Here is a 576716-nt window from a genome sequence, read left to right on the forward strand (position 1 = left end):
CTTGGAAATGAGGACCATGTTGGATTTCTGATTTCTGTTGTCATCTTTGTGACAAAGGGGGGGGGGGGGGGGATGTGAATGGTGACCCTTGTCTGTATTGAATACATAGTAAATAATATGGATCATGGGAATCTATTTTAATCAAAGTGGGGAGAAATTTCAGCTTCAAAAGGTGATGTAGAAAAAACTCTGTTCTTATCCACTCTGCCTAGTAATGTAATATGATAAAGTACCAAGGATCTCATTCTTAATACAAATGGGGAGAATTCAATTTACTTCAAAGAACAACCTTAATAACATCCTTGTAAGGCCTGACTTGCTTTCAAATTTTCTCATATGAATGACAATGTAGTTTAGGGATGTCATCTCTAATAAGTTTATTCTAAGTTGGAAATCTTGAACAGAAAAAAGAAAAAAAATTAAATCCATCAGTTCAGCATGTGGGATCTAATAGATCTCTGCAAGTGCACAGGGTGGTTCAGCCCACTGAATTGCATTCCCTGTAACCAAGTCTCTTCTTGAAGACAAAGTATTGTCCTTCCAGCTCTTAAAATTTTTGTATGTTCAATCAGAGTCCTGTTTTTAAAAGTTTAAAAAGAATTTGGCTCAGGCTAAGTGTAATGATTTTTGCTTCAGCAGTTTTCTTATTAAGTTCTTGTGGGAAACAACTGCAAGGTTATTCCATGAAACAAGCACAAAATACACATACCCAACTAGCTCTGTGCTTTATATTCAGTCATAAGAGTGATGAATCAGAGCCAGTTGCTGTGGCAAAATCCAAATGTAGGTATTTCCTGTCCTTGCTAATGGAGGAAAATATAGTATATCATTGGCCTAAAGGTTCCAGCTGTGATTCCTTTGTAACTTGGAGTGCATTAAAAAAAAACCAACTTCACTCAGCAAGATAAGTTAATTTTTTATGACCTTTATAAACTGTTTTAGACCAGAACTTGGGAACATCTCTTTAAGATTAAATGTGTAAATCCTTTTGTTTCAGGATTGCTAAGCATCTTGAGGTCTCCTTTGTTTTGGAAGAAAACTCCAAAATCTACAAAAAAATTCTGTTTGTGACAATTATTGTAAAAAGAATGATCAGCTCTGTGCATATCTCCATAGATGTATCAGGTCCATCCATAGATGGATCATGTCTTTGACAACAGCATCTCTGGAACAGCCTGCTGTATGTCAGTGGAGCTAGTCTCCTGTGTAGAAAAAACTGTTCACTCCTTGGTGTGAGCTGATTAGTTTTTAAACTAAGCTATTTACCTTTTGTTTTCCTAATTAATGCTCAGAATGAATAAAGCAACATGGCAGTAGTAAAATATTGGCAAATTAGGTACCAAGTATGTTGTGTTGTCTTTGTTTAGGGGATAAGTTCCCCTGAAGACTCACTGTCCAGAGCTGGATGCTGACAGTGTAAAACCCCAAGTACTTTTTGTACTTTTTGGGTTTTGTAACCTGAAATAATATCTTTAATCAACAGATTTAAGTGGGGAAAGTAACTGTGATAGGGAGAGGGTGCCTTTTCCTTGTCTAACCAGAATCTGAGATATGGATGAACATATTAAAATTTAATATATTTCTTACAATTACATCAGTCTAATGTAAGATATTATCCTGCCTACAAAGTTTGCCTTGCCTTGTTCTCTACACTGAACATTGAAGTGGGCTGACTCAAATACAAATGTTCTTTTCTTGCCATATGAAGCTAAATGAGATGGATTCACCTCGTCTTTATGATGGCTAGAATGATGAGCAGCTCTCCTGGCTGGTGTTTGATGAGATCACAGGCAAACACTTAAGAGTTTTTCCTTTAACTCAGCTGTTTTAACTTGTTGGTGTTTGAGGTTGACATTTTGCTCTCATTTGGTGGAAAGTCAAGAAATATGTGTATTTAATCAACTATTGGAAAATATGGTAGTTACAATACCGACTTCAACGTAAATTCAGTTTTTATTTTTTGGTATTCTGAGATTCCTTCTTTTTGTGTTGGAGTCTCAAGGTTTTTTGAAGGATGTAAGTAGTAGCCCATGGTTGCTGTTTAATTAATTCATTTGTGGTTTAAACTCAATAGCCTCATTTGATCACACACCAAATCAAAAATCCTATTTCAGACTGAATGCAGAAAAGGACATAATGGTATTGCACAGCACTAGCAACAAACAATTGTGCATCTTTTTGTGAAAATAAGTCTGGTTAAGGATTTTTTTCTGCTTTAAATTGACATACAAGAAGTATCTCTAAATATAATTGACCTAACCAAGCACGACTGCTGCTTGTAGAGTTCTTTAGAATACTGAAGAGTGACTAGAAACATATGGCCACATCATTTTGTGCAGAAATCTGTACCTTCTGCACGCTGCTGAACAATACAAAATGTGTTATTGATCATATACATGATTAGATGGAGGTTAGTGGAGGGGATACCCTCTGTAAATTTCCTTTGATCCTGCTAAATGTTGTTACCAGTGTGCTACAGGAAATAAGTGAGTGTAATGATTTTAGAGTGGCGTTATTGTTGGTTATATCAAAGATGAAACACTGCCTGTGTTCCCTTAGCAGACTTTACAGTAGTGCCACCATGAAAGATCTGAAGATCATTATTTACTGGAAATAAAAGAACAAGGCAGAAATCGATTACTACGACACTAGATTTATGTCTCCGTTGCACTCTATATACATCTCCTATTTGTTCTAACTTCATGGAAGGATATTTAATACATAATGGAAAGAGGCTTTTGCTTTTGATTTATTTTTTGTTTATTATTTTTGGCATTCCTTGGAGAAATTCTGGAAATCAATACTTGGATGTGAGTGTGCCTGGATCTAGGTAGTAGGAGGCAGTGGCAATTGATGTGTCTGTGTGTTTTTGAGCTGATGTACATCTGGCACCCTCAGGACTCTGTTGTCACAGTACAATGTGCTTAGCCTAAGTGGGGGGGAAAGTCATATTTCTCCCATCATCTGTTTACATAAAATGATCCAAGAGGCATAGATAAATTTGGGTAGTTAAGTTTGAGCTTGGAAATCTGTCCCGCTGAAGCATTCAGTTGCAAGTGTACATGTTTGTTGCATGAAGATGAGAGTTGAAGACAGATGATGGAAAGCATGAGCACAGGCTGACTTAAAATGAGGCAGGGGATGGTGGGGGATGCCAAGTGCTCGGTAATTTCAGGCAAAGTTACAGATTGCTTGAAAATGGACATGGCTTTTCTTTCTGTCTTTTTATCTGATAGGTGGCACTTTGCTGACTTTTGCCCTTGCCCTAATTCCAGCTGAGCATCTGAGATATTACAGTTTCCACGGTCCTGTGGTAAGGGAAAATGCAAAACAATGCTCTTCTTAAGATAAAATAGTGGGATTTGTTTTAAAAATCCTAAAGTTGGTCACGTGCTGCAGCAGGGTTAGACCTTAGAGAGGTTTGAAATCAAAGTCAGTTTGTTGTCCCTTACCTTTTGGTAAGGTAACATGTAAACAGTGGATGAAATAAAATAGGGTCAGCTAGCTGGCTGCTTGGTGCATGGAAAGGAACAGATCAAAGGCAGGGATGCAATATGTCACAACACAGACAGCCACAGAAAGTACCCAAGAAAGAGCACAACTTTACCTCAGATCCCCTGCCACCACAGCTGTGCTATCACAGGATATAAAACACGAATTTTTCTACAAAAACAGCCCTCTTTCTCAAGCAAGCATGTGATTTGGAAGCTTGTTGCTACTCCTTTTTGAGTCCTTTTTGACTCCTGATGTCTCATTTGTTGAAGGGCTTATTAAAGCTTCCCTTAGCTGTGTATAATCTTCATAAACCATCATCTTTGATAGTGTTCAAGACCCTTGTGGGAGCAGTTGCTTCCTTCCTGCAGAAAAGGTTTCAGTGTTGTGTACCTGCAAAGCCAGTGAGTGAACTAGTCACTGAGATGTGGAAAACTCAAATCTGATATTTGTCTCACACCTGCTCCCTGTGTGGTGGGCAGGATGGATGGAAGGGAAGGCTTTCTTGATGTCTTCTCCCTCTTCCAATTTAGATAAGTAATTTGAGTGTTGTTGGTTCACATTACAGTAAGTTTAATCTGTGGGTCACTTGTGTCTGTTCAAGTTATTATGGATGGCTGGTCCTATGAAACAGCACTAGGCTTCACCAAGGAAAAATACCTACCTTTTAAATTCAGGGCAACTTGGAAACCTTGTGCTTGCATGGCTTTGTAAAACATGAAAATGCTTCCCCTTCTGCACAGATTAGTTTATGACAAAGGGAAAAAAAACCTCATGCTTTACCCAGGCTGAAATGTTTGTTCCCTTTTTCCTTATTGGTTTTAGTCGTGGTTATGAGCAGCAGATGGCCAACCGCAGTAGTCTGGTGCTTTTCCTCTTCAGCACTGACCAGTGCTAGGTCAGACTCTGGATATTATCTGTGCTTATGCAGTTTTGAAAATGCCTCTGCCTTGATAAAGCGTCTCTCAATAACAATTTCTAGCTGATGTATATAGCTTTATGAAAAAGAGTCAGCATCAGCTGAAGCCTAACACCGCATCTCCACCAGGGCTTCCTGGAGCAGAGGCGATCAATATCCTCAGTTAAGTTTATGAGGATGCCGTGAAACCCTCTAAATGCTGTGGCTTTCTCTTCAACCTTTCTTGTAGCCCATCAATTGCAGACTAAAAGGTCAGTCTTACTGTAGGAAAAGTCCACCTTCAGTAAAGATTTTTTTTTCTTACTTTTCCTGCTAGGGTGTGAGTGGAGATGTTTGCTTTGGCAGGATCTGTTCCTTTATGACAAAGCTTGCCAAAAGAGCCAGAGGACAGTTCTTCTCTGTGCCTGTCTTGGTGTTTTTATTTCTGAATCCTCTCTGGCAAATCAGAGGTATTTTGAGGCTTGTGACTGTCTGCTCCAAGTAGTGGAACAGCCAGCGGTGATGCACAATCTGTAGTGAGCTGGCAGGGAATAAATGGAACTCCAAAAGTAAGTGTCACATTATGTTGTTAACTATTTCCTGCTTTCCTGTCATTCCTTCTGAAATAATTCCAGTTTTCCATGAAGAACTCCATGAGGTCAGAAAACAACTGTAAGGAGAATGCCCGTCTTCTCCTTCCCTAATGTTCTCTTTCCTCTTTGAGTATGTATGGAAAGCTTCTCATATATTTGGTTGTCTCAATCCAGGCAGACAGTCCTGGTGTCCATGGCTGAATGTTTCTCTACCCCAAACTTAGCTACGCAAGAGGCTTCAGCAGCATTATGTGTCTCAACTTCTTTGGAGTAGCGCTTTTGGAAAGTTGTTTCATTAATGGTCAGTTATTTTAAAAAATTGTCAGCTGTAGCAGAGTTCCATTCACCCTGCTGCTCTGGTTGCAAATAGAAAGAATTTGTCTGTTGCTGAGAAGTTCTGATGCAGCTCTCTAAGGTTTTATGGAAAAGCTGTCACCATATGCCTTCATGTATATTCACTGTAATTCTCAAATTACTTGAGAAGTTCAGCAAAAAATAAAGGGGATGGAAGGAGAGGAGTAAATACAAAGTAAAAATCTTGAAAAACAGAGTGGAAATGAGTAAAAAAAAGTGGGTAATTTGAAGCAAAGAACTTGATCATCCTCTTTAAAATGGCGATTTCTAATCCTGAATTCTGAGTGAAAGTCTTTTTGCCAGAGTCAAATCTCACCCTGTATGAATCCTTCACATTAGGCTGGATGTGTCTGCAGAGGTGACGTTCCTTCTAATTTTTCACCCATGAACTGGAGGTTTTTGTCCAGTAAAACAGCTTTTGGGATCATGACAATTTACTGGACTGTTCTGAGCACTGAATCTCTGTTATGCTCATGGTAGTGTTCAGACAGCAGCATTACCAAAGAGAAGGTCAAGTTGGATCAAGTGGGTATTTCCATCTTCTCTTTTTTTGAGTCTGTGCCCTTGGAGTCAGCAGCTCCCAGTGGGTTGCTGGTGTTGGACTATAGAGGGAGGATTTTATCCAGATAGCTTAAAAAGACATGGGAAATGCACTGAAGGAAGGGATTTATGTAAACAGCAAGTATGTTGATGGTAATTTGGTATGAGGTCTTGCTGTGGGCTAGGTTAAGTGGAAGCTGTTGTTTGTTAATGACTTGCCAGCCTCGTGATTCCACAAATGGATTTATCACGACGTACTACTCTGAGGACAACTGCTCCATTAGCTTTGCTTCACAGTTCCTCTACTTGGGGAAACCTGGCATCAAACACGATGCCAAAAGCAATCGAAGCTTATTCCCGGGGCAGGCAAGTCTCTTGTGCCTGTGCCTCCATGAAAACCTGCTGCAGCTGGACCTCTGCCCTTTGTGCTGGTGCTGTGACAGCAGCCTTCCTTCTCACTCAGTTTTCCAGAACTAAACCACAAGCAATTAAATTCCAGACAATCCCAGATTTGAGGCGTCTTTAAGGACTAGATTTTAGCAATTCATTAGCACCTCGTTAGGAGAGGTTGGTTATGGGATTAGGAGGTGTTGGAGAGAGGAGTATTGGCCAAAGCAGCAGATGGGAACAGAAAGGCTGCGGAGAAGCCCTGATTTCCTCTCAGAGGGATCTCAGTGCTCCTCCAACTCTGTCACTGCCCATCAGTACGGCCAACTCCCTGGCCTCTCTGGGTTGTTATGCTCCAGAAAATAAGCACATTTGTGATGCAACTGTTCTGCCTCACCTGGCAGTGATCAGGACTTTTGGACTTGTTCTGGAATGTGAGCTGGAAACATATCCTATAACTGAGTCAGGGAAAACCAGGCAGATTCTTGTTGTGCCCCATCAACCAGGTATGGGGTTACCATGCAATTTCAAGAGGGGAGGGGTGCAGCAGCCCTTCCAGGAGGGTGCTTGTTTTGGTTTTCTTTAGTTAAAGGCAGACTTCAGTTCTAGAGAAGCCTCAAATTATTTTCCCTCGATTTTAGGGCAAGCCATAGAATATTTAAGCTCTATCAGTTTAGAGGTGGCTGTAAACAAGTGAAAATGTAGGATTCAAATGAAAAAAAAAGTAATTATAACCATCAAGTTCATCACAAAGAAGTACAGTACATTGTGCTGTTACATCTCAAGTGGTCTGTGTGTGTATATATATAAATATGCACGTGAACACGTGTTTTCTACATCTACACTTCCAGCTTTGCACCCACAGCAGATCAGCAAGATAAATTCCATTTACTGCATAAAGACAGCAGGATTTGATCAAGAACTTTTTGTTGAGGAAGGATTTCTGACGTGGAAGCACAATGTAAATGGTGGTTACTCTTCCCTGGCTCCCTCTGCTTCCAAGCTTCCCCTTCAGGACAGAGTGTCTCTGACACCATGGTCATAATTCAAAGCGTTTTCTAAATAAATTATAAATAAAGCCAGTGAAGAGTTAAATGCGCCATATATTAGATTTCAGTGATGAAGCTTCTGATTAATATAATGAAAAGCCTGGTTTAATTGCATTACCTTCCATTAGCTCCCATCTTCCTTTTTTTTAATAATTGTTTCTAAGGCTCTGTGTACTTCATCCCTGCTGGGACTTTCATCCCACATTTATTCAAGTGAGACTTCTGCTTTCAAAACTGCACCTTTCAACAATCTCCTATTAATTAGCCAAATGCCACATCATATTATACATCGATGCATCCAGTCAGGCATGTGCCATAACGAGAGGAGAGCCCACAGACTGTCCCAGCTCCTCTCAGGAGCTGGTCATTGGTATTCCAGGATAAGTCAGCTTACTGTAATTTGAAATTGGTCTGCCGTCCCATTAGGAATCTGCCTGATCAATACCAAGTGAATTAGAGTTCCAGTGATCTGATTAACTCCCCATTATTTTCTACCCTGGCTGATTTAGAATGCATGATGAGACAATATTCCAGTTTCTTTGCTTTATCCCAGTTTAAATGAAATATAGACATCTGAGGAAGCAGTGGCTGTGCATTTGATTTGTCTGTGGTGTTATAAAGTCAAACACTGTAAGTGTCTGCCTTGCTTTGACAGCTGGGGGTGAGGGCTGCCAGGTCACACAGAGGGATGGCAGGAGGCTGGAGGGAACAGGGGCACCTCTCCACACTGCTGCTCATTTCTGGCTTATCCATTCTGTGCCTTGGTTGGGCAGCCTTGGGTAGACTTACCTAACTCAGGGTAGGTTCACTCTGAGTTGGTTAGTGGCCACACCATTTCTGGTCCTGCATCTCTGTAAGCCAAGATACAGAGGTAGAAAACCCTCTGTACTGACTCTCTGACTGTGAGCCTAAGAAAAGGTCTAGAAGATGTGCAGTGGAAATGTGAGTGTTGCTCTAATTCATGGGATCTCTGCCATCACGAAAGAGGGAAGTTAGGAAATCTCATCAAGTTTTGTTAGGTCACAAGCACTTCACCTTTAGGGCATGGATGATTATTTTGTGTTGGCAGCTTGTGGATGTAATCCATAAATGGAGCTTCTAGTTGCTGTTTTATTGAAAGTATATAACAATGTGAAACAGGAAAAAAGGCCTAATTTTGTGAATCCGGAAGGTAGATTTTAAATAGAAAGCTTGCTGGCTTTGGCTCATTTGCTCATCTTGAAATGATGTTAATAGATCCCACTTATCAACTCTTTTTATTATTCTTGCACTTCCAAGGTAAAAAGGCTTAGTTTTTTTACTGCCAATTTTTTTGGCAGTGCCTGTTAATACTGGCCTGGGGAAACAGAGGTGAAAAAAAACAATCCTGGTGTGCTGCATAGAACTGTATAACCTGATAGCCCAAAACTCTGTCTCAGTGTTCGCTGCTCACTGGCTGTGGAAAAGAAGTAAGACAGTCAGAAAAGTTTGCTTTTGTTATAGCTGGAGGTGTTTTGGCAAGGAATTCTTACCTAAAGAAGTTTCCCCTAAAAAATCAGGCCTTTCCACCTACACACACAAAAGACAGGAAAAGGTTTCTCATCATGCTTAGATACTCAAAGAGAGGATTTGGACCCAAAGGTGTATTTTAAAATGTATAGTCTTAATGTGCCAGCAGATAAGAATTTAAAAATGCTTTAAACAATGAAAAAATTATTTGGGAAACTCTGCAGATGCATTTATTTTACGAGACAGAATCTTGTTTGTATTCTCCTTCAAGGTGTTCATAGTATCCTAGCCCCTTTAATGCACTTCAGGGCATCAAGTAATGAGCAGGGCTGCACATTTTGTGTGCCAATAGGCAAAAAAGCAGGTCAAAATCTGCTTAATATGTGCAATGTGTATATTAATATTAATTTCTCTCTTTTACAAATTAATATAGATTTGCTGAGTAGTACATGTATAATGCATAAATACATACATAAAAGTTTAATGTGGACATACTCTCCCACCTTCCACCAGTGTACATTGACATAATTTTAGTGTTTCTTCATTGATGCTTCATGGGCAGTTTGCAGGCTGTGGTTTTTTGGGAGGTGTCCTTGTTTGGGGGGATTTGTGTTTATCTGGAGTTGGTTGGTTTGGGGTTTTTGGTTCCTTTGTTTTAGTTGGGGGTTTTTTTTGTGTGTGTATGTGCATGGGTTTGTTTTGTTGTTTTCTTTGGGAAAAGAAAATGTAAGAGGAGATTTGCAAGTGCCAAGAGCTTGAGTCATCTGTGGGCAGTGAAACTGAAAACTCTTGACTCCCAAAGTTAAAGCTCTTAAGAGGTCCTGGGGCAGGATGTCACCGATGGGATGGTAAAGCTCTGTACGTAGCCCACTAGAGGGTGACAGAACCTAATGTTAGGGACAGGGAGGTGACACTGGGGCTCCAGAGCCCTTGGCATCCTCCTTGCCTGCCTGGGGTGCACCCCCTGATCCACCCGCCAGGCTAATGTCTGTGTTTAATGGCATAGACAGTCCCTGTCTGAGAAACATGAGCTGAGCCTTCAGCTCGTGGGTAACAGCCACCTCAGCAATCTCCTCAGAGCATTATGAAATGGAGGAAACAACTGAAAAATTATGGGAAAAAATAATAGATCAGATGCAGGGCAGCTGACTTGATCCTCAGTACCATATGCAAGGGCTGAAAACAAGACATTACAGAGTCAGTTTTACCAGCAAATAAGACAAGGAGCTGCACAGAGATGGCCACAAACTAATTTTGTGAGTCAATGGCCAGCTGGTTTATTCCAAACCCATTGGAGCTGGTGGGAAAATGCTCTGTTGACTTGGCTGGGTTTCAGTCATGACCACAGCAAAAAGGCACATTGTGGTGTGTTCCACCAATTCAGCTCACCCTTGGGCTGGAAAGAAATCATCATTTCTTGGGTTTGTGGGGCTTAGGTTCATGAAGATAAAAATAACACATTTCCAGGAGAAATATTGTGAGCTCTGGACTGTGTGTGGCTTAATGTTTGAGTGCTATGGACTGGTTCAGTATTTGTCAGGGACTGAGGCAAGAACACAGGAAGGGGAGAAAAAGGAGTGTTGGTAAACATTCATGTAAAATGTTGAGCTAAACTAGCAATAGAATAATTTTATAATTTAAAAGCATTGCAGTAGCATTAAAAAAGGGCTAGTCATCTTTGGAATTGTGCAGACTGAGGAATCCTAAAAATCTGTATGATTTGAAAAGTTTGTGACAAATTTCAGATGTGATTTACTACTTCACTGTTTTATTATTATTTCTGAGAAACCCATATAGGACTCTATTAATTAAAACTCAGACTGACACTTTGGCTCCATAAGATTTAGGAATTAGTGTGATTTTATCTCATTAGTGCATTTATTGCACTGTTCGTCCTTTTAATTAAGCATTAAGTCCCTCCAAGGTGAGTTTTATCATCCCATAATGCATCTGGGCTTTCACTACTTGTCTAAATACACATTAGGGGATGACAGCCACTTTGGAGAAACCTCCACTGTGTTATCACTGAAGTTTGAGTCTTTTTTATTTGTCTAGATGTGGATGACAGGTTTGAATTTCTTCAGGTTTAAAATTCTTCAGTGCTGCAAGGGAGCACTGTGATGTCAATTGTGCCTGTTTGGGTAGGAATGCTGGATTCAGGGGGCTTGAGAAGGACCTGAGCCAGTGCCCAAATAGGTTCCCACTGGTCCTGGTGGCCTTTGGAATGGGATCCAGGATGTGGTGCTGGGCACACAGCAGTGTTGACATACCTCACATCACACTGAGCTTCCTAGGTGACCAGTCAGGGTAGTGGTGGGTGCCATCTCACATGGCCAGCTGAGCTGCAGAGTGGCTACTGCTCCTGTGGATGTAAGCCTCAGATCTCCTGGGGGCCTCTGCTTCCCAAGTAAAATATGGAGGGATTGAGCCCAGGCTTCTGTGGTGCTAGCTGCTCATCACTTTAATGAAAACAAGGGGGTGTCTTGTACGCATGCACACATGTCATATATACACACCTATGTGTATATAAATGCATATATATGTGTATATATTAAAAAATGGGCCATTTTTGCCCTAAAGAATTTGCAGTGGAAGCACTTGAAAAACACTGGGTGAGCATACGAAGAAGTGATGTGCAGTGACCAAAGAGAAGATTTCTATGAAGAAGTTATCCCTGCAGACATGCTCAGCTGTGTATACAGTCCTGTTTAAATAGCTGTTGGTGCAGTATGGGGATGTGTATATCTCTCAGAGGAGCACAGGTGATATCAGGCTATTTCAATAAGCCATTTTGCTGTCACCAGATGGCAATGTAATGATATTTTGCCATTATTTTACTGCAAATTTGTGCTACTTGGTATTTCCCTATAAGCCCTCAATAAAACAGTTACCTTTTTAAATTTAAAAAGACCCAACAAACCACAGTTTCTGTTTCCATTTTATTTTGTTGCTAACTTCTTTATTTAAAAGAATAACTTTATTCATTTAGAAGAGCACAGGAATTAAGACATTTGTTGCAAATGTCTGCCTTACAGGTCCAAACCTCCCAGGTCAAATAGAAAGCCTCATGATTTATTGCCATGGCTGTTACTGCTATTAACATTATTACATGGAATTTTTTTAAATTGTGACTGTAAAATGAAGGAGTTGGGCAGCAATACAGACTTTAAGTAAACAGAAAAGGCTGAAAAAGAGAAGATTGGTGATGAAAGTCAGACTAAATACTCAGAAATTAGTAAAAATTATTGCTGTTTGGCTGAGCTGTGCTACTCCTGACTTAGTGGGAATTATGTTGAATTTAATAAAATTAAAATTGGGGGAGCTCAGGTAACATCTAAAAAAATCTCATCAAAAAGACTTCTAGTCTCCTTAGCTATTATTATGAAGCTGGGATATTCTCATGTTTTTTCAATCTAAAAAAGATAATATTTTTTATTTTTCTCAATGCTAGTACAAAATATACCATTAAAATAACCAACACATGATTCCTGGGCTGGATCTGGCACTTTGAGATGATCTAGTCAGAACATCTGATGCTTTTCTATGCAGGTGTAAACCAAAAAATGTTCTCCTGAAGTAAGTTTGGGCTGTGTTTGCATGGAAGTGCCCTGAGGAGCAACTGAGTCACATGCAGCAGTGCTTATTTAGCAATATGAGGCATTTGTGATTTAGTGCTGCCAGGTTCATTTCCCTGAATTTCAGTTTTCTCCTCTGTAAGCAATCCTAGTGCTGTCCCCTAGGAGAGTGATAAGATTACTCTGTACAATTTCAGTGGATCTGTAGTTGGAGGTCCAGGTGTAGGGACTTGCCCCCTCCTATATAAAGAGATTATCAACTCTGAATATAATCTGAGGAAAAGTTGACTTGCCCTGCTTCAGTAATGAAAAGTCACCTATTTTTCCAACAAATTACAAGAAAAGGTTTTTTATTGTATGAGAAATCCAGCCTAGCACTCTGCAGAAGGTGCAGGAATCACCTTTTGATCCCAAATATGGATGCTCAACTTTGTAAATTTAATAAAAAAGATAAAAACCCCTATGGCGGTGCTTATACCAGAAGCAATAAACTCTGATTAGATCTCCCTATTTTTGTATCAGAGTCTCTTTGGCTTGCACAGAGGTGAGAGCTCTGGATGAGATAATGGCTTCAGGCAAATGCTGGAGCATATGAAGTTTAAAGACCCATTCAGATCTCACAATGTTTAGGAAATTAAAATAATCAAGTAAGTTTTCTGTCACTGTCCCTTGTCTTTTTAAACTGTCTGTGCCCTTTCATCACTCAGTGGTGCATAACTGAGGCTGTATCTGTGCTCCTATTTCATGGTCCGGGTGTGATGAGTATCTCCATCAGCTCATCTTTATTAACCTATAAAACAGTGGAGAGTCCTAACCAAGCAATCAGGTGCCATCAAAACATCAGAGATGCTTCTGGCATTTGTGTCTTATTGTTGGCACTTACAACTGAGGAAAATTAATATGTCAGAAGTGCAACAACTTGCTTGTCACACATTTCTCTCAGCACAAGCAGTTCAAGGAGGGGAAAGATTAGGGTGAAAGGCAGGGAGGACCTGTTGTGTTTCCCCAGAGAGACTTCATGGGCTTTAACTGGTACTAAAATGCAAGCTGTATTTGTGCAAAGTCAACTGAACCTAGAAACTGAGATCTGAGTAAGCAACTTTTACCTTCATGGGTGAAAGAACACCTGTAGAGATTGCACATTGTCTTCTCAGTAATATGTTCCTTGATATGAACTGGATTGAAAGAAATAGATTAGGAAGTCTAGCTTTTTTTTTTTTTTTTTTTTTTTTTTTTTTTTTTTTTTTTTTTTTTTTTTTTTTCTCCTTTATTTTAAGCCAGGGAAATGTTCTGTATTCAGTTCTAAATTTGGAAGAAGACAGATGCTAATTTATGAACACTTTTGCAGTGAGTATTCTCAGGCTTCAGTTGTGGTTTGGACAAAAAATTGCTCCTGCTTGCCTTTTCTCACTGTGCGTATTTCGTGAAGCTGATGAATTTACAGAAATAAAAAATTTCACCAATATTCTGTGCTATTGCAAAAAAAAAAAAAATTAGTCAGCAGGTGTGTGGAGTCCCTTGAGTACTGGACTTAAATATTGGAAAGTCATTTCCTGGGTGAAAGACTCCTCATACTGAGCTGATGTGCTTGAAGCTTTGGGTGTCCCTGCACTGCATATTTCCAGGCCTTTTTTCCCACTGCAGCTGGGCAGCTGCTTATCACAGAACAGCAATTTCTTTATTTCACTTGAGCAATATCAAAATATTGCACCTGCTGCCCACGCTGCTTTTGATAAAGCCCATGACACCTCTGGTTTCTGGGCTGCCAGTGCACATTTCTAGGTTGTCATGTTGAACTTCTTATCCACCAAAACCCCCAGTCCTTCTCCTTGGGGATGCTCTCAATCCCTTCACTGCTCAGCCTCTACTTGTGCTTGGGATTGTCCTGACCCAGGTGCACAGCCTTGAACTTGGCCTTGTTGGACTTCAAGTGGCAAATCTCCTCAACTACAGTGCTTGAAGCAGCAGAAGCCTCAGTTATGTTACAAGAGGAGGTGTGTGTGAGGGAGGATCCTCTCACAGCTTTTGGAGAGGTCTGTTTGCAGCAGCAAAGACGGTGCCTTGCACTGGAGCAGTTGTGTGTGTATACAGTCTTTTTTGTAGACAGCATCAATGCAATATAGAAAATAAGTGCAAATATAATCACAAACCAAGGAACACTTGCCTGGGAGCATAACATAAAGTGAGTCTGAAAGTCACTCATAAAGTACAGGATATTAAAGACAGTGGTGGGGAAGGGGCAGGCTATTAATCCATTTGTCAGTGATGCCAAATGGGTCTTCTGCAATTGAACATCTTCCAGCAGAGGCCTTCAGCAGTCCAAGCATAGAGCTTGGCCTATCTTCCACCCTACTCTCTGATTTCTGGGGAAAGAGCAGTAAATATTTTGCAGGAAAGTGTAACTGGTGTGAATAGGATTAAACTGGAGCAGTTCAGGAAGCACTGAGTGTGACAAATCCTCCTGTTCATGATACAAGCATGCTCTCTGTAAAGTATAGAATTAGCTCATCCTGAACATCTTAGAGACTGTTTGTAGACAGAATTTGTGGCAGAATTTGGTCATTTTCTCATAAATTCGAGAGCAATATTATCAGATTCTCAGGTCACGTCAAGAGACTTGAGCTGTTTGGAGTCAATGGTGGAACACTGGGGGTTAGATGGGGACCATCGGGTTGGAACCTGATCCATGCTCTGTGCTTGCCTCTGGTTTAGGTCAGACCATGTGGGAAGGGTTTCACTTCATCCCTGAAGAAACAGAGGTGTCTCTGCCCTTCTAGAGAAAGTGGCTGCCCAACTTGCTTTTGCAATTTTTGAATGAAAAGGTATCAGAGAGTGGGAGGGTGGGTTCCTGCACAAGCTGGCTTTTTATTGAATTTTTGTTTGCTCAAACTCCTGTTGGGTGGAAAGAGTGAAGCCCAGGTGAACCTGCTCAAGCTGGCTGATGAGGCCCAGAGACAGCCAGGATTTGGTGTCACACTGCCCATCCTGGTGTTTCTTGTCTCCTAACAAACTGAGGGATCTGCTCCTCTGGCCCCCTGCAGTGTACACACGTGCACAGCTGGGACTTGTGCTTCACTTCCCTCCCCTTCCTCCCAGGGACCATATAAAAAGATCCTTTGTAAAGCAAGTTTATAAATAATTTAATGGCAGATATAAAAAGCTTTTACTTTTTTTTTTTAAACTGGCTTTTTTTTTTTTTTTTTTTTTTTTTTTTTTTTTTTTTGTAAATCTGTCTACATGAAAAACATTCCTAGCAAAGTTCACACAGAGAAGGCTTAAAGTTATTATTAGGCACATAAATTGACTGCTTCCTCATTTATATGCAGGCAAATTTCTTTAATTTATTAATCTGATTTGCATAGAAAATTATGGCACTCATTGCTGAGAAGTTTCGTTTAGGAAAGGTTTTATAAAACTGTAACTAATTAGAAATAGAAGAAAATACATAAATGTGTTTAATTTTTTACCTTTCAAATTTTTTTTTCTTTAGATAAAAAACATTTAAGGGGTACCTATTGCAAGAATCTGGAGCTTGTTTGAAAGTTGCTTCACAAACACATATTTTGTCTTTTTAATATTTAATTCAGGACAGAGGAAAAGGATTATTGAACTTAAGTTTTGAAGTTCACAAAAGGGAAAAATAGCTTAGAGGAACTGTTCTGTGGTAATGTAGTAAGACACTTAATTAACTTGGGCTTCATTTAAAACCGTGGTGTAAATCTTTTCAAAATGAATCAAAGTCTCTGCTGAATTATATCTTAGCCAAGTTTTACAGTCAAAAGGCCCTTAAATCAGTAAGACCTGTCACTGTGAGAGCTGTGGTAGTGTTTTCACATTCTCTGCAAGCTCATCTGCTCTTGGACTTGAAAGTCTTTTCCCCGGGTCCATTTGCTCTAGCAACAGCTGGCTGTTTGAGGCAGCACATTAGCAGCTCACAATTAAACAATATTCCAGCTAATTTGAGCTCAGGCAGATGAAGAACATCAGTGACAGTGAGTTTCCTCCCTCCCACCCTCTGTTTGTTCAGTTTTAAAAAAACTTTATTTTACTTTAATTGCTCCTTGGAGACAAGGTTGCTGGAATTCTCTCTTCATGGCGGTGTCCAGCTGAGAAATTGTTCTCCCATCTTGCTGAAGTAAAAGGAGAGAGTGTTCAGCCCACACATGCTGCAGATGTGCAAGGGGGCAAACTGGGGGAAGCAATGACAATTAAAGAGCATATGGTCAAAAATAAATCTGTACAGTAGTGCCAGTCCATATTAATCACAAGATTAGAATAACAGCATATCTGTACAAGTAGCATGCTAAATCTCCTATTACATTTACTAGCCTTCATATATCTGGATCTGCATGTTTATCAGGGTGTCTTATATGATATACTATATGAAGTGAGGGAGGATTTATAGTACATTTTGTGTAAATGGGCCTGATAAAAACTGAAAAAAAAAGGGCTGGTAAAACATTAACATCTGGAAAGACGTATGTCACTGGAACAGCACACACCAAATGGGGGTGTGAATTTGTGAAAGAACAATGGAATTAAAGCTTCATCTTAGCAGAACTGTAGTATGCCAAGCTCTTCACACATCTGGGTAAAAACGTAGCAAGTTTTCATCTCGAGTTTAGCACTGCGAGGAGGCTTCTTGCCACAGCATTGGCATCAAGTTGTTTTGAGATCTTGGGGGTTTGTTAGTGGGATTTATTGTGAGAATAACTTCATGCTTTTTTTGAATGGGTCTGTTTTGCTCTGGACATGTGTTCCTTGGGGAGGAATGAGGGACAGGTAGAACTAAACCAGGGGAGATTTTCAGTGTGCATGAGTTTTATCAACTCAAAACAAGACTTTTAACAAGCTGCCTCCTACTATTTGTGTTCTGCAAGGAGTGAGTAGAAATGGAACTGGTGGCACTAACCATAGCATGACCTTCATAGCCTGGTCTGTGTTAGAAGTACATGGTCTGGACTGGGAACTGGTGCTCCATGTGCAAGTGTGAAATGTAAATTTTGGGATGTTCTAACACTGTCTTAGAACTTAGGTTTTGAAACACCCTTTCCAAAATTGCTGTTCTTCTATCACCCAGGGTAGGGCAGATCTTTAAAAAGTGTATTATCTCTTAAAAATTAAACCAGTGTGACTCTCTACTGCAAAAGTAAAGCCCTTAAGTATCCATGATAAAATATATGGGATTTTTCCTATCAGCACTTCCATGAAGTTCTAAACTTTCTGTAACCTGGATTTCCCAGAGGTAGCATGAAAAGCGATAATTCTCCTTGCAGAGGGATGGTGGCCCATGGGAGGCAGGTGGGTAGCAGGGATACTGGGTTGGGAGTAGCAGCCACATCAGGCAGAGTTCTCTGTGTTGCAGCTGTCACAGACTGTTGGGTGTTACTCAGCCTCAAGCTTGAACCAAGGGAAAAACCTGCTCTCGAGGAGAAGCTCTTTTAAGGCTACCAGAATTCCCCTGAGATTCTAGGATTTTTTTATTATTATTTTTTTTAAGTTAAAAATGTTTTTATTACCCCATTGGTAGTGACTTCAAAGGAAAGATCATCACAAGCCTCAGGCTAAGCCATAAAATCGGATGCTCTGCATTAATTCTGAAATGTACTCTTGTATTCCTTGATCAGATACCTGCCCTTAATACCTTGCCTCTCTTCACCTGGGTTGTACTTTTTGTCTTCATCACCTGCCCTTCAGAGTTCTGAGCAAGCCTCTGCATTTCTCATTTGCAGAAAAAGCATTATCTGGAAGGAAATATAATGAATACACAAAATATTATCAGAAGTACAGGGTGTCCTTGTCTCTGGCAATAGTCACACCCCATTTATAAGCTTGTCTCAGTGTGGCTGCACATGCCAGGGCTGGTTTGTGCAGGATAGGAGCAGGGCTGCTTCAGAGCATTCAGAATGCTAGTGAGGTGTCTGATGGAGACACACTTCATCTGACAGGAAAGATAATAGAATTGCTTTTTTTGAAATCAGCTTCCAAAATTGAGAACTTTTGACTTGATATTTCAATAGATATGGAATTGTTTATCAGCTTTGCAATTCACACAATCTCATGAATCACTCAGACAAGAAATACCACAGTGGTGACTCTGTCAGTTTGCTCCTGCTCTGCCACCCATCTCCGTGTTTTACCTCTACCCTTATTAAGTAGCTACAGTAAGAAAAGAAATGAAAATTTCCCCTGCTCGGTTGAGCACCTCAGGTGGTCTACGGTCTTATGCCAGATTTTTGAGTAAAAAGGAGGTACAACTTTCCTTGAATGAAAGCTTTTTCAAGTTTTGCTGGTAAAAGCACCTGCAGAAAACTTTTCAGATATTCTGACAGCCACTTCTCTTCACCTGAATCAAAATTTTTCTGTAATAATGATAACTGAGAATGAACGTGCTGCATTCTTGGGACTGCACTGTGATGTTGACAGATTTGAGTACAAGCAGAAGAACTTAGGAGGGCTGAGCTGCTCCAGAATTTCTAAATTCCTCAAAATGGAAAGCAGTTATTGCACTGCTGAAGCTTTCTTAGGTGAACAGGAGCTTTCTGCTGGTCAGCATCTCGTTTTTCATGCCAAGTGTTCTGTTCTTTCCTGTTTCCTCCCCAGCACATGATATGTGTGCAGCAGCATTCCTAGATTTACTGCTTTGCATCTGAATGAGGAAGCAGCTGCTGATGCTGTGATGATGCATGCAATCTAAGGCTGCCAGCTTTTCATTCCGGTCTGTGGGGGTTTTCTGTGCCTTCTACTGGGAAGAACATTGAGCATGGTCAGAGCTTTAGGATGGGCTGGGGAAACAATTAAAATACAGTTGTTAATGGGGTGTCCACATACTCAGGGACTTGTAAATTCTTAAAATGAACCAAACAATGTCCTGATGTGGGTTAGGAGGGACTGTTATTTTCTGCGTGACTGACTTCATAGAAATGTTTCTGATGAGTTTCTTTTTATGTATGATAGTTTCTGAACTGTTGTTTGTTTAAGGTTATAGTGTCAGTACAGAGGCTACAGCCAAAGAAATGGCTTTGGTTTATGACTCAATTTTTTTGTGGCAGAATGCACAGAAATTAGTCCTGATTAACAAAATATGATTTTGTTAATGAACAGACTGTGAACAAAACCCTCATGTTTCTCTCTTGCTTTGTTCTTTTCATACTTTTTTTTGAGCTGAATATTGATAATGAGTAAGTGCAATTCAGTTTAGTTATGGTTCCTGTGCCTGTGTTGGGTGGCACTCTGCCTTGTAGTTTCTCTCTCCAGGTTGAACTCTGCCTCAGTAGGAGTGGAACTCCCCCAAAAGTCTCTTTTCCCCACTATTTATGAAACATGAGAGATTTCTGCAGTGGAGAGCATTAATCAGAGCTACGAAAAGGAGTTTGGGGCTTCATCTCCATTGGTCTGTCAAGTGGAGTTTATTTCTGGTGAAGCTGCAAAAGGACTCTACATGCTGCAGGGAGTAACAGGATAAGAGAGAGATGCAAATGTTCTGTGATTATTTTCAATACATTACAAATATTTTTCTTTTATGAAAACAATTTGCACACAAATGTGAACAGAAGTTCATATTTAAATAGCTAAAAAGGTCACTTGTAGCCAGAACATTGATCTGTCTGCTTGTTTCTCTAGATATAAGTGGAATAAGTTGCTGTATTTAGCTGGAAGTCCATGTTCCATAAACAATATCCAGAGCTCTTTTGGTCCAAAGCCTTCCCTTTGGTACCTGCTCATTCACCTCAGCTGATAGTCTACAGTTCTTTTCAGTCTTCTATTCTCCTATTGAATGTGGCTCTTAAACTGTTGACATGGCAAGTGTGCTTCCTCTCCCCAGCGTTCTCTGCAGGAGTGTCATTTGCTTTGTGTGACAATTGAGTGCTTTTACTTAATACAGCCATATGCAAGAGTAGAAAGATCTTTAAGCCTGATGTGCCAGTACTGATGTCAGAGAAAAAGAATTTTCCTTTGCCCCTTGGGTTGTCTGAATTGATGGGTGGATGAGTACTTAAAATTTTCTTACTGCTGGTCAAAGATGTCAGGTTAATGATTTTTCTTATCCATACAGAAAATACAAAAACATGGGTCGTATCAGGCAACTTAAGAGTTTTCTTCCTTCTCTGACAGTCCAGATCCCACTAAAATTAATGTGAGGGCACATCCTGTCTCAGTCTTAACCTGAGGAAATTGCTCTGTGGCTGAATAGCTTGTTAACTTGCATGAACCCTGTGTTTCTCCCTCCAGTGGCTCAAAATACCTGTGTTGCTGGTGCAGAGCCACATCCAAAGAACAAGATACATATTCATGGGACATCTTCCTTGGGAGTGGGGTGGAAATCTATTTTTTTATATTGGCTCTTTAAAAAAAAAGGATTATTATAAGGAATGGCATGAACAGCTGAAGCAGGAGGACTGAACAGTATCTTGACTTGCAAGCTGTTGCTTCAAGGTAAGAACACGTTTGCTCATGGGGTCAGATCCAGCAGCAGTGCTCTGGTCACTCATACCTTCCACCTAATTCTGTTGTCAATAAAGGGTTTAGAAACAAGACAGTCCCCTGCAATTGCAGTGGATATTGGTGCAGAACAATTCTGAGATATATGAAAAGAATTGTAGCTTGTTCTGAAGTAATTGCCCTCCATATTAAATGCTCCAACACCCTGTGCAGCAAAGAAACTGTCAGCCTCACATGAGACAGGACTCGTGTCCTGTTGCATAAATCCATGCTTGATGTTGATCTTGTATTTAAATACATTGCTGAACTTGGTGGTGTTTGGATAAGACCAGCAAGGAATTGTCAGCACAGAAGAAAAATGGAGTGATGGTTCTTGTTGCAGTGTTAGAACTACTGTGTTGGTTCCAGTGAAAACTATGAAAACTCAATAAATGCTCTGTAATGGGCCATATTAATAAAAAAATGAAAACCAAACCCAATTACACACACAAAAAACCCACAAAGCCAAAACATATCAAACCCAATAATAACTAAAAAAAGCTCCTAACAAAACATAGGCCATCCTGTGGCAGGTTTCATCAGTACCCATTTTCCAGAAGGATGAATTGAAACATGGAAAAGATCAGCAATCTGCCATCACCCTGTGAATCAGAACAACTCAACATGCAATCCAAAGCATGGGTCTTTGGGTTCTTTTACTTGAGGAGTAAGACAGCTTGCTCTGAAGGAAGGTGTCTGGCTTCCTACTTGGAAGGAAATTAAATTAGCATGGCGGTATATGCTTTGTACATCTGCTGTGTAATATGCTTTGTGAAACGCAGACATCCAGAGCAAGGATGCAGATGCTCCACTACTTGCAGAAGTTAATGGCAATTATCCCAGTCTTTGATGGCAAACAAAGTCGTGAGGCTCTCATTTCCACAATCCATCATGCCACCGGAGGCTTTCTTCGGGATACTTCATGACGGGCTGGTGAGAAAAATATACAAACTCATATGCTGCTGTTGCAAATCAATTCTGCAGCAAAGTGGAAATAACTCTTGTACCAATAAGTAGTGAGGCCTATGAAAAAATACCTGCTTTCTGAATTTTCAACTTGCAGATAACAGGAGAAGCCATCAATCATGTTAGAGAGCTCCTATTCCAGCGGTGTTGTTCTTAAAGACACACCAGATGAAACCAGACAAGACCAGAATATGCAAAGCCTCCCCTCCTTTTTTTTTTTTTTTTTCCGTCTTGCTTCTTTCTAGGGAGTTGAGCATGAGAAAAAACCTTTTTCTATTTTCTTTGCCTACTTTTTAAAAAACAAACCTGTGTCCTGGCAAAAGCACACATATTGGTTAAGTTTGGCATCAAAATTACTAATTAATTGTTTCACAAATGGCTACTAAACATCCATTAATGAGATATTCCCTTTCTTGCAGCATATAGAGATTCTGTGGCATGTCTCTTTCCTTGGCACCCCAAGCTGGCTAAAAGCATGCACAGCTCAATCTCACCACATCACGGGGTGTCCAAAATTGTGCTCCAGCTGAAGAGAAGCAAATAGGTGGGACATTTTAACTGTCCATATTTCACTGAGTAAATTCAGAGGCACTTCATCATTCCTTCAAACCTTCTTTTGTTCCTTTTCTTTCTGCGTTTTTAAGTGTGTTTGAAGCATATATAGGGCCACAAGAAAAAGGCTCCAATGCATTCCATACCTAACACTCTCAGGCAAACATGTGTTCCCCATTGTCTTGCAAAAAAAAGATTATCATCTCATGGGCAGCAGGTAAAACCTGAAACCCACAGGTCATGCTCTCAGCATCCCTAGAAATCCACCTGCATTGCCAAAGTGACTAAAAGAAAGAGGACATCATGCATTGGGATGGTGTTTGATTTTGTCATTGGCAGAGATGCAAAATACTCCAAAACAGAAAGAGTGTCAGCTAGATGAAGTTACACTTTCCTCTTTAATATAAATTCAATTAAGTCAAATTGCAGCACTAGAAAGCCTAAGGCATTTTGCACCTATTCATTTGTTGGTTTTGGGAAAAAAATAAAAGGGCAGTAATGTCTTGATCAAGATAACATAAGGCTCAAGCTTGAAGTTATTCACAGAGAACCTGGCCTGTTGCTATCTGTAGCCATAGACTCTTCAAAAAGTTCATTCCACCCTAGTGGAGTGCTGTGCTGGTGGGAGCTACTTGAGAAGTATATTAGCTATATTCAAAGAGGTTACTGGGACATATTAAAAGCCATTGGCCAATCCTGTTCTTAATTAGCCATGAATTAGTTGGATTTTTGGAAATGCAGCAAAATCCACATGTTGAGGAGTGTGAGCCAGCCTCTGCTGAGTCAGCCTCTGCATTGGAATTCTAGTAGGAAATCCTAGGATATTATTTTTTAGCTTGATCTGACATAGCTAAAATATAAAGTGCCAGAGTGTGTTAATTTCTGATCTCATTGGGTATAGCAGTTTGTGCGTTGCCAAGTGTAAGGTGCAAAGATGTATCTTGGTGATTTCTCAGCACTGCTTCCCTGTCTTCTTCTCCATTCCATCACTGCCAGTGGTCTTTTCTGTTTACAGTGGCTGTGATTAATTTAGCCTTTGTGTCAGGAGTCTACAAAGGGATCAACTCCTTCACATGCTTTGTTGGGTGGCACTGTTAAAAATAGTGTCTGCTGGTAAACTACAGCAGGAACTGATGGAGAAAAGGTTTGGCCAGCTGAAAACACACACCCTTATGTGCTTGCTCTTCTAGGCTTTCAACATGTTCCAAACGTGTCTGTAAATTGGCCAAGTAATCAATAGCTCTGGAGGTATTTTTTTTAGAAGCTACAATCAGTTGATGAACAATATGAAAGTCAAAGAACAGCTCTGTATTTCCAGTGGGTTTTACTGCTGGCACTTCATATGACCTTCTCTGGTTAGTTCAAAAGGCAAGTTCAAACACATCAGGAAATGGAGTAATACCAAATACAGCTGTCAGATGAAACTCTCTGTCCAATTGATGAAATTTTAATTTACTTTGCTCTTGTCCTTTCCAAATGGTTACCTTTCAGTTTTCCCTACACTGGAATTTTGTAGATGTTCATTTTCTGAGAAAAATGTATTTGTTCTCTAAAGGGTACCACAGTGTGTTTTCTTCTGGCAACAGGCTGATGAAAACAATAAATTATTCAATCCAAGAATATCTAAAACGATGACTCACTGCTGGTTCCTATTTTTTAGGCCTTGTTTTCATTAACTTCTACATTAATAGTCCAAATGTGCAGTTAGATTGAAATGTCCTGTGAAATTGCCCTGCTTTCCCCAAATTGGGAAGCCCTCAGCTGCTAGATACTGTTGTGAGATGTTTTTCCTCATTCTGTGAAATAAAATATGGTCTGCATTTGACAAGAAAAGATAAATCTGTAGCCACTGGTTGCCACCCCTCCTCCAAAACAAAAACCACTGCAGTTACAGCCACAGCAAGGGTAGGAATTGTTATTAAAGAAAGCATCAAAATGACCTTCTCCGAACTGTTTCACTTTCTCCACTTCACCTCTTTCATACTGAAAGCCAAGAAATAAGTTCAGGGAACCCATGTACCAAGTACACTCCTGAGTAATTTTAGCTTTCTCATTCATAAGGGAAGACTAACACTGCAGGTTACCACCAGCACAATAAATTTGTTTTCACCTTGCATAAATGAGACAGTGTAAAATATTGCTTCTTTGTGTGTTGAAATCAAATACTGTGGTAGATGAAAAGACATATCTGTTGTACTGATGAAACTCTTCTGGGCTGTGCAGGTGAGTCAAAGCCTCCAAGCTCTGTTCAAAGCAGAAACCTTCAATCCTATAAGTAAACCCATTTATTTCAAAATTACCTTTGGAGAGGAGATGGTAAATGGGCATTTGAGATGCAAATTCTGGGTTTGTAACCGCATGGTATGTGACCAAAAAGCAAACTAATAGCATGTGACCAGCATATTTAGGATACTTTGCAGAGACTTTAAGCCATCTTGATGTGTTTAAAATGGGGCAGCCCCAGGGACCTTTGCCAGGGCCAGTGGCAGAGGGGCTGGTGGCAGAGGGCTCCCATCTGCTCTTAAGTCTTTGTGCACATTTTATATTGCGGGTAGTAAAACTCACCATAAAGCACAACCCGAGTGGTGGCTGCAAAGGGCTGTTGCTTCAAACTTCCCAGTGTGGCCTGTGAACGACTAATCGACATCACTGTGCTTTTCCCCAGCTAATGAAGGACTTGGAGGCTTTGTTGACTTTTGTTTTGTGTTGGTGTTTTCTTGTTTAAAACCTTTCTAATTGTGAGGTTTCCAAGAGGCATTTTCTGCGTTCCCAGGAGGATCAGTGAGCCGTGGCAGGTGCTCACCAGAGTGAGTGTGCCAGGTCCTGAACAAAGGCTTCTGCTGGTCACAGTTAATTAGTCAGTGATCAGGTCCCCAGGGACCAGGATTTCTGCCATCTCACCTGGCATCCAATTGCCTTGAGCTTATGGGCTTGTATCCTTAGCATCAGTAATATTTTTAATTTAGTGCATTTCAAGAATCAAAAATCACACTTTTTGTGACAGCTGCCATCAGCCATAACTGATGGTTTCACATATTCATATATTCCTAAAAATTTTGTCTTGGTTTCTTTCACATGCGGCTTTTTGTTTTAGTGCTTTGACTATGTTTTTTCTATGTAAGTTTGGGGTTGGGCTTATTATTATTTCGGTTTGGTAAAATCATAGAAACAAACAGGGCTGCAAGGGAAATGATGTAGCCAAATTGTCAGACTCGAGGCAGATCCTTAGAGGTGTCTGCCCAATCTGTTGTACAGGACTGTCTATGATGGCAGCCTGTTCTTGTTTCCTGCTGGAAACCTTTTGCCCATATCTGAGATGAGTCTTCCTTGCTACATCCTAATCTTGTTGGGTTTGATCCCATTAACAATGCCTACTGGAGTAGGTGATTCCTTTCACCCTTTACAAAAACATTTTTCCACTGTTAGACCTTTTCCCTCATTCCCTTTAGGCTAAAACAACTCAACGGCTTCACTTTTAATAGATGGATTTAGTAAATGTACATCACCCTGGCTGTTTTCAGGGTGGTTTTCAGTTTTTTCATGTCCAACTTCTGATGTATGCATGAACTAAGAGTAGGACTACCAGATGATGTAGAATTTAAGGAACTTCCTTATGGGTTTCATGTAAACTAAATTAAGATATCCCTGCATAACAATTTACTATTTTGCAGCAAGAACCAACTAGAGAGCATCAAACAAATGCTAGACATTTTTCAACATATTTTGGGTTCACCTGTTTGTTTTGCCTTGAGGAGATTTGGGCTATTTTGTACCCAGCCCCACCACTGGAGGCTTGTTGTGGATAAGGGCATGCTGAGGGTTAATGCAGACACCCATTTCATGTTAAGGAGGGTATTTGGAGCTGCTCCTTCATGGCTAAGAGCAAAGAGGGCTAAACATCGGTAAGCTTTCAGGTTTGGGCTTTCCCCATGCTTGTTAACAAAATACATGTAGGTGACCCCCCAAATTCATCCTTAGCATCTCATTTGGCTGTGGAGTTCACAGGAAGACGACAGATTCTTCCCTGTGTTTGATCTTGTTTGTGCTGCAAATGCTTCCTGGGAGCCTTGTTATGCCCTGTTTTTTTCTGGGCTGTTTTTTATTTCTCGTCAGCAATGATTGTGTTCTTTTCCAACACAGCTAAACATGGAAACATTTCCGTATGTTTAGGGGGTCCTGGGAATTTTCCTTTCAGATTTGCGAAAACAACAATCTGACAAGCTGCTTCTTGGCATGACACAGCATGTGTTAATCTATGTCGTTTCCAGGCTACTTTGTTCATAGTTAATTTGTTAAATTCTTTGTGAGAACAGACATGTTCCCCACTGAGCAATCGGCACAGCTGCAGAGAGAGCCAGTGACCAAACAGAGCCCACTGTGCACTCTGTGTTCAGAGCTGGGATGTGAAGTCAGCCTCAGGGCAGCACCCTCAGCACAAGACACAGCTGGTTTGGGGACATCTCGGCGCCCAGGATTGGTGGTGATGCCAGTTATCCTGCAAAAAGGAGAAAAGAACTGTGTTTTCAGTCTAGATGGACTAGATTTTGCAGTGTAGACCCCAAAAGAATGAGTAAAACATGGCTTGTGAAAAGAGGTGAAATAGTGTTACTTAGCAAAATAAATTAAAAAAAAATTAAAAAATTAAAAACAAAACAAAACAACAACAACAACAACAAAAAAAACCCACAGAGAATTTGTGTCATAGGTCTAACTTTACCCTGGCATTCACAAACATGTCTCTATAGAGTACCCCTTAGGGTGGTAGTATGATAAGATACATCAAAATATTAAGAGACCCCCCCCCTGCCCCCCACAGTTGATCTTTCTCAGTTTTATTAGCCTCCAAAATTTAACTCTTCTGTCACCGAAATCAGGTCCCTTCAAAATTCCCCAGGCTGCATATCAACCACTTGTGTAAATGTTGGGGGAAGCAAGAGGGATTAAGCCCTTTGTGTTTATCCCTGGGTTTATGGAAGGCTTTTCAAAGGCCATTGATATGAAAATGCCACTTGACAAAGAGCCTGTGGACACTTCACAATTTGTGCATCCCCTCACATTTCTGTGAAAGATTAGGAGGAACACACCACTGCAAATTCCTTTACAAGCTGGGCATGTTGTCCAACTTACTTCTGTGACTCTCATTAATCTAGTCAGATCCCTATTTATGAGTAAGAAATATTTTTTTTTCTTTTTTCCCTGTCTTAGAAGCCTTGTCCTCTTGCAAGAATCTGAAGAGTCTTTTTGTCCAGCTGCTAGGGCTCTGGGTTTACAAGAACCTTTTAACTGAAGTACCGGATGATCAGTATCCAATGTAGTGTTGGGTTTTGAGGAAGCAATTGGGAAGCAACTTTCCCGATGCTTCTCTCGGTTGCAGTAGTGGCAGTCTCTGTGATTTGGAGCTGAACATGGGCAGTGCTCTTTCAGTGTCTCTATCAGTAAGATCCGTTGCTAACAGAGTGCTGGAGAAACAGTCTGTCTAGACAAATATTAGCATTTAAAGGGATATTTAGACATCCCACATCAGGGGGTTTAATTTCAGCTTGTCAGCTGTTTTCCTACACCTTTTTTATGTTCATGGTGGTTGACCATGAGGTGAGCTGTAGGACATTTTTTTTTTTACTTTAAACCTTATAGCACCACTGTGTGAGCATATTGCCTGCAGCTTTATATAAAGCTGGTTCTTTCAACAGGAAAAGATTAGGACAAAGTGTAAGGTGTGTGGAGCACAGAAGTGAATAACTGATTGAATGAATAAGGAAGGATGAGCAGAACGCTTATGAATTTCAACAGTAAACATTGTAAGCCACTCCATCTTAGGCCAGGTCTTGTATCTGGAAAATAAAACCAGCCAAGCTGTACTGTAATATGTCCCACTTGGCCTTGATGGGCCTGCAACTCTTTCTTTTTCGTGGGACTGTCTCTCTGGAAGGTGGATTCAAATATCAGAATGACAAAGCTCATTTGTCATTTATTTCCCAGTGTGACCACAGGGAGCTTGGCAGAGCTGAGACAGATAGGTTTTTACAGCTCTCCAAGGGGAACATGGTCTCCTTCCCAGCCTGTGTCCACTGAGAGCCTACTGTATTTTTCTGAAGGATTTGGTGAGATTCAGTCACCCAGAGTAGCTCCTGACTGTGGGGAGGAAGGGATAGAGCCTGCCTGACATACAGGTCCTGCAACATGAAATCACTCAATCTCATCGCAGAATGTTGATATCTAAAGCCTGCCCAGTGAGGTAGTGACTCACAGATGTCAGTTTGGTGCAAACATTTCTGGCAAGCTATCTGCATCTTCTATGAGCTAAAAATTGAAAGCTGGTCTCTTAGTGGAAACAGCACTGAGTAAACAGCTGTCAGCCTGTGCCTGAGTCACAACTGCATTCTGAGAAAGCCAGCTACAAACAAGTGCATACTCATTTGCTAATAACCGCAAGAATGAAAGAATGCACTGAGATTACCTGGCCTTTCTTTTCTTTTGTTCTTTTTTTTTTTCCCCTCTCCCGTGGCTGGGGGGAGAATGGGGAGTTTGTTATAAAAAGGTCAAACACATAACTTTGCGGCTTTCAGCCATCCCTATTCTTTTCTTTTGCAATTCTTCTCTCTGATTAAACTTCCAGATAAGTCTAGGCACTGTTGCCCGGCCCTTCACATTTAATGATTTTATGCATCACTTGCTCTTGGCACTGCTCACAGCCCTGCCATCTCCACTGCAGCTTGTGATCTTCTCCTCTAAATGTTTGACATCCACCAGCATTTCTCCTTTGCACTAAGATGCCTTTTTTTCTTGTGAGGTCTAGAGAAGGAAAATGATGGTGGACAACCCTGAGATGAATTACCTAATGCCCAAGGATTTTCTTTCTCAGCTCTCCTAATAGAAGGAAAGCCTTGTCTCCCTATTTACCTTTGTCTTATTAAAAAGCCAAACAAAAACCACCCTAAATCTACACCTTGTCCTAGATCCAGATCCCTGTCCCACAGCTCAATCTGTTCAAATGACTCTATGAAAAATGAATATTTTATATAATATCCCTCCTTCAGAGGATATTATATGGGGAGCAACCTGGTTAGGCAAAGAAGATTTTTTTTTCCTGGGTGTTTTGATATTGTTGTTGTTTTTAAATTTCTTTTTCCTCTTTGTAAATCAGAGTATGTAGGTTTTGTCCTGTTATTCAGAGGAGTTTATCAGAGAGATGTGTAGAGCAGGCTGGTGTGGGGAAGGCAGAGAAAAGACCTGTTTCACCTGAGGAAGATGAACTGATAGCAAGATTTTGGTGGATGTAATTTTTTAAAAAAAAATTAATAAGTTCTGCATGCTTACCTCTTCGAACTCATCTCTATTTATTTCAGTAGGTGTAAAACAATGAATCTGTCAAAGTGTTTGGACAAACAAAGTGTAAAAATGTGTGTTTTTCCACAGCTTTTAAGAGCAGTACAGTAACCCCTGGCTTAGGAAGTTGTTTAGACCCAAACTGTTGATGTCTGTGTGTGCAAAATAACTTAACATTTCTATATTCTTTACTCTTCTCTTAATTTTGTCATTGCCTGCTGTGTAAGACGGGGTGCTGGACCAAATGTTACTTGTGGTCTGATGCAGTACATCTATTCCTATAATCTAACCAGGAGAAACCGTATTTTTTGTCCACTCAGAGACAGATAATTATGGGTTTCCTGTATAAAACTGCAATTCCAGTCTTGTTGCAGTGGAAATGATGGGATGCTTGTTTGCAGAATTTGACTTGTAAGAAATTCAAAACTTCAGTTAGCAACAAGGTAGCCTTTGAAAAAGAGCAGTAAGTCACAACAGCTGTTGTCTTAGATCTTCTGATAATGCTTAAGATGGACTATAACTCCACTTGGAAGCGCCAAAGTACAAGATGCAATAAAGTATTCAGCAGGTTAAATGCAACAAAGAAGATTATGTCAAATGATGATGGAAACAGCTTTCACCTGCGTGCCTGAAAAGCTTGAGGTGTTTAATTGGAGGCTCAAATTCTCACAGGAAATCTTCATTGCCTTTCACTCATGCTAGTTGGATTTTAGGGTTTCAGTTAATTTTTTGTGTGTGCTTTTGAGTCAGCAATAGGGTGGGCACATCTGACTTTGCACAAAGGGACTATCGCTGCTAATGTCACAAAAATGCTTGCTGGAAAGGGAGGTATCTACAATATGTATAAATGCTTTCAACTCATCCAGTTTCTGGGAATACTTATATAGAGAGGCTGGGGACCCAAGTTACCATTGGGGAAGGCTGTTAATGAGCAAAGACAAACAGTTTATTGCCTGGATAATCAAATGCTGGTTTCTCCATTTAAAGAGATTATATTTGAAAACCACTATCACTTTCATGACCTGCATACCGGGACTTGTCTTCATGGTCCAACTTGGGTCTCTTAGGAGCCAGTGATATCATGAATGTACAACTTCAATATTTTGGGTAGGTGATGTCTATTAATGTAACAAGAGCAGAATCTAAATTTTAGATGATGGGACATAAAAAAAGAGGAAATGGACCCTGAATTTTTAAAGAATGTCTAAAATATACAGAAATGTGTTTTATGGAAGAAAGGCCAGAGACTATACATTTGAGGTCTTAAATAGCTGCTATGATTTTATGATTTGCACTGAAAGAGATTTCTACCGCTTGGATATAGTTAACATTTACTAAATAATACTGGAATTAAGAGTGTGACTTGCAGAGGGCAGCAGTTCATCAGCATTATGCACTCTGTCTTCTGTGTTGAGTTTGTAAGAGCAATTACTACAGTAGTTCATTGCCCTTTGTAATATAATCTCTGTCTCTGTGGGGATTGCAGCAGCTACGAGTGTAGAAGTATCCCATTCATAGATGCTGTGAACTCCACTTGCTTTCTGGAGTTTACAACAGCAGAGAGCACACTTCTTCAGGACCACCACCAACTCATTCTGTACTTCTTTTTTTCCTGTTTGTTCTGGTCTCTGAAATCTGACTTTTATAAGGGCTGTAAACTCGGAGAGGGTTCTTTCGTTCACCTTTCATTCAAGGGAGTTAAACTCCAGAACTAAATTTGACTTCATATTTCATTCAAGAGAATTTGCACAGATTGAGTTGTTTGTTTTGTTTTGTTTTGTTTTTTCTAGAATGTGGATTTTAGTCTAAGGACTTGTGTACTACAGTCTTTAGTGTAAGCAAAACCCAGCAAACCCAATCAAAAAACAACACAACAAATAACCTCCCCGTTTTATTTATTGTGCAGGGACTACTGAGAAACATCTGCTTTGGAGAGGCCAACTTCTAGGCCACAGATGGTATTTAAAAAGGTTTCAAAGAGTTTCCAAATCTTGCTGTGGCACCTTTCAGAAATACATGTGTAAGTGCTGCCAAAGCTTGGAGATTCATTTTTCTTTTTCCTCCCAGAGAGAGGGTCACTTTTTCTTGGAATAGATCCCATCTCCCAGGCGCGTACTGAAGGCATATTTAAACATTTAGCTTTGGGCTGTGGATCAGCCTTTTGTAGTTCCCCGTTGTGCTAGGATAATAGTCCATGTAGCTAGAATTGTGGAAAGTCCACATGCAGATTTTGCCCTTGTGATTATAGATCAGATTATCAAGTTCCAAAGGATTAAAGTTATTTTCTTTGGCCCTTGGCCAACTAAGTTAATTAGGGGATTTTCTTGAGATCATGACCTGTCGCAGAACTACACTGCCCAGTTGTTAAATTTCCAGTCTGGTAAATGATTCCCTTCATTTTCATTTCCCATTGCATTTTCATGAATGATATGTAAACCTCTTTTTTTCCCCCATCATAGGCTAAACCCCTTATTTTATGTTTCCTAGGCACTGGGATCTACACAGCTATATGGTTTGAAATCAATTTAGTGTAAACAGGATATGTACTTTGAGCAGGTTAAACTTTCTGACAAAGAGAAACATTTTATGATTTTTTGCAAAACTTACTTTTTCACCATATCATGCTTCACTGTTTAACAGAGAGAGCTTTAAGCCTTGCCTTGACTCAAGTTTAATATCTGTTACTCCCTGAAGAGCTTTTTCCTCATAAACTGCAGTTTTAGTGCACTGAAGATCCATTGAAGATTGGATAAAATATGAATTTGACATATATGCAAAGGCAAAAATTGTATACTTTAGTGCTGGAACCCTGAGCCTGATTCTAATCATTGCAGGTAACACTGGCAAAATTTGCTGATGAACAGTCGCTAAAATTTCTGTAGTGTTTTCTACAATGAACTTTGCAGTGTTTGCAGCTAAGATTTTTAGTTTTCCAAGGTGTGAGAGCAGTCTCTGCTTCGAAGATATTTCCATCCTCTGATAACTATATCACAATCAGTGTTGTGCAAATTTTTCTTCTTTGTGTTCAGTCATCTGAGCTCCAATGTACTAACTACTGTGAAGCATAGTAGAAGCTGGGGTTAACTAACCACCAGTTTCTAGCTAAAAACAGCAGTCTTCAAAAGCAAACACATTTCTTCATTCACTGGGCTTTTATTTATTTTTGTTGACACTGAAGATGAAACAGTGTCATGTTATACTTCTAAGTCTACACTTTTAACCCCCACTTAAGTGTGTTGCTGCTTAAATAAGGTACACTATGGCTGATTATGGGACTCTGCATTGTGCTTCCTTTGACTGGCCTTGATGGTAGTTATATCAAATGCCTTGTAAAAAGCAATTTGTAGTGCTTTCTACTGGGGTGGCAAACAACCAGGCCAAGAAAAGGCACCTCTTTTTTACAGACCAGGCAGCAGGAAATAAGTCTCCATCGATTTTTTTTTTTTTTTTTCTTTTTTTTTCTCTTTGAAGGTTATGGATACTTTAGGCAAGGTGTGAAATGCTTACACTACTGAGGTGAAAAATTTTACTAAAGTTGGAACTAAATTACTGTCTGGCTTTAGCAGAGGTGCAGTGCAACATGATCTCTCATGCTAAAAGCCTTGTGCAATCTCACTTTCTTTTTATTGGTTTTGTACTGTTCGTCTTTGGCAAATGCAGAAACTTAAGCCCAAAAATTCAGTTTCCCATTCAATTCTCAGTGAAAATAAATTTTAAGTTAATCTTTCAGTTATGAGAAAAGATGTAAAACCTGATTTTGTGGTTTTGGTTTTTTTTGGGTGAAACAAACCAAAAAAAAAAATGTCTGCAACGTAGTTTATTTGCTTTAAACTCATGAATAATTGTGGAAAGTATTTTGAATTATTTACCTGTGTGTAGCTCAAAGATGTATTTCTGGATTTCTATGTTTGTGCATACAAAATAAGAGGAGATTGGATACTTTTTCTACTTGAGTAATTCTTTTTGCAGCAGATGCAGTATTGTATAGGCTGAAAACATTTATTACTCTTGTGTTTAATTGCTCTGTACCCCTTTTGAATAAATGCCAAAGTAGTCTTAGTGAAGAAACACAAACCTGTCCTTGGAACCTGAATGAATCCTTCAGGCATTGGCAGTTTTCTTCACCACTTGAAATCTGTAAGAGGGCTTCAGACCAATTCTGCAGCTGCTTGATTTAGTGGCTTCACCCCAGTCTCCTGGCTCATAGGCATAAGCAGAGGATCAAATTTGGTTTTTACACTGTAGTTATCTGGGTGGTTTTTCTTTAACAGAGCAAAGTCCATGAGAAACTTAATTTAGATTAAAATCCCTGCCAGCAATGTCCATCAGCTGACTCTTGCTGAAGCAAGGCTGGTGCTGTCAGACCCAGAACCCTCAGCAAGTGGTGAGTTAAAAGAATGGATTGTCCCATATAGTTGTGAGGTCTTGGTGGGCATTGCTGTAATATGAGGTTAGAGACCACTGAATTTTCCTCCTAAGGAGAGGCTGTAATTGGAGAAGGGAAGAACAAATTAGACTTAACTAATGGGGGGTTGATTTGGCTGTCTAAACAGGTTCTCTTTCCTAGGATGAATGTTCTTACATCCTATATATATGTTACATTACATTGTATATTTGCTTAAGTTACTTGGGGTTTTTTCCAAGTTTACTTTTATGGGTGAGATGTTTCAAATGAGCATTTCTTGTTACATTTTTAACTATTCATAATCATCACAGAGTTGATCCTTGTACTTGAGTATTAGCATTTTGTAAGAAACTTGAAAAGCTGATATTTCTTCCACTAAAAAGAAGTCTCTCAAAACAATATCAGAGCTGATTATTTCATTTGCTGTGGTGCACAACTGTGTGACATTTACTATTTGAGTTACTTTACATCCTGACTTGTGCAAAGATGGCACAGAATGAAATGAACAGAAAAGCTCTTCTCTTTTTCTTGCTTATTGTTCCCTGCTGAAAGAAGCTCTAGTAAGAAATAAGGCTTTTTCCCAGAGGTGGTAAGAATGGTGATTTTTCAATGTGCTCTGCAACGTAGAAGAAATTATACAGGGAAACAGAGGCTTTTGTCTTTAGTAGATCATGTGAAAATATTTACTGGAGATGATAATGTTACCCAGGGGAAGCTGACAACAACCTGAACATGAAATGCAGCGACTGGGAGATTCCAGACTGTCACATTATGCTAACAACATGAAAACTTTAGTCCCACTGTTTGAGAGAGCTAAATTTTGAATTGAACTCAATCATGAGAAGGCTTCCTCTGACCTTGGCTTTTAACAAAACTGAATTGCTGGCTGACCCTGGTAATTTAATTGCCTCTTCAAATAGCCCCTGAGCATGTATTTTAATATCAAAGCAAGTTTTGCAACAGGGTTTATCAGTTATTAGTTGGAGTAATAGTTAATTTTGTGGACTAGGGTCCTTGTGGCCACAGTTGCTGGGTCAGCAGGTAAAAGACGTTCCTTGTCCCAGCAGACCTTTCTCTATTGTTTGGTCAATCACTCCAGTTTTCCTGTCCTACCTGCTTGGCTTCTCAGAGTTCCCAGCTCTGGATAACACTCGCAGGTTGAGTCAGTCCATGACAGTTTGTATAGTTCTTGAATGCGTGATCCTGTGGCTAGGTATAATCCCTCTTTATTAGCTGAGGGACACCTTGTTTCTCTCTCTCTCTCGCTCTCTCTTTTTTTTTTTTTTTCTTTTTTTTTGACATTAGCTAATGCCTAATGGATTGTCAATTCAATTAGGAGACTTTTGCCTCTGTGGTTAGATGCTGGATTACTATACTAAACCATTTTTCTTGTGATAACCTCACGAATAGCACTAAAACTTTGAGTTGAGTAGAAAATTTTGAGTAATCAAATAAATAGTTTTCTTCTGTAGGAAAACCCTTTATTTTCTTCTAGCACTAATGAATGTAAAAAGTGGTCTGAGGCTGAAGTTTCAGAATTAGTGTTATTTATTTCTACAGATTTGTAGAATGTGACAGACTCTTCAATGGTTTGGAATGAAAGAAAAAAATGGAACAGAAACAATCCACCTGAATTTAATTCCGTGGCCTTAAAACAACTTTTTGGAGCCAAATTCAGCTTTCAAGGTCTGTAAATCTTGCAGCATGTAAATTAGATTGTATATACAAGTCAAGTAACACTTAAAATTTTGTAATGGTTTTGGGTCTTGAGCTTCCCAAGGGTTTGAATTAACAAGCTGGATTAGGACCCTCTCTGCTTTTTTTACACACATGCATTGTAAAGATAGATTTCCATTGTAAGTTTAACCAAAGGGAATTAAACCCAGCATCTGAGGAAGAAGACTGCACCACCCAATATTTGTTAAAAGCCCATTTTGATAGATAACACTTCGCCTTTAGCAACTTCCATCTGACAACTCTTACCCCTCTCTCACTACTGCTTGAGTAGCCTGGAGATAAACTCTGCTGTCTTTGCTGCCTTTCACAGTGCCCACACAGCAAACAGCAACTGGAAATCAGCATCATAAAAACACGTTCCTGGTGATTTAGAATTTGCTTAGTCTTACTTAATTCTACAGATTTAAGGAGCTAAATGAGATAAAATCGCATGAGCAGTATTGCATGATGCTTTTAATTCAAATATGGCAAAAAATTAGAGGTGAGGTGACTTTTTGTGGTCATTTTGTCACTGAAAAGGGAAAATAATTACCGGAAAAATAATATTTTCACTGACAGTACAAGGTAATTAGTTTCCCAGGGAGAAAACGTTGGTAGCAAGGGGCTTTACACAGGGATCCTTTGTCATTTTATGGATGCTCATCTATCAACTGTCAGGTTGTTTCAAAAGAGCTCGGGTCATAATGTTTTCCCTCTGCACCTTTCCCATCATGGTGGCCCAAATTTGGCTGAATAGCCGCGAGTCGTCTTGTTTGCCTAGTCTGGGCATTCACAATGAGGCAGGAGGTGGCCGTGTTGCTGTGGCTGCACAGCCTGGGGGATTTGTCAGGGAGACTATCCTGCGTGTTAGTTAGGTTTGGTGCACAGGACACACAGTTTTTCCTTCCCCAAGCAAGGTATGCTTAGCAAATTAAGTGGGACTTCCCCAGGTGGAAAAAGTAGGGGAAGGCCTCAGTTTGGTTCTCATGTTGGAGAATGTCCTCCTTGGTTTGAGTATTAAAGATGCACGCATAAATATATACATAAAAATGCCACTGTTTTATTAGTCTTTCCCACATCATATTTTGGGTCATCATTCCTAAGACACAATTATTATCTAGCTGTGACATCAGAATTAATGCAGAGAAGTATTAAATTTTTTGACCTGGATCTCTCGAAGGATGCAGGTGCCTTGACATTGACAGATGTAAAAATTATCACCACTTCTTGCAGAGATGGCCTCACCTATAAAGTGATAACAAAAGGGGGTTTGACTAAAACCTGAGGAAGTTTGATGTTGTGAAACAGCAGCTGAAGGTTTACTGTACCTCCCCTGCTTTGGTTTCCACTGGAAGCTGCTGCCTGGCAAAGTGTGGCTCACCTGCACCTCTGGTCCTGTTGCAGTATTGAAGTCCTTAGAAGACTCATATACTCTTCCTTATCTATCCTGGGAAATCTTTCTTCTCAGCACTTTTCTTTAGAGAGATTTAAACTAGTCCTTGATTCCTGTTGTGCCTGAAATGTCCCAGCCTCCCTTTTGCTTTTCTTTTTATACAGAATCTGCAATCTGGACTTTAACAATTTCTATGAAAATTCACTGACAATTACAAACAAAGGGTGAAAATCTGACTTGAAAAATCTTTATGGAGGAGGGAGAAAACCTAAACCAAAATGATTTGTCTTAAAGAGTGGTAATATTACTGCCTTTCTTTAGCAACACAAGTAGTTTTATAGTTTGGATTCCTTGCGTATGCAGCGCCTAATATATTTTTCAGTTCATTAAATGAATTGGCTGTATAGAGATGTCAATATGACAAATGTTAATTTCTAAGACTTTTACGGGGTGTGACTAAATAAATGTAAAAAATGAAGGCTGGAGGCCTCTAGCTCGTCTCAATTTCTACTTGTGTTGCTCAGTGACGCTTAAGAGTAGCTGAAAATGCTCCCTTGATGGAGTCAGATTGCTTCTTTATTAATTCCATTCATAAATACACACTGGGTGTCCAGTGGAGCACTTAAAACCCTGATAATCAAAAGCTTATTGTGTGTTTGAGAAGCTTGAAAGGGAAACTGAAGTAAATACCAAGGGAGAGTAGAATAAAGTTAGAGTTTTTCTTTCTGAGTCAGCAGGAGGTCGTCTAAAGTATAATGTTATGCACAAGTTTTACCGTGGAGGCTGTGATGGGGGTGTGAATATGTGTGCAATTACAGTAGTAAAATCAGCATGCCGTGCATAACTAATGCAGCACTCTGCAGATGGCAGCACCCCAGAGCAGCATTAACAGCTATCTGATGGCCTCTGTGTGTGAGAGACGTGGAGGACTTGTACCTTTATTTCAGCTCTGCATTTAGCTCTGTTCCACTCAAACAGCACAAGGCAAAATTCCTGAGAAAGCTGTTAAAGAATAGAGGCTATTTGTTTTTTCCTCAGCTGTGTTTTTCCCTAAGGCAAAAATTCTTAAGTTTGAATGCTGAGTTTTCTGGGGGGAATTTAGTTTGTTGCATTACTAAGGTTCTCTTTCTCAATTGGTGAGTGTGTAGAAGAATGGAAAAGTGGTGTTTGCACCTTAGTGAGGCTGGGTTGCTTGAATTAATCTGGTCACACAAATTTTCCCCCTTTCCTTTAGCTCTAGGGCAGAGTTATAGAGAGATAAAAAGCAGAGGCTCTTTTTTTCCAGAGCTGCCAATTGCCAGTTCTCCATACCTTCTGTAAAGCTTCTTCAGTTCTCATCAGCTGAGGACTTGCATAAACTGTCAGCCTACAGCTCTGAAAAAGCAATTTTGGTATTGGATTCATATCATTTCTGCTTAACTGTAAATATACTTTTACCTGGGTGAGGAGTGTGCCCTGCAGCTTAGGACCTGTGCAGGGCTTGGATCTCTTTTTGGGTCTTTTCTTAAATCTCAGACCTGGCAAGCAATAAGAAACAATTCTGAGCTGGTAGGCACTGAGTTTGTGGCATAGATGGGTACATCCTGTGAAGAAAATGATCTGATTCTTCAGCACCTCCCGTTATTTTATGGAATCATTTCCATGACGGCATGGCAGCAGAGGATCTCACATGAGGAGCCATGAGAAGTACTGAGAACTGGAAATAAATACTTCTCTGAGATAAACAATAACATTGATCTTGGCCGAGCATAACACAGAATTTCTCCCAAGACCCCCCTGTCAGGTCCTTTGAAACCTCGAGGCCTAAGCAGGTCCATTTTTGGGCAGAATTGCTTAGTCGCTTTTCTTTGCAGAAACACAAAACTATTTTTTCTTTTTTCTTTTCTTTTTTTTTTTTTTTTTTTTTTTTTTTTTTTTTAGATACTCTACTAATAACTGTGAGTGATGGCAATGTCAGTGCCTTCTATTCTACTCTTCTCATTGAAACCACAAACAGGCAGAAAGATCTGAAGCTTCCAGGCCACTGCAGTAATAATAATGAGGTTGATTTTTCAGGATTCCATGCTGGAGTATAAAGCAAGGAGGATGCTACTCCATATATCCATAGTAGACAGACTTGGATCTGTCTATTATCCCAAATTATTTGGTTAGATGAAAAATGGAACTAAGTTATAGGAGGTAAGGAGACAGTAGGGTAGCAAAATGGTGGGTTTTAGCCACCAAATCTTATTGTAGATAGATTTTCATTAGTCTATTCTGTAGTTTTCATTTGTAAGTGCAAAGGGTTTTTTCACCTATGTTGTTCATGAAGGTATGTGATCTCACTGCCTACAACATGCAGAGAAACAGCTCTCAAAAACTGCTCCTGATCACAAGGAGGAAAAGTGAGTGCAACAACCATCTTTACTTGGGCAAAAATGTGCTTCCATCTGTTCTCACTATAGTGCAGTGTTGGAATAATCTTTATGTTTCTGAGAATTATGTGGCATGTCTTGTCCCTGACTAACATCCAACACAAGAGTAGGGCTTTCACACGGCTGGTGTCTGGCAGAAAGGATCAAGAGGCAACTAGGCTGGGGAAAAAAGCTTGTCTTTTGGTGCTGATCTAGAAGGGGTCGACAAAATAGAAGGTCAAAGAAACCAGTGGGATTTCAGTGTGGATGAGTAGACCTAGCAAAAGAGAGACTTAAAATTTGGGTTCTGCCTGGTGCTTCCTCCACCAAGGAGAATGCACACTGCCAGAACCCTGCACTGGGGTGGGGTCTGGTGCGACCACTGCTCTTTGCAGAAGTGGCCTGGACTGGGGAGTGCTCAATGCATCTGGAGCCACCATTCATTCCAGCTCCAAGGGGAGGTGACAGTGGCCCCTGACTGGTGCACCAAAGCAGGAATGGTGCACTGGGATGTGTGCTGACAAACAGGTGGCTTTAACTGCACACACCCTTTCTGCTAATAATCTTAATTTGTGTGTGTCAAGGGTTGTTTTTTGACACATCTGTCAGTTTTAGAGCAATTCTCCATATTCTCCAGCATCTGCAGACAAGTGCATAAGAGCTGAACTGTTTGTCATGTCAGGCTGGGGTTTCTGTTTGTGTGACAGAACTTTTTCATGACATATGAGTTTTTAAATAAAAAACAGGGAGAGGCAGCAAATCACTTGGGTTCAGACAACGGAAGAGGAAAATAAAATCCCACCTAAACAATAGATGTTTAAGTAGAAAGTGTTCCAGCTCCTTCTGACAAAGAGCCTCCAGAGGATTACAATGCAGTCAATGTTGCTTTAATTAAATTTAATGCTGTGTGAAATGCACTCTGAGAAACTTTGATGAATGACTGGGGCAATTCATGTGGCTCACTAAAGGGCATCCAGCTCTTGCAGGGGTGTCAAACTACGATGAATTGGTTAGTACAGGCATGTTTATAGACTGCCTAAGGAACCTTGTATCTGTGTGGTAATGTCAGAGATAATGTTATGATTCTCTGGACCTTGGGGGGCTTTGGTGACATGGTTAATGAGATAGCCCAGGGAGTGTCCCAGTAGGTTACTTGCAGACCTCCCACATCAAAAGGAGCAGCTTTGCCCCTTCAGAGCCTGCTGTCCTCTAGGTCTCTCAGCTGGCCCTTGCTTTCCATAGGGCCACTTTTTTTTTTCTACCTCCTCCCTCTTCTTTTTTGGTTCTTAGTCAACATTAACTTTGGCTGCTGAAATTCAAAAGTTGTTAGTTTTTAATTTGGTTTCTCTTTGACCCACCTACACAATGACTTTCAAAGATTTTTATAGGAACAACCACCTCCAGTTACCCTCCTCCCAAAGCCTCAAAATAATGACAGCAACAGAGCTTAAGCCAAAGATAAAAACAAGGGAGGAAAAAAACCTTAGCTTTCCCTCTTTCTGTTCCTTCTTTCCCCATAACAAAAAAAGAGGAATGTTTCTCCCATGCAGAGTTTGGTTACAAAGCAATGGGCTATGATAGTACAACTGGGTCTTTTATCTGCTGCACCCAAAAAAGCGAAGGGAAAAAAAGCCCACCAAAAAACAGGGAATGAATTGATAAATGAAAGTCTGTTATTCATGTTTGATTTAAAGGGTTGATCATAGGCCTGTGGAAAAAGTTGTTTTACAATTTCTCTTTGTAAGGAGAAAAACCTCACTGTATGTTTGGTTTAAAGTGAGGTTAGATGGCAAGTAAACATTCTTGTAATAATACAGTGATCTTTGCAAAATTCTTGGTCCAGGAAGTAGATGTTCTGTATATTACATCATTGAAGGAGGCAAACATCAAAGTTAATGCAAGACTACCTCAAATGATCTTCATAAAATAGAAAAAAACCTCAAGTTTTTATTCTACTTTTGAATTTTTGGAGGAATGAAAAGGAGCAGGACTCATGGATTTAATAAATTTCATATCTCACAGATCTAATGACAGATGCACATGTTCTGCTTTGGATGACTATATGTTTAAAAACTTATGATCTTGGGCAGAGAAATAACTACTAATGAGAAACTAAAATGGGATCTTCTGCAATGCCATAAGCAGCATGCTAATTGATCTGGCCTCTGGATGTTCACAAGTTCTGGTAGTTTGTGTGTCATGAACTTTGAGCATTCGTCTCCTACTGTGGTTGAATTTAAGCATTTGTTCATGTCAAACAGTACTGAAGAAATAGTAAACATAAATGTGTATGTGTCAGTTTTTGAGTATACTAACACAAATAGACTTGGGTTGAATCAAATATCCACTATAATTTGCTTTCAAATCCCTTTGTAAAGCTTCCCTATCCCTCAAAGTTTAAAAAGAACTCAAATAACAAAACACCTCACACAAACAAACAAATCCAGTCTAGCTGAGTCATCTCTGGCCACCTCATTGTGAAATAGCCACAAACAGTCACCTGCTTTCTGCAAACTTTATTTGTGTTGGACAGTTCTGCTGGTGATGACTTCCCACAGCAAGAGTGGGGAAGAAGGGTGGTGGTGGTGATTTGTGTGGTTAATGATGATGTTCACAGGTATTAGGTCTCTTGGTGTTTCGTGAAGGTCCTAATCACTCTTTTGTAAGTTTATTAAATGATTAGTTATTCTTTAAATGCTGTTGGAACCACAACAAGAGGTGAGATCGAGAGGCAGCCATGCCCAGAAGCCTGTAGTGTAGTGGTTATGGCAGATCTTGTTTATTTTAAGCACCTGAAGTGGAACTTTTCTTTCAGAAGATTGGGATTTTTTTCTACTTTGTCTAAAAGAAGTCTGTATGCTGTTCATCACCAAGCCAGCACTACTCTTCTGGTGGCACACTGTGTCCAGCTGTTTATCCTGAGCCTTTTGCTCTCTTCCTTCTGCAGGCAGGGCTTTGGTCTCTTGCTAGGGGATGGAATTGGCTTCCTGGGTGACATTGTCAACTTTGCAGGGGGTAAAAATACAGCAAAATCATTTTCGTTAAAAGATGATTTTCAGAGATTGAAAGCTGGTTTTTGCTGAGAAAGTAAATAAATACATACATACGTACAAAAAAAAAATTAATTTCCTACAAAGCTACATTTGCCAGAGTGCACAGAACAAATGCTGGATGATTAGAGTGAAGGTTTTTTTAAATTCTGTTGTAAAGGCTGATGTGGTGGCCTTGAAAGGGCTGCCTCATTTCATCTCTGGTTGAAGCACTGGGGGATGCAGCTCACCCATGCCTGAAGAGCTGGAATGGCCTCCTGGTCCTGCTACTACAAGGGAAGGTGGAAAATGGGCAGAGCCAAGCCAGGCCCTTCCTTCCCTCTATCTCTCTGTTATCTGAATCAACTATCCAGGTAGAAGCACTTAAAGGGCATTTATTTAATAAGTTACTTGCTGCTGGCCAATATTGCTATAATGAAGTTGTAACTAGATCAGAGAGGAAGCAAATGCCAGGTTTGGTTTGGTAACTTGTCTTGCAGAGAAGAGGGAAAAAAGGCAGAATAAGCTGAGTGGTTTCCAAGACCCTAATCTATTTTTAAATAGGTCTCTCTGAAACTGTAGCAGCAACAACAATCTTTGCTGTAGTTAATGGGCTGTCAGTGTATCCTTTATTTGAATGACTGTTTTCTGAATCAGAAGTTAAAGACATCGTGTTGTTGTCACTGAGTCAATGGCAGTAAGTCTAACAAAGGACCTTGAAGCCACTCTGAGCAGCAGCCTCTGATGCTTCAAAGTAGCAGCAAGGTCAAGGAAAAGGCAAACACACCTAACAGTGTCCCAGCCTCACCAGCGTGGCCACACAGAGTGTTTTTGTCAGCCAAGCTGGGAGCATTTTTTTATTACTTTTAAAGGCTGGAACAGTGCAACAATAAATAATCTGGCTCTAGGAGAGAGCTGTTAGAGAAGTGAGCTTGAGGAGCCAGGGCTATACGTGATCCTGATGGTGGACTGGAGGGAAATGCTGAGTGCTGCACCAGGACAAAATGTGGTCAGTGGGACGCTCAGAGGGACGTCCTGGTGCAGGACAGCTCCCTCCTGGGGCAGTCAGTGTCTAAAGCTCTCATGGTCTCATGTGGATTTTCCATGCCTTGGTTATTTGAAGGAGTTCAGGGTGGTTTTTGTCTCTTGGACAACTGTGAAGAGTGAAAGTGGATCAAAATAGGGAGGTGGAGTGACATTCCAGGAAACCAGCTGTGCTGGGCTACCAAGCTGTTTGAGAACTTGGAATCAATTTGTCCTCTTGATATATTCTGTCTGTTTCCAATGATCCTAACAAAGAAACGAAAGTCTCCCTTTTTAGACTGTTGGGGTCTGGGAGGAGTTAACTAGGTGAAATGAGGTTGGACTGGCAGTCAGAGAGAAATAAAAGAATGCAGAGGGGCAGACACATAGGAGATGCAACACACCCCTTAAGCAGTGCTAAAGGAACACAATTTCTATTTTGATAGAGGCAATGGTACCTCAAATGGAATTCCTAGCCCATTTCTGTTGAGCCTGTGGGTCAGCCCCTCCAAGAGACAGTTTCATTTAACCACATGGGTTGCAGTGGTTGAGTCTGACAAGGTGGGCTGGAGCTAAAGTTCCTTCTTTCAGTTGAGCCCTCCTTGCTTTAGCACGCTATAACTGGACATTTAACATGATTTTGACATAGGGATTTTTTGTATTCGTTCTCTTTGCATGGTTTAAAATCTATTTCCAGGCTGTGATCTAATGGCAGTAATTACCTCAGAAGTGCATACAGTACAGGGTATGTTTATTTTTGTTTCAGCCAAGGCAAATTATTACAGGTCTTGGCTTCACTTCAGGGCTCAGCTCTGTTGGGAGAGCCAAAAAAAACATCTACCTTTGCAATCTGGCAAACAGGTCCTAAATACCTTATGTGAATGTTTGATTTAATGATATGAAGGGTAGCGAGAGCAGGACAGCACAGCCCTTTGAGTCTTGGTGTTGCAGTGGGCTGCAAATTACTTTCTAACTCTCTGCAGTGGAGGGACCCAGCTTTGTCATACAGTGACTACGATCCCAAGTATCAAATGCAAAGTTGCCCACCAATTATCCTGAGTTTCTGCTGTGTCATCTGAGCAACACTGGCTACACCATGAAAGGCATGAGTAACAAAATACCTGTGAGATTTGCCTGTGTGTAGGTTTCAGTAGCTATAAGAATAACACAGTCTGTTACATGCAAAAATTAGCTTGCATAATTGCTTGCTTAGAGCTCATGACAAGCATAGCTGTTTCTTCTTTAAGTATTTCCTGGCATCTGATGAGAGAGGGTGGATAAAGCGGGAGAACAATCTGCTTTATTCCTGTTGAGCAGTGTGTGGTGATAAAGCCCACCCTGCTTACTCTGTCCATACAGGGTTAACTGAGAACTTTGTGTTTGGTGTTTCTGTCAAGGTACAAAGGATTTAGTTTAGTTCTTCTGCTTGAAGAATTGCAACATAAAAATAAAGTCCTAAATAATAGCTCTAAAGACTAGAGGGGAAATTTTCATCCTTCCCTCAGTTTAGCTTCTTTGTGATGCATACCAAAATATGGCTGGATTTTCTGGGGGAGCACATGGAAAACACATGAAAGAGTTTTGTAAATCCTAGTTCTAATCTGTACAAAGATTCTGCCTATGAATATATGACAGCATTGGGGGATCTCTTTGCAAGCACAACTAATGTGATGTGTAGAGTCCGTGTGTCCTTTTCTATCTTGTAACTCTTGTGAAAAACAAGAAGTTGTAGAATAAACTGGAGAGTGCCCTTCTGAATAGGTACCTGAGTAAAGAAGTGAGGTGGTGATAGTTACCTTGGAGCTGCCACGAATTTCTGCAGGAACCAGGAGTACTCAGCACATCTCAAGTTCATGAAAGGAGGATTTAGCCTACTTTAAACGTATTTTTTTTAAGTAATCATGATTATTAACCTTTGCCAGTCTGGATTCAAGAGACCTACAAATGCTCAAAACCACTGAAAAGAGAAACTTATGGTTTAAAAAATTGACTCTGAGTTTCTAGGAAGGAGAGACATGTTGTTCTGGCTGCTTTGTTTTTTAACTCCTTAAGCTTCATCAGCTGAAGTTGAGTTGCCCTGGGTTAATACTGGAAAAGATAAGATCCAATTCTGCCCTCCTTGAATAGAAAATGTGATTTTAATGGTTTTGTATTTTCTGGCTTTCTCACTTGACTTCACAATCTAATTTCTCTGCTACCAGAGATCCTCTCAGTCATAGCTATGTTAAGAATTTAAAAGCAATATATATTTAAATGCAAAAAAATATAGGTAATTGTGTGTTCCTGTGAAAAAGTACATTTGGGGGGCATGTACAAATATATGTGTCATTTTATTATGTAAGAGAAGATGATACAGTGGTGATGAGTGAGGTCATGTATGTATATGTCCAAGAATTTCGAATGGTTTCATAAATGATGGAACTCTCAGAAGTCATTTGAGAACATACAGAATTACTGGGGTCACAGCCTTTTCAGATTGTGTTGCTGGAGCCTTAGATGTAACTAATTTCAAATAGTGCTAGCTATAGTTATATAAAAATGATAAATGCTTGTGGAAAACCCAGAACTACCTACAGACACACAACAGAAATCTCTGCTTGATTTGAGTCACAACAGGAAGTTAAAAAATGGTTCTTTTAATGGTTTCATGAGATCAGAAGCAACACCTTTGAAATGGTAGAAAGTCTGTTACCTTGTGCAGTGCTCATAAAACCAGGAACTATTTTGTGGGCTTTCTAGGAAGGAGCAGTGGAAGATCTGAGAGCTTCAGAAACAGGGAGCTTGAAGCTGAATACATTCCATTTCATCTCAGTGGCAAGGCTCCATGAGATTCACAAATCTTGCACAGGTTTCTCCTAAGTATTTTGAATGTGAGAAGGAATGTGAGAAGCTGTTGCTCTCCTCTGGAAAGAAGTTGCTGTATTTGCATCACTGCTGTTAACAGCAGCTGGTATAAAACCAAAATGAAAACCAAGTGTTAGTGCATCTGCAGAAGTTCCCCAAAATTACTCCAACCCTGATTAAAAAAAAAAATCTAAAACCTTGCACAAACATACATGTTGCTATACTGTGCTTTTCCTTGGGAAAAAGTAGAACACCACAGTCTTGAGGGTGGTCAGCACTGATGGGAGAGCAGTAACTTTTCTTAGATGTGAGGTTTTGTTGCTTTTAACTTGAACAGGGATGAACAGGCAAGCTTTTGAACACTCAAGTGTTCCTCCAGCATGAAATCAGAGCAGCAAACTTTTCTTGAGAAGAATAGTTGCTCACAACTTAATTACGTTGATCAATGAGATGATTTAGAGTTAGCAGGGATGTGTGCAGCAAAGGTCAGAATCTGGGAAGAGCTCAAGGCTGGTTTAATGTGCTCATTTCCTCAACTTTTGCTTCCCAATAGCCTCCACAGAGATCATTAAAGTCAGCAAATACTGAGATCTTCAAAACATTACGGACATCTGTAAACTTCTTTATCTCGGAAAAAAAATTACGTGTTTTTTCTTTACGTCCACCAGTAGCTGAGCCAAGCTTGTTCCAAGTGAGGAAGACTTGTAATATCAAAGATTTACTTAATTTTTATTGCTGCACATAAAACATCTGACAGTATTTGCCGAGAAAACCAAAACGCCTCTCTTTGTTTGCACAGGCCAAAGGAAAAGTACAGTGTATCCATCTGCAAACGAACATCAAAGCCCTTTTGCAAGACCAGGGTTGGTGACATGTATTTGGAGAACCAGTATGAGAGCTGCCTGTTAGAGAGCTGTGCGGGTCTTTGCACTTACCCAGCATAATCCTGATTGGAGCCACGCCGTTTCTTTTTTCTCTTTATTATCACTTCGTGCTTAACGTTTGTTGATGAGTAGGATTAACAGCACATTTTCAGTGACATTTAGCTCTTTTAACAAACTCTCTTCAGTCAAAGGTTGCTGGCCTGGAAAAAAAAAGGAGAAAAGTCATTAAGCAAACAAATCTTTGCCAAGAGTTGATGCTAAACATGCCATCACTCTGCATGAGTTATTCACTGTATATGAAATTTATTCCACGAGACTCTGACCTTGATGTTGATTAACCAGAAATCCCTTTTTGTCTTGTCACTATTAACAGCTTTAGGTGCCTCAAGTGGCCCCTCTTTCTTTTCTTTTTCTTTTCTTTTTTTTTTTTTTTTTTAAGGATCCATTAAGGAAGGCTTTTCCCAATTTGTCATTTCTTTCACAGTGCTGCTCATTGGCACAACCTCTTGAGGCATGAGGCATCAGGGTGTTCCTTTAGCCTGGTGATCTATCTCAGGGGAGAATTTTACTGTTTCAGGCAATTCAGTCCATTATCCAAAAAGCCTGAAAGGGAAATGGGATTTCTCCCGGTCTGTATTCCTGTTTCCAAGGCCTGTCAGTGACAGTAAGGCCACTTTGTGACTTTCTGGGCAGGACAGAGTTTCTGCACTAAATCTTGTGAGGCAGAGAGGGAGAATATTACGGCTGTTCTTTACTTGTTCAAGGCTCAAAAGGGCCTCTCTGTAGACGCTGGAGATGGAGCATCAGTAGATTGCCCTTAGGTCACTCAGCTTTGAGTAGACCCCAAATATGGAAGATGGTTTAAAACCACCTCCAGCTCAGTATAAACACAGGATCAGAGCAAGAACTGAACCTTTTTGGTGCCTGCTGCTAAGCATGAAACCATTTACGGAACAGAAACACTGCAAGTATTCACTTTTGCTGAAAATTTCTGGAAGGGATGAGGGGGAGAGATCAAGGAAGGAGAAACACACCAAAATAAATGCTGGTTTTGGTATTCTGTATTCTTTTTGGGTGACATCACATAGTGATAAGTTGAATAGACTGGAAGGATTGAAAACTGGACTTGTTCTAATGCCAACTATGACTGTCATTAAGATAACTTACATAATCTTAATTCTGCCCCTTCATGCAAATATGAAATATGTATGTTTGTGGTATGAGTGGCTGCTGCCACACTCTCAAGCCCAACTTTCTTTGTTACCTCTTAATCCTACAGAGATGGATGGTGCAAAGCAACCACTCTTTTGTGCTTTCAGTTCCTGGAAAGGCCAATGTAGAGCCATTAATTTCTGGAGGGCATTACTAGGATGCTGTTGAAAGTGGTATCCCTATGTTATGTGTAACCTTGTTAGCCATGGAAGATGCATTAGACTTGGCAAATCCTTGTCTTTCTGGAGAGCATTAATGCTGGGGTGGAGGTGGGGGAACATTTGGTGAGTGAGTGGATACAGCTGAAAACCATTGTCCAGTTCTTATTTACAGCACAAATGTACACACTTACATTTTGGGCAAGTATAGGCAAAACAACATCCCTAGCAGGGAATGGGAACAGCTATTACAGCTATATCCGCTGGAGAACTCAGCAAGCCAAATGCAAAATTATGAGGTCATGAGACACAAACACTGAAATAGTCTTTGTGACTTAAAAACTGATTATCCTTAATGGTTTGGGGTTTGTCACAATCTATATGTTTGTCAAATGCTTTGCTTTTTACAGAAGTACAGTTTATTCATGAAATTGCCTAAGGACAAACTTCTGATCAGCTTTGATCAAGATAGATATAATTAGTCTATTTTTAAATAAATTATTGTGTATGCTAATTTGCTAAAAGTTTTCAGGTTAGTCTCCTAGCAGTATTTTTTTCAGTTTTTCAGTTTGGGCACTGCTTTATTTCAGGATTTTTTTATTTTCAGTACTTTGTCACACAGGACCTAGTCTGTACAGTCTGTTATTACTTCTTTCTTTAGATTTGAAAAGCTCCATTTATCCAATTTTCTATGATTTCCTGTGTTACATGTGATGTCATTTTATAATTTGCAGTAGCACAATATCCAATAATCATACTAATTTGACAGGCACTATTTAAAGGGAGGGAGAAGTTGCTTCACTGCAGTGGCTGCAGCTCATACCTGCTGATCATCTCTGCTTTATCCTGCTTTCTGTGGTTGAACAGGAGTGCAGCATTTCTGCTGATATTCTTTCCTGCATGTCCACAGGTCAAATGTGAAAGTAACTGTTGTTTTCTCCATAGAGCTCTGGGCATCGCAGAGCATGACCTGCTACTCCATTAAAAAATCTGCAAAAACTGAGCTAATTGTCTCCTTGCATTGAGCAGTTTCTTGGTTGGTTTTTAAGAAAACAGTCAGTTGTTTCTCTTTTTTTTTTTTTTTTTTTTTTTTTTTTTTCTCTTTTTTTCTCCACCTCTTGAGAGATCCCAGGTTGCTCTTGTTTTCCTTTGTCATATACACATGTAAATCTTTAAACTGAAATGGAAACCCTGTTTCAGCACATCTTTCCTGGAGATTGATGATGTGGGCTTTGGGCTCTGATGGTCCAGGCTGCAATGCCATGGGATATGTGTGTGGCAGCAAATATTCAGTAACAGGTTATTTGGTACCTTCCCCTAGGGCATCTTTCATGTGTTCTTTCCCACATCCTATTTGAGTTCCTTATATTAACTATAGAGAAAAAATGGGCTGATAGAACACCAGCCTTTTCTGCATGTCATTTATATTCCTTACACCAAACACCTGGAAAAACCAGTTGTCAATAACATGTATCACAGGCTGGAAATGTGCTGAACACCTCTTACCACCACGATCACCATCACAAACCAGATTCCTGTTCGGGCATTGCCAAAAGGCAGTTTTGGTCATGGACAACTCCTCCTGATGACCTTGCCATTGGCACTGAGATTTTTAACAACATTTGAGGCTCTGGTAGAAATAGGATTTCACAGTTCTCTATTAAATGGCTGAGTAAGACATCATCTGTTCATCTTGTTAAATATATGCTTAAAGAAAAATGATCCAACGAAATTGAATTACTAAAGTTTAGGGTTTATTTAGCAAGTTGTCAAACTGTCTTCCAGACTCTGCTTTGTGAATGAAGGCAATATAAGAAAAATATTGACCAAATTATTTTTACATAATACAAAGCTGAGGAACAAAATGTACATGAACAAGCTGAGGGAATTGTAGAAATTCTTGTAGCTTTCTAATAGGATGGTTTGCTAGGGAGCTGGGATGAACTCTGCAGCACTTGGGTGTTTGCTAGCATGGATTGCTAAAGTATTAGAGAGAAGCTCTAACGTACACAAGGTACAGATATATAACTATAAAAACACATCCAGGAAACATCAGAGATTAGTATTTTGCTATCAATTTCTGACATAATCACCGTTATTCAGATGTTTTCCTCTTTCTTGAGCGAAGAGGGATGGAGGTTTGAAGTTCAGTCGCAGGTTCCTGCTGGCAGCAACAGTCTGGCACACGTGTTAGTAGAGAAGATGAAGTGATTTCTCAGGCTTTCTTTCCATTAGCTATGAAACAATAAGCCGTGCTATATTTAATTCAGAATTAGCAGCACTGCTGATATGCTTGATGTTCTGACACCCTGCTGGGACCTGGTGTAACTGGCTTTTTTGGTGTGTGCGGGTGAAGAGGCTCGCAGGCTGCACACAACACAGCCTGTGTGGCATCGGCTCCCCTGTTGATTTAGTTTCATTTTCTGTTTTTCTGACTTGCTCAACTGCCTGTAACGGCATTAAAGTATTCCTCTGATCTTTGTTTCCATGTGTTCACTAAACGCAGTTCTAGAAAGCTTTTATGCCAAAGGAACATTCAGAGTGAGAGGCAGCTCTCAGATTTGTTTCAGAAATCATTGGCTAATTGCATACTTGACTGAGCCTTGTTTATAATAGCCTCTACTGAGAGAGCCTTTGCTGGGATCTTAATGCAGAAACTCTGATCAGACAAATCCATTCAGGAGAAGCACATGAGTCCTACCTTGGACAGCAAGTACAGACAAGCACCTATTGTTACATCTATAGTGTGCTGTCCGAGTCAGAATATTTCCTGCCCAGAATTGTGTTCAGAGGTACAGACAGAAACAGCTTGGGACATAATGCAAGAGAGCTGTGAGGGAAGCACGAACACTGGCAACTAGACGAGTACATGGCTGTACTTCCCTCAGGAACTGAAAAAACTAAACTGCTGGAAAAGGCTTTAGCTGGAACATTGATGCCTCTGCAGGAACAGTCTCAAAAATTTCAGATTGATACATCCTCTGGCCTCCTACTCACTCACTGTTAAACCCTGTGTCTGTGCCAAGGTCTTGCCTACCAGACCAAAGAAATCTCTACCTCCGCACCTTGTCACACGGTTCCTTTCCATCTGCCAAAACATGCTTGCTAAAATAGACATTGTTTCCATAGGTCAGGATAACTGACCTTCCCACTTCTCTATCCCTCTCCTGACTTTGTGAGCCCTACCAAAACTTTATCATCATATTCCAAATCAGAAACAGTCTCACTTCTTCAACTGCTTTCACTTAATTCTAGCACTCATTACCTTCCCTTTCTTACTGCTTGCTGTTTCCAATCTGCATGCGTGTTTATGTGGCTCTAGCTGAATGTGAGTGAGTATTAGTTATTTTATATGTGGGAAGGAGGGAAGAAGGGGAAAAGATGATGTGGAATAAGATCTTAAAGAACTTGATTTTTCTATAGTATTGTTACTGAAGAAGAGTTAGAGCTCACTCAAGTTAGAAGACAGTACTTTGTCATTGAGGAAAAAAAATCAGTACCAGTGATGAGCAACAAAAGTATATTTACTCCCCACAGAGTGCCAACAAATTGCATCAGTGAAATCTCCTTAAAGCTGACTTCCAAAGAGTGATTTTGGGGGAGAAGTCAATCTAATTACGTTTGATCAGGCTGGATTTTGTAGTGAGGATTGGCTACACACACTGACTCTGCTGTCCTATGGAAGTGCTGACTGTTACTTAATTCAAGCTACAATTTTAAATGAACTGTGGATATTGCAAGCTTCCAGGTGTTTGGGGTTGAGTACTCTTATAAAATGATGTTGTCTTGGGCATCTAGTGTGTATCTGGTGACCAGCTTTTTGCAGACTTTTTTGAGAGGATGGTTCAGTCCTTCCCTGCACCTCCTCATTGTCCCACTCTCCTGTCTGAAAAGTTTGTGAGAGTTTAATGGATATAAATGCTCATCAAACCATTCATTTATCTCCAAAAGGGGCATTGTATACACCAACCGTCAATAACAATACTTAAGAACATGAAGTATTGACCTTTATTCTGGCAGGAAAAGCAAATTCTTTTCAAAGTCATCAGAAGCACTTGAAGTGAGAAATGCAGGTGATGGTATCGTATACTGAACACAAAGTACAGATGAATGGCTTACAGTGCAGGTAGAGATTTTTAAGCACAGGATTGACAAGAATCATGTAGAAAGCAGTCAGCAAAATGGTGGGCCTAATGCTCAGGAAAGTGACTTTCCATGGCCTGATGTCTCCTTCCTCTGTGGGAGAAGGGACCATGGTGCAGACTGCTTGGTTATTTCCTTTCTCTTCCAGAAACCATGAACATTTACTGTCTCTCAGACCAAAGCCAGACAGCACTTTGGTCATTTGAGTTCTCTGTGTTTGGCTCAATGCTTTGTTAGAAAGCAGTCATTTACCAAGATGAGTGTGGCTGATTTTTATTGGAAAGGAATTGCAAGACAAGGCTGATAGAAGGTTTCTTCTTCCCATCTCAGTTGGTTTTGCCTTTGTTTTCCCTGTATTATATGTGTTTGAAGAAAAATATTGGGTAGCATACAATGAACAGCATCTCTGACAGATACTGCTACTTCCCAGCAGCCTGAAAGGCAGGAAGAGCTTTGGATTTTATAGACAGAAAGACAAGAATGAATTTATCTTATGCTTTGAACCATGCCAGTGGCTAATAACTCTTCCAGCATCAGAAGAACAAAAATGATACCCTGAAGTTATTTTTGGCCCTCATTTCACCACTGGTGAGCCAGCTCAGAGATAGCAGCTGCTTGGTTCTAACCTTGTGAGATCCACCTTCCTTTGGGCCCCACCAATGCATAGTGCCTATGTGAAAAGAAAAGTTTAGCAGTCTAGAGAAGCTGTCATATACATGTTAGAGGGCTGCTTTTTTTTTTTTTTTTTTTTTTTTTTTTTTTTTTTAAACCTCATTGCAAATTGCCTCAGATTTCCTGAGGTAAGAGAATCAGGAAGGGCAGTTCCACATCTGTCATCACTGTTTTACTCACAGATCCTCTGTCTTGACAGCATCTCAGAAGAAAATTGCTTGCACTTGCCACGCAAGTTGCAAAATGTACATAAAATCATCTTGGTAAATCTTTGTAATACAGCTGGAAGAAAATTTTCTGCCTCCAGTGAGTATTCACCTTTGAAATGCTTTTGCTTTTATGTTCTGTCCAGGGAAACTCTCTAAGAAAGAATGTGTCTAATTGTCACTTAAAGACTCCTTTAGACCTGTGACTGTACTGGAACTTTTATGCCACGCTGAATTTGAGGATTCAGTTTTTCTGTCAACCCTGCAAATGTTTTAACTCTACTCCATTATTTGTGCATTGTTGATAAGTAGCACTGCACCTCCCAAAACACCTCAGCTGAAATTATGTCATTCAGAGCCAGTAGTATATTCCTCACCTGATTAGCAGTTTCTGCAGCACTAAAACCAAATTCTTTCAAATCAATAATGTTCTGCTGTGGTGCAGAATTTCAGCCAGTCTATTTAGCAGGCACACAGAGTTACTGGATCTCAGCTCTTTCAGTGGCGACGCATCTCCCACTTTCTTCATAAATTGAATTAAATTATCACTTCTTTACTCTGTCTTCACAAGCAAATTTAGACATCTTGCATTTTAAGTAGAAAAAACAATAGTAGCAATCCTTTCAGCATTTTCATAGTGTAAGAGATGGCCTAATGAATTAATAGAATTTGCAGCTGCAGAGGTCTTTTGGTTAAGTTTTTCTAGCATGCTTTTATAAACTACTCTTAAGCCCCACGAGATCCTCTGAATTCAGCCTGGTATTATTTGTCTTAGACTGACGAATGAGATATATAAAGGCTGTGAAACCTGTTGAAAGTTGGATAAGGCAGTGTTAGTGTAAGGAAGAGGGCATCCATGTACTTGGCTAAGCATTCCTCACACTGCTACCAAAGCACATATCCCGTACACTGGCTGTTTCTGCCGACAGGAAATGGTTACACAAAATACCAGGTTCAATCAAGAAGAAATTCTTCAGCCAATGAAAAGCTGGTTAAACTTTTGCTCTTGTTACTGTGGCTATAACATAGGTTTCTTTCTTTCCGTTGAGAAAATCTGAGCAGCCTGAGCCTGCACATTATTCCACCTTGATAGAGGGGTAACTGTCCTGGAGATCACTTGAGCTTCCTTTTCAGCAGCAGCACAAACTGCTGCGTTCACTTCATCAAGCCTAAGTGTTAACTACTTCCCATTAACTCAGATGTTCCCAGGTTCAGGATCAAGAAAACTTGCTTAAGCAAAGCATCTGTCTGAGCTCCTCTCAAGTTAATGCTCCATACAGTCTGCTTCTGAAAGGCCTAAGGGGAAGAAGATTTCTCTGTCTTCCACCATTTAGATGGATGGGGAAAGAAAATAGAGGAAGAAAAAGAAGCTTTTTGTGAGCCATCTCCTTACAATTCTGTAAGTTTGTGTCTTTGTTCTTATACTCAGAAGGGTGAGAGAAGAGGTTTGTAGTTACATCACAGAGTTAACAGTCAGGAATTTGCAAGCCTGAGGCCTTGGAACCTGGCATATGAATCTACCAAATGCAGGGCAGACCTGGGGAGTGTGTGGTGGCTCCTGTCCAATGATCATGCCATATAGGCAATACAAGATTTTGGGTGTCCATTTCACAGTATATACAAGAGAGGAAAAAATTATTAAGATGACCTCTCTGTCTGGGAAGTGGGAGAGGTGGAGCTAAATGCAGAGACACATTTTGGTCACAAATGAATATCACATCTTCTCGAAGAGTTCACATTTTACTGACCAGGGGATGTTTGAATCAGAGTAATGCATCGGTTCATGCAAGCATAATGCCTTCATCCCATTAGAGCTGTTTCTCTAGAAACAGGAAAAGTCTGTAGTTTTCCTTATGCAGCTCTGCTATGGAGGGCAGCCTTGTTCCACTCTTGGGTTTGGGTGTACTTAAAGACATGTCATGTGCCATGGGGGGAATTTGAGCTTGACAGTCATACCCATGCACCCAAACAGGTGCTCCAGAAGAACTAAAATATTTAAGAAGCAAGCACAGATGTGAGAGAATTCCTTAACAATCTCCCATCCTTTGCTCAGTAAAGACATTTCGTGATCCCCCTCTTGTTTGCTTGTTGACTAATTTCCAGCAAATATTCTTTAGCTGCCTCTCTGGTATCTTTTCAGAATTCTTGCATCCATGTTGTCCTTTGCTTAGGAGTTCCTCATGTTTCCAGCTTCCTGTATGGAGAGCCATTTCTTTCTGTCTGGTTTGAACTTGACTCGTACCTTCATTTTTCCTACCTTCTAAGTATAAGAAAAAACTGTTGATTTCTATATACCTGCTTGTAACTACTTTGTTTGTCAGCCTTGTCATATGCCTCAGTCATCTCTTTTCCAGACTAAAGAGTTCCAAAGTGTTCAGTCTTTCATTGTGTGTTGCTTTCAAGGCTCCACAGATGTAATTCCTTCAGTCAAAATCTTAACCTTGCACATTGGCATGAAAACTATTACAGAAAACATCTCAATTGGAAGAGATGATCTCCATCCACTCTGGAGCCAATTGTATTTTTCACTTCTCACCAGTTCCTCTAGCATACCCACTCTCTCTGATAAGGGCACTGTACTTCAGTGTTTTCCACAAATACTCTCCCTCCTGTGTAGTCATAGGGTATCTTCATAAAAAACCCCAGCCCTCCAGTGTGATGGAGTTATTTCCTTGTCTTCCTGAGCTTTGCCTGAGCTTTCCTACTGCTGCAGTTCCCTGCTCATGTCACCTGGTGGCTGCTGAGCCCTTCTGCAGCTCAGAAGGTGCCACTTGCTCCTGGGAGCAGCAGAGACCTCCGAAGCAGTCCCAGGAGATTTAAGGATTTAAGCTCATCTTTTTTCTTCTTTTTTTTTTAATTCCTAGAGATGGAACCTGACACCACAATGTTTCTGTGAGCAAAACAGACAGTGCTTTTCCGTGGAAAAGGAGAAAGAAGAGGCATAAATATTCTCATTTTGAGTCAACTCATGCTATTTACACATAATTCCTCTTGATAGTTTGAAGTGAGAATCAGGCCTTTAATGTGAGGAAATACTTGATTCTTCATTAACAACCTCCTCTGCACAGCTGCATCAATAAGTAAATTGGCTGGGTCCAGAAAGAGCAAGGTAATTATTTTCAACACTGTTCATCCTGATCTTCACCCAAAGTGGGGGCAGTTTAAAGCAGAATACTGAGCAAAAATTACTCTGCAGCAAGCCTAGTGTCAGTAATTTCTTAGTTTCTTTTCTAAGGGTCAAGAGGGACCACTGTCCAATATGCATAAATGAGGGAACCATTTTCATCCTGTGACAAAGAGAGATTTTGTTTGCCAGTGTGAGTTGAATTGGCTGAAAAAGTGTAAGTGTTATTATTAGTCTTGAAGCTTGTGGAGTGATGGTTTTGCTTTGTGTTTAGTTTTCGGTGTGTTGTTTCATTGTTTGGGCTATTTTAGAATTCCAGTAAATTTATCCATGGGATCCTGATTTCTTTTTGGCCCAGCATGGTTGTTAGAGGTGGGTGTTGTGGTGATATATCTTGTTGAATAAGGACAGGTGGTTTTCACCCTTGTCAGTCGTCAGCCTGGTTTACAATAAGAGGTGTGAAAAGGCACACTTTTCCCACAGGGAAAACACACGTTTGGGTGAGGGCTTGTGTTTAAAGGGCACATAATTAATAGCTGCAAAGAGTCTGCTCCTCTAAACATAGCAAGGTAGTGATTTTCACTTGAACAAGTACTACCAGAGGGGAGAGCATTTTACAAAAGAGGAAAAAAAGAAAATATTTGCTCAGGAATTTAAGGTCAGGAGTCCTGTTCAGAGACAGTGAGATGTGTCCTCTTACCTCTTTCAGGTATTTCAATCAATCTGTTTTGGAGGACCTTTGGAGGGGTGACTGAGATGTCTTATCTGGGGGGCTGGAGGGTGGGAGTGGAGTGTGCAAGCACACAGCTGCTCTTGATAAAAATCCATCACAGAGTTGCAGCTGGCACAAGAAGGGCTTTTATTCCGTTTTCCTGAGACAAAATACCCTGCAGAAGTAGTAGCCAGGATATGACCTTGTAGGCCTGAGGACAGGGAAGGCCAGCTGGCCCCTAGATCCAGTGGAGGACATGTAACTCCCTTTCCATGGACAGAGTGCTTCAGGGCGGCCCTTGAGACCTCCAGAAACAGAGCCCCCAACACTGAGAAAATAGAACCTGTGCAGCTCTTTCTGCAGGCTGCCTCTGGCCAGCAAAGAGCACAGAGTGCTGGTGTGACAGTGTTGTCTTCCTTGTCGTCTTTCAAGACCCTGTCAGATTTTAGGACTTGCAGTCAGTCCAGTACTTTCCAGTACTGCAAACTGGGAGCAGCTCTCACTTGTGCAGTGAGCTGTGGCGTGGGAGAGCACTTCTCTTTCTGCTCCACTACAGCAGAACACCTCCCCAAAACTCTGCTGGGCTGGGAGATGCCCCTGCTAGTGCTTCTCCTTGGTCCTGACTCCTCTCCAGTGGAGAGCTCAGTAAGGATTTGGGTTTCTCTTCAGCCAGCTTTGTGCAGCGCTGGGGAGTGAAGAGGAAGAGGTGGGCTGCAGCAGGATGAGGAGAAGGCTGGCAGAGCCAGGGCTTTGGAGGCTGGCTCAGCTGGGACAGGTCTGCAGGGCAGGGTTATGACTCCTCTGGGAGACCCCCAGAGCACCTGTGGGTTTAGGTGCTCTGCCTGCTTCTGCCCAGACCTTTTAAGCCCTTCTTCCCTTCTCAAGTCACTTATGACACTTGGCTTTCACAGAACTCTCAGAGCAGCTAAGGCTTGTTCTGTGAGGATGAGGAGGGTGTTCCTCTTCCTTCAATCTTTATATCTGTGTAGTTTTCTAAGGAGTGTATATACTACCTTCCACCCCAATCCCTTTGTTCCTTCCTAAAATTACACTTCATTTTCTGCACTGCAGACACAGAGACAGCCAGCTTTCTGCCTGAGGTTGTGAAATGGTTGGAATGGAGAAAAAGAGAGGCAAGACCTCAGCTGAGATGTGCATGTTAGGAGGGAGGAGGTGTAGGGGGGCAGAGAATTCACGGAGCCCCGTGTGGAGGGACCAGCAGCCTGTGTGGCACAAAAACATTTCAAACTCACAACAGGGGAACGCTCTGTGGATTGAAGGCTTCAAAGAGAGAGCCTGCCAGCTACAAAAAACAAATCTTTAAATAACAGGGAGAACGATGAGAAAAAGTCTGAGCCTCTCGCTCGCAGGAGTGGAGCCGGCTTCACTCAGCCCGGGTGGAAAAGTGTGTAATCCCATTGGCTTCGGGGACCTTGCAAGGGCTTACACCATGGAAGAATTTAGCCTGCTGGGTCCAACGGCCTCATTCAGGCTGAATAATTCTTTTGTCCCTTCTCTGCATCCCGATTGCAGCCGTAGGCACCAAAATGTGTGTTGGTTTTGGTTCCAGTGGAGGCAGGTTTTACCGGGCTTGTGTGAGGGATCCTTGTTAAAAGTGCACTGCTGAGCTGAAGGGAAAGTTTCTTCAGCTTTCCAAAAAATTCTCATTCTGGGCAGACTTCAAGCTTGGAAAATGTCAGCCTGAGAGGTGAAACATAGGGAAAACTACAAGCAGTGGAGTACAAGGAGATATAATAAATCCTTTACGGTTGATAGTAGCCTTCCCAGCTGCATTACACATTTTAAAGGGAGTTCTCTTTAACAAAAATAGTTATAAAAAATACTTTGCAATTAACTGAAAGAGCTTCTTGCTCCAGAATATCAGTGAAAACCCTGTCTTGAGAAATGTCCTTAAGTTAAATACACACCAGCCCTATTCCCTCTCTCTGCATAACTACAAGCACTTTTTGGTTTTAGAAGAAATTTTCGACATTCATATTTTCACCACTGCTTACCTAGTGGATTCTTGACTGAGTCAGAGGGACCTTGAAATTATTCTGGCTCCATCTTGCACCCTCTGTACCATCATGAAACAGAAGCTGATGGCACCTGGGCCTGTCTTGCAACTTCCACAGTGAGAAAGAGAGTGAGAAAAACACAAGTATTAGAAAGCCCAGTGTCCCTGTTGGGGCCAAGATTTGCCTGTTCTTTGGGGTATTGTTCCAGTATAATTTTTTATGTTTCTTCATGTTCCAGTATGATTTTCTTCTTCCAGGAAGGCATTACTTGATTTTGGGTTTTTTACCTTCAGTGCAAGCATATGATTTCAAATACCTTCCTCAGACTCCAACACGTAGTTCTTCAGAAATGTAATGGGCAGGTAGGCATGGGAAGGAATTTGATTATACTTGAAAAGAAAGACAAAATAGATCTGATGGTAAAGCTATCCAGCTATGTTTTAGGTTTCTCTCTGTAGTTTAGGTAGAAAGGATTGTTCTTCTGCCAGTGTAAATATATAAATTTTAAAAGAGATGTCAAGGACTGCTTAACATACAGACAAAAAAAAGTTTCACACATCTGCCCTTATAATAGCTCTATGTGTTTGTATTCTACTTATTTATGCATTCGCATTTGGTTTATTTATGAGATCTTTGCCCAGAAATGTTCCCCTATTAACTCTATATGGCTCTATATGGAAATTAATATATCACTGTGATATTCCATCTGTTATTATTTCTCCAGCATTTGCACCTATGAGCCCCAACCAAGATCAGAGTCTCATTTGGATCCCAGGATCAAAGCCTCTTTTGTGCTAGGAACTGACTCCACATATGCACAGAGGGTAGCTGAGGCTTTTAGTCTAAACACAGAAACTGGGCAAATGTCAGTGAAGGGATGGGTGCTGGCCCCTAGCACTGACCAGCCCATTGAGCAGTGCTGAGGAAAATGCAGTAGTTGTGGAAGTGAGGCCCAGAGCCCCTGCAATCCCTTCCCCATTCTGCCTCTCCCCAGTGTTGTGGCACCTCCAAAATGAGAGGCATGAGATGACTGTGATTTCCTTGATGCTTTGGGCCGTAATAAATCACCCACCCAAGGCCACAGAAAGGGATGTAACAACTGCACCCCCAGGGCTGTCATCCTTTTGCTCATAAAAATGGAACGACAGAGCAACTGGCTAAGCAGGCTTAACAACAAGGATAACCTAATGAGAGCCATGTTCCTCTGAGATTTTGTGCACCAGCAAGTGCCTGCAGGGAGCAGTGGGAGCTGAAGTCCACAGTCTTCTCTGTAGTAGGCTGGCAAACATGGTGGCTTACAACAGTGATGGCACAAAAGATGCCTTAAAGCCCACCTGTGGTTATGGAAGGTTGCTGGGAATCAAGGTTCATCCCCACAGGAGGTGCAAGGAGCAGGGGAAAAAGGAAGGGGTAGTGTCAGTGTGGTTGAGGTTTAGGAATCCAAAGCTAAAGTAAACATAAATAACCTGTAAAGTGTGTGGGAGTAGAAGGAATGTTTTAGTTCAGCTTTGCAGATTGTGAGCAAATGATTCTGGTAGGCCAGGGTAATGTTTTTAACTCCTATGGTGGTGATGTTATTGCTGTGTAGTCTGAAAGTAAAGAGAAGACCATCTTTTGTCGGGATACTAATGAGTTAATAATTATAAAATATGTTTCTCCAAACTGTTGTCCAATGGAAGCAGCCTCCATAAGTAGTGTGGCTTCCATGCTGTCAGGCACTCATTATTTCTGTTCAGTGGTGGCAGGAAGGCACCAGCTTAACCGTAAATATTGACAACAAGATGAAAAATCTTCTGTTGGAGGGGAAAAAAATTAAGCACAGACAGTTGAAAACTCAACTTTATGGTTTCCTGATGGTGAAAACAGAGATGATGACACTTTTGACATCCAGAAGAAGCTAAAGGAAATTGAGATGGAACATCCAGTTTCAATAGCTGAGGTGGGAATTAAATCTTTCCACTGAAGCTATTTTAAAATATTTCCTTTCTGATCTTCTTCCTTAGAGAAAGGAGACTTTTGTATATGTGTGGGGTTGGGGATGGTGGAAAATAATAATTTTCCATATTTCAAGTATGAAAATTAAAATATGTTTATTACTCTGAAATGTCCCAGTCGTGTCCCATGGCAATGGTACTCTATGGAGTTCCTCATGTTTCCACTCTGCTGCTTGGTCTGCATCTTGCCATCTAAACCTCAGAGCCATCTTTCTGCAGAAGCAGGATGATGGAAGGTGCCATTCTGTGCTCTGCAACATAATTTGTTCGGATGATCTGTTAATTGCAAAGAACCCTGTAAACCCAGGTGTATTGATATTTGGAGAATGCTTTCAGGGGAACAACTTCCCAAAGCTAGGGTGAAGGGCATCTTTCAAAAATAGAACAGGAATGACAATTTCATAAAATTTTCCTGTGAAACACATGAATAATCTAAAACAACAAAAAAAACCACCCAGTGCTGGTCTTAAGCAGTTACCTCAGAGGCCATTCATCTGCCTTGTGTTTAGTCTCAAAGAACACCAAATACATCTCATTCCCAAAAGAAACATCCAAAGGAATAATCTTCCAACGTGTCTTCATGTATTTGTGTTGCTGGTAGTTTTTTGGCCACAGATCCATCCCATGCTGTGCAGGGCTCTGGCCTGAGGGCTGCACACTCCTGGTACTGTGGGTACCAAATTTGCTTCTCTTGCATCGTGGCCTGGCTTTTGGTAAGTCAACACCACTGGCTTTCCGAGGTTGTCTTTAATTCTTACTTTCCTTCTCTTTCTTTTGGTGAATCTACGTGTGGCTGTAATCTGGTGCCCAGGCATCCTACTTGCAGGGCAATTTAAAGGCCTAATATGAGTGCAGTGTGCCAGGTCTGGGAACAGAATTTTTACTTAAAGTTACCTTAAAAGACATTTTTTGTTGGGCTCTTCTTTTTTAGAAGGTTTTCCACATAAACTACAAGGGTGTCCAGAGAAAATTTACTAATTTAATAAAGGTTTTTAAAATTCTCATTATGAAAACAGGAAAAAAAGGCACTTTTGTTGATAGATGTATCTTTGTTTTTCAGTTTACTGGTATCTGTAAACATTTAGAGTAATTTTTCAGAGTTCTAGCCGGGGATTTCTTATGCTCATGTGTAAATAAACCACAAAGCCACAAATAAGCACTTGCCACTTTGAATGGGTTTTTGAAAGCTAAATGCAGGGGCACAGTTGAACTTCAGAAAGAGTACTTACAAGCAAGGATTTGCAAGGATGTACTGACATTAGGGCTTGCTAAAGCATGGCTGTAACTTTAGCCAAAATAGTTATAAAGGGCTCTTGTGCTGATGCCTCAAACATATCACCTTATTACTGCCTATATCCTGCAGTTTGAAAACTGCCATCCAAGGAAAATTGCAGGACTTAGAGCACATGAGTGGTAATGAGAAACATTCCACTTGAATATTCAATCAGTTCCACCTTAATTTGTGGTGGTTCAGTCAAGAGCTGGATTGAAGAGCTCGTTTTAGAAAGTGGTTTCTTCCTCAACATCTCCAGCTCTGCCAGGGCGAAGGACAAATGCTCAGGGCAGCATTGTGTCAAAGTTAGGGGGAGCACTGCAGCTTTGTCACTTCTACACTGGTGGGGTCAGGGAAGAGGCAGGGTCTTAGGAAATACAGTGGTTTTACATATGTGATGGTATGATATGTTAATAAAGGGCCAGGATTTACATTTTGGTTGGCCAAAGCCTCATGGCGCCCCTCCAAAAAGGTCATACAGCTATGAGGGTGCTTGTGTTTTGCTTTATGGGGAGGGGCAGAAGAGGGAGAAAGCAAAAATAATTCCACCAAAATGGTTCTTGTCTTGCAAAAAGAACTTGGACATAATTTTTCTTAAATTCTATGCAAATACCCAGGATAAATATTGTGTTCAAACTTTCCTGGCTGTTTCAGCAGGCAAGATAAAATCATCTTCATAACTACTAAGAATGGTCTTTCAGTCCAGATGCAACTTTATTTCTTTATCTCTGTGATTAAGCATGTTTTACTAAACTTTATTTTATTGCAGCTTCCCAGAAATGCATGTTTTAATATACCAGACAAGAATAAGCAATGAGCTCATACACACAAAAAAAGTCTGGTTTATAGTTATTGAATATACATGCTCTGTGTTTGCTATGAGTTTAATATGTATGTCATGCATTCTACTAAACAATTCAAGCATAAATGGAAAAGTTGGGTAGTAATGGAAAGAATCTAAAGCTTTTGAATGCAGAAGGGCTTGGCAGAAATGTAGATAGGAAGTAAGAGCTTTGATTATGCTGTTTATACTTGTTTTTAATAGCAAGCTCCTCAACAGCCATTGTGATGAAAGAGCATTTTTGAATACCAGTACAGGTATTTCAATTACCTGGTACACCTGACACAATAGAAGATGCTTATTTTATTGAAAGCTGGAAACAGAAGTACTACAGATTTTGTAACGTATACAGAGAGAGAGAGCAGAATTCTGCACGTTTAGCAATGCAGGTCTAGCTCCAAAAAGTAACTTTAAAAGTAGCAGTGTGAATCATCCAGCAGTTTCCTATCAAAGGTGCTTATCTACAAGCAATCCAATGGTTTTCCTTACTGTCAGCAGTGCACAGTCTCCCTGGAAGCTCAAAGTCAAACTTAGTTACTTTTGGCAACTTCGGCAACAATAAGGATTGGCCCATCAGAAGCTACAGCATAATCTATTACCTTGTCCATGGATTTCAGAGGGTATTGCTTCAGTCCTCTTATGTTTAAGAGCTTGGCCCTTTTTTAGGAGTTGTTGTTAGTGTTGTTTGATTTCTTTCACCTTTGGACCTGTTGGTATCCTTTAGAGCTGGGACATCTCAAGCTCTCTTCTCTGGCACGACTGAAGGTAGAAGAAACAGCAGTCTCTGGCTTTACACCTTTCCAAGGAACAAAAATTGGCCCCAGATGAAGCAGAGCAGATAAGCTGACTGTCATCAGCACTGAAACCCAGTAGTACCATGAGGTTCCCAGAAATACACAATCCCCCCCTTAAAAGGCTCTCTGGAATATCTTGTTTCATCCAGATTGAAAGGTCCAAAATTAAACATTTTATTGGTAAATACTTAGAAAAGGGCTTGCAACCAGGCCTTGTCTGGACATTTTTTTGTCCTTCATACAATGCATTGTGGATGAAATGGACAGGCTTTTGGACACTTGGATTCAGGCATGGCTGGACTGTGGTGGTAAAGCCCAAAGGCCTTGTCACTGTTGCAGTGATGAGTATTGGCTCATAGGAGACAGAGAGAAATCTGCAAATGCATGGGGCAAATAGCTCCCCTCAGGCTGGACTGTTCCTTACACATCAGCTGTGCAGGTGCAGGAAAGCTCTGATGCCAGGTGAGGAACTGGCATAGTTCAATTGCCTGCACTCTCACCTGCTCGATTCAACACAGGCATTTGCCCATGTTCTCTAAATTACTTGGGATCATTTACAGTTGTAAAAATATGCTGTTACAAAAGCTTTGTTGTTCACCTTCAGGGATGAACATGTTCAGCCCTGACAATGTTATCTAGAGAGAACAGCAGCCCAAATCACCTCAAACATGCTTGCAATATAACACAGCTTCAGGCGAGGCTCACTGACACCAGCGCTGCGAAAGAAAGGAACGAAAATGAAGTGACCATTACAATGAGCAATGTGAGGCAGATGACACAATTTTGCTCGAACAACCAAATTTAAATAACAGAAAATTGCACTGTCTGTCCTTTTTTTTTTTTTTACCCCCTAGTTCTCTGGAGGTGTTCTTTCTATGGCAATGAATTACTCCCAGGCTTTAACATAAAGCAGCGTGCAGCCCTGAAAGCTGTAGCACTGCCTACCCAGAGAGAGCACAAGGCTTCTGAAACATTGCCGTCTCGTGGCAGTCTCCTGGCACCACTGCAGCTGCTGGAGTACAAACAGTACAAACCAGAGGTCACAAGCAGGTGTCACAGGCGTTTAGTGGTCGGCAGGATACACAGCAGAAATTTCCTCAAATTTCGCAGATGAAGACAGAGAGTTGGTTTTGTGCAAAAAAAAAAAAAAAAAAAAAAAAAAAAAAAAAAAAAAAATATTAATCAGATGAGACAGGTGCCCAGTCAGATGATGACAAAGTAACTGAACTGCTGCCAAGTGAAAGGCAGCCCTGGATTCCCTTGATGGGTTTCTGTGCTTTCATGAGGCTTATAGCAGCCCTGAATTCAGTCACCTTGCTGAAGCAGTTCAGTGTCTACATCGACAGTCAGGAAGGTTTACAGCTCGGGAAGGCAGATGACCTGGGATGGCTTTCTCAGAATGGGAGCTCTCTTCTTTTCCAAGCCAGATTTGCTGTACTGCCTCCAGCACACTCTGTTACATGCACTCAGTACAAAGTGTTACAGTCATTTTGCAGTAAATATCAGACAAAGATATCCTAAATAAAGTGAATTTTTTTTTCTTTCCCCACTAACATTGAGTCAGGAATCTTTTCTGCCATGGATTGCTTTAGCACTCATCACTTAAAAGTAATCACTATCTCTGTGTATAAATTACCATCATTCGGAATATTTTAGCACATACTGTACAGTTTGCTTTTAAAAGCAAATCAGCATCTGTCTTAATTGTTGATATATGAATTATTTCCTAGGATTACAGTCTTTAACATTAATCCAATGAGAGTCAGATTTCCCAGTCTGTGACTATTAAACACCGGTTTGGAAGACCTGCATGGATGCAAGTCTGACTTCTACATCTGGCAGTCTACACTGGACCTTACACGGACCCTGTGTAAAGTAACTTGGTGGATTTCCACTGACCTGTGATGAAGAATCTCTTTATCCTATGCCAAATGTGTTGACCTCCTGTCCTGTAGTACCTTCCTGAGTTTGTATGAATATCCCATATATTTGTGTCTGCCCAGAGCTATTGTAAGGAAGAAATCCTTGCCAGGCCATGAGCACCAGTTCTAGGAAAGATATGTGTTTAATAGCTCAAATCATGTCTGGTTTTTAAGAAAGCTTAGAGAGGCTTTTCTGTGCCTCACCCAAATGATCCAAGTCTGAACACAGGGGCTCCAAGTCAGTGTCTGCTTCTATAAATAGAGGTGTCTGTAGAAAAAGACAGGTGGCTATAGGATCTCATCATATACAGCACATATTTGCTATTAAAGCACTTCCATATAGATTTTACTAATTTATTTTATAAAATGCAAACTTGAGTACAGCTTTGAGCAATTATCCATGTTATTTCAGTAAATTTTCTTCCCTCACATGCTCTTTTCCACCCTAAGGAAAATTCAGTGAGTAAACCTGTTGCCAGTACATCCCACCATTTTTAAATTGGAACAAGGGCAAACTCTGGAGTTTTACTGGCTGGATTTCAGGGCATTTCAAGGATTGATGGATATCTTTCCTAAAGACCTAGGACATGTTTCACCAGCGAGTGCCTGAAGGATAGGTCTTCCTGATTTTAATAAACTTCTAAGCATGCAAAAACCATTGTTAGCAAGGTTAGTGGCAGCTCAGGGGTTCTGAAGCTCTGCTGTGTCATTTCTGCTATAGAAGCTGTATTTTCTAGCACTGGCCCAGACTGGCTTCTAGAGAACGAATTTGATATGGTGCATCTTCTGTGCCTTGGGTACCTGTGCAAGAAATATCAGGGCTGGGAGCTTACACCAGTTATGCCTGTTGTTCTTACAGGGATGGAGTGGAAACCAGCCCAGCCAGAACCTGGATCACCTTACAGAGGTGGAAGCAGTTCAGAGAAAAGCCAGTCCCAAGCAAAGCCTGGGCAATATGGGTGATCAGGGAGCTTGAGGAGTTTCTTTGTTAGCTCCACTGTTGTCACTAGAGCCCTGCTGGGCCAGAATGTTTGCTGCCTTGTGAGACCAAGCCCTATGATATGCAAAATATTACTCTGATGTATTTAATATCAGTAGCTTTAGTAAGTAGTACTTGGTAGTCACACCAGCTCAATGAAAATCCTGAGGAGGCAAAAAGAACTGAGGGCAAACACAGCTGTGATAATACTGATTTTTATAAGGGATTGCTATTGCTACTGGCCCCAGTATGGATTTGCAAGGCTAGGTGGTGCTGTAATTTGATGCCTTTCTTGCCTTATTCACTCAAATGTATATAGTTTTATTTTATGTACCCACACCTTATAACCCTTGGCTTCACGTGTCTATGGCTGTAAAATACAAGCCTGTCATTTTCTCAGATTTCCAACCTTTTTCCTCTTCTGTCCGTAATAGGCCTTTTTTTCCCTCACTTAAATGCAATCAGCTTTCCTCAATGACATGGCCCACTTGTAAGAATCCTTTATGCTGAGTAATGGTGGCCTGTTGTCTTTCTATTGCAGAAAAATATAAAAATATTTGCTTCTCGTGGCTCATGATTGCTGATGTTCCTTTAAATCAGATTTCATTTTCCTAGCTCCTCCCTGTGTTGTGTCTTCAGGTGAGCCCAAGGATTATCTATAAACTCTCTTTTATGATCTTCACATAAGCTGGGCCTTCCTGCACTGCCCTTCATGCTTATTTATGATATTTAATCTGTTTGGACATCCCTAAAACAGTAGAGTGCCTTTGAGGCAGCGATAAGGTGCCAATCAGTTTATTAAGTCATCCTTGTACAGGTGTGACAATCTTTATCTGCTCTTAGAGCTTGACTTAATACAGCCAAGAAGAAATATGGAAAAACGTGTTCACTTGCTTTTTATTTCTCCTAAATTCCAAGGTCAGCTGGTATCCAGTTTGCACTGCAAAACCTCTTCTCAATCTGCTTTTGCCTAGACACACAGAATGAGAAGGGAGATTTGCTCTTTGGGAGCTGGAGCATCAGCATCTACAACTTGTGGTAGCTCCAGTACCCAAGTCCAGGCCCAGGTGTGTTTTTTACCTGGTCACAAGACCTGCCAGAAATCAGGCAATTGTCAGGAACTGAGGCTTCATAGACATAGAATGGCAAAACAGACCTGTTCAGAGTTGTATGTTGGACTTTCCTGTTGTGGATTTTAGCCACACTGGGTAAGGCTGAGGATCCATCAAAGAGGTGAAAAGTTTGGCAAGCTTTTTGGCTGGAAAATATTCTTGTGGTATCTAAGCACTGCTATGTATTACAGCAAATCAGTACATGTGGAATTCTTTGGGGTTTATTTTCTTAAATTTGATTGAGGGCTTCCTTATCACCTCTCCATATTTGCCTGGATATATGCATATATGCCTGTTACTTGTCTGTCTCCCTAAGTGATTCTTTAATCTCAAGTAATTGAATTGACTTGATTTTACTTGATGTCAATTAAGTAAAACACAGAGGTAGAAAACCAAGGTAAAGCTGACAGCTCTGTTTTAAAGCTGGACTTTATTCTCTTCCAATATTTTATATAAAAACGTATTAAAGGCTTGAAAGAAAAAGAAAGGAGAAATCCTTTGCTGCCAAGACAATGAAAAAGAAATGCAAATGATATAATAATGAATATCTATTACTGCAAATCAACTGTATGGATTCCTTCTGGTAACAAAAATAACTATTTGATAGAGCAGACTGAATACTTGCATAAGAATTAACAAATATTCAGAGTCCTCTGATTCATCTACTTGCAATGGCTTCCCTGCGAACAAAGGTGTAACCTTTCCTGCTCTGTTTTTATAAAAATGCTAGCAAAAGGGTCTATAGGCATGAATACCTACATGCAACTCATAGGGATACTCAGAAAAATTGTATTTTGTATTTGTTGTATGGTTTGCATGGGTAGCCCAGTTCTGGCTCTGCTTCAGAGAAACATTTTGTGGTTTTGCCTAGTTTTAAGTCTACCTTTTCAAGTCACATCAACTTTTGTTCCATGTCAAGAAAACAAAAGCTTTGCCACTCCTTTTGATGGCAGTAGATATGAGCATATCATCTATGCACTCCAGAGTCATTTCCATCCCTGATGTAAATAATTCCCATCCTGAATATAAATAAAATACATTGTGCCATGGAGACATCAACAGGGGAGAGGTTTGTTTAGCCCATCAGTGCTCCAAGCTTGTCAGACAACAGTTCATGTTTCTGAGGAGCAGAGGTCACCTTGTTCCTCCTCTGGTGCATCATTTGGAGGGTGGACTCTGGCAGGGAAATCTCTTTGCCAGCTGTGATTGCATAGCCCACCTTTACAAAGGTCGGGAAGGGTCAGAGATAAGGACACAGGCTGGTCTCAGCCAATGTGCCCCAAATGCAGACACTCCACTGTCCAGTGCACAGCCCACTCTCCTCTCCAGGCTTTTTCCACCACCATCTTCTGAACACTGATGTTTGTCATGCTCTTAGTGCTTTTTTCCTTCCAGTGTGCTCACTTTGCAGGGACAGATGGAAAACCCTTTTGCTAGAGGACTCAACCCAAGATTTTCTGCCTGGGCTGGGTCAGCAGGTACTGGTGCAATGTTTGGGCTGCTGGGATGAGGTCAAATGCTGGTGCTGAACAGCAAGGCTGGTGAATCAGTGAGCCTGTAAAGAGATCTGGGGTGTTATTGAGAAGTGCATTGTTAATGCTATTAAATATTACTTAGGCCTACAGCAGGCTGCACATTCAAAAGTTTAAACTGTAATTGCTTGCTGATGCAGAAGTAAGATAAAATGTATGTAAATCCTGTTGAAAGCTAATATCATTTTGGCTTTTCAGGCAGATTAGTAGCCTCTGCAATTAACAGTGTGGGCAGCTGATGATGATAATGGAGAATCTATCATACAGTGCTGTAGGATGTGTTCAAATTTGAGTAGATGTTGCCCTTTTCCCAACCTTAGAATAAGCAGGTAACACAGAGCCTATGCTGTGTGCTGTGTCCCTTTGGAGGGGGAAGGCTAAGAGCCATAGGAATGTATGATTGGCTTCCAGCAACCTTGACTCTTTCTCCCTTTTCTCACTACATTCATGGTTTATGGTTCCAGCTGAGAAACCAATGCTTCAACCATATTTTTGCCTGCCTCGCTCTTTTCCTGTGACACACCAATTTTTGGAGGCAGAGAAAGAGGGAGAAGGAGAAATCTTCCACCTGTGTTTAAAGCAGTTAAATTACACCCCAGTTCATGACACCTGAAATCCTTTCACAAGCACATATTTTCATGGCATACTACTCTGTTTATGTATCTATTTAGAGCAAGACTAAGAGGCACACACACACAAAGCCCAAGATCCGTCTTTGAACCATCCACGAAGTCTAACTTTGCAGGAAGCTCTTGAAGAACGGGTAAATTGCATGCTAGGATCCATGCTGGATGAAAGAGAAGTGGAAATGCACTGCAACTGTCCAAAATATGGCCATTCTGGTTTGGTGGGGTCTTTTAATGCATTTGGGAACAAAGATGCAAATGAAAATAATAAGATAGACTTCTGTGGGTATACAGAAAAGGGAGGTCAAGTAAAGTGTATTCCCCCACCAAAAGGTGTAGTGGACAACTGGTAACAGATGAGGAGAAGCCTGAGGCACTCAACAATTTTTTGCCTCAGTCTTCAGAAGCTACTAGTATGTGATGGTTTCTGGGCTTAAATTATTTTTAACTCTGTTCTACTATGACCCATTTGGCAGTGAAAGTTTTTCTGCATTTGTACAGTAACTATTATGCCAAGTGCTGGGCACTAGGCAATGCAAAGAAAAAAATAATAGTGAAAATACTGGAGTCCTCAAAAGCCTCTGAGGTTATTAGTTACAACACAGTTATTTCAGGTGGAGCCATCCCTGCAGGCAGGCAGGTAAGGGCTTGGGGTGGCTATTAATTTATTAAAGGGTTCTGCAGGTATTCACACACATTCACTCCAAACATTCAGCACTCTTCAGATAACTGTTTTTGTTGCAGTGAACACTCTTCACTTGCACCATGTCCAGATAAGCTCTTATCCTATATTTCTGTCATTTAAATGATTATTTTGTAAGAGGAGGGTGAGACTGTTAATAGCAATGCCATCTGTATGGTTCCTAAGGCTGTGTCACATCACCTCAAGCTTTCCTTCCTGCTGCTTCCCTTCTTTCCAGAACTTCAGGCAACATGTTTTTATTGACAGAGCTGGAGTAGTGTGTGGTGGACTTCCATGGTCATTTGCCAAGAGAATAGATAAAATTCTCTTCTCAGTGAAGCCAGCAAGAACTTTGTTACTATTGCTGAGTGACTGAGACTTCCGTCTTTCTAAATGGTGCTGAGGAAAAGGATAAGTGAGTTGAATACACTGAGAATAACTTGATAACTTGACAGAGGAGGAAAAAAAAAAATCCTTTTTCTGCAATTTCTGCCAAAGTGAAATGATTATTCCCCTCTCTAATCCAGTACTGCTCTTTATCAAGCCTTGAATATTGAACATGTGATTTGCAGGTAAAAGTCTCTGCCTGCAGTGACATTTTTATTTGCGGGGGTTACTTTTCCCCCACTAGCTGAGAAAGACAGTTTTCAAAACATCTTGTGGAGATTCACAGGTGAATGCTCACTGCTTTGAAAATCCCAAGGAAGTTTTAAATCCACACATGGATTTAAAAATTTTAACATTGTGTACACAGAGGTTTCCAAAATGCAAGGCTGCAGCATCAGCTCCATCCCACATGACACAGAAGCTTGGCTGTGTGTGGCCCCTACCCAGACTGGACAAAATGTGGGAAGAAGAATCAAGCTCTGGAGATGCATCTGTGGAAAGGAGAGTTTCTATTCTTTCATGGTATAATGACACTTTCAGGATCGCAGTGGGGGATATTGTTTCCCCATTGTTACACAGTTTTTTTAAAGGCCTTATCTCTTCCTCGTACACAAACACTTCAGAAATGTTAATCTCACTTTTGTGCTTAACTGTTGCAGGGAAGTGGGAGGTATTGTTCCCTAACATTTTTAAATTACTAAGACTTGTTTACCAAGAAACGATGTACTTCTTTCTCTGCAGCTGAGAGTGTTAGCCAAAAGTGAAGGAAATTGGGAGGGCTTTATTGTAAAAGTCCTTTAAGGTTCCTGTGCTTCTTGGCTATCCTCTTTAAAGCCTTTTTAATAGCAAGCCCACTCAAGCAGTCTGACAGCTCACATCACTTTGTACGTGGTTACAAAACAAATGCTCAGGGGCAGCAGGGGAAGGACTTCGCTTGTTGGATCTGGTTGTGCCTGAGCTGGGAGCCCTCCAGGCAGACACCTCCTTATCACTAGGAAAGGAAATTACCTGGGTCAGCCTTCTGTGAGCTGACAGGGATTCTCTGAGATTGGAAAGCTGCTCCAGCACGCCTTCCTTCTTCTCTGGGAGCTGCTCAGCAAAGCCACCACGTAAATCTGTGGACTGAGTTGCTTTATTGGTGGCTTATGTTACAAAACTTTGCTCCATGTTTGCCTAGCTCAAATGTGGTCGAGCCAAATGCAAAGCATCTTCTAGATGGGGGTAGCTGCTGCTGCTATTTTTGTAATTTTGGTTTGTTTATGCTCAACATCTAAAGCAAACCTTCTCTCCAAGAACAAAGAACCTCAGCAAACCCCAGCGACTCAAGTCTCTCCAGCGTGTCGCCAGAGGGACCAGAGGTGTAATTTAGCTCAGCAGATTTTATCTGCCTGGGCTCTGGGCAAAGACCAGCCACCCTGGTGTGCTGCAGAGAGGAGGCACAGACTGCCATGTGTAGGGCTGTCCCCTGTGCACTGTTGGCTCAGCCGTGGGAATGGGACAACAGCTGGCTTTTTTAGAACAAACAGCCCAGCAGAGTAGACAGCCCTGATTTGCACCAGAGCTCCTGAGGAGTGGCATGACCCTCAGTCTATTTCATCATGGTCCTGCATGGTCACAGACACCTTCACCTGTGCTCAGAAGGAGGGATGTGGCCGTTGTCCATGGGTTGCAGGAAGAAGCTACTCTTAAGCCCTCACCATTGACCTCTCCTTCCTTCTCCCTTCTTGAAGGCAGGTAGCCACTGTCACTAAGGCAATGATACAGTCTCTGGCTCCCTAGATGTTTTAAACCACTTGGTGCCCTGAATTAGATAGGAAGATAACTAACCATATGTTTTTTTTTCCTGGATGCTTCTTCATATTGTCTCTTCAGGATTGAATAACAGCATTATGATACTGATATCTGGCAGTGAAAGGACTTTTTGTCATTTCCCGTGAGGGAACAAGGCCTCGTGTCTGAGAATGAAAAGAAAATGAGTGCTGTCTGAAAGGGTTCTGTGACTGCTCTGAAGAGAAGGATGAGCCTAAGCCACATGTGCATGCCAGCCTGGGAATTTTTCTTCATATTTCAAGTTGAAGGAATATTGGGAGACAGAAGTATTTAAACACTTCTCAAAGATGTGTGTTAACTAGCAGAAGCCTGATGAGAGACAAAAATTTATCAGAGAAGATGCAATGGAGGAGCAGTACATTTTTTAGCCAGCGGGACCTATGATATCACCTTCTGTTATGGTGGTGTCCCCAAATCCAATCCAGACAGGATTAGGGGAGGACTTTGAAGTTAAGAGGAATGGCTGGACTGTTCTTTTGTTGGTCTGTGCTGGAGGTCTTATGTGACCTGTTACTGCAAGTAAAACTTGGAGTTCTGCAAAAGGGAGCACCATTCCTGGTACTACGTTACAAATCTTCCATCCACAGTGACACCTGGGACAACACTGGGACAATAAAGAATCAGTGCCATGAGCAACCTCAGAGGTGTCACCCATGGTCATTAATTCATTTCTTTATAGGTAACTCAGGCCACAACATGTCCTGGTTGTTTTGTGGTGGTGTTGTAGATGATGATGATGATGATGATGATGATGATCTTTTAATGAGCTAATACATTCATTACTCACTACTCCAACATGTAAGGCAATTGCTTCTCTTCATTCAGAAAATACAAGAGGGTTTTTTCAAGATAGATTGGCAAACATCCCTTAGCCAAGGATCCAAGGGCATCGTCCTCTTTCAGCCTCACAGCTTCTCATTAATATTTGAAAAGGTTTACTGTAAAATTTAGGGTTGAAGTGTAGTATTTTATGCAGCTATTTCAAAATTCATAGATTTCTAGATTTTTCAGGCCAGAAGGGACTATTATGCACACCTTCTCTGACCCCCTGTATAATGTAGGCTACATTTGTTTAAAGTTTCAATTTGTTTTCCTGAGCAAACTTGTATTTATTATATATAGTTTGGTATAGAAGAGTAGCTAGCAAAAAGGTTGAAATCCATAAATATTATATCAGACCACCTGGTGCTCTGAAGCTTGATTTGGAATGATGGCTGTTCAAAATGAAGAGCAGCTTGAAAGACAGGGAGATATAATGATGTGACTATTGCAAAGAGCAAAAAATAGGCTCTGTGTCAGGGGAAGTTTTTTCTGGGAGACTGATTTCAGTTTAAGTATTGTTGTTTTGTTTTGTTTTTTTCTTCTGGCAAAAGAGTGCTGTTTCAGTCAGTATAACCTTTATTTTGAAAATAAAGAAGGGAAAGAAATGTTTTTGTAGGAGATCACCCTATATCTGAATAACTCAGCAATGAAAAGCCATCTCAAATTGACAAAGGCTATACCCCTTACCAAAGGACAAAGTTTACACTTAAAGAAGATGTGCATGCAGAAAATAGCCTGATACACCCACAACTGTAGTCACTATAATGCAATGGTTTCATCTGAATAGCAGCAACGTATATGTTGTATTTACTGACATTCCATTGTGTGATTGAAGATGTGTTGAATGGCTCAAGAGAGATGTTTCTGTCTTAGCATCTCTGTTTTAAACAAAGATGAAAAGGAAGGGCCATAGGAGTCTCAGGCTGAGCAGCAGGTTCTGTGACACTTAGCCTGGGCTTTGATGATCTTGCTTTCACTCAGCCTCTTGCTCACGCTGGAAGCCTGTGGCAGAGCTTCGCAGCTTGGCACAGACCCACCATGTAAAAACTACAGGTTCTGTCTTGATGATTAATGTTAGCTGTTTGAAATAATCCAAATGCTGCCCTCTGATCTGATAAAATGAATAAATATATTGGGTGTGAATGATGGGAGCTACAGGGAGGAACTCAGAGGGGATGAGGACAGGAGTTTTGGCCAGGCTTGGTTTTCTGAGAACGAAACAACTTTCAAGGGCATGGGGGTTGGGAGGATATGATTTTTATTTCTTTCTTTTTCTTCTCCAGATGTTGCTTTGCTGTAGGTTTGCCCCTGATTCAGAGACTAAGTTTTACTCCCTAAGATAAGAGAGAGAAGAGATTCTCACACCAAATGGCGGGATAAATGCTTCAGGTGCATGGGAGGCACTCCTCTCATAGTATAACCACAAATGGGTTAAGAAGGGGAGGTACTTCAGGTTCCCACAAGTACAAAATCCAGCAGTAAAGCTCAGCAAATCATGCAGTTCTATCTGCCAGCTTTTCTCAAATTTTGCCCAGCTCATTTAGCCTTCCTTAACATTTTGCTGAGCTACATTTGGTCTCTGCACACCCTGTTTTATTCCAGTGAGGACAAGGTAAAGACAAGAGTTATCAGTGATAGGAACACATAACTGCTTGTGTGCACAGACACTACTACCTCTGTAGAAGCAGGTTAGATCCCAGAAAATGAGTGAACCATTTTGCATCCATCCATGTCTGATAAATACAAGAAGTATATAAAAAAGGTATGCATTAATAAGAGAAATTAAATTGATTGCATCGCTGTGATGTGCAAAGGTGTTCTCCTACACAAAGTTGGTAATTTTAATTTGATTAATCATTTCCCTGTTTTGATAATGTTGTAATTCACTTTTCAGTCAATATAGATCTTTTGCTACTCCTGCTGTTAAAACACCCACCATTAGGTTCTTTTTCTATTGATATTTTAGAAGATGTTATAAGCATGATGTAATAATGTTTTAATAATTATTTCTGGTTAAATCAGCTGCTGTCATCTGGTTTTAAGATCCTACTCTTTTTCTTCATGCCTTTTAATATACTTTATAATCTTTCTATTACAGTTTCTGTTTCCTACTCATGACATAACTATCACATTAGACTTATATATTGTTATTTCATTTGTCTGTTTTAATTTTATGTTGAAGAAAAGAGAAACTGCTGCCTCTGTGGAAGAGATTTGGTGCCACAAAGACTATTTTAAGCAAAACACAGTTAATACAATGGCCAAGCACTAGGCAAAAATGGAAGAAAAATTAGGAGCCACTCATAACATTTTGCCATTTTCTGCAGATTGCTTGTTTGCCATTTTCTACTGTTTGCAGGTGTTATGTGACTGTGAAAGGATGGTGAGTTCTGTAAGGTTTTTTCTTCAGTGAAGTCTTCTGAGCATCCATCTGGATGCAATGAAAGACCTTTGTACTTTGAGTCATGAGAAATTCAAGGATTCACTCCTGAGCATCCTGACCAATCGGAATTTTGTTCACTGCCGTTTTCTCTCCCCGAGGAAGGTTTTGTAGTGTGGTGACCTGCTGACAAATTACTTGATGGCAGATCAATAGTTTAAAAAGTATGGTCCCAGACATGGTGCTCGGCCTGGAAAACCAGAGCAGGGCAGTTGTGTGTGGGTTGGACTAAGCACAGTGCTCCTTTTCTCATTCTGAGGATGTGTGTGAGTGTAAAGGAAGGGTTCTTCAGAGAAGAACTGCATTGCATGACCATATGGTTGGATGATTTCTGACATCTGCCACAGAGCTGTTTCACACCTGAGGTGGCCATTTGGGCCTTGCTTGTAGGCGGTGCACACAAAGAATTGGGCTTTTCCAAGGTAAAGTTCATCTGGCTTATTTTCAATGTCTGGGAATAAACATGTTCCCTAGAAATTCCAGTACTGAATGGAAATGCAACCTACTGTGGTAGGTAGCTCTTCCTTGTACATCAAACCTTTAATAATCTTAAATTTGGATGAGACAATCCAACCTCATCTGTCATGACAGAGCTCCAGTTTCTTAAGGAGCTGCTGGGAGATCTTAAGGTATATAAAATTAAAATTCAAATTTCTACTTTTGAATCCATGTTTTTGTCTGTTTACAAATACAGATCTAGCTTTGTATCAGTAGTTGCTTAAGGTAACTACTCCTACAAGAGGAGTTTGTCAGATTCTGAAGCAGCAGCCTTTTTAGCACTTTCTAGCAGTTCCATAATTCAGATTGATAGGTGAAGGAGAAGGGCACATAACAGCTGGCAGAAAAAAAAAAAAATTGGATGCCCACTGTTAGCAAGAAATTGCATCTCTTCTTCTGCTCTGTCTTTTCCTTTTGAAACTGTTCTTTGCTCTCCGGGAGAGATTTTCACACCCATATATAAGAGAGCCTCTGTTGAGGCACAGCCCTGATGTAATAGCCCTTGTATAGGTGACATTCAGTCTCTGGACATGCTCAGTCCTTTTAGTTCTTTTTGTTTTTATTTATTCCCCTGTCCACAGAGGGAAGTAGTAGAGACTTAGGAGCTGAGCAGAGCCCACCCATGGGTTACCCCCAACAGTGGGAGTAACTTGCCATCACTTCCAGGTGCAAACGTTCAGATCAGTATATGTGGGATTGAATGATAGGCTGGTGTCAGCCATCCAGGGGCTCACAGTCTCCATCTCTAAGATTACAGGGACATACCTGTGTTCTCCTTATTCACTAAAGGGTAATTTTCAGACAGTAATAATAACTCATGGTCACCTTTAGGAACCTCACAAGGATATGGAGCCAGTATGACTCATTACTAAATTACTCAGAGCCTTGATGATCATTCTTAGTATCATTCTCATTATATTTTATGTCAAGTAGCTGGACACATGTAAAGGAATAAGAGTTCTCTCTCTCTGGAATTGCTTGCTTCCAGACCTGGAAACAACAGTGTGAAAGAACAGCACTTAGCTAAATTACATTATTATAAGCTTTATCAAACACCTATCAATATCTCCAGAACTACATCTTCCACATTCAGTGACCTGTCTCTTGGTGCTTTGCCCTGGTTAGAGCTGTACAGTTTTCTGTAAAGTCCTTGCACAAAGACACTCCAGAGTGCATGTACAAAAAACAGTGAGGGAACTCAAGGCTGTCCCCAGACCTGTTCAATTCTACAGTATGGATGCCTTGAAAGAAGGTTTTGGGGAGTTTTCTATGAATATGGATCAGATGCAGTAAGTTTTGATACATGAGGAGGCAGAATGAGCCCCTCTCTTGTAGCCCCTTCAGGTAGTGGAAGGTGCTGTAAGGTCTCTACCATAGGTGGTCCACCGTTTTTAAAACAGGGGGCAAGGACACAAAAGAGAGGGCAGTGTCTCCCTGCTTTCCTGCTTCATGCTGGACTCTCCTTAGCAGAAAAACATGGAATGTCCAATAGACTTGCCCCCTCCTCAGCCAGCAGCTGCCTGCACTGGATAAGGTGCATTAACAATACCCAGGTAGCACTTGCAAGATGTCTAGGATTCTTATTTTCCTTCTTTTTCAAAGCACTTAAGATCAGAGGGTTGTTTGTGACTTTTTTTTTTCCTTCTAGTCTTTTCTCTTTCCAGACCTTAGCCCCTGGACATTCTATTAATTTGTAACTGTTTTTCTGATGAAGTAGCATGCGATGATAATTTGTTACGGTGAAACTTGTAATGAGTATTAATTATGGCTCCTAATGCCACGCACTGTCATTTAAATCTCAATGGCTGTCACTTCCTCGTTCTCTTCCAGAGAAAATACAGCTCTTTCCCCCTTCAAACATCTGCATTAGTGCACAGTTTATGTTTGCCTCAGTGGGGGCTAAGTGAGTCACAAAATGCCAGCTCCTCAAATTATTAGCTTCTCTGACTTAGGCCTGGTGGAGACGAAAGCCAACATAATCTCTTACTTTCAGTGGACACCCTGAACACAAAAGAAACATTGCAGACTCAAACAGACACGTCCTTGCTGTTAGGCTGGTGTGGGTGTTTTTTGTGGTATTTTTTTTGGTGTTTTTTTTTTTTTGTTTTTTTTTTGTTTTGTTTTGTTTTGTTTTGTTTTGGTTTTTTGTTTTTTTTTTTGTTTTTGTTTTTTTGGTTTTTTTTGTTTTTGTTTTTGTTTTTGTTTTTGTTTTTGTTTTGTTTGTTTGTTTGTTTTTGTTTGGAGAAGCGCAGCCTTGTGACTCTTGCTGTATTTTTTAGAAAGAAAAACATAATCATCCAAGCAATTATTTCTGTGGCTACTTTCCTGAGCAGTGAGATGGTCTGCTGCACTGAAGCTATTGGAGTTCTTCCTTCTCATTTTGACAACATTCAGTTGCTAGCAGTTTTTACCATCTTGTGATCATGGAATATATAGAAGGAGGAGAGGCTTCTGGTCAAATCCTAGTAACAATGCAGTAAATAATTGCAGTTAAGTTCTCACTCAGGTCATGTGCTATGCCTGAAATGGAATACATTTGCTTGTGTTTTTAAAGAGCTGGGGCACAGTGGCTGCAGTGCACAGGCCAGCCAGATTTGGAGGTAGACACATGGTTTCCCTCAATAGGAAGCCTGATGGGAATGTGTGAGGACAAGCAGGAGGACAGAGCTAGAAAGTCTCTCAGTCTCATCCTGGAAGAAGCTCACCAGATGCCACAGGGCAGTAGCAGTGGAGTGTGTGCAGCTACAGCAGAGAGAAATACTGAAAGTCTTCAACTTTCCATTAGGAGCCAGCAGAAGAAAAGACCTTGTTGTGGAGTGCTGACTTTTTCACTGGTTGCTATAATATCAGTTGGGACTGTTGTAGTTTAGTGATGTTGATAACTCTTGGGAAGCAACTCTGGGACTTCTATGCTGGGAAATGTAAACCTTCCAGCTTGATCTCCCATGGCTTCTCTTGGCTTGTCACCAGCCATAGATTTGTAAGCTTGCGCATGAACCAGGCAGAAAGGAACAAACCCACAATGTCTGGCTTAGCTGTATGTGGTCAGTCATCTCTGCTGCAAGAATATCCCCAAAGGAAGAGCCAGAGGAAACTGTGCTAGCAGAAGATACTCCAGTGTTTGCTTAGTGTTGTGTGCTGTAATCAGATAATATCATTCTTCATTTATTTTGTTCTTTTTCTTCCAAAGCTTAGGCTGAAACCTAAAATATGATAGTAACTCTGGGTAAACAGAAGAGTGACCCAGCACACATCTGAATGGAAGCTGAGATTTTTCAGAGGAGCCAGAGGGGACTCTGAGCACTCACTTCTAAGCAGGAGAGATTTGCCATTAACTCCCAATGTTTTCCAGGTCTGATTCTCTCTGCTTTCACTCATGAGTTTATTGATGTTGTGTAGTGGAGATAATGTCTATGCAAATATTAAAAATACGTGGAAGTCTGTACTACTGTTTTTTGATTTTTGTTTCCAGTTGTTTCTACATCTTGACAGATTTCCTCCTTCTTAAGTTCCTCTGCTATTAGCCAGCATCATCAGTCAGAGAACAGTGTCAGAGTAGCAGTTTTACAAGCAGCTGTCTGCTGTCACATTTTTAATTGTCCTTATTACAGAAGAATGAGACCTTTTTCTTCACTGAGCTATCAAAGATATGGTGGGTGTGTTATGGAGCAAAGTGACAGAATCATTCTTTTCGTTTCAGAGCTTAAAAAGAGATTAAATATAGCAGGACCTCATCAGGTTGTATTCTCATTGCCTTCCCAGTGCAACTTCAGCGGTGCTTTCTGATGTTAAGCATTGCCTCTCACTTTCAATGGGCTATTTGTGCTTTGGTTTGATTGCAAGTATTTCTGCTTTTATTAAAAGGAATGAGGAAGGGAGTGATGTGTTGTGAGGAACTCTTTTACTACACAGTGAGGAACTGTTTTACTGAGAAACTAACTAAAAACTGGGGTGTCTTCTGGCTTTGACAGTATACAGTCTGCTTTTACAGGGAAGTGGATGCTACCTGAAGGAACTGACAGGGATATGAATTGACTCTTCTGTAGGCAACAATTTCCTTACTTTCCTTCTTCAGCTGTATTTTTCCCTGGCAATAGAAAGCTAAGGGAATCTTCTAGCAGCAGTTCCTTCCTGCCAGCACAACAGTGTATTTCCTTTTGAGCTGCTCTGCCCTTGCCCACTTAATACTCAAGCCAGGGAGGGAGCTGATATGAGATGTGGTGAGACTCAAGGCCACGTTCTGCCTCACCCAACATGGATGGCTCTTCTCTACCAGCAAAACAGCATGTGAAAGGCTTAGCTCTTTCCTGAAATCCTGCTGATGTGGTGGTTAGAGAACTGTGGGTCTGGCAGTGGGAAGGTCTTACCGTTGTAACTCATTAATTTAGAAGGTTTTGACCCCTTGTGATTCCCCTACACTCTGTATGTAGAATTATCTGGAAAACTCAGCATGGTACAAAAGTGAGGTACCTGGCTTAGTGGCAGGAGGCTCATTTGAGAGGCTCAGGGATAAAGGAATGTGCTTAGCTCTGGAGGTGGGAATGCTCAGGTGCTGGCTGTGGTGGGGTGGGGATGTAGAGCTGCACTTCCAGAGCCCATTGCAGGGATACCTGGAGAGCCACAACAGTGGGACCTGTCAGCACAGCTGACTCCTTAGGCTCAAGCAGTTCAGTCTTGCAGCAGAGGAGAGCTCTGTGTTTTCAAGGGGAGGAGGGGATGGTTAAATTGGCAGCTGGAAAAGATGCCATAGGTTAGCTTCTGTGATCTAAGATGCCCCAGCAGAGATTTCTACAACATCTGCTTTGCTTGTCTTGTGAATACCTACATATTCATGCACAGCTTTCTGATCTCTCAGGAGATGACTAGTGAGCTGTAAACCTCCTGCTTTAGCTGATGGGAGATGAAGCATCTTTTCTCTGTTATATTTTCACCTCCAAATAGTTTTTCAGGCTTATAGAAAAAGACAGGTCTTCTAGAGGGTGCCCCTCTCCTCACCTGTTTCTTGATAAATGCAAAGAGGAATAGGAAATTTCTAAAAATAAGTATGTACTAAGAACTGGTCTTTCTGGGGAATAATACATCTCTGTACAGTCCCCATGAGCTAATACCACATGAGGGAATGTGAAGGAGTGACGTACAGTCCTGGCAGGATGTAGGCAGCCCTGCAGTGAGGAAAGGTTCCTGACACATCCAGCAAGGAGTGGAATGTGCTCCTCAGCAAATCCAGGCCCTTTTCTGTGATGCCAGCCAAATGAAAGGAAATGTAATGATGGTATGTTAGAACAGCCAGACAAGTGGATCCCATGAGACTGCCAGCTTCCCAGGGCAAGGGTATAGCACAGCTCCTCAGACCTGCCAGGGAGGCTCCTGGAGTTTATGACTTACAAGCTGCAGGTTGCAAAAAGCCTGAGTGTGATGTGTGCTGCACAACACACTACAGAGCTTGTCTTGCTGAGCAGAAAAAAATGGAAGAAGCTCTTTAAAGTGAACAATGTGCAACCTTTGTCTGGGTGGAAGATATTGCTCAAATTTTGTTGACATTCTTAGTACATCAACAGTACAAACATCTGGGGTATTATTCAGTCAAATCCAACTAAAAATAAGTTGGATTTTTGGTGTTGAAGATTGCACCTTTTTATTCCAGTCCCCAAGAGAATTCACAATAGTACATGGCAAGTCTTTCTCTTTGGGTACATCCCAGATTTGCTCTGCACCTGGGAAAAGAATTTTTTTTCCTGTTCTCTTCCTCTCCCTTCCTTATCTTCCAACAAGTGGCTTAAAATAATTATCTGCATTCAACATCTCACTTGTTATTTCATCCTTGATTTCCATTCTACTGGTTGTGTTACAGTGGTGAGCATGTGGTGTTCTTAGTTGGTCCTTGACTTTCTTAAATTGCACCTTACCCCATTAAAGGATCTGTGTTAAGGCAGAGCATCCCAGAAACATGCCTGTAGGTTTGATATACGTGCTGCTGAGAGGAATTTTTTCCCTGTCTTTGTTCTGTGACACCCTGCTTCTCTAAAGAGAATAAATATGTTTTCAAGCTGGTGTTTAGCTCACTCGGCTCTGAAGCCTCCCAGGTATAGCAGTCATTCTGAGGTTTGGCATTTGTGTTCTGGCAAAAGCAAGCAGAGTGGTTTTTAAAAAGGTTCTGAGACTTGATAAAAAGGAAAGGGACAGTTCAGTTATAATGATCTGGCAGGATAGAAATTGGTGGTCTTCTCTTTTTCACTCCTCACTTCCACAAACTGGTGCACATACTGCTTTACAATAGCACCTAGATACTTCAATGTGCAGCACATGCAGAGAAACAAACTTTTCCTTGAAAAGGATGCATTTGAGGTGGTCCAAAAGTTGTGAACTGATATAACAGATTGTTTACTTAAATACATGATTTTCAGATTACTTTCAGTGGATTGAAAGGGTCAGGGGGATTTTAATTAATGTTTTGAGTAACCAAAGAAGTAATTTCATTTCGCTCTCCTTTTTTTAACATTTCAATAAATAGAGAGATCTGTGAAGCGCTTTTATAGAAGTTAGAGAGTTAAATGGAGATGTCAGTCAAACTTTTCACAACATTGTCATCCCTTCTTGATCGGTTCACTCTCGCTTATTGGGACTTGTTTGTGTTTCAGTGCAATGTGTGATGCATTTAGTGCTTGAGCAGCTTTGCACAGAAAAATGACCTTTCTACCATAGGAGTCTCTTTAGAGAAAAGCAATTATAAGTGCTTAAATTGAAGGATTCACAGCACCATTTTATAACAAACTTCTGGCCACCATTACTCAGGGCAAAGCACAAACCAGGCAGGCAGGGCCAACCTCTGTTGCAACACAGGCAGCACAAGCAGAGGAGCAAAGCACTTGATCCAGGCCTGTCAGTGACAGAATGACAAGCCAGGAGCTTGTGTCATCCTGCTTGTACAGACACAGAGCATGTGCTGCAGCTTTTCTTTGTCTGCATCAATGGCTGTATTTGGGGGGTCATCTTAGTCTCCACCTAATCTCTCCCTGGCTTCTGCCTCTTCTTCACTGCTGGAGTGGGACTATCAAGAGGATAGGGGGGTACTCAGAGAGGAGAGCCATGAGGGGGGAAAAAAAAGACATTTCTACATTAGAGATGGGAACTGTTCAGTACCATATGGGAATGCCACTGCATCCAGCCCATAAGTGCTGCCGGGACAGCTGGTGTGGGACCTCAGCTCAGGCCTCCCTGTCACCCTTTGCCCTGCAGGGAAATTCACTCGGGGGAAGAGATTTGCAAAAACTGAGCACTCATCTAATCCCCAAATTCAGGTCTTGGTTTGCTTCCAGTTCAAATCAAAGACCTGACTTGCACTGGTTTCCACAGTGCTGGATGGAGGCCTGGAGAAGTCAACATTTCTGGGACTGCCCCACGTTGAAACTGCAATAGCAAATACAGAGGGAATGCAGAGGAGCAAGCACCCAGAGCTGTGTTTGCAAGAACTAATATTTAACACTGAGAACATAAATACTCTGTAAGTGTTTAACATAAATGATTGTGGTCATAAAGCTGGAATGGCACAAGGGGCTTCATGCATCTTCGAAATGTTTTGACATAACAGCCTAAACGAGGATTTAATAAAGTTCTTGTGCTCTAAAAAGTACTCATAATTTTTGCTTAATTTCTACATGTTTTCTCCCTCTTTAATTGTAGTTCAACAAAGCAGAGGGACTAATCTCAGATAAAAGTAAAAACACCAAGATTAAAGTGCACTGCTGTTTATTTTTAAGGGCAGTGGGTTAATATGAGCACTCTATTGTTGATGTCAGCATCACAAGCTAAAGATAAACACCACTTTTCTGCACTTACATCACATTTTCAAGGCATTATTCTTCATTAAAAAATATTTTCTTCTACAATGGAAAAAATTTGCTTTGTCATAACCTTATTGGCTACCAATCATAACCATTTTGTGCCTGTTCTGTAAAATATTTCTTTTTACCATGATTTTTGCTTTTAAGTGTAATTTTTGTTTTAGTTTCCTTAAGTTCTGATTCCTTTTTACAATGAAACTATTCCTTTATTTTTACAAAATAATTTTATTTTTAAATGCATGTATTTTAGCTTATTGTCCCCTTCTTACCATTACCTCTAGTAAGATATTAGAAACTTGATGTTCTTGCCATTCTGAATCTTACCTGTGGGTAAGAGACAACAAAGTATATCTACAGAATTGTTCCCTGCTTCTGTTTTCCTTCTCATGGTCAGTTTATTGTTGGAGACTTTAGTTGTTTTATGAGTAAAGTCCTGTAGTAATTTTTTTCAAAAAGTCTGAGAGATTATATCTACCTAAGCAGTTACAAAGATACTAATCATTGTAATCGTTCCTCTTGTCAATCTTTCAGAGTGTTCCTTTAAGAAATTTATCACCTGTTTTCAGGTACTTGTGTCCTCCCATAAAAATTTCAGCCTGTAATTAATGAATAGCACACTTTTCTAAAAGAAATTGAGAGGTTTCAAAGCCATGGGGAAACATATTTGCTTTTTGTTTGAAAGGCCTTTCTGCAGACCACCAAGAAGCACATCCTACAGCTGACAGATGTTACATGCTTCTGATGCTGTTGTGTAGAAAGCCAGGCAATAAAAAAGCTGTGCTATGTGAAATAATATAGACAGCTTGTAATTTAAAATATTTTCTTGCTGTCAACTTATTTTGACCTGTACCTCTTGCAGGACAGTCTCTGAAATGTATCTGTCCCTTGCTTATCTGTGTTAAAATCATATCTTTTGCATCTTACTCATCTGGAGTGGCACACGCAGGTTATAGCTAATATCTTTCCTCCGTTGCTCCTATTGTTCTTCAGATGAGGATGAGTCACAAAAAAAGTTTAATATTTTCATACTTAGGAAGTAAATTTAGTTAATATAACTTACTGAGACAAAAAAATCCCATTGTGCAGACCTGAACTGATTCTCAGTTACTGTTTTCCTATGTGGAAACTCAGAAATCTTTTGTCATTTTTTCCAGTCTAGAACACAAAATCTATTATCTTGAAATCCTTCTGAAACATTTTCCTTTCTTCTTGTGGCTCTAACTCACAGAGGCACCTACTTAAAAGTCCTACAGTGGTTAAAAAAAAACACTAGAATGAGATTACGTTATTTAAAATGCTAACTGCCTTTTACCAGTTCTGCTTGCATGCCATATTATAGTCACTGATGTTCAAGAAATAATTTCATCAACTAATTTTGGACAGTTAGAAAAACTCATCATGTAATCACAAGACAAAGGAAGCCAAGTTGTTTGAAGAGATTATTTAATCTGTAATAATTGTCATCCTATACTGTATCATCTAATATATTCTTCTGGGTACAAATACAGTCACAGTGAAAAAAGCTGAGGACAGCTGACTGCTATCCCATTAAAATAACCAAACCTGAATGATTCCTGGTTAGTTGGATAAGAGGTATTAAGAAGACCAACATATAGTCCAAAAATAATTTCCTTTGCCTACTTCTGAAATATTTAGCCACGCGTGTTGTATTTTTGTGAAGGCCACATAGGAAATAAAAACATTAGAAGTCAACTTGCTGTAATTAAGTGTGCTAAAATATATGCTGTTATACAGTCTGGTTTATATACTCCTGTAACCATCTTTCAACATGCAAATCCTGTATTTGCATGAATATACACAGCTTTCAGATTAGTATACAGGAGACTATTGTGATGTTCTAGTCAACCCTCCAGCCGGAAATGCTTGTTTGTATTGAGTATTTGTACTTGTCAGTCTATTTGTATGTCCATATCTCCACCCATCCCTCAGCTGTTAAATTTTCTGAGCAAAAGTTCATGCTTCCTTGAATTTTTCTATCCACCCACTTAACTCTGAACATCTCCCTCTCCCTGGGAAAAGCTGATCTGAATTCTTTGATCTTCCAAATTCTTCTTGTAGGACAGCACACATCTGATTTGACCCATACATGTCTGCATTTGCATGAGAATAACTTTCCTTCTGCCTACGTATATTTGGGAAGAAAAGCAGAGGAGCGACTTAGCAATGTTCTCCTATTGTACAGATACCATAGTAGCAAAAGTTCAAAACATATTTGATTGTAATTTGTATAAGTTGATACCTGAAACAATCTCAAGATTTCTTGTGTCCAAGTCAAAAGTACTTAGAAAACTTACATTGTTAGTCTGTACTGGTTTGTCTCTTTTCATTTGTGTTATCACAAAATGTAAGAGAAAGGTGTTTCAGCCTAAAGCAGTAGGGGGACAGTAGGCATCAAAACAAACTCAAGGGAATTCTTGCCTTGTTTAGGCTTATTGAGAAATATGATATAGTAGGTGTATGTTCTAAACTAACCAGATTACAATATAATTAAATTGAGTAGCTCATCTTCAGCAGCAATCTTGCCTTTATAATGAGGAAAGCTTAAACTTGAAGCAAAGTCATACTGCTTTTCTCTGGCTTAATTTGCAGTTACCCAAATAGCAATACCACAGATAATGAATTCTGAGTTAATCAAATTTTTTTACCAATGAGCTTGGTAGTTCATCTTCAGTTTCAAGTTCATAAGATCATTATGGTCAGCTGTTTAAAAAGGAAAGTCTTCTCTTCATCGAAATTGTAGTCTAGTTAGGGTTTCGTGATTTGTGTCAAGGATGAAGTTTGGAGGAGAGAAACTCACAGAAATTAAAAGTGGAATGATAAAGCTTATTCTCAGTGAAAAAATTATCCATTCAGAGAAGCCTGTGTGCTTTCTGGTGCCTTCAAATTAATAAACTTTTTGCTGTAATGAAATATGATTTTACTGGAATTCTCTCTGGACTAAATATACCAATTATTTCACCAACCAGTTAAAAAAGTTACATGATCACACATGCTCTGAATTTTTGTGAGAATGTATAACCCATGACATAAAATCATCTGCTTAACTGCAAAGGGAGTAAAAGTCATCGTGAATATACCTTTAAATGTTTGTGCAAAATTCTAGATGGTCTTCACAGAACATTGGAACGTTTTCTTTTCATCTGCAGTGCAGGAACCTGTTGAGTATGAGTGAGAACTTTGTCTGTTCCTGACTTATTCTTCTAAGTACTTTGAGTTTAAATATCCACTTCCCATGAAGGTGTCTTCATGATTTGAAGGATTTAGTGAAATATTCCTAGCCAGTATAAAAGTTGTTATGAAATGTGAAGGAGACCAAAATCAGGTTGATTCACAGATTTGGTCCAAGTAGCTTGAAATCTAAAAGACACCAAGGTCCAGAATTTGGTGTCCCTACAGTGCCATTGTGAGGGACAAATCCAGTCACACACTTCAGTTTGCAGGAAGACTTTCCTCTGCTGTGATCGACACAGGACTGACCCCAGAGGGATTGATGTCCTCAGCAAAGGACAGCATTTGCAAGGTGCACAGACTGGCAGAAAGTGAGGGGTGCCACACCAGGAATGGAGACATGGTGTGGAACAGGGAAGGTTGGGCTTTGCAATCAGCTTTTCCAGTGCCTGAACAAGAGCTTGTACCCGCAGCACTGGATCATTCACTGGGATGGGGAAGGGGGGGAGAAAATTGACCTGGGTGATGGATCTGTGGACTGCTGGTGTGTACACTCATGTGCTGGAACCATGTGAGTGTTAACACATGGTCACCCTATCAAAGGTCTGTATATGAAACTCAGCTGCTGGAGTGACAGAAGATTTTGTGCTGTTAGCGCACACTTCATTAAAATACCAGCTGAAATCCAACTCTGAAATCCCACAGTTTGTGTTAGTTGATAAAACTCAATTGCCTCCAATTACTGTTAGTATGGCTTTAAAATAATATTTTGTTGTAGTAAAGGTCCCCTTGTGATGAGGAATAGCTGGCGTTCACAACTTGAAATTTGGGAAAGAGTGTAAATATATGGTGGGGTAGGGAATATGATCAAGACTGCTTTTACCACTGTACTCGACATCTTCCAGCAACAGTGCTGTACAAAACCAAATCAGGGATGCAGTACTGAACAATGGAAAGGTTAAATGGTTTTGCCTCCAATATATAAATGAGCTTGTAATGAAATAAAGCAAACTCTTCCAAGTCCTGCTTGAATCCAAGAGGCAGTTTCATGATCTGGAGAGGAGAACCTGTCACTGCTTTACAACATCTGAGTAGTTCTTAATCCTGCAAAGCACTTGTATGAAGATAAGGCTTTTTCTCACTGTAATCCTCAGGTCTCATTCACGTACTCAACATTCGGCTCCTGTTGAGGAGTTTTGCAGGAGCAGGACCTTGTTAGCTGTACTGAAATGTCTGCTATTGGACATTGCCCTAGGTTCTTCCTTTGCCTATATGCAGATGTGCTCTCAGTTAAAATGACCTTGCTGCCTCAAAGCACATGCTGGAGATGGGCACAGTTTGTTGGGTTTTTTTTCCAGAGTAGCTTGGCTATTCAGAAGGCAACCTTGTGCATGGGATTGATCTTTAAACAGGAGTGTAACCTTGCTGCCCTTAGGTTTCTAGAGGAGCAAAAGCATATCAGCTTTTCTGTGCAGAATGCACAGTCTTGATTTTATTCTAAGAAAGAAAGAAGAAACGTGATCAGGTTCCTCAATTTTGTATTTCTGAGCTACATGGTAGTATTGTTACAATTATTCATATAAGGTGTTCACAAAAAATGACATCAATGCATTTGTATATTGCTTTAGCTACAGGCTTCTATTCATGACAAACCGTTTTAAAAACATCATTGGATATCCTATGAAAGTTTAATAAGACTCCTTATTGACACAGTAGGAAATCTTTCAGAAGATTTTCTTAGATCAAAACTCTTAGGGCTTCTTGCTGAGAAGTGTAAGTGACCCCTGCAGTCCTAGCTGATCTCCACTAGTTGTGGATGCAATTGCAGAGAAAAATGGAAAAATCCAGAGATGGAGAGAATGAGGCACTAAGTGAATGCTCAGACATTAATCATTTAATTTTTATTCCGTTGATTCTGGTCAGAGCTCTAGACTTGAGCCGGGCCAGGATTGCATGCCAGAGCATGGAAGTGCCAGCAACCATCAGAATTATTTGGTCCTAAATAATAGCTCTATTGTGGAGCCTGCTGGATTCAGGAAGACTGCTGAACCACCTTTTGGGCTTTCCACAAGGTACCTTCTCTTGGGCTACAGTGCCTGGGTAAGGTGATGAGCCTGAGGACAGGTCCTGTAAGGTACAGCAGGCTGGGTCAGCCACCAACATGCCACCCAGAAGGAGGTGCTGAGGCACTTTTATGCCCCTCAGTTTCCAGAGGGCCACTTGGAATTTTGTCCTCTCCTTGTTTCACTAGCACTCAATTCAAATGGGTCAAGTAGTGGGTTCTTTACTCACCCCTTTAAACACCAGCAGAAGTCCTTTAATGGTTTGCAAAATCTGGAATTTTGTTTTCTGCTTGTAGGTCAGCCATGGGAACTAGGTTGGGGTATATTTTTGGCTAATTTAATACAGAGATCTGAATCACAGCCATGAATAAGAAGAGACAGTGCTATGCATCAGATATATAGGAAATGTAAATTATCTCAGGTGCTCATGAGTTTGTTAGAAATGTCTTCCAGATCTGAGATTTTTGGATTCTCTTGAGCTGGAAACATTACAGACACAGTCTTTGTTGCAGTATCTGAACGTTTCCCCCTGCTGAAACCAGACGTGCACAGCAACAAAAAACAAAAGGAACTTTTCACACCTCAAAATAGATTTAATTTGGGTTCAGTCAGAGTTTGGGGCAAAGGTTTGTGATCTTTCTCATTTTAATCAAAGGAGTTGGCTCATGCCCTCAAAACTTTCATTGTCAGAGTAGGATCAGCAGAATTCACTTGCAGGTCCATTAAGCAAACAAAACCACATTCCCTGCTGTCACCTCAGTTCATGCTTTGGCAATTTTTAGAAGCTCTTTTTTAAAAATAACTTTCTCTAGGTTCCAGGACCACTATTACTGCAGCCTCAGTGGTTAGACTAGTTTATATAAACACAAAACACAACATAGTGAAGTTCATACGTCTATCTTTTGCCACCACAATCCCTACTCTGAAACAAAACAAAATGAAAAAGACATAAAACTGCATTTTGATATCCTTTAAATCAGTATTGAAACCCTTCCAGAATGTGAAAGTTATTCTGGCATCTCGCTGAAGGTTAACTTCAGCATTCTGGAAGGATTTCAATAGTAATGAAAAGGACAATAAAGAGAGTAAAGCTATTTCAGAAGCATTCCTGAAGGATAATGCTGGCATGCTAGAGAGATTTCAACAGTAGGCTAGAGGGCAGCAAAATTATTTCTAAAGTATTCCTGAAGGAGAACTTTAATAATCTAGTAGTATTTAAAATAGTTCTGCTGTGGTGGTAAAACTATATAGCAAATGTCCCTGACAGGTAATTTCATTCTTTGAAATAACAAGTCAAAGCCTCAAATGCATGAAACCTGCTGCTCAGAAACTGTGTCTGTAAGAAACAGAGGCAAAGCACTTGCTCTGGAGGCTGGCTAAGTGTCACTGACAGAAGTCACAGAGGCTGAAAGGTGACATCCAGCCTTGTCCCTTCTGAGAAGGTGGGTGTGTACCTTCGGGTCACCTCCAGTGCTATCCTGTGGGTCAGGGAACTTTCTGCTCAGGTGTCAGGTTCTCATTCTCACTCCACCTAAAGATCTACAAACCTGGAAACTTCACAGCCTCAAAAGAAAGTGAGTGGGAGATCTCACCCAGCGGATTTTTCTGAAGGTCTGGATGCTACCTTTTGACCCAGCTGGCACTACCACAAGAGCAGGTTTTGCTATAATGTCTCACTTCTTAGTCCAGCTGACTCAGAGAAACACACAGACATGTGAAAATTAAACTCAGACACAATTTAGCCGACCAAATATGCAACCCAGCATTAGATTTGTTTGAGTTGGAACAAATTTTAGCTAGCAATTCTAGCTCCCTCTGTATTGTATCCTAACTGGTGTGCTGGATTAAGGTACAGTATATATTAGAGGTAACCATGAGCCAGTCAATGAGGAGCAATTAACTTGTGCCCCATCTTTTCCACTATTCCCTTTGTTCTCTGTTGGAAGAAATAAAGGCATAAGGCATTTTATGCCCTGTCTGAACAAGAAGTGATCTCATCCACAAGCAGGGCATGACTTACAATGGGGAGATTATCTTTATTTTTGATCCTTTCCTAAGAACAACAGACACACTTGAAAAACAATGACAAATTTTAGTCATACTTGAAAAAGATACTGCATTTTACTATCTTCACCTCATTTATGTGCTTGTGCCACCATGGTGCCAATAGCATTATCACAGCCTTTAGCATATGCTGCTGTTTACTAGAAAGGACCAACTTCATCTAATCTGTTCCCTTTTTGAGATTATACTGAATTCCTTCATTTGAAACAGCCTTCCTAAAACAAAAATTACAGCACACTGTAGATAAATTTTTGCTCTAAGATCATCCAGGTGAACATATGTAGAAAACAGAAATTAATACAAGTTACTTGAAATACAATCCTATGAATTTACTGAGAGCCTAATTACAGTTTCACAAAAGGGTATTTGGTAAAGATCTGGGTGCTTTTGCAGCTGGTATATGATTTTGCAGAAAGTGTGTTCAGAGTCTGGATCAGAAGGTGCCAGTAAAAAGTATCCCAAGTGAAACCTCAGACATGCCCTCTGTGAGTGTTTAAATGGGGTATAGTCATGGCTGTCTTTAACCAAGCTTCTGAGAAAATCTGTAGAGACCAGGGGTTGTTCACAGGAACTTTATGATGAATCATTCTGATGGAATAATATTCTCCAAGAAAAACCATAATCTCTGTGAACTGGAGGGTTGGGGTAGGAAATAGAGTCATCTGACTCACTTGTTTAACATGAAATACTCTCCTGGATCTTGCAGTAACAGCTATCAAATATGGAGTTGCTGCCAGTGTAAAATGTGAGTGTTTGCTAATATTCCCCAGAAATGCTCTCTCACCTAAAGGCAATATCCTGAAACTTCCAGGTTCCCACTTATACATTCCTTCTCTATTCCATGATCTGAACTGCGCTGTGTTCTTCAAAGTAGTGATTTACATCACTACTGCTGGCCATAGGAGTCTTTACTTTTATCTTTATAAGGATTATTGCTGTCCACTGGAGTTTCTTCCAGTGGCTTTTCACACTTAGGAAGTAGCTGTTCCCAGGTTCTGATAAAGTCATCATTTGCATAGCCTGACAAGGAAAGATTAGATTTATCAGCGTTTTCTGCAAGCGGATGTCCTTCAAGGACAGCCCCCAGAAAGCAGAGGTGAATGCAGCAAAGGGAGCAGCATTAATCATCTTCACCATCGGAAATAAGGAAGAATAAATAAATAAACAGCTTAGCATCATGATCAGGTATCAGGGGGTTACTTCAGGTCGCATAGACATTAAATGCAATCCCGAGGATGTCAGGACCAATGCCACGGATATTTCCGTCACGGCGGCTTGGCGAGCGGCGAGGGAGAGCTCTGCTGGAGGCAATATAATAATGTTATCAATAATCACAGGGTGTATATTGTGGCAGCACAACCAGTTGGTCCTGGGGTGAACCTTGCTGTAACTACAAGTGTTAGGGCTTCCGTGTTTTGGTTCAGAGCTAGTGATGGGGAATGCTGACACAGGGACATCTCTGGGTTGTCTCTCTCATCCTCTGAGTGGTTCATAAGGAGGAGAAGAAGTGCTGGCATCAATAATAAAAGGAATATCATCAGGGGGAATTGATGAGGGATATTACAAGTTAACTAATTACTAGAAAACGATGGTGCCTCCCACTAAGGAGGAGGAGGTGCTGGGACACTGGGCTGAGGAAGAGAGGGAAGATGTCATGATTAGCTGATGATGCCTGGAGTCAACAATCTGGCATCCCAAAAAACAACCAGATTATCAGAGCCGAGCTCCCCACAAAATTCTGCCACTTTTAAAGCTGAACCTTCTGCTCCAGATTAGCAGTGGTGCTGTTGTTTTGTGGGTCTGGAAAACACATAAAGGATCTCTGGCAAAGATCCTTCCAGGCACTGAGATTTAGCACTTTCAGTACTCAGAATTTGTAGCTGTGGCTTCCCAAACAAAAAAAAAAAAGAGAGAAATTGACAAAAAATTTTCAAAAACCTGTTTAAGTGTGCAACTTTGCACACCAGAGTAGCTTCAATTTAATAGTACTGAAAGTGTGATTGCACACATATTTTCAGAGTAGAAGCATCCTGCAATTTTTTATAATGACTGAAAATTATGATTTTTTAAATACTTGGAAGAGTAAATATCTTTCAAGTGAAACTGTCCTTTTCTAATTATTGGTGAAAGGCTTTTTAATCATATTAGACAGAATCCTTATCAAGATATTCAGTTCACTGAAATTCGGAAATGGGAAATCAGCCTCTAATTTTAAAATGATGAAAAATAGAGAAATTATCTGAAATTCAAAATTAAAGTAAATTTCTGTCCTTACATAGGAAAAGAACTTCAAATGAACAAAGTTATCAATGAAATAATTCCCAATTTGGTCTTTATTCTGATATGTACTAAGAAAATAATTTAACTGCTTCTTCAAGGACATTTTATATATTTAGCACTATGAAAGCATCCTGAAGGTTTTCTGGTACAGCTTGCTACTAGTATCTCTTTGTTCTTTTCAACATCTTATTTAAATACTCAGAATTTTTAAAAGCAATTTAACTTTATAAAAAGCTAATTTGATTTATTTGTGTTTTTTTAATTTATTAACCAATTTGCTTCTGGATTGAGTTTCATAAGTGCTAAGCTTCATAATGGAAATGCTGACACAACTTTAAGTATAGGGGCAAACACTATTCTAATAATTCAGCTGAATAAATACCCGACAGCATTTAGTTATTTTCCCAGGAACTGAATAAACAGCCACTTCCTTTATAGTGTCTCTTTGTAAAGTAAAAGTTCTACAGCCTGCTAATCGTCACTATGAAATTTTCTATTAAAAAAACTCCAACCTTTCTTTTGTTTATTCTGCTAGATCTTTGTGGTTCCATATTAGTCATGTTAAAAAACTCCCCCCACCCACACACACATTAAAAAAAAAATACACTGAGTTGGCACAGAGCCACAATTTTGACCAATTTCAAAAAGCAGTGGTTTTGACTTCTGTCACTTCTATGAGTGAGAAAAGGAGAGCTCAGCTGAATAATTCAGGTGCTGATCCATGTCTCAAATGTTCAGAACTATTCTTGAATTAATTAATACTGCACCATGTGGTTTAATGAGTTAAAATTCTTCACAGCAGATGATAACCTGCTCCTAACATGATCAGGTGTAGCTCTCTGTATGTTATCATCTGGTATAACAACCTACTGCAATGCTGCAGGTGTCACATAATGTCACAGCAGGGCTGGGTTTGTAGGACTAGTTTTACTCTGCAAGTCCCTATTATGCTAAAGAGTAAAAATCAATTTTGCATGAAAAAATAAGAACAGTTTGAGGAGATATATATATATATATATATATATATATATATATATATATATATATATATATATGTTTTGGGTGGGGGTTTTTTTGGGGTTTTTTTTGTTTGTTTGTTTGTTTGTTTGTTTGTTTGGTTTTTTTTTGTTTGTTTTTTTTTTTGCGAGATGGAAGGGAGTTGTTTTTCCTGAAAGTTCTGGAAGTGAAAGGGCAATTTCTCATAGAAAATTTCAACTCTGAGTTGTTTAGAAGAGCTAATAAACCCTGGATATACCCTTACCCACAGATTACTGACAGGTGCTTTTAACTCACTTCTGCCTAGAACAAGAGATGGTTGAGAAAAAGAGTTAGTCTTATAAATTTTCACTGATGCAAAGTTTAAACTTCAAATAGTGGGATCTGCCTAAGCTGCATTAATGCCACTGCAGCAGGCAACCCTCCATCAGTGCCTCTGGATTGCCCTGTCAGCAGCTGAGAGAGGCTGGCTCTGTGCAGAGCCAAACCTGCCCCAAAACCGTGGTGTAAAAGCAGGCACTAGGCTGGGTCCCTTGGCGATGGGAATATCCACCAGGCTCTGCCTGTGCCACCGCTGGCAAAAGTTGAATTATTCAGATCACACAGCTCCTGTTTTGCATGCCAGGCCTTCCCTGCTTCCATTTCATTAATAGCTACCCCACTGGGTGGATGGCGTGACAGCTCCCGAGTTCATACATCCTTAAACTGTACTAATTACTGGCTTTTAAGTAACTAAGAGTTTTTATGACATCTTCATTAGGGTAATAGTAAGTGGGTGGATACGGGTGTCAATCAGATGAAATGGTAAATGAATTGCGTGTGGTATTTCGGTTAATTTGTCCTGTTAATTTCCTGGTGATGTTTGCAGCTGTTGAAGGAGACAGCCTCCTTTGTGGGAATGAAACCAGCTGGGTGTTTGATCTCTTCCCATTGTGGGTGCTTGCAGTTTAACCAGCAGTTTCAGCTTGTTTCCACAGAGTTTTGATGTGATTAGGTCAGCTCTGAGTTACAATAAGGGGAAATAATGCCAGTCAAATTCTGGTTTGGTGTGCTTCCCGTAGCTTTTTTAAGTGGTTTTAATGACCAGCTTGGAAACTTGAAATAAGTGAAGAAAAAATGTAAACAGTTGAAAATGGGGCAAAAGATGTGCCACTCTGACCCTGACCATCCTGACCAGTATGTACTTTAGTTCTTTCCTCTCCTGATGACAACTCCATGAAGTCAGAAAGGGGCAGCCCTTGGGGAAGGCTGGTTAGGGCTCTGACAGCCTCCTGCAAAAAGAGTTTGTGAAAGCCCTGTAGCAAGAGGAGAAGAAGAGAAATGATCTCTGGGAATGGACACGAACTCAAGATAAAAATAGTGAACTGGAAGAATTTATTTATTCAGCTGAGCAATGGTAACATTAGTTGAAGACTGGGTTCTGTGGAGCAGCCTGTGTCACATAAGGAGCATTGCCCAGGTGACAGAGCAAAGGCATTAGGAAACACTGACTTGGCTTGGAGGTTTTGTTTGATTTGAAGTGTGTATTTTATTGCCATGGATATTCATGCAAGCACTCTCCTAAAACAAGTGGAAAAAGTATGAACTTAAACACTTGCTGAAGCCAGCAGGCTGTTTTGTTGCTGTCCAAAAGCAGTAATAAAAAGCACCACATGCAGATTATGGCATTCTGTACCCCTGTCCCTGTGTCTCTGCCCTCCTGGGAACCCTCCAGGATGCAGAATGCAGGACCAGGAGTGTGTGTACCTCTGCTTGCCTGTGGAGATCCAGACTGGTAAAATTCCCAGCTCCAATGCCTCTAACAACCAACCTTTAGACACCTCAGACTGATGGGCTGAAGAGTCAGGAGTAAATCCTACTAGCAAAAAGAGATTTATTTTTTATTTTTCAAAAATTTTACATGTGTTACTGAAGTTTACTGTCATGCTCACATCAATGTTGGCCGTGGTTTGTACTTCTAACAGACCTGGTTGTGTCTGCAAGTTAAGTAAATAGAGCACATAGGTAATTAATTGTGATCCTTCTCAGCTTTCCTATGATATAGAGATCATAGAATGCTTGTTGATAATGCTGAGTGAACTCTTAAGAAGAGTGTCTTACCATGTTTTATTGCAATGTCAGTAATTTTATAAACTCCATTTTTATGGACTGTGTTTTTAAGCTATATTTCTCTCAGGAATGTGTCATTTTGATCACTCTGGACAAGAAATCTCATAATGCCACCAGACAAGCATTTTCTGATTAATGGAAAATTTGGGTTGGAAAATTTTAGACAGATTGTGCTCTGGGGGGGAATTTTGTCTTCCTTTTTAACACTGCATGAAGGGAATGGGGAAAGGCTTCTCCATGCATCCATATAATTTAACCCATAACAGATACCATTTTTATAACTGTTTCAACTTTCAAAACCCGACAACAGAAGAATTTCATTTGTTGTTGTTGTTGTGTTGTTTTGTTTTGTTTTGTCCACACTAACTCTTTAAATGTTAAGGTAGTTTTGACAAACCAAAGGAATTCAAGAGAGAGAGGAAAAAAGAGGAATAGAAATTGGATGTACAGGGCAGGGAGAGACCCAGGTCTGCCTTTATTCTTTCAAGTAAACAAAAACAAATGCCCAGGAATAATTTACAGATATTAGGAAGGAAAAAAAAGTGAAGATCCCCTGGGCAAATGTGGGATTTTAAAATTGTTGAGACACTGGATATTTACCTTCTAGAAGGATATGTTATAGGCACACAGCGTACATCCTTAGCTGTCTAGGGTATTAATATTTTTTGAAGATACCAAGACATGTTTACTGGAAAGTGGAAATGCAAGAAATTCCTGAAAATTCATGGGTAGGACTATTTTAACGTTGGCCCAAGTGGCCAAGGTATCCCATCAAATTCATTAAGTGAAAACCCTTTAATCTGAGGATTCAGAAGTAGTGACCAGGTTCCAATTCCAAATGCACAGGCCAGGCAGCCAAATGACCTAAACCCTGTCACTGACTTGGAGCAGGGCTGTGAGCCCAGCTCCCCATGCCTTGGAGACTCCAAGTGCTCCATAGAGCATGGCATCTCCTTAGGGTGCCCAGCAGGTTTCAGAACAAAGGCAGGAGACATCTTTGTGCTCTGCAAACAAAATGGGGGAATTTAGGTAGGCAAAAGGTGATTTTCCAAACCATTTTTGAGGCGAAAAACTCGTGTCCTCATTTTTTTAATTTAAACATAATCACTTTAAGGCAGAGGTGAGAAAACCCAGGGTGTGAGCTGGGAATGATTCCATTCCAGCTTCCTATTGCAGTTGCCTCCATGCTCTGGTTACAGCTTTGATATTATAATGGTGTTATTTCTTGTAACATGGGGCTACTATGGGACCCATTACTCATAAACCTTACCCTTGGAAAATGTAAAAGTCAACATCAACCATCACTAATAATGTATTTCACCTACTGTTATTGTAAGTATGTGAACACAGTCAGAATCTGCTCTGTGCCTGCTCTTGTTGTCCTTTGGAAATATCCTTTTGCACAGTCTCTTCCTCTGCTAAGCACAGGCTCCATTGAACATATTTATTTCACATTTTCAAATATTTTTCTACTTATAAAATGAAGCAAATAGTCTAGTGGTTTGATATGAGAAGGTTTTTCCCTTAGGAGGAAATAAAATTCTGGTATGGACCTGAGGGGAAATACCCTCTCTACATTTCATCTCAGCCCACCCCACTATTGCTTCTCACAATTTTTTAAAAATTCCTTGTATTTCAAAGCGCAGGTCTCTTAAATGGAGCACATTCTTTTCAGAGATTTTTTTTTTTATATTTAATAGATTAGCAGGAAAGTAGTCTCAATATCAGTGATTTTTGTGATGTGTAGCTTGTCAGTTTTAGAAAAACTCAACTCTTCCCTCATCACCAAGGTTGTCTGACTCAACTGCAGATGATTCTTTTTCTTCTTCCCCACCTGCATACCAGCCCATTAAACCAATTGCAGCATTACACTAAATGATCAAGTAACTCAGCAGGGAGAGCCCTTGTGCTTCTTTATGGATTGCTTATTGACTTGCCAAGAGATTTAAGGGAAAAATAAAAGAATACTGTCTCATATCTTTGAGACTATCCAGAAGTAGAGTCTGAAAGGACCAACAAAAATCCCAATCTTCTCCAGCCTTCTTAGCAGAAGTTCTCAAAATGTGGATGAGCATCACTGCAGGTTTTGTCTGTGCTTGTAAGCCTAAGAGTGATAGAGCAGCCAGAATTCACTCGTGGCAAAGAGAGAGACAGAAATCTCGATCTGGCCACCATTAATACGACAAAATCCAAGGATCTTGGTGTCCTGTTGCCCATGCTCACCTTATATTTTCTTTTAGCTACTGCAATAACCGCTGTGGCTAGGGTTGACCAAACATTTTCACCACGCTATTAGTGTGATTAAGTATCACAAGAAATCATCAGCCAGTGAGTTTCCTCACTAAATTCAATGAATATGAAAATATTCTTCAGCTCCTTCATGCTGCATCACAGCAAGAGAAAAATACATCTTTCAATCACACGTCCCTTTGTTACAGGTCGTTTAACTTTGGTTTCCTATGTATAGCCATATATTTTTAAATCTTCTAGATTGAAATAGTTGTGGGTAAATTGATTGTGAACTGATTTATGATCCGTATTGCACCAGAGAAGTAATTTTATGCATATAACTTCTTTTACAATTACCTCCACAATGATTTCAAAGGATTTCACTTCTTGTGGGAGGCCGTCAATAAGTGGCACTTGCATATTCATCCATTTCAATCTGAGATTTTTAAAGACCTAAGGGAATAGAACAGAGCCACTGGAAATTAATATTTTCAGCAAGTTTCCTTTTTCAATTTTTTTTAGGGATAACCATGCTTCAGTGAAAGCTTTTTTAAAATGAAAGTATTCCTAAATTCACAAATGCTGAAAGCAAGAGATTTCCACCAAAACGTAGCAATTCTTTTCGGTATCCTTTGTAATTCAGTTGAATGTAAATCTTGCATCTGGGCTTTTGTAGGTATTTCTTTTCTATTAAATATGCACTATTCCCAAGTGAATGAAACTACTCAGAAATGAGTTTGTCCTTTGACTACAAGATCAGCTTTTCCAGTTTCTTGGATTATTTAACAGAGCTGTGCTTTTAAAATTGCCACCTTAAAGCTCTCACTCCTGCAGCAAAAGACTACTTGGGAGTTGGTTTCCCACCATCTTTATTTCTCTCCTTTGCCCTCAAAGGGCCAAATTCCGCTCTTGTTACTGGGCCAGTTGTTAACACCCAGTGCCTGCTGCTAGGCTGGCAGACTGGTATCACCAAGCTGCAGGGAAACATGTGGATTTCTAGCAAATTGTTGTAGGACACAAATGTCCTGGGACCACCGTGCAAGGCACGTCTGTGCCATCTGGTCATGTCGCGCTCCCCAAAGAGTTTGGTACATCACCATGTGGAGGTACTTGCTCAGGTATCACTAGCAGTGCAATTATCTAATTGGTTTTGGCAATTATCTCATTTGTTTTAGCATGAAAAGAACACTGTCTTGGAGAAGTCATGATACCCACTCCCTGACACCAACAACAATACCTCAGCCCATGGGGTTAATCACTTGATGTGGAGAGAGACAGGGGTAGGGGGACACACCTTTACTTTACTGCACACCACCGTAGTTTCGCAGTCTCAAGCTATCTGTAAACACCAGAACAAGCTCTAAAAAACCACACTTCCAAAATTCCTTTTTAATTTGTAATAAATCCATTTTGGAATTTACAAAGGGCAGCGCCAGATGGCCTGGAGCATGTTCTCATTCATATTTCAAAACAGAAAAACCTTTCTCAGAATTTGCAAGCTACGACTTTTTCATGGAGATGATTTCTGTTGAGCAAGGAAAACTCAGGTTAATTAGGCCAAATAAGCTGATGCAGTCAAAGGCAGAGACGCAGAGGTTGCAAGACTGAAATCCATCAAGGCCCAGTGTCGACAGATGCCCTCTTAACTTGTTTGTTATTTGCTAGGGGGGTTGCCACATATTTCTATAGGAATAAATTGTGCTTTTTTGGTTACAGTAAATGCAGTGATGTAAAAGGTCTTCATTCAGTAGAGTTACAAGATGCAGCCCAGCACAACTGCACGTTATGAAGACTACAAGGAATCTGTCCTAAGGTGATGGGGATACTGGAGACTTCCATTTCAGTAGTGTAGACCTCTGTAAAAATGCCCTTGATACTGTGGAAATGAGCTTTTGGTTTGGAGGGAACTAGAAGGAAGGTCCAGAACAAATAATCTCCCAAGGTCTCTTTCCAGCTATCTATGTGTTTATGCTTTTGTGATCAGAAATCTAAGAGTCAGGGAGAGCTGGACACTAATTGGGAAGAAATGCTGCAGGAGGTGAAGCAGAGCAGTGTGATGTACCAGAAGGTGGGGCCTCAAGTTGAGACACTCACCATCTGAGAGAAAGAAGTGGTTAACACTGGTAACAGCACTTGTATGGGCATGTCCAAACTGTGGGTTTAGCTGTGTCCCCCACAGGGCCAGGAGGTCTCTCTGATGATGACCAAATCCCTGAAGCAGCAGTGGGTATCATAGCACAGTCCAGCAGGGACCCCCATGGGCAGGGTCTGCAGGGACATCTACCATGAGCTGATAATTGGTGGTCATCTCTTCCAATGTTATTAGGCAGGTCAAGGATCCATTCCCAAAATGTTTTTTCCAGTACTGAGTGTGTAACATATTCGCTCCTTTCCCAAAGGATTAAAACCTCTTTTTTCTTTGCTTTCATCCTAACTTTCTTTCTGAACTTCTACTCTATTTGGATAGACACTCCCCTTATGAAATCCCCAAAATAAACAAATAAAATAAGGGGCAAGATTTTCAGCAACCTCTACAGAACACCTCTAAATTGCAAATAATATTTTGCCTGTGGTTTTTGTAACTTTGGGATATGGTCACCTGCGTGACTCACAGCTATTGTCAGGGGCTAAATTCAGACAGGAAATTTTTGTAAGCATCATCTTCTACAGGTTGGATGAAGAAAGAGAAATCTTCTTTGTCCAGGTTGTTTCTGTCACTGTGGGACAAAGTACTGTGACATCATTTTGCTATCCATGTTGGTATCCATGCCCAGGTAATTCTGGGCTCTACACCTGTCCCAGGTGGCATTTTCAAAAGCATTTGTCATGAGGATTTGGCTGTAGTTAGAGCAAGGGTGGATGTCTGCTACCCACAGCCCTCTGGGCTGTCACTGCCACCCCTAAACACTCAGACTATGTCAGCTCCATTGACAAATTCCATCACGGGCAAGGTGTGTGTCAAACACTGTCAAACACAGATATTCCCCATTTCTGATGGAGGTATCAATCTGCCTTCAGCAAGTGTGGCCTGGATTTATCCCTACACAATATGCAGGTCTCTGGGCCAGAAAAAAAAAAGAAGTTAATCAGAGAAGGATCCTAACAAGTTTCACAAAATAAATACCATTTAACTCAGGCTTAGCACAGGGCTGGGTAGCTCTTTGTGAAAGGCTTCTCCTACTGTAGTGTTCTTGATCTACATTCAGGGTAGTAGTTCCTTGTCTGCCTTCATTCAAAGCTGAGGCATATCCAAAATCCAGTACTGCCTCTTTAAAATGAATCCTAAGTTACATCTTCTGTTTTGGCTCTGTGGTTGCTCCTTGTTCTTCTCTGTGGAAGGGAAAAATGAGCAGGAGGGGGCTGAATTAAAGGATGGGACTTGGGAAAGTCTGGCCACAGGCTGTTTCATGCCTTTGGACAAGTCAGCAATTCCTTTGTGCTCCTTTTTAGATACATATGGAGATGTCTCTGTGTTTCTACACATCTGGATCTTCCTATCCATGATGCTCAGCATTCACTGTTTGGAAGGGAGGTGCCTGGGTGTTCTGCCAAGCACAGTGGACACCCAGCCTGCACGGAATACTGCTGTACCTGGAAACACTGCTGTTCACAAAGCTAGGCGGTAGAATTGTACCAAATATGGGTAACTTCTCTATCTTGTCCAGTCTTTTAACAGTGACTGAGCTTTGTTAGAAATTACCTAACAAAACAGCTTTTGTGTTCTGACAAAAAACCCTTTACCATCTTACACTTAATATTTTGGAGGGGTTGTGGCCCGGATGCTGGAAATCCCAGGATTTACATTCTGTCTGACCACAGGCTTGCCAAGTGAGGAGATGGCTTTATCATGCTGCACCACTTTGCTGTATTTCTTTTTCTCCCTTTGTGTTGGATTAGGTGATGGCTCCTTGACACAAGGACAGACATCAGAGCCCCTGGCACACTTGGTTCTCCCACCTGGATGGGTGGGTGGCCTGGGCCTGCATTTTCTGCTGCTGAAAATAGTAGAAGCAACAAGTGAAGGATATTCCTCCACTGGAGGCTCACTGATGTTGGGAAAGATGAATCAGGGAAACCTTATAAATATGATTGCTTAGCAAAAGATTCTGAAAATATGAAACCTGTAATTGAAATGAAAGCGTACTTTGAGTTGTAGGATACCAAGTCTTAGTTACTAGATAACCTAAAGACAATAGCCTGGCCAGCTGAAGGAGAATCCCTTTGGATTGAACAATACCTTTCTGCTGGCTAAGAGATCCAAAGGTCCATGTAGCAAAACAGAAAAGTCTAAAGAGTAGTTTTTAGAGTTTAAAATATAACACATGGTAATGTAGTAGTTCTTATAGGCTGTATGTAGATTCTATAGGGTTGTGTGTCTTGTATTGGTTGGTCACTGTAAATTAGAAAATTCATCACAAAAGGAGATATAATGTATTGTAACCTGGACCTCGCTCTCTTGGCCCACTTCTCTTCCCTGCTCTTCTCCTCTCTCTTGGTTTGCCCCCTCTCTGCTCTTCTCTTCTCTCTTCCCCCTGCACTCTGACCCCTGCCACGTTTCTCTAGCTCTCTCCCCTCTTCTTGCCAGCTTACCCTCTGCTCTCTCTCTCGTTCTCTCTCTGGGACTTCCCTTCAGCCGAGGCTGGTGGCTGAAGGGAAGGCCCTTTCTACCCACGACCCTTGCAATAAAACCACGTATTCTAGAATATCTCAGGTTTGCAGAATACCTTGTCCCTGTAAGTCACGGATGCTTCTACACACTGCTAAACCTCCCTCCTGTTGTCAGTAGTGCACTGACAAGGGGACTCTTATATCCATGTGTTCTGTCTCCATGTTTAATATCTGCTCAGTGCTGATGGAGTCTCTTGGAGAAGCGCTCACACTGTGTTCCTGTAATGGGCAGAAAAGCTAGCATGTAAGAGGAACTGATCTTTGTTTTTCTTCAGTAATTTTGTGGTGAGTGCTGTGGTTGGCATGAAAGCTGAGATGTCACAGGGTGGGAGAAATTTAAGTATAATTATAAGTCACTGCTCTCTGCAGCCAACCCTGTGACTTAAACGAGGGGTGGAGAGAACATTTTTCCCATGGTGTTAGGAGAGCACAGAGGATACCCCATTTGCTGGAGGTTTGTACAGATCTGAGAGGCAGGGAGTTGTGTTTGGGAATTGGAAATAGCCTTTGGGGAAAGGGAAGAAAACAGAAAACAAGCCAAGCTGCAAAATTTGTATGTTAACCAAGCAAATAGGAAATTATGGTCATCCACGGATGTTAGGGAAAGGCCACTCAAACTTCCTAATCTGAAGTCCATCTATTTTCAGTGTTGAGTTATTCAGTCTTGATATGCTTTAATTTTGGAAGGAGTAAAAATACTGCATAAATATTTCCTCTTTTCTGAGTAGTATCTTCCCCAATTTGTTTCAGACCACTGGTCTCTGTAATGTGTTCTGCCTTCTTGGCTGGGGTAGCAGATAGATGCTCAGGAGGCTTGAGCCTCCTTTTTGGATACTCTATTCTCTGCGTTGACACTTTCTTTTAGTTTTACCTTTTATAGCCTTTGATGCACTTTATGGAACCTTGAGGATGTTTTCATCACAGCCTCACTGCAGAGAATACTACTTTGGGTGCCGCCAGAGCTTGTAGTTTTGTTGTTTGTTTGCTTTGGGTTTTTTTAACAAATTTTTGGAAAGGGCCATGAATGCATAAAATGCAGGAATGAAGCCATTCATTTGTAATTGAGGTTCAAGATGCATTGGAAAGGATGGCAGGAAAGGCACAGTAAAGTAAGGGCTAATAAATTCCAGTACTTTAAAGAAAACATTTGAGTTGTGTAGTAGTTTGGAGCGTAAAATGTTCCAGCTTGTAAGCCTTTTCCCAGGAAGACTGTTATGTTTTAGAAAAATGCAGGCAAATTTTCAGGCACAAAAGTTCTTCTTCAGCCTATCCTCGAATATTTTGGGGCTTTTTTTTTTTTTTTTGCCTTTTTTTTTTTTTTGCTTTTTTTTTTTTTTCCGCAAATACATCTCTTTGTGTTCTTACAAGCTTTGTGTTACATGTATTCAAGCAACACAGTTCCCTGTCCTAAGCTACTGTTATAACTTCTCCTGTAATTTACTTAGTGGTTTTGCATGCCCATGAGCAAAAGATACTCTCTCCCTGCAGATGATTTTGTGTCAAGGGTGTATTACACTCAACATTTTTTAAGTTCTGGATGTGAAAGATTTGGCTCCTGAAGCCAGAGTTGTAAACATTTGAGTGTTAGTTAATTCCACTAGTAAGTGGGTATGTATCACCACAGCTGCATTCATGTCTTTTAAAACAACCACAAAATCACATCCAGGTACTAACTAAAAAAGCTGTTTTTCTACTGAGCTGAATTCTTGAAACTCCTGACAACCAACAGCTATTTAGATTAAATCAGAGTAAGTGAGGGTGCTTTTCCTTAGAGCCTTGATCCTGCTTGGAGTTTTGCTTTGGTTATTTGTGTAAAAAATGCTACCCCAAGGTCTCCTATCTGCTCAGGCTTCTCTGTTTCACAGAGGGAAAATGAAGATAAATTATATGGGGTTTAAACTCTCTTCTTACATACGTCTGGTAAATCTGAAATAATTTCACAGTACTTTCAGTTGAGCTGAGGTAAACCTGGGTTCACATCAGGGAAGCTGCAGGCTGGCTGTCCATGCTACTGCAGCAAGGTGCTGAGTGCTACAGAAAAAGCTTCAGGTTCAATTTTTTTTTAATAAAAAGCCCTGAAAGCAGCGAGCATGTCCTGTGATTTAAACTGCCAATAGGTTCCTGTGTATCTCTAGGAACAGAGTCAGAGAGAAGCAGTAACTCCAGATGGGAAGCTGAATCAGAAGTGTGGTGAGTGTCTATCTGAAAAGAGACACCTGGGCAAGTGAAGACACTAATAAATAAGCATGCTGGGCTTTGAGCCTTGTGAGTGCTTGTGAGAGAACAGTTGGGAAGCCTTAAGTGAGGGTGTCTTTCTTGTAGGCAGCTGACCAAGTGTGTTGCTTACAGTTACCATGTGTCAAGATGTTTCTTGCTCATTAGTTTTACACTGATGGAAAGCAACTTTAAATCACTCTTTAGAGGAATCCACCGTGAGGCACGCCAGCTGTGTGCCAGATGAAGGAGTTGTAAAGTCATTTTGGACAGGCAAGAATATACCAGAGAGAGAGATTTAAAGTCATGAGAAAGATAATTACTTTGCACTCAGAGATTAGCCATAGGAAAGGAAAGGGAAGAATTACACTCTGCATTTGTTAGAAGGTTTCCTGCCATTTCTCTGTCCCACTCACACATGCACACACATACACACAGCTGAATTTACTGTCACAGCATCAGGTTAGCCAGGACTGCCAGCATGGGAGAAATCCTTATGGGATATATTTGCTTGTTATTGAGGGTGTGAAAATATTTCTCTTCTCTCGTTACTATTTCTAAAAGGCAGGTCTGGAGCTGAGGCAGGCAGTGGGCAGCATGTCACTGGTGGCAGTGAGGAAGGTGGTGGCATAGGGTTCTGTGCACAAGTGAGCAACTAGGAATGGACCAGATCATCCCACCCAGGTGCTCAGGGCAAGCTCAGTGCATACACCAACATCGGCATTTCTGCAAATGTACCACTCTACATGAACATCTCTGGCAAGGGGAAGGTATTAAGCCATCTTGTTCAGGGGCTTCTTGAAATGTCTTGTGGCCTTTGTCACAGATTTTATCAGAGATTATCTGGCCCCTTCAGACTAGAGCCTGGTGCTCTGTTCTTTCATAATTATCTCTTCTTCCTTACTGATCTTTCCAGCTTCTTCCTTATCCCTACCTCAGTGCCTTTATCCATTCTTTCAGGCCAAATCACTGTCTTTTAAGGCACTAGCATTGTGCTTGCAGTGGGGTTTGGCACACGTTGGTTGTGTGGGAATTTGTGAGCTGGAGAGGGTGTCTGGCTCCCAGGGCAGAGCCCTGGCATTGCTGAGCACATCCCTCAGGTTGCACAGCTGGGAATTTTGGATTTACTCAGACATAGCCCAGGTCAGAGAACCAACTTGAAAAGTTCTCAGCCTTGAACGCTTGGTCACTGTATTACAATAGTACCTTTGGACACTGTCTCAGGCAAAAACCTGGCATGAATGTCAAAAGAGTAAAAAAGAAACAAAATTGCTTTTCATGTCCAAATGCTTTTCATGTCACCCATGCCATCTGGTATTTTGTTAAGTGAGACTGGAGCCTCAAATATTTTCACTAGATATATTAGGAAAATGTTTCTGCTTAAAATAATACGAAATATTTTCCTAATGGAAATCTTTTGAACCCCTTCTAAAAGACTACAAAAAAAGCAGATGCCCTGATGTTGACACCCTGCTTCCAGAAAGGTCATCAATGAGCTGTAGGGTTTGCACTGCCTGTAATCAGCCTTAGTTTAATGAAACTCTCCTTTTTGTCATTGATTTGGGTTTGGTATTTTTAAGTGATTCTACTAAATGGAAGTATCTTTACAGGGAATTTATTTCTGCCCATTTGTTGGGGCCTTAAACACTGCAGCTGCAAACATTTGCCACTGCCTGCCAGTGGCAATTACAGCCCTATGAAGACTCTATAATATGACCCAATAACCTACCCCCCTTCCTCCCTTTTATCTAGCTTTGTGCATGGATAGACCTTTAGGAAAGTTATAATTTGGATGTGAAACAATTATACTAAAACAGTTAGCCAGAGCAGAGTGGACACACAAATTTATCTTCTCTCTCTCTCTTTTGGTGAAGAACATCTATCTTCCATGACCTCTTGATTACTGAAGCCTTCAAAATATATTCTTTGGTCTGTGACACTGTGCTCAGTGCAGGGCTGAGCATTAAATATCACCCTCTGTGATTAATTGGAAGTTAATTAAATCTATCACTGAAACAATGGGAAGGCAATGATCTATGTAATCATTGAAATAGTAAATGAAATGATGTAAGGGCCCTCCATTTCACTTATTGACAGTGATGGAGGGGTGCCCAGGCCCTGCTGCTCAGCTGTGTTTTCTGCCTGACCACATCAGCCTGCTCAGGCAGACACAAACCTCCCAATGAACCAAGGATGCAGAGCTAATGGTGGGCTACTGGGCACTGCTTTTCCTTCCCCTTTGCCACCTCCAGATGCTGCTCAAAAGGCCTCTGAGGTAACTCTGGTGTTTTGGGTGTGCAGTGCAAGCAGTGAAATGGCAATCTGAGGGACAAAGCCTTTCAACACCTTTTTCAGTGTGAATGGAAATGTTGCTGCTGAGATTGTTTGGTAAGCAATGACGTGACATTTAATATTTTACATTTTAACCTTACTTCTCACATGAATCTATAGTTTTTCAGTAGGTCTGAAACTGTTGCTGTTTATTCTAACCTAGCAAGGGATATTGAGCTTGTGACTTTTTTATTGGTAAGAAAATCTTGTTCCCTTGTTCTTGTTAAGAAATTCTTGTTCACTGATTGTTAAAACAGTACAAGCAGTACAGAATCCTAGAAAATACACCTGGAAAGGATGCCACATATTGTAGACAGTACTCAGCCAATTTCTCTAGATGTATTTGGATGAAAATAAAGATATTATTCACTTCCCTCCCATTGCTATATGTTCCACATCGGCTGCTATTCTGCAGCCTGGAAATAGTGTTATTTTTTTAGTGTAATAGGAAATGTTTTATAATATAAATTTCTTATTTCAGATGCATAATAATAACACCAGATATATCCTAAGACATCACTCTCAATAAATCCTCATACATTTTGGGAACAAAATACTGACAACTTTGAAGGAAATGTCAGAAACTCATCTATTCCCTTTCTTTCCTCCTTGCTTCTGGGCACACATGGACCCCAAGAAGCCTGTGTATTTCCTTTTGATAGGATGAGCTCAATTTTTTGCTTTGGCTCCGTGGACTCTCAAAGTGCATCTGAAAGATCCAAGATTCCCATAATGAAAGGAGGTTCCCTTATCTTGGCCATTAGTTCAGTTGCAAAATGCACTCTTTAACCAGGAAACACGATCATTTCTCAATGTACCACTTTTCTGTGCCTGCTTTTCTGCTCCAGACCTCTAATTCTACTTGTCTTCTAACCCTTGGCCTTACCATGGCAGGCTTTACTTTCAGGAACAGAAAGCAGCTCCCGACCAAGGTTAAGGCACATAATGGTAAAACACATTCCACAGAATAGCATATTGGATTGCATATGAGGAAAATTTCTACACTCAAAGGGTGGTCAAACATTGGAACAGGCTGCCCAGAGAAGCAGTGGAATCACTGTTCCTTGAATTGTTCAGTATGTAGGTGGATGTGGCACTCGGAGACACGGTTTAGTGGTGAACAGGGCAGTGCTGGTTAATGGTTGGACTTAATGGATTAGAAGGTCTTTTCCAATCTAAATTATTCTGTGGTTCTGGAAAATCATCTGCTCTCCAAGGAGTTTGTGAGTAAAGTTGAGTAAGCTTTTCATCTCCCCAAGAACAGCTCAAGGCATCTGTGTTGCGCTCTGATGCCCAGTACTCATCTCTTTTGGGGTAGACTGTTTTAGTATCTCCAGCAATTACTTCCACAGAAAAAAAAAATAAATGGTGGCAATGCATACAATGATGAAATGGCCTTTCCAAAGGCCCATGACTCCTTTGGGAAGGAAAATGTATCAAAATGTTCTTTTCTTGCCTTTCTGGTTCTGTGTTCTTCCACTTTCTGTGTTCCCAGAGGGGAGGTCCAATTTGTTTCATTAAATCAAAACTAAATACAGCACTAAGCAATAGTTACTGACTAAGCAGAAGGGAAATTTATTTATGTTATCTCATGTTATTTATCATGAGAGCTGTAAGAGAGCTCTTTCTCGGTGGCCTCCTTGCTAGTACCATATATTAGTAACCTCACGTTATCCTGATAACTAAATGAGGTTCCAAGCACCCATTCAAACCACTTTGATCAGAAGGTAGTACTTTTAATTTTTTTTTTAATCTTTATGTTTGATCTTTGTCTTCCTTTAACCAATATAGGAATTATTTCTGAGATTATCAAAGGGAAATAGTTTCTGTTTGAGGAATATTTTAAGTACTTGGTCTTCACTTGAAAAGAATTATGTTCTCTTTTACTCTGCAGCTGATTAAATTATGGGAGATCCTGATCATACACTCCAAATCAGCTTTACTAATTTTATTTGCTTGCCAGAACGCTTCAGATTGGTTTGTCCCAGGGATCTAAAAACTATCTTGTGGGAAGCTACCTTTCCTGGCCCAGGTGAGCTCACCCATGAGGCACCTGACATCTGAAAGGAGAGCTGAAGGCTCTGTGCCTGGGGTGGGCAGTGGTGGGCACTCTGAGCTGACGTGTCCTGCCAGTCACTGGGACAGGCTGGCTGCCTGCTTCTATCAGCAAAAGAAAGAGCTGGGACTCAAATCCCACTCAGCCCAGCCAGCAGACAGTGCTAACTTGGCTTTCTTTTGTCACAGCTGCACACTGGTGGCCAAGACAAAAAACAAACCCAAATTCTTGGGTGAAGGATCCTTCTGATCAGGTTTAATATTCCCAGTCAGGTTCCTACCATTTATTATTTATTGAGCTCTGTGAGCTTGCTCAGCAATGCACAATACATAAAGACACAGACTCTATCATAATGGATTTGCAATCTAAATTTCACAGTGCAAGATAGATATTGGTACATATTATACCTGGTGGTTAGGTCACAGTCCGGTCTCAGAACCAAGCAGAGATTTTTTTTAAAGCTTCTTCCATTAGTAGTCCATTAGAGTGGCATAAACTTTTTAGATTTGAACAATTAATCCCCCTAAAAATATTCAAATGGATACATTGAATATTTTAAATACATTTAGTATATGTGGAAAATGCTGACCTGACATAACCACATGTCTGTGTCCCCCTGGTCACAGAACACTAACAGCAGGGAGTCCAAAGAAGTGATTTCATGCTTTCTGTAGTGATGCAATCAATTTAAAACCTTTGCCATACACAATGCCCAGCTCTTGCTTCATTTTGATGCCAGAGTAAGCAGTAGGGTCAGAGGTTGATGCCACTGGCACAAGGCAAATAGACTTTGTAGGGTTTCCCAGGAGGTCAGTTTTGTGCATGCCTCATTGTGTTTCCAAAAGAAGCCTGTGGTGCCACAGGTTATTCACTGCCTTCATGAGGTAAACCCCAAAAGTAACATCCCCCCAGCCCTTATAAACCTGACCACCTCTGTGGAAAGCAATGGCAATCCAGCAGTGCAGGATGGGGAAGGGAGCTTTGCTGGTAGCTCTCTGGATCTGCCCTCTTGTTAGGATGAGGAACCAAGGAGAAGCTCTGTTTAACAAAGTAGCTGCTATTATTTAACCCAGGAAGCCATGAATGGCAAAAAAGACCTGGAGAGCTGAACTGCAGCCCTCACAGGAGAAACATGCCATGAGACTTTCTTGAAGAGTAAAATGAAACAACTCAGGCAGGCATGGAAAAGAAAATAATCATCTGAAAAATGAGTGGACGGGGAGTAAATGGGTTTGAAATGGCAGAAAAATCAGTAATTCTGCCAGACGTGGGCTCTCTGTACGTCAAGCAGTCACAATAGTCCTGCCACCATGCAAGGGACTCTTCCTAATGTTATGCAGTGCATGTGCAGCCTCAGGGAGCTCCCTCATGTAGCCTTTCACAAGATGGCCACATAAATGCTTTATTGTACTCTTATTTCTCTGGGCAAATAGACTGTTATTTGATTTTTGGCTCCAAGAGCAAGCTTTTGACTTTGGCTATTAATATCTGTTAGAGCTGTGTGCTCAGAAGAAGGGTGTTCCTGCATTTACTTGTGTGCATTGAAGGGGCAGGTATGTGCCTCTGTGCTAGTGAAGCTGTGCTCTGCTCTCCCTTTTTCACTCCCCACAGTGCCCTGAAGATTGGCCATGGAAGCTTTTTCTACTGAGTCAGAACCCAAATCACCAATGCGGAAATGTGACATTTTCTGATTTGCACCTTGCACTTTTTTTGAATGGCAGACTACTCCTTAATTTCCCACTAATCCTTCTGCTTGCTGAGCTCCCTCTGTGCTGTTTCAAGGACCCAGCAATTAGGGACATTGCTGGTAAATTCACAGAATAGATGCTTGGGGGCTGGGGCCAGAATAAGACCTGAAGTTGTCCTCTATCAGGAGCTTGGGCATAACTTCTCAGCACTGGATTTTTTCCAGTAAGTTGGCTTCCTGATGACTTTACAGTGCAACATATGGAGTATGTAGCTGGAGTTGAGGTGTGGGTTTGGTAGGAGCTGTGTTTTCCTTTCCTCTCAGAGCCGTGATCTGTTCTGGGTTCTGAGCACTGCCCAGCTTCACTCTTCGTCCCTGGCAAAGCCAGAGTGGTTTCACTGAGACTTGAGTTTATGGTAAAAACCATGTGTATCTGAGACTTTCACAAATATTAATGATGTTTGGGGAATCCTAGGAGTTTCCCTTGGGATAGTGCCAGGAATCACATGGAAACTGCTGGTTACTTTAGCATAAGAAAAGGTGCAGAATATATTCTAAAATAAAAGAATACATTATATTTTATATTATAATAATAAAACACTATATTATTCTTAATATATAAGATAAATAGGCAAATACACTGAGATCCAGCTTTACACTTGGCAGTATCTCTGCTCAAAGCCACATGCCCTCAGCTCATATATTGCATGAGAGACTTTCTATTCTCTCATGTTTTCTCCAAGGGCTTTTGTGTGGAGAGTGACTCCACGGGGATATTTCCCATCCCTCTGGCTGTGGGAGCTACCACAATTGCTAAGGAATATCTTAGTAGCAATTCCTTGACAACAAAACGCTGCAGAATTCTACAGAAACTGTAGAATTTACTACAATTAAGCTGCTTCCATAGAAAGAAACTTGAAGCATTTAAGGAAGAGACAAGAAAGCAGAACACAATTTTCCCTTTTGTGTTTAGTATTTGTGTTCCCACTATCTGGAACTGTTTTGCCCGTTTTTCTGAAGATACACCCATCACCAGCCCTGCAGATCTGCTGAATATTTTGTGGGTTAAAAGAAAGATAGACCTCATGATTCCCATAGGCCCTCCAACCCTTTCTTGTTTCTAATTTCAAAGGCCCTTTTGAGTGGGAAACAAAAGGTTAATTTTCTCCAGCTTGCCCAGGCTGACTTAATGTAACAGAAGGCAGCAAATTGTATTGATTTAGTGACATGCAACTGTCCAAAAAGAGCTATTTATACATTATTCAGGACAAACACTGTCATAATGGACAAACAGCAGCAGCATCTGGGATGTTAATGTCTACAAATAAGATTATTCTTTGAAAGGATTAGGACGAAGCATTTTGTGTAATTAGATTTCTCAGTTTTAGGAATGAATTGCCTTTTAGCAGTAAAAGCTGTCACTGAGGGAGCCATTAGCTCCTTATAACTGAATTAAATGCATAATTAGTGACATGATGGCATTAGGATTTGTTTCGTTTTTAACTCAGGCGGGGTGCGGGGGGCGGTGTGTGCAGGGGGCGGTGTGTGCAGGACCCGGCTGGCAGTGCCCGGCTCAGCTGGCCAGCCGGGAGAAGCCGGGAGAAGCCGGGAAAAGCCGGGGAGTGTGAACGGGAGCGGGGCCCCGCCGCCCTGCGCGCCGGGCTATTCATCACCGGGGCCCGCCTGACAGTGACTGATGGGCTCGGCCCGGGCCTGGCACTTTACCACTGCAAGAATCATACGAGCCAGGGAGCGGAATGACAGCTGGAGCGCCGTGTCAAGTGGTGTAGAGACCGGAGCTATTAATAATCTGTGCCACATGATCTGCGCCGCCAGAAAACAATGATTTAGACATTGGTCGGAATAAAGATTTCGCGTTTAGTATGGAGGGACTGGCCCGGCAGCAGAGGAATAAATCGCTATTCAATCAGCATGTATGAAAATAAGGCAATGAATACATTAAGGGTTAGCAAAAAAAAAAAAAAAAGGAGGGGAGCGCCTCGGCCCCCGCCCAGCGTGAATCCTGTTAATCAGGGCTTCCTGAGGCTCCTGTGATGGCATTAAGTGCTGCTGGAAGAGCAACTCATGAAGCCCATCACAAGTGAAACAGCAAGGACATCATGTAGATCCCAAAATGCAGTGCCCTGTGCTGCAGGTCCTGATAGGCCCTCACATGGGCTGCAGCTCTGTCAGATTACACACTTCTGTCTCAAAAAAGCACAGCAGGTGCCTTTGGCCAAGGAAACCCTTCCTGCGCCCATTCTCCTGGTCCATGGCTTGGACAGGTGTATTTTTTGCAGAGTTAGAACCTGTCTGGATGGCAGAGCCCTGAAAGAGGTGGCAAACAGAGTCACATCTAGTTGGCTGCCGCTATTCCCCAGGGCTCAGCTGTGGGGCCAGTCCTGTTTAACATCTTTATCAATAATCTGGATGAGGGCATTGAGTGTACCCTCAGCCACTTTTCAGGTGACTTTTGCTCTATAGAAAAAATGCAGAAATACATCTTTGGCCTCTCCACAGCACGCAGCATGAGGATCAGTAGTGTAAGTGGGGAGGCTTGGCAGCCACCAGACTTCTGTTTCTGTAGTTCTCCTTCAGGGGCTTTTGTAATAGTTGGAGCTGTGGTATAAAGCAGAATTTCTGAATGGCATTTCTGGTGGATTTGTCTTTAGTTCTGCCTCTCCTCTGTCACCTCAATACCAGTAACGAGGCTGTTTTATGCATTGTACATTTTTACTATACCCTTTGTTTATATACTCCTGAAAATACTAGGTTTTGCCAGGATGACTTAGATATTCTTCATTACTTGATGGTCACTCTATGGATATTTTAGTTTGACAGAATGAAGCTCAGAGCTCAAAATCTCAGAGAAGTTCTGGTGCAGGTGCCAGCTGAAGTACTTCTGCTCCTTTCAGAGATGTGTTTTCAAAGTTTAAGGTTTTGAGCCATTCTGGTTTGACTCAGGTCATGATCATATGAATTCCTATGACACAGTTGTTTTTATGATGTTATCACTAGTGTCAGATAAGGTCTTACTGAAAACCAGCTTTTGGTTATCCCAGGTGCTGCTTACTGAAAAAATGTAGTCCCAGCTGGAAAAATTACAACATCTTATTCCTTTGTGTTCCCTACCATTTGTCAGGGAGTGTGACTTAAAGGGTGTAATGCAAAAATAAATATTGGCAGAGTGTAACCAGTATGAAAGTGGGAGGTCAGAGTAACCCTCAGTGGTTGGAGGAGCAGCAGAGGAGCACTTGGGAAGGCCAGCAGGTGTAGCGACACATCAGCTGTTCCCCATGTTTGACTGTCACTGAGGGTCTTTCAGTGTCCCAAACGCCTTGAGCTTCTCCATCTTTTTTTTTTTTTTTTTTTAATTGTTTTCTTGCAACTGCTTTCACCAGCCCAGAATCAAATGCTTAAGTGAGTGATAATAACTCATCCTCTGGTGGGTAGTTTTTTGCTGTTTGTGTTTTGTACAATTATAAATTGTATAATCTGAGCTCTCACAGCTAGAGCTTAATATATTTGACTTTATTGCTTTTTGTTTTATGGAAATAAATTACTGCTCACATTCTGACATTTAAATTAAAGGATCTGCACTAAATCTTGTGTGCTACAATAAGAAATTAAGAGAGCTTTTTTTGCTAAACAAGCAGAGCTGGAAGCCTCAGTCCATCAAGGACTCAGGTCCAATTAAAGCAGTTTACAAAGGGGACAGCGTGTTTGGTCCATTCTGTGCTTCAACATCAGTCAGCTGGACCCTGGATGCCTCTGGGGATGAGCTTTCCCAGCCCAGAGGAGGTCAGCTGGGAAGGATTACTATGTCCATAGGATGTGCCACACGGATTTCTGAGGGGCTTAATTTCCCAGTCACTTGTGGACAGGTTCCTGAACAGAAATATTCACACAATTCATATGTGAAGTGACATGACAGGGGTTCCCTGCTCAGATCTGCAGCTCCCAGGCTTGCACAAGCAGACAGCAAAGCTGGTTTAGAAATGGCAAGCCTTTCGGAAATCACAAATTGGGAAGTGGAGAAAATGCCTCTTGTTTTGAAAGCTGTTCCTCTGCCTGGGGGTGGTGATTTCAAGCTTCTCTGTTCTGCATGAAAAACTGAGATGCTCTGTTTTGTGCTTCCACAGAAAACCTGAGGCACTTGTGCAGTCCAGCCACTGCTGGAATATTTCATTATCCAGAGTATTTCATGTAACTTCTCAGTAAAACATAGGCAGTACTGCAATTCCAGTTGCATTAAAGGGCACTTTTTCTTTCCCTTACATATTTTAACTTCATGTATGCATTATATGTATTTTACACCAGTCAGGGTCTCTTTTACCTAAACAAGAGCAGCAATTTCTGTTCCCAAAAGTGGGGTCCATTTGCTATGCCAAATCCTAGCCATTGGAGAGAAATCCTGGAAGGACTAGGGGCATTGTGAATGCTCACAGGACCAGCTTTTTCTCTGCACCTGCCTGCCCTAAAGCAGTTTTTCTGTATTAAAAGCCTGAATATGGCATCTTCAACCCAAAGAGACTGTACATTTCTAAGGAAAATGTGAGTAAAAATATATTTTTTTCAGAGTTAATAGAAAATCAGAATTTTGTTGTGGTGTCTGACCTTAAGGGACTCGAGTCCAAGACTAAATGTAAGCAAAGCTTTCCCTTTACTTCCTATTTCCATTTGGGTATAGCAACCTGATAGAATCCCATACATTTGGTGCCTTCTAGCACCCTGTGACCTGTGTGAAGAAGGGACAAGGGAAGTAGGACATAGAAACAAACAAACAAAAAAAAAAAAAAAAAAAAAAAAAAAAAAAAAAAAAAAAAAAAAGAAAAAGAAAAAAAAGGCTATTAAAAGGGAAAAGGAAAAGGAGGAGGAGAAGCAATGGAAAAGGAGAACTGAGGTCTGAGATAGGCTGTAATGCCTCTGATAGGATTTCCCTACAATAAGTTCAGTAGTTGAAGTCAACAGGGAACTGTACTCTGAATATATAAAGGGCTAAAATGGGATTATTTTAATACCTAAAAAAGCCAAGCAGAAATATTTCAAATTGATTTAAAAAAAAAAAAAAATTAAAGGGTGAGTATTGCTCACCTGAATCTCCCAGTGCCTGATTCCCAGGCATAAAAAGAACTTCACAGTAATGTTTGTGAAGGGCTCAGGTAGGGGTGATAGTTAAAAGTTGTACCAGAACTCGTCTGTGCAACTTTAAACCCAAAATTTCCTCTCTTGGGAATGACAGACTTTGAAAGCCCCTACTTTTGTGTGTGTTATGTAATAAATTGTATTGCAACCTGATATAAAACAAGCAGTGCAATGTCCTTAAATTTTGATGTCAAGCAAAAGCTATAATTTCCACGTCTCGGTGGAAAGAGGACCTTTGGGTTACACAAACTACACAATTAAACATGTCCCAGAGTGTTCCTGGGCACAGAGGCCAGTGGTGAGGAACAGATTGCAGCTTGGATCATAAATCCTCTTCATTTCCAGGGCAGGGTGAAGCACACACATGGCTTACAAGCAATCCCAGATATGGATGCGCATCCTCTGGAATTGCACCTGGACATCTTTTAAGGTGGTACTGGCTGGCATGGGCCAAAAACAGTGTCAGGGAAAGTCAGATCTGTTTGTTGGGGCAGACATCTGCATTCCCATGCCCAGGACTGTGTCCTCTCACTGTTTGATGCTCTCACCTTGATGTACCCTCAATGTCTAATTGACCCGGGTCCTGGTGGTCTGGCCAGGTAGTCATCCTTTACCTTCAGTGAAGATGTGACAGTTCTTTCACTTAGTTAGTCCAGAACTATTGTCTGGATAATCCTTTCTGTGCACTTGTGTGTCTTCTAGTCATGCAAATTAGTGGTGCAGGACAAAATATAAAATAACCATTAAAAATCACGTGGACCTGAGATGCAGTGTCAGGTAATCAGCATGACCAAATGGCATTGATATACTCTCATAGGCACAGAAGTGGTGTATATTTACACATTTCCATTGAGTAGCTACAGGTACTCAGCTGACCTCCTTGCTTTTATCCCACAGTAAATTCTTTACCTCATTTCCTCTTCTCCTTCTTCCTAAGAGGGGGGGAAAGAAAGACAGACCCAATGTGCCTTAATAGCAAATACCTGTGACTGGGAAAAAGAGTGTGCCTGGAATGAAACCTCCCTAGCCATTCCTGTAGAGTGGTCTGAAGACCTTGCTGAGCTGCTCCTCCTGCTCCCTCAGAGTTGCCTCAGCTGGTGGAATGCAATGGGAAGAAATGAAACACCAAAAGAGGTCCAGGAGTGACTTCAGGCTGTTCATGAGTGTGTGGGGCCACAGGCAGGCCCTGTGGGATGCAGTGGGGTCTGCAGGAGGGCTGGCTCTGTGGTGCCCCACAGCTGCTCCAGAGGGGAACGGGGCATCCGCTCATGTCCCCTAACTGCATTATCGCCTCGTGGGGGATTACATATTCCAAATCAAATTCCCAACGTAAATGGATTTTGGTGAGGTAATTCTCTTGTTTCCAAACAGAAAACATAGGGGAAAGTGATGAAAGTTGGGGTTTGCTTCCAAATGCTGATATACTTAACAACAATAAAGTTTAAAAGCCGAGTTATAAAGTGAAAACAGAATCAAAAAAGCATTGTTTTCCCTCTCCAAAGTGCTAGCTTTGGAACGCTTAGAAAAAGCTTTTGCTGTGAGTTCCTCCTTCAAACACGTTTGTGGACTGAAGCAAATTTGTCTGGCCGTGACACCCAGCAAGGGGCAGGCTGTCCTTGCCGAGGTGACCCCCGAGAACTGGCTGGCTGGGACAGACCCTCCTCCCAGCTGCCACTGCTGACAATGGGCAACTGGAGCACAGCCCTCGGCCCCGGCTGCCCTGGCCAGAGTGGCATCAGGGATCAGCGGTGGTAATCCCTCGTCCCTCTGGAGAAGGGAGGAGAGCAAAGGGAGGGTTTGGAGACTTTGTGACTTTCTCGAACAGGAATAGACTTTTTTTTTTTTTTTTTTTTTTTTTTTTTTTTTTTTTTTTTTTTTTTTTTTTTTCCTCCCCTCTATGAGACTGCAGCAAATATTTTTATTTCTGTTTTAGGAACAAGAAGTCTAGTTTTAGTAATTGATGCCACATTGAAAAGAATAGAAAGTTGAGGCATGCTACAACTTTTCTTCAGAGCAAGCGATCTAGATCTAATCCCCTCTGTTTCATCTGAAAAAACCACTTGCGTATCCGAACATAAGAGTAAATTAGCATGTGCCTATGAATACTAATGCCGCATAAACTCTACTTTAAGCCTTTAAAAATGAATAGCACCAAGATAACTAAATGGGAAGAGGCAAACTCAGAAAGAGCATTAGCATTGTCCTTAGGCACTTTGAAGAAAAACGTTTAACTTTGTATCAAAAATATTAAAATAAGAGGCTTTGCAAGCTGGAAAGTGACTAAGAAAACCTTTGTGTCTAGGTTGATAGTTCAAGGCCGACATTTTTTATGCCAGAGAATAGATACCAATGATGCAATTGCACGTGGGGATTAATATTTTGTGCTGTTTAACCCAATCCAGACAGATTTTTTTTTTTTAAAGGGGGAAAAGAATCTTTCACTATAGTGAGTATTGCTTTCACACTTTTTTGCAGATCTCTTATGGGTGGGCTCAGTAGCCTTGCAGCAACCTAGTGTGTATATAGGAAACAAGCTTTCACCTCTCTGTTTTCAAAACAGATCTGGAGATGGAGGAGAGATTGCAAGGAGGTCCTAGGGCAGAAATGACCTGATTTAGTCACAGAACTATAGTATCCCTAAAAGTATTTGGTCCCTGTTTATCCTCTGGAAGGCTGCTTAGGTAAAATTAGAGCAATGGTTGGGGTTTTTTTCCCACTGGGATTCATGATTACAGAAAAGTGCTAGAGCACATAATATGGTCAAAAAGCATAGGAAATGTTATTGTCACACATTCCTGAAAGGAAGAATAACTAGAAGCAATTGTATTGGGATGGAATCTTGTTGGGCTTATAGAATTCACACTCTTACCAACTCTGACAGCCGCTGCATTTTAAGCAGAGAAAGGATGTGGAGGGCAAGAGGGGAATGGGAGCACAGAGGAGTGATGTCCCTTGTCTGAAGTTGCCCAGCAAGTCAATAGCATGGGTAGGAATATGGAAATGTGGGTGTACCTTCATCCTTCCCTTCAGTTGTTTGATATTCAGGACTATCATGATCCAGCACGAGGGAAGGTGATGTGCCTGTTGCCACACAGGCATGGTGCTCTGTGTGTTTTCCTTCCCTTCTCCTCATTCTCTGTGTTCCTTACATGATCCATGTTGTTGTAAGTTTGCTATTTTGGACAGGGTGATGCAAGAGAATTGTGTCATCTCGGGTATTGCTGAGTATCATGGGAGTGACTGAGGCATTCACCTGCTCTGGGCTGGTCCAGCACACCCCTCCCACACTGACTTGCCACAGGCTCCCAATCCTATTTGTGGCATTTACCGTCTGTGTGCTTATGTGAGTGAAGAAAAATCAACCCCAGCAGTCCTGCTAGCTGGGTGTCATCGTTACCAGAGGAGAATGGCTGCATCTCTGTTACTGCAGGGGAGAATTGCACATCGCTGAGGTCAGGAGCCGTGTGAGTCGAATTTCAATGATCTGCAGTAAATGCTGAAATAGATGAAGAAGCCCATCCAGAAAACTGTAGTGTAAACAGCTGGGTTATCAAATGCATTGTAGGAAAGGAGAGAAAGGAGGAGTCTGTGTAGGAACTCAGAGTTGTGACATTGCAAGTGGCAATGTAATGTGCTCTGTCGCATCGTCGTGTGCTCCTTTGCAATGTTTTGTGTCCTGTCGGTACCTGTGACATGAAGCTGCCCTACTGGCAGGGTTTATTACAGAGGCCTGATTGCCCAGACCAGGAAAATCTGTCTTTAGAAGGAAGGGAGAAAAGAGATCTCTTTTTCCCATCCTCCCTGAGGGTTTCACAAACAAGTCTAACAAGATCAGTCCCCTGCCAATAAAACCAGTCCTGGTTGATACGCAGGCTTGCCTGTCTTAAACCACCCCTGAGACACTTAACCTGCTGGATTGCCTCTCTCCAGACACCTGCCTGGGCAGCAGCAGACTAAACAAACAGGGATTCTCAACTGCACAAAACTTGGCCCCTTTCAGCAGGGCTCCCATCTGTTAAAAAGCCATTGTCTGAGCAAGTGTTCAGCTAGCTGGGGAGGCAACGCTCTTGCATATTGAGCTGCCCCTGTCCCCCATAAAAGTCCTCTTTAGCATTTTCTTTTCTCCCTTGTTTCCATCGCCTGATTTATTCATTGGTTTCACCTCTTCTCCCCTCCCCCTGTGGTTCATAAGGAGGGCCTCGTTGTCTTCTGTACCTCGGGGGTCATGTCTTTTCAGTCACCGGGACAATACCCGCTGCTGGCATCTGCTTCCAGATCCAATCAGCCATATTGTGATCACATCCTGCCAGAGAATTGTTCCTTCTTTTGCTCGGCTTTGTTGCCAATTTCATGCCATGTATTGCTCCATGTTTTGTGCTTCATGAAGCTGTCACTGGCATAAAAGTGGCCTGACCAGGGTCGTAGTAAAAGGGGTGGGAATGAAACATCCACCAAAATGTTGAGCAGGCCACCCACGGGCCCCACGCATGCAGGCACACACACACACATGCAGGCAGGCATGCAGACATGCAGGCACATCCACAGCATCCCACCCTGTGGAATTGCCATCCTGCTGAGCTTCTTTATGCTCTGCCGAAGGAGCGGAAACTTTGATGGGGAGCTGGGAGCTGTGGCTGAAATTTTTTTCCCCCCTAGTAAAGATCAAAAAGCAGATATTTTTTTTGATATTTTGGAGGATCTTGGCTGCCTTATATCAGATAAGCTTTAATAAGATCTGCTCATGAATCACAGAACTAGTAACTCAGGCAATTGAAAATGAGTGTGAGTTGTTAGCGGATGTCAGAGGGGAAAAAATACCCTTTAAAAAGAAATCTCATGGGAAAATTGTATCAGTGACACTCGTCCCTCTGGCCTCTTGCTTTCCATTCTGAAAGCCCTTCTAGAAGTTACACCAAGGTCTGCTGAAAATTGTGACCATCCTCTTTGGTCTGGACATGGATGCAGTTTACTGAAGACTGAGTCTTACGATGCTTTTAATGTCCATGCGACAGGGGTACAAGCCCAAATTGCTAAGCAGAAGATGAACCACCCCTGTGAAATCAAAAGTATGCTTGCACTATGGTAGAGAATTTGGCCCAGTATTCCCATGGCAGAATTACTTCTTTCCTTGCAACATACCTTGAAGTTAAACAAAAGTGAATTACATGTTTGTTTAGACATAAGTAAATGGAGAGTGTAAATCTCTCTGCTTTGTTCTTGGTTTTGATTTATCTTTTTGCATGTTCATTTGTTGTCGGTGTTTTTTGTGATGTGACAAACTCATCTGATGCTCTCCTGTGTACCCCCAGCCTCCATTTGCTGAGCACTGGGAAGGTTTTTCATGTTTATTTCCTGCCTGTCAGAGCACCCAGTAAACCTTGGGGAAAGGGCTCATCCCTTCCAGAATACAAAGTGAGTCCAAGCGGGGTCAGGGGACTTCTCAGCTCTCCTTCTAAAGGGGAACTGATTCCCCATTTCCTTTCTTTTGGCTCGCTGCTGTCACTTGCATTCACACTGGGTACCACCTTCCCATGCTAATAACCCAATGGCAATCAATAGAGCTGTTCATGGAAGGCAGAGAAAGGAGAGGGATATGCTCACCCCCCTCTCTCTTTATGCCACGGTGCTTGACAAGTGGGTTGGGGAGCAGGGACAGGCCCATGCTTCCCAGGAGTGGATGCCAGGCACCAGGCAGCCCTCTGCATGAAGCCTGTGTGAGCTCCTCTCTGTGTGCCCAGAAATCAGTTCTTCTCTGAGAGTCTGCTTCTTTTGGCCCAGTTTTTACCTTCTAACTACACAATAAATCCAATTGGGGCACCCCAAGTTCTTTTCAAAGGAGGAACACCTTGTATGAAGGTTTTGCAGACCCTGTGATCTTAATTCTGTCAGGGAAGCCAGTGGGCAAAGGGGTGCCCAGGTGCAAAGCCTAAAAGTTGTGCTCTGACTCTCCTCTGGAGCTGGTGCTTCTAAGGTAAAACCTTGGCAGTGCTGAGAACTTCAGTATCTTGGGATCCTCACACAAATTTCCCATCTGCAGAGAGGTGTGAGCAGGAAGTGTGTGGGACAGGAGGAGGAGATGAGGGAAGGGGAGAGGAAGAGGAGAGGACCCGTCACCCTCTCAGTGCTCTCCGAGGAGCTGCCTCTGGGATTCTCACAGCCTCTCTGGAAAGTTTCCTGGTAGAGCCTACAATTCCTGCAGTAACCCATGGTCCTCAGCACGCACCCACAACCTCTTCTCCAGAAGTGCCCAGCTTTTATTTATATTTAAAACTGAGCCTGAGCACTCAGTGAGAGAGGCAGTGGCAAGAGTAGGAGGGCAAGAGGCAGCTTTGTGAGAGAGTGTGTGTGTGCGAGCGCGTGTGTGGTGTGTGCATGCGTGCGTGTGTTAAACAATTTCATGGACATCTGTCATGCACAGTTAACTTTGCATTGCTGCATTTTAAGTTGTAGGCCCGGGCTTGGCCGTCAGTGATAAAGTAGCTGGCAGTTTTCAAAAAGCCGCTGGATAACAGAGCATGAATCATAAAACACACTACTGTGTAGCAATATCCAAGTTCATTCAATGCAATGAAACCATGCAGAGGACCTTTATTCCCAGCTAATTATGTGGAAACGCCTAAGACAATAAAGCATCTGGTGGTCTTTCTTCCCCATTTCAATTTTTCTCAATATTGTGACAGGAGAAAGCATTGTGCCTTTCCCAGGGTAGTTGCTGTGAAGAGGAGTAAAAGCAAGGGTCAGGGAAGAGCAAATAGATGAATTTATAACTTTCTTTTTATTTATTCCTTTCTCATTGTTTCTCTGGAGACTCTTCCTTCAGGGCTGTATTTTCAAACCACTATTCTCACTACACTCTGCCTGAATACTTTTTTTTTATAATACCACCCAAACTGCCAGGCCCCTCTGTGCTCACTGTCTTTTTTTCCTCTCTTCCCGAGATGCATCCAAGAGTTGAAATCCAAGTCTGTGATCTCTGCTGTGATCTCCTATCTATTAAAACAGAACCAAAAAAAATTAGAAGCCTAGAAACAAGTAGTGTTTTCTGAACAGGGAGAGAAAGGGTTTGGCTTGGAGAGTGTTTTCAGTAGGTTTAGGGCTTCTTGTAACAGAGGCTCCATGACTCTGTCAGGCTCATTTTCTGTAAATAAAATGAAAATATATTTTCTAACAGAAAACTTGAAATAACCTCCCAGCAAATTATTTCTGCATTACAATTTACTTTTAGGCCATCAAATGACAACATCCTTTAAACTCTTTCTCCCCTGGCTCTCAGGCTATGGCACTTATTACTGAATGTTTTAAAAACCTCTCCTAATTCTTTATTTCAGAACAAAGCACACGAGCTTGATTTTCACTGAAACACCCTTCTTGATCAGATAATAGAACATTTTTTTCCTTGTGGGACCAAGGCTGTGAGGACAAAAGAAAACAAATTAGCCAGGTTCAGTGTATGGTACAAGATGGTTTTGGTTTTGAGAAAAGAATAAAAGAATTATTTCCCTGGTTGCTGATCAGGTGTCTGACTAAAAGTAATACCTTGTAAGTGTTAAAATAGGTTTTGTTTTGTTTGAATGATGATAATTACTGCTGTCCTCTGACAAAAGCTGCAGGAAGAGTCTGATTTGGATCATTGCTCTGCTAAGACCTCACCTGCCTTGGCCAGATGTAGTGAGGCTACCTGGAGCTCCCTGCGTAGGGAGTGACTGCTCTGAAAAGTTTAGTAGGTGCTAATGAACAGATGCTCCACGAGGCACCTCATCCCCATACCAAGACAAATCTTCCAAAGGGGTAAAGAGTGAAGAAGCCTGAAAACTCAGCTTAGACCCATCTCTTTTTTTTTTTTTTTCCTTTTGTATTGCAGTATCATACAGAAGCGACAATTCAGTGTTAAATAGGTTTAAATTAAAGAAATAATGAAATTAGAAAGAGAGAAAGGTAAGCCATTTTCCTAATTGGCTAATACCTGAGATCTTTCCTCAAGAGTAAATGTTCCACAGGTTTTAGACTGTATCTTCTTTTTTGGGCACTCTCCACTGCCACTGTGATATTTAGACTGTGCAGCAATCAGCAGTTTAGCCTCAAAATATAGAGAAGTACTTTTGATCCTCATGATTTAAGTATTTGCAATTTGTACAGCACAGAATGAGACTCAGCTTCACTGTGAGAAAATGAACCCTTAGAAAGGAGCTGTGCTGGCAGAGACCAAAGACAACATGAGATACAGACAGGAGAATATTCAGACTAGGAAGATTTGTACTTACCATGGATTTAGGGGAAGTGGAGGTGGAAGTGTCAAGGAGGAACTCCAAACAGACCAAATGCATGGCAATGTGTGGAGTAAGTAGGAGGAAGCCAGGAATGAGTAAGAGGGAGTGTATCTGATGGGTGCAGCTCGAGGCTGAATTTCATCCACTGACACAGTAAGGAAAAATTCCCATGGTGGTAGTGTATTCTTAACTCCTGAAAGGACATGACTACATTAAAACTCCTACCTCTGGGAAATATTTTAAGCAGTATCTAAATTTTAAATAGGAAGCCTGGGTCAGGGAGGGGCTGCAGTGTAGCTAAAATCACCAATTCATTGAGTACTGTGCTCAAATTTCTGCTGCTTGATCCTTTGCATTAAGTGTAGGTCAAATCACTCTGTCCTTTCCTTCTTTCTAGGTTTTCAGTAAACCAAATAATAATTATGGCCCTAGCTTTGACATCTAACAGTGAATGTTATCATTAATTTGCTTCTAATATTTCAGTTGCTTTGTTCAGTGAAAGAGTTTGTGATTGACAAATACACAGTCCTGTTACTAGCCTGCCTCTCCTTCACATATAGCACCAGACCAAAACAAGACTTGAAACATGAAGCAGAGAGAAACATAAAAAATAAAAAGGGGCAAGGGAAACAAAAAGCAGAAGCAGGAGAAAATAGGCAGAAATGATCAGATGAAGCTCAAGGATTTGCCAGCTCTGCAGGCAAATCAGACTTCTTTTCTTCCTCTCAGGCATTCACGTAAACATCAACAATTCTTCCCCTCTCCTTTGCTCTTCAGAGTGACACTAGTGGACTTTCGATAAAGCCACAGGTTAATGTGGCACATCTGTCTTTTATCTGGTAGTGAGGGCAAACACTTGTGCAGGAGTAAAGTTCTGCACTTTGGCAAAAATCAAATATGCTGTCTTCAATAAAATATTTAGTGTTGCCTTTCACCGTAGGGTTTACAAGCACCTGAAGGTGTGGTGAATGTTTTACAGCTTTGAATGCACGTAAAGCCGTGCAAACCATAACCTAGGATTGTCTGGGAAGAGAAGGTTGGAAAAAGGGAAAAAAAAGATAAGTATGTTTGTTGAAAGCTGAACATATGCATATAAGAATAGAAAAGAAGGGAAAGGAAAACAGCTATCTACAAAAATATTCAATTTTAAATTGGAATGATAATATCCTGGAATTGCTAGAATTTCACAGCTGGCTGCAGCATGGTGAAATATGTATATCTGAAAAGGTTACATTTCCCAGTCATGCTATGGAAAAGCACTGAAAAATATCTATGTTACATAACAGGAGTTTCAGCATCACAAGAGTGTGCAACAGATGCATGCTAAGAAATGCCAACATACACTCAGAAATGTTTTTCTGCCATTCCTAGAATTAGGAATAGCGTGTCAGGAGGCTGAGACCACAAGGAGCAATTGTGCCGTGTAAGATGCAGGTGCACCAGGTTTTGTGTGGTTTCAGCAGCGTGCCGAGTGGGAGTGCATTTCTGCTAACAAACCCGTTACAGCCTCCCCGGAGAGCTGAATCCGAAATGTGTTTCTGTTCCTGCTCTTATCCTCCCACCGATCTCTCTGAGCAGTTAAAGGATTTGACTCATTCATCCCCTCCCTTTGTCTCCCAATCCTTATCCTTCTCAGCAAGCAATTACTATTTGTTACTATATAATTTTTTGTCACATGGATTATTGTCCTAATTACAGTCCCTGACTGGGAGACTCAGGTGTAGGAATTGGTTTGTTTGCTAGAGTTGTCCTCAGGTGATTGTTTCATTGCAATGTATTTATAAAGCTTCTTGAAGCCACTACAAAGGGAAATGAAAACTCCCCAAACCTGAGCCAAATGACATTATCTTCTTTCAGCGGGCTGAAGAAGGCAGCTTAGTCTTAATTATTTATGACTGAGTGTGTAGAATACCCCTCTGGTGATTATCCATGTCTCACTTCCACAGGCAACCCCATGACAGGCAGGATCACATGGGGGCCATTTAGGGCGACATGGCCCTGTATCCACTGACACCCTGTCACAGCACAGATTCCTGTGAGAGTTCTCCTTCACAGAGCTGGGCAAACACATGGCCAAAGAGCAGTGGGAAGCCTGGTGAACCTTCACACCTCTTGCCATAAACCAGGCTGAGGTTTCCTGTGGATGGGGTGGTTCTACTGTCACTAGCACTTGGTTTCTCATGTACTGTTGTCTTGGGACAATATCCAGGACAGACAACCCTGCTTTAAAGCAGGTTGCAGACCCTGGAAAGCTTCCAGACTGGAACTGCCGTGCCTTCCCTTTTTGTCATTTACATTTTTGCATGCTGGATGGCATTGAAAAGTGGCTGACCTGGCCTCTTCTGTGGAAGTGGAAAAGGCCATATGACAAAACTATTATTCTTGATCAGTGAAACATGTCCAATAACATGACCCACTATGGAACCAGGAGAAGGTGGGCTGGAGGTCCAAGTGCCTCTTTGTCATCCAGATCTCCTGCTGAGGCAGAGGTGCTGTGAATGACCACAGGACAAGCACAAAGTGCCTGTCATGGCACACCCAGCCAGAGGAATAGTCCCTGCCTTGGCTGTTTGTGGCAGCACAGTGCTGACCTGCCTTCCAAGTGAGCTCTTCTTCCATTCCTTCTAAATAACCACTTCAGAAGACTGGGTAGGCCAGAAGTTCAGTAGGGAAAAAGAGGGATCATTCATAGGTAACAAAGACCCCAGGAATTCAGTTATTTATCATCACCCCCAAGTATACAGTGTTAAAACACTGAAAAGATGGGCTATTTGGTCTATGCCAATCTCTGATCTTTGTCCATATTTTACTCCCCTTCTCCAAGCTAGAATTACTTACAGAACTGGTTTGGGTTTCAGTAAAATGCAGTAAATGTTATCAGTATACTTTCTATCTACCACCTGACTGGGAAATGCTTGAATCATTCCCAGTGTTACTAAGTCTTCAAATGTTCAGTTTTATTGATCCCTTTGATTTTGGCACCATGCACAGACCAAGGAACGTTACAGTAATCTACACAAACCTACCCAGTCCTGGTGGCCACTGACACTGACACAATTCTGTCAGGTTACTGAAATAATTGTATTTTGGGGTTGATTATTTTTTTGAGTATTTTGTTAAATTTATGTCACAAGGTAAATTTTTAGAAGGGATTTCAGATCTGCAAAGTTTGCAACAGCACTAGCAGAGGTCAGAAGCTCCTTGCAGTTGTACAGACAATGGAGAGTGGGCTTTTTAAAAACAAAGTATTCTTCAAGTAAAAATTTTAATTTATGATTTTGAATAACTTACTTAGTCCTTCCAGAAGTTTGCCAAAAGGAAACTAGGGCATCTAAATAATTTTTCATGGTCCTCTACTAGATAAGCATATTTTGGTTCAAAAAAAAGGTTAAACTGATATAAAATGGACACTATTTTTGAAACAGAAGAATTTAAACCAAACCAGAGTCTTATGCTTTCAGAAAGCTTCCTGATATGCTGGAAGGGCTCTGTTATGGTAGTGTAATATTCAGATGCTTCACAAATATTCTGTGGAAAACAGCACCACGAATTATTATGTCTTTGAAGTTATCCAATAGAGATTTCTGTCAGGTTTTTTTAAGGCTGTAGTACTGTGGTGGGTTTTTTTTCTCCCTTCTGGGGGGCTTCAATAGAAGTTCCTATGCAAAACCAGCACAGCTGTAGGAGTTTTGAAGGAAGCTTGCTATCATCTCAGCAGACAGGCTGCTGGCATGGATGAATTAGCACAGCTGCCGTCTACAATGTGATCTAATTCACATGGCCATCAAAAAAGGACAGTTTCAGTTTGTTAACGTGTTACTTGAACAAGTGATTAAAAGACACAGTGAAGTTCAAATAGTGAGCAGTTTCCCAGATTCTGATTTTTTACAAGCAATTCATTACTTTCAATATTGCTTTTGTATTCTTGTTCTGTGTTAGTTTTCTTGATTCCACCTTAATGGTTTGTTTTTATCTGGGCTTCAACAACTCTGCTGGATGCTACTCTTCTGTTTAGAAATGGGATTCCATATTACATCAGCCCTGTGATCCTGCTGCTCATGTGCTACTTGTGAGTAGAGACACAAACATGCTTTCAACCCAGCATTTTATTTATAAGGAAATATGGCCAAATTCCTCTGCTGTGAACTGGGGAAAAAAAATCTCTAAACTGTTTGAGGGAAAAAAGAGAGGGGGAAAAAGCTCCCTGCTTTTTTACACTGTTGAAACTTATGTTCACAGTTTTGGGAGGGGGGAAGAAAACTAATTCCTGTACCACAAAATCAAAGCAAGGAGGAAAAAAAGGAAGCCACTCTGGTATCTTTGCTTTCCAGCACTGAAAAATCTCCAACCTGACCCACAGGCAGCACGTTGTATGCACAGATGGATGGTGGCATGGCCCAATAGCATGGTCCTTTGTAAAGCAAAAACTCTGCCAACTCCTGGGCCAAAAATCCCCCACAGGGTCCCCAATGAGGCAAATTTCCAATGGCAAGCAATAAGAACACAGGCAACAAAGGCCTTGGCAGGACTGGGTACTGGCTGCTCCTCGTGGCTCTTCCAGGGCTGCCCAGGTTGCCAGCACGGTGACAGCAGGGGCAATTGATGCCACCCAGATCTGGGCTGGCAGACTCCAAACACTCACCCATGCTGCCCAAACAGCAGTCTGCCTCCAGGTCATGGAATAGCAGTGACAGGTCTAGCCCTGCTTTTCATCCCAGCTGTGAGAAATGAGGGACTGAGGTGAGGACATCTGCTGCTGCTGCTGCCCACAGCTCTGGCTGCTCCAGGGGTCAGACAGGGGCATTTTTATGGGGTGACTGAGGAGGGTTCATCTGCAGCATTGTTAAGCAAGACACTCCAAATCTAGATATTCCCTTCCATGGAGGGTTGATGAGTGGGGACAGAAAAACAGAAGCACTGTAAGAGAGATGGTCAGTGCAGTGCCAGGTCTCAGATTCATTCAGTTTATCCACATACACTGCATCCACTTCATGTGTCCCCCAGTTTGTAGAACAGCTCAACAGGCAGATGAATCAGAATTTAGCCAAGTACTTTTGCTTTATCTCATTACCTGGTGGGAACCCTTTGGATTAGTAACTCAGCAGAAACAATGCCAGTGTCAACAAACCAGAGAAGAGCTCAAATGACCCTCACTCTGGAGCTGCTTTTATAATAAACTCCTGGAAACAAAAACCAATTCCTCCACTGTGACTTACAAACGCAACACCATAAGTGCACAAACCAAATCCTTTCTGCTGGGGAAGTGTTCAGACACAGGGCCTTGTCTGTAGTGGTGGGCTACCTGTGTTGTGCAAGTCTGGAGATTTAAGACATTCCCAGCCAGTGTAAGTCAGATGCTGGCTTGTTCCCCCTTGGTGCAGGCTCACAACAGTGCTGAGCTTTGTCTCTTCTAGAAATTCCTCCCACCTTTCCTTGGGCATCATCTTCCACAAAAGTGCTACTCTGGCTTGTGAGCAAAATGTGTGACAGCAAAACTGGCTAGGGCACTCATCAGGGAAGGTCAGACAGACACCTGCCTGGGCTGGTGTGTCTCTCTCCATGGCATTTTTGAGTGGCAGCCAAAAGTTTGGGGAGAAAGGGGGTGAAATAGGCCATAGGTGTGTGAGTTGTACCCAGGCAGATGGGATCTGGGTGGATCAGGATCCCCTCCAGGGACTCTGGGGTCTGCAGAGATGCCCCCTCCACCTGGCCCTGCTGCCCCCAGAGATCCTGGGGGCTGGGGCTGCTTTATAGCAGCTCCTGCATTGGTTCTGTTTTCAGTTGAGGGGCTGGTCCATAGTGAAACAACACAGCATTGCAGCTTTTTCTCTTCAGACACAATACTGGAGGGAAAATCATCAGGGAGAGGGTGTATCATTTGATGGGAAAGTTTTTGGCAGCAGTCTGTAGCATTAATGTATTTGTTCATGTTGCTATTGCTGGTAAAATGTAGCTCCCCAAAGAATCTCAGCTGACATAACAATCTTTGTGTAATTGTGAGGCATTGCTCTCATGTTTCTCTCATGTCTTCATTCTCTGCTGCTTAACATCTTCACCCTGGCCCTCATCCTCGCCTTCTTCAGGCTTGTCTCCTGCTGCGTTGCTGCTAGAAATCACTCTGCTCTCACTCTGTCAGCTACTTACTTATTTCCAAATCACTTCCTTTATTTTACTTCTCAGATTCCTCCTTTGTACAGTGATATATCTGTCTGTGTGTGCTCTCCCACATTTTCCCTCCTGCTGGTTCTTTGACAATATTTCCGTCCGAGGCTCAGGGATTATTTTGTGACACGTTCTGTCTTATCTGATATAACAGATTTTGCATGGTCCTTTTCAGTTGTAAATACATCGTCTTTGCTGCCTTTCTTTTCTGCAGGCTTGATGAGGCTTTCAAAGAGCTGCACTCAATTTGAAGAAAACTTTATATAAGCCTTTTCTATGGAACTTACTAATATAAAATAGTTTCGTACATTCTGTTCAGAAGCTATTTAGGTATTTAATTCCTGCTGACCCACAGCCCAGCATAGAGGCTGCTCCCAGATCCCATTTTCTTGGCTGTCTCTTCATTGCTAGTCCTGTGCCATGCACTGACAGCATGGATGGGAGACACCAGCAGTGCTGGGAGAGATGGACCCAGCTGTGAGCTGCTGACTGGTGCTGCTTTTCTTCATTTCTTCTTTCCTACCTTATTTCAAAGAAAAAAGCTCAAAAAGAGATTTGAGTTCTCTGCTACTCAAAGCTACAGCAGGACATGAGTGTAACAGCAGAAAATTGCAGACGTACCTGCACAGAATTGATACTTAAGCACTGGAACCAGTTTTCTGATCTCTTTTCTGAATGGTGCCCGGATGAGCAGTGTTTTGATACACAGGCAGACTCTGGTTGTGTTAAGTGATAGGAAAACTTCAGTGAGCTGGAGTCTCTGCTCCCAGAAACTGAGCTCCGGGTCTGTGCCTGCATTTGGATGACTTTGAGGAGGGAAAACCTTAGGTAGAGAGGGCTCTTTCCAGCTGGTTCGAGAGTATAAGTGTGTGGCTTGGAATGTATGAAAGTACAGGGTCGTCTGGATCCGGATTGCGTGCAAGGTTGTGCAGGATGGGCCTGAAACACAGCTGACCCCTGCGAGCAGAGCTTCCAGTCTGGGGAGATGCACACCGGGCAAACCTTCTGTGCCAGGAGATGCTGCCCTCTCTCCTTGCCCCTGTTCTCTGGCGTTTGGGGCAGGAGGGGAGACTGGCTGGGGCGGGGAAAGGAGCTGAGAAATGAAACGAGGCAGGAAGGCTGCACGAGAGTCTTTTATCAGGTACATCTTCGTTTTTCAAGTGCCTATCATATCACGCAAACTGCTCTTGAAGAGCCCTCCATTTACCCTCTCCCCTAATTAAATGTGCACTTCATTAATGTAAATTGGGGGTTTAATGCTCTTGTTGAAATTCTGAAGAAAGTGCTATGGCCTTGCGAAATGCTTAAGCATCATTGCAAATTAGATTAGGGACCAAGAAAGGCAGTAAAATTAGAATGATAATGGTTGATGTGGCTTCCTGACAGGCGTGACTATTCAGGGATCAATGGGATGGAGAACAGTTTCCCCCAGCCTAAAGCAAAAGGCAGGGACAGACGTCAGCCTACAGATGTGGCTTTTGGAAGCTCTTTCAATTAGTTTAATTTGGTAAATGGTGGGGATTTAGAGGCTCTTAGCCAGTCATACAAGACAAGAATACATTGAAATGTTTTTTTCGCTTTTTAACATAAAATAGGATTGGCCACATTTGCATTTCTTAACGCCGGGGTGGGGAGGTGGAGGGGGGAGGAGGGGGCTGGGAGGGGGTGGCGGTGGGTGTTTAACCAACTTGGGGCTTTAAAATGGAAATGCTGGCCCTGGAGCTCGTTTGGGAACTCTCCCTGCAGCGGACCTCCGGGGAGGGTCCCTGGGCACCGCTTGGGAAGCGCTGGGGATGGGCTGGGGGGACAAAACAGCTCCTTAAACACGGGGGATGGTGCGATGGAGGCGCTTTCTGGGCCCCGCTGAACGGAGACGAGTGTCCCCGTGTCTCTCATCTGCTCTCCCCTCCTCGCACTCCTTTAATCGCGCTCATTGCCTCTGCCAGGTCGGGAAGGGAAAGGCAGCTGGAATCTGCAAACAGCGCTCCTTTTTGTGCCTCTGCCGGAGCCAGGAGTTGGAGCTTGTTTTTTAATCCCCTCACTGGATAGGCAATTGTAGTTAATGAGGTGGAAAACAAGTTCGACAGACAAGTGGCGCTGAGACTTGGCTGGGTTTGCCAGGGGAGGAGGTAAAAAGAGGGTATTCCTGACCGAGGAGTTCTTTACTATAAATGTGCAAATAAAAAAAATAAAAAAACCTAAACCCAAACCCAGGAACATCAGCTTTTATGGAAAGCTAATGCCTCAGAAACAAATCAGAGGGCGCAGAGCTGTGCAGTGGTGCAGGGGATGGATGCGTGCAGCGGCCCCATGTAAGGGCGGTCTTCCCTCACCCCCAGAGCTGAGCTTTCCCTGGGAGTCTGGCCCCTTAGCTGGGCTCCAGTAATGGTCCCTAATCCTCTCCTGACAGAAAATAATTCACGTGCCACGGGCAGGTTGTGTGTTTGCCAGAGGGAGAGGCTCTGCCGAGCAGGACAGAGCTGTTTGGGATCCATAAGGTTGGGCAGCTCCTGGGCAGGGTAAGCCTTGAACAAGAGGATGAGTAGGGCAGCATCCTAAATAAATCCTTTCCTTGTGACTTCAGGTGCTCCTTAGCCAAAGGAAAGCATCTCTATTGAATCTCAGCAGTTCAAAAGTTAGGGTTTGGATGCTGACCGAGATGTTGCTGATGGACTCATCCCTCCCTGTTGGAGCAGCATTGCAGTAATGCAGTACCAGGAGCTCTGGATGTCAAAACACCAAGGCACAAAAGTTCAACACATTTTGTAATTCCTTCTCTTCTCCAGCCAGTGTAATGTGCAGCTTTGCTCAGGGGTGAACAGCTTCCCTGAAGCAGCCTGTGAAATAGCTGGGTTTTTCTCGCTGTGCACTCCAAAAGCAATCCCAGCCATCTGCCCCAGAGGAGGAATGAGGCCTGGGGCTGGAGCACCTGATTCCACAGAGCTCAGGATGGAGATGCCCTGTGAGCAACAGATGAGAAGCTCCTGCAGAGCTTGGCAGGCCAGTGCCTTGTGCGAGCTATTGCTACTGGTCTTTCAATTTCATTAGCACTAAATTCACCTTTACAAAAATTAAATTTTTAAAAACTGCTTGACTTGGCAAGGGCACCAGCTGAAAGATCAAGTTACTGTTTGTAAATGCCAGACATGAATTAATTTAGCAGTGCACTTGTCCTGACTTTATGAAAGCATATCCCGAATATTGACTTTTTCTTTCTTCAGTAAAACCTCTTTTCCTTTGATGGGTGAGGCCTCTGTCTTATTCCAGTGGGCTGGTGTTGAGTCACTCTGAGGCTTTTTCAGTGTGCTGCTCATTTGGAAATGTGGACATGAAGTTGCTGGGTCTCTGCTGCCTCCTGGAGAGCTAGGTGAGAGAATTTAATGCTGCTTTTGGGAGATGAGTACTTCCAGTGCACTCAGGACAAACCTGGAAAGGGCGAGCTGTGCCATCTTTTAAACAGAGAGAGTGTAACATTGTCATCAGCTTTGAAAGAAAACTGGTAATCACGTCTGGCTGCCAGTTACCCCAAAACCTTTTGCTGTGGAAGGGGGTAATGGCAGCTGTGCCTTGTTAACCTTAAAAGGAGGGGGAAAAAAAAGTTTAAAAAGAGATGTGTTGTTTTTAGAACAACAAGAAAAGCAGATGGACTCCTTGCAAATCAGAGGAAGTATCTGAAGGTGCTTTTTCTGTATGCCTTTCAGTTCACATCCTGAAAGCTGCAGCTACAGAGCCTGAAAGAAGACCAACAAGCACAAAATAGGTAAAAGAAGAGAAAAGAGCAACCAGCAGGCAGAGCAGATGGAAAAATAACAGGGAAGGAGCTAGTCACCCTCAGGTCTTCTTTAGGCAATCAGTGAGCAGTTTGCTCCTGTAGGTCTCCCTGCACCCCTGTGGCCAGCCTGCTGGGAAGCAGAGAGGTTTTCCCTGCTGTAAGGGCATGATTAGGTGTGGCCCTGTGGATCACTCTCACTTATTCAGCTGTTAAAGCAGCTTAAACCCTTATAAGAACATTAACATTTGGGTGCCAATACCAGCTTGACCTTTATTCATAAAGTGCAAAGAGTTGGAAGTACAACAGATTGGTTGCCAGCGATTGCCTTTTATGTGCAGTTTAGAGGCTTTGATTTCTCTCCCCTTTCTTCCTTTAATCTGACATCGCTGCCTTGAATATGTTTGTGCTCTAAGTAAACAGGGCCAGTGCAGGCCTCCCTTTTTGAAGAACTGTGTGTCTGTGTGAGAGTGAGGTGGGGGGTGAGGTGACCTCAAAAAAAAAAAAAAGTTTGCCTTTGGAATTAGAGGGCTTAAGAATAGATGGAGGACACCAGGGTTGAATGGAGCTGTTCACAGATCTCTGAGTTGAGCTCCACATCAGTCCTCAGGAGCCTCAGCCATTTATTCCAAATAGCTGTGTACATGGGGAATGAGAATGTAAGGATTTATATTAACTCTCCTGGACTTTTGACTTCATGAGGTACACAAGACAGAAACTCCAACTGGAGCACAACAAAGGTGAAGTGTCTGAAAAAGTCACACCATCTGGTCCCACCTTGTGTACTTGGGTTACTTCTGAGGGAGGAGAGATGCCCAAGATGTTTGTTTTTTTTTATTTCTGGTGACAGATATATGCTGGTTTTCTGTGATTTTCTGGTTTTTACTCATTCTGCATAGTGATAGAGTCACATCATGGCTGTTTTCCAGAAGCATGGAAGAAAAGCTGAGAGAAGGAGCATAGAGGGAAATTATGCCTAACATTTCAGCAAAACCAACCAGCAGGATCGTTGGCTGACACCATCAAAGCCATCATACAATTGGGACACCCTGGCCTTAATTGCTCAAAAGTAGCAGCTTCCTGATAGCTTTCATGAAGGTGGACCTAAAAATTTCAGAGTTGTTTGGGCACTTGGCTCTCTTTTTGAAACTCCTTTTAAGCTTTTAGTACTGATTTAGACAGCTTTTTGATATTTTTGTTTATAAGATACTTGTCTTCCATAGATCCTGCAGTGCTTTGTCACTGTCTGCTTTGTCAGGACAGCAGTTTTCCAGCCACACTGTTTATGCATAAGTATGGCCTACAGAACTGCATTAACAAAACAAAACAAAACAAAACAAAACAAAACAAAAAAAAAAAAAAAAAAAAAAAAAAAAAAGTCTTTTAGAGGTCATCCAGCTATGTTTGCAATGAGCCTGATGACTTGTCTTCAATAGAAATACCTTTTAGATTTGTGTGGTACTTCCATCTTCCATCTAGAGCTGGAGATCTTCTTTGCTTTGTGCTTAGACTGATGCTGCAGGGAAACAATCTTTTCTATTCTACTTCCCCCAGCAGTGGGGTTAGTCTTGACCTCTCCAGGTGTCTGTGTCTCTTGGGCATTGTGTAAATGTCAGCAGACTTTATTCTGCCCTTGTCCTGCACGTCAGTCTACCCCGAGCCTTCTTGCCTTCTTCAGGATTTCAAACCCCTGCCCAAAGCTCTCACTTCAATAAAAGTGCTTTTTCTCTGCTGACAAAATATATCTTTATAGCAGAGGGAAGGTCTGAATGAACATTTCAAGTCTTACCTGTCACAAGCCATTAGCTGAATTGCTTAAAGAAATCCCCTGACAAGTGTAATTGCTGGTTTTGTGTTACAGAGCTTCATGATATTGCCCACAAGAAGAAATTCTTTTACAAAAGCCCCTTCTGTTTAATAAAGTAATTTGTTCCAGTTACAGTGATAATAAAATTGCTGAAATGAAACAGGATTGTTCAATGAGGACCTGAATCCAATTTGCTGTACTAGTACGATTACACTTTTATCTCTGTGTTTACTCATTTGTAGAATTGCTACCAGACTTTTTATATGCAATTAATGGGATTAATGGTTCCCAGTACAGGAAAGACAGAGCCCAGGAGCACAGCACCTTATTTTGTGTGTCAATGACACACCAGCCTTCTGTAGAGCGCTGCCTCAGGGTGTAATTCAGTGTAACATGCTGCTTTCCTCTCTGCTCTTTGCAACAGGTGGAGGGGATCTCATGGTATTTGATCTCATGGTTGGTAGTTACTACATTTGTACTGCTGTAAGGTCAGAAGAGTTGCTTTTGTGTCACTGCTAGGAACAGAAGTTTATCTTCCTGGGGGGGAGGGTGGTAAGACATGACCTCTGTCCTTTGAGTTCAAAACAACTATGAAACAATTATTTATTCATGCCTTTTTGGTTTTTTGTTTTTGTTTTTGTTTTTGTTTTTTTCCTTTTTTGGAAGTCTAGAAATTACTTATTGAGGATTTGTGAGCCATGGAAAAGGATGCTTTTTCACTTCATGGTGACCGAGGGAGTGCCCACAGAGATAGATCTACACTAACTTTTCCTTTTTAGGATTCTGCAGACAGGAAGGCAAAGGAGAAAACTCATAGTGTGCTGATGTGGCTCATGACTTATACCACTGATGCCTCTGAACCTGATGTGGCCTGATATTTCTTAACTTCAGCTAAGACCAGATCTCCCCAGCCGAAGGCATGCAGGCTAGTTGGCTTCACAGATCACACTTTCAAATAACATGTGCCAGCTTTTGTTCCTCTGTTTCCTGGCACTCTTGTAGCAATTCCAAACCAACAAGACTGATATTTGACCCTCTAAAACTGGCATTATTTGAGGCTTTGAGTAGAGAAAGCAAAGCAATAGAGTAGGTGAGCACAGAAAGGGTAATTTACTTGCTCCCTAAAGCTTGCCTTGAGGTGACGTCAGGTGCAAGATCCAAATGCTACATCAGTCGCTTCAGTCCAAGCACAAACATCTTTAGCTCCTAATGAGGGAATGCAGGCATACTCTACATGGTCATTAATATTCCCCTGCGTCCTCGTGGCACCAGTGCTGTGCTTGCTGCTGCCCACACACAGAGCCAGAACCAGGGCTGCTCCAGAGAGCTGGCAGTGTCAGCAACAGCATATACACAGTCTAAGGATTTGCAGTCCTGGAGACAAGCTGAAGGCCCCTCTGACATGTTACTAACTCAGGGATATAAGTGGACTTCACTAAAAGCCAGACAGATTAACTTGCTAGGTTTGACTTAAATGCCTGGACTGGAGGGGAAGAGCTTGCCAGCTTTCTTAGGGGCACCCCAGGCTGGATGGGAATTTTCAAGGGCCTGCGGGCAGCTCCCAGCTCTAGGGCCATGAGGTTGGATTCTGAGCTCAAAGTTCATAGCTAATGGTGGCCAAGTGGGGTTTGTGCATGTGTTGGGTTATCTGGAAGAACCTGCTGTTCAGAAGAAGGGTGTTCTTTACTCCAGTTAGATGCTTTTATATTTAGTAAGGGAGCTGGACCTCAGAGTCAAACACCAGCAGGTCTTTTATGCTAATTTTTAAAAATGCAGATAAAATTAGACAACTTCTAAACTGCTATGTCTCAACACAGAAACAGCCAATGTAGAAATTGTTTCATAATGCGGTAGTGGAAAATACCAGGGAAGCAGGGAAATCATTTACATGGTGCTTCTTTTACATTAAATTTAATCAGATTAAGTTTTAGAATGCAAGTGGCTGACATTTTCCCTTGATGGAGTTCTGAGGCCATTTAAAGCCAGTAGGAGCCTATAGCTCCAGGGGCTGGCTGGAATTCCTTTTGGTGCAGGTTCAAGCTGCCTTTCATTTAGAACATCACTGCTCTGTGCTGGGGTAAATGAGAGACCTCAGCCTGATGCCTCGGATGGCAGGAAGAACTACAGGCAGTGGTGTGGCTTATGGCAGAGGCTTTGACATGTGGGCGGGGAATCTGGAGCAGAAACACTGAGTCTCTTTGTTGCTCCTGTTGCATTGTCTCCCCAGCAGAGTTCAGAGCTGGCTTGTGGCAGGGGGTCACTGTCCACTGGAGTGGGTGACTGAACACCAGTTCAAGGTGTCTGAGGAGGAGTCTGTAGGTGGCTTGAGGAGCATCTGCTCCAGTCCCACAGAGTGTTTCCTTCTGCAGTCATTAAAGGTGCTGCATTACTCCAGGGAGAGTACTGGAACCCTTGAGAGGGGACTGCTTGGAGATGGCTGTCAATTGCCACATTTCTTGATGTGCTGCTCTGACCACTTGGTAGCAGTTATCACATACACAGATCTCCATGTTGTTAAGGATATCTTCAGCATCTTATGAAACTCATCATGTGGGCACAAACATCTACTTTCTCTTCCTAAAACCCCAAGCTGCTTTTTTCCAATGGAGACAAGCTGAGGGAGGTGAGCAGTGACAGCAACTCACTGTGGCTTCTGTTCTCTGCCTCCTTGTGTGCTGAGGATGCTCCTCTGATGTGTGGGAGTTTTGCAGCACAGAGTGTAGGTCCTTCTGAGTCCCTGGGGATTTCCAGTGTTCACAGCATGATGCCTTCCAATCTTTGCATGAGAGTTCTCTATCTCCCCAAAGTCCTTACCATCTTGCAAAGAGCTTCGCGTACTGATTAAGCTGATAATAGGACAAATAATAAGTGCTAGCCTAGTTCTCAGCTGCCAGCCTTCTTGTCAGTCTTTGTTGGACTGCAGTCAGCTTATAAACCCTAGAGCAATAGATTATCCACAGTAAACTGTAATGTCTTCGGTACCTTGGCACTTTGTAAGGACTCTCACACAGCCTGTCTCAATCACTTTCAGTGTCCTGACCAAAGATTTCTCACTTATTTGGACTAAGTAACAGATTTTTCCCTTTAGTGCTGTAGCAGTGTCAGCTCTGAGTGTTGATACAATGCTGGTCTGTTTGCCAATGTGCTCATATATCATGCAGCTTCACCATTGAAGTAAGGTGAATATAGTCTTAAGAGGAATGTTGAATTTTATGTATGGTGTAATCCAGAACCCACCAATGTTTTAAAAGGGACAAGGTCAGGGGGAGGAGATGTTTTGTGGACATCTATGTCCTGTGAATTCAGCTGTCTGAAAGGTCAAGCTTGTTGGGGATACTGCTGATAATTCTTCTGCAGTTCCCAGACCTTTGTGCCCTATGCTGACAGCTCAAAACACCACCCCTCACCACCACCCTCCCAAAACTCAGATATTTCTGGCAATGGGACAAGACCCAGCAGAAACTGGGCTGGCAGAAGACAGCCTCCAATGGGAGGACTACACAAGGCCTGGGAAGGTTTGGGAAGCAGGTTTGGCCAGACCACTGAACAAGGGTTCCAGGGCTGGGAAAGGGCTGCACACTGAAAACTTCACTAAAGGAGTATCAGGCCCACTCTTGGGAGAAGAACTTGGTCAGAACACCAGGCTGGGCACTTGCTGACTGGTTTATCCTTTCCATGATCACAATAGAATAAGGCTGTGCTGTACCTATTGCTGTTTGTGTTGAGTGTCCAGAGGCAATAACAGCCAGCAGGGCTCTGCTGTGCTCAGAGCTCTGCTAAAATGTAGTATAGGTTTGGGATTTTTTGAGGAAATTTATGTCCTTTTTAAAAAGGATCAGGCAGTTGGTGAGATGACAAACAAGACTAAGGAGGGCACGTCCCCTGTCAGGCATCAGCTCAATGGCATAAATGTGAATAGCTATGAACCCTCTTGATCCCAGCCCTAGTTCTATACACACTACCCCACACCTCCTTCATGGCAAATGGGATAAAGAGGCACAGCACTCCTTTTATAGTGATGCTTCTGCTACACTGGTGTATTCACACTGGCAAAATGACTTAGAGGCTAGGAAGAAATGAAAGCTGGAAGTAACTGGATGTTTGCATGTCAAATCAGGAGGGCTTTGCCTCTGCTGTTAAGCAAGCAGCCTCTGGTGTTAGACTGAGTTTCAGCAAGCTTGTGCATTCAGGCTCAAGAACAAAACTCCACTGTCAGGAGCCCCTCTTGCCAGGCTGTGCCTTCTCTTTGCATCCTGTGAAATCCTCTGTTGCCCTTGGACACTTTGAAGAGAAAGGAGTGGTGGTCCACCCAAAGCCCAGGTGTATGAGAGTCGTGATCAGGCTGCAGTGCTGAACCACATTAGGGAGCTAGAACCTGTTGCCAAAAATTAAGAGCATTTAGTTTGGGTATATGGTTGCCTTACTTGTTTTTTCCCCACAAGCTGTTGGGGACTTTCCTCGGCCCCTTTAAGAACCCCCTCACAGTGGAGCAGCTCCTGGTCCCTTTGGCCAGACGTGGCAGGAATGGATGGGCTGAGTGTGGCGGGATCAATTGTAAAAAGTGGAATTAGTCATTCTAAATCATGCAGCTGTGGTCGAAGGGAGCTCTTCTAAAAATCATTAAACAATCATGTATTCCTATTGATTTATTCAAAATACCTTGAGGGAAAGCAGATTAAACACAAGGTAAAAGTAAACTAATGCAGATTAAATGGATGAAGGATGGGCCGATAGTTCCCTAGGTAGTTTTTTTACTAATGAGAGGAAAATTATATGTACACTATTACCAGTATAAAAGGGTCTATTAGAGGTCTTTTGCTTGACATATTTATGTATTTCAAATACTAAGTAGCACAGTGAATTAGGTTTACTCTGGACATTTGTTATTTTTATTGCATCTCCAAGTGATAAACAGGGCTTTCTCTTGAGGGCAGCACACTGCTTTTCTCAGGAGGCACAACCCTATCTGCATAGCAAAATGCTGAGATGACAATTGCATTTTGGATGACATTTATTAGCAATCTAAGTGCAGTTTTATGCCCACTTCTAAGGATCACAGCCAGTGTTTAAATTGAGGGGTGCAGGTATAGGTCAGCATTTGCAGCCACCATCACCCCACCTTCTTTCCACTTCATCCTCCCGTGCTGCTGCTTTTGAATGGCATTCATCCAGCAGCCATGTGAGGACTGGGGTGACATATTCACATATTCCATTCGCCCCTGTCATGCACTTGCAGCAGTGCCCTGAGAACAGCAACACTGCAGGGAAGATGATTTTGTTAAAATGCAGTGGAGTTGTCACCTCAGATGTGCCTGCTCACATGTGCTTGCTCTGACTGCTGCTTGTGTTCAGGGGCCACACCCTGGAGACAGCCACATCCAGCACCATTGGAAACAGGGCACTCATACTAGATGCAATAAAGCTGCTGTTCAAATTTAGGGCAGGAATTCTTGCTTTTGGTTTATAGAGGTGTCTGAATGTGGTAGAATCAACCACATGGAGTATTAAATGCCCAAGTCACCTCGTAATTTTGCAGAAACTCAGAATCAGAAACAGTAACACTGCTTTCTCCTGCAGATAAGAATGGGGCTGGTGACATCAACCTTCTTGCATTACACAGACTGCTTCTGGGTTTTCTGCAATGACTCCAGTAAGCAGTGGTTTTCTAAAAGAGGTATCTCAGAGGAGATTAATATTGTGCAGGAAATAATGTTGCTGTGTTGAGAGATTCATTTGCAAAGCCAAATTAACATTATTGGGAAAAATAAATATATGGCCTTTATTATAGGGTGTAATGGTTTCTATTTTTGCCTATATATATGCAGAGTGGAATGTGAAGGAATCATAATTAAGTGGATTAGTTGTATACATTATCTATTTTTGTAATTATTGCTCTTGACAAATAATGTATCTAAACTAACCTACAAAATGAGACCTTGTCATGACAGACAGATAAATAGTTCAAAAACACATTGATGATAATTTCATTATATCCTGCACTTAATTAAAATATAGGTAGCAACCTGCAGGTATTAATTTACAGAACTTTAGGTTTAATACATAATTTGTGCATAAACCACAAGCTATGGCACTGTTATGGTCTTTTTGGTCTGTATAGAAACATTTGCCCAACAGCTACTGGAGGAAGTGCATGATAGAAGAATGCCTAAAGATGGGACACACAAAGTTCAACTCACTCAAGAAGTGGAAAGGTTTGATTTCATTAAGTACTAATTACTCACCAGCACTGTTCTGTCCCTGTGGTGTTACTGAAGGTGGCATTGGCATGTTTGGGAAGGGTGTCATGCTGGCTAGAATGAGTGTGGTGTGGAGGAAAATCCTGGGCTGTAAAAGTATTCTTCTGCCTTTGGGCAAGTGATGTCCTCCATAGTTTTGCTAGCGAAAAATTTCAGTGAGAGACCTCGTGGAAAGCTTCCATAGTTTGAACTAGGTTTGTGTCGAAAAGTGATTAGGTGTTGTAAGTTTATCTTCAAAACAAGCATCTCTGGGCTTTGAACACAGCGTGCCTGCTTTATAAAATTCTCCTAATCAAAATACAGATACTGGTGTCAAGCACTGATAAGAATATAGGGTAAATTGGTGGGTTCCTAGAAAGAACAGCAATGGAAAAATAAGGTGACACTGGTGTGCAATCCAGCAGCAAGAGAGGAGCTGTCTCTGCATAGCTGTACTGGAAGGTGCTGCTTCTGCCAACAGGTGCCTGTGCAGTGAGAGCAGGGTGCTGCAGCTCTTCTGCTCTCCCTGCTGCTGAGGCTTGCATTCCTCCCACTCCCAGTAATGCCTCCAGCACCTCCCAAAGCCATCCATTCCCCAGAGGCATAAAGCAGCTTCCTCTGGTGGCAGAGCAGAAGGGAAGCATGAACAGCATGTGATTTGGGGCTCTTGTGTGCCTGTGATTCTGGATTTAACTGAAGTGATTAGAGTGCTGATACCCACGAGGAAAGGGAGAGGTTGCCACCACACGGCAGGGCTCCATCCTGCTGGAGAAGTGAATTCTGAGCTGCTGGCAGCTTGTAGGTGATTGTGTTATGCCAAACTCAATCTGCCTCCTTAAAGTTGAAAGCTGAAACTGGACAATTTCAAGTTGTTTCATGAGTGTTCAATCATTTTTGTTGTGCAGGGTGATGCTTTATCAGACAGTCTGACACCCACTTCAGTCAACTAATTTTAATCTGGTTTATTTTTCTCTCACTTGCTTCCAAGGGCAACATAGTCAAGTCCTGTCCCTTAGTCATGAGAAACTGAAGGGTGAATCTCAGTCTCTATTATTTTTTCACTTCAAAATACTTTTCTTCAAAATCATGTTGTCCATAAGGAGATCTGTACCCTGTTAACAGCACGGAGGTTTTGTTTCTGTTAAGTTTCCAAGTACAAGGCCTATCTAGTGTTAATACATAGAAGCACATATTGAAAACCCAATTTTTGTTTACATATACAAATGACTGGTGTTTCTAGGCATTTAATGAACTGCAAAACATAACAAGTCTCTCTTTCCATGGACCAGGGAGTGCTCAGGGTGGAATTCTTTATGGGAGGGACAGCAGTGGCAGCAGTGAGATACAATGCCAAAATACCTCATGGTTTAAAACAATCTTTCAGATAAACTACATCTATTACCAGATAACAGGGGGAAAAGGGGAAACAGCTTCACTGTGCAGCTGTGGGCAGTGAGCTGGCTGATAAGCCTTGGTCCCACTCTGTTCCACAGGAAAAAACTCCAGCTGATTGCGTGTGTTTAGGTCCAGGTTTTCAGGAGGGTGCAGCCCTCCCCACTGGCTCAGAGAATCAACCCCATTCACCACTGTTCCTTTTCAGAGCTCTACTGTTCACCTTCTTGTGGAAGGTCTTGGAGCTTAAGAATGAACTCTTTCAAAGTTCTTTTCTTAAGAGTTGTTCCAACATCACCTGAGGGGGAATTTGTAGGGGGGTGTAATTTAACTTTTTTGGCCCCTGTTTTCAGAACAGCAGAATTCAGTCTGAAACATTTTCAGGTTTTTCTAACTATAGCTTTCCACCAAGTCCTATCAGTAGGATCTTCACCACTTAAATTCAACAAATATCACTTGATTTTTTGTTTGTTTGTTTGTTTTTTTTTGTTTTTTTTTTTTTTTTTTTTTTTTTTTTTTTTTTTTTTGTATATTCAGAGCTATACATAGGGAAATTGAGATGGTTGACTACAGGAACTCACCTGCAAGAAGATAAAATTCTCTGAAGGGGACAGGTCACGCTTTGGTGAGAATGGACATTGCAGTCATCTGCAGTAGATCTCAGCCTGGTGCAAGATGAACTCAGCCCAGCAAGGAGCAAAAGGAATAACCTTTTGGAGACATCAGCTGCAAGTAAAGTGCAGTGGCAGGCAGAAAGGGAGAGAAGCTCAGGATGCAATCCTATCAAACATGAAAAAATTTGCTTTCCTGATGAAGAGGGAGGAGGTTCCTTGTGTTCTAACTCATTGTCAGACAAAAAACAGTTGCACCTGGCATGGGAAGGCTTGCTTGCACCTGGCTCATGGGAAGGTGAGCCAAATTTAAAAAAAGCAAAATATTTTAAATTATTGACTTAATTATCTCTTGAAAAAGATTAACGTAGTCTATTTTTAAAAAAAATATTACTATAGCCTGATTTTTTTAGGAAATAATTTATTGGTTTGTCAATTTGGAGATTTGTTTCCCTTGGCTGTTTCAGGAGGCTGTCTTGACTGCCAGTATCAGTTCAGCATAGTTTTCTGTTCTGCAGGAAGATAAAACTGTAGAATTGTCAGACTTGATCAGGGCAGGCAGTCCATCTGATCAACTAGCCTGTCACCAGCTTACTTGAAAAATAAAGACAAGGTTTGTTTGCTGCTTTTTTTTTTTTCCTTTTGCTGCTCTTTAGCATCTTCAAAGCCTCTCTGCTCTGTATCTCTTACCTTACTGTTCATGCTACCTCTAGTCAGAGCAGAGGGAGAAAAGTGTTCCCAGAAAACCAGACCATCTCACCTTTGCTGGATATCAATTCTTGCATAGGAATTCAATCCCAGAACCTCCTTCAGAAACATAACTTAAAGTGATGATAGTTACTGTAGAGGAATGAGGGAGTAGATTACAACAAAAGCTTGCCAAGTAGCACTGAGCAAAAAATAAATACCAGTTTGATGGAGAAAAGGGAGAAGAGGGAGAAAAGCTTCTGCAGACAGAGCTGTATACCTTGTACCAGTCTGTCTTGATTTCTGAGTCAGTAATAAATAGATATGATGAAATATAACCAGTGATCATGTTTGACCCACAAACTATCTTTCTGTTTACCTTTCCATTTGGGAGGAAAAGACCTGCATTTTCCCCCTCTCCCTGTGTATGTGGGGCACCATTTCAGTTCTTTATTGCCATTGTGGTAATGCATCCCATAAACAAAGCCAGTTATAAGCCTGTGAAGAGATGGAAATTCCATCCCTAAGTGAAGCTGTTGCAAGGCAGTCCCCAACAGATGCATATTAGAAGTAGAAAGGAGACTCAGGAACCATAAGCAGAGCAAACTTTTCCCTACTTAACTTCACAAATGAGGAAGATATGGAGGAATAGAATGACTTTTTAATAAGTTGGTAGTAATACATTGGGTTTATGTGATCTCCATGCTTACACACTGCACCACAAGAGACATTAGTGAAAAGCTGCATTGTAACAAGCTGCAATGCCTTGCTGCATCAGACAAAATTCTCAGCTCTTGGTAAAGAGGTAGGAAAATAATAATCAGAATTAATTTGAGACTGATGGTCTCAGTGCTCCTTTAAACTATTCCTTGTCTGTTTGCAAAGTCTACTATGAATAAAGAACTTAACAACTGCTGGATATCCACCTAAGAAACAGAATACACATTTAATACAATCAGTATCAGATGTGTTTTTACACCAAGCAAGCAGCACTGCTGGCTTCTCTGGCTTAGTGTAGTCATTGGAAGAAAGCCGCTATACGGTGAATTATTAGGGTACTTGGAAAGTGAGATTTGATTTGTGAGGGTTTATGTTATTCAGCATTTAGGCAAGCAATAATTCTGGATGCCCATGAGCTTTCAGGCCAGGTCCTTTCCTGGAAAAATGCCAAGTAAAGCTCATATTCATGTTTTGATGATATGAAATGCTTTGTGCCTTTTTGCCTGAGGCCCGATGTTTGTCACAGCCTAGACAGCAGTGACAAAAAACATGAAGCATGGGATTTTCATAAAGAGTGGTGGTATTTGTCAGTCACTTGGATCCAGGATATATTTGATGAGTTTAACCCTGTCCAGTTGATGTGCTAGCATAGGTTGGTTTGATGCTTTTAAATTATTAAACATGGATGGATAATTTAAAATATTTTCTTGCAAAATATGATAGGTTTATCTGACTCCTTATTTCAAATCAGGCACATTGATAATAATTAGAGAAGCATGGGTCGTCATCTTCCCTATTGAATAAAAGTGGAATTCTGTCTTTTTTTTTTATTTTATTTTGTTGTGGCCAAGTGATAACTTTTTGCTGTTTATGAGAAACAAGTAGACTTGTGTAAAATAACTATTGTCAATGAACTATGTTATCTGGCAGCACTGAACACACTCAGTGGATTAAATCTGAAAGTCTGTCATGATCTGTGTGACTGACAATATCTCACTTTCTTCTCTTGGCTCCTTTCTATATGCAAGAAATCCCAGTACTGGGGATGGTTCTGCCAGCTGGGAATCTGTCCTGCAACTTCAGTGCCTGAGAGCTGTGCTTGGCAGACACTGTTCTGCCCTCCATCTTCCTTGGGAGCAAAATAAAATTAAACATAATGGAAGGTCTATTTAACCACAAAATTTGCAAAATGAGACTCACTGATGCAAATCATGATCCAGAGCCCTTGAGAGTGTGAGGATGTTCTCAGCTGATTTCAATGAATTTTGGATAAGGCTATCCTGAGCTGTATGGTTTTAACTGCACTCACAGTTATCATATATATTCATGTTTGTGTAAGCTTTTTCCCTTCCACACAGTCTATTTTTCCATCCTGCTGTGACCCTGTAGCCTCAGTTTCAATATCAGTTTCTGAGGTGCCTGTTCATTTTACAGCTTAGGAATGATGCCACCTGAGTACAGATAACGGTCTCACCTGAGCTGTAAACCACAAACAAAATCCAGCCAGCGTGAAAAACAAAACTTGCTTTCAGACACAAACACCTTCAACAATGACAAAGGAAATGCTGAAAAATTACTGGTGAGGCAAATTGCTTCTTGGATTAAGTGCTCTTGCTTGAGAATTTGTCCTGTCACGAAAATCCTTTTCCAAATTCATCTCATGCCTCGTGCCTGAAGCACAGATGAGCATGCAAGAGGTCTTGCTATTTGACAGAGACAAAATTCTTTATGCTTGCCTTCAGTTCTCATAATATCTTTAATTTTCTGCCTTTCACATTAATTCAACTTACAAAATTTGTTATGCAGATGCAATGCAAACCATTGCAGCAGAGACCAAGCTGAGCAAAACTTCCAGTCAGAACTAAGGTATATTCCTCATTCTCAATAGCAAAACTCTGCAGAAAAACCTACAAACCCACCCTGACTCTGCCAGGTTAGCTGTGACAGATAGTATTTTGCCACCTGAAGAGATCACTGCCCTTTCACCAGGAACATCTGCCCCAGCTGAGTTAGTAGGGGCAGCCTGTGCTCCCAGGAACAGGGGTCACGGTGAGGTGAAGATGAATTGTGCTGGAATGCCTGACTCCCATTCTCCCTCTCTCTGCCCACATGCAGGATGTTTCCCTGAGAACAGACACAAGGGATATTTGTTGTCCTTTGAAGAGAGGAGCACCTTACTTGCCACCATTCTCCTCTGTGTTGGCCAATTCTTCTGAAAAGTCAAGACAAGCAATTACTGTAAACTGTCACAGGCTGTTCTCTTCACCTGCATTGTATTCAAACAGGGAAACAACTCTCATCATCTTTCCAGCACAGGAAAAATAATTTGAAAATTTGCAAATTATTCAAAACCAGCGAAGAGAACATTGATGACTGTAGCCAGCTCAAGAAAATTCTGTTCTGTTTAAGCAAGGCTATGTATTTTTATGTTCATTAAGTTTTAACACCTCCCAGTCTCACCTCAGTAGATTTCATTTTCTTGGAATAAATTGTTAACATTTGTATAACTTTGACATGATGATTTTGGAGACTCTTTGAGAGATGGTTTTGCTTCAAAGCTCAAAAAAAAGTGCTTGAGAGAATTTTTGGCTCAGAACATGGGTTTGTTTTTGTTAGGTTTTTTTTGTTTTGTTTTTAAATTGAATGTGCCTGCTGAGAACTCTGGCTTCCTGTACAAAAACAAAATTATGAGATACACAAGCTTTCCAAATCTCTCAGTATTCTCACCATTATCCAACTGGCACTCCCGAGGAGGAGGGACTGATCACTGTGTGTTCACATACAGGAAAGCAGAGTGCAGAAGAAAACTGGGCAAATCTCAGGTAGTTGTCTTGTTATTGTTTCTTTCTCTGTCTTTTGCCCTTACCAACTCTTTCAGTAAGCTTGAGTGCTGCAGCTGAGTGCTTGGCTTTCAGAAAGTGCACACGTAACATTAGCTAGAGCTTTTCCAAGTAAAATCCACTATTCCTTGGCCACTGAAATTGTGTAGGAGACAGAGGATGCAGTATAGGAATTAAATTTTGCTGTACGAGAAACAGAAGCCACATTCTTTGCCAGCTGTGAGTTTAGTTCCTTGAGTCACTGAAAAAGAAGTGGATCTCTGAATCTGTACTGTGGTTCATCAAAATATATGGCTCTGTTATAGAAAATGAAATCTACTTTCCATTCCTACTGGAAAGGGATCAACACCCACAGGATTTCTCCTAGGACCACTAGGTCTCCTAGGACCACCCCACAGTGGGAAGAAAGGGCCAAAACTTGCTCCAGATCTATCACTACTTGCACTGATAAACACTTTCAGACTCTTTTCTCCCAGCCAGCACCCAAATCCTTTCCCTACTTTCTCTCCCAGGCTCAATTCCCTGCAGGGTTTGGGACAAACTACTTGCAGACCAAGGGAACATAGTATTCCCATTACAAGGAAACCTCAAAGCTACACACTTGGCTCTCTTCCTTGCCTTTCATTTCTCCCTGTCCTATGTGTACAATTAAAGTCAGTCTCACAGCTCTTTGTGACAAGGATTAGGCATAATAATGTCCTTAACAGTATGCCAGAAGAATGGGGTGCAGTGTTGGGGTCCTTCAATTAATTAGAATGCTAATTAGTAGTAGAGCTAATTGACTTAATTTCAGTTTGTATTTCCTGTCACTTGTAAATGTAAAAAAAAAAAAAAAAAAGTAAGGGCACTGTCCTGGTTTTATTAGTAATAATAATTTTATTATATTTCACTAGATTGTTCCCTAAGGTTTTTAGACACCTAACCAAAATCTGGATGTGATGTGAAGTGAAACAAGTCCAGGTGTGTGCTCTGACTGTGTGCATAGAAGAAAAGCAGAAGAGCCACATGAGCAAAGTCTGAGTTTCTAATGCAGTCATAATTCCCTAATGGAAAACATATTCCTAAAACTGTTTTCATAGAGAAAATCTGAAAATACTGTGCAACTATCCACAGTAGTTAGAAATGTGAGTGCTTCTTGGAGCAAAAGGAGCTTGACAAATGACAAAATCCCTGCTCATGCATTCAGTACTTTGGTCCTAGCACACACACACACACACTTGCACATATCTGCAAGCAGAAATGATGTGATACGTCAGAGGAGCTCTCGCTGTTTGCCAGAGGTCTTAAGAGGATCTTCTATTTCATTCGGTAGTAATGCCCTTTTTGTTGACAAAAGTAAATTGATGACAGGCAAGAGGGAAGCATTTGGTGGAAAAATTCTGTTGACCCTTCTCAGATTGAATTTGACCACAGAACAGGATACCAGCAGTTGCAGAAATGATAGATTTTTGTAATGACCAGCAGAATGGCCTTTTGGCATGTTTAAATGGCAATAAATTTCACTAGGAAGAGGGCAATTTAACTACTTTAGGGCAGTGAGGATACTCTTTGTTTGAGGTGTAAATAAATTGCGGTTCATTAACAGTGCACATATTACGTTCACGGTGTAACTCTAAAGCAGGGGATGTTAATATTTAATTTAATTTAACCAGGTATACTTTGACTGTTTGAGGCTTGGGCTTGTTGGGGTTTTTTTTCACCTGAGGTGAAAATTTTTCAGGGCACTTCAACCTCCGAAGGCCCATCTGTACACTGCCTTAGTAATGGCAAATAGAACAGGGTACACAACAGAGTAAAACTGCTTGGCATGGCTTTTCCAGCTGGTATCACTAACTGAGCCAATGGGTACCAATTTACACCAGCAAAGCCTCCAGCTTTTGGTGTATGGTGTTAAGTGCTAATTTAGTTATGACAAGTGTGGAGAGCCAAAGCCTTGTTTGCTACATGGGTGCAAAACCAAAGGAAAGGCACTGAATTAAGCTGTTGGTGGCAGAATCACAGTGACATTATTGCTGGCAGGATTTATTTCTCATCTTTTACCTTGACTCTGAAATTCCTCCTGTCCCTCACTCATTATTTTGGCACAGTTCCTTGCTGAACTCTGCTATTCAGAGGAGGGGGGAGGGCAGAAGGAGATGTACCCAATACAGTTTGACATTTCCTCAGAAAGATTGTATTAAAATCCACTTACATTTAGAGCGCACTCTCATTTTGGAATGCTAATAAGCCATCGTTTCATCAAGGTAAAGGGAGCAAAATCTAATCAAGCCAAAGACCAGCTTGCCTTGCTGTTGACTGTGTTCCTGGAACATCATTTTAAAAGGTTGCTTTTAAGCATAGCTAAAAATGACAGACTTATCAAAAGTTTATGAATAACCATACCACTTGGCTACTTACCTCTGGCTGTAATAAGTGAGCCTTATTTCTTTATTAAAGATTTTGGGGACTATGAGCTCATATCCATGATGCTGTTTACACCAGTGGGCAACCATCCCCCAGGATCACATTCAAGCGATGGGAAGGCAAGTTTTCTCCAGTTCTTGGCCACTGTCTCCAATAACAGGGGCTTGGCCATGATTTGGCTTTTGGCTTTGAAAAACCAAACCTCAATGGAGGAGTTATTTTAAAATCTAGTTGTAATAGAGACAAACAAATCAAGGGGAAGTGGTCCCTAATAAACACCATTCCACAAGACCTGGAAACCAGAGACAAGTGCTTTGACTCTGACATGGCAAAATAGATAAGCAAGAAGGGAAGTGCCAAGAAAGATGTGTAGAACTCAAAAATCTGGTTGAAATTGGTGTGACTATGATTTCTGTTCTGCAGAGAATATTTTTTTAACACAGCACCTTAGTGTCTTGCAGTGTTGCACGAAACAGTGTGGGTCCTGGCTGCTTTACCTGCTCCTGGCATGGGAAAAACTGCTGGTGAGGAGGGATAGGAGTGCCATAGCTCCTGAGTGGGCAATCGTCTTCTGAAGTCAGTCATGATTCTGGTTAATGGGCTTCAAGCAGCTGCTCTAGACAAGGCATCTCCCTGTGAAAGTCTCAATTTGCCCTGCAGCCTCTCAACAGCCATCTACTGCTCACAAAGGTGTTCAGGCTGGTAGGGGGACCAGAAGATTGGCCCAGACAATAAATTACTTCAAAGGCATTTGTGTGGCTTTATTAAGGTATAGCCTTTGAGTGGACACAGCAGGTTGTTTAGATAAGATAAATTCAGAAGGCATCATGTAAACAGGGATTGAATGGGAATTCCAATGAGAGTATTTCACATTTTGCTATGTGCAGATACCTACAAAGTCATAAGGGAATCATTCAAGCTCTCCACTTTCTTGTGAGCTTCTACCAGTGTGCTGCAGGTTGCTTGTCCAGAAGCTCAGTGACTACTAAGCACCAGTTTAAGGAGAGAACACCTCCAAAAGGTTTCCCAAGGGTGATGCTGATTTCTGTGCACACTAGGAGTGAAAGGGATTTGGCAGAAGGAGTTAGATCAGTTTCATCAGGTTACAACAGTAAAGCTGATTTTTTGTGTGTGTGTGTTTTCTCTTTGGAAGATTTCTCATTCTCCTCCTTGTATTTAATGTTTGATATGTACAACCAATCAAACTATTTTACCATTTTCCCCCAGTAATTAAAGTCTGAGGCTGAAAGTTGCATTTAAACCAAGCACGGTTACATGGCTCACACAAGTTGCTTTTAGTTCCAGGGAATAAAATAACATTATTGGCAGTACATTCTTCTGATTCATTCCTTTTGTGCCCATTTAAGGTTCATACCCTCTAGAAAGTAGAAATTGCTATTTTTTATTACACTAGCATATTGCTGAAATGCTATTAGTGCATGTTGAAAGAAAAAGAAGCACAGCATGCTGCACTGTTCTGGATTTGAAAGCAGAGAATAATAATACCAGTTTCTGAAAGCTTCTTGAGAGACCAAGGAGTAGAACAGAAAACCATTCCAGAGTTGGTGCCTCTCCTGATTCTATCCCAGCACCCACTCGAGCTTATATTTTATTATTTATTATTTGTATTAATGATTATTTATATTCACTATCTTTTATACTTATTGTTTATTTATGGTTATAACACACTCATCATACAATATTAACCAGCCTATAACACTGTCATTGACAGCTGTTTTTTCATTATCCTTCATGAATATTTCAGCGTAGTCTGCCCAATTCTTCTATTTTAGAAAAGCGTTCAAAAGTGCCATGTTGGGAGGTCCTATGAATACTAAAGTATACTTCCAAATGCCATTCATTACCTCTCCTTGGGCTGATTTAGATTTGTGTTATGGCAAATGTGTACTGATAGGAAGAGTCAGCTGGACATATATAATGTTGGTGTTACTGAATAGTCTATGCTATAAGTACCTTCAGCTCTCAGGTTTTGATTTCCCAAACAGAACTCTCCTCTCCTCTCCTCTCCTCTCCTCTCCTCTCCTCTCCTCTCCTCTCCTCTCCTCTCCTCTCCTCTCCTCTCCTCTCCTCTCCTCTCCTCTCCTCTCCTCTCCTCTCCTCTCCTCCTCTCCTCATTTTAGAAACAGAATTGATTTTTTATTTTGGAATTGAATTTCCTAACAATTTCCATATGTTCAATTATCTTTTGTCCACTTTTACACTTCCTTCACCCTCAGAAATAGAAGGATGAACTTACTGGGTATAGCATTCTGACAACACCAGAAGACCAGGAATAGCTATGCAACAGGAAATTTAGAGACATGCTACTTCCTTTCTGGTGGAAGCTGGATAACACCTGGGGCAGGAGAGTTTGTCTCTTCCAGAACTCTTAGTCCCTTGTCCAGTGTTAGGTACAGAATAATTTTCATCCCAGCGCACAGCAATATGGAAAAACAACTGTAGTGGCTGCAGTCACCTGCAGTGCAATCCTGCTTTATCAAGTTACATGTTATCAAAATGACTCCTTGACCAAAAGGTTTTTAGATTTCCTCTCACAGTTGGAGGAGAAAAGTTGTTGAGAGGTTTTCTCTCCCTCCCTAAATCTACTCTTGTGCTGGCTGCAAGGTAAAGAACACCCTAAATTACCCAAACTTATCCTAGCGAGAAATCCTTTTCCCTACTGTTCTCAAATAGAGCTGTCATCTCTCAAGTTTTTGAGCAGGAATCATGGCCAAGACAGGCTCAACTTCTTCTTGGGTGATTCCCAACCCTAAACACAGGGTATCCCTTCTTCTCTGATGATTCCCATTGAGCACTGTAGCAGCCCCTGTAAAGATTAAGTCTCTCTCCAGTAAAATATTGTGTTTCCATTATGATGGCACCATAAGTTAACAGCTGGGGGTGGGATCCTGTGGTGAGATTGGGCTCTGCCCTCCTACTCTTCGCACTGATGCTCATATGGAATTTGCTGGGAGGAGGCTTTTGGCTGCTATGGAAATGAGGGGGGGAGCGCAGCACCATCCTTAAGGCATTCTGAAAACACGCCATGGTCAGAGCACACCAGGCAGATCAGCACAACAGACCAGATGTGTGTTTTGCAAATTAATGAAATGCCTTTTGAAATGCTTTTAAGTAAATGAGAGTTAAATTCACCCTAATTGCATTAACCTCTGTGGAGAGCAGTATCCATTCAGGGTCGCATCCGCCTGGGTTTCAGGCGCGTTCGGCACCTTGCAAGCCAGGCTCCTCCTCTGTATGCAGAGAAGGGAGGGTGGATACAGGGGTACCTGAGAGAGCCCAGGTCACTTCAGGTGTGGAGGGCAGGTCTGGGCACCCACTGGAGTAAATGGGAGGTTATCCTTTGCCTGCCAGCAGATTTGAGTCTTGTGGGAGCAGAGCAGGTGCTGGGGCCAGCCCTGTGAGATGCTCGGTGTGCTGCTGTGGGCAGGGGTAAGGGGTGAAAGGTAAGAACACCGACTGGGCAGTGCTGGGCATCCTCCAGGAACCAGCACCTGCAGACTTCATGGGAACTGGGAGGCAGGCAGGGACACGGGGAGAGTGAGGGCGAAGTGCTAGACAGCTTCTCCATCACCAGGGCTGCCGCTTTCATCTCCGTCGTGGTCCGCTCTCTTTTTTCAGATGGCACTTTGACAGAAGATTAATTCAAGTCAGCTGCTGAAAATAATTATTGCATTATGGGAGCAGTAATCATTATTTAGAACATGATTAAATATGTCTGCGTCTATTGACTCTGCCTATGATTTATGTATTTGTTTAGTCAATAGTCTAATGTAAATGATGTAATTAATTATAGATGGTGGTGTCAGGTCATTGGTAAAAACAATCTGATGAGAACAAGGGCTCTGTTTTTTCCTGACAGATGCAGAGGGAGGGCGGGAGGGACGGGCAGAGTTGAGGGAATTCCAGGGGAACTTTTTCATGTGTGAATGGCGGCTGGGATCTCAATTTGCATGTTGTCTTTCTCTTGTTCAGCATTCGTTTAGAAATTGAAATAACTTGTTAAGCAAAGGGGAAGGGAACACATGATTGCAAAGAGGACACCTGGGAGTAGTGACGGCGCACAGCTAAAGAGCCAGCTGCTCCCTAACACGAGAGAGCGTGCCACTATCATTTACCGCTTCATAAAATTAAGTGTTTTCCAAATTAAATCAGTAGGCAGCATGCAGGAAGACCTACTATCTCTAATAACAATTTTTCAATCAATATCGGGGGCCCGGCTGATCTGGAATCGGAGCGAAGGAGTCTGGGATTGGCTTGGGGGGAGCAGGGAGACAAGGAGAGGAGGAGGTTGGGGGGGGATGTTCAAGTACCGCAGCTTTCAATCAAAGCAAAAGCTAAAAAAAATATATATGCATGGTGGATTCTCCATCACTGTGAGTCTATTCCCCATAGATTTTTCTCTTAACTGATAATTCGGTCAGTCACATTCCTCAGAGGGAGGTCATGGGTCACCCCAGCCCCTGTCAGGCCTCAGAGAAACCATTTCCATTTTAATGCCACAGCTATAATCTATCAAAGATGTGATGTACAAGATACAATGAATTTAAGTGGTCTTCATATATCACTGAGCTTTCATGCCTTCACCTGGGTAATAGTCTGAATTACTCTCCCTACCTCACAATCTGTCACCCCCAGTAAAATAACTGCCACACGGGTGTTAATGGCAGGTTTGTCCAAATTGGGGCCGTGGTAGCCCAAGGCATTACACATCATAAACTTTAGCATTCAGTGCTTAGCCTGGCGGTGTCAGCAATTGAAAATTATTCTGTAAATACTTCCGAGGCACTGCTCTGCTCATGTTTTTATTTATGGCAGTTAAAACAAGCACAGGGGAATGGCACAGAGCACTGCACAGCTGCTGGTGCCACTGCACACCTCCCCACACAGACAGCTGTGACAAAGCTCTAACCACCCAACACTGTAGAAATTTTGCAGCCCAACCCACTGGTGGACCTAGACATAGGTGGGCTGATAGTTTCTGCAGCAGTTAGACCACAGCAAGGTCAGGTTATTTATCAGTATCCAGTGGCAGAGTTATCTGTGTCCATAGCAGCTAATGCCTGCAGGTTAAATGGAACAAATCTGATTGTCCTTCCATTACAAAACACTTTGAGGGCATTCCTGGAGCTCCAGGGTTGCCCAGCCTCACTCATGGCCGTGCAGAAAGTCGTGATCCCAAAATCCATTCTTGTGTGCTCAGGGAGGTCTCCTGAGTCACAGCTATGGTAATGATTGTAATTGCTGGTGTAATTATGTCTGTAGGAATATGGATTTCTTGCTTTCCTTTAAATGAGCTCCTGCACGAAAGCATGGTTCCAGCTAAGCAAGCTTCTTTCCCTACCCTTGGCTGCATGAGGAGTGTTTGCTTGAACATCAAGTGACACCTACTCGCTGACAATAAATTGCATTGAAAAAAATTAATCTATCCCATTAAATCATACGAGGCCAAGCTGGGGCTATAAATCAGAGCAGTTGTGGAGGAAGGAGTGGGAGAGGAGGTCTGAAGAAGCACAGAGTCTTAGGGAGGCCTCCCAGAGTTGTCTGCTGCTAAAGCCATCCTGCAGTGGTGCCTCATTTGGAAACATTTAGAGGAAGAGGCCAGCAAAGTGCTTGGGGCTGGGCAGGGGGAGTGCAGGGCCCTGGCAGCTGGGGAAATGTCTCTGCCCTGTCTCTGAGCAAACACTGCACTTGACTCACCTCCACAATGAAGCCTGGGCCAGGCACAAGCCCCATAACATGAGAGCATCCACTTTGAAGGATGCAAGTATGGAATTTTTATCTTGCTTTGTAGCTCTCTGTTCTATGAATCTCAGAAAGTAATTAGGTATGTCAATAAATGCAGTGATGCTCTCATCTGGTCTGTACTCTGAGTATGGGCTGTTCTCCTATGTTGTGCTTGTGTGCTGTGTAGAACTAGAAGGATTATTTCCTACTTCAGTTATTTTCTTATTGTAAATTAAAAAGACATTGCTGTTGGCGGATAATCTGCTATGAATTCCCTGTCCTGGTGTAGTTATATCAAATCCTATTTATCTCTATGGCAGCTGTAGCTAGTTTGATACATGCAGTTAGTAATAGACTTCCTTTAAATCAGAGCTCTTGCCCGTAGGTTTATTGTTGTATTCATTGTATTGTTGTACAAATAGCAGGTTAAAAGCTTTTTGTGTTCTCTTAGTAGCTGTTGTCTTTAGTTTGAGATTGTCACCAAAGTCTCCCACACCCTGGCAAACACTAAAACCAGCTGAGGTGCTCCAACACCCAGTGGCCTGTGAAGGCTGTGCCTGCAGTAAATACCCAGGTTGACAAAGGCGACGTGCGCAGTGATAAAGTGCCAAACTCCCAGGCAAACTTTTTCCTGTGGGAAAAACCCCTTACCTTGTAAAAACCAACACAATGAGCACGGTTCTTCTTTGACCCCACTGTTTGCTCACTTCAGAAGGCACAAAGATCTCCTCAACCTTTCAGGGTCAAATCAGGCAATAAAAACCTGACTACACACTGGGGTTTCAGCCCTGCTCTTGTGCTTGTTGCAGCCCTACAACCTGTCTCCTACTATCCTGATGTTAATGCAGCTCAGAAGATATGTACAAAGTTTTATATTGTCCCAGATATTTCTGTAATATTTTTCAAGGGGTATAAAATGCTTGTCTCCTATAACGTAGCACAGCGTTAAGTGGAACACCAAAGATGTGTCCAGAAAAAAGATATTTATAATGATCTTTCTAAAGGAAGAAAACAATTATATCCTTTAGCTGCCCTAGCTGAAATATATGCTTGATTTTTTAAGCACATTTTGGAGTACTTTCCTAAATCAGGATCTTGATTTCTAGCATTGGATATAATTTAAAATAAATCAAACTCTTTTCTCTTTTGACATATTATGCTGATCTATGGCTTGGCTTTCATTTTGTCCTGTTAAATAGAAACCCACTTAATCATGAAATATGTCCCTCATACTTTCTCCTACATAGCGAGAGAAAAACATTGATAAAAATCAAGTGCCAGCCATTTCTCAAAAGCTTCCTACAGGTCTCAGGGAAGGAGGAAGAAAACAAATGCTATGCAAGTGCTACCAGTTCAGCTATAAGATGACTGAGGGGAAGGGATAGATGGGAGTGAACGTTGGAGGGACAGATTTTGGCAAGCTGTGCCTCTGGCTGTCTTACATCCAGCTTGTAGTAGGCCATGGAAAAAAAAGTCATTTGACTTCAGTTTAGGTGGAGATGGAATAAAGCTGATGTCTCTCATGTATAACCATATTGTTTTGTCTTCAGACAAAATGCTGCACTTCCCCAGAACTCCCCCTGAGAGGGCAATGGTCTTTTAAAATAGTCTCTTGTTGCGCTACTTAAAACTTAAAATTTCCCACAGAATTTCAGGTACAGCTTGTTTCTTTGGCAGCTTTTAGGAAATAGAGCTAAGTTAGCTTTAGTCAAGGTGTGAGGCAGGATAATGTGGGCTAAGAGTGGGGATATTACAGCAAACCAGAGCTGTCTGTCTGTGTCCTCTCCAAATCTGCTGCAGTTGGCCCCTGTCTAATCCTTATGCATCCCAAACATTGGATTTTTAGACACTGAAATTTGCTGCCCGCTGTGCAACAGAGGAGAGCTGTTTGAGCTAAAGAACAATATTGGCAGAAGAACAAATGGCTTTGAACTGACTGTGAATAAATTTAAGCAATTGCATTATTTCTAGCCAGCAGAGGAGCCAAGCTTTGGAAGAGACTTCTTATAGGAAAAGAAGGAACTGAGCCCTGGCCAGCTTTAAGATGAAGCTTGATGGCTTTATGAAGATAATTATATGACAGAGTCCTCCATATCCCTCTGAATAACTGCAGGCTGGGTTCCTGGACCCGACTGCCTCTTGCAGCCTTGAGCACACCCACAGGGAAGATTGATAGGGTCTGTAGGTAAGGTCTGACATTCCTGTTGAATGTGAATCCCAAGGGATTTCACAGGAGGGCTGTGGAAAAGCCCTATTTTCTGTCAGTCCTGCTTTCCTTTCCTCCTTTCTTGCTCAGGAGATGAGCCTTTTGGATTCCTTGGAGATATCTTGTGTGTAGCTGCACAAACTGATGGGCTGTGGCTCGTGGACAGGGTCCTGTTAACACAGGACTCTCAACTCTGTCTTTCCCAGCAGGCAGGAAGATGTATTGGCCATGCAAAGTGACCCTGACACTGTGATTTCTGGGGCAAAACCCCTGGCACCCCTTCTGACAGCAACCAAAAACCCTGACAGGGCTGCCAGAGGTTCTCACCTGAGCTCCTGTCCCATCTGACTGGACTAGTACCATCAGAGACACAGTTTGCACCTCTGGGACTCTAGCTTCAAGTCAAAATAGCATTATTCCCTTCTGTTTTCCTTCATCCCAGCCTTTTTAATTGGGTGAACAACATCACTGGAACTTCCTGAGAGAATGACAGCCACACTTACATAGAGCAGGAATGTGTAGCTTTGGCTTGCATTTGCACTTCAGTGCCTGGAGGCTGACGGGCCCCTGCTGCCAGCACTGGTAGAAATCATGAAGGATCAGACAGTGCCTTCATTTTCATCCCTAATTATGGGAATTTTGCTAATTTGGGAGAGGTCCATGGGACAGCATCACTACAGGCAGTGAATAGAAGGTTGCCCTGAGGCACCAAGCACGCCAAATTCCAGATTTCAGCATTGTATCTCAGCTAGGAAGGATGTTGTCTGCTTTGTTACCTCGCAGGTGCTACAAGTCCTGTCTCTCATCACAAAAGGCATTTCACAGTGTGTGCATAGGACTGTAGGGCTCCAAGCCCCCTTGTTTTACAAAAGATCAGTGCATACTGAGAGCTCATCCTTTGCCTTCTGCCAGCCTGGCTCTGCCAAGATGCATCAGCACCATGGAGGAAGCCTGGGAGAGATCAGAAATCATGAGTCAGTGAAATATAAGTAAAAATGTAAGTATGGAAAAAAATAGACCAAGATACTGATAAAGAAACAAATTTAATTTTCCCCAAGTAAAGGACATTTTTATTAGGAGTTTAGTACTTTGATAGGGTGCAGATATACAGCATATAGTCTTTTTTCCAGAATTTCACCCTCGGTTCAGATGAGATTTGCCCATAAAGCTACAGTAATATTTTTATTCTAGTAGTGACACTTAACAAAATAATTAGGCAATTAATTGCCCAAGTCCACAAGGAGGAGCAATTATTTCTCTTACTTAAAACATACAAAAAGCTGTGTCATTTATTGATAGAGAGTCACATAATATTCCATGGCAGAACAGCCCTCTGGAGACATTACTCTATATGCTGCAAATGCATTTTGAGAATAATAAAGAAAACTCAGCTAAATCTTTAATAGGCTCATTCCTGTATTAAAAAAAAATACTGCCATTCATTAGAATTATTTATTGTTTATCAGTGTACAGACAACCACAGCCCAGCAAGAACAGCTCAGCCTGTACCCCCAGGAATTTACAGCTGCAAACTCTGCTCTCATACCAATACCTGCACAGCTGAACTCACAGGAGCTCTGATTCAGCAAAGGGCATGAGCGTGTGCCTGCCTTTAGGGAGGGCAGCACACTCCCAGAATCCCAAGCACATATTTCAAGAGGCTTGCTCAGTCCAAGCCTTCAGTGCTTCTTCCCCAGATACAGATGAGAAAATATGTGGACACCAGGCCTCCCAGCCAGCAAATGTGCTCACAGGTGCCTAACTATTTTAATGCAGAGCTTTAATTACAGTATTAATGCTCATTTTCAGACCAAGAGCTTGGCAAAGGTGAAAGTGAAGGCAGTGCCAGTGCTGTTAGTTTGCTTATTTTCAAGTACTTCCTCTGGCTGCTGAATAGAATCAGGTGTGAGGTTTTCATTTATGCATTATACAGCAGGTGCTATCCTGGTTTTGTTGTTGCAAGTAGATGGACATAAATTCCTTGTAAAAAACACATACCAATTTAAAGCCCTTGTAAGATTTAGTGTTGTGTTTCATGGGTAGATTCTCTGGGGTTTGCTGCTTAATTCAGTCTATATGGTCTTTAACCTAGCAGCAGCCAAGGATCAAATCTTTTGGGTTAAGGTATTGCTGTTATCAATATATTCAAGATACTGACTGTATTGATGTGCAAACTCATCCAAGAACAAGTGAAAACAATCTACATTGTGAAAACACTTGGACCTTTCACTTCCCAGAAAAGGAGAAATACCATCACTGTGGGCCTGCCTGTGCTCCTGCAGTGCCAGTGCACACATAAGAGAGAAACAAAACTCCCAACTCCCAGCTGGTGACAAATCTGAATATTGGGGCTGGGTGGAACAGGCACTGGGTGGAAGCATTGCTCCTGAGCTCTGTGGCTAGCAGGCTTGGAAGCAGTTTAATTGTGGGCTGGTTTTTGCTTTGCAAGAAAACCACCAGAAAGAATGTTGTTATAACACACTGCAGCAATGTCCTTTGCATGCTGCATTTTCGTATTTAATTTTGAAATTAAACTCTTAGGTTGGGGAGAGGGGGTTATTCCATTTCAACCTGCTTTACAGTAAGACACTGAGCTTTTAAAATGCAAGTTGGAATGTTCTTTGGCAAGTTGATGTCAGTTTGTCAGAAATGAAATGTTTTAAGTAGATCATCCTAAAAATCATTATTCTGGAGCTTTATTTTGCAAAGAATTTGGCAGCACTTCCTCCTCTGTGAAGCTAAACCAAATATTGAAACCACAGAGCCTTTGCAAAGTGCACATCTGTCTCCGTACAACTCCGACAGATACACAGCTATTCTTTTTCCTTTCTTCCCAGATAAAGAGGAATTTTATTTTAAACATGGGTTTTTTAATGCCTGAGAAAATAGGGCAGTCACAGAACCATGGCTTTAAACAAACTTTATTTGGGCGCTTGACTGACTGGCAATTGTGGGCAATCATTTTAGCTGTCACAAGGCCCAGAGAAATGTGGGAGAGCTCTTCCATGAAATGTTTATATTTCATAAACAAAATGATGTGCTTAACAGTCAGAGTGATGGGAGGGTTCCGGCTAATGCATTTTCCAATGTGTGAGGCAGATTATTAATGCGCTCCAGTAGCTGTTAATTTCAGTTTGCCGGAATGATTTATGGGGAGGTAAAGGAGAGAGACATAATCTAATTGAGATCAGAATCACTGTTCTAGTAGAGGAGCACCAGCATGGACCCCGGCCACAGCAGAATGATTAATATCTAATAAGCAAATAATCCGTTAAATTATTATAAACATTACTTTTGACAACTCTTTTGTTGCCGGGGGAGAAAGCAAAACAAGCGAGGAAGGCTGACAAAACCCCGGATAAATTTTTCAGGTGTTTCTCTTCCACTGCATACAGATAAAGCTTTGGTGCTGAGGAAGAAGAAAACCCCGGGTTAGGAGGCAGCGTGCTCCCTGATCAATTGTAAATCAGTGGGGGAAGCATTGATGCTCTAATATGAGCAACAATTGAACGATCAGAAGGAAATCTATCTTGTAAGGGAAGAGGGAGGCAGGGAAAACTCCCACGTTGTCGGCACGACCCACGGCTCAGCTCACAGCCAGCAGCTCCCTGGTCATTCCTGCCCTCGTTAGTGTGTCCTGTCTGTGCTGCCTTTTGTCCCAGCCAGGAGCACTCAGCATCTCTCTATGGCATCCTCCCAAAAGGGGCTGATGGCCGTGCTGATCCCTCCTCTCCAGCGCCCTGCTGTCATTTTTTGCATTTGTCAGTGGTTTTGCAGTTAGTTTTCCTTGCCCAGCAGGAGACTTGGATTTAGTTCTTTACCAGAAGCGCACAGGGAGCCACCATAAATAATTTTGGCTGTTTGGTGGTGTTTCTGTGGGTATGTGTGGGTGTCAAAATCATGTTAAAAAATAATTCAAGGAAGCCCAAAGAATGTGATACAGAGCGACACAGAGCTTTGGGCAAAATACTCCTTTCCTCAGTTTTTTTTTTCCAGGAGTGTTTGCAGGATTAATATTGTAGGTAAAATACACACAAGGACTTCCTTCAATTTCCCTGTGCTCTAGGGTATTAAAAGTGTATTTTGAATTAGTCAAAACCAAAGGGACTTTATTTTTCATCAGATGATAAATGATCCATCAAAACTCTTCTGTGGTTGAGCAGGATGTTTTTCTTGACCAAAAATTAGGTATTTCATTCATTCATTATCAGGGTTTTTTAATCAAATGAAATATGTTTTAAAGAAATAAATGCTTCCAATGAAAAAAATATGAGTGCATTGAAAATATTAAGCATATATTAACCTTTTATTTTTCTGTGAGTGTGAGGATGTACATTAATTTCAGTAAGACTTGCCTTTACTTGGATATCTTTGTCTTTTTTCCTTCATCCCACCTCACTTTCCCATGGCCTGGTCAAGAGAGTTTAGTTCTGGAGAGCAAGTGAATGAAGCTGCAAACCTGCTGCCAGAGCTGCGGGCTCTGCTCTCCAATACACAAGGCAAGCCCTGGGAGGAGCAGAGGGGGATGCAGCATGTGCATAGTTGAAATTTGTGTTTTCCTCTTCATCATATGATGAGGTGGTTGTGGCAAATCAAGTATCCCAAGACTGTGCACCTGGCAGGCTGGCAGCAAACAGCCTTGTGCTACTGTGAATTGTCATTGCCTCTCCACAGAAAAAAAGGCAGTTCAGTCACTGCAAGACTTATCCAAAAGAGCCACATGTTCTACTTGAGGTTGGGCTTCTGACAGGAGGCAGTCTTACATCACTTGTTTAAATAATACAAAATCTCCAAAATAAGGTCTGGAGTAAGAACAGTGAAAAACCTAAAGCAGTAAAAGGGCAAATAGCATGACTCCAGCACCAGAAAAAAGTCACCAAATAAAGGATAATGACATAAACATCAAAACATTGGCTTTTGGCTCATACTTTTCTGAACAAAAGTCTGCTTTACATTAATGAGATGAATAAGAGCTACAGGCTTTGAACTGGCATACAGGAATTTTTGATTTGAGTTGTTGTTATCAATCTCATTTGCAAGGAAGTTCCTTTGCTTTGTTATTAACACCATTCTCACTGTTAATGTTTATAAAATAATTACTATTATAATGATTAATGATTGATGATTATAAAATCATTATTATTATTATAATAAATAAGTCTTTCAGCTGGTTGGGGGAGACAAAACCACAAGTTCCTTTGTTTTCTTGCTCAAAAGGAAGTCTTTCTGAGATGTGAGAAGTTGATGAACTGATCAACTTCTCATGAAGAGAAGTTGATTCAGCATCCACTGGATGCAGCAAGGAATCTCCTGTTGATGCAGCACCTCTGCTGTCTCCTGTGACCCAAACCAAGCACCTCTGAAGAGGGCAACAGTAGGATTTTAAAGGGTCTTTCCAGACCTTGTTTCTCTGTTCAGCTTCTGTATCTTGATAGAAGCCTTTCATGGCAATGAAAGATAGTTTCTTCTCATATTCTTACACTCTGGCAAGCAGAAGTGAGGCTGTTTTTATAGAGCTGTAGGTCAAAGCAGAAGGATACAGATCCAGCTGTGTCCCTTCCCATCCTTAGGCCCTGCAGCCTCAGGGGCTGTCCTATAATGGTACTCCTACCCAGAGGCTGACACTGCAGGCATGGGATTAGTGAGCAAGCAGCACCTTTTGTCATCAAATCAGGCTGACACAAAGTCCACAGAAGTCAGAGAAGAAACTGGCTCTCCACATTGCCTCAAGTTTTAAACTCTTTAATGAGCAATACTGTTAAATATGCAAAAATCACAACATAAATGGCAAGAACATGCAAATTCTCCCCCAAATAGCAGTGGCATTAGTGCGTAGCCAGGCACTGGAAAGGTTATTTAAAATCCTACCCCATTTTCTCTGGGTTAATTCAGCCTGTGACCCAGTGTGCTGCTCATCCTAATATTAACTCTGAGAATTTTTCCTTTTGATCATGTGGACTCTGTTTGTTATTGTGACTGTTGTACTTGGCTCTGCTGGCTGTTGCACAGCCTCCCTGGATCCATGCACACACCCAGCCACTGCTCCCCAGAGCCAAGGGGATCTGCAGGGCTCCTTCTGCTTCACCTATAGGCGCCTGCCTAGGCTGAACTGAAGGCAGCCTGCCTGCAGACAGGCCAGATAATATCCTCTGGATGCAAACCTAGCTGGGGTGAGATATGAAACAGACACTCATCCAAACATCCTGTAAGGCTTCCAGCACTTTTGAGTCTACAACATAAGGCTAAAAAACTTTCAGGTGCTCCTCAGTCCTCCTTGGCAGGATTTCAGCTTCTTCCTAACCCATCCTCAGAAATATCCATGTGAAGAAGTTGTTTAAACCACTGGCTGCTTCAGGGAACACCAAAGCCTGGCCTCGATGTGCTGCTGTGCATGATAGGACCTTCAGGAAGACACAGGCATTTTATATTTCACGTTAAAAATCCTGGAAGGCAAAGTTGCACAGGAACAGGCTACAGTGTATGTTAGGTCACTTGGGATCATTAGGTTTTCTTTGCCAACTCCTAAGACTCTGCCAGGTTTCATTTCCTAGGTGTCAGATATTGGCATTCTGTCCTGCAAAATGTGGCATTCTTCTCTTATCTTGTTTCCAATATTCCCCACGGTGTATTTGACACCAGGAAAAAGAATGTGTGAAGTAATGGTCACCCTTTAGATTATCAGGCCTGGGAACAGAGGCCAGTTTATTTGCAGTGCAAGCATTTAACTTCCTAGTGCTTCAGAGAGGCTGAGAAAAGCATGTTCAAAACATACAGAAAGTATTAGTTCGTGACCCTGTAGGATGAATTCCTGATATGACGACAGATGGAAATAATGTCCATATTTTAGATTCAAGGGTATCAGCAAATTAAAAGCTGTTTAATATCTGACCCAATATATTGAGGAAGGCTCTGTCAATAAATTAGTCCACTGGCTGTGGAGCCAAGTTGTATTGCATGGAATTATTTCATGGCACCTAGATACAAATAACATTTAAACAGAAGCAGTAGAAAGTTTTAACACAGTAACCTAGAAATTTTGAAAGAAATGTTGTTGGATTGGACTTATTTCAGGAGCAAAGTTGGACAGAGATGTACACATGTAGGAGTACTATTTCTGATTTAGCCTGGGGAAAATACCTATGTGACTATGCTAAGGATACTGTGTCCCATAAAAGTCATTCTTTCAGTAAGACATGAAACTCATGGCAGTGTGCATCAGCACATAACATCACTTTCAGATCATTAGGGTCTCCACAAACCTTACTGGAAGCTGTATTTGACCTTTAAAACACAGAAATACAGTTTCAAGAAGTATAATTCTTCTTATCCTGAAACTGTTCCCATTGTAAATTATGGGGCTAACAGCTGGCTCCCAATGAAGCCAACTATTAATTAATTGTATGTTCACTACCCTGCCTTGTGTAAATCAATATGAGAAATAAGCAGTCTCCTACTATACAGCACAGACACTCTACACAGGGAAGTAATTTAGGGTGGATGTCAGCTTGCTCGGAAAGGCTTCTTTACTGCAAACAAGACAACGAAAAACCCTTACTCTAGGGAAAGCTTCCTCTAGTTTCTGTTGGTGACAACATAAAAATCCTGTGGCTCTAGCAGTGAAACACAACTAGCACCAACATTCTTGCACAAATATCGTTTTCAAGATAAATTGTTGTGCACACAAGCTGATTTTGCCAGCAATGACACTATAGGTGATGTGCTACATGACCAGATTATGCCCTTGAATCAAGGGTGTATGTTTTCAAGGATTTTCTGTTCTGGGGGGTTTAGTCTTCATTTGGAATCACTTTGCTATTCACATTATGCCGGTAAAGTTGGTGGGATTATTTCAGTTTTCACCCCATGTGCCTCAAGCTGGGGCACAGTGCACTTCATGCCTCACTTTGTGCTGGAAAACTTGGAGAATTGCCTCAGTGTCTGGTAGGGCTTGTGAGTCAAAATCACTGACCCTGCTGAGAGCTGTCCAACAAAGTGCTGAGCATTCTTTCCTGGGTGTGCTTCAGTTACTTCTCACCTGTGCTAGCAGGGAGAAAACTCTTCCTTAAGTGAGTAGCAAAAACTATATTTCAGCTTCTTTCCTGAAGGAGGAAAAAACAGAAGTCACAATTCTGGTTGTGTTTGTTCAGCTCTTTTCTTGGAATGTTGCCTGAATTGAGAGTTTGGAAAACTAAGGATAATGTGGGCCCATTACTAAATGGTGGAAGGGAGGCCCTGGTAAGAGAGGACACAGAGAAGGCAAAGTTACCAAACACTTTTCTTTGCATCAGCCTTCCCTGACAAGACCTCAGCAATCTCTGACCCAGGGTTGAGACTGGGGTAGGAGGAATATTGGAAGGAAGACTTTCCCTTGGCCAGGAAGAACACCTACATAAATTTGGCATCCACATGGATGGGTCCTGATGGGATGCATACACAAGTGCTGTGAGAGCTGATGGACACCACAGTGAGGCTGCTCATAATCATCTCTGATGATTGTGATCAGGAGAGGTGCCTGAGGAAGAAAGCAAATGTCACTCCAGTTGTCAAAAAGGGCTAGAAGCTGGACCCAGGGAACTATGGCCAGTCACTCTCACCTCAAGCCCTGGGAAAGTGATGGAACAATTCATTCTGGAGGCCATCTCTAGCCACATGAATGACTAGAAGGGGATTGGCATAGTCAGCGTGGATTCATTAAAGATAAATCACTCTTGACCAACCTGATTGCCTTCTGTGATGAAACAGCTGCCTGGACAGACAGGGGGACAGCAGTGGACATTGTCCAACTCAACTTCAGTAAGGCTTTTGACACCATCTCTCAGAATATTCTTACAGGCAAACTAAGGAAGTGTGGGCTGGATGAGTGGACAGGATTGAGCTGAATGACAGATCTCAGAGGGTCATGATCAGTGGCACAGGGTCTAGTTGGAGGCCTGTCCATAGTGGTGTCCTCAAAGGTTTAATACTGGGCCTAGTATTGTTTAACCTGCTCACCAATGACTTGGATGAAGGGGCAGAGGCCTCCTCAGCAAGTTCACTGATGACACAAAGCTGGGAGGAGCGACTGATACCTCAGAGGGCTGTGCAGCCCTTCCAAAGGGCCTCGGCAGTTTGGAGAGATGGGCAGAGAGGAACTGTCTGAAATTCAACAAAGGCAGGTTCCAGGTCCTGCTCCTGGCACCAGCACAGGCTGGGGGCCAGCCTCTTGAGAAGCAGCTCTGTGGAGAAGGAGTTGGGGGTCCTGGTGGACAACAGGCTTCCCATGAGCCAGCAAGAAGTCTTTGTGCCCAAGAATGCCAATGGGAAACATAAGGAGAAGCATTGCTGGCAGGCTGAGGGAGGTGATCCTGCCCCTCTACTCAGCCCTACTGAGGCACATCTGGAGCATTGTGTCCAGTCCTGGGCTCCTCAGGACAGGAGAGACATGGAGCTCCTGGAGTGGGTCCAGTGGAGAGCAAGAAAGATGATTAAGGCTGTGCCTGTTCAGCCTCAATAGGAGATGATTGAGAGAGCACCTCATCAGTGTCTGTCAGTGTCTGAAAGAGGGATGCCAGGGGGATGGACCAGGATCTGCTCAGTGATGCTGGGAAACAGGACAAGAGGCAATGGCAGAAACTGATGCACAGGAAGTTCCACCTGAACATGAGGAAGAACTCCTTTTCTGTGCAGGGCCTGGGACTTAGCACTGGAACAGAGAGGGTGGTTGTCCAGAGAGACTGTGGACATGAATATCTCACTGGAGATATTCAAGGACCATCATCAAGGACCATCTGGATGCAATCTTGTGCCATGTGCTCTGACCCTGCTTGAGCAGGGAGTTTGGACCACTGTGGGCCCTTCCAAACCATTCTGTGATTCTGAGTGGACCCTGGAGGTCAGACCCCTTTCCCATTCCTGTTCCACTCTGGGGCCCAGCAGTGGGGCTTGCTGCCCTGCCCTCTCCTCTCCATCAGTTTGTGATGATCTCACAAACTGACTCCCTATTTTCCCTAAATTGAACTTTCAACCCCCATGTAAAACCTCGGAGAGCTAATGCTCAGAAGCCAACAGTTATTTCCATCAGCTAGAACCTGCCCAATCCACTTTGTCTGTTCAAGGAGAAGGAAAATATGAGAAAACTATCAAGTTTTAAGTGAAGCATTGTGAAGTAGTGGAGCATAACTGCACAAACCTTGTTTTCAGCAGTAGATTGGATTATCTGTATATTGTACCATAAATGGGTTAGAAGTACAAGCAGGAGATGCCCTGATGTTTTTTCATATCATTCTTCTGCTGTCTTTTTTTTTTTTTTTTTTTTTTCCTGTAAATCGTGTGTCAGGAAATCTTTGACAAACATTATTTCCATACTTAAATTGAGCAATGAATTGAAACTAGCAAAAGAAAAGGGGAAAAGAATATATTCTATAGCTGTGCCTTTTAAATTGCTTTATCTATTGATAGTTTTGTCCCATGCAAAATGCAATTTCAACAATATAGAAAGCGCAGCCTGAAAACTGAGCTCTAATTAAATCAGTAATGTTTCATTATTTCATGTGAACAATGCGAGTCTAAAGTGATCTTTCCACAGAAAAATTAAATCAAGTTCCATGTGAAAGTCTGCCATTTCAAATATATTTAATATCCTGTGTTCCTAAGAGGTTTGGGTTGCACAGAGGAGGACTGTGTGCTGTGAGAAAACTTCCCCAGAAGCAGCATTCCCATCTCCCCATCTCATCAGTGGAGCTGAGGAGCTCCTCAGGTTTTCCAAATGCCCTACTAAAGTAATATCCCATGGATACAGGAGTTACTTCCCTGCAAGAGATGTAACTGCAACCTGTGCTAAGTTAACAAATAGGTCTCTTTGGATGTGTAGTTAAAGTGGAGCATATATAAAAGCTGCTGGCTTATTGCAAAATTCAGCTGCATGTGCTCAGGGAGTGGGTACTGCCCCCCACTGTGCTTTGATGACAATGCTGGCATGAGACAAGGGCTGGGGTGTTATCTACAAATCTATTCCTGCTCTAAAGCCACAGGGTTTCTCTTACAGCATCCAAACCTACTGCCAAGTGCAGGGAGAGCCCTCCCTCAAACTCTGCTGCAGTTTCTGAACACGAACTGTCCATCCCATCAGTTGGGACTTGCAGGTGTCACCCGTAAATATCAGAGACCTTGCTGGTGGGTCAGAGAAGACCCTTCAGGAGCATGTCCCAGCAATCCTAGAGGGAAGTGGAACACTGTACCCTATTGCTTCAGTTAACTTGAATTTCAGGTGACTACCCCAGCCACGAACACCTATGCCTGCCCAGGGTACAGAGTGGCTTTTCTCCAGTACCTGTCACCTGAAAATTGCAACTGCCTGTGCCTGTTGCACTTAATCCTTTTTGCCAGTGCCGTGGTTATTGCTGTTGCTGGTGAGGAAACAGAGCTGTGGCAGTGCAACCAGCTGGCAGGGCTGGAAGCCCCAAAGTTACCCTGCTTCCCGCTCCTCCACTGACGGAGCACTTCCACACCAGCGCCAGGCAAGGGGAAAACCGCGGGGAGACCCAGAGGTGTGCATTAACAAACTCCAGCAGCCCAGGAGTCCCAAAGTCACCCAAGCAAGCTTGCCTTGCTAATCCACAATTTGTGATTCTGAAGAAAAAGATGATGATGACGGCAAGGAAGGGGGAGTTCACAATTCACAAACCAATTTGTGTTGTTTCTGCAACACTGCAAAAGTGCGACTCATGAATATGCTAATGAAATTGCAATGAGAGTTTTGGCACCGTTTCATCACCTCAACTAGATTAGGGAGCAATCACACAGTGGGTTTACATGTTTTGGGAACTGCTGGGGAGGGGGCAAATAGATCTGCAATATTTATAATTCAACAAAAATTACAGTGCCTCTACCATAAAATAACAATAATGACTGTGAATTGCTTAGAAATGGCTTTTGGGTAAGCTGAGGGCTTGTTGGTAAGACCACTTCCCAGGCTGCTACACTGGCACAAAAGTCTCCTCTCCCAGAGGAGTGTGGTGCTGTAGTACAGTCCCTCTCAGAAGGAGCAAGAGGAATCTCAGAAGGAAGCACTGGTATAGAAATAAGCCCACAGATCAGATTGCTTGCTCCTGTGAATAATCCCACTGTGATGAAATCTTTCCTTGTGCCATTTCAGGTGAAATGGGAAATGCAAAAGGTGCGTTTCCTGCAGCTCCTTCTGGAGTTTTGTGCCAGTCTCTACCAGGCCATTTCTTGCTTTTTTGTAGGCAGTCATAAACTCTCAGTGGAGCTGATCCTATAATTAGATTAACTCTTTTTTTTCTGAGGCAGGCATGAGCCAGGTAAGAAAATCTTTGACTTTAGGCCACCTTTTTAAATCTTAGTGCCTGCAGCTGTCACCATGATTAGAGAATGAACAGAATGGGACAGTGCTGATTTATACCAAGTGAGAATGTTTTCCCCAAGAGGCTTCTGCAATGACATTTCCAGCAGTGATGGCTGGTTCAAAAGAAACTTCAGAAATGGGCAGGCACCAAACCCACGAGCACTGATGGAAATTTGCGTGGAGTTTTTAAGGATCCCTGTGTGCTGATTTGTTCAGGGTTTTACACGTGCAGCCTGGGGCTATAAAAACAAATGCCATTGTTGTCATATGGGAAGGGGGAAAGAAATCCCCTAAACCTGATAGAGAATGAAATGAAATGCATGAAAAGGTGTGTAAGGCACCATAAGAGTGCCTCACACTCTTTTGGAGAGAGTCATTTACCTGTTTGATACCTGATAGGGATCTGGGACATCTAGTACTATCACCCTTGCTGGTTTATTTACTAACCATCATAGTTATTCTTTTCATTACCTCCACAGTGTAATGGTTATTTTATGAAGGCTCATTAAATTTAATGAGACACCACCAGATTTTATTGCCTTCTAATAAAATGGGTAGGGGGAGCTGTTTTCTTTCTGATTCATGCAGCTCCAGAGTACCTTAAAATAGTCAGGTATTCAGCTGGGTTATGAGCAGGGCCCCTGACATTCTTTCTGCTGGTCTCCTTGGGGAGCATCAGTGATTAACAGCTATTCAAATAAAGATGGTGTACAGGGATATGCCTAGATAGGTAAAGGGTTATTTTACAAACACACCTATTTTATTTATTTATATATATATATATATATATGTATTAGACCTGGGCACTTTTTTTTTCCAATGGAAGATATTTCTACCAAAATAGAAAGGTATTTTTGGAGTATCTGGTCAGAAGCTTGTCAGCCTCCAGAAAAAAAAAAAAAAAATTGCCAAGGTCTTCAGCAGGTGACCTGATAAAGAAAGGATAGTTTCTCCTAGCAGAGAATCAGATTCATGACTGCTTGGCTTATTAATTTATTTATTGCACAGTTGTTCATTGTAAGTATTTATTTTGTTTTTTAAATGTGGGAGGTAGATCTTGGAAAACTTTGTGAAAAAAAAATGCCTAAACCAAGAAAGAAGTCAAGCAGCAGTCTTCTATAAATATCTCCTCATGGTGTGAGCAAGAAGATGGACCACAGAACTCCTCTTCCAGTGGGATATTTACTGGGAGCATCATGTCACTTAAATAAGAAAAAAAACCAAATTCCCAAAAAACTGAAGTGAGCTTCTTGATAAGCTTCTTGATAAGCTAAGATGACTGGGAAGGGAAAGTCCAGTGAGGGTGCAATCTGTGGTTTGTGTTTGAATCACCTGCACTACAGGGAAAACAGAAAGTAGGGCTCGTTTGGGTTAGTCCTGATGGAGGTATTGGGGAAGAATTGGGCTGGCCCAGTCAGCAGCTAACTTTGGTCTGCAAGGGGTCTCAGAGTGAGAGGAGAGTCTCAAGGTGGTTGTGGGGGGAGAGCACAAGGAAACAGTGATATGGCATGTAGGGATAGCAGGACACCAGCAGCATGTACCAATAATACTGTTTTAGTAAAGCAATACATTTAAAAATACAGAGAAAACCTCGAAAAATCCTACAATAGTAAGTCTCTCTCCTGCTGATGTTTTATGCTGTAGCTGGAAGCTGTGAGTGTCTGAAATCACTCCATCAAGACAGAAAAAAATACACATAAAATACCTTGGAATTTGGTGATTGTGCTGTAACTTAAGTAACGGAACAACCAGATTTAGGAATTGAAGGCTCTCTGAAAAATGTGTAGTGATGCAGCTTTGCTGCCTCCCAAGTGAGCAGCCTGAGGAAATTAAACTCTTCCATATAAAACTGGTTGAATTATTCATTATAAATAAATTATCCAATAAATGTAGCCCTTTCAGTGATCATAAATAACTAACAACCCGATCCTGATTTCAGTAGATGTTTTTGGTACCCAAAGATATGTGAAGAAGGGGCTGTTTGTTCTGAGGTATACCTCACTAGGTATTCTTGTGCCATTCACATTCTTTTTTTTTTAAGATGAAAGTAACATTAGTGACCAGGTGCTGTGAACTGATCATTCAGGTTTTTTCGTTGTTTAGTTTGGCACATAAGCTCCTCAGCTCTCTCTTCTTCCCTTCTTTCTGTCTGGTGATTTGACTGGTGCTCCAACAGCTTCCTGTGTCTCACATCCCTCAGCCCTCCGATGGCTTTTCTTTCCTGGTGACTCCAGTCACATTTCCATCGTGAGTCACAGTGGGGGCTTTAGAGTATGTCCTGGTGCTCTTGGGCAATTGTTCTGGTGAAATGGTCCTGTTGGGAACACAAGTCACACCATTATCCCTGTGTGTCAGTGATTCACCCAATACCTGTAGTTTAATCAACTAAACTCTTAATCAACTTTAATCAACTAAATCAACAATTTAATCAACAAGACTCTTATTTCTAGCCTGATGTTCTGGCTTGATTTTATATGTTGAACTGATTAGGAATTTTCACTACAGTGCAGGACTTTGCCGAAAAAAATATCTGCCAAGCCACATTTTTCCCCCTAGGAACCATAATTTGGGTGCAGTTCTCCCATAGAAAGTGTCTGTGAAGGAGATTGGAATTATGCACCCAGTTTGGAAGGACATGAGGGATGAGACTCTTGATCAGCTAGAGGTCCAGCAGTGAGGGTGTTTCCCTAAAAAAAGGATGTCTGGCCTCTCTGCTCAGCTCTGATGTAGTTGCTGACTCAAAGATGAACAGCTCCATCCAGAGAGAAGTCCACACCACAGTATCCTGCAGCCCAGCAGCCAGGGGGTTGCACAGGAGAAAGGAGACACAGAGAGAGATCTTTGCTTTCCCTCAGAAGGGATAATGGGGTTCAAACCAAGGTCCCTCATTTCCATGGTCTCTTCTATCTTTTATCTTCTATCTTTTTTTATAAAATGAACTTTTGGAAAAAATATCTGGATTTGTCAAGTGCAGAGTGCAAAGTATTATGAAAGTTCACAAACATTTGCCAGATCAGGAACTGCCTTCCTATTTGGTTCAGCACTCCTAAGCAAAGTATTGTGGAGCTCTCCAAACCAGGCTTGTCGTCTCCGTGAGTTGGCAATATCAGTCCCAGGAAAATGCCTCACCATCCATGAGTCCTGCTGATTTCAATGATCTCACCTCCAGCATGCACATTTGGACATTGAGCCTGGTGTTTCTCAGAGCAGGGCAGAGCAACCCTGGGCTCTCTGTGATGGGGCAGGGGAAAGGGTAGCAGGAAACCCAGATGCCAAATCTTGCAAACAAAAAAAGAATTCAAACGAAGCAAGGGCTATATTTATGCCTTGCCAGTGTAAAGCCAGAGGAGCTCCTGTGGCTGGATTTGTGGAACTGACGGCAAGATTTCTTCTCTGATGCATACTCTATATCCTTATTATAAAGGGAGCAGTGAAGAGGTGTCTAAAAAAACCTGTCTGTCCTCATTAAAGTTGAGTATAGTCTATTTTTGCTTTAATGCAGTGATCTAATTAACCTTTAGCCAGAATTAAAATGACCTTGAATTGGCCTTGTGACCTCCAATGCTTAATGTTGTTAACTTTAAACAAGCTTTTTGGGGTGGTCAGAAGCAGCATCTGTTAAAATGGCCAAAAGGTCGAATCCATTTACTTAAATACACCTCCTGCACGCCTTGCTGGTGGGTGTGCTGCCTGCGTTTATAAAGGGGATAGAAGATGTACCTTGGAGGAAAAAGAGCAGTTTATCTACGAGAAACCATGTGAGGAGGGTGAAAAACGGCTCTGAGGATATGTTTTCACCATCTCGTTTTATTTCCTCGAGCAGTAAGCCTCTTCGGGTTTCAATTTTAAGTTCTGCTATGTACAGATGATTTTTAAGTTCTACCGTGTGGAAAAAAATGCAGCTGCTCGGTGGGCTCTGCAGCTGAGCTTTCTGTTTGCAGAGGAAGGGGTGAAGCCGGTGGCCGCTCATGCCGGGCAGGAGGTGCCAGGTGTAGCAGCAGTGTCACATTTTGGGCTGAGGTTTATGTTCCACTGGAGTCTGAGAAATATGTGTTCATGTTTAAAAAGAAGGAGATGCCCGACAGATTTCCTGGACCACAAGGTCACCGGTGGAAATTACTTTTAAAAACTAAAACCAAGCCGCACTGTCAGGGCGAGGAACCTCAAGGGCGGCATGTAAGGATTTAGAACAAACTGTTCAGGCGCCTCCTCTGATGGCTGTAAAGGCGCTGGGACGTTCTGTACAGAACTCGTTTGGCTCTTGGTGCCGCGGCCGGGCGGGGGTCCCTGCTGGGGGTGGGGGTCCCGCTGTGCCCCGCCTGGGTCATTTCTGCCACAGCGACATCACTGTCGGGGTCGCTGTGGGTATCGCCGCGGCCGTCCCGCTTCCCGGAGCGTTTCCCGAGGCTGCTCCTTCTCCTTCCCCTGGCACGCCGGCTGTTTGCAGTGCATTACCATAGTACATTAACATTTGTAATGCGGCCATTATTTTACATAATCGATACCATCAAGTTCCTTTTCTTGGGGACCCTCGTGTTTATTTGCACTTATTCCACACACGTCAGCTCCCATCAGGAGCAAAACCGATTTTCTTGTCCTACATCTGCTCTCGGGATAACCTTAACTCGCCGTGAATCCACGGAGCCCGCTGTGATGTGGGGGGCTTGGGGAGAGCCCCGGCCCCAAACCAACCCCAAACCGGCCCCAAACCAGCCCCAAAGCGGCCCCAAAGCGGCCCCAAAGCGGCCCCGAGCGCGGCCGCGATATTAATTGTTGTTATAGTTGTTTATTGTTATTATTTCTCTCGCGGCAGTTTCTGTTTATGGCGTGATGCATTTGAGCCCGAACACATTAGGTGCGTTATTCATTGGGTACATTTGTCAGAACATGCATGTGTATAAAGAACTAATGATCCATATTAAATTAATGACGCTATAAAAAAGAAAAATACCCCATACATGCGGTTTATGACGGCAACTCCCGACTTTGATAAACCATAGAAAAGACTTAATCAGATGAAGCATTGGACTGTTCCGTCTCCGAAATTACATTTCTCGAAATGTGCTTGTACACAATGTTGGTTTTATTAAAACAAATTAATTCAGTCATTAAGGAATCATACGGCAAGTGTCTCATAAGTCAGGACCTCCAGTGTAACAAATTGATTAAATGACTGTGTAATAGTCTCTTTAAACAAATCTAGTGTAACAAGTTAATAGATCTGCTCAATTACCATGCTGGGGTGATGAGGACGTGGGCAACTCTCTCATTAAATGCGGGATGACTCGGGGGTGCGGCGGGGGCCGGGCGGAGGTGCCTGTCGGTGGGGCAGGGCTGTGCCCCCAGCCCGGCCGGGAAGGGACTGGGAAATGCTGGGGCCGGGCCGGGCGGGGATGCTGCGGGCTCTGGGCAGGGCCGCCCCACCATCGCTCCTGACACCCCAGAGCCGGGGGCGAGGGCGGAAAATCTATTACCCCGCTGCCATTTTGTTAAGTGTTTGCTCCCCGTTGTGACCCTGCCACTTTATCTGTTGGTTTTTATTTTCTGAGTGCACGTTGCCCATATGTTACTCTAATAGTTGCTATAATTCTTGAGCAATAGGGCTCGTATTTTGCTGAGCTGAATTAAAAAGAATGCACTTTAATAAAAAACCCGAGCAATACACTAATGGCTTGACATTGATGTATTTGCATAAAGATGAATTATATGGGCTCGCTTGACACGACTTTTAATAAATGATCGAGGCCGTTATTACAGGGATGCACTTGGGTGTGCGGGAGCGGGTTATTGGGGCCGGTGCCAGGCGCTCCCCGCATCCCTCCCGAGCGCCTCCCGCAAGCCCCGGGCCTCTGGACAAGGCTTGAGCCGCCGGGGGATGCGGAGAGGCGCGGTGCTGCCCGCTCATGCCCTTGTATCAGTGATTTCATTCTTATCAACCCCGTTCTTTGGGGCGCGGAGGCGCTGGCGGGCCCTGGGCGGGATGCAGGGTGTGGGGTGTGAGGTGTGGGGTGTGGGGTGCCCGCTGATCCCCCCGGCACCGCCGCCTCCTCCTCCTCCTCCTCCTCCTCCCCCGGCAGATGTTTGCATCCCTCACGGAGACTTGTAACCGCTGTCGCAGACAGCTGGCAAGCGCCGCCACAAACGTGTGTCTGGGAAATACCTATCGGTGCAGAAGGTAAAGGCGGAGCTGCAATTAAAGAGGGAGCAGTTCATCTTACTTTTTAATTTGCGGCTGGCGGCGGCGGCTCCGAGCGGTGGGTCCCGCAGCGAGCGCCTCTCCCCGCGGCCGCGGTGCGGGAAGGGACTTGGAGTGTCCGAGCCCATCACCCTCATTTAACCCCCGGGTTCTCTGGCCTGCGGGACCACTCGCGTCCCTAAAGCAAAGCCCTCGGGGCGCCTGGCGGGGCTACAACCAAAGTCTTGCACCAAACGACATCGCGGCAGCAAAGGGAGGGAAGACGCCGCACGTATAATATTAATAGTACTGAGAAGTGATGAGGGATAACGGGATCTCAGGAGCTCCTCACAGGAGGCCACGCGTGAGGGAAGGGCGGGAGAAGCCATGGCTGGCTGACACGGTCGCTGTCCCCGCGCGGCTGTGGGTCCGGGCATCCCTCTGGCGGGGTGGAGGCATTGCCTTCCTTGCCTGCTGCCTGCCGGGGGCTCTGAGCGGGAATTGCTGTCGGAATGAGAGCCCGAAGGCCTCGCGGCTGTGACAGCGCTGCTGCAGGGCCTTGTCAGGGCCGGGTGACAGCGGCCTGCGGACTGGCCTTCCCCACAGCGCACACGCCACGAACAGAGCGACCCCCTCATTACCCCTCGGGCGGGGAGCTCTTCCTTTCCCCCCTCCCGCCGGCCGTGGCTTCCCCTGGTAACTCGCGTCCCCCCTGCGGCACGGCCGTGCGGGTCCTGCCCGCGTCCCTATGTCCCCATCCATATGGATGTGTCCCGCAGGCAGCAGCTGCCGGCCGGGAGCGGGGAACCGCGGCTGGGGTGGTCCCCGGGCCCTCTTTTGCTCCCCGGGGCTCCCCTGCCCCCTCTCTCCTCGATCCCTGCCCGCGGTGCCCACGGCCACTGCAGGCTCGGGCGGGTTCTGCGCCCGGGGCGCTTCCACGGGGAAGAAAAAGTTTTTTCTCTGCCCACGGCGATGCTCTTTGGGGCTGGAGACGGGCCGCAGCGGGTTCCCTGTGCGGAGTACCTCGACAAGGCAGAGGGGTTGGAAAAGCAGGGAGGATGCTTTGGGCACCCTGGGATCGCACAGCCGGGAGCTCTCCCGCAGTACCTCCTGCACCCCAGAGAAGGCAATGGCAGGGACCAGGGACACGGCAAACCCGGGAACAGCCGCCTCTGTCTCCCCTGAGCCGGGAATTGCCAGAGAAAGCCGCCTTTATTTCAGCTGAGCCTGGAAATCCCGCGCACGGAAAGGGAGCGAGCTTTAAAACCGAGGGCTCTGTGGCAGGAGGAGGGAAGGCCAAAAGCTGCGTGCGAAGGGCGCTGTCGGGACCGGCCTGGAGTGCTCTCCCCCCGCTCGGGCAGGGCCCGCTCAGCTCCCCACGCGTGTGCGCGGCCCCTTCTCCCCGCGGGGCTCCGGCCGGGGCCCGAGCTCGGGGAGCGGCCCCATTCCCTATGGACATGGTTGTGCAGCACTATTTTAGTGTGGTTATCCCGGAGTTCACACAGTTCCGCCACGGATCCCTGCCCGCACCAGGGGCTGGTCTCGGGCAGGCAGCCCCGCACGGGGGGAGCCTCAGGGCCCGCGGAGCCGCTGACATTTGTCTTTTAATTGTTCGCCGCGCTGTCCGTGGCAGCGATCCCGAGGTTCGCTATTCAATCTCTTCCTAAAAAGTCCTTTCCTGGAGGAGAGCGAGCCCAGCCGGCTTTGCCTTCCAAAGCATGTCCCGAAAAGGGGGGCCGTGAGCTCGTGTGAATCCCCTGCTCTTTCCTCCAGCGCCCCAGACAAAACCAACCCAACCAAGCGGGCAGAGCTGGGCTCTTTTCCCTGCCATTCCACCTCCACGGTGCCAACTGCAACTGGTGGCCAGCTGGGTCTCCGTGCAGAAGTAAATTAACTGGAAAGCTTCAGGCGGTGCTGCGGTGAACTGGAAAAGGGGCCGGGGACCGCCCGAGCGCTGGGGCAGCCCGGGGGCACTCGGGAGGGCCGGGAAGGGCTGCGGGGCAGCGGGGCCGGGGGAAGGGACTGAGGGGTTATGGGCCGTCCCATCCCGGCGATCCGGACCCCGCGGTATTTCGATTTCTCCTCCCGCCGCCCCGCAAAACGCGCGGGGAAATGGTAACGCCGTGAGCCGGCAGGGCCGAGACAGCTCTCTGGGAAACCACCGGCCTTTCCCTTCCTGCCGTCACAAGGAGCCGGGAAGGATGGGGATGGGGGGAATGGGAGTGTCGGTGGGCGATGGGCAGCCCCCGGTACCCGGGCAGGGAGAGCCGGGCCAGCCGCAGAGCCCAGGGCTCCTTCCCTCCTCCCGGCCCCGGCACTGTGTGAGCCGAAAGAGGAAAAAAACCCTGCTCTACTTTTTATTTTCTTTTTTTTTTCTTTTTATTTTTTTTTCCTGTTTAGAAAATTACTCCCAAATAGAATTATTTATGTATTTATTTTCCTCCCGAATAGCTCTGGTCCTTTTTCTCTCTAATGTCAGCGATTCTGTTTGCTCTGCTGGTCCTTGGGAAGAAAAAAAAGAAAAAAAGAAAAGAAAAAAAGAAAAAGCGATTGTTTCTGGTCTGTTTAGATATGGAAATGATGGCGTTGGATAATGAGTTTCAATTTAAACCAGTTGTTCTGGTGTTGGGTCTGTTTGTTCTAGACGCTTAGGCGGGCTCTTATTTTATCCACTGTTTTCTTCTTTGGAAAGCGGTTTCTTTCCCATAATAACGGTAACACTGCGCCGTTAATGAAACGAAACCCTGCGTCGCCCACTCTGAAAAAGTTGAAACAGCCTAATTTAGGCTGAGCCGAACCGCTCCAGTGCTCGAGTGGGAACTGCCTGCCCGCTCACGGCCCCAGACAACCAGCGGCTTATTTTATCTGTATCCTTCTCGAACTCCCACAGAAAAATGGTCAACTTCCATTCCTTAAAAAAAAAAAAAAAAAAAAAAAAAAAAAAGGCGCCCAAACAACAACAACAAAAAAAATCTTCCAACCAACCGAACAACAAACCCCCCCTACTACTAAGAATCAACAATAGACCATGAAAATTATCTCTTGGGTTTTTTTTTTTCCTCCTCCTGCACCGTGGTTTCATTATTTAATCTCTGATAAAATGAGATTATCTGTACCCTTTAGTGAAGGCAGCAGACGTCTTTAAACTGGTTTAATTGATTTATCGTTTCGTTGTTTTGTTTTGTTGTTTTTTGTTTTTTTTTTTAACAGAAAGTGCATTACATTTAACTGGTCTTGCAAAGGGCTTTTCTTCTCTTTACAAACCGAATTATTTTTAATATAAATTAATAAATGTTAAGATGCTATATCACGATATATCATCGTTATCAGCTTTAAAAAAAAAAAAAAGAAAGAAAACAATTTACATTCTCTAATATTTCGTATGATACAAAAGAAAAACACACTTTAAATTCAAATACAGCAACTAAATGAATTTTATATTTCGACCGACAGTGGTTGTGACAATTCCCACCAGCTACTTTCCCAACGCGCGGTTGATTGGGAACGGTGTAAATGAAAAAAAGCAAAAACTCCGTCCCTCCGCCCTCTCCCCCCCTCCCTCCCCTCCCTTGCACGACGACCGCAACAGAAAGTGTTTCAAAAATACTAATAAATAGCTCTCGGGGACGCTGCAGTTTGGGCCCGAGGGGGGGGACCGGTGGAGGCCACGGTGGCTTTTTCCTGGGCGGCCCCGGTCCCGTCCCGTCCCGTCCTGGGGTTCCTGCGGTGCCCCCGGTGCTGCCATCCCATCTCATCCCATCCCATCCCATCCCATCCCACCCCATCCCATCCCGGGGCGGGCGGGGCCAGGCTGCGCCCCCGGCCCCCGCCGTACAAAAAAAAAAAAAAAAAAAAAAAAAAAAAAAAAAAAAAAAAAAAAAAAAAGAAGGTATTTTACATTTTAAATATTCACAGTAAGGAACGCCTATGGTCGCGGTTGACTCACGGTTTATTTACAAAGAGCCGCCGCGGGGCCGGGGCTCGGGGCAGCCCCCGCCGTCCCCTCCGCCCGCCGCCCTAAACAACACCGGGGCCGCTGCCCGTGCAGTCCTCTCTGCTCCTCTCTGCTCCTCCCGGGCGCGTAGAGTCTAGAAAAATAGATCTGTACATCTCCGAAAGCGGCGAGGCGGGCTAGACGGAGGCCTCCCCCTCCGTGGGGTGCAGCAGCAGCCCGCCGCCCCCCGGCTTGTGTTTCTTCAGGAGCTGCGTGATCTTCTCGTCGTCCGAGTTGGGGTCCAGCGGCTTGTTGTAGTCGTCGTCCTCCTCCTCGTTCTCCGAGGCGCCCTTCAGCCGCTCCGTCTCCGAGTCCTGCTTCTTCTTGGCCGTCGCCATCTCGGCCGCGTGCTTCTTCCGCCACTTGGTCCGTCGGTTCTGGAACCAGACCTGTCCCCGCCGCCACCGTCACTGTCACCATCCCGGCACGGCCCGCCAGTCCCCGGCCCAGCCCCGCTCCCGGTTGGGCCAGCAGCCGAACCCGGCTCCCCCGGGACCCGCACCGGGCCCGGGCCGCTCGGGCCGTCCCGCCTGGGGCGGGGAAACGCGCCCTCGGGGCTGATTGCTCCCCCAGCCCCCTGCCCCGCCAGATGTGTTCACTCTCCGGCAGGACGCCGCCAGAGCAGGGGGGCATTTTCATTGTAGGAGCTGCAATCATTTATTCGCAGCCATCGGGACGTATTTGCCGTGACAAAAGGAGGCTCCGCGGATCGGGCTGAAAGCGGGAGCACCGCCGAGGGGCCCCGAGGGCCCAGGCCCGGAGCAAACGCCTCTGCGTGTTCCCGGGGGGCTCAGCCCGCTCTCCCGACCCCTCACACCGCCGCTTTGCCCAAAGCCCACCGCTTTTAACCAAAAAACTGGGTGCGACAGCCCAACATCACCCTTTCCCCGGCTCTCCCATTGCCCTGGCCACCCCCGTGGTGCTCACGGCTTCTCAGTCTTGCTCGGGTTTGTTTGGTTCAATTTGGTTATTTTTTAAAACGCTTTAAAACAACCTTCTCGGCCCCGCAGTGAGGCACCAAGGGGAGAAGTGGCGGGGGCTGCCGGGGAAGCCTCGCCGTGTGCCCGCGGCATCTCCGGCCGCTCCGGAGGGCCCCGTTGTCCCTTTTGTCCCCCGCAGCCCCGCTCCGCTCTCACCTTGACTTGGCTCTCCGTCATCCCCAGGGAATAGGCCAGCCGGGCTCGCTCCGGGCCCGCCAGGTATTTCGTCTGTTCGAAAGTCTTTTCCAGAGCGAAAATCTGCTGGCCAGAAAAAGTGGGTCTGGTATGTTTTCTCTTCCCGTCCTTATCCAGCAAAATTGAGCCTTGATCTGGCGGAGGGAGGGGGGAGAGAAAGGGAAGGCAGGGACAGACAAGTTAATCTACGGATTTGGGAAAGCGCTTCGCTCTCAAGCGGCCCCAGGGGACGGAGGGGTCTCTAAGCGGGGGGTGTGTAAGAAAACTACCGCCTCAGCAAGGCTCTGCCCTTTCGGCTCTCCCCGCTTATTTTTCCTTTAAGCAGCAAAAAATCTGAGCGGGCAGATGATTTTTTTTTTTTTTTCCTAAAAAAGCCGCGGCCGGTGCTAGCGGGAGGTAACAGAAAGCGCTGCTCGGGGAAAGTTTGTGCGCGCCCCCGAAGCCATCCCCGGCCCGGAGAGTCCCCGGCAGCGGCAGCGCGGCCCCTTCCCCCGGAGCGCTCCGCTTCCCCCGCCACAACCGGCGACACACGGCAGAGTTAGCGCTGACCGCGGGGACGGAGAGAGCAAAGCGAACTTAACGAACGAAAACGACTAAAAACATCGAGGCAAAGCCAGCCCCCTCGGGCCCCGGGTGGAGGGGCGGGAGGGTCTCCCAGCGGTGCCGGGATTCCCCAGCACCGGGAGCGGCCTCCCGCCAGGACTCCCCGGGCCTCTCCCCCGCCACCCCTCACGCCGGGTACTCACGGGGGGCGCAGGCCAGGCGGGCGTCCCTCCAGGGCGGGCTCTGCATCACCCCCGGCCAGAAGATGGGCGTCCTGCCGGGCAGCTCGGCCAGCGGCTTGGGGTAGCGCCCGGCGGCCACGGCGGCGGCGGCGGCGGCGGCCCCGGGGCTGAAGTAGAGGGCGGGCGGCGGCGGCGGCGGCGGGCTGAGGCTGCCGAAGCGGGGCAGGCCGGCCAGCAGCCCGGCGGGCGCCGCCGAGGAAGCGGAGGGCGAGGCGGAGGCGAGCGCGGCGCCCGGCAGGGGCATGGAGGGCCGGCTGAGGATGTCGTTGATGCCGTGCGGGGTGGCGGCCGAGAGCTGCGGCGGGGCCGTGCCCAGCGCCGAGAGCCCGCCCGCGGCGGCGGAGGCGGCGGAGGGCGCCTTGAGGCCCGGGGAGCCGAGCGGCGGCGAGGGCGAGGCGGAGGCGGGCGAGGCGGAGGCGGAGGAGGAGGAGGCGGGCCCGGCGGGCAGGGGGTACGCGGGGTACAGCGGCGCCTTCATCTCGGCCATGCTGTGCAGGGCGGCCAGCGGCGGGCTGCCCAGCAGGAAGGCGCCCTGCCGGGGCGCGCCGTCCATCTGCCCCAGCGCCAGCATCCCCGCGCCGCCGCCGGCCCGGGGCGGGGGGCGCGGACGGCCCCTAGCTCCGCGGGGCCCCGGCGGCCGGCCCGGGGGTGCCGCTTTCCGCCCCGGCGACGCGCATCCGGCCCGCGGGGGCCGCCGCCTCTAGCGGGGAGCGACGCGCCCGAGCGGCGGCCCCGCCGTCCCGCCGGGCATCGGGGCCGCGCCTCGGCGGGCGCTCCCGGCGCGGAAAGCGGCGCCGCTGTCGGTCGGACGGCGGCCGTGCGCGGGTTCTGCCGTGCGCCTACGCGGACGCGGCGCCGGTCCCGGGGGCTCACAGCGGCGCGGGGGCCGCGATCGCCGGCCCTGCCTCCTCCCCGGCGCCCCGCATCCCTCCCGGCGCGTTCCCGCTGGCTGCTGTCGGGGCCGCACTGCCGCGCCGCCCCGCTCCCTGCCTCCTTTAGCGGGGGCACGGCCGGCCCCGGGCGCGGCGGCGGCGGCGGCGGGGCGGGGGCGGGGCGGCTGCGGGCCCTGCCCACCCGAGCCCGCCCCGCGCCAACTCCGCCAGCGCCCGGCGCCCCTTCCTCTCCTCTCCTCTCTGCTCCTGCCTTCGCTTTTATTTCCCCCGCTTCTCTCGTCTCTTTTTCTCCTCTCCTTTTTCCTCTTTTCCTTTCCATTTTTCTTTTCTCTCTTCCTTTTTTTCCCCTCTCTTTCGTCTTCTTTAACCTTTCCCTTTTCCTCTCCTTTTCCTCTCCTTTTCCTCTCCTTTTCTTCTCTTTTCCCTTTCCTTTCCTGTTTCTTTTCCCTCTTCTTTACCATTTTCCCTCTCGTCTTTCTTTTCCCTCTTTTTCTCCATTTTGTTTTCTTTTTTTCCCCCCTTCTTTTCTCTCTTATTTTTTATTTTCTTTCTTGCTTTCCTTTCTCCTTTGTTTTCTCCTTTCCTCTTTCATTTCATGTTTCATTTATTTTTTTAATTTTAATTTATTTTTCTACATTTCATTTACTTTTCGTTTACTTTCTCGTTTCCCTTTCCTTTTTCCTTTTCTCTCTCCTTCTCTTTTTCTTTCCCCTCTCTCATTTAACTTTTCGTTCTGTATTCCTGTCTTTCCCCGTCTTTTTACTTTTTATCTATTTGTACTTCTCTTTCTTTCTTTCTTTCTTTCTTTCTTTCTTTCTTTCTTTCTTTCTTTCTTTCTTTCTTTCTTTCTTTCTTTCTTTCTTTCCCTTCCTTCCTTCCTTCCTTCCTTCCTTCCTTCCTTCCTTCCTTCCTTCCTTCCTTCCTTCCTTCCTTCCTTCCTTCCTTCCTTCCTTCCTTCCTTCCTTCCTTCCTTCCTCCTTTTTTCCTCCCCTTTTTCCTTTCTCTCTCCCAATCCCTCTGTCTGTGCCTTGGGAGTGACTCCAGATTGCGGAGCCGCTCGAGTCCAGTCGGGCCGGGCCTGCCCCGGCTCTTCCTTGGGATGCGGATGGTGTGAACTGACGGGGCCCTTCCCGCCCGCCTCTGGCCCCTGTGGATGCTCTGTGTCCCCTCTGTCCCCTCGGTACTCCTGGACACTTGTGCCCCGCGTCTCCACCTGCTCCTGGCTCTTCCCATAGCCTAAGGTTGGAAGGGAAAAAAAATCCCGTGTGTCCCCTAAAAAGCATTCCACGGAAGGGGGATACAAAATCACCCTGAAGAATTTTTACCCTGTGCTGTACCCGTGTGTTGTACCCGTGAGGAACTCTGTTTTCCTCGAGCGCGGAAAAACGGGATGGTGTGAAAATTAATTTTATTTTAATTACGAGTCTTAGCTAAAGCGGAGGCACGTTGGTCCTCTACCTGCAACGATGTTTCCTTCTATTTCTAACTAACTCCTTGTCGCTCTGAATTGTTTTAGATTAAATTCTAAAGCCGCGGGATACACTTGGAGAAAGGGCGCGTAGGAGCTTAGGAGCTTTAACTTTGGCACAGCCGGGCGAGGGGCACCTCCGGGAAGCTCCAGTCAAATATCCCAGTTTGATTTATTATTTTTTTTTTTTTTTTTTTTTTTTTGGTCGTCTTGTCACTTCGCAAATATTGTAGAAGTAAAACCAAAAAAAAAAAAAAAAAAAAAAAAAAAAAAAAAAAAAAAAAAAAAATCTTTTCCTGCTGGTTGCAGAGGAGGCAGCGGGCTCTCGGCCCCGCAGCCCCGGGCTCGGCTCCGGCCGCGGGCGTGGAGAGAGAGGGGGAGCCGCCTCTGAAAGAGCCCGATTTGCATTTGAATTAGCGGGGGAGAAACGCTACCCCGCGTTTGGCAGCGCTGAGGCGGGCGCGCTGCGTGTCCAGCGCCCAGGGGAGCCTCTCTGCTCCCTCCTGCAGAGGAGACGGGCTGGGGCAGGGGCTGGTCTCTCCTCCTTGGGCCCTTTCCCCTCGCCTGCCCGGCACCTCTGGCTTGTCTTCCTTCCAGCGGAAGAAAAACAAAACTATCCCTCCAGCACAAGCGCTTTTACTCCCTTTCTACTGTAAGGAGCTGGTGGCATATTGAAAAAACCGAGTGTTTATTTGGGGGACTCCTCGCGCAACTCCTTCCTCAAAGACAGCACCGCACAGGGCTGCCCCTGCATGAGACACGGATTCAAGAGCAGACGCAGAATTGCCTCCTCTCTGTCTTTAATAACCGAAATATTCGAAAATGTTAATATTTGGTTCCTTTTCCATACTCAGCGTCTGTTTTCCCTGCGCTGGGGCAGTCGGTCCCTGGGCTAAAGCAGTCAGGGAAAGTAACTCGGGAGGCAGCGGGGCTGAGCAGCGGGTGGGGATCCCGTGAGCGCCCCGGGCAGCGGCGGGGGGAAACCCCCCCAGCAACAAACTCCACTAGCGGGGTGAGCAGGGGCAGCCTGGAGGGGAAGCGATGGGGTTATTGCTAACCGGACCCGCTGCCCATCAGTGCCCGGCCGCGTTTCACCAGCTGCACGGGGTCTCGTCCCAAGCACTTCTCCGCTTCAGACAGAGCAACCACCAGATCCCACAATGAAGGAGAAAACAGCGGCCAGGGCGAGCGGGGTGCGGGCCGAGAGGAGGAGCGAGCGGCCGGGGCAGAGCAGGGAACGGCGTCCCGGGGGATGCAAAGCCGCGAGAGGAGGGCGGCTCTCTCAGAATCCCCTCGGGGGAGCAGCCCGCAGAGCCCCAGGACGGCAGGGGAGCAGGGACAGGGGGGTCCCGGGCTGCGGGGGGCGGGGGCTGGCACAGGGAGGGGCTGAGGTGCCATGGGGAGCACGGCCTCCCCGGGAGGGAGAGAAGAGATGTGAGTGAATTCACAGGTACACAGAAGGAACGCTGTCAGGAAAAAAAAAAAAAAAAAATCAAAACAACAACATCAACAAAAAAACCCTGTAATTATTTGTTTGCTCGTTCGAGGCATAGGGAGCACGAGTACTGGAGCAACCGTGCCTCCAAAGTTCACTTCGGCCAGAATGGTCCCAACGTATCCGAAAGGGAAAAAAAACCCCAACCAAACCACCGGGACGCCTACAATTAAAAGGTCGAACGTGCTTTGGTTCTGCAGGGTCAGATGTTCCTCATCAAGCCGCAGTGCAGCGCCGTGCCGCCCGCGGCTCCAGCGGGGCTCGGGGCGCTGCCCTCCAGGGAAGGGCTGGCTCTGCCCCACTGAGCTCCTCCAGCCCCCAGCAGCGGGGACAGCGAGCCCCACCTTGCCCAGCCTTTTCCCCAATAATCCTAAGATTCCCTAAATCGTGGCCGTGAGGGGAGCCTGTCTGAACTAAATCAAGCCGCCGTTTTATTTAGCAAATAAAATATTTTGCCACTGCCATATGTTCCTCATTGCGAGCAAGCAGCCGGTGACTTTCCCAAAGTGGTGGATAGGTGTGTAGACACCTTTTTGTTGTAGCAGCACCGTAAAGCCACTGAATCATTTGTTGCCTGCCCTACATCGTGGGAAGGAACTGAGCCAGGAAAGCATAATGTTCTTCTGGGTGCTAATTCGAACTCTTAATCAAGATCTGATTACCAAAAAGGAAGACGGAGCATAAAAGCGCTATAAAGATTTAAATTTTTTTCCATCTTGGCCATAACTCACCCCACAAATGTGTCCATTATGGCATTCACTCTAGCTGGAAAATTGTGATGTTGTTGCAAGATTCCCTACAGCAGAGCTGCTGCCAATGATGATGAATAATCTCGGTCCATATGCTAGCTCTATAGATCTCTACAGCACCAGCCTGCTCTCATCCTCTTTCTGCTTCCTCAAAAACACGGGATATTTGAAGAACAGTAAAAGCTAATTAAAAATAGTTAATAGGTTAATCAGACTTGGTCTTATATTTATCTAATGCAGAGCACTGATTCTTTAGTGATGTAGCCTGAGGCATTACCACGAGCCAAGAAAATGAATCAGACATTTAATGGAGATGTGGAAACGGAAATTTCTTGTAAGACTACAAAATCGCGCGCCAATAATACACAAAAAATATAATAAATTTATCATTAAAATTCCACGCATGAAATGCCATCCTGTGTCCTTTTGCTGGGCGATAAACCGAGACAAAGCCGGCCAGAAAAAATTTTCGGGAGACGGGCCTTTGGGTACATCTCACTTGCCTTTTGGCATTCTTGTCCCAGAGTGTCCGCCCGCAGACCTCTGCTCACAGCTAAAGTCAGAGTCACTGCGGACCGCCTGGGTCGCTCTTCAGGGTGCCCAGGACCACGAAACGCTGCCAGCTCTCTCCGGGGCTGTGCTGGAGGCGTCCCGCTAGGGCTGGCACCGCTCTGCGTTACTTACTCGTTCTGAGCGCGCAGGAATGGGATTTGTGCGGGGAGCAGCTTTCCCTTCCCAGCCGGTGGCGGATGCTGCGGGCTCTGCCTTCCCCGGGGGATTCCAGCCACTCCTGAGGACACGCTCCCGTCCCCTTGCCTTGTGTGCTCCGCGCACTCTGCCCCAATTTCTCTTTGCATTTACACTGAAGCGTATCCAGAGAAAGTGGGAGCGGAGGCTGAGACCGAGTGGGAACGGGACACGGTCATTGCCTTTTTAAAACAGCTGCGAAGAGGAGGGTGTTGCAGGCTGCTGCCTGCACTCGCCTCTGTTACCACTTCAATTTTCTTAATATGTTTTTCTTAAGTGAAATGTTCAAGCATTTTCCGTATCCTCAGGAAGGCAAAATATTTTTCTCGTTTCTGGAACATTGAGAATATTTGCTGCTGAAGCGGAGCAGTTACTTTTACTTTTGATTTGTGATCGTTGGTTCAGCCTGACCCCTGCTGGGGGAAAGCCAGGAGGAGAGTTACGAAGTGTCTGTGCAGAATCCACAGGTTCACCGCAGACCATTCCTGGCGCGGTCCTGCCCCGAGCCCCATTCCCAGCGCAGGCCCGTGCCCTGCTCAGGCTCTGCCCACGCTGCCCGCTCCCCTCTGGGCACTACAAGCCTCACCTGCAGTTTGTCCAGCTCACACCTCCAGAGCCTGCCACCACCTCCACTGTCACACTGCGCTGTGGAAACATCACACAACGATTTAATAAGGCCACAGGGGTCTGCTGGAGCTGCACCCACCCCTCTGCTGGCATCCTGCTCCAAAACCCTGCTAGCAACAGCCCTGTGGCATCACTGATTTACCAGCCCTCTGTCTATCCCAATTAGTGCACAACAGATTTCTCAACATTCCCATGTTTGTGCATTACTTTGTGGTGCTACCAAACACTGCAGCCAGCACAGATGTGCCCGTGGTGTGACCTGGCACTCAGACAAGGCATTTCCCTCTAACTTGCTGAGGACTGAAGTCCTTGTGATCACAGGGATGACTCTTCTCTCCATCTGGGAGCAGCAGCAACGGGGCTCCATTTCCAGCTGGGAGCTCCGTGGGGACTGGATGCATGTAGCTGGTCAGCCCCAGGCAAGGAAACAATTTTGGAAACCCGCTGTTAACAATGATGCCAAATGCTGTAGGCCAGGTGTGTAGCGGCAGGGACAAGAAACACTGGTGCTCCATCTCCCTCGTTCATCTTTGCCTAAGGGCTGTGCAGGTGCCACTCTTCCAAAGTCACCTTCCTTTTCCCTTCCATTGAGCATTGCTGCACAGAAACTTCCCACTCTGCAGTGTGTGTGCACATGAGATGTGGATAAAGATACAGTTTAGATCCAACAGAAGTTCACCTATCATCCCCCAGCCCTGGCTGACCAGCTCAGCCTCCCAAGCACCTGCAGGGCAGTGAGTGCCCCCACAACTGCTGGATATGGATCCAGGCACTGCCCTGGCATCCACTTGAGGGATTTCTTGATGTGGATAACCACACATCCCCTGTGGCTAAAACTAATGTCTGGCTTTACTTCGGTCCCACATTAGCAACAAAAATGTATGGAAATCTAATTGGCAGAGCTGGAGCTTTTATACAGTTTCTTTCACTCTGTGAGACAAATACATGTACACTAGGCCATCGCTGCTATTGATCTTTAAGCAGCCCCATGGAAATCAGCAGGGAGAGCTTTGCTTAGAAATTGTTGGCACAGGACGGTCCAGCGTCAGGGAACTGAAAAATCATTAAACTGATTATCTAAATGGGGGTGGGAGGGGGAAAGCAGAGGCGGTGGCTATCATTATGTGCATAATTTTATGATTTTTAGAAAATCATATTTCAGCGTTTTCCGCCACATCAAAGGCTCTCAGGGCCGCATTGATAAGCAGATTGAGTCCAAAGGACGGAGCAAACCACTGACAGCGGTATACTTCGTACCACGACTTTGTTTAAGAAAATATCTCGCTTTCTCCGTTTCAGTTTCAGTGTATCCAAAACGAGCCGAGGAGCATGGGCGGTGTCAGGGGCACGGGGAGCTCGGGGCGCAGGGCTGGACAGGGTGCGCTCGGGGAGCGCCCGGCGAGCCCAGGGCTGGTTCCTGGCGCTGCCGTCCGTGCTCGCTCCGGCAGCTCCACCTAGCGAGGAGCGCTCCCGGCCGCTGGGAACCACAGCAAGAGACAAATCCATTCGTCCAGTCGGGAGGGACTGTATGCGTCTGCCTGCCCCATGCCAGTGGAGGCTGTTGTGCAGTAATGGGAGGGGCAAGAGCATCTCCCTGGATGGGCCAGGGCGGGAGCCTCCACCATTGCTTTTGGTGTGCACAATTCCTGCTTTTGGGACTTCCTGGAGCAGGAAAGAGTTACTCCTCTCCCTCCGAGGTGCAGTGCCATCCAGCCCTGCAAACTCCACTTTACTGGCCCCAGCAACAGCATGGGGGTTTGTTAAAGGGAATCGTGAGTGCTATGCCATAGACTGAGGGGATGTGATGACTTCTGTCAGGCTCGACCCCATTCTCTGGTGGAGAGGATGAGGTGCTATGAGTGAGGCAGCAGGCTCACAGCTGGGGATGACCCTGCGCAGGGAAGCACAGGATGGCTGGACCTGCTCTCCAGAGGTGTGAGGGACCTGCTGAGGAAGCAGGAAAACCGATGGTCAGATTTTTCTGTGAGAAGCTGAATCCTTAGGGGAACTGTCCAGTGTTTGGGGCGGGGGGGGGGGGGGGGGGGGGGGGGTGGTTCCCATGCTTTTGTCTCTCTAGTGGCATTTCAGTTGTGGCAGGACAAATAAGAGATGGTGCTGAAGACAATCTTGCCCCCAATATCTTGCAGCTGTGTTAATTACCAAAGAGTGGGAGCAGTCTTACCCTCACAGCCATGGGTGTGATAAAAGAGTGAGTTAGCTGGTAGAGGATCAGATGGAGCCTGCTGGCTGTGCTGTGAGGAGGGAGGGACAGGAGGTCGTGTAAGGGACAGAAAGGGTTAGGTGTTGTACAAGGGACAGACAGGGGTAGGTAGCCATGCTAGGGAGAGGAAGGAGTGAGCCAGAACTGAAGAAGGAGAGAAAGAGCCAGAGCTGTGTGGAGCTGCCCATTGGAGGCTAGATATAAAAAGTATGAGAGACTTTTAGATAACAAGGTGCTGATGCTTGGAGCCTTCTTTGGTGTCAGTTGTACCTCCTCCATCATCTGGGCAAGTTTGCCTTCAGTACTATCTCTATCTATCCCCCCACAATTGGAGATGTAGGCCACTAAAAAGCCTGCATCCAGAAGGGGTGACTTCCCACTCTGAGAGTTTGAATCCCAGTTCTTGCCTCAGTTTGCAGTGGCAATGCCAAGAACCCTTGGGATAAAGCATGCTGCCATTTCTTGCCTGACAGAGGAGAATGTCATTTTTCTACAGGTTTCTCAGTTGTCTATTATCAGCTCCTGCTCTGATTACATTCCCACTTTCCTTTTCATCTCTCATAACCAGTGATGTCAAATCATGTTCTGTAGCTTGCATTAACTTCTAGTGGCACTGGGGACAGGACAGCAGAGAATTCTTGGCTATAATAAGATACCCAGGTAATTTCTTCCAGTACTATTTTTGGTTAGGTGTCACGAGGGCATGAAGGATGCTGTTCAGAAAGCACCATAATGGTTCAGCAGCTGGCTGAAACCGAGTCTTCTTGTGCTGGCAAACAGGGAATTTCTTTAGTTTGCAATTACATGAAAAAAAATTACCTGGATCAAAGAGTGACTGGGCCTGAAGATATGGTTCTGGACTTCTTTCTCTTGTTTTGGCTTTACACTGTGGGCTTTAGGTAAGCAGACATCTGTCTGGCACAACAACAGAAGCAGCAGAAAGCCACTTTCTATGGTTGTTCTCCATTCCCACTTTGGGTCCTGCTCTTCTGGCAGTAGCTGACTGGGGACTAGCCAGTTTGGTCAGAGCTCCCATAGGAGATAAAAATGCTAAAAAGCAGAACTGGTGCCTCTTTGGGGTGACTAGTACCCATTCCTCCTGCTGTTGCAGACCCCTCCTTTGCTGTGATCAAGGCAGGCAGCCAGCTGGGGGGCTTGGGGGGGCAGGCAATAGGCTGATGAGACCCAGATGCCTTTGCCCATTTAGCACGCAGAGCAATTCTCTAGAAGAAGCTTTCCAGGATCAAGTGCTTTCCCAATAAATCTGGCACCTTCGGGTAAGGAAAAGAGGCATAAGAAGAACTTCCTGGGAGCTACTTCTGCATGTGTTGGTGATGTAGGGAGGGGGAAAGTGAGAGCAGGAAGAGGAGTGCTGTGGCATATATCCAAAAGCCACTGGTTAAGATTTATTGAGAGGCTTTCAACCACAAACCTGGAAACACAGAGAAAAAAGAGAAGAGGCCGTAAGTCTCTGTCTTTTAATGTCTCTCACTTTGTCTTAGCTCTTCAAATACAGCGAAGATGCTTCTCTCAACGTGTATCTCCCTAGTAAAAACCTCAGGATCTTGTGTAACACAGTTCCAGTCCACAGGGTTTGGAGAAAGATGGAAAATATGTATAACTAGCTGGTAATTTCTAGTGTATTTTTACAGCTATATCACTGGAAGGTAACTTTTAGAGATTTCACCTAAGTAAATGTGTAGGAAGACCTTTGAAAAGTACAAGAGGTACTTCAGTCTGAAGACTACCACAACAAAGTGGCAGCAAACCAAGACTTCACAGGGCAACCCTTCCAGATCGTGGCTGTAATACTTGGCTTAATTGCATCCTGTTGGCTGCTCACCACTTATAAAATACACTCTGAGTGTGCCATAATGCTCCTCCTGTCCCTTGAGATAAGATAGTTAGATGGTATTGCTGGCAAAACAGAGTAATATTTCATAAACTGCTAAAAATCAATGGTGACATGCCTGATCGTACCTCAGATGAACTTTTCTCATGAACTGAAATGTAATAGAGTGGGTAATACTGGAGCTCAATTAAATAAAATTATATAAAAGTTATTGAAAGTGACACAAAGAGGAGGGGAGCAAATCCAGTGACAGAGAGCTGAGACAAGTGCAGGCTGTGCTCCATGCACCACAAATCCAGTAAACAGTAAATACTTCCTGTGGAACTTACTCTGACCTGACATTGCTGAATCTGTCAAAGAGCTTTTGCCTGGCCTAAGGTGGCAAAATTCCCACTGATGGGACCAGGGCTCAGCCTCATGTCTGGCATGTGGGGGAGCTCATGACTGTTGCCAGAGGATAAAATGGGGGTTGCTCATAGTGTGGTAGGAAAGCCCATTCCCTGAGAGTCTGTCCATCAGAGAGCATCATGGTCTGCTCAGTTACATAGGAAGAACCTGGGATTGAAAAGGGAAGTTTGGGGACAAACACTGCTCCCCTGACAACATATAGAAAGGATTATCTCTGGCAGCTGGCCGTAAATTGCAGGTGCCAACCATATATGTGTTAACACAAATGGTCTCCACCTCCAGGGAAACTGCTGGGAAGTGGCGCTGGGCACAACCAGTTTGCTTGGCCAAGTTCCTTCTGTCAAGGAGGTGTTGCCAGGCAGAGTGATGGGAGCTGTGTAGGAGGCAGTCACTCTCCTCTTCCTTCCTCCTGTCCTTCCTGCTGCAGGCTGTGGGTTAGGGCTCCTGGCCTTGTCCTGTGACGGGTCAGATGTCCCAGCACTCTCTGAGTCTCCACCAGGTTGGTACCAGTCTGAAGGTGCTGGGGAGCTTCTGTCCATGGGGTCACCTGAAGGAGCTGTTGTGTATCTACTGAGGCCTTTTTAAAAGCATCTTAGGAAACTTCTTGAAGAATGGTTTGCTCTTCAGTCCTGCCCAAAGCACATACAGGGTAAGCTAGTTTCTCCAAACACTTTAGACTGAATTTATTGGGGGACAGCTGATTCTGCCAGTGCTACATTTTGTGGGACTTGTCTAGAATGGAGCCAGCTCCTCTGTTTTCTCTGGCAGCTACCTTTGTTTTGACAGAGTGGTGCCATTTGTCCTTTTAAACAATCCAGTGGTTACCCCTTTAGCCTTTCCCAGCTGGAATTGTAAATGTATAGTCCTTACCTCTGGCAAGTCTGTTTCCCCATCAGGCTTGTCTCCACCTTTTTCTATGCCCACAGCTCCTTGCAAAAATAAGAGTTGTAAGTTATGGTATGCCAAGGGGAGGCTTGTAGAAAAGAAAGGATCTGCATGGATAATGTAACATATAGTGCACGTGTGATTGCACAGGGAGGGTGTGTTGCAATTTCATGGCATGTTCAGACAGCCTCAACAAGCTTAAGAATTAATTTCATGTCTAATGCAAGAATAGCAGCAGCTTGCCAAGTGCCCACCACATACGAACCCTTTTTTGTTGTTTTTTTTCTTTTTAAATACAACCATCCCTGGGATTATGGTAGGAATAAAGGAATAAGAATAACTCAGTAGCTGTGCAATACTCAGTCACTTGGACCAAACAGAAGGTGACAGCTGCCTAGGGCAAAGGTTTCTGCTGCCAGAGCTTTCACAGCGGTCACTAGATTATGTTCCTCAGACTTTGGTGCATAACTTGGAAATAATGAGGTCAGTTTGTTTTGTTGCTTTGTTTTTCCTGGCATACAAGTGGCCTATTTTATAAAGTTCAAATGTACAACTAATAAGCAAATAGTCATCCACAAATGCCACAGACTACGAGGTTTTTATGCCAGACTAGCAAATGTAAACAGATTACATGACATATTAACTAAACACAAAAGAACAATTCAGTGCTGTCGGTGGATTTAAATTACTAAAATATATATGTGTATGCTCTCTTCAGGACTCCTTGGCAAAGTATCACTGGCTTTTGACCCCTGTTAAACCCAGTAAGACAGTAGTAGAGCTTGTGCTGTATTCATTTAAAGAGGAGAAAAGCAGCTTCTTTATTGACTCATACAAGCCTATATTTCAGTGCAGCTTTCCCTTTTTCTAGCATCTGAGTCTAGCACCAAGAGCTGGAGGAGGATTCATCCCAGAGTGCACAGGTTGTGTAATAACGAGCTTCTGACCTGGAATTTCAGCTTTAAGCATATCCTGAACACCTGGGCTTCCGTGCACTGTCTCAAGGCAGCACCAGGCAGTGCTTTGCAGCTCTTGGTTTTGTCAGGGGAGCACAGAGTATTAATAGCTAGCCTTGTGCTTTGGAGAGCAATCATACAGCCTGATTGAGGCTGTCATATTGCTGTTTTCTCTGCTTCTTTCTGACTTGAGGTTATCCTCTTTAAAATGATTTAGGGATGCAAAAAGATTATAAATTGATTGAATACAGCACATTACAATATTGTTCATAATTGATATTATTTAAGAGGATACTGAACTGTTGCTGACAAGGCCTGACATTGCTATCTGTGCTGACCAGTAAGTATTGACATTTTCTGCTTGTCTCACTTCTGTGCATTGCATTAATAGGAATCCATTAAGAAGAAACCCCAAACCCTGCAAACCACTTCTGTTTCTGAGACTGCTGGCAATAGGGATCCTCAGTGTTAGAACTGCAGGCACACTGCTCTTTCCAACACTTGTTTTGAGCCAGATACTTTCCGTTCCCCAGGCTCTGACCAGACAGGGAACCAGTTCCTTCTATTTCCTTCTGCTGCTGCAGCCATGAAGCAGCTCCACTCTGCCTCTTCTCCATGCAATGGCTTAACTGCTGCAGCTCAGTGGAGACAGCAGCAGCTCCATGCCGGCTGCCTTTCCAGGAAGCTGGATACAGCTTGTGTAAGGGCTTATATAACTCTTTTAATGTCAGGGCTCCGGGTTTGCGTCTGCCTGCAGAAAACTCCTCCTTTTGTACGCAGGTCGGGGCAGAGAGCAGAGGCAGCTCCGGGCTCAGCCGGCAGCAGGCGGGGCCGCTCTGCCCGCTGTGGATAACCGGAGTGCAGGGCAGGGGGCAGCACAGCCGGGGCAGCTGATGTGTCCTAACTCGGGGCAGCTGCGGGAAGTGCAGGGATTTGCTTGTTAGAGGCTTCCCTGTGCTGCAGATAATGTTGAGTAGGTAGATGAGGTTTGGGTTGTTTACTGGCAGCTTTGATACACTAAATGCATGCGGGAATCCAAGGCAAGACAGAGCAGCAGAAACCTCTGAGGTCTCACGCATCAAGACACTGAAATCCATTAAGGAGAGATGACAATATCTGAATATCAGGAGAGTTGTCAGCTGACCTGCTAATCCCTCAGTCCTGGGAGCACATGGAAGTTTCTGCCACACATTGTGAAACCATGCCGAGCCACAACATTTGGAGAAGTGATGTTACATTCCAGCCGGTGTAGTTACTTGCCCCAAAGGAACCTGAGTATCAGGGTGTTGACTTGGAAAATTCCCATCCAACCAGTCTAACCGGGTACTGGGCTCCCATGGCTGCAAGGTGCTGCAGCCGAGAAGCGGGACAACCACAGAGCCAGGATCTGCTTCATCCCTAAGCCCCCTGCCCCACAGCTCTTCTGGGAGCCCCTTGCCTCTTTCCTCTGAGCTGGAGAGGCTTGAAATGCACAGCTGTAATACAGCTGTTTTTGCTGTCCCTCCTTGCATTTCTGAGCACTCTGTGGGTGAAAAGGTGCATGACAGGAGCAGGAACACCCAGCTGGGAGAGAGGAGTGAAGCTAGGGCTGGATTCCTGCCTGATCCCACTGGGGCCTAGTCCTTGTTTTTAATTGTCTCTTTCCCAGTGGCCCTGCCCAGAAGATTGTTCACTCCCTCACCCCACTGTCACCAGTTGTTCATTGCTTGCTGTGCACTGACTCATGTTCTTGAGTTTGCCTTGCCTCTGCTCATTAATATGCATCAAGTACTTCACCTTTTCCTTCTTTGACATTATTGCTACTTTCTTCCAACACACCATTTGCTAAACAAATATTTTTTTCCTCTGAGCTTTTCTAAACAAATTCTTTCCCCCTTCATGGTTTGGGTTAAGGATGGAGCACAGATGTAGAAGGAATGGAGGTTCTTACTCTTCTCCTAGATGGGATGTAAAGATCTGCCTAATGATCTTTATGCAGGTGTTGAAGCATACTCTCTGTCTCATCAACCACAGAAAGGTTGTTTTTTTTTTTTCTATTGCAAAAGAAATCTAGTCATTCTAGCTCTGTATTTTTCACTCCAGGTTTACCAGGAAGGGCTGTAGCAAGGCATGTACTTCTTCAGCTAGACCCAGTTGCTCTACGATGGAAACAGTGCAGTTGGTGTCCCCAGTCCAGGCTACTGACCAATCTGTGGGCCCTGCATGCTGGGGGAACCAGCCTGGATGTCTGCTCCACATGCTGCAGAAACCATGGGTGGCAAATCCGTGGGGACCAGACAAACCACTTCTTATTCTCCCTGCACAGAGGAAATAAATGTTTATGCTTTCCCCCAGACAGCTCCTCCCATTTGCAGGGTCAACAGGATAAATGCACATCTTGCACTTGAAGTAAGGAAAACTGGTTTCTTTTAAGAGCTTTGCTGGAGGGACACTCACAAGGGAAAACTCAATAAGAGAAACATACTGAAAGAGGAGAGAGTGGAAAGGATGCCTCAGTATTCATTGGGGTCCCTTCTGCTCACCCTGCATGGTTTAGGTTTCTGACCTGCTGGGGGTCTGTTTCCTGCCCTCTCATATTCTGAGCAAGGAGAGCAGAATTTTTCCAACTCAATTTATCCGATAATATTTCACTTCTGGAGAAATACATCAAAATTGTACTTAGCAAGAGCAAAGTGCTGGAGAGGCCTGGCCATATCACTGACTGAGGTGGGCTGCTGCTTTCACCTTTGTCCTTAAGGGACCCAATGCCAGGAGCTGCTTCTGTGGCCTGCCTGGCCTGGCTTTGGGTCTCTGCTTTTCCTGGTGCTGGATTTGCCCTTCTCTTAGCACACCACATTTTTGCAGGTTTTTTGGGGATGCTGCAGACATACTACCCCTGACATTGTCAGCAGTGCCCAGGTAAAATCTTTCACATAAATGGCTGTTTTTCTGGAATACTGGAGTGTTCATACCTCCTGGCAGCAAGACTGGAATTGTTTTACTAATGTCATAATCCGTGTCCACCCACAGCATCAGTTCTGAACCAAGGTGTTTACATTAAAAACATGCCAAGCATACTTTTGGAGGGACATGATAATAATCTTGCTTATGTAATAAAAGTTAAAAAAAAAAAATAAAACCAATCGAGCTTGGTAAAGCCAGTCACCATATGGAAAATGTAAATGACAGCAGGAGTGGCTCGACACTGCCTTGCAAGATGTGCTGGCCCTGTGTTTGCAGGCACAGTGAGCCAGTGTGTGGACACTGACGTGACATCTACACCGAGTGTCTTTACAGGAATGCTCCCAGGTTGTTGCCATGGCCAGGCCGAGAGTAGCCATACAAACACTGTGGAGTGGCACAAGCCCCGGCACAGGGCACTGCAGAAACTCAGCACGTGTGGCCGGCCTTGCCGAGCGCTTTTCTCGTAGCTCCTAGTCAGGTGTGTTTCGTTCCTGTGCAGGCTGGTGGCACCACACCCGGCAGGGCACACGGCACGGTGGGGCAGGGACGAGCCAGGCACAGCACCTGCATTTATAAATGGATACAGAGCAGGCGGGCATGAGCATCCCAGAGGGAAACGAAGCACTTTACAGATACCAGCGATGCCCGCACGGGCGCTGACACCGGGGCTGCCTGGGGATGCTTGTCCCAGGCTCCCTGGGGATTCCATCAGCGGGCTACAGTCCCGCGGCCATTCTGGCATCCAGGAGAGCACGACCCGGAGCTCCGGGCCCGCGTTCCGGGGCTCTGCGGGTGCCCACGGGCTGCAGCGGGCCCGGCCGGTCACTCCCTCCCCCGGGGGCGGTGCGGGCGGCGGGGGCGGAGCGCCGGGCGCACCTGGGCGACACCGCCCTCCCGCTCCGCTCCGCCCCGGCCGCTTCTCCGCTCCCGGGGCGCCGGGTCCGGCCGCGCCCCCGAGCTGCGGCGGCGTCCGCAGCCCGAGCGCCGCCTCCGCGGTGGTGGGGACAGCGCCGGGCTCCGAGCGGCAGGAGGAGGAGGAGGAGGAAGGAGAGGCGGCGGGCGGGCTCCGCGGCGCGGCCTCCGCGCCCTCCCCAGTCCCGCCCGCTCCGCTCCCCGCCGGGTGGGCGCTGCGCTCCCGCGGCGCGATGTCGGCGCGGCGGCGGCGGAGGGCGGCTGCCCAGGAGGAGGAAGAGGAGGAAGAAGAGGAGGAGGAGGAGGCGGCGGAGGCGGGTAGCGACAAGGTGAGGACGCGCGGGGGCGGCTCTTTGGGCAGAGGGACAGCGCTGCCCCCTCCCCGGGCCCGGGGCGTGTGTGTGTGTGTGCGGAGCTCCCCGCTGCGCTCCCGGACCCTCCCGGGCCGTGCCGGCCACGCTCTCGGCTGGCGGGAGCAGGGAGAGGGCCAGGTGCCAAGTTAGAGGTTGCGGGCCCACGCGTGTTTTGCCCCATTGCCGTTCCCCCGTGGCGAGACCGAAATGGGAGCGGCCGGGCTCTCTCCGGGCCCGCAGCGAGAGCTCAGCGCCGTCGCTGCGTGTCGTGTCTCACCTCTGGATGGGGGAGCTGATGGCGCGCTGTGACCCCCGCCGGGCGCTGAGCACACCCCTCGCTCCCCCCGCCCGCTGGGATGGGGAGGAGAGTCGGGGAAAAAGGTAAACCCCGTTGGGTGAGATAAGAACAGTTTAATAATTGAAGTGAAATAGTAATATTGATGAAAAGAGAGATGACAAAAAGGCATATAAAACCCCAGGAAGTGCAAGTGGTGCAGAATACAATTGTTTCACCACCTGCCCCACAATGAGCAGCAATCAGCCTTTCTCAGCCAACACCCCCCAGGAGAGGCTCTGGCCGGGTCAGATCAGCTGCTCTGGCCACGCTCCCTCCTGCCTTCTTGTGCCCCTCCTCACTGGCACAGCACGGGAAACAGAAAAGTCCTTGACTTGGGCTAAGCACTGCTCAGCACAGCCAACACATCAGTGTGTTATCAGCATCATTCCCCTGCTAAATCCAAAACACAGCACTGTAGCAGCTGCTAGGAAGAAAATTAACTCTATCCCAGATGGAACTGGGACACTGGCCCAGGAAGAGAGCATGGTTCTGTGCTGTTGGGCCAGTCCAGTAGTACTGGAACTAACTCAGAACACTGATCTGCTCTGTTTAAAGGCTATGTCAGCATTTCCCAGCAACTCTCTCTCTGCTTTATGGCCTGTTAAGTGATAGGCATTCACCTCTGGCCTGGAAAGGACTTACAGTATGACATTTCTGCTAAGGCAAGAGGTTTTTGAAATACTAAGTCTATGCATCAGGTTCATTACAGTGGCAAAACAGCCACAGTGCTATTCTTTTGTTTGCTATGGAGTTAAGGCTTATCTCTACAAAGGCTAAACACATCACCACAATCACAGTTGCTAATTGTCTGAATAAAATGAAAGAGAAGGTTTCATTTGGGTAACTGGAATTAAAGGTTTTTTTTTAAAAAAAAAGCTTTCTGATTGTTAAATTGAGGTAGCAATAAGTGTTTTTACTTGAATCAGTAAATGCTTAAACTTGCACGGATGTCGATGTTGCAGAGTGTGTAGTTTGCCTTAGGCATCGTGGCAAAGAACCGGAAAGAGAAACTCAAGACTGTTTATTCCTTGCTTTGGTTGCTTTAACTAAAAGCAACAAAGTTGCAAATTTGTAGTGCTGTATTGAGGGCTGTGATCACGTAAGGTAGTGTTTGGATTATAGCTGTGCACAGTATTTTTATATAGATGAGAATTAACTTTTAAACATAATTTCTCATCACAGTGTGCTTGAAAAGCTGGGGTTTTTTTTTGTGGAGATACTCTGGTTTATTTTGCAGAGTAAGTTTATTTCTGAGGTGTGCAGTGAGCTGCCTTCAAAGAATTCTTGCCATTCAAAGGCTCTGCTCCCCAGACCCCCAAAGGGTGCCCCGATCTTGGTTTACCTGTGTGATTTTCAGGGAGGAAAATGCTGTTCTTACTTATAGGCCTGCTGTGTTTTTACTCTAGCTGCTCTGCAGCCTAGTGTTTCATCCCATTTGGGATGATGTTGAGCAGACAGGAGGCTGGTGCTATATGCAGCCAGGATGCTGGTTACAGGAGATGGATTTCAGTGTGCATACATTTGTGTTCACTTGAATGACAGATAAGGAAAGCCTTTTCCACTGCACAAGAGACTCCCGTGGATTATTTGTGGGACCCTCCATGTTCCCACTGGAGTTGTTTAACCCACCTGCAATGTGTCCAGCACTGGTGACCCTTGTGCCTCGTAAGTGACAGTAAGGATTGATTTTACATATTAAGCTGGCTTCAGTGCCATTGTGGAGGTAAACCAGTATTTTGTACAGAGGTTTCAATCAGTGGGTCACAGTTTGGGACTCTGTTTTGAATATGAGCACACATGTAATGTCTGCTGCAGGTGATTTGATGAGTAGCATCTGGTCATCAGGATTCACAGGTGTCACATTATACAGCTTCCTAGATGGTTATCACTCTGCTCTGTCTCTTGGCTGGACTTTACAACAAGTGGATGCTTTTATTATCCTCTAGCTATTTTGAGATGACCTTTTTGGTGTGGTGATCCTGTATTTGGGCTCAAAACTGGATCTTTGGTTGATGACTACTCAGGGATAGCCATGATGCAGTGGGTTTGCACTGTTTTCTAGAATGCAGCTAGAAACATCACCCTCTTCATCACTTGTAATGATGGAGGAAACTTGTTTCTTTGGGTTGTATGTGCTTTATTCTTCTTCTGCTCTTGTTGGCCCAAACCAAGACTTGCAGATATATAAAGGCAACATGCACCTTTTTTTTTGCCCAAGTAGAGAAGCCCTCTGTGTTTGTTGAAGAACTCCAGAAATACTAAATACGTCTGAAGGTTTCTCAGTATTCTACTTGAAGCCCTGCTTTCAGTGTGCTATCTGGTACTTTTCATATTACACTTGCTATGTCCATAGATGCTCATTGCCTACTGAATTTAAGTGAAGCTGTTGAGGTGTTTTTTTTTTCCTCTCATTTGCATTGCCTCTTTGTCACTAATTGGAAACGACTGGTAGCTATTTCTATATTGATATAGTTTCAAAGGAAAGTTAAATTCCTTGGTTTTGTATGAAGGAATACGATGTACCTTTTGTGAAAGCTTCTTGAAGTTCTCAAGCTCTGCAAGTCTTAGTGTGTCCAGTTGCTCACTAGCTTGTTGAGCTGGTGACATTTTGTAAAATTGCTGTGAACACGCCTTTGCCTTGTAGGGCCCTGTGATTTTATTAGTTTGTTGGTTTTTTATGTTGTCCTGTGGCATGCAGGAGTGATTTTTTTTTTTGTTGTCACTTTCTTACTTCCTGCTGCTTGCCCTGGCTGCTCTTTTTCTAAGAATATCTGGTCAAAGTGCCTTCATAAATACTCTGAGAACATTGGGAAAAAGAGGAGTGACTTGGCATTCAGATACTTAATATGTATAAATCAATTAAAGATTTACAGGCTGATCTGTGTTCATGATTCTTTTAAAATTTCAATTGTTTGCATTCTTTGTTAAAAAGCAAGAGACAGTGCATTCAAATGCTTAAAAAAATTAGTGTATCCTGGAAGAAATCATACAGTTATTCCTCTTTGTACTGTACAGAGTTGTCAGAGTAGGACAGTAGGAGGGGAAAGTGTGATCATATTGCATTGCTGGCTGTTAATTATTTGTAACTACAACAAGCTTGGAATCACTGAATGCTGTTTCTCTTGTGGTCTTGAAAAAGCTGTTTCTGTTCCATGGGACAGCCTTCCAGGGAATCAGTTGCCAGATAAGTTACTCAGGCCTGCAAAGCTCAGTTTGGCGCTTGGACTTTTAATGTCCAAAACCTCACAAACCTGCTGGGATAAATGAAATTCCTAATTGCAGTATAACCTGTTGTGGATCTGCCTGTCTGCCATGGATCACTTAGTTACTTAATTGGGATTATTTTTCTTGGAGTACCCCAAAAATGGATCAGTTTAATTTTCACAGAGAAGTCTATGCTTTTTGCTATAAGTATGGTAATAATAATAAGGGCAGACTATTTCCAAGCCTCTGTTTTCTTGGAAATGGTGGTGAATTAATACTAATGCAGAGAGCAAAGGGTCTGTAGTTTCCAGTCATTGATGCAGCATGTGCAGGTCTCTCACCTGTGTTTCTGCATATGTCAGGCTTTAATAGTTTGGAAACAAAGGTTTCATTATTCAGGATCTTACGATACTTTGGCTCTTGGCTTCAGAGGAAAGTATCAAGGTACACCTAATTAAATACTCTACAATGTGCTGTAACTGAACTATTGACTTGACTATGGAACCTGTGAGAGACACTGCCAAAAGATCAAAGATGGAGGAGAAAACTTACTTGGAGTAACACTTGGACTTACAACAATAACTAAATTCTTTTGCTTGTTATCTTTTTCACATAAATTCTTGGACAATGGCTTCATTTTTTCAGTTGCTCTTCATGGAGATGCTGCATTCTCAAAGAACATGTTTGCTGTCTACTTAGGAGTTCCTTACAACGTCCTGGAAAAATGCCTTACAAGAGGAGCATTGCAAGTGTCTTTGTAACCAGAATAATTCTGCTGCGTGGCTTGCTTGGCACGTGTTAATTGTAGTGGAGGGCGTGTGGTACAAAACAGCAATTCAGAAGTGAACAGCAATTCAGAAAGGCCTTTTAGGTGATGAAAAATGGAGATGTCTATTTTTTCCTCTGTGACACACGGCTGTGTTTTGTGAGCTGTTGCAAAATAGCCAGCAAGCAGGCATCCACATGGAAGTGTAGTTTATGGCGAGATGTCACATGTTCTGAATTCCTGGTATGGAGGCTCAAGCTCTTGACTGGCTGAGCTTCCCCCTTTGTATTTGTGGTCTTGTACAGAAGATTTAGCACAAGGATGAAAGCCTTGTCTTTTGAGAATACTAAACTTAAACCATCTACCCCTTACAGGCACTTTGGGTGTGAATCAAGCAGGCAGGAGTGGCACACTCTCTGTGTATGAACAGTTCTGTCACCTGCAGTTTGAAAACTCTAAAAAAAAATCGAAACACCGTGGATAAAACACTTAATTTGGAGTTGGGGTTGAAAGGTTTCCTAGGCACTTAGGACAGTACAACCTGTGCTGGTTTCAATTAGCCTTTGAAAACCTCATAAATACCTGCTCACAGTGTTGTACCCGTGGCATTTCCCACGGGCTTTCACAAGTCCTTGATGTTACGGTGTACTAAGCTTGGCCACATCTCAAATCTGAAGAGCAGGAGAAGGAAGGGCTGCTTGGGTTTGTGCTGAACTTCAAAATTGCTTCTACAAGGTCAAGCTGCATTAACAAGGCTCTCGATTTTTTTTTTTTTTTTTTTTTTTTTAGTGCTTTTATGGTGATTAACTTAGTGTTTCATTCCATAATGACTGTTGTTATTTGTGGCTATAAACTGGAATGTTTGTAATCAATCACATAAAATAATTTAGAAAATGATTAGCAAGAAAGTATCATCCCCCAGTGATGAGGTTCTAAGCACTTAATGATGCAGAAGACAATTAACTAGCTTTTAGTGAGCAATATCCTCTTTGGCTCCTGGTTTTACAATTAAATGCTTTATTCAGGAAATTGTCGTGGCTGTGATAGCAGTTAACTGGAAAATAGAGCACTCGTGGTAACTTTTGAGGTATGTTGCACAGGGAAGTTGAAGATAGTTGAGGTGTTGAGTCCCACTGGTTATTTTAGTAATGTAAGGTGAAAAAAAATGCAGCAAGTTTTAAGCAACTTGCAGGTTGTACCAGCCAAGCTCCCATGAGCTACTGAAAATCTCATCAGATAAACACAGACTCCTTCTCCAGACTGGTTAGATACTCTGAAGACAGCTTGCTCTTGTGAATTCAAATGTTAGAAGTAGCAAATTTAAAATATTGCAGATAATGAGGTGCTTATAAGTGATAGTTGTGTGTTAAAGATCAGAAGGACAAAATGAAGTATGTTTTTTTAAAAAAAAAAAAGTTTAAAACCAATCATTTTCTGCAACACCAAAGTGGAATAAAAAAGTTTGGGGATATTCTTAGTTCTGAGTGCTTAGAGGAGAGAACATCTCTGCCGTCTGCAGGCGGGGATTAATATTAAAGACGCTAAGTCATGGTCTTAGGGCCCGGATTACTGCCCGTCATCTGTGCGGTGAGTGGTGTCTCCCAGGACTGTACAGGCAGCCTGCTGCACTCCAGAGCAGCTCACAGGAGTTGGAACGTGCCTTTGGGAGACAGCTGCGATCCCCCCAATTGCATCTACAGTTGATTTCCTAGCCTGTGGTACAACACTGAATAGCAGAGTTGTGAGTGTGGTGATTTTTTTATTTATTTATGTGCTTTTTCAGGTGTTCCACAGACTTTCTGTAGTCTGGACCACAGCTTATTTGCTCTTGTTACTTGTGTTAATTATAGGCAGAGTCTGCCTAATAATTATTCAGCTGTGGGGTTTCAAGATCTGGGGAAGCATTGATCACCTTTTTGAGAGAAGTAAATGCTGTAAAAGTCGAGAATTTAATCTTGGGCGTGTGTATGGTACATCAAGTGAATGAGAAAAACCCAGGCCTAACTTATAAAAACAGAGGATGTACCCACTTGCCTTGTGCATGTGTACAGTGCCAGCTCACTGTCTCGGGTTCTAAAAGGTTAAAAGCACTGTCTAAATGGAAAGGATGGCGTTTTCCTGAGGATCAGTGTCCCTGGAGAGCCAGGGGAGGGTCCGAGGTTGGAGCCTGCCTGCAGCACCCTGGTCAGCTCCTGGCCCCTGGCCCCTCCACGGCCAGCCCCGAGGTGTGGGCTCGGCCCTTGGCTTTGGGCAGCCAGCTTTGGAAAACCTTATCTTCTGCCTCGTGGTGTTTGCAGAGGCCAGGCACTGGACAGAGGTTACACTGAAGGGCAGCTGCAGGGAGGAGGCCACGGACTATAAACAGAATAACCACACTGGCCTTGGGTGGGATGGCTGGGGATGTAAGCACCTAAATTCTGTGGTGTCTTGTAGTGGGGGCAAAAGAGAGGATATGATATACCTCTGCTGGCTTAGAAAAAGTGACAATAATACTCGGAACAAGGGAAGAAAATAATATTGTTAAGGAAAAGTAGGAAAGAAAAGCAGACGTTTCTAATTAATGGAAATAGAGGATGATGGAAATAAAGAAGAAAGAACTGAGATGAGGAAGTTGGAAAGAGAGGGAGATGGAGAAATAGCATATAGCAGTGGAGAAGAAAGTTTTAAAGCATAGTTACTTAACAGTCCCCAGCACTGTTAAGAGCTGATGAACTTGAGGCAGCAGGGCAGGATGGAAGCTGTTTGAGATTGTAAGAAGGTGAGGCGAGTCAGGGAGGTCAGGAGGAAGTTCATGTCTCAAGAGAGTCAGACACTGAGCTAGGGATTGCTCTCTGCATTACTGCTGTGCCAGGGCTGAGTGCAGATTTCCAGCTCCCTGAAGCTGTGATGTTTGCAACTTTAGAACAAGTGAAGTCACCCTTAGTGTTGGCTTCAACTGAGGAAAAAATAGTCCTGACAGTGTGCTCTGAGAGTTGGTGACAATTTGTACACTGTCACCAAAATATGTAGCGCCTGTTTTGCATTTGGGTTAGACACACAGTCTGTCTAGATGATGCTTCTCTAGAAGTCCTCAGTGAATATTGAAGGAAGAATCATAGTGCTGCAGTCACGCAAAAAATTATTTTGAGTAATACTGTGTCCATGGGACACTTGGTCACTTGGTTTGAGTTTGGATTGCTCAAGCCTGAGAGTTCAAGCCCTACCATGTATAAAACTGCCAGCAACCTCTTCTCACTGGATAAAGGGGTTGTTTTTTCATGCATTACATTTCTTTTTTTTCTTCTTAATGTGATATTAAACCTTCCCCTTATTCCATAGAAGGGTAGTTTGAGATGTAGATGAGAGAATGCATTAGAGGCTTGGGGATTTCTGGCAAATTCCAGTATTCTGTGTCAGCTGTCGGATTTCTGGAAATATATATCCATGAAAAGGTGATGCTTAGAATGGGAAGTTTCTTGAATAGAGCAGGTAATGTCACAACATCCAAATACAGGCCTTTGTATAAACATTTACTGGCACACATTTGTCTGCTACGACATCTACAGTTTCACTAGTACACCATTGTTGTCTTTTAGAAGGTAATGCAGATATCAGTTCCCAAAGTAATGTTTGACTCAGAATACTGTTTTTTGACAAAATAACTGATAATCTTTCATTTTGTATTGAGTTTTCTGATAGTTTTATTTTTCTTTTTGTGATAGGAAGTGGATTTGGAAGAAAGACTTCACGAGTTGGACCTTAGAAGTGATTCAGATATTCCTGATACTCCTCCACCAACAGACAGCACTCCAGAAATCCTCAAGAAGGCTTTGTCAGGCTTGTCTGCCAGGTGCAGTGAAACAAAGACCTCTCAAATTTAACAGCTGATAGCTAAAATTCATACGGATTATATTGCAGTTTGAAGTCTGGTACTGCAGTTTTAAGTTTCATACAGTAGATGTGAAAATTTCAAGGATAAATTGTTGCTGGATATTACTGATTTATTTATGCTTTGGTAGTCCCTTCAGTGGTATGTTTTTTGCATACACATATATTTACCCATTTCATGCTTTTCTAAGTAAACACAGTTTACATAAACATCTACTGTGTCTGAGCATTGCAATAACATGGGCTAAAGAATTTGAATTACAGAATGATTATTTCTGGAGGTTATAATGAACTGATTTCCTAGCTCCAAGAGATTGAGAGGGGGATTGGTTTATGAATGAAAAGGTGTGTAAATTCTCAAGATATGATTTGCTAGGTTTTTGTGACATTTCCACTTCTAAGTAATTTGCTGTACAGTTAAATACATCATAGCTGATACGTCTATACTTTTTAAAGCAATGCTCATTTTTTTCCTCCTGTTTCTTTTGAAACTTAGGTTTCTTCCTCCAGCCTCCCAGGAGCTTGATGGCCAACAAATGCGGGGGGATGTGTATGTGTACAGATAGACAGATAATTGTGTGGACCTGCATATTCATGAAGGCTGTCGGATAAAGTTCCTTGTATAATTTTTTATGCAGTCCCTTTACAACACCTGATCAGTCAAACCCTTTTGGGGCAAGCAAGTTGGATTGTTTTTTTCACTAATGCGATGAAAGATCACTGAGGTGATAGATAGCAAAAAAACTACCTACTAGAATGTATATGGGTGTCTTATATACATTATGCTCATTACAACAAACCAAGCAATATACAGTGTGTATTTTAGAAGCAACTTAGGTCTTGCAAGAGTCAAAAGAAGGATCTCTAATCCAGACTATAATTAAAACCTTCCAAATCCTTGTAAAAAAAAAAAAAAAAAGAAACCTGGTCTCCTGCAGGTATCTCCAACAGCACTGTGAAATGAGTTTTTTGCCTTGCTCATTTTCTAATCTGTTGTCTGTTTCTGTTATGCCCATGAGCTATAAGCAGATGTAATGTTGCAGGTTTTAAAAAGCCTATGTCTAAATTGCACCAGCTGTGAGCAGAATGTGATAATTCTCCATTGCCATCACACTGCAAAGAGTGTCTGCTTGAGTTCTGTCATTGTGTTAAATGTGGAAGTCTTAGGTCTCCAAATCAGACTTGTTCCAAAGGATGTGGTGATACCTCAAACCTGCGACTAAGAGGTGCAGGTGAAACCTTTCCTGTTTCACATGCTTGAAATTCTTTATTGGGGTGTTTGTACAAAGGTATACAAAGGGTGCTTTGAGTGGAAAATTAAATTCTGGTGCTTTATGAATGCTAGAGTTGAAATTACCTGCCAGTTCAGTAGCCAGCAGTCCCAGCAGAGCCATTGTCATCATGTGCAACATGAGTGGGTTGCGCTGTAACTCTCAGAAATATGGATACTCCTTGTCTTGAAAGACCCTTGAAAGAAGTAGTATCTGTAACTTTCCAGCAGAAAGTTAGGATACAGTACACTTGTCAGGTGGCTTCCTAAATTCTGGAGCTTCTTCTAATTACTGAAGTTGTCTTTCCAGGATTGTGCTTGCCAACACTCCCAAAATACCATGTGTTATTTTAACATTACTCATAAAGGAAGCTGAATTCTTCTGAAGGAGGCTTCCTCACTATGGATATGCCACCAGGGCCAAGCTTCTACTGTGTATCCCACATCATAGAGCAACATAAAACATGTTGTGATAAAGCCTCTTCTGCCTCTGTTCTGATACTTAAGGCAAATCCAATTAGTGGCTGTAGCTGCCATTAACCTACCAAGGAGTCACATCCTAGAAAATCAAATTATTGTAGTTGAAGTTTACATTAGAACTGGAGTCTGATTCAAAACTAACACTTAATCAAGTGTCTCCTGCATCAGGTGTATCTCCTGATGAAGCAGTGAAACACAAGACCGATGCAAAGCAAAACATTAGAAAGAATATCTTCAGGCTATAGAAGAGGTCTTTGTGTTTAGCAGTAACTTGTGATTAGTTGCTTCAGCGGACACTTAGAGGAAATGACCTCAAATTGTGCCAAAGGACATTTAGGTTGGATGTTACAAAAATTTAATTTAGGAAAAAGGTTTGGAATTAAACCTTTGGAGAGATTTAATTTAGGAAAAAGGTCAAGCATTGGAACAAGCTGCATGGGGAACTGGTGCAATCACCATCCCTGGAGGTAGTCAGAAGATGTGTAGATATGGCAGTCAGGGACATGATTTAGTGGTGGACTTGGCAGGGCTAGGCTAACAGCTGGACACGATGATCTTAAATGTTTTTCCAGCTTAAACGATTCTATAGTAACAGAAATTTTTACTCTGTTTTCCTTAGGTAGCCACCAGCAGCTGCAAAGGTCTACAGGGACAAAAGAGTACAGCTAATTTGACCCATCAACCCCATTGTCACATATTCTCGTGTGCTGGTTCCATTGCTCACAAGAGCACCGGAATAGATATCCAATAGATAACCCCCTACCTGGCCAAAGAGCTACTTTGCTGCTGTAGAAAGTTGGTGGTCACTTTGCTGGGAGGTTTTGTTGTGTGTCTGTTACTCCTCAAAGAATCATTTGCTTTTTACCTGACAGCCTTTCTTTCCTATGCCAGTCTTCAGTCTTGCAGCTGAAGTGATGCTTTTTGAGGGTCCTGATGTATTTTCACAGCAGCTTCAATATGGGGTTGTGTCAGTTCATTGCAAAGAACATTTGGCAGGGCTGAGGCAGCATAGGGGAAGAAGAAAGGTGTCTAACTTTAATTTATTTTACTGTGCATCCTGTTTAGTTGGATAGTTGCTTGATTCTGTGTTTCTTGCTATGCATTGATTAAAGACAAACTTCTGCTATTCCCGCTGTTTTTAATACAGTTTAATCTCTAGTTAGCAGAGGAAGTGGAATTGATATTCATTTATAACTTCTTGCTTTTTATTTTTATTTTATAGATGGAAAAATTGGTGGATTCGTGGAATTCTTTCCTTAGCTATGATTTCTGGGTTTTTTCTGATTATATATCTGGGATCATTCATGCTGATGCTTCTGGTAAGTTCATTTAAATGCATTCTTCTGTGCAAGAGTTATTTGATCTCTTCATTCATCATGTCTAAGCTGAAAGGAAACTGCATGGACAATTCAGAGCTATTGTCTTTTATTTCTGTAAATGTAAATACTTTTGAAGAACACTTGAGGGATTCAAAACTGGACCTTGTAGCGTAAGGACTTCTTATATGCTGTAATTACTTTTTTTTTTTCTTTAGGATTTAAGGTAACTCCAAGAAATTGAATTACTGTTGCCTGACTTAACTGCTACCATCCATTTCATTGACTAGTTTGTATCACCTACTGTTGCATGTTTAGGTTTGTTTTAAAAAGCAGACAAAAAAAATCAGACCAAAACCAACTCAAGAAAAACCCTAGACCCACTAACAACAGCAAAAGTCTAAAGAAAAAAAAAAAAAAAAAAGAAGAAACAGGTGCAATTTTGAGGCCAAGGAAAGCAGGCAGCCCTGGCAAAGTTATAATATTTTTCATACATGCTGTATAGCAGGTCAGCCTTTGCTGCTTCTTTGCACCATTTTAATTGCTGGTATTTTTATGGAATGATGGTTTAAGTATCTTTCCCAGACTTGGCAAAGGAAAGACAGGAATTTAGCTTTTAATATGTTGAAATTGGTTCTTCTAGGTAACTGCTTAAGTTTTTGACTTTAAACTTGTTCAAGTATCAATTTTTTTTTAACTTTTTTCTTGGCCTCCTATGAGGCAATTTTAGGATTGTATTCCTAGAAATATTTAGGTTGGAAAATACCTTTAAAATAATTGAACTGTTAACCCAGCATTGCCAAGTCCACCACTAAACCATGTCCCCAAGTCTCCCATCTACACATCCTTTAAATATCTGGAGGGATGGTGACTCAACCACTGCCCTGGATGCACCTTGAAATGCTTGACAGCCCTTTTGGTGAAAAAAATTTTGTTAATATCCAATCTAAATCTCTTCTCCCATCTAAACTGAGGCTTTTTTTTTTTTTTTTTTTTTTTTTTTTTTTTTTTTTTTTTCCACTTGTTACTTAGGAGAAGAGACCAAGCCCTGTTCTTGTCTCCCAGCTCAGGGGACAGGGTAACCAGCTCAACAACTGGTCTTACCATTAAAGAGGCAAAGAAAGCATTAAGGACCTCAGCCTTTTCTTCATTCTTTGTCACTGTGTTTCCTCCTGGGTACAACAAAGGATGGAGCTTCTCCTTAGCCTTACTTTTGCTTCTGATATGTTTATAGAGGTGTTTTTTATTGTCTTTTGTGGCAGTAACTGGACTAAGTTCTCATTGGGCTTTGGCCCTTCTACTTTTCTTCCTGCATAACCTCACAACATCCTTGTAGTCATTCTGAGTCACCTACTCCTTCTTCCAAAGGTTATAAAATCTAATGTCTTGAGAGACTGGAATGCTGTTCTCCAGCATTATGGTCTGCATTACAGTTTCCACACCTGAATTAGTCTGGTTAATATTTCCTGTTTTCAGATGAATGACATAACAAACTACTAATTCATTGTCTCATTCATGGAGGATTTTCTTCTTTGTGTGTGAAGAAACAACAACAACAAGAAATCTTTTAAACTGCAGGTTGTTGCAAAAAGATTTTTTTCCCTCACAATCCTTCCTTTAGAAGTCTGTTACATTTGAGAATTATAATTATGAACAAAAAGGAACTAATTAATTTGCAAGATGATTTTGTGCATTCATGGTATATTGTGCGATTTCAATCATGGGCAAACTGTTAAGATATGAACCAAAAAGTAATTAAAGTTAGTATAGAATTGTAATAGAGTTCTTCTTTTGTGCCATAAAGGAAAAAGTCTGTCTTCTAATATAATGAGCTGGTAATTAAGCTGATATTTGCAACTACATAGAAAGGAGAATGGAGGGAAAAACCGGTTTTGTTAATGAATTATTTAATTTGACTGGAATAAAATAGCTTGTTTTTAAATAACATTAAATATGTTTTCATGTTAAAGCTGAATCTTGATACTGGGATTGAAAATGCCCAGAGACTTGTAGGAGGAGTAATCCAGTGAGGTTTGGAGGACAAGACCTGAGACTGCTCTAAAGATCTGGGCTGTATGTTCTGCATTTGCTGGCTACTTGGGTACCAGACTTCCATGGCTTGGAACCTTTTCCACCAATCCTGTAATGTTGCTCTTGACTACAGCATTTAAGTTTTATAAGGTTGGCCAAGCAGAAGGAAGAGCACAAGACAGAGGAGCTTCAAAATGAACTGGCTGGGGTGGTGTAAGACTTTGAACCTGTGTTCACACGTTGAGCAAGATGAGCTGTGTTGGTGAGGGGTGCCCAAAGCTTTGCGTGCTGACACTGCGTGGGCAGGTTCTCACTCCTGTCCCTGCAGGGGATCACCTCTGGAGTGGGTTTGGCAATTCCATACGTCTGGGTAGGGTGATCTGCTCGCAGACTGCGGATTGGACAGGAGTGGCAGAATCCTTTGAAGCCCAAAGGCATGACAGGACACACTGCCCGACTCAGGCCAGCAGCACAGGGAAGCAGTGAGGTCAGCAAAACAAAAGGAAGGCCTGGGAGGGTGTGACATTCAGACCTGGGTTAGATGACCTTTGCCTCTAATCATAATGCTAATTCTCTTAATGAGATGCTTGCAAGTTAAAGACCTGGGTGTCCAAGCTGTGTTGCACAGCTAGTTTTTTCTGTTGGGGCCAGAAAATATTTCTAGAATTAAATATAAAGATAAAACTTAGCCAAAAGAAATAGGAGAGCTTTCTTCACAGGAAGCACTTCTGATCTGCTGCTGTTGAACTGTTTTAATGCAGAAAGGTCAGGAGCCTTCCCTTGTTTCATGAGTATATTCTTGAAGCTAGCCCAATGTGGGGTTTTTTTTTTTCTTCATGTACAATGATTTGGAGATTTTTAAAAAAGTTTTCAATGGAGCTTAGTTTTTCCTTGGATTTGCTTTGAAGTGGTTTTCTGAGTGGTGTTTGACTTCAGAATAGTGTCTTCCCTTAATGCAGGCTGCAGTGCTCCTTACTGTAAGAAACTGCCTGTAAGAAACAACTGCAGCATATTTATCAAGCTTTTTATTTCTCTTATTTTAGGTCTTAAGCATCCAAGTGAAGTGTTACCATGAAATCATTACTATTGGTTACAGAGTCTACCACTCGTATGATTTACCATGGTTTAGATCCCTCAGCTGGTGAGTAGCAAGCCAGAACATCAATAAGCCAGGATGTGAAACTTAAATCACCTTCCTCCTCTCCTGTTGTGGTGGAATGACAGTTCTGTGGGTCATGTGCAGACCCACATGAGACATGTGTCTAATACAGAATTTTGTAGTTGTGTTCCCCCTGTGAACTTGGACAAATCAGTTGGCCTTTTATTACCTTTTTTTAATTTGTTATAAATAAATCCTTGTTTGTTTGTTTTAAGAATTGCATTTAATGTATCTTATTAAAATAACTGTTAGCTGTTGTATATTGCAGGTACTTTTTGCTGTGTGTGAACTACTTCTTTTATGGAGAGACTGTAGCTGATTACTTTGCTACATTTGTGCAAAGAAGAGAACAGCTGCAATTCCTCATTCGTTACCACAGATTTATATCTTTTGCACTCTATTTAGCAGGTAAGTGCAGGAAATCACAAAAATGATAGAACTTTCTGCTGCATTTCCTTATTTAATTTAAATATATATAATTGTTCCCCATCTTTATGCACTTCCAGTTTCTTTTTCCTCTTAATGCTTGAGGTGTTTGCAGTTGCATTTTTCCTGTGAGAAGATGAGTACAAATTTTGCATTCACTGCAAAGAAGAAACCAACCTAAATAAGGAAATGGTCTTGAGACAGTTGAGACAATAGTGCTCGAAAGAGGCTGGCAAGCATTAATTTTGATTGCTGAAGACCTGGTGCTATTTTGGCAGGCTGTAGAGATGACTTCTGTGTGTAATTGCTGTCCTGGGTTGATTCTTTACTATGCAAGTGTTCTCCTAGGTCTCCAGTAATAGGATTTACTAATACATTTTTAAACTGATTAGTCAAAATGCCCGAGTCTTAATTTTGTCTGCACGATATTCAGATACTTGCCTCATGGAAAAATTTACTCCCTGGCCAAAAAAAAATTTAAAAGCCTTTTTTCTAGGAAGAAGAGACACAAGTTGGCACTCTTGTGGATATTGGTTTGTGAACATATAAATGTTTTTTCAGCAACGCAGTTTAGCATAAAATTAAATCAGCTGAAGACTCAGATTGGCTTAAGGGACAAGGGCCTGCTATGCTACAAATATTTCTAAACTGCACTGAGAAATCTGATCTTTGTGATGATATGTCAGTTTTTCTATTTTTTTTTAACCAAATAAAAATTCTGCTCAGTGCTTAGATCACAAACTTGAAACTAGCTTTGCAGAACTTGACCTTTTTCAGCTGGCTTTTGCTTGGGGAAACTAACTTAAAAAATGCCTTGTGAGCTCATGAGGGGAGTCATGAGACAAGCCAAGCAGGAGCAAAAAGAGGAGGCAGAGCACAGCAGAGCCCCTTGGCATTGGGATTGTGGGGTCACTTAGGGGCTGTCCCCAGGGTTCAGGGTCTTTTGAGGGTCTCTGGTGCCCTGTTAGTGCAGGACGTTGCCATAGGAGATAAGAGGTGCTCAATTAACCATCCAGAAAATTCTTTTTGGTCAGCTGAATTCTCCAGCACCTGTGCTTCACACTTGCATTGCATACACCCATATGCCTGTCTGGGGGAATGGGGCAAGCTGGTCTTTTCCTTTCATTTATTTCTGTTAATTATTCAAAACCAGTTTGTTGGCCTGGCTTTTGAGTTTCTGAAAGAGATGATGTCCTTTACTAAAGGTCCACAATGGGACCTTTTATGTGCCTAGATGGATATTCTTTACTGATGGTTTACTATGGATGTTCTTTACTGATGTTAGCTAAACCTGTGTTAAATAAATAATAATCTTGTATGAGAAGAACTCTATATGTACTTTTAACTGAATATAAGCTAACGCTTTTAGCAGCAGAGGAATTAAAAACTTCTACAAAGGAAGAGAATTACTGGTATATCACAGTTCAGTGTCATTAAATATAAGATGGTACAAACTGCACTTGCTTTGTTTTACAGGATTCTGCATGTTTGTTTTGAGTTTAGTGAAGAAACATTATCGTCTGCAGTTTTACATGGTGTGTATTACCCACTTTGCTGTGGTCATTCACGTTATGAATGTCACTAGGAACAGTCATGTCCATATGCTCATAAAATAGTTTGGAAGAGGGGTATGGAAAATGTGCTTAAATTGGGAGTAAGATGAAATCAAGTCATGCTGGACTGTATCTGTTCACCTTCCAGATGATGATGATTATTATTATTATATCCCAGGATGTGGCCCCTCAGGCAGTACAAGCTGTCCTTGGTGAGGCCTTGTGCGTGTCCAACATGATATGTTTCCCTTAGTGATGGGCTGATATTGATGCCTTGAGAGGCTGCCTAGAACGGAGGGGTAGACAGTGTTAAAGGAATAAAGTAGGTATTTATTAAAAAGGCCTTCAAAGGATCCCCCTTGGGTGGTACAAGAGCCTGGCTGGGGCTACAGCCAAGATGAAAAACAGGTCACATGTTTTCACACTTTTAAAAGTTTTGGTCCATTTACATATTGGGGTTAATTGTCCAATTACAGCTTCAGGTTGTGAAGTTCCATCCCCCCAGTTTGCTATCCTCAATCCACTGTTGTTTATACTTTTTGGACCTAAAGCTGCAACAGTATCCTTGGTTCTTGTGCTGGAAAAGGATTGTTTTGTCTAAACTGTGAGGAGAACTTGCTAACACTTTATATGAAGTTCAGAGTTATATACTAATGTAGTACAGAATCTGAGAAATATGGAAGTTAAACTTAAAGGCATCAATGTGAAAGAGGTTGCTGGAGGAGGGGGATGCCTCTCCCTGCCAGGTCTGAAGCCAAACAGTTCAGCATTGTGTGGAAAGTGGTTCTTGTGACTCGAGTGTTGCTTTCTAGAGGCCCCAGTGAAGTACCATGAGGGGAACTTGATCTTAACCCCTGTGCAGAATATTTATTCTGTGACACTTCACAGCTGTTTTGGTCTTCTGCTCTGCAGTGTCTCAATAGATCGTTGATGTATTAAAAGAAACGAGCATTCTCCTCTGTCATATTTGTCTAACTAATAATCAACATAGTAGCTAAGCAACTGCATTAACCTTTTTCTTACATGTATCTTATACATTGAAAATTAATTCTGTAACATTACAGGTTAAAACCAAAGCAAATAAACCACCCCACTGACAACGCCCCACCTCCCACTTCTATATAGGAATGATTAGAAATCACAGGGAAACAGCAGTGCAGTACAGCTCCTGTCTTGAAAGAACTTGAGCAATCAGAGCATTGCACAATTTAAAGATTTCCTAAAGCTTTGGGAATGTGGTTAACCCTGCTGTTTCTGCACTGCTTTAGGTGGCACTTTACCATTGAGGATACCCAATTATAGACTAGGACTTAACTGAGCCTTATAATAAAATCTAAAAAAAAAATCTTTTACTTAAAATAATGTACCCTGTTTGTTGGAGACCTTACCTGACAGTGACATGCAGCTTTTCTAGGAAGTATAGTCTTTATCTTCTAATCTTCAAAAAGACCTCCTCATCTTCAGATTGGCGTAATCTAAATGTATGAACTTGCCATGATTTTTTTTTTTTCCTTTTTCCTCTTCTGGAAAGAAAGTGAAAATATGTAGTGTCAGTCACGTGACTTGATGTCTGCCCAGAAAACATTAAAACGTGCCTACCCAGGAATTGCAACAAAACAGAGTGAAGCCATGTATCTATTGTGTGGAAAACAGTGTTTAGGAAGAAAAGGAGAGTGTATCCCATCCCTGGAAGTGTCCAAAGGCAGGCTGGATGGGGCCCTGAGCAACCTGGTCTAGAAGAAGGTGTCCCTGCCTGTGGTGAGGGAGTTGGAACTATGTGTTCTTTAAGGTCCTTTCCAACCAAATTGTTCCATGATTCCAGTAGAGTAGGCATTTGGGTTTTGGTGGTGTTCCAGTGTCACTGTACAGATACTAAAAACTTTGCTGCAGAGCTGCAGTAATTAACCAGCAGGTAATCTTCTCAGAAACCTTTTGTCATTTCTTGTATCCTTCCTCCTCCCACCCTTTAAGGCTTCTCGAGTTGTCTTATCTGGAAGTGGAGTCTGGCTGCCATAGGTAAACACATGTGATAAGAGAATTAAAGAAGTAGGACACTTGGAGTGTAAATGGCCCAGACATTTAGAGTGCTTAAGTTTGGTGTGTCATGAGAAAACTACCAGTTCTTGATTTTAAAGTGTTTGGAAAATAAAATCTATCACAGAATCTTTACTGGTAACCTGTTTAGAAACCACTTTATTGTACACTGGCTCTACAGATTAAACATCAAGTAGTAGTACTGAACTAAATGATTGTTTAAATGACCATGCCCTTAAAAACAAACACTTTATTTTTGCTAATCCTGAGAATTTTCATGTTTCATAAGAGTATTCTGTTAAGAGAGAGATCCACATCTGTGTAACGTGACTCTTTCATGAGTAGTTCATTACCATTTTATTGTTACAATTCTAACATGTCTGTTACATGTATATACAGAATATCACATTGCTTAAACTTCTTTGCTGCTTTCACGCTGGAGGTATGTCTTATTAAATCAGGTGTTAAAACTGCATGTTAAAAAATTCTGGGTGGAGGTAAGTGATGAAGAGACCTGCTGAAGTTTCAGAACTTGCTTCAGAAAGCCAGCTCACTTGTGATATACTGTATGCACACATCTCTTGCATTATCACTAGAACTGGTCTTCCCAGGGAGCTCCTCAGTAGCTCCTGTAGATGATGTGCCAGGATTTATGGAGGTGCACAGGTCGGTGTTTTCACTAACTGTTGTGTTGTTGCATTGTTAACAGTTCGCATGGACTCATGTCACTTTGCTGATCACTGTAACTCAATCTCATCTTGTCATCCAAAATCTCTTTGAAGGCATGATCTGGTAAGGGGACAGTAACAAAGTGATTTGTACCTCTATTGCATTGAAAGGTTGGTTCTTTTGCACAGATCTGGTTAGGGAATAATTGTGGGAACATTTAATGTTGAATTGGAAGGGGAGTCAGAGGAATTGGGAGTGATGAGGTAAGGCATACAGGAGAGGAAGCAGAAACCTTTATCTAGATTGACAGTCAGAAGTCAGATAGTTTTGAACAACCACTTCATTTACTTGCAGGGAAGAGGATTGATTGCATGCTATGTCAAATAGTTTCCACAGCATTTTGCTGAATGGATGAATATCCAGCAATTCTTTTGCAATTACTTGGGAGCTTTGAGTTGCTCAGAGCTATTGAAGTTGGACCATTTAATATGAAATCCCTGATCTGGCCATGTTCCCTGCAGCCTGTCCTGTTCAAATAAATTCACAGTACTTAAAATATTTCAAGACTTTTAATCTTGGTTATGGTTGGGCAATCTTTGTGCCTCATTTTCAGTAATACATTAAACTTTGGCAATGCAGTTAAACTTGGTTATGTAAAGCTACTCCTCAGAGAGCGGGTGTGTTTTCCTACCCCTCACTTCTTCAGGGACAGGGTAAATTTCAAGTTGAGAAAGAAGGAAGAAACATGTGGAAGATTGTTTGTATTCTTCCAAGGACATAATGCTATATGTTCTCCTCTTCCTGATATATGTACATCTGGGGAGATTATTGCAGACAGGGCATGCTTGCCGTTAGAAAGAAACCCCAAAGCCTTTGACAAAGTTTTTATATACAAATCCTTTTCTAGTGTTCACATATCAAAAACTGAACTTAGTTGCTTTGTTAGCCTACTATTTCATATTGCCACTCTTGCTACACAATTTGGCAGATGATCAAGAAAAATCTGACTTTAAGCTTATTAATACATCCTTGCTTTGAAAAGGAGAAAATAAAAGGGAGCTTAATAGGCTTGAATAACAGCTTCAGATGCAGTCTGCATGCAAAGAACACTTAAAAAGCTGCTTCAAATTGACAAGAAGGGGGAAAATTTAAGGAAAACTATTTTTTAAAAAATTAGCTGTCATTTAAACTTTTTGAGTAATTTGCTTGTTTTGATGTTACCAAGAGCATTAACATGTTTATATCTGTTGATTTCTTCTTACCTGTGGTACCAGTCTTTAAACCTGATAGGAAAAAGCCAGCCTGTTCATGTTTTAAACTCATGCACCAAAATAACACTTTAACTTGAACTAACATGAATCTGTTATGATCTAGTTTGGCTGAAGACTAAAACCAGTATAGCTAAATGTGGTGCTCATGGGGGAACGAGGCGAACACATTATGAAACATAATTCCTTCTATATACTGCAGAACAAGTTCCCAGAAAGAAATTCTGCTCTTTCAATTTTTGTCCTGTGTTTAGGTTCAGGCAATTTTTCTCTGTAAAACTTTTCGTGTCTTTCTCTAGGTTTCTGGTTCCAATTTCAAGTGTTATCTGCAATGACATTACCGCTTATATTTTTGGATTCTTCTTTGGCAGAACTCCATTAATTAAGGTAGGTGCTTAGGCACTTCCTCGCTAACAAGCTTTTACAATTTATAGCAATTTTGTTACTTGTTCAGAAGCATGTTAATGGAAAAAAATACTTAACACTGTACTGATTCACATCTTCGCTAAAAAAGCCCAAACTGACTATGCTGTTCCTGAAAATTTGTATATGGGAAATTGGGATTAATGTGAATATGATATTGGCATTACAGGATAATGCAGTTTGAGTCTATTGCATCATCATTTAATAATTGCATTCTTTTTGGATTTCAGATGCAAGTTTGGCTGCATATTTACTGCACAGAAACTGTAATTTGAAATAAGCCACTAGGTCATATATACCGGCTCCTCTTGTTGATTGAGAAGGGCTCAAGCATTCCTATTCTGGTAGAAAATGCAAGACCCCACAGAAAGCCATGAATTATTTTCATGATGTTGCCATGTTAACTTTTGGGGATTTAGTTGGTTCTGGTACTAAAATGCTCTTAAATTGAAAATGTGATAGAATTTGGTGACATCTTGGCACACTGATCTCTCTCGCTATTTGCTGTATTGGTCATCCAGTCTGTCTGCAGGAAGCTGGTGTCCCCTGAGGAGCATCCCCAGCAGTGGTTGTGTCACACCCAGGTTTCTGGCACTATCTAAAGAGGGAACTTGTTTGCAGAGCTCTCCAGCAGAGCTGAGGTGTGCTCGTGCAGGTCACCCAGTCTTCTGCTTGAAGGCAATTCAGCTGCTTAATCTGGGTCAGATGCAGCCAGGGGCCAGCAGCAGCCTCCAGACAGCAGCAGCAGATGGGATGGGAGCTCTCCCTTCCCTCAAACTGGCCAGTGGCACCAACCAAAGTGTGGCTTTTCCCCACCTTGCCTGCTTGCCTGGGACAGGTTGTGGCCGTACTCTTCTATTTATCACATTCAGTGGCTGCAGATGCTGGCATTCAATATTTCACACAAGCCTTTGAAAAACAAAGTAGCAGCTTAATTTTCACAAATAAGACCAAGAAATAGAGTAAAAAAGAGTGCAGTGATTTAACTGATGGATTAACACTGTCTCTTTTGTGCCTAGCTGTCTCCCAAGAAGACCTGGGAAGGGTTCATTGGAGGCTTCTTTTCCACTGTTGTGTTTGGATTTATTGTAAGTAACCACAGGATATTCACAGAACCAAAGAATGCTTGTGTTTGCAAGGGATCTTTAAAATAATCTCATTACAATCCCCCTGCCATGGACAGGAACACCTTCCACTACCCTAGATTGCTCAGAGCCCATCTAACTAACTGGTCTTGAACACTTCCAGGTGTGAGAGTTTCCTTCTATAGATTCAGTCTTTGTGTTTTGACTTGAAATAACCAAATGTATTGCTAATTTTATCTAAAATTCCTGAAAGCCTCAGAGTTAGGGGTGGGAGTTGTTTTTTTTTTTGCCTAGAATGGTCTGCAAATTCATAGCTAGCTGGAAAGGCTAGGCAAGGTTTTAACCTCTCCTGAATAGATTATATTGACCATTTTTTGCCATTTCTGTTACAGTATCTGAAATACTTTTATCTATTAGTTGCATCCCTATTTTGAAATTTAAGCTTATCAATAGCATTATTTATGCTTTGTGAAGTAGTCCTTCTGTGTTACAAGCTTTATAATGCTATTTTTCCTGGAAAGTCATTTACTCTACTGATATGCACAGATGATAATACCAGCATAAATAACTGTTGTGATAAGTAATTTGTCACCAAGGTCAGCAGAACTCATAATAGCCTAACTTAGTAGAAGAGATATTCTACTCTTAGTAGAAGACAAAAGGTTTTAAATGGACAAATAAACTGAAAAAAAACTGAGTGGATGACATTTTTGGATTTTATCATGCAGAAGATACAGTAGATACAAATCTGAGAGAGAGAAAAAGGAAAACAATTGGGGAAATCATCACTAAGCTCATTGAACATCTGCCTTGTTGAGGCATTTTCTAGTTTAAGCAGGCTGATTTTTCTCCATTGTGTGTCTCTTATTTAGAAAGATTATTATTACCCTGAGCTTGTGGTGATAAAGCCATTCATTAAAGCATGGTTTTTGAGTGTAATAACAAATGCCTAATTCAAGAGTTCTTGTTTTGCTTTTCAGTTTTCCTATTTTTTGGCTCAGCATCAGTACTTTGTCTGCCCTGTGGAATACAACAGTGAAACCAACAGATTTGTGACAGAGTGTGAACCTTCAGAGCTCTTCCAAATGAAGAAGTACTCTGTGCCACCATTGCTTCAGGCTGTGTTGGGATGGGTAAGGAAAAAACCCCAGGCTTTGGTTAAAATTGAAATCATGCTTCCCAGCTTAAATGGGTTTCCTGACCATTGTAGAAGGGTACTGAATGCTAAGGTAAAGCTTAAGGTTAACAACTGAATCAGTAGCATGAGCCTGTCCATTGCTCATACAGGGGACGTGGTCACCCAGTCAAAATCACTGCTGGAGTCACCCCAGGGAACCTGCCTGTGTTCTTGAGGCCTGTGTTCCTTTTGTGCTGCACATGGATGCCACTTAACCATTTTGCAGACTTATTTTTGGAGAGCAACCTTTGATTTTTTTTTTTTTTTTTTTTTTTTTTTTTTTGGGAAGTGGTCAAAGGTTTATTATCACTTGAATTAGTGGCAAGCTGAAGTAAGCCTGTAGAACTTCCTTCTCTTTACAGCTAGGGTGTAACTGCTGTTAGGATTGGAGTTTTACTCTGTTCACCACACAGCATCCCTCTTGTGTGCTAGTGCCATTACTTTCATGCTGAGTGAAGAAGTACTACCAGCAATAGTTACATATAATGTACTCTCTGACCCTTTGAATATGTAAGCTAAAAATGCCTACAATTGAACATATTGAAACACAGTGTTCATTATTTTTCTTGTAGGAAACGGTGAATATGTACCCATTTCAGATGCACAGCTTTGCACTGTCAACATTTGCCTCATTAATTGGGCCATTTGGAGGATTCTTTGCCAGTGGATTTAAAAGAGCTTTCAAAATCAAAGTATGTAATGAATCCTGTAAGCCTCTAAGTTTTGGTTTGGTTTTCTCTTTGGATTAGATAAATTAGTGGGTTAGGGGTTAGGGTTTTTTAAAATCCTTCATTGTAGTGTTTCTACTAAGTTGCGACAATGTTTTGGCTGGTTTTTAGTATCAGAAGCAGGACTTGGTTTTATCAGGGGTGTGTGTGATATTCTTCAAATTTTGCATAGTCAGCATGTGACTTCAATGCTGGAAATCTAAGAATAATTTGGTTACACAGTTTGGTCAATAATTATTCTTCCAAATCATGTTGCAGAAGTGGTTTAGACAAGCAAGATATGAGATATACTTGACATGAAAGGCAATCTGTAGATCCCTCAGAAGTGCTGACAGTGGATTTTGGCTGTTTTTTACCAGTGGTATTGATGTCACGGGCAGATGCTGGTGTGTCAGGCTCACCAAAGCATGAGATGTTTGGCTGCCTTTGCTAATACAGTGCTGCCTTGTAACAGGAGCATGCATTGGCAAATTATGTGACCTGCTACCTTCTGTTTATTGCAAGGTGTGCACTGTTGCTTGTGGCAATGCTGTCCTTGGCTGGTATTAAATGGCAGCAGGAGTATGGTGAGAGGGCAGCCCCAAATTTCTCCCGACTTCCTTTATGTCTTGGTAGGACTGCTGTAATTCTTTCCCTGTTGCTTGTTGTCATTTATGTTGTTGTTCCCTGTGTCCACCAAGCTGGAATGTGCTTTGCACTGAAGTGTTTAAACCTCTCTACTTGTGCTGAACTCGTGTAACATGTGCTTGTACTTGCCCTTCTTGCTCATGCTGGTCCCAGCAGCTTGCCCAGCACTTTGATGGCCACAGCACTCTTGTACCTATATGGCCATGTAGCAAAAGACTGTTTGTGTGAAGAAGGAATTTGGGATGAAAAAAATGCTGCTGAAAAGCAGCACTTATTCTTAAAGCAGAACAGTAAAAAGTAGATCCCTTTCAAAACTTCTGGGCCCCAAACTGATCACTTAAGGACTGTCAGGAAGTCAGGGATATTGTGGAATTGCTGCTGAAGGCAGTGCACTCCATTCCTGCCCCGCTCTGGGCAGGACTAGTTTAACTTGCTGGCAGTCACCTCACATGACTGTCTAAGGTCAAGGTTTTCAAACTCAGAGAGGACATGAGTGAATGTGGCTGGCAGAAAAAATGACTGAAGGTATTTTGTTTGATGAAGCTGTTCTATAGACAAGATAGGTAACACAAAGGTAGTGTATTGAGCTTTGTTTGCATCAGATTTTTTTTTTTTAAGTAGTGATCATTTTTTGACAGTGTGTTTTTTGATTCCGTTCAATAAATTTCTATTGTTTGCACATATTATCCACTATGCTAGAGGATAAAGCAAGAAAGGTATTAAAGAGGAGAATTAGATTCTGCATAGGCAAGATACAACAGCCAGTAGCTTAAGAGGTGTGCAACAAAATGAGGTGTGTATAGGCCTCACACACAAGTGTTCTCAGTACTGGCACACCTGCACCTGAACTGCTGTCCTCTTGGGCAATACTGTGGACAAATTGCTGCTTCTTCTCTTTTTCTTCTCACCTCTTGGCTTGCCTTTGCAGTTAAAAACTCCTTTAGCAAAGGAGCCTCTTGCTAACTTTTGGCTCCATGCAGTGAAACCATAGTTTACTTGCAGCCCTAATGTGCTGCTGCCAAGTGATAACATCATTTGTGTGTTTCACAGGAACCACTGACCATCTTTTTTTTTTTTTTTTCCTTTCCTCTTCTTGTCCTTCACAAAGGATTTTGCAGACACAATCCCTGGCCATGGTGGGATAATGGATCGCTTTGATTGTCAGTACTTGATGGCCACTTTTGTTCATGTCTATATCACCAGTTTCATAAGGTAAGGAGTTTTCACAGTATAAACTACTGAAGCATGCACAGGAGCTGTGCCATAATGAATGCACAGGAGTTATGTTAGCATAGCAGAGCTTGCAGGTTATTAAATAGGATTTATCCAATCACTTCAAATACAGGACTATTAATGTCCCTGCCTAGGATTTGTATTGGGTTCAAGCTATGCCTTAATGTTTCAGTGACTGCTGTTGAAGGTAACCTGTGTACCTGAAATACCAGAATGTTTGTGTAGCAGCCTATTAGAAGTTTTACTGGAATTTACTGATTACTAGAAGGTGTAGGATGGGTTTTCAGGCAGGAGAATTGTGCAGCATCTACTTTCCCTGTGTGGTTGTGAGACTGCAGTTCTTCCCATGAGTTTCAATATTTCTCAGTTGCTTGGCTTGAGATTTTCTGTTTAAGATGAAAACACTGTAGTTAAAGAAAGGAGACAACTTCCTAAAATACTGCTCATCTTCCCTGACCCACACCAGCTTTCAAGAAGAAATCATGTGAATCCCAATTCACTTAAAACAGACATTTTAGTTTCTGAGGCAGGAGTGGTTCAAGAGGCCAAATCAAGACATGCTCTTGGATTTGTTAATGCATATAGCTGAATAATTATTAGATACCTAATCAGCAACAGTTTCTTTCCCTTATATTTGGCTCATCTTAGAAGTAAATTGTAAGTAAGGGGCTAGCTAAAAATGAGGCTGATATTTAGAAAAGCTTGGTTTAATTTGCAGTTCTCTTTACTGACTTGGCCAATTTCCCATTTAGTTCAGTACTTCGTAGCTTATCTGGCAGGCAACAGATACTCAATGAAGATCTGCTAATAAAAAACATTGGTTACAGTGATAAAGGATGAATCAAGGAATCTTATTTGTCATAAGCCTTCTTAATATCCCCATTTGACAGCAAATAGAAATGCTTTTTAGTTTCTGTTCATATTGAGCTAAGAGTATGCTTTGCCAGTAGTGCTGGCTTGTCCATCCTGAGGAGACAGACTGGGAGAAATCCATAACTTGGTGCCCTCAAGAAAGGGAAGACGTTGTTTGGGCAGCAAGAAGAAATCTAAAAGACTCTTTAGAGCTGTGATGACAAAAAACAATATTTTTTTTCATTGACAGGGGTCCAAATCCCAGCAAATTACTGAAACAGCTGTTGATACTTCAGCCTGAACAACAATTAAGTGTGTATAAAACCCTGAAATCTCACCTCGTTGAAAAAGGGATCTTGCAGCCATCTCTAAGAGGGTAGCTTGTCAAAACAGAGGATTAGAAGAAAACTCCATCTACAAGAAGCCTGTGGAAAAACATTGCAAAAGTGCACATAAATAATGGCTAAAGGAAGAGTAGTTTGTAGTCTGGAAAAGGTGAATGTTTCCTGAAATGAATGTGAATGCTATGACTTTCTACTAGGACACTGAAGATCTCTTACTCCTAAAATAATTCAAATGCTTACAAAGTAACGGTACACATACTGTGTATTTTAGTTCCTGAGGTGGATGGCAGCAGTCTTTGTTCAGCATCCTGCCTGGCACTCTTTGTATTTAAGAAAAAAAAAAATTAAATTCACTGTAAGTTTTTAATGAATTATTTAAATCTGTATATCTTAGCAATGCTTTTTTGATCTCCAGTGGTTACTGAAGTGTAAACACATCAGGAAGGCAGGATTTTCTATGTTGGCTGATGCTGAAATTACTATTGGCCAGAAAACACTTGTTAGCCTGGTCGAAGAAGTACTTAGAGCCTGCTGTATCAGACCATCTGTGTTTACTTAATTGTTACGAAGATTAAACCTAGCTCTGTTTTTAATTTAACAGCTTTCTTATGAAACCATTTCATGCTTTCAAGAGAAAAGTACATTTATGGAAATACAGCTGGGCATTGAAATACGGTTGGGCAGTTTGGGCTGTGGAGCTGCTTTTTTTGTTGTAACAGTACAGATAATAAACAAGTGTGTACCTCCAGGAGTAGAGATTACCTGAGAAAACAGAATTCTTCAGCCCAATAAACAGATCAAAGAGAATCTGAAGCTTAAGTTCCTAGTTTCCATGGCCAGGTCAGTGTCTGAAGACAGTAATTCAAGCCTTATTCCTTGTGCCTCTTAACTGCTGTGTAGAATTGGGGTATTCCCTTCTTTTTAAAAGCACTTTGAGGTCCTGAGTAAAAAGTGATATTCAAGTGGTGTTTATCACTGTGTTACTCAGTGAAGGCAGAAACTTTTATCTTGTGAATGTGCACAGTGCACGACAGGATACATGGTTCTTCTGCTGTGTGTTATTCTTTACTAAGAAAATCCTCAAGCAAGCTTGGGTTAATCACAGAGGGGTTTGAGTGGAGAATTTTTATAGAAAGCAGCTCTTCTGTAGGCTTAGTGGGGTATACGAGGAGAATTAATGCTCTATTAATCTCAATCCTAGTTGTTTTACAACTTTTTTCATCATATGTCTTGATGCAAATAAAAATATGAACTTTTTTGAAATTACAAAAATTACTGCTGTACAAAGAGAAAGCACAAATGCCAATTTTGTTTTCATATACTGTAAATTGATACAATTTCATTTTTCCAACTACTGTAAATAAGTTTCTCCATGTACCGAAGCCACATCTATGTGTGTGTATATAAATTATTAAAAGATGTATGTATATATACTAAAGATGAAAATTTAAATGGTTGGTGCTACTTGAGGATACAACCATGGAGAAAATCACTTGAGTGGGTGATAAGATGTATCTGTAAAATTCAAACTGCTTTTTGATGAACACCATGTAGCTGAGACCACAGTGCACTCTGTTTTGCACTTGGGCTTGTACAGCTTGTGTATGGAAAGGCACCCCCTTGTACATTCAACAAAATCCAGGTCTAAAGTAATTCCTGTTGATGTCAAGTATTGACAGAGTTAAATTATGTCTGACCTGGAGATTGCAGTACTGTATTGAAGGAACACTCCAAGAGGTGAAAAACATCACCTGCTGCTTGTCTGTCAGTGGCTCTGTGACTTGGCTTATTAGTTGGAGGGGACTGAAGTTCAGCCCTCAGTCCAGATGGGGCATAACCTGAAGTTAAAGGTAGCACAGCTACCTTTGGAAAGGTCTTTTAAAAAGAAGGGAGGAGAAAATGAGAGGGAAACCAAAGTGGAATATCTTCAAAACTAGCTTTTAGATGAGGCTTTGGTTATGTATGGGACTCTGGTAGATGCAATGATGAAATGCAGTCATACTGGAGCTAGTGTATCTTTATCCTGGGTATTCAAAAAAATCTAAATATTTAAAAATTATATAGAGAATATATATGTAAAAGGGTAATTGTTACTTCAGAAACTTGAAATTTTTAGTGTAATTTTATAGCATGTACAATAAGGAAGTTAAAATATATTTTAGTATTTAATACAACAGAGCATTTGAAATTAATTGCTATCTATGTGCACAATAGAAAATTCAACACTGGAATTCTGCTTTTCAATGTTAAAATAAAGATGGGATCACCTGTGAGCTCACTCATCAATTTTCTAGATAGAGTAATAGCTTCCTTCTGGTTTAGGCTTGGTGTAAATACAGCTGAGCAGGATCTGTCACTGTGAAGTGACATCTATGCTTGGTTACTATAAACAGAATTTACCACACTGGCTACTTCTGTTAGCTCAAGCATTGAAACATGATCAACAGGGAAGTTTAACTTTTTACATCAGTGATTCTTTTCACTTGCACTTTTGTCCCAAGTGGCTATAATTACCTGCTGAGCAAAAAAGAAAAATGTATATTCTGTAAATATTGTAAATGGTATGAGCATATAATGTCTGTTTTAGTTTGACTGTTTCAATCTTTCATTGAAGCAGGTATTGTAAAAAAAATAAAATAAAATTGGGACAGAAGACCTCCTCTCTTTTATTTCCTACAGCATGTACAGTGGGTGGAGTTTTCTTAACAGGAATTTATATTCCTTTAGATTCCTTACATTTGTGCTCTTAATAGAAAGTCTGCTATTAATTTCCAACCTTTTGCCCCTCAAGTCTTCAGATCATCCATGTCTGTTGCTGAAACTTGAGGTACAATGTGCCTCATGTCCAAACATAGAAAGGTTTGTCACCTTTTCCTAAAGGTGTTCACTCCAACAATCCTGATACAGACCTGTCAATATTTGCCATTTGTGGTGCTGATGGGGTGGCAGCTGGCAGCTGCCTCTCCTGCTTACTTGTTCCTTCCCTTTTAAGTCTTGGATTTGATGCCCTTCGCCTCCTGCAGCCTCAAATAAGCCAGGTAAGAAATGCATCATATTTCTAAGTGACACAGACTGTAACATCTATTAAACACTCACCCTCAGCCAATTGTGTGTGTGCTGTGCATCTCCTTGGGTTTTAGAAAACTTGTGGAGAAGCACAGAGCTTTCCTGTGGTCTGCATCTACTTCCTAATGGTCTTCTGAGGAAAGGAAAGGGGAAATTAGCGGTGAGTTTTCTTCTGCTAGACAGATAAAGTTTGGGACTGTTACTTGCGCGGTCCTTTTGTCCAGCTGGTACTACTACCTGCATGTAGCTAAGTTGCAATTTCCCTTTCTCTTGCAAGTAGTTTCCCAATTATAAAATGGATATCCAATTCCTTGTTTAGCAATTTCAAATTGAGTCCTGTATCTGACAGGATGCCAGAAACAGGTGGGAATGTGTCACCCATAAACACACACTGAATTTAGGTTGGAAAATACCCTTGAGATGATCAAGTCTAGCCATTAGCCCAGCAGTCCAAGTCCTCCATTAATGTACAGCTGAGTACTACAGACGCTGGGATTTGTTCATTGGATACAAACTGCACCCTGACTTCTCAGTACTGCTGCTTGTTCCTTGAATTACAGGGACACATTTTGATCCCTAAAGGAGCAGGTGACAAAGACTGGTATTGTAAAGACTTTGTTAGCATGTACCCTTTGCAAGTGATTGTGTAAAGGCAACATATTTTCACAGGGAAGTCAAGGTGCAAGGCTTCAGCCCCCTTTAATTGCCAGCAGGTGACTTGCACTTGTCTGTGTCAAGGTGCAATAGAAGCAATTTGCTTCCTCAAGTTGTTACTGCTCCCATTTGAAGTGGCTGGGCCAGTTGTCCCCAGCTCAGGAGGAGCTTGAGTTCTGAGCTAGTTCCACACAGAGTTTTCAGAGCAAGAGGCTGGATTTTCACTTCGGCTGTTGGGACCCTGCTCTTTGATTGCAGGAAGTGAAATACTTGTGCTATCTGGCAGATATCTTGTACGCCTCTAAAGAAAACATACAGAGAGCTCTAATTGCCCAATAGTCACTTATATTACCTACCTAACTGAGGCTTATCATTGAGGGTTGTATGTACGTGAAGGGTGTGTGTAGCTCTGCATACTTTGACCTTGTTTCTGATGTGACAAACTATGATACAAGCATAGGCTATTCCGGGACAGGGAGAAAAGTGAGCTCTGCCAGACTCCATGCTTTGTCATGTCCAGCTGCACAAAGCAAGTTTTTGACTCTAAATTCAGATGGAAGCAAACCTACAAGAGCATGTCTGTTGACCCAGCTGGTCCCATGGACACTAAGGATGAGCCAGCCCTATACCTGACTCAAATGTTGTCCACGCGAGGGCAGGCCTGGCCCAGGCATCACGGGCAACAGCACCCAGGCCAGCTCAGCAACACCACACCCACAAGCACTGGCCATATATCATCCACTCCTTCTGGGAAGAGCCTCCAGTGCCAGGAGTGCAGGCAGGAGCTTGTCTGATGTCCACACAGCCCCTTCATGACAGATCTCCTCCCTGGTCCCTGGCACAATGGTAACAAGAATTCCTGTTCAGGAGGGCACTCCGGGCTGTGTACAGGGCATTCCTTGGCACCCACCGCCCACAGCAGCAGTGCCCTGCTCCCAGCCCCAGGCTGGTGCCTGAGGATGGCTGCTCTGAGCCTCAGCAGCATCCTCTGAGAGAGTGACACAGGGAAGCACGGCAGGGATGGATGTAGGGACAGTGCTTCAGGCATCTGGCTGTCCCCAGGCCATCCTGCTGCCAGACTATTCTTGGTCGTGTCTTCAAAACATCAGCCTATGATTCCCCTTCAGACACACTATAATTAGATCTGGTTTTACCACACACATTTTGCAACTAGACTGTATTTTATATCTATTTGTAAATAACAGGTTGTAAGTTTTCTTCAATAAAACTGTCAATTTAGCCCAATTAACTGACATGTGTGCATAATAAAAAAATAAATATTCAAAACAAAAAAATAATGTTTTTATATGGTTTCTTATATCTTCCATGGAACACCTGCACTGGGAGTGGAATCAGGGTCAGGTGCCAGGCTCTGTGATGAGGGGCTGCATCGTGCCCAGAGACCACTGTGACACTGCAGACCCCTGGGGATGGAAGGAATGCAGAGCCCACTCTCGTGAGAGCACTTTCCACAGGAGGCTGCATCTCCCCTGGAGCCCCTGGCAGCTCTGCAGCAGAGGGTGTCACAGACAGACATGGAGAACCATTTGGAGAATTCCAGCTCCCTGACGCACAGGGGGCTGCCGAGCCTGGACTGGGTATGCCGGGTGAGGGACAGGGCAGGAGGGACAGGCCAGGGGTGGGATGGGCTTGCTGGCACTGTGAGGGATGCTGTGCCAGGGCAGCTGCCTTCATCCCACTCCTCATCCTTCCTGGAGGTGGGACAAAGGCAGCCAGAGGCAGCATCTCAGGAGAGCCAGGCCCGGGACTCATCCCTCCTTGGGAGCAGGCTGCCACTGCTGGCACGGAGCTCTGAGGATGGCGGGAACCACCCGGGCACCCTGCCAAGCAAGCAGGGCCCTCCTCAGCAGCTGCAGTGCAACGGCCGGGCCCGTCCCAAGTGTAGGGCTCCCAGGAGAAAGGCCACCCTGCCATGGCAGCAGGAGACACTGGAGGAAAACTCCCACAGCAGGAGGAACAGCTTCCAACCCTGACACTGATGCAGGTCTTGATGGGTCAGTGGCAGCCTGGCCATCCTGCTGCCAGACTACTCTTGGCCGTGGCTTTGTGAGCCCAGCCTGTGATTCCCCTTCAGACATGCTATGACTAGATCTGTTTCATATTTTTACTACAAATGTTTCACAAATAAAATTTATTGCACATATCTATATAGTAAGTATTAGATTTTCTTAACCTAAACTCTCAATTTACCCAATTTATCTGAGTTGTCTGCATACAAAAAATTGTTTCAAGCCCAAAAAGCTGAGACAAAGTACAGTTTTAAGTTTCACAGGGTATTTTTATTACTTCTAAAGCAGGCAACAGCTTCTGCAGGTATCACAACCATCTGTCTTATAGTTCTTATATCTGCTTAAGGTATAAGAACAGAGGGATAAAATGGTTTTGTGTAATTTCTTCTGTCTGCCATGGAAGATGTGCAATGGGAGCGGGATCTGGGCTCAGCTGCCAGGGCTCTGTGATGAGGGGCTGCATCGTGCCCAGAGACCACTGTGACACTGCAGGGCCCTGGGGATGGAAGGAACGCAGAGACCACTCTCGGGAGGGCACTCCCCACAGGAGGCTGCATCTCCCCCGCAGCCCCTGGCAGCAGAGGGTGTCACAGACAGACATGGAGAACCATTTGGAGAATTCCAGCTCCCTGACGCACAGGGGGCTGCCGAGCCTGGACTGGGTGCGCAGAGTGAGGGACAGAGCAGGAGGGACAGGCCGGGGCTGGGATGGGGCCGCAGGGAGCTGCCAGGGGCCCGGGGCTGGGCTTGCTGCACTGTAAGGGATGCTGTGCCAGGGCAGCTGCCTTCATCCCACTCCTCTTCCTCCTCCTGGTCTTGCTTCCCAAGGGTGCACCACAGGCAGCCAGAGGCAGCTCCTCTGAAGAGCCAGGCCTAGGCCTCATCCCTCCATGGGGACAGGCTCAGAGCGCCCCTCTGCCCACAGAGCTTGCAGGATGGGGACAGCCCCCCCAGCTGTCTTGTCAAACAAGAGGAAGCCTCTGCAAGGGCTGGAGAAAACTGGCCAGGCCCATCCCAGGTGCAGGGCTCTGCAGAGGAATGCCATCCTGCCGTGGCAGCAGAACAGCTTGGAGGAGAAAGCTCCCAAAGCAGAAACACAGGGGGCAGCTTGCCCACCTGACATGGTCTTGGTGGCTCCATGGCAGACCTGGGCAGGTGACTGCCAAAGACAGGATGGGACAGGATGGGATGGGACAGGGGAATGAGCTTCCCTCTGACCAGGACCAGCTGTTGCACTGCACCAGTGCAGCCCCATCATCTCCCACAGTCCTGTCCCAGCAGCTGCTGCTGCCAGGTCTCCAGCAGGCACTTCCTGGAGGGAGCCAGGTGACTTTTACAAATAACAGAATCACTGAATCACATATAGAATCACAAATATTAGGATTGGAAGGGATCTCAGGAGATTGTCCAGTCCAACACCCTGCCAGGGCAGGGTCACCTTGAGCAGGTTACATGCAAAAAAGTTGAGGTGGCTTTGGAATGTCTCCAGAAGGAGAGACTCCATGACCTCCCTGGATAGGCTATTCCAGGGCTCTGCCACCTAAGTGTAAAGAAGTTCTTACTCAAGCTGAGGAAGAATTCCTCAAGAAATGTCCCTCTCTCCTTTCTCACCTGCCAGGGGAAAGCATTTCTCCACCTTGGGCAGACATTGTCAACAGGCCTGGAGGAGTTGGAGGTCGTTTCAAGCAGGCAGAAGGTGCTGTGGTGGCTTGAATTCTATGTTCCCAGTGATCCAGGGAATGTGGCCAAGGAGGATGAGGACTGTGAAAACAAAATTGACAAGGAGCAGAGTGATGAGATATTGGAAGAGGACATCACATGTCCAGTGCCCTCAGAGACATGGGAAGACAGCAGCCAAAGCCAGGAGTCCCGAGACATGTCAAAAGAGTTCGCTGACCAAGAGCTGTTTCAATGTGAAGAGGATGAGAGCACAGCAGCAACAGGAGAAGCTATCAACAAACTTCAGAGCACATCTCCTGCCCTAGCTGGTTTCATGGACACCAAGGATGAGCCAGCCATGCCCCCAAGTCAAGCATCACACCAGCAAGGGAAGGCCAGGAGCACCACACCCAAAAGCACTGGCCGTGCATCATCCACTCCATCCTGGGAAGAGCCCCCAGTGCCAGGAGTGCAGGCAGGAGCTTGCCAGCTGCCCTCACAGCCCCCTGGAGACAGATCTCCTTCTCTCACAGCCACCCATGCCCCGGAACAGCTGCAGCGACCATCCCTGTTCAGGAGGGCACTCCGAGCTGTGTACAGGGCATTCCTTGGCACCCACCGCCCACGGCAGCAGCAGCAGCAGTGCCCTGCTCCCAGCCCCAGGCTGGTGCCTGAGGATGGCTGCTCTGAGCCTCAGCAGCATCCTCTGAGAGAGTGACACAGGGAAGCACGGCAGGGATGGATGTAGGGACAGTGCTTCAGGCATCTGGCTGTCCCCAGGCCATCCTGCTGCCAGACTATTCTTGGTCATGTCTTCGAAACACCGGCCTATGATTCCCCTTCAGACACTATGATTAGATCCATTTCATTTTTATCACACATATTTTGCAAATAGATTGCATTTTATATGTATTTGTATATAATAGGTTATAATTTTTCTTCAATAAAACTGTCAATTTAGCCCAATTAACCTGAGTTGTGTCATAGAAAAAATTGGTTCAACACAAAAAGCTGAGAAAAAGTACAGTTTTAAATTTCAGAGTGTAATTTTATTATCTCTAAGCAGGTGACAGCTCCTGCAGGCATCAGAACTATCTGTCTTACAGTTCTTATATCTTACATCTGCTTAAGAAAGACCTGCTGCAGCAGGACGGCAAGAAGTAGCTCTTGCCCTGACATGGTCTTGGTGGCTCCATGGCAGACTCAGGCAGGTGTGTGCTATGGATGGGATGGGATGGGATGGAATGGGATGGGATGGGATGGGATGGGATGGGATGGGATGGGATGGGATGGGATGGGATGGGATGGGATGGGATGGGCCTCCGTCTGCCCAGGGCCAGCCACTGTCCCACATCACTGCAGTCCCATGAGTATAAGGCATGTCTGCACTACACTGGGACATCCCAAATAGACATCACCAGTATGTGGCCTAGCATGAGCTGAAAATCATGACGTCAGAAAAGTATTTGGAGTGTCCTAAGGAAGGCTCTGGACTCATTATGTTTTTAGTGTCAACTGCTCAATGTTAATGTTGGACACTAACATTGGACAAAGGACACTAAGGTGAAGTTTGATTGGATTGAGTACATCCCGTGTTTGAATGGGTCGTCCTTCTCCTCTCTAACAGTTCATCTCTCTTCTTAAGCTCAGTTTGTAAGACTTGAAGAGTGTAAGGTTAAATAATAAGTGTGTGTCACCTGCAAACAGCCATACTTTGTGGACCCGGTTTTGTGGCAATTACTCACACTGAACTTGTTTTCTCCCTCTTTGGAACAGAGTGGTCCAAAGAAACAGACTTTATTTTTTCCACAAACATTTCACCAGGTACCTGCATGAGGCAGCAGGACATAAAACCTCTCCCGGCCGGGCCTCGGTACCACTAGGGGTCCCCGCTGTCCGCGCATCCCTTCGCATTCCTCTTCATCCCGCCTCATCCCAATCCCTCCCGTGGCGGCGGGAGGCGCTGCCGCCGAGCAGCGGGATCGGGAGATAAGGGAGACCTTATCACTCTCTACAACTATCCGAGAAAAGGGTGTAGTGAGGTGGGGCTGAGTCTCTTCTCCCAAACAGCAAGCAATAGAATGAGCTACACCAGAGGACATACCGCTTGGGTATTACGAAACTTTCTTCACCGAAAGAATAACACGGGACAGCTAGCCGTGGTAGAGGTCACAGGAGTAAAGGACAGCTTCTACTGGGCAAAGCTGTGTCTCAGCAGACTTCCAGTTGCACCCGGGATACACTGTTTCGAGGCTAGAAAGCTGGATGCCCTGATGTGTGTGTGGATTTCAGGATAATCTTGGTAACAGGCATTTTTAAAAACGTTTACAAGAATTCGGTGTTTCGGAATGAGGAGCTGGCAGAGTCAGCTGCAGACAACATCCTAGAGCCCCTTAAATTTCTGGTCAGAATACAGTGTCTTTTGGTGCTGTGATTTATAGTGACATACCTCCTGCTGCTGAAGAGAGAGACCAAGTTCTTCTCTCTTGAGACCCAAGCAAGGACCATCATTCCCTTCACACCCAGCATCAGGGCAGGGATGCAGCCATCACCCCTCCTTGTCTACTCCAGCTTACAACAGTGGCCAGCTGAGGTTCCAGTCTCCTTGTTGTCTCTAGAGAGCACCTCTGTACTGTGTCAGGAATGAGACCCTGTCTCCCACAGTGACTGTTTGTAGCAGAATGCTGTAATGCAGAGGTTGTCTGAGAAAGAAACTCCATGTTTAGTTAGCCTAAAGGGCAAGGCATAGACCTCCAAAGCTGCAGGTCCCAACTCCTGGTGCTCTCTCTGTGTTGGGAAGCAATCATGTCTTGCTTGGGAAGCAGTCTGGTCTCTCTGGAAAAAGCTGTCATTGGCAGACACTGCATGCCAAGCACCTTAGAGGGGAGGATGTGGCAGGCCATTATCTGGGTGTGGTGTGTTCAGGGTAAATATGCATATGTAGGCTAATCCTCAGGCTGAAAGAGACTCATGTCTTGAGTTGTGCCAGAAGCAGAAATTGGTGAATCTGAGGAGCTTTAATTTGAAAGCTTGTGGACATTTGTGTTGTCAAAAACCTTCAGGATCAGCTAGCAGGAATCCTGCAGAACACATATCTGGATTTGAGTATTTAAATACCACCAAGCTTTCTGTTTGTCTGAGCAAAAGTGACTTAAAATTAATTTTGAGATTATGGCTTCCCAAACATGCAGCAAAGGCTAAATGAAACTCTAGATTCCACATTAACTGGAGCAGGCTTAATCGAAACATATCATGTTGATCCGAAAGATTTTTTTTTTTGATCTTGATGGATTTGCTTCTAAAGGCTTTTATATCCAGGCACTTGAGCAAACTGGCCAAATTGCTCCTACCTCATGCAATCAGTACTACTTCAAGGCTTCAAACAAAAACTAGGGAGGCTACTTGGCAAAGTGAATGGAGGTGAGGGGAAGCTTTTTTCTTCAGCTTGCAGCATCCTTGGCTCTTCTAATACCAGATGTACTTTTAAAAACAGCATGTAATTTTGACCTTAGCCTGCTCTGTTGTAAACTGACAAATTATAGTCATTATGCAACTGAAGTAATTTCACATTGCAAAAATAAGTGTTTACAAACACTTCCTATTCAAAGGGGAAAAGAAGGCACAGCTAGAAAAGATGTTGTTTAAAATCTTGGTGGGTGACATGGACAGTGGGCTTGAGTACAGCCTCAGCAAGTTTGCCAATGACACCAAGCTGTGTGGTGTGGTGGACATGCTGGAGGGATGGATGCCATCCAAAGATATCTTGACAGATTTGAGAGACGGGTCCATGTGAACCTTATTAAGCTCAATAAGGCCAAGTGCAAGATGCTGCACCTGGGTCAGGGCAATCCCAAGCACAAATACAGCCTGGGCAGTGAAGGGATTGAGAGCAGTCTTGAGAAGAACTGGAGGTGTTTGTGGGTGAGAAGCTTGGTGTGACCCAGCAATGTGCACTTGCAGCCTGGAAAGCCAGATGTGTCCTGGGCTGCATGAAAGTGACACAAGAAGCAGGTAAAGGGAGGTGATTCTGTCCCTCTACTCTGTTCTCTGAAGACCCCACCTTGAATACTATGCCCCCAGCATGAGAAGGACATGGAGCTGTTGGAGGACATCACAAAGATCATCAGAGGGCTGGAGCACTTCTCCTATGAAAACAGGCTAAGAGAATTTGGGTTGTTCAGCCTGGAGGAGAGAAGGCTCTGAAGAGGCCTTCTAGCAGCCTTCCACTATTGAAAAGGGCTACAAGAGAGATGAAGAGGGACTTTTTACAAGGGCATGCAGTGATAGAAGAAGGAAGAATGGCTTTAAATTTGTCATGCATTCAAGGCCAGGTTGGGTGGGACTTTGAGCCCCCTGCTAGGGTGGCATTGAAAAGTGTGTAGGTGTTGGTGTATTTGACCTCATTTTTAAACCAAGAACAAAGTCCTCTGAGGCTTTGGCTAGAAGACAAGGTAGTATTTGCCTTCTGCCTTCTCTTAAACAAATTGTCAGCATTGAGGTTATCATGTTTATTCATCTGGTACGCAGCAAATGTAAGCTTGTTTTTCTGTGAAAACCCCTGTATTGCAGGACAAAAGAATGGCCGGTTTGTTGCAGATGGCATCATCCCTAGCCACCAGATTAAAAAGTGTAAATCTCTAGGAGAAATCTTTAAGTCATTGTTTTATTTATTTACAGTGTAGAAATTCACCACAAAAGGTCAGAAGAAAGCATTTTTCAGAATCAGACAAGGTCCTTTTGTGTACTTCGTGGTTGGTTTTTAATTTGTGCAGAGATTTAGCATGTCTTCATGCTAAATCACAAGGATGATTTATTTATTCAAGCCATTGATAAAACTAACCACAAATTCTTCTGGTTCACAGTTTGGTTTTGTGGCCTGAGCATCTGTATACTGACAATAAATGAAAAAGGTCCCAATTATCTGATAATTTTAATGTTTCTGGGCCAAAACTTCAAAAACTTGTAAAACAGATTTGAGGCAATTTTGTCTTTCGTTCCTCTCCCTTGCCTGTTTGAAGGGCTCATTTAGAAACAGCCAAAAAGAGAATGTTGCACAAAAAACACTGGGTTTTTCTTAACTGCTTCACCTGGAAGTTATCTCTAAGACAGAAACAGCTTCCCATTTACACTCTTCTCACACTTGAAAACTTCCACAGGTGAGCAATTATGCTCAGTGATTTTTGTTTTCATGCCACTCAGACAAAGATATTTGGAAGGTGAGAACTTAGGAAACCCCCCTGAAAGAATCTTGAGAGGTAAGAAGCCTAGCAGCATGACTGAGCAATGATTTTTCCATTATGTAGCTCTTCAGTGTTAGAATTCAAGGTAGGCAAACCACCACGAGGGTGCAGTGGTAAGGCAGCCTTTGCTGGCAGTGGCAGAAATCTTTGATTCGCTGCTCCCGTTCTAAGGGGTCAGATGATGATCTTTACATCGGCTCACTAAAGGAAATAATTTAAACACAATTAACTTGAGCTAACACTGAAACTCTTGGGAACGTGGTGGAGTTCAATGCAAGTGGAGGTTTAACTTGCTCTTTATCAGGGATGTGATATTACTGTTTGAATTAAGACAAGTCTTAATTAAACTTGACCTAAGTGAGAACACAGTTGAATGAATAATATTACATTTGCTCAGACTGTAGTTTAGTGTACTTCTAGAGTGGAGAAGGACTAAAGTATTGTTTTACTGGGAATTAATACAGCAAATTATTAGTAGTAATAGTAATAGTATTACTATTATTATTATTATTATATGATGTGCAACTTCTCCATTGCTTAAGCCCGGTTCTCACATTCTCCTTTCAGTAATTGTTTTGTGGGAAAATGCATTATAAATCAACCTTCTCACCATTCAGCTTTGTTCTCTATCTAGCCATCAGTAAACAGGTTATTTTATGTTTGCCTTCTTAGATATGCTGTAAAGATGGACATTTGTTTGGGGAGGTTAATTACTTTTATTTTAAAAAACACACACAATACCCTAAAGCAAAACCCTCTACAGCAAGACTTTTCAGGAGAAACTTGGAAATCAAGTGCATTCACATAGGAAGAGACTGACAGCTGAATGCAGTATTTTGAAAGAGAATACTTGTGCCCTGGACTAAAAAACTAGACTGTATTTCGGTAGCTCAAATGAAATCTGTCTCCTTTAGACAAAAGGACCAAGCTAGTTGTTTTACCTGCTCCCAATGTCTTTAGAGAACAGCCCTTGCTTCCACAAAACCAGACTAGTTTTTTTTGACTGCTGTCTGATTTGACAAGCACAGTAAGAGAGGAGGAAGTTTGTTTGCATGCCTGCCCCCAGAAGAAGCTGCTTGCAGCTTCAGAGGAGTTACTGATTCCCTCCCCTCTTGCACTGTCTGCAACCTACAGCCCTCCTGCAGTATCCACCTCCTTGGCTGTGAAACACAGATTGCAACAGGCATCTCCTCTGCAAAAAAATCTTCAAAGCAGAACCAGAGGCTTGAGAATGGGGGGTTTTTGGGTGTTAGGCGTAGGGGGTACCACTCTCATGTTCCAGCCATCCTGAAGGCAAGCCTGCAGCCCTTGGCACTGAGGATGGCTCTGCAGAGTACATCTGTCTGGTGGTCGCACAGAGCCACAAGCACCTGATCCAATACCTACCCAGCCAAGAGAATGCAGTATAATGCCTAAATTAGCTGTATTCACAGACCAAACTCCCCAAACCTGAGGGAAAGATGACACTTTGCCAGAACTAGCTATTTAAAACACCAAGTGAGTTTCTACCTTATGACTCCGTCTAGGCGCAACAACTTGAAAATCAAGTAATCTACTGAGGTGCCACATCTTTTTTGTAAGAGCATGCAAATATCTCCTGCAATTTTGGGACAGACCATCTTTCTGAATTGGCCACTTACGCTTCTCGCCTGCTCATTGAGCCAAAAAAAAAAAAAAAGGCTTTTCTGCCTTTTGGAAAGGGAAAGACAGAGGAAGCAGATGAAGGTTTTTCTGTATGGACTGAGATGACCTGAAATGAAAGCAGCTGAGCAAAATACCCAACTCTGAGATCTCTCTCCATAATCAGGAAGAAATTCAGAAACACGCAGCATTTCCTAGTTGAAGCTGGCCAGCCTGGGTTGGACCTGCTCAAGCACACAAGTTATATTCTTCAGGCCATCTCCATTAGAAACCACTCCCATCCCCCAAAAGCTCTGTCCTCTTCCTGAGACCTGTCTCTTGCAAGCAGCTCTCACCCCCTGCAATCCACCTTCAAAAAAAAAAAATCCCCTCTGCAGCCTGTTGGACGCAATTCCTCTTGCTCTGAATCACTTTGTACAAAAAAGACAGGGTGAGTCTGGCCTGAGTTTAGCCTTCTGGCTGGTGGTGAGAAGGTGCTGGGATGTTGTGTAGGCTGGAGATGGTGTTTTGGTGGGCTGGGGCTACTGTGTGGCCACATTGCATTGCCCTGGAAACGGTGAGAAAGCCCTGCTCTGGAGGCTGCTTCACAAACGGCTGCTGGTGGCAATAGGACATCTGGAAACCACGTGGAAGCTGCAGATGGTGGAAATGTGGTACGTGGGAAGCATGTGAATTGCTCAGTAAGCCTCTAGGAACAGTGATGGAAACTCCTACATGGTAGAGACCTTCCCTGGGTGTCTCAGGAAGGATTTTATCTTATCATCACACTGCAAGCTAGAGCTTATACCCATGCAAAAAATATCAACGTTATTTCTGGATAGGGAGATTGAGTCACCTTTCAATTTTAGGAATTCTGCTGGGCAGTTTGTGCGACAGAGAAATAGGAATAGAATGGTAATCATAGGTCATGTAATACAATCCTCTATAGCAGGTACAACTACACCACCAAGTCCTGATGACTAAGCAATCTCACCTTTAATTTAGAAGCTTTTTTACTGCTGGAAAATTGTCACAGAAATGTGTTTCTCAGAGTATTAAGAGTCAATCACGTGAGCCAATTTACTTTGAGGTTTTTGTTTTTTCTTGCCTTCACACAGTCTTTAGACAGTCACAGAGGAAAAGACAAATCATGTAACTTAACATTATGGATTGATTTCTTCCCCAGTTAGTATTTCTTATTTAAGATTGCATATAAAGATTTAAATCACCTAAATTAATCCAATGTTGTGAGTCTACCACAAATTCTGTTCTTAGCACCAATTCTGCTGTGAACAAAGGATGTTGTTCTCCACTTCAGTCCTAGTATTTGTTTAAATGTTCTTCATTTCTCCCTTTCAGTCATTGTGCTAGTAGAATCTGAAGACCACTTCCATAGGACTCTTATCTGCAAACTTGCCATAGGTAGGTTTAAGAACCAGCTGTGATTCCCAGGTGAGGAGAATGAGAAGACTCTGAGGGTGATTCCCTGCGAGGGAAAACAAGAAGAAGCTGGTGAGTCATATCACAGAGGTTGAAGGCCAGCAGCTTTTCTCCTTATCTCTGACCAAAGGTGAGTCATTTTCATAATAATTCAACATTGTGTCAAAAATCCCAGAATAAATTAGATCAAAGACTTCCTTATGAGGGATAGCTGAGGTTTTGTTGGCCAAAAGATTGCCACCTCTTGAAGATGCTGGAGGATGGAATTACTGCAACATCTGTTTCTGCAAACATTACCTTCTACCTCTCTGGCTTTAGTAAGAGCAGCTAAGCAGGGCATTCCTCTTCTCCTAGAAATGTGATTTGTGCCTTTCCTTCAAAAGAGAGAGAAAAGTCTCCTTGCATGATTTCTCAGTAGGTGATTGGGAAAAGCAACAACTGAAGTGTTTTCTGCACAGGTCCATCTGTCTAATAATTAGAAGAAATTGAATTGACATTCATTATTTTCCTCATAAATATCTCCCCTTTACCTTGATTTCCTTCCTGTAGTGTCCACTGGAAAATGTAACATTTCAGATGTACTAGTGGATACCCCCTCTAACCAGCTAGGAGAGGTTATTCAAGCTCTGTTGGCCACTTCCCAGAACACAGATTTTGCAGGAACTGCCATCTCTTTGCTCAGTCGTGACAGTCAGCATTTTATGCTGATGACTCGACAAGAGAATATCCCCGTGCCTTTCTGGTCAGTGCCTGAATGAGGAAATAAAAGCCAGTTGCAGGGTTTACAGTTTATCTCTTCAGAGAGCACAGAAGGAAACGATGAGGAGAGTGAGCAAATCCGTTGACAGGAAAGATTTGTTCTACAAATAAAGGAATACTCTCAGGAAGAGTTTATGGGAAGGGACTATTTTCCAAGAGTCTTCATTGGATGTTTTGAGAGAGCAGGGTGGCTCTTGCAGAGACATCAAGTGTGCAATAATGCTCAGGACTGCCTTCTGCCAAAGGCCCATGAAATTCTGCAGAGTCCTGCACTTGGTTTCTTACTGCTGACAATGCACAAAGCTGGGAGGTGTTTTGAGGAAGAAAGGATCACATGCTGGAGAATAGATGAGAGGATTAAAATGAACATGCAAGCTAGTTTGTGTACTTTTTCATCAGCTGATTTAATGGGGAAAAAAAAAACCCAAGCTTAAAATCATGCAGGAAACTGCTGCCTTTCAGGCTCAAGACTTATTTTCAGACATGTTATCCATCCCCAATAAAATAAGTGCATGTGCTAACCACACACATTGGATGGATGTGCATCTGGCAAAGCAGTGTTCAAATCCCATCCTGTGTGATCGGCCATGGGGATGACTTGAACTTCAGAAGCAAATTACACCAAGCTGCAACCACTTCTTCTGCTTCAGGGGGTAGCTGAGGGGTCTGCTTCATTTTCAGCAGCTGACATTCTACATCTGACAGTGGCAATTGGGTGTTGAAAGAAGAAGCCATTCTTTCAGGTAGCATTTATGTATGATTTTTTTTTTTTAAAGCGTAAGGAAGCTGATGCCCGCATACTGAGCTGGTGGTAGTTTTACTATGGGATATTTGCACATATCTTCTTCCAGAAATGGTTAATCATCCATTTTGTGTATCAAAAAAACTTCTTTGCAAAAGGTGGTTGGCTAAAGTGATGACATAAAGAAGCCAGGAGTCACTGCTTTCCTCTTGTGAGCGAAGGCTAAGTGCCATTTTTACATGTTTAAAGTAGCATATGCTAGTGCACAGATGGACAATGGTGCTGACAGATAATTATCTGCACCCGTCTGCATAAATCAAGGGAAAGCTAAGACATGCTACATCTTAGCCCTGCAACGGAGGTTTTGAAATGCATGATTGCACTGAGCAATGATTGTAAGCCAATGGCTAAAATATTCTGAGAAATTAATTGGGTTTGTAAGGAAATGTCATGGCAACCTGGACCCAGAAGTTAATACATCCAGTCATTTGGAAAGCATTGGGCAAGTCGTTTCAGAGAGCATGAGTTGTGTTTTGTTATCCTCAAGACCCCACAAACACATGAGGGGTGTAGCTTATCTCTACTATAATTCCACTCCTCTGGGCCATGGATATCTGGAGCCCTGCTTATTTTAGCCTGTTTTTTTTCCACTCTTCTCAAAAGGCAGGAACCTAAAGAGTCATCCAGTGGAGATGTGGACCCTGTAGACCAGGTTAATATAAACCCACTGACAAGGCACGGCCTCATTCCAGCCACATTTCCCATGGCTTGCTTCTACAGAAAACTCTCATCATCTCCCTTGGGAATAGCCAAAATTTTGGCTACTAAGAACTGTCTTTGGATCACCTTGCTGGTGTGATTCAGTTACTCTGCTTGGAGGTGGAAATTGTGCAGAACCACTTTTATATGTGAAATTAAGTGCCCTTCCCAGACTGTAACTTGAAGGGAGACTGATGACTGAAGTTGCTGTTAACAAAGCTGCCACAGGCACTGACAAAACTTTTTTGTTGTTTCTTAAACCTAGTTTTACATGTCATGGCTAATATTAGAAGGGCTTCAAGTTGCCTGATTTGTTCATGGTCAAGGGACTGTCAAAGAAATTACTCCTCTATCGTAAGTTATGTACACATCTAAAAAATCCAGACTCCCTCCATGTACCCACAAGAAATTCCAATGCTGTTGGAGAGGAAGAAACTCCAAGTTCTTTCAATGCAACATTAGTGATATAAGGATCTAGCTCTGTTTTGAATGAAAATGTAGGGATTTTTTAGGAAAAACATGTATAAAGTGGGTGTAGATACATTAAGGTTAGGAACTAAATGGAACATATTCCTCTTCTTTGCTCAGCAGAGTTGTACAATAAATCCTTTGCAAGACTCTCTGGTCCTTGGGTTACTCCATGAGTTTAAAGCTGTCCTTAGATTAGAGTATCTTCCTAGGAAATTTATGGTGTTGCGGGAGTTAGTTTATCTGCAAGAGTGAATTTCATTCCTGAGGTTTTGTGACCACTTTATTACAAAAATGCTGTGTCTAAAAATGAATATGGTATATGAACCACTTTACTCAGTTTACTTTCAGTGGGAAGCTGACCTGTGGCCCTCAGATTTTCCCTTAGTCAAGGGATAAACAAATTTAAGTTCCCAGAAAGAGCTATCTTTATTGCATCTAAAATAGAGCAATGCATGGGTTTTAATTTAATCAGTAATTTCAACCTCTCAAAGCTACCATTATGGCTTTCTGTGAAAGCTTGTAAAAATAAAAATATCTTAGACAAAAATAACACTCCCTCATTCTAACACTGTGGAGTGTCTCAGTACATATTTGGCACATCCTCTGAGGCTCTATCAACAACAATCTGAAATAGGCTGATGTAAAAGGAGAATTATAAAAGTAAGTGGTGTTTAGTGTCTGGTCCTGTATCCTCTGAGGCTTCTGACATGCACTCAGTACAATCTACAATGCTCATAAGACAAAATAGTGGGCATTAGAGGCTGGGCAGTGATGGTCAAGGTCAAAGTCCGTTCTGAAAATTGAATTCCTGTTCTGTTAAACTTTTCACTCAACTCGATAGCAAAACCCAGCATCTTCATTCTTTCTCAGATGTACTTTACAGACTGCAGGTTTCTTCTGCTACATAATAGTAAAATATATATATAGGATTTGTGATAGGAGAGCATTTTGCAATTCCCTTGGTCTGAATATGCATAACTTCGTTAAAATAAATCAGGTCTATGTTATTCTCAGATGTAAGTGACTTTGATTTTAGGAAAGTTGGTTTGAAACCATCTTTCCTAAAATTGCCTTAAAGACTACATTAATAATTAATGATATTCCTCTTGTGGGCAAACCACTGTAAAATGCATTTTTTCAGCCTGTTTGTTTAAAGTAAGACTTGCAGAATGGTAACACCTCCTAACAACAAAAAGACAGCTGGAGGTCTGCAGGACTGAACCAGCAGCACTGATACCACTGCAGATGAAGCACACCACCAACATAATTTTTTTTTTTTTTTTTTTTTTTTTTTCTCCAGAGGCACCAGATGGCAGCATTTTTCCCTCACTGAGTGTGATCTCATCCTCTCAGATTCACTCCTGGGATCATCAGGCTTTGAGGCTGCGTAAGCCACAATGACCTCAGCTGAACTGCACCTTCTCTGTTGCCACCTGCTCCTTTTTTCCTACTTTTATTGGACGTGCAGAGTCACATTCAGGTGGCCTGAACACGATCCAGGCCCTTGAAGTTGTGGTTGCCTTTTGCCTGTGCAGGTTGGAGAGTCTAAAAAGAATCATTAGCATACAGGTATGCAAAAATTTAGACCCAGAAAATATGGCTCTGACTTCTAAATATTAAGTATCGTGAAGTTTATTTGATGTTCTTGTTAACTACATCCTCTTTTCCATACACACACATGCACAATGTAATATTTGTTTACAAGTGAGTTTGGCATGTGTCCTTTTCTATCAATGCTTTATTTCTTGAATACTATTTCATTGTACACAAGTTACATATGACAAATTATGCACTACTAGACTAGTAACCTCTGCAGCAAGAACTCTGTTTGGGACAAATAATCTGAAGCAAGGCAGGGATTTTGAGAACTAAAATGCAAGCTCTGGGGTTTTTTTTTTACAGTTACAGATCTGGCCTAAAGCTTTGTGGGCTGGGAATTCTGTTATCTCACCATCCTCTGTTCTGCTTCTTCCCTTCATCCTCACATTCTTGCTTTCAATGCTGCTTTGTTAGTAGTTTTGTCTTAGAAGAAAAAAACCCACATAATATGTCCAGCTGTAGCAAATTATTCTTAAGTCATCCACCTTCAAACTTGGATTCTGTAGCACTGGGATGCAAATATTTATTTATTTGAACTGTGTGACTAACATTGACAGCAGAAGAAAGGCTCTATATCCAGAGTGGGGCTGGATTGCTGGGCCCCAGAGGGTGAAGGAGTAGCAGCAGCCCTGGCTGCTGCTTTCTTTGACTGTTACTCCATCAGGTTGCTGTTGCTTCTCTTCTGGTGACTTTGTTAATGCTTTACAAATGCTATGAGCTCAGCAGTAGACTATTTGGGGATTGCGTAATTTATTAACTTCTGACAAGCAGGCCATTATTTTTCTGAAGAACATATGTGACAAGGGAATTTACTTTTTTTAAATTTTTCAAATTTCAGCCAAATTCAACATAAGTGTCACAGGACAGGGGCACTAGACTCTTGACAGCTCCACCCTTCCTCTTATTTAATACCAAAAACTATCTGTAAACAAGCAAGAAGGAGGAAGGGAAGAGTAATCCTCAGAGGAAATATTAAGAATCCTGTATGATTAAAACATTAGGCTGTGTAAATTTGGGAAGCAGTGCTATTTTCTTCTGTTAAAAAAAATTCTAATTAAAAAGAAGACTAAAATTACTTCAAATTAATTTCACTTTCTTGTAGTAATTTCTTTCCACTTCTGGATATGCCTGTACTTTGCCATAAGCTAGTATATGCAAAGAGGACAGATGTAGCTTTATGTCTAAGATGTTGGAAATAAATGCAATGGAAGTGTACGAGCATCTCACCTGAAAGCAGAGTGGCATTGCACCACTGGAAGTCAATTGCGTTAGTTTCACCTCACCCTCTAAAAAATGAGGCAAAGAAATTTAAATATATCTCTACATTTTTTTAATGATTGATGCAATCCCTCGTGCACAGTTGCACTGCAAAGTGGAAGAAAGATTAACTGTAAATACTTTTTTTTTTTTCTTTAACTATAGCACTGTAATTACTATTTTGCACCTTCTCTGAGAAAGACAAGCAGGTACCCATGATGAGCTTTGTGAGAGGAGAGATGCTGAGAAGGTAAAAAGAGTGTCTGGTGTCACTCAGTATGGAGCATTACAGCTTGCCATTATTTATTTTGGAACTGTGACTGAAAGATGGGACTATAAATAGGAATGCAATGAGCATTAGCTGCACAAGAAGAAAAAAACCTGTCTAACTTGGCATGCTGCAAAACGTGTATCAGGCATAGCACACAGCTGCCCCTGCAACTCCCACTGCCATCCTGGGGGATTTTGCTGATTTCCCAGTACTTATCATGAATTAGGAACAGCACCATCTCTGTTAGCTTTGATTCTTACTCAGTAGAGCTGGCTCAAATAGGTCCTGCTAAACCTTTACCTAAGAAAGACGCAAGTCTCCTCCTACACATAAATTACAGGGAGAACATTGTTTGTTTTGTGAAGTGTAACTGCTATGTAACATTCACAGGCTGCATCTTGCACAGTAAGTGAAATAACTGTCGGAACAAGCTGATGGAATCAGTGCTCCTCTATGCTGCAGTTCAGAATGAAAACATCAAACGGGGCCAAATTCTGCCTAGACGAGTTCATTGTGGTTTTGCTTCTAGACTGGCATGGCTGGAGGATGCACCTCAAAAAATTCAGTGCATGTTAGCTTCAAATGGACTGAGATAGAGACCTTGGCAGTTTTGTAGCAAAACCGTATTTTCCACTGACTCCTGAGCTTAGCCTTCACTTCAGGGGTAAATTACATCAGTCTGGTATGTGATAGCATGCAACTCAACACACGCACTTCTCCTTCTGTGTATATATTGCTACATGATGCATACAAAACATGGTGAGTGCCCTATATGGCCTTAGCCATAGACAAATACATATTTTTTTTCCGTAGCAGACAGTGACAGTTACAGGTGTTAGCATGTGACATGGGAATAGGAGGCTGCAAAGAGTGGTTGGGAAGAAGTTGTTACAATGCTCTTTGTCTAAAAAGAAAGCATTTCATTAGGAGGGGCAAAACAAGATACACATGGAATAAATTTAAGTTTTTCCTCAAGAGACACAAGAATACCAACTGTCTTAAGAGCTTCTGCTACTAATCATATTACAGTTGCTGTGACAGGACTGTGGCTGATATACTGCGCATGATTTCTCTCTCTGTGCCTGTTCTTCACTGATTGTCCTGCGCAGAAGAAAATATTGCAAAGGGACAGTCAACTCCATTCCAACCCAAACTATAGCCTGGATTGTTATCCTGAGCTGGGCTGGATGTTGCTCCTGTCCACACAGTGAATTTTGAATGCCTGAAGATGTCTTTAACAAGTAAAGGCAGCACTATATTGTGTAGGCAAGGATGTTACACACTTGTCCTTGCTTATTTTGTTTTTCAGTTGGGAGAAGTAGACTTTCTTTGTATGGAGTTGTACTTCTGTCTTCAGCGAATGCTTCTTAGGAGCTGAATTAGAGCTAGCCTCACTCAAGACATATCTAAGTTTTAAGCAGAATTTTCCGCACCTGAATGGGACCAGATAATTTCTGCTGCCAGCTGAACAGCAGAACATCAGCCAGAAATAAACATTAAGTGCATTTACATGTTTTATGCTAACGGCCAGAGAAGGAAGAATGGATAAATGGTGTTTATTCCATTTGTCCTCCAGCACAACAGAATACACAGCTTCCTTTAATAAACCCCTGTAGCACAGACAAGAGGCAATGGTCCTGGTTCCTGGCGCTTGTGATAATTTGCCAATAAAACAGAGGTTTCGGATGGTTTGTGCATTGTTTTTTGCAGCTTTTACCCTTGCAGCCAGATTCTCCAAACTGGTATTTTGTCTTTTCAATGAAGGCTTCAGAAGGATTTTGTAAACAAACAAACAAAAATACCCTAAACAAAACTGCTAGAGGGTGAATGGCTGCTAGCAGCTGATTTCTTAGAGGAGGTAAGTTTATAAGTGATTGGGAAAAGGCAGAAGGGTATCTGGTCACACAGATGTGGACACACCTTTGCACTGCTCCTCAGCAGTGTCCCAGAGGCTTGCCTCGGGGTCAGTGACCCCCTGCACTGTGCGCCCAGCACGGGGCTAAATTGATGTCTTGTCCTGCAGACAAAAAGGAGTCCTTCGGCTGTTGGGAAATTAACGCGACTTCTGGATTAAGTACGAAAAGGGTAACTATTTCTGTTTAAACACACAGATGAGACTGGCTGGTCAGCACAGGCTTACAATCCTCTTTGTGGTCGGCACTTGGGATATCCAGTGGACTTTCCCTAGCTGTACACTTGACAAAGAGCGAAAGGGAAAGCACCTCAAGCCCAGCTCCAGGCTGGGTTATTTGCTCCGGCATCGCCCTGCATTCCCTTCCTCATCGCCCATCCAGGCTCCTGCCCGGGACGGCGTCTCCTGGCCTGTGGCTGCTGGGGCCTGCGGCGGCGGGCACAGGGGACAGGACCCCACGGGCCAGCGCTGGAGGAGCGGGAATTCCGCCAGGGAACGGGGGGAAGCCAAACCCACCGCTCCGAAAGGTAAGGTAATTGTATAAAGCCCCAGAACTGAGAAGCGGGCCCGCGGCCTGCCAGCACCAAGCGGCTCTCCTCGGGCGGCCTCTCCGGGCCGCGGGAGCGACCGCAGCCAGCCGGGAGCGGTGGGAGGAGGAGGAGGAGGAGCGGAGGGAGGGAGGAGGCAGCGCCGGCAGCCGGGCGGGGAGGGGGCACTCGGCGCCGAGGAGGAGGACTAAGATGGCCACCAGCCGCCGCGGGGAGCGGCCCCGCTCCCTCCGCCGCCCCCTCGCCGCGGCCCGGCCTTGATGGGGCCGGGACGACCCCGGCGCCCGGACGGTGCAGCAGCGGCGGCGGCGGCGCCTCCCGCCGGAGCCCGCCCGGGGGGAGCCGCCCTCCCGGCCCGGCCCGCACCGCCCGGCCGCGGCCGCCGCGCCGCCTGACCCCCGAGCCGAGCCCAGCCGAGCGCTGCTCGCGGAGAGAGGAGAGGAGAACAGAGCGAGGAGGGACGGACCGCCCGCCGCCCCCTCCCCGGGCCGGCACCGCCGGGACCCCGCCGCCCCCCGGTGAGTGTCCGCCGCCCCCCGGTGAGGGCCCCGCCGCCCCCCGGGCCCCGCCGCTTTGTTGCGGGCCCGGGGAGACCCGGCGCCCCCTCGGCCGTGCCGCAGGCCCCGCTCCCCGGGGATGCCGAGCGGCCGGGCCGGGCTGGAGGAGGGGCAGGTGCGGGGGGCCGATCATTGTCACCGCGAGGGCTGTGCCGAGGGGGCCGCGGGGGGAGCCCGGGGGTCGCGCAGGAGCCCCGCGGGCTCTGGGCCGCCCCGGCCGCCTTTGTTGTGGCTGGGGCGGGCGGTGTTCCCGCGGGAGCCCCGGCCCTGGGGAGGCCTGCGGGCTGTGGGGGGTCGCCTCGGGCGCTGGGCGGCTCACGGGCGGGGGGTCGGCTCGGCTTTTTACCCACCGCGGTTTATTTTGATTTTTCGTGCGGGTGCTGATTTTGGCGGCAGCCTCGAGCTGCCGGCCCCGCGGTGCGGCAGGGAAGGGACGTTGAAGTTACAGAGCCCGACAGGTTTGTCCCCGGGGACAGGGGGGTCGTGGCTCCCGGGGGGCTCGGAGAGCGGTGTTGGGGGCATTGGCGAGGTTCCTGAAGTATCCGCTCCTTGTCTTGAGCGTGGTTTTCGCCCTGCGGTTCTGGGAGGTGGTCCACGCAAATGGAGAGGTTTCAGTAGTGCTGGGTGCTGAAACCCTGTGTGATGTTCACCTTGAAAGATTAGAACTGTAATTTCTAGCTGTGCCTACACAGCGAAACACGGAAGAAGTGCAGAGGACTAGATGTATTTATTTTGACTTATAGTTTCATAAATGATTTAACTGATTTTTTTTTTTTGCTAACTAGAGTAATTTGTGAGATTTCAGTGTAGACCTCTGAGTCCTGGCCTTATTTTAATGACTGAATTTTGGTTTCTTGGTAATCTTAGCTTGTGACAAGGTCTGTATGTGTCCACGTATCGTACAATGAAATTTTACTATGAAAAACAAGTGATGGGCTTCCTGTTAAGAAAAGCAGATTTTGCGTGTTTTAGCTAACAGAAGTTATTTTTGTCTACCAAAGCTGGGTTGCTCCCTGGCGCCTGTGCCTGCCTCTGTGCCCTGGTCCCTGTGCATGCTGTACAGCTGTGGGATGTTCCTGAGCTCGCAGACTCCTTTCCAGTCAGGCTCTGCAGAGAGCCAGCTTGATTGCCTCCTTGGCACATTTTGGTGATAAGGTAGCAGTATCTTGAAGTAGGCTATGTAAACAAACTCTACTGTCTGCATGAACTGGCATTTCTGCAATATCTCACTCATTCTGTGCAATCTTGATAGACAGACAGCATTTGAAGATATGAACTTACCTGCTGTGGGAATTGGTCAGTGGCAGTAAGCCAGTGAAATTCCTTTTCTTTGCTTTTAGGTTATAAGCAGGCAGGCATTGTGTCCTGGAAGTGTGTCCATGTTAATGTGGCATTGTGCCTTTGTTCCATGGCCCAGGTCAAAAAGTGCTGGCAGTCTAACTTTGGCTGCACATTTGGGCTGTGAATGGGTGTCTCCTCACTATGTGTTGTGGGTCTGTTGAGCTCAATTGGAGCCAGCTCTGGAATACTCAACACTGTTGATAAAAAGGTGTTTTGGGTAGAAGAATCCATAAAATATCAGATGGGAGGATGGTGAATGGTGTTGGTCAGTTTGGTAAGTGTTTGCTAGGAACTGGACACATTTGCTTTTCTAGCTTGTTGGGCAATTTTAGGCTGCTAGACTTGGAATAAAAATGTGGTATGTTTTGGGTTTTGTGGTTATATTGCATCTCTTAGCCAGCTGATTATCTAGCTGAAGCAAATTAAGCATGGTGCTGCTGTGACTTAATATCTTCAGCACCCACTTAAAAATGTATTACATCATCTCTGTATCAAGGTTTAAGAGAGAGTTGGTGTGTCCAGTCAATTGTTTATTTCCAGTTCAGTACACCAAGATCAAATACTTGGTAGTACTGCTGCCACGCAGTACTGTGGGAAAAGAACGCTTATCTTTCTATTCAAAATGGTAACAGAAGGATGCTGAGTAAAAAAACAATTACAGTTCTTGATAATTTCAACCTTGACATAACAAAGCTACATTATTGTGTTGCCTCTTGGTAGGGGAGTGGTCTGAGGAGGCCATCTGTGACAGCCATCCTTGTGGCTACGCAGACCTTGGGACTTAGCTCTGGTTTAGTGGAGCTAAAGTGCCACAAGTGTGCAAGGTGAGCAGGTCTTCAGGATGTACTGATGTGTGCTGCTGTTTGTTGGAGGAGTTCAGCAGCGCGTTATACATCCACCAACCTTGCATTAACTAATTCATAGTTTTCCGCAAGTGTTCTGTGGGATTTTTAGCGTTCAGGGAACTTCAGTGGGGCTTTATGTGAAGGGAATGGGAGCGAGAGTGGGCAGATGTTCTGCTTGCCCTCTGAAATGCTCAGGACTGTCATGAGATTGTTTGGAAACTTTGGTGTTGGAACATGGTGTTTGACTTCCCAAATGTTGATATTAACTGTTCCGTGGCTGGGTTCTGGGCATTCCCTTGGGCTTCCGAAGATGCACTAAATTGGAAAATGTAAAGAGAAGACAGTGGTTCCCTCTCGGGTGGTTAAATTGCCAAAGGACAAATCCGTTCACATTTGTAAGTGATTTTAAGTCCCTATTGCAAAATAGTGGAAATACTGTTTCAGCAGTGGCCTTTGACTTGCAGGACTTCCTGCCATGAGGAAGTCTTGTGTCATTTGTCCAAAATAAACTGATTTTGAAGAGTGCAGATAAAATATGCTGTGAGAAACCATACATCTAACTCACAATTTACCCCCCTTTGCTTGCTTGCTTGCTTTTCTGATGGTTAGTACCATGGAAGTCTATTCTTATGATGTTACTAGAATGTAACTTGCATTTTCTAATGGGAAATCTGTTGATCCACAGTACAATTTCAGGGTATTTGTGTGTGTGGAAAACAAATTATTTCCTCATGGCTTTAATACAGAAGTTTTTAACTTGACTGGTTTCCTTCTTGATTCTTTTTTTCGTGCTGGTGGTGTTGCTGATTGCAATAGTACAGTATTTAACATGTCCGAGTTATGACAAATACTTAACAGTGTTAATTTCTTTGTTGTATTTGGAATGCTGATTGCTTTAAAAAGTACTTTTTTGTTACTTACCTGTCCTAAGTGACCAAGTCTTTACGCTTTCACGTGTTAAAGGGCTGAGGTGCATTGATGTGAGATTGTCACAGCTCTCTTTAACTTTGTAATTTTGTTTAGAGTTTGGTAGTAACTGGAGCTATACAAGAGTGAAACTGTTTATCTTTTATTGGAGACTTTGCTTCCTGCTGCTGGGCCGTTCATACCTTGTCCAGGCTGGGGAGGGGAAAACAGGACATAATTATAAGGTCCTTGTGCACATCTGTTTTAAGCCGCTGTCCCACAGACAGGGTGGAAAGTGTTGCCATATCCTTTTGCTGGGTACAAAGTCCTGCAGGCAGGATGTAACATTTTAACTGAAGTCATTGGTGGGAAGGTGAGAGCAGCTTCTTGGCTCAGGTGAGAGCACTGCAAGCTTTGCGGGACTGAGTATGTGTTAGTGGTGATCCAGCCTCGGGAGCATCTGTTTGGCAAGCGACCTATGTTTGATGAGGCAGTAGTGCAGGCTTTGGCTTTTTGGTCACATCTCTTGTTCAGATTTTACAGGTAGGTGTGTACAGCACCTCCCTGGTACACACAGGGACACAGGGACTTGGTGACTGCTCTGAGGGCTGGATGGCAACATCTTTCTGAGGAGGCCGTGGTTTGGTCTCAGGTGCTGATGTCTCTGTTGGGGGAACTTCCTTACACGTGCTAGGAGCTCTTGGCTGGTATTGAGGCTTTCTAAACAAGTGCAGAGGGCAGCTTTGTCCAGTCCAAAGAAAGAAGAATAGGTCTTGTTCCTTTTCTATTTGCTTTGCTCTAAGTATGCAGGAGGGCTTTTTTTTTTTCTTTCCTTTAAGTCTTTTTTGAGTGAAGATGACCTACATCTTTTGTTTTTTCCCTTGAACAGCTCTGGGGCAAAATTTTCTGGTTTTTGTTCTGTGTGGAAATATGCAATTGACATGATTTTTGACAATTGTGCTGATGGTTTTGAAATTTGGAATGACAGCAGGGAATATTTGTGGCTTCTTTTTTAATGGTGTAATTATTTTCTTTTTTCTCTCCCTACCTGTTGAGCAAAGCTATGATAGTGGAAGTCAAATTGTATTGAGATTTGGCGGGGGGGAAAAAGGTTAGATGTTTCTTTGGAGTTACTTTATTCCAGTGAAAGCTACGTCTCATCTTTTGGGATCTTTCTCATTTGAGGATAGAGAGGCTTGACTGCTTTGCTCATTTTAGTGTTTCATCACTACCCTGTGATGGATTTCTTCTGCCTGTCTTAAGCATGTGACTTATAACGCTTCTCACAGAACAGATTTGCAGAACTTGCACATGTAAAAAAATACCTTCTGAAATTTCAAGTGCAGTAGAACAGTGTTGTGCTAGAAAGGAGGGAATTGTGTGGGAGCCATAAACAGTAAGGGATGTTGTATGGTATGAAGGCAGGTAACTTCTCGTTTCTGGGCAAATTTTAAGAAATGTCAGCAAAAGATGAGATGGATGCATCAGAATTATAACAATCAGATATGCATTAATAGAATGTTTAGTTCTTACATCTTCACAAATATCGTTATTTCCATGTGGTTTTAGTACAATAAGACATGGAAAAAGCTTTGATCAGGTTGGCTAACCTAATGTACAGACAATAATAAATTCAAAAACACATGGAAGAAGTGGATTTTCCAGGTGGGTTATTTCATCTCTTTCTCTTGCTCTACAGAAAATTTTTGTTGTACTGGAAGCATGTAAGAATTCCTGCTTTTTCAGGCTAGTGGGTATTCCTCAGTTACATGGGTAACTTAAGCTTCTTCTTCCAATTCTAAGACATCTACCTTAGAGAAGTCAGACCCTTTTAACTATAAAGCTGGTCCCTCTATTGAATCATCCATTTTCTTACTAATGGCTGTGACAGTTTTGATTTTGAATGTGCATTTGACGATTTGTGGTGAAGGATTTCAGAGTTAAGGGGGAGTTAGCAAGATGGAGCCTTATCTTAAACCAGCTATATCAGATAAGCAAATGGGAAAAAAAATCCCAAACCTTCAGAGCTGACAATTTGGTAGTGCTAAGATAGACACATAGCTAGAAGGAGAAGATACTCCTACACGTTCTTAGGTGTTTGGGGTTTTTTTGGGGTCTTTCAATTTTGGAACGTGATGACTTCAGTGAGAGTGTGGATCGGTAGCTCTTGAGAAAAATGTACATCTGGCTTTCTGTTTCACTGCAGCTTTTGTCAGAGTTATCACCATGTATTGGGTATGAGAGAGTAGCTCTATCTAGTGCTACTTTTCTCAGTATCATTCTGCCAGGTGGAATGTGGGTGCAAGTGAACCACGTTTTATGTTCTTACATTACCGGATGGTTTATTATTTTCATATGAAGACATGGTAAAAATCTCCATGTTGTCCAAAGCAGAATGGTTTGATTTGTGTGAAGCAATAGGTGATGGGGTGTTCCTTCAGAAAGTGGAATGTGTTTGAATGCCGTGGTGATAAATAGTGTTGCTTCTTATCCCTGGTTCTTGCTGAGAACCAAAATCTGAGCTCACAGATGGGCTGTAACAGGAAGAGGGGGTTTGTACAGCAGGAACTTCCTAAAGTTTGTGTTTGGTTATTTGGCACTGTAAGCATATCCTTTTTTGTTGTTGTTTAATTTGCGATAAGCGGACTAGAAGGAGAAATTGCAGGGCTAGGCCAATGCTTAGGGTATCCAGAAGTTATGTTATTTAAATGATACAAAAGGATAAAATATGCCAAAATATCAACTTGGATTGGTAATAAAACTTTCTAAAGACTCTTCAAGTGCTTGGATGATGGGCAATCCTGAAAGGGAGAAGGACTGCTCAGAGTGCCTTAGGTAAAGATCCCTGAGAAGGTTAATCAGATGTAAGTGCCCTTGGCATAATGAGCCTGAGCTTTTGTCTGAGGTTTGTTAGACCAGTGGGGAGTATTGGCCTGTGGTAGGAGAGCTGTTCTAGGAGAGGCTTGTTTCTATGATATGGAGGCACCAATGGCAGTTCTGGTTCACATGATTCCTGCAGCCAAAGTGTGCAGAGCACAGCGGGTGAGCGATGCATGGAAGTGAGCTCAGAAGTGATACTTAAGTTTGGGGGAAAAACCCAGAAAAACAAGGAAAAAAACACCCCCAAAAAGCCTCAACAAAAAAACCCTGAAACAACAAAAGACTGAATTGAGCAGTTGCCTGAAGACAGCCAAAGGAGTAATGTGAACCAAGAGACAGGAATTCACCACCTTGAGAGCATTCAGAGTGCCACTGATGGTCTTAGGATTTGGTTCTGCATTTGTGTGCTTGCCAAGGCTTGTTTACTTCTAATGGGATTTTAAGGAGGTCTTTGGGTCTTCAAGTGAGGCCTTGGTTTGTATTGCATGAGTGCACAGAGTACAGAATGTATCACATGGCAGAATGACAGACAAAACAGGTAAAGAGTGCGTTTCTTAATGTAAAAGTAGGGCCTTTCAATGTTCTCAGAGTTGAAATGTCATGGTGTAGGCTCTCAGTAGTAAGATTGGCTCAAGTTATGCCTTTTAAAGCATTGAAAGCACAAGCCAAATTGATTTCTTTTTTGATTTTGAGCCTTAAACAGGCAGTTTTAATTTTTTTTCCCACAACTGTGAGGGTTACATCATCTTTGGAATCTTCACATGGCAAAATGCTCTGGGCTGGGGTGCCACAGGTACAATGAGATTGAGAAAGCTCAGTGATCAGAGCTGGTAATATTCTTGTCATCACTGGTTTCCTGTCTGATAAAGTGACTGAGGAGGAGAGAAATTTATTTTATTTGAGAGTTTCTTTACACTTGCAGAAGAAAGGATGCCTCTCTGAACAGGCAGAAGTAAACATTTGTTATAATTTTATAAGCAGTCATGTGGAATAGGCATAGGAACGGTTTTGTTATTGCATCACAAGTTAAATACTAATACTTGAGTCAGCAGTTGAGCAGTGAACCACAGAACAAATGTAAAAACAAAGTCTCTATGGATATGATCTAAGAGAATGCTAATTTGCTTGTTAATTAGGTTTGCAGAAGTTTCTTTTTAACAGTTCTGAGCAGTGAGCCTAAACTAGTGACGAATACTTAATTTAGGTTTTCAGTGGGTCATGAAGTAACCAGGGAGTATCTTTTCAAGCTTTTCATTATTACAGTTTGTAAAGGCACCGTAGCAACATGTCTTATTTGACTATAGCAATTTCTGGAGACAGAAATATTTTGCTTTCATTTCTTTCCAGCAACACAGGCATATTCTCAGCAGTGTTGGATCAGGATAGGGGAGACCATGGTTTCCCTGCTGTCTGTTTGAAAGCCCATGTAGTTTGACTGGTGATGTTTTTGTACAGACAGGACTCTGGATGTGCTGTATAAGTAGCAGGATTTTTTTTTTTTTTTTAATTACTTGTACAGTGTCAGGGTTTTTCCCCAGCCAGCAACCAAGCCCTATGTAGCCAGTGGCTCACTCTCACTGCACCAGGAATGGGGAGGAAATCAGAAGGGTAAAATCTGGGAAACCTGTGGCCTGAGATAAAGACAATTTAACAGGGAAAGCAAAAGCCACACACACGCACAAAGCAAAACAAGGAATGAATTCCTTGCTTTGCCATGGGAAGCAGTCCAGCCATCTCCAGGAGAGCAGGGCCCCATCATGGGCAGTGGTTTCTTGAGGAGACAAACACCATCACTCCAAAAGTGGCCCCTTTCCTTCTTCTTCCCCTCACTTTATATACTGAGCATGATGTCATGTGTCTTTGGTCACTTGGGGTCACCTGTCCAGGCTGTGTCTCCTCCCACCATCCCACGCACCCTCAGCTTCCTTGGCATGGCTGGTACAAAGAGCAGAAAAGGTCTTGGCTCTGTGTGAGCCCTGCTCAGCAGCAACAAAAACATCTCTGTGTTATCAACCCTGTGTTCAGCACAAATCCAGAGCACACCCCCATACCAGCTACTGTGAATGAAATTAACTCTACTCCACCCAAAAAGCAGCACATAGAGTTTCCTGGTGTGATTTGGGATAGCCTACTGATCAGTGAAACTCCTAAAGTTATAACATGATTTACTTTCAGTAAAACACCTGTGTATATATTATACACTTCAAATACAGATGATGATATGAATGTTTAGGTTTTTGTTTGTTTGGGTTTGGTTGAGGCTTTTTCCTCCTTTTTAATAAAAGGAAGCAGAGGAGATATGTGTGCTGCAAATAATGTACTTGGAAAAATCTTTTTAGTCTAGCTGTGTGTCTTTCCATTGTAATCTTTCTTTATAGAAGGAGATCAATATAGTTGATGTTTTTCTGAAGTAGCTCAGCTTGAGTAGAGAAGATACCAAGGTGAGGGTTTAGGTTCCTCTGGCACAGACAGAATAAATTTGAAAGATGAAAACTCTCCTCTTCTTTCCTGTCTATCCTCTTTTCCATCATCCTTTGCAGGATGAAGTTGAACTTGCCACTTGAGTAAGGATGAACATTTCAAATGAAAGCATAATAGCACAAAGTATGAGAATAAGCTTATTTAAATAGTTTGGGAAGAGAAAATGGTGTCATCGTTAGTAGCTGTTCATATTGTATGGAATGCAGCTTAGAATTGTCTTGTTGCATTAAGCTGAGGGTTGTGGTGCTGAGGGGGAAATAAATCCCTGGACCTGCTTGTTGTCTGCCTTTGTATTAGTCCTCATCACAACGAGTAGGAAAGTGGAGCAGCTCAAGCACTGCAGGGTCGTAGTAAATGGAAATACATTTTCTTGACTTGGGTTCAATAGACTGACTGCTGCTGTCTCTGAATACTCATCTTTATTATGTGGTGTGAAGAAGGACTCATCTTAAATTTTAAGTTCACCTGGGAAAGTTTGAACACACCAGACAAATTTTGGTTGGAAGGACATCTGTAATTGTGCTTGAAGCAGGACATTTGCAGAGGTTGAGAGCATGGTGTTTAGAGGCCTGACTTTTTACAGAAAGAGGTGAGGGTGTGGGACAAGCTGTTGGTATGCTTTAAATAGCAAATGAAAACATGGGAATCTTTCATGTCCACTGTGAAGCCCAGTGGCGGATAGGCAGAGAGTGATTTTTTTGTTGTTGTTGGTTTTTTTTTTCATGTGATGCTGAATATACTAAGTTAATTTTTAATGTAGTAGTCTATGAAAGTACTGGATATTTTAATGTAACTGTGTTTTTTTGTCCACTATTGGGCTTATAACTGGTCTGTTGCTCAGACTCCTGTTTGCTCTTGGAGTGGTGGGCAGCAGTGATGTGGCAGCAGCTGTGAGGTCCCAGCAGAGGCTGAGAGAAACCTTGTTGGAAAATTAGCACAGCTTGCAGAGGTCTCTTACCTCTACCCAGGAGAAAGCAAGCTTCTTTTGTGAATTTAAACAAATTACAAGCAAGTGCCCTTTAACCCTTTTTCTTGGCTTAGGGTGGATGTTCAAAGAAATGACCCTGCACTTAATCAGGTGGAGAAGGACAGGAGCTCACTCAGGAGCACCTTGACTTGACTGAAAGTTTACTATTAACTTGGAACATGCAAACAACAGTGGTCAGAAGTCACACTCTCTTGTTAGAGCATTAAGTAATGTTGCATGAAAGGCCTCTGAACAACCCATATTTTTAAAAAAATTGCACTGTTTGGGGTTCATGAATGGTCTTGATATTTAAAGAAAGAAAATAGGTGCACAGTGTTGCATTTTCGTACTATCTTATGAAGACTCTCCTTTAGTAGTTTTCTGTATAAATGTTTCAGGAAGATTGCTCTGTCTACATGGAAACGTATAGAGGAAATGGAAAATGGAGGCATGATGAAGACTTTTTTTTGATGTTATTTTCTCTTTAATTCAAGTATTGCTGTTATTTTTTTTTAGTCTGGACAAGAGGTATTTGTCTGCATGTAACTTCAGTTTTGTAGAATTCTTTTCACCTTCTTTTAAATTACTGCTTATATGGTGATGTCCAATTTGCCAGTTAACAAACAAAAATCAACCAATAAAAAGTAAAACCAGCAAAAGAGATCCCTTTCCCTCTGTCCCTAGTTTCTTCATTAACAACATATAAGTAGGAGAAGAAAAAACCTAGTCTGGCAAACAAGGCATGAGAATTTTGTTTTAACCATTTTACTGTGACTCTTAGTGTTTGGGTTAAAAATAAGTTTTGTGTTGCCCTCCAGTCTCTCCTCAGGTACTGTTAGAATAATGCTTAGGCTGAGCTGTGTGGAGTGTATGTCCTTACAGATGTTGCATTAATACTGTTCCTTACTCCTCTCTTGCAGAAGGGAAGTGATGTTCTTGCCCTCCCTTTTTTTCCTCATTGCTATGCTTAAGTATTTTGATGTTGGCTTATACCATTTGTAATGAGTACTCCTGAGAAGGGATTTCTCTAAGACCTCACAGAGAATGTTGAACAGGTCTGGGAGGAGCCTATGAAGGCTTGTACTAAGTATGTAGGCTCATACTACTGCCTCAAAATTTATACCTCTTAATAGGTTAGTCTCATTTTCTGTTTGCTTTGAAATGTCATTTTGATTAATCTTGAAGAATAGCTAGCCCAGTCTAAATTAATTTTTATTTCAATAGAAGGGCAAGGTAAAGGAGGAGCAGAGGAAGAGATAAGGACAGAGAACGTTCCAGAGCAATACCTGAAAAATGTGGGTACCAGAGCACTATAATTACAGTACTTCTTTTTACTCTATGCAGTGTCCTTTCTTAGTTAAAAACAACTGCCTTTTGAACAGTCTGTTGCTTCAGTGGTGATGATCAACTTTGGGTGGCTGTAATGCTTTTTGCAGTAAGAAGTGATTATCCACATAAACAGTGCTGCATTGGTTGCAACATCTTTTATTTGAATGGAAGTGTCTCTTATAAAAAGATGTTCTGTGTAATTAATGGCTGTGTGTTAAAGGCAAATCTTACATGGCTAATAATCTGCTCTCCTGGCCAGTTACGACTCCTAAGAGGTTTCATTTTCATACTGAGTTTGCTCACCTTCCAGTATGTGTTGTAATGCCATTATCTGCTTGGTCCAAGAGCCCTGAGCTGCGTAAATACGATCTGCATGCAGAGATGATGACCCAGGCTCTTTTTAACTTTATCTTGACCTTCAATAATAAATTTAGCTTTCAGTAATAAAATATATTTAAGTGTTTGGTAGTCATTTGTATTCTGGTTGCTCTCTTGAGCTATAAGAAGGCTGACCTTTAGATGTCTCAGAGTAGTCTGTTGGCGTGCTGGTTTATGCAGTAATATTTCTTGCCTGCTTTGAAACCCTCCCCTCCTTCCCCAATTCAGGGATGCCTCCTGCTGCATCCAAGGGTCACGTAACTCATGTTGCCATGGGCTTGCTGGTTCTTTTGGGATTTGTATTCTGTGTGTTCAAATCCCTTCTTCCGACTCTGGTTTCTAGCAGGTAGCCATGCATTTGGAGGTACTAAAATGGGTATCATTGGAAGGTGCCCTGTCTGCAAAGAGTTGCAAATAATTGTATCCAAATAATTGGTTTGTAATTACCATCTACTCCCCCAGTGTGCTCATCCAGGTGCATGAATTACTGGCTTCTATTTCTTGTGTTAGCTGGTGTACCTTTAATGTGATTAAAGGGAGGTTGCTGAGCTGAAGGCATCAGTTTAATGACGCTGAGCAGCATGTGCCAGCTCTGGTAGTGAATAAGTATATTCCTGTGAAGATACCATACTTATCTCAAAGTGGTCAATTTAATAATGCAGGTGAGATAGCAAATATAAATGTCTTTGAGAAAGATGTCTGGCAAATCTGAACTGATATAGGTTGTCTAAATAACATTATTGTAGTCACAGTTCAGTCTCAAAATGGTGGAAATTTCATTATTCAACCCTGTAGGTGAGGGCTTGGAGGGAGTTGGCGTTTTGTGTCTCTTTGTTTGATTTGTGGGGTTTTGGTGTTGTTTTGGTGTCTTGTTTTTTTTGTTTCGTTGTAATCAGTGTGTGTTTTGTTGTTTTAATTTCCCCTCAATGGTTTAAGCATGTCAGATGATTTCAGAATATGAGGTCCTCCCCATACTAAACCATTTTGTTTCTTTTTGGCTTCCAGTGTGTTGGTTGTATTGTCAACAGGGCAGAGAGATGGAAGTGGACACAAAGCAGTGCCATTTATGCCACAGTAGGTCTTGGAAGACAGTTTCTCTTCTGAGCTATCTTTATAGATCTGCAAGCTTGAGAAAATTGTATTGCAGTCATCGTGCAATACTCTTTTCCTCATCATCTTTCAGTTTAGGAAATAGCACTGGTCAGTGTCACTTGGACACAGACTGAGATTTGTCCCTGCTTTTTAATTGGATGAGAAAGTTTGGTAGAATTAGAAGGGAATATTTCTGTACCAGTACCTGTGACACTGTTTACTCTTCAGTCACCCCGAGTGTTTATTTGTACTCTTTGTTGCCTTCCTCCTTCATGTGGCTGCTTAGTGACACCTTGTTACCCTTGTGCCCTGTTGGGCACTTCGTGCTGTATGGCAGAGTTCTCCTTTTGGGCTGACAGAGGGGGAGGTGCTCTCTGAATGTACTGTACATTATCGACATGGCTATAGGTTTTTCAGACACTTCCAAGTGGAATGCTGACAAGTCTGGACAGGCAGACAGAAGGAATGTGTTAGTTTGCCACAAGTAAGGGAACCCAGCTTAGTGACCCATCTCTGTTTCACAGTTAGTGTTTCTCTTGCAGTGTTTGTTCTTCTAAGTCTGGTATGTGAGTGCTACTGTTGCTCCTGGGAGTGCTTTAAATGAAACAAATGTATTAATTCCCTTTGCTGGCTCGGTGGGTTTGTTTGTTTGTTTTTTAATATTTTGCTCTTGCAAAAAATGCTGCTTATGACAGCAAGCAAAGGAGAGTTGTGTGTGTGTCTGTGGTGGCTTCTCAGAGCATTCATTTGTCTGTTCTGCTGGTTTGAGAGATTTTTTTTTGAGGTTTTTTTTTGTGCAGCATAATCTCAATTGTATGCTGATCCTGATCTGCCCTTGAAAGAAAATTATGCTTTATGGTCTTTCTGCTGGTCTGTTGCTGATACAGGCTGCTGGGCTTCTGTTTTAAAACAAATGCTTTGGATTCATGCCAAAATACTGCTTAGAAAAAAATTGCTACAGAGAATTCCTCCAGTGCACTCCTGGAAATGCATCAGAGCAGGAGAGAAACCACAGATAGCAGCATGGGCCTGATGCACTTGGACCCATCTCAGAACTTGCTCCTCCTCCCTTTTTATTTATTTATTTTTTTAATATGGAGATCTTACTAATTATCATTAAAAATCAAAGGGAGAATACACTGAAGACTAAATAGATTTTTTTCCCCTCTTAATTGCTTCTATAATTTCAGTTCATCTAAATCCAGGATATCATTGATGTTCTAAATATCATTGCTTTTTTTAGATAAATCATTTGCTGTTATTTTTGTTTCAGCATATACATGCACAGGTAATTTAGGATCAGCATAATTATTTCTGATTAATAGAATCTGGAATGGCTCCCTTTTGTCCATAGGATTTGTGGTCAGTGTGTTAACTTCAGTTTTGTGCAAGATATGTAAATCCTAAATCCTGATTTTGTTTCTTTGTGTTAATTTCCTGTTGACTGGGATGATGTAAGGTTGAAAGTTTTGTGGTTTTCTCTTTTGCTGAGCAGGAGAGTTGTCAAGACTTGACTGGTTTAAGAACTGGTATGTTCTTCACTTTTTTTTTTTTTTTTTTTTTTTTTTTTTTTTTTTTTTTTTTTTTTTTTTTTTTTTTAAGGCCAAAACACAGTAAGCTTTGGGATTTCTTAGATTATGCTACTGACAAAGCAGGAAAAAGCCTTTTAATGATTTAAAGAGAAAAACAAATGACAATTATTTTCATTATTTTATGCTATTGTTGCCTTCATTTTTTGCCCTCTTCTGAACTAAGCTTTAGGGTTATAAAGTGGGAATAATCAGATTTGAACATCTGCGTTTGAGCTTCTCGTGGTTTAAGTAAATAGGTTTTCAGGACTCACGTGTCCATGGAATTGTAGTCCATCTTCCATTTTGCATCTCCTTCATGTCTTCTGGATGTGTCTCCTTTTTTCCTCCTACATCCAGAACTTGCTTGCTCAATTTTGTCATTTTTTTTCCAAGTCACTGATAATTGCCTTTGGGTTTTTTTCTTTTTCCTCTTTCTTTCTAGTTTGCTCTTTTCTCTCTTCCTCCTTTGAAGGAAGAGATAGATTTAATGTAATGGGGAAGATTTTTCAGGACCCAGAATGAACCTCAATTATATTTGTGAAGCCTGAAGACAAATTACCTGGATGTAAAAAGCCTGGAGTCTTAGAAGGAGTTTTGCAGTGAGTCTGAGTTACTGGCGTGTCCATTCTTCATTGGAAAAGAGATCATTATAGACTTGAAATATCTGAGAGCAGATAGTGGGTGATTAAGTTAAGAGAAACTGCTCATCAGCTGAGCTGCACAGAGGGCAGAATTCACCTCTTGCAAGTGTATGAGCCCAGCTGTCCAAAATCAAGATAGAGTATGCAATGCCCTTACAGCCTCGGAGGAAATAATTGTCTTTTGCAGGTACTTAATTCCCATTACCTTAGGTGTTGGTTTGAAGATCATACTTTCAGAGAACTGTTCAATCAGAAATTATCAACTTTAGAGCAACCCGAGCCACCTTAGAAGTGTCTTTTGACACTTTGTCAATTGTCTGTTTGATTGTGAGTTTACTAATAAGACACATTTTTATGTAAACCATTTCTAATGAAAGTGAATAGCAGAGTGAGGAGGTTTGGAAGCTTAGCTGTGAGATTTACTATTTACTTAGTTTTTAGCATTTTTAGCATGTGTCTTATAAGTAAGTTTTTTACGGTGCCAGAGTTTTCTTGTTGGAGTCCTGGAGCACTTCGTGTTTGTGTTTTTTTCTCCTTCTGCTCCTTCCTTAGCACCAACTCCAAAAGGAATGGGAGAGTAGGTGGGATTTTCAGATTTTCCTTTCTTTTCCACAAGGAAGGGCATCACACTCTTTATCCACAATAGCTACTTCGGTTGCCCATGGATTAGTGTACAGTAGTGTCTTGAGAGTTGCCTGGTGTTGCTTTACTCTTTGAGCAGGTAGAATGGCTCCCCTGAGTCCTGAACATGAGAAGTGTGCAAAGCATTTTCCAGAGCCAGGAGTGGAGTGAGGGGACTGCTGATGAAGTTGGTGTAAGGGGTGCTTGTTGCAGAGCAGGTCATTAATCAAAATCCTGAGTTGTTGCAGAAGCATTAGGAGAGGTAAGTGGCTTACTTAATTCAGAACTGAGACATTATGGATAAAGCTATGCTGCTTTGTAGCATATTCACAATAAGGGGCTTTAAGGATTGGATTATTGCCATCTGCAGCAATCCCTGATATGAAGAAAAAAGTGTAAGAAAAGTGGAGTTGGAATGTACTGCTCTCCTGTTAAGGTGGTTGCTAATGCAATGCTGCTGTGACCTGGGCACTGCTTCTGGAGTTGTAGCTGGTCAAGACAATCTGCTGAGTGTGGAGAGGCTGGTGAGGCAAAGAGCAGCAGCTGCTGCATTTTCCTGAGGCAAGTTCAGCACTTGTGAGTTAAGCAGAGAGGAGTGGGCCTTTCTCTAATTGCTGGTCCCTCAATGTCTTGTATGTACAGAATCAGCACCTGGCAGCATATTCCTTTGTGCAGGCTCTCAGGATAGCAGCTTCCTTTCCCTTCACTAGGGATGGTGCGATCCTCTTTCTGCCTGCTTATCCAGGAGCTGACAGGCTGGAGTGGAGGCAAGAAGAACACAGGTTATATGTGGTGTCTCCCTTCCTTCTGACATTGGTCTGTGCTTCCACTGCAATACACATCCTGGTATTTCCACTTCTCTGCTTATTCCTACAGTTGTTTCTGGAAGTGGTGTGTGCTGAGCACAGGAGGTAATGCTTGGAGTTCTAGGGGTGAGTAGCAGAGTGAATGTTTGTTCTCTCTTTGCACAGTCAGTGAATTTTACAGTGTTCTAGATGCTAGCTGGTAAATAACAACAGGATGTAAAGTGCCAAGATGGCCATTTTAGTGTCATCATTGTGAGTTCTTAAATTTTTTTCTGAAATGCCATGGGCCTCTGAATTTTATCTGGATGGCTTTCAGAGATTGACAGCAATGACATGTATTTCCACATCCAGAGAAGTTCAGGAATATTGCTGCATCATGTCTTTGCTGATTCTGCAATGCAGTAGCTTTGGGCTGTGAGCCCAAATCGTGGTGAAAAGATACAAAACTTCTGACCCAGAGATAAGAAAAACCAAATGGACAAGACTTGGACCAGAAGAGAGGTAATCACAGAGAAATGCAAATTTTAGATGAGGAGATAGAGCTTTTGTTCTTTTGGCCCAAGTCCTTAATGAGAGAGCTATAGTTAGAATAGAATTATCTTTATGGATTCGGTGCTGGCAAACTCAAATTCAACTGCCTCTTAATTAGCATGCAGGATCTTTGTGGTCTTTCAGTCTTGAATCAATCTTCACTTTCACTCTTCATGTGATGCCTCAGTGTCAGGTCTGCACAATACATGACCACTCAGAAAACCTCTATCCTGCTCATTCTTCAGTGATGTCATTCCTCATAAGTTGATTAGTCTTAATTTCTCTATAAATGTTACACTGGTTCTCCTGTAAGCATCTGCAGAATATCCAGTTAGGCAATTAGAATCATGTTAGTGCTTGGGATATTTTTGTAGTTTATGACTTTGGCTCAAATGCCACGATAGCCACAGAATTCATGAAGTTCTACAGCAGCAAGAGAGGTCACATGTCATGCAAGTTGGCCTTAGGGACAGCTTCCTCCCATGCAGACATGTCTTCTGAGAGCAGGGCTGGAAAAGCCAGGTGGTAAATTCTTGTGGCTTGGCACTGGCTTTAGGACATGTTGCTTTTAGGGGAAATAGATGTTTTTCGCAAGGGTCAGCATAGAATTTGATGTTTAATGTTCCAGCTAAAAAGTAATGTTTGAAACTACAGAGCTCCTTCACTTTAGTAGGACTTCACATGTGGTATTTCATTTATTAGCTTCTGTACCCTAAAAAGACTTTTGTTGCTTATTTATTTTCTTAATGACGAGAAGGGCAGACATTGTATATAACTTCTCAGGCAGCAGTGATTATGCAACTGATCCTGTTATTGTGGAGACAAAGTCCTTCCCAGTCCCTGAGCACCAGCTGCTTGTGTTCTGGTTGCTGCTTTTTCCTTTTCTTTCTTCTCCCCTGCGCCCCCGATTTGTTTGTGAACAAGTTTTTTTGGTGTTTGGTTTGTTTGTTTTTTTCCCATGTTGCTGTTTCCTTCTCTTTCCGGTGCCAGTGAGATAGTGGCTTGTTTGGGTTCATTCTTCAATTCACTATGCTGCAAAATCAAACTGCCCTTGTACATCATGGGAAATATGAAATGTATAGAGAAATAAAATAGCATGATACTTTATGGGTACATAAGAAAAGGTTTTTGCTTGGATCTAAATGAAATATTGCAGATGGCCTTTGTTGGAGTTCAGGTCAAAAGTTACAAGTTCATGTTCTCGTGATTTTAGAAACATGTAAATAACTGATGTTTATTTAGTTTGTTGGTTTTTTTCCCTCTTCCTTCAAAGGGTGGGCCTGAGAGAAATTTTAATTCTCCCCCTGGCTCTGTCCTGGGATCACCAAATAAAATACAGTACTCCTGCGTATAAGATGAGATAGTTGTAAATCTCATGCTTTTACAGCCAAGTGATCTCACTGCAGTATAATAAAGGCAGTTAATATATTGGAAAAATGTTTCCCCTATTCACACTTCATTTTCAGTTCCCAGTTTTATGTCATGTCGTTTCCACTTTGTGTTACATGGCTTCCTGTGAGCCTAAGTGACCAAGGCAGGCTGTTTTGATCCTTGATAAAACATTTAGGGATGGGAGAAGAGATGGTAGACTTGTAGACTACAGTGCTATTCCCTGCTTACAGATGAGCTGAGTGTACCATCCACAAGTCCCAGCAGAGGAGAAATAATAGTTGATCTGTGATAACGCACTGTTGGCTGCACTGCTTGTTGCCATGTCAGGTGTGATCTGCATCAGTCATAAATAGGCTCTAGTGCTTAGTGTCCTATATCAGGAAATAAATTGGGGTTAAGGGTTTAAGGTCCTTATTTAGTTTATAAGTCTTATGCTAAAGATGTCACAGAGAGTGCAAAGGTTGTGTTTTCTTGCTTACAGTGTCTGTACTGTAGATCAGATATTTGGAGAGGTGGTAAGGTGCTGTCATTTGTAGGAAATTGGGATCCTTTTTTCTGAGCTCTTTTTGTTGGAATTTCTTTTCCTTCGGTGGCAGTCTGCCCCTGTCTGCTTTCAACAGACCAGGCACAGAGAAGATACTCTCTTTTGCAACCAAAAGACTGGATGTATAGCATGTATGCTTCAGTCTTGTCAACTTACACCTTTCCCCTCCAGTTTCTCATGAGAGAGACATTGAGTTCTGGCTTGGAAGAGATTGTGTGCTGTAGCCATGTTTATCACAGACTTACTTGATTATTTCCATTGTTAGTGAAGGTTCTGCTAGAATTCTTACCTCAGCCTTGCAGTTCTGGCGCTGTGAATAGGAGAATGTTGTACTTTATCACAGTACCTGGTACTGGAGAAACCCAGAAAGTAATGATGAGAAGGGAAGGGTTGTAAAGATTTTTCTGGAAAAAATACATAAAACCAAAAAAATAGAGCTTGATATTATGTCTAATTCTTATCAGCATGGTGGTGGTAATACCCTGGTGTAAAGCAGAGTTCACAAAAGCAGTGCTTTTGTAAGGTAGAAAACTTGATTGGGAATTTTGAAATTGCTTTTCACACCTTAGTGAAATATTCTGTGGTCCTAATAGCAGTGTGTTCCTGGAGTATTTATTGTTTGCCTCCATGTCTCTGCTTTATATATGTAGTTTTTCCAACTGATTCATCAGGGGTTTAAGTGGTATGATCCCTGAGAAGCATTTAACTGTTCAGCTGTTTCAATGAATGTGTGCTTAAATTAGTGTGTGACTAGATGACAAGGTCTAGTGTAGACTGGTAACTTGAAAGACTTGCTTTTTCTTACTATTGTTTTAAAAAATAGTCAGCAGTTGAGATAGAAATCTTAGGAATTGAACAATTTAGGAGGAAGAGCTTTCTTTTCTGCTTTGGAGAAAAGACTTTTTGTTCTTGTTTTTAAATCTGGTGGTTTCTTTTCCATGTTGCCATTACCTAAATCTCCCCTTAGTGCAGTGTTGTTTGGTTAGTGGAGAGTTTCTATTCTCTTGAAGGCAATGAGAAATGTTAATTCTACACATGCTTCTATTGAATTGCAGGTGAGGGTTGGTACCAATTTACAATGGCATTAGGAGCACACTGGAAATGAACAGCAGCCTAAGTTCAGTAATATTCTTGAAGAATTTCTTTTTCAGTCTGTACTGCCTTTCCTATTAAGCACTGTTTGGATTTTTTAATTAACTACTAAGGACATATTCATGAAATGTTAATTCTCTTAAAAGATATTTCAGACTAATCTGTCCTTTACTGTTCCAAGAGGTAAATCTCAACTGTGTTACCTGGTAAGGAGAGACATGAGAAGAATTTTGATCAAGAGTGGTACTTGATCACACTATTTAAAGACTGTTTGCAGTTCAAACCCAGATTGAGAAGAAAACCGAGGCGGTAACTTTTCACTGCAAGTACAGCAAAATATTATTCCCTGAATTTGTCTGTCTAAAGAAACTAACTCTAAATTGACATCTCCTAATCAGCTTTGGTTGCAATATGAAAAACTATTTTGTTTGGTCATTGAAAAGCATGAAAATCCAGTATGTTATCTTGGTTCAGCTTCTTTTTCTAAAGAACTGGTGCTCTTATAAGCTAGGAGAGTGATGACATCAATAAGCTTAATGACTTGTCTCATACAAGAGAAGTCTATATGGTGGTTCCTGATACCTTTCTTGAGCTCTGTTTCACCAAATCTCAGTTTTTAAATGTTTGACACTCTGTAGTGTTCAGCAGTGCTTCTCATTTTGTCAAAGGAAACCTAAATATTTCTGATTATGTTGTAAAAAGCTCAATTAAATAACTTCATGTGAACTTTGGTTTGTTTTTCAATGACATGGACAGCAAACCAGATGTGATATTTCTTTACAGAATGGGTGGGAATCTAGAATAATCAAATTATGGCTACCTGGTGTCATTATTGATTTTTCAGAGTAACTGTGAAGACACTTCCTTTCCCCTGGAAAAATATATCCAAACACAAATAAAGAACAGTTTAAATGGTGTTAACAAGTAGCTTTCATACCTCACCAGTTTTTAGCTGTTTTGCTCTGAACATTCACCCATGGTTTTTTATGTAAAGGCATCATGTTGTGAAGTCTTGGCAGGAAGCTTTTTGTGTGAAATGACAAAAAGAAAACATGGACAGAAAGAAAACATGGAAAACTAAATCTATTATCTGCATTCTTACACTTTCAACTTCTTAGGTCTGCCAGGCAATACACCAAGTTATGCTGTTACTTGGAGGATAAAAATGGATGTTACTTACTCATCCAAATCTGATTTAAGTTAATAATGATCAGGAGTGGGTATTGTGAGATCTTTATTGGTCTGTTATGTCTCGGATCTAACAGCTCAGAAAAAAAGGAATGAATGAGTTGAGGAATGAAGGAATACTCAAGGGAGACACTTTTGAGAACCAGACTGGCATGTTTCAAGTAGTGAGTGCTGCTTTCTAAAAGAAGAGAAAGAAGTACATGGTCATAATTTTTGCAGATCATTTTAAGAGTGACTCCATTTAGACACTTCTTTTTTCTTGTAGGACTTGTTCTGCAGTACCTTAGTTTCCCTTTGGTTCAGGAAAAAAGAAAATCAATTAGCTTAGTTTAAGTGCCAGTGATGAGCTGCATGGGGAAGTCTGACCCCCATTTGTTGTGAGATGTCTGTTCAACTTGGGGGTCACTAAATAAGAAGGTGACATTTTACTTTGGACACTCTTTGATTTCACGTTGCAGACTGAAGCAGTTATTGGGATATTCAGTATCATTTTAGTCTGCTGATGTTTGTTGGGATTTTCAAAATTTTTATTTCTGACACTTGTATTAGCTGAGCAAGACAGGAGAAGTTTGATTCAAAGTGAGATTCTTGGCAGCTGCCAAAAAGGCAGAATCCAAAGATGTGAGGACTTTGCAGGCAGTCTGCAGAACAAGCTCTCCCAGGAACACAGTAAATGATCTTGGATGATATTCAGAGTATCTGTCTTCTCTCAGGATGGTGGCTGTAGTTCTGTGGATTTGTTTCCATGCAGTTACTAGAATAAGGCATTATCTCGTTTACTATCAGATGCTGGTAAACTGTGCAGTAAAATTGGCATTTGTGGAAATTGTTGTCCTAATGTTCCTTTTCTAATGTGCCTTTTCACTTCATTTAAGTTAGAAATTGGACCTGGAGAGAGCTGTCCAAATATACACCAGCCTTGGAAACTTGCAGAGTACGAACTGGTTATAGGTGGGAGTTCAAGGAGCTGAGTAAAAAGACTGTTCTGTGAGATGACAATCAGAGTTCTGCAGCAGTCTCCTGAGAGGTGAAGGCTAGCAAATTGTGGCGACATGACTAGCACCATAATGCCTACAAAACTTCTTATAGGGCCTTGGAAATAGAATCTGTGAGTTTAAGTGTAGGAGAAGGGAATACAGGTGACCTCACCCTGATAGGTAACAGCTGTGTTAATTACCCAGTACAGCCTTGCCTTGATGAGTAACAGCTGTATTCAGTAAGGAGGAGTCTGATAGAAGAGGAGGTTAGCTGATAAGGGGAGAATCATCGTGGAGGAGGAGCTTTGAGGAGCATGAAGGAGAGAATCACGAAGCAGGATCCTGGGGAGAGAGAATCACTGCTGTGAGGTCAGTCTGGGTCTGCAGTCAGGGCCTGTTGCTGGAACCTGCAGTCACAGTCCAGCCAGGTAAAAGCTGCAGTCAGAGTCTGCACACTGATCCCTGCAGTCAGAGTTTAGCAGGAAATAACCAGCAGTCAGAGGCTGTAAGGGAAACCTACAGCAGGAGCTGCTGCAGGCAGAGTCAGTGAATGGTTGCAGTCAGGATGGCTGAGCTGTGAAGAAGAATAAACCAGGACCCTTTTCATGCTGTGTTTAACAAGAAGTCTGTGCCTCAGCTCATTTCTACCCTCTAATAAGAGGGCTGCTGCAACACTTAAGATTCATGGTGGAGCGTGTGAATAAATAAATCTTTATTATTAGGATTCCTGTATATCATCAACTTTGACTTGTTCAGTTGCAATGTTGGGCAGAATCTTTAGGCTATTCATAAACATTTAAATGTATACTGATGGGTTCTTTTGGTGGACAGGCTACTTGCTGCCTTAAGTCTGTGCTGGCAAAATTCTCTGTCAAAAAGAGACATGACCCACAGACCTTCTCAGAACAGTAACATTTAATTTAAGAACAAGGAAACAATTTATTGAAATACATGCCCTTCAAGGCTTGAAGTCAAAGGTCACTGACCAGAAGAGAGATCTTGTAGAACAGAAATAGCTACCTGGAAACCCAGAAATGGAAGCTGTGCTGCAAATCTGTTTCTTCTGATCCCTGGATATACCTGGACACCAGCTGTGCAGCACAGAGCCTGGGAACTGTGTGCTGAGCCCAGGGCAGGAGCACTGCTGGGAAGTGTGTGCAGCCTGGCTGGCCACTTACCTGGAAGTCATCTTCCTCTGCCAACTGCCCTAATTTTCCTTTCCACTCTGAGCAAGTGGCCCAGTGCTGTGTTTGAGGGTGAGGACACTGTTGAAGAGGTGCATGTAGCCTAAAGCTGCTCTCCAGGAAGGGACAGCTACAGCTCCATTAGCTCTGGGGCTGTTTCTCCATGTCGCAGATGGACAAAAACAGAGGTTCACAGATACAAGAATTAATTTGATGCAAGACAGCTCTTGCCTCTATTAAAATGTTATCTGAAGTACAGCACCATGTAAATGGCTGTGCTGCTGTCAAAGGCAGCTCCCCAGGACAGCTGCTTTTGGGAAGTACCCTAGTCTTGGCTCCAGGCAGGACCACCAAAATGTTGTCATGCCAGGATTCTCTGTGATCCTTGTTGAGAAAGAGTTGTTAGGCCCTACACTCCAGATGGTGGAGAAAAACTTGTCACAGGACTCACATGCTGGACTGGGTGACTGGTAGAGCCCTAGAGGAACCTGCTTGGAACTTGTAGGGCTGGATGTGTGTCAAATACAAAAGACTCTGCAAGTCAGGAGGTCTGTGTGCTTGGGGAGGGCCTGTCCTTTGCCCAGTGTGTTCTATAGTCTTGTCTGCTTTTTGATTTTTTCCTCCTGCTTTTCATGTACTGCAGACTTAGTGACTGCTTTTCTGGTCCTCCAATAGATGCCTGGAGAGAAAATTATGTCCACTGGTGAAGGATTACCTTCCCTGTTGTAAGATGTAAAGGATAGGCAGGAAGCTGAAGGCTCCGGAGTGGAAAGAATCCATGCAGTTGGAAGGTTTGGGAAAGCAGGGCAGCAAGTCAGCTGCCTAGAATGGGACACTGGGGGTAAGACTTGCTCTGTGCATGACAGTGGGGAAGAAAACCTCTCAAGGTCTCTCAAGTTGGGAGAACTTTGGCAGGGCTGTGGTCCAACCTGCTCACAGCTGGACCAGCTGTGAGACGGCACCAAGTTGTACTGGGCTTGATCCTGTCATGTCTTGAAAACCTCCAAGTCTGGAGTCAGCACAGCCTCTCTGGGCCCCAATCTGGTGCCTCTGTGTCCTCAGTGGGGGAATAAAGCTTCTCTTATGTGCAGTCTGAACCTCTCTTATATCCATTTATGTCTGTTGTCCCTTGTCCTCCCACCATGCAGTGCTGTGAAAAGCCTGACTTTGTCTTTGGTTTGCCAATAGCCTGTGGCACCTTTTAATATAGGTCAGCCTTCAGTCCTTGTTAGGAAATTGTAACTTTGTGATTAATTAAAGTAAATAAAAATGCATATGAGCTTGGAATTAACGGCAGGGATAACATAGTGATATATTGATTACATTATGCAATATGGCATCAGTGAGTGTAGCTGTATTGAGCAAGCTAGCATGTATACACTAATCGAGAGGGAAAAATCTTTATTTACTTTTGAGTGTATTGTTTGCAACAACTTACACACTTCTCTTTGTAAAAGAAATAAATAACCGTACACCCATCAGTGAGGGAATTGAACATAGCAATTAAAATTGTGTTGCAGGTCTCTAAATACCGAGGTAGCTGATCTGTTCTTAGGAATGCCAGAGCATCTGTCCTCCAGGCAGGTATTTGACTTTTGCATTTCAGGATTTTAGATACCAGTGATTTAGATAATCAGTGTTTGTCTCTATATCCAGAGGGTTTTGTTCATCCTGTGGAAAGCTAGAGTGAGCCAGGCATTAGCTTCCTGAAATAAACAAAGAACCCCTCTCTGTTATTCTGGTCTTTATTTCCCATTTGATGAAGCAAAATGTAATGAGTGTTCATATAGGTTTCTTTTGTTTGTTCATAAATAAGATAATATAAAAAATAAAAAAATATATATATAGTATAAAAAATACTCTCACTATTTCAGTGTGTACATGACAGATCTGATTAAGGGCCCTGTCCTTGGGTAACTGATCAACTCATAAAGCATCTCTATGGTCACTAATCTGCAATTCAGAAGAGATGACCACTGCAGAAATTTTGACTATCTTTATCTTCTCAGAGATGCACAGAGATAACAGGAGAGGCATTGGACACAAGCAGCACAAGGCCAATTAAGCACAAGTAGGGTAGAAATTTATACCATGAAGGTAAGGAGCACAGTTGGTTTCTCAAAGGAGCAATGGGATTTCCACTCTTGGAGATGCTCAGAACTCATGTGAGCAACTGATTTAAGCTGCCCCTGTGCTGAGCACTGATCTTCACAGAAGTCTTCCATCCTGTATCATTCTGTAGTTATATGCAAACAACATCCAGTATTTCAGTGACAGAGATCACAGAGCTATAAATATTATATATAACATTAAGACCCAGTTACTTAATTTGAACACCTCTCTGTAGAAAAAGACAGTGCTTCTTATCAAGCAATATAATTAACAAAATTTTATGTCACAGGTGACCTGCAAGTCAGTTCAGCATGTCTATGCAATGAGCATCTGGAGTTTAGCACTGACACATTGTGATTTATTTCTACAAGAAGCACTTTTCTTTGCTATTAAGAGCAGAAAACTGTTTATGGGTGACTGAATTAATGTATCCTTGGCAAAGACTTTTGTGGATTGAGTACAGTAGGTGAGAGCATTCTGAAGACAACTTGAAATAAATTTTACTAATCTATTTAAATGTGCATGGTTTTGATGGTTCATTTGCAGAGGGGATTAGCATTTATTTCCATTTGGAGCATCAACTTATAATAGTAGATATTATCAAAGCATGCAAATTTAATTAGGGAGTAATTAAAAGGTGAAGTAACATGAAGCGTGTATGACAATTTTCTTGTTCCCTTTTCAGACTAATTTTGGCTTTGGCTTAATATAAATGCAGTTTATGGAGCATTTTTCTTTCCAGTGGCATAGAAATCAGGTGTTGCATTAGGTCTTCCTGACTTGAGTTACACTGAAGCAAGATTTGGCCTGTCGACAGAGCTTGCCCACAATAAATAAGACTGGATTTATTTCTTTGCTTTAAAAAAGTTTAAATTGTTGGTGTTAAACTTTCCTTGCTTTTAAATTGTACCCAGTGTCAGATTGTTGAAGTTGTTTTGCATTCTGCCTCTCTGTGTAGAGAGAGGATGCTTCTGGAGGAGATGTGAATGCAGCTGCAGCTCAAGGAGTTTCTGTAGGGCGATGTCTCCTTTTATTGTATCTGGTTGGCCATTTGCATCTACATCTTCTCAGGCTTTGCTGTGTTGAGAAGAACCTGGCTGAAAGGCACCACGAGAATTTTTTAGGGTAAGGAGGAGCTTTTGAAAGACTTAGAGTATGTGGTGACCAAGAGACCTATCCAGGGTTTCTGTTGTTTGTGTTTGGCTCTTGGCCAACTTTAGTGAAGAGGAGCAACATTTAAGAGTAATATATGGTAGAGTGGCTGTAAATGTCTGTCATTAAGACCCCTTTCCTGAGCGTCCTTCCCTTTGCTCTTGCATGTATTTTGAGGATTGGCTTGGAATTTGGCATGTTGTTACACAGAGTGAGGTATCTTCATTTTTTTTCCCACTCAATTAATTTTTACCTGTCTAAACATGATCAGTTGTTTGGGTTATCTATTCCCCCTCCACCTCCAGAAAGTTGTATTTAAGCTGTGGTGGTGTTTCCTCTGTGCTCATCACTGGTATCATCTTTCTAGTGTTTCCAAGCTGTGTTACGCTGGCTCTTGAGGACAGCAAAAACACCAAGTTACAGGTGTTCAACCATATTCTAATTTGAAGATGAATGGAATAATTGTGAAAATTTTTAAGCAGTCTGTTGTGAGAAGTGTCTATAGACTTGGGTGTGCCATTTTTGCTGTTTTCTGCTGTGAATCTCTGGGGTTGATCTCTGAGAATGTGAAGTGTGTGCCTTGATGCCTTCCTTCGTCCTTCCTGAGCAGGAGGAGGTTAATGGAGTTTTCACTAGGAAGTATGCATTCATTTGGAAGTGTGACAAGATTGCCGAGAGTTGAATTTATAAACAAAAAGCAAAAGAATCCAGGAATACTGGTGAGGAGAACAAAGTACCCAGGTGTTGGAGTTATGAACTTTACTAGGAACAGATGTGGTACCTTTCTTTACTTGTTCCTGCATGCAGTTTTACAATACAAGGGTTTGTTTTAGCAGAAGTAGGGAATAAGAAACAGTAATGGAAGAGTGTTTTGGAGGGAGCCAGAAACTGAAGTTTTTTACCTGTTTGAGGTTTTTGTTTGTTTTTTACAAATGGGACTGACCCTTATGTTGATGTTTAAGGTCTTGTCTTTGTCGAAGGGAAACATCTGGCTCTTTCATCCTGATCCTACTGTTAAAACAGCTGGAAGTACTTCGACAACATATTGCCCACATTTGTATTTCTTCTCTCAGATTTTATGTACAGCAGAAATATGTTGTTGCCAAAGTTATTTCTTATCATAGTAGGCAATGTGAATTCAGATCCAGGCTCCTACTGGTCTGTGCTCCTGACCTCTGACCTCACCTGGCTAAAGGCGGGCTTTGACATCACATCCCTTGCAGTGTGTCTGAAAGTGAACCAGTGAGGTCGAGAATGCATGCTCACATCTCTGCTAGAAAAGGCAGAAAATGTACTTAGGTCACATAATGTTCATGATCCCTTTGATTTCCTTCCATCAGAGATAAGATTTTTATCTCTGTCAGATGTGGAGTGAGTGCTAGCACTCAGCTACTGTAATTCCTATCAACAGCAATTTATATGTAATGTCTTCCTTGACTTCTCTTTGATGTAACATGTGAGTGAGTTTTGTAACTTTGCAAAACATGGAAGCAGGGAGGAAAATGGCTGGTCAGGTGTGAATGGGTTTCTGTTGAATACCTGTGGTGTGTGTAGGCACAGAAGAAACCTTATAGTCTTGCAGGGCTTTGATTTTTGAATATTCTGATGGCATTGAATATTCAGTATGGTATGCATAAAGTTGATAAATGTAGTTTATCCACTGAGGAATATTTGGAAAATAAATAAGGGGAAAGCAGCTAAGATGGAAGTCTGCATAACTTTTGTATTTCTTTTTCTGATATAAGATGTACATAAAAGCAAATTTTAACGGTGTTACTTGATCAGTTTTCTTCTTTGCAGGAGCCAAGTGGTTTATGATTGCTGAGGGTTTGTTATTTAGCTGTTTTTGTATGATGTCTGGTGGGGGTAGCAATCAAATTCTACTTGATTTGTTAAGCTCTAGAAATAGTGAGTATTGAGATACTGAGGCAGAATAAAAAGAGACCTAAAACACCTGGTTGAATACCTGGTGGGATGCAGGTCTGGAAACTTGATTACAGCAAGCAAATTATTTAAATGACAGGGAGAAAGGAGTAATGGCATCTAAGAGAAGTTATTCAAGTCATAAATACATATTATTAGAACTTGTTTTAAACTTTTTAGCATCAGTTCTGAAGGAGAATGTTTGGGTAAGAAATAGTTCAAGTTCAGTTGACACAGCAACAAAAACATGTTTATACAAAAAAACCCCCCAACTTATAATGCAAGAGTGCATTTATTATAAAATACATGTTGACCCAATGGATTTTGCATTTAGAAAAGCCAAAAAGCTTTTATTCGTATGATGGAAAAATATTTTTAATTATGTAAAAAAATATGTTAAAATATATTTATGTATTTATGCAGATTATCTAAATCAACTCTTCAAGAAATGCCTATAGATTGGGACTTGTATGTTAAAATTGATGGTAGCTGCTGTGAGGTGTCACTTAGGTTTTTATTGGTCACACTCAAGCTGTCCACCCTAATATTATGTTTTGAGAAGATAGTTGCAAATGATATGTTCCAACTCTTTGAACCAAAGGAAAGCCCTTCAGTGCAGCAGGGAGCTTTATGTAAGCCATGGGTGGGGGTGTTTTTTGGTGTCTGAGACTTGTTTGCTGAATGACACTTGGATTCTGGAAAATAATAGAGGTGGCGGCTGCCAGGGTTCAGTGGTGGGTCATGGAAAGGAGGTGACACAGAGCTCCTCTGCGCTGGCTGACTCAGACACTGCCTGTGCATGCCGCGTTCCGGGGCGGAGAGATCACCACCCTGTTTGTTTTGCTCTGCAAGTGGAACCACCGTAACTCCCTGCTGTATTTGTTACTTATGGTGTACTTTTTCATGAGGTAATTGCCACTTGAGACGCTTTTCAAGTGGTCAGGAGCAGACACTGGATATGGAATGGGCAGTTCGGTTCTTCGCTGTGCTGCTTTTCCATTGTGGGTTTGAGCAGCCTCTGGATAGTGTGTGATCTGCAGATGGGAAAGCAATTAGCTAGAGAGCAAGGTGCTGCCTGTCTGGAGAGGTTCAGGGTGGGCTTACATTCCTTTCTGCACCCTTTCAGTGGACAGAGATGGGTGAGGAAGCCTGCAGGCAGCACAGCCATGGCACCATAGTGCCTGTGTGCCGCCAGGAGATTTGTTGTCCCCGTGGAAAGTCAGGAACTTAGTTTGGATGGAGAGAGGGTGAATGCCCTAAGAAATCATCTAGGAAAGCTATATCTGAATCTTGTTTGAAAAACATAGATCCTTTCCTCCAAGGAAGGGTTTTGTTGAACATGCCAGTCAGTATATTTCCCAGAGATGTTTCTCCTTTACGCTGGAGGCTCAGTAAGGCAGGAAGGTGACTAAGCTATGCCACCCCCTTGGCACTCACCAGGGCTGGTTCTCCTTTCTCAGAGCTTGCAGCAGGGTTTATGTCACAGTAGCTGCCATTGCTTCTTGAAGGCTTCTGTCCCTTCACTAGGCTGGAGGAAACTGGAGTCATTTGCTTTGATGCTTCCAGAGTTTGGCTCTTTGTGACTGTTGGGTTCAAAATGAACCTATTTTGTTACTTAGTTTAGTTACATTTCTTTGGAGACTGTTAGTGTTTTGTAGTATTCAAGGTTGAAAACATCTTCCTTTTTCTCATTGCTGCAGTGTAGAAGGTGTGTGCTATTGGTCTTGCAGTCACTTTAGCTGACTGATGACCACAGGGAGAATTAAAGCTTGGGCAGTACTGAATATTGGTTGGTGGAAGTAAAGTAGGAGTGCTTTATTTTTTTGTCACCACAGAGGGCATTTAATTCTTATAACTGTGTTTAAACAGGATCTCCTGCTCCCCTGTGTTTATTGCCTTTGAGACTGCGAGTCAAAACAATTCACTTTATATCAGATACATTTGATAAAGTCTTTCTCAAGCTATTGTGACCCTAACAAAATATGGAAGTAAGATAAATGTAAAGGAATCAGGACTTAGAGACAAGGCATTCCAAATGTACTGTGGGAATATAGATAAACCATAGATAAACTTCTGGCTCAGGACCAAGTAAATAGCACAATATGCAATAGGGTTGCCAGCTGTCTTGAGGGTTTTACTTCCTCATGGCCTTTTTTACAGTTTTAGCTGGAAAAGATGCTGATACTACCCTTTAATTTCTGCTCAAGGAAGCTTGTGGGTTTTGAGTACTTGCAGTGTAACTGGTCATTTAAGCTTTGCAAATATAGTAAGTGTTAATTAAGTTTAGTGCAATCACACTCTGATCTGATTTGGAGCCTGAGACCTCCATTGTCTGTATTTAAAAGCAAAAATCTATCATTTTGGACCTGTGAGGTGGTTGGTTATGTAATGAAGTTCTTAATAGCTGAAACAGCAGTTCTTTATTTGTTTTAAGGTTTGTCCAGTAACTGTTCCTATGACAAAAGGACCATTTGTTTATCATCTTAGTTTAAATATTTACTTGCTTCTGCAGAGATAAAATGAAAGTGCTCTCCTTGCTTTTGGTATTTCTGAGTTCCATGGTCCAATTTCTACAGTTTTACATGCTGTGCACACAGGTGCTATTTGGTTCTGGATAGTGGCTCCTTATTTTTCCCCATGAACAGATGGAACTGGAGGGAGAAGGTTTCACAGTCATCGACAATGGAGTTAGGAGAGAAATTCACCTTTAGTTGTTAATGCTGAACCACTTGCACTTGCCAGCAAGTTACTTAAGATTTTAGAGCATAGAACATTGTAACAAAATCTTATATTGTGTTAACCTCTGCAATATCTCTGTGAGCAAGATTTTCACATTAGTGCCATCTCTCTTACAAAGCCTTTCAAAGGTACCTGATGCTGTACTGCTTTTTTACCCAAGTCAGTTTCCCCCTCCAAAATATTATCTGCTCATTTTAATGTACAAAATAATAAAACAATAAATGATTTAAATTGTATTATAAAGCTTTTCCAGTTCCTTTAGGTATGCCTGTACTGTGTAGTGCTCTGGAGTGTAGGAACACTACTACTAGTGCCAAATGGGGCTGACTGGGAATCAGAGGTAAAGTAATCAGAGGTCTGCCATCTCATGGCTAATAACCAAGGTGCAGCAGTCCCCTAGTTATTTGCCAGGTCCTACAGTGGCCACTGCTGGGTTTACTGCCTCTACCACCTGCCTGGGTTAGCTGGAGAACCTTGTGATGGATTCATGGAGTCGTGCTGAAGTGAGCTCAGACTGTGCCCCTTGTTGGCTTGTGTGTGTCTGCTTGTAGATTCTAAGATGAGTATTTTATAACTCTGAAAATAAGAGGCAGACGAACTAGGGGAGAGGCCAGGGAAAACTGCACATTCAGTAGCTTCACAGTTGCTCAGCTGGGTTAGTGTCAGTGTAGCTTAGTTCTTATTCCCCTGCTGTAATGGTGAGAAATCACTTGGTTCCTCAGAGGGATGCTCTTGCTGATCACGGGATGTCAGTGTATTAATTATTGGGCTTGCACTTTGTATTAACTCTTTTAGCAGTTCATGTGCTCTCAGTGAGTATCATTTAATCAGAGAAATACTGCTGTGTGTCAGTTTCTAGTTTGCTGCAGTTCCTTTTCCCAGAGCTATTTAAAAGATTTCTTAGTTTGTGAAAGTCCAGTTGTCATAGGGATGACTCCTCTTTCATTTCAGAAGAGCAGAGCTCTGTGACTTTATTGTCACATTTATATTCTAACCTTTTTCTCTTTTACCTAGTGAGAGAGCAGCTTTGGTGTTGAAGAGAAACCTCGGAAAGGAATGGGCCCTGTTCTCTTGAAGCTGTTTGCCCTGATACCAGGAATGCTGTAGAGGTTAGTGACGTGAATGTTGAAGAGCTTTTGTGGAAATTGCCTTTTGATTTGTAATTGGCACACTCTTCAGTAAATTCTGTGTGAAGCAGTTCATTTGCCTGTCACAGAAAGGGAGTTAATTCAGGCACTGTCAGAACACAGTCAGCTTAAAATTGCTCTACCCAAACAAAATTTAGGATTCTGTTTATCTGTGGGGATGCTGTGGAAATACATTGCTGGGTGGTCACAGAAAGTTATGTGGGTGTGATGCATGCTCAGAGACAAGCTGCATTAAACTTGGAGGTTTTAATCAATAGGTTAAAAAAAAGGGTAAGAATGATCATAATACATGAGACTGTAGTGCCTGATTCTTCTTTGAATTTCTCAAGTCTCTCATTTTTACTTTTGAGAGAAGAATTCTCTTGGTCTTCAGTAGAATTGCCAGGCTAGGAAGGGTCCATTCTGTGTCCACACAGAGTTAATGTTATCTCTACTTCTGCCTTAAGTGACTTGTATTTTGGTGTTATATCCTGGTTTATTTGGGTTTGTACAAACTGTATAGAGTGCTTGCTGTGAGTGTTTTCCCCCAGGGCTCTGTAGTCCTGCTACAAATGTTTACAGCCTACAAGAGGCTTCCTTTTGCAACTAGAACATTCAGTCTAGTTTACTTCCATGTTTTTTGGAAAATTAAGTAGATTTATCACTTAGTGGATTAATTTTTAACTAGTGATATTAAAAAAAGCATGTATAACTGTAAATTCAGTAAGACTTGGTTTTGCTGATGAAAAATGAATGTAGCAAGTATAATTAGATGGAGTAGTGGAGGGGGGAAGGGGGAAGCGGCAGGCCTGTTGAAGTGCTTCTAAAGCAAAGAGGTGAATTTCCGTAGAAGCAGTTGAGTTAAAATCTATTAAATCTGTCTGTTTTCCTGTAAAGGATTCTAATCTTGCTTACCTTTACAAGCATAGAGGGTGGGTATGTGTGTGGTGTGGCTACTGAAGAGTAATGTCCAAGCTTTGCTAGGACATCCTTTGACATACCAGACCCATTTTGGAGTGAAAGGCTGCAGCATGTCACAGACACTGAAAGTGAAGAGGTGACCCAGTGGGAAAAGACAAGGAAATGTTAGTTGGCATCACTCTGAGGCATGTAGAGCTCAACAACTGCAAGTGTTGCCACCTCTTATCAAGAGCTTTAGTCATTGATGTATTCTCACCATCTTTATCTTGTTTCATATAAAACTGAGAGTTTTAAAGTGTTCAAGGGTGAGGTATCACTTGTAATTTAACAAAAGCACACAGAAAGACAGAAATCCGAAAGCACATCCTTCCATGTGAAATCCTGCACTCCAACATCAATGCTTTCATTCTAACTCTGTACTGCTGCTTTTGTTTCCAATGTTTTATTCATTAACAAAACCCACAAACCTGTCCACAAAGGGGGTCTGACAGAATTATACCTTTTTTTCTGCTTTAATAGAAAATGCCTAGCTCCCTTCAAACTATTGTGTTTAGATTTTTTTAAGACATATACTTTATGGAGAATAAAAGAAGATGAAAGGTTCATCTCCTCTCATGGTAGTCTCCCTCTTTGTAAAAGCTGTTAGTATCAAGCAGCCTGTTGAATGCAGACTGTTTGGTGAATTTGTGAGGACTGTCTTATTAGAATCCCGATCTGCTATTCAGATACTTATGTAGGAAATATTTTCTTGGCACTTCATGCATCCTGTTCTTCCAGTTCTGAGGACATGCAAGAACTGGCAGAGCTTAGCAGCTTGGTTTTAGGGTTATGGTTATGTTCCTTTCAGACCTGAGCTCTCTGTGGGTCCACGTTGAGTTTCTCTCCAGCTGTGGCATGACTTACCTGCAGCTACATGGATAATAGTAAAAATTGTGATGCAGTTTATGAGCACATAGGAGATAATGAGATAAGGGAAGACAGCCAACCAACATAAATTTGCCAGGGAGAAAATTGTGTCAAACTGATTAGTTTGCTTCCTTGACAGATGAATTAGATTAGTGCATAAGGGAGGCAAGGGATAGAAGTGATACAAATAGAAGTATTTGAGGTTTTGAAGGATGTTCTTTTGAGTGTAATATGTGCAATGTTTTGGTTTTTTTTTAAATAGGATCTTCCTTAAATTACTATATTGCAGGAGCAAAATTTATTAAAAATGGTTCTGTGGAGCACTTGATAGGGATTCAGGATCACTTGGAAAGGCATTTGAAGTAGGCTTCCATACTAGTCATGGCTGGATTTGTCAATGACACCCATTGATTTAGATTTTAGTGTGTGGAGTAGAGTTTACTTACAAGCTGTACAGGTGATATCGGGGAGTAGAGAGAATGGACAGCCCAGTGTGTTGATACAAAGCTGTTTGTCACTGGGGTAAGCAAAGTGTGTGTGTTGGCTCGACCTGACTCACCCCGTGTTTATTTGTTATACCACAGGAGCTCAGTCAGTGTGTATAACCTAATTATGCTGAGTTTACTGCGTTGGGTGGCCCCTTCCAACATTCACAGCACAGCTTGTGGTATTTTTCTATCCTTTAGAAAACTGCAGCACTGAAACCTAGAACTTGAAAGGCAGTGTTTATTTGTAGCAGTTTCTTTATTCTGCCACAGGGAGAAAATGTACAAGTAGGGAGGAGTGACCATATTTTTTAAGAGCTTTTGTAGAATAAGATATGAAATATGGAAATAATTGTCATCTTGGGATGGTGTCAGAGAAGTCTGTTATACTGCTTTGTTTTAAATTTCCTGTGATAGAAAGGGGTGTTTGTGTGCCATGCTCTTGTATGCTCTTCTCTTAGTTGTCAGGTTATCACGAAAGATTCATTTCATGGCTTCCTTAGAGGTAAACACCAATATTTCACACTGAGTAGTAATTTTTGCTAGCAATAGATTAATGCCTGAAACTCCCTTTGACATGTTCCCATCTGTGATGCCATAGTTTCTTGTGAATGTGAAGGATAGTGAGGCAAAAAAAAAAAAAAATTAAGAAAAATCTCTGTTTAGATTATCTCTGTGGGAATGCTGTTCTTTGTTTCTGTGATGCCTGCTGCTGTTTTCCTGACTTCTTGGGGTATGGTTTTCTCCTTGGTGTCCTAGCAAATGTTTTTCTAGCAAAACTACAAATTAAGAAGGTACACCTTTAGCAGCAGAGTGGTGCACTAGTGATGTAATTGGAATTACAAGAATGCTGTGAAAGTTTCATGTCCCATCTTCTGTCCCAAAGGGAGGGGGGATGTTGCAAGAGCCACTGCTGATAAGTGATAGCCTGTGAAAAGCAAGCCTTAGGCAGTCCCAGGAAAGACTTTTAAGTCCCATGAATTGAAACAAACTGGAGGCACAGTAAACCTAGTTTTAGAGCTTTCCCTTGTTTGATTTTAATTTCAAGAAGCTGCCTGGGAGAAATCTCAAAGGCACATTCCTGTAAATGCAAGAATGACTGTTCAAAGTGCTGGGAGATGAAACTGATGTGCAGCAATTTTTATAAGTGAGAAAATAATAGTGCAGAAGTGGGCTACCACCTGCCTCTGTTGCAGTGAGAGTATATTAGAAGTACTGTTTACTCTTTGGTGTTGCTAAAAGGTCACCTTAGAAGAAGACAGAGAAGTAAAATCAAATTAAAGAAAGAAATGCGTGATAAAATTGTGAAAGCATATATGGATGTATAAGAGAAGAAACCTTTGCTCTGATATCATTGTTGCAATTAAATTTTTGTATTGAGCATTTATTTACCTAATTCTTTCATGTGCCTTTGTCAGCATATTGCTAGGTTTCACTCTGTTTATTGCATTGTTTGTCTGAAAAATAATCAAGAGTAGTTATCCTCATTCTGTACACTGCTTACAGTCAAAGCTTAAAAGGAACAGAAAACCAGAGAAAAAGGGATAGCACTGAAAAAGTCTTGTTTTCTTTCTTGTGGGGAGCAAGTTCTGTCCCCAGGGTCTTTGCATCCAGAAACAGCCAAGCACAGTGCAGGTCTCTAACTGAGCCAATACACTTTCACAGATGAACTGCAGAAGCAAGGACTTGCATTAAATAACTACTCAGTGATTTCTGTACCTGTAGATGACTTTACAGGGCATTTGATAGACAATTACTGTCTCTTTTTATGTTTTCTTCCTAGTTTTTTTTCCTCCAGCAAGGAAGTCTATTTCCTTAATGTGAGTGTTATGTGTATGTGTAGGTGAATCCAGGGGAAAAATGTGAATAAACTCCATGTCAGTAGTTGTGCTTTTACTAAGTGGATGTTCAAGCTTTCTTCTGGGATAAATTTAGTTGGAAAGCAGTGTCCACTGTAGTTGTTTGAGGATCATTCTGGGAGAATTCTTTTCAGAGAACTGCAGCTTCAGTCATAATTTGTTTTCTGTACCCTTGGTTATTATTACTAGGGGAAGGGGCAGGTGTGGTGGTGAGACATAACATGCAAGTTTGGATAACATAATAGATTTCCTTGGAAAATACTACCACTTCTGAATGGTTTTTGTCATTGAAACAAAACACCTGGCAGTTCTAGATTGTATGGTGCTGTGCATGAAAGTAGCATTGCAAGCTAGAATAGTAAACAGTGTTTAAAAAACACAACAAAACAACAAACCCCTGAAAAGCAGAGGAGTTAATCAGGAAAATCCACATTGCATCTGATCTAGATTCTAATAAGGAGTGTCTCTTGTCCTTGGTTTATTTTTTCCCCCAGAATAATTAGTTCTGCTGTAACCAAAATTGAAACATATTTACTTTCCTGTGAGATAAGAGAAGCAGGAAAATGTCATCTTGCAAATTAATTTGTAAGCCATGATACATCATTCTCCTTCGCGGTGATTGTGCTGCCGACCAGATGTCGTTTTGCTCGAGCGCACGGTTTTTCATCTTGATCCGGCGCTTGTGTGATTTTGATTTATTCTCTGTGAAGCAGCTGTATCAGTGACTGGGGCCTGTGCATTGCAAGGAGGAGGGATCCCTGCCCTTGGTGTCCCAGCCTGCTGGGAGGGAGCAGCTGCTCCTGGCTCACAGTCCCTCCTGCCGGGGCGCTGGTACAGCCGGCACAAAGCTCGGCAGAGGGATGTTTACTGACCAAGGGCTGGCAGCGCCCTGGAGGCACAGGAGTTTGTCTCCTCTCTCTAGTGTCTTACAAGGGGAGGACTTGAAAACTAAGATGCTGGCACTAAACTTCAAGAATTCAAGGTAGGATGAGACCTAAAGGAATCCCAGCTACTCTTATTTCTTGGCATGATACTTCCCCCCCGCCTCAGCCCCCCGCCCAACTAAAATTTAATTCCATGTTTAGGACGTGTGAAGTTGTACTTATTGTTGTCAGACTTGCTGTTATAGGAGAAGCTAACCAAAGCTGAGATTGATCAGACATTTAGTCAAAATCTAGTGATATTTTTGAATAAAATGAGTAATGTACCAGTGCATAGTTTTCTGTGTTTAGGATGCTGGCTCTAGAGATGTAAGTCAAAAGTACGTAGTTTACATTTATCATCCCAGCTAAGGAAGAAAATAATTGATTTTAGTTTGTCACATGGGTAGTTTTCAAAATACAGCTAATATGAGCCTCGAGTGCAGTAGTTTTGCTGTGAAGCCAGCTTGTTACCAAATTATGTTACACGTCTTCTAAGAAATCTAACAAAGTTGGAGAAAACAGTATTAAGATAGTATTTTCCCTCTCTCTTGAGTGCTATAGGTTTCATTTTTTCCCTTTGAATAAGAGAAACTCACTTTGGGGGGGATTTCTAGCTGTCCTATTTAATCTTGTAATACACTGCAAACTGGTGTTAAGAAATAATTTATTCACTGTGAAATGCAGCTTTAATTTTGGCACTATTGCCAAACAGGGCTAGAACATGAGTAATGAAGAGAAAAACAAGAATAGTTTTTAAAGTAGTTATGGTAAATAGTAAATATACCAACCTCTATATTGGCAATCAAAAATAACTAAATTAAGTATGGGTTTTCTAAAATGTTGCAGCTTTTTCATTTTGAGAGACACCAACTTTAATATACAAGAATATCTACACCCGCTTCAGTCATTTAGTAAGTGTGCCATTGAAAAAAATTTCACTGGAGAGCTGGAAAAATCCATTCATTGAGTAATTAATATTGCTTTAAAAGTCTGCAGTTTTAGTCTGCTTTGTAGGTTTGTGGTTTTTTTCTTGTTAAGCGTTTATTTTGTGGGGGATGTTTTGTCTTTTCTTCCTCTCTTTTATTTTTTTCCTGTTTAATCCTTTCTCTAGCACATTCGCTGCTAGGGATGGAAACCTTGTAGCTCTGATGGGCTACTTCTAAATCTAAACAGCTCAGTCCTGCCTTGGATCTGTCCCAGGCTTTCTCTGCAGGACTGTGTTCTGGGAGCCGCAGTCTCTGGTGTTACTGGGGAGATAGAGCTGTTTTCTGTAAGGAAAGATTCACAATCGGCTCTTTTGTCTTTACTCTTTGCTCCGTGTGAGGCTCCTGAGAAGTGTTTCCATGTGCAGTCTGGTGGAGCTGGATCCAAAACCAGGCTGGAGCAGCTCTACCTGCAATCCTCAGGTGTTTGAAGACTGAAGATGAGGCTGAGAGGGGTTGAATTGTTTTACCTGCGATTTGTGACTGTCATCCCCAGAGCATCTTCTGCCACCCAACAGAGAGGGGAATGAGAAGAAGAGCGGGAAGATGAGAAGAGACAGTACTTTTCTCCCATTGTTACAGTACTTGCTTAGTTACACAAAGCATAGGAATCTTCACGGTTTTTCCCAGTAGTGGTGCCTCTTACAGCAGCTGAGGGAAGTGGGGTTTGTATAGCCTGGGGAAAAGAGGCTTGGAGAGGACCTTACTGCTCTCTGCAACTACCTGAAGGAAGGTGCTAGTGGGGCAGGTGTCAGTCTCTTATCCTAAGTAACAGGATGAAAAGAAATCACAGAATCATTAAGGTTGGAAGGGACCTCTGGAGATCATCTAGTCCAACCCCTACTGCCAAGGCAGGGTCACCTGGAGGAGGTGACACAGGAGCACGTCCAGTTGGATTTGGAATGTCATCAGAGAAGGAGACTCTACAACCTCCCTGGGCAGCCTGTTCCAGGGCTCTGCCACCCTCAGTGAGAAGTTCCTCCTCTGTGTTGAGGTGGAAACTTCTTGTGGTTTAGTTCATGGCCATTGCACCACATCCTGTCACTGAGCACTGCCAGAGTCTGGCACCATTCTCTGGCCACCCACCTTTGTGATATTTATGGGCATTAATGAGATCCCCTTCAGTCTTCTCCAGACTAAACAGGTCCAGCTTCTGCAGTCCCTCCTCCCGTGAGAGGTGGTCCAGACCCTTCATCATCTTTGCGTCCCTCCCCTGCACCATCTCCAGCAGCTCCTTGTCTTTCTTGTCCTAAGGAGGCCAGAACTAAACACAGCACTCCAGATGTGGCCTCTCTAGGGCTGAGTAGGGGAGGGCAGGATCACCTCTCCAAATCTGCCCGGATGCACCTCAGGATCCCCTTGGCCCTGGCAATCAAATGTCCTCAAGTTGTGTTGGGAAAGGCTTTGATTGGATATTAGGAAAAAGTTCTTCACACAAGAGAGTATCAAACATTGAAAGAGGCTGCCCAGAGAAGAGGCTGCTGCAGTCACCATCTCTGGAGGTATTTAAAAGATGTGTAGATGAGGCAGTTGGGAACATGGTTTAGTGGTGGGCTTGGCAGTGCTGGGTTAGGGGTTGGACTTGATGATTTTAAAGGTCTTTTCCAGCCTAAGTGGTCCTTTGGTTCTGTACTGTGTGGTATGCAGAACTTGGTTTCAGTGGAGCTCAGTTGATGCCTTTGGACCATCCTAATTTCAGGAAGTAGATACGTGTATGCAAGTATTTTTGCTGCTTTTTCATTCATCTCTGGGCTGAATTGCTAATTATAAGGTCTTGGGCTGTTGTATTTTGCTTTGTACGTAGGAATACTATGAATATGCAGCTTAAAACGTTGGGATTATTCACCCTTATTTATTTCCTATTGCTTCAGGAATAAACAAGCATTTGTGTCCAGGCTTAAATGCTGATTTAAATGCAGATACGCTGCTGGTTTTGTTGCAATCTTTCTGCCTCGATGGTAGCAGAGAGAGGAATTTTATTACATCAGCCAAACATGTGCTGGTAGGATCATTTTGTTGTTTTTCTTATCCGTGTTGTTAGAAACAAGAGTAGCTCTATGGAGACAAATTTTACAGGTAATGGGCTTCTACTTACTGCTCATTCATATGCAAATTTCCTAAAGGCAGAAGAAATGTTTTCTTTTTGGTGTACAAATGGCTGGTTTACATGGCTGCAGGAAGTTTTTGCTTTAGATGCTGTCGAGGAGAAAACCCTCTACCACCAGCAGCACAAATGGGGACCGTGCTCCTGTTAAAAAATTCGGTGACTTCTGTAGCTAAATATGAGAACCGTGCTTAGAGTCACTCTTGTCATTACTGAACATGTTCTGTTTGGGGCTACTTGGCTTCCTGCATGGCCTTCCTGTGAGGATGTACAGGCTCTCTCCTATTCCGATTTCCCTTCCCCATCTTCCCCACTGCACCTTCCCACTCTCGTTACTTGGAAAGGTGAATAGACCAAAGCACTCTTCCCCATTCCTGGTGGTGGCTAATTGTTTCACTATTGACTCGAATGCAACAACTTTTCTAAGAAGGCTTTTTTTGCTTTGCTTGTTCACTGTGAATACAAGAGCCGCTCTCCAGAGCAGCGTTTTTATTCCTATGTATTTGTTGATGTCTACATGCCAACCAAGCGCACACTTGTTTCTTCAGATCCCAGATTATTATGCTTTTTTGTTGGTTTTTCTGTGTGTCCCCTCTCATCCTCCAAGCCCTTTTTGTTTCCTAGGGGCTTCTTAGCAGAAATTTCTCTCCTGAATTTCATGGTTTAGTCATTGTCATGCAGTTCAGGTCATCAAGCTAAAATTTCAGTTCTGCTCTGTTCCCAATGGGCTGTAACTAGTATTCTGTTCGTCCAATTAATGCAAATCAGTTTATTTAGGCCTTTTGAAAAGAAAACAAAAAAAAAGTCACCAAGAAAATCAGAATTCAGAGATGCTCAAGATATTTTACCACGGAACACATCAAGAGTTCAATTAGAAGTTGTTCTCCAAGATTATTTAGGCAGCAAATAGTCTGTTCTGTTTTGGTCTGGTTTTTAAACCAGTTGTTACCTATCTTTGTGGTGTTCTGCATATTTTTCCTGATGCTGCATAGGTTGGTTGGTTCAAAAGCTTCCAATAAAATGTTCCCATTAATTCCTCCATTTCAGATGATTTTGCTGAAGTGCAAATGTTTCTGAAATGTTTCAGCTCTACCAGCATATGTTCAAAACCAAAATGATGTTTCAGTATTTACTTTTCCTCGATATGTTTTTCAGCTGCAGGTGTTTGTAGCAGTATTGAGGTTTGCAGGATAATCTGAGTTTGCTTATCTACTGTCTTGCCAACCAGCAGGTGTGAATGGGGGGATCATTCCAACCTCAAATGTCCAGTTACAAAGTTCTAGATTAACACTAGTCTGATAAATTTTAGGTTCCAAAAGTAATCTGCTGGTTTTATAATGTATTCATACTGGTTACACTGGAGAACACAATTTTTGTTCCCTCAATCCAAAACCTGTTAACTTACTAAGCATCATTTTTCTATAAATAAGTGTTTCAAAAATACACATTGGTGAGAAGTGTCTCTATTTTTGTCATGTTTTGTGTCTGCTCCAGCCAAGTTGGACTTTGCTTCTGCCTGTCAAGATTTTTGTGTTACACATATTTTTGTCTCCTCGGTTAGCATATTTTTCTGGTAAAAAATGTCCCTTTGCATTCCTTGAGCAGAGGAGGAATAGTATGTCCAGAGCTAGTTCAGACTTCGTGGCAGTCAGAGCTGGATTGTTGGCTCTGAGACCACACTGGAACAGGTCAGAGGAGTGGAAAAAATGCCTCAGTGGTGTGATTGCGCAAGCGTGGGCAAATGGTTTCTTGGAGCCTGGATGTCTATGAATGAACCACCTGAAGGTGCTAATGCAGGTGTCTCCTTTCTAACATAATACCTGTATAGAGCTCTGTACTTTGATCTTCACTGTAACTGTTGATTAGGGGTAATGAAACATGGCAAGATGGATTTATTTTCTAGAATGACCATTCCTCATCTCGTAGAGCAGAAAGGCTTCTTTTACACAGGAAGAATTTTGTTTGGTCCTCAGCCCTGCAATGGCAATATATTTTTGCCTTGCACGAATTACTGAAAACCTTTTTCTGGTATTAATATTGTCTTTTTTCTCCAACTTAAGTAGATACCATGGAGTAAGAACAGTTTGAGGTACGGAAGTTTCCACCTTCTTTGATGGCTAGCAAACCTAAACTGGTTTTTGGAAATCAGATCTGTGTTTATATACAGATGAGGTGGTTTAAGGCTTTGCATTGAAATTCAGAGATGAAGGTGTGTAGAACCCAGCAGTCAAATATGGATTTCAGGTAGCTGTAGGGTGGGTTGGATGGTATTTCTTGGTTTTGTTTTGTGAAGAGATGAAGGACCATCTGTTACAGATACCTCAAAGATGATGTTTTCTGCTCCTCCTAGTTGGATGCAATATTCATTTAGTGCCATTTGGCTTTTGAAAAGTCAAAATTACTCATTCGCTTCCCCTGACCTTTTTCAAGTGCTGCTCTTAAACAGGTGGTGGATGTACCTATTCAAATGCTTACAATAGCAGATTTACCCTTTGGTTTTTATGATTGTGTGTCATAATTCAAGACAAAATAAGAATTCATCTTCCATTTTTGTTGAAAAAGATGTAAAGTGTAGAAAGTCAGACACCTTAAATCAATGTGTCTCCAGTCTAAATGGCCTGCATTTGAGCTTTCTGGCAGTTGCTTTTTTGGCATTTTCAATTCTTTAGCTTGGTTATCAGTTTATTCTGAGCTGAGAAAATGTAAGCCCTTAAATCTTGTTAAAGGCTTCCTTAAAGAAAAGCAGTACTGAGAATTGGGTTCGTGGTGATGACAGATCATAATGAGTGCTAAATAAAGATGTAGGAAGTGGAATTATCATCATCCAGCCAAAAATCACATTCTAGGTACAGCGTGGACAGATTTGTTCCTCGTAGGAAAAGGTGGCACACATTTGCTTCCTTGTGCACTGTCTCATCTTCACTCTCTGTAAAAGTAACTTGTGGCTCCCTTCTGTTCCATCAAGGTGTGAGTTTTGCACACCATCCCCAGATATCTGTGAGCAATGACTGCAGTCACATCCTTTGTCTCCATATAGTTCTTCATGCCAGGTAACTCTTGTTCTGTGCTGTTACTCTGAACAATGATGTTGAGGCAGGATCTTCAGTCCCAAGGGCAGTTGGGTGGTGGGGCTGCACTCGAGGTATTAAAGTTGTGCTTTTCTTGCGTGGAAATAGCAACAAAGAAAAGTGATGCAACTTCAGCTGCAGTTTGGAGAAGTACTGCACACTGTTTTCAGCTGGGATAGGATTTAACACTTTGGTTTACAAGCTTTATTTTTTGGAGGTGGCGAAAGAAGTGTTTGTAGCCTGGAAATATTTTGTTAGAGTAGTGCAAGTAATTTGGGAAATGCAGTTGTTAAAGCGTTAGAAAATGCAGTGACAGAGTTATCATCTAAATACAAGCTATACACAACAAGTCAGGAAAAGAATAGGTTATTTGTAAAAGTCAAAAGCTGTAGTTTATTTTCTTATTTGAACAAAATGAAGTGCAAGAAGTTGATAAAACTAAAGGTCATTTTCATTTAAGTTATTATTAAGTAAGGACATGTGCATTATTTGAGTCTTTAGCAAGACAGCTCTCCTCCATCCCTGCAGCATAGGTCAAAAGTATCACTGTTATTTGATTGTTGTCCTTTTACACTGAATATAAAACCTTCAGGAGGGTACAAACCACAGGAAATCTACTCCATCAGCACTTGCTATTATGTGTCATTATCATGAATTATTTGTGGGAAATGGAAGAAGACTGATAGTCCATGTTTTATATCTTTATCTTTTTCAATAGCAGTTACTAAAGTTCTTCATATTTGTTGAAGCATTAGGAATTTTTGTTTGCAGAGATTTCAAGGCATTAAGGTCAGATGGAGCATAAGAATAGCATTTCTAATATTGCAAATAACAGAGAAATTGTATCTTTAGCTGTCATCTGACTGGCATTCAGAGAGCAGGCAAAACATGTCCTGAATCAGGAGAGCAAGGCTTTTTTTGTTTGTTCTTTAGAGGTGTTGAAGCAAAAAATAGCTGCATTGAATTCTCAGGTTTGGATACTACTCTGTGAACGGAGACACCTCTGTAAGCAGTTCTTCAGCCTATAGAAACAGACCTGTATTAGTTCATCTAAAAAAAGGCATTATTAAGTTATTAGGTGCTAACGTAAGGTTCCTCAAGATAAGTTTTGAATTATTTCGGTGCAAAGGAGGAAAAAAATAAAACCATACACACAAAAGTCATGACCTTGAAATAGTGTGACCTTGCAAATCCTTGCCTGCACACCTTCCTTAATTTCCTTAATGATATTTAGCAATACAAAAGGTGGAGTGGGAGTTGGTGGTGTTTTCCTGTTGGGGGGATTTCTCAATGAAATAGTTCCCGTTTCAGCCAGATGACTGGATGTTTAACAAGAGGAAATCGTAGTATGGGAATAGGCACTTTTATTACTGGGACAGAATATGGGATTTGCTTCAGGCTTTCTCTTACAGGGCCCAGGCAACATTCCCCAAAGCCTTGTGTGCCGGTTCAGTCTGTCAGGGAGAGCTCATGGCATCATTTTCAGCAACACAGCTTGCTTGTGCGTGATTTTCTTTGTGTGTCAGTAGTTGTTTTGTGTTTGGTGGCAGGACTGGTGGGGGGGAAGGGAATGGGAGGAAGTAGTTGTGTTCCTCGCTTCCCCTCCTGCTGATGTTTTTTGTCTACAAAGAGAATTTTTTATTCCTGCTCAGTTCTAAGCACAAATGGGTGTGTATCTAGCCAGTAACAGCTATTTATTGTTTCCTTTGAAGGCCATACAATGTCCTTTTGAATAGTGCATATTGGTGATCATCTTCAGAATGTTAGTATTAACTACATGGGTAGGGAATCTGAAATGCAGGAAAGAAGTAACAGGCCTAGTGGGGGACTAACAGGTGTGGAATTTACTGATCCTAATGGACTTCTGTGATTCATTATAGCAAGGAGACTTAAATTTCATTTTCTGGAGATAGCTGGGATGGAGGCATGTACTGGTGTCCCATTATAATCTGCAAAGAAAGAAGTTGATTCCTGTTTCACTGCTAAGCTGCTGTAATACCAGTATAGTGCCTGGAGAAACACTTGTGACTGTAATTACTAAGCAGATAATTACCTAGCTGCTTATTTAAATAACATCCTTTTGGAACTAGATGCACAGCTCGGACCTATAATAGCTGTTGTGAAAATGAGTGTGTCTCTTGCAGCTTCTGTCTGTCTACTTTTTTTTCTTCACAAATGTTTTGATAGCTGTGGTAGTATTACCCATACATTATCATACCCTGACTTGTGTTAATGATTATGTGTGTGTGTTGTGTTTTTCTCGCAGTGTCTGTCTTTGAACTTTAAGTTGTTGGTATTTTCTGTAACTTAATTTATGATCATTTTTCCAACAGCTTCCACTAACAGTAGAAAACACTTTAAAATATTTTGAAGGGTGGAAGTTAGCTCTTACACTAACTCCAGTGAAATTTCTGGAGAATCTCATCGTGTGGGATTCCTGTATAAATTTAACAGAAAAGTGAAGAACCTTGTGGTGAATGGCTTTATATCAGAGCTGCTCAAATGGGTCAGCCTCGCTTATGCTCATGGGGAAATGTGCAGCCATCTGACAGCCTGTGAAAAAACAAAAAACAAAGGACTTTTTAAAGTGAGGATGCTTATGCTGTGCTTTCACTGCTTGCTTCATTTCTCCTCACATGGAGATTGTTTTGCTTCTACCACTGAGAGAAAATGGTAATGTTTATTAGAAGAGCAGTGGTTTTATTGTGCATATTTGTAATCTACTCATCAAGTGTCTTATTTTAGTTTTGGTCCATACGGAACATGATCCTTTGCAACTGCCATTAATTCACATTTTTAGCTCTAGTAGCAGAAGGTGGGTACAATAGGCTGAAATGCTTCAACCCTCCTGATGAACCATGTGCCTGTCACGGTGGGACTGTGTCATAGAACTTCCATTTGCTTAGTTTGCTTTTTCAGAATAACTTCTAACTTTTTCCTCATCTTAAAGAAGCCTAACACCCAACAGCTGGAATGTTCAACTCACAGGTTCCCTATGAAGAGTGTGCCTGCTTGGACCTGCTGGGGGAAGAAACTCATCAAGGCTGTGTAATAAAGAATGTGGGGCAACAGTGGGATGTACATGCTAGAAGAGGGAATGTGAGGCAGGGAAGAGACTCCTGTGCTGAGAACAGGTTTCTGTCCTTGCAGCTTCCACAAAAATCCTCTTGAGGTTTTTGGAGCTGCCCTCTAATTGCATCCTTTGTGTGCTGGGTGTTTAGCTCTGAGATCACAAGCTGAGAGGAGAAGGACATCAGCTGGTCTCTAAGGGACACAATGCAAGGAAGCAGAAAGATTCAAGCATTACAAGACTGTAGGATTAACTGCTCTCCAAAGTATCTTCAAATAGATACCATATGATTAGACATCATCAGTTTTAGGATAGGAGAGGACGTGCGTGTTCGTCGTGTGGATATTGAGGCTCTTTGCAATGACTTGGGGCATATCTGTGAAAGGAAGTTGGTTTATTGGTTGTGATGCATTCTCATCTGGCAGGGTTGAGTGGGACAGAAGAGTCCCTAAGGAAATGCACTGGTGGGTGTGCAGAGCAGCCTTTCAGTCCAGGTTGTAGAAATCAAGGTGTAGTATCATGCTCAGAGGGATGAAATAACAAAATACTGACCAGCTGCTCATGAAGCATCTGCTGAGGGAGGCAGGAAGCTCTTTGGGGACTGTAGGAAGTGAGTGTGCAATTTAAGACTCTGTTGCAATGCATGTGCAGAGCCAGGCCAAATTCAAGCTCTACAATCATTTACAAGACAGGTGTTCCCTAACTTTTGAGTTTGCTTCTCTTAATTACTGTGCCAGGTGCTTGATTGTCATGTGCTATAAACAAGCAGTTGTGAGCAGGTGAAGTGACTGTTGCTGAAAATACTGGAATCTTCGTTTTTGGCATTAAGGAGTCTGCCAGGTCTTAATGCTGAATTCAAGTCACATGTGATGGTTGCAACTGACTGAGGATTGTGCAGGTGCTTTCACTTAGTGGAATAGGAAGATCCTTTTTCCTAGATACTTCTTGTTTATAGTAAAAGGTTTAGGTGTACTGCTTTCTCTCCTGCAGGCCTAATTCTAAACAAAGAAAACATCAGTCAAAATATTTGTACAGGGTAAAGTAGCATACAGCAACATAACAGTGTTCTTTCACTGTTCGCTTTCATATATTTAAGATTTGGGTCTAATTAGGGTCCAGATCCAACAGCTCTCTTCCCATAGATAATCTGTGCTGTGATAATCAGAGAAAATATCAGTGGATTTGGGCAGGCAAAAATACATCACAGAAATTCTTTCAGCTTTCATGTACAATGTATTTCAGGTGACATTGCCTGGAGCCCACACTAGCATTTTTTCTAATAGGAGAGAAACACACTAGGAGACAACTCTGGAATAATTCCAGAAGTAGTATCTACTTTGGAATTTGGTTACTTCTGGGAAAAAAATAGTCGGAGTGTTATTTATATGTTGCAGAAGAAGATGCACACTTTTTTCCTGCTGCTTAGGCAGTAAAGGTTTGGGAATTTGAGCTCAGATGTGGTGTTCTGTTAGTTACAGCAAGAGAAGCATCCCTAAACTGAGGAGTTTGGGAAAAGCTACGGGTTTCTGTTTTATTTTTTAGCTGCTTGATGAATGCTGATTCGAAGTCTTACCTATGTTGTTTCTTAAGGATGATACACTAAAAGACAACATCCAATTCTATCTAATTTTTCTTCAGTTGTGAAAAGCCAGTGCATATTTCCAGCATGAACTGATAGTTGTTGGCTTGTAACTTAGCTTAGCTTTTCTGATGACTTCTCATTAATTATTTTTTGCATGGTACCAAAATGTTCATCAGCATTAGTTCCTTATGTTTTACTATGTGTTAGTAAAATACTTTATGAGTATGTTTTAAGAACATGTTCCAGAAAGGTATCTTATTCTTGGGTTAGAGAGAGAATATTTTTCTTTTATTAATGTTTTTATTTGGTAGCTAATTACCTTCATTTTTACAAGCATAGCTCCAGTTTTTTATTGATGTTATATTCCTGGCTTTAGCATCCAGCTACTGTCTTTCATCACAACTTAATCTTTGGGTTGGAGTTCTTCAGTAATGTCTACTTTCCCTTTGGTAGTCTAATTACAGCACCTTTGGAATCATCACTTCTCCTTTTATTAATTGACCCTCCATGGTAACCTCTCTTTTTGATAATTTAAATAATTAAGTGCTTTAAGTTTCTTGCTGCAAGGCATTTTCTACTCTTGAGTAATTTTTACAACTGTTACTGACCTTTGCTTTTTCAGCTGCATTTAAGCAGTGAGATGTAGGCATAGCAATTCTGTGGAGTATTTCATTGTGAGTGGTCTTTATATATGCAGCAGAAACTGTTTTCCATGTATTCCCCTTACTCCTTCCCTGTTGTGAACATGGCTGTGAGATTAGTCCCTTTTGCTGCAGTGTCCAATTGGCTACATCTATTTAAGGATTTATCTGCTCTGACCCTCGCACCTCTCATGCAAGGTTCTGCCTGATAGACTTCAGACACACAGTTGGAAGACTTGATCCATGTTGTTTTGAAGACTGAGGTGTTATTCTGCAGGGCCAGTATCTGGGGGGTGAGATGAATGATAGCTCCACTGGATAGCTTTGTCTCTTTGCCATAGGAAAGTCTGGGGAAAAAAAATCTATGCTTGTCTCTGTACGATAAAGCCAATGTCTGAGAGAGTTGGAAGGTCTTGTGTGATTAGATTTTAAAGTACTGCTTTTATTCTAGAATTAATTTGAGAATACTTTGCATTATATAGATAACACTGTTGTAAATGCCGTGGGATGTGCACTAAAGGATTGTAAAACTCATCCAATAAAAAGTACCAAAGCATTTTGCAGTGTTCAAAGCCTGGCCAGCTTGCTTTCTGCTGGAGAATATCAGATGTTTTTCAAGTTGTTGATTTTAAATCCTCCAGGCACATCCTAATCAATGCCTGGCATACAAGATTAGCTAATGCTCTTAACTGCAGCGTGGTACTTATTGTGAGAGAGGGTGCTATGTTTTTAAAGGCTTTGATGGAACAATGCCTCAGTCTCCTGTACTCAGCAAGTTCCTTTTCCTTTCTGAGCAGGATAGAAGGGAGCTTCCATAAGTCAGCCAAGATGAATATGGTGAAGAGGATCATGGGCCGGCCCCGGCAGGAGGAGTGCAGCCCCCAGGACAACGCGCTGGGCCTGATGCATCTGCGGCGCCTCTTCACGGAGCTCTGCCACCCTCCACGGCACATGACCCAGAAAGAGCAGGAGGAAAAGCTTTACATGATGTTACCAGTGTTCAACAGGGTAAGCCAGGCCATTCGCAACAAGTGTTTTCTTTGTTTGAATTGTCTGCTCATATTTTGTATTCCCAAGACATTTTGGTTCTAGCACAACAGGTTTTCTCCCATTGGCATCCTTTCACTTTTCCCCTTGTCCTCACACAGTGTTGTGTTAGGGGATAAACTTACCTTTGGAGATTTCCTTTTCTTATCACTTTTTCTCAAGTGCAATCCACAGATGCATGTAGACTGACAGCTTTTCTGCTGTGCTCACTGCTATTACAGTAATCTCATTTCCAACCTAAACTTTGGGAGCAAGTTTATACTCACTTCTTTTGTGTGGCAGCACTGTCCTTGAGTCTAAATAACTTTTCTCCCATCCTTGCATTTACTGTACTGATGCATATTTAGAGATAGCAATCATAATATGTCCTGTCAACTTGGCTATTCTAGGCTACGTGAGCTGAACAATTTTAATTTCTCATGTGATATATTCTCCATGCTCTTATCACCCTTATAGGCCTCTTTCTGTGTATTGAGTCTGAATCCCCCTTTGTGGACAAGGGAGATTTTGAACAAGCAATCTGTAGGGAAGGTATAATAGCCACTTTTACTGTGGCATTCATATGTCACTACTCGTACTCAGGCACTGAGATTTTGTTTGGAGGGAGAACTATGGCAATTGTCACTGAAATTAATAGGAATCAAATCCTCCTGATATCTTATATTGCTCAGTTCCCCTGCCAGGTTATTGTGAATAATAATTTTGATTGTAGTTTCAGGGTTGTGAAAGACCAGTACCTACTGGTACAGATCTAGCTTTTCTTTTTTTCCCCTGCTGTGTGCTCTTACTCTTTACTTCTTCTTGAGTGATGGATTTGTGCTTGTATATGCTACCCCAGAAATCTGGAATAATCCAAAAACTAAGAGGATGTTTAGTTGATGAAAGTAGGGCTTATGAAGATGTTGGACACTGAGCTGCTTGCATGCTTGTGCTGGTTTTGCTGGGATAGAGTTAATTTTCTTTATAGTAGCTAGTGTGAACTGTATTTTGGATTTGTGCTGGAAATAATGCTGATAAGATGGGGATGTTTTAGTTATTGCTGAGCAGTGCTTACACAGAGACAAAGCCTTTCTGCTCCTCACCCCACTCCACCAGTAGAGAGACTGGGAGTGCAAATGGAACTGGGAGGAGGCACGGTGACCCCAGCTGACCCAGTGGATATCCCTTACATACAATGTCAGGCTCAGCCTATAAGACAGGGAGGACAGAGAAGGAGATGGGGGCGTGTTCAAAGTGGTTTGTCTTCCCAAGTCACTCATGACGGGGCCCTGCTCTCCGGGGGAAGGCTGGGCACCTGCTTGCCCATGGAAAACAGTGAATGAATTCCTTGTTTTGCTTTGCTTGCATGGCTTTTGCTTTCCCTATTAAACTGTCTTTATCTCAACTCATGAGTTTTCTACCTTTTACCCTGCTGTTTCTCTGCCCTGTTCCACCTGAGAGCAATGAGCTGGTGTGGTGCTTAGCTGCCAGTTGAGGTTGAACTACAGCAATGCTGCGTAGAAAAATTAATCCTAGTCAGAACATAGTATTTCTAGAATTTTCAGTCTACCAGGTAGTGTGCTTTAGTGGATGGATCGCTTGAATTCCATGCTGTTGCCCTAGGCCTTATTTCTACTGGTAACCTGTTGTGTGAGTTTGGGAGAAGTAAGCTCAGTTCATATGCCTCCTCTTTGATTTAGCTTCTTGGATTATATGCCCTTTAGTTATGGACTTTCTTGATTTGTTTTTACAAATTAGCACAGTAGAATCTTAATCTTGCCTTGAGCCCATGAAGGTTATTTTGATGCAGTTATGCTTAGAAATCTCCCTCTGGTGGTTACATGAGGCTGATGCTTCTGGAAATAGAATGCTTCCACTTGAGCTTCTGCAGCGCTTTGATCTGCAGGTGGAGAAGAATTATTTCTTAGCCTTTGTGGTAACTACTGGCAGAAGAAACATTGTATCTATAGAAATTGCAGTTGGTGATATTACAGGGTTTGAGTAAAACTAGTGTAGCAGTGCATGTACAGCAGTATAAGGAAAGACTTTGATAAGACTTCTGAGATTAAAAAAAAAATTAAAGTTTTAATTTCTCCGTTGTTTCTGCCTTTTCTCTTTCCTGTTTTCTTTCTTAATACACGTTCCCCCCCTTTAATGCCACTTGCTGGCTTTGTTTTAATTCTCAGCTCCTCCTCTGGACTTTGCTGAAGCCTAACCTTGAAGTTACTTCATGTCTTTGCACCACTTGTTCTAACTGTCCTTCATTCAGCTCATGTGCTGAAGCATTCTGAAAACCAAATCAGTAGCCCTAAGTTTTCTTTTTACTTCATCAAAATCAGCTCTTGTCTAAGTAATCTCAGGTACTGTTTATATTCTTGAACAGATTTATGATTTCTCTGATCTCTATTTGTGTGAATGCATCTTGGCTACTCTTTTCCTTAGTTTCCCCCTTTATTGTAGTAGCTTTTCCTTCCCCAGGTTCTCCATGTCTCTTTTCTATTCTTTGCAGAATCCATCTAGTGTTGTTTATGAGGTCTTTTCTCTGAGTCCTAGAGACTGTTTTGTATCCTTCTTTACTTAAGTGAACTTGGTGCTGAAGGCACATTCTTATGTGTTTGCCAAATGTTTTGGTTTTCAGCCCTACTTCTGGTTGTTTTTTTCCTCTTTTCTCTTCCCACCCCCACCCCCCTCCACCCCCAGTTTCCTTGTTTAACATTAACTGTTAAACATTCCTAGTTTTAACATTACTGTCCTCAAGCTTTACCTCCTTTGAACTTGTGAGCTTCTTGGAGCTGTCCTTTGTGCCACAAATCCAGGCTGTTGCCAGATGTTGTCACTTCAGTTTTCAGTCTCTAAAATCTGGATCATAGCTTGGCATATTGAGGAAAGCAGATGTTGTTTCTGCTCTTTCACTTCCTTTCTTGCAGACCTTGATATCTATCATCAGTCATCGATGAACTGGGATAGTGTAACCCAAATGACACTGATTTTTCTTGATCAGTCAAGTCTCATCCTGTCTCTGTTATAGGGGGAATTTTTCCCCTGTACTTCACGTAGAGGCATTCTTGTTTTCCTGTATTCAAAAGGCTGAGCAGTTGTGATGCCATCTATTTCTACTTTCGCAGTTTACCTCTTTAAATTCCTGGTTAATTCCACCTTCTTCTCTTGATGTTTACATACAGAGTCTGCTGTGGCTTCCTCAGCTTGTCTAGTTTTATGTCTTCTGGAGTGCCAACTCTTGAGGTTACAGCTTGTTTTGGAACAATCCTGCTAACTTAGCAACTCTGCAGGTCACAGCAAGACAAACTGATTGGAATAAAAAATAGTACAAGAAAAAAAATCTCATTTTCTGAAGAGTCTTGGAAGAGCTTTTCAGTAGCAAATATGGTAAATCTTGGCTCACTCTAAAATTCTGACAACTTTTCTCTGAGAAGGGGCACTTTTGCTGTCAGGAATTACTAAAACATCATTAGAAGTTCTTTTCTAAAGTTCTTCTTGTTTCTCAAACACAATCCTTAGCTGCAGATCTTTTAAGTGATCAGATAATGGCTTCATTCAAATTCAGACTCTGAATCCATCCATCAGTTACTTTGCATGGTTATCTTTATTCTGTTGAAGATTTTTAAGTGTGGTTGAGTACTTTTTGTGTTACTGCCTTAAGCAAAGATTATGATGGTGTGTAGAAGGGAATACAGGCGACCTTGCCCCTGGTAAGTAACAGCTGTGTTAATTACCCAGTACGGCCTCACCCCTGATGGGTAACAGCTGTGTCCAAGAAAGATAAGTGTGATAAAAGGGAGTGGGTTAGCTGGTGATGGAAGAATCATGAACGGGAGGGGATGAAGAAGCAGGATCCTGAGGAGAGAGAATCCCTGCTGTGAGGTCAGTCTGGGTCTGCAGTCAGAGCCTGTTGTTGGAACCTGCAGTCACAGTCCAGCCAGGTAAAAGCTGCAGTCAGAGTCTGCACACTGATCCCTGCAGTCAGAGTTTAGCAGGAAATAACCAGCAATCAGAGGCTGCAAGGGAAACCTACAGCAGGAGCTGCTGCAGGCAGAGTCAGGGAATGGTTGCAGTCAGGATGGCTGAGCTGTAAAGAGGAATAAACCAGGGCCCTTTTCATGCTGTGTTTAACAAGAAGTCTGTGCCTCTGCTCGTTTCTACCCTCTAATAAGAGGGCTGCTGCAACAATGGTGTATCATAAAAGTGTTTTTTGTTACCAGATTGGGATGTCTATGTTAGGAAGAGAAGCTCCGCACAAATTGTAAAGTTCAGATCAAAACTTCTGCGCCATCCCTTAATATGTAGTCCAGAATGTTTCCTCTACTGTAGTGGTGAGCTATTGGAACTGGGAGCTGCATTTGTTTGACTGGAATCAGTGTGTGTGTGTGCACAAAACGCCGTAAGGAGTTCTGGGAGAAGCATTATTTTTGCTGAGTGCAGAGATCTAGAGTGAAGAAAGTAACTCTGCTTCCCAGAGGCATCCAAGTGGCCAGCAGCAGGCAACCAGTTAAAAAACCAGGGTATTCAGGAGCTCTTTTGAGGCTTTCTTGCTCAGCCATCAGTTTGAGTTTTTTCCTTTCATCAGAGGTATCTCAAGTTTTATGTGACATGCAGCTTAATTTCCTTTTTTTTTTTTTATTTTGAGGATTATTAATCAGTAAATTCAGTAGAGCTAAAACATTCTTAAGTTTGGTTTATAGATAGAGCATGTCTCAAACCTTCTGTGGATAAAACCATCTTGCTAGTTCTGGTAATCAGTGGGTTTACAGACCATTTCTTTTTTCTTCATTGTTCAGGGAGGCTTATGAAATGGTGAATCGCATAGTAATGAAAAGCTAAATCAGTGCATAATTAACAAAATATTTGCCCCGTGGAAGAATACTCAAAAGGCTTCTTTCAGAGTTCAGTGAGTTTGTGGAAGTGCTGCTCTACCAATGTGGTGTAACACTTGTGCAGTATGTGAGAAAAGTGGATGGAATGATGAAGAGACTGGTTTCAAATAAGTGGTACATTGTTACATTATCGTGAAAGAGCCCTGCTTTTCCTTATTAAAAAGATGATTTACTGCTAAAATGTGTAACATCCTGTTCCTGTTTTTTTGTATCATTTTTAGTCAAAGAGTATACAAATACCCAATGGAGATGTTTATTCTACATAGTGCAAACTTGGTTATGGGGCAACTAATTAAAATCCACTTGACTTCAGTTAACCTTTTATTGTAACTTTGAGTTCTCTGTGTTTCCTGGGAACTGCTGACAGATCTAAGCAAGCTCAGGACAGGTAACAGGGCCAATAGTTTTTCCTCTTGACTTGATCTGGGTGAAAGAGCTTTAAACAATTAGTGATGACAAGATGATAATGTGGACTCCGGTCTAGATAATCCTGTTTGTCGTGAACACGCAAACCTCAAGGCCTTCTTTCCTTCTTACAGCCTTGTGGAAGTTAGGGACTCTTGGATGAATTGGGAGCTGATGCTCACAACTGCAAAAGGAGGCATCATGAAATATTTAGGGAAACTTGGATTGTCTGTACTAGGCATGTTGTGTAGTCTGTAATTCAAATGAGGGGTATTTTTCTTGGTCTGCAGAAAACAGTTGTCTGCCTGTAATGCCTGGTCTCCTGTTTGCTTGCTTTAGTGATAATGGTGGTTGAAATTTCCAGTGTGAGAAATACTTATGCCTTTGGTGAAAACTATTTTTATTTTGAGGAAACTGAGTGTTCCATTTCAGTGTTGTATTTCTGGCTCCATTTCATCATGACTTTGCAATGCAAGTAGACGGGAAAAATATTTTTGGCTGTTTTGTGATGTGCCAGAGCAACTGATACTAAGGGAGGTAAGAAGTCAAACTTTTACAAAGGTTATTCTTCCTTCTGCCTTTTAAGTCTTCTTCAGTGACTTAGGGGTTCCAAGGTTAGCTGGCACCACAATTGCCTTGCATCCCTGTTGGCTGCAATCATGGATTTCACTGGGTGTCCCTGGACTTGAGCACGACCTCAGCCAAGTATGTCAGCAGCTCAGCTGTAACAGGATAACTGGGTCACCCAGAGAAGGGAGACAGAGGTGAAGCAGCTGTTGAGTCCAAATCAACTGTACTGTTGTAGAACACATCCTCCTTCTGGGAGGCCAGCATAACCTGTTGAACTTAAGTTTTACTAAAAAAAAAATACTGTCATCTTTTACATTCATCAGGGACACTCCTGAAGGTTAAATAAATATCTATAAGGGAGAAAAATTTAAACAAGCAGAGACTGTTCAGGTGTTGAGCAGGCTATTCTGTTTCTTCAGCACTAACACAAGTGATGATAGCATAATTTGGATTGCATGGTTTGGTAATGAATATCGTGGGTTTGTTGTGACCATTTTAGTACAAGTTTTACATTGGAAGTGTGGATAAAGACTCCTTTTTTTTGTGCAGTCTTGAATAAAGAGTAAATTACTGCAGCAACTAGCTAATCCATTTTGAGATAATGTGTTTCCCAGTTTAGTGCAATACCACAGACTTAACACATTTCTCCCCGTTAAATGTGATCTAATGCATTATTTAATAACAAAATCAATGCTTAATCATGAAGAATAAGTTATTAGAATTAAGTGACAGTTTATTAAAAAAGGCCTGCTGTTGGGTTCAGGAGGATCTCAGAAGAGGAGAGTAAGTCCTTGGGATATCAGCAACATGGGAGGCTTCCTGGTATTGTCAGTTTATTGAGAAAGGATGTAACAGGGCAGTTCTGATTCTTAGTCCTTTTAAAATACTTAACACATGTCATTCTATTTAGGTCCAGTAGGTAGTAAAGGAGTTATCTTAAAAACAGAAGTCCTATGGGAGAATTTGGTCTGGTAGCTGTTCTTTACCCCTTATTAACTGGAATCTCAGTTTTTTGGGATTCTGCAGGATTTTCATCTTGCAAGAAAATATACAACTCTCTTTTCCACTCCATTCATCACATTTTACCTCCCTGAATGAGGTCTGAATTCCAGCTCTGAATGTATCTTAGCGCATGCACTGTGCAAACCAGTGCAGTGATAATGCTGCAGCATGTAAAGAAAAATCTGTAATCTCCATAAAAATACCTCTTCTCAAAGAAACATGATAGTTTTTAGTGATCCTTGTAAACTGAATGATTTTAATGCATCCATTTTTCTCTTGGTTTAGGTGTTTGGAAATGCTCCTCCAAGTACAATGACAGAGAAATTTTCTGACCTCCTGCAGTTTACTACTCAAGTGTCACGATTGATGGTGACTGAAATCCGACGGAGAGCATCAAATAAGTCCACAGGTATTGCATGGGGCAAGAGGGGGGCCTCTTCCACATCTGTGCATCATCATTTTCAGATCAGTCAGAATACTGGGAGCTGCCATTCACAGCACCTGTGCAGGCTCAGAAACAGAATTTTTAGCAAGGAAAATGTGTTGTCTTTTGTTCCTTTGGACTGAGAGAGAGGAGGAGGAGGAAGAGTTTAGAGGTTTCTCCCTAGGTTATGGAGAAAGCTGAGTTCCACAAAATTCCAACAGATGAGAGAGGCGTGAGCTGAGTTGCATGACCTGCTAGGAGAAGGAGGCCAGGAACATGTATGTGAAGAGCTGCTGTATCTTGCCTGAGGTGCCTGTTGGTGGTGTGTTGTGTCACTTGGATATGTTAACATTCCAAAACTATGCATTTTAAATTACCTGCTGGCCAGGAAGCTAATAAGATGTGAAAGTACAGCAATTCCCACATTAGGAACAACACTACCAGCCCTAGAAAAATGTCAGTGAACTCCTCTTCTTCTCTGATTGTTAAATGGCAGAGTGAGATTTGGTTCTGTTGACCCCTGAATGTATCAGAACCTGACCTTGTATTGGCAGTTGCATAACTGAGGACAATGCACCAAGAGGACAGTTTCATTAGCTTTCCTCTTAGACTTCCTTTTCTGAAGAGGAATGCTTCCAAGAAGTATCAAGTCTTTGCCTACTAGATAATTTTAAGATCTGTGCTGTGTTCTCAGTTTGAATTTGGTGGTAAATGAAGACTGGAAAAGGCTGTGAAGATTATTGTGCAGGAAGTCAGGAGTCACAAACTGTGCCAATTACAATATATTTCCATTTTAAGTAGAGTGACTAACAGTGAAACATTCCAGATGGCTAAACAGATATCATAGACAAAACCTGTTCTCTATGGGTAAACAGGCTCAAAATGTCTTTTCTTTGAGTATTGGGGGAAATAAATGTCCAACAGCCGTGCTGGCAGAACAGAGGTGTTCACTTGACCTTTTTTCCCAGAGAACATCTGTTATGCCTGCTAGTCAGTTGGATTCTGCTGGGAATAACCATTTTTGTGTGTTTATTACTTCAGCCATAGCTCTGCTTGCTGCTCCAAGATAATCCAGTTCTTAAAACGTCACAAGTCAGAGGTAGTTTTTTGTTGATGGTGGTGGTTTGGATGTTTTATTATCTATTTCCTATCACACTGTCTCCTAGTGTGTTTTTTAAAAGTAAAAAAAATCTGTAACAACAACATGCATGAAATGTCTCTGGTAACATACAAGTGCAACTTCCTGATGATGTGAAGTGCTCCGTGTAAGTCAACAAAATAGCTGAGCCTGTGTTAGAGACAAGCTTTCCATACAATCAAAAGTCAACTTTCGATAGTTAATGACAGGGAAGAAATTTTGCAAGAACGTGATTTCTATAAAAGTGTTGGCAGTATTTTATAGCAGGGAATGTGGTATGGTTAAATCTTGCCTCTCAGTTGTGGTTGTTTGGGGTTTTTTTCCCTTGCTTTTTTTTTTCCTTTCCTACTCCATCTGATAATGGAACACAGGGCAATTATTTTCGTCAGGCCTTTGAATATTTATGCTAATAGCTGTGTAAGTAATGCCTGCCATGGTGGAGGCATATCTCAGTTATTCTTGGCAGACTGTAGTAGTTTTCTTAGAATAGTGTTTTGTGATTCAGTAGTAACTGTGCCAGCACCCTGTCTTAAGTGGTCTCTGAACATTGCCATTGTAGTTGTGTGTTCAGCTACAGTTTCAACTGCCTTATTTCTCTGGTAGGGATAGTAAGAAGAATCTGAAAAAACAGTTAAATCTGAGTTAAATTATCTTGCAGGTTTCAGTCTTTGCTGTACAACAGTGATGATTTTCAGGTGACAGCAGTAACTGTGAGGATTAGTGAATAGTTTCCTTTGCCAAGGAGTATCTAATCTGTTTAGAAGATGGAGGGGTCATGGGTGAGATAGCTCTATATACTTGAGATTTTTAGGTTCCATGTTTGCCACAAATAAATCCAATTTTGTGTCTGAATTGATCAAAAAGTTGTGGTAGTACTATGTAAAGTATATATATTCAAACATCTATTTCTAGTGTAGTCTCAGTTCTGAAATGAACCTTTCTTTTGGGAGCAAGTGCATCTGGCTTAGAGCTAAAAAAGACTTCTGAAAAAGGGACAGAGACAACCGAAACTTGGTAGAACCAGTGTGGCTACTATAGGCTACTTTGGCTGGAGAGGAAGCAATACTTTTGTTCAATGTATTTTTCTAAAGATGTAGATGCAATTGGTGGTTCTGTGATTTTGCAGATATTCCAAGAGCATGTCTTTAAACTAAAGCTGCTGAGGTAGGAGTAGGAAAATATTCTGAGTTGGAAGGAAGCCACTCTTAAGTCAGTGGCCCCTACCTGAAGTGAACCTACGACCTCGATGTTATTAGTACCGGGCTCTAACCAGCCCCTCTCTCTCACTCTAAGCAGCTGTTTATATTTCATCAGTTGAGGGTGTGCAAACCTGTGATTTGGGACCTGGTAGTGATTATTCCATTTTTACTAAAATGGGTTTCTAACTCTGCATCTGGAGCCCACCAAATGGCATCCAGTCAGGGCCCATTATTTAATGCATTTATCACAGGGAGATTCAGAATGATTCCCAAAGCGATGACAGTCCTGCTACCTGCAGAGTCATACTGTAGACAGAATATGAATAAGTGGTTGCAAGGACAGGTGAAACTGAGGAAGGGTAGAAAACTGAACAATGAGAAAGTGAAGTGGTTCATCACAGGTCTGGAACACTTAAGCCTCTTTTCAAAGACAGTTTCAAAAGTTTATTTGCTTTTTTATGATTTTATGTGGCTAGTTAGTGTACATCACTGTTTTGCGCACCTTTTAAGTTTAGTTAAGTTTTGTTGCCATTAATTTCAGTCAGTTTTTCATTTCATATTTACAACATTTTCTGTTTGTATTTGTTTTAGTATTTACTATTGAATGCTAAATTTATTTTTACTGTACTACTAGCCTATTCAGCTAATCCTTCCAGCACTTTCAATTCTTGTTTATACCCTCTGAATGTTGTAGTGATTTTGTCTTTTTTAAAGGGTTATTTTTGGGGGGGAAGGAGGGGCAGGTTGGTTTGTTTTCAGTTTGGTTTTTTTCTCACCCTTCTTTTTAGTTTGTGATGGGTTTTTTTGTGGTTTTTTTTTTTTTTTTTTTTTTTTTTTTTTTTTTTTTTTTTTTTCTCCTTTGTTTGGTTTATTTAAGTTTTTTTAGTTTGTGGTTTTTTTGTGGGAGGAGGGATTCTACTTCCAGTTTCTTTATTTTCCTCTTAATTTCACAGATCTACTCAAACTGTTTCACCACTGAAAATGCTTTTAACCTCTTCAGGCATTTTTCTAGCAGATCTGCTGAAAGACTATCATTATCTCATCTTCAAACCATTTTGGGAGATCAAGCTGATAAACATTTATCGTCATTGCAGAAAACCACTTCAGTGGTTTGTATTTAGCCTCTGACAATGCCTACCTTTATTCTTCTTAAAGTTCCATTGATCTGCACACTCTCTTTTTATTGTTCTTTTTCTTTTCTGCAGTTTATCTCTGTCACATCAGCAGAACTAATTTTATGTTTATCCCCAACCCACAGAAGCTGGTATAATTTGTTTAAATGCATCATGCATTTGGGTGAATTACAGATGATAGTTGAAGGAATCATCTTCTGCTACTAAGGTGCCTTTCAGTCTCCTCTCCTAATAAAGTCTGAAGTTTTCCTAATAGGGAAGATCTGTCAATAAATAAGTGCAGTTAGGGGCTGCTTTCAGACTTTTTTGGTATGTTAACTTCTCTTTTGCTGAGAAGAGACTGTTGGAAATGATTTCACATGCTGGGATTGCACATATTGTTTTTTTTCATTTCATATGTATATTTTTCCTGTTCTGTGGGGGTCTTTGCTTTACAACGTGATTCTGGTTTGCATTTATTGAAATTGCTCTGAAAGGGAAAAAGATGTGTCCTGTCTGGTACTATTCATTACAAGCCAGTTCTGATCAACAACTCCTATATCTTACTACATTTGGTCAACTTTCTATTTATTTTTGGTGCTTTCTACCAGATCTTATGCAAGGCAAGTGTAGTCCAATATAGAGCCTTTCCACGAGATCCTAGAAAGCCTTTTCTTTTATCATCTGTGTTAGTGAGGCTAAAAGCTGGCACAGTTGAGTTGTTTTATCTTTGGATGGGCAGCCCTTCATTTCTGCACACTGCAAAGGCATCAGCCACTTCACATCTGCCACGTGTGATGACAGCCCAACTCTGCATCTGGTGATGGAAGGCAGACTTTGTGCCATCACATTTTTATTTGGGCTAATACTTCTGTCTTACTGTCTAGGTAGTTGGAATTATTTGTACTTTGTAACTTTAGGTACCTGGCTGTGCCATCAGGCATTTCCCAAAAGTAGCAGAGGCTTATAGAAGACTGTTAGAAAAGGGATCCCTGACTTCAGCCTCACCTTCACCACCCCCTGACACACCTATCCATACCTTTTACTGCACCTCCACTCCCACTCTTGGCATATACACAGGTATTTTTTTTTCACTGATATTCCCCTCCAGAATAAGCTATACAGGAGTATGCTGTTTATGGTTCTAGACCATCTAACTAAAAGCTTGTACTGAATTTGCCCTTAGTGCTATTGCTATAGACAAGAACATTGCTTGCAGTGCTTGTAGCACTGATTTTTGCTACCCATCTGAATGAGTTTAATTCCCTTCCTGGCTACCTGTTGGTTTTCTGAAGTCCAGGATGCAGTGCACCTCTTAACACGTAAAACAAATGTTGTTTGAGTCTACCAAGCCGCTCTCCCATATATACGGAATCCATGCTGGAAAATATGAATCCCATGTATTAACCATGTAACCACATAATCATGGTAATATTCATGTGTACATGCTTGCACAGTTGTCATAGTAGGTTTATTTACATATTATTTTATAGGTTTTTCTCTTTGTCTTTTTGCTGTTTTTACTGGTTAGCATATCCTGCTCCTGAATTGGCTTTCTTCTGCAGCAGAAGTTAAAGAGCTAAGGACATCTAAGTGAGGCACATAGAGTATGTTATATTAAATGATGACTTGGGCACTTGAAAAACAGGGAGAAGGTACAAGGAATAAATTAAGACTAATGCTGATGATAGAAGCTAATCTTAAATGATAGCGCTATCAAATTTGCTCAGAGCAGATGACAAGAGAACGTCTTCCAGCACTTAAAATGCTGTCTGTGTTTTAGGTAGTGCTTAATTAAGAGTGACAGTTTTGAAACTGCTATTTATAGTATTCCATTGCTATGCCAGGTTGCCAGCAGCATGACAACTTTTTCAGAAGCATGGGCTTAACCCCTGAGTTAACTTTCAAAGATGACTGAATGAGCCCTTGTTCCACTGGTGGCTTTGGAGACTGTGCCCAAAGGAGGCTGTGCACACCCAGCTTGGTACCAGTCTTGCAGGCAGACTGATTGCCCAGCTCTATCTGTGGTGGGATAGAAAGAGAACAGACCTACAAAATCACACAGTGCTTTGCACTGATAGTTTCAGGTCAGCATGCTGGGAAATTCCTACTTGTCCTTGTTTATGTGAGTTTTATAAATTCCCTTACCTTTCACATTGGTATCTCAAGCTTCATTTCAGTCTCATGGAAGGAGATGGTATAGGCCTGTCCTTACTTTAGCAGCAGAATTAGAAAAGCCAGTGCTTTGTACAAAAGTCTGTTATGGGAAAAAGTCTGCCAGACAAAAACATGAGAGAGGAGCCATTGCATAAATGAACCAAATCTGCAGAGCTTACAGTATGATGCTTCAGAAAGTGATCTTCTCAATGTACTTGATATTACAAATTTGAGAAGTACTTTGCTGTATGAAATGTGCTGCCTTTCAAATAAACTCCTTCCCAGATGTGTGCTGGGGAGTCTTAACAGCAGATGAAGCAAGCAACCCAATATTAAAATTGGATATTTCTTCAGCTGCAGATTTATTCCTCCATTAGTAATTCCTTTGTAATTTCTTTTTTATGTGATATTATTCACCTTCCTGTTCTGTCCTAGTTGACACTAAAAGCACAGGAGATGATTGATACACAGTTATTAATGAAAAATGTTTTGAGATGTCTCCTAAAGGTAATGGGCAAACATCACAGCTGGCATTATTCTTACATAAGTGTGTATCCAGGCAGCAGTGAAATAGGGTTGCATTTTCTCTTGATTTATTTATTGAGGCTGATAACTTGTTTACTAGGCTGAGTATTTGTCTTTGGCTCTGGCTGATATAGAATAGCATCCAGAAGTGGTTCTCAATCATGAGAATTATCCATAAGTTGTTACTATTTTCATTCTCAAAAAATGTAGGATGGGGATGTGGTAATTGGTGATCATAGTCTTAATTTTACTTTTTCCCCTGTTTTTTAATTCCTTTTGTCTTTCAGCACCTCTTCTTCCCTACAATCCCCATTATCCTCCATACTGTTGTTTCAGTGCAGTGCTTTGTTTTCAGAAATTTCAGCTATTGCCACTAATTGATGGTGACTTCATGTCTTTGGAAAAAGTATATTGTATTTGATAAAGCAAAACTACCCAAAGAAAAGTCACTGCAGGTTACTGAAATCTGTCTACTGGTCAAAGGATGATGCCTGGCCAAAGAATGTACTTTTTACAGCCTTGTCAGTGTCAAAGCCAAGTGTGTGTGTAAGACTGGGATGTGTGTCTGGAAAGCATAGGCCCAAGCCTAGTCCTTTATTCAAGTAGTGCTGTAAAGGTGAATTTTTGCTCAGTGCTTGGGGCTGCTGGGAGGATGTGTTGTTCCCTTCTGCAGACTGAATTCTTACTGCTTTTTTTCTTTTTACTGCCTCCTACAGAGGCTGCAAGTCGTGCCATAGTCCAGTTTCTGGAGGTCAATCAAAGTGAAGAAGCAAGTAGAGGTTGGATGCTGCTCACCACAATCAATTTACTAGCTTCATCAGGACAGGTTAGTGTGAAACAGCAAAGCTAAAAATGAATTATGGGGTGGAAGAGACAGAAGCAATAATAAAATGAACTGCATGAACACTCACTAAAAATGTAACTATATTTTGCTTTTCTGTTTTAAGATCCTCTTTCTCTTATACTGCCACAGGACTTCTGCTTTAGCTCCTTGTGGTTTCAGTTGCCTGAAAAAAAAGTAGTTTTGAGACTTTAATTTATCATGTTCTTTTGAATAATGGATGCAACTTTTATTGCTGCCCAAAGGCTTCTTGCATACTGCTGCTTAGTGCCCCATGAGATGCATGGCACATACAGCACCTAAATAGTTCAGACCTTGAACTTTGCATACCTTACTGGAGGAGGACCACAGCAGTTGCAAAAAGCAAGGCCAGCAGCAGTGATGAGTGGGTGGTAGTGAATCATTCCTGCCTCTGCTTCTGGTGCTGCCCTCCATCAGGGAGCTGTCTCTGGCAGTACACTGGGCAGCTGTGTGGTTTGTTATTTCTGCTCTAATCTGCCTTTGTATTCAGCACATCCTCTCATCTCTGTTTTAGTATGTCACCAGCCTCCACATCAATTTGTCTTTTCTTCCCACTGATGCTTTCATATTTTCTACTGCCTTGCTTCTTAAGGCTCCTTACACCTTCTTGCCAAGTGAGGGCATAAATTGAATAGTCCTCCTCCCACTTCCATTTCTCCTGCTGCAAGAATTGATAGCTGATGAGGGCTTGGCTGAAGGTCTTGTAATTATCTTGTTAACTTCTGTTGGCAGAGACTGACAGGTTTTGTTTCTGTCCTGTGCAATGACTGCTCTGAACTGTGGCTATGAGGTGCTGTTGTCACGTAAATAAATAATCTTATTTTTAAAGTTACTGTTTGGATAGGCACTCAAGACTAGATGGTGGCTGTTTCAACACCTCACCAAAGGTGTGAGAAAGAAACACCAGCATTTCAATCAACTGCATTATCACTGATGTTTTGAATATATAATATGCTGAACTGGTATTTTTTGCTGTGTTTTCTTCTTCCTCAGAAAACTGTGGACTGCATGACTACAATGTCAGTGCCTTCCACACTTGTTAAATGTCTATATCTGTTTTTTGACCTTCCACACGTGCCTGAGGTAGTTGGAGGAGCACAGAATGAGCTACCTCTCGCAGAGCGCCGAGCGCTACTACAGAAAGTCTTTGTACAGGTAAGAAAGGGAAAATAGCTCAGGGAATTTGCAAGGGGAATCTAAATACTTCATGTGAGCAGTCTAGAAACTTTTCACTTGAGCCAGGTTTTACTCTTCCTTGATTCTTAAAAAGCTGATGGCTAAGAGAGAGGTGGATTTTCCTGCAAGCACAGTTGAGGTTAAATTTCCTCTTGTCCTCTGTTTTTTGTCTCTGACAAATACCTCCTGCACAGAAACGTGCAGCTCTTCTGCACAGATACTTAAAAGGAGCAACATGTGGACTACTATTCTGTTTTCATCTAACTGGTCCCAGTACTTGTTATCTTTGGCTGTTACTGATTGAAATAAACACAGTAAAAAATATTAATATTGATAATAAAGTGGTGCTCTCAAATGAACAGACTGGAATGGGTGAGGTTTCAGACCTTCCCGTCCGGTTTTCTGAGAGGGAGCCTGAATTTTTCCTGCTCAAGATGCAAAAGATCAGACATCCTCAAAACATGCAGAAAAGGGAGTGTGACGTAGTAGCTTCATTTGTATGGCTGCATTTTGTTTTGGTAATTAGGAAATTCAGATCCAGGTGCCAGTTATTCAGGTAGGCCTGCAGTTTTCCTGTAGCCTTTCCTGACAAACTTAATTTGACCAAGATGTTATGGTTGCTGCTCTGCCAACAACCCATCAATAGCCTTCTTCCTGCTTTAGGAAGGGATACAGTAGTTTGCCTCATAGAGCTTCTCCCTTAGTGCAGAATTTAGACCGGCAAATTAGGCACCTGGCAGATTCTTCAAGAATGGAATATCCTGGTGTCCATGCAAATGTGCTGTGTCAGCCTAAGAGATTTAAGGCAGTCTTCTGGTAAGCATTTTAAACTGAATTGGGACTTGGAATAACCATGTGTCAAGTAACCTTGTCTTGTGCTCAGAGTACAGAAACACACAAAGGAAAATGGCACATTACCTTTTTTAATGTGTTTCCTTAATGGAAGAATGTTGCACTTTTTACTAAGTCCAGGCAAAGTTAGGAATGATGAAGGTATTAATGCTAGTTGTTGAATGACTTCTTGTTTCAGATCCTAGTAAAATTGTGCAGTTTTGTGTCCCCGGCGGAAGAACTGGCTCAGAAGGATGATCTCCAGCTTCTGTTCAGTGCAATAACCTCATGGTGCCCTCCCTATAACCTGCCTTGGAGGAAGAGTGCAGGAGAAGTACTAATGACCATATCTCGTCATGGCCTTAGTGTCAATGTAGTGAAATACATCCATGGTATGTGTCTTTCCTCAGTAGTATTTATTGGGATTTTTTTCTGCTGCTCTTTCATAGTTTTATTTGGGAAATAGGCATGCAAATAATAGGGAAACTTCCAGGCTTTTAGTTTGGACATGTACTTATTTACATACAGGTAACATTTCTAAGCCCTTGTGTAGTGAGAGGTGATCTTAGCTGAGTCTTGTCTCATTGAATTTCAATTTAACCTGGAAGGATATTTCCTCTCATGTTTTGGTGTGGAGTTTGTGGTAAGCAAAAGGAAAGGCTATGAGTAACTTCAGTGACTGCCTGTATTGAAAAATATTTACTGTGAAGGTGCAGTAAATCTTAACAGGCAGCTGTCTTCCTCCCCTGTGGTCCAGCCCAGCTTTCCCAACCCAAGGATGTTGTTCTTAGGCTACATTGGAAGCATTTGTAGTTTTTAAACTGGACTGAGTATTGAAGTGAACTAACATCCTTATATATTTTAGCAGTGTACACCTACTGGAAGAAAAGAAACTCACAATTTTGGGCTGCTCACACCCTGAGAAGCAAGTAGTTACAAGGCTCTGCAGAACCACTTTAATGGTTTATTAAATACATCACCCTGCTCCCACATACTTCACAGAAAATTTCAGTCTGTGTTTTTTCTTGTGCTAGCAGTGTGTTTCAAATTCCAGTCAGAAAGATGTGAATGTACAGTATCGTTCAAAAGCACAGCATAGCCACAAGTTGAGTGGTTTTAGATAGGACTTACAAGGTGATAGGCTTCTAGTGGGCTTTTGATGAGTGTAGAAGGTGTATGTATGTGTGAAGATGTTATTAATTGCAACAAAGAAAATAACTGGAGTTTTGACTGTCATTTGGCATATTACAGCTGTTACCATTATTGCTTTTGTCTATGGGCTTGATCCATAGAGGAGTGAAACTGGCATATGGAAAGATACTCTAGGTTCTTTAAAAAGTGAGATGAAATCTTAAAAAGAAAACCAGTCAGCATTGCCTCTTGCTTTTTGATTAAAAAAGTGAACCTGACTTGAGAGATAACAACATCTGTCACAAGGCTCATCTTATATTCAGGAAAAATTTAAGATATTTCATCATATGCAAAGGAGCATCCTTTCACCCTCTTATGCTCTGATTTAATCTCTGGGAAATTTTGTTATCAGTCTAGCTAGAAAGATTCGTGTTTGTGTTGTGCATATTGCAAAGTTAAAATAGCAAATAATTAAAGAGAGCATCTTTAAAACAGAGTGCAACTTAACTTCTCACTATAGATTTGAGAAAACTTTGTTACTGACTTAATGAACTGATGGAATGTGAGAATTATGCAGAGCAAGACAAGTTATCTCTCTGATGCCAGCCAATGAAATGCTAACCAGAGTAGGAATAAGATGACATGATGTAAAAGTTTATATGTAGGGTTTTAATAACACTTTGAGTCAGTGCATTGTATAACTTTGTGTTTTTTTAAAAAATGGTTTTGAATTACTTACGGTTGCCATATTTGTCTTTTTATTCTGTTGAGTTATCTGGTCAGAATTTTTAGGTAAAAATTAGTATTTATCTACACAGTTTTCTCCTTACAAGAGTAGAGGTTGTAAAAGGGAGGAAGGAGTTGGCAAAAAGAGGTCAGGGTTCTGATCTAAAGCCACTTGAGAATCCTTCTCATCCTCAAGTGATATTAAATGTTCTGTGACAAGAGATGCTTGAATAAGTTACCTTATTGCTGTATTTTATGTGTTAGTTATGCTTCTTGCTGTCATTAATGTCAGTAAAATCCTAAATTTCTCCACTGCAATTCTTTTCAGAAAAGGAATGTTTGTCCACGTGTGTCCAGAACATGCAGCAGTCTGATGACCTTTCTCCCCTAGAAATAGTTGAGATGTTTGCTGGACTTTCTTGTTTTCTCAAGGACTCCAGTGATGTATCCCAAACGTTGTTGGATGATTTTAGGATATGGCAAGGATACAACTTCCTCTGTGACCTCCTCCTGAGGTAGGCAAAAGTGGTTGAAGAAATGCACAGATCACTGAACGTTTTTCAAAAATGTTTTATTAATAAAGAGTACATGAATAGGTTTAAACAAATAATTGATTATAGATCATTATGGAATGAAGATATTAGGACAAGATATTAGATATTCAAAACATTGAATTCTGTGCTCCTCTCCATTTATGAAACTACAGTCTTTAACTTTTTGTTCTTTAGTACTGGCTTATTACTAAATGTTTCTTGCTTTGTAAAGAAAATAGTTGTTTTCTTTATTTAGAGAGAATATATTATATTTAGAGAGAATCCAGGACATGAAATTTTGGCTGCAGCTAGTGACTTTTGAGTTTGGTTGGAGTTTTTGTTTTGTCTAAGGAGGTGGTTTAGTGGTCGGCTTGGCAGTGTTGGGTTAACAGCTGGACTCAATGATCTTGAAGGTCTTTTCCAACCTAAATAATTCTAGGATTATATTATTGTCTTATCACGCTTTCATAATGAAAAATTGTGTATGAAAATGTGGTGCATACTATGAGGGAATAATTTTATTAATGAAATGCCTGCCCAAAAAACCTTGAGTGTATAATCTATCCATGATCTCTTTTTTTCTTTCTTTCCATGAAAAGAAACTTCTTTAATTTTCTGACTGAGAAAGAAAAGAGTGTCTGTTGTAAAATCTATGGGCAATCTATGTTGCTTTGCTTGGATATGAAATTCTGAAGAAGAAAGTTTAACTGTTGCTCTTGTAAAATATATACATTTTACAAATCCAAGGTATATACTGCATAACTATAAGTATACACCTAACAAAGTATATTTGGGTCAAAGATGCTTAAGACATTATTACTGAGAAATGTTAATATTATCTCCCTGTTTTTGGTGTTAGTATGCTGAGTTTTGGCACCCAAATATTTGAATTAAATTTTCCACTATGTTGTATACTTCTGAGGGGGATTTTTTTGTTTGTTTTAGATGGATACCAGACATAGACATGGCATTTGAAATTTTTTATCACACTTTAAGTTATTCATAAGTTACCTTTGGTGCCACAAAAGCACCTGTTAAGGAATTTCTTGTCCTCTAACTGGAGTTTTGGAGTATATTATATTTACTAATGCATTAAGTCAAGGCAGTATAATTCAAATGCAGTTGTTTTCCAGAAACTTTGAGCCAGAGTTTAGGGGAAATATGAGGCGAACATGCTGTCGTGTTACATGTTGAGGCACCAAAGTGATTCTCTGTAGATAAAGTGTTTTAAACAAGTTCTCTCCTGAGCTTGCTCATCCTTAAATCAAAGAATGGGGGATCCCTGCCAAATGCATAGGAAGACTGGGGATTTACATGTCTCATTGAAAAAGGAGGACACCTGGGATCATCAGTAAAGGTTAATAACATGGGAATGTGTTATCTTCATTTCTTCCTGAGGTAGTTTTCTAGAAGAAAATAGTTCCTTTCAAAAAACAGTGGTCTTGAATAAGTCCATGTACTGGGCTTATGTGATGGACCACAGTAATGTATTCTCTCTGTTTTGGCTCAAACCTGCCCACAGAGAATTGGTAAGCTCTGGGGGACTTTTGTGAAGGTAAATGTCATGTTAAGGGTATGAAATCTGGACACTGGGTCTCAAGCTGGAAAGAGGAAAGGCTTTGGTGCTGGAAAAGCAGAAGCACGTGTGCAGAAGGTGACTCAGTATGAAATTCCAGAGGATCTGTGGGGACAAGAGGAGCACTTTGGTAATTTCACCTGGATGATGTGAAAGGGCAGGGCATGTGGAAGATTAGTGGAATGATCATAGGTGAGCTCAGCGCTTCTGTAGTGACTGTTTGAAGGAGGTTCCTTCCTCAGCCATGTCTGACTGAGAAGAAGATGGAGGATGCAGAGTGAGCTGCTTGTAAAGAGCTCCCACAATCACTTGTCAGCAAGAAGCAAAATAGAGCTTGCACTGCCTGAGTGAATAGAAGAATGTGATCCCCAGTTTACTCCTGAGATCTACAGAGTTAGTACATAATTAAACATGGTTTTATTTGTGGTGAAGGAGCAGGAAAATGAGGATGGTTTTATGATCCAGAGTTGGTTTTCATGGTTTGGTCTGATGGTGTGTTCCTGTCAGTAAACAGTGGTTGGAATGGGAGGTTAACATTTCCATGCTTTTGTGTTCAAAGGTGGTACGAGTTTGTAGTTCTAGTGAGGGTGCTTCAACCCATGCTTCTAAGTGCTAGGCTTTTACCAAGATACCATTTCATTAGCACAAAATATTCACTCTGAAAGTGGCAGATGTAATCTAGCAAGTTAATTACAGATCTGTTCAATTACAGACTATCCACGTACTTTCCTATACAGTTATCATTATGTCTGAGAGGATTTTTCATGTAATTTTAATGTAATTTTCATGTCTTTTGGTTTTTAGCAGAACTTGTTAAGTTCAAGGAGAGATTTATGAGGTAAATTCCTATGGCAAATAACTGCTCTTATAAGTCCAAAGTTTGACCAAATGGTATGACACATGAATATGGAAAATACTGCAGGAATAAGGCAGTAAAACTGTTCTCTAAATTGATAGAATAAAACAAATCTTACTAAAGTGATTTGAATTCAGATAAACTAGTGGTGCTAACTCGATCTGTTGTATTTTCTTTAGATTAGAACAGGCAAAAGAAGCTGAATCTAAGGATGCTTTGAAGGACTTAGTTAATTTGATAACTTCCTTAACAACATACGGTGTCACTGAATTAAAGCCAGCGGGTGTTACCACTGGAGTACCTTTCCTGCTACCTGGATTTGCAGTCCCACAGCCTGCAGGCAAAGGTGAGTTTGCTTTCTTTCTCTGCTTACTTTTTTGTTGCTCCAAGTGCAAATGACAAGATGCAGAGCAACTGTGTATTGCACAAACCTTTTGCAATCAAGTCTAGGTTCTTTATCTATGATTGTGTATCAAATACTCAGTTATTTTGGTCTCAAAGATTTTATTTTGGGGTTGGTACCCAAAAAAGAAAGCTTAGGGCTTTTGTCTTTGAGGAGAGGTCCAGCCTCTTAACTGCAAAGCTGTCAGTTTCTACATGGAGATTTGAAGAGATTATCTTTTTGAAGAGATGCACTGATTTGATTTATGGTATTTTAAGCTGCTCTTACTGAACTGATATGAAGGGCTGATGTGCTAATCCTTCCCCCACCCCAGTTTGCTTTCTGTTAGCTTTTGTCAGCTCAGGCAAATGTAACTTGCGAGCTGAAATCTGTTATTTCATCGCCAGTGTGATCAGAGTGATAAAATCTGTGGTGTGCTTGAAACCACAGTCAATTATGATTTGGAGATAAGGTTGAGGAAGTCTTGGGGGAGAAAAGGTTGTGTAAAAATAAACTTATGCTTCATATCCTGTGCATAAAATTAAAATTCAAGTTAGTCTTGTATGTAACTAAGGAGTTTGGAATTTAATAGTGACTGTGGAGCTAGTTTGTTGAACTTCTTATGAGATATACCACTGCACAAGACAAGTTTGTTATAGGATTGCATTTATAGATTTATAGACTAATGAATATACGTCTTAGGTTCCTTGGACAGTGACTTCCTTTCTCTGCTATGGAGAGAGTTCATTGTTCTTAGGAATTGTTTTTCTTTTGCACTAAATAGAGGAAGAAGGTGAACACTCAGAGTTTAATTTCTCCATGTTTTGATTATAATATTAATTTTTTTATGCTGATCAGCTTTTCTGGTACAATGTTATGAGAGAACCATGGTCTGTTGCAATCTGCAAAAGAGTTTTTTAACTTTGTGGTATTTGTTCCTTTTACCTGCTTTTCATAATGTTGGCAAATTGTCTCTTTTTGAAGACTGTGTTTTTCAATTTATTAATTTTCTCAATTACTTCTATTTAAATACTTTTAGTTCTTGAACTCTGAAGAGCTGGTTAGAATTTGGTTTCTTCAGGGGTCCTCCTAATAATCAAAAATAATTATTAATCTGCTTGATTACCTGGAAAAACTATTGATACTATGTTAGAATAGAAATAGTTGTATCTGACACTCCTATGTTCCTGTCACATTTAATAAGCTCTAAATCCCCTCATTTGAACATTTTTCGTAGTAAAGAAAGCATGTAAAGAAGTCCTTTTAGGAACAACTGAGTGTGACTTACAGTGTAACTAATACTCTTTCAGATTTGAAATTGTTCCATGTTCATTTACAAGGGGGTTTTCTCTTGCCTTCTATAGAAATTTTGACATGGAAGATGGGGAGGCTAGGCTGAAGATAATTGAATTTACTGTTCAGTTGGACAACTTAGTTTACAGAAATGAAGAGTAGTGTGCCATAGAGAATATGTAATAAATAAGAATTTTTTGTTTATGAAAGGGTTTTCAAATCAGGTTAACAGTTTGGTATTTGAAAAAAAATAAAATAAGATCTTGTCGTTAAAACATCCTAAATGCTTTGTTTAGAATGTCTTTAAAGTTCTCACTCCAGATTGTTAATTTTGTTAGTAATTTTTTACCATTAGTTGTTTTCTGTATTGTGGGATCTGTCCACTGTGTCTTGTATTATTCCTACAGAGGTTTAAAAAGTTGAATTTAAGGCATCTTTTGAGTAGACTATCTGCCCATAGAAAATTTTGGGGAGCACTCATAAATTATGCATTCTTTAGCTGAGTGAATGAGATTTTAGTCAACTTGAAGGTACTTACAAGAGGAAATGTGTCTGAGCTTTAAAGATGTGAGATGTTTGTGTGCTAATATTAGAGCTACTTTATCCTTTACAGCTCTTTCCCTGTGTTTTAATTCCTTAATTTTTAATAGTACTGGACCCTGCCAAAGTTTTTTGATTCCCAGCTGCAAGGGTTGCATTCTGCATTACAGAATACAGAATGTATAATTGTTGCTACAATGAGTTCTCCTATGGCCTGAGTATATGATGGGCAGGCTTTACTTTGTCTCTAGGACTATATCTCATGTACATGTCAACACTAAATCAGTGCACTTACCTATTTTAAAGAAATTCTTTGATCAACATCTTTACCTGCTTATATAAACTCCTGCTATCAAAGATGAAGATGCCGTCTTAAAGAATAGTAGGTTGTGGAATTTGCAGTGTAAGTGGTTGTGTAGAGGCTTTTCTGAAGTTAGTTTTAATGATTTTTTTTTAATTAAAAGTGACCTCATACACTGGTATTTTATTCCCACTTACTAAAATGCATGGATCATTATTAATAAGTGTATTCATTGTTTATGATGATTAAGAACTTTCTCTTTCCTTTTTCCTCCCATCCCACTTTGTTTCCTGATTTAGGTCATAGTGTGAGGAATATTCAAGCATTTTCTGTCCTCCAGAATGCATTTTTGAGAGCAAAAACCAACTATCTAGCACAAATCATCCTTGATGCCATCACGAATATTTATATGGCGGACAATGCCAACTACTTCATTTTGGAATCGCAGCACACATTGTCTCAGTTTGCAGAGAAAATTCCTAAACTTCCAGAAGTGCAGACCAAATACTTTGAGATGCTGGAATTGGTTGTCTTCAGCTTGAATTACATACCCTGTAAAGAACTGATCAGTGTGAGCATCCTTTTAAAATCCAGCACTTCTTTTCAGTGTAGCATCATTGCCATGAAGACACTCCTGAAGTTCACTCGTCATGACTACATCTTTAAGGATGTCTTCAGGGAAGTGGGGCTTCTGGAGGTGATGGTAAATCTGCTTCATAAATATGCAGCTCTTTTGAAAGATCCCACTCAGGCACTGAATGATCAAGGTAGTGTGTCCTTTTCCATTTTGCTAATACTTGTCTTTTTTGGCTGGAAATAGTGGAGTCTAACATTTAGGAGAAACGAGAGAGTCTGAACATGTACCTCAAGGGCTGAATTCTGCTGAGGACTGCTGTGCTATCTTAAAAGCTCATTGGAATTGCTTTTCTCAGTTTCTTGAGAGTAGCTCGAGGCTAGCTTTAATGAATGATGCTGTATGAATGCCAAGTAGTAGGAGCTCATATTTTCCTTTTTAAATGTTTTTTTGATGTACTGGTTCAATATTAGTTACTTGACGTGAAAAAAGTAAAGGAGCAATACTGTAGTATCAGTGTTCTTAACAAAAGGTACTTTGTACCTTTTTGTTTAACCCCAGCTTTGAAAAAATACTATAGAGTGCATATCTGAGCTCTTAATAGGAGACTTTTTTATAAGCTGGGTCTACATTTTTCTAAGCATTAAAGAAATAATTGTTCAGATCAATTATCTGCACTGGAGCATCCCAGATAAGCTGCAGAGCTGCTAGGCCTGCAGAGCAGGCTCTGACACATGCCGTAGGAGCCTACATGCCCACATACACACAATTTTTTTTACATTCTTCACTAAAACTGCAATTGAGCTTCTGTGCATCCATGACATTTAATTTTTAACCATAGTTGCTGGATGTTTCACCTGGGTTTAATTCTGTGAAGCTTCATTAGCAAGTGCTAGCTGTAGGTTAGTTAGAAAGCTTTGTTGCCAGCAACTCCATTGAAAAACAATCAATTCCTGTAAATAAACAGATGAAGTTGTCATCTAGTTAGGGTGCTGCCTGGGTGCACCTGACCTTGTCTTGGGGTTTACTTTTTATTGGAGTAATTTAAAATAACAAAACCCCACTGTTTTTCCTGGAGTGTTACTCCATGTGTTCTATGCCAGTTGCAGTGTTGGTCTGTTACACCTGTTGAGCAATCAGCACGTTTGCTGTAATTACGTGAGTGTGGTTTTGTGGGTTTTGTGTGGAATTTCTCTCTTCATATACTGAAACTGAGCAAAAACAGATGCAGTTCATCTTCAACTTGCAGTTTTGTGGCTTGAAAAAACAATAGCTGCCATGTCAGGCACTCTCAGGGGAGCTCACAGTGCTCTAAAACGTCTGTTTAAATTCTTGGCTTTATAAAATTAACTTTTCCTATGATTCATAGTTAAACTTTCCCAGGAATGCATGTGTAGACTAAATCTCAACTTGCTTTGGAAAATGGTGGGGCTGCATGCTCTCTGGGCAAGCAAAGAAAATAAAAGTTTTTGTTGGTGGGAAGTATCAAGAAGCATATTTGAAAAGAGTGATGTTTTCTGACTTTAGATTCTGAATTTTTTTTTGTAGTGGATTCAAGAAACAGTTCATTTGAGGACCAAAAGCAGCTGGCTTTATTGGTTATGGAGACCCTGACAGTACTACTACAAGGATCAAACACAAATGCAGGTGAGTAAAGAGATTGTTGTCAAGATATGTATAAAAAAGTAACTCAGAAAATCATGTCTTGACTTTCTATCTTCAGGCCAGTTTTCAAATACACTGAAATACTCTTTCTCTCTGGTCAAGTTTTCTCAGCAAAGAGAGTAGACAGCATAACCTAGAGTGCATAAAATAACGGAGAACAAGATAGTGTTTAACTTGAATTTCTTTGGTATTGTTTACTTGAAGGCAAACACCAGACCCCATGACTCTTCAACAGTTCTACAGTAATTCATAGTAGTGCTTGAAACACGCTTTGGATATTTAAAAATTTAGGCACATAATTAGAAATGTAGTTCAGTGTTCACAGTGTCATGTCTATTTAATGTAATGCCTGTATCTTTAGTTAAAGATGTCTTTTCATTTTTAAAGAGTTATTCCCAGTCAGTATGTACAAACAAAGCTCTTACAATTGTCCTTTTCTAAATCAGGCAGTTTTGTATTATGCTTCATTAACTAAGACTTAGCGATTTTGGAACCATGGTAGTGTCCACCTGCCTTGTGACAAATCCTTGACTGCTGTTAAATGGCGTTCCTGACCTCACCTAGGAAGCATCAATCAGTCATCAAGACCTCCTTGCTGCTTCTCAGGACTGATTTAATCTCTGAATATGCACTTGGGAAACACCAGAGGAGTGTAAAAGACATCAACACTTTGGGATGATGCCACAGATGTTGTTTCTGAGGAATCTTGGAGAGTTCAAGGGCCTCATTTCATCAGTAGCTCTCCCAGTTCAGAAATAAGTCAGAGTATACAGGAGGAGCTGAGAAACTATTTCTCAGAAAGTTGCTATCTATATTATATATCTATACTATACTATATATCTATAGCTGCTGTCTATACTGGGATGTGTGCACAGTGGCACTGTGTCCAGAGGCCAACAGAGGTTATAGGCTCTATAGGTTATAGGTTACAGAAGCATAAGTAGGCCCAGCCTTGCAGTGATTCATACCACATTCAGTACTTGGTTTCTTATCTTAAACCAGTGTCTCTGATAAGCTTTCTGGAGTATTGCATAACTGCTAACTACATTTCAACAGGAAATTTGGGTGTCCAGTCCCACACAGGATAGTTGAGAACCTACACTGAGAGTGGGAGAAATATAAAATGTTACCCCAGTCTCTATGAAAACCTGACCACAACGGAGATGGGCTTTACCTAGGAAGGGACGCAACAAACTCAACCTGTCTCAAGATCTGAGGCTTCTCTTTTTGCATTGAATCCATGTCTGATCCAAAGGACATCAGGGAAAAAGCAGGAGGCAGAAAATGGATAGTGGGATTAATGTTTGTATATGTATGTTAAAGGGAATCAACTTGTTAATCCTCAACTTGGTCGTTTAAATTGCTCTTTGAGTTTATAGTCACATGGAAACTGATCCCTTTTGATGTAGTAATGCAGCATTGATCCATTTCCCCAGTCAGTTTTCATCTTCAGTAATTAACATAGGACAATGCTCTAGGTGCTGACACAGTACTAAACACGCATTAGGTATGCCATATATATTCTACTTTGGGGTTTGTAATGTTTTCAGAATCGATTTTCATATAACTTTCAGTTATTGCATTAGTCAGTAAGCTTGAAAACCATTGTTTGACTTAAGCTTAATCTCTACAGAAATAGGTCTTGCCACAAAAAAAAAATCTTCTGCAGAATCTTACAAATTATGTGGATAGACTGAACCACTTCTTGACCAGTGCTCCTGTCCAGAAACATCCCAGTTATATTTTTAGTTCATATTGCTAAATTGCATATTTAGGTCATTGCTAAATGTAAGATAAACACTACCCTAAAACAGAACAGTATACAGTCTTCACAAAACATGGAAGATTTGGTACATTTTTTAATTAATCCTGAGACCCTTTGGCCTCTAGCATGAAAAGAGTAACTGCTTTTGGAGTAGCAGAATTATTGAGGAAATTCTTAGAGCTGACTTCCATCCTTGTACACAATCCTTTTAGTGAAAGATTTTGTCAGAAGACATTGAAGTTCTATTTCTATTTGTGTTAGGGGAGGAAAAAGAATAGTAAATCATTACACATTTGTCAGATCTCAGTCCTGACTGAGCCATCAACAAGGGTAGAAATCCAACTCCTCTCTTTTTGCAAGAGAATTATAATTCCAGGATAGCACTTTTTTCAGCAGCATATTACAAAAATAACCTCAAGGCATTCCGACAGGTCAGACAAAATTAGCCGAGTTATCTGCCTCACATCTGGGGCACCAATTTGTCAGATTATTCCTTTTTCTGACCCAGAGATGGGGCAACTGGGAGGAGAAATGGAGAAGTTATTCCATTTTCAGTCTGATGTGAAGGGTGAGACAGTACAGATGTTACAATTCACACCGTCAAAATTAGAAGCCAAACTATTTCCTAATTACTACACATTATAAGCATTTCTTGGCCTATCAGCTTTTGCCACACAATGCTGTTAATGCCTTAAGGCCAATCATCTAAAATTACCCCTCGTGGGTCCTACTACAATGCATCTTTCATAGTTCTATTTCTCCCAAGTATCCAGTCTTATTTGCAAGGCCATCATTTAAAACTTGTTTCCAGTTTCATTTCTCTCTCAGCAATGTCTGTCCTATTGTCTGTGGCATTTGTAAGTCAGCATTTTTTATCTCAAAGTTTGCATACAGATGTGTTTTTATGTGAGCTCCTGCCAGGCTTTGAGAATTTTCTACAAATCCATATTTCCCACGCACATTCACAGAGATAAAACTCTGCCCTTCATTCTGTAGAAATGAAAATAAACACCTTTGCTGTTGTTCTGTTGTCATTATTTGCCACTGGGTATGCTTTGCTGACTCTTCAAGCACTTAACCCTGCCTCCCTGTTCCCGAGCAGGCATTTTCAGGGAGTTTGGTGGTGCCAGGTGTGTGCATAACATCGTCAAGTACCCGCAGTGCCGCCAGCACGCCCTGATGATCATCCAGCAGCTGGTGTTGTCACCCAGTGGGGAGGACGACATGGGCACCCTGCTGGGGCTGATGCACTCAGCCCCACCCACGGAACTGCAGCTCAAAACTGACATCCTAAGGGTAGGTGAAGGGTTCTGCCTCAGCACTCCTGCTCCTAAGGGGTGGTTCCAAGGGAGAGAACACTGAGATGGGCATTGGATTGAGCTGTACTGTGTGAATTGACTCTTGCTATTTGATCCATGTTTTTTAATTTTCTACCATCTATCCATGGTAAGCTTCAGAACTGGAGATGTAGGCCAGTTGATGTGTTTTTAGCTTCATCACTTTTGTGGATTGAAAATGAAGTTCTACAGTTATGATAATTTTTCCTAGTGGGGTCTTATTCAGTTCAAAAAAATGGGAATACATATTGAAAAAAGGCAAACAAGTAACATACATTTATTTTCAGCACTGGCTTGCCTTTTCTGTGGTATCTTATTTTAGCAATTTGTATCTATGAATGCTGAAGTAATTAAGATAAATGCAAATTGTAATGATCACAGAAGATAAAGCCCAAGAATTTGCTTGCTTAAGCAAGATAGTGGAATAGTAAGAAAGTAAGGCTGAGAGTGGAGGAAGAAGCAAAAAACTTCTTGTTTGTTTCTTGTTGTATTAGGTATTCTGTTTGCTAATCTATACCCACAATTTCTTCTCAGAGTAACTAATGTTATTTTTTTAAATTGACAAAACACTGATTTATTTTCGGGTAAAAAAGCTGAAGCAAATAGTAGAAAGCAATTGAGTCTTAATGGAGAGAACTCAGACATCTAGGTTTATCTCTGTTCAAAGGAGCTGTAGTATTTCTCTGGCAGATGAACAGCTTCATATTATCCCAAAAGACAGGAAAGCTAGTAGTAAAATTATTCATTTACTGTGTAATGTCTGTGAAGGTCTTCAGTAATTTTTGAGCATGTGTTATTCACCATACTAAAGGGGAGAGAAAAGATTTTGCACTTCCCCAGAGGATTTAACAGAAAATCAGGATTTCTGTCTTTCCCTTGACCTGTTGTACTTGTCTTCCATTGGTGCTGTTCTCAGGAGTTTTGGTTATGGAACTGACAGCCCAGAACAGTGTGGTGATGTGTCTCTTAGTGTTTGTTCAGGTTTGTCAAGAAAGGAGATACTGCCTTCAGAGAGATGACAGTCTTGCTATTTCACTGCCCATCTTCTGAGTGCTTAAAAAAGCAGCCTGATTCTGAAGAAGCTAACTTTTGGTCATGGAAAATTCCCCCTGGCCTATTTTTCTGTATCAATAACATTTTTCTGTTGTTTATGATGCTTTCTGTAGGGAGATTTTTTCTTCTATATTCACATGTGGGTCAAACTTCCCATGACAGGTGCTTTTTGTTTGTTTTTCCACCCTCTGGTTTCGCAGATGAGTATTACTCTCTAGTATCTAAGTTGATGTATTTTCTGCTGTTTATACCATGGCTTTGCATTTATTTGTTCAGCAAGTAAGGTTTTATCCACTTTTATCCACTTTTGTTCCTCTCTATGGCTTATTTTTGAATAAAAACTTTTAAAGTATAGAATCTCAGTCTCAATTCAGAGACTTCTAGAGGAAAGCTAGAAATAAGTGGGCTTATCTGGCTAATTTTTACTGCCCACATTTGCTAAATATTTGTTATATTTAACTGCTGTTGTGTCTTCATAGCTGCCAGGTACTTCTGCATTCTTGATTTCTAGGAGACTGTTAGGATGCAACAAGGTTTAGATTTCTCATTGCTGCAAGAAGTTATTTGCCTGCTCTTGTTTGAAATTGTGAAGTGTGATGGCAGGGAAGATTCCTTTCTTACAGAGATATTCTCCACCTTGTCACTAAGAGAATTACCTGGCAATTTTGGGCTCCATGCTGGCTTGGTCAGGTCTTTTCTGTTGGAAGGTAATTTCTTATTTCTAAATAAGGGGCAATGTTCTACTTTTCCTGTTCTACTTTTCCCCCTACTCTTTTTCTTTCTTTGGTTAACTTTTGAGAATTTTTGTAGTACAAAGTTGATCTTGGGAGACTTTAGGCATTACCAAATTCTGACAAATGACACAAGGATTTTGCTAGCACAACAGTGTTTTGTGAACAAAAATGTTTCTACCTTTTTCCAAGCTGTTTGTAATGCTGCTGCTTGTTGTTGCTGTTGTTTTGATTGTTTGTTTTGTCCGCAGGCCCTGCTCTTGGTGCTGAGAGAGAGTCACCGCACAAGAACTGTCTTTAGGAAAGTCGGTGGATTTGTGTACGTCACATCTTTACTCGTTGCCATGGAAAGATCTTTGTGCTCACCACCCAAGAATGGCTGGGAAAAAGTAAACCAGAACCAAGTGTTTGAACTGCTTCACACTGTGTTCTGCACATTGACTGCAGCAATGCGCTACGAGCCAGCCAACTCTCACTTCTTCAAGACAGAGATCCAGTATGAAAAACTGGCAGATGCTGTTCGACTGCTTGGCTGCTTCTCAGACTTGAGGAAAATAAGTCCCTTGAATGTCTTCCCTTCAAATACACAACTGTTTCAAAGACTTTTGGACGATGACCTAATATCCCTGGATTCTGTGTCACCTACTCTAAGGCACTGCAGCAAACTTTTTATTTACCTCTACAAGGTAGCAACAGATTCTTTTGACAGGTATGAACTTTGCCTTTTTTTTCCCCTTCCTTTTCTTTCATCTTCTCTGCCTGCTCCACACTAGTGTTCTCCAAAATATTTCTCCAGATATCTTCACTGCAAGCTTTTTTATTTCCATTTTAATCTACTTCCTTCTTCCCTCACTCCATTGAGAGGAGGAGGAGGAGGTGTCAACATCTGACCAAATAATGACTTGGCTTGCTGGTGTTCTCCAGGGGGTACAGCATTCTCTCTGATGTTGGATGTTTTTATCGTGGCAGCAGTTAAGATAGAGATATCAGTTTATGGTTATATTTGATGTGTTGAAGCAACCTGTTGGTTGATAGGCTGACAGGTTGCATTATCATCATTTGAGCTACTAGATTTTTATGCTTTTGTTAAGTGAAATGAAAATTCAGTTGTTGAATGTCATATCTTAATTTCATGTTATCAAACTTTCATTTGATATGGAGCTTTGAAGTATAATACCATGATTAATTTAGAAACATAGGATCATTTAGGTTGGAAAATACTCTTAAAATCAGGTCTAACCATAAATTTGGTACTACCAAGTCAACCACTAAGCGTGTCTTTGAGTGCCACATCTATACATCTTTTAAAGACCTCCAGGGATGATGACTCAGCTACATCCAAGGGCAGCCTGTTCCAATGCTTGTTAACCCTTTTGGTGAATTTTTTTTTCCAAATATTAAATCTAAACTTCCCCTGGTTCAACTTGAGGCCATTTCCTCTTGCCTTTTGGCTAATTATTTGGAAAAATAGATGAACACTACCGCTATGACCATCTCTCAAGTAGTTTAAGAGACTATAAGAGATAAGCCCTTCCCTGTGCCTCCTTTTCTCCTTGCTAGCACATAAGACTGACATCTTGTTTTACATGGATTTGCTTATTCTTTAAAGTTCTAGGTAGTCTGTAAATTAGTGGTTTTTTTTTAATTTAACTGGGAGACACTCCCATACTTAAACAACTAGAATTTAAATTATAATGAGACTCAAAATGAACAGAAATGTGTCTTAAAGTTGGTTCAAAATGACAACAAAACTTTGTGAAGTATGTATTGAAGATTGGCTTGTCTTAAAGTAGTTTTTGCCCACAATTTAAGGTACAAAACATCAAACACAGACCTAAGCTTCTGGGACCTTGAAGCTATTTGTACCCCAGCCTTTGAGTGCATGTGACCCTGGACCAATAGGATATATCATCTTGCCCCCAAAGCAGCAGATCTTAATGTTTTTCTCTTCTTTAAAGAAAATTAAAAAAACTAACAAACCAACAAAAAGCCCACCCTAACGCACGCACACTCACCTCTCACACACTCACTAAAAAGCCAAATTCAGAAATCAGTTTATTTGATCTCATTTTAAAGCATTCAGGTAGCAGGAGGGCAGTTTGTATTAAGAATGTGTTACTTGTACTGTAGAAGTTGACACTGGCTAACAGTCGAGAATGAGGAAACAATGGGGTAAGTAAATCCCATGGTGATGTTGTATAAAATAACACACCGAGTTCCTTTTTTTTTGGCTATTATTTTCAGTGATTTTTCCTTCTTTAAATTTTCTGTTCATCATTCATTATTGAATTTACATTGACTTTATTTCTTCCCCCTGTTGGTTGTACCTAATTTACTGAAGCTTTACTTTCTCCTCTGAATTTCTGCTGTTGAACACTGAAAGATGTTCTGCTTTACTGGTATCAGTAAATCTCAGCAGAGCAATGAACAAGCAGTGCAGAGTCACACCACAAGACCTGTGCACACTTTGCATGTGTATGTTCACCTGAGGCTGTTGTTCAGTTTGTCCTTTGTCATCCATGTTGTTTCCGAAGGATGTATCCGAATAATGGTTTTATTGGTGCTTTTGTAAAACTAACAAGCTTATGGCCTCTGGTTTCTTCTCTAACCTCTCTGTCCTACCCCTGTCTGTTTTGTCTGTAGTCGTGCAGAACAGATTCCTCCTTGCCTGACAAATGAGACTTCTCTCCCCTCTCCTTGGGGTACGCCAGCTTTGTCCAGGAAAAGGTACCGACCCTTCAAAGAGAAGCTGATCTCCTTTCTCATTTTTCTCTCTTGCTGTTGTGTTTCTTAGTTTTGGGGGGAGGGATGTTTGTCTTAAGTTGCTTTTCTGAGGAGTGCATTTTCACTTGAGTGTTTACTGGATAAAAAAATGTAAAGGCATGTTTCATAGTGAATCCAAGGTAGTGATGAGATTAGAGACGTCTTCAGATTCCCACAGCAGTTAAAGTTAGGCTTGTGTTTAAAAACCAAATAAAGCCTAGTATAAGAAATGATCTAAGGGAGATACATATGACCCTCTCAGGAGCAGTTCAAAGACATTCAAACTATGCTAGTAGATCAGTGAATACAGCAGGATTTCTTTTTTCCTCACTAATTTTTTCAAGAAAGCTTACTTTTGGTGGAAGGTGAATGGCTTGTAAAGGTGCTCATTTGTTAGTAATTGCAGAGAATAAAACATAAAGAATGAACCTGTCAGTACTTGACTACCAAATGATGTAGAGACATACTGAATTAAAAGGTTTGAAATGTCTCAATTCAGAAATCCAAGCACCCATTTTCACTCCCAAGCTACAGCCTTTTCTTATGCATCTTAATGGGTCTGGTAGATTTTATTTTTTTTTTTTTTTTTAATAAAGGTTACTGTCTGAACAGTGTTACTTACAGTCTTGTGTGAATGCCAAAAAAAATTTTCCTAGATTGGAGCAGCCCATCACTATCTACAGATGCAGGTTAGACAGAGATTTGCTTTTGAAGGCTAAAAAGGCATTTGAAAGACACAGAGTTATCTGAGATGCAGGTGCCACATGTAAAAAATATGATCATTCTTGAGTGCTATACTGCTAAAGATATGCCATTGAGCTTCATGGCTGGAATGTAAATATTTTGCACAGGAAAACAACCAAAGATGCTTTTGGAAACGAATTTGAAAGGAATGTTTATACTAAAGCAGCTTAGTAAAGAGAACCTTTTTTCTTTACTGAGTGATGTTACCTAAGTCATACCTGGGTATTCTACAGGGAGTGGCTTGGACAAAGGCACCTTCCCAGTAACCCAGAACCTCTTGGACTGTCATTACCTTTCGTTTTTTAACACTGAGGCATTTAAGAACAAATGTTATAGTTTACCAAGAAAAACCTGAGCTGCCAAAGTCTTTTCCCTGTCATTTACTCTGAAGAAACATGTAAGAAAACACTGTTTCCTGTGGAGGCTTTTACAGCTTCAGCCCTGCATTAACCTCTAGTGTTGCAGATCGCCCATCCCTTTGCTACATTTTGCTGTACTCGCAGGTGTAGCTGGCAGGGCTGCTCAGGTTCACTGAATTACTCAAACACCCAGATATGCAAAGGCTTGCAGCAGAACACAAGCAGTGCCTGTCAAACAGGAGCTGATTCCAGAGTGTGATGGACAAGAGTGCCAGATGGGTGGCTGACACAGCCTGGAAATTAAAATATTAATATAGCTATGTATGAATAGATATGTTAGGCTTCCCTCGGGTTTTATTTTGTAGTACTGAAAATGCAACCAATTGCTTGAAAACCCGAGGTAAAGATTGGGTCGTTTAAAAAGTCATTATCCCTGTGGAGTGCTTTCAGCAATTCAGGTAAGCTCCACTACAGTAATGTAGGTACTTGATGGGGTTAAGTGCCTTTGAAATGGATTTTCACAAACAAAAACGGCCTTTGGGTTGTAACAAGTTGTGTAAGACTCAAAGTAAAAGTGGACAGAAAGAATGATCATGCTTGCCTGGGTGACTTTCAGATCCTTTCTGAAAAGCATATTTTAAGTAAAAAAAATAGAATTAGGCTTTCCAAAAAGTCTGTTTGAACAGCTGTCTGCTTTCTCACAGCATCATGTTTGTCATTCCTCGTGAATTCAGTGCCAGTAGCTGTGATCTTTCTGCTTTCAAAAATAAGCAGCTTGGGGTTTGTAGTCCAATACTATTTTTTCTCCTCCTAAATGTCAGATACGGTCAGATTCTGTCGAAGTTGACTCTTCCCAGAGAAGTGTTTGCTCTTCTCTTATTGTTTTCTGTCTCCTCTGCTTTGCATCACTGGGATCTCCCTTATTGTTGTGGCCTGGTTTTCTGCCTTTTGACTTGTAAGACAAATGCCTGAGAGAGAGCTCTCTGTTGTTTGGCTAAAAGAGCAAGCAGACACTGTGCACACAAATAATTCTAATAAACAAAAATAGCACATTTCTGGTTTCTCACAGAGTCTAGAACAGTTTTGGATGCACTGATATGCTAATATTCTCTCTCAGACATGTCTGTCACTTCTCAAAGCTGTATTTCCCTGCAGAGTGCTGCCCTCCAAGTGGTTTCCTTTATGGAAGCAGAGTGGGTGGGACTCCTGCAGCACAACTGTGGGATGGCAGTACATGGCTGTCCTCCCTGTTACCTGGAGTGCATTGTTCTGCCACACCTGTGTAATTTGAATCAAGAACTACAGATTTTTCAAGTCTTTGACTCTTGTAAATTTTGGCAGAAATAAGCCTTTTTTTTTCTTTTTTTCTTTTTTTTCTTTTTTTTTTTAATTTAAGGATATTTTGATCCTGACAGGGTAAAGTAGAGAATAGAATGTAGCTTTGACTTTACAGTATTTTTAGTCATTGTTTTTAAAAAGTTTTTGGACGCTGATCACTCCTGGGGAACAATATGCAGAGGATTTTTCTGCAGTAAATCTAACTTATTTCTTTCCAGATCAAAATGGTGGTGTAATTTTCATCAAGAATTGTAGCTAATTATATAACTAAACTTATATTAATTAATTTTTCCTCAATTATATTTTTATTAAATTGGACAGATTAGATGTATAGATGCATGTCATATTGTGTCCATTGCCTTTTACCATTACCTGCTGCTTTTCTTCTTCCTTAAAGGAGTCATATAAGAATGTAGAAGCATGGCTAAATTAATTGATTGCAAGTTCTACCCTGACCTATAGAACTATAACATTTAATTAATATTTTGGAAGGATTTTGTAAGATCCGTTTTATTTTTTCTGTGTAGAGATATCTTTGCAAAGTGGTTTGTTTCCCTGTTGGATTGATACAAATACTCCTTATATGGAAAAACTAAAAATAGAAGGTATTTTAAAACTATATGTAAAACTTTCAATAATACATGCTTTAAGAAGATGATTTTTCCTTGGACTGCTAACAGGAAGCCTAGTCTGGACTGTATTGCCTTTTCAGTTGTATGGAACGTTGCAGTCGAGGTGGTTTGATACCAGGATCATATTTGTGACTCACACTGAGCAATGTTTTCACTATGCTCTCAATGTACTACCATGTTATAAACTCACAATTTACCTAACAAGGTGAACATGATAGTGCAGACCAGTGTGCTTTAAAGTAAAATTTGTACTTAAAGTGGGCAGAATGTCTTAAGGAATGGTGTTTCACTTGCCTGAAGAGAATTCTTAAATATAAATGGATATTTAGGTTTTTTAATTGCATCTTGTAAAACTTGCATTGAGATGCTCAAGGTGACATTGGAAAGAGTTTACAGTTTTCTCCTTCAGATGAAGAGCGGTGCTTTTAGGCTGCATGAGAAACAATTGCTTGTGTTCCAATTTCTGCAGTAACTCAGGGCTGAGGCTTGAGATAACATCTCTCTGTGATAGTATTACCAGTTGTTACACTGTTCTTAATTCTATTTATTTTTAAAAGGAACAATGAAGCCTTCCTTACCTGCTACTTGTTTCCATAAGTGGTGCGGCTGACAGAGAAGTTTAGAAAATTAATGGCTTAAGGGTTTGTAAAAAACACTAGAAAAATTTGTTTAGGGAGATCTTTTTTTCGAGTTTGGCTTCAGTAGAATTGCTGTATTATTTTCTGTTTCCTGTAAGCATTAGCTGAATGAGTAAAGCATCAGTAATCTAATTTTTCTTAAAAACTCTCTTTAGAACAGTACTCTTGCGTTGTTCAGGTGCCAAGTTTTTGCTGATCTGCCATAAAGCTTTTCAGTAGGAACCTTTTTATTGGAACATTATTTATTGAACCCATTTTCCAGCCAGCACGAGAAGATTGTGCTGTGCTTCCTGTTGTCCTGTCTTAGGCTGAATAATCCAATGTCTCGGCCTTCCCCACAGATGTGTTTCTTGCTAGGGGATTGGGCTTGGTGGCAATTGCGTTTAGGGCAGAATTGCGTTTGCAGTCTTCCTCAACTCCCATCTATGTCCTGTTTTTCCCAGGAGAAAGAGATTGCCTTGTTGGAAGTGTCTAAAGGGTGAGGCACAGTGAGTCCCTAAGTCTTGTGTTAGGGTCAGGGTTTGAGTAAATTTCTGTCATGAGAACAGAAGAGAGGAAATACCTCTTTCAATTGATTTGATAATAAGAAACCCTTTATGTTTTGCTGTATTCAGTTGTAAAACAAAAGGCAATATGTGATCATCAAAAGCAATTCTTACACAGAGTTTGTCTGTTTCTTCTAACAAATAGGCGTATATGATAAACACTATGGGCTATGGGTGATTTGGGTTGGGGTTTTTCTGGGTTTGTGGGTTTTTTTTTCTTGTGGGGGTTTCTTGTGTGTTTTGGTTTTCTTTTTTTCTGATGAGCATGAGTCTTTTGATCTCACTTTAGCTTCTAAAGCACCATCTTGAAAACATATGTTCAGTAAGCTGCTCCTGCTATTTGTGTGTTGAAACCCTTGCTGAAAGAAGAGCGGCATCAAGCTGCTATCTCCAAGAGTTTCAATGAAGAACATGTCTGCATTTCTCAGGACAAGTGATTGCTTCTAAGTCAGTGTGTCAAATCCTCTTTTCCCTAGATCAGACTAAAGCCTCATAATGTAAAATCAAATTGCCATAGCAGTCATGGAAGGACTAAGAACATACAGATTGCTGGCACAAATAAACACAGATATCACCCTTCTATTCCCCTAGGCTGATTAGAGATTGCTGAGAGTTTTGTGACAGCACATTTCATAATCAATTGTTAATGCAAAGCAAATGGGGAGACACATATCCAGAGAATGGGAGCAGTGGTAGGTTGCTCACTGCAGTTGTTGTGTGCTGCCACTGCAGCTAGAATAACAAAAAGGAGGCAATAAAAACAAACTCTTAAGTTCTTCAAACCATGTAGCACCTGGGGAAGACACTTCCAAGTTCAAGAATAGTTGAGAAACTGAAACCTCTCCAGGCTATCTTTAGGGAAACATGCCCAACAGGTTTGAGAAGGGAAACACTTGTTCTGTCTGAGGGAAGAGAAAGGAAAAGGGAGTAACATCTATAGGTCAGTACAATTCTACAGCTGTTTGAAAAATGCAGAGCTCATAATAGCTGGGTGTTGTAACCATGGGATGTTTTCTGTCCTGCAGGCACGCATATCATTCTGTTTCAACACCTCCTGTTTGCCCTCAGAAGAACATAGCTGATGTGAAACTCCAAACAGGACCCACGTCCATACAAAGCTCTGATGCAGTCATTATTCACCCTGGTGCTATGCTTGCAATGCTGGATCTTCTGGCCTCTGTTGGATCAGCTACACACCCAGAGGTAGGGGAAACAAATGTGCAGTCTGAAGCTTGAGAGTGGCTGGGGAAAAGGATGGCTGTGGGAAATAAGAAAGCTGATGATGTCCTCTCATTTTGTGCTGAAAAACTAATATATTTCACAGGTTGAGTTGAATAACTGGTGGCATAGTGGTCTGACAGGAATTGCTTTATTTCATAGACTTTCTTTTCTTTATCCCTTTTAAACTCTTGATAGTAATGTAAGTTTAAAGAAAGGTCTGAAGTGGTTATCAGATAAGTTTCCAAGCACTATGATTAATTCATGTTTAGGTATTCAGGTATTAATGCATGTCATAATTCAGGTATTAATGCATAGTGTGAGGAGGACACAGCACTGAACATCATAGCTCAGGCTATACACACTGTTGGAAGTAGCTGGAATATTTAGTTTCAAAGTTGTACTAACTGCTTTGTACAATTCCCAACCCAAAATGTCTGCTGGTACTTTGTATGTGAAGGATTTGTTGGACATTTTTGGAGGTTGCTTATGTATTTTTTGTTTGAGACGTCTTCACTGAAGAATACGTTATATTTTTTTAAAAAGTTACGAAAGCTTGCAAGAGTTACTAGATTCCTCTTTCTTGGTTTCTACTGGTGACAAGTGCGGTAACTTTCTGTCTTCGTGACATAAATTTGGCAATTACGTTGCATATGTTTTCAGTCTTGTAGAGGTTATCGGTGATGGTGGGGAGCAGAATGAAGCCTGTATAATCCAAGAGGAAGTTAGTAACTTAGTTAGTAACCTGATACACCACTTAAACACTGACAAATCTATGGGGCTGATGGGATCTGCCCAAGGTTGCTGAGGGAGCCGGTGGAAGTGCTCACTGAGTTACTTTCCGTCATTTACCAGCAGTCCTGGCTAATCAGGAAGATTACAGCTGGCTGGAGATTAGTCATTGTGATGCCCATCTGCAAGACTGGCCAGGAAGATGAGGGCAACCACAGGCCCCTCAATCTGACCCCAGTGCTGGTGAAGGCTATGGAGAGCAGATCATTACACATCCCATGCTGCAGCACAGCATGGCTGTTGTGAAATCAGGCTCAGACAGCATGTCTTTATGAAAGGCAGGTCCTGCTTAACTAACCTGGTCTCCTGTGACAAGGTGACTCTCTTGGTTGATGAGGCTGTGGATGTTGTTTACCTGGACATTAGTAAAGCTTTTCACGCCGTTTCCCACTGCATTCTCTTGGAGAAACTGGCTGCTCATGGCTTGAGTGGATGACTCTTGGCTAGGTTAAAAACTGGCTGGATGGGTGGGCCCAGACTGGTGATGAATGGAGTTACATCCATCTGGCAGATGGTCGTCAGTGGTGTTCCCCAGGGCTCAGAACTGGGCCAGTTCTGTTTAGTATCTGTATTGATCTGGACGAGGGAATCAAGTACGCCCTCAGTCAGTTTGTGGATGGCACCAAGTTCAGCCAGAGTGTTGATCTATTGGAGGGTAGGAAGGCTCTGCAGGGGCATGTGGGCAGGCTGGATTGATGGGCTGGGGGCAACTGTGTAAGGTTCAACAAAGCCAAATGCTGAGCCCTGCTCTTGCATCACAACGTCCCCAGGCAGTGCCACAGGCTGGGGAAAGAGTGGCTGGAAAAGACCTGGGGATGCTGGTCTACAGTATGAGCCAGCTGTGCCCAGGTAGCCAAGAAGGCCAGTGACATCCTGGCCTGGAGCAGCAATGGTGTGGCCAGAAGGATCAGGGCAGTGGTTGTCCCTCTGTACTCAGTATTGCTGAGGCTGCACCACAAGTTCCATGTTCAGTTGTTGGCCCTTCACTACAAGAAAGACATTGAGGTGATGGAGTGTGTCCAGGGAATGGCAGAGGAGCTGAGGAAGGGTCTGGAGCACAAGTCCTCTGAGGAGAAACTGGGGGAGCTGGGGATGTTCAGCCTGGAGAAAAGGAAGCTCAAGGAGGTTCCTTATTCCTCTCTAAAACTACCTGGAAGGAGGTTGTAGCAAGGGGAGGGGCAGTCTCAACAAGTCAAACAAGTGATAGAGTGAGAGGAAATCAACTTGTGCCAGGAGAAGCTGAGGTTGGATATTAGGAAAAACATCTTCACCAAAAGTGTTGTTGAGCGCTTGAATGGGCTCCCCAGGGCACTGTTTGAGTCACCAGGTCTGGAAGTCTTTAAAGGACATGTAGATAGGACACTTAGGGACGTGGTTTAGTGTTGGGCTAGGCCATGCTGGGATAAGAGTGCAACTTGGTGATCATAAAGGTCTTTTCCAACCTAAATGATTGTATCTATGTTAAGTTACTAGGAATAGCTTAATAGTCACAAAAATAAAAGTTCCTAGTTCTCTCTAAGCTGGCTCTCTTTGCTGGTGAAGAGTAGAGCTTGGTTTAACCATTCCTATCTGAACTATTTTTCTTGACCATAGTTCTGGTAATCCTTTGTCTAACTCATTACCCTTTTTTGTACAGAGTGTTTCTTCACACAGACATGTGCACACAAACGCCCCAAAAACACACAAGTGCATGCACGTATATTTAAATATAGTTAATTTTCTGTATTTATTGCTTATGGTAGTTTCTTTTCTATTATTATGTATAAAGCCTTGCTTCTACTTTCCTCCTCAGTTTGCACTTTCTCAAGCCCTGTGCTGTTCTCTTTTTCAGCATGCACTGGATCTCCAGCTGGCAGTGGCCAACATCCTGCAATCTCTGGTGCATACAGAGAGAAACCAGCAAGTCATGTGTGAAGCTGGGCTCCACGCACGACTTCTGCAAAGATGCAGTGCTGCTCTGGCAGATGAGGACCACTCCTTACATCCACCACTCCAAAGAATGTTTGAAAGGCTGGCTTCCCAGGCTCTGCAGCCCATGGTGTTGAGGTCAGGATAGCCCTGAAGCTCAGTTGATCTGAGCCCTGCAGCCTGCACTGTCCCTGGCTTGCTGTGGATGGCTGGCAGTGGTAGAGAGCCTTAGTGACCTGACGTGGTAGTGATAGCACAACATGCCGTTTTATTTCTCATCAAACAGATTGTCTCTTGACAGAGACAGACTTTTTACCAGGCCCAGTAATGACAGGACCAGTGCCACAGGTTGTAAACTTCAAGAGGCTGGATTTAAATTAGATGTGAGGTAGACATTTTTTACAGTGAAGGAGACGAGATACTGGCAGAGATTGTCCAGAGAAGCTGCGGATGCCCCATCATTGCAGGTGTTCAAGGTTAGGTTAGACAGGACTTTGAACAACTTAGTGTAAGTGAAAGCTGTACCAGCCCACAGCAGAGGGCTTAGACCAAATGACCTTTAAAGGTCCCTCCCAACCCAAACTGTCCTGGGATTCTGTGCTCTCAGCTGTAAGAGAGAATTTAATTGAATTATCTCCTATGGATCACTGGCTGACTGACCTGCAGCCAGGACAGCTACTCAGTCCCCTTCAGTGACATGTAGCTGTGTCAGAAGGGATTCTGCAAGGAGCCCTCTTGCTGGTGGTCACATTACAGGGACTTAAGCTTCCCTGAGCGTAGACACTGATAGCCTGGGTAGCTCTATAGAGAGATACCAGAGTTATCTAGAGATACAGGTGCGGGTAGCTGTGAAATGATTCCCCCAACCAAATAGTAAAACAAAGCTGAGGTCACTTATTTTAGTCTAGATGCCGCCTCTCCAGAAGAGTTCAGCTTGCTGAACACACATCATCAAATGTTCTGATGTTCTCCTGCAGCAGCTTCCTGCCAAGATTTTGAATGAAGAGAGGGGAATAATCAAAATTGCTTTATTTTATGATAGATTACTTTATAAAAATTGCTTAATTGTTTAAAATTGTGTCAACTTTTGAGAGCGTGTGTTCCAAAATTAAATAGTTTTGAATGAATCAAATACATTATAGATCATAATTATGCTGTAGTTTGTTTTCTTAGTTAAAAGTTATGCTTATTACAGCAAGCAATTACTGTCTTTTTTAAAAGTGCTATTAGATTTGGTGCCACTATAGGCAAATAAATAGAGAAAATTACTTCCAAATTTTTTTATTCTCTTTCTTAGGGAATTTTTACGTTTGGGAAATCCTTTGAATTGTGGAGCCTGGGATAAAAAGCTGTTGAAGCAATACCGAGTGCACAAACCCAGCTCACTGAGTTTTGAACCAGAAATGAGAAGTAAGTGCTGAACTGCTAAAAATGTGCATAAAGAATGTTTCATTTATGTCCCCCAATTGCATACCTATTTAAAATTTTTAGAATAGCATCCATAAAAACTTAATTTTACCCCAGCTTTGTATGAATGTGAAATCATCAGAACTGTTGGACTGGAAAAGTTCTAAACCAGAGGGAATGTAATACTTATATTGAATATATATACAGCAAGGTAATTATAGGTTTTTATTTTAGGAACTGTAACTGTTAAATATGGTAGTAGTTCATTTTTAAGTCTTGAGTAAGTCTTGCATTTGTGGTTATTTAAAATTATTGTTTCTCAGCTACTTTTGTGTCCACATCAGAAATCATTATATCTGTGTGGTATCTCTCATGGGTTCAGATAAACACCTTTGTGAGGTGTCAGATAAAATAACTGCTCAATCTTCTATTATTATCCATGAGTTGTAGAGCTTGGGAATGGCTATTCATGTAGTATAGAAGAGTCTCAGTAAATTATAATACAAAGGAATGGTTGAAAAGTTTCCAAAGCATGAGATGTTTATTTTTCTGCGTGTCAGCTTGGCCATCGTATGGCTGGCTGTAACATATGGTTAAAAATACCTTAGTTGAAATTTTTGAATTATTTAAAAGAAACTAGAAAGCATCTTAGATGATACTGATTAAGCATTAAATCATGAAATAAACAAAATAAATTAATTCATGTTATATTATCATGTTCTGTAAATTTTAAAAGAAGAGAGAAAAAGAGATTCAATTTATCTCTTAGCCAGTGCCTTGTTTATTTATATATATATATAATTGCATTAGGGTATTATCACTGGGAGAAATAAACAATGAAAATGTGAGACTAGGAAGTTTTTAGCCTAGGAAAGGGAATGCAAAGCTACCTTCCGAATACCACAAGTTACGTTAAATTGCCTAAGCTAAGTTTACTGAGCTGTTCTGCTTACTAAGAGCTGTGAGACTTCTAGCTCAGAGTTACTTTATCTGAAAAGCACAAAGCAGAATTTTCCCTGCCTGTTAGGTCAGGTAGCAGGAATGCACCTCAAGAGGAGCCTCTGCAAAAAGGGCACTGTGCTGACATTAGTTAATGGGAGGGCCTCTTGGCTTGACCACAAATGTTCCTTGGTGTGTTGCACAAGGTGCTCATCTTTCTGCCTTGGTCAAGCATTTTTATGATCAAAGCAATGCTGCCCAGTTCATTATCTTTTGAGAGGGTGAACTAGCGGACAATGACTGACAATCCAGCTATTCCACTGGACTTGAAAGGTCTAAATAAACAGCCTGAAAACTTTTGCAATGCTGTGTTGTTTCTTGGCATCTCTTGTAGATAGCATGGTGACCTCCATGGAAGGTCTGGGTCCTGACAGCGTCTTCGGCGTGCACGAGGACAGCCACTATCGGATCAGCAAGAGCCTGCTCAAGCCAGCAGAAGGGAGCACAGTGCCCCTGACCAGAGTCAAGTGTTTGGTCTCCATGACAACCCCACATGATATCAGGCTTCACGGATCATCGGTGACGCCAGCGTTCATCGAGTTTGACACATCTCTGGAAGGGTTCGGGTAAGGTCCTGCCGCGCTCTCGGGTAGCGTGGGGCACAGTGCGGTGCTCGCTTGCTTCCTTGTTCTCCAAAGGAATGCTTGCAATTTTCAATAGACTGTTTGCAAGTAAGGAACAAATGAACTCTTTAAAGAGAAGAAAAGAAGAAAGTCACATAAATTTCCACTTTCTCATTCATTAATACCTTGATAAGAAATGCTTGCTGGTCATGTGTGAAAGTGAAAAAAAGTAAGTATGTATCATTGATAGGACCCTCTCAGTTCTGGGCTTCACATCCCTTTTAAAACAGAGGAATGCAAACATGCCCTTGAAGGGTTGCTGGGATTTATGTATGACATATGGATGGCACAGGTATTCTGAGACCCACTTAAAATTGCTGAAGAACATGAATATGTGAAAGTGGGCAAATCAGAAATACAAATATAGCAGATGAGGCAGCTATGATGAGTTCAAATAACTGAAAAAAAACAGTATTACTAACTGGAGGCATAGCCTGGATATCATGCTTAGCTCATTTTTTTCTTTTAGCACCACTTACTTGTTTTTCTCTCTCTAATTAAACTCCTGCTGAGTGAGGCACTTTATGAGGATCATGTAATACAATTTTAACTATTCAGAAGATGAAAACATGACACCATTCTCAACATGTGCTAAAGGAAAATGTTTGGTCTTATTAGTTATAAAAATTGATTAGAAAAACCTGAATACTTGGGGACTCTGCTGCTCTCTACATTCTCTTTTCAGCTCTGTAAAGCAAGGTTGTAACTCCCATTTTCCATCTAGCCTTAATGTCCAATACAGTCAGGGACAGACTTTTTTTTTAGTTAAACAAATGTTACTCTAAACTGTGTTCTACATCCTTCGTAAGAGAAAAGAAAATTGTCTGGACCTAAGAACTTGAAATAGGCTGGCAAAATGAATTTTCATTGTGTTTGCTTCAGGAGATTTGTGGGTGCTGGTAACATGTCCAGAAGTAACATAATGCAGCCGTGACTTCTTGTAATTTCAGCAAATGAACTTTATTACAGAAGGCTTCTGTAATAAATAATAAAAAAAAAATATTAAGAACTTTTCTCCTTATATTGATTTCCGTTGTGTCCACAGCCATCAGTGGCTCTTGTAAAGACCAAGCATAGCTAAATTGGTGGAATATGATGTTAGTGTGAGAGCATACTGTCTTATGAACAGAATAACATTGTCTGCAGTTGCCAGATCCTTTGACTGTTTAGCTGACCGAGTCTCTTTAGACGTTTCAGAACAACTCAAAGGCTGCTGCAAGGTGCAGGTGCCCATAAGGGAGCATCTAGAGCTATGGAGCCACATGGGCATGACTCCAGACCTTCACACCAAAGACATACACTGCCAAAGCTCTTTGTGCTAGAGATAATTTAGACTCACAATGAGCAATCTTGAGAATTAATTCCTGTTTTCCATTCCTACGTAAAGTCACAAAGCACATGTGCTCATGGTATATTTTCCTAAGCCATGTTTTGTTTGTATTGAACTCCACTTACATTGACTTCCATAAACTCCAGTGTGTTACTGATCTTGTGTTTAACAGCTGCCTGTTCTTGCCAAGCCTGGCTCCCCACAATGCACCTACAAACAATGCTGTCACTACAGGGCTCGTTGATGGCGCCGTTGTGAGTGGAATTGGGACTGGTGAGTGCTCCAGCATGACTGGTAACACCGAGATCAGGCGAGGAGGAGCGGGGGATTTGAAGCCCACTCTGGGACACCAGGAGAATCACAGAGGGAACTGCAGAGTCAGTGTGGGCCCTGGGGGGCCCACAGGTTCAGTCTTGGGCCCAGGAGGGGCCACTGGTTTGATCTGTTGAAAGATAGCCAGCAATGCCCAATATACAGGAAATAAGTTAACATCTCTCATCTCTCTTAACAGAGAGGGCATTATGCAGTTTCCAGTTCACCAGGTCCCAGAAATCATAAATCAAAGCATACTCTGGGTTTATAGATTAGAGTTTGTATTCACTTAAGTCAGCAAGTCTTTCAGTTCATTTTTCTGGATATCTGTAAGGGATTTATCTTGTAAAAATGTCTCAAGGTGGTTAAAAACATCCCATTTCTTTTCAGATGAATATTGTCCAACCCTAACATTCCCCAGATATCCTTCTCACCTTACTCCATTTGAAGCCCACAGTGAGAGGGAGCGACTCTCTCTTTCAAGAGAGTACAATTTATTTATCTGGGGATTCCAACACTGACGGCAAACAGTCCCTGAGGGAGTCTTCAAAGGAATTCCCTGCCTCAAGGGGCATCAATTTGTGTTGGAGGTTTGCACAAATGGGACGGGAACACTGGGAGACCTTCCTCAAGCCTTTACTGCGACATCAGCCTCGTAGCAGGGTTTTAGACAATTGAAAGATGGCAACAGCTCACATCTTGGCAATAGTGGCCAAAGATTTCTTTGTTACAGGGCATCTTTAAAACTTCGTAGCCAACAGCATATTGCTAAAGCTTACAGGCAATTGTTCTAGCCAGTTACTAAGCACATGTGCACCTTCTTCAAACAGTGCTTGCTTACTTGCTTGTATGCTTTGTATTAACAATAAACAATATTCCATTATTAAGCTTAAAACTTTCTATTATCTTGCTAAGCATATTTTTCTGGAGTCTTAAGATCTATCCCAGCCAAACCTAAGACTCAAACTATTGTTTCATGTCCTTGCTTGCTGTACTATTGTAACTTTTCCTACTTTCAAGCTTTGCAGTTGCAGCTAATTCTAAATTCTTCTGCTCTTTCTGTTTCTGGGGCCTGCTTTCACAGCTTTCTGAAAACCTTCTCACCTTTAATATTTCCCACAGTAACAAACAGTGTTTTGTATGTGATGTTTAATTCTCTTAGACTTCTTGGTTAGCTATGAACTGATAGTATGGTGCTGGGCACTGTGCACTCACAATCAAGAACTTCTTGTGTCTTTTTTTTTTGTGTGTGTGTGTTTCTGTTGCCCCCAAGACAATGAAAAGCAATATAAAATATAAGTGTGTGATTGCTTTAAAATGCAAAGCTTAAAGTAGAAGGCTAAATTGTAATCAACCAGAGTGTATGAATAATGACCCAGATGGCATTAAGGAAAAAGTTGAGGTAGTAGTGTGTAGAGCATAGGAAATGTGGAATGAATGGTAATGCTGTACTTGTGACTTTGTTCTGCTGAATCCTTGACTGCATTTATTGCAGGTGTAATTGCACACACCATCACAAAAGCCCCATGTAAATTGTTTACTATCACTTTTACATATTGCTGTAGGTTATTCACCCTAAAGGAACCTGGTGTGCTGTAGGATTAATTGAACATGTCACTTATTTTAAAAAGTTGTTAAGTCTAAAAACTAAGGTGAAGGCTTAATGCAGCAAGACAGAATTAGTGGGAGCATCCTGGGATATTAAGTGGAATCAGATGTATGCAGTAGAGAGAGATTCCCTCAACAGAGGCTTCTTCAGCATCTGAGAAAACACAACTGGTATAAGATGAGCTGATATGAAAAAAGCAACAGGATCGCATAGGTATCCTAAGTACTACTTAGTGCAGCCATGTAATGGGCTTTCTTTTTATTTTTAGGTGAAAGATTTTTCCCACCACCATCTGGTTTAAGCTACTCAACCTGGTTTTGTATTGAACATTTTAGTACACCTCCCAATAACCATCCTGTGAGACTCCTCACTGTAGTGCGGCGTGCAAACTCCTCAGAGCAGCATTACGTCTGCCTTGCCATTGTCCTCTCGGCAAAAGACCGCTCACTGATTGTTTCAACTAAAGAGGAATTGCTCCAGAATTATGGTAAGAAGTCGTACCACGTCATCAGCCAGTGCTGACAATATCACAGGGATGCAACAGCAAGTTTATTTTAAACCCAATATCCAGAAGAATTGGGTGTGCTGGAATTTCCATTGCTGCTTCACCAGTTCCTGATGGGTTTTGGCAATGGAAAAATGCAAAATGTAAATGTTAACTTATGGATCTTCTATACTTTCCAAAGAAAATTCGATGTCTGTACATAAAAGAAAATTTTTTGCCAAAACTCCAGGTATTACATATTCAGAGGAGGGTTGCATCATTGATTTTGAAAGGTTTTGCCTTTGATTTATCTTGTGTCATTCATTTTAGACATCCTCTCCTGAGGACTTGAGGGGCAGATTTTAACTTGTCTTTGCTTTGAAGAAGTTTGGAAATAGTAAACTAATAAGTTGAAGGCTTTTTCAGTCTGGATAGTCTCAGTGCTGGAGGGTTTTTTGATGGCAGTCAGTCATTCACTTCATGTTTTAATGCTGTGGTCAGTTTTCAGAAACAGTTTGTATCTTCATTCAATATCTGTTACCAAAGGAGGAATTACAGGAGCTGTAGTGAGGAATTACAGGAGCTGTAGTGAAAATCTAAGTGAAGCTGATGATACCAGTAAATTTTCTAGAGAGAGCTATCAGTGCATTTAGGGACTTGAGGATGAGCTGTCCTGTCTCCAGCCATGTCCTCCACCAGAGCCTCAAAAAGTGGTTGGTTTTGACAGGCTGTTACACACTGAGTCTGTGGAGGAGCTGAGAGGAGTAGGGTAGCCTTCTGCCTGTTTCAGGCTTAGCTCTTTACCAGACCAGCCCAAATGGTTGTCAAAAACCTGCTCCTGCTTCTGTTCTTTACTTTTGAGTAGGCAGCACTAATAATGAATTTATACAACTGTTGGTATTTAAAAAACCTCCCAGAAACACTAAGCAGACTGTTACCATGAAAATAAAGAATAATCTGTGAGCAGATTCGCATCATTAACTGCAGCAGTCTCTCTTAGTAGAAGTCAGGTTCAAAACCTGAAACTTGAGAGCTGAAAACCCATAATATGAAATACAAATTAAACTTCCTAAATTACAAAGATACTGACAATGCTTTCTTTCTCAGAGGACCAATTTCTTAGAGCATGAAGCAAGTTTATCTTCACACTGGTTACTTTAGCCTGCACTGAAGCTGTAGTTCATATGTGTTTAGTTTAGTGAGCACCTATAATCAAACTCCCTGAAAGAGACTGGGTTTGAAAAGGCTTTGTCAGAGAAGATCTGAAGGTATCTGAGTATAAAGGCTGTTTTTTAATTGAACCAGGAGACTTTGCTTCACTCAAGTGCTCCCCTGTTGTGTGTAAATCATAGTTGGTGGTGTACTGTTGAGTGCTGAGCAGGTAGGGACCTGAAGAACTGAGATTGGAATTGCTGTGCACAACACATGGATTGGCAGTGCTGACAGTCTCTTGTAAGACTAAATGGAGTGATTTAAGGGCCCTTCTTGAGAACAAGAATTGTGCACAGAGATGTTTGGCTGAGAAAAAGAACTTGAGATTATTTTTGTATCTGAACGTTAGTTCCAAGTTAGTTCTGCTTTTAACATTTTCCTTGTGCTGTTTCTGAAGTGTTCTCCCTGTGCAGGCCGCTGTTGTGGTAAGAGGATTAATGGTTTCTTTTCCTTCAGTATGAAAGAATGAACAGGGATCTAAAAAGTTCATGTTTTCTGTTGAAACATTCCCTGTGTTTTGGGGGATTTTTCTTTTTTCTATTGGGATGGCTTTTAAGTAGAGTAAGGGTCATTTTTGTGAGGCAGAAGTGGGAATAAAAAGTCCAGGAGCGTGGGTATCATCCTTTCCATAGTCTGAGAAAAGTGAAAAATAGTTCTCTGGGTTTAGGGAGGCATCTGTTGTTTCTTGGTGACTGCTGCTGGAGAAACTTCTTTAGGAAAACAACAAAAGATCTTCCTGTGACTTACATGACAGCATGAGAAAGTAAAAGCTTGAGCCAACTAGTAATTCCAGCTAAAATTTCAAAGGGATGGGAGAAGGTGAGAAGTAAAATACCATTGTCAAAAGTCTGAATATATCCTGAGATTTTTAAGCTCTTATAATATTTCTGCTGGTACCCACTGACTGGTGCTTTTCCTTTAGTTGATGACTTCAGTGAAGAATCATCATTTTATGAAATTCTTCCCTGTTGTGCCCGTTTCCGCTGTGGTGACCTCATTGTGGAAGGCCAGTGGCATCACCTAGTTCTGGTCATGAGTAAAGGCATGCTGAAAAACAGCACAGCTGCACTGTACCTCGATGGACAGCTTGTTAACACTGTTAAGGTAAAGTAAATATTTCAAACCTCATTTTTACTGGTTGGAGCGATTTCTCTCTCTGTGCAATAAAAAAAAACCCAAAATAAACCACCAGCACCACCCTGTCCAAAAACAAACCCTCCCAACAGAGTTGAAAAAAACCCCAACCCAAGCAACAAAACAAAAAAACAACAAGGAAACATCACATTTATTTGCAAAGGTCAGTACCTCATTGTTAGGTGGAAGAAACTGCAGAGAGCAGTGAAAAGCACTGTGGATCTGTCCACTGAGTACAAAATATTCCCAAGCTGTAACAGATATCCAAACATCATTTGACACCTGGTACATGTGGACTTCAAGGGATAAAGGATAACCTGGTGTGGGGTTTAAACTAGCTAATGTTACTGTACTGCTGTAGGTAAAACAACATGCTGACTTTCAAAGTTTACCTCTCAGTATTCCTTTTGCAAGAGGAGAACTACAGTAAGTTGTTATGCAGTTGTAATTCACAAGTGGCTATCTGTCCATCTCTCTGGCTATGCGTGTCTACATTCAATAGCTGCTAACAGAATTTTTACAAGGTAAATAGAAAAAAGCCTGTGAGGTTGTTATTGTCATTATATATTGGCCAGGATCTTACTAATGTATTTAATTGTTTGAAAAGTTCTGCTGAATTTAGTTCATCATGTTTGCACTTTAGCTTGAAATGGTGTAATTTCCAAAGGGTGGGAAAGGAGAGGCAACACTGCTTTAAGCACCATGTCTTTAGAATCAAGATACAGCCTCTTTAGGCACAGAATTCTCATGTTCTCCTCCTCTGCTTCCATACACACCTTCATCTTTTGATAGCCACTTCTGGTCCTCACATTTCCTTTCTGTGTTTAATGTTCTTCCCTGTCTAGTTCAGTATGGCATCAGAATACCCTGCGTTACACAGCAATCATTTGATGCCTCTCCTGGCTTGCAAAGCCATTTCTGGACATAATTTCTGATCTTGTCACCATACCCTTGCTCCCTCGCTGACTTGCTTGTGTTTTGCTCCCTCACAGCTTCACTACATCCACAGCAGCCCCAGCGGCTCCGGCTCTGCCAACCCGCCCGTGGTGAGCACGGTGTACGCGTACATCGGCACGCCGCCGGCGCAGCGCCAGCTCTCCTCCCTGGTGTGGCGCCTGGGCCCCACACACTTCCTGGAGGAAGTGCTGCCTGCCCCGGGGGTCAGCACCATTTATGAGCTGGGACCAAACTACGTCGGGAGCTTCCAGGCGGTTTATGTCCCATGTAAGTGCAGCTCAGGTGGCACCTGGTAACTTGGGCTGACTGTGCTGGAATCTTTGTGTGCATACTGGCAGTAGAGGTGAGAGAGAATGCAGGAGCCGAGGGGTAAAGCTTGGTGTTCATAGGAAGATTAGTAGCTGCTGTTAAAGAGGATGATAGAAATCCAAATTCTTGTACTGAGCTATGGTAGAAGTGTTTTTATTCCTCACTTTGGTTTTAAACCAGTTAGAAACGCTTAAGGCTGTCATTATTCATTTTGTATGCTGTGTTTATCTGTAGAAAGTGAAATTAAAAAGGATACAAAATTCTAAAGATATATAGATATAATATATAGATAGGTATAATATATATTATATATTCTCTTTGAATCTTGTATCTCTGATAGCATTCCAAGGCAGTTTTCCTCGCAAACTGTAGTAAAAAGCCAGTTGTCATAGGCAAAGATGCAGATTTACTAAATGCTTTTTTTGGCTTTTGATTGTTTTGTTTTCCTTCAGAAGGGAAGTTTACAGCCCTTAGGCTGGAAAATATCACATCTCAGCTATTTGCAAAATCTTTTTTTAATACCTATTCTGCAGTGTAAGTTGCTTAAGGTTTTACTGTTCAAATTAAAATAGCGCCATTAATGAAGGGAACTTCTATTTTGTCTTTAAGGTAAAGATTCAAAGTCTGAAGGAATCAATCCATCGCCAGTATCTTTGGTACCAGAAGAGAAGGTCTCCTTTGGTCTCTATGCACTGTCAGTTTCTTCATTTACAGTGGCAAAAATAAGGAAAGTTTACAACAAGCTGGATAGTAAAGCTATTGCCAAACAGGTGTGTTGGGAAATCAGTTGGTTAATGTGTATGACTTCTTCCTTTTTTTTAGCTTACTCCAAGACACTTAACTCCATGCAGCCAGGAACAATCCAGTCCAATCCCCCTTCTGTGGGCAAGGACACCTTTCACTGTGTCAGGTTGCTCAAAGTGCATTCTAGCCTGACCTTAAATACTTCCTGAGAATTTACAGCTTCTCTAGGCACTAGATGGCCAACCTTGGGGCTTTTATGGTGAGGTGACTCCATCAGTGGACAAGGGAAAGGTTACAGATGTCATTTATCTGGACTGCTGTAAAGCCTTTGACATGGTCCCCTACAACATCCTTCTCTCCAAACTGGAGAGAGATGGGTTCAGTGTGTGGGCTGTTAAGGTGGATAAGAAAATGGCTGGACAGCTGCATCCACTGGGTAGTGGTCAATGGCTCAGGGTCCCAGTGGAAATTGGTGACAAGTGCTGTCCCTCAGGAGTCCACGTGGAGACCAGTATTATTTAATACCTTCATTAATGACAGAGAGGGATCAAATGCACCCTCAGCACATTCACTGTTGAAACTAAGCTGACACACTTGACACACTTCAAGGACAGGATTCTATCCAGAGGGATTTGGACAAGTTCCAGGACTAGGTGGGCCCAGAGCAGTGAGCCAATTGGAGGCTCATGAGGTTTAACAAGACCAAGTGCAAGGAGCTGCACCTGGGTCAGGGCAGTGCCTGGCATCAATCCAGACTGAGGCTGAGCAGACTGAGGGCAGCCCTGCCCAGAAGGACTTGGGGGTGCTGGTGGATGAGAGGCTGAACATGACCCAGCAATGTGCACTCCCAGCCCAGAGAGCCAAACGTGTCCTGGGCTGCATCCAAAGCCCCAGGGGCAGCAGGGGAGGAGGGGATTCTGCCCCTGTGCTCTGCCCTGGTGAGAGCCCCCCTGCAGTGCTGCACCCAGCTCTGGGGTCCCAGCACAGGAAAGACATGGACTTGTTGGAGTGAGTGCAGAGACGACCACCAGGTTGATCAGAGAGATGGAGCATCTCTCCTGAGAGGAAAGGCTTAATCTGAGTTTGTTGTATGTTATTCCTCATCACAGTAGGAAAATTCATAAGTTATGAATTTTAGGCTTGCATTAAAAAAAAAAACCCTTCAACTCCTGCTTCTTTTCTTGTTTCCTTCAGCTGGCAATTTCTTCTCATGAAAATGCCACACCTGTGAAGCTACTACATAACTCAGCAGGGCATTTGAATGGACCAGCACGCTCCATTGGTGCAGCTTTGATAGGGTATTTGGGTGAGTTGAGCACTTAAGAAATATTATGCTTTAAAGTTATTAATTACTTGTCAATAAGAACTTAAGTCTAGAAGATAAATCATGTGATTGATGAAAGCTAATGGTACATTGTTGTATTTATTGAGCATTTTTATATTTTATGGATTTACTGCTATCTTTTTCTTTTGCTCACATGGGATGCTTGTTTCAGTTTGTGATTCATGATTATGAAAATATATTCAATTACTTTACCTTAGGTTATAAGCTATTCTATATTTCCTTCACTTCCTCTCCTGAGGTGTCATAATTCTTGTAGTAACATTCTTTTTATAATTCAAGTAATGCCAAAATGAAAATTGCTTTAATGTTTTCACAATTATTTCTTGCAAAAATTCAATTTGAATGTACTTCAATTCATTTTCTCTGTCTGTGCTCAGGAGTGAGAACATTTGTCCCCAAACCTGTTGCCACTACACTGCAGTACATTGGTGGGGCTGCTGCTATTTTGGGACTTGTAGCCATGGCATCAGATGTGGAGGGGCTGTATGCAGCTGTGAAAGCCTTGGTCTGTGTGGTAAAGAGCAATCCACTGGCCAGCAAAGAGATGGAAAGAATCAAAGGTTATCAGGTATGTAAGAAATGTCTTAAAACAGACCAGGCTGATTGAATTAAATTTCACTGTTTGTCATCACAGTTCCCATGGAAATCTCTCGTTGTGTTGTAACCCGAGTTTCTCTTTTTAAGTTTCTTGTGCTCTTGGTTAATTAGCATAGATGAATTATTTAGGATGTCTTTTAAAGAAGAGGGTGAGAAGTTTTTTGCTAAGCTGTTGTGCACATTTAGCTGCATTGCTGAAACTGAGCCTTCAGTAACAGCACAGAAGAGCACAGCTATCATACTTAAATGATTATTTTCTTGTGATTTTGAACTCACCTCTGCAGCCCTGGGAGCTTGTGTCTCTGTGCCAGTAACAGAGAGGATAAGGATATACTAAAAAATCCTAACAAGTGAACTCCTGGAAGAATCCTTTTAAGGAGACTGCATGCATTTTGTAGCTAGTGATGCTGTTTCCTTTCAAGCTGAAGACATTAATTCTTCATTGGGATGAGGAAAAGGCAGTCAGTTATGCAGAAGGATTGGTTGACTGATTTGGAAAAGTCTTCACATGAGCAATGTGGTTTATGTTTGTCATAGAGGCTGCTTTACTGAAATGGAAAGTTCTGTGGTTTGGGCTGTGTATTTACAAATGCTAATGCCTGGTGCAGTTACATCAAAACATATCAGTCCAAGGAGCCTGGTGCAGACCTTGGCTTACTGTGACCAAACAAGTCTAGACAGTGTCCTTCGTGTACCATGAGTAGTCAGTGAATCATTACAAATGACCCTACATTCCACTTGTATTGACATCAGCAGATAGTGTGGTTTGAGGGAGATTCCCAGAAATCTGTATTTCTTTAATGTTTCAGTGAGGATGGTAAAGCTGAACAGGCCAGGATGTTGAGCGTTTCAACAAGTTTGCTTCAGAAGACAAGAAACTAACAGTAAATCTGCCAAATGGTACTTTCCCAGCCCAGGTTATAGGAAGTTAAAGCAAAAGTGGGGGCTGCAGTCATGCCTAGAAGAAGGAAGCATAGCAAGGAAAAAAGAGGCTTATTCAGATTTATGTTACTTTTTTTCAGTGCCAGAATACCTCTCATATGGGCATGCAAGGCTCTAGGCCTCCTCCATTTTTCTGCCATGTCCATGTTTGCTGTCCAGGAACACAACTGTTTAAAGATGTGCTGTCTTAAACTGTGACTGACTGCCAGAGAGCTGTGAGGGGGGTGTGTCTCCCTAATCCTCAGGGTCTGGATCCTGTCTGTAGTGTCAACAGATGTTTTATGAGCTGGAGTGTTCTGGATATGCCACTTTTGCAATGAGCTGTAATGCCACTTTTAAACTCTTTCATGAAGCATATCAACCAGCAGACATACTTTAAGGGCCTTCTCAAAAGGGGGGCAGAGGCATTTCATCTGTTCTCCTGCATGTTCAGACAACATTGCTGTGTGCTCACAGGAGCAATTCCTTTTCTGTTTACTTGTTCAAGCTGCTGGCAATGCTGTTAAAGAAGAAGCGCTCCCTTCTGAACAGCCACATACTCCACCTGACCTTTTCCTTGGTGGGAACTGTTGACAGCGGGCACGAGACATCCATTATCCCAAATTCTGCTGCCTTCCAGGACCTGCTCTGTGATTTTGAAGTATGTAGAGCTGCACAGAAAAGTGATTATGATGCTGGATAGTGATTAAATCAGATGTTGACAGTGTACTTTAAATATTCAACAATAGTAAATTAGGTTGTTATCCTGAGAACTTCATATTTCTTATATAGTAAAGCAGCTGAGCAAGATTATGGGTAACTTTTCCTGCTAAAATGGCCTGAATCACTGCACTAGCAATGGGTGGGTGGCGCAAGTGTTTTTGCTTTTTGTTGTTCTAGTAGATAACATTCTATAGCTCTCTGTTCATCCATTTCTTTTCACATGTGCGTTCTACTACAGTACATCTATCAAGGCATGAAAAATGCCCTGAAAATAAAAGTAGGAGGTAAATATTCAACACAGCACATGGGAATCACTTTATCACACATCTCCTGCAAGGTTAATAGTAAGGGAGCTGAAATTCTGTTTGCATGACCTATGAAATATTTAAATGTTTTGCTAAAGTAAGGAAAGTAGCAAATTTCAGAGGGAAATGCTAATGCAGTAGAGGCTGATGAAAGATTCGCAGTACTTAGGCTTCTGTGCACTTCGTTGGCATTATCTGTACCTTATATAGACTGAATAAAAGAGTCAGGTACATTAAAGTTAAGAAGTAAAAACCCTATTACCACTGGTAAGCCAGCTATAATATGCTGACTTAATATTGCAAGTCAGTTTTGCACAAATGACTTAATAGACTTAATAATTTTCTTTTTTTAGATGTCTATTTGAGAATTTCAAAGCATTCCTGGAAACCTTATTTAGGAAGAACTTTCCAAAACTCTTAGATTTTGGCTGTTGTTTTTTCAGTTTTTTCAGGTTTTAAAAAATTATTTACTTTATTCTGAAATCAGTGACCCTAACATTTCACTTAATTTGGATAAATTAGATGTTCTTACTCATGCAGAACAGGGAAATTAAAAGATTTGCTCTCATCATGCTAAATTATAAGATTAGAAGAAAAGCAAAAGTTGAAAGCTTTTCATTTAAGCCAGTTTTATACACCAGAGCACAAGTATTAATTATGTTTTGTTCAATAGCAAATCAATGTTAAGATTTGCAGCTGTAACTGTGAGCTTTCTGGCTTTTATATCTTCTATTACTTCTATTGATTGAACAATCGATATTTTGGATTTTTTGGTAGAGAATCTAAATAATTCAAGTGCAGGTAACACTGGGTAAAAAATAATCAGGGAAGACCTTGAGTTTAATCTTGGTGGAAGGTAGTAAGTTAATTTTATGACGACATAAACCTTCACTTAAACCAAATAAATTTAACGTAGCCTTGTAAATCCCAATAGCTCCTTTGGAGTCATGGCACTGTCTTTTTAAAGTTTGTGTAAAAAGACAGTGTGTTGCCTTTTGTCTAGATCCCTTTATAAGTTTTCAGCCTTGTTTAAGTTTAAGCCTACCCTTACAGGGAATATTTTTGGAACTGATGTGTGGTTCTTTCTGGCCAGGTAAACAGCCATATATATGAATGATTTTAATCTCTTCATAACCTTTGATTTATTAATACTTGTTTTTAACGTGCAAGTCAATTTGTGTACAACAAATACTTTTTCTGTATTTCAGGTCTGGCTTCATGCACCCTATGAGCTTCATCTGTCATTATTTGAGCACTTCATTGAACTCCTCACTGAGTCAAGGTATGAACTGATGCAAGCCTAGTAATGGGATTTACAGGATTAGGTGATATTTAGAGGATACTCCAATTTTAAATGGCCATTTTTTTTTTCTTCTTCCAGCGAAGCAGCAAAGAATGCCAAATTAATGAGGGAATTCCAGCTCATCCCAAGACTGCTGCTGACTCTTCGAGACATGTCCCTGTCCCAGCCCACTATTGCTGCCATTAGCAATGTGCTGAGCTTTCTGCTCCAGGGCTTCCCCAGCAGCTATGACCTACTCAGGTAGCCCACACCTAGATAATTCTGTCTTTCTTGGTTCTGTTACCTTGGTCAAAAGAACTTCATGTCATACTGCTGAGGAGAGTGTAACGTAAAATGCTCATGTACTGGCTTTTGGTTTTTTTTCTCTATGAACTAGATTGAGCTAGACATCAGCAATATGTTGACGCCTTGATTTGCATATGATTTTCAGTTTGTATCCAACCAAACATGGTTGAATGATCAAATTGGTTTAATGTTCTACAGGTGAAAAGTGAAGGTGCTGAGCAGCCCCTTTTGCTCATGTAAAGCACTGAGCACTTCTCCTGAATACCATTGAATATTTTTTGAGATGGGCTAAAAAGATCCTTCTGGTTAAAATGCAGTTTTGATTGCTATCTTGAATGCAAGGTTTAGTTCCAGATTTTTTCTTAATCATCACTGTATGAAAAGGTATTTAAGGCTGTCAGATATAGTAAAACTAATTCTGCCTGATGAAAATTATACTAGTTACTGCAATTCATATGTACAGGAGTATTTTAAGTGCTTTAAAATAGTTTAACTCCTTGATAACTTGATATTTTTCATCTCTTATTTCATGGAAGTGGATAAAATGTTGCAGGGAGCTCTTTGCATATTCATGGCTGTATTTTCAGCTTCTTACTTTTAAGTCCAATTAAAGGTATCAGAAGCCTCAACCTGAGCATTTTGCCTGTCTTTCTTTTAATTATAATGGACAACAAATGATTCAAGAATAAAGCTATTGATTTTATGCTTAAATGATTACAGAATAGATTATAGACCAGTGTTTTCTGGTCTCCTTCCTGGAAATAAAAAATGAAACATGTTGCATGAGTTGGGAAAAGTTGCTAGCTAGGGATCATTTCAGGTTAGCTGCAGAAGAAAGAGGAATTTATTGCATCTCCTTTCTTGGAGTGGTACGTCAGTGTCTTGTCATGGAAAACCATGACCCTGTGTTACATAACCTCAAGCTATAGGCATAAATGTTCTTCCAGGGTTGAGTAACCACTGTTTTGATGTAATAATTGTTCAGCTGTAAGGGATTGAGAACAATGTTTTGTTCTCCTTTAACTTGAGGTGTTCCTTTTACTAGGACTCAGCAGTATCTCCCAGTTCCCTTTCCTGAATCTTAGCATTTTCAAGGACCCTTACCTGCAGAGTTGTCTGCAAATATTCCAGTAATTACTACAAGTTAATTTGTGTTTTGGCTAGTAACTTTAAATGATGACCATTTTCATCAGTCTTCAGATGTGAGACATTTTTGGATATCTCCCTGTCACTACTGTCATGGTTTTATATTTAAGGTGAATTATTGATAGATGAGAGTGCATCTGTCATATCAATGACTGATGTTTTTTTTGTATCCATCAAGGTTTGGACAGTTCATCTCTTCCACTTTACCTACGTTTGCAGTCTGTGAGAAGTTTGTGGTCATGGAGATAAACAATGAAGAAAAGCTTGACAGTGGTAAGTGTTGACAGTACTTAGAAGCAGGAGAATAAAGTACTTTGTGGTCTCTTCTGTGCTTCAGTACAAAAAATGTAGAAATAGTGTCATTAACAATCTTGCAGTTTTATTATAACCTGGCTGCCAGTTAGTGGGGCTTTAGTTTTTGGTATTGACTAAAGAGCAGAGCAAAACACGTGGTTTTTTTTTTGTTTTTTCCTTCATTTAACACTGTATGGTTTTGTTCTCCTTCCAGTCAGCTGTGCATCTCTGCTTCTTTGTGGGAAAAGGAAAAAAAAGACAAAAAAACTGGTTACTAGGTGCATCAGCCCTCCAGGTGTGGAGGAAGTGAAAGAATTAACTAAGAAAGCCTAGTAATGTTTTTTTTAGGTAAAAAAATAAATGTTACCATCCTTCAACAATTCTTACATTGAATTGTTTTGCGACTATCTCTACCCTTATTTGCCTTGTGCAATTGCGTTTTCAGTCAGTCTCCCTGAACAGAAATGATTAAGTCCCACAATGGATGTCAACCAAATAAATAGAAGGATTATCCAAAGAACCTCTGTTTCTACATCTCTTGGGAATATAGTGGTGCAGAGGGACAAGTGAGAGAGAAATTTCTCCTTTTACAGTTGTTGTATTGGTCTGGTGTCACAAAGAACAAGGTTTGGACAGTCTGCACATTCTGGAGAGGGACTTTTCACAGGACCATGTGATGAGGGGCAGCATAGGATGAGGGGGAATTGCTTCAAACTGAAAGAGAGTTGTTTAAGATTGGATATATGGAGGAAATTCCTTACTGTGAAGGTGGTGAGGCACTGGAGTAGGTTGCTCAGAGAAGCTGTGGATGTCCCATCCCTGGCTGTGTTCAAGGCCAGTTTGGGTGGAGGCTCTGAGCAACCAGAGGAAGTGCAGTGGAAGGTGTCCCTGTCCAAGGCAGGGGAGTAGGAATTCCATGATCTTTAAAATCCCTTCCAACCCAAACCATTCCATGGTCCAGTGGGATTCATCACTTTCTTCCTGTGCCTCACCTGTTCTTTCTGAATAGTTTTTGGTTTTGTAGTCTCAAAGATGAGTAAGCTTTTTAGTGAAAAAGAGGGTATTGGGGAGAGATTCAGACTGGTGTTCTCACTACAGGCCATCAGTTTTTTGGTTTGGATTGGGGATTTTTATCCCCAGCCTATGTATGGAATTTGTGAATGGCCTTTAAAATGCCCAAGTTCCAAAATCCTAATTTTGCCTCTTTTTTTTGTTTGTTTGTTTTTTTCAATATTCAGGAACAGAGGATGATTTTGGAGGACTCGTTTCAGCTAATCTTATTCTACTACGGAACAGGCTTTTAGATATCCTTCTGAAACTTCTCTATACATCTAAAGAAAAGACAACTGTTAATTTGCAGTAAGTACAAAAATCCCTTGAGGCAGAGAAAGGATGTAATTTTTTATTTCAAGGGGAAGAATTATACAGCCTTCATTCAATTCACCAGTTGAGTTGCATTTTATAGGAGCTGTTGAATGATTTATTCAGATGTCACTGAACTACTCTCAGGTGTGCTAGTAGAAATGAGATATGTGATTAATGTTTTCTCTTAACAGCATGCATGGCTATAGAAAAAATAAAGTCTGTCAAAGAGAAAACTTTCATTTTTAGAGAAGTGAGATGGTCAGCTTCAGTAGGGGTTATCACTAAGATTATTGACCCAGAATGCCCCTTGAAATTGAAAAAAAAAACCTTCTGAATACTCCTAAGCAACTCTTCCCTTAATGAAAACAAAGAAAGAAACAACCTTCTTTATTTTTTTATACCAGTTCATTTGGAAAACTTGTGAAAACTTTTTGTTCAACAAAAAATTTCAGTTCAGAATTCCATATTTGTTATCAAAGGCACCACTTGGAGAAATCTAATGCTATGGAATTAGTCCCAGGAGCTGTATTTAGTCTTTTCCTTTCTTCTAAACAAATGCACATTAGCTGTTTTATTTAACAAGAGGTGATAAGTGACATTTCTTGTTTGTAGCAAACTTAAATAAATTTTTTTTCCTAAAGTTTGCCCTGCAGTGGAGAACATTGATTTTGCTGTCTAGAAGGAAACTAAATGCTGTAAAATGTGCCTTTTTTTCCCCTCACTTTACTTAGGGCTTGTGAAGAACTGGTGAAGACCCTGGGTTTTGATTGGATTATGATGTTTATGGAAGAGCATCTGCATTCCACCACAGTCACAGCAGCCATGCGAATTCTTGTGGTCCTGTTGAGCAATCAGTCCATCCTGATCAAGTTTAAGGAGGGTCTCAGTGGAGGAGGCTGGCTGGATCAGACGGATTCTGTCCTGACCAATAAGATTGGTACTGTGCTAGGTAGGCATTGCAGCCCCTGGGGGCTCAGGGATTCCTGGGAGCACCTGTGCAGGGCTGTTGGGCTGTGGGTTATTGTGTGGGTGCTGTATGGCTGGGGCCTTTCTGTCGCTCTTGTCTGTGCCGCCATCAGATGCTTCTGCACTTCATCTCTCTTACAAGCAAGAGTTAAGATTTCCTGGGCAAGAGGGAATGGTTTGACAGAGCTGCCCTTAGCTGACATGACACAGATGCCATTGTAGTTCAGCTTTGGCTCATCTGCATGAAGCCTATGTAGCTAATTGGTTTTTTCTCTAACCATCAGGGTAAGGTTAAGTGTGTCCAGGCATGGCTGAGCTACATGCAAAGGAAGCACAGAGCAGCACCTTATGGACACAACTAATAAAGATTCAGTAGAGTTTACTTGTTCACTTTGAATAGAGCACTGTGCAGTGTTGTATCTGAGCTGCTTTGACTAGTGACTGCTGTGTCCATCAGATTTACCAGTTTGTATTTTTGCTGTCTTGGAAATTTCTGTGTTCATAGTATCATCTCAGCGTTCCTTTTCCTTTCCCTCTCCTGCATTCTTGTGTACACAAGCCCACTTTCTATTAAGGGCTTTTTTTCAGTTCTTAAATCCTCAGTTATCCAGGTTATCAGACCTCTCAATTACCCCTTGTGACCTGGAATTGTGTATAAGGCTTTAGTACTACAGGACCCATTTTGAGCATCTCTGAGCTCCCTGAAATGTATCTCCAAATGTTTGAAATAACGTTTGTCAGCTCTTTATAGAGAGGTGTAGTGGCAATTTCCCACCAACCTGATTTTTTTTTTCCAGCCAAAATAAAAGAATGCTTTTCAAATGAATCTGTATTCAGGCCCTGGTGCAAACTCATTGACATTAAATGAGGGTCTTTCATAAGCCTCAGTAGCCTTTAGATCAGAGCAGTGGTATCAATAGTACTTTTAACTTCATTATTGTTCCTAAAATAACTGTTCACGGAGCCACCTGTGTTGCAGCAGTACATGATCTGTTACTGCACTAAAAGTTTTTCTGAATTAGTTTACTATAAGGAAGTAATTGAAGTGTTATTGAAGTGATCTTCCTTCAGAAAGAGGGCTCTTTCTGAAATGAAAATACAAAATCACAAAAAGTATTTCTTTCTGCTTTGTATCTTTGATAGATTTCAAATATAGTATCTTGTTATTTTTTGCTTAAAAAAAAAATCCTTTTTACTGTTTCCCACAATATATCCCTCAAGATATTCAGCTACAAGCATAGGATGGTTCTTTGCATTGTCAGTTAATTGGGAGGATTAAGGAAAACAGTTTTTTAGAAGCTGTAAAATACATGCAAGTATTCATTGTTAAAATAAAAAGTATCTATTGTTTGGCACATTCGGATTGAGGTTCTGTAATTTTGCACATGCATTTCCCTTGCATGGTTGTGCTTTAAAAACTTGAAAGCTATTGGAATTTTAGTGAATAGACCATTCTTTATTTAATATGTACTTTAAATGTCTAATAGCATAAACATTTTTTTCAGTCACAAAATTTAAGTAAGATTTTGATTTACAATTACATTTCAAAGCATTTCCCGAGTTTCTCTATTTTTCCTGCTGTAGTATCACTTTAATTGAATCCAAGCTAGACTGTGGTGAAAAAGATATTTTTAAACTTGAGTCTCATAACCTGATAGTGACAGATTATCTAATTTTTGTATGCTGTGCTTTTTAATAAATCATAACATATTGGCTCCAAGATTTCTCCTGAAGCCAAGTATGATGCATTTTTGTTGAAGGTTACTGATGGAATTTCTGCAACCATGTAGCACAGATTTCATTAGTCTGATTTCTGATAGATGTTTTCCGTTTAAAAAGTCAAGTTATGGTGGGAAGTGTCTCTGTATTTGAGCCTCAGAAAAACCACCTCACCTCTGGCAGTGTCAGAACAATGGCTCACAGCACTGATGTGGAGACTGAACTGTCTTCCTGCCTCTTTTCCTGCTTGAAAAGGAGTGCTTCTGCCACCCAGGTGTATTTTTTTTTCTTTAAGCAGGAAGTTGAAATACATAGATAGAAGCATGGTCACGAAAGGTGGTTCTGGTAGCATAAAGACTATTTCATGCTTACTACCAGCTGATTAATCTTCAACAAAATATCTGGAATAAGATGCCCCTGAGACTTCTCTGGACACAAATTAGCTGCCCATAGACTTAAATGGACCATGGATTGCTTCTTCATTATATAAATCTGTCACTGATATTAAGGTGATATTTTGCTCTCAGCCAGCAAAATATCTGTTTTCAGAGATAGTTTTTGCGTGATTTAAAAGTCAGAAATTGTGGTCACAGCCAGAAAATGGATCTGTGTGTGTAAGCAGTTGTATTGACCAGTCTATATGGAACAGTGTCGTATAGGTGGTACTGGGAAGCAGTAATTTCCTTTATTTTTTAATTGTTTAAAAAAAAGAGAGACCTCTGAAGCAGAATGGTGTTGTGTGTGTGTGATAGTCTGTATGGACCTGTTTTCTTTTTACAGCATTACTTTCTGAGGAGGTCCCCTTTGAATCTCACCAGGTGAGCAGGAAGGGTCCTCGCGGGTGATTCCCTCTTAACGTTGTTGGCTTTGTGTCTTGTTTTCTCTCATAGGGTTCAATGTGGGCCGGAGTGCCGGCGGCAGATCGACGGTGCGGGAGATTAACCGGGACGCTTGTCACTTCCCAGGCTTCCCCGTCCTGCAGTCCCTTCTCCCAAAGCACACCAACGTGCCTGCACTCTATTTCCTCCTCATGGCCCTTTTCCTGCAGCAGCCAGTCACTGAACTGCCTGAAAACCTGCAGGTCAGTGCACCTGTCACCAGCAGCCAGTGTAATCAGGGTGCCAAGGTAGGGATTATCCAGTAAGATGTAAATGCAATTCTGTCTGTCGTGAAAGAAAATAATGGATTAACCAGGCCCTCTCCTTCTTCCTTGCAGCTGACTCACAGTCATGATGTGGTGTTTAGTGCTAAGCTCTGTGGGGTGGGATTTTGTAGAAGCCAGCCTGCTATGGCTTAACTGTCACTGGTGTTACTCTGGTCCATTTTGGGGTCAAATGAGAAGCAGATCCCTAGTTCAAGCTGGCATGCTGTGGGCATTGAAGGGAACATGATCTTTTGCTTTCTTTCTTTGGTTGTGAGGTGGGTTTTTTGTGGCTTTTTGTTTTAAGAAGTGGGCAGTTGCTGTGTTAGAGAGTTCATGGGTTACAGGCAGAACAAGGTTGCTTTTATTTCAGAAAGTCTCTGTGGTTTTATAGGGAAACAACTCAGTTGTTGCTGAAAAATATTGGTTGTTCTTATTCTGAACAGGTTATTTTGGGCTTTTTTGAAGTAAGTTAGTAGATATTACATGACCTACAACACTCCTAGGAAATCCCTGGGTTGTGCTTTATGAAGAAAAGCCACACGCACTCCAGATAGACAAGGTGCCTATTAAGAATGGGTGCAGTGCTGACATTTTATTTATCAATGAGAACTGAAAAGTAAAACTTTCAAACCAGAAGGTGCCTCTGCTTCCTTTCTCAAGAGGAATACTTGATAGCGCATTCAGCACTCTGCTACCATGGGGTAGAGGGATAAAACTCACTCCTCTGCCTTACAGCATTGAAGTATGACACTATTAAACTGAAACTAAATTCGACTACTTGGTAGCACTCTTAATGGTAGAGGGTGGACACTTGGTCCCTTTTTATTTTAAATTGATTTAATTATTTAGACTTGCTGGAAAATGCAACTTGATTTGTTTTATTCATATCTTTTTTTTCCTGTGGGGATACCATATGGGTTTTACTGCTAGATGTGAGTCATTTAAGTTGATTGTGCAGCATGTATGCTAACAATTCTTTTGTTTCAAAACACATTCTTTATGAGAAATGAGAACTATGTGAGAAGATGAGAGCTGCAGTTTTATTAGCTCATGGTTAAAAGAAATTTTCTTCAGTGACATGTGATCTTCATACAAAGTTTGGTGATACAGTTTGGAGGATGTAAAACAACTAATTATTAATCTACGGCCAAAGGAGTGTATTGTATCTGTAATAAAAAGCAGTATACAGTTGCACAGGAGAAAGGGATTTTTCATGTATTTTCTTCTCTTTCACCTCTTACAGTTTGATTTAGACTCCATTTGGACATTCATATTTGGAGTTCCTGCCTCCTGTGGCACTGTTACCTCTTCAATACACAGTGTTTGCACAGAAGCTGCCTTCTTGTTACTGGGAATGCTGAGGAGCATGCTGAATTCTGTAAGCATTAAAAATTCTGTTTGTATTTCGGTATATTGTATTGTTCGAGTTTCCGCATGGTCAAAAGCCAAATTAGAAAGGTCAAGGCTTTGTTATAGTATCATGACAAAATTAGCTGTGAGTTAAGCTCATAATACTTGGGTGAAATTTGTAATTTTCTTGGGGTTTTCTATGTTACTTTTTTCCAGTATCTGTAGAAATATTAGTAGCCACAAAACTTTCTCTGCTTTTTCACAAAAAAAGCTGAGCTTTCAGTTTAGCTGCAATTAAAACAAAACAAGAAAGCAGAAGGATACAGTGTCCTTGGCAGAGATAATTGAATTTCTTTCCCGATTAACATCATGGGAGAATGTTTGAGACACTGTATCCCATCTGCTTAGAGCTATGTGAGTTGCAGATTTCTTTTGTGAACCTTCCTCATGCAGAGAAGTCCCTGACTATGAATAGCCCCATGCCAGAGGAAATGGATTTACTGCCAGAGAAATGTCATCCTCTCATCTTTTGAGTCTAATGTCAAGAGTAGGGAAAGTTGGTTTCTCAGTAGGAAAATGTTGTATTTCCTTGAAGCCAGAATGTGTTATCTGCTGAAAATTGCCTCCTGAAGTGCTTGAAAAGCAGCACCTGTTTGGTTGTCACCTGTTTGGTCATCATATGTATGCAATATGCTCTATTGCTTGCATGTTTCTCCCAAGGTAACGTGTCCAGAAGCATCTTCTGGGCAAGTGAACCTGCTGCAGTACCTGTTCCTTTGTCACATGTTCTGTCTGCTGGTGACCCATCATGGTTTGGTCCTCACCTGTTTGGATACACTTGAGACATGCTTAGAGACATGTGCTGTGTCTTGTGTGCTGTCACCAGATATGTTCAGCTGTGCCATCACATTTTGGATTGCCTCCAGTCTGATCATGTTTGCCAATACTTCTGTGTCATTACATGATAGGGCACACATTATAGCTTATGGTCAGTGATGTGCTTTAAAATGCATTTGGTCTCCTGTTTGAGATGTGCCTGAAGGTGTGCTCTTCCTTTCTGAAGTGTTCTTGGGTTGGTGCTGTCTGTGCTAATCTGGTGTTTGTTTCTCAATCCAGCCCTGGCAGTCAGAGGAGGAAGGCTCTTGGCTTCGGGAATACCCCGTCACCCTGATGCAGTTCTTTCGGTATTTGTATCACAATGTACCCGACCTCATTTCCCTGTGGATGAGTCCAGAGTTCCTGTGTGCGCTGGCGGCAACAGTGTTTCCTTTCAACATCCGACCTTACTCTGAGATGGTAGGAAATCCAACTACTTGCCAGTTCTATTTTTCCCATGAGTGCTACTTTTGAGGATTTATCACTTACCCATCGTACCAAGATAAAGTTCTACTCACCATGTACAAGAGATCATCATCAGGGCTGAGCTGGATGTTCTGTGCTTTTGAGGATTTTGAGAAGAGTGTGTTAAACTGCAGGGCAGTTGTTGTGCAGGGACTTCAAAAGCAGCATTTTAGGGGCAACAGTTTGCTTGTTTTCTAGGGGACCATTTTATTCAATCCTATGAAAAATGTTAGCTCAGATTTACAAAAGCAAAATAGACTGAGTCAGCTCTGTGCTCTGAAGGATGTCATGAAACCTAAAATCTCTTTTTCCTCACACTTCCCATTTCTGCTTTTGCGGCTTAACCGCAAAACAGTGTTCTTGTATTTCCTGAAACTACTGGGTTCAAGCCAGGAGAGGATGTGAATTCAACTTTGCTTGCATTGCTGCCTAAAGTTTTCTTTGAGCTTAGTGTCATTTGCAAATGATACTATTTCTAGAATATGAATAAAAAGGAAAAAAAAAATAGGTATTGTTAGCCAACATCTAAAAGTAATTCTATCAAGACCATAGGAAGGTAATTAGTCTAGAGGTTACTAAATGCTAGAACTGTGGAGAGTATGATAAAAAACTTCAGGAGATAATGACTGGGGGTCTGCTATTATTTTTGTTGTCAATAAAAGCAGAAGACCAATTTTTAACAGTGCCTGCTGGTGAGTGTCTCATAAAGAGATTTTTTTTTTCCTTTTTTGTTAAACTTGTGTTTAAAGTAGATTCTAGGAACTTGCTCTCTCAAAAAGAAAGTGCCAGTTACAAAGTGGCAATGCTGATTTGGCATTCACCTGTACAGAGTTTTTAGAGGAGCCTTTTGTCTCTGAGCAGGCTTTAACTACTAGATCCTTTGAAATTCTGTGTAGCTGCCTGGCAACTTGAGCTCTTTGCTGTTTGAGGGTGCTCCTCACTCCAAATTGATTTGCTCCTCTGCTCAATTGTGTGATACTTATCAGTGCCTGGTAAAATAGCTGAATCACAGCCAGATTTCTGCAACAAAACACTATAATCTAAATTCAGCTATGAGAGAAGATTCTTAACTTTTTATAAGGTCTTTCAGCTTTTCTAAGATTGCTATTAAAAACAGAAAGAATATGTATTTGGGCTTCTCTTAATTTCTTGAAAACACTCTCCTGCTAAAGCAGACCAAATGTTCAAATCATTTGGTTACTTGACATGTAAGCTGGCAATGCAAGAGGCCTGTTGAGGGAAATCATATTGTCTCCTCTTTCATTTAAAGAAGGGAGTTGCAGAAAAAGAGTCAATCTTCTGCATTTGACAGCTTTCATTACTGTTTGTGCTTTTGTTACAGTCCTCTTTAAGAGCTAGCCTTTCAAAGGTTTCTGTTCATCAGAAATGGGAAAGCTGTGGAGACCCTTTTTTTTTGTCTTCTTCTTCTTTTAGAGATTTTTGGGAAACCGGCTTACCCATAACTGCACTCTGATGAAGGTATTGTATTAAAACAAACAAAAAAAAAAAGGCTCAGTTCCTTTTTTGTTTTATGTTATGTAAGCTTGATGGCCTTTTTGAGTTGGCTTCTGTCTTGATTTTATTTTAACTGCTTTAGTTAATAACTTTTTCAGATTTTTTTTCCCTTTTTTTTTTTTTTTTTTTTTTTTTTTTTTTTGCAATGAGAACATTTATTTTTGCCAAGTATCTAGAAATCACTCAAGTTATTCTGTTGGCCAGGGAGCATGAAATGTAACTCATGCCAGATCATTGTTTGCCTTGGGAATTCAAAACTGGATGTTTCCATATCGGGGAACTGATCCTGAACATCATCATTTTCTAAAAAGGCTTCTTAAGAAGCAAAATGTGAAGTGAAATGCCCTTAGAAAGACAAGCAAAGAACAGAGAAGTGAAGAAAGTGCCATTAATTAGCTGATCTCTACAGTTTTAACATGCTGGTTTTTACAGGTCACTGATCTGGATGATGAAGTTGGGTCCCCAGCTGAAGAGTTTAAAGCCTTTGCAGCTGATTCTGGCATGAACAGGAGCCAGTCAGAATATTGCAATGTGGGCACCAAGACCTACCTGACCAACCACCCTGCCAAGAAGTTTGTGTTCGACTTCATGCGTGTGATGATCATTGATAACCTCTGTCTCACACCAGCCAGCAAACAGACTCCACTGGTGGACCTTCTGCTAGAGGTAGAGTTTTTCTGGGGTTTGTGTTTTGGTTTGGTTTTGTCATTTGAGCTTAGTTGTGACACCTTATTTCCCTAAAATGTTTTTTTTTCTATTACCTTACAAAGTTAGGCTAGTGATGACCTGAGATTCAGTGGAATTGTCATGAAATAAGAGTGGGAAAAAAGAAAAGAAACACTAGTGTTTAATAAAAAGTAGTTCTTTCACCTTTCTTGAATAACTTGGAAAACCAGCATGAGAAGTTGTAGCTTTCTTCAAGTTTTATTTTTGTGGACTATGATTCAGTGGTTAAACACCTTTCCAACCACAACATCTGTATTGATTTTGTTGAAAATATAAAACCCCTGCAGAAATATTAGGGTTTCTGTTCTGTTTGTATTAGATAAGAAGAAATTGTGCCATAGATGGTGCCAGTTAGATAAAAAGACATATGGGGCCATATGCTATAAAACCTCACAAAATAACAGTTACCTTTCTGTAAATCAACTTCTGAAGTTCGTGACACTTGAAAAAAGCATTGTCCTGCTAATGGTTAGGCAGGGAGGTGGGGAGTTCAGCTACTGTTTAACTGCCTGCACCTTCAGACAGTACATTTTTAAATGTTCACTTCACATCACTTCTCATTCTCCTTGACCTACCTGTTAGTTGCCTCATCTTACATGTTGCTGAGTCTCCCTGATTTTTTTGAAAGCTGCAGGAATTTTGGACTGTGCTTGCATGCTTGTGTATTTCCTAACAAATGTCCTGGGGCAGTTAGGCACCTCTTTGCTGTCACAAAGCAAAAACAAATGAAATGTCAGAAGACGTCAGTTGTCCACAGACACTGGGAGGCATGTTTGAGACCATGTTCAGGTGGCTGCAGTTCTTTACAGCTCTTTTAACTCGTTATCACTTGTCAGTGCTATTGGCCCCTTAGCATATATAGGATTGGGTGGATACGCACTGCTAAATTTACTGTTATTTCTCTTTCTACAACTTGAACATTTGATCTGTCCCATTTACTCATTGTTTACTAAAGGAGGTGACTTGTGTCAACTGAGAACATCACAGGTTGACCATATGTTTATAGTGGAGAGTTTCAGGCATCTTTTCAGAATGTGTTCTTATTATGGCAGAAGATAAATTTCCTGCATTTAAACAGGAATAATGCTGATCTGCAAGACTGGATGCAGCCAGTGTATACTTGACATGCATGCTTACATTTTTGATAAAGCCAAAACTATACTTGAGACAGAATGTTAAGAGAAACAAAAAAGTAGTTCATGGGAGCTGAGAGAAAAGGAAATCACTTAGAACCCACCCCCTCCCTCTCCCTTTTTTTTTGCTCAGAGATAATAATTATCCTAATATTATTTTAATACCTTCTTTTAGGCTTCTCCTGAAAGATCAACACGAACACAGCAGAAAGAGTTTCAGACATATGTTTTGGATGGAGTGATGGACCACCTACTTGCAGCTGATGTTTTATTGGGTAATATAGCAAAGTTTAATAATCAATCTGTTGATTTGGACACCAGGTTTTGATTCTGTGACTTTTTCTTTTTTGGTGTTCTGTTTTGTTGCAACTTGATCATCTTAATTTTTTTTTCTCCTGCCCTTTCCTTTCCTTTGTTGTGTAAATGGTGTTGGTGTGCTTGCATGTCCCCTCTCTACCTTGATTGTGCCAAAGCTGTAAAATGGGTTAGTCACAAAAACTACATGGCTTAGGGGGCCCAGTCACATTTCATGGTGGCTTGCTGGACTTCCCAGCAACTCTTGGGCTGCTCTGCCTCCATCCCAGATGTCATGACGGGCTGGATGCATTTCTCTTCAAACATGCTTTAGGCTCCCCATTTCTTGCCACAGCAGTAAATTGTCTTCCTGTGGGTGCAGTGCATTAATAAAATAAATCCAGAATCATGTTTTTAAAATCTGGAATAATTTTTAAAAGATAAAATAAAAATCCAGAACCATGGTTATTTACATCAAAGGGAAACTCCTATTGTAGGGAAGCCATGAGATTTTCGCTTTCATTGACTCTTTCTCTATTATGGAAGTCTGGAAAGCATAACCTAATGTGAATGTATTTATGCAGATGGGGTTATTTGATAAATGTAGAAAACTTTGGGGTTTTTTGTTACCTAGGTGAAGATGCCTCTCTGCCTATAACGAGTGGAGGAAGCTACCAAGTGCTGGTGAACAATGTGTTTTATTTTACACAGCGTGTGGTAGATAAGCTTTGGCAGGGTATGTTCAACAAAGAATCCAAGCTTCTTGTGGACTTCATAATCCAACTCATTGCACAGGTAACGGGGCTGTTGTACTACTCCGCCTGAAAAACCATTTCTGCAGGTTATGTTGAAATGAATGGGAGTGGTGCCACTAAAGAGTCTGCTAGTGATACGTGTTTGGGTCAGCACAGAAATACGCTTTTCTTTCTCAGGATCACTCTCTCTTTACTGAGCTTTCTTAGCATATCTTTCTGTGAAGAGCAATTGAGTAAGAACTGCTCTCAGATCACATTATTTTTTAGAAATCCCCCAAAGTAAGCAATGAAATATGCCTCTCATTAATTTTGAGAAGTTCCTTAAATTCACCTTGACATGTTTTGGGAAGCTCCCTCACACACATTTATTGGAGATTGGAGATGTTATTGAGTTTTAGGAATCAGCAGCCTCTTTATAGATGTTAAAATTCTAAGTGTTTAATCATTAATGTAATTTTGGTTCTTGAAATTCATGGAATTGAGTAAAATGCCAGTTTTGGAAAATGAGCTTGGGTCAATTCAAGGGGAGATTGTGTGCCAATAAAATGAGTTGCTGCTACTTCTGATCCTGTATTTTTTACTTCCCATCAGTCAAAAAGAAGATCTCAGGGACTCTCTCTGGATGCCATTTATCACTGCCTGAACAGAACCATCCTGTATCAGTTCTCAAGAGCGCACAAAACTGTTCCTCAGCAAGTGGCTCTCCTTGATTCCCTAAGGGTCCTTACTGTGAACAGGAATTTAATTTTGGGACCTGGAAATCATGATCAGGAGTTCATCAGCTGCCTAGCTCACTGCTTGATTAATCTGCACGTGGGAAGGTAAATATCTTAGGCCGAAGTGCATTCTGCAACCAGGGCTGGGAAGTACAAAAATTACCTCTTCTTTTTGTTTCAACTTGCAAATAAATCAGCAAATTTTGGAGAACTGTTTATAATTTTCCAGCCAGTGAATTGCAACCAAGCTTAAGAGATTCATTTTGAGACAAAATTAGGTTTGAAGATCCTGGAAATAGAGAACATTTTTACCTCTTTTTTGCAGAGATACTTTAAAGACTGACAAATGTGTTTAATCCAACTATTTTGTTGTTAACCTTTTATAAATTGAAATATTTTAAAGATAGAAGGAAACACTGATGCTAGGTAATTAATAGTCACTGGATTCCTGTCACTAGATTTATTGTCTGTTGAATCATTTCATACAAGTTCAGTATCTTGGTATTTCCTCTGTATAGCATTGAGTAAGGCCAGTCATGCATTAAATCAGGTGTCTGTGACAAATGCAGTAGACACTCACTTTCCTGCATTGCTGCAAATACCAGCTTGGCATTTTCATTTGTTCTTTCCAAGAAGATGCACAACTTGTGTTTTATCCAAAGACACTTGGCAAAAGTCATCAAATGTTCTCCATTTCTGGCCTCGTCTGTTTTGTGTTTCTTCAAATATCACCATCTTCCTCTAGTGACATCAGTATCCATGGCACATCATCTCTTCATAAACCTTCAGTTCAGCTTGTGACCACAAATTGTCAGAACTCAAATGGACAGAAGTGAAGGTGCTTTGCTCTAGTAGTGTGTATTAATCTTTGTGAAACTGATACACAATCAAATGCTTTATCTTGGCTTGGGTTTTTGTGTCTTTTTATTCTGATGGTTGTTAATCCACTGTGTGTTTGTAGCAATGTTGATGGGTTTGGATTGGAAGCAGAAGCCAGGATGACAACTTGGCACATTATGATCCCCTCTGATATAGAACCAGATGGAGTCTACAATCAAGATGTCAGTGAAGGTAATCTGAGAATGACAAAGCCACAGATGTCTCATGATGCTGTTTTTGTATTGCCATCACTAGTGTTTTACCCCAGTGACTCAGGGCAGGGGGTTGTGGTGTGTGTGTGTTACCCAGTTACTCTCTGGAGGGGTATTAGGGCTGTATAAAAATACATAAAAAATAGATGAAAAGACTCTTGGAAATATCAAGATAGAAGCATTGAGGATAAATTACTGTTTTGTTAAAATAGTAAGAGCTCTTTATTGTTCTCTGGACATGCTCCAGAATTAGAAATACAGTTTTATTTGCACTGTTTTAAATGCAATAGAAATGGTTCATTCTAGGATAAGATATATATGGTATAAACTATACAATTACTATTTTGTGGCATGCTTACAGTCTTTCACTCAAAGGAAATTTATGAACTAGCTGTGGAAGGAAGTATTCAGTGATTCTTCAATGTGTGTGTTTAATATTTATGCAGGTACTTAGGCACACATTTTATGTAAAAATGCTGAAGCATAATGATGTATAGGAGTATATATATATTTATAGACACAGACTCCTATAAGTTTTTTTCATTCTCATTTTGTTAATAAATGGGTGTGGGAAATGAGTCACAACTAATCAGAGCCAGTGTTTGAAATCCACAGGGAAAAAAATGCCAAAATTAATTGTTGGATGCTTTCTCATAGAATACATAATGGCAAAAAAAGGCACTCTGGCCAAAGGCATTTCACACATCATGCAAGGGGGGAGAAACTGCAGCATAATCACAGAAATTATTCATTTCACTACTGTAAAAATACCAATTCTATGAGCACTGTAGAGAGCTTGCTGTTTGTGATCTTGTACTTACGCAGGTCGCCAGCTTCTTTTAAAAGCCATAAACAGAGTGTGGACAGAGCTGATCCACAGTAAAAAACAGGTTTTGGAAGAAGTTTTCAAAGTGACACTGCCTGTCAATGATCGTGGCCAAGTGGATATAACTGTTGCCAGACCTTTCATTGAGGAAGCAAGTTTAAAGTGTTGGCAAAATCATTTGGGTAAGTCCTGGCTGAGGATTTGTCTGTCCTGAAGGGTGGATTTCCTCAGAATGAACCGTATGCACTGGATGTTTTAATATAGGCTTAGCTTTTTTGTAGCTGTAAATGCTCTATAAACTGGCACTGTGTAACATAGAATCCTTCAGAAACTGGACCATAAATAGGATACTCTTACACTCCAGTGCACAGGGCCCTCTGTGAATCAGCAAATAGCATTTTGTGGATTACAGTGGTAGAGGCATTGAGCTCCTCCCATGAATTCTTGCATTGGGGTGACCTCTGTTACCATTTCCAGGATTAGGTGTGCCAGGCAGGAAGGGGGATCCTCTTGAGCATGTCTGGGTTCAGCCTGCAAACTCTTGGTCTGGTGATGAGATGGGAAATGGGTGGCTGAGCAGTCCTGTAGCAGCAGTGATGCTGTGACCAATTCTTGGCTGGGGAATCTCTTCAGTATGGGAAGCAGTTTTGCAGGAAAAAGACGTGGGAATCCTGGTGGAAAAGCTCTGCATCCATGTAATAAAGATCAACTGATGCTTGACTGAGTTAGCAAGAGTTTAGACAGCAGAATTTGTGATTCCATAGATGTGACTCTTTTGATGATTTCACGGCTCTGAAATAAATGAGATTAACCTGGATTTGGAAACATGGAATACTTATTTTTGCAGTCTCTGTATTTCTATGTGTTCTTGGCTGATGTTTGCTCTGGTTTTCATTATCTCCTTGATGGCCAGTATATTTGCAGAAATAGTTCGAGTAGAGCTACACTTTTTTTTGAAGCAACAGAAAATTACTTCTATCTAAAAAAACAAGTATAATGGGGGAAGGGGAAAAAACCTCTTAAAAAGTGCTCCCAACACTTTGTTTTTCAGCTCATGAGAAAAAATGCATCAGCAGAGGAGAGGCTTTGGTTCCAACCACACAGTCCAAACTTTCACGAGTCAGCAGTGGATTTGGCCTCTCTAAACTGACTGGTTCCAGGAGGAACCGCAAGGAGAGTGGGCTGAGTAAACACAACCTCTCTACACAGGTAATTTCTGTCAAGTAATACCCTGCAGTCTAAAATCCAGCAATGTATGTTCTGGATTTGTGGTAAATATCCCAAGGTGGGGAATCTTGCAGTGTGTGAAGTATGATCTTGTGCTTGGCTTTCTTTCCCTTTTTTGACTATCCAGACTGGACTTTTTGCTTGTGTGTGTCTTAATTTAGTAGGTCCATCTGCATAGCTATAACATTAAGCCAAGAGTTAACCCTTTATTGTGGTGAGACTGCTCAGCTGCTTCTGGTTCATGACTGTGGTAGTCTGGGTCTTAAGTTCAGTTTGCTGTACTGCCCTGAAATGGAAGCTATGATACAGATGTTGGTCCTTTTTTCCATCCTGCCCTCAAGATGGAAAGAGGGGTCTGAAAGCTTTGTGGAAAAATATGTCACTAGTTTTCTTTCTGAGCTGAAAATTAGTCAGTGGCTTTGAGAAATTAATGAATTCTCGGTGCTCTCAGTCCTTTTCCTGGTAAGCAGGCATACAATGAAAGGGAAAGGGAAGAACTTTACAAACAGGGCTGACAGGAGCTGTTCCTAGTTGTGTCAGGAGAGGAAAGCAATAAGTGAAAGCAGAGATACCATGGGACAAGGTGAGGAGGGATGGGTGCCTTCAGGATTTCCAGCAAATTGGGCACCATCCACAAAATATTACTTAAAAGGAAGAAGGGAAAAGTCTTTCTCAGTGCCAATCTTTGGCTGTTTAGGAATGTTCCAAATGATTATTTTAAAATAAGGAACTATTCTTTGTGAGCAAGTTTAGCAAGGTGATGTATTATTAAGCTTGTCATTCAAACAGATTCTTGTTTATAAAGTGTTATTCTTTCTCTCACCTTGTTTTTGTCTTAGGAAATTTCCCAGTGGATGTTTACTCACATTGCAGTGGTTCGGGACCTGGTTGATATGCAGTATAAAGAATACCAGGAGGTATGGATGACTTGCAGTGTTAATTACCTGACACTGATGCTTTGTCCTGTTAGGTTATACCAATGCCATTTCTCAGTACGAGGCTTGTGAAATACTGGATTCTCATAGGTGAAGTGCTTGGATGTTTACATACAGTTGTTATTTTTAAATACAATCAAATGAACAAATGAGGAAACTCATTTTGATTTAGTTGTAGATGAAAACTCTTGTAGCAATATCACATGTTAAATCTGATTTTTTTTAAGAAGCCTAAATTCTTTAAAAGTGTAAAGAAAACCAAAGCAGGGAACAAAAAGAGAGAGATTGGAAATACACTGTCTTCCTAAAGCATTGTAGAAAAACTAAGGGGAAATGGAGAGAAGCATTGTGTCTAAATGCTACTTTCACAGTAACACAAAGAAAATGTTATGATATCATGCAGTGATAGAAAGTGACTGGTCTGTGTCTTCCAGAATGAAATTGTTCCACCCTGTGGTGGCTGCCAAACATTCCCAAAGCGAAGTCTGCTTTTGGTTCAAACTGGTTGCTGAGCTACGTGCTATAGATCCTAAGAAATAACTTCTGAGAAAAGGGTCATTCAAAGCAATTTGTTGTAAAAAACCAACCATCAAATTTGGCTTTGTTGAACTTCTCTGTCCTGTGCAAATAAAGGCAGGAAATCCTCCAAAGCAATTTCTGGTTTCATTCTTAAAATTGTTTTTCAAATTCTGTACATTTACACCTGTCTTTGTGCTCAGCGGCAGCAGAACGCGCTGAAGTACGTGACCGAGGAGTGGTCCCAGATTGAGTACGAGCTGCTGCGGGAAAGGGGGCTCTGGGGGCCCCCCATCGGCTCCCACCTGGACAAGTGGATGCTGGAGATGACCGAGGGCCCCTGCAGGATGAGGAAAAAGATGGTGCGCAATGACATGTTTTATACTCAGTATCCCTACATGCCCGAGGCTGAGCAGGAAACAAACGTGCTGGTAAGCGTTCAGGAGCCTGGGAGGGGTGATTGTAGACCCTGTTGCAAAATATTTTGGGGTTTTTTAATAGTTTTTTCTTAAGAAATGTGTTTTTCTCTATTGGTATGACCTGATACTCTGTCTGGCTTTCTGTTCCTAAATGGTTGGTAAAGTCCAGTTGTTCCTCATGATATATTTAGAGAACAGACTGAATCACTTGGCTCAAAACCAAGCAAACTTGAAGAGATTACACCATAAGGGATGCTGAGTGATCCTGCCAGGAAACAGTATAAGCATCTTCACAAGTCTCCAGAGGCTGAAAATACTGTAACTCTGTGAGGCTCCGTCTGGGTTCTTGGTCCTAATGTAGATAATGTGGAAAACAATGATCTGAAAAAAAAAAAAAAAGGCTACAGGCCTTGGTTTGGGTGCGCTTGGGAAATGTACGATAATCAATCCACAAAGACAAAGGTGGGCTGTGTAGCAGAAATGTGTGTGGCCTTTGCAAGCTTAGCAGTTAGTTCCTATTAATGTTAGAACACTGTTTTCAATAAATGAAGCAGTCTTTATTGTGTCTTTTTAGGCATGCGTGTATGTGTGCAGGATGTTTTTCTCTCAAATTATGCCTGAGTGTCAAAGTACTTTACAAAAGTAGAGAAAACATAGAAATCAGTCAGTTTGAAACTTAGATATTTTTGCCTGCTTGTGGTCTGACACACAGTAGCTGTAGTGACAGTCTAATTCACATGAGGTAGAGAACATGCCATCATAGATTCTTCTCAAAAGTGTTCTTTCTCTGATGCTTATGTAATTGATGCCCTGTTTCCAGTCTGACTTCTCAAGCAGACTTCCTGAGACATCTGATGATACCATTCCTCAAAAGGTAAAGAAACAAGTACACTGACCGAAAGAATGTAAAATAAATACAACTTCTCCTGCATGTTAGGCAGTCTTAACAAGGCTTCTACGTTTGGCTTTCAACTTGCTCTTTCAGTAAATAATTCCAGACCTAAGGGTTTTTTCAGTAATCACATTAGAAGATGTTACTGTGCTGTCCTCAATCTTCATCTAATAAAACTTTCTGTAGACCTTCCCTCTCTGCTGCACACTAACAGGCTATGTTGGGCTGTGCTACCACTGTTCTCACTGCGTGGAGTGTTGTGGCTTTGGGACCTGAAACTATTGGTCAGTGGAACACATTTAGTAATGGGCAACACAGCACTTGGAAGCACTTTTTAGAGAAGTGTTTCCTTCTGAGAGAGGATATAGGGAGAGTTTTTTCTCCTTTTTGGCCATAATGGGCTTTAAAAGGCTGACTTTTATTAAAGCCCATATTAATTTTGTCTCAGCTGACTCTTCTCCATTTTGCTATTAATGACATGCACACATTTGCTTAGAAAATATGAATCCTGTCTTGGAAAAAACAGACATGCTTGGAAGTGGCTTCTCTGCAAGCATTTCAGTATTATGCCTCTCTCTGTTAATTGGAGTTGCAGTCTTGCCCATCACTAAGTACAGTGTGTAATGTGCATTCACTCATTTTGAATTACCTTCAACAATAAACTAATTCATATAAATGCAAGTAATTCTATTATACAGAAAATCTAATACAAATTGTTACTGTTTTCCTTTCTTCACCTAAGCAGTGCTATAAAGGATTTCTCTTCGTAGGTTATACATAAGTTGTTTCCACAAATGTTTTAAGCATTGTTTAAGTGACAATTTTGTGCTGATAAGGAGGGAAGACTTGGTTAAACATAAGAGAGCAAATTAAATTACAGTTCCTTGAATTTTTGATTTTTGGAGGCAGCCAATTTGACCTGAATAATAAATTTCTGTGTTGCTCATCTTAGTATCTTTATCATCCCAAGCATCAACTTGTGATAAAGCTAATTTGATTTTTATTCTGAATGTTGCTTTCTTAATTAAGTGAGGAATGTAAGGATTACCCTGTGATGGGGGTTGTGACAGACAAAGAGGAAGGAAACACCACACACACAAAAAAACCCCAAACTGAAACAGCAAATGCTGAACTGAGAAAACCCCCCCGCCACAAACAAAACCCCAAAAACACCAGAAAAAGATACAAGCAATGCTCAAATAATTACTTCAGCTATGTGCATATTCTCATGCCAGTCTCCTGCTGTAAGCCATCAGAAACTAAAAAATGGAGCAACTGAATTAATGAGAATTTTTGAACTTCAAAGACAATCCCTGAGTGCTTTGAGTTCATACCAGCTTCCACATCACTGTATCTTCTTGAGGCAATTTTTTATTCAAATTACTACCTAACAAAGAAGTCAGCTGGCTGAGAAATAAACTGCATGTGTTGGTAGGGAGTAAAAAGATGATGAAGTGGCCTTCTGAGCCATCAGTCTTAAGCACAAGAATCCCAGCCTTTTATGACAGTTCATAACATAGTGGCTACACTTACTCCCTGTATTGTAGTTATATCTCCAGGCTTTTCTGCAACCCCATTATTGCTTGAGTGGCTTTATAGCTCCTTGCAAATTAGCCAACAGATCAGATCTCCTGAAGAGTCTCTGTTCCTGTCTGTGTCGGTGTATGAGCACGCACAAAACACTCGATGGGCATGCACTGTGCTGCACACCCTGCTCCTGAAACACATTTGCTGAGGGACTGAGTGTGAGGACTTGGCTGACCAATGGATTTCTCCCATTATTCCCAAGAAACCTGCTCGCTACCGGAGAGCCATCAGTTATGACAGCAAGGAGTACTACATGCGCCTGGCTTCCGGAAACCCCGCGGTCTTCCAGGACGCCATAGAGGAGAACACGGTGGGGGAAACAGCTCAGCAGGAGCCAGAGCACGGCGAGGACACTATTGCAAGAGTCAAAGGTTAGATGGTTTGGTTTGTCACCTTCTCAGGCATTGGCATGAAGCATAAGTCCTGAAGGAGTCTTGTTTTTCTCTCTTAGCATTGGGTCAGTAATTTGAAAGATTATCGATTTTGCAAAGTTAATTTTTTTATTATTTATCTTTGTTCTTTTCCAGGCCTGGTAAAGCCTCCCCTGAAACGATCTCGTTCTGCTCCTGACGGAGGAGACGATGAGAATCAGGACCAGTCACAGGATCAAATTGTTGAGGGAAGTTCGATTGATGAAGAGGAGAAGACTGACAATACAACTTTGCTTCGACTTCTTGAAGAAGGAGAGAAGGTACTGTATGTTTCAAACACACTAGTAATTTAAAATATTGGAATTTCTTCATTATGTCCTAAACCTGAATGCCTTCCTTGATCTGTATATTTCATCAGCTTCTTCCTTAAAATGTGTACTTCGTGTGCCTGACCCTAAAACTAAAATGCTGTACTGGAAACTCTTTTTTTCCTTTTTTTTTTTTTTTTTTTTTTTTTTCTGTTTTCCTTTATTTATTTCTTTTTTTTTTTTTTTTTTTTTTTAACCTTCTGCCTGCTAGGGAAAAATTGTCCTGAAAAAAAGGCTATGAGCTATCCCATGCTTGGTTTGTTGTCCTGTCAACTTAATGATCAGAATGGAAAATAAACATTGAAAATATAACTGCTGAACTTGGCACACTGTTCCTAATTAATTGTTGCCTTCATTATGAGAAACCTTGAAAAGCAGTATTTTATCCCCAAGATCAGTGTTAATTTACCATGCTGTATATTTGGTATTTCAGACTTTGTCCATCTGAAGTATACCATTAAATAGCATTGTGGTCATGGTTCAGTAGGCTGCAGGTTCTAAAACACATTCAGGTAGCATAGTGTAAGTGGATAAACTGGTAAATAAATACATTTATATCATGCCAATGAGGCTTTATCCAGCTTCCTCCTGATTACTAGTCACTGGCATTAGGTCTGATTAAAGGAGCGATTGACAGGACTTTTCCTGTATGTCCAAGTGCTAAAGCAGTGTCTGGGACTTGCTCTAACAGAGCAGTGGTCTGAGCCTGTGCTCCTTAACTTCTCCCTAAGCATCTGCTTTTCCCGCCAGATCCAGCACATGTACCGCTGTGCTCGGGTTCAGGGCCTGGACACCAGCGAGGGGCTGCTTCTCTTTGGGAAAGAGCACTTCTATGTCATCGACGGGTTCACCATGACGGCCACCAGGGAGATTCGGGACATCGAGACACTGCCTCCAAAGTGAGTGCATTCATAGAGGGTTTCCTTGATCCTCACAAGCTGAACAAGGAGCATTCAATAAGGTGTTTGAGGAGTCAACTCCAAGATAATGTAAGATGCAGGAAGACCCCAGGTGCTGAGCAGTTTGTAGTTTGGTATATTGTGAAAATCAGCTGTTTCTGTAACTGGACTCTCATATGAATTAATTCTTTTAATTTCTCTTCTTTTTAATCACTTATCTCTTGCCTGTTTATGTTCCTTCACAGGATGCATGAACCAATCATACCTAGGGGAGCAAGGCAAGGTCCAAGTCAACTCAAAAGAACTTGCAGCATTTTTGCATATGAAGATATCAAGGAGGTTCATAAAAGGAGATACCTTTTGCAGGTAACTTGGACACCATATTTGGATAGGGGGAGGCATATTTGGAGTATTTTGATGATGTAATTTTTAAAAATGAAAATTAGTACATAACTGATGAGTATTTGGAAAGTGAAGCTATTGACTGTGTTGAAATTGAAGCATTTGGGTTGGGCATCCCCATTATAACTTCCCCAGGTTTAGTTTATTGGGGGTGTCAGTGATCAATGGTCCAAAAATAAAACATTTGGTTGCACTAAGCAGATTTACTTCACCATACATATAGTATGATTAAACTGGTCTGTGCCTGACCTTCAGAGGTGACAAGAAAATAAGTTAGTGTTGATATGGATTTATCCTCTTTGTTTTCAGCCAATTGCAATTGAAGTTTTCTCAGGAGATGGACGGAACTATCTTCTAGCTTTCCAGAAAGGTGTTAGAAACAAAGTTTATCAAAGGTATTGTAAAATAAATTAGAACATTTAACATGAATGTTTGCAAATAACCTGTGTGGAGGCTTTTTTTGGTGCCTGCTAGCACCTTACTGCTGCAGGAAAGAGCCACTAGAAGGCACTACATGCCTTCAGTGAGAAGAGGCTCCTGTGATTTTATTTGGAGATGTTGTGGAGCTCTGCTCAAAAGGAAGTCTGTAACTGCACTAAATGCATGCTGCTTCTCAGGAGATGACATCCTGAGGATAGAAATACTAATCATAATCTTTTAACTGCTGCTGCAGGTTTTTGGCTGTGGTGCCATCTCTGACTGACAGCTCGGAGTCAGTGTCCGGGCAGAGACCAAACACCAGCGTGGAGCAAGGGTAGGTGGTTCTGTTCCTCACAACCTCTGTGGCTCATCACTTTCCAATAAATGATGCTTGCACTGATGTCAGGGTTATCTGCAGAGTATCAGAATTAACACTGTCAGTACACAGACACAGTCTGAAGGGAATTGTAGTGCTGAAGCCATTAGATTTATCCAAGTTGTTAAAAATACTTTGCTCATCAGCCACCACTTGCACTGAATTGCATGATTAACATGCATAATTTTTACAGTGTGTGTTTAGAATTCTAAAAAAAGTTACTGCTAAAGCAAAAATGAAGAGAGACATGTTCTTCTATTTGTTGCAATTCATAACTTTTAATCTTGAAATTTTGGGTTGTCTTGTGAAGATATAACCCAGCTCTTACTGCTAAGTCAAAAAATAAACTTTCTTCTTCCCGCTAGGTCTGGCTTGCTTAGCACTTTAGTGGGAGAAAAATCTGTTACTCAAAGATGGGAAGTAAGTATGAAAATGTTGTAGTAATTTTTTGTATTAAATTCCCCGTTTTGTAGTGATACATAAATAGTCAGTACACGTAAGTTGCATCCTCTTATTTTAATAGGTGGAACATACTGCTATAGAAAGCATGTCTTAGCATTTAATTTTTAGTATTTCATGATATCATTATCAAATAGGAAATGGTTCTACTGTTGAAAATGTGGGGGGAGGGCTGTAGTAAAAGTAGAATGAGCATTGCAATATTGAAGTAAGTTTCTAAGTTTGGGGAGGGCTGCACATTGACAGCCTGGCAGGTTGACATTTGACTTTTGTAAAGTGAAATCTTTGCTGTTATCTGTCTTCCTTAAGAGAGGAGAAATCAGTAATTTCCAGTACCTGATGCACTTAAACACTCTGGCTGGCAGATCCTATAACGACCTCATGCAGTACCCTGTCTTTCCCTGGATCCTCGCAGATTATGACTCAGAGGTAAATCAAACATCTTGTCAGCTTTGTTAGTAATCTTTTATAAACTGGAGGTTACTATTTTGTTTCTCCCACTTCCCAACAGGGAGGGTATTAGAGAATCTTGATTACGTTGATTTTACAGATGTTGTTGGTCTGTGCACAGGTGAGGGTTGGGATCCAGAAAGACATTTGTCCCTCTGCCTTGCAGCAGTTCCTGTAAATGTCTGCATTAGCTTTAAACTGAGTATCCTGAAGTACGCTAAGCCCACAGAGAAAGCATCCTTGTCCAGAAGACTGTGGTAGGAGCTCCTATGAAATCTGGCCCCATGGTGAAAGAATTTAGTTTTGGAAAAGGTGAAACATCCTATTAATGCTTTTGTGGACAGCCATTGCCACCAACCAGACCATTATATAAAATATTGTTAGAGGGCCTGTTGAGTGTTTGTGAAAAAATTAGGGGGAATTAGGGACAGGATAAGAGGAGCAGGGAAAAAGTTATGCAGAGCCCAGATGTGATTTAAAATAAAACATGTTAGCTCTCTTGGATCAGACTGAAGGACTGTTTTAAGTATATCCAACATTGCACTTGCTGTGTGTGTAGAAAGAAGGGATAACAGCCTTAGGAGGTAGGTGGTGTTAACTCTGGTAATCAGCAGCATTGAAAGGATGTGGTTTGGTTTTATAAAATTGTTGTCTGTTTTATTTTTAAAGGAATTGGATCTTACAAATCCCAAAACATTCAGAAACCTGGCCAAGCCAATGGGAGCTCAAACAGAGGACAGGTTAGCCCAGTACAAGAAGCGATACAAGGATTGGGAAGATCCCAATGGTAAGTAATAATCCATCCTGCAGAAAGAGCAGAGGAACATGTGCCTGTCATCAAGGGAGGGACTCACAGATTTTTTTTTTATAATGTGGTTAAAGAGATCTGGATATGGATGTGCAGAGCTCTGCCATGTTTTTTTAGTGAGTGTCCAACAAAGACTTAAATTAGAACAAATGGGCATTGGCTTTCTATCTGTGTTGTTTGTTTTAAATCCAAATGACAGCTTTGTTTATATGTAGAAACAAAGACAGAGCAGTTGCACATTTAGATGAGTTTAACATTATCTAAAGAGTGGAATGGGCAGGCACGTGAAGCACAGAACCAGCTGTGTCTCCTAATACAGTTTGATTGCTGCCGTATGAAAATTAGTACAAAGAATGCAAATGCTTCTGCATTAGCAGTGTTCTAGCTTTTTCCTTTCTAATCTTAAAGTGTGTTTTTTTTGGCTAAGGAAACAGCAGCTTCTTAGCTAAAAAAGCCTCAGAATGAGATGCAATTAAGTTACCTATTCATGATTTTAGATCTTCCTTATATATTGAAAATAAAACTTTTGTGTTTGGCAAGACAAGTTTTCTTGTGTGCTTTCATTGAAGACGGAGGCCTGTTTAACTACTGCAGTGCTATTCTGTGTCAAACAGCAGTTGATGGCAAAGATACTCATTTCTAGAAACAAATCAGTATTTTCTAAGTGTACTTATGCAGACGTTTTGCCAGGAAATAAAGAAAGTAAAAGCGGTACAAAATCTGTAGGTAATAGTTTTGATATGTATTTCTGCCCAAGATTTTAAATTCATAGTAAAAAGTAAGCAGAAATCACTGTCATTGCACTGCAACATTTCAGTTAGTTAAAATAAAAAATGAGTAAGCATTCAGTACTGCTTTGCAGAACCCTGTTGAATTAGGGCTACTGCACTGCAGCCCAAACTCAAGTGACAAAACATAAAGCTTTCAGACATCTGAGAATGAAAATCACAAATTCCAATTTTGAATGCGTCCAAGGCTACAGAGTAATCAAAATACAGTGCTAGTATTTTTTTCCATTAGTACTGATTCTGCCAGCTAACTACTTAATTTCTCCTATGTTTATGACTTAATCTGCAGGGGAAACCCCAGCTTATCACTATGGGACCCACTATTCCTCAGCCATGATCGTGGCTTCCTATCTTGTCCGGATGGAGCCTTTTACTCAGATTTTCTTACGGTTACAGGTAACAATTACATCACCTCACTTCAAGCTTCTTGCCTGCTGTGCATTTCAGATATCACTGGGAAATAAGATCAGTCTGCTTTGTTTTCATTAAATATCATAGAAGAAATAGCAGAGTTCTTATTGCCTGGCAGGTTTTTGATGTGTCTTTTTAAAAGACGTGATGGAATTCACCTTTTTTTTTTTCTTGTAGTTTGAACAATTTTCTGAATGCACACAAAACAAAGTAGCAGCAGATAAAAGCTGAATTCTTATTGTGAAAAATATTTTGCTGTTTCTCTAAAAGAGACTAGACTTGAAATCAGACAGATGACTTTTTTCTTAAAGTTCTGTACCTATATTTTCTGTTACCATGTACCTGAAAGCGATGCAGCTGATCAGATTGGTTGTGTGAGAGAAAGAAACATGCTGTGTTCTAGTGCCTTCATTTGGCAGAGGACGTTGTGATTTGCCTCCCTGGCAAGGGCTGCCCTGCCGAGGCGGGGCTGTGCCACTGACGTGCTGCTCTCTGTGCCTGGCAGGGCGGGCACTTTGACCTGGCTGACCGCATGTTCCACAGCGTGCGCGAGGCGTGGTACTCCGCCTCCAAACACAACATGGCTGATGTCAAGGAGCTCATCCCCGAGTTCTTCTACCTCCCCGAGTTCCTGCTCAACTCCAACAATTTTGACCTGGGTAAGCAGTAAGAGCTTGATAGCAGCGCTGTGGGTGGGAGAGCAGAGCCAGGCAGGCTTCAGATATCTTCTCAAGCAGTGAGTGTTCATTTTAAGCAGTTAATACAAAGTTCCTTCTGAGAATTGCAGAACTACTTAGTCCCTGAAAGTATTTTTGTTTGGAGTGATGTATTTTTGTCAATTTTGGTTTTTTACCAGTTCAAAATCCACAGATAATCATGTTTTACTTGGAGTTTTTCTGCTTTGCATTTTTTTCCATGTAACCTATTCCATGATGGTGTTTGCCATCCTTGTTGTTTATTTTTTTAAGCCTCTCAAAATCTATTTGACAAATTTTCACTTGTAGACCTTCATTTGAAAATATTTCTAAAGGTTTTTTGAATTGTCACAGCTTTTGTGACAGTGATTATTCAGCAGGACTCATGTAAGAGACCTGTTGGTTGGAGATGGATATAACTTACATGTCACTCTTAACAGTGGCATTAAGCTCTTACATTCTGAGCTCTGTGCTGTGAATCTAATAGCAATAATAAAGATTAATCAAATAGGTTTTAATGACCTCTCAAAGCTTTTATTCAGAATCTATTGTAAGAGACAGGAAGCACAACCTTACAAAAAAAGAAAAGCAAAACCCAAAGAACACCCAGCAAAACCTCTCCCAGCTATATTTTACACAGAAGAATATGGGTATTACTGAAAAAATGTTGAGCTCTTGTCCACTTATCTTTGATAATTTTGGACTGTAACCACTGGAAATTCTTCACTAACATTTGAACCAACAGTAGAAAAGGTTTTTTTAGGAACAGTTGTCAAACACTGAGGTACTTTTGATTGTGGTAATCTGTAGCAATCCTGCTCCCCTTTCTCCCAAGTGAAAAAAAAAAAGGAAGATTTGAAGTTTGGTGATGCAAGTAATGTTTCTGTTGGAGCATTGCACTTATGTTCTTTTGTGAGCCACTGTAAAGTTGGAAATTTGTTGGCGTTCCTCTGAGTTAACGGGGAAGTGCAAAATTGTCCTTTGATAACAAGTGACAGAACAAAAATGTAACTGAGGGGTTTTACCAGATATATTTTTGGTGATTACAGCATGCCACCATTTAATGTCCAGAGTGAGAATGGAGCCGTCCAGGACAGGGTGATGTGCCTAGGCCATGGGCACATCAGGGGAATTGCCAGTATCCTTGGGCATGGAGCTTGTGGGGGATACCAGTTAACTCTGCACTGTTAGGAAATGAGTATTTGCTACACATCACAGGAATACAGGCTATTCTCAGGAATAAAATGACAATTTCATTCTATGATACAACACTGTTTTTCTCTTCAGAAGCCTTTGTGAGGAGTATTTGGATTCTTTCTCCTGAAAGCAATCTTACATGACCTAACAAATAAGGCAGAATTTTTCATGTTTTATTGCCAGACATTTAAGACCAAGATAGTATTTTAAAGAAAAGACTGAAATGGCTTCTTTTATATATACAGAATCCTAGAATTTGATTTTTTTATTATTTTCTTTTCCACCTTTTCTGTTGCAGTTCAGTCTCAGTGCTTCTGTCTAAATTTTTTCCTTCTTTTTGTTTAGGTTGTAAACAAAATGGCACTAAACTTGGTGATGTAATACTCCCTCCATGGGCAAAGGGAGATCCTCGTGAATTTATCAGAGTCCATCGGGAGGTAATTTGAATTTTAATGGTGACAGTAGAAAATTTCTGTTGGGACTTTCCACTGCACATTAATCTAAGCTCAATTTGTGCAGTCACAGGCCAGTCTGTGGGTTCAGGGTTAGTGTCTGATTGTTGCCAAGGTCTGTAGAACCAGTGTTTCCATCTCCTTCCTTTTTGGCTACAGAGTATTTTGAGGCAAGACTTGCTTCAATGAAAAGCTTTATCAAAATGTAACAAAAATATATTAAATCATATTCTGCGTTTTTTCTTGTGGCAAGTGTAGTAAACTCAACCAGTGAGCAATTTGTCTCATTTTAATGCATGCCTTCTGAATTTCAGGCTCTGGAATGTGACTTTGTGAGTGCTCACCTGCATGAGTGGATTGACTTGATCTTTGGCTATAAACAGCAAGGTCCTGCTGCAGTAGAAGCTGTAAATGTCTTTCACCATCTCTTCTATGAGGGACAAGTGGACATATATAACATCAATGATCCATTAAAAGAGACAGCTACCATAGGATTCATTAATAACTTTGGACAGATACCAAAGCAGGTATACCCATTGTAGAATTCTTATTTTCTAGTTAACACTCAAATTGAAATGTGTTAATATAAAACAAGAAGGTCTTTTAGGAATGAAACTACTTGGGAGTGTTTATTCATAAATATTCTTCCAATGATATTAAATCAATTATGTTTCCAACATAAATTACACAAAGATCAACTTTAGGCTTTGCTTGTGAGATTAGAAATGTCTGTTTTTCCCCTTTACATCCTTAAAATAAAGACATAATAAATTATGGCTCAACTCTAAAATTCAGCATTAAAAAAAAGAGAAGTATGTTCCTACTGCAAAGTCATAGGGGAGGAATGAAAGTGCAGTTTCAAAGTAATGCCTAATGTTAAGGTATTTGAAGTTACCCCGTAATAAAATAATTTTTTTAATAACTTCTGCTCCTATTTTTTATCCCAGTCTTGTGGATGATTCACTCTTGTAGGACAGCTGTAGTTAAGGAGCTATAAAGATCTGTTTTTGGTGTAGCTTTCAAGTTGTATTCTCTTCAAGAGATTACATTAAATAATTCAAAGTAATATTAAATCCAGGGGTTCAGGTTTTGAGGGTCTCAGTGTTTATTGTTTTGATTTGAGTTTTTTATTGGTCATTTCTTTGGAGTCTTTTTGCTATCCAGTGAAAATCTTAAATGTCATTGAATGTTTCCAATCCTAGATCTGGTGGAAGCCACAGATACCTTCAGCAATTCGCTGGGAACTCAAGCTGTGTGCTGGACGCTCTAAACTCAACTCTCAGTACATGTTTTAGGACAGCCACAGGATATTTCCTGTGGCAACCCACTTAGAGCTGTCTCTCATTGCTTGGAAGGAAGGCTAAGAACTGCTCATCTGTCTTCTGTGGCTTTTCTCCTTTCCCTTCCTTTCTCTCTCTCAATAATCTAATTGTATAGTGGCTATAGGGTTTTCTCCTCTTATGTAATAGCCAGTCCCTGTGTTGTGATGATAATCAGACCAGCTAAAGCCAGATGGACAGACAGGGAACTGGGGCAGAGGGCAGGGCAATAGAAGAGCACTGCAGCTGGGTCCAGAGCTCTGCCTGAATCTTCAGATGCCAGTTAGGTACAAACCTGTGGTGTAATCCTACCAGGAATTGCATGATGTTTTGCTAGAGGAAATAGACTGCAATAAACTTGGGAAACTCAAAACTTCCTTAAGGCTTTGTTGGTGGTGAGTGCTCTTGGAGCACATTTCTATGTAACTATAGAGTTTTGCTATTCCCCTCTGTTATTTTCCATGGGAGATCCAGGGCAGGCTGTCTCAGTGACATGGCTGCTGTGCATTTTTATACTCCTTTCCTGCATGATGTAACATGCATCTTCTTTATCACATCTCTTCCACTAGTAATGTGCCTGGCAGTTTGGGTTTGTCGTTTAAAAAGTTGTGATGCAAGACATTGCAGAGCTGGTAGTGTGTTTGAAAGAGGGCTCTCCCAGACTCCATGAGGGTGCTTAGATGCCACAGGCCTGAGGGGACAAAGCAACTCCACTCCTTGTTGGTTTCCATGTTGTTTGTTGAAGGTTATTGAAATGTTCACCGTGAGTTATTACTGAATACTTGGACATAATTATGATCTTTTTAAGCTTGTGCCCTTGGGAACCAGTAATTTTTGATGATCATTAGTTTCTTGATGAATTCCAGCTCTTCAAAAAACCCCACCCACCAAAGCGTGTTAGGAGCCGTCTGAATGGAGAGGCTGTGGGGACCTCTGTGCCCCCTGGCTCCACAGGTGACAAGATCTTCTTCCATCATTTGGACAACTTGCGGCCATCTCTTGCCCCAGTGAAAGGTAAACTTTAAACTCACAGCAGCTCTTGTTTCTTTGCCCAAGCATTCAGGGTTTCAGCAAGGTAGTACTTTTCTGTCTTTCTTACTTCTAACATTCTTACTGCCTGTAGTTTTGTGAGGGAGACAAATAGAAAATATCCTAATGCTGTAAGATTGTTCTTAGCTACCTTAAAGGAACTTGGAAAACACCATAGCTGCACCAGTTTAATATGACATTTTTTAAATAGAAGGATAAAATGGAGCCCAAGCACCTTTTTATAGATTCGAATTTAACTAGCAACATTCAGAGTACGTTGTTTCTGGACCTGTGATAGCCTCTATTTTTGTGATTTTCACAGCAAAAGGAGTATTTATCTCAGTGCCGAGAAATACTAAGGAATGTTGTCAGGGAAATGTGGTGTTGGTAGCTGCACTTAGACAAAAGAAAGTGGTTTTTGACTTCATATCTCACATTGGACTGAACAAAACTTAATTGTCTGCAAGGCAGGTAAATGCTATACAGGAGTTTCTTTCCTGAGTAAAGGTATGTGTGGCTCCATGCTGTGAAGAGAGAAGAACATTCTCTTAAATGGGGCATAGCAGGGCTTAGAGAGAAGACTCTAAGTCAGGAAATTAGAAAGCAATGATCTATATTTGGCTCTACATTTGTTAGGAATGAAGCAAAAATTGCTATCACTGCAGCTGAAGCAAAGAATGTATAAATAGCCACTACTGAGACCTTGCTTTGGCAGAGCAGCAGGTACTTAGAGGTCACATAGTATTTGTCTCTCCCTGCAATAAAACGTAACCCCATCTTCTCTTTCAGAGCTCAAGGAGCCTGTGGGGCAGATTGTGTGTACTGATAAAGGCATTCTGGCAGTAGAACAGAACAAGGTTCTCATCCCACCCACATGGAATAAAACGTTTGCCTGGGGCTATGCAGACCTCAGCTGCAGACTGGGTACCTATGAGTCAGACAAGGTTTGTAATCTGAATTTTGTTCCAGCAATCAGTATCCAATAGTGAAAAAAAAAAAAAACAACCTAAAAATGGACATGTATTTCACATATGAATGAAATAATCTCCTGCTGCATCAATTTTATTGCTCCCTCTTGAGAGTCTTTATCTGAATGGTGGCAGAATAGTATTAACTCATAATAGTTTTTTACCAGGTCTCAGTGACTTAATGGCTGCAAGGTAGCAGCCAGGTTTTTATTTTTTATCCTACAGAGTACTAATTCTGCAAGTAATTCTTTGTTTTCTGCATTTTTAGGCCGTGATTGTTTATGAATGCTTGTCAGAATGGGGTCAGATCCTGTGTGCCATTTGCCCCAACCCTAAACTAGTTATCACTGGAGGAACAAGCACAGCAGTGTGTGTGTGGGAAATGGGTGTCTCCAAAGAAAAAGCTAAAGCCCTCACACTGAAACAGGTAAAATACAATAGAACTGCCTTTCATGTAAATTAATGTTATAGATCAGAATAATTACATAATGAGTGTTGGTCACCTTTGAAACCATGAGTCCAGCAGATGTCTGGAGAATGGAGTAGTTGAGATAGTGATCTGCTTTGAAAGTGGGCAAATTGCATCTTTAAGATTGCACTTTTCTTAAGAATAGTGGATCACCTGGAGCTTTCTGGAGAGAAAGGGAATTCGGTAGTGATGTTATAAAAATTATACAGGTGAGTTTTGTGAAATGATCTGCTTTGTAGTGTTATGTGTAATACCCCCATCTAAAAACTGTCAGGAACGACAGTGGAAGGAGGCTGCCTTAAAGGTTAATTTTCCTCTTTTTAAAAAAAAATTAATTACAGCAGTTTTTTATTGCGAGGAAGGAGTCCGAGTATCAAACAACACCAGTGTGATTAGGTTTGATCTCCCCATTTATTCTTTATTCCCTATATTTATGTGGTTACAAGGTAGAAGCAGGCACAGCTAAACCACTTGGGATTAGTTAAAATCTTACATTCAAGCACTCTGAGTAATTGTTCATTGGTTCTTGTCTTCTGGCAGCAAATTCTTCTTTATTCTGTCTTGTAAACAGCAGTTCTGTCTTATGAACAGCAATTCTGTCTTTAAACATCTATGAGAAGGTACAGCAACTTGCTACATGTCTTCAGCTTCCGTGAGGAGGCATCTGTGAAAGGGACCAACTAGTGATTGCATTTGCTACTTTCTTGCTAATTCAAGGCAAAGTAAGAGCAGCACAGCACTCAGGCACAGTACAAAACCTCATACTGTTCCCTGAGAGCAGGGATTGTTCAAACCTTCGATCAATAAATTGTGGCCTCTCTTCTAAATATACTTGTACAATTCCCCCTCTTTCTTTTTGAACAATCCATGCTTGATTCACCACCTTTTCAAAGCCGTTCTTCACACAAGAAAGTGTCAAGCATCCAACAAGAACAAATATCAACAAGTACCCACAAAATCGCAGACCTTCTGTAATTAGTTCCTTTAGCCAGTTTGGAATGTTACCAAACCAATTGGTCAAATAGCTATCTAACAGGCCTTGTTCTTGTTGGATACTCTGAGTCTGCTGTCGTAGATACTTCAATTTTTTATGTATAGATTCACTGTGATCACTAAGATTCATACAACACATTCCTTCAAGATCCTCACATCCATGGCCTTGTGACAGCAGCAAGAAGTTGATAGCGGCTCTGTTTTGTAAAATTGCATGCCTTAAACTATTTTGACCCATTATCAATTCTTCTATTACCATGGTAGTTGCATTTGATTGCTTTTTAACGCAACAAGCTCAATGTGCTAAATTCTTCAAAGCACTTCCAGCAGCTGCGCCTGGTGTAAATATGGATAAAAGGGTTCTAGCTGTAACACTCATGAATTATCATTACATTTCAGAGTTAATCCCAATGATCTTTTCTGCCTTCGCACATGATCAGTCATGGTCATGTCAAGCCATTGTCTCATGGAAGGGGCTAACAGAGTTAGTTTTCCCAAGTAACATGGACCTCCAAATACATTTGAGGAAATTCCTTGCCAGGCACAGTCAATTTTCGACAAGCTGCAGTAGCATGACTATAAACTTGACACTTGTCACACCAGACAGTCTGACTGCAATTTGTCCTTAAATGTCCTGACTCTCCACATGGATACCATGGTCCTAGAATTTCTCCTTGCTTCTATTTGGAACGAACAGTTGTTGAATGTTGCACCCCTGCTTTTAAAGCAGCTGCTATTAACTTGGTCCATGATCCCATTGCTTCTTTCACAACTTTAGCTACCATAGCGATCTGAGATTGTTGCTCTGCCCTGCTGACATGCAAAAACATTTCCTCAACAGGTGATCCTTGTGGTAAATTCACCAGCATAGTTTTTGTTTTGCTGTTGGCACTGTCAAATGCAAGAAGTCTATAAGGATGATCTTTCGTTTCAGTTGGTAAATCTGAATTTTCTTGGAGTGAATCATACAGACGATTGACAAAATGAGAATAATTTTCACTGAGTCCTTGCTTTATATTAGAAAAAGTTGGAGCCTTTTTATCTTGTGGTATACTAAACAAAGCTTCTTGAGCAAGTTGAGCAGCCAAATGATGCAAAGCCAGAGGATATGATAACTGAGTTGATGTAGATGCATAATTTCCTCTTCCTGTAATCATGTCTGCAGTAGTTCCATATAAATCATGTCCATGGGGTCTCTGCTTGTTGGTTTCTGTTTGTGCCTTTCGGTACCATTCACTTTCCCACATTAAAAATTCAGATGGAGTCAACAATCTTGCTAAATTTTGACAGTCCACTGGAGCCATGACATCTGCTAAAAAAATCCACGTTATAATAGATTTTGCAGCTTCAGGTTTCAGTCCATGGTGAGTGACAGTTTGCTTTGCTTGTGGCAAAATCTTCCAGTCATGGGGTTTAACTGGGCAGGCAATGGATGCTGCTGCCTGCCATTGTCCTTCAAGTATAGTATCACAAATTACTCCTGACCACCTAGTGGATGAATTTCGCTGTACTTGCATAGAATCCAATTGAGGAGATGGGAAGGAAGCAGGATTTCTGCATATAGTAGTTTAAGTTCCATTACAGTTTGCCACAGCTGTGTGCAGGCTGTCCAAGAAGGAGCTGTTGGCTTTACTTGACATTTGTATTTTCCTTCTTGCTCAACAGTGAGATCTTTTAATTTTGTTAAAACTTTTTTCATCATATCTTCTATTTGTTCTTTGTCAGGCTTGTGACACTGGAGTGTTATTTTCTGACTGACTTGAACTGCTCGATCCACTAGATGGCAGTAGTGGATAACTTTTCAGAGAACCACCGCAAACTTCTCTTTTCTGCTCATTCTTTTGCTGAGAATTTGTTGGCAGGGATTCAGACACCTTTTCTTGCTTTTTTACATGGCATTGCATACTTTCAACTGAACTCTCTGGCACTGCGACCATTCCCCTGATGGGCTGCATGAAACCATTGCCAAAAAGATTTGCAAAGCATCCAGGCTTTCACTTTTCAGCACTCTCAGAAGGCTGTGGGCTCAGTGCCTGGGCAGCAAGCAATGCTACATGTTGCTCACTTTCATTTCTCTCAATGCTTCAGACACCAACTTCCAAATGCCTCCAAAGCTCTGAGCTTCTTTTCCTACTTTCCCTCCTTCAATCACTTTCTGCCAGAGACATTCTCCAACGCTTTGCCATTCCCCAGGGCTAAACAGCAGAGAGATTTCTTGTAAATGTCCCTGCTTCTGTGGCCACTTCACTAAATCGTGAAAGTGCTTTGCTTCTGTTGCTTTCCCTCTCTTAGAGAGAATATTTTGCAACAGGTGAACTGCAGCATCTAACTCCATTTGCTCGCAGTTCTTACCTTGCAGAAGTCTGAGGCACACTTCTCAGAATCCAGCTCCCACTTTTCTTTGATGGAGCCACTTCTGTGTCTCCTTTCCCGGAACTCCTGTCTCTGTGTCCAGAGTTTGAAGCTTCACTGCCGATTTTCCGTCATGTCGGCGGTCACCAGTTATTACGAGGAAGGAGTCCAAGTATCAAACAACACCAATGTGATTAGGTTTGATCTCCCCATTTATTCTTTATTCCCTGTATTTTTGTGGTTACAAGGTAGAAGCAGGCACAGCTAAACAACTTCTGATTGGTTAAAATCTTACATTCAAGCACTCTGAGTAATCGTTCATTGGTTCTTGTCTTCTGGCAGCAAATTCTTCTTTATTCTGTCTTATGAATAGCATTTCTGTCTTTAAACATCTATGAGAAGGTACAGCAACTTGCTACATGTCTTCAGCTTCCGTGAGGAGGCATCTGTGAAAGGGACCAACAAGCTGTCACATTTGCTACTTTCTTGCTAATTCAAGGCAAAGTAAGAACAGCACAGCACTCAGGCACAGTACAAAACCTCATACTGTTCCCTGAGAGCAGGGATTGTTCAAACCTTCGATCAATAAATTGTGGTCTCTCTCTTCTAAATATTCTTCTACAGTTTTGAATCTAAAACAACCACCCTTGCTTTAAAGTCAGCTGCAGCTAAGTGCAGAGTAAGTTTTGTGTGTTTACTAGAAAAACCAAACCCATCAAATGTAACCAAAAATGCCCAACCACAACTAAGTCAAAATATTCTAGCAGCTGTGTATCATTGTTATAGGTTGAGCTACTGTTCCATCAGCATCTTAATAGCAGGATTCTCGTTTTAGAGGAAGCCTTTTCCTCAAATTTATGAAAAGAAATTTAGAAAATTATTTAATAACTTCCCTTGTGCAGTAGTCAACTGTCCAGAGCTGCTTTTCTTTTTTTTTAAAACCATACAAGATAAAAACACTATTCGCGAATTTTGGGGTAGCATATTTGTATTCAGCAAGTTTTTTTTTAACTGACTACAGTGCAGTAATCTGACTGTATTTTAGATTCTTTTTCCAGTAGTTAGATTTAGCCTAAAATGGAAAAGTAGGGTTTAATATGAGTAGATGCTCATATTTTTCTTCTCCTTCCAATTGACTGCCTTTTTGGTCACAACACTTTCTTGTCTCTTTTGTCTTCTCTTAGTCATCAGCAGTTACTAGAGGAGTCATTAACTTCTATTTTCAGAATGTAATTTCAGGTGCAGCCTGGAACACTTTCTGACCTTGTAAACAGGCTACTGATGCAGAATGGGGTTTTTCTTCAGTGGAAGGATCTGTAACATTAGACCCTTGAAATTTTGTTTTGTCAGCACTCTTTTTAAATGGAAAAAAAATCTTACTTTTACCATTGTCAGTTATGGAAATAGTTATCAACTGAAAACTTATAAGGTGGCTGCATCTTCTGATAGGATGTTCTGGTTATGGTATCTGAATCTTTCAGGTAAGAGGGTTTGATGTGGAATTTTTGTGCTCTCTCCTGATTTCTGCTTTTGCTCCTGACTGTGTTTTGCAGGCACTGCTGGGTCACACTGACACTGTCACGTGCTTAACGGCGTCGCTGGCATATCACATCATTGTCAGTGGGTCCCGGGACCGCACTTGCATCATCTGGGATCTCAACAAGCTCTCCTTCCTGACACAGCTCCGAGGGCACAGGGCTCCCATCTCAGCACTCTGTATCAATGAATTAACGGTGAGAGCCAACCTCCTTCCACCAGGCTGCACTGGGAACAGTAGCAAGAGTTGGAAATCATTAAACCAAAGGAAAAACAAACACTAGGCTCTCCTGTTAATTTGGCAGAACTGGTATAACTCATCTGAAGACTGATTAACAACTGATTTAGGGAATAATTTATTTGTCCAGAACTGTACGTGGGTGCATTCAATGCAGAATGGCTTGACCTCAGAAGTTATTAACAGTACTGGAAGCAGTATAGTTAGTGTGACATTCCAAGTGAGCTGCCAGACCTGCCGCAGGAGCTAAGAAAAGCTCTTAACATATGGCATTGGTTGACTTCTCTTGTCTTTAGCTGAATTTAAAGGAAACAGGGAATACCTTGGGTGAAATTGGAGTGGCAGTTGTAGTGGAAACACATGTATCCTAAAAGCTTCTGTCCCTGATGGTCCTGTGGGTTACAAGTCCCATTTATCCAGCTCCCATGCATGGCCATCAGGGCTGGATGGACTCTTATATCTGGAGCAGATGCAGTGGTTGAAATCAAGGCAAGAGAGAGCTGTAATGCAAGCAGGGGGTAGCAAGTGGCACAGTTTGTTAGCTGCTGGTGGACAGCACTTTAGACTTCAGCTCCTGTTTCCCTCTGCACTAGTTTGGACTGTTCCCAGTAAGGAAGCAAATGAAATTTAAAGTGGGACATATTTGTGAAAAAGAATGGGGTCAACATGAGCAGTCATTGGAAACTGAAAGTACTAAAAATAGGCTGTTGGATTGTTATGCTGTGAAAAGTGGAGGAATTGGACAACTCATTCTGTGCTGTAAATAGAACAAATAGGTTACTATTAAGTGTGGTTTTCTAGGTAGAGATTTTTAAAAAAATTGCATATAGTCCTAAAGGTTTGTTCAGCTGGTTAGATTCCCCTTGAATAGAACTTCCTGAGAAGTGCCACCTTGCAACTTGGCTTATAAATGAACTTGACATATTTTTTACTGAAGAATACCTGCAACTCTGTATTGAAATCTGGAGGCCTTCTTTGTCTTTGCAGGGAGACATTGTATCATGTGCTGGCACTTACATCCATGTGTGGAGCATTAATGGCAGCCCTACTGCAAGTGTAAACACCTTCACTGGCCGAAGCCAGCAAATCCTGTGTTGTTTTGTGTCAGAGATGAACGAGTGGGACACCCAGAACGTCATCGTAACGGGGCATTCGGACGGAGTTGTCCGGGTAAGTACCAGGAATCTCTGCCTGGAAAATAAAGTTTATGCCTTGGTGGTAGTACTGGTTAGAGAAGTCATGCCTATCCAGGATATCACAGTGTCCTGGCCAGGACCAAAAGCAGTCCTGATGTGTTTGGGAGTTTCACCTGAACAGTTCTTTCTCCTTTTTGATGCCTCCATTGGGATGTGGTAAGCAGCAAGAGTCAGCAGAGCATATGTTTTCCTTCTTGCTCTGTTTTGGTCACCAGCTTTCATGCTTGGAAGCCATTTTAGTTTCACACAATTGCCTTGAGGCAATTAATTTTGCTGCCTAGAAAGAAAAGAGAAACATTTCTGGTCACTACAAGTCTAACCCAATTTTCAGGACTTTTGTGTGCAGCTTTAACCAGAGTCTGCTGGTCAGGCATGAACACACATGTCCTCTTACAGTTTCTAGTCCTCAAAACCAGGGTTTAGTATGGAGATGTGACCTGCCTTGCATGCTACCACTGCAAATATACAGTTCTACTAAGCTATTTCAGCTCTACAAGTAGCTCAGGAAGAAGCCAAAAGTTTAGTAAGTATCACTCTGCTTATCCCCTGTCCCTCCAGTTCTGGCGGATGGAGTTTTTGCAAGTGCCAGAAACACCAGCTCCAGAGCCTGTGGAGATGCTGGAAATGCAAGAGGACTGCCAGGAAGCACAAATAGGTATGTTTCCTGACAAGTGTTTGGTGTTTCCCTGTTGTATCTGATCTTTGGTATAGGTAGGTGAAGTCCTGTGGTTTTACAGTGCAAAATGGAATGATGGAGATTTTATCTGAAAAGGCAGTACACATCCAGTGGGCACAATGAACAGAGCGTCTCAGTTCTGTGTTCACCACCTTACTTAAGTTAGTTTCATATTGTTACAAGTAGGAAAAGATGTTGCCCATCATAGCTTTTTTTTTCTGTGAAGGTGGAACTTTTCTCTGTATTTGTTTCTGCTGTTGGTACACTCAATGGATTGTCCAAAAACCAGGTATTTTTTAGTATGAAATGGAATTATAGCTCAGCATAACAGCTGAGCTAAATCTACAGATGGAACAGTTTAAACAAGACAAACAATGGTATCCCTTTCTGCCTTTGAAAGTTTTTGGTCTGTGCTTTATGTGACTGTGTTTTTTAGCCATCTCATCTTCCTCTTTCCCTCTTCATATTGAAGATATGATCTGGATTTGGATCTGAATCTCGTGATGCTCATTAGTAATTATCATATAAATACAGCTTTTGGTTATTTTCAGTGTCACTTGGAGTATAAATGTCTTTGGTAATTGCTTTTTTGCATTAACAAATCCTGTTTTTAACAAGTCTACATTATATTTTTCAGTCAGAGTTCCAGCATAGCTGACTATGCTATTTGTGTAAGTTTTCCTGAAAGGTTTTGCTAACTTGAGTGTTTCTGAAGTTCTTGCTCTTGTTGTCTATCATAGATCCTCAGAGGGACTATTGTAGGAAATAGCTTCAGCTAAGGAGCATCATTCTCTGGCAACAGAAAAAAGTGCAAAAAATATGAATGGTATGATTCCTGGCAGGAGCTGAATCTCTGAAAAGGCTCTGAGATACCTGCATGCAGTGTCCCTCTCTCAGCAGTGTTGGTGCCTGTTGGGCTGCAAGCAGTGCAGCAGCAGAATGAGGAAAAAGCTCAGGCCATGACCAGGCTCACTAACAGCACCTTGTCCCCTGTTGTGCCAATCCAGGGCAGGAAGCCCACGAAGAGGACAGCAGTGACTCCGAGGCAGACGATCCATGCATAGGCCAGGACACAAAAGTTCAGGAGAGCCAGAGCCAACCAAGCAGCACCAGCCACAGGCCTCGGTCATCGTCAGCCAGAGCAGCAGCAGCATGGTCAGCAGACAGCGGCTCCGATGACTCCAGGCGTTGGTCAGACCAGCTCAGCTTGGATGAGAAAGATGGATTTATCTTTGTGAATTATTCGGAGGGACAAGCAAAAATGCATCCCCATGCTCAGGTTAACCACCCCCACCCCAGCTATGCTGAAGCACGGCACTACAGCAAGCTCAAACCAGGTAAAAGAAACGGTACACAGCCCTCAGTTTTATTCCTGAGTGAAATGTTATAGAAAAAGAATAAAACTTGAACATCTGAGGGAGATTTTGTTCCTACTACAAAGTTGCCACTACAAGTATGCTGGGGGAGGAGGGAACAAAAATGAGAAGGAGCAAATTTACTTTATCCCCTCCCACTTCCCACTCCTTTGTAGGATACAGATGGGAGCGTCAGCTGGTGTTCAGAAGCAAACTAACTATGCACACGGCATTTGATCGCAAAGACAACGCACACCCAGCAGAAATCACTGCGCTCGGCATCTCCAAGTGAGTAGCTCACACACGAGGACTTCAAACATCTTTGGATGTTGTCAGCAGGCAGCAGTGCCATTGTTCATAATGCTGTTTTGTGGGGCTTCTGTTTGGGGCAGCCTTCTTCAAGGGCTCAGATAAAAACACTGAGGAGGGGGAGACCTGTTCAGCTGCCCTGTGTTACACAGAGTGTTGCAGCTCTATTTCTCAGCTAGAGCAGGGTAATTGGGGTGTTAGTTACCACACCAGTACTTCACCATTTTACATTCTCTGACTTGTAAAATCAGGCATCGATTGCTGTGCCAGAGTTGTTGCAGGACCACTTTGCTTTTCCCTGCAGGGACCACAGCAGGATCCTGATCGGGGACGGGCGGGGCAGGGTGTTCAGCTGGTCCGTGAGCGATCAGCCGGGCCGGTCCGCGGCCGACCACTGGGTGAAGGACGAGGGCGGCGACAGCTGCTCGGGCTGCACCGTGCGCTTCTCGCTCACCGAGAGGCGGCACCACTGCAGGAACTGTGGACAGCTCTTCTGCCAGAAGTAAGCAGCCAACAGCCTCCTTTGGGCTCTATTCCATACAGGGGTTTGGGTGGGGTAAAGCTGTGAAATACCGCAGAACTCTGGTGAAAGGTTGAGACTGCTTGAATTATGTGCAAGACCGTGAGGTTGCTGATTTAAGGGCCGCTAGCAGGCAGCCTCATATAAAATATATGATATGGAGAATGTGTTTGAGCTCCCCTTACCCACAAACTGAAGTGCAGGTCTCCTCTCTGATCCACTGGGTCAGAGATGATATTTCTAGTTTTATCTGAGTCTAAACCGTTGGCAACAGCTGTTTTTAAGCTATCTGCCACACAGCCTCATTGCACTGACTCTCATTTAACTCATTTGAGTTAAATTCTGCTTCTGCCACACTGCATTGCATCTCCATGTCAAGGTGAGTTAGGACAGTTTTCTGGTGTTTGAGGTCATGGTGATAATTCCCACAGCTCAGTAGAAAATGGGTAGAAATGGAGAGGACCTGTGTTCAGTGATTGTGGTTTTTTTTCTCCACAGGTGCAGCCGGTTTCAGTCAGAAATCAAACGGCTGAAGATTTCATCACCAGTCAGGGTGTGCCAGAACTGCTTCTACAACCTGCAGCATGAGCGGGGCTCAGAGGAGGGGCCCAGAAATTGATGGGGGCCTGGCAAACCTCATCCAGCCCCGCTGTCACTCCAGGAACCAGGGAGAGCATTGGAAGGAATTGGAATTCTGTCTGTTTACACTTATGTTTATACTGCTTTCTAAGCACTAAGAGTCAAAAGGGATCATTGCATTGGTTTGTGTTGACAGAAGGCAGACGAGGAGGTGAACAGCGTAAGGAGAGAAGAGCAAGGCCCAGGAAGACATGGTTAATAACCACAAATCCAACAGAACTGGCAGCCCCTAAGCCCATGCTGATGTGGCTGTCAAGAAAATCCTCACTTATCCTAAACACCCCTTCTTGTCTTGTTTTGTAGAGTTAGTCATCTTAACTGGGGGGAGGGGAGGGCAAGGCTTTTTAGAAGATAGTTGTAAATCTGCCTTCTTCGCAAGCAACTGTGTATATTGTAAATAGGTATAACGGCCTTTTTATCTAAATATGAACTTAACTGCCTGTTACATGGGACTTCAGATTAACCACTGTACTTTGTGTGGCATCTTTATCTCATCTATCAATTTAAATACGAATGTTAAAAAAAAAAAAAAAAAAGAAAACTCGAAGGCATTATGTGTATTTCTGTTAAAAATCCAGTCTCTGCATGTTTGTTCTTTCAGTTGCCCACAGTATCTTAATTTAAGTGAGGCTATTCATAGAATTACATGGATTTTTAAAACAAAAAAACATTTTTGAGAATAGGAACTTGGAGTATTTTATTCTAGCTGTAAGATAACCAGGAACTAAATTGTACACTTGTGTTGCATTTTATACCAAACTATTTACCACCTCAGTGTTGTTCATATTTAATAAGGCCTCTTTTATACATATGTCAGAGCTGCAGTTTTAATTACTTACTGTTCATTAGCAGCTGATTCATGCAGTGCAAGAACCAGCTTTTACCTTCTTTAGTCAATAGCAGTTGGCTTTTGCATATAGGTACAGAATTAATTCCTTGTGCATAAAATTTAACCGCTGTTGTCCTGTAGCTTCTCTGCAAAAAAACCTTTTTGGAACAACAGGCATTGCTCTAAAGCAGAGTGATCTTGGTCATGTCAGAAATGCTCCTTGGAGCCCTCTTTGTCTTTCAGCACACACCATCAGCTTGAGGACAGCAGTAGATTTCCATTATGGTTTTTAAGTTTCAATATGAATTTAATTGCAGTATTTTTTTACTACTCTGTCGTTTATTTTGCACTACATGTGGGATGAAGTAGAGACACTGATACCCGCTGGGATTGGAGCACGTGCATTGGGATAGGCCCATGGACTTAATTTCTGCATGAGGTCTTGCCAGTGGGTTTTTGTTTGGGCAAGGGGGGAGAGGGAGGGCAGCAGGCAGGCTGGTGGTCGGTTTGGTTTTGTTTTTTAACATATGTGTATATATTTTGTAAATGGGTGACAAACTGATCTAGAGCTAGGTATATTCACAATGGATTCTTTTAAATAGAGGTAAGGATATGACTCAGACCAACAGAAGACAGGTGGCTCTGACAGTACTCGGGTGAATGTTGTCACTCAAAGGGGTGAGATTATCCTTCACTTGGAATGACTTGGGCAGGTTCTGGCCCTGGGATGGCAAATCCTTAAAACCAGCACTGTTGTTGGAATTGCACCATCAAAAATGCCAGGTCCCCTGTGTTGGGGTGAGCTCCTTCCAGAGGGTCCCTGGCACTGTGGGGGCACCCCTGTCTTCTCTTGATTTGAGCTTTTAGTGGTGAAAAATTTGTTAATTCTGACCACTTACTATTTACCCTGGTATCACATGTTTATGCACTGAAGGTTAAATATGTATTTTGATACTTGTTTGTTTATTATGTATGTGCTGGTCTGTAAAATGAAATATATTCCTGTTTTGGTATGTATACTAGGTCCCCAAATGAACAGAAAGGCTTCTCTAGAGCCCTTGCACACTGTTGAGTAAATGCAGGTTTGTTGAGCTTAGCTGACCCAAATTTTGGATCCAAAGAGTGATGGTCAAGTAGCCACGCTGACTACTGGCTACCTGGCAGATTTGACCCTAAAAACAGGAAGAGGTCCTTGGTAAGCATGTGCAGAGCACTGGAATTTCTGTGTTCAGCTGTTCTCTCTAACGTTGCCTTCACCCTTCCCAAAATGATGCAAAACCAGCATAGTTCAGAAGACAGGCTAGTGGCCTTAACGTTTTCTGTTTGAAGAAAAGGCTGTTTTAACAACTCTTAAATGCCTTTGAGTCCACAGCTTTCCCCCCCTTGCCTCCAGATTTCCAAATTACCCCCAAATTTATGGAAGCCTTCTTTTCTGTGGACTGCAGCGTGTACAGCCACGTGGTTAAACCCTGATAAAAGCAAGGCTATGCCAACAACACTGATGTGATGCAGCACTGAAGCCAGGACAGGGTCCTGCTGTGGGGTCCTGAGTGTGGGACTGTCAGCCACAGGCGCGTTGTACGGGTCTTGTTCCGTGCCTGTGACCCTCGCAGCACACAAAAGAAATCCTAATTCCTTACAAATTCTGCAGTGTGCAGGCTAGGCCCAGTTTACATTTTGCAAGCAAATCACCACAGCCCTCTGACTTGATTCTGTTCCCAAAAAACCACGTTTTTGCTTGTTGGAGGCGGAGGGGGACAAACACACCTGCTCGTATTTCCTCTGGCAGCTGGTGCTGTGGGCAACTGTGGTGTTCACGTGGGAGTGGGGTTTTTTTCCATTTCATTCGAGCTTCTAATGCAAATACTTGCTTTGTTTTCCATGTAAAAATCTGTTGAGCAAAAGTATACTCATGTACACTAACATTAGTAGACTGTATTCTCTGCAAGTACCTCACATGTCTTCTCCTGCCTTGTTCTTTGTAGTAAACTTATCCATGTACTCCTAACATTCGTATGTAGTGTGCAACTGTAATGTCATGCTTTTGAGAGGGGGTTGGCTGCTTCCAGCCAACATTCATCAGTTCAATAGCAAAACACTTTAGATAAGTTATTTTGCACTTTCTTATGTATAAAATTGGTAGAAACTTATATTTGCTTTGTATCATTTAAAGACTCCTTTTGTTTCGGTAAATGAACTGTGTATAAAATACTTATGCAGTTAAAACTGTTTTTAGAAAGTATTTTTAATTTCAGCAAGTTTGGTTACTTGTTGCATGACTATTAACACAGCTGACTTTTTGTGTCAGTGCAATGTATATTTTTTTTGTCCTGTTATTAACTTGTAAGCCCTAGTTAAATGGCCATTTATTTGTACAGCATCAGGAGTAAATTGAAGATAACTGGCTAAGACTGGAGTGTGGAATTTTGTACTATATTGCAGAATCCAATATCTGTTTTTTGGTGGTTACGTAAAAGGCCTGACGATTTACTATCTAGTGTGCAATCTGTGATATCTGAATGTTCATTGTATATTTGTCTCCAATGCAAAAAGGTAGAGTAACACAATTACAACAATACATGATTAAATGCAATAGTTCAGGTACTGAAGTATTTTTTTTTCATTTCAAATAAATACCTGCTATTTACCACCAAAAAGCTGTTTTGCATTTGTTGGAAAAACGCAACATTTGCAGTTGAATAAACGTTTTTAACTCGGGAGTGGTAACTAATGAGTAACATTTTTCTGTGTCATCACAGGGGTAAGTTTCTATTTCTTGTCACAGTTATGCTTTCTGAATGTGGGTATGGCCATCCTTGACGGTGCAACGTGACAGTGCCTGAGTTTGTTCTTTTTTGGTTTAAATTGTAGAGTGTGAATTCAGCAGAATCTGACAATGTGTAGAACAGTGAAAGCAGATAGAAAAGAATTAAGTTGTGCTGGTGAAGGGCAATGGAAAAGGAGGGAGTTACCGAAGCTATTTCCATGGCCTTGCTGAGTCATGTCTTGGTTATATAGGATGGTAATGTCCACTTCTCATAGGTTCAAGTATTTCACACTGGGCCATTTCCACATTTTAAATTTTTACATGCTCTGAAAAAGATGCTTTCTCTCCAACAGTTTTGTGGGAGTTACTGTGCTCAGCACTTGCCAGCCACAGCCTGAGTGTCCTTCTGCTGCCAGGGAGCAGGTCATGGATAAACATCACCAAAGCACTCTGAGCCAGGTAACCATGCCAACTACAGACCGTGGGGCCTGGCATAGCTTCCCATGCTTTTTTGGGAGAGATTTCTGGCTAACAGCAGCTGCAGGCTGCTCTGTGCAGCTGGGTTATTTACTGTATGCAGTATTTCAGGCTCGTTTTCCAGGCATGGTGGAGAGCAGAGATGCCAGTAACATTGGGAAGTGGTGGAGCCCACAATCCTGATGGACCTTTTGACTGGGAACGTACAGTCCCAGCCCTGTAAAATCCCAGCAGGCATCAGCTGGGCCAGCAGCCAGCCAGGTTTGCAGTGAAATGAGGCACTTGTTGAGTGACAGGGCAGCTCCTTGCAAGTGCCTCAGCCTTTAGCTCCACCACAGTTCCTGCCAGGAAGTGCTGCCTGGGGCCAGACATTCCATTTAGCAGGTTAAACCAAATTTGTGGCCAATTTCCTGTGACCAAATTGTCTTTCATGACAGGTGCAGTAACTCAATTCAGAAGGGTGAAGCTGAGCTGCTTTCCAGGCTCAGTGTTCTGTGTAAAATGCATGAGTGTTTTTAAGGAATTTCTAGAAGTGGGACAAAACTCTCTCCGTGTCAGGACACAGATTTGATGCACTAGTGAGGTTACTGTGCCACACCATGGAGGGAGGAGGGTGGGGTAAGCAAGCCCAGGAACTGGGCTGATGTGCTGGGAGCCAAATCCTGCCCTGTCTTCCTGGAGAAGAGTTGGATGTGGGCCTGGTCCCCCAAAAAAGGGCAGTTTGTAATGAATGGGACAAAAACTTGGTCATGGATGAACCTAAATGCAATCCTGCCTGCACCAGAGGGCACCAGAGCCGGTGGTGCAGGAGCAGAGCCAACCTGTGGGTGCGAGTGTTTCCGCTGTAAACACCGAGGTGGGGGGAGCTGTAGCAAGACTCTGCCCCACAACGGTGGTGAAAATCCTCTTCGGGTGAGGTCCGGAGGGTGGTGCTCACACGGGCTCTGGGAAGAGCTCCCAGCCCTTCCCAGGGGCAGCTTCTGAGAGCTTTCAGCTCTCCTGCTCTGCCCAGACCCTCTTGAAGCTGGGGAGGGAACCCCTGTGGTGCTGCTGGTGCTTGGCTGCTCTCTCCTCACAAAGCAGCAGCTCACAGGGATGCTCATTATGGGGTAAGTGCTCCAACTGCAGAGAAACCTGGGAGCCATTTCCCAGCTGCTGGGAGAGGGCAGAGCTGTCCAGCAGGTTTCCCAACGCACCACCCAAGCTCTCCAAACTTACCTGTGTGAGCAGTGATCACAAAACCACCACGGGATATGTGCATTTATCCAAGAGCTGATCAGCTCCAAACTGAGCTGAGACACAGACTGGCGACAAAGGAGAACACAAAAGGACTCTGTTCCTAAAAAGAAATGTGGTAGGAACCTGCTAAGACCTCATTGAAGTCAAGGCTGCTGCTGCCTTCAAGGGAGAGAGAGTAAAACAGGTTTGAGCCTAGCTGTGAAAAGCTGTATTAACTAAAAATACCAGTGATCTCAGGGCTACTCCTGCAGATGAGTTAAAACCCTCGGCTCTTTTTCCTTATAGTTTCTTCAAGTGTCACAGAGCAGTTTTGAATTCATGCAGCAGAAAAACTGTTTTTCTGCAGAGGCCCAATGTGTGTCTTTGCAGTGTGTCAGAGGCTGGCAGTGCTCACTGTGGCAGCCACCCAGCAGACACAAATAGCAGGTTAGAACGTGACACCCTGGCACAGCGAGGCCCAAAGACAGCAGGTACTTTGTACTGGTTATCACTGGGAGAATGTCTTTGTAGGCAAAGCTGTGGTTATCAGAAGCTTTTTATGGCCAGGCCTGAGGCCCAGGGCTAACAGGACAGTTGTGACACAGCTTGAGAAGCTGCAGCTTTTTTTTTTCTGGCAGTTGGTAATGGGGTGGAAAAAGAAAAATCCATTTGTAGTAACACATCTTCTAGAGGCCAATTCTTTATTGAAAGGTCTTGTAAGCATTCCAGTACAGACTTAGCACTCTACTGTAGCTTTGAGTTGATGAAGATGAAAAAAAATTTTAAAGAAAAAAAAAAAAATAACAAGGCAAGATGGATACCTCTCTAAAATTTCATAGTAGATGAAATTCAAACACTGATTACACCAAAGATAAACATCAAACCACAGGCATTACACAGAGCCCCGAGGCAAAGCATGTAACAAATGTACACAATTGCACTTAAGTCTGTAAGAAAGTCATGACAGGCACCACTGCCCAAGCATTCCATATCCTGGGTCAGGAGGGCACCTGATGGGTATCTCTGCATCCAGAACAGCAGTTTGGAACCCAGGAACACCCCGAGTGCTGCTATACTGTACATTCCCCTTCTTGGGTGAATGAGCAATGACCTAGAAGTGCCCAACTAAAGGTGTTTGAGAGGAATTATTATTATTAAACCAGTTTCACTGGTAGCTGTTGCTTTGTGCTTCTCCCTTCACTAAAAATCCCAATGTGTTTGACCACAGCACATCCACAGGCTGAGACAGAAAATGTACCTCATGGAACCCTGATCCCATGGAACTTGGCAGAAGTCCTGTGGTGAGTCTAAGCTCCTCTCAATTTCCAAACATGTAAAAACCAGTGATATTGCTGATTTTTCTCCTCACCCCCACTGTCAGCTGCTCCAGGATTATTCTCCAGCCCTGAGCATTTCAGCCCAAGGGACTGATTGTAATGAAGGTCTATATTAAATTAATTACTGGATCCCCATTTCAATCTCTTGTGCTATGTTCATCATCCAGAGAGACCAGCTCTCCTAAACCCAGACTGCTAATTACTTTTTTCTGAGTTCCCTCTGTAAAGCATGAAACTCTCACCTTTCCAAGTGGCAGAGAGACTTAAGTTGGAAATCCATCTGCAGTCTCAACACCTCTCCTAGTAAATCCTCCAGCAATCTGAGGCCCCCTATGCCTTCCATATCCTCACAGTAAAAATGAATACTTAGCTGGACAGCATTTTTGCCTTTCTGCACCCACATCCCACCCTCCTGCTGTGCCTGTACGGAGAGAGATTTCACTGCTCCAGGGGGGATGTTCAGGCAAGAAAATATTCTTGCCAAATCCAATGGATTTCAGAATCCATCCCCTAAAAGGTAGGGAAAAAAAAGAATGTTTTTACAGTTTGCTCAGCAGGTCACCTCTAATGTTTGGTTCAGTCTGTCAAACAAAAAAATAGTTTTTTGTTGAAACTCAAGATACACAGGAAAGACAGTGAGCTACAGAGCAAACGTTCCATTTTGTTTCATTCAGAGTGGGAGATCCTTCACTGTCCTGGAATAATAAACCTCTCAGACAGGCAGCTGCTGTTGTTGGGACAATTTGCTCTTTGTCCTCAAGCTGAAGGAGCTCTGCTGTGCAGGAGGCTCTTGCCAGTCCCTGGGGGGTACAGTGGAGCTGGTTGCTGGCAGAGCTGCCACGGGCTGTGGAGGCCTAGTGACCAGATGGGAAGCCCAAAGTGTTTATTGGCCTGGCTGGGATGGAGCTCACCTCCCCACAGCATCCTCACAGTGCTGGGCTGTGTATTGGCCCCTCAAAAGGGGCTGGTAACACTCTTTATGAATTGTCTTTATCTTGACCAGGTTTTGGGGTTTTTTTTTCATTTTATTTTCTCCCCCCAGCCCCCACCCTGCTGAGGAGGGGAGCGATAAGAGCAGCTTGGTGGGCAACTGATGTCCAGCCAAGGTCCACCTTGCACAGTCCTTCTTGGCTCCCAGCATGGGAGAGGGACAAGGGCAGCCTTGTATCCAGTGTGTAATTGCTACAGCAGTGGCAACCTCCTGTGGGAGTCAGGGAGTTTGCACTGCTTATCCTTTATACAGCTGGGGATGTGTTGGTACAAACAATGGCTCTGGGCTGTGTCCCAGCATGGATGGCCTTGCTGTGCTGCAGGAGCTCTCTGGTCTCCACAACAGGATGAGGGAATACATCTCCTTCTCCCTACTCTGGATTGGTGTGGATGATTGTGCCAACTCCAGAGGTCCTTGTTCGTGTTTACATGAGCTACTAATGCTACTAATTAACACTGTTGGCACCTAATGGGGTTGGTGGAATCGGGTGTCATCGTGGCATAAGGAGATTTTTGGGTGAGGCAATACTGACACACCCTGAGGCGGCTGTTCCCTGCTGGCAAGGTGTGTGGAAGGATTTGAGCAGGTTCCTGGCACAGGGATCACCTCCCAGAGCCTGGGAATTTACACTTGAACGATCAACAGCCCCGGCAAAGCGCTGTGTCACCTGATGGAGGGTGCCTTGCCCACCCCAGTGAAACCAGCAGCTTTTGCCCCACACTGGGGCCTGGCCTGTGCCTACCAGGCCTCAGGTCAGTGTTCTGAGAGGGCTGGGCTTGAGGCAGGGCTCAAACAACAGCAGCAGCTACAGGAATTGCCCCAGGAGTGAAGAAGAAACTGGACAAGGAAAACAATGGGTCCAATAGAAGGGACTGAGGTGAGATGGTGCCCAGGAGTCCTTCACAATCCAAGTGTTTCTGCAATGGCAGAGAAGCAGCAAGAGCAACCACCAGTACACCTTAATCTAATAATCCTCTATTTCAAAGAGCTTTGTCTTATCCCTTCCTTGGTAAAATTTCAAAGAAGTAAAGGATGGATCCTTCCCATGAGTAGACAACCATGCCATTAGGAGAAATAAAAACCTTGTTCAGGTTTTTAAAACAGCAACCATCCTGACTGTAGGTGAACACTGAACCCCAACCCTGGAGAAAATCTGAGGAGAGAGAGGGAATTAGGACTGTAAACCAGTGATGTGCTCACTACACAGGCCAGGGGACCAGCATCCAGTGCAACAGAGATTTACACACACCACTGCAGTTACAGCCCAAATAAGTGCATTGTACACACCAGGTAACACACCAAGTGATGGGACAAAGTCAGGGCACTCTGAACACCTAGTACTGAATGCTGTCAGTACAACACAGTGTCTGCTGGGTGCTGCTGGGCCTTCCACCACAGGCAGGGTAAAACACATGGAGTGACTGCCTAAGGGGTAACCCTGGGATAAAAGTAAAGAAGGTAAAGAAGATATGTATTTCACACTGGAAAAGCAGAATTAGGCCAGGCACCTCAGAATTATTATTTTTTTTCCAAGGTGATTTAGTATTAGGTAACTTCTCTTTCATTTTGTTTTGTTTTTACAATTGTGCTGTTGAAAGCATCCACAGAAGGAAAAATACTGAGGCAAGGCTGAGAAAAGACCAATTCTTCTCTGCCCATATGTCACTGCCACAGAAGCTGACAGCTGACATGGAATGGAAGAAGGAAGAGGTCTGAACAAGGCACACTGGGACAGATCTTCACCTGTTCCAACATGTCACCTGCAGCCCATGTCACAGCAGTGATACGAGCTGGATCAGAGCTCTGGTGCCCCCATGCCTCACTGGATAACAGATTTCCCTCCAAGAAGGGAAGTGGAAACACTTCCTTTAAAAATACAACTTCTTTCTGGTGTCTGAATATCTGACATCTACTAGAAACAATACCCAAAACTTACAAAAATTACTGTACATTATTATAATGCTCTCTCCTTTCTCTAGCTTGTTTGGGGTGTTTTATACCTCCTTGTGTACCATGAAAAGACATGAGCGATCACAATTCAGATACCTTCAGCAGAGGGCAGAAAAATCCTCAAGTATGGATGAAGAAATAAACTGTCTTACGCATCAGATCTTGAAGAGTAAATTCTTTGAAATGATCTTACTGTCTTTATTTAAAAAAAAAAAAAAAAAAAAAAGAAATTCAAGTTGATGAGAGTCTCTGGATATCAAAACTGTGCGTCTTTTTCCCTCCTCTGTGCTTCTGCCAGACACTGACAGCAAAGAGAAGACAGTGCAAGGGGCTGCTGCATGGTCCACAGGGACTGCACAGGCTTTGGACCCAATGGAGAAAGGTTCCCATCTGTCCAACAGCATGTGGCTCCAGCCTGGTCTGTCTCCTTGGAGCTAGAGGATCACAGATGACAGCAGTGAGAGCATTAAGCAGCACTGTCTCAGGAACTTGTATAGCTACACCAAATGCCACTGGCATCAGAACTTGAACATTCTGAAACTTCTCCTTTATTTTTCACCCACTTTCTCCTGGAGCACAGGGGAGTTTTGGGTGGCTGCAGCAGAAGAAAACAACAAACCCTCTTTCTGTCTACCTAAGAACATTGTGCGTTTGTTCCCGTGTTTTATCGGACAAGGAAGCCAGCACGTGGCTCAGGGACTCACAGCTGCCATGGAACTGAGTGTCCTGGGGAATACAGGTGGGCATGAAATGACTGTGCACCCCCTCCAGCCTCAGGTGAAAGCCCAGAACCTCGTCTGTGTGAACAAAGTGATGTGTGGAGCTGCTGAGGCTACAAACCCAGGGCGCTGCCCCGATGCTGCCTGGAGTAACATGGGCAGCAGGACACGGTCAGCCGTAAGCAACAACAGGCACTACGCACCAAGGGAGCAGTGGCACCTTCTAACACTGGGAACAGAAGAGATGGACAAGACACTGAGGGAGCCTAGGAACAGATGGAGGTGTTCTCCTGTAGCACGCTGTGTCCAGGTGGCAGCAGGAAAGGATGGCTGTGGCACTGTCTTCATGCCCACCTCCCGCTGGAAGCGAAGCTGCGGCTGAAGGAGAAAGTCATCTCCCCATTCTTGTACTTGCCCCAAGCTCCAAATGGCACTATGACAACTGTGCTGTTGTCTTCAGAGCCAAACTGCTCTGCCTGAGAGAAGAAACAAAGTGTCAGCAGCAGTGTCTCACTTAGAAAGGGAAACGTGTCTGGCTTCACTTGGCACAGCACATCCTGAGCTGGAGACTTCCTTGCCCCTTCCCAGCCCTGAGGCCCAAGACTCCTGTGACCCTTCCCAGCCCGGATGCTCCATTCTGGTATGGCCCAGAGCTTCCCATAGGATATGCCACCGTGCAGAACCATGATCAGAAAGTGCCCATTTCTGCCTACAACAGTGACATTTTCAGCACAGGCACAAGCTGCAGTTACAGTCCCATGCAGTTCAGTGGACTGTGAGCTAAGCAAGCTAATGGATGTGATGCCTGCAAGGATGTGGTGAGACCCAGGGTAAGGAAAAGGCTGGCTAGCAGGACTGGTGGATGTCTCAGCCAGCACCTTCAATTCAGCTGAATGTGTGGTATCACATAAATAAAAAACCCATGTGTTTTTAAAGCCAACCCCTCCCAGGCAGGAGCCCTTGGTGGCAGAGCAGCGGGCAGTACCTGCTCAGTGACCACGTGGGCGGCCTCGGCGGGGTCGTGGCACTGGCTGATGAAGTCGCAGATCTCCTGGCTGTTCACGATGAAGTTGATGCCATCAGTGGTCAGCACCAGGAAGCTGTCATCCCCATGGTGCAGCTGCAACAGAGGCACCACCCTGGGTGAGTGCTGCAAGGCAAAGGAACTGCCCCCATGTTTTTACACTCTTGCAAAGCACTTTTTATTTCCTGGAGATGCTGCGTGCTCTCCTGCAAAATTTTCCCTGAGGCTGAGATTTCAAGGAAGGTGTGATAGCACTGCAGTCATCTCCCTAAACCCCTAGTGGGTGGCACTTTATTGGGACCAAAACAATATAAGTTACTGGGGCCCTGGGAGGTGTACTAGGGGAAAGTAAGAAACAGAATGCAAATTGACAGGAGAGCTTCCTGTCAAAGTGGAGGCTGAATGCCTTCTGGGTATTTAATTTGTTTTCTAGACCACTACAGAGCTATGGTAAGATACATGCAGCTGTCCTTTCCTCCTCTTCCTCTCAACTCTCTGCATATCCTACTTTTTTGATGGCAGCTCATCCATATCCTACCCACTTCTCAGTGATGGCTTTATATCAGCATTAACCTCAAAATTACCCATTTGATCGCAGCACCCAAACAGACTAACACCTGTAATGTATATAATTTGTTATCTTTCTTCCCTTATCATGTATTTAACTGTGAGAAGTGAGATTTAGAAGTTTATCTGGTTGAATTTAGTACCAGATTCTTTTCTGTCCTGTTAGTGTTAACCTGAAACAATTTAATGAGTGCTGTTCTCTGGTTATTTCAGTAAAAAAACCCGCCTGGCCCTCAGGCTTCACCTGGGCTTGTGTCATGTGGGTACCACCACAGCATCAAATACCTATGAAGCCCCTTAGTCCAAGTGTTGTTGTCCCTGTAAAGCAGATCTTCTTTTACCTGAACCCTTTTTGTTTCTGGTTGAGCTATCACACCACTGTTTTTAAGATCCAAATCTCCTATGCTCCGTGTCATTGCAAGTCTACCATTCACATGAGGTTGTCCCACACTGTTCCAGGAAACGAAGCCACCACACTTCTTAATCCTGTCCAGAGGCACAAAAGGAAAAGTGAATGAGTTACTGCTTCACACCATTACCCCCACCTCTATCCTCTATTTCTGTCACTAGCTAGAATGAGGAATGATGTATGGAGAGCCTAAGCTGGGAAGCTGAGGGTTGGCTTTGGCTGTTTGAAGGGCTTTATGAAGGGGATGTGACCTGGGAGTCACAGTGCATTTCCTCAGGTTCTAACTTGGCACTTTTGGACAAGTCTGAACCATGTGGTCATAGCTCTGTTCTGAATCTCAGCAATGCACACCTTACTGCTGAGAGAGTTTATGCTCATGGAAGCCTTTCCACATCCCTAGTCCTCTAAACAGGTCCCAGTGCATTAACTGGAGCTTATTGCCAGCTCAGAGTAGTCTCTGGGCTCTATATTCAACTCTGCTTTCTCCCAGCAGCAGAGCACAAGCCCATCCCATCTGAGGCCATGCTCTGGGAAGCCACATCCTCAGCCAGCAGGTACCTTTCCTTCTCCTCCTTTCTCTCTGGAGTATGGTCAATGGTGAGTTTCATAGCCTTTCCCTTCCGGCACAGCAGAGCTCGACTGTCTCCCACACTCGCCACAACCAGCTCAATTCCATCCCGGAGCAGAGCCACTGTTGCAGTGGTCCCAGAGCTCAGCAGAGTTGCTACAAATGTCATCAAAGAGAGAGGTTTTAGCACTGCCTTAAAGCGTGGAGCCATTTAAAACAGCAACAAACAATTTCAATTGGTAAAATGAAAACAACTTGTGCTCTACCTAATCAGCAAGTAACTGCTTTTAAGTTTAAACTAAATTTACACATATTAAAAAAAAAAAAAAAAAGGCAAACATGCATGCATGTAGGCATGTAGGACATGGAAGAGAGGAGAGGTGGGAAGGATTAAGTGATTAAGTGTTTCTGTGCAACAACATGGCTCCATGCAAACCGGGCAAGGGGGATAAAAGCACTACAAGGTACAGTGGCTTCCTTTCAATTTGTAGCAGTTTTTCAGCCTCATGAGCTCACCTCAAGTTACAGCATTATTGTCCTTACTCCTGGGCACAGTGACTGCACAAGTAGGTCACCATAAAGGTGATGGCTCTTTTTTTCTGTTAGGTGATGAAGCAGGCAATTACATAGCAATATATAATTATAGTGAAGCTGGATACTGGGATTCAGCCTTGCCTTGTGCCTGCAAACTGGTGCAGGTGGCAGGGGCTGTCTGGGCAGCCTGCCCAGGGCACTGCTGGCACCCCTCACACGGGTCACTGTGAGTGCCCAGAGGGCAAAACAGAGCCCTGGTGCTGCCCTCCTTCTCTGCAGGGAAAGGAAGGGAGTGAGCTGAGCTGGCCCACTGCACACAGGGACCTGCCTGGAGTCACTCATGCAAGCAGATTTAAAGGCTTCTCATTTCAATTACTACAATAGTCTGGAGAGAAAAAAAAAAAAGAAACTCTTGAAAAAGAGAACTGCAAGTGCCTATTTCAGGAAAAAGATTTGTAGTATCATCTGCAGGGAAGAAAATGACAGAAATACTGCCCAGCTTTCCTCGTTTTCTTTGCTTTTTGAAAGGGCAAGTCCCACTTTACAGTTATTATCTTCTCTTCCTGCAAATTCTGCAGAGGTAACCCAGCAAGAGATGCCTGGAAAGCTCCTGCTGATTTGATCTATTACACCAAAATGTCTGGATGGGACCAGTTACTGCCTGGAACACATTTGCATCTACAACCAATGCAAATCTCCTTGAAAGGCCCCCTGTAGGTCACCTGCATTATGGGCTTTTCCAGTTGTTCCAGTTTTTCAAAGCAAGCCAATTTGAGCTGAGTTTTTAGCTTGCTTAGGAAAGTGACTCTCCAGTTATATTCTTGTTTTCATGTCACTAACAGTTAACATGTCACTGTCTTTCCACCAGTTTCTGCAGAGACCAGCTACAACTACATGTGCTTCTACCTCTGGTTCTGCAGCTTTGACCCCATGGGACAGATTTGAGACAGGACTTTGTGTCTGATCTCAAGAAATGCCAGGCAGCCCCAAATCTGACCAGCTGCCAACAGATAGCCACAGAAATGCAAGGGCTTTGGGGTCTTGATAGCCTCCTTCCCCAGCCCTGTGAGGTCAAATGGAGCTGGGAGCACACTGAAGTCACCAAGCCCTGGAAGATGCATTGAGCCTTGTTGTGCAGCGAAAGCAGTGAGTCCATGAATCCAAAAAAACCCAAACACAAACCCTCACAACCCAGTGTTAACTAAGCTGGTGTTATTATTTAAAACAGGTATTATTACTGCAGCAAGGACTGGGTTTAGCTGAGTGCTGAACCAACAGGTCAGGGGTGACCATTAGCCATGGTCCCACCTCGGGCTGTGCCAGGCCCAGGCAGGCTGGGACACTGGAAACTGGATGTGGCAGCCTCTGACTATCCAGGTGGATAAGGCACCGACATCCTGTTTCTCATCTGAAGCAAGGACTAGCCCAGTGCAGGGTCACTTTGAGGCACATTATGAGAATAAGATATTAAAAAGTACCAGTGTAAGGAAAAATTTTAGTAGAAACAGTAAAATACCTGTTTTAGCCAACTGTTAGAAGAAGTGAAATAGAGCAACCTACGTAAAACTACCTTTTTATTTTACAGAAGATACATTTTATTTAGACATTAAAATTAATGCAGAACTGCTGCTACTTTCCCATTTCATTCTGTGGTTTTAGAACTATGCTGAGAAACATACAAAAGGTTAAATCATAGTCTTCAATTCACAGAAGACTGGAAACATTTGGAATTCAAGTGAATCTGCATCTTTTCAGTGCAAACTCCCAAAGAAAAGAGCAAAAAATCAAGGGCTGGTACTAAAGAAAAAGATATTGTCCAGAATTGTGGTAATGGACATAGTGACTTGAACTTTATATGTTTATTAGTTAAATAGCAGTCCTAGAAAAAAAGTACATGCTGCTCACAATCTCTTCCTTGGATCCAGTTCATGCTCTGGGTAGGGATGCAAGAACATGCATGAAGCCAACTGTAGCATTATGTGATTTCTAGCACAGCTCAAAACCACAGGAATGGTGATGGGATAACATTTCTAAGGCTTTTCTACAACTGCTGCTAGTTTAAGACAAAACACGTTGCAACAGCACATGTATTGGTTTTAACAATTAAAGAGTTTACTTTGTTTTCCTATCAATATCACTATAAAACTAAGATCTTTCAATAGGTTCTTAACACTCACTGGACAACTTCTACTGCAAGTCATCTCAACTAATGTGACAAAGAGGATGTGGAAACCTTCCAGTAGTCCAGGCTAGGAACCGCTGGACTCCTTCACCTGGGACAAAATTAAGCAGATCTCTCTTTCCACTGAAGCCCAGCTTAAAGTGTCCAGGGCCTCCAGTTCTAGAGCTGCTGAGCAGGTACAGTGTCTGCCACAAATAACACGTACACAGAGGCAAATAGGAAATTCACCCAGGGACTTTGTTCAAACAGAATAAACCTGCAACACTGGAGATGCAAGAATAAGGGCTGCAGAACAGGGGATGGAGTCAGGCACTCTCAGGTCTGCCTGTGCAGGTCATCTAGGATCTGCATCTTTGGCCTTGGTAAATCAGCCTTGGCATTTCTGGGGAACTGCACTGTTCTCACCTTCTTGCTAAAACTGTGTGACAAAACCGGTTTAAATTCAACCCAAATAAAATCTGAATTTTGTTTCCCCTATGGAGATAAGTAACCAACCAACACATCAAATGAAGAACTTTATCAATGCTGGAGGGCCAGCTGTCTCATATGGCAAGAGTGGCCACTCGGAAGAACATCCGCTCCCTCATGTAATTACACCAATATGGGGAGTTCATACCAGTGCCAAATGAAACGGGCCCTATTAAAGGCACTGAATAGAAGTATATTAATTGTTTTGACTAATGGAGAAATAGGCAAAATAAACATCTCTTTAATATTGTAATTACTATCTTCTAAATTGATTAGGTAATAATCAGGGCCCTTGGATAAAAAGGCTGCCTTTACAATACTGATAAATTTATGAAATATTCAAGTACGATTTCTGCAGCTCTCCCTTTTCCTCAGTGTTGCAGGTTAACATATTTAAAGAAATAAAAAAATTTTTTTTTGAATGGTAACTTAAACAAAAAACCAACAAAACAAACATTACTTAAAAATTTAATTACTTTTAAATAACTTCTGCTGTTTGTCAGCATAATAAGATTCCATAAGTAAGAACCCTTTCAAGCATGGGTAGACAAGTTAATACTTGGCTATGTTTTAATCAGATGGCTATTCCAGAAGTGAGTGCCCAATGTGATTAGAGTTGGATGCACTGTGAAGGTTGATGGACAAACTCCCTCTTGTTTTCTCTGGCTCACAGTGAACAGAAGCAGTAACAATACCTGGTAGGACTCCAGTAGGCCAGGAGTCTCACATTTGTCTCACATTTCTCCAGGGAAATGCTCAAATTTCCTCAAGCACAGAATTTAATTTATTTCCATCCTTTCTGAGAAAAGCTCTTCAGCCTTTAGATTTCAGTTTTAATGGCTGGTAAAAAATAGCAGAAAATTCTGCCCATTTCTGGAAGCTGTCCCATGGATAATTTCATTTGTTGGATGTGAGCTTCCTTTATGTTCTATCCCTAAATTTAGCAGTGATTTGAAAGTGACTGGCTATATTTAAATGCATGGAAGGGAATGAAAACGCGCTTTTGAAGAGGTACCAAACACCAAGCTTCAGGGCTCAGACATAGCCCTAAGCTGTTAATGATTACACAGGATTTAGGCAGAGCACAGATTATCCCAGACCTGCCTAGAGCAAGTTTCTTATGCTTTTGTGTGAAATGACAGGTATAGGTCACTCACAGAGGGGTTAGTGGAGCAGACTCCAGCAGGCCAGTACAGCACTCCAATAGCACTGGTGAACTGCATGCCAGCCACAGCAGCAGTACCTGGAGCACACTCATAAACCATTTTTATTATTGAAAGCTCACAGCAACTACTGTGCAATGTATTTTCCATCTCTCATTTCAAATATTGTATCATTGTTAAGTGACTTACAGAGAGCCACACCCTTGAAGGCATTGCTGGGGTCTCCCACAAGGCACGTCTCTAATTCTGTTAAATTCATGCCTTATGTAAGGTTTTACCCCTTGAATGGCACTATAAACAATGCCTCCAACGTGCCATTTTGGCTACAGGGATTTGTCTCGGGGTTTAGTTTTCTTCAAACACCCAGGTACAAGTTTTAAAGCAGGTTGTGTGTTAGTGAAGACCTGGACCTCCTGAATGTGCACTGGGTTTTTTTTTGCAGACACAGTGAAGGGAGTGAACCCTGGGAGGGTCATCTGCTGGAGCAAGTCAAAGCTATTATTTTGCACTTCATCAGCTATGGCCAGGTTTCAAAAGGAGGTCAGACTTGGGGAGCATCCAGTGTAAACCAGATACACCAAGTTACACAGTCAACCACCATTTTCAAGATACCCTAGTAACTGTCTTGACTGTCACATCCAGAATAGCCACACTTAATCAGAAATTTTGCTGGCAAACTGAATCAGTTTGGAAGTAGCCTTCTAACAAAGATACATGCCAAAAATGCATACTGAAATTTTATGTAACTTTCTAAACATTAACAACAACAAAAATATCCACACAAAGCAGTCAACACAGTATTGAGTTATTTTAACAACAGATATGCAAGAAGTTTAATCTGTTCAGAAATCCAGACTTGACTTTGCACCCTGTTACTCCATTCTTTGCCTTAGAGCTTGGTTTTCAGCCAAGAACAATGGGCTCTCCTAGATCCCCCAGGCTCCTGCAAGAGCTTGCAGGTCCTCAGCCTACCTGAGAAACACTGAGTGCCTGCCAGAGCATGGCCCCTGTGGATGTCTGGCAACTCTTTTACCCTCTATCTTGCTTTTTTAATGAAGGAGGCTTGTGCAGTATCCTGGTAACCATTGCATACCTTTTCTGGCATTAAGCAGCAACAGTTAGTTAAATGGTAGGAAAAAAATCCTATGAGCAGTTCTAAAATGCTCTGCTTGCTGCACAGTTTGTCTGTTAAATATTGTTGTTATCCAATTCTGGGTCACCTACAAAGTGTTATGATTGGAAACAGTTTTCAGAAAAACAGAATAATACATCCAGTAGAGTTCTCAGTCCTTCTCCTCAAGGAGCTGCTCTGACACAGAGGTCACTACAATGAGCCAAACCAAGAGTTGTCTTACTCCCAAAAGGGGCAGGGAAGGCGATAATTAAATCTGAAAATGAAATGGTCTGATCCAGGGAAGCACACAAACTAGTACTCAAATGCTGTCTTGGATTTGGGTTGGTAAGAAAATATATTTGCAAAGAGGCTCTGAGATAAAAAGCACATCTGCTCTGCTGATGTCTCTCATGAGCTCAGCTAAAACCCAGCCCACAGGTCAAAAGTAATTCTGATCTTTTTGACCACATGAAATACAAAGGGAAAACGACCTTTATAAACGATTCTCCTTTTTTTTTGAGGGCTGCATCTCAGGGCTTAAGACTTTTTTCCTAATCCCTGGTGCAGGCTAAGGTAAGAGGCAGTGCTGGAACAGTCAGGCTACCTGTCCTGCATTTGAGCCTACCTAGATTTATCTAGCAGTTAGAGTGCAGAAAGCCACTGCATTATTCAGCCGCAGCTTCAGAAAAGCAGCTTGAGGATACAGTATCACTTCAGTCCCTACAGAGCTTCTTGGTTTCCAGTCTTTCCTGGAGAGAAGACTTTTACAGTTTCTGTTCTTCTGAAACAACCTCAGTTAATTGGCCAGTGCCTGCACCAGCACTGGGACAGTTTTTTTGTTTAGTTTTCTTTAGTATTGTGGGTCAGTGTTTTGTTTGGGTTTGTTTGTTTTTTATAATTGGGTTTGTTTGGTGTTCTCTTTTTAAGACTGGCTAAACTGACTCTCAAAATTGTATCCCATGGGCTGAGAAAGCTCCTGTGACAGAACTGGGACAGGCACTTCTATCTCCTTTCCTAAGTCACTCTCTATAAGCTCCACTTGCTGCAACTGGTTCAGATGTACTTAGTCTCTAGACACATATACAAGAACTTCATTAACAGCCAGGATTAAATGGGAGTCTAAAAAGGCTGGTGCCAGCTTTACCACAGCCTTACCACAGCCAAACTTGTTTTCCTCTTCACTGCTTTTTTCCCTTTCCCACTCAGCTACTCCTGTGATTCTGTTTGTGCAGAAGCAATATTGATTGCATTAACTTTGGCTTATGTTCCTCCTCAGGTGCAGCAGCCAAGTTAGGAAGGGGAACTTTGACACTCTTGCTTTTAATCCACAGGAGTAACAGCTTTAAAACAAACAAACATATAAAAACACCAATCCCCCCACCCCTAAAAAAAAGGCAAATCAAAAACACCCCTCTCCACATTTCTTACCAGTAAAATTATGGTCCTTGCAAATCTAAATCAGTCTTTGCTACCTTGACAAACATAATTCTTTTCAGAATCACATTAAGAGAAATTCATCGATGATTATGGTAACATTATAACTCCTCCAGTAAATTTGAATGAGACTTACAGTAGTTATTTCATTTTTAGGAGTTAAACCATAATTGTTTTATTTGCAGAAAGTGGCCAGAGCAAAATCCCATGTTAAGTGAAATTGTTTTCAAGAGCTCTTCTGGACATTTTACTGTAAAACTACTGAGCAAATAAGATAACCTTTATTCTTCACACTTATATGAGTAGAATATTTTTTTACCTACCATCAGCAGAGAGATTAGCATGCCTTTCATATGCTTTATCTATTTCTAGAAAAGCTTTGCTCAAAACATTTTCCAAGTTCTCCTCCTCAGCAAGAAATTCCCTGGAAGCAAGCAAGCAAGCAAAGAAATTAAACTTCTTTCCAAGAAATATACATCCTAATCAATCTGTTTTGCAGTCTTATCTCCTCCATGCACCCACTGAATGATGGTGGACTAGAGTGGAAAGGCAATGTGATTTTACTGTGTGCACTGAAAGCACAATCCTGTAATTTTGCAAATATTTAAGTTCCTTATCCAGCGCCCAGGGATGTGATAGATACAGAAGAGTGTAAGCAAACCATAGGTCAGCAATCACTGTGTGAAAACAGCCAGTCCACACTCTCTCCCTGTGCTCCAAGACCTTTCCTGGACAGGGGGCACCATGGTGCTTTCCTCTCCTGTGTTTTTGGGCTTGCCCGACAGGGCAGGCACCACACAGAGTAAGGAATTCACAGCACTCTGTTCCACCCAGTGCTCCTGCTGTCCCAAAAGGACAGGAGGCTACACGGCCTGGGAGGATTACAGGTTTCCTAGAGAAGGAATCTCAGCTGGAATTTATTTGACGCGCATTCCCTGGCTAAGCACTTACTTAATATATTTTTCCATGTACTTATCACAGAAGTCCGCAGCTGCCGCCCCGCCGTGCCCGTCGTACACGGCGAAGTACAGGACATCCTCCGTCAGCTGCGCGTAATCGAACCGGTCCTCGTTCTCCTTCCTCTTCCCGATGTGGCTGGCGCAGCCCACCCTGCTCAGGCTCACCTTGGGGATGGGCTTCCCGTACTTGATGCTGGGCGGGAGCAGAATGGGCTCATCGATGCGGTTGTCCCAGATGCCGAAGGTGTCCCATGTGGTGGGCCGCCCGCTGCCGTCGGCGCCGAAGCGGGAGGAGCGGCGCTCGCAGGTGGAGATGGAGCAGGCGGCCGCGGGGCGCTTCTCGTCCTGCAGGAAGCGGGACGTCAGCGCGGCTCTCCTCCTCGCTTGGAACCCTCCATTCCGTACCAAGGTGATTAGAGTAGCTGTGGACATCACTTGTCTTCGCAGAGATTCGTAGGGGAAAGAAGACCAAGGGCAAAAGATGCGCAGCTGCTGGAACGTCTTGGAGAACAAAGGGGAAAACGGTCAGGAAGCAAGGAGCACAGGAAAGGGAATTTTCGGTTGCATCATTCAGGAAGCAATGTCACCCTGAGAGCCCGCTAATCATGCGGAGCACAGCACTCCCTGGAAGGGACTGCAGTGGGATCGGCGTGACTCACCGCCAAACTATCCCCAGCCAGCAGCAGCAGCAGCAGCAGCTCACATCCAGCCCTGCGCACAGAGCCAGGGAGGCACTGCTGCTGCTGCTCCCCTGCACAGTGACATCCCGACATTTCAAAGGCCTTGAGACGGAGCAAAGGGGAGTGATGATAGTGCCAAAATATGACTATGTGAAAGTACCAGGTAAGGTTGTGAAAACGAGTTTGTCACGCACTCTGCAAACACCAGCTGAGATATCTGCACTGTGACTCCCAGGGGGAAAGGAGAAATACATTTGCTTAGATTTAATTTTTTTTTTATCTGCACATGATATTCACTTCTGTCACATTTATGGAGATCTTGAACGATACTTTTTAACACAGAGCTGTAAGCTAATTGTGATTTTTTTTTTTTTATTTAATGCCAAGAATGACAACTAAGAGTGTACCCATGGACATCCTCAACTGTACACACAAACCTCCCCCTCAAAAAAAACCCCATGCAGCTATTTGCTGTTTTGTTTGGCTTGAATTTCTCAGCCACCTAACCTTGAAATGGGCTAACACAGGCAGGCAAGGTCTTCTGCTGGCTTCAAAGCTCTCTTTTCCAGTCCAGATAAATTCAAACACACCACTTGGCACAGCACAGACAAAAAATCGCTAATGATGACTCACCTAGCATGCTGAAAAGTGTAGAAAGATTTGATTATTTGACTTTTGTAAAGGTCTGGGATGCAGTTTGAAATATTTACATATTGTTGCATCAGAGTAATTTAACTGGACCACACAGATCACTGTAACTAACCACACCAAAGATACAAGTCCAGTGAGGGATTTGTAACTTAATTGCTCAAAGTTTGCTAAGGGCAAAATTATGAGTGAAAAATATTATATGACATTAAAAAAATCTAGAAATACCCAGGCTTATGGTGAATGAAAAAAAAAAAAAAAAAAAAAAAAAAAAAAAAAAAAAAGGCAGCAGGGTATTCTGACATAATTGAGCAGCAAAGAGCAACATTTGTACCCCAGAGACACTTTAATTCTGGGCTGCAGTGCCTTGCTGTTGTCCTTTGCCCAAGCCAATCACAACTGCATCTCCAGATCTGAAATATTTGTTTAAACTATTGTTTTAAATTGCTAGATAAAAAAAATCTAAGCACTTGCAAAAAACATGCAACCAAAGGTAACTTAGTAAGGGGTTGCTTTAGTAGAAAATGGCAGTGACAGAGCTTTTGGGAGGCCTTCAACAAACATGTTGTTCCCAGCTCAAAGCATTTGCTTCAGATGCTGTGGATTTACCTTTCAAGCAAAACTTAGGTTGTATGAAAAGAGGAAAGGTTTCTTTGCTTAACACTTAGAGGTTACCTCTTGACTTGATAAAAGGCTGCACGTTCTGGAAATCACTGTTGTTGCATCAGCTGAATACAGAGCTACTTGAAATCTTAGGATTTTCCATTTTACATTGCGGGCTGATGGCAATATCACACCCTTTTATTTACAGGTATTTAAAACCTGGTTTACTTCCTCGAGCTGCTTTTTCTTTCCTGCTATCCTTGGCTGGTAACAACAGCATGTTAAGTTCCTTCTGTGAAGCACAGCACAACCAAAGCCTGCCAATTAGCAAAACCCACGCTCGCTTTCACTTCTGTCAGCTTGAGAGGAGAACATGAAATGCTGGCTATATTTAGACTACCCAGTATCCACAGCACGAATCAGTCCAAACTCAGAAGGTAATTTTAAAAATTTGTTCCCTATCAAATTCAACTCTCACCAGGAAAGTAAAAATAGTGACGATGGTTTTGCCTTCCAAGTGTCTCTGCAAGTCAGGAGTGGGAACCTGCTCTTCAGTTTGTTATGCAAACAGCTCTGGACACAAAACAGTCCGTGCTTTCCCAGCTGATATGTCTGCAAACACTGGGCAGACCCATCTGGGCAGAACAGGACTGAGATAATGAAAAGAGGGGCACTGGTGTTAGAGACAAAGTCTAAGATGGACACTTCTAGACGGAAATTTGCTTTGATGTGCTCCATCTGACAATGATCACCTGTACACATTTTCCTGCGGAGAAACAGCTCCGACAGCCAGGCAGGGAAACACAGCACTTGCAGTGGGATGAGATGATTAAAGCTGTAGTTTTACAGGCTGGCTGCTGCTCGGCAGATGGAAATTTTCCAGGCTGCCAGAAGAGAAGGGGAAGAGAAGGAAAGCCGGAAGAAAGCGAAGGCATGCCTGCTGCCCCGGGGGATCCGACGTGTGCAAAAAGGAATGTAAAGCTCCAAGTGCACTTGCCTCGCGTGCCTTCCCATTCCCAACCCCACATCTGTGGGCAGGACCGTGCGGTTCTGGGTGTTAAGCTCGCCTTAAAGCAGGTGCGTTGGCTTTATTTATTTATTTATTTATTTTATATATATATATATATATATATATATATATATTTTTTTTTTTTTTTTTTTTTTTTTTTTTTTTTTAATTCGTTACAATCTAGTCTCGCCTTCCTGTCTGGACAGCAAACTGCACACGGACGGCGGCAATTTAAAGACGTCTCTCTCTGCTGCAGTTTGCTCATCACGAATTATCACAGGCGGCATTTATTCCGTGCACATCACAGCTGCGGCGCCGCGGGGGGGGGGGGGGGGGCAGCCCCTGAGGAACGCCGGGCCCGCTCCCTGACATTGCCAGCCCCGCCGCGGCCCTTCCCGCCCAGAGGCTGAAGGAGAAGGGAGAGCGGAAGGGGCAGCAGAAGGAGAGGCTTGTGAGCGAGGCCCCCCGCCCTCCCCCGGCCCCATCCCATGGCCATGCCCCAGCCCCGGCCCATGCCCGTGCCCGGGCAGGCGGCCCTTACCTCCTCCCGCGCCCGGGCCCGGCGGTGCGAGAGCGGCGCTTCCCCGGCCGAGGCTGCAGCGCGGCCCCGCCGCCGCCGCCCGGCCCCGCCCTCCGAGCCCCCTCGGCCAATCGGCTCCGCCCGCCGGGCCCGCCCGGCCAATCAGCCCCGGCCGCGGCGGCCGCGCCGGCCGAGCCCCCCCGCCGCCCCCGCCCCGCCCTCCGGGCTTGGCCGGCCCCTGACACGGGCCTGGCGCCGGGCCAGCGCGGGGAGCCGGCAGGGGCCGGGGTGACCGCACAGCCCGCGGCCTCGCGGAATCGCCTGGGTCGGGAAAGACCGCAGAGATCACAGAGCCCGACCACATCCCGTCCTTTAAACACATCCAGCGAGAGGTGACTCCGTCGCCTCCCTGGGCAGCCCATGTCTAATCACCCTTTCTGTGAAGAACCCCTCCCTGATTTCACAGAATCACGGGATTTACTGGGTTGGGGGGACCCACAAGGACCATCGAGTGCAGGTGCTGGCCCTGCACAGGTCCGGCCCAGCCCTCGCCGGGCAGCTTTGGGCCAGGAGAGGAGCCCGACCCGCCCGGCCACAACACCCTCAGGCCTGGCCCGGCAGGTGGAGCCCGGGCCGGGACACCGGGCCGTGCCCGCAGCTGCGGCCCCAGAGCCTCTGGAAACAGCCCTGGTGCCCCTGTGGAACAGCTCTCTCAATGATTTAAAGGCGTGTGCGCTGCTCCGGCAGCTGTTGCCGTGAGCAAAGCCCTGCCGCCTCCTGACCTGACCCGTGTCCCATCAGGAGTTTAAAGGGGTAATTTGCCCCACGCTGTGCTACTGCCAGTCTCTGACCTTTGACGCGCTTTGGCAGATCAGATGGCTCTGATTACAAAAGCCTTTGAAGCAGGTCATCCATTCCGCCTCGTGCCGTCTGGCAGAGACCAGAGTACTCGAAAACAAACACCTGAGAGGAAAATGAGAGCCAACGCGATTTCCATAGGAGCTTAACGAGGTCACTGTCAAGTTTGTCCTAAGGTAGAGAAGCTTTTGTTTTGTTGGAGTGAGATTTTTGGTTGCTGCAAAACCCAGCTACTTCTGTCCAGAAAAGCAAAAATAAAACCCCTCAGACCTCTCACTGTACAGCCCCACTTGTAGAAGAAGCGGTTAGGTGAGCATGGCAGCACGGTTCAGATTGTTGTGGTTTCCAGATGTGTGGTGTCCCACTCAGCATTTAGAGATTTGATCCTGGGAGTCTTTTGGGATAGCAACAGTGTCATCTGCCACTGCAGGTTGTTCTCTGGTTCCCATTTGTCCTCAGTGAGACAGGAGAAACAAAGCTCTCCTGCCAACCACCTGGCATTGGGCAGAGAGCAGCAGTTCTGAGCACAAAGGATTCATACAGGAGTGAATCCAAGCTGGCACAGTAAATCACTGAGAACAAACCCAGCATATTGTCTGTAAAACAGCTATTGCTGTTTACAGAGAAGCACCAGTGGAGTCTTCCCAGAAGTGTCAGGGTCCTACAGGACATGGGGGCACAAGTGCTGGGAGACAATTTCTGCCTCATTGAGTTGGCAGTGAAAGGCCAGCGTGGAAATGATAAATGTTTCATGTTGAGCCTTTTTGTGCAGTAGAACTGCTCTTATCTTTACAAAGCTTTGGAAGACAAGTGGGAGGCATCTGGAGAGTCAGCAGGAAAAAATGAGGCAGTGAGCATAAGAATAGCTTTGTGAGAAGGCAGAAGGCTTGAAGACAAGGTCAGGGCACAATGGCAAGAACAGGCAGAGAAACAGGTCTGAGCACAGGGGAGGCAGGGTGGGCTGCAGTGCAGCATTTGGTACTTTGAGGGGCCTCTGATAGCACTTGGAGGACAGGAGGCAAAAAAGTTCAGGAACAGGAAAGGCAGGAACTATGAAAAATTTGGTTTGGACTGCAAACAGTTAATTTGGACTTTTCCCTTACAACGTTTGTTTGTTTGTTTGTTTGTTTGTTTGTTTGTTGTTTTTCTAAAGGATGAGTTAAGTTTTCTAGATTCCAGTTCTCCTCACAAGGAATTTCTGCTCCTGCAAGGTTCTCTCTCTCTCTCTCTCTCTTCTGTCTTACTGCCTCTGTTTTTGCTGCTTCATCATGTTCCCAACCTTTCCCTCTACTTCTACATATTCTGCTTTATTTTTTTCTCCTTTTCATTCATCATTTGCACATATTTTTCTGTGATTATTTCTCTCCTGCTGCCTCTTCCTTTTTTCACTCATCTTTCTTTCCTGCATGCTTCCATCTTCAAATTCTAAACCCTTAATCTGGGACTGTCTTGTATGACTGGAAAACAAACCAAACTCCTGGGAGCAGGGGCAGGTTGGTTGTCTATGTGCTGTCCTGCCCAGAATTGTAACTGAATGCACAGCACCTGGAATTCTTGGGTGGGAGGAAAAGAAATGTCCATTGTAATCTCCATGTATCAGATCTCAGACCAAGCTATAGATGCAGAGCAAGCTGGTTCTGAACCCCATGCTCTTCTCACCAGTATGTGACGTTAAATGCTGGAGAATTTACTTTTACACCACTCTTTCTATCCTCATGAGTGAAGAATTTTTCCTTATGGTTCACTCCTGGTTAATTATCTGTCTGTACAATCTAGGTCTGCCAGCAGGTCAGAAGAGACCAGAGAACATCCTGTGGCTGGGGTGAAGTGGCCACTATTTTAACACCAGCTTTCAAATAACTGGCAACAGCTGTAATTTCTCACAGCGCTTTTCAAAGGCAGCCCTTCAAAATCAGGTGAGTTACTGTGGGAAAGGCCACCATGGCTGTTTGGCTGCCTGGGTAGTCCAGCTCTCCGTGTGGGCAGTAGAGCTGAGAAAAGAGCTGCAGGAAAGCTTATTGGGGATCTGTTTTCCTTGGATCAGGAGCCAAATTTAAGTTCAGGTCCTTGCCTTAGCTATGCTGTGGGTGTTCCCGTGCCTGGCCTTGTACCTCCCTGATCCTGTGCTTCCTTGACTGATGGATCCTCTGTCTTGACCTCGAACCTGGCTGGTCTCTGACCTTGTGGTCAGGCTTGGTGGTCCCTGGACTGCAGCTGACCCTGTTGGTGTCCCCAGCTGCTCTGGCTCTACTTCAGGTGCTGTGGAGCTGCCAGGGAGGTCCCTGCCTGCCTCACCATTCCCTTATTCCCATCTCTGGCAGAACAGCCATGCTTCTCCCTGCTGACAAGGGCTGCACACAGAACTCGGGGTGTGCGTGAAAAGCAGGGGTTTTTTCTAGGGAAATGTGCTTTTGGCACTCTTGCCAGGTATTGCCCTTGAATAAATAATCACAGTGATAACACTGAAACATGACTAAGCAAACTAATGGGCCTTCTGTTTAGAAACAAGAAATAAAAAAATATTGGTTTTGATACTGCTCCAATGATGTGTAACAATTCTCAAGCTCGTGCTGGATACTTTTATGGTGGTGTGACAAACTTTCTGTGCTCAGACTTTGCGACATGGTAATCTTGTTTTCTCTAGTTATCTTGCTCATTTGGGACTCATGGTTTACACACAGGCAGAAGGTTTCTGAAACAGGAGGGCTGTGGTGTAGCTTACTGGTCCCAGGACTGCCCAGATCAAACTGCAGGCTCTGAACCAGTTCTCACTCACAGGGAAGGCAGGAGTCAGATGTAGATCTGTTCCCACAGGATTGCTCTCAGTTCAGATGACACGGCTTGCTTCTGTCCTGGTGAAGATGGAAAATCAGCTGGATCTAAACACTGTGCTAGGAAGGTCAGATGAAGAGCCTGCCTAAGGGATTGGCTGTTGTCATTAAAACCAAAGTCAGCTTTCATTCCTTGGTGATCCCAAGTGTGGTGGGTTAACAGCAGCCAACGACTGAAGCCACTGTCACTCCCCCTCCTCAGGGAGCAGTGCCAGCACTGCTCAGCAGCAGCCAAACCACTGCTGTGTTTTCAGCACTGCTCCAGCTACAAATACAAACCACAGCACTGAGGGCTGCTACGGGGAAATTAACTAACCCAATGCACTGTGTTTTCTGGAAGTAAAAGAAAGTGGTTGAGTTGTTTATCCTGACACTTTAAATGGCTTTGGAGTACTCAGGCAGTTTATTTGGAAACAGAAAAGAAAAAAAGAAAAAAAATATGTTTGGCTGATCTTTTTGTGCCCCTAGTGAAGAGTATGTCTTCTTAAATACAGGGAAAAGTGAGTTAGAACAGAACGTTCTGAGCTCTTCACCTTGTGCCATTGCCGTTCTCCAATTACAGCGTGTTAGCTGTGTAAATTGAATTTCTCCTTGAACTTTTCCAACGTAAATGATTGTATGATTCTATTAGGAAGTATCATAAGTTAGAAGTTGCGATACTTCAAAATGTGAGGATGCCATGCATGATAACTTTGTATTAGGAATATGATATGCAATTGAAAGATCTGATTTTTGGGAGGGCTGCACGGTAGCACAGCTGATTTTGTTTCAGCGTCATAGCTTCAGTTTTACAAAGATAATATTCCAGATCAGAATTCAGTCATCTGCCTGCTGAGAAGAACCACGTGGTCTTTTAATTTTTGCCTTGATGATTAAAGCATATTCCTAATGATCTTTGAAGAGCTGCTGTAATTTGGCAGCAGGAAGTGATTGTGGCTTTTGAATATGTAGCAAATATTTTAAAGCTGGCTTTTAAGTGGTTTCCTTGGCAACCACTCTTCTTTAGAGATCGACGCATGCTATTAAGCGTCCTGCTGGATACGCCTTGCAATATTAAAGGTACTTGTTTCCAGACTGTCAGGTCATGCGCAGTTCCTCGCTGTCCGACAGCCCCGGAGCTCAGAGGGAGGCTCTCTGCCTGCCGGGCTTTTTTCCAGACGAGCAAGGACACACCTCTCGCTGGTGAGCTGGCGTCGGCATCCCGAGGGGTGGAGGAGCTGGCCGTGCTCACATTGGCTGCGTTGTCCAGCAGCCCCGAGGAATGGGGGGTTTATTTCTCATTCATCTACGCTTCACCCCCCACTGCAAAACAATGCTTGTGACTTGTGGTTCCCCTTTAAAAGAGAGAGCAAGCACAGCTCTTAGCTGCACAGCCTGCATTCTTTTATTTTGTGTCTTACATCCCAACTGTCTGGGGCATCGCATAATTTATCTTTCAACCCCATATTCAGTATTTATGATCAATAGGAATCTAAAGCCATTAATGATAGAGAATCCTGGCGGCATCATTCATGTAGAGAAGAACATCTCCTGCTTTCCTCCAAAGCTTTCCACTTAATGTACTCATTCTGATTTGGATTGGCTTCCTTATTTGCTATGGACGTCTGGGAAATAAGGCAGCTTTAGCAGAACTGAGCTGAGCATCTTCAAGAAAACAAATGCTGCTCAGGGGAAATGTGCTAAACAGTGATCCTGATGGAGGGTACCTGCCTGGTGTTTGTTATCAGCCCTGAGAGAGCCTCATCAGATGCCCCAGCAGTGCTGGGGTCTCTGGGGGCAGACTTGGAAAATAGGGTTGGTGAAGTGAGGTAATTGCTGACAAGCATCCTTGGAGAGAATCTCATACTTGTGTTTCTTTAGGTAAGCCTGATGTGTAGGAGTAGCTTCCTGCTTGGCCACACTTTTCTTTCTGGAACTCTCAAGAGAAAGGCTTTTCTAGAACTGACACAGAAAAAGAGAGTGATTTCTGAAAGCAATTGCTACTTTGTATTCATGGGTTTTAAGGCAGAAATCAGCACAAATTCCTCAAAGTAGAAATCATGCAGAAGACATCTGTGACCCAGTCTGTGGCATTATTGTACTAACTAGCAGTTTTTATTTCCTTTTCCTTTTTATTTCCTACTCCTCTTTGCTCCTCCAACCACTGTCTGCTGTTATGGAAAGAGTTACTGCTTTATCCTAAGAGCAAATAATAATAATAGGATAATTATCATTCAGTGTTGTAAATCTGTGCTACTTCTGTAAGACCAAAACTGAAGCAATATTCAAACTAAATTACATGCTTGTATAAAACCAGAAAAACCACAGCCCACATGCAAAATTAAATCCTGAAGCATCATTTTGAAATGCAAACAATTTCATGAAATCTTGCGGTTTACAAGTGAGCCTGGGAAGTTGCAGGTCCTGACCCAAAGCATACGGAAATTTTGGAAAATCCCAATGTTGACTTAGCATGGATAGCACTGGCTCCAGAGGAAGATGGATGCATTCAAAATCATATCCAGCACTAAATGGAAGCTTCAGCTGCGTGTAATCTTTGGTTTTGGCATGAAAGTGTCAGGAAGAAACACGTTCTGTGTGTGATCTGAGCTGCTTTGCCATTTACCTTCTGTACAGGCCCATTACAGGCACTGGGAATCTGGGGTGCCGTGATCCTGCCCATCCAGGGTATCTGCTGCTGTCATCCTCTTCCATTTCTGATCATTTTGAAACTCAACATTTGTGCTGAATGAATGACACAAATCCTGTTGTCAACATTTGAAGGGAAAACCTGCTTAGTTCTCAGGACAACTCAATACAGGGAGAGGAGAGAAGTAATATTTGCATTTAGCTTCGTTGTCAGGGTGGAGGTGTGATGGTTATACTGTTAAGTGTCACACTGTGCTTAATCCACCTGAGCAGGATTAACTACCTAGGCTGATATTTAGGAATGTTATTTGAATGTTTCCAAGACAAAGTGGAGGGTAATTCAGAAGCCTATTTTGAAAAGAATTGCTTTGAAAGAAATTATATTAAAATACTGATGAAAACAAAAATGAAGAATAGCCTTAATTCTTGGCTTTAGTGTGACAGGAGATGGCAGACCCTACCTGGTTTTTGTACCTAGCTAAGGGAATGGTAATTTTGAGCAGGTAGGCACATCATGATTCAGTCTGTCACCTACTGTATTCTAACCCTGGGTGAGCCTGGCCGAGCTGTAGATCTGAATGAAAACATGTAAGGTTATTCCATCAGCTGGGGAAACCTCAGTAAACAGAAGTGTTCCCTCACAGGTTCTCATGGGTCCTGACTCCCTGTGCCTTTGGTCTCTGGTCCTGGAGTCTCTTGTGAGCTCTTCAGCCTTTTGCCTTTCAGGTGAGTCACTTTGCACAGTTACATCTGTGCATGAATATGTTCCCTCTCTCTCATTTGGGGTTTCAGGTTGCTCCCAGGTTGTATTTAAGTTCTCATCTTTTTCTACACCACTGTGAAATTACTCTATTTCTAATGCTTTTTGATCCATGAATTGAAATAAGCAAAAACTTATTTTATGCTTGGTGCCACAAAGAAAAGTTTCTTCTGCAGCACAGAACCAGCCAAAATGCTTTGTGAGAACACATTTAACTTCTATTGAATCTTTCCCTTCTCTGGCCCCATTCCCTTCCTCCCTGTGATCCTCATGCTCAGCTATGGTTGGCCAGGGCTCTCCCTTGCACAGAGCACAGTGTGTTGCCAACACCAGTGCTGTTTGCAGATTTACAAGGTCTGGTTTTAAACGCCCTTGCGACAAACAAAAACATGTGCACACGCTGCTTCTGTCTTAACAGCTGTTAACCCTAAATCACAGTGGGAACAGCCAATGAGATGTTAAAGTGCATCTTTTCCAAAATGCTGCTTTACATCTGGGCCCAAACTGCAGAGAGGGAGGATCCTTTCCTCATGCAGTGTCCATAAGCAGACTCTGGGCAGCTGAGGAGGAGCCCCAGCTGTTCTGCAAGACACCCCTGTAGAGGCTGAGGAGCAGCACTCTGGCACACAGGAGAGAGACATGGAGAGACACAGGCCCTGTGTCTTCATTTCAGGGGAGCCAAGGCCAACTGCTGGGGTCAGCATTAATACTCTGTGAAAGGTGAATGGAGTTGGTGTTGTTCCTGCAAGATTTATACCTCCTCTTCTTCACAGGCACCTTGTCCCTTTTTGCTTGGCCTCCACTTCCCTCAGTAGTCATGATATTCTTGCTTGTGAGTTCAGCATGTTCTGAATTCTGCATTGCAAAATGCAAATTCTGCATTTTGGAAAGGAACACTTTTAGATTGTCTTTTAACTGGTGTTTTAAATGGTTATTAAACATGGTTATCACTTACTGTCCACAGAGGAACACTTGACCTTTGCATGAAGTACATTCAAAATGTTTGATAAAGCCATGCAAAAATATTCTCCTTTCTAAAAGATCTGACTATGAGCAACAGAGAGGAGATAAACAGGACTCCTTCCAGCATGACCTGCACACTAAAATGTCACTTAATGCAGACAGTTTATTGCCTTCCATTTTACATCTTCTCTCAATGAAAGCTTTGATGTTGTAAGTCTGGAGTAAAGAAAAGACACAGTGTCCAGTACAACACAGTGTACAGCAGCAGCAGCAAATTTGATTTGTTTGCCTCATAGGGCAGGTAATGCACTTAAGTAATTGTGTAGCACAGCAAAGTCAAATTTCACAGACCTCAGCCTGTGACAGTCAGAAATCAGCGAGCTGGCAGATGGCCCAGCTCCTTGTTGGGCACCTTCCCAACATGTATAAATTGGGGAGGTGGGTATCAGTTACAGGTGCGCAATCCAGCTGACAGGACAGACCCTCAGGCTCTTTGGAATCCAACACAATTAGCTGTGACACATCTGACAGCTTTATATCTGTGCTTATTTCTCCATAATAACATGACATGGGTTCAAGTGAATATAACAGCCAATGAATGAAGGCACAAGCAGCTTTTACAAACATTCACAATGTCATTTCCAATATTTTAAGACTCATTTTATATGCCTGAATTCAAGTTCTGCATTACTCTCTGACAAATCTAAAAGAGCATATTCCAGAAAGATATGGTTGGTAAGCTGTAGAAAAGAACCAGGCAAACATAACCTCCAGCAATGTTTGATGACAATGATTTGTAACCTGGTGTTTTGATTTATACCTTGATAAAGGCTTAATTGCCTGACACCAAGAAAACCTGTCTGCCATGCTGTGTTTTTCTGGAATGAGTATATTGCTATGGAGATTTTGAGGTAAATAAATGAAACCTATTTGGTTTTATTTGCAGCCTTGCTGAGTAAAGATGTAGGCTTTGATTATGTCTCTCTTGGGTGCTAAAGAAAAAGGACCTTTATGGTCCCCACAAAAGGTCCCATTAACCTTTTGTGGTTAGGGGACCTCCTTTTTGATAACTGGGGCCTCTCATAGAACCAGGCTGTGCTGGTTTTGGCTGAGGCAGAGATATTTTTCTTCACAGTAGCTGGCATGAGCTGTGTTTTGGATTTGTGCTGGAAAGAGTGTTTATAACACAGGGATGTTTTTGTAATTGCTGACAGGGCTTACACAGAGCCAAGGCCTTTTCTGCCTCTCCCCCCACGCCAGCAGTGAGGGGGCTGGGGGTGCTCAAGGAGCTGGGAGGGGACACAGCCAGGTCAGGGGATTCCAACTGACCCAAGAGATATCCCATTACATATAGAGTCATGCTCAGCATGTAAAGGTGAGGGGAAAAGGGAAGGACATTCAGAGTGATGGTGTTTGTCTTCCCAAGTCACCTGCTCTCCTGGGGGTGGCTGAACACCTGCCCATGGGAAGCAGTGACTGAATTCCTAGTTTCCCTTTGCTTGTGTGTGGAGCTTTTGCTTTACCTGTTAAATTGTCTTTCTCTTAACCCATGAGTCTTCTCACTTTTACTCTTATGATTCTCTCCCCCTTTAACCAGGGAAGAGGAGTGAGTGGCTTTATGGGACTGAAGTGCTGGCTGGGGTTAAACCATGACAAAGAATTGCAGGACCACAGTGGCTTTTCATCATGTCCTTTCCTACCAAAATGGTCACAAATATCTTGGGCAACAGCAAAAGCTGGGAGTGAGATGGCAGGTGAGCTGCAAAGCTATTCTAATGCCCTTTCCCCAAATCATTGCACAGGCAAAAATAAAATCTGTCTCTCCACAGAATTATTCCCTTGTGTCCATGTCTGTGCAGGGCAGCCACCTCCTGCCCCATTGGAAATGCAATATATCTGTCAATGTTTGCTCACTGACAAAATTACTTTTGTGTCTTGCTGCTCATCATCAAGACCAGCTCTGAAATCAGCAGTTCTTCTGAGACCTGTGTCTGCTCATCTGCCTCCCTCATTCCCAGCCAGCATACAAAGGGCACATTAAATATAACTTTGGCCTCTAGTACAGAAATAAATCAGGAAACATGACCCTCGGGCCAGTCAAAGAAGAAGCACTGCAATTCCTACTGCACTGATTCGTATTAGCAAGTATTCCCCTTTCCTTGAACAGATGCTGTGAGTGCCAGCTGCATGGAGAAGAAGAGCACGAAACAGGAGTGCCAGCCAAGTCCTGCTGAGATTCTGCAGCCTGTGCATGACAGATGAGATCTTTGCTGTTGTGGCCTGTGTCTGGCCAGGGCTGTGGTTTCCCCCATCAGCAGCTGTCATAGGGATTGTCTGCACAGTGTCACAGGAGCCAGCAGTTGGAAAACACATTTTAAATTCTCTGCTTCAGGTTGGTCTCTGAGGGAAACCCTCAGGGTGGTGCCTGCAGTCGGGAGCAGTTCACGCATCTGGATTCCCGGGATATCCCACTCTCAGCAAACTCTGCCATGGCTAAACCTGTGCATTAGGTCTCCAAAAAAGTTCTAGCAGAAATGGGAGTTTTTCAACTCCTTAACTGGAAGAGGGATCAAGATGGTAACAGTAAGTTGATTTAACTATCTCAGAGTAATTGCCAGATGAGAACTGCCTTCAACACTGTAACACTTGATCTGCCTTGCTCAAGGCATGGAATGGCTTGGAGGGTGCTCTCCTGCAGGGTCTGCCCAGTGCCTCTGAGCAAACTTTCGGGAGCTTGTTAACGTGGGACAAAACGCAGCCTATTTCCTCCTCAGAGACCAGGATGTACGCGTTTGTATTTATTGTCCATAATGATGGCCGGCAAAAGTCCCTGTAGTGTACTTGAGTCATGCAACCACCGCGAAACCTGTACCTCAAGGCGCATCATTCCTTTCCCCTCCTCTCTTGGCCTCGGGAGTTTTTCCTGCCCGGAGGGGGCGATGAAACAGCGTCAGCTGTGATTTAACATCCCGCACTGGCTGCTGGAACGAGCTCCCCGCGTCACTTCTCCGCAAGACCGCAGATCTCCTAGCGAGATGAGCGCAGGGCAGTCCAGAGGCTGTGGACCAGCGGGATGCGGTGACTGCAGGGCGATCCAGAGGCTGTGGACCAGTCGGGGCTGGGAGCGCGCCGGTGCCGCTCCCGCCCAGCGCCGCCCGCCCAGCGCTCGCTGGCGCCGCCTGGTGCCCGGAGCGCGGCCCTGCAGCAGCGCCCGCCCGCACGGCAGGGCCGGGCAGGCAGCGCCGCCCTCACGGCCGCCGCCTGGTGGCACAACAAGGGCACTGCGGCACGGACCTGGCGCGCCTGATGGAGTCCAAGCGCTAACCCAGCACTGCTGAGCCCACCGCTAGACCATGTCCTCAAGTGCCGCATCTAAACTGCAAAAGCAAATGGGTTGTGTGTGGGTTATGCATGCCTCCAGGGGCGGTGACTCCACCACTTCCCCAGGCAGCCTATTCCATGGCTTGACAACCCTTTCAGTGAACACATTTTTCCTAATGATCCAATCTCAACCTCTCCTGGCTCAGCTTGAGGCTATTTCCTGTCGTCCTGTCATTTATTACCTGGGAAGAGAGACTAACCCTTATCTGCCTACAGTCTCCTCTCAGGTAGTTTTAGAGAGCACTAAGGGCTCCTCTGAGACTCCTCCAGACTAAATACCCTTATCTCCTTTATCACAATTCTGCTCCAGACCCCTTTCAAGCTTCATTTCCTTTCTCTTGGTTCGTCCAGCACCTCAATATCCTGGGAGGGATCCAGAACTGAACACGGGATTTGGGGTGTGGCCCCAGCAGTGCTGAGTAATGGGCTTCATTAGGCTTTGGTACTTCTCTACAAAAAGCTGGCTTCACCAGGGCTGTAAGCAGCAGAGGTGTTCCTGTCTACTGCCCCACCAGACTGGCCCGTGAGGGCTCCTGCTGACTGGCAGGAGACAGAAGTGAAGGTAAGCTGTGAAATGTGGTTTTTATATCCACTATGTCAGACAAAATTGTTTCCTATGGTCAGAACTGGTTATGAAATACACATTTACACTAGAACTGGGTTTAAAAGATGTGTGTAAAGATAATAACTAAGGTTAAAGAAGTTCTCACTTTAAATGTTAAGGTCTAATTAACTCCCAATTCTAGCTGAAAGCCGTTGTGGGAAAAGGAACTGTTTGTCTCCTTATGAAGTTGTAACCCCCACCAGGAATAAACATGATTTCCTACTTCAGAAGCCAGGATGTTTTATGTAGCTCCCTGTAAATCTTTGGAAACAGAGGAAGAAAAGTCTGTCTTCCCCTTTAGCTTTGTCCATTTCCATGAGACTGTTTAACTGTTCTGAGATCTTGTCCATACCACCCAAAATTAGCGGCTTTTGTAAGCAGTTTCCTCAACATGAAGAGGTTCTGTAGTGCCCTTTGCTAATAATCATGATGTGAGATAAGGAAAATGGAAGTGCCAGAAACTTTCCTGTTCTCAGCTTCCCTAAATCAAATCAGTCCCAAGGATCTTTATACAGGTCAAGAAAGGAGAAGTCACTTCCCTTATCACACACTGCAGACAAAGAGAGGGGCACCTTTAAAGCCAAGGAGAATTAAGAGTCCACAGCTCAATCTACATTTCAGGATATGACTGTTAGTACTTTTTTTTTAATTAAAAAGGAGCATGAAAGTCTTGTCCTTTTAGGTTTCCAATCTGGACAAAATTGATTTCTATTAATTCTCTTTAAATGATCAAGCTTTGAATAACACTTTCTTATTGCTGCATGTGTCAAAGATATTTTTAAATGTTCCTAAGAAATATAACCTCATGGTATCTTTTTTTTTAAAGCACCAGTGAAAACTTTCAGTTCCTACCAAAACAGACTCTTTTCTAGAAACCATTTTTTTTAATACATCAATCATACAAACTATTATCAAGTAATCAACAGAAACTGTCCTTTATTTAAAATATACTTTTTAATCTACTAGAATGAAAACAAGGAACTTTCTCCATAAATCTGACTGTAATGTTGTAAATCTATGCAGTCCATTTATTTAAACATGTTTAACTTCTGGATAGAAATTATTTTTAAGAATCTAAGCAAGACTACTAGTTTATTTTAATAAAAGGAAAATCCAAGAGCCTGCATTAGCTTTTGTTGCTTTCTGTAACTGAGATTCTTCTTTTATCTAATATTTATGAATATACTGCACAACAAAATCAGTATTCTTGTATAACTTATTTATGTACTCCATGTTCAAGGCAGGAATTATTAACATTTTATTTAGCATCTGAATCAAGGTAATTATTATTTCCAGATGTAAAAAAGTATCTTCCCTTTTATTTTAGTTGTCATAAAGCATATATAATACACATTATCCCCAAATTTCCCTTTGCTTTCACTTTACAAGCAAAGGAAAACACAAGCTCTTTGTTTCAAATCCTCCTCTCCCCTTCTCAGATAACTCCTACAACTGTTTTTGCACTTCTAGTTTAGCAAACCTTACAGGCAGGGTATATCTACAGAAATAACTTGCATAGCAAAAAAGCCAAGCCAAGCCAGCTCTGTACCTTGCCACAGTCAGATGCTGATGGCCCACTTCTATGGCAAATTCACTTCAGTTAACTTTGTGTTAAAATACTTTAATTTAGGAAAAAAATTAGTTTTGATACATATAACAATTTATTTTTTCCTACAACAAGCAGGTGTTAAGGAATAGATTAGTTAAACCTGAATTTCATTGGGAGTAACATTGGTCAACAGTTCAGGTGTAATTTAGGGAGAAAAAAAATCAAGATCCAAGGACTTTGTCAGGCAGTGTTCATGTTGGTGAGGATATGCTTTTATATAGCACTTCTACAGCCTATTTAATGCTCTGCTTTTGATTTTGCTTCAATTTTACATTATTTCACTCACCCAAAGTATTTACAGCACTGTGTAAGTCCAGATGCAGGCAGCCTTATGCCTCATTGGCAACATCTTCTTTAGAGCCCTGGCTCACATCAGAACCTCCCTGCTGTCCTATTTTCTTGCATAGATATATAATTCTTCCTTTATGGGTCCTCCTTAATTAAAAATACTTGGAATAGTTCAGATCCCACTGTAGCAAAACATCGTGGCAAAACACATAAATTATGAAGAAAAAACTACTGTTAGCATGGATCACCTCCCAGAATTTGTAATAACAGGGAGCACAGTGAATTTCCAGCCCCTCTCACCTCTTGTATTACTCCCTTCCCTGGGAGTGGCCACTCCTGCCCACTCCCCCAGAATGTCCATCCATTTCCTTCTGCTGCTACTTTGGAGGGCACAGGTAGAACCAGAGTCCTAAGAGTTCTCTGGCTGAAAGAGCAGAAAGCTGTTTAGACAAAATAATGGTCTCTTAGTGTAAGTACAATTAAATGTGGCCTCTGTAGGGAATAGAGGCCAGATGTTGTATGCTGCCTCTTAATTTTTTACTTTTGCAAATTAAACAGGGTGAGGGGACAGATAATGCCTTTGCTCCATAATCCTCTGCTCTTTTAGGTTATGCTTCTGTGGATTGTTCAGATTTATCTGTTTTAGGGCATTTTTGTGTATTCTATTCTGTTTCCTGTTTTTTATCCTAAGTAAAAGATTGATTATCAACATTTTATCTATCTGTGTGCTTCTCAGTTCCCTGTGTTTTTTTCCTGATGTTTGATAGAACAGTCTGGAATTCATCCATAAAGTTGCTAGTGAGTTTTCCTGTAACTGGGATATAATGCATCTTTTTATACAAGCTTGTTTTAGCTCATTGTTATGCTATTCTGGAAGTTCTGCTTCTTCTATAAAATATTATTTTGTAAAAGAGCTCTACTAAGGTGGTTGAGAATTCTCTTTATCAGTTATTGCCCACCAAATTTGCCCCTAGTGCAGCTTAAAATCTGCCCTTCTCTCCTGCCAATTCAGCTACAGTCAATCATCCAATTTAGTCTGATGATAATTTATTCCACTTAATCATGTGTGAGATGTAAAACTCCCAGAGGTGGAGTTTGGGCAGCTGGAAATTAGGAAGGGGAAAAAATCCCAAACCAAACATTCCCACCTTTTTTCCTTGCAAACTCAGCACATCCTATGGTGAAATTACTGAGACACCATGGTGCCCTGCTTTTTTCACAGTCTCTTGGTGCTGGAATCACACTTTAAATCATTCTCCAAAAGCATGACTTAGTTAACACTTCATTATGCAAGAAGATTTCCACTATGCTGTAGCTGGCAAAAAAATCTGACTTTCCTCATGCATTTTATCCAGCACCCACTTCAAATTAAGAAAATGAGACTTTAAAAGTTTTTGCCTAAAAGACATATGCCTGAATGTCTATTTACCCAATCATCACTTTCACTGGGTCCATATGTTAAAAATATGAAGGATCAGATACCACAGCTAAATTAAGATATTTCTATGATTATTTTTTTCCCTTTCAAGGAATAAGTATTTCACTGTACAGCATTATTTGAAGAGTAGCATGTTTCATCTCAAGGATCAGGAATGGCTTGCAGTATAATTTTACAATGTGGCTCATTAAATTAATTTAGTAAGTGGAGAACATGATTATTTGCTCACATAAGTGCTTTCAAATTGTGCTTTTCAGACTACCAGCTGTCTGAAGTGTCACAGGAACTGCTGCATATGTGATCCCAGGGCCAAGTCATCCCTTTTACAGTTTATATTAAGATGATGGGAGCCTCCAAAATATTTGAGGGAAGCAAGGGGTGTAGTAAATCTGGCAGCCATTATTTTAGTGGAAAATTCTGTTTTAAAAAGCAAAAAATAGGCTTATCACTAGAATAATACTGTAACCAGTCCCCAACAACATTCACACTTCTGTAATGCTGGAATTCAAGCCTTTAAAACATGTGGATACTTAAGAGTTATTTTTTACAGCTGAATCCCAAACCCTTTGTTCAATTCTTGGTTCTCTCTTTAAGCAAGACTGCAATTTGCTATATTTATTAAATTTAAACAGTGAGGTTACATGCTAACATCTGATAACGCCTATTTAAATTCTGTATCCTTTTAAGATAGAAGTTTAAGTTGAAAAAGAGAGATTCTTCTGAAATGGATAAATACTCTTGCCATTCTACTGGAAGTGTACTTTAAATATAAAAAGGAGAAAAAACACCCACAACATTTTCATCAAAATCAGTCCAGTTGCACTACCAGATCATGCAAACCTTTATTTCTGCACTTAGGCCTTCTTTATTGGATCTTTTTCAGCTAAATACAATGATCTAACTAAAGACACCTCAGCATATTTCAGTATGCATGAGCTTATGCAGAGAGACTTCTCAACCCTGGGCTTACATCAGTAATAATGGGATATCCTGACAAGGAAATCACAGAAATAGTTTACAGGAAGTGCCATCAAGAAGTCATCTAGTTCACTTCCCTACTATAAATATTTTTAGATCCATTCATTTATATAAAATGTTGTATAAAAAGTGCAGAGATGGTTGTAGAAATTTTCTGCTACTCTTGTATTCTTTATTTTTCATCATGCTAACAACACATGGATTTTTTTCTTCTGACGTGACTGGCTAGCAGAAAACATTTGTAAATCTCCTTTTTTTATAACTCCCAATATTCGAAATGAGCCAATTTTTAACAAGAACTTGAAGTGCTTCCCATTAAAAAATAGCACATTATACATTTATAAACTGCCTGTGTACATAGGAAGAAACAATGAAAAGGTAGAATTCAGTCTATTTCTTTAGAAAAAACCAATTCTACCCTACATTAAATCAGGATGTTAATTGATTCTGTCTTTAAACCTCATAACAATGCAGATCCTGATTTGAAAACTAACATCTCCTTCAAGAAACAAATGCATATACTGGTACATACATGTCACACAAATTTAAAAGAAAGACTGCCAGAAATGAAACAATAAGGATTAAGTTTAAGTTAGGTTCATTTCATATGACTGAGTAAAAATGGCAGGTAGCCTTTCTGTAGAGTAAAAACTCAGATGGACAGTGCCCTAAGGAAAGTGGTCTAGGCTGGCCTCTTCAACTCTGATTTCTGTAAAGAACATAGAATCATTGAGTAATTTAGTTTGGAAAGTTCAGTCAGGTTGCTCCAGGGTTTATGCATTCAAGGGTGTTTTTTTTAAAATTTCCAAGGTTGTGGGTTTCACACCCTGTCTGGCAACGTGTAGCAGCAACACCAAACTCCATCCCTGCTGAGCCACAAAACTGTTTCTGCTTCTCAGCCCATCCCCACTTCCAGCCCCACACACTTCCTTTTCACAGTTGAACTGAGTTAGGAGTTTCCTGTTGAACCAGTCTGGCTGCCTGCTGTGTACACCCATCTTCCTGCAGTTCTGGGTGGATGCTCCCTGTGCTCTCAGGAGGCTGGCATCCAAGGCTGGCCAGTCTCTGTGGCCCTTTGCCCTTCAGAGCACCCTGCCAGGGGTCACAGCATCACAGAATGGTTTGGGTTGGGAGGGCCCTTAAGGATTATCTCATTCCCACCCACCTGCCATGTGCAGAGACGCCTCCCACTAAACCAGGTTGTTCAAAGCCCCGTCCACCCTGGCTTTGAACGCTTCCAGGGATGGAACATCCATAGCTCCTCATGAGATCCTGTCTGTTGGCTGCCAGAACAAACGGAAGTTCAGTCTTTAGTCTGCACTGCTACTTCTACTCTCTACTTCTGATACTATCTCCCTTCACTTTCAAGAAATAAAAAAGGATTAAGGGAAGAGCCAGTAAAGCACAAATCATTCAAAACCACACAATTTTTAGTGTTGTTTTTTTTTAAATAGCTGCTGCATGGTATCACATCCTGTTGTTTTCAGACCAAAAAGGTCTTGTTTTTCCAAGTGTCAGTTTCTTTCAGAGAGAGAAGGAGGTGGTGAGACAGCTGCCACATTATGTCTGTAATTGTGACACAAGTGCTTATGACCTAGGAAAGAAGAAAAAGTGGCCAGTAAGATTCTCCATTTTTCTGTCTCTAAGCTTGAGACAAGGTTTATGGGTATTTAATTTATGTCTGAATATTTTTAGGCTACCTTTGAATTTCTAATACCCTGAGATATGTTGAGAGATGTACTGGCCATTCCTTGAGTTGTAACACTCCTCAGCCAGCTTCCTCCACTGAATTTCAGTGAGACTAGAGCAGATCTGCTTCCATCTTCCAAATGGAGCACTGCAAAATTTATCATCTGCTTTCTGTCCTATATATACCACAACATAATTCCAACTGCTTGCTCTTTTTTAACCCTCTCTCTCTCTCTCTCCATAGAATATAGAGCTGGTTTTCCTCTTCTCTTCACTGTGGGTTTGTGTGTTATCCATCTCTCAGGTTACCTCTAGAGAGGAAAGTTTCTGTAGGGAAGATTTCAAATAGAAAAATATCCATTCTCAGACTCAAACCCCTCTAAAAATAAGGGTGCTTTCCATCACCATTGAAGGATTTTTTAGAAAGTTCTCCATATGCGTAAATTTACACATCTCAGGATTTGGGGATGTGTCTTTTATTTTAAACAAAAGAAGTAGGCAATTTAGAAAATAATCCAAATGCTGAAATTTGCAGTGGAAAACCTGGCATTTTGTCAAATACAACCTGTTTGGAACTTCCCTAAGTGACCAGTTAAGTATTTAAAATGTAGTCATCCATAAGCTTGGACCACATGCTAGAGAAGCTGTCCTGTTGAGGTTCCCAGGCTCAGCACAGTTGTTTGGATTCATTTTTGGGCAGTTCTTCCCAGGGTCAGTTTGCAGTAGATCCCCCAGTTGCTGGTGGCTCCCAAGGACACTGAAGCAATCCTGGTGTGGATAACTTGGCCGCATTGCACCGGGACTGGTGCAGCTCGACTGCCTTCGACAAGCAGAGCTGAGCTCTGCTTCCTGTGATAAAAGCAAAATGCCAGGGAGGAGAGGCCACAGACAGAGCCCTGAAATTTCTGCCAGGAGAATGGTTTCACAGAAAGAAAGGAATGGTTTCATGGAATATTCCAAGTTGGAAGGCTTCCACAAGGATTGTGGAGTCCAACTCTTAAGTCAATGTCCTGTACAGGGATCAGACCCACAACCTGGGCATTATCAGCACCAGGCTCTGAACAGCTGAGCTCCTCTCAGGGTTTTCATTTCTAAACTTGAACTCTGTAATATTCCTTCTTACATTGTGGGTTTTCCATAAGGATCTCCCTGTTTGCTGAAGGAATAACCAGGCTTGAGAGGGAATAGCTGAAGGTGGTATAGCAACATGTCAACCCCCTTTTTTCCACGTTATAAATTCAGCTGCCTTGGAGGAAACCACCTCATGACTTGGAGTACTTTTGGATAAACATTAATAATAACAAATTCTAATTGGTCATTATTGCTTGAACAGAAAATATCAGATTTCATTTTCACCAGGAGGAAATGAAAATGTCATGTACTGTAATATGACAAGCATGGAATTTACAGTAGTGATATGTACTTGTAATTACCTTTATATGTGTAAATGCACACAAAGCAGAACACCAGGGAGGCCATTTTACAACAGATTTAATCAAGAGAACATCTATGTCTCCTCATAAACTTACCTAACCAACTTTGAAAAAAGAATGGAGTTGATTAGACAGGTTAATGGGGTGATGTCTTTATAAATGACAGATGGCCATGTTAGAACAGAAAGTTGTTCACTCTCCATTTTTTATTTTATGAGACTATTTTACCTTTTTTTTTTTTGTTTTGCTTATAAAAGCATTGCTCATACATTTTTGATTAGCAATGTTTCACTGGAAAAAAAAAAGCAATTTCCAATGAACCTGAACTTTTAACTGGATGGATGTTGTCATTACACTTAAGTGGCAGTAATCAAAACTAAAATACAAAATGAATTTTTTTGAATTCCAGGTCTTTATAAACATCCTGACCTCCCCCCATTGGCCTGCAAATGGAGAAAAGTGCTTACAGATTTGCAAGCTCATAAGAACATAACAAAGAAATGGAAACATGCAGAAGAAAGCTAGCTTTTTTAATGTATAGGGAACCAATTAGTGGTGAATTTGGCAGAGTAGTTAAAAATTGCATGATTTTTAAAAAAAAGAGAGTTAATTAGGAATTTTTGCATTTATCAGGACTGTAGTACCAGAGCCAGAGTGAAACAGTACTTAAGTACCTTTGTGAAACTCTGCAGCAGATAGCAGTAATGAAAGGTAATTCTAGACAGGATAATGTGCCTGCAGCCCATCATAGTCTGGATCGGAATTCTTGCAATGTTTTCAAGTGCTAGGATACTGCTGGGGCTTTTTAATGAAAGTACAATAACATATCACAATTTTAATTTCATTTGTCTGGCCACATGTAAATTAATAGTTTTCACAACAGCATCTAATCCTCATTAACAGAACTGGATCAGTTTATCCCTTAGGCAGGTGAGTAGGTGGCTGGCAGCTGCACAGATAGCAATGATCTTGCTTTTATCAATAACATTTGGAGAGATCATTTGACATCATATTTAAGTCACCACACAACTCCATCAACTCATCCCGCAGTTCACCTCTTATCAACATAAAGAAGATGAATTTCACTCAGAGTTTTCATCGAGGTAACAGCTGGGACTGGCTTGGTGTCCCTTGTTGGTACTTCCACAGATGAATTGCTGTAACATCCATAGCACCTCTTATCAATGTATTTCCATCTGGTCAAGTGTTACCAGACCAAGAGGGAGTGATGCAATGGAGATTGTTTAGATCTACCTTAGCTCAATTAATTCCTTAATTCTATCTCCTAATTTCACCTTAATTCTATGACCTAAAATAGGATCCCTACTACCAGACTGTAGATTTTCTTCAGCTCTCCTATTTTTCCTGAGTTAGCTAGATGTTCACAGCATTTTCAGGTGGAAGCACTTTTTTTGTTTTCAGTTGGTCCTAACTGGAGTAACCGGATCAGTGGTGAGGATCAGTGGCAAATAGCTGATTTCATAAATCTAGTGGGCATAGGATATAGGGGATAATACAGAAAGGATTATGTAAAAGATTTGTATCTTCAGGAAATACTGGCCTCCACAGTGCCTGATGCTTAACAATACGCTACTCTCTTACAGCACCTGGCTGCTTTGCAAGGTAGTCAGTTTGAGTGCCTTGATATGCAAAATAGCACAGCTAATCCAGTCAGACAATCCTTGATCATTTTGTGACTCCTCAGGTAGATAAGTAAAAGAATGTTCCTTGGTGCATGACTTCTGATAATCTAATGAAAAACATTGCAGGCTGGTAAAACTGCAGTCTTCTAAATATTTAATTCCTCTTTCCATTCTGTTCCTGAAGCAGGAACAGATTCATTACTGCTCTGTATGGACTGTCTCCCCGGGCATTTCCTTGCTATCGATTCCTGTTTCTCTAAAACAGGCTCTTAGTTCCCATTCCTTTCACTTTCTGCTGTTCCATCCTCGGTTTAATTCACCTCATTATTTTGATATTATTCTTCTCCTTCCTTCTAAAACACGAAGATCACCTTCTCTTCCTTGACCTGCTCATCCTCCTACAGAAAGCCCTATTAAATTTCCTCCCTCCCACAGAGCCTCCTCCCTCTGAGTCCTAGAAAAGCATCAATTCAGGAGAAGCTGTATTAAAAAGAAAATGAGGTAGCAAAAAATACATGTGACAGAAAAATATAAGGGATTAATAGCTATAATAGAAAGTTTTCAGGTGAGCCAAAATTAATACAGAATCCAAAATGTACATAAGCTGTTAAAAAAAGAAAATCAAATAGAGCAGGAATTTTCAGACACACCCTCCACTTTATTTTTTTCCTTTTTGTGTAGCCACCAGTTGCTACGTGGTCTCTGGGAAACAATGACTGCCAAAATCCTCAGGCTTGTCTGTTCTCTTCTGTTTTTGCTTCAGTGTTGTGATCCAGAGAAGTACTAAACGCCAGAGGGAGATTATACGTCTCCTGTGCCCATTACAGGAGCAACTCCAATCTTTGTAGATCAAACTGTACAATAGGACTGAAAGACTGAGGCATCACAATACCTACCAACTGTGAGCTGTTTTTATAATAATAATAATAATAGTAATAATTCAAGTTTTTGTTACTCATTCCTTGCTGTAATGTAGCACAGGCTTGTAACTGCATTTACTCCACAGATCTTAATCCAGCCTCTGTGAGAAGCAATTTGTTGGGGATTTCAAAACATCCTCTGAGATCATACTAGAGTTTTATGCAGAAAACCTCTCATAATCCCTCTCAAAACTCTAATGTGGAGCTATTTCTGGATCTTATGCTTCTTTTGGATGGACCAGGCTTGGCTGGAGAGTTTGAACAGTACATGAAAAACAACTGCAGTGCAAGCTGAATGTGATGAGGGAAGGATTGGAAACAACAGGCTGACAAAATCCTTTGGATGCGGCACAGCAAGGCAGGTGAGCACAGGTGCAAAATGCTCTGCAAGTGCACAGATATCTGACTTCGTGAATTTAAATTTGGCTTCCAGTGAACAGGGCCCAAGTGAAGAAACATGATTTGTAGTGTCTTCTGTTTGCTGATGTCAGGCACCTTTGTGTTGCCCAAAACCAATGTAGGGTTTACTACCAAAGCAGAAAACAAAGCAAATGTCTCTTTCAGTGCTGCCAGAAGGTGGATTCTTAAAAGGACTACAACAACAACAATCACATCTTTTAGTGCAAATGTAAGAGTGGAAAAAAAGGCTAACAAAATAAGGATGCAGAATCAAAAGGAAAAGTAGAGACTGCTCATTAAGAGTAGAGCACAATGCAGTGTTTCATAAATTTATTCAGAATTTGCTGTGGTAACAGCTCCTCAGATATTTCCTGATATAACCTGCATAGTGTAAGGAATTACACTGACATTTTGAAGACTTCTTCTAGGTTAAGAGAATCAAAGAAATTAGGTGAAGCAGCCTCTTCAGCTCAGTGCCTGCATAAATTCCTTAGGGAATTGAAGTGCATTTTCCAGTGCCACCTAGCTGAGACTCATTAGACATTCATTTATTAATTCAGTGCTTTTAAGAACACTGATAGCAGTGATCTACCAATCATGAACACATGATGCAGACAAATGAGGAAGGTATACTGATTACATTTGTAAAAAAAAAAATAAGAAAAAGTATGTGTTTTTAAAAGTACATTATGAAAATGTAAAATCTTACTTTATAAAAATGCACCCAAGTATATCTAAAAAATGAAATAATGCCATCTAACACATACTGCAAAAACATTCACACCTAATCAAAAAGAAAGCAAGCTTTCTCTTTAGGCAAGGCTGATCTTTGTTTTGCGATAACATTGCTGTCTTGAAGGACTATGCTCTCTGTAGAAACTGGGAGGACCTCTCATATTTAAGGTGAACAGTATTTAAAAGCAGTTTTTAAATTTGAATTTTAATATCCAGTCAAGGATTTTTAAAGAAGCTCTAAATCACAGAATCATAGAATCATTTCAGTTGGAAAAATCGCTTTTAAATGATGGACTCCAACCATTAACCCAGCACTGCCAATCCCACCCCTAAACCATGTCCCCAGGTACCACATTCACACATCTTTTAAACACTTCCAGGGATGGTGACAACCACTACCCTGGAGACCCTATTCCAAAGCTTGATAACCCTTTGTTCCTAATATCCAATCTAAACCTCCCTGGCAGAACCTGCAGCCATTTTTTCTCATTCATTGCTCAAGATTAAGAGGCATTTGGTCATAAAAAGTTACAAAATTATGTATTATTTCTCTTCCCTCCTTTTGCTTAAAGGCAGAGTATTTAGTTGCTAAAATGTACTTAGTTTAAAACTTTTTGTGCCACTGCCAGGTGTCATGAAGGCCCCTCAGACTCTGACAAAACTGAACATCAATTTAGTTGCACTGTGAAAGCAGAAGAAAGTTATGAGTTATTGTGGATCCTTGCTTTCTTATCCTATATGAACTAAATGGGAACTTTTAAGTAAAAGATCTGATCCTTGAGTGTTGCTTAGATTCATCTGCAGCAATTTAAGGGGTGATGACTCCAGCTGCCAAAAATTACTCTTACAACAGATGCAATGGAGCTGGCAGTGGGTCTGTTCCTCAGCAGCTGTATTTCACTCCCCCACCAGATATTAATGCACATTGAAAAGACCCCCAGGGCTCCTCTTCCCCAGCTCCCTCAGGCTCTGCTCCTACACCAGATGCTTGAGTCTCATCACAGTCTCTGGGGCCTGCTCCAGGACCTGCTCCAGTGTCCCCATGTGCCCTTTGTACTGAGGAGCCCAGAATTGGACACAGCATCCCCCAAAAAGGTCTGGCCATTGATAAATAAAGGGTTCAGAGGATTTGAATAAAGCTTCTAAACCAGCATCTATGGTAATACTTTAAAGATTATTTAAAGAGAAAGTATAATTTTTCTTAAAATGGAGTTTAGAGACTTTACTAGTACTTTCCATTAAGATCTTGTGGAGTTCATTCCCAGGATCTGGTTTAAGTTCATTTTTAATCCACGCTTTCTGATGTTTCTTTTGGAGTGTAAGTTTTACAGAAAACTTCTATCATTTTTTATTCCCTTAGTGCAACACTTCCAGTTTCCTTGTGGGAGGAAGAACCAGCACTGGACTTGTAACTACACTTGGGAAGCTCAGGACGGCAGGTTTTACTTCCAACTCTCAGCTATCTTTTAAATAACTTTTATTTAATCTTATCTAGTCTGTTTCTCCAGATCTTTGGTGATGGGTTTTTGGCATGGTTGGTTGAACATAAACCCAGCCCAAATTGAGATCAACAGGTCAGCTGAAGAATTTAACACTGATTTTACCCGGTTGAAAAATCAAATTTAAACAATTGTCTATGGAACTCTAAACTGGCAGTTTGCTGAACTTTACTGGCCTCGACTAATGCACATCCTTCACTGCCTTTAACAATCAAGGCCAGTCAGGGAGTATTTATTTATCTGTAAGGAAATACAGGAAGATCTGACAGGATTCAATGTGACAATGCTGCTTTCCCTGGCAAGCTGGATTTGCTAGCTATTGGAGTATGAAGTTTAGAGGAAAACATCTGAAACCCATTAAGTTGGATTTTTGCAATTACTGTATTTTATTTATTTTCTTTCTAGTGAGATGTTAAAACAAAGAAGAAAGCAGAAAAATTAACAAGAAATGTTACATTCTCTTTGGATAACAGGAGAGGCCACAAACAGAACACGTACTCCAAGTCACTAGGTGTATAAAAAATTCCAAGCATTATTTCATTTCTGATTTTGCCTGGTGGAGAATAGCCTGATGGAAACCATAAAGGCTGACCATGGAGAGAGGGAATACATAAAAGCAGGCAGATAAAACTGATGTGTTTGTACTTAACCGGTTTAAAGGCTCAAATAAAAATTGTATCTTCCTTACAAGAGGGAAAGGTAATACTTTAGCAAACTACAGATGACTCAGAAAGACAGGGAAGCTCAAGCAGTAGATGTAAGGAATCCAAAACATGCATGGGAAATGCTGGCAGCAGCAAACCCTAAGATTAAAATTTCAAGATTACACAGTGTGTGTGTAGCCACACAAGATCACTGTAGCTTTGCAGAGACTGGCTGTGTCAACATTACATTTCTAAACATTTCTTATTCTGAGGAGGAAACTGCAGATGTTTGCTGCTCAAATTAGAGATTACCATCACTCCCTAATAATGTATGTGTATGTATGTAACCAAGGAAAATGAGAAAAGAAAGGAAAAAAAGGAGCTTAGTCTTTTCTTAGGACTTGGAAATTCAAATGGGAGATCAGCTATGAAATGTTCTAGTCTTGACATGCACTCTATAGATAAAAGTAACAATGTGAGAAAATTACGTAGGAAGGGAATGGAACAGGCATTATAATGGAATGTGTCTTGTCTTGAGTGCCTCGTACTTTTTGCCCCAAAACCACGGGAAATTTGATACCTACACATACTAAGTATGGCATTCTCTAATCAGGCCACAGGCAAGTTAAAATTTTATAGGATGGTGATATTAATAGTAATACTCCAGTTAGTATAATAATAATTATTATTAAATAATTGCAATCATATTTGGTATGCTTATAAGGAACATTGCAGATCACTTCAGAGGAGCATTTTCCAGAAAAACTGCGGTTTGAGTTTGCTTTTACCTTTTTTTTTTGTCTCTATAGACACAGTCTGGGAGGGGTACATCCAAATGGTTCTGTCCCAAACATGGTGCAGTATCGAGTGTAAGGAGAAATTTGTATTTCCCATACAAATGCCAGTTGTCCTCCTTGGAAATCCTTTAATACCAGATTTCAAAACACAGAAATTTTTACCTGTTTAAAGATTCATTCCCATTCCCTCCATAAAATTACATAAATGACAGCTTTTTATATCACAGAGGATGTGAAGCGTTAAAATGTACGTATGCTTATATTTGTTTTCTATATCTATCTGTCTGCAGGTTATGTTCACATTCCTGAGATGATCCTTCCTTTGGAAATCTTTGATGCTGCCACGTTGGCTGCGGTGCATCGTTAATAAACCTCAAACATTTGTCTCTGTGTTAAACAGCTGCTACAAAAACCCTACAGCCTTTAGGAGTGTGTCTAATCCTTATTAACACAGGCAGTCTCTTTAAAAATGCACAGTTGAAGGCTCCTTGAAAGACGAGTTCAGAGGAGCAGACCCTCCTACTTCTTTATTAACAGACACTCGGATTAATATCAAATAAATTCATGTAAAAGGTCAAACAAAAGAGATAGGATTGATGCCCATTTGTAGCTCACGTCACCCAGGAGGGAGCACAAGAAGGGCAGCAGTTCTCGTGCTTTACCCCAGTTGTACGTGGAGGTTTCGCCACCCACCCCGGGGCTCGGCGGGGGCTTTGGGGCGCCGGGTTTTGGCACCGCCGCCCCCTCGGGGAGACCTTTTGGGGCTGGGGAGCGCCTGTGACAGCGGCTCTGAGAAACCGAAACAACCGGCCCGCCTTCACAGGCTTTTCACCTGCAGGGAGAGTGAGTTTTCCTGCCCTCATCCTGCTCCCTTTTCCCTCAGCTCGTCACGTCTGGGTGGCGTCTCTCATGACCCACATTCGCGCCCCCTGCGCTCTCCGGGGAGCAGCAGCAGCAGCAGGAGGAGGAGGAGGAGGAACGACAGCGCTCCTGCCCGTGCTGCAGGTTTGGGTGGTGGAAACGACTCAGGCACCTCCCGGGATCATTCTGGCGGCGGCAGGAGCTGGAGCATCCAAACATCCTCTTCTCCGCACAGCCGCGGTTTTCCTCCGGGGATGGTCCGCGAAAGCGACTCCCCCATCCGGCTGGGGGCTGCTCTTTGCATTGGGTTTGATTATTAAAAAAACCCCCAACAAACCAAAAAAAACCCCAAACAAACAAAAAACCCACCCTCTTCTCCCAAACCACCCCTGCCAAAGGAAAATCGCTTCAAGAAGGGCAGACTTGTGTTATTGAACAGTTACAGAAGGCAGCCCCAGTGAGGCCACGCCTGCAGGGCTGTGTCCGGTTCTGGGCTCCCCGGGACAAGACAAGGAGCGGCTGGAGGGGGCTCAGCCAAGGGACACGGAGATGATGAGGGGTCAGGAGTATCCCTTTTGTGGAGCCAGGCCTGTTCAGGCTGGAGAAGACTGCAGGGGATGTCATTAATACACATGAATATCACAAAAGTGGGTGCCCAGAGGATGGTGCCAGATACTTTTGAGGTGCCCAGCGACAGGAACAGGAGTAATGGCCATAAGCTCAACCACAAGAAGTTCTACCTCAGAATGAGGAAGAACTTCATACTGAGAGTGGCAGAGCACTGGAACAGGCTGCCCAGGGAGACATTCCAGACCCACCTGGAGGTGTCCCCTGCTGCAGGTGACCCTGCCTTGGCAGGGGGAATGGATCAGATGACCTCCAGAGGCCCCTTCCCTGGCAACTCAGTGAACACTGCAATACTCTGGGAGAACTAAATTATTGCTCACAGCCCCAAGAGCGGCCGGGACCACGCGGGCGCTGCATCCCCACGGGCGAGCCACGTCCCCGGGCTGAGGGAGCTGAGGAGGCCGAGGAGGCCGAGCGGGCCGAGGGGCCCGAGGGTCCGGCGGGAGGGCGGCCCCGCTCACCTGGGCTCACCTGCGCTCACCTGGGCGTGCGCAGCAGCCGCTCCCGCCCCGCGCCGCGGCCCCGCCCGCGCCCGGCCCGCGCAGGCGCTCCGGGGGCTCCGCGCTGTCATGGCGGCAGCGAGCGGCCGCGCCGGCAGGAAGGAGATGGGGCTCGCCGGGACCGCGCTCTGAGGTGGCAGCAGCAGCAGCAGCAGCGGCGGCGGCGGCTGGAACTTGAGGCGCCTTCGGGCGGGCGGAGCGGCAAGGCAGGGCAGCCCGCAGCCGGCAGCGCAGCCGCCTCCCGGCCCCGGAGCGGCGCGGCGGGCAGCCCGCGCCCTGCGCAGCCCGCGGTGAGTGCGAACTTGGCGGGGCGCTGCACCTGCCCGCGGCCGTGCCCAGCGCAGCCCGGGCCGCGCCCGCAGCGCCCGCGCGGGGAGGAGAAGCGTGGGCCCCATAGGTTAAAACAAAAGAGAATTAGGAGAAAAGAACCCCGAAAAAAGCAGGTGAAACCCTTGAGGTGGGGGCTCGGAGGCGGCGGGTCCGGGGCACTTCCGCGGGGCGAGGCGTGAGCTCTGCGGGGCCGGGCCGGGGCGGGCTGCGGGCTGAAACACACCTCGGCTCGTCCTGCAGGGCCGCCGGCACCTGCCCCAGGGCAGCGCGCTGACACACGCCTCCCGCCTGCGAGGACACAGCCGCGATCCTCCCCGCCCGCCCGGCAGCCGGAGCCAAGGGAAGGGAGCCGGAGCCCCTCTCACATTCCCGGCTGACCGGCTCTTCCCGGAGCGCCGAGCGCGCGGAGCTGGCGCTGGAAGCCGCAGCCTGCGGGGAACTGGCCATGGCGAGTGAGGGCAGACAAGTTGTGCAGCCAACAGGTGATGATGGAGGAGGAGGAGCGGGAAGAGAAGGAAATGCTGCTGAAGGGGGAAGCGTGCTGCAGCCTCTGAATCCAGGAGTGCCCATCCGAGGCATCAAGATGAAATTCGCCGTGCTGACAGGACTGGTGGAAGTCGGCGAGGTGTCCAACAGAGACATAGTTGACACTGTGTTTAACCTGGTAAGTTGATTTTCCTGAATTAGGAGAAAGAACAGCATGGGTATGCAGAAGAATCTGCAGGTTTTTGGATGCTGTTGTCCTGTTAATAATTTTTTACATGCTTGCACTTTCACTGTGCTGGATTTCAACCACGTTCTTTTCACTTACCACAAAAGCTGGGGAAAAAAGCATATGAGCCTCTTTATATACACACTTATACTTGAAACAACTGTAAGCATCCTCCTCCTTTGTTTTCCTCAGAGAAATTGTTGCTTCATTTAGAACTGAGAAATGTATTGTTGTGTTTAAACATTTAACAGGTGTACTCAACAAGAAAGTTAAATGTTAATTTAGTAACTCAAAGTGTCATCAAAACACACACACTGTTTTAAGTCAAAGCAGTTTTTCAAAGATGTTTACATCCTTTCTTGCTTCCTGTTGGTTTTGGAAGTAGGCAGAACTTTCATGTTGCATGTGCAGGGGGTGAGGGTGTCAGGGAGCTGTTCATTCAAGCGTGTTTTACATGGTCTGCTTTTTGGGAAGAGTAGAATATGGTTGCAGTGTCCTTTTTTAAATTAATGAATTAGGGACTTATGTTTTTGCTGCTGTTTTTTGAACACTGTGTGGCTGTATCTAATAATTCATAACAGATCACACTAAACATTGAGGGTACAACTTTCCCTTGTTGAAGCTACAAATGGAATATATACTATTAAACTTCTTGGGCCAATTGCTTTAAATGGCATAATTTTCTTTGATGCAGGAGATCAAACATTGGGAGAAAAACTGTCAAGTTTACAAAGATACTCTGCTATTACCACAGGTCTTAAAACATCTCTTAAAACAATTATCGTTCCTCCTTCTTCCTTTGAGTGAGCAGGTCTGACTCTAAAACAATGTGGTTTCTGACAAACCAGGAAGTGAGAGCATTTAATAATATAAAGCTCAGTAACAAGGAAAGTTGAGGCAGAAGTCATACTGGTTTTTTATGCTGTTTGCATTTCAGTTATTTTGTTGTTAGTACTCTTTGCTACATGCAAGTTTTAGTGGTCACTAAGTATTTGTGTACAGTGTCTGCTTCATGTTTTTCGGTGTTATCTTCTTGGGTTAATATAAATATTTATTTTAGAATATTTTTGTATTTACAGTGTAGTGCCCTAGTTTGTTTGGATGAAAGTCTCAATACAGGGGAATGGCAGTAGTGACAAAGTGCAAGTCAGAGGTTTCATGGATGCTTCAAGTATGAGGAAGTGATTTAAGTTACTTGGAGTCCACTCGACAATGCCCTGGACTAAACCCAGTGCTCACATATACGGACATGAGGTTCAAAAGGAAATTCTGGTGAATAATTTAGAATTTCCCCTCACACTTGTCTGAGGGGAAGTTGTTCATGAGCATGTTAAATTTTACTTTGTTTCTAGTGTGATCTTTTGAGTGGGGTGCTGGAGGTGTGTTTTATGGCAGCAGTGGAAAGAGAATAATTATTCAGCAGAGTAATTAAAAGTGTGAAAGCTCCTTGATTCCTGTGATTCCTGTTCTGCTCCAGTTTGAGCAAGAGAGAAGCAAAAACTTCAGCGTGATTTAGAGTATTCTTGATTTTAGATTTAAGAGGTCTGGAGAATTTGAACTGTGGACTGTATTTTCCTGGATCTTCATTTCCCAGATAGACAGGGGAGACTTTCTGGCATTGGAAATTTTTGGAACTGTGTTCTCACTTTTTCTGCAAGTGAAACAGCATCCCTGACCTCTCTGAGAAGATTCCTCAACCATTTCAGCACACCTGGCTACATGTGGGAGGCTAAAGGTCATGCTCATGCCCCACATTATTTTGTCAGCTGTTGAGTATCATGACACAACCCACAGTTTGGTAGTAAGGACACTTTGCATGGATATGTGAGAACAAAATCCAAATTTTGGAGCAATAGCAAGAACAGTAGGCCTCTTGATTTCTCTCAGTCCCAGGAAAACATCAGCTAGCTGGCAAATCAAGTATTTTGGAAGATGTATCAAGGTTTAGTGGCTTTATTAAAACTGAAATGCATGGAAAAAAATCAAACCAGCCAACAAACTCATAGGTTTTGTTACAGAAAGACATTATTTTCTAGTTTGGGGTGTTTTTTTTTAACAAAAACTCTGAAGATGACTTTTTAATGTAGCTTTTTGGGATATGATGGATATGAAGTCTCCCTTCAAATCAATGCTCATTCATTTGTCTCGGAGTTCTGCCTGTGTTCATTTGTTACGTGCAACCATTTTGTCAATTAATACCTCTGAAATCACACTGACCAGAATTTAAGGTGTGCCAAGTCCTGGTTAGCAGTGGTGTAGTTGCTTTTCTCTGTGTGGGCGTACAGAAAATCTGTAACTTTTATCTGAAAAGGTGACTCTTAGCCCTGGCTTTTCTGGTAGTTTGTTTCCCAATGGCTTTGGGAGTGTTTCCTCAGGTGTGTGTAGGTTGAGCTGGGGGTATGACAGTCACGCCCTGATCTGCTGTTGCCTGATGGGGTTAAGGCCCAAGTGTCCCCTCCTGTTTGGTTTCATTCTGTGTGGTGACTCACAGCTGCAGGCACCAGGGGTGAGAGCAGAGCTCTGCTAGGCTGCTTCCCCTGATTTGGAAAGAGGACACCTGTGCTACCTGGGGTTTGTTTGGTCCCTAAGCTGAGGCATCTTTAGGCCAGAGTGCAAGGAGGGCTGGGCAAATCTGGGTGGAAAGGTGGCTTACTTAGCATATTTATTCTTTATGGCATAATCGCCCTCAAATATGACGAGATTACTTTTTAAACAGGGATGTTAGGTGCCCTAATTTTAATTTCTTGAGAAAACATGGTGCTCTTAGTTATGCTCTTCCAACTTGCTGTAGCATATGGAGGTTATCAGGAGAAGACCAAAGTGCTGTCTTGATGTTTCTTGTCTTTGAAATGGTCACATTCTATATGTGAAAGACTCAGGAGGTCAGAAATCTAAAGTGCACAGTAACTGATTTGCTGCTTACCAAAGAAATTTAAGCCTCTATAGTTCTGATTACTTGAGCAAATAAGTTGTTCACTTCAGCAGTGTTGGATCTTGGAGAGCCACCTCTGACATTTTCTCTGTCCAGCAGTGTAACAAAGTGCTTAGTGACTCACTTCTAGCATCAAAACTCTTACTAGTGTTCTTTTGTTGTCTTTGGAAATTCTGTTCCTAGAAATAGACGAGTTGATCTGCTTTGTTTGGGTCAGTTTTCTCAATGAACACAATTTCCCGGCCCATGTTGAATGTCTTTGTATATTTCAGCATCTCTTAAAAGCGAAGAGGAAAATAGGGGCTTTGAAGAAATTGATTATTCTGTTGAAAACGTTGAAAGCACGTTCTTGTTCAAGTGTTAATCTGTTCTGTTAATTTTTTAGACAGATTAGCTAAACTATGGATATATATTCCTCATGCATTATGAATTTTATTTTTAATTGACTTCAAGCAGCAATAACTCCTTGAATTTCCTTTGCATACAAATCAGGTGAATTCTTGTTCATTACCTCATATTTACCCTCCCTTAGTTTATTAAAATAAAAGCCACTCATGGTTGCAGAAGATGATAGAATGGAAAAATAAATTACTTACTGTGGGATCTGTTACTAACTTAAAATAACTCTAAGCCAGTTTTGTTTTAAAGAGCTTTGCCACTTTGAATTGTTTTATTGAATATGATATAGATTGTTACTTGATTTGGTTCAATTTCTTCCTCTCAGTCTGTGTTGCAAAGACTTTTTTTTTCAAATTTCTCTTTGGTGAAGAGAATGTGCTATTGCTTTTGATTCTGTTCATGGATTATGAGATCCTCACCAAGAGTGACAAAGTGTAAATGAGAAAGAAACAGAAGTTTTTATCACCTTTGGAGGAAAAATAATGGGATCTGAGGAGCAGAGGCTAAAATTGCTTTCTAAATTTAATTTGTCAGCTTTTTCACTTCTGCCAGGCTTTACTAAAACCACAAACAAAAAATCAACCTAACTTTAAAAAGTTCTTGAAGATTATTTTCATGCTGATACGTCAGGTTTCTAATTTGGATGGTTTTGGCACACTAATGCAACTAGAACACTAACTCATAATGGTTTTTATGAACTCTAATTTCCCCTTTTTTATCTCTTGTCAGACTTATTTAGCATATATCATGTTGTAGAAACCCCCCATAAGCTAATGCTGATAGAATTAAATGTATTGCAGTAGTAAAAATCCACCATGAATATTTTTATAACAATGCATTCCTTTCATCACATTACTGTATGTTTTTAAGACTCTGTTTTCTACATAAACTTATCAATGCTGATGACAAGTGAGAGTAACCAAGTAGCTCCTAGAATATCAGTGAATATTGTGTATTTCTTAATAGATGCAGTCTTCCTTAGTAGCTTCCCAGTAAATACACCTCTGGCTACAGTTATCCTAGTTCAGTCACTTCTGTCCACTTACAGTACAGATGATAAGGTAAGTCTGTGGCTTTAGCTGGGTCAGGCTTGTAGGGTTTGTTAAAAAAAAAAATCATACTAAATTGAACAGTCAGCTGTCTTAGAGGTCATGCATGGTTTTTACTTATTGAAATGATGCATATTGGGTTTTTTCAGGTGTTGATGCAACTTGGACATTAGTTTGTAGTTAGTGGAAATATCACCCCATGTAGTATGTGCAGGAACCGAGGGAAATTTTGTGGTTGGCTGAGAAAGCTGTGGAATGTAGTGAGGTGGTAATGGCAGTCTTTAATTAGGCATGCAACAATTTAGAAGAAAATTGTCTAGGCTCTGAAGAGAAGCTGGTTTGTACTTTGGCTGTAGTATCAACTCACTTCTGTAGCTGCAACTTAAAACACAATGTAAGACAACAGAATATTGAGGACAAGATTTTAAAGACTGCATGGGAAAGTGTTCAGTTTTGCTTACTCTTCCACTAAGTTGCCATACTTTTATAGCTTCTCGTGTCCAGTGTGATTTCAAGAGATTTCAAGTGTCTGTGAAAGCCTGGGAACATGCTGTGTGTTTTCCAGCAAGGTTGTCATCCTGTACTGGCATATATAGACTCTGTATAAACATAAAGTAAAGCTGAAACAGCAAAGCTGAACTGGGCGTTTACATATATCATATCTTAATGTTTGTTAGACAATTTTTAATTAGCAGTTTGTTCTACATGGAAGCCTGGTCAAAATATGTTCATGGCATGGTTTAGAAGTCCCCTTTAGAGGGGAACACATCAGTTCAATGACAGATTTTTCTGGGTGGTGTCTGGTAACAGAGGAGAGGGAGTCAGGTTTCTGTTGCAGTTGCTTTGCTGTCTCTGGGTAGTGCTTTGTGCTGCTTCTGCCAGACAGTCCTGGGCTGGATGGACCGTGGGCCTGACCCAGCCGTGCAGAGAGCACAGAAACCCAGGGGCCATATGGAGTGGCTCAGGAACAGCATCTGCGGATTAGGGAATAGAATGAAATTAGTCAAAAGCATCAGGGAAGCAGGTGGATGGCATGTCAAGGTTGCCACAGAGGCTGGACATTGCAGAGTGATACAAAAATGGATCATTATAATGCAAGCTGAATCAGCACGCTTTGGTTCACTCCTCCAGTAATCTTTTTGAAGATGAGTGTGAGTGAAGAGAAGGCTTTTGAAATTGCTGTGTTGGCTGAACATTGGAGGTTGAGGAAAATCAAAGATGAAGTGTTTGCTCAATTCTTTTTTGAGGTAGTGTTGGTTTGGTACAGTATTCAGTGGCTAGTCAGGTGTACGTTCAGATGCTGAAGTTTACTGAGAAGTCCCACTCTTTTGAAAATCATCAAGCATGTTATTTTTTTGGCATGTGTTAGATTGAAGTCTGATGACAGATAAAAATGAGCTTTGTCTGTGGTTTCATTCACTATCTGTATATTTGCCTTGCCACCTCTTGGTGAACCTGCACTCATTCTGAGCTCTCTCACTTGACGTGGTGCTCTGACCTTTTATTTCTTGCTAGATAAGTTGGCAGCTTAAAGCACTGATAGCTTCTGTCTTCATGCAGTCATCAAGTTCTTTATGAGCCTTAAGGAAGAAGCTTTAATCCATTGCACAGATGAAATAAGCTCTGCAGTTTAGTCAGTGGAATGTGAAATAGCTTCTTGCTACCTTTGGTGTTTCTGTCTTTTTCTGTCTTCTTTAAAAATCTATTCTGTCAAATTCAGTCTTGCGTGCATTAAATTTATGCATATCTTTTTAAAGAAGTTCTATTTATTTTAAATGGGTCAATCTGGCAGAAAGTTTTTGTTCAAAATCACTAATTACAGTAAGCTAACTTTCTGCTGTTCAAGTGTCTTCCCCAGGCCCCGGAGGCCTTGCTGGCCTCTTCACAACGTTTTGCATAATGGTTTTTGGTATTAGCTTGACCTAATTACTAATGTCCTAATTTAGATTACGTTTCTGCTTTAACTAATTCTGGATTTTTCTGGTGGACTTGATATCGGGCTAGAGCACATTGCTGCCCATCCGAAAGCTGCTTTGGCCACATTTCTTTGACTCTGGGAAACCCTCGGGCTTTGTCCCTGAGCTTTGGCTGTTTTCCAGGAGTCTTCGGGCTCCATGAATATGGTGAACCAGGATACTATTGCCACCTGCTTTGTGAGTGCTCTGCGTGGAGACCGCAGTTTCCAGCGTGCAGCGCTCTGTGCTCTGTGCTCAGGGCAGATAGCAATCGAGATGCATCCCTGCACTGCTGCTGTAATCAAACTCACCAAATGATGATACTGCAGGAGTTGCAACAGCACTTTATCCCGAGCCACTGGGGGCTTTGTGCTGACACTGGGAGCCTGGAATAATTTGTGAAGAGCTTGCATTGCCACAGTGCTTTAGTTTCCAGAGCTTCACAAATAGACATAAGTAGTTTCTAAATAGAAACTAATTTGTGGAGAAGAAAAATTTAATGCCTTCTGCTGCACTGGATTCCCCTAGTAGTAACTGGGGAGCTGGGAGCAGCTATGTCCCAGGCATGATTTTCTTGTTAATAGCTGCCTTGAGAAGATATTTAAATGAGAATTGCTAGTGGGAATAGGATGTGCTCTGTTGCCTCCTGTAAAAGTTACACGAGTTTGAGCTACAAGTCTCTTTACTGCAGCCTGCATATGAATAGTTTTGTTGATGTTTTTGCGTTCTGCATATATCTAGGAAAAGAATTCCATTTGCATCAATGCAGAAAAGTCAGATTTTTTTTTTTTCTGTGATTGAAAACCTGGAATGGAATTGTTCAGGCAAAAACCTCTTCTTTGTTGATGCAACTGAAGAAATCAAGACTTGAAGAGCTTCTGGGTTATCTTTCCTTTGCAGTTGGAAATCAAAACCAGAGTAACCACGTAGGACTCGTCTGTTCTATGAAAGTGTGTTGTGTGTGTGTCAGCATTTCCCCTTTTGCTGTCAGCAGTTGTTGTCTGAGTTGTGGACAGAAATTACAGAGATAAATTCACTAAATGGAGCCTATTCTATTTGCCCCACTTAAATACTCCAGATTTCTAGGTTTGTCCTGGACTAGCCCTGTAAAACAGTAACTGTAAGAATGCATAGGGTGACCTTAGCTTATTTATTCTCTCCTTGGGAATGCTGAAAGACAAGAGGCACCAGGAAGCAGCAGGTAAGATGGTAACTGCAGCAGGAGTGCAATTTCTGTAATAAAAGACCACCAAGAAGAGGACCAGTAGCATCTCACAGTGAACTGGGAAATATGTGATTATGGAGTCCAGGATGCTGAATGTTTGCATGGTAAACCCCTCACAAAGTGCTTCCTTTATCAAACTGTATGTTTGGATGGGAATTATACAGATTTGGATGGGGGTAGGTGGGGAGTGACCCCGTGGTTGTAGAACTGCTGAATAAAGGTTTTCCAGATCCTGCAAGTTCAAGTTTTAGTAGTCTGTTAATAGAGAAGCTTTTAAGTTGTGCTGTTTGCACTTCTTGGGATTTAAGGTGTTCCTAAGGACAATTGTCTTTTGTATGATTGCTAACAATCCAGGTGGGCCTTGTTTGTAATCAAGCAGTGCTTAAGGAAATCAACACCCAACCAAAAAACAAAACCACCCCTCCTCCCTCCAGAAAAAAAAACAACCCCCCAAACCAAACAACCCCTCAAAAAAGCCAAGTGTTTTTTATGTGGAATCAGACTTAAGTTACAAAATATGGCCAGTGATACAGAAGTAGAATTGCTGATGAGCCTTAAAACAATGCCATTGAGGGGAAGATGAGAACCAAATGACTAATGTGAATGGTGCATGACCGTTAAATAAACAAATGGAAACTATCAGTCCAGTCAGCATCTGCCTCCTGCTAATGTTTTTGTTGAAACTAAGCATGTGATTTGTCTCTAGTTGTGGTTGTGAACTTGATTGAAAAGAACTTGCAAGCTTTTTTTTTTTGTTCTCTGTATAATGGGAGCTTACTTATACTGTAGGATTTGGTTCCAGTGGGTAATTTAGGTGCTCTAATGCCTGGGTTTTAGGTGTCTGATATGGAGTATAAAGCTGAGTAACTGTGATTGCATTTTTTAGAATGTGTTTTGAAACTTGAAACATGAGATGGGGAGCTGTGTACGTTTAATATATTGCTGCTGTTACAGAGTGGGCTAACACCTGAGATGCTGGGAATGGATATTTCAATTGGGATTGCAGTAGAGTCTCTGTCCAATTTGCAGCCTATAGCTAAGGGTCACCTTCTGAAGCTATGATGTCTTTAACACTTCAATTGTCTGTGTTTTAAACAGGGTAGCAGTGGTGCCCAACTGAACAGTAAAGTGCGGTGAAAAGAGTTCTCAGGATCAGAAACTGTACCAGTGGTTTCCCATCTTTATATAAATCAGTAAATGCTTATGAGAAAATTATTGTCATGTATAGGTCCCAATCTTGAGCCATGCTAGATTATCTGCTGCCTAACCTCACACCAGGACACTGCTTTGTCCTTTCTGTGCCCCCTTGCCTGCTCTTCCATGACCCGACACCTGCTGCCTTCATCCTTGGCTGCAGAAGTGAGTCCTGAGCACTCACTGGAATCTGCAGCAGGCTGGGAATCTGTGAATGCCACTGTGTCCTGCAGTTGCTTGGATCAGCTGATTGGCAGGAGCATTGCTTTGGGGAGATGTTTATTCCATGACTCATCTGAGACCTGGTGCTGAAGACTCGTGCCCTTCCTGTGTACAGCTTTTAGAGCAGAATGTCTGTAGCTCTTTGGAAGTTTTGCTGGTTTGGTAAAGTCTCACCTCTGAGGGGAGTGAAAGCCACCCTGATTTCTCTCCTTAGCAGGAGGAGATTCCAGTTGTCATTTGTCAGGTTTGAGGGTGCTGTGAGTGACTTGTAAAGGAGCACATGTAACACCTCTACTGCACAGACCAGGCTCATAAACAGCAAAAAATGCCAGATTCATGAGTATGGGGAGAAGGCACAGAAAGGAACAAGTGTCAGACCTTGTGGTTAAGGTGTTTGAATAAGGTTTTCTAGTCACTCATACTCAAATTTCACTTGAGTGCTGAGTTAGTCTTGATGTCTTTGTTGCTGTTCATTAAAGATGGATGTGTCTCTAGGGATTCTTTAAGTAGGCATGCAAGGAGTTGTTGAGATCTCTTTTTAGACATATGAATAGAAGTAGAGGTAAGAGTTTAGAGAAGCAACCAAGCTGCCCAAAGAAATTGTCATAAAATAACATCACACATGAGCAGTTTAGTTTAATCACTGTAATTGTGCTGTTATAAAACTTGATTATAAACTATTTGTTTCAAATTCAAGCTTCTGGGTTCAAATCCTGATTACCTAAGTACCACTATCTTGTCATCATCTGTCCTATTAGGAAAGTTTTGGCAGACTGGTGAAGTTACCAGTGACTGAAAAGGGAAAACGTAACTCCCAGTGTTAAAAGAGGGGAGAAAAAAGGAAGAACCGAGGAAATTCCAGGCTGTTCAGTTTCACCTCTGTGCCTTATGGGATTATGGAATGGATGTTCCTGGAAATTGTGCAAAGGCACATAGAAAGTAAGGAGGTGATAGGTGACAGCCAATGTCACTAAGGTCACATCAAAGGGCCTGACAGATTTAGTTGCCTTCAGTGATGGGGTTGCAGCACTGGTGGGTGAGGGAAGAACAACTGATGTCATCTGTCTGGACTTGTGCAGAGTATTTGGCACAACATCCTTGTCTCTAAACTGGAGAGGCATGGATTTGATGGATGGGCCACTCACTTGGTAAGGAATTGCTCAGAGAAGCTGTGGATGCCCCACCCCTGGAAGTGTTCAGGGTCAGGTTGGATGGGGCTTTGAGCAGCCTGGTCTAGTGGAAGGTGTCCCTGCCCTTGGCCGAGGGGCTGGATGATCTTTAAGGTCCTTTCCCTCCTAAACCATTTGGCGATTCTGTAAATTGGTGATTGAATTGAATTAACAATTCTTTGTTAATTTCTATGGGAAAAGCCACTTTCAAGTACACAAGAATGCCAGAAATTTAAGCTTAATGTACTTGTGGTGGCAGGGGAGGGAAAGTTATTTCAGTGACTTTTGACTTGTGCCATGTCTGTCACGTGTTGTTTAGTGTCTGTGTTTTCATTTGCTCTGTGGTGTGACCCTATTCTGTAGCTATTGCTGACATGTGGGGTTTAATGAGTATTTCATCCCTCATTCCTGTGCTGGTAGCTGAATTCCAGTATCATCCTGAACAGGATATTTCTGTGCATTTCAGTGTAGCAATGCTGCATATTACTGACAATGAGGCTGATCAAATGTGGGCTTAGTGACCATTTTGCACCATGCATGACACCTACTGTGCAGAATAACTCTTTAGCTTTGAAATACACTTACAGTGTGTCTTCTGTGGGTTGGCAGTGCATTTGAGTTCTGTAGCACTGAGTGATCTTGATGCTTCAATTTCCTGTTAAAGTAGGTATATGGGGAAGGAGGTGAACAGCTTTAAATGCTCAATTATAGTAATTTTCCAGTTGGATGTTCAACTTCTCAACTTCTAAGAGTCAGCTTTAATATCTCCTGTAGCTCTATTGCTCACATATATGAGACTAGAGTTGTAGTTAAGAGTTCTGTTTCTCAACTCTCAAGGAGTTTTGTTCACCAAGGATACTTCTAAATGGGTTTGTTTGTCTGTGACCTTACTGTGCAAATTGGAAAGAATGCTTGAATGCACATATGGATTCTTAAAACAAGTATCGATCATTATAACAATGGGATCGATGCAGAGTAAAGGATTTCTCAATTGCAGTGATTGCAGTGCAAATTTCTATATTAAAAGGTGCCTGAACCTTAGTATTAATATCCAGAATTTTGAAGACAAAGATGCCTTTGTTTAGGAAGGTTAATAATTTGGCCAAGAGGAGCTGTTGCCCTTAATAATCGAAGAGTATTGAGTCTAAGTACCTGGCTCTAGAGCTGCCTCATTATGCTTGTTGCATTGTGTTTTTATGTGAAGTCTGAATTCCTTTGGCATTTAAAAGGAAGAAAGGAAAACATTTGTTCTGTTTGTTGTAACTCAGAATGTGACTTTTCCAATAAATAGCCACAGAACCTTTGCAGACTGGAATGAAATATTGCAGTTTCAGCAGCGCCCATTGTTCTTCTACTTTGTCTACACGGAACTGGTTCTGTTTCATCTGCAAATTCTGTTGTTAGGGCATCTGGAGGGCTGAAGCTGGGTTCTCATTCTGAAGGTGTAACAAGCTGTCCTTCTTATGAAGGGCTGATTTTTCCTTCTTTTTTAATCTCCCTGTGCTCTAAACTGGTGGGGTAATTCTGTGATCGTACAATTGTCTGTCAATACCTGTCAGGATGTACTGCAAGGTTCCACTCCTGTTAGCTAAAGTCATGGCACATCCTCTGAGGGGTACTTGCTATGTGTAAATTGCCATTTAGATGCTTGTTTTCCAATTCCTGAGATGGAGTATAGGGCAAAAAGTAAAAACCTGTTTAAAAACAAGAAAGTAACAAGTAAAATTGTCAAATGGGAACTAAACATTGGGAAACTGTCAAATGAGCTAAACTTTAGTGTTCAAAGACAATGTGGGTGTCTATTAATCACTTTGTGAATACCAAAAGAACAATATTCTTGAAGAGCCAATTTATAATTAAGATGCTGCTGTGCTATTTCTGTAGTTGCCCAATATTAAGAAAAAGGAGGTGGGAAATCTAGTTTTTAAAGCACCTAATTTGCCATGCAGGTATTTCTTTAGCTGTTTTTAACCTGTTACAGCTGTGAATGACGCTCTTCAGAAAGAAATGACCTAAAACCTGAAATGAGGTTATAGAGATTGAAGCTCTAGCAGGGATGATATTACTACAACTTGGACTCACTGGAATATGAAGCTGTGTTGTTTGGGATTTTTGTCTTGCTGTGGTTGTGACCTGTCCCATAACAGTGGGACAGACAATTGCAGACATTGCAGTCTACAGTGGTGCTTAAAGTGCTGTGATTAATCTTTTGTTTTGGTTTGGTCCTTAGTTTGTGGCTGAAGAATATTTGTAAACACTCAAGTCCTCTGATAGACTTGGGGCTGAGGTGCTACAACTCTCTATTTTTAATTTTCATCTGTTGGGGGAATGACAAACTTTCGTGTTTTGTTGGAACTCTCTATTTGTCCCTAAAGTTAGCCTTCTATTAACTGCAGTGAGAGATTAGAAGGCCTTTTCATCTTTGTGTTGAGAATCTTATTGCCAACCACTACTTTACATAGTACTGAGTTATGCAGGGGGAACTGAGCACAAAGGCTGTTCCTGGTGACTGACAGTGCAGTGAGAGGCTTGTTCCTGTAAAGGCAGGAGACAGGCTGTGTTGGGCAAACAAATTACTAAAGTAGAGTGTCCTAAAACCTGAAGTCATGCTAGAACTTGTATGATACTTGCTTGAAATCAAACCCAAAATAATGCTAGTTCTGTGGATGCAAAATGCTTCTTTTATTTTTCTTTGAAGTGAAGAATAACATGTATCAGGAAGAGTAACAATTGCTGTTTGTATTAACATGTATTGGTAGAAGTAATATTTGTTCTTGGTATTGAAAAATAATTACCAAAGAACGCATGTTGAAAATACAGAGGTGATCCTGTTTGTTAGGCCATAAAAGTGACACTGGGAATTGTTTTTCTGTTTTACCTGCTAATTCTCTGGAGTGTGCTAAAGAAGCAGCTTTGAATGGAGGAAGAAGTGAAAATTCTCAGGTTTTCAAATCTGAAGTCAGAAGTGTCTAACTGTTTGCAGCTAAAGTGTGGAGTTCTGTACATCATGTGAAGCAGATACACTGTGGACAAATCTTTAAGTTGCCCAGTTTTGTGCAGCAAATGCCAGGTGTGAAGGATGATGCCTGAGGAAGGACAGATGTGTTATAATTGGAAGTCTCTGACTTGCCTTGCCTTTGCTGCAGCTGTTGTCACTGCCATTACTGCACATGGCCAAAATCATGGTTACTGCCAGCAACCATCCCAGGTTAGAAGCAAGAGATTTTATACTCACAGTGTGGAAAACTTTTTAAACTGGTAACTGGACTAGTGTAATTTGAAAAAAATTAAGATCCCTTGTCCCCTAGGATGATGCTTTTGATTTTATGAGAATCTGGATTGTGGATTTGATGGAAAGGATTAAGGCTAGTAGGGTGATTCATGGACAGAATGGATATTAAATATTGAAATATGTAAATTGGATTTTTTCACAAATGTAGCATTTTCATATATTGTGAATAAAAGCTGTTCCTAGTTTTTGGAGTAATAGGAGGCATAAACAGAGAAATTTCCTCCTGTTTCCCTACCAGACTCCTTAAAATTCTCCCTTAAATTGGTGCATCTCTCAGGTTATTTATGACATTCTAACAAAGTCTTGGTTTTTGCATGGCTGACTTCATTCACATGTTTTTGGGTTCTAAAAATGTTACTGTGCTACAAAGCTGAAATTAGTTTTGTATTAAACACAGTGAGAAATAGGACTGGAACATAATGAGAAAAAGAAATCTAATTTTATCGCTCCTTAAATGTTGTTATCTCACAAGAGCATTCTTCTGATTACCTGGAGTCATTTAGCACCATCTGTAGTGCCATGTGTAACATAGTTAAAGTAGTATAATAGGATAAACACAGTTAAATTAAAAATGGTTGCCAAGCAAATGAGTACGTAATATTTTAGGAATTTAAGCATCTACCGTGGAGAGGGGTTTTTATCTGTAGCTTTATTTTCCATAACCCTCTCCTTCCCCCGTTGGTCCCCTCAGTGCAGAGCTTTGGTGCTGATGTAGTGCTTGCCACTGATAAGTTTTCTCAGAGAGAAGACTGTTCCTGTCTGTTTATTTTGTATTTCCTGCTCAGTCTAGAGCTGTGTTAGTGCTTTACCCTACATTTGCTGCAGCCTCTCCTCTTGGCCTGGGCTACCCACATGCAGAAAGGGACAGGAGCACTGTAATGGTTGTTTTTTACTTTAGTGGCATCATGATTTGCAGCAGTCTCCTAAATTACCTCCAAACTTTTGCAAAAAGGTCATGGCCTGTTCACGAAGCAGAGGTGGATACAGTGCTCAACTCTCTCGTTAGTTGTCATAATGGGAAATGTGTAAATCAAAAATAGAACCTTGCTTCATATGACCTTTTGATTTGGAAGGGTACTGACATTCAGCAAGATACTTGTCATTCAGCTGTGTAGTGACTGCAATGGCAATTACATTTTAAGTAATGTTGATTTCTTGTTAAAGCTTTGTTTATCTTGTTTTTGAAAAAAAGGGATCTTTGAGTGGATAGAATCACTGGAATAGCATAGTTATTGGATGTGTTTTGTTGGTGTTGCAGTCAAGTGTTCATTTGTTAGAATTTTTCTAGATGCTGAAAGCTGTTCTCTTTTCTGGCTTGTCTGGAAATTGCTTTGTACAAAGGTTACAAACTGTAACTGGCAGTATTTTGTCAGAGCATGATTGACACTAGCTTTATACTTTGATAAGGTTACAGAGAAGTGTACCTTGAATTTCTTCTTCTATAACTTTCACTTCTCTTCCTGAACATTTGCTTAAGTGTTTCACTAGTATTTGCTTGGGCTGACTGTAAATGTGTTTCACATGTCCCTTTCCTGTCTCTTGTCTCAAAATTTGCATGAGAGGAAGGAACAAAATTGAAATTTTTATATTGAAGTACTCTTCAGCTTCTGAATAATATTTGTATCACAGCAAGCCTTGTGTATTCCAGATAGGTCATTGATCAGCTGTTCTTAGGTAAAAATTTTGCCAAAGGCAGCATTGCACATAAAAGAAGGCAGGTGAATGGCAGCAAGGATGAAATAAGTTTTAGGTTCATTTTGAAAAAAGAATGGCTTCTGAAGAATTGTATTCAGTGCTGAATGTTTTGCAGAACATGTCCAATAATAAATAAAAACTGAGCAATCCCATCCCTTAGTTACACATGAAGAAAAAAAAAGTATTTTCTTCACCTTCCATCCATTGCCTCTGTGTTTTCCCCAGCGTTGGTAATTGAATAATTTTTTTCAGTATTTGAGTTTACATATATAAAAACCCCAAACAAACATGATTTTTTGAAAGTGTGTAATGCTACAATTTCACAGGATAAATGTACTTCAGTAGTGATGTCATTCTATAAAATAAGAGTGCTACAATTGTATGGCTGAATAGTCATACATGGGGCACCCATGTGCTTCCACAGACTTATTCCCTTGAAGAGGGATTAATGTGGATAAAATGTTAATCTGCTTCACTCACTGCTGCATAATTCAGTCTTAAGTAAATACTAAATAGGAAAAAGATATATCATAAATCTCAGAAGGAAAATTGAGACTTTGCTGGGTGGAAAATCCCATACTTTGCAAACATCTTAAGGGTATTACAGAAAACTTAGGGTTTATAAGTTTACTTGGATTTCCAAGACCTCATTGCTCTTACTGCAAGTGTTTGAGTAAATAGAGACAGTTTTTCTTTCTTACTCTTTGTAACTCAGCAGCTGATAGAGCTAAAATAATGCGGTGGCTGTGCCAAGACCTGTATTTGTATTTCTTGCTTCAGTTTTCAGTTACAGAAAGTGAAGTGTTCTGTAGTACAGATTGTGTGCTCATCTGTCATGGCAGTAGGAGGAGAGGAGAGGTTTACTTTGGGTTTTTATATTAACTCGGTCTGGGTAACACAATAGGGATGTTTACATTTGGAGACCAGCCTGAGTTGGGTTTCCAGGGAAGTGTATAAGGCTATTTGCAATGTACTTAGTGCATAAAGACGTAGCAATTTACAACTGAAAAGTGTTTATTTTCAGACTCTTTAAATTTAAGATAAAACCTAATGTTTTGCAGATTTTTTGTAGCTTTTTATTTAAGTTCACCTGCATATGATGCTGTCTTATTCTCTATTGTATTGTACACGTGTGGCATCTACATATACGCTTATGGATTTTTTAAAATTTGTTGTACTACATGGAAGTGTAAGAGAACTATAATATTGTTGAACAAAACCAGTTATTAGAATTCCACTGAATCAGAGTGGTCCAACTTTAGAAGTGTAGTGCTCTGTGCCATAATTGTGGTGTCTGAAATAAAAATGTAGAAGGCAGTAACAGTGGAAGTGCAAGTGTTAAAAAAGATACCAATGTTTGAGAGAAGAGCAACATTCCTCCTAAGACTCAGCTACTGAAAGGCTAATCTTGGAATAGCACTTAAAAGTTTACAGTTGCCAATAAAAGCATCCCTCGAAAGAGTGTCAAGTATAGATTATAAGACCCAGGGATCAATGTGTTAATGTGACCTCCTGCATAACATCAGCCATAAGGCCAGCTAATATTTTATGCAGTTAGTCAGCAGACTAAGTGTAATAATAAATCTTGGCAAAGTGGATTAGGGGACAGCTTAGAACAATTGCCAATAAGCCTGGAGTCATTTAGGTTTGAATGGCAGTAAGTTTAACAGTGCAAAAACTTAAAAACAGCCAAGTGTTCCTTATATGAGGTGTTCTGCTAGAGATTTGAAGATATTGGGAACAGTGTACTAAAATTAGTTCCATGGAGTCTTATAGAATGCAGATCAGCGTTGTAGACTAATTAAAAAAGCCTGGGTTTGGTATTTATTACAATACATGATGCATAAACTTTTTGATTGTAAAGGGAAGAAATTTCAATGCTCTCATGAACGCTCATCCAAAGATGATGAAATGGACTTGATACATTGGGTGGAACTTTGTGTTTGGCCCTGTAGAAATCTCTAATCTTTATTAGAAAACTCTGTAAACTTGAATAAGATGATATTTGAGTTGGTACAGACCTGCCTGAGTCAGGGACAGAAAGATATTGAAGCATCCGGGCTGTGATAATTATCTTCTGCTTCATACAAAATGTATCTTGCCCTGGTGTTAATTTTTTGATGTGAGACAGGATTCATGGGATGGAGCTGGAATATTTGTTACCAGGCAGGAAACCCTTGTTAGTTGGCAGGGCTGGTGACCAAATGTGGCTGCTTCTGTGGTGAATTTCTACAGGTGGATTGCTGCATCCTGCCATAACTAGGAGAATTATTTCAGCTGATTGAGAGTTGATACACTTGTCCTGGTAAAAGTGAACTCGGGAAAAGGCATCCTGATAGTTTTATGGAGATTCGTGTTGTGACATGACAAATTGTGTAGCAGGAATTTATAACCTATTATTCTCCTCATCGACTGGGGAGGATCTAGACTGGCAAATTTGCTGATACATGGTGAGAGTGAAACTGGCCGAGCCTCTGTGCTGGGGAGACTGTGCAGAGGTCACTGCAAGGAGTGAGTTTTGGAAGGAGGCCAAGGAAACACTGTCGGGCTTGCTAGGAAGGTTTACTGGAGTCATCCTGATCTGCATCTGAAACAGTAGATGTGGCCTGACCCTCACTCAGCTGCAGTGGATGATTGCAAAGGTGGTGCAGGCAGGTGACACAATGGCTGCAGAGCTGTGGCCTCCTCTTCCAGGTGCAGCCATGCTGTGCTAATGAACACCTTTCCCAGAGCTGGAGTGTGTTCAGGGCAAAGGAGACACAACCATGCTTCATATCTTTCAAAACATGCTGCTGCTCTAGAATTAAGTCTGGTTTTTGTAGTGGAGTTCCTCGCCTGGAGCAGCTTTGCATGTGCTGGAAGAATCTGCATTCTCTCTAATTTCTGCAGTGGTGGTTCAAATGCTGTGATTAATCTTTTGTTTTGGTTTGGTCCTTGGTTTGTTTGTTTACTGGTATCCAATAAATAAAGGCAGTAAACAAAGTTTCATTTGATGTGCAGGACTGGTAAGATTTATCACTCAAAGGAGTAAAACTGGTTTGACAGTTACTGTTACAAGATATTTTACCAATAAAGCTTACAGAAACCATAGTCAGCAAAATTCCATCAGAAATGTGCTTAGGAAAGTTAGTTGTCTATAAATTTATATTTGGTATTTAACTTCCCAATTAACTGAAGAAAGATAAAAATGTCATGAGCTACAACAGGAACTTTGTAACCTGAACTAGGAGACAAGTGAAAGGGGTTGTTCTCTCTGAGGCATTGCTGTTGCTGGGTAAAATTTCAGGCCACAGAGGAACCGTATTGTTGAATGTCAAATACTCCCAAGCAGCGTGGCCCTCAAGACTGTTTTTAAGGAGTCATGTTTTAGTCATTCTAGGATCTGCTGGAATGGATGTAAGCAATCTCTTAGAACCTCATTAATTATTGTACAGCTGAAAAGAAAGCATCCAAGTGTGTAATCATGCTTTTGAAGTTATTTTTAAAATTACGTACGTGCGTACAAGAGAAATAAGAGTTCTGTTGGTACTGCTTTTATCTTATTTTTTTAGAACTTATTTTAGAGCTCCTCTGCCACAAACTGGATTCTTTGGGATAGGTGTGGTGTAAATTTTATGTACCTAACTGCTTATAAATACTTTTTTTAGTGGCTAAATACTTCTAAAGTTCTTCCTGTGAATGTGACAATGTTCCTCTCAGATATATTTGCAGTGAATGATTTTTAGGAAAATCCTTAATTTGAGCCACATTTTTATATCTAAGCATCTGAAACTTTGAAATTATGCTTGTGTGTCATTCAATTTCAATGTATTTATTTTGGAAGGTATATTCATATACTGGAGAATTCACTTAAGTTCTTTTTTTCTGTTTCAAATCTGTTACCTGAAATGCCCATGAGATGGTGCTCATCAGTCTTGTTTCTGTGTAGGAACAGAACTGTGCATAGTTCTGACTTTCCAATAAGGATGCAGTGATTGGCATTGTTGCCTTTCTAAGAGAGAGAAAAAGAACAAAAACCAACTGCCAATACCTTGAGTTAATTGCAAAATACCCATTACCATGCTTTTTTGAAGTGTGTGTAAAACTAGTGTTGAGATCTGATTCTCTTTGGACAGATGGATTTGATGTTAGTTTACACAAACAGTAGGTTAGCACTTAGTTTTTTTGGGTAAAAATGCGTTTCTAAACAGCCAAAGGATGGGAAAGTGTTTAGACATCTCTCCTTTTTGTGCTGCTTGATTTCCTTCTTCTTTTTTTACTCTTATTTTTTTCTAAGATCTGTGAAAGTTTTCTTTATTATTCAGAAAACATTCTGCTACTAATCTACACCAGTATGTTCTGTTTTGTAATGTTTCTGGGAGAGATTGATTTGTTTGATTTGCTTTTTCCTTGAGTTATGCAGATAGCCTATAACAGAGAGAGAAGAGAGCAATGTTAGACTCCTATTAACTAAGGCAGGGAGGATCATAGAATGGTTTAGGTTGGAAAAGACTTGAAGGATCTTTTAGTTCCAAGCCCCTGCCATGGCCAGGGACACCTTTTGCTAGATCAGGCTGCTCAAATCTTCATCCAGCCTTCCTTTGAGCTGGACTGAGTGTTAGAATCTCCAGTGCTGTTTTCTGAAAGTGTACTGTATAATTTTAGTTGCAAGATGGGGAGAACAACTGCAAAATAAGAGGCAGAAATTAAGAGAGTCTTCTATTTGAAATAACGTTACAACAACAGTTGCAATAGGCTGCAGCACAGTAAAGTTGAGTTATTTTACATTCTGTTTCAGGCTGGTTTTATTGTTATTTCTAGGGTTGTGACCTGAATGGTCTGGGGAACCTGGGAGATCTGGAAGAGGACACAAGTGACAGAGATGAACTCCCAAGGAAGGAGTTGTCAATATTGATAGATGGGTAGTTGTACACCATCTAATATTGAACAAGGGTTGGTTGTAGGAGAAACGAAATGAAGTGACCAGCACCTCTGCTGTAATTGACTAAGATGACACTCAAGGAAAGTATCTGCTAAGTATCATTAGCAGAGATTACAGGCCTCTGAAAATGAGGGCAGCTTTAAACGTGATGAGTTGATCTGAGGGAGGTATTCAAAGATTGGTTCTGTACAAGGACAACCTTTGTACGGCTGCTCAAATTAAATCAGACCAAGGGGACATAGGAAAGAATCCATTTCCTCTGGAAACTTCTTTTCCAATCCAAACTCTGTGAATGGTGCTATGGTCAATGTTTCTTTTGTGTTTTTTATAGACTTTTTTCCTTTTTTTTTTTTTTCCCCTCAAATCAATGTAGCTTTGATCAAGTAAGCAACGTGAGTTATAATTGGCTGTGTGTTCAGTTCTATCAGTGATTGCTGAAAGCAGTGCTAGGACAGCATAGAATAGAAGATATGAAAGTGCTTGAGAAGAGAACCTTGACAGAAAAATAGAGACAAGACCATAAGTAAACAAAGACAAGTGTGAAACGAGAGTAAGTAAAAGAGAAGTATCTGTTGAAAAGCAGAGTTTCTTCTGGTTTTAGGAAAAAAAGAAAAAAAGAGTGAGTTCTGGCTGAATTTCCTTTAAGAAAATGGAATTACAGTCTTAATTTTGGAATGTTTAATTTCACCTGGAACAGAAGGATTTGCACATGTTCTGGAAGTGCTGAAATGAGCAGGACAAACATTTTAGAAAGAATTATCTTGGACTGCAATTTGGGATTGTTGTGTAGTAGCTACTGTAGGCTGAGAGACATGGGCAAGGAGGATTTGGAAAGTCTTTTTGGCTGATTTTTGAATTGATGATTATGGTGAAAGAAGCAGCTCTGTCATTTGTGTATTGATGCTGAGTCACCTGCGTTGGGATGGTTGGGATGGAGCACCTTTCCCACAGGGAAAGGCTGGGGCAGTTGTGGTTGTTCAGCCTGGGGAAGGCAAGGCTCTAGGGGAACCTCACTGCAGCCTTTTATTCAGTGCCTAAAGGAGCTGCAAGAGAGCTGGAGAGGGACTTCTTACACAGCTTTACTGGTAGAACAGTGGGTAATGGCTTTCAACTGAGAGAGACCGGGTTTAGATTTGATATTAGGAAGAAATTCTAATTGTGACGGTCATGAGGCACTGGAAGATGTTACTCAGAGAAATAGTGGAAGCCGCATCCCTGAAAATGTTCAAAGGCAGGTTGGATGGGGTCCTGAGTAACGTGGCTTAGCAGATGATGTCCCTGCCCACGACAGGGGGCTTGGAACTAAATGATCTTAAGAATCCCTTCCAAACCAAACCATTCTGAGATTCTGTGGTGATGTATGTGAGCAGCAATTGAAGATCAGGTAAGGTTTAAGAATGAAATGGCAAGGTAGCAACAAAGAGTTTTTTAACCCTAGCCCACACTATGCAAGAAAACCTATGTAAAAGAGATTTCAGCTCTAAGAATATTTATGGAAAAGCTGAATGAAACTAGGAGAAGAAAGTACCAGTGTATGCAGAAGAGGAAACAAGCAGAATATGATTTTTTTGTACGTATTTCTACAATACAAAAGCAGTATTTGTTTTTCCTTTTCAGACTCGAGCATTGCTCCCTTGAAACCCCTTTGTGTCCTGCAAACTTTCCCTCTTTCTGAGGAACTTGGAGAATTTGCTTCAGATTAGTCTTCTCACCATACTATTTCACTGAGATGATAGTCTGTAATTCTCCTTCTGTTTATCATCCCTTAAAAATAATTCCTTTTTTTTTTTTGTGCCTTCAGATTTTTGTTTTCTCCTTCACTTCTTTGCAGGTTTTCTTGCCTTGTTTTGGAATGTTTCATTTAACAAGAAATAATGCTGCAGTGCTTCAGGGAAGTTGCTGATAATGGAAGAAGTCAAGATAGACTACTAAATAAATCCTAGAGATTGTTGTGTTGGTGTCAGAAAAAAATAGCTCAGCTGAAAGTAGGGCCAGTATAAATGAGGAGAACGTGAGCCTACAACTCATACGACGAAAACACAAATTTTGAACCTCTGACAATTCTTAAAAGTGATGTCTGTAAGAATTGTTTCATTCCAAAAAGTGTTTTTATTTCATGGCTCAGAAAAACTCATTTCTCAACAGATGCTGGTATTTCTCACAGTGCAAATCTCACATTGAACAATTCAAAGAGAGTACGTTTTTGGAGAATTAAGTTTAAGTGCAGTTCCCCAGGAATCAGTATTTTCATTCTCAAAGGAGGGTGTAAAGAGAGCTAGAGGTCTTGTAATAATAATTCTAAGAAGACAGCAGTTATTTTTTGGAGGAAATGAATGTTTTACAGCTTGGAATACCACACAGCTTAGAAACAAGATTGTTTGTATGGGCATTTTCATACAAATGGAAAAAAGAAAAATGTGAAACAAACAAGCAAAAAACTTCTTGTATGTAATCTTCTGGGTCCATAGGCAATAAACAGGTTTTCTGAATAAATCACTCTTTATTGAGCTAATGGTACTGTCTTAAATTTGTTAAGAATAAAGCTTAAACCACAAAGTTCTGTCAGAATCAAAACACGTATTTTGCATTTGCTGTTTGTTTTATGTTAAGGAAACTGCTGTACACTGAAATGATTGCTGAAGCACTTGTGGGATTTGCTTTGCACTAAGAACTGCTTTTTCTTCTATGGTTCTATGATTTGAAACAAACAATGCATATAATACCTTGTATTTGAGATGAAAATAGGTTTTGGAGTAAGCAGTCACATCCAGTTCACCAGTTGTGGGACAGTGTTACCCCAGTTACAACGAATTGTAATTATTTTCTTAATCAACTGTTTGAAATTAATCACTACCATAGTAAAATAACTAATTTTTGAAGGCAGTATCCTGAAATTTAGTATTTTGTTATTCCTTGACACAGCAGCTCTCAGCTATTCCAAGCACCCTGCCTGCACTCAGCTGTCAGCATTAATGGGTTCTTGTCTAGACCAGCGGAGAAGGCATCAGACTTGGCTTTGACTTCAAGCCTGTTTAGTTTTTGGAGGGATCAGGTTAAGCAGGTGTCGAATATGTGATTTGGAATCTTTCACTAGCAATTAAAGTATGCTTTTCATGAGTTTAAAATGTAAATAATAATAAAAGAAATCAAATGGCAGAATTTTCTGACTGTTTAGAATACACAGAATCATTAATGTTAGAAGAGACCCTTATTAAGATCATCAAGTCCAACCATTAACCCAGCACTGCCAAGTCCACCACTAAACCATGTACTCAGGTGCCACATCTGCACATCTTTTAAATGACTCCAGGGCTGGAGACTCAACCTGTGCAGCCTGTTCCAGGGCTTTATGACCCATTTTGTGAAGTAATTTTTCCTAACACCCAATATAAACCTCCTCTGGTGCAACTTGGCAGCATTTTAATTTGTCCCATTGCTTGTTACTTGGGAGAAGGGACCAGGATGAGGATGAGGAGCAGTGGCCATAAACTCAGAAGTCCCACCTCAACACAAGGAAAAACATCTTTACACTGAGGATGGCAGAGCACTGGGACAAGCTGCCCACAGAGGTCATGGACTCTCTCTCTCTGGAGACATTCCAAATCCCACCTGGATGTGTTCCTGTGTCACCTGCCCCAGGTGACCCTGCTTTGGCAGGGGGTTGGACTGGATGATTTCCAGAGGTCCCTTCCAACCTGAACTGTTCTGTGATCCCTAGTGACTTAAAAGCCTAGGAAATGGAAGTTTCAGGAAACTTCCTTTTGCATTTATCTTGGCTTCAGGAAGAGTTTCCTGAATTCCAAAGAGCAACAGAAGTAGTACTGATGAAATGATTATTTTTTTAGTATACATTTTCTGTGCAGAAACAGAATGAGAGGAAAAACTACAGCCACTGTGAGCTGCAAACATGGTTGCAAACTTAAGGGGGGGTAGAGAAATATGAATTGAAAGAAGGTGAGATGTGAGAATGTATTGTGTTTGTGTGGGCAGGGTTTGGTAACTGGGGGGACTACAGGGGTGGAGAAGAACCCCATTCTGTCTCTTTGTGCCTCTGGGGAGAAGCAGGTAGAGCTGGGAAAGAGGAAAGGTGTTTTTAAGGTCTTATTTTACTTCTCGTTATAGTGCTCTGATTTTGGTAGTAACAAATTCAATTAATGTCTTTGAGTCTGCTTTGCCTGTGACAGATTGGTGAGTGATCTCCCTCTGTCCTTATCTCAACTTATGAACCCTTAGTGATATTTTCTCTCCCCAGTCCAGCTGTGGAGGGGAGTGATGGAGAGGCTTTGTGTGTGACTGGCATCCAGCCAGGGTCAAACCACTACCGAGAGTAACTGGTGGCCTTACACAGAAATGTGCACTCTGTAAGGACACTGGAGCTTTGGAACAGAGCCATGTGACTTAATCTATGACAAAAAAAAGACCAACATTAAAAGCTCAGTGTATAAGTAAAGTTGGTGCAATGTTAATGGTGGTTTAATCTCACCAAGTTATAGCTACCACTTTAAAGTTGTGTTTTTACTCAGAGAAGTGTGGTGAGCTGTGCAGAAGAGGGTGCGTGGACCCACCAGTGCTGCTGCTGGGGCAGGTGCTAGATAGTAATGCTCTTTGGGCTCTGTTCTCCGGGTTACACTGGAACAAAGGGTAATGGGAGGCTGAAAGGAAAAGGAAACGCCGAGATTAAAGGCTGTTGTTGTTGGTGTTAGGGTTTTTTTTCTGTTTTCCTCTTAAAGGCATACGTATCCATGAATTTCACAACATACTCCCTTATCCCACTGCAAATATCAGATACTGGTGCTGGACTTTGGCTTCACACCTTAGAGACAGAATTCATGCTGTTGATTTGGTTGTTGTCTTGAAACTTGTTTCTTGGTTTTTGTAGCAATTACTTCTTCTGTAGTTGTATTGGGAAGCCTCTTTCTTGTATAAGTAAATATTTATGTGCATGGAAAGCTGTAGGAAATGCTGTTACTTAGAGCTTGATTTGATAAACCTTGAGGAATGCATCTGTGGGTCTTCATAGTGCCAAATTTGCTTGGCAAAACTTTATTGCTAGGGATAACATGCCAGAAGAAGGAAAGAGAACAAAATAGCTCATCTGAGAGAAGCTTCACCAAATCTCTAGCTTTAAAGTTTAAATCAAGATTATTTATTTAAAGATGAAGTTAGTTTTCTGTTTATTTGTTGAGATGAAAAATATTGAAGTCCTCTCTGATTTCCAAATGTTCTTCAATCTGTAAAATCTTTGCAGCCCCAGAATATATGACTATGGTAGATGTTTTATGTTTTCTTTGGAACTTGATTAGTAAATAAATACAATTCATATAGGAGTGAGATTTTAAGAAACTAGGAGGATGGTTACTTTTTCTTTTATTATTGTAGAGCTTTATTACTTACAGGATTCGAGGGAAATTATGTTTATTAGGAACACAATGGCTATTAGCACTGAAGAAAAAAGGAAAATAATTTGGATATGTAATGAGAGAGAAGATTTTTCTGAAAAGATTATACTGTTGTTTGTTTTGATGGCATTAACCTCTCCCTTGATAATGATACTTTGTGTTCAAGTTGAGTAGCTTTTCATGGTGGCAGATGTTCTTTCCTTCACCATCTCCCTGAAGCAAGATTTATTGTTCACTTAATCACACTTTTCACAGGGAAAAGAGTGTTCTAAGAAACACCATGTCACAAACTCATACATTATTTGGATGTAGCCTTTTTCAGCTTATATGCATGATCACTTGTGGGTAATAATTTAGTTTTGATTCACAGTTTTTTTGTGGGGGACAGAGTTTAAGCATCCTTCTAAATTCTTGAATCCTTGCAAGTGTAGTAATTCCAGAAAAAGCCTTTTTGCCTTAGAAGTGCAGATATATGCGACAGTATTGATGAAAAAAGGGTCAGAACTCCATTAATGCTGCGTTTTTTTCAGAATTTTTTTGATAAATCTCTTGAATTTGATGTTCTTAAAAATTTTTTTTTTAAGTTAACAGCAGAGATCAAGCCTAGGCAAATGCTGGCTTTACTGGCTAGATGCTTGCTTCAAAATGTAATTCAATCCCATTTTATTTAATAGTTGTTACTTTCCTCCAGTCTGAACTGCAGTTGGTCGTGGGGAATGGAAGAGTCTTGCCAGGTTTGCTGAACAGTTTGTGGCAGTTGCTGCTGGTAATTTGATTGCCAAATTAAATAAACAGAATTTATTTGGATTTGTATTAATTGGGGCTGCTTTTGCCTTTTTAGGTCCAATTTTAATTGCAGCACTGGTCAGCAATTAAAATTACTTCGGTCACAGTACTGTAAACAAGAGAGTGTGTTTGTAGGTGATAATGAGAATGTCTTTGTCTTCCTTATTTCTTTGTGGTTTTGTGAGATTTTTTTCTCTTTTTTACTGTTGTGCCTGTTCCTTGGAAACAATTGGTTTCAGTCATTGGCTGTATGCTGAGAAAAGGGACAAGAGGGAAATCAAGGTGGGGTAGAGCCACAGAGTAATAGAAGTTTCTATATCAGGAGGAAAAACACCCCCAACCAACCAAAAAATTGTGTTATGGTAAATCAGGGAGGAGGGAAAACTTAAAGATGTTTTTGCAAACGTAGAAATGTAAGCCACTTGTAACAAACATTGAGTGTGAGGGTCACAATTCTGTCCTTGCTTTCAGTATTGCTTGTGGACACTGAAAGAAATAAATCAAAAAATGGTCTAGTTGTGGAGGCTTTACTGATGTATCTGTTCTCACAAAGGCACTTTTTTTTTTTCCTGGTTAGTAGAAAACTTCTGTTTAGGAATATTTCTGTACACTGGCTTCCAGTAATCCATTTTTTTTTTTGAACTTTAAATGAAGGAATTGAAGGGATAACAGAATCTGAAAAAAAAAAAAGTTATTACTTGGTAAGAATAAACAAAAAATTGTTACTTATTGTAAGCACCCTCTATTCTAGCCAGGGTTGTCTGCTTGGTTTTCCCATGTTGATCACAGCTACAGAAAATTTTAAAAAGGGCAAGAGGGCAAGCTGAGTGTTACATTTCCTATAGCATGTCATTTAGTGTTCCTTACATCCCAGCTCATCACTGTCTCTGCTGCAGCCAGGGCAGCAAACGCTGCCATTTCTGAGCAGGCAACTGTGGTGGGTGTTCTCCAGCTGTTCTGGATGGAGGCAGTGCCAGAAATGATGCAAACAGATGTGCTGGTTCTTGCTTTCTGCTGGAATTTGTAAGCTGGTGCCTTTAGTTGTGCTGAAATTCCCAGGAATTTCCGTGCAGAGCTGTGAAAGGTGATGGCAGCGGAGGAGCTACGGGGTGGGAGGTGCGTCTTCCAGTAGAAGAGGAAATGTTTAACATTGTGCTTGCTAAAGCTGATAAAACCTGCCAGAGCTTTATAAGTAAATTGATTCATCCCTTCATTTTGTGTTCTTTCTTGGCTTTTTGAGCTTTGGTTTATTTCCCTTGTAAGTTTATTTGCTGTTGGTATACAATTCCATGTTTGGAGCATCTTCTGGTTTGTCACTTCCCTTCGATTTCCTTTGTATCTTTTACCTTTCTCCTTTACTTGTAGCTGTTATTCCCTAGTTTCTACAGGCCAGCAAAACACTTTCAAACATGTTTTCTAGAACGAACTCATAATTCTGTTATTACACACTTCTGAAATAATGTACTTTGTCACTATCACAAAGTGGCTATCAAATTGAAGTCAAAAGTTGCAAAGTTCTGTGAAGAATTGTTTGTATGAGACTTGCAGGATGCAAAATTCAAATTCTGTAAGGACTGGTGGCTTTCTGCCCTCAACCCACTGTTAAATACCAGACAGGTTTTCTGATCTGGAGAAAAATATGGGGATACATTGTCTGTTCTCTGGTTTCTAGGGAAATGGTCTCCAAACCTTTTTGATTGCACAAACCATCAGTTAAAAAAAATAAATGAGGTGATCATTCACTCACAATAGATATATACTATTATTTATAAATTATATCCCTGCTGCTGTATTAATACATCATATTATAAAAAAATACAAAAATAAGAGTGAAAACGGGTTAAAGAGAAAATAAGAATTTTTTAATACTAATTTTTTTAGTAATGATTCAAAAAGTATTTTCTTTCCATGTTCCAGAGGAATGACTTGCTTGGGTGCTCATACCTCTCTCTGTATGTACTGGGAGACTCTTTGACAATTATTTGCATTCTTTCTATTTTTGTTAGCTTAGGAAGCTGCAATTTTCAGAAGCTCAAATATAGTGTGTTTTGTGCATTATTTACTTATTGTGGATATGTCTTTATATATATTTAGAAGCATTTCTGTTCAGTTTAAGTGGCATACACAAGAAAAATCCTATAATTGTTTGTATTTCTTTATAATTGGAAGGGATTTCCCTTGGCAAATTGAAATAAATATAATATTTCATAAAATCATAAGTAAAATAAATGTTTAAATGAAGCATCCTAAAATGTTTTCTTCTTGAAATATAGTGGCTGTCTTTGCAAACCAGCTTGGTTGAAAGAAAACATATATTTGGTAATATTTTACATTTAAGTAACAAAAAAGCAGCAGGCTGTTAGTTTTTTTAGATGTTGAACACTAAGTGGATTAGAAAATGTAATTTAATTGCAAGAAAGCTTGGACAGATTGCTTCAGGTTTTTGTTTGTTTGTTTGTTTTTGTTTGTTTTGTGTTTTGTTTTCTTTTGTTTTTTAGGTGTCTCTAAGTGTGTTATCAGAGTTGAAGTTTTTTTCTATCACTATCCATGGGCAGAGAAGACTCTTCTCTGGTAGTAGGAATCACTTCTCTTTGATCTTTTTAACCTTTTTAGCTGTCTAACTTCTGTGTGGATCCTTATTTTTAAGTATATGTAAACTCAGCTATATTTGCTTAGGCATGGTGTCAGTGCTGGGCAGGGTTGTTTTTTTTTTTTTTCTTATTTAACCTGTAGGCAGAAAAAAAAAATTGCTTAGAGCATAAATGTCCTGGGTGATGTAAGTGGGTGCAAGCAGGGTATTATTCCCTGTAAAGCTGTTCTGACTGTGGGGTTTGCTCGCTACTCTGGACTTGTTGATTAATGTGGTATTAGAAATGTTATCTTTTGGGCTCCTGCCTTGAGGGGTGGGATTAAGGTAGGACATTATGCAGACCTGTACGGTTTTGTGACTGGAGTGTGGGTCTCTCAGTGTACAGCAGATTGGGTTTGTTTGCTGATGGATGGCAAAAAGGTATCTTGTGTGATGAAAAAAAATAAATCTATTATTATTTCAAATAAAAACATTAGATAACTTTTAGACATGTAGCTAGGGAGGGAAGTGCTGGAATAATGAAATGTGCACTTGGTACAGTGCTTTGCTATGTATGTTTCATGTATCTGAGTTTAAATTCAGAGTAATGTAACTCCAACTCCAGCAGACTTTCTACTGGGTGTCATAAAATGACAGATTTCTGATTTTTAAAATGTCAAAACCATAAATCATTAGTTTGCTAAGATTGCACTAGCAAGCTATTAAAGAACATGGCAGTATTTACTGTAGATAAATGCAAATTTAAAAAGGTTCTCTGTATCATAGTTTAAATGATTTATTTGCTTTCAATGCACATATGAATCTGATGTGATGCAAAGATTTAGGATATTTCATTTCCTGTATGGAGCTACAAATTTGCATGTTATTAAATGATCTCTCAGAGTCATATCTTTCTTGTATGTCTTGAACAGGATCATAGGTTAAGGTACACTGAAAAAAGTTAATTAAAACAGAAGGAGAATTTAATGCTGTTAATACAGGTGCTGGAATGATGGGAATTTCAGCTGGATTTAGGTATTTTCTATGGTAATATCTATTGAAATAGATAATACAGTTCAAGCAAGGGAAACTGCCATGTGTAGCATATACACCTTTAGCCACTGTTTGCAGAGGGTTGAAATTTAGTCTTGAAATTGTTTGATTTGCAGAAAGTCAACTTGGTAATTCCTTATTCCCTCAGGGATTTGAAATAAAGCTCAGTGGTGCAGCTTCCTCAGGAGCAAAGGGCCTTTCTACCCAGTGTTGTGTGTCAGACAGAATCTGGTAGGGGATCAGTTTTATCCTGTCTCCTGTTTTCCCACCTGAACTTTTCCAATGGTTGCAGGCTTGCTAGGTGTTACCCACTGTCTGGTCAGTGCCATTGTGGGTCCCTGGGACTTGTGTTTTGTGTTCTTGACAGTCCTTTGTCTGTCAGCTGTCCCACCTCTTGATGGGGCAGTACAGATGAGGAGAAGGGAAAAATGCCTTACGTTGGGCTTGTTCAGGCACCTCGTTCCAAGATGCCTTTCATCTTTGGAATCTGTTGTTGAATTGCTGGAAGAGGAGACAGAGGCACAGTGCATGGTGGTGTCACAGAATGGCTTGGTTGGAAGAGGTCTTAAATATCATCTAGCTTGGAATGCTGTAGCTGTTTTGAGTTCAAGCATGGGGCTTTTAATTTGAGCTATTTATAATAAGATCCATTTTTGAATGGAAACCAAACTGATAAAACAAATGCAGAATCCCACCCCCCCCCCCCCCAAACCCGTTTGTTTCTGTAGGATAGAATTTAACTTTGCTAATTGTTCCACTTAAGACTGGGATTGCTCCCTTTTTAAGATACTGATTTTCAGTATTTGGTATGTACTTAAAAGATATTTAATGGCTCTTTCTAAAGTATACAAGAAGTATAAAATTTGAAATTCATAGAGCTGTTTCCCCAGCCCCCACGGTTAAAAAAACATTGTGCAGAGGTAATTCTTCTTTGCATTGCCGTGTTTTCACTGGGCTTTCAGCTGCATGCTACAAACTGAACTAATAATTTTAGTAAACTAATTTAACATAAAAATGCTTGCAATTAGAGTGAGAATACTGGATTATTAGCTAGGGTAAATAACAAATCATTGATTGTATTTTTAAATTGTTTCTGTTCCCTTCCCAACCCCCTCTTCTGATGGGAAGGAGAAAGCCGTACACCAGGTGTATTGTACCTACATGGGCAAGAATTTTGCTGTTTTGCATTTGTTATTTTCACTGAGAGAGTAATTCTCATGTATGCATAGCTAAGTGCATTTTTAAAGAAAAGTTTTAATGAACTGGTTTATGTCCCAGATGAACTGGGTAGGAGATATTTGCCAGTCTCTCCTGAGTAAATTGGGTAAGTTGTATGCCTTCTGTACCTAGCTTTTGCAGAGTTGGTGAAACTCTGGTTATATAGAAGCCAGTCCTTAAGTGTAAACTCTTCTGCTACTTGGAAGTTTTATTCTGTCTTACTTCCTTGAGATACTTCCTTGAGCTTATTTTCTTTATTGTGTTAAAGCATGCTGATAAAAGCTGATAGAAGTATGTGGAGGAGGAAGAGGATGTTGCAATGCTGAGACACTGTATAAAAAAAGTGTAATTCTGGGCTAATGGTTTCAAATACAACATTAGGTGGCAGCAGTAGACTCTTAACACCTTGTGGGTGCCTGTTGAATTCATATTCAGGCAGTTTTCCAAACGAGAGACAGACCTGAAGAAATTTTATTTTAATGCAAAGCATTTCGGTTACATTCCTTTAAAGGGAAGCAGTGAGAATGGTTTTTCCCTGAATGATCCAGCTTTGATCATAGTTAATAACAGTGTTGAACAGAATCCCACAGAAGTGTCAAGGTTAAAGTGGGTGCAATGATGTTGCGCAGTTTCACTTTTGATATGCCTGGTTTAAAATGGACTTCTCATTTGCCAGGTAAATGAAGTTGTAGACTTTGTTATGAACTTGGAAATAGGAGAGAAAGCAGCTAATTAAGGAGGTGGTCTTTTTCCTTTCCTTTCTTACAATCCTTTTTCCTTTAGAAAGTAGAGTAGATTAGTACTATTATTATTATTATTGTTATTAATATTATTATTATTATTTTTTGTGGTGTAACTGTTGGGTGGTGCTGGGGGAACTGTTGGTGTTGGATGGGGGAAATTGGTGACTTCAGCCTGAGGTATCAGCAGGAGAAGTTTGCAATTTTCTGCAAAAATTAACTCTTTGCTCTTTGATGATGTTGTTTTGGTTTGCTTGTTTTTTTGTTTGGGTTGTTTTGGATCATTTCTGGTTTTGTTTGAAAATGGGAGAAACCAAGTCCAAAATTGGAGTAAGATTCAAGAGGAATCTTCTACTTACAGAAGTGGTTGGAGCAGAATCTTTCCATCTGTGAAGGCATCACTGGTCACTTGCACATTCATGGTCTCACTTACTTTAAACTTTGAACTAAGGTGCCAAATGACCTTAAATCATCTGTGTCTTGCTGGAAGGTGTGACCTCACTTTTCATGAGAGGGTCTTCCCACTCAAGTTCTTTGTGTTTTCCCAGAGTTCTTTGTGTTTTCTCTAGTTTTTCTCATGCATTATTGTTGATACAGTAACAATATAATGAAGAAAAAAGTTGATATCCAGGCTTTTTCTGCCCCTTTCTTGCTCTCCCTATTAACCACTCTGGGCCTGAGCCCTGTTTCACTGAATTGACATTCATGCTGATGTCACATTTTGATGTACTTCTCCAAACTATCAACAGGCTTTCCTGCCAGATCTTCTTAGGACTCATATTTTAATGTTCTCACCCTCAGGTGTTGTGTTAGTGATGGAAAATAATGCATGGAAATTAGTGTGCCTGACTTAGTCTCTTTCCTGTGTTTTTCCTCTTCTGTTCTGTAGAAGCCTTTCCAAATCACAACCATCCTTTTATCACATCATGAATGTGTATCAGGGTGCTGAATTTTCCTATTTATTGTGTGCCCTTGGAATTTGACCAACTTGGAATCATCCTTGATCCTGTGAGACTCTTACCCTAAAGAGGTTTTAATTCTTATGCTTCCAATATCTTTGGCATTTATTTTTGATGATAAATAAATATCAACTAAATTCAAGGAGTTTCTGAATATGTGAAATATATTTCTGAGTATGTGAAAGAGGGCAGAGTCAGGGAGGTGGCTTATTTCTTTGGTGGAAAATAAGAATAAACATAGGCAAAGAGTACTATAAATGCTCAGCTTTGCAGGTTCTTATTAAGCATAAACTTAAAAAAATTCACTGAGATTGAACCAGCCTGTTTGACTGCATTTTTCTTTTCTTCATGGGATAGGTGTTCATACTTCTCATTTTGGACATACTCAAGAAACAATTCTGATATTACAAAATCATCATCTTGAGGAAAAGGGAGGTCACAGGTTGGTCAATAGTCCTTTATCCTGGCTTTGGGGAACAAAGCAAGTACTTGAGGTGTGGCTTATCTAACAAGCAGAAGGATGAGGAAACTATAGAAGTGAAGACTCTTCTGGAAGTTTGAGATAAAAATGAAGATCCAGACCTGTAGTTCTCTCAAGTTTAGCCAGTTTGGCTTTTCCAGGAGAAACACTGATTTGGAGTTTGGTTTCTTCTTTTTGTGTTATAGTCATTGAAATAATTTTTTCTTGGATTGTCTTGCAAGCTCTCTAAGTATTTTATATTTGTTAGTGGGAGAAATAATTTAAGTTAATAATCTAGATCATGTTCTTTCAGGGAAGTGGAGTTTATTCTGAGCTATTTTCTGCACACAGTAGTTTCGTAGATGCTCATGCAAACAGTGAACCATCTCTTTCACATCTCACATCACTTCCTTGCCAAGAAAGGTTAAGTGTGTTTAAGTTGTCTTTTTGGTTTTATTTAGAATCGTTGTACTGCTATTTCATACTAAAAATCAGTGCTATTATGTTGACTTCTCATTAGTTTAATTCTCTAAGGAGAGAAAAATACACTCTCTGCATGTGTATTCAAAAATTGCTGTATTCTCCCTATTCTCAATCAGCTAAGTGTAGAACCATTTTACTGAGAAACTTGAGCTATTGGTTTAGTTTATATATATTTTTGAAGGTGGATATAACTGGCAAAATGCAAAATTTGTGAGGATGTATTTGAATGCTGCCCTGTAAAACCATTCCTGTAAGCTTGTACTTAATTCTACATGCTGAAGAAAGAAAACGTTATGCCACCCTGTGGGTTGCCATAAAGATTGTTTATGCAGCTCAGCACAGGACTTAAAATACGTTGAATTGGAGAATTTTGAAAAATGTCCTGTGCGACACAGGAGACCAAATCATGCTAAAGTGCAAGGAAAGACTATACATCAGTTCAAAGGCTACATTATTCAAAAAAATACAACCATAAAAAAGGTAATAAGATTACATTCTCACACTTCATGGCTAGTAAGGTGCATTAAGCTGCTCAGATATTCATAACTTACTGTGACATTTGGGAAGATTACATTTTGCTGTGCACAGCCATTACTGCAGCTCAGATAATAACTAGCCAATGCATGGACCTGGATTATGATCCCTGTCATTGGAAACAAATTTGTGTTTTGAAGGTTGATCAGTTTCAAATCACCATTAGAAAGGGTTAATATGACATAGTGTGGGGGGTGTGTGTGCCTGTGTGTGTCTAATGGGTGTGCATACATATTGTACATCAGTGTACCCTGCCTTGGGTATTCTGCTTTCCCTGGCAGTGTTTTTTTGTCCTCACTTCCCTCACAGGAAGTGTTAAAATGGTAATTATTTTTTTTTTTTACCATAGCATATTATTCCTAGGATGTGCTTGCTGAAATGCTTATGTTTGCAGATGAGATTGGAAACCTAATTTGACAGCTTCCTGGATGGGTGGGTTCTGATAATAGTGTGTGTAGCCAAAAATGAAAGATTGGTGGTGTAGACTATAGGGTGAAGGTAAGGTCACCTCCAGTAGCTGTATGTGGTTTTGGTGTGATAATTGATGGTGGGCTGATAGTTAAAGCCAAATGCATAAAGAGTTGAATTTCTTGTTAAGAATTAGCAGGTGGTTTCTGGCCAGAATTTAACACTCAGCTGTTCTGTCCCTACACAGAATACAGTATTTTTTTTTCTTACCTTGATTTTAAGAAGAGAAGCTTCTTGAGGAATCCTTCAGTTTTGTAGAGGATAAATTCAGTGTGAAATGAGGTATAACACTGATTATGTATTTTGCATTTTTGAATGCTCTGTTGAGAGTTGGTGTTGGTTTTTTTTTTGTTTGTTTTTTTGGTTTTTTTTTTTTTTTTTTTTTTTTAATGGGAGAGTGTGTGTATATTTTTCTTTTAATTTATTTTGAGATAATTCTGTGTTAATTTGTTCTGCCTAGCATATCCTACAGAGCTTTCTTGAGTTAGGCCTCTGCTCCATTTTTGGAAGAGTAAAACTAAGGCTTGGAGGGTGTAATGATTTGATAGATTTGTTTGAGTTGACAGCATGAGTTGATAGAGAGAAGCTGGGAATATAACTCAAGTCACCCCATTCAGTTCTTGCTGTTTTCTGAGATTCTATGGAAGCATCTGATAGTAAATTGCATAATTATTTTTCATGACCCAGAGAAGAGAAAATGGAAAAGTGTAAATTACTGTTTAGAAATCGTTGCCACGAGACATTGTCTATTCTGTCATAAAAGCAGTAACTTTCTCTGCTTCCTGTGGTGTTTGGCACTACTGATTTATGCCCAGAAGTCCGAAGATTGCTTCTTCAAAGTGACAAGGTTTAGACACTTGAGGAAAAAAAAGTATGGTAATTTCAGTGGTTAATGAAGAGTGTGTATTCTGTTCATGGGTAAGTTGATCTTTGGATCCTGACTGGCTGAGAGAAGCTGTTGGAACTAGTATGGAAGCAAGTTAGTGTGTGGATTTTGGGGCAGTTTTGACATGGTGTGACTTCAGCAGGTGACAGCACTGAAACTCTTGATGGCCAAAGCCTGTGAAAGGAACACCACATAGGACAGAAATAATGACACAAACTTGCTGAAATCAGAACAAGCTGACATATTTCTGGTCATGAGTCCATTTTGATAATTTGAGTCAATGCTATCTGAATTCCCGTTTGTGTGCTGGCATATAATGGGTATTTTGGTAAGCATGGCACACTTGTAAGGTTAATACAGCGCTAAAGTCCAAGAGAACTTTAAAGACTGGATGGAGGGAGTTGGTATAAAGAAGTTAACTTAGTATAATGCATTTTACCTTCAGCTGGAATTTTTGTTTTATTAAGAATGCAGGCGAGAGCGGAGCAGGTTATTTCCTTCTCCCCTCCACCTCCTCTGCACAGGGATATGTGGCTGGTTATTCAGTCTATGTTCAAACAAAAGTTCCCTCTAGGAGACCTGAAATATTATAGGATTTAGTAGCCAAATCACAGCCAAAGGCTTGGAACAGTGCTGCTGTTCCACATTCCTGCAAATACAGCAAGCCTGTGCTTCCTTTGAGTACCTGGGACTGCTGATGAACCTAGCAGTTAATTCTTAATCAGCTTTAGTCACTGTCTTGGGAATGCCTCGTAAGTGTTCATAAGTGGCAATATTTCTGATGTGCATCAGGTCCTTTTGGCTAGAATTGCCCTCTTAGTGGAGATGTGTTAAACAAATGAGAAGGAAGGTTTTAGGGTCACTTCAGATCCTTTAAGATATCTTGACTGCTTTGTGGGGCTCACCTGTTTCAGAACACTCACTTGGTGTCTTCACTTTTCTGCTCAACTTGGGGCATCTCTATCCTAAACTACCCAAGTGTTTTTCTGCAGCAATTGTCTGATAGTAAGTGACACCTTAAGGGCACCTTTGCTACTCAACAGAACTTGAAACAGAAGAAAAATAACATATTGGTTGATACTGGCTCCATTATTATGTTTTTTTTCCCTTACATCTTGGACAGTTTTCTTCTCACAGAATGAATAACTTTAGGCATGGAGTAATGCTTTGATACAGTTGCCTGAAACATTTTTTTTTAAATATTTTTTCTGAAAGCTTGTCGGGGGCCAGTTTGACTTGGAAATGAACTTTATCATCCAAGAAGGAGAGGGCATCACGTGCATGGTGGACTTACTGGACAAGTGTGACGTGACCTGCCAGGCTGAGGTTTGGAGCATGTTCACAGCCATCCTGAAGAAAAGCATACGGAACCTGCAGGCCTGCACGGAGGTGGGGCTGGTGGAGCAAGTGCTCAGGAGGATCGACAGAGCTGACAACATGATTGCAGGTACAGCCTCCCCCAGTGTGGGACTCAAACTGTGCTGCTTCTAGGCAAAATCTCATGTTATTGACTCAGTTATTGATTAGATGATAAAAATTTGATCACTGCATTTTATTAAGCACTTCCATCACCGTTCTTTTTGCTTTTCAGATCTCTTGGTGGACATGCTGGGTGTGTTGGCCAGCTATAACCTGACAGTTCGAGAGCTGAAGTTATTCTTCAGCAAGCTGCAAGGAGAAAAAGGGAGATGGGTAAAACAAAAACACAAAACTGAAGCAATTTTTATCATGTTGCTTTTATTTTTTGTAATTTTTGCAAGTTAAGACTGTTCCATAAACTTCACGCTAAACAAATTTGGAATGTATCAAAAAATGTGGGAAGCTTTCTTATATATATAAAGAATCTATATATATATAAAGAATCCTTTTACCTGAAAGCAATTAAAATAAGGGAGTAGAACAGTGATGAAGTTAAATTTCTTCCTGAACCTGTGGACTATATTGGTCCTTTTGAGCACCTGGGAATAATAAGGTGATTCTTAAGTCTTTTTATGCACATGCTTTTGCTTTTTTGATTCCAGCTATGTGAAATTGAAGGAAAAAGGCCTAATTTTTTTTTAAAATCACAAGAGAGAAATAATAAAAAAATTCCTACATAGGCAGTTCTGATTGCTCCCATTTTCGCATTGCTATACTTTACCTGAAGATTAAAAAAATACCCAGTTAGAGAAGTGAGAATCTTGGCAGAAATTGAACTAAAGGAAATAAGTCCCAATGAAAAATTGTATAATTTTTCTCTTGTTCTTGTGTGGAGTGGAAAGGGACCCTTTTGCAGCTGAGAAACCACCTTCCCTAAAGTAAGAATGTGTATGTTGTAGAGGCCACCTGATAAAGTTTTCTTCAACACACAATTGTTTCACTGGACTTGGGAACTATTTTATCAATAATTTTACCTGCTTTCAATTTTAATTCAGCTCCTGTTATTTCTAGAGGCTAGTGTAAGGGAAAGGTAGCAGTGTCTCTGTTGACTTCATATAATTTTTAAAAAGTGTCTACCATATAAAAGCAAACATGCGCACATAATACTTCAGATTTTAAAAGGCCCTATGAAATAAATAACTTTGGACATCTTAACCTCCTTAAATAAAAATACTCTAAACTTTATAGATGGTTTCAACTTAATAATTGAACATAGAGAGTATATTTAACTGTAAGCAAATTAAAGTCGTCCCTGTAACATTAACTTTTTCATTTCCTGTCTCTCTGCTATTTGCATTTAATTTCCTTTCCTTATTAAAGACCAAATGCAGGGAAAAGCAGGAGAAAAATGCCACAGTTGGATTGCCAAGGAGTTGTACAGCTCCATAAATCTTAAAATCAGCAGAACTGTAAGGGGACCAAATATTTTGCTGCAACACGATTTACCTGGTTAAATTCTGTAGCACTGCAGACATCTAAGCAGCTCTCAGCATTTCCTCCTCAATTTTAACTCAGATTCTTGAAGCGCTGCTTAGCTGACTGCACCTTTGGTACATTTGAAATACTTGTAATGCATCATGCATAGTTTTCAGAGGTAGCTGTTCACTGCAGGGTGAAAAGGGCACTTTCATGAAAATATCAGGATTATAGAATCATAGTTTAAAAACTGATCTGCCAGAAAGATATGGTGTGGTGAAAGACACCACACAAAATTGTTCTGTCACTATGATCAGTATTTGCTGTTCTTCTGTTGTGAGCTCATACACTTGTTTTGGAGTTTATAATTGCAGACTGTTGCAATAAAATCAGCAGGATATGGGTTGTGGAAAAGTGTTAAGTATTCACACTGAGCACTCAGTTTCAGTGCTCTAAACTGCCCTTGGGACGTGAATCTTTATCCATGGACTTAGGTGAAAGTATAAACCAAATCAATTTAATCTAATATATACTTGTAGTCCTGATGAAAATAATCCTTCTGCTGCTCTGCCCTGTCCCTTTTGCTAAGTCTTCCCCATCTCCCTTGTGTTGGCACAGGTTTCACTCAGCCACAGCCCAGAACAGATGTAATTAAAATTTTGTTTGCATTTGTTTTCTCTGAGTTAGTTTTCATCTGGCCCAGTTCATTTTCTTTAGCTTACTGCAAAATCATACAGAGAGCTGATGGAAATGAACAGACAGAGGCAGGAATCAGCATTCAGGCTCAGTTTAATTTATATTGGGTGCAAGTGGCTCTGGCTTTCAAGTCCTTAGTGAAATTACCTAATTAACTGCAATTCAGTGCACCTGCTGTATATTGTGTGAAGGTATTCCTGACTGTTAATGTTGTTTTATTGAAAGTGCTGAGTGACTTAGCAGGGTGTTACATGCAAAGTTTTAAAATGTGTTAGAATTTGCTTTCTGTGTGTATAGTCTTTTCTTTCTTAGGGGTTTGTTTTATTTATTTACAAATGTAGTAATTCTCTTTGTCAGCCACCACATGCTGGGAAGTTACTGTCTGTGTTAAAACACATGCCTCAGAAGTATGGACCTGATGCCTTCTTCAACTTTCCAGGAAAAAGTGCTGCAGTATGTAGATACTTTACATTTCTTGTTTGTTTGTTCATTGTTCTCTTAAGGCCCTTGATTATTTTAATCCGTGGTGTTTTTTGTCTCATCTGTCACTGTCATAGAGTTTTAACATTTTTTTCTTGGCCTGACACCTACACTAGTGCCTGAAAAAAATGTGTTTATAATAGATGTGAAATATCACTGCAGAAGGACAAATACTATTACATGAAGAATGGATACAAATGAGGCTGCTTTTTCCGTATTTTGTTGGGTTTTTTCAGACTGGTTCAGTTAAAACACATTGCAAGGAGAATATATCTGCTTTTCACTATAGATGCTTAATGAGAAATCTTTGAGAAAGCATTGAACCTAGACATTTACAGGCTGAACAATTCTGAAAAGGATTAAATTTAGCAATGATTAGTCTTTTTGTAATTGTTCCTGTGACTCATTTCTAAATTTTATGGTGTTCACTTTAAATATAATTTGAAACTGAATAGGCAGTTGGAAAACCTTGTGCAGAATCTTCTGATGGAATTCAAGTATGTCAACACTTTTGCTTCTACAATTGTAGAATGAAAAATTATGTTCAAAATTTCATGCTTAATTCAGAATAGGATTTGAATAAGATTTATCAGATGACTCTTTCCAGTTTTCTTCACATAAACCCATTAGCTTTCTGCCTTGGTGGCTTGAGATTGAATTTCACCAACTTGATGACATAATGAATTATTTTTTTGAATGAAAACTTTGGAGACTGAAAAATGCAGACTACTAGAAAAGTGCTCCTGCAGTTTTATCACATGCAGCAGAACTTGGCAATAGACAGACATGTTTGTGTTCATTCTAGTTATTCATGGTTTTCTGTTTAACTTCTGGTTTGTATTTAACTTCTGTTAATTACGTTGAATGCTTGAGACATATTTTATGAGATTGGAGTGCCTCAGTAACCTTTATGTAGTTATTTATATATATTTAAATTAAGAAGTTTAAGAAATTAATTATTTGTCATAGTTACTCTATGATCCATTGTGAGTTAAATCAAGTGGCATAATGCTACCAATTCCCAAGAGCTGGGTGCAGAGACATGGAGACTGGTTAGTTAGCTGGCATACAGAAGGATTTTTATAGCATTTTGTGTGGACAGGAGTAGCTGAATGGAGCATGGGAACATAGTTACAAGTCTGGAGACACTTGAGTCCTTTGATTTTTTTTATTCATTGGTACTAATCATGTGGGTGGCATCTTTGATTAGAGGTTATGACACTCTTAATTGAAGTGTGTATTGTGAATCTGGGCTGCACACCAGCAAAATGTTAATAATAATGTTTAAAAAACCCAGCCAACTGAAAAAATCCAAAAAATAAACCCCAGCTGTTTGAAACAAAGGGTTCTGCCACACGGTTTGTAACTCAAGGGCTTTGCACTAAAAAGACAATGTTTGATATGAAGATTTTGTCTGGTGGAGATTGTATTACATTTCTTTTGAGGAGATTTGTAATTCTGTGTTATTCTCACTGTAAGTCTACATAGATTTGAATTTCAGGAGAGAAAATTATTTATTAAGTGAAATATGGCCAGCTTTCCCTTCATGATCAGTTATTTTCCTGAAAACCAACACTAAGTGAAAATGGAACTTATTATTCTATCAGGTTACCATAAAACCGAACCAATCTGAATTTGCATTTTGGCAAGTCGTTATTCCATAAGACTTTCACTAAAGCATTTAAATTTTGAAGCATAGGTTACTATTAATAATCTTTTTTGAGGTATAAAGGTCAGTTATTAAATATTTAGGTTAATTAAATGTTGCAACAATCAAGTACAAAGAGAACAGAAGTTAGGCTAGTTTTTTTTTTCTTTAGTATAGAGGAGCTGTATACATTTGCAGTGTCTCTGTTTATCAGCGTATATTTGTATAGTGTATCTTAAGCTGCACACTTTTACTGTTATGTTGATCTTTCTACATGAGTAACTTCTTGCTTTCCTCAGGCTATTGCCTTACCTCCTATAGCCAAGTGGCCATACCAGAATGGATTTACTTTCCACACTTGGCTAAGAATGGATCCTGTAAATAATATTAATGTGGATAAGGATAAGCCTTATTTATATTGGTGAGTATTATGTAAAGCTGATATTGCTGGTGTTCAGTTTCTGTTAATTATTCAATAATTTCTGCATCCATCTGTGTATGTGCTGATTTTGTTCTGATTTGTCAGTTTTCGAACAAACAAAGGACTTGGTTATTCTGCTCACTTTGTTGGAGGCTGCTTGATTGTAACGTCCATAAAATCAAAGGGAAAAGGTTTCCAGCACTGTGTAAAATTTGATTTCAAGCCACAAAAGGTGAGTAAAAAGAATAAAATCTTTAAAACGTGTTTCATGAATCTAAAATTGTAGCCTGGGAGTCTGTGTCATAGCTATTGATTAATCTCATCTTTCTGTGGAAAAACAGTTACACTGGAATGAGCAAAACAAATTTGTGTTCTGAATTCTTATTTCTTTATGATTTTACAACTAAAACATGAGCTGATTTTATTACTGGTGTTCAAGGCTGACTTGCCTGTTGGGTAGTGTTATGTGATGTTGAATGTTCCCTTTTTCGCTTAGATATCCTGCTAATGTTTCTGGAACTGGTGTAAACATCTTGTGGGAGAACAGGCCTCCTCAGGAATTCCTTATCAGTAATCCCTTGCTGTAAATATGGATTCTGTTTGTGATATTTGACATGCACAGCCTTTGAGAGGCTTTAGTCTGGAGCCATCCTTGCTCTTTGGAATGGCATTTGTAGTAGTTCATCATGCTAAGAGTAACCCAGTTTAGAACTTATTTACAGACTCGTTTCAGTGTAAATCTTGTTCAGTATTGTCATAAAGATTTTTGGAGTTATATGCCATAAATACCTTTTGAGCTCCTGTGTGGAAGAAATGGCACATTATCCTTTGACACAGCAATGCAAGAAAAAACTCACCAGTGACTTATTAATCTTTCCTACTTAAAATACATCTTTCAGTCTTAATTTAATTCACATAAAGAGTTGAATTTGTTCTTTCAAGCCTCACTTGAATGCTTAAGCTGCTCCCAAGTGTTTCTGGAGTTATATCAATTGTTTTTTATTATTGCTTAGTGGTACATGGTGACTATAGTGCACATCTATAACCGCTGGAAGAACAGCGAGCTCCGGTGTTACGTGAACGGGGAGCTGGCGTCCTACGGGGAAATAACGTGGTTTGTCAACACCAGTGATGTGAGTAATCCCTGCACACCCACGTCTATAGCTGATCATCTTGATGCATTACATAGATATTCTTTGCCGCTCTGTTCATAAACTTCCCCCATTTTATGCATTTTTTAAAAAATGTTGGAATAAAAATGGTAACTTTTTTGGTAGAGGAATAAATTGTGGTTTTATGCATCTCAGAACCTAATACTTGTTTCTACTGAGGCCCTCAAGTACTTGTTTACGTAAAAAATATTCCCTGATGAAATGCATATTTTTTTGCATGATTTGCTTGTGTAGCATGGATTAAACCCTGTTACTGGGTTCTGTTTTCTGTTTTCAGACATTTGACAAATGTTTCCTGGGTTCTTCAGAAACAGCAGATGCCAACCGAGTGTTTTGTGGGCAGATGACATCTGTTTACCTTTTTAGTGAGGCTCTCAATGCTGCTCAGATCTTTGCCATTTATCAGCTTGGCCTGGGATATAAGGTACCTTAGAACGGACTTTCCTAAGTTTAATTCTGCCAAGGCTCTTTATGCTAGATGCTAAGAATGCCGTGGCACCTCTGTGTCCTAAAAAATGATCTTACAGTGTAATATTTTTATTAAACTCTTCCATGTTTCTTATGTAAGCCTATGTATGGCCGTACAAGTAAGCATTAGTTCAATTTCTTGATTTCTTGTAAAACAAGAAGCATGGTGCTTCTGTTTGCTTCTCAAAATTTCCATGTTGGTGGCTGGGAGAGGGAGAACACAACTGTTATCTCTGACTGGGTTCACTTTTTCATTGAGGCTGAAAACTTCAGATCAGTTATGATATATTTGTTTCAGAAATGTGGCTTCATAGTTGCTTGTGCTAGTGGGTTTTTTTAATGTGTGAAGTGAGTGCTGAGGATTAGTTTTGTTGCAGTGATTTATTATTTGTTTTGTCATAGCCTGAGGGGCACTAATTGAAGGCTGCTATTCCCCAGCAGCTGTACAAACATACGCTAAAAAAGATGGTTCCTTTTCTATCTGCTCCTCAATTATTAGTTCCTTCTGAGTGAACATTGCTGACAGTCCTGCTGTTTCCAGGCTGATGTGGTTCTTTTACATTACCCACCATCCTGGCAATGACACTCTTCAGGGACCAAAAACATTCTGCCATTTTCATGCTGTAAAATTGACTTTGAGTCTTAAGAGTCTTTGGTTCTTATGAGAACCTTTCTTTATGAAATTCTGCTTGATTAAAGGAGCAATATTTTAATCTTTTTTTTTGCAGTGATTGTTCCGATCTGTATCTTCAATGTGCTTAATATAATTTATTTCTCCTTTCCTTCCTCAACCTTGCTTCCCAATCCAGGGAACATTCAAGTTCAAGGCAGAAAGTGATCTCTTCCTCGATGAACATCACAAATTGTTGCTATATGATGGCAAACTCTCCAGTGCTATTGCTTTTATGTACAATCCAAGGGCTACAGATGCACAGCTGTGTCTAGAGTCATCCCCTAAGGATAACCCTTCTATTTTTGTTCATTCACCACATGCCCTCATGCTGCAGGTAAATCAGCATTTTTATAGATTTGGAGGGTACAAATGATTTCTGTTTGAAAACCTAAAATCTAGTTTTATAGGGATTTTGATATGGAATTTTGTATAGGTTGGGGTTTTTTTGCGTTGGCCCTCCCGTTTCTTGACAGGAAAAGAACCCTAAAAAAAAAAAGATTCTATGAATAAATACAAAGGCTGTGTTAGCTTTGAAAAAAATCATTCTTCCTCACTTCTGACATGTTCATTCCCCTACAGATGTTCCCTATCTCCCATCCTTTGCCCTGTTAATATGAAACCCTTTTCTTCCCTGTGCTTTGAGTGCTACCTCCTGTAGATTTACCTGAGGATCTACACTGTAGATCTGTATTCAGAAGTGTCAGTATCTGAAGCATCAGGTCAGGCATACTGGGCATTTAGTGTGACTGTGGCAGCCAGTTTGTTCTTGCTGTTTCTTTTTATTTAGTAATAATACAGTTTATATATTGAAGAAATTGAAAGCTCTTTTAACAAACTTTTTATCAGTTTCTGAAGGAGGTTTCAATATTTCTTGTTTTTTCTCTGTCAGGATGTGAAAGCAGTCTTGACGCACTCCATCCAAAGTGCCCTGCACTCCATTGGAGGAGTTCAGGTGCTTTTCCCTCTCTTTGCACAGTTGGACTATAGGCAATACTCCTCAGACCACATTGACACAACTGTTTGGTGAGTGCATGTACTTGCAGTGTCCTGGGCTTTGTTCCTTTGAAGTAGAGGAATTACCTATTCCTTTATCAAATGGCAAAGTAGTTTGCATTGTCTTGTGCAGCAATGAATTATGTCTAACAACAAAAAGGTTACAGCCAGGACCTCAAAGTGTACCAAGTGTTCTGTGAAAGCTCATAGAGAATCAAAATGTACACATATTTTACCCTTGACGATTCTTCCTTTGTATGTAGCAGAATTATGGATAATTCTCTTATGCTTGTCATGGAGAGAATTCAGTGGGGAAGACTTCAAGAGAAGCTCTGGGAAGGGTGAATTTTTCAGCTACATGAAGTCATTCCTTCGAACTTTTTTTTTAACCTTCAGATTTTTGGAAGTTACTGTTACTTAGTGCTGCTGCTAGACTTTTCCTCTGGGTTTAATCTCCGTTTCAACTCCATCCAACTTCATAACAGCCAGACACAGAAACTGGTGGAGCTCCCAACTTGAGGAACAGCAGTAAAAGCAAAGGGGTTGGATTTTAGAATTCTGGTGTAATTTGCTCTGAATCATTACATTTGTAGTTTCATGACTGTTTAAAGATGATCTGTATCCATACTGTTGCTTAGAAGGGATGGTCACGATGTTCCTGCACCCCATCTATTTATGTCTGAGTGTCTCCTCAGCTGGCTCAGACTTGGGCAGGGATAAGTCAGGAATTTGATGCAGTTGCAAAGTGGCCCAGCAATACAGGGGTTTTCAACTGATTAGTCTTGATCCACAGGCACTAGTGCCTTAACAGGAATATTCCCTCTGGCAGCAGCACAACAGCAAAGCTGTGCCTAGAAAAATATCTGCTCATCTGATAGTTTAAGAAGTAAATGGCAATTGTAACTGATCCTGCAAAAGTTTGTAATTGAAACATGAAGCAGAGAGAAGTACAAACTTAACTGTTGCTTTTTTGCAATAATTCAGAAGGATTTTGCTTTTGTGTGGTTCTCTCAAAATCCAGAATTTCAAGTTAGAAAAGCATTAACAAAATCATGAAGTTTTTTGGAGCAAGCTTTCAAAATTCAGTCTTTTTGTTTAAAAAGTTCTGAATTGAACATTTGTGTAACATATATCTCTGGGTTGTGTGGTGGGAGTGTTAATTTGGGAATACTTTGTCTTCTTGTAAGCCTTTAATGTGTTTTTGTTTACTAAACCATGTTTTCCAGTTCTACTTTACTGGCATTCATCATGGAGTTGTTGAAGAACTCTATTGCTATGCAAGAACAGATGCTTTCCTGTAAAGGCTTCCTTGTGATAGGATACAGCCTAGAAAAGGTAAAGTAAATTGTCCTTGATGTCTTACATTAATGCTGGATTTTAATTTTTTTTTAAGTTAAATACTTTTCCTAGACTGTTGCAGGGCTCTCCTTAAGCAGGTCTTCTTTTGCAGTCTTCCAAAGCCCACGTTACCAGAGCTGTGCTGGAACTTTGCCTTGCCTTCTCGAAATACCTGAGCAATTTACACAATGGGGTGCCCCTGCTGAAGCAGCTGTGTGATCATGTTCTCCTGAATCCTGCAATATGGATTCATATCCCAGCACAGGTAAAATTGTTTATTCTTCTCAGTAAGATGTCTTATGGTGTATTGATTTGAGAGTGTTGAAACTGAACTGAATTGACTCCAAAGAATTAGGAGTTCCAGCTCCGCAACAGAAATCATCCAGGGATTTTCTTCAGGCTCTCCTTTGCTGCATATAATTGTCAAGGTTTGCAGACCCACAGGGTTTTCTGGGAGTTGGGAAACTTGCAGTGTTCTGCAGAACAGAGTTTTGACTTTTGACCCAGATTGGGAAGGAAGTTTGGATGGGTTAGTTGGGAAAAACTCAGCAATTTTTGAAGAGGAAATTATCTTGGTTGTCAGATTTTAAGTCTTGATATAAATTGAAGTGACTATTTTTGTTTTGGTGAATCTTTGTTCTCTGACAGCGAACAACTTTAATCACAACTTGCTATCTGAAATTTTCTTACCAGCACTGTGCAGTTTCAGAAATAGAATGAAATTTTTCATCAGTTTGCAGAGGTTTTAAGACTAAGCCATGCAGAGAAAATCTATTTCTTTAAGACATTTTGGTAGATAAAATGTAAGAATTCAGTTGTCTGATGTGCTGCAGTTGAGGTATGATGATTTTTGTTTTCCTGACCGGTGGTGTAGGTTCAGCTGACCCTGTACACTTACCTGTCTACCGAGTTCATTGCCACTGTTAACATTTATGGAGCAATCCGGCGTGTTGGGACAGTTCTTTTGGTCATGCACACCCTCAAGTATTATTACTGGGTGGTGAACCCTCAGGATCGCAGTGGGATAACTCCCAAGGGCATAGGTACGTACCTATATATATATTGATTTTTTTTTTCCCCTCACAATCTGATGTTGTGTGCAATATTTAGAATGGAACTGTCAGTTCTTCAGAAATAATTACCCTTCAGTGGGGTGGATTCCCTGGAACAGTGCAAGTTCTTTTGTCCTTGAAAGATTTTTTTCACAACCTGTAGGAAACTTTCTTTAGAAGTCATGTCATCTGCCATCAGACGCCTGTGTGAACTGATACTAGACAGAAGTGGTCAGAGAAATGGTCGGATGTTGGAACTGTAGAGCTCTACCTGTGTCTTTCTCTGTAATTTTTGGAATTTCAGAGAGAGAAGCAGGTGGTGGGAGTGAGTGCTCCCTAGATGTGTCTGACTTCTTGCCACCAACTTCTCAAAATAACCAGCCCTTCCTGTTGGAGGGCTGTAAGGATTGTATTTTTCATCCTTTAAGAAGCAAAGCATGCATGTTTTCTCTTTTCTTTTTAGTCTCTTGTGGATTTACTTAGTTTTGTAAGTCATTTCTTGAGCCTGAGGCAAGTGGATGAGTAGGATAGTCTGGGTAATGCAATTTAATGGCTTATTTTGACTAGGCTGGTTTATACTGAAAATAGCTGTTCTTAAACCAAATATGCCTGTGGGCCTATACTTTATAAAACCAGATTCGTATGATCACTTTCATTCTCTATATGGTTTACTTTTCTGTGATGATTAAGATCATGAGAACTGTGACCCTACAGGCAGATATAAAAACTATCCCCCAAAATGTGTTTTCAACAGTTCATTTGCTTTCTGTACCAAAGCTTTTACTTGACTTTGACACTTGGTTGCACCTGTTTTTTTAACCTTGCCTCTCCTGGGAACTACTGAGTGTTGGAGTATTTAAAATGTTTCTTTGAAAGTCTACTTTAGATAGAGACGGCAGAAGTCAGTCCTTTTTGACTTTGAGTTAACAAATTAAGTCATGTCTTTCAAGGTACTCTTTGTACGTAGCATTATAAGATTGATTTTTTATGTATTTATTCAGTGTATAATAATGACATGTAGCTCTTCCTTTGAGCTATGGAAGAGCTTTAAAAACACCTGTAAACTGCAAAAATTTGAAATCTGAAAATTTTGACATAAAGTTCTGGTATCAGTCTTATTCCTTGCATGAAGTTGGTTTGTAGCACTACAGGGAAATGTTAAAATCATCAGAATTTAGATGAAGCCTTAGTGGAACATGACTGATCAGACATTCTGCTAATAAAAAGTGATAAAACACATTGCTGTTTTGTGATCTGGAGTAGAGGGTGGGAAGAGTTAGAATTGTACCTTCTTTACCCAGAAAGTGCATTTTATTTTTCTTTTTGTGAAAATGCAGTCTATGCTAATAACAGCATAATTCGTATTTTATATATCTACTTTTCTTTTGTAGATGGTCCACGGCCTACTCAAAAGGAGATTTTATCCCTGCGGGCATTTTTGTTGATGTTCATTAAGCAGCTAGTGATGAAGGTAGGATAGCTTTCAATTATGATAGGATATTTGAGTTTCCTTTCGTAAAGAAATGCCTAACATGCTTTAAACATACTGAATTTTGTGATAGTAAATAGACAGAAAAGCTGCATAAGGTGCTGCGTTTTGTTGGGGCTCTTGCCACAGACAGGAGTGCTAAAAATGCATTTTTTTTTCCTCTTTTAAGCTGTTTTTATCGGAAGTGGAATTGTTACTAGCTTAGAAATGTTTACCTTTGAGGAAATAAGTATTTAATTTCTTGTTATGAGTTTTTTTTTAAACATGAGCAGTATCAGCGATGTCGTAAGTGCCTGAAGAGTAAAGAGAAACATTGGATATTGTATGCTGTGGGTCAGTGGGACAGAAGAGGATAAGAAAGACTCTATCACTAAATTTCATAACTGTTTCTTGGACATTAGAGGAATATTCTAATTCAGCAGCTCTACTGCTTATAGGCTTTTCATGACCCTCTCTCATCATAAGTTTTCATCTCTTTTCTCCCTTCTCTGGGCTGGCTTTTCTTGTCTTTGAATCTGCCTCCCTTTTCCACTCTTCCCCTGTGTTGCTAATGGACCAGTGAGCTTTGCATGAAGGAGTAACTACCAGAAAAGCTCTGCCCTTGACTCTTTAACTCTTTCTTTAAATTGGATAGGCTGCAAATGAAATATCAGGGACATTTGAACTATTGAACTCTAAAAGACTGTCATTAAGTTCTAGATTCATTCTTACTATTTTTTGGTGTTTTGTCAAATTTCTGTCAAATATTTACAACTTGGACAGTTTTGGGTGGAGTTTCACCAGGTTTGTCATGGTTTAACCTCAGCTGGGAGCCCCACAGCCATTTGCCCAGTCCCCCAGCAGTGGGATCAGGGAGAGAGTCATGAGAGCAAAAGCTTGTTGTGAGTTGAGATAAAGACAGTTTAACGGGGAAAGCAAGAGCCACACACACAAGGAAAGCAAAACAAGGAGTTGATTCCCTGCTTTGCCATGGGCAGGCAGCTGTTCAGCCATCTCCAGGAGAGCAGGGCCCCATCATGAGTACCAGTGACTTGGGAAGACAAACACCATCACTCCAAACGTCCTCCCTTCCTCTTCCTTCCCCTCACTTTATATCCTGACCATGATGTCCAAGAGTCTGGAATATCTCTTTGGTCAGTTGGGGTCACCTGTCCCAGCTGGGTCTCCTCCCAGACACCCCCACGTTCCTTGCAGTGTGGAAAGCAGAAAAGGCTCTGGCTGCGTGAGCCCTGTTCAGCAATAAAAAAACATCCCTGTGTTATCAGCCCTGTTTCCGTCACAAATCCAAACTATAGCTCTCTGCTGGCTCCTGTAAATAAATTCTACCCCAACCAAAACCAGCACAACAATAAATAAAACATCTGTTGAAAAAAGTTAAGGTTAATCCTTTAGCAAGTTTTCTGTTTATATATAGTGGTGCAAAATCTTTTTTGGGAAATGAAAGACTTGCTTAAAAGCCCTAGAAGTGGAGAAATCTGGTTTTGCCTACCCTCATCATATTCTTAGAAACTGTTTGTTTTTATTTTATTTTCACAAAAAATACCTCAAGACATATTGCTGACATAGGTGCCATAAATGACTGAGATTTCTTCAAAGTTGATAGCAACTAATGATGGGCTTCTCTAGTGGAAAATAAGCAGCAAACATATAGATATGGGTATAGCTAAGAGCCTCATAATTCAACTTCCAGATCTGCTTTTGAGTCCTTTTGGCTACTTCAGTTTAATTCTTCTATTAACAGGAAGCTCTCAGTTCAAATTGACTGTATCAATTAACATGTATTAGTCTACCAATTTCATATACTATATTACTATTTATCTTGTTTTTATGCCTGTGTTGAATTTGCCTTAAACCACTTTTATGGCATTCAGTGGATACCTTTGGGGGCAGGGAAGAAGCCACCTTGCAACTATGAAACTATTACAGGATCAAGTGAAAGCAAATTTGTTGTGTGGTACTTGCTTTGTGATATAAAAATTTCTTGTCACAATGCTTGTTTTGGAAACAATTCTATGCTTGAAGAGTGATACTTAAAACCTATTTTTTTTTAAAGGACTATGGAATAAAAGAAGATGAATTGCAGGCTATCCTCAATTATCTGCTCACTATACATGAGGTAATTTTTAATTTGGGGGATGTGTTTATGAAGAGTGGGACATTAGTGCTGTTTGTGACCAACAAATGTTTGAATAATTTCAAATATAACCTCCTTTATGCCACAAGATGGCTCTGCAGAGGAAGTAGCAAACATTGTCCAATTCTTTAGAGTAGTGTGTTGATATGCCAATATTCTTGCAGTGATTTAAGCACTATGTTCCATGTTAGATTGAAGTTCATTAAGCTAGTAAGTCAAAATGGTTTCTTATGTTGTTCTACAAACCAATTTACCAAGCAGAAAACAGATGGTGAGACTGACTTTAAAAAAAAGTCAAAACCTTGTTTTAGGCTGCCTAAGTAATATTTTTGTTTTGTTTTTTCCTCTCTTTTTTATTTTGCTTCTTAAATAAAGCAATAAAATTGAAAACATGCATTAAAAAAATAAAGATGTATGTTAATGGCATCTAAGAGAGGCATATAAACTTAATTGGGAGAAAATGTTGGTTACCACTGATACATCTGCATCTTCATATTTTAGCACCAGGAAAAGGCACTTTATGCCAGATGCAACATCAAAGACAAGGGAAATGGGGACATAAATCTAACTGATCTCATCTCTGTAAGGGTGCTTGAAATGGGAAAAATAAGGAATTAATTGAACTTCATTTCAAGCAGTATAGATTTATTTTTTTTTTTTTAGATTTTGCTTACACCTATATTTTCCTTTTATTCTCTGTGCTGATTACTACTATTTGGTAGTACCATAGTCAAGCAATTCTACTTTATGTGGAGAAGTGAAAAATAAGACTCTTGGTAACATCTTAAGAGTGAACTAAAATAGCAAAAGCTTTATATAGCCTTCAGATGAGGATGTGGTGTTTTAAATATCTTAGCAGTTTGCATACTCAAGTGTAAAAGATCCATGAATGCTGAATCCCACAATCTAACTGTGAATTCAGAAAAACATCAGCAAAAAAAGTAAAATTTAGCCTTCCCATATGGCTAAATAGTGATAGCGTCTGTAATATCATCAGTATCATCAGTCTGTATTATCAGATGATAGTCCTCATCAGGTGAACAGAGTTGTTCTTGAGGATTTAAAACTGATTTTCTAATGGAGTATTAGAGTATTTGTTCAAAGTGCTCTAGAATAAAAAATCAGAGTATTTCCTCGAAAATTTTGGGCAGTGTTTTATTTGTGGGCTCTTTTTGTTTTAAAAATAAACTTTCATTTTAATACTACAGAGTGTGGGAAAGGACACTTGCATTTTGTTATTTCTTAGGTTATTTTTAGTAACAATAAACTTGGAACAAATTAATGAACTTTAGCTTAGCATGCTTTGGACTAAAAGTATGGAAAACTTTACTAAGCAGCTTGAATTACTCATTTAAAATACTGTCTGAGGCAGGTGGTAGTATTTTTTTCCTCATGGTTTGAACATTTCTGAGTAGAAACTTTTCGTTAAATCCCACCCTGTGCCCCAGAAAATATGCAGCAGTTTATTTGTAGCTCCTGTGCAGGAAAGGATTGGGGAAAACACATGCAAACAGAGGAGCACGTGTGTGGAAGGAAGTACTATAGTCTAAATTTCCATTGCCTGTCAAATCCCTACATTCCAGACACTGATATATCACTTTTCACCCTAAACAATTAAGTATATTTTTCATAATGTTTTCTCCTGTACTTGCCTTTTAGAGCTATAGTTCTTTTGATCCTGGCCAAAATGATTTGGTCCTTAGTTTATTACTATTCTCCACATACTTTTGAAATATTTTGTAGTGATTCTTTTAGCCAAAACAATAATCTAAACAGTGTATGTGTTGTGAATTCAAATTTGTAACTTTTATCCAACAGGATGACAATCTAATGGATGTCTTGCAGTTGCTGGTTGCTCTGATGTCAGAGCATCCTGGTTCTATGATCCCTGCATTTGATCAGAGGAATGGATTACAGTAAGTTTGGATTTTCTAAGTGGGAAAAATGAAACAGTGTTTTGACTGTACTGTTGCTTGCAAGAATTCCCAAGAAATCTGAACGGTTCTCATCAGTGTGTGTGTTGCAATCATAAACTCCTCATCTTGGGAGATTTTTGGGTCCAGGTGTTCATTTTGACAAGAGGTGCTGTTGGATTTATTATCAATGAGGTGTTTTTATTTAATGTTTCCAAGCTGTCAGTCACACTTTAACAGGAGGTGATCCATTTCAGTCTGTGCATTGATGTCTTCATCTACTGGTGCTCTGTCTTCAGCCCACCGTTCTGACAGATGTTGTAGAACTGGGAGGGGGCTGACAAAAATTAGTTCAGATATCTTCTGATCCTTGGTGGTTTTCTTCCCTTTTCTTTTTCCTGTGGGACTTTTCCAGAAAAACTTTTTGTTTGCTTAAGAGCAGCCCTTCGTGCTATGCACAGTTTGCAATCTTTTTCCCAACAAACAGAAAAAAATTGTTTATGCTATCGTGAGAGAAAAGTAGGGGAAGTAGCAGATTCTACTTGTGCAAGTAGAAAATCTGCTAGAAAAGTTAAGTTATGACTCTGATTATTCTTGTGGCTCTCAGAGGGTGGTCACAGTATTGAACTTTTGTAATTTAACAGAAACCTGCCTGACCATAGTGGGGAAAAAATTGGTATAGGCGAAAAAATGTAAGAACAATTCCTAGAAGGATGTTGGGAATAGTGATTCTCTTACTGTGTGAAGGCAGAGTCTCATTTCATACATTTATTGATGCCTATTGGTTAACCCCTGTTTATATATGTATTTTTTCCAGTTGCCCTTTCTCAAGAGATAAACATGCATTCAGGCACATTTGTAATTGTTCTCTCCCTTTTTAGTTCTAGACTGGTTGTGTTTTTTTTGTGTTTTTTTTTTTTTTTTACTATTTTCATCAGATTTGATTTCGTTTGTATGGTAATGTATTATGTATGGGAAACTAATAAAACCTCTAAATAATAAAGTATTTGAATGTCAGGTTGGGTCTCCAATGCAGTACATTTGGTTTTATTTAACAACTAGCAGTAGGTGCTTTCTTTTTTGTTAACAAGCATATGAGCAAGTCAGCATGAATAGTGAGTCCACAGCAAGAAATCACTTTGTTTTCCTGTCTCATTTGTTCCACTCCTTGCTCTGGTATTGTCTCTAGTCACTTAATGGATTGTTTGTATGCTTCTTGATACATCTACTTTTTGCAGTTGAGACATGATAATCTTGAAATTTGAAAATAATTTTCCAAAGCTTTATAAATATTTGGAGTTCTCTTGAAATTAAAAATGTTAAAATAACCAGTCTAGGGTGGGGAGAAGAAAGGAAATGCTTTTTACCTATACAGTTAGGAAACCCTGATAGTGTTTTGTAAAGGAAGGCAGAGAAATGGATTCTATTGCTTGAATGGCCAGTGCATCATAGGTTTACTTATTTGTTTCCTTCTATAGATGTGTGGTTGCAGCATTTTAATTCTATTTTTTTTTCTTTGATCTTAGTTTAGGTGTCCTGAGAATAAGTTTTGGGTATATAAAAATAAAAGTATGTAACTATTGATGAGTGCTCAGTTATGTATAGATAAGGCCTAAAAACTTGAAGTCCTTTGAACTCTTTAAAACTTCCAAATCTAAAATGCCATGTTGTAACATGGAATAGTTTTGGAAAGGCTCTCCATATTTGTTTATATGAGGTAGGTTTTTTCCTTCCCCCTAGTGAAGTGATCCGAATTTCTTAAAAGATTTTATCATAACATATTTATGGTAAAGCATAAGTGCTGTGCCTTCTGTTCCAATATGATTTCATGGAACATTTGGAAATTAATATTTTCTTTTTTCAAAGAGAGCTTAGTAGTCTATGTAGATAAGTTAAATTATATTTCACAGATTTAAAGATCTGTTGAATACTGTGAACCACAGTCCAGCTAGATCAGATAATGATGTGGCCCTAAGCACTTGACTCTCTAAAAAGTAAGTGATGAAAGACATTGGATGTACCTGATAAATATATTTAGATGTCTAAAGTTTTTATGGGAGGTTTACACGGACCAAAAACCTTCAGTTGTTTTTCTTCAAATTGACAGAAGACCAATGTATTTTCTCCACTTAGGGTTGTCTACAAGCTTTTAGCATCACAAAGTGAAGGCATCAGGGTGCAGGCTCTGAAAGTGATGGGATATTTCTTAAAGCATCTTCCTCCAAAGTAAGTACTGATTTGAGTCTTAAAACTAAACCTTCCAAGAAAGGAAGGAGTAAAAGTAGATTGTGACACAGACATTCTGTGTTATTTTGTGTATGAATTGTTTGGTGTATTTATACACATCTGTGTATAAAGGGGAAAAAGCTATATTGGAGGTTAATCACTAAACAGGCTTCACTGAATAGCAGCTACTCTTCTTCACTACCCCTCAGTTTATTTGTCAGGAATGTATTTTTGATATGGTGGGGTTGCTTGTTGCTGGCAGCTGGTGTCCAGGCATTATCACTTCCTTATCAAGCTGATTGAATAGTTACTTGCAGTATGGCCTCCTGCTTTTTAAAGTCACTCTTTCCCAGTGAAATAAATAGTAAGAATAGTAAGAATTAGACTGGCGAGATGGAACCCCATGTTACTGAGAACTAGGTTTAACATGTCTTGAGTTGACTGTGACAGTAGATAACTATTGAGATTGCTGTCCATGGTTGCATTTTTGAGTGAAATGAGGGCAAAGGTGTCCTTTACTTAGTGTTTATCAAGAAATCCCCAAGGCTGTGTTTCAGCTTTTTGGGCCCATGGGTGAGTGGACCTCATTGACGGAAGAAAGGTGGCTGCCTTCAGGGAACGATTTGTCCTTTCAGAATCTGAACACTTGCCCTTTCCTTCACTGAAAGTGAAAGACTTAAGGAACAAACAAGAAAAATATCTTCCCAGTGATTTTGTATTTCTTCAGGCACGTGTTTTTAAACAGTTTTTTCTCCTAAAGCAAATGGAATGCATGAGTTTATTTTATCTTTCTCTACCATTTTAGGAGAAAAGCTGAAGTTATGCTTGGACACGGATTGTTCTCTTTGTTGGCTGAAAGACTGATGCTTCAGACAAGCTTATTCACCATGACCACATACAATGTCCTGTTTGAGGTACTCATACACTGTAGTTAGGATCCAATCTTTCTAATTACTTGTAAGACATTGTTAGAAAATTGCTTACATATTTGTGCTGATATGTTCCAGATGACATTAAACCTTAGTGTGGTGCAGCTGAATGCTGCTTTGTTTCCCCCCCAAAGCTCACTACTTTGGATTTACTCCCTCCTTAACTTGGTTATGCTCATTATGAACAATTCTAGATAATGAGTAACCTGCATGTCTCAAGCAGATGCTCATGTAGATGTGGAATTTTATTACAGCAATGATCTTGCCTTAGGATAATTGCTTTGGTTAGATTCACATTCATCTTCCAGTGTATTTTAAATAACAGTATGCACTTTAGAGAGAAATAAAAAAATAAAGTAGCTTATCGAGTTTTGGAAACAGGTTGAAATAAGTCATCGAGAAAGTTAATGGGGGTTTTTTGGGATGATTTTTACAATGATGATGATTGTGCTGCATCCAACTATTTTTCAGTAAGCTGTCTTCATATACATTGATATGGCATCTTCTTTCTTGCTAGATTCTGACTGAGCAGATTTGCACTCAAGTAATACATAAACAACATCCTGACCCAGATTCAACGGTGAAGATACAAAATCCTCGTAAGAATGATGCTCATTTTTAAGTGCTACCTTAAGAAAAGTCTGCTTTAAAAGAACCCTACTAATGAAAAACCTTATTAATTACATCTACCAGTCTTCTAATCTCACTTTTACATTTTTTTCCACTCTTAAAGACAGATAACTTGTATTTAGTTGGAGTTATGTACAAAGTATGTCTCTATAGCTCTTTGAAAGACATTTTATGTGTCTGTAGTTCATAACTCACCTTTTTTGGTGATGCAGTCCCATTATGAAATGGTTTTTCAAGACTTGTACACACAGGATACTTTGATTTAATACATGTTAAGGTTCCAGCAAAATTCTGAATGCATTATTTAGTGATGTCAGACGAAATTACCTGAAATATGGAAACACCTTTCATCTTAAATTACATTCAGTATGACAATGCTAGATGGAAAATAGTAGAAATGTATCTGCTCACTGTTTTGGTTAGCTTACTTTACTGGAAATATCTTGATATGAAACTTTTGATGTCTTTTGAACTTAGAGAAAATATTGATGTCCTTTCCTGAACTATATACATTATTAATGTGCTCTGTACATAATACAGTGATAGCTTTGGGAGTTAACTTTTTTCTGGAGAAATAACAGATTTTTTGCTTTTGTAGCTGCTTTGTCATTAAATGGAGGTCACAGTTGTAGGTGTACTTCAGGTGGAAAGTGGGGGAAGAGAAAAGAAAGCAAAGGCAGATAGAGAGGAAAGAAAGCTGGTTGCATTATGCCATTTTCCTTCTGGTAAATCTGTATGAAGCAAGAGATGTGAGCATGTTTTGCTTTGCTGTTGCTTTCTCCTAAGATTATTGAAGTTGACAGTCACTGCAGTGGTCAGTGTATGGGGACTGAGTTAATTCTGAAAATATGTAGGTCTGGTAGGAAGAGTGACTTCTAGAGGCCCTTTTTTAGATCATTACTATTATCAAATAAGGAATTTCTCTTTAAAGAAGTTGGACAAGATGAACTGCAACTATCACAGTGACTGTGTTCAAATTAAACCCTAATTCATTTACAAAGCTGACTTCTTTTAAAGCAACAAGACGTTGCCCCACTGCTTCAAAAGTGTGATGTACCCTCAATTTTGACCTCCTAAAAATACAGAAAACATTGTGATTGTCAGAGAGAAAATTTTATATTAGGAAGATTTTTTTATTACTGAAACTGTTAAGTTTAATTGGAAGTTGGTCACATACATTGAAAATTCAGTATCATTAAGACAAAGCAAAATCTCATAAAGTAGAACATTTTTTTCATACATTTGTTTTCTAAATGATGCTTTTTTATGTGAACCTCATGTAAAAATTATTCTGACAGGTTCTGATAGCTTATCAATTGTCATGCAGTAATATTTGTGTTGCTTAAACATGGTAATTCAATGAATTCTATTTTCTTTAGAGGCCTGCAAATCCCCCTGATGGGTGACTAGGTTTGAAAAGTATTGGAAGAAAGGATTTGTTTTACTTAAACCTTCTTCTCCAATAGAGATGTGCTTTTTCTCAGTATAAAACTTTTTTATGTGGTGTCACTTTCCTTGTACAAACACTGTTGAAAGAAGCCTTGTGTTTTATGCTGTGCTTGGTCCTAATATTTTGTTACTCATGAACTGTTTTACAGAGATTTTGAAGGTTATTGCAATCTTGATCCGTAATTCTCCACAGTGTCCGGAAACTCTGGAGGTCCGGCGAGCCTTTCTCTCGGATATGATTAAGCTTTTTAATAACAGCAGAGAAAACAGGAGGTAAGGTGGCTTGCTCTATGCACAAGCAGATAAAATAAATAACAAGGTCTCCTAGTAAATTAAACTCATGAGGGCAGATTTCAGCTTCATTGCTGTTTCAGCAAATCCTGTGCTCTAGCAAAGTCTTCTGTAAGAAAAATTAGAGAAGCTTGCATGCAGCAATCTTTTTAAGGGTGTTGGATTCTTGATTTAGCTGTTGTATATATTTCTAAGCTATATTTAAAAATATGATTCAGTAGCATGTGTGTGTTTTGCAGGAGTTTGTTGCAGTGCTCTGTCTGGCAGGAGTGGATGCTTTCCCTTTGTTGTTTTAATCCAAAGACCTCTGAGGAGCAGAAGATAACTGAGATGGTGTACACCATATTTCGGATTTTGCTGTACCATGCAATAAAATATGAGTGGGGTGGCTGGCGTGTGTGGGTGGATACACTGTCAATCACACATTCAAAGGTGAGATGAATCAAATTTCGGGAGCGTTTCTGAAAAATTTTGGTGTTGGTCTTGCTTTTTGGTAACAGCAGGAACACAAGGTGGCGCACCATAGCTATTCATCAACAAAAATACCTTTTAGTAACATCAAAAGGCTGTAAAACAAATGAGTAAAAAGCAAAGAAATCCAAGTTAAGGCAGATGCTTCAGCTGTTAAACTGCCATGGAATATGGGGTGAGAGTGCAAATCCTTGAAGTATGAATGAGACTATTACCTTTTGTTATTGTTCTGTCTGAATTTTGTTGTTGTTACAACCAGAGTTACATCATAAAAGTTATTAATGGTTCTCTGAATAAGGCACAGTAGTACAAAGGTATTTTAAACTGCCTTATTCTGAACAAAAGAGTTAGGCCAGTGTGGGCCTCAGAATTATTCTGGTTATCAGAATATTTACTTATAATGAAATAAATTATAAATTACCTGTTTCTAAATGTGTGCAACTTAGCAGTGTGAAAAAGACATCTGTGAGTCCAAAAGATCACTTTATGATACTAAGGAATTGTTGGCATTTCTGAAGTCTTGGATTTTGCATGAATTTTTGTCTTAAGAAAGGTCAGTCTCTGCAGACAGCAAGAACCTTCTTATTTTGCAGCTCTTTTTATTGCGTTGAGAGGTTTGATGGTGGATTCTTGGGCTATGAGGAGACAATTGTAGAAATCTATATAATAAAAATGGGTGAAATAACTTCATTAAACAGTCACTTAGCTAAGTGAAATTCCAGTGCAAAGCACCCAGGGCCACATTATAACCCTTACAGAGATCACATTTTAGGTGTTGGATCATTCTTAGTATTTTTTTCCTTTGGCTTTGCAGTCTTCAAAAACCAGTTTCCTCTTTTTTTGCCCCAAGATGCTGAGGACATGGGTGAATTGTGCAATGGCAAACTGTAGCCAGAGTGAAGATCTCTAATGTGCTTTTGTATAAAACTAGCATAATTTAGCATATGTGTGAGTGCTGGGGGTCTCTGGGAATTGTCCGTGGGGAAAGATTGAGGGGTGAATAAAGGAAGATCACCTTTCTAACTCTTATTCAGAGCTTTGGTGTCTTGACTTCAGAAATTAGCTAGCACATTATCTTGTAATCTGTAGTTCTATTCCTAGACTCCTTTTGTAAGATAATGTAATGTCAGAAATGTCGTTTGAACAGCATCTATGTCAGAAAGGTTATATGGATTTTTGGTCATTCTTTTCAGTGACTTAATGTGGCTGATCAATGATCCTAGAGAAAAAACCCAATATTTTATTGTGATGCTGTGGCCAAATGTCAAGATCAAAATCCTGCAGTTTTAGAAAAGACAAAAAAATAGATATAAATAATGTTGGTCTGGTTTATTAATTTGTATTTTAAAGGCTGTATGTTTTTGTGAAAGGCCATAGTGAATGAGATTATGACCTACTTGAATCTATGTTCCTCATTTTTGGTTCCTGCCCTGCTGCAGCAGGGAGACGTCCTTGGTTGTAGGAGTAACTCCCTGTCCAAAGTTTTCCCAAGTCTAACTTTGTCGACTTTCTGGCCAACATAGAATATCTGTCTGTTCTTCAGACCCATTTCAGAAGAAGTTGAATAATGGCAAGTTTAGAAGTTCGTGAGTGTGGGCAGAGTTTGGTGGTGGAGTATTGAAGGACTCATAAATGAATTCAGTTTGTTTGGACATCAGCACTAATACTCATTCCAGAAGCCAAAATAAGAAGGTTTAGATAGCAAAAGCAGTCATACACTAACTTCACAATACTGATATGAATGATGATGCCATTATCAAGATTTTAAAATTTCACCTTTATTATGCACCTTCCATTTGAACTTTTTTTAAAGTCATGCATACAATTCATGCTGCTAGCCATATAAAACTAGATGATACTACTGAGCTGGCTGTTAATTACATAAACATATATCAGGATAAATGACAAAAAAGCTCTTGAAAAATGTCCTTATAAACAGATAATTATAATGATTTTTTAATCCTGTTAATTTTACTTATTTTAAATAGTCTTGTATCCTGTTACACCCCTATTGAGATTCATAGAGATTCACACATAACCTGGTGTAGGCATAATTCAGTGGGCAAATTGTTCGATGCTAAGTGCATCTCAGATGTTTTTGATTTCTAGCATGCTTTCAAAGTAATGTGGGAATTATGGGAACAAAAATATTTCCTTAGCATTGCTAAGAGAATAACCAATTTGGGTTTTTCCTATTTCATCTCTAATTGTATTGGGTTACTGCTTATTTTTCCTTTTTACAACCCTCTGTGCCATTCGTGCCACTAATTTATAACACCATTCTATGATAAAGAACTAGTACATAAAGGACCAGTGTTACAGAATTGGATAGGTTTTGCAGAGCTACACATCAAGATACATGCAGCTGCTATAAAAAGCCAAAGAAACTCAATTGCAATTTTATTGTCCAGTTTGATAGATTTCCTGCCACCTTTGTAGCAGGGAAGCTGTTTGTCACTGTAACCCTCTCCTCCAACAGCTGCACAATGTTTTATAAGCAGCAGTGGCTTTTCCAGCATAATTGCACTGCATTGGCTTCCTTGCACTCAGAATTTAGAAGGTGTGTAGGTGTGTGCACCCTTTAAAAAGCCAAATTTCTTACTATTACTCACATATTTTGTTAATTTCCATATTATTTTTTGATACATTCCAGATATTAAACTATTGTATACAAAGGTGTTTAATCTGTTGCTTCTAGTTCAATGAAAATATTATTGGAAAAATTAAATCGCAACTCCAGTTTGTTCTGACTGGCCAGTATTGAATTTATGGAAGGATCCAAGAACTTCTGTTTTTTAAACATTGCAACTATGCTAACTAGGCCTTAGATTTTATCTGTCTAGTCCTGTTACTTTTTACAAAGGACCTATGGTTTGGAGGTTAATAATAGGAAACAAGTAAAGAATAATAGGAAACAAGTAATGAATGGACAACCTCCCTTTTTAACCTTTCAGCTTCCTAAAGTTTTAAAAGAATAAAATTATTTACACAATAAAATACACTCCTAAATTATCTGAATGTTTTAAACTACTGGAAGATTAACATCTGCTTATTTCAGGCCCTTACATATATTTTATTACCTAAATGTTGATTCATGTTCCTTTTCTGTTAAAGAAAATCTATTCAGGTGGAGAATGATTTTTAGTTTTTGGTAGCTTATGAAATTTTCAGTGAGTAAGACTCAGAGATGTTAACGTGTAAGCTGCAGTTCTGTTGCTGTTTAAGTGGAAAAACTTTATTCACTGATCTGAATGAGAAGTATAAGCTTAAAATGTTAGTAGTGGGACTTTACAGTGTATTTCTAACTAAATGATAGTTTTCATTCTGAAGTGCAGTTGTAATAAACATTTTAATTGTTAAGTAAATTTGTATATTCTTTTGTTCCCTCCTCGTTCAATTAAAGAGGGTGGGAAAAAAACCCAGAGCATTTATGTGTGCTATGTTTGCCAGGTTTTCATCACTGTCTCATGAGGGAAAACTGGAAAAAGCTGCAGAGATTGAGTGGTGGAGGAGTTAATATATGGTGGCAATTAAACTAATTTATAGAGAAGTGAACGTGGCTCAGTAGTTTTAGAAGGTAACAGGCCATGGGAATCTGAAGTCCAAATCCTGCTGGCATCCAGGATTTGCTAAGGATGGTTTTGTCTGGTTTTTATCCCTGCTATGAGGGCAGGAGCATCTCCCACAGCAGATATCTTCAGCTCCAGGGAATTTTGAATGCTTCAGGTATTCTTCAGTCCTCTGAAAAGAGTATCTTCATTGCCCTCAGGGGAAGCAGAGGTACCTGGCCCAGAGGGTCATTGTACTGCTGCAGGCTTTTGGTTTTCACTTCTGCCATGCCCAGGATGTCAGTGAAGCAAAGCTGGGAGTACCCTTGAAATTATTCAATATTACGTTCATTCTAATGGTGTAAATAGTTATTTTTTAATAAATATTACTTATTCTACATAGAAATGATTCTCAGCTTGTCACCTGAGATATGGAGAGCAGAAGGAGCTTGGAGACTGGAAGGTGCACCCTCCTTTAAAACTGTGCACCCCCAAGATGTGTTGTGAAGATGCAGTCCCTTATCTTCTTTTGTAGTAGGTGTGTGGGAAGGCTTTTCTAACCAATGGCCCCAGGGAGAAGAAAGTATTTTCATTGTTCAGCAGGCAGGGATGTGTACCAGTGATCGGCTCTTGCACATGCAGCATGTGTGGTTAATGGGGAGCTCCTCCATCTCATAATTGACTTGGTGTGAGAGACTGCAATGAATAAAGCTGCAGGATGCTAACATTTGACTAATCCAAACTGAAATAAAAGGGAGTAGAACAGAAGGGAGCAAAATAAACTGTGAATTTATGAAGCAGGCAAAAATGTTTATAAAGCTGCAGAGAAGCCTTAAAAGAAGAGTGTAATAGAGATTTGCTACTAAGTGCCAGAGCTTTCAAAAATAAGAATTATAGAAACATTTGCAGTGGAGAAAGCTGGTGCATAAAGAGGCAAGTAGCTCTGAAATAGTCTTCCTAAGTAAAGAAAACTCGAGAGAGGGTTCTCATCTGTATGACTTGATATAAAAAAATCATTGGAAGATGGGACCTGTGTCTGCAGCCTCAAGAATTGTTAGTGGCTTTCTTTGCTGTTGCTGCAGTTTGGAGCAATCCTCCTCCATAATTGCAGCTACCTCTGTTCTCGTTGTGGTGCTTGAATTAGGTCTCCTGCCTGTTATTTAAAATGATGGATGTGGAGTCTTTGCTGTAGGGCTGCCAACAATATTTGGAGATACTGGAAAAGAATGGCAGAAGTGAGCAGTGCACAAGACCTGTCGCTGGGCGTTGCAGCAATGGGGTGATAAGTGCTGAATTTAGTTACAGAATATTTTTGTTAATAGCTAAATATCAAATGTGTACAAGATAGGGTTTGACAGTCCCTTGAACTATAGGAATGGTGGCAGGGGTTGAGATACTGAGAAAATGCATACTGTGAGACGGTTGTGTGTACTCATGTCTTGCAGTTTAAACTCATTAAAAGCAATAATTTCCTTAATGAGAATGAGCTAATACATGTTTGGTGTGCAGTTTAAATTTACTACCTAAGTTGTTGTAAGATGATGTAGCAGCAAGTCAAGCTGTACCTTGACTTGGTTTGAAGCAAACCTATATAAAGTTCTTCCTCAGATAAGCAGACTTTTATGAATTATATTGACTAGTACTTGCTTTCTTACTCTAGAAATTATTTTTTTTCCTCAAGATGAGTGAAAAAAAAAGGCAGAAAATTGCTACTTAGGTGAAAATGCAAAATGTAGGAACATGAAACTGTCTTGGAACAGTGGTTTCCCCCCACCCTTGTACATCACTGAATGTGTTTCTGGTGGAAGTTTAGACTCCTAGAAACCTCTCATATGTAGTGTCCTGCAAAGCATATTTTAACTTGCCTTTCTTAGCTTTTTTTCTCTGAGTCACTCAGAAACAGCCCAGGGATTCAAGTCAGTGGATTACAGACTGTAACTCATTGTGTGTGCACACGGTACCTTTGGATCTTTTCCTGTGCTGAGTTGAAAATTAGTTTTGATTTCTCTGATAGTGGTGTCTTCTGTCTAAACAGGCCTGTTTGTGTTTGGAGATTGGATTACACTTTTGAAACAGTTAGTGTAGTTGAGGAGAAGTGGAAAAAGCGGGTCAATAAAATCCTAGTTAAGACTAAAAAAGTTGTGATGCTTTTTGGAATTATGAAGAGTTTATTCATTTATTGGGAAGAGTTTATTTAAACCAGAACAGGAGCTGGTTTGCACTGAGCAAAATCTATAAGGAAAACAGCAATGTATATAATTGTCTGATCTGTCTAGAAGATATTCCCTTCCTCTCTCTACTCTATGAAATTGCCCACTTGAAAATGGAAAAAAAGGCCAAAATCTTAACATATAGTTAAAATATTTTTTCTGTTCTTTAATGCAAATATCAATCATCTTACCCTTTCTCATTGCTGTGTGCTAATTTTTCTCCTTGGCAATTAGTAAATGTTGGATGTCAAATTAAGTTAAAATTAATGGCCAAGGCAAATGTTGCAGTTATTAGCTCACAAGCGTCTTCAACTGGTAGCGTGTAGAGATGCATTCCAAGCATTGCAGACAGCTATGGATTAACCATCAAATGATGGTGAAGATTAATGATTGGCCTTTTAGCTCACTAATTTAGAACAATTTCTGGTAATTAATTTTGTATTATCAGCTTTACAGTTGCAAATGCCTTAAGGAAAGTAAAAAATCACTTATGTACATTTGAGGTTCTTCAAGGTAGCAGTTGTCTTGTAGATTGTAGCGTGCTTGGAGATCCTAATGTTTAATCTTTAACACCTCTATGTACACTGTGCACTTCCTTTTACTAATCATAATTTCTACTTCATTTTGCATTTTTGTTGGTACTGATTTTGTTAACCTTAGATGTTTTGTTTTGTACATGTAGTTTGGCCTTGTGTACTTGTGTGCTCCATAAATGTCACATCATGCAATAGAAGATGTGGGGGAAGAGTTGTCTAGTCCCTCCATTGTAGTACCACAATTTCTTAGTGTCCTGACAAACCAAGTTACAGATTGATATAGTGATCAGAAGTGTTTCAACAAGATACAGCCTTGTTGAAAATTTGAATTTTTCAAAGCAGAATTTCTGAAATTTGCATCCTTTTGTTATGTGAGAAACCTCTGGACTCAAAATGAATGTGAGAAAAATTCTGTTTCATATGGTCTCTCTAATTCTGTGCCTTGGTATGTTAATTTGAGTTTTATTTAAATGAGAGTATTTCATTATGCAATTCATTGTAACATGAATTCTTGTTGATGTTTAGGGTCAAAGTACAAGTTGCTATCCTCATTGAGTGGATTCTGGGTTTTTTTAGGAGTAATGTTTTCCTTTAGTTCTATACTGCCTGATTTTCTTCACCAACGTTTCTCTTCTTATGGTTTCTTGCATTGTTCTGAAATCAGTGTAGATTCTCCTCAGATTTTCCTTGTATTTATTTGCCCATAAGTTTACATTACCCATCTGTGAAGATAAGCTGGTAGTATTGACCTTCTTGCTGGTCTTTGTTTCTATTTCTTTTTAGTGGCAATAAAAATCCTGCAGTGTCATTTTCAGTATTGTTCTGTAATGTCTTCCAAAGCATTGTCTGTTCCAGGTTTCAGATGAAATTGGCTGTGAAATGGTGTTGCATCCCTCTACCATACCTTGTGTTTTTAAATGTTGACCATACCTGGTTGGAAGGGTGGAGGTCAGAGGCAGCCTTGGCTGCAGTGGCCATGAGATGGTGGAGTTCAGAGTAATGAGGGAAGGGAGGAGAGTAAAAAAGCAAGCTCACAATCCTGACTTATGGAGAACAGATTTTGACTTATTTTCAAGCAAGGTTGATTTAAGGCTGTGAACCAGATGATCAGTTTGGCTGATAAGGAATAATTTGAAGCTGCAATAGGTTTTTGTTAAGCGGATGGGGCTTGGTAGCACTGTAGGAAAAAAGCATTGTAGTGAAAGAGTTGGTCTCAGGTTGTGCCAAAAGTGGTTGCCAGCCCTACAGACTGTGTTCAGGGAAAGTGAGAAGCCATAATCTTTGTAGCTTTTACTCCTACATATGAGTTTAATAAGATTTACACTGGAATGGTGTGTGAAAATGCAGATGTTCACACTGTTAAATATTGTGGGGCATTGTGCTTTCTGCAAAGGACATAAAAGTTTTGCTGAAATCAAACAATGACATTTTCATTTGTTAAATGTCTCTTTAGTGCTTCCTGGAACAAAGCATTTTAGTAGTTTTGGAAATGGAGGAAGAAACAGGGAGAGAGAGAAGAGGGAAAGCTAGCTGGAGATAAGTTTAAGTTGTTAAGATTCCTTCTTCAGAAGAGTAGTGATTAGACCTAAAGTAGCAGGTTTGCTTAATCATGTTTTGGAAAACAAGTAAAAAGTGCAAGGCACAGCCTATTAGAATGATCTGTTTTGTGTTGCCTTTGACATTCTGATTGTGGTGCAATTCAGGAAGTATTTCTAAAGTAATAATGCCCCCCACATGTTCTTTTTGCAAAATCCTAGAATCAACTAAGTTATGGATCCATTTTTACAGATGGATGAACTTTCGATCATTTGTAATCATTTACACTTCTTTTTTTTTTTGTGCATAACTGAATGAAAACTAGTATGTAAAGACTTTTTTTTTTTAAACAAGTGGGGTGAGATATCCCAGTTCTGTTTCTAGACAATAAAGTTTCAATTAAATCAACTTGAATGAATAATATGCTTCAGATCATGTTAAAATAATGCATTGCTTTTGCAGTGCTTTAATGTACTTGATTGATGGAGAAAATAGTATGTTAAAAAGCTAATATTGACAACAGAACCTGCCAAAAAACTTTGTTCTTTCGTTGCTTATTTCTGATTTGTTAACTGTGATTTCTAGTATCTTTTTAATCAGAAAAATTTTTTTTGACTTCTTTGTGTCATCTTAAGGGAGCATATTCCTACTGAGTAATCATCACTTTGAATACCATGTACACAGAATTTTTAGATGAGATCCAAATGAATGAGCCGAGTATGTAAGAGAATAAGGAAATGTGTGTTTATGTATTTAGTGGAATGCACTATGGAAAATGTTTGATACAGAAAATGATTTTAAAAAAAACCTCCAGTGGAGCTTATGTTGGGAAAATTTTGAGAACTGAGCTTACAGATAAATAAACACTTGTGTTATGGAATATAAATCTAAATCCTAAATGGAAAGGTATGGATAAACTAAATTGAATAACAGTGTAATAAAAAGTCAAGTTAGTCTAGTGATATTTTATTTTTTAAAATACAGCTATTAATTTGGGCAAATGAGTTTTGTTAGGGGATGTATAAAGAATTTTTCTATCTGGATTTTAAAAAAAATACCTAAAAACAACAATAATATTTTCGGCTGAGGAACAGAGAAGTCTTTCCATATTAATCAGTTTGCGTAGCTTTTCTCAGGCTGAGATGGATTTTCTGAGATTTCCTCACCAGAGGAAATGTCCTCTGAAGAATTTTGGGTATCATTTGGGGATCCACAAGATTTTATCTTTGCGAGCTGCTTCTCTCTGCTCTGACTTTCTGAGATTGTACTTTTTTAGTGTAAAATTTTCAAAAGTTTATGAATCTTTGTGGATTTTTGAGCATATTAAAGGTGCTAAAAAGATGTGAAAGCTCTGCTACTTGTCACAGCCTCCCCCTTCACAAAAAATTTGAGGTTTTCAAACCTAGTAATTCTGGGGATCTTATGATTAGGATGTCCTTGGGATCAGTCTAGTTAGGGGTTTTTTGACACTGGCTCTACTTTTTTTACTTCCTTTAAGCCTGGAAAACCAGGTACATGTAAGAAAAAGTTGCTGTCAGTTGAAGTGGTATCTCATGTGCAGGTTGTGGTGGTTTTTTTTTGTTTTTTTTTTTTTTTAATGGAAAGGAATATCCAATATAAATTTGTCATTTAAGCATTGATTTTGGGATTTTTTTGTTTGTTTTCTTTTTTCAAGAAACGAGTCATTAACCTATAGTTTTCAATGTTCTTTGAACTCTGTTCTTTTAGGTGACTTTTGAAATGCACAAAGATAGTCTTTCCCAAATGTACAAGGAGTACCAAGGGAAAGGAGCTGAAGGGAGTGGAGTACCTTCTTCAACTCCAATTAGAACAATCTCTGGAATTAGCAAAGAAGCTGAAACCAAGGGAAAACAACAATCTTTGGAATTAAAAGAAAATGCTGTTGCTCCTTCCTGCATTACTGATGGTGATACGGAGTGCAGAACTGAAAAAAAAGAGAGAGAAAACTCATCAGATGGTGGCCAACAAACTCATTCAGTGTCTAATCATAAGGAGGAATTAGTGGGGGAGGATATGGCTACTACACAGGATTTGAAAGCAGTGCCTTGTGTGGAATTTTCTTCAGAACCTGAGACAGGGAAGCCCAGTGTCTCAGAAATCAGTAGTGGAATAGCTGAAGCAATTGAAGATTCCACCAAAGCTGATGAGCTTGTGGAAGAAACAGTTGCTGTCACTCCTGCTTGTTCAGTCATGCAAACTCCTGTGGAAGGAGAAACTCGCACAAGTCCAGAAGGACTGGAAAAATCAACAGTAGAGGTGGAGGATGAAGATGACTTTGTTGATTTGAAAGATGAAAGTAGTTTGCCTTTACCTTCAGAAGAGCTTGCAGAAAGGAACAAGGAATGTGGCTCTAATGCAAGCCAAGTGACAGAGCAGGAAGAAACAACTGAGAAGCAACCTGAAACTGGACTTTTAAAATCTGAGGGTACTGAAAGTGTGGAGGAGAAGAAACAAGAGCTGACTTTGCCAGAGACGGTGAGTTCTGCAGTTCCAGAAGTAGTAACTCAGCCGGATTCAGCGGGAAAAAAGAAGCTGAAGGAAGGAAATGTAGTTACTAGTGAAACCAAAACAACTGTGGAAAACACTAATGCACACATGGCAGAGCCTGCTGGAGCCTCTGACAAAAGAATTGCCAAGCTTGATGTTTCCAGTGTTGCATCAGATACAGAAAGATTGGAGCTGAAAGCTAGCACACGTCTGGAGGCATCTCTGCCCCCCAGATCCATGCCTGATGTGAGTTCTACCTGTCCTTCATCCATTTAGCTAAAAATAATAGGGTTTTTTAAATGATTTTTTGAAAAAGCATACTTAAACATTCTGGGGATTATAATGTGTGTGATCTTTGTGAGTTATCTATAAAATACTTTTAACCCTGAGTAAAAATAGTGATTATTCTTATTAATTTGTGTAATGAGAAGTCTCCAAGATTTTTGTACATCCACATATGAATGCTGATATAAACTGAGTGGCTAGATGGCAACTTCATCCCAGTTCTTTTAAACTATAAAAACTGATAGTCATCAATCTGTCAGTACATCATGATGACCTACCTTTTTTGTCTAAGTATGAATTAAGACTGAGATCCTGTGTGTGCTCTAGTCCTCTAGTCTAGTTTCTAATCCAGTTTTTCATGGCTAAATAGTCATATCTCTGAGTACTTCCCTTCTGCAGAGATACCTCCTAGTGGATGCTCTTCAATCTGCACCATTCTTCCTTAAAGGAGGAAAACCACTGTCTACAGCAACATATTTTCCCCCCCTGGTAAGGTTGGGTGGCTGCTTGTGAATACCTAGACTGGCAGGTGTGGTAGTGCAGCTGTAGCCTAGTTTATAGTTTTGGTATATCCATTAAATAGCATTTGTGCAATAGTTTTAGCTTTATTTGGAACTGTGTACACAGTCTGGACTTGTTGGATATCTAAAAATCTCAAGTCTATTAAATGCATTCCGGTGCGTACCATGGGAACTAATAACCAGAGTGTGGGTTTTGTGTTTTGTTTTCTTTTTTGTCTGCAAACTGCTCATTCAGGCCTCAAGGCAGCAGGTTTCCTCAGGACAGGAGCTGGCTGCTCCATCGGATGGGCAGAGGAGGGACACGAGGTCGGCTGTGTTCCGTATTCCCGAGTTCAGGTGGTCACTGATGCACCAGCGCCTGCTCACAGACCTGCTCTTCTCCATAGAAACAGATATTCAGATGTGGAGAAGGTACATCCTGTGCTTTCTGTGGAATGATCCAGACTGTGTTCAATTATAAAAGGCTCATTGACTCAGACTCATGGAAATCTGGTGTTTTACTCATTATTCAATAGCCTGACTTATTTTTTGACCTACACCAAATTATTCTCAGGTTTTTATTTTAAGGCTCTTTACAGACATAAATGTGTGTTGGTTCAGGGCCTGCACACAGATTTGGATTGAAATCCTGACTACATATAAGTCAGTTGCAGTCTAGCTGTTGATTTTTATTCACCAAAGATTTTAATTTTCCTAATGTATTTAAGGGCCTGTGTCTGCTATTCTTATTGAAATGTGGATAAGAAAGACAATATATCCAAAATAGTATTCCTTGTTTCTGCATTAGCACACACTGGGTTGGTGCTTTGATAGGGTTCTGTGAAGCCAGAGATGTTAATTTGAAGATTAACTTCCAACAGAGATCTGGAACGTAATCATGAAGATTTTTGAAAACAGCAGTAATTCTATGATTTCATTTTAAGGTCTAATAACTGAAATAGGAGGGCTGTCCATTGTTAACTTGTAGTAATGAGTGTCCAATTTAAATTGAACCATATAGCTGTACTGACCTCATAAAAAGGAATGTCAGGATGGAGAAACAGAGTAGTTAAGTGATTCAAAGTATTTAAACTGAGGTGAATTTTTGTCTGACTATAATTTGACTATAATTTTTAGGATATGTTTAGGTTAACCTATCAGGACATCATGAGATATAGCTAAAATATATTTCTGTTTTAGCCTCCATTTTGGAAAGTTTTTGTCAAAGTTTTTGTGCTTTGTTGATTTTTAATTTCTCTGAGAAATCCTTAGTATTTGCTTTAGTTTTCCAGTGATTAAAGTTCAAATCTAGTTCACTGTTGCAGGAGACTTTATTCTGTTTCCTGATACAGTGACTTTCGCTAGCAAGCAGTTATAGACCAGTCTATAATATATCTTTATACAAATGAGGATTAGCAGTCATCTCAGTTTTTTAGCAACCTGTGGTCTTGAGCAGTTCATGAACGGAAAGGAAATGTAGTTTTAGGTGTAGATTGAGATACATCAGTTGACCCTTACAGCCCTGTGTTATTTGCTGCTCCATTGCTAAGGGTCTGGTTTTAGTTTTGCAAAACCAGAAATATATTAAAATACCCTGAAAATAAAGCTCTATTCTGAATGTCTTTTTTTATTTTTATTTTTTTTTAACTTTTTGGACAGCCATTCTACAAAAACTGTGATGGACTTTGTGAATAGCAGTGACAATGTGGTGTTTGTGCACAACACAATCCACCTCATCTCTCAAGTGATGGACAACATGATCATGGCCTGTGGTGGTATCTTGCCATTACTTTCTGCTGCCACATCTGCTACTGTAAGAAATTCTGGTTTTATTTGAAAATTCCTCATTTGTGGGAGGATGCTTTTTTTAATGGAGTGTATTAATTAATATATATGTCCTTTTGGGAAACAGGAAACGCACGTGGGGTGTTTCCACAGGCATCTTTTTCCTCCCTTTGCTGCCTCCACGCTTTCCCTAAGACAAATTGGCTGCTTGCCTTCTTTGCCTGAAGACGTTAAAAAAAGTTTCCTGTCTCTGTTGCTCCACAGTGGTCTGGAACAGGATTAAATCCCAATAATAATGAATGTTCCTAGAATATGAGTAATTATAATTTATGAATGTGACTGATAGTGGACTTCCAGTGCACATTTTTCTTCATTTGGCGTGCAGGAATATTATCTTTGTGAAGAAGTAAATAGTGCTTTCAATTTTTCTCTGTGTAGCATGAATTGGAGAATATTGAGCCAACTCAAGGGCTTTCAGTAGAAGCATCTTTAACATTTCTCCAGAGATTGATCAACCTTGTGGATGTACTAATTTTTGCAAGCTCTCTTGGTTTCACTGAAATTGAGTCTGAGAAAAATATGTCTTCTGGAGGAATTCTGAGACAATGTCTTCGTCTGGGTAAGCAAATAAGACCATTTAATGAGCATAGGAGCTTGCAGTTACTAAATAGTTAGCAGCTGTTAGCTTTTTTTTTCCCCCCTGTTCATTGTTTTGTTAAATCAAGATTAAATATAGTCAAATATTAAAATATTTTACAGTTTTATTGTATTCTGAAATTTATATATATATATATATTCCTCTCTAAAAGTTTAAATAATATAAATTAAGTTTGATAGCCTGTTTTCATTTTGTTCATGAGTATATTTCTTTTGCCAAAGTTCCCCAAATAATCAAGGCTGAGAATATAACAGCATTAAGAAAAGTAATCTTGTACTATATGAAAGAATGAACCTTTTCAATACTTAGATAAGAGGTTTAACACTTGAAGGTCAGTATATGAAGGTATGGTGAAAACTAGAAGTGTAAATTTCTGAAAGGTTCAAATTGGGCAGTAATTGTATCCAATTATTATAGTATGTTTGCTTCAAATTGGATGGAAAGAAAACAATCAAGTTACCTAAAATGTAACAAATATTCTGAAAATGAGAGCATATGAAATCATAGCAGAGTCCAGGTAGTTGATACAGGAGGAGAGAATTCATGCTTAGTTGCATGCTTTAAGACTTTTTGTATTGAAAAGTTTAATTTGCATGAGTGCCAGAGCAGCTCAGAGCCTCAACAGTAACTAGCCTTCCTCTCCCTTTCTAGGCAATTAAAACTTTGTGCAGGTAGAACAAGATTTATGGGATGCAAACAGGTATAGAGGTGGGGTAGTTCTTTTTTCCTTTGAAAATAAATATTAGAAGATGAAACAGGGCACAAATGTGCAGCTAAAAAAAGAAAAAAAAAAGAAAAAAAAGCTCTGTAACTTCAGAACATTTAGTCCAAGAGTAACAGAGTATTGTGAAGCAAACATTGCTGTTTGTTTCACTGGTGTATCACTTGTCTTATCCCTTGCAAGTCTGTGAAATTTAGCTGTCTTCACCCTACCCACCCCATGGTTTTATGCATGGTAAAATTGCAGTGAGGGATACTCACTTTGAAGTATCTGTTAGATACAGCATATATGTTCTAATAGTTTAGAATTCATTATTAGTTATAAATTATTAAAGAAATTCAAGCATTGTTTTGCAACTGTCTAAAACTTATGGAAGCAAAGTATTTTACTAATGTGTATAAACATTTTAGTTTTAAGTGATGAACAGAATTGTATTATGCATTTCTGTCAGGGAATAGAGAACAATACTATTTCTCAGAATAACTCTTAACTTTTCTTTTCCCCTCAAGTATGTGCAGTAGCAGTAAGAAATTGCTTGGAGTGTCAGCAGCATGCACAGATGAAGCCTATTGGAGACACTGGGAAGAGCCAAAAAGCAGTGCAAGGCTTTATAGGACCAGGAAAGTCTGCAGCAAAGGCAAGTTTTAGACCACATTCAGAAACACAGAAGGCAATAATGATTACTCTATACAGAGGAATAAGTTTTTAAATTTGTACCTGCACCACTGATATTTTAACAGACCTGAGGTGGAGTGGCACAAAAGCTGGAAATTAAATCTGTCACAAGAAACGATCAGATTTTTTTCTCCTTTAAAAGAGAGGAATGCATATGAAATATGAAATGCATGTCTGAGCTTTCTGCTCAAGTTATGACAATATGACATGCAGTGAGTGGTTGTACACGCTTGATGATTCTTGGTAGAATGCTTTTAAAAACAGGATCTTAAAACAATTGGATTTTTTTTAATAGAGTCCAGTGGACATTGTGACTGGTGGCATTTCTCCGATACGGGACCATGACAGACTTCTGCAGGATATGGATATTAATCGCCTCCGAGCTGTAGTGTTCAGAGATATAGTAAGTGAATAATGTCCTTTTCTTTCTTTGTATTTCTGTTTGTATCTGTTTGCTAAATGCTTCCTCTGTTTTACAGAGTTTGGCTAAATTGGATGTACAGAAAGGGAATACTGCTCACAATAATTAGGAACTCATAATACTCTGCAGCTGTTGTAGTGTTTGGGATTGTAAAGAGGGAGAGGTGAAACCCAACTGTCTCCTGATCCGGCTCTTTGTGTTCCTAAGAATTGATTATGTGGAATTCTGCCTGTTGTGTGTTAATTATGTTGTGTTTAGTACAGATATGTGCATAGACAAGCTATTTATGTATCATAAACATGTTTGTACATTTTTAAAAAGTCACATTTTTCTAGCTAATTAGAAATTAGAGGTCATCTCTAATTCCTTTACTTCCCCTCAGAGGAACCAATTTGTGTGCATATGCTGTAAGTATGCATATGTTTTTTAGTCTTGAATTGACTAAAAATATTTTTGCCCTGTGTCAGCAACTTTAGAGCTGATATTGAGGAAATTGAGATTGATTGCTTGAAAAAAACACCTCTGTAAGCAAATACAGGAGCTGTAATGGCTGTGAGTCATTGGTGGCCACAAGCCTGGACACCACAACTTAGTTTACAATAATTGGACTGTTTAGTGAGTATAATGATTTATACAGTGACTTTTTTTTCTGTCCAGAAAAGTGAAGGATTTTGGGTTTTATCTTTACAGTAATTATTGATTGAAGCAAGCTTCTGTCAACCACTACTTCAGTATCAGTGTGCAGGAGAGTAGAAGGAAGTGACTCTTCCATACTGGTGGCAGTTAAAGTAATCCTAATGATTCCTTCAAGGTCGTTTTGTGAACCTTTTTCTTTAAAACAAACCATCAAAACAGCACCCATCCACAACCTCTGCTATTTTTTCACATGTCTAATCCATCAGGCTCTCTGTTTCACAATAACGATTCCATAATTCTGCTTTTTGGCTAAGATGTTGAGCTGTGGGGGAAAAGTAGACTTAGAAAGATCTGGTTGGGAATAGTTCTTGCCTGAGCTGTTTACACTTGCATCTAAATGTTTTATTTGCTTGCACTTTTCTTACATTGTATTCAGCACTTAGAATCAGGAATGGCATAATTTGCATCTATGAGTTCTACAACAGAAATTCTGACAGAATTCACTTACCCACCAGTAGCAGTACTTCCATGGTACATGAACATTATTTCAAGCAGTTCCTCAAACATAGTTAAAAAAAAAAAAGGAAGGATCAGTTCTAATTCACTGGATCACCACTTTATTAAGTAGAGTTACAAACCATCTTAATATTCATCTAGCAAGAAAATTCTTTATAATCCTTACCATTGTAGGTGCACTTTCCTCAATTTCACACTCTGATTATTCTATGAAGGTTGAGGCTTTGGGTCAAGCCAAGGGGAAGATAGGTTGTTTTTTTAGTACAACAGATAGGATACACCTGTGTTACCTGTTCTTAATAGAAAGTTTCTCATAAATATCTCCCAGAATAAATTATTAAAGAGCTCTTCAAGGAATAAGGAGCTTTGATGGGCACTACAATCATGATAGAATGAGCTCGGTAGTGTAACTTAGTTTCTTGAACTGCTTAGAGGAAAAAAATTGAGTGTTACTGGAGCCCTGATGTGAATGAGGGGTAAAAAACTCCCAACACTCATTTTTGACTGATTGATCAGTGAGGATCCAAATACTCCATTCTCCAGTGACCCAAAAGTTTATGAAGCTTTTTTCCTTTGGTAGCCAGAAGAGACAGGCTTAGGCTTAATCTTAATGTACAGTTTTTTCCCTCTGTTTCACTTGGAGCGACTGAGTACTCTGGAGAGGAACCTGGCATAGTTCATATTAAGATTTGTTTTCAAGGTTTTCTTAAAATCTCTTCATAAAGTTACAGGTGTAATGCAAATGCATATTGGTCAATTCTTGCTTAAATTATACGTAGTAGATTACATCCATCTGGACAATCTGATAATGAAATAAAACCTTAATGCTTGTTCTGGAATTTGCTCCTTTCATTAATATGCTCCAGTTATGTAGAGTATGCTTGTCTTGCAAATGCTGTTGATTTCTTGGCATTTTTTAGGAAATGTTACAGAAGAAATGCCCATGAATAAAGGGGACCTAGACCCTACACTAATTTGAAACATAAAGTCAAAACACATAACTTTAGCCAAAGCTGTCATATAAAAGAAAAATGAAGAGATTAGTGTCACTTGAATACAAGTGCTTTATTCCTTAGCTTTATAGGTGAAACAAAGTCTGACTTGAGAATATTGTTCTTCCATTGCTGACATATCAGCTTCCTCTTGGTCTGTTTATGGTAGTGCTGGGGCATACTTCCCAGAAAAATAAGCATGCTGCTGAAATTGTAATGGAAGAATCTCTGTGTGTCTGTTTTTTACAGGAGGATAGTAAACAGGCTCAGTTTTTGGCTTTGGCTGTTGTATATTTTATTTCTGTGCTCATGGTTTCGAAATACAGAGATATACTGGAACCCCAGAATGAGAGACGACCACCAAACCAAAGCCAGTCACTCAAGGGATCAGAAAATGAAAATAATGAGGCTCCTGCTGCAGGTGAACTGTTAATTATTTTGCCAAATGAAATAATGTGGCTTAAAATACTGAAATATAGAAATCTTAAATGCTTAAAATATAGAAATTTTTTTTAGGACCAATGTTGTGAATGCTTCTCTGTTAATAATGACTTTAAAAAGTGTTTTCTGTTCTTTTGGTATGAACAGTTGTGGAAAACCCATCTGCTGCTCTTGGTTCTTCAGCCTCTACTGAAGATTCAGCAAGTACAGCATCTATGCAGAGAAGAGATTCTGGTCTTGGGGAAGAAGCAGCTCCAGCACAGACAAACAGTTCAGGTGGTGCTGCAGAGGCAGCACCTCTGAGTGTCAGTGCAGGCCCAGATGCAGTCAGTGAAGTCCTGTGCACACTCTCCTTAGAGGTCAATAAATCTCAGGAGGATGGAAGTGAGACAAGAGCTGAAGAGAGTAAATCTGTGGCTTCTGTGCCAGCTGCAAAAAATGTCAATGTGAAGGACATCTTGAGGAGCCTGGTGAGCACACCAGCTGATGGGACTGCAGTGGATGCTGCTCTTCTCCCACCAACCTTCCTTGGAGTTCTTGGTGAGGGAGCTGCTGACCAGCCTGTGCAGTTCCATTCCTTTGACAGGTAATGTAATGTATGCAATACTCAAAAATTCGATTTTACTTAAGGTATTTGTAAAGAACAAGGAAACCCATGCTTCACCAGAATTACTAAATGCAGCACTGGCAGATGAGAACTGCTGTGCATATTTAGTTGGCTTTAAAGAACTGAAGAAACAAAACAGACATTAAATAACTTAAAATAATGATACGTAGATTAGCAGGTGCATTCATCACAAAGTTGTATCTAGTCTCTTATTATTGTGGGCCTGCAAAAGAATATCGGTTTACTAATAGTTACAAATGGTTCAAAAGCAATGGAGTAATCATCTAGGTGTCCTTCTACCTAGAGAATAGTCCTGTATTCATTTAGGAAAATAGATGTGTGTTCTGCCTTCTGGTGCCAAAGGCCTACTTTAAGTCTTTTCATGATTTGTTTGGTAGATATTATCCCTCGGCTGTTAGATTTGCTTTGTTGTAACAGCTTTTTGTTTCATTGAAATAAATTTCTACATTTCTTAATACTCAAATGCTGCAGTGAATTCAAAAGGACAATTCCTGCTCTTTTGCTTTTAGAATGAAGTCACTCTTTCCTGATAATAATTTCGGTGTCCCTTGTGTCTCAGTCTCACTAGTTCCTTATCTTTTCCCAAGCATAGTAAACCAAACTGTCTTTTATTAGATTTAGTGCCTATTACCTCTTCAGCATTCCCAGCAACTGCAAACAAAACAAAAAAGAAAAGAAAGAATCTTGTAGCGCTTGCATTCCTGCCTTTAGGAAAGCCTTGGTTATTTGCAGAAACCCTGCAGTCGGTCTGGTGCAAGGGGATCCCTTGTTACCATACCAGTATCTGATCCTCTGCTGATTCCCAACCTTCCTCTGGCTCTGATGTCTCTGCAGTCTGTGGATGCCTTGTTTTAAATCCCAGCTGCTCCACGAGAGGAGTGCAGTGGTGCCAGGGGTGTGGGTGCAGCTGTCACAGCTTGTCTGCTCCACTCCCACTGCCCTATCACTGCTGGGGGAAGAGACAGTGGTGTCTGGCCAGATGAGACACAGATGGGGTGTGCCAGCATTTGGCCCCTGGCTCTTGTCTCAAAGTAAATAATGTGTTCTCCTTGTGATGCTGAACAGGAGGACTTGTTCTGGGATCAGGAGGAGGATGGAGGCAGAGGGGGAGATTGGTAGAAGGGAGACACTGAGTTAGAATTTGCCACTCCTCTCTCCCTCCTGCTGCGCAAGTGCTTTTGGCACATCCCCTTTGAGGCCTCTCCTTGCTCTCTGCTTCAAGTGGGCAGTTGATGTCAAATAACATAATGTTTTAGTTTATGATTAGTGCTTTTTTTCTCATGAAAGTCTTAGTATTCATTGCTGCATGGTTTCAGCCACATAAATAACATTTGTCTGGAAATCTGGTATGGAAGTGACCATTGCATTTATGAATTATTTTTTAGCTATTGTCCACACCAAAGGTTTGTGGTGGTTGTGCTGATTTGAATTGGTGTACAGGAGGTTAACTAGACAGGAAGTAATTGGCCACTTGCAGCCCTGATGGCTGACCTAGGTAGATTACACCTACAAAACCTTATCAGAGGAAGCTGTACAATTTAATTTGATAACATGTACACTAATGAAATACTGGGCATTGATAGCAGCCCTTCTGTCACTTGCAGTTCTGTGTACTTTTTCCTGTATAGTTATAAAGTCACTCAAAAAAATAACCAAAAAACCCATTTAAGTTGTGGTGTGTTTTATAAAGTGAGTTACTAAAAAGTTGAATTGCTTGCTTTTCTGCCCTTTTACTTTTCCACTGCCCCATGGACCTGTTCTGTTTCCACTTCCGAAGTGCCAGCCATTTGTAATGATTCTTAACATTCTTTCACTTAACCTTGGGGCTTAATTACTGCCTTGCTGCTCAAAGCCAGGTGGTCTGATGAAGGAATATATGCAGGGTTATGAGGAGCATGCATGGGTTGAAGCAGTAGACAGCACTGTGCTTCTGAATGGAAGAGCAGATTTTTGTAGTGTTTTTGTAGCTGTCTGGACTGCTCCACAGTCATAACTTGTAGGCATTACTTTCTGAAGATTTTGTGTTTAGAAGATGGGGCTAAATTTAGTAGGAAAAAATCATGAAGTAGTATAAAATATCTTGTCCTTCAGCAGTTTCACGTGCCCTCAGCATGTCTGTGGCTCTCTGGTGGATTGATTTTTCATCTCCTTGCTTTTGTGGGTGTGTCTGGTAGACAAAAGTGTACTTAATGATATAAAAGTCTTGCTACTAATCAGTTATGATCTGGTAATGACATACATAATCTTGCATCTATGGTAAATATGTTGGTATATTATAAAGCATGTTGCTGACTAGCTAAAGTTAAAAAGAGAAAATAACTGTGTGTGAAACACCAGGAGTTAAATAGGCAGGTTTCATGGCCACTTGAAGGTGACTGTATCTTTATGTAGTGAGACTGCTTAAAATACAAGTTTATGCTCTGAAATGACACTTAGTTACCACAGCAGGAAGGAATTGTGCCAGGGATAAAAAAGAACTCACACTTTTTATAAAAAACTGGAATAGTATTGGAAATAATAGGTCTCGTCTCTGTGGTAGGCAAAAGCACTAAGTTACACTGTGCTTTGCTTTTTTTTTTTTTTTTTTTTTGAAAACGGACTTTGGGATGCTCTCTTCTGTTTCTGGTTTACATTTAATATATTGTTTGATGGCAAACACAAATTCTGTGAGGTTTTGGGTTGTTTTTTTTCTTTTTCACTTTGAAGGCACTTTGTTAAAAGTTGTTCCCATGTAGCAGTTTACCAGTGGGATATCTCTGGGAATTTCAAAGCATCTCTCTGATCCTGCATTTATCTCAGGAATGCTGTGTCAGAAATCAAAACTCTCCTCATATCTTAAGGATTATCAACTTCCCAGCCATAGCTGGAGAGTATACAGTAACAGCTATGTGAGTGAAACCTTACTGAAAGGCTGCCAGGTTGCAAGCCTTTGCAAACAGCTAGGTGTATGTGTTCATTCCCATGCCAAAAATCCACCCCTTATCTTATGGGAAGATACAATCTTGTGATTAGTGGGTGCCAGGGGTTTATCATGATAAAGTTCAAGACTTGCATTGGCTTTTTCCCAAGATCCACAGGGACATGAATTAGTGTTCCGATTTCAGGGCGTCCTAAACCAGCAGTTTTCTTATTTAGTAGTGATTGTGTAGGAAGAGAGGAGGGGACTAATGCAAGCAAATTCAAATAAAATGGAAATAAAAATAACCAAAGCTTGGGATAAAAAGAGAGATGACATTTCTTTTCAGTTAGTCTCATAAAACCCATAACCTATCTCTAGCCTTTTTTACTGTGTGCTTTAAAATAAAACCTCGGTCTCTCCTGGCTTCTGCTGCTCTTTGTGGAAACATTCAATAACCATGTCGTTATGGGAAGCTGGTGCTGAGGGTTCAGAGGAATATAGGCTCTTAAATCATGATCTTGTGCCATAGAGCTTAAATCTGCAGCTGTGCTGTAACTTGCAGAGCAGATATGTTAATAAGCTTGTTTATCTTTTTGGAACATTGTCTGTAAGCTGCTTAGTTTGGTTCAGCCTGTGTTTACTCATTTGTCAGTCGGTGGTGTGTATATGCCTTTGTACTGGTTGGTTGTGGTAATTTCACTTAAATTTCATCCAAGTCCCTTTTTGTATGGAATGGATACATCTTAGACTTCGTTGATTTGGGCCTCAAATGCCAAAAGAATAAACTATTTGTTGACAAGATTAAATCTGCCAGGTGTAGGTAGAGACAGAATATGAGAATGGGGAATCTTTAGATAAAGGCACGTGTGCTGTGATGGAAAGCTCAGCTCTTTCAGCACACCAAAAATTTGCATTCTGCAGGGACCAAAGAGGCAAACCATTTGAAGTCTTCTCCCTGCCAAGCTGATTTTAAAGTTCTCTTGCAAAACTGATTGTATTCTTTCTATCATATCTTCTCTTCCCCTCCCCGTATCCTCTGATCTCTCATGGTTTTGAGGGTCTCTTATTCTTCCTTTCTCCTTGAATATTTCAAGGGAGACATGAGAGAATGGGTATTATCCACAGACAGCAGAGCCCATAGAAGGACACTGACATGGCAGGCTGCTTTCCTGGCTCACAAAATAGAGGTAAAAATAAGTCTCTGATCCTCTTTATTGGTCTTTTGCTCCTTGCACAGGAGTCTCGCAGTGGCCATGGTTTTGGTAGCCTGGAACAAGGCTATTTTCTTTTGGTTTTGAATTAAAACCATTATCCTTTAGGGGTACAGACAAACTGTCACCTGCATTGCTTTTCAGTGCTAAAAAAAGAAAAAAAGCTAAGAATTAAATCTGTATAAATTCTTGTATGTCAAGAGGAATCAGAGCTCATGTAAATATCTTTAAATTACAGTGAGGTCATCCATTTGGGCTGCCTCATGTATTAGGAATATTTGACTTGCACCCAATGAAAATTTGTAACTTGAAATATATTTAAAATGAAATGGGCACTTGCCAACTTAATGAAAAGTAAATACTAGGGAAAACACTAAAATTTTAGGAGATGTAGATATTTTCTATCTTTATATTGAAACAGAAGAATCAGTGAACTGAAACCAAGGAAGGGTTCAATAAGTAAATCCTCATGGAATTTGGCAGAATAGATCATTATTGTGTAAGCCTTTGTCTGTGATGGAAGTCAGTGTTCAGCTCAGTGGTCTGTGCTCATTCAGCAGTGAATAATTGTCTGCAACACGAAGACTTCTTACACTTCAGCATAATTGGGACTAATAACGCACTGACCTTCTGGCTAAAGATGTATTTATGGTGCCTGGTTCTCACTATGCCTGGCCTATGTTTATCAGTTCCCCTGCTGTAAATTCTTGTTTTAAAGCTTAAATATTTGATTTTAAATGAAAACAGGCAAACATCTAATATAGTCATGTAAATGAGGCAGCTGAAGTGTCATTCTTACCATGGTGCTTGAGGTCTCCTTGAAGGAGACCTTAAACATATTTTTTGTGCAGTTTTAAAATTTTATTTATCCTGCAGCTGAAACTTAATATAATGGATGTTTAAATATACAAATGCAACCCTGAAATATAATTTAATTGATGTGAATGTTAAGGAGTAAAATGTATTGATGCTTTTTTTCCACGTGATGCATCTCTGTCCCTGTGCGAGGTTGCTTAATGTATGTATTCTGATAAAATTAATGCATGATTACAGATGTCTTGTAAAATATATTATTTTTGTAGATCTGAGGAAATATTATATGAAGCAGCTTGTTGATGAATATTTTATTCATATGGGTAGCAATACTCAGCTTTTTCAGAAAACACTTATCAGTTTAGTTGCAGAAAAAGGACTGTCTTATCTGTGTATTCTTTAAAAGCAAGTGCCCTATTATTTAAGGGAGGTTGAAAGCACATTAATTTTTAAGACAGTTCTGACAAATTTACTTGATTTAATAATATGCTGAACACTTCATGTTTTCTACGTAGTTTATTTGCTACGATATTTAAACTCAATTTCCCACCATCTTGCATTCTTTATGCCAGTTGCATTCATTTTTCTTATATTAGCATTTAAATAATCCTTCAAAAGAAGAACACAAAGGAATATTGGTAGCTAATGGAAAAATATTTCTTTGGGACACATTTGCAATTCCACCTAAATATTCAAAGAAAATACCATTATACTACCCAAGGAAGGAAAAATGTAGGAATTTCAGAATGTAAATAAAGAAACATGACCTATGTTTATGCTTCAAAAATCTTAGTTTGCTTTTCCAGTATGTGGTAAATATGAAAATTTGTATGTGATTGCTGAGCTGCACTTTCATACCTTTGAAGAAGGTCTGGACATGGAAACTCCTAAAACAAATCCTGCAGCTGTAACATTGGTTGGTTGCCCTGTTGAAAGGGAAGACATCCATGGCAATTAATGTGATATTACCAATACTGCAGCAGTGCAGAGCTAGGAAGTCAGTGTGTCAAGATACTTGGGTGTTTTGATTTGTGGTTCTTGAACTAGTTTAAGAATTTTTTGCATCAAGAGGCTGTAGCAACTGACCAGAAGACAAGGAGCATTCACAATTTGGGGGTTTCTTGCATCATGCTTTTAAACAATATCTACATTTTTTTTTTTTGGCTGTGTGCATCAGACTGACACAGCTCTTGGAAGGGACCTCCTTTCCTCACCAGAAATACTTTTTATTTTATTTTGGCTCAAAAATAGCAATAATTTCAATTGACTGTTCCAGATTACTATCTAAAATAAATTCTGTTCAGAAGCAGTCTGAGCTCTACAGTGAGATGATCAAAACCTCTCTTTTCTTTCAAGAGTCCAGTGTCCAACAGGACTTTTTTGTTGTTTAATTTATGAAGTAGATTTGTTGAAGTCTTACTCTTTAGCTAAAGGCTAGAGCTTCTGTTTCAGTGGGATGCAGTAAAAAATGTGTATCTCTCGGAAGAGTTTGTGAGAGTCCATGTCTCTTGTTTGAAGCCTGCGGTGACTGAAATACTCAGGCGCTTTCCTGTGTCCTGTTTATAAGGTAGCACGTTCTCTTGTATTTCAAAGTCTGAAAGTTGTAGTTATTCATTCTTTATTCCTTGAATCAAAGCCAAAGGAATGATGATGGGTAGTTAAAAAAATAAATAGAAACAGTAGTTCTGCTTTGCAGCTGTGAATAGAATAAGTGGCAAATTTCTGGTGCTGGTAATCTGAGTATTTTCCTTGTAGTGAATGGCATTGCTAGATGCTGAAAATTATACTGGAAGTGAGTGTTAGAATATAGTTCCTTTTTTACATACTTCATGGAAAGTAAGTTAATGAAGGTTAGGTTAGCAGCTATATTTGTATTTCCAAACCTGTACACATTTGAAGGTGAGGAGGTAGACAAAAGATCTGAAAAGGCAGAAAGGACTGTTCTGGTCATTTACTGCTGTCTGTTGCTGCCCAGGGGGAAAAACCCAAAAAGGTCTTAATTCCTTTGCTTGAATGCACCTCTCCTTGGGTAGCTGGAGAGTCTGACAACTTGCTGAAACTACTCCCTCGGTGCAGCTCCACTTAAGCACACCGAAGGTCAGTAGGAGTTTACAGGAAGGAATGATAATCTACAGTGTTGTGCCAGAAGGCTGTTGGAGCTGGGATTTCTTTTGCCTGCCCTCGTTGCTGGCTGCAGATGAGCACTGTTAAGGTAACAGCTCTGTCTGCACATGGCCATCCTCGCTCCAGGCCAGGCATCCTTGCTCCTGTGCAGTTCCAGAGCTGTCACTTGCCCTGTGGGGAACTACTTTTAGTAGTGCTAGAGCTTACTCCTCTTCTAAAACTCCTTCTCAATCCTCCCAGCATGTTAATTTCTTGATTTTCATCGGTATTTTCTAATATTAAGTTTGGTCAAAATTCTGCCATGTATATGTTTTATTTTTTAAGAGGTGGTTCTGGTGTGTTCTTTATGCCTTAAATACCAGCTGTTTTGTAGTTCCTGGGGCTCTCAGTAGAGTCAGACAGTAAAACCAGAACATTGATAGGCATTCAGAAGACACACCCATTCTGATTTGCTGTTTTGAGAGAATTCTGATTGACTATTAGCCCTGGAAACAGAAAGCTTCTCTAAAGGACTTGTTTTCACCCTCAAAGTACTTTAAAATTATTTACATGAATTTTATGTTTTTGAACAGACACAACCTGTGTGTGCACAACTTGTATCTATATGTGCACTGAAATTTGTCACTAAAGATTCTCCCAAATCCCATCTATTATATTCAATATAATTGTGTCTGTATTAGTTAGCAGCAAATGGATGATTATTTCTGTAACTTAGTGGGTGTGCAAAGAAATTTCTGCAGTTCACACATCAAAGTCTTATGGAGTCCACCTGAATAGACAAATATTTATAATGAGAAGTTATACATTTTTGGGTTTAATATTATTGATTAGTATTTCTTGAGTTGCTTATCTATACAATAAAAGGACTTAAAATCTCTAAAGGAATACACTTGGGCTTCAGTGCTGAATTGTGAAGGTTGCAGAAATATCTCAAAATTTAATGTATGTGGATGCATTTGTACTCTGTCAACATGTATTCATTTCCTAACCCCTTCCAGGTGTTTGAATGTCTGTTGTAGAATAGTAGGAACAATTTCCAGGCAGTGAATGTCACAGAATCTTGATTGAGACATCCCCTTCTTATACCTGGGTGATGCAAAATTAATTGGTAATGTGACAATAATTTAAAAAATGCTCTAAATATATGACTTATTTCTTAGCCCATTGTTCATGTTTCAAGGAAACAGACACGCACATATGAGCAAAATTCATGGTTTAGGCACAATATCTTGACTTGGGGCTCAGGTGTTGTTGCTTCTATTTTTTTAGTGGGTAGTTAACATTAGCAGTCACCCTTATAATGATATGACATGTACTGCCTCCAAGTGTGGTGCCTTCCTACTCTGGCCACTGAGGAGGGCTGATTTAATCAGTAACGTGGTCTAGCTCCTGTGACATCCTTTGACATCCTGTGACTGAAGAAGGGAGTCAAATACAGTCCTCCTTTCCCCATTCCAGCAAGAACTGTTTAAGAATATTTGAAAGAACTTCTTTGGTTGTTCTCACACCTGAATTTAGGTCAAGTTTCTGAGTTACTTTATTTAGAAAATGAATATTTTAAAGCTATTAAGGGAATACTTTCAGTGTGTAGTTGTATTACTGTCAACAAAAGATGTGATTAAATAAATTGAATGTTGAAGATTTTCGGCTTATGGTTAACACCAGGTAATTAAAAGTAAGCGCTGCAGTGGGAGTACATTATATATCAGCCGTACTCTTTACCTCATTAGCTGGGGTTTTGCATGTTTATGGAGCTAACTTGCAATTAAAAATGCCTTTAACGTATGCTTAACAAGGCCTTTTAGGTGTTTGGAATGAAGTACTACAATTTAATTGAAATTGGTATAGCATAAATACATGTCTTTGTAACATGTCAGATAAATTTCCATGCCTAACTTGTCACTTTGCATCTTTTCCTCTGATGTAGTCTTTAATGCTGACTATAAGGCCTGACATTTAGCTTGTATAAAAGATGGAGGTTCTCTCTTAACTCCAAAGAATGTCTTGATTTGTTATATAAATAAAATTTGATTGGCAAGATATACTTAAATTCATGCCTTAGCCATATTTTTAAGATGTGTGAACATTTGTATGTGCGTGCAGATGTGTTAGGATGCTTTTAGCTATGGTAAATCCTTCTTCCATCAGTCTTCTGTTCTGCATTAGAATACCTGGAGTAAAAGACTGTCAGTGCATCCTTCAGCACTGATAATTCACCTTGAAGTTGCATACTGCAACATCTTTTGTAAATAGCTGCCTGAAGTTTAAAAGCATATCTTGGGGAAACCTGAGATGCAAAGATAAGCTTAGTTGTGGAACCCTTTTCCTGGTGACCACCTAACTTTGTGCTTTTAGTCAGGGGTTCTGTAGAAGTGGATGAGATATTAAAGTGTAGCACAAAAAAGTCTACCATCAACAAGTGAAGTGTCCTTAGGTTAAGGTGGCCTACAAAAGATGATGGAAAAAGAAAGTAGGGAATCAAAGGAACTTCGGCAGGATGTGGAAGTGTTAGGTACTAGATGTATATAAAAAAGCATCACAGTAGTGTGAGCCTTCACATACAGTATGATGTACTAACTTTTATTAACTTTTTGTCTTCACCTAGGAGTGTTGTTGTACCAACAAAGAAATCAAGCATTTCCTCTTCTGCAGCTCCTATTGGTGCTCCTACAAATGCTGTCAGTGTGGTTTCTTCTTTAGATTCAGCCCAGGCCACAGATTTGTCGGGAGACTCTCCTGGTAAGTAAGGGTTAAATTAAACAACCTAAATACCACCACTTCTTCTGTTGCTTCTATTTACATCACCATTCACTCTGAATACTTATAAAATAAAGAAAAAATTACAAAAGTAGTATTGTATTAGAAAAAAACCCCAATTTTGTATCAAATGCAAATGTCTGAACAATATTTATCTTAATTTCAAGATTTCTTGCTGTTTTGATAGAACAATCGTGCTGTATTAACTTGTATTTAGTGTAAATGTGGTGTATTCTAAAGACTACTTTTTATTACAGGTTAATAATGTAAAGTGTAAGCTTATTTATAAATTCTGGGGTGTTTGACCAAGGGTATATTTGTAAGTGCTAAGTAGAACTGGAAATTATATCCAAGTGTTTCCAATAGCTTTAGCCTGAGGTCAAATTCAGTGTTGATGCTAAACTAATTGCTTTGGACAGTTTTTTCAGTGGGGACAAAATTGAGTAGATTGTTTATAAGCAAGTGTTCCTTTGAACCCTCAGTCTCTCCGGTTGTTCTGTGTGAGATAAATGATGTTTAACCTTAAATGCTGTGTCAAAGGCATGCTTTTCTACTTAGCCATGTCTGAATCACAAGGCTGTGTAGGATCTTTGTGCCCATGAAGTTTGACTTCAAGACTTAGAAGTGATTCGGATCTTAATCAAGGCAATCTCAAACTACGTCTGATTATTGGTGGGTTTTTTTTCAATGTTTGAGTTTCTTACTTCCTGGTTTTATGAACTTACATCCAAACTGCAAAGATGGGGAAGAAAATGTGGTCTGTTAGCCTGTCCTCTCATACTCCTGTGTCTGGAAGGTATTTGTTCCCATCTTCAACTACCCATTCCTTTTCTGGGGGAAAATTACAAAGATTTTACTCCAGTCATTCCAAAGGAAAAGAAGAGCTATTGAAATACAGTGTGGCCTTACTCTTTGTGAAAGGGAGAACCCATTTTGCCACCCTAAGTGCAGGAGGTAGTGTTATGTTAGTGTAGGAGTAATATTTGAAGTAGGGGAACTAGCTGTATTTTGAAATGTCACAATACTTTGGGGGAGGATTGGCTCTGAGCAGCTAATCTGTTTTAAAAATAGTGAAACCTCACTTACATTGAAATTGTTTGAAATAATTGCTAATTTGTTAACTTCTGACTGATTTACCTGGCTTAGTTGTGGGCTTAATTATTACAATTTCTGAAGTAGGTATACACTTGTTTTTAATAAAAAAAACCCCAGATGAACATTGATTTTCAGATTTAGTCAATCTTTTAGGAATGTAAAGGAGAAAAAAAAAGTGCTCCTGTGCCTGTAGAATGTATAAGAAATCCAGACAATAAACAATACTAATGTAGTTTGTAACTGTGTGACTTCCATCATGTCTGGAAGTTTTGGCAAAAATTGGACATGTAATCTGAACTGATATGCATAAAAAGAAACTAATCAGGATTAAAAATAGACATGTTTAGACTGGCAATATAATTAATTAAAAGAAAAAGTAAAGGGATAAATGAAATCATGCCTTAAACAGATTAAAACATGAGACTGTTCCTTTTTGCCCCTGTAAAATAATGGCATGGAAACAAAAATCTTGCAGAATTGGAGTGGTTTGCATCCAGTGTTGCTCATGTAAATTGCACACATTTAAGTTTGAAATAAAATTCTTTATAAAGTCTTAATTTGTTTTTTATTAGAGGATGGAAGTAGTAATAACCAGCCTTCCTATAAAACAAAAATATAATTAATATAATTTTCCTCTGAGATCAACTCACATATTCTTTCACTAGTTCTTATTTTCATGCAGCAGAGAATCAATACATTTTTCTCATTTTTCCAGCTAATGCTCATTGTAAATCTCTTAACTTTTGTGATTAAGAAATAAATTAAACCTTTTAAAAAAAGGTGCTGAGATTAGGGGCTTTTTTAGTGAATATAAATTTAGGGCTATTTCATGTTTGATATGAAGGCTGTTAAGCATTATTTCTACATTAAAAAACACATCTCATCTGGGTTTTTTTTAGAGTGAATTTTATATACATTTGTTTGATACATTTAAAAATTGATAACGTATTGAATATAATTATATATAGAGAAAATTAATTTATTTTAGTATATATAATATATTACATGTAAAATATATGAATTATACATAATGTTTTATGATGAAGACTTGAGCAGATTTAGTCCAAAACAGGGGAGAAAGTGGTATGCAGACATTGAAATAGGATTAAATAGCAGGTAATAGTGTTCTAATACTAATGTGTACAAAGACTCAGTTTGGGAATAAGTGCTACATAGTATGTGGTCATTCTCCATCTGTACATGTGATGTCAGAATTGCTTGGTCAAGGTAGGATTTGTGTTGAAATATCACCGTGTGGTTCCAGATGCCTCCATTGCCATTTGTGTGTAATCAGAATTCATCAGGCTCCTTCCCAATAATTTTTCCTGAAGTTTGCATCTTGCCTGTAGCTAGAGGGTGGTGAGCATCTCAGATATTTGATGGTTAAGGTGCTCCCATATCATATGGATTGTGACTTATCCTGGCCTGCCAAATACAGACAGGTTGGAAGGAACATCCAAGCTCACTCTGTTCCTCTGATATTTTAAAAGACAATGAAAACATGTTTTGGCCTCAGACACTCTGGCCTTTTTGCAGAAGTTTCTCCACCTTTACTCACTCAAGCTTTTCCAGAGCACAAATGTGCCTCTTGTAGTCTGAACTTTCCCATCTGTCTGTTGCCGCTGGCTGGTGTTTGGGTTGTTGGTTTGCTGGAATCTTGGAAATGAAGGGAGAAGATAAACCTGGTGGCCCACCTTGAACTAGTCATTCCATGCCTACTCCTTAGAGTGGTACTGAACAAAAGAGCATCTTGGCTAGTAGTAATGTAGGGAGGGTGAATTCGCTGGAGTTGTTTTATTCTTGGGTTGTCTCACAGGCTGAATATGTGATGTGATGCAGAGGTTTTACACATGCTGTGTTCAGGAAGGGCTACTGCTAAGACAAGACTAATATTTGGACAGGCAGGACTTGGCAGAGCTGCCTGAGCTATAGTGAACATGCCAGTGGGGCGCCTGTATTTTTGTTTGTCAGTCAGTTTTCCTTTGAAATGTTTCCATTACAGTCACAATGCCTGAAGTGGTGAGAATATTTTAAAATGTTTTACAGTTTGCACTCCCACTGTTTTCTCTGATGCTCTGAGTTTCTCTGTTTATGTACTCGAAGGATTTCACATGTGTTTTATTAGTGCTTCCCTCCAAAGAACGCAGTCTTGAGGCTTTCACTATTCACTTTTCAAATGGTTGTTCAAATACAATTTTTATTAAGGGGGAGATATGAAAAGTCCGAGGGAAGCAGGAGTGAATTGTCTCTTGTCCTTTCTGGCATTCTGAATGTAGAAAAACAGAGAGGTTCCACTCAGTTTCTGTTGCCTGCCTCCTCCCCTTTCTATTTGAAGTTGAATTTCACTTGTTTTGCCTCTGAGACACAGAGTTAGTTACAGTATTTCTCCTTCTGTGGACGAGCTGTTCCTCAAATTGTGAAGTTGTAAACAAGGCCATGTCAAAGGGTGAGATGAAAAAGAAGTGAATGCTTGGAAGAAGCATGAGGATAAGCAGTAACAGTGGATAAAAATGGAGTTGGGACTCCTGAATTCTAGGCCAATCCATACGAAAATGTAAGTTTTCTGCGACAGTTGGCTTGTTTTGCAAAGATGAATGGTATTCATTGATTTTTATACACAGGTGAAAATGAACTTGAAGTCATGCAATAAAATAAATTAGCAGGAGACAAGCTAAAGTAAGAAAAATGATCCTGAAGTGAGTTGCCATCAGTGCAGAGGTTGTTCAAGCAATTCACTGGATTATAGTAATTATTTCAAAGAGAATTCCAACTTAACGGTGACAGAAGTTGAAGGCTGGTTACCAAAGCACCATGACACTTAAAATACCCCTCAGATTCTGATGATAAGCAATGGAAATGGCTTGATACTGTGTCAGTATAAAAACTGTTTTAAAGCTGCTTCTCAAAAGTAGTTTTCACCATTGTTTCATGAAATCTGTTTTGGTTTAGCCCACAGATGTGTTTATGTAACAGTTCCCTTATATTAGCTTGTAAAACCTTTCATTGTAGTCTTGCATTGTGCACTTCCAGCCCGGGAAGTGTATATTTGAATGAGCTCATTATTTTACTGGGTACCTCTTCCACCAAGGGCACTGGTGCATTTATGCAGGGTAGGTCTGTTGTACAAAATTAAGAGATATGGTTATTTAATTCAACCCTGTTCTTTTTTTTTTTTATACCTCATCTCCAGCGCCTCACAAAATAAATTATCATGTACTGCTTGTGCCAAGTGCACTTTGTAAGTGTACATGCAAAAGCATGAGGATCTTGCACAAGGACTTTTTTAACAATATTTTATTGCTTGAGACACTATTTGTTTAGACCCTTGGGGACCTTGAATAAACAATAAGGTTTCACTGTAAGGGTGCTAGACAGATGATCTATTTGCATTTTCTTTTATGTTCTTGCAAATGTCTGTAAAACTGTCAGTTTGAAGGAGCCAGTTTATCAGTGAAAGGATAAGGAAGAGATAAGTCAGTTTAGTTCCACATGTTTGAAGTAGCTACTGCACTTACCCACATGTGTGTTGTGGATGAAAATATGCTACTGAAGTATTTTCATCTTTTTCACTAAAAGCAAGAAAAAAGTGTAATATAAAGCTACCTCTGAATTAAATAATGTAAAAAATGTACTTTCACTGTACAGAATCTGCATGCAAAATCTCTATGCCTAATCCCATTGAAAGAACCCTGAAAATCTCAGCTGGGATAAATCTGAGATTCACCCCTTTTTGTGAAATATATGTGAGCTTGGAATCTGGTTTTAGGTGTTGATGAGCATGAAGAAATTCAGACCATAAATATCCATATGTAATCTTCAAAAAGGAAATCAGTTTATATAGATGCCTGCCTTATGCTTTGTTAAATTCAAATTATCAGTGCTTTTTCTGTTATGTCTATTTTTAAAAGTTGATATTTACTTAAAATTTCATAGTTTTACATTTATACCTAATCTGTTTTGTGCAGGTTTTTTTTATTTCTAGAAGAAAAAATAATCATACCTGTGTTGTCAGTGATTTCCTTTGCCTCCCCCTCAAAATATTTCTGCCAGTTTTGTTGAAAAAATGGAAAACCAAGAAAGTCCCAACCCATCCCAACAAAATAAAACAAACAACCAAAAAGCCAAGTTACCCTAGACTGAGAATGTTTCTTTATTAGCGTCTTGATGACTATTATGCTCTCTCATTGTCCTTGCAGATGTTTCCCTTAATTTTATTTTTTCCTTAATTTTACCTTCAGTTATTTTGCTGATGGTCTAAACACTGCACAGAATCATTTTAGTCTCATTTAATTTAAAAACTCATGCTGCTATGCTTCACTGTTAAGTCTTATTTTATCCTGGTGTTTGCTTTGATAGGGTAGGATTTTAGTTGTATATACTATTGACTATATAACCATACCCAGTGAGTAATGGATTGCTGGTGACAGATTTTAGATATGGTAAAAAGCATGTGAGCAATTCTGTGTCAAGGCATGCTGCTTCCACAACCTGTGTGTTGAGAGGATTTTGTTATTTTGAAGGCTTTGTGTGCCATTTCAGTTTGGCACTGCATCGGACTACCCAGATCAGTGTGCTGATTTCCCTTTATGGGCAGTGTGTGCCTGTAAATCCACTTCTGGACACGTGGATTTCAGAGTATTTTTGAGTTAGAGGGACTTGTTAAGTGAGAATAGGGATGTTGGGCTTTAGGAAGAAAGCTAGGTATTCTAGTCAAATTACTTAAATACGAAGTTTCTCAAATGACTGTAGTTTTAAAGTCTTAATTTGAAAAAAAAAAAAGAAAATATTGCAGCTGTTAAGTATCTGACAAACCACTGATTCATGTGGCTTTGTTGCCTTATGTGGGCTTTGTTTTTCTGTGCAGGAGGCTGTGTTGTAATTTTCGGCACATCATTTGACAGCTTTTCTGTTGGGAATACTCAAAATACTTTTTGATGGTCTGACCATAGAAAACTAGCTGTTTAAAAAAATGGAATTATACCCATGAAAATATGGAGAACATTTACAAAATCTTGCCATCACCATTGAAACTTTCAGAAATACATATTTGACTAGTCTTAATTAGATAAATTATTTAGGATACAGTGCCCAGAAGGTTCACATTTCCCTTTGCTTTCAGCTAACATTTTTTTCACCACTTTCTTATCCTTCGTTCGGTATGGTCCGCTCACTTCCCTTCTGATTCTATCATACCCATAGAGCAGTTAGCATAAGAGCTTCAGGTTGAATTTATGAAAAGCACAAATGAATCGCATTCACAAAGATATCTCCTATCTCTGGAGAAGGAAAAAGAGATGGGAGCAAAATGTTTCATAGTTATGATATCCTAGTTTATTTTATTTGTTTCTCTGCTGCCTTTGAAACTAGATTAGAAAAAACCACCCTGCTTGGATAGAAAAACAAAAAACCCCTCACCCAGCAGAAACCCTTGATATTCCTTGGAGGAAGCTCTGTGTGCCCGAGTTTTGGAGCAGAAGTTTAAAATTTGACAGGAGAAGTAAATTCACTATCTCAGGGATCTATCTTTGCCGTCTCTTTCCAAATCTATTTCACTTCTGTCAAGTTGAAAATCTTTGAAAAGTTGCAGTTGACACATTTTGGTGGATAGATTCAAGATCTCAGCAGCTGATTTCCAGACAGGTTGCATTTAACTGAATTAACAAACTCCATTGTGGGTGGGACCATCAGGGATTTTTCTACAGTCACAGTTCTAAGAAGGGTCATGTCTTTGCTAAGATAGATGTGAGAACTAAAATGATTAAACTCTCTTATTTCAGGCTTTTTTCCTCTTTTTTTTCCCCTCCCCTCCTTTCCAGCAGCATAAAAATCTGAAACTAGCAAGGTGAGAGAAAAGAGAATAGGACAGGGTCTCAGGGTGGAAAGAGATAGGATTGCAGATGGACTAGGAGCAGTCATGCTCCTGGGAAATGCACAGAAACCTGTCTGCTAAGATTCATTCCTCTCTATAGCTTGGAATGCAGTGTAAGATTTGTGAGTCACCATTCCTATCCTGGCAGAAAATATCTGTGAAGTCTCTGGCTGTCTTGCTCGCCCCCTGTTCATCATTGCTAATACCAATCCATACTGCACTATGGAGGTTGTATTTCTCTTTATATACTGAACAGCAGAATTTAATATTTACAGATTCCTCCTGTGCTGATGAGAGCCATGTAGTGTCAATTTGACATAACACAACTGCTTTTTTTTTCTTTAAGTGTAGGATACATAAATGACCCAGTCTTCCCTATCAACCTTTGAATAATTGATGTGGCAAAGTTAATAACTCATAAATGAGGTTATACCACTGCCATCATGCTAATGACACCAGCAGTGCAATGGAAAATTTTATCATAGCTGCCTCTGTCAGAGTCTCAGTTTTGCAAAAATTTAAGCCTGGCTCTTGAAAATACCCACTCATTGTTTTCTGTGTGATTTTGACTCAAATATGTATTTTAATTTTAGGCAAAAATATTAAGGGTTTTCTGTACAAGTTACTTGAAATTAGGTGAACACTTCCACTAACCAAAAGAGATGGCTTTAAAACATTACCATTTGGCTGTATATTATTATAAATTAGTATTATTATATATATTAGCATACTATACGAGTATTAAAGGTGTAATACATTGTTTGTATTCACTCCTAGGGTTGTAAGTGTTACTAAATTTTTTCAGAGAGGATCCTGGCTTATAAGACCAGAAAGAATCACTGCAGCCTAGCCTGACTTCCTTCACAAAACAAACTACAATTCTTCCTTGAATTACGTTTTGTCCATGCTAAAGGAACATTTAAAAAATTGCCATGGCATACCTGGTGAATAAGAATGCAAGTAAATAGGACTCCTATTAAAAAAAATAATTGAGGCATTAAGAGGTGAAAGGGTTTCACCTAGTCCTCACACAATACTTGAAAACCATGGTTTCTCAGAGCTCAAACTTAAGGCTTTAGTTTCTGGTCTGCTTTTCTAATCCCTGGAATGTTTTCTTATATAATTTGTTTATTATTTCTTTCTCTTATAGGAAGGGGATCATCTAATTCAAAATTGCCATCTGTTCCTGCAGTTTCTTCAGTGCCTGAGGATTCTGCCTCTAATATGAGGTAACTTTTCCAATTGATCTCAACATCTCTGCTGTGACTTATGTTATTGATATTACAATTGATATTCTCATACCACATAATTTAAGAACATCCTTTTGCTGATTTTCAATAACTAATGAAGGTTTGGGAAATTATTGAGTGTTGGATAATTAATTCCTTATTATACATGTATATCACTTAAACATTGCCAAAAATCTGTATTCCTTTTTATAAAATTTCAGTGACTTCCTTCTTTCATTTCTAATCACATGTATCTCTCTACTAGTATTACAGATAGGCTTGAGCATGCTTTGGAAAAAGCTGCCCCACTTCTGAGAGAGATTTTTGTGGATTTTGCTCCCTTTCTTTCTCGGACTCTTTTGGGCAGCCATGGGCAGGAGTTGCTGATAGAAGGTACAAGTAAGTTTCCTTTTAAAAAAGGCGGGGGGTTTGTTTTCTTGTTTTACCTTGGAGACTGAAAATTTCTTTATTTAGAAACTTTCTTCTTGCCTTCCCAAACAGTGCTGTCCACTGGATTTCACTGCCTCCTGTTCCTTCTGTCTTCATCCCTCTGAGGTCATTGCCTCCTCATCTTTGCCATCTCTGCTACCTCTTTGTGTCCATCTTCCTTTGTTTTTCAACTCTGCTGGCCATTTGTCCTATAGAAACTGGTGTATAAAATGTGTTTTGCAGGCTCTAGGAGAAATTTTGGTGTCAGGGTCAACACTTTATGATATATATAGTGTAGAGATTTGGGAAGAAAGACCTGACACTTTTACTGGGATGTTGTAACAGAAGGGTTTCTTGGGAACCATGTCAATGGGGTGTGTTCTGGTCTGTCTCTCACACATGAGTCTGCTTCTGCTTTTTTGGTTTCTAACTGGAAGGGAGTCATACAGGTATGAGAAATATATTGTCAGTGCGGAGGAGAATTCTCTAGCACGTCTGAGAAGATGGGGGTTCCTGTGCACAGCAGAGATCATGGCTTTTCCTGGTGGAAGATTGGCATGAAATGGTCGAAATTGAGATGATGAAGTTTTCTTTCTACTGATGGCTTTATCTCTGCTTAAAAATGAGGCTCACATCAGCAGTGTTCTCAATTCAAAAAATTGTGCATATTAGAAGACTGAATTTAACAGTGAAGCACCAGCTTTTCAATTTTCTCAAAATTTGGCTGTATCATATAAGTTGCTTTGTCCACTGATTTTTAAAGTGAATTTTTTAGGTTTTGTACTGTTTAAGAAGTGGCAAGAAGAGCTTGTTTCAGCTTCCAGTGATAATTGCACTCACGATAGAATCCCCTGGTTGCTTTACTTGAGCAGGTCACTCATACATGGGCTGTGTTTGCACTAACAGATCTAGTTTCTTCCTAGGGAATTAAAGTTCTTTTAAAAACATTTTCGAAACTACTGGTTTCTTGGATTAGGAGAGTCATCCTGTTTGTAGTGCTGAATGAGCATTTTCACGATTTCACGATTTTCACTGCTGACTGTTTCACTGAAGACTACTGATATCAAAATTAAGACTTTATTAAACTTCACAAATTAAAGTTATTTAGTTTAGGAGTTTAGCTTACCATTTGAGGTAAGAAGAAATGGAAAGAAGAAGTGTATGAATTGCCTTCTGTAAGACTCAAAAAAAATGAGATTCTACTTTTGTTTATGCATGTGGGCATCATTTTAGCTGATAAACATTTTAAAGGAAGCTGCCTTGTGAACAAATTTATTTCATTCATTTAATAAGAAAAAATAGAAGAGCACATTTTCTCAAAGCTTTGTTTTTTAAGGAACCAAAGATCCTATTTTAGTTACATTTTTTTTCTCTGAAGATATAAGAAAATCTGGTTTCAAAGTATTTTGACTGTAGTATTGTTATATGCATGAATAGATGAGTATTTCATAAATTGGATGAGCAAAAAAAAAAGCTGGATAATCACTGGGAGTGTATAAGCTGTGTAGACAAAAATAAACACATGAAACTGATTTTTGGTTCTAAACTGCAGTTATAGACCAACCCCAAACAAAATGCTGGTACAAAAAATAATACTCAAATTAGTTTGTAAACAACTGAAAATATATAATAGGTTAGTGCTTGCACTTCTGCTTAGGTTTAGTGTGGGGTTAAGGGTCAAAGTACTAATAAGAGTGTTTGGGATGTCTGCTGCCATGAAACAAAATGGAAACTTGATTGATAGCTGGGGGCTGAAAGGAGAAGGCGCAATGGAGAAAGCAGAGGTCATAAAGCCATTTCCCTCTCTGCATATATAATGACCCAATCCTTCGAGAAATAGCAAAATGTAGATACAGTGGATTAATATAACATATGTTAACCACACTTCTGATCATTTTGACATACAAATGTTTATGAAACTGAGTAATGGGGGTAGGAATTACTATTAGCTGCTTCTTTTAGGTGGAAGGCATGGAATTTATGATTTCCCTCTCACATATGTACTTTTATTTTGTGCTGAAAAAGTACGAAATTGAACTGGAAGTGGCATGAAAATTTCGGTTTTTTGTTTGTCAAAATGCTTCTAATCTATTGCACTTCAAAATAGCTTGTGTTCATAGTGCCATATAAGCATGCATTTATGTATTTTTTTTTTTTCTTTTTGTAGGTCTTGTGTGCATGAAATCTAGCAGTTCAGTTGTGGAGCTGGTGATGCTCCTTTGCTCTCAGGTGAGGTTTAAGTAACAATGTCTGAAATTGATCTGTTTGAGCACAGTGGAAATTACAGATAAAATTTTACTTTAAATATGAGTTCATGTGTAATAGGCAAAAAGATAATGTACAAGGCCTTTTGATTAAAAAAACTCCATAGTAAATATGTCTATTCAAGTGGGCTTTTTGTTACCTTGCTATTGAGCATTTACATAACCTTGAAGATAGTGTACCTACCACCAGTAATTCTATGCTGTCATTTTTGTAAGATGAGATAGGATCAATAAATATTGAAGTTAAAGAAACAGATTGATTCCTGAATCTTGACATGCTGAATCCTCTGGGATAAATAGAATTTTTCCTTTTGTGTAGAGGTTATGAAATGAGTGATAAATACTTTTGAAACCCTGTCATTCCTAATTGATTTGACAAGTACTAAGGATTGGAGAAAAATTTAAGAAAGCAACCCTGGTTGTCATCAGTTTGGGACATTCTACATTCCTAAAGGCAAAGTGATTTTAGACGTGGAAGGACTTGAGAACTGCCTGTTCCTGTGGTTGGAAAAGCGACCAAGCCTAAGGAACTTCCTTAAAATTATGTATGCTGTATTTGCTATATTAATTGGATTTTTTTCAGGGTTTCTTGCCTTTTTTTTTTTTTTCCTTTTCTTTTTTTTTTTTTGCAATTAAATGGAAGACTGTTTTTATTGAGCCCTTCCTTTGGTGCCTTAAAATTATACCTTTCTGGTAGTAAATTCCCCTACTTAAAACTTTAAAATAGCCTTTTTTAATGGGAATGGTATTGGTCTAGAGGTCAAGGGTTCTGACCCATTTCAAAACCTTTGACCTTCATTTACAACCCCTCTGGTTTGCTTGCCTGACGAATAAGGATAATGCAAAATTAATGTTTCTTCACATCGATTTATTCGTTTTAGTGCCTATATTGCCAAATTTATTTAGAGTGTGCTGATAGACATTTCATGAATACAAATGAAAGAATCATAGAAGGTGTGAAAAATCGATAGTCTACATTGTCAATAAAGTGCAATAAGAACAATTACTTCTGGAGATTACACCTAATAGATTTTACAATGAACTAGTGAAGAGTAGTTATGTTTTCCAGTGTGGTTATTATTAATGAATGTAACCAGAACTTTGCTCATCTAGTTTTCCATCTTCCTCAGGAAATACAGTATCATTTTACCCTGAAAGGAATTTAATATTCCTTATGGAACTCTTGGAATTTAGAGATTGTTATTTTACATGTGGCAATACTGGAAGTGAACGTTGTTCACAACTTCTAGAATATGAACTTGCAGCTGATTTAAATTAGAAAAGAATCTTTGCTACTGAGAAATCCATATAACAAATTTTACTGTTCATTCAGGAATGTGTTAAAGTAAAAACTAATCCAAGTATTAAATATGTCTGACAACTTGGCATTACCATTTAGAAAAATTAGTTTTGGTATCCATGCTTCTTGTATCAATAATTAGTGCTTAACCTTTCCATTTTTTGGGGGGTAAGGTAATCTAATCTTTCTTAAAATCATGTTGTGCTCTGTACTGTACGTCACTTGTTTGGTTTTGGGAAGCGGAAAGGATAAGGAATAAATGACGTGCTCTAATGCATCTATTTGTCATATGTGTCACAATGCCACTTAATGCTAATCTAATCAAATTGAAGCTACGCTGATTGCTTAGCAGTGCAAGTTGCACAGGCTGAGGTGGTTCTTTGTGGAGTAGCAGAAATAAACCAATAAAGTCACAAAGACCTCAAAGTCTTTTTAAAGTTACATAGCAGCTGTAATTTTTGGCAGAATATGAAAAATGATGTGAGAAATGAATCTAAAATTAGCTCCAGATGTATACAGATTGTTCTGGGGTGATAATTACATTTTTCACTTTGAATTTTCCTAATTCAAAGAGGTCAGCATGGCAATCACAGAAGTGATTTATTTTGTTAAGAAGTGAACTGTCTTTTGCTACATGAAAGCTTGAGAGATATGAAATTGAATTTCAAGCCGACATTTTACAGATACTGGGAGGAGATGGGGTTGAGCTTGATTGATTTTTTTCTTTTTTTTTCCTTCTTTTTATTTTCTTTTTTTTCCCCCTGCAAGATAGGGTGGGAAATGAAGTGATATCCTTTTGCTAAAATTTTAATTAATTTTTAAGAGGAGATGGAGAGGATGCAGTGCCAAAGATCAAAAGATCAGGTCAAAAAACAGTTTTTAATCACATAAATAATGTGGCATAGTTATGAAGTAAGTATCTGCAAATTTGATTTAAAACTTCACAAATTTGTCAGCCATCATTCTATGAAATTGAAAGATGGCTCTGATTAATCTTTGGTGGTTTTTGTGATAACCTCTTCTCAAAATTCATTTTAAACATTGTAGGTATGATGTAAGTACTTGGATTGTTTTTCCGAAGCGCCTGACATTTTTCTGATGTTTATTTAGATGTGTGGCTGAATTATATTTTTCTTTCTCAGAAGTGGAAAACGAAATAGTATCCTATAATTTTTTCATAAAATAGTGAAAATAAAGCTCTTTGATGGGTGAAGTAATTAAAAAAAAAATTCAAGGGGTACAATGCTCTGAAACTATTTGTGACACCTGGTTAATTTCTTTTCTCGTTTAAAATTCATATATTTAGGCATATGGAGAAAAACCCTTATTTAATGTTTTTGTGTTTGCATGTTGATATATTGCTTTCTGTTTAACACAAGGTGAAAAGAGAAACAGGTGGTTTGAGGCACAGACAAAAGGCTTTTTCTAAGACAAAAACAGTTGTGTTTTTTGATAGACACGCTACATTTTGAGACATGTCTATGTGTGTGTACTTACATTTCTATAAATCTATCACAACATAAAGAATCTTTCATTTAATATTACTGCAAAGTGTTCCTGCTTATTTGACATTAATATCATTTTTGAAGGAATCGACGTTGCATTCAAGGCCACTTTATAAAAGCGTTGTGTTGCTCATCCTAATTCAGTCTGACACACATTCCAATAACACTACCTCCCTTCTAGGGTTTAAAACTAAATTTATGGCTGAGCATTGTGAAGTGCATCATTTAAAAATGGTTTCAACCCAAAACATCTAATAAATAAATAATGTGTATGGCTACTCAGTAGCAGACTTTCCAGACTAGAAATCATTCCATCGGATACTCAACAGTCCACTATCGGAGAGGGCTGTCAGATAAATCTTATAGTAGCTGCATTCATGTCCTGTAAATCACATGTTATTGTCTGAGCCTTCTGCCAGGTCATCTATTCTTTTCCCATTTATCAGAAATGCATACAGTACAGTGAACCTGGAAGCACCATCTCGTCTGGCCTGGCATCCTGTTGGGGTAATTAAACCAGCCGAGAGAGAGAAGTTCTCTTTATGTTCTCCCGTCTAAATGAGTGACATCAGGATGTTGGAGGTGCTCACATGCAGTTGTGAGACAAGACTTCTGCAGGGGGATACTGATGTCACCCCTGAAGAAAGCATTTTTGTCTAGAAGGGCTCTCCCTCTTTGCCTAAATCTCAAAGGGACATGGATGAACGGAGTGCATGTCCATAAAGCATAAATGCTACTGTGCTTCCTTTCATTTGTCAGATATTTTCTTGAAATACTTGACTGTGTAGGAAAAACTGTGGTCTCCCCTCCTCTCTTGTGAAGGAATTAAAAATATTTATCTCTTGCTCATGTGCATGAAGCATTTGTCTGATTATTGTAGCTCCAAGGTGAAAAGGTATGAAACAGGTGAGATAGGTTCTGTAATTTTCCTTGATGCCTTTGGATTTACAGAATTTCTGGCACTTGAAAGAGGCTGCTTTCTGTAGTCAGCTGAATCATCAGTGGAGTTCGTGTTAGAGAACTAATTAGGTGACTCTTCTCAGATTCATCTTCTACTTAGGAGCATTTTTCTACTGAATCGAAGTGTTCTAGACTACAAAATAATCTTACACAAGAGATTCAAATGCAGTTCAGCTCTTGGATAATTTTCTAAAGTTGATGGAATGCCACCCAACCTATTTAAAAGGTTACAACTGAAAATTAATGAATGCTGCAGCAATTGTATGACCCCTCCACCACCACTGCCCACTCATGCACCCCATGTGCTTGTTCAAGGTATTCTGATTCTTGGTTCGTCCTTCCTCTATCCAGTGACTCTTCAAAAGGACTAAAGGCACATTCTTGATAGCTGATAGTGTATGTAAAACCAAGACCAATGTTTCAATACATTTAGTTGCTAGATATTTTATCTTCTGGAAATACTAATATGATATATTGCCATATAACTACATAACCATAACTATTAGATGCATACTGGACCTTGATAAAATAGTATGTTCATGGAGAGATGAAAGAGGGAAGCATGAACCCTAATTAATGCTCCAAATATTTTTCATGTGCAGAGATAGCATCTCCTCATATTGCCCAGTGAAATACAATCATGGTTGAACATGTCATGTGCAGCTCTGGCAGTTTTTGGAGGTTTACATGTGTATTTAAATAATACAGCAGAGGCTGATTAGTATGACTAAGACAGAAAAAAACTACACTGTAAAAGTTGGTCTTACTGCCCTTATAGGCAGACTTAGAGGTCTTCAAATTGCTTTCTTTTTTTTTTTTTTTTTCTTGTCTAACTTAGTTGTTGCTGGTTAAGTGGTGAGGTTTTTGCCACAGGTATTTCTTTACCATGATATTTCATATTCTACCAAATCCCTTTGCTGGTGGATTCTGGTGCTCATATAGAAGTCAGTGTGCATCTCTTGCTTGGGCAGCACCTTGGTTGTCTCACCTCTATTACTTTGATAACGAATCTTAATTGAGCAATGCCAACATGCTCTGTGTACCCATACAAACCATATGATTCCATTATTTTCCCTAAGGAAGAGCAACAGGAGTTGGATTTTTTCAGCAGAGTTTTCCACAGCCTCCTTCTTCTTCCACCCCATTGCTTAAGTATTTGTGGAATGGAGTGCGATTTTCAGGCTTTTATGAGTATCCTCTGCTCAGGAAAACAGCTTTGCATCAATGACCCAAGTTCATTATCTCAGGAATGGATTTCTGCAGTGTGTTCTAAAATGTGGCAAGCCTTTGAATGGCTTGGAGATTTTAGTTGATGTAGAAGATGGCAGGTTTTCAGTGTTGGTTGAGAGAACACATTATACTGATGTTCTGAGATCTGCACTGGTTTCTAATTTACTTTTAAGTGCAATTTGATGTGATGGATAACTATAGTGATTGCTATAAAGTTTTAATTGAATTGACTATAGGTTATCTAAAGTCCAATGTCACTGTGATACCATGGCAGCCAAACTCAACAGATTCATCAAAACTCTTTGGCAATATCCTGGTTTAGATATGAAGAGAATAAATGCTATTGGAATACTTTTGATGTGCCCCAAGTATTAGATGATGATATTTTAATCACAATAATGTTCTTCCATCTATTCACTTTGTTATAACAGCTGAAAATAAGCTTAAAAAGAATTTGATAATCCTCTAGATATGTGGTCAAAAATAAATATATGTGTTTTGGCATAAAGGGTAGATTTTGTAGGGATTTTGTAAGCTGTCAGATGATTTTTCTATCAACTGTAATACATGCTCTAATTTCCTTTTAAAAGCCATTTAGAAGATAGTGGGAGTGGAAAGGTTTTCTTTTTATACAGTGTGAACTTCTGCCAATAGGATCTTTGTCTGTATCAAAGATTAATGCAGCTGTATTTGAGTTAAAAAGCTTCAGTGATAGATTACTTTCCTGATAAAATGGTTAGAAACATAACTTTATCAGGCAAATGAAAATGATTTAGATCTTAACACACAAAAATTGAAAAAAGAACTTACCAAAGTCCAAAGAGAAGTTCAGGGGAAGATTTTGCATTAATCGTGCCCAAAGGTGTTTGCTTTATGCCTTATATTGCTAGCTTTCCTTGAAATGTTGTGCCAGAAACTTTATAGTGTATTTTTGTCTCCTTTTTTCAAAATTTGGGGTTTTTTAAAAATTATTTTTATTGCTTGTGCTCTTTTGAAGCATTTGAAGAGTGGAAGAATAGTTGGTGGCCTAGCTTTTTGTAGAGATGAAGGTGGCTGTGGAAGGGAGAATATTCAAGATCATCTTGCTCTTATATGGATTATTTAGGTTCTTAAGCTGCTCAGATCTGTTTCATACCAAGCAGACCCATTAATAAAACAATGTAAATCCTAACATTCGGGATTGCCAAGCATGTTTATTAATTGTTATGCAAGCAGCAGTAGGGATGTTTGTAGTGTAATTTAGTGACAAATATTGCATGGTCCTTGTAACTGGAAAACAAAATCGAAGAGTTCCATCCTAATCTTTTTTAGGATGCTACTGGGTGAAAAGTAATTGGGAAATGTCTGAGCTTCATGTTTAGTGCTACTTCTGATATTGTCAGTGAAAAGATTTTATATTATAAACTGTTTTCTCCTCAGAAGTTCTTTTTTTTCCCTGGAATGTTTGGTTTAATCTACAGTGGTTTAGTTTTGCAGGAAGGGAGACTGTGGTCAGAGCCAGGGAGAGGGAAAAGCAGATCCCACAGTAGCCAAAGGCCATGCTATCAAAGTATTCTCCTGGGGCAGAAGAGATTTAAGTTCAATTAATGTTTCAGGTAACAATTATTATCACCAGGTAAAATAATCTGTCTGAAAAGTTTCAACATTTCCTCACAAAGCAGCTAATAGTCCGGGAGCTTAAGGGCATTCAGCAGTGGTGTAGAAGAGTCCAGTTTTGAAAGAAATTAAGCCCTCTCAATTTGTAAAAGCAACGTTGTGATTCATCTGTTTGTCCTCAATTACCATTTCTTTTTTTTGTTGTGATTTAGGGTTTCTGCATTCTGCTGCATTGCGAGACACTTGACATACACACAGTGAGCTGTTTGGCTAGTGGTCAGTAGGATTAACTTCGGAGAATGTGAATGAAAATCCTGGAAGGTGTGGGTGGGCACTGGCTGTGGAATCTAAGCTCCTTATATGTTGTTCTTTGATGCTTGGATTTTAGCTACTGTCTTGTCAGTAAGTTTCATTCTATTGAAACAGAAAGTTACGTTGCCAAATCTGATCTCTAGAACACCGGGATTCTCCCTTACCACCAGTATATCTGGGGGTTTATACATAGTATAACTTCTTTGCTTCCTGAGTGAGAGTTTTTCTTCCTTCTCTGAAATCTGAGATTTCAGTTTGGGTGCTGAAAATAGCTATTGACAACTTTCATGCTTGGTATTTGTCACTGAGCAGAGTACTTGGAATAATTACAAATGGATTACATGTGCTATGGATATTTTGCTGCTTGCTTCATTGAACTATGTTATACATTTGAAGTGTCTGAAACTGAAGATCAGATTGGTAGATAACTGTCTGAAGTGCAAATCTGATAAGATTGAAATAAATGGAAACAGCTGGGAAAACCTTTCCTTTGAACTGGAGCATGTTGAAATGACATTTAAATTAGCTGCATGTATTTTCTTTTCTTTGACTTAAGCAGTATGCAGATTTTGTCTCTCCAGAACTAGATTATTGTAATATATTCTGTGTGAAACCTCAGGATAATGTAAAACCTGTCTATAGGAACTTCATCCCTGCTCTGATTTCCTGTTTCTTTCTAAATTGTTTGAGTGTTTAATTGCCAGTTGAGTTCCATGGAATTGCTTGGAGACCAACCTAGCATATTTAAGTAGGAGTTTCTTTCAAACTCCTATTCTTAAAATTGCTAAAGTCCACACTTCACTACACTTAAGGTCTGCTTGAAATCTGTCTTTTCTCTTAGGTATAGTTGGTGGCTTCAGGAATATTGTGCTTTTATTATGGCTTATAGATAGGCTGTAAAATGCCTATGTCAGTCACTGGCTAAATTTTAAAAACAATTAAAAAATTGTGTTAGACTCATACAAGAAACAATATGCCATGAAGTGAATGGTTGCATATTCACAATTTGCTTAGTAGTAGAAATCAAAGAAGTTTATAACTTTCCTTTTGCCTTAAGTGTGATAATAGGTTGGAATGTATTGAGAATTAGTTGTCAATACTGCATGAATAATAACTTTTATTCTTGACTTAGTGATGCAATAAGTACTTAGTAGTTCTAGCCTGGCAGGTGGTGGTCTCAGTGGTTCAAATGTGTTTACTTTAGCTTTCCATAATACTTAGTCTAGGAGGATGTTTCAAAGGTTTACTCATTCTCCAGTTTGGAGATGAAATGTATGTGAGATTTTAAGTTGAGCAAAACCAAACAATTTTTTAGTTTGTTACACATCTGCTTTCTAGGAAGGCATTGTGAGCTTTGTGGTTTTGAAGTGTGAAAAAAACTCAAGATGGGTTCTATATATTAGACTAAGAAAGTGTCCAGAGAGGTACAAGTGGATAGGTGTAGTAAAGCTGTGACATTTTGATGTGAAGCATTGTTTCTTGGGACAATCCAGTTGGAGGATTCAACATGTCTTGCAGGCTTTTAGAAGAGACATGGATAAAAGGTAGAGTTACTGACCACAAACCCATTCTTGGAAATAGTTTGCTACACTGGAGTAAAGATACGAGCTTCTTAAGTTGTTCTTAGTAAAACAGAATTCTATGGCAAAAGTGCAGATTTTTCCTTCCTGATTTTCTTTTTTTTTGCAGTACAATCTTTAGTAGTTCTATAGACTTCTCATATATTATAAGCTCATATGAAGACAGATTCTCTTGTGAGTTAAAAATTATTTGCATTTGGTCAGAAATTCAGAACCAAATGATGTTGGTGTGAGTTTAATGGAAAACACCCTGTACAGCTAAAACTATTAGCCCTTAAAGCCCTTAAAGTTGCTGAGAGTATATTTGATTAATATATACGTTTTTATGTCTTTTGGAGGAGAGTGGATTGTCTAATGTGAATGTGAATCTTGGGAGTGGGACAGGGGAACTGGACAGCTTCATTTCTATTAATGTACAGTGCTGCAGATGTTCAAAACTGAGGGAACATAATTTAACTACAGAAGCAAGACTTTCCTAAAGAAAAAAGGCATCCTGTTGCTTCACCAGCACACTAGGACTTAAAAAAACACCACCATTTAAGGTGAGTTTTGTGCAACAAGAGCACACCCTGTGGCTTGGCAGTCTAGTCAGAAGGATGATACCATGCTGACTTTATAACTAGATCTTTGAACAATATTCTCATGGGTGGTAAATGCAAAACAAAGTAATATCAACTGGCACTTAATTCTGTGAGCTCCCTGCTGGTGGGGCTCTGCACTGAAATGGAACTCTTCCTGACAGGAAGTCAGCCGCGAAGTGTGGAGACCTCTGAAAATAAAGTGTGCTTTAATTTGACGCCCTGCTGTTTTACAGCCAGTCTGTTTAATTTGAGACTATGGAAAGAGGGTTAGTGCAGGGGAGGGGTATGAGATTGTGGAAAGTTCAGTGAGCAGCAATACTTGTTGCTGATTTAGTACTAATTACAAATATGGGAACTTCTTTGTTCATGTTAATAAACCAAATAATGTGTCTCTGTTTCCAAACAGAATTGTTTGGGGAACTCAGGATTTGGGGAGCTGTGCTATTTACTGGAAGTTCTACCCAGAGAAACTTGGTTCAATTTATTGTCTAACTTGCACTCTTATTTATGTGCATCTGTGCTTTTTGCCTATTTCTGCAACTGGGAAAACATTTGTCTCACCAAGGGTTGTTGGCACTGCACTGTTTTCTCCATGAGTATTTTGTGATAGCTTAAGTGATAAAAGCTCAAAATTCAGATTATGCAGCAGTCATGATATTGAGGTCTGTTAGGTTTTAGATCCTAGTTCAGAGTCAATTTTGATTCAGAAGAAACAGCTGGATTTTCCAGTGCTCTTTGAATAGTTCTGCAGACATTTATCTTCGTGATAATGGATATATTTTTCTTTTGGTAAATCTGCTTGGTGAGTGTAGGTGAGGATTCGCAGTGAAAGGAGCAGAAAATTATTATTTATCATGTTTATTGTAGTGACAGATGATAATAGAGACCTTTGTTGCAACATGTATATATTTTAGTGTAAGACAATAGACATAGGATGAGAAAGGGAACAGAGTATGCAAGTGTAGTGTAATGGGAGAGATATTAGTTTTCCTGCCTTTTTTTTTTTTTTAATTGATTTAGCTTAATTTTCTTTAAATCTGTTAAGAAAAGATCTGCATTAGGATAGGATTGTCTAAGGGAATATCAAGGGACAGGTTCAGACATCCTGTGTTCTGGGTGAAGAGGTGGGATTGGTTTACATACTTGAGTTTCATGCCCTCAAAGGTACCATGATAGCAAGACTCTTGTTCATCATGTTTGTGAATTCATTATGAGAGTTTAAATAGAAACCAGGCTACATTTGAGGAAAAGGGTGATACTAGAATCATGGAATCATAGAAAGTTCGGGTTGGAAGGATCCTTTAAAGATCATTTAGTTCCAACCTCACTGCCATGTAAAGGGGCTTATGGTTCCAAAACCAATGTAGTATTTCTTTATTAGTTAAATTTATTTATTTGAAGCTAAGAATGTTGAGAAGGAAGGTTGCTGCTATTTGATGGTAATGATGAATGTTGCCATCAGTGGGACCAGTCCAGTGCAGCACTGAGTTTGCTCTGATTTTCTTGTTTTTGTAATTTGTGGTCTACCTTGAAAGGCATTTTCCTTCCTGTTCAGTGGTTTTACAAAATCTCAAATTACAATCACAGTTAAACAAAAAAGCACTGAAATCAAGGTCAGTTGTGTTATGCTCCTACTATTCCTCAATTTGTTCGCCTTTGTTCATGAAAACGATGCTGGCACTGCAACTTGATTATTTGGATCTTTTCCCTTTGTTAATCTTATGTTGTTGCTTTTCCTCATGTCTGTTTTTCTGACGCATCTCCATTGACTTAAGAGTTTTGTGCTTCCTGTTGCTTGGTACTTTGATTTCTCAGTTAATTTTTAAGATTCCTGTTCATATTCTTTCAGAAGCTAGTCTTTCATGTTGGCATTGAAAATAGCCGATGGTTAAAGAACCTGGAGAGGAAACTGCAGTGGAGAAGGTTTGCTGCTAGATGAACTCAAACCTGACCCCTAATTTTGTTTCATGAGGCGTCATGGCAACAGCCTGCTAGTGGGAGAGAGAAAGGGAAAAGCTGCCCGGGGAAATTGATTCCTCCATCACAAACTGGGGACCTGAAAGCAGCGATCTACTCATTCAGTTTTTTCCCCAGTTTTTCATACTTCTTTGAAACTAGATACAAAAATGAAATCCATGCATTTTGATCAGAGAGATATGCAGCTTCTATGCTATGAAAATTATTACTGATTTAATTTTATTTATGCAGACAGTGATGTTTTTATAATTTTGTATGAATTTTGGATTAAGCTAAAGTTTTCTTTTGCAGCTGTTTTAAGAATATTTGGTGTCACCATAAATTATGGCAAATGCAAGCTATCTCAAGATTTTTTGGCTGTGTGCAGTTTTTAGATTGTATATGGTGTAACATTTTATGCAGTGTATCTTTCATAACAATATTTGTATTTTTTAGGATAGATTTGTGTCATTTGTAGAGAAGGTTACAGTTGAGAGTAATCTTATAGCACCAAAGGCATTGTCTGACAAGCTGACAGTTTTTTCTGTGGTATTTTTACTGAAGAATCTAGTAGTTAAGTTTGTAACTCCAGCTTTACATGTGTGTAATTTATTTTCAGAATCTATAAAAGCTTAAACTCTAACTTTTAAGTATTGAAATTAAACTCTCATTATAGTTTTAGGCATTTACCACTAACAGCATAATACTAGTTTATAGGAAGCTCTGTTTACATGGAATAACCCACATGGTTAAACAGCAGGGGAGTCTTCTGCTTTTAGTTAAAAACCTGCTGTTTCTGTATGGCTTATTTACTACTTCTTTAATTCTTAATGTAGTGTGCTGTGGAATTGAGCATGCAAAAGTCAGCAAAGAGTTCTGTTTTTTGCGTCTAAGGTTATTACTTGCTGTACAATAATAAAGGCACTATTTTATTGGGTTAGTTGTAATTAACTTCAGCACTAGGCATTGATATAAATCATTCCTAATCTGTTTTCTTTACATTTTCATTCTTTTAAACTGGTTTAACATAGCTTCTTTCTGTCATCCTTTTACATGAGGACTAGGGTTGTAATTGCTTTTTTGAATTAGGCTGTCGGAAGCTAATGTGCGTGTTGGTCCAAGAATTGATTAAGGAACATTAATGAATTTCATATAGCACTTTTAAAAGATTTGTAATAAATACTCCGTAGCGGTGATCTGTTATAACATTAGAACTCAATACAGTGTTGTCACGCTGTGCAGCTGGGAAAATATTTCAGTATAAGAAACTTCGATTTGGTTTCACAGTTAAAATAGTAAAGAATTTTGTGGTTATGAATAGTAAAAAAAAAAAAAGAAAGTCATGTTCCAACTTTTCCACAGAGTATATTTTATGAAAGTAGCTATCGTTATTATAGTCTTTGTTTCAATGTTTGATAAAACAGAGGGAAAATACTGAAACAGTGTTAATTTTCATTTTTATTGAAAATTATTTCATTTCTTAATGTTTGATGCCACATGAGTCCTGTGCCATTCTGACTGATTTATCAATGCACAAGTACTGCAGCATGTTCGGTTGTTCCTCAGCAGCACAGATTTGAAACAAGATTTTGTTTGTTCTTTTCAGTCACCTTTGCAACACTGAATGTGTTTCTTGAATTCCTTCTATTTTCAGGGCTGGATAATCACACAATGCACAATCTCAGCCTCATTAGTTTGATATGAGTGTGTTTGGGATATTTTCTCACATTAGTGGCTGTGGTGTTATGCCTTCACTTGAGAAGCTCTCTCATCTAGTTAATTTTTACACAGCTTTCTCCAAGAAGACTTATTAAAATTTTCAATACAAAGACTTCAGTTGTGTACTGTCACTGGCAGATTTTTTGACAAAAAGCAATGTCTTTTTTTAATGGAATGCCAGCAGTAAATACTTTTTATTATAACTGGGTGTGCTTGATAGTTTTAAAAGTCTTATAAAAATAATTAGCTCTTTTATATAGTTCTAATGGCAGCCTTGCAAGTTTCCCCTGGAGCAGTCTCTAATGAACAGGCCTTGATTTTTCCAGTTGGGCTTTCAGATTCCCGGAGGACTTGACTTCAGACCTTGAAGGGCAGCAGCTGCCATTTGTCTTGAGCCTGGAGTTGCCAAACAGCCAGACCATGTACTAATAGGACACATTTGTACAGCCCCAGTACGTGGGACCCCGATAGAGCCCTAATGACGATCATCTGTTGAGAGCTTGTAGCTGGCCAGGGTTAGAGTAACTTTTATCACCCTTATTGAAATCAAACCCTCTGTATTGATTAGTGAGGTAGCTTGGCTTGTTACATTGATGCCACGTTAAAGCTTTCATAGAGAAGCCTTTGTTTAAATTTCAGTAAATCCAAGCCTGTTCGATAAGGCTTTTTGGGTGACAGGAGGTTCTAAATTTTTAGGATATTAGAAAATATTTTTCAAGTTCTCACTTTGTTTCAAGATTCAGCAACAGTGGTGATGTTCTGTAGAGAAATGGCCATGAAAATATTGATTGAAATGACTTTTTTTTTCCTCAGCCATTTTCTGGTAGTTCTTCCATTATTTGTTTATGTTTTTTTAATTTTATTTGAGCATACAGGTATGTGTGTATATATACTGGATAACTATCTCAAATGTGTTCTCATGTTATTTTTATATTAATTTGTGTCACATCTTTGCAAAACGTTCCTCTTTTGTAAGTACTTGGCATGTGCTAATTTCGATATTAAATTACTTCATGGTTTCTAGATATGATTTCCCATAACTCTGTGTTGCTTTTAATTTTTTAATGGAGTTTCATAGATTAAAATAACTGAAGCATGCTTCAGCCTTTAAAAGTAATTTATGTTTGAAGAGATTCTGCTTAACACGCAGTCTAACTTTTTTTAATTATGAAGAACCCAGCTGAGATATAATCTACTTTTCACTATATGTTCTTTATTGCTGAGTTCATTCAAGCCTGTAGTGGATGTGGTGCTGAGAGAGTGCTGACACCAAGTGCAAACACTGCTGAAAAGTTCTTGATAGTTTACTTTAGGCACTTAAAGATTAGTGTATCTCTCTATGAACAAGTTTTTCATGCAGATTTGACCTTTACTCTAGGATATAATATGTCTCTTAGTCGTATGTTAACACATTTTCCCACTCTGCTCCTTAGTGCCCCATTCATAGTTGTCAGTACCAAAGTCATCCTTCTCCTTTGTTTCATTACCAAAATAAATTATCAAAACTCCTCCAGCTTTATTGGAAGGATGGATTAGTGAAGAATTTTCTCTTTTTTGCCTGCTGATGAGTGTGTGTTTCAACTGCTAGATATAATCCTTAATTGTACAATATGTTAAACTGTTGAGAAGGATTTTTTTTTTTAATTTCTGAGGAAAATGAATTTTTAAGGAGCATGCATGTATATTTACGAATGAGGGCAGCAGAACAGTTTGCTATGGTTGGAAATAGAGCAGTTTTCATCTATTGAAAATGTTTTAAATACTCTCTTTGTGGTTCATTGCCTAGCCATCGGACTAGTTGATGAGTTGATCTTGCAAATGTTTGTATATACCTTGAAGAATGTATGTTTTGGAGTATTCATAGAATTGTAGAATGGTTTGAGTTGAAAATGACCTTAAAGAACATCTTGGTCCAACACTCCACCATAAGTGTTTAAAATATGATTATATTACTTTAGCAAGGCTGTACAGCTGAGGAGGGATATGTCCACTTGCTGCCTACAGGCAAGCACTTCAAATTCCAAACCAAAAAATCTGTATCAACAAAATTTTCTTGGCATTTGTTTGAGTGATTACAGTTTAGGAATTGTTATATTGGGCTAAATAAAGATTCCACTTTGCTTCTTGTCCAGTCTCCAACTGTAGACACAAAGAGGTGTTCAAAAAGAATAAAATAGGACAATTGTGATACTCTTCCACTCTCCAGCAACTTTTGCTGAGGGTATTTTCTGGATGCAGTTTCTGTGCATTTAGCCAATATTAATGTGTTTATTTTTTTTGATGTGTACTTATTCCGTCTCCTCTTGATCCTATTGAACTTTTAATCACCATGATGTGCTTTTGGTGATAGATTCCTTACACATTGTGTAAAGAACCACCTGCATTTTTTGTTTTGAAGCTGGCTCCTGCTGTCTGCTGCTTGCAGAAAAAGGCCTTTTTGGTAAACAAGAGGTTCCTGAAGTATTTGATCTGAACAGGATGCTCAGAATGGGTAGAAAGCCAATAACAAATGGAAAGAAATCAAATTGGAGGCAGAAATTTTTTAAGAACTTCACTTATCTGATCATGCCTTGTGCTTAGAGATGTACCTTGTTTTTCTGAAAGGAAGTATGAGGATCAAATAGTGTGAACGACTTTTAAATGCACCTGAAGACTGAGATAGTTACACATACACAAGTTGGTGCAGTGACATAAAATGGGATGTACAAATACTGAAGACTCTTTGCTACACTGATCTTGTTGCTGGTTGTGGTCTAATCCAGCCTGTGGTATTTTGTGTGTTTTGGTCTTTGGTTATGGTCTGATGCATGCTCTTGGTCTGGGTATTTCCTAGAAAAAAGTAAATGTAGTAATTTATGAATTTTATTAGAGCATTTGGTGCTGTCATACAACTGATCATTAGTTAAGGTTAATTAAAAAACCCCACTGTAAAATAGATTAAATAGCCCTAGCATTACTGAAATGGGACAACAGGTCATGATATTGACCTTGAGGGAGATTATTAGTTTTTGAAAGGAGAGGTTTAAGACCACTACTGTTAAATGTTTTCTTTTAATGACCCTTGTGCACTCAGTAATAATGTGCTAATGAAACTTGTTGATGATATAAAATTAGAGCTGTAGAGGACAGGGATGTATTTTTGGTCACTTCAGAGTTGTGCTGTATAGAAAGAAATGTAATACGTTATTCCATACAAAATCATAATTCAGGTGAGGTTTGCAGCACTATTTCAGTTTTTAGTCCTTGCCTAGGGTATTATGGGGCTGCTTATAGTTTCTATTAAGGAAATCAGTGACACAATAAGGAGTTAGGAAATTTCCTTATCAGACACAGTATTTGAATAAAATGTGATTTCTTATTTGTCTCCTTGTCACGGTGATTTTTCATTGGAGTTATTTGTGATCGTGTCTGCTGCTTCTTGGTTTTTCCCTTACCTCACTGTTGAGTGTACAGTGACCAAAAGCATTAGGAGTGGATGATGTCTCTTGGTCACTGAACATTCACAGCCACGGGAAATGATGGTCAATTACCTACAGCTTAGAACAGGTATGAAATTATCGACTCAGCTGATCTTCCCTTACAGCCCTTCCTCAGAAAAGTGCTGAAATGTGTTTTGTAGTTATTTAGTTGCATTAGTGGTTGAGTTTGAAGCTTTTAACATGTTTTTTCTCTAATACCTTTGGGAGATGGATAACTAAGATGCTTGATATAATAATGCAATATGTATACTGAGCGTAATTGTTTGAGAGTGAACATATACTGTGGGGAGATATTGAATGGATCATGAAAGATGAAGACCATTAGTCTTTTCTTTCAACTATTAAAATAAGCTTTAGGGTTTGTTCAGCTGTGATTTATGAAAATGTTTAGACTAACACCTTCTTTGATGTCTTATGCAGAGAAAAATGCTGAAAAGTATAATGATAAATGCACTTTCTTTTCACTTTTGGCAGCCTCCATCTTCACCAATTAAATTTTCAAGTATTGTTGTGAGCTCTTTAGCGAGCAGAACAACAGATGGACAGTGTCATAAGTGGAAAAAATTATTTTGCTTCTCTTGAGTTTTCTCACACTTTAGCTAACAAAATACTTTCAGCTATCATTATATAAAGCTAAATATTTAGAACCTGATACTACATTTAAAACCTCTTAGAAGGATTATTTGCATATACTATTTTCTTTAGAATATTAGCAACTAAAAGGCTTTTTTTGTTTTCCACTAGAATACATTTATAATTTGTGATCAATAATGCATCACAAGTTCCAATTATTCTGCTTTTGATTCTGACTCCATGAAAATTGTAGTACATTGTTGCAACTTGAACATGATGAGCATGATAAACATAAGCATGTGTTAGGCCTGGAAAACCAGAATGAGAAATCAGTTATAATTTCTCCCCTGCTTTTTTTTTTTTTTTAATGGGGAGTGTGTGGGGGCAGAGGGGCAGGATTTAAGTTGTAAACAACAATGTTGTTTCAGTGTGTGTCTGATCAAACCTTTGTCTCACTGACTGAGAGGTAATTCTGCAACACTGAGCACCAAAAATGAACCTTGACACTGTGTATTAAAAATCTCCTACATTCCAAAATCTGAAATTTGTTTAAGATGTTTTTCCTGCTTTGAACTTTTTGCCTGCCTTAGACCTGATGAGATTTTTAAAAAATAACCTCAGTGATAGAAATACTCATGTAAGTAATCTATAGGATTATTATTTCATAGAACAAACAGTAAAAAAATCAAAGAAGTTGATGTGGAAAAGCACATGAAACTTTAATATCTGTCTGCTGCAGAATCAGTCTTTTGTATTAGATTAGAAGATTTGAAGAGTTTAAATCAAGACCTGTGTTTGTCCTGTTCTATCTATTTGCCTCTACATTTTCCCCAAAAGATAAGATACATACATTTACTGCTCTAATTTTTACCTGGGTTAACTTGTTCTTATGTTGTCTAGGATTAAAAAATCTACTTTATGGGTTTGTTAAGTAATTTTGTTTCCTTCTCATCTTTCAAATGAGGGTAGCAAGCCCCAGTGACAGGTCATCTGAGTTGATTGCTTTCCCCTGTGTCTCTTGTGGGGGCCAGGCAAAACCCACCTACATGTTTAAGAGGTGTAGAGTTTTGCTTAATTCAAGATTTAGCTGGATTTAAGGAATGTGCAGTGCATGTTCATCTGCCATTAGCATTGTTTTCAGTGTGCTAAAAATGCTACATTTTTAAAAAACATTGTGTGTTAATGGTGCAATATTTGGATTGTTAACAGATTTTTTTTTAAATGATTAGAGATGACTATGTGATGCTGAAGTGAGGATTATTATGAGGAAATATGCCTCCTAGGCTTTAAGCTATGAGAGACATTTGTGTCTAAGGAATGAGCCTTGCCTTAATGTGAAACAGTTTCTAACACTATCATGGTTCAATAAGGCAAAAAGCATCTGTGAACCAGAGCAACTTCAGGATTATTACATGACATAACAAAAGCAAATGATGGAAACCTTTGTGGGATGTTTTTGGATTTTCTTCTCCTCTTAATATGACCTTAAGTAAATGATGCTGCCCTGTTCCTTCATGCTGGCGTTCATTGCTTCCTGATCAGCACACAATTAATGCTTTGTGTGTTTGCTGATGGTGCTGTAAGTTGCTAAAGCTAAAAGAGTATAATTTGATATCTGAAAAGGCCTCTTCCAAGTTTTGTTTTTATACAGCTAGTTTTCTCTTCTTTTTTGTCTTTACCCAGGAGTGGCAAAATTCTATACAGAAGAATGCTGGCCTGGCCTTTATTGAGCTTGTCAATGAAGGAAGGTAAGTCACGATATTTGATAAAACCTCTGCCTTAGCCTTCAGGGAGTTCTGTGCCTTGAAACTTTTTAAAAATAATTTTTCTTCTTCCTTTTTGTGTAATTTTCTTTGAGTTTTACGAGTGTGGTTTCATGTTCTTTAGTACTTTGGTTCAGTTCTAATTCTGAATATAGGATTTTGCAGAATCTTAATGCTCTTTTAGTTTCATTAAATACTTTGCTTATCTGTGTGTCATGGATTTTCTTTCTTCCTGTCCTTGTGTACTGGTTAATGTTGAAACTATAATTTGTATTCAGCTAATCTCTCGAGAAAGGGAATTTATATTTGAAAGACATTACTGCTAGGAATTGTAAGATAAGCCTCTGTCTCAAAAATTAGATTCCAGTTTGCTCATTTATTTCTGATCTATCTCTTAAACTAGAAAGGAGGAGAGTCTCTCTAAGGAAAAAACCCTCTTAATATTACCAATTAGTTTAATGTTCTATCCATAACTTTATATGTTTATTATTGAAACTTATAGAAAATGACAGGGCAGGTGATGAGGCCATGCTCTTTGACTTGTAGTCGGTGTTCAGAACCATCAATATTTTCTTCATTACCAATTGATTGTTGAGGCAGACTAAGAGCAATATTTACTAGTTTTCTAAAGGATTTTTTAAAAGATGTCTTAAGGTGTTAGCTAAGGTGTATTATAAGAAATGCCATTTATTTAAATGTAACTTCTGTTAGTAACTTCAGCTAGTGAGAATCCAAATAGAAAATAAATTTTACGTGATGAGGACAGCTACTGAACTAAAACTGGAATAATTTATCACATAAATTAGTATTCTATATAAATATCTTTTTATCAATGTAGGGATGGCTATTTGAGATTTTTTTTCTTAAGATGTAGATGTTCTCAAGATACATAAAAATAATGGACATTTTAATGGGTTTTAATGGTTGCATTTCAGTTTATGGTAGGGGAAACACCGTTCTGAGGCAGGAAAAACATTTTGCTACTAGTCTTGATCCCAAGGGCCAAGGTAAAGTAACAAGGGTGTTCAGTTACAGTGTTAAGATCTAGCCTATAGTTGTTTCCTATTATGTGAGGCTGACCTGTCTTGACCTTACTTACAAAATGCCTGCTATAAATTTGGCCCTTGATTAATGTTTTATTAGCATAGATAACACAGAGATCCCACACACATGTAAACTGCAATGTAAGGTTCATCTGTGTAAGATGATTATCATGGACAGATCAGTTGCTGAGACTGAGCTGGGCATGGCAGTTGCCCAGTAGCTATTCAGCTTGTCCAGGTCAAGCTTTCTATCAGTAAACTGTTTGGAATTGACTATTTTTTCTTCAAAACATGCAATGCCCATCACAGACAGATGGAATCACTCCCCCACCTCCATAAACAACATCAATAACTTAGAGTCTAGCCTGAGCCAGAGTGGTTGTCTCAGGGACAAATGATCCCTTGAAGACTGGGAAGTGTGGTTTTGGTTAGCAGAAAATGTCTGTGTAATTGTTACTTCATTTCATATCTGACGTGTAGCAGAGTTGGGTTTTCTTTTAGGTTCTTTTTTTTTAAAGTGGGAACATAACATTCATTATGATGAAGAGGAGAGAGGATTAATTTCTTAAAAATGGCTCCTTTTATCTGTTTCCATTTTCCTCCTTTGCTGTTTATAGGAGCCTTTATAGTTACTGCTGAATTGCGGTGCTTTGTGGCTTTTCAGCATTTGCTAAAATGAAACTATTATCCCTCAAATGATAGGAACTGTATTCCAGAACTGCTCTTTCCTTCTCTTTATGCACTTTGCACATTATTTTTCTTGCACATATGCTAACACTTGGACTAAAACATC

General features: G+C 41.1%; 5 protein-coding genes across 11 annotated transcripts in view; 3 read left to right on the plus strand and 2 right to left on the minus strand.

Moving 5' to 3' along the window:
- Nucleotides 1–182289: 182289 nt before the first annotated feature.
- On the minus strand, nt 182290–186125 carry NKX6-1 (NK6 homeobox 1; the record flags this gene model as incomplete). The annotated part of the gene is made up of 3 exons (XM_083862181.1): nt 182290–183983; nt 184731–184903; nt 185516–186125. 3 exons carry the CDS (start codon nt 186123–186125, stop codon nt 183732–183734), a joined length of 1035 nt encoding a protein of 344 aa, XP_083718307.1. The 3' UTR covers nt 182290–183731.
- A 15785-nt stretch (nt 186126–201910) lies between these two features.
- CDS1 (CDP-diacylglycerol synthase 1) lies at nt 201911–229874 on the plus strand. Its single transcript, XM_083860781.1, has 13 exons — nt 201911–202039; nt 210072–210199; nt 213210–213306; nt 216378–216475; nt 216762–216901; nt 218396–218454; nt 221216–221298; nt 222743–222830; nt 223886–223954; nt 224932–225084; nt 225701–225820; nt 227592–227695; nt 228819–229874. The coding sequence occupies exons 1-13, from the start codon at nt 201944–201946 to the stop codon at nt 228946–228948; spliced, it is 1365 nt and encodes a 454-aa protein (XP_083716907.1). The 5' UTR covers nt 201911–201943; the 3' UTR covers nt 228949–229874.
- Nucleotides 229875–253353: 23479 nt separating this feature from the next.
- Nucleotides 253354–408251, plus strand: WDFY3 (WD repeat and FYVE domain containing 3). 5 transcript variants are annotated; one of them, XM_083861005.1, is made up of 68 exons: nt 253354–253457; nt 285203–285297; nt 302655–302865; nt 310038–310161; nt 317024–317133; nt 318163–318324; nt 319376–319568; nt 321362–321548; nt 324178–324344; nt 326814–327281; nt 328637–328735; nt 331621–331814; nt 333891–334348; nt 336283–336366; nt 341684–341861; nt 344500–344714; nt 345874–345986; nt 347317–347548; nt 349108–349208; nt 351125–351343; nt 353475–353656; nt 354679–354910; nt 355562–355722; nt 356891–357002; nt 357419–357609; nt 359068–359220; nt 360796–360869; nt 360969–361130; nt 362500–362594; nt 363854–363974; nt 364712–364929; nt 367556–367791; nt 369053–369187; nt 370276–370455; nt 371935–371979; nt 372448–372681; nt 374050–374149; nt 374803–374963; nt 375515–375744; nt 376601–376710; nt 377556–377738; nt 378608–378765; nt 379623–379700; nt 380438–380665; nt 381474–381527; nt 383335–383503; nt 383660–383823; nt 384622–384770; nt 385016–385136; nt 385482–385567; nt 385846–385926; nt 386334–386388; nt 386737–386856; nt 387547–387664; nt 388763–388869; nt 389390–389543; nt 391122–391213; nt 391543–391755; nt 393414–393561; nt 394366–394520; nt 394813–394971; nt 399912–400091; nt 401120–401302; nt 401887–401983; nt 403012–403341; nt 403536–403647; nt 403973–404170; nt 404687–408251. In XM_083861005.1, exons 3-68 carry the CDS (start codon nt 302686–302688, stop codon nt 404805–404807), a joined length of 10629 nt encoding a protein of 3542 aa, XP_083717131.1. In that variant the 5' UTR covers nt 253354–253457; nt 285203–285297; nt 302655–302685; the 3' UTR covers nt 404808–408251. The 5 variants fall into 5 exon arrangements, with proteins under 5 accessions (XP_083717131.1, XP_083717133.1, XP_083717132.1 ...); XM_083861007.1 differs by having other exon boundaries at nt 367556–367746; XM_083861006.1 differs by lacking the exon at nt 371935–371979.
- Nucleotides 408252–414529: 6278 nt separating this feature from the next.
- Nucleotides 414530–429081, minus strand: PPM1K (protein phosphatase, Mg2+/Mn2+ dependent 1K). Its single transcript, XM_083862010.1, has 7 exons — nt 429019–429081; nt 425530–426038; nt 424902–425002; nt 417674–417839; nt 417048–417192; nt 416101–416235; nt 414530–415591 (listed from the first exon to the last, which is right to left on the minus strand). The coding sequence occupies exons 2-7, from the start codon at nt 425967–425969 to the stop codon at nt 415460–415462; spliced, it is 1119 nt and encodes a 372-aa protein (XP_083718136.1). The 5' UTR covers nt 425970–426038; nt 429019–429081; the 3' UTR covers nt 414530–415459.
- A 28776-nt stretch (nt 429082–457857) lies between these two features.
- LRBA (LPS responsive beige-like anchor protein) overlaps nt 457858–576716 on the plus strand; it is a gene marked incomplete at its 5' end in the record, with an annotated part of 363200 nt that continues 244341 nt past the window's right edge. For 2 of the 3 annotated variants that reach the window (XM_083862452.1, XM_083862454.1), the window contains 34 exons: nt 457858–458076; nt 494948–495179; nt 495324–495424; nt 497621–497716; nt 499691–499812; nt 499918–500044; nt 500826–500945; nt 501262–501408; nt 502262–502459; nt 503015–503148; nt 504345–504453; nt 504569–504721; nt 505331–505499; nt 506900–506979; nt 509051–509113; nt 510950–511047; nt 513178–513270; nt 514076–514184; nt 514717–514798; nt 516428–516551; nt 516809–517001; nt 526599–527624; nt 528420–528595; nt 529823–529976; nt 530387–530567; nt 531837–531964; nt 532298–532405; nt 534817–534988; nt 535156–535594; nt 545289–545422; nt 553555–553633; nt 553899–554032; nt 556230–556291; nt 574801–574865. In XM_083862452.1, the coding sequence (XP_083718578.1) occupies nt 457858–458076; nt 494948–495179; nt 495324–495424; nt 497621–497716; nt 499691–499812; nt 499918–500044; nt 500826–500945; nt 501262–501408; nt 502262–502459; nt 503015–503148; nt 504345–504453; nt 504569–504721; nt 505331–505499; nt 506900–506979; nt 509051–509113; nt 510950–511047; nt 513178–513270; nt 514076–514184; nt 514717–514798; nt 516428–516551; nt 516809–517001; nt 526599–527624; nt 528420–528595; nt 529823–529976; nt 530387–530567; nt 531837–531964; nt 532298–532405; nt 534817–534988; nt 535156–535594; nt 545289–545422; nt 553555–553633; nt 553899–554032; nt 556230–556291; nt 574801–574865 (5627 nt within the window). The remainder of the gene's footprint in view (nt 458077–494947; nt 495180–495323; nt 495425–497620; nt 497717–499690; nt 499813–499917; nt 500045–500825; nt 500946–501261; nt 501409–502261; nt 502460–503014; nt 503149–504344; nt 504454–504568; nt 504722–505330; nt 505500–506899; nt 506980–509050; nt 509114–510949; nt 511048–513177; nt 513271–514075; nt 514185–514716; nt 514799–516427; nt 516552–516808; nt 517002–526598; nt 527625–528419; nt 528596–529822; nt 529977–530386; nt 530568–531836; nt 531965–532297; nt 532406–534816; nt 534989–535155; nt 535595–545288; nt 545423–553554; nt 553634–553898; nt 554033–556229; nt 556292–574800; nt 574866–576716) is intronic. The other variant, XM_083862453.1, reaches the window with a different exon arrangement.

This window comes from Zosterops lateralis (genome assembly GCF_965231275.1).
Source record: "Zosterops lateralis genome assembly, chromosome: 5".
Taxonomy (NCBI): domain Eukaryota; kingdom Metazoa; phylum Chordata; class Aves; order Passeriformes; family Zosteropidae; genus Zosterops; species Zosterops lateralis.

What these genes read in the sequence shown, in the direction of transcription:
- CDS1 (XM_083860781.1), top strand. Translation starts at nt 201,944, where the DNA reads ATGTCGGCGCGGCGGCGGCGGAGGGCGGCTGCCCAGGAGGAGGAAGAG. An exon ending in CATTCATGCTGATGCTTCTG is followed by an intron (nt 213,307 to 216,377) that starts GTAAGTTCATTT and finishes CTCTTATTTTAG; the next exon opens with GTCTTAAGCATCCAAGTGAA. An exon ending in AAAGAGCTTTCAAAATCAAA is followed by an intron (nt 225,821 to 227,591) that starts GTATGTAATGAA and finishes TCCTTCACAAAG; the next exon opens with GATTTTGCAGACACAATCCC.
- WDFY3 (XM_083861005.1), top strand. Translation starts at nt 302,686, where the DNA reads ATGAATATGGTGAAGAGGATCATGGGCCGGCCCCGGCAGGAGGAGTGC. An exon ending in AGGATCAAACACAAATGCAG is followed by an intron (nt 328,736 to 331,620) that starts GTGAGTAAAGAG and finishes GTTCCCGAGCAG; the next exon opens with GCATTTTCAGGGAGTTTGGT. An exon ending in ATGATACCATTCCTCAAAAG is followed by an intron (nt 381,528 to 383,334) that starts GTAAAGAAACAA and finishes ATTATTCCCAAG; the next exon opens with AAACCTGCTCGCTACCGGAG.
- PPM1K (XM_083862010.1), bottom strand. Translation starts at nt 425,969, where the DNA reads ATGTCCACAGCTACTCTAATCACCTTGGTACGGAATGGAGGGTTCCAA. An exon ending in TACATGGAAAAATATATTAA is followed by an intron (nt 425,003 to 425,529) that starts GTAAGTGCTTAG and finishes GCTTGCTTCCAG; the next exon opens with GGAATTTCTTGCTGAGGAGG. An exon ending in TGCTAATCTCTCTGCTGATG is followed by an intron (nt 417,840 to 424,901) that starts GTAGGTAAAAAA and finishes TGACATTTGTAG; the next exon opens with CAACTCTGCTGAGCTCTGGG.